A 479090-nucleotide genomic window follows, 5' to 3' on the forward strand; every position below is an offset into this window, starting at 1 on the left:
TTCTGCAAAGCATCTGACTTAGTACTAAAGGTATTTTGATTTAAAAACTCACATTATAGGGAACTACTAGGACATGTGAGGTTAGATGGATTAAGAACTGGCTCACTGGAAGATCACAAAATGTAGCTGTTTACAAAGAGTGGGGCCAATTCTAGCGGGGTCTCCCAGGGATCGGTTCCTGTCCAACTGTTGGCAACAATCCAAAGTTTGATATAAAAATTGGCTAGTAGATACACAGATGACACAACAGATTGAGTTTGTGATAAGTAATGAGGGAGACAGGGGACTGCCACAGGCATCTGAACTGCCTTGTTAAATGGTCACAAATGGTCCAAAAAGTGTGATTTCATATAGCTAAATGCAAGGCAATGCATCTGAGAACCAAGAGCACACATTATTTCTACAGGACGAAAAACTTTGTCTTGGGAAACAGTGACTCATGAAACAAGCCAATGTCACTACTGCTTCATGAGTCATGAGTACTCCATGGATGAATGAAAAAGGGACTTCCGAGTAGAAATATGGAAGTGATCTTCCCTTTGTACACAGCATGGTCAGGCTGATACTTGAATACTTTATCCAAAGTGTCCACTCCTCAGGAAGGATCTTGAAATACCACAGTTCAGAAAAGAGTCAAAAAAGTGATCCAGAGGATGGAAATGTATGATAAGAGGCATGAGGGACCAAATTAATAAGCTTATCAAAGACAAGGTTGAGAGGGGACATCATTGCTGTGTACGGGTTCTGACACATGGAAAAAAGAAATGGCAAGGAGTCCTGTGGCACTTTAACAAATTTATTTGGGCAAAAGCTTTAGTGGGCAGGAATTCACATTCTCAGATTTAAACATAAGATTTCATGGATTCTAGCCCACAAAAACTTATGTCCAAATAAGTTTGTTAGTCTTTAAGGTACCACAGGACTCCTCATTGTTTTTTGCCGAAACATGGAAAAGAAGGCTGATGCTAAAGGGCTTTGTCAGGCTAGCCAAGATATACCAAGGTCCAATGGCTGGAAGTTATAGTTAGACAAATTTAGTCTCGAAATAAGTTGCAAGTTCCTAGCTGTGAGGGTGAATCACCACTGGAAGAGCTCACCACAGGAAGTAGTGGGGTCTCTGTCACTTGGGAGTCCTTAAATCAAGGTAAAATAGCTTTCTAGAAGATATGCTGTAGTGCATCTTTGGGTAAGCAGTGTGCTGGTCTGTGCTAATGGAATCAGGCTAGGTGAGTTCTATGGGTCTTTTTGATCTGGTCAGGACAGTCCTCTGTCCATAATGAATGTGGTCAGGTCCTCATCATCATCATCCCTGGTCTCTAAGCAAACCCTAGCTTCCAGTCTAGTGATGAATTAATGAGTATCTATCAGAATGATGGGCCAAAATAGCTGCCTCATGTTGAAGGTAACACCTCTTGTGTTAGCGTAGCATTAGTAATGTTTAGAAACTTAAATGAATTTTTACTACTGGCCCCAGGAGACCTCCTACATGTCTCCCAGACTAAAGCCTCCTATTGCAGTTTTTCTTCACATGTCTCGGGTAAGTGGTGAGTGAGTATCCCACTCTGTTCTTTCTTTTGATTTGGTATTTGCAACAGCCCTCACCAGTGCATGTGCTGGTCTTAGAGACACAGCAGGGACTCAGAGAGCCAGCTGCGTTCTGTTCTTTCTTGTGCATTATCAGCTGAATTGTTCACTAAATCAGTTACACCAATCTGTGCAAAAACAGTGATGGTATTGAGGCTATGCAGGAATCTCTGAAAGCATAAAATCTCTCATGGTTGCACTGTCACGGGACAGCACTGGAGGCTCTGTGTAAGATCAAAAGCTTATCTCTTTCAGCAACAGAAGTTGATCCAATGAAAAATATTATCTCACTCGCCTTTTCTCTCGTGTTACTTGAGTCATGGCAGGGCAGGGGTTCATTGTACTTAGCACCACACAAACACACACCAAAAGAGATGGTTCTTGTCCCAAAGACCTTGTGCCTTTGCCTAATCACAGAAGTTGTGTAACTTTTTCCTACCTGTGTTTTTAATCTGGTGCAGCTCCCAAGGTAGACCCTTTTATTTTGGTTTATCTTGAACCAGCTCCTAATTTATTTGAGTTAAATTACGAGAAGCGGGGTCTAAACCAAAATAAAAGCATTTCTGCTGCCTTTTTCACAAGTGTAAAACCACAGCTTTAGTTAAAATGGTACAACTTTCTCACGTGAACAAGCACTAAGTAAAGACATAAGGGACAAATGGTGGATAGGATAGACAAGGGAAGCACAAAGAAACAATAGTACAACACTGTTTAACATGATAAGCAGTGGTCTTAGAACACCGGGGGCTCTGTGTTGTCATGGTGGCAGAGAGAGCAACAGCAGGCCCATACTAAGAACCCCACTGTCATTAGCATCAGAGAAGCAGTATGATGCTAATGGAACTGTGACAGATCTGATGAAAAAGCTCAGTGTAGATGTGGCCTAATGGCTTTACCCAAAGCTGCAGCAGAGATAAATATCAGAGCTGAGATTAGAACTCAAGACTTCCTGCCTTCCATTCCTGTGCTGAGGCTACATACAATAGGAATAATTTCTTATGCCTGTGGGGAAAGTACAAATATTTTGGGGGAAAATACAGGTGAGTCCTGGTAATCAAAAAGATAATAATTTTGAAACCACAGCCTGGCAAATTTTTATTCATATTTGATTTCGTCAAAATTTGTGATACCAGCTAAATTTTTCCAGACCATTTCTGTTCTCCCTGTCTCATGAGCTGCTTCCTAGGATTCCTTTCCTGATAGCAGGTTTGGCTCCATCTATCTCCTGCAGGGGTGATAGACCTGTGTGGCCACACCATTACCCTCTCCTTCTCACACACGTACTCAGCCAGTGCTATGGAAGGGAGAATGATCCAGTTTCACGTCCAGCACAGAGAAGCCACATCAACTCTCCACGTCCGGTTGTGTGGGCTAGGCCTGGAGAGGAGTAAACAGGGCATTTTACACCCAGGACCTGAAAGAGTGAAAGGGAGGGGAACAGCCAAAGCATTTCACACTCCTGGAGAAGGGAGGAGAATGACCGGTTGCAGGGGTTATTATGAAATGGCACCCTGCACATATTGTAACTGTCTGCATCCTAACGCAGTGATGAATCAGAAAGTACCCGATGCAGATGATCAGTCCTGAACACACTGAAGCACCCCACTCCTAGTGACACAATATACCAGATTAAACTAGTTCAACAAGAACCACTCAATGTGTGGTACATGTACCACCAGTGGTACACGAGAGGATATTAAGGCATATGTGGCAGAAAATAAAATATTAAAAGTCAGAAGATATGGGGTATACGGATAAGACATAAAATAAGGAGACGGGGATATGCCAATAAGGCCAAAGTCCCAAAGGGGTATGCAAATGTTTTACATTTGGGAAACACTGACCTACAGCAACAGAAAAATCTCTTCCATTCCATGGCAGCACAGGAATAAGGGGATTTAGAAGTGTGTGGGGTCCTTTCGAAAAGGATCCCGTGTAGACGAGCCGCGTGTGATGGAAAGTGACGCTTTCAACGTGCCGCAGCTACTGTTATGCTAATGATGTGTTGCATATCCCATAACGTATCCCAAAGTGTCTCATTAGCATCCCCCTTTAGTGTAGACATAGCCCCAGTGGCAGAGCCAGGTTTTGTAAGCAGGATGAGGGAGCAAAGGGTCATTGGTGGTTCCTTCTTGCTCTCCATTCCCATGTGAAAATTTGACACCTCCTTTTGTCAATTGCATAAAACGCTCAAAAAAGGACCACTCATACAACTTTTTATTAGCTCCACCAGTGGGTACCCCATTTCCTGAATATAGCCAGACTCTATCTGTCCTTCATCCCAAACTATTGCTGAGCATCTAAGATCAGCTTCATGACCAAAGACAAAATGAGATGTTCAGGGATATCTGTCCATAAAGTGGCTGTGATATATATACTGCAAATCATAAAAGAAAAGTCATGATTGAGTGGTGACTGATTGAAAGCTAAATAATTTTTTATTTGTGTTTTAAGGGTAGTAGGCAGAGTGGAGGCACTGAGAATCTTTGGGAAAGAATTCTGATTTTCTTTGGTACTGAAAACAAATTCATATGGCTTCGTTCCAAGAAGTTATTTTCCTCAGTTACCTCAACAGGGTCCCTTGTGTTCTGTAGAAAGGAATTAAGCACCAGACCTCAACCTCAAAGACCAACTCTGTTAAGTAATTGATTTTTGAGCAATCACTTGAGAACCCAGATTTCCTCCATTTTAGACTAGCAGCAAAGATTCATAGAAGATTAGGGTTGGAAGAGACCTCAAGGTGCCATTTAGTCCAACCCCCTGCTCAAAGCAGAACCATCCAACTTAATCATTCCAACTAGGACTTAGTCAAGCCTGGTCTTAAAAATCTCTAAGGATGGAGATTCTGCCGACTCCTCAGGCAACTCATTCCACTGCTTCCCCACCCTCCTATCGAAGTAGCTTTTCTTAATATCCTACTTAGACTTCCCACACTATAACTTGAGATCATTACTTCTTTTTCTGTCATCTGCCACCACTGAAAACAGCCTTGCTCCTCTTCTTTGGAAACCCCTACCCTCTTTCAGGTAGTTGAAGTCTGCTGTCAAATCCTACCTTATTCTTATCTTCCGCAGACTAAATAGGCCCCGTTCCATCAGCCTCTCCTCATAAGTCATGTGCCTCAGCTCCCAAATCATTTCTGTGCTTTTCACTGCACTCTCTCCAATTTCTCTACATCCCTTGCGTAGTAGGGTACCCAAAACTGGATGCAATACTCCAGATGTGGCCTCACTAGTACTGAATAGAGGGGTATAATCATTTCTTTCAATCTGCAAGCAATGCTCCTACTAACACAACCCATTTGCCATTACCCTTCTTGGCAACAAGGGCACAATGTTGACTCAGATCCAGATTTTCATCTACTGTAGCCCCAGGACTTTTTCTGCGGAACTGCTGCTAGCCAGTCCATCCCCAGCCTGAAGCAGTTCATGGGATTTTTCCATCCTAAGTGCAGGACTCTTTTTTGCTGAATCCTCCAATTTGCCTAGATCACTCTCGACCCTATCCCAACCCCTCCACCCTATCTCCCTGTCCTACCAACTGAGAGTTCTTCGCGAACTTACTGAAAGTGCAATTCATCCCATCATCCAGATCATTAAAGAAGACATTGAACAAAACCAGCTCTAGAATTAACTACTGGGGCTCTCCACTTGATATTAGCTGCCAACTAGCCATTAAACCATTGATCACTACCTGTTGAGTCTGACGACTGTTGGAATAAAGTCTGGATACTGTATGTGAAGCAACAAAGGTTTATTACAACCAACGGGCGGCTTGGTTGAGTTTCAGAATGCACTGATAGGCACCAAGTTATGACTAGTTATATAAAGAGCCGATAGAGGAAAGAATAGAAGCAGACAATAAGGAAATGAGTATAATCAATGTGCAATCAATGAGCAATCCAGATGAATTAATGAACAATCTGGGAGTTACAAAGAGTTTCTGTGTGCAGTTTACAGAACATTTTGTCTATAAACAAGTCCTTTGAAGAGTGCAGTTCTCAACACTGATGTATAAAGCGATATCTCATCTGTAATACACTGATGTGTAAAGCAACGATGTCTTGTCTGGCATCCTGATGTAATCTTTGCATGGACATGATCATTCATGTTATCTCTACAGAATCAAAGCAAGTGGGCAATACAGAATCAAAGCAGAAGTTAGTGAAAGAATCATGTCAGTCGCCCTTTAACGATAGTCCAATTACCCTCCCGACAGGGTCCCTTCCTGGAATGTGGCTGCCTAGGGACTTATTTACATCAACTGGGATGCCCTCCCCAGATGGCTGGGGTGGGGAGGCTTACCAGACTTCATTTTGGAACAGTGGTTCTTAGCAAATATCATGGCCTAATTCAGAATTTTATCCTATCCAATCTAGTCAGCTTTCTACCCACCATATGGTCCATTCATCCAAGCCATACTTCTTTAACTTGCTGGCAAGAATACTGTGGGATACCATATCAAAAGCTTTGCTAAATTCAAGGTGTATTAGGTCCGCCCCCTTTCCCTTTATCCATGGTGCTAGTTACCTCATCATAGAAGGCAATTCTTCTTCTTGGCAGTCACTCAATAACAAGTAAGATATCTTCATGTCACCTTATTTGTGAATCCATTGATGGCTGATCAGCCCAGTTCTGGAGCCACAGGTCTTATCACAGAAGGGGCAGGTGTTGGTAGCTATTGGAGGGGCGTGGGACAGTTTTTGCTATTCTTTTCTTCTTCTTTACTTCTCCTCATCTGCATTGCAGCAGAATCTCTCAAACTGTGCTTCCCCCTCATGGATTACTGCTCTCCACTAGGGATGGTCCTGGGCAAGGTTCTCCCGAGTACTGACACTGATGCCACACTTTTTCATGTGTGCCCTCAGCACGTTCTTATATCGCTTTCTCTGGCCCCGAATGCTCCTCTGTCCTGCCTTCAACTTGGAAATCAGACTCCGTTTTGAGAGGTGCTGATAAGACGTCCGAACCATGTGCTCAATCCAAAAAATTGTTGGTGAATGATAATGGCTTCAGTGCCAGTCACATTCAACTCTTCCAGGAGTTGTTCATGTGCCTGTCCCAGAAGAGATATTTAGGATTCTCCTGAGTGTTGATGGTATTGTTCAAGTGCCTTCAAATGACATTTGTATGTTCTCCAGGTTTCACATGCTTACAGTAGCATCAATGGCAGCTTAGACCTCACTCAAGGTATGAAGTGTTGCAAGACCATCCCTCGGCAGTCACTAAGGGATTTGGTGAAGCGATTCTAGGACCGTGATGGAGGGGCATTTCAAGAACACATTGCAGTGCTCGCTACAGTGAGAAGCAATTGCTTCATTGTCTTTCAAGATCTGGGTAGCATCCTTTGAACTCAGGGGATTGATTCCATGGTTTCTAAGCCCATAAAAAAGCTTTGGTGACATTGAAGAAACCCCTTGTTTCGTTGATGCCTGAAAGATGCCGGAGTTCTCACACCTTCTCAGTCTACCATTGTTTTTTGAGCATCCTTGTTTCACATTGAACTTCTGCCTTGGCTTTGGCATGTGCATCTCTCTTCGTTGTGCAGTTGATGTTACTTTGCTAGAGCCTGACCCAAAGGCTTTCCCTTTTGCCTCAATCAGGCATTCAATTTCCACATCAGTCTCATCAAACCAATCCCGTTGCTTCCAGGACTGGTAGCCAATGGTTTCTCCACAAGCTCCAATTATGGCATTTTTCAATTGATGCCAATGTTCTTCCAAATCTTCAGAGTGTACTCTTGGCAGCTTCCTCTGGAGCACGATCTGGAAGTCACTTTGTCTGATGGGGTCCATCAAGCCTTGTACGTCTTCTCTCAGTTCTCCATTTGGTGTCAATCCTAATCACCATCGTGGGTCAAATAAGGCAGTGATCAGTCCAGCATTCATCAGAGCTAGTTACTGAACATCACACCGATCCTGAGTGCGGACAAGGACATAGTCTATGAGTGCCAGTGCTTTGATCGAGGATGTTGCCATGAGGTCTTAAATTTGTTTTACTGGAGAAAGAGGGTGTTTGTGATGAAAAGCTTGTGTTCTGCACATTTTGTGAGGAGGAGCACACCATTGGGGTTGCTGTTGCCAACTCCTTCTTTCTCAATGGTAGTCCACCAGAGGTCCACATCTCTTCTGACCCTGGCATTGAAATCCTTTAAGAGAGTAACCTTGTCTTCTTTCGGAAAGTCTTTCAAGACTGTGTTCAACTGGGTGTCGAATTTCTCCTTCACATCATCTTTGGGGTCTAAAGTTGGTACAAAAGTACTGATGACAATTGCCTGTTGGTTTTTGGCAAGCTTCAAGTGGAGAGTCATAAGACACTCACTGATGCTGACAGCAGCTCCAGATAGGATCTTTGTCGGTTCCTTCTTGATGTCAAATCCTACTCCATGAATTTGTTTTTCTTCCTTTAGGGTTCCTTTCCAGAAAAAGGTGTATCCTTAGCCTTCTTCTCTTAGCTGTCCTTATTCCGGTCTATGTGTTTCTGCCAGGGCAGTTATATCGATGTTGAATCATTGCAGCTTGTAGGCAATAATTGCCATGCTTCTTTCAGGTCACCCACTGTCTGGGTTGTCCATTACAGTTTGAATATTCCATATTCCAAAGTTTACTTTCAATTTTGACCGCATAGACATGATCCCACTAGATGCAGTTATCCAGTCAGGGGTGTTGAGGTAGAATCTGTTTATGGCACCTTTTCTAGCGCCTCCCTATGTGGGGTGAGCAGAGTGGATCCTAAATAGGGTACCACCACCTTGAAATGGAACGACTAATACATGCATCCACCACCTACATGCTGGTCCATGACTGAAAGCTTCCAGATTTCACAGTTCTGCTCCTGTCACCATTCACCAGTTGCCATAGGTCTTAAGATTAGGAGATTAGTATGCAGTGGAAGATGCCTGTATGTGACTTCTTTTAATGTGAGGGGCCTGTTGCACAGCAGCTACCACACAATCCTTGATGGATAGAAGGCCCAGGTCCAATGGCATGGGATACATGATAATTGGAAGTCTCCTGTCTGTGCAGCCTTCATCCACCTTCACAGCATTGTAGCATTACCTTTGTTATCCTCCACTTGTTCAGCCATTGAGGACTTTTAGGGTCATTCTTTCTCTGGATCCTCCCTCTTGACCTTGCTGCCATGGGTGACCCTGCCGGGAGCATGAGACTCCCTATGGCATTGCTCCCGGGTTAGTTGGAACTCACAAGCCCACTTACCATGACAAGGTGACAATCTGGAGAGTGGGAGAAAGCAATTGAGTAGATCAGGTACAACTTGTCCTTGGTGAATCCACCTTGACTGTTCCTGGATCACGTTCCTCTTGGACCTGCTGTATGATTTTTCCAGGGTCTGAGCTAAAGCTGACTGGTCTGTAGATCCCTGGATCCTCGTCCTTAAAGATGGGCGCTACATTTGCCTTTTTCCAATTGTCTGGGACCTCCCCAGATCACCACAGGTTTTCAAAGATAATGGCCAATGGCTCTGCAATCACATGGGCCAATTCTCAACACTCTGGAATGCATAAGACCCAGCCCCATGGACCTATGCATGACCTGCTTTTCTAAATAGTCCTTAACATGTTCTTTCACCACTAGGGCTGCTCACCTCTTTCCCATACTGTGCTGCACTGTGCAGCAGTCTGGCAGCAGACCTTGTCTGTGAAGACCGAGGCAAAAGAAGTATTGAGTGCTTCAGCTTTTTCTATGTCATCTGTCACTTTCTCCACACCAGTGGTGCTGGGGGAAGGACTAAATAACTGGTGAAAATAATTCTTTATTCACCAGCTCCACTTCTCTTACTGTGCAACTCTGGATGTCATAAAATGCAAATAGATCCATGGGTTAGCAATGAGGTCATCCTTTGATTCATCAGCTGTGGGGTGAAGGATCCCACACATCACAACAGCATGGCATGCTGCTGATTCTGAGCTGAAGGCTGGGGCTTTTCTTGGCTGTAATCTCAGTTTCTGCTGAGCTGCATTGCTCCAAACTTTTAGCCAAGACTCTGTGGTGTTCCCTTAGACATCTGAAGTTCTTTGCTTCTTGAAAAAGTTATGAATATTCATAGTTAATCTGTGGTGGAAGCAAAATTTAAATACATTTGAATTTTTACAGTGGGATCAGTTGATGGAGCTATGCTGATTTTCACCAGCTGAGGATCTGGCCTTTTAAATTTTAATGCTATAAGTTGTACAACTCTGTGGAGATGAATGGTTGGTATGACAAAATGACCTGCACTCAAATATCAGTGCATATCACTGATATGCAGGAAAAAAAGCAGCTTTTTACTTAATTCTGATTATGCTACTTATGTCTTTGAACACATCATTCAGCTGAGTGCACATAGGACATGTTACACAAATTACAATCAAAATCTTCTCCATCTGTCTGCCAACCCCAATAATTTTGTCTGTGCCTCTGGAGTTGTGGTTCTACCCCACTAAAATCCCCTTCCCTCAACCCAGCACAAATGCTCCTTCCCCACTTCCATTATTTGCCCCTAAACTTCCCAGGCAATGTTCCAGGAACTTCTCTCCCTGCAAACTTCCACACCTATCCTTGCTTCGTTCCACTCATTCCCTAGGAAAAACGCTATCATCCAAGAATTTCTCCTCCCCCTGCCCTTCCATTTTGGCTGGAAATCACTATGGCAGCTGGGCATAGCAAAATACATACCTCATCATGGCAGCATTATAGGCAGCCAAGGAGCAGGAATAGATACCAAAAGGCAATTGGCAGGGATATCACTGCAGAGGAGAAATAGGTGGGTGGGAGAGAAGGGGAGAGAGATCTCCCATGTGTCTCAATTCGTTGGGCTTTTGGATAGCGTTAGAGAAAATTGTGTAAAAGACAGGCTAATATTGGGGAAGGTAGAACATACTCTAGAACATGGGTGTCCAACCTTTTGGCTTGCCTGGGCCGCATTGAGTGAAGAGGAATTGTCTTGGGCCGCATATAAAATATATAATATAGTTAATGTATACAAATCACATAATAATGTTAAAAGTTTACGATCTTGTGGGGCCACATTACTAGCTGTCCAGGGCCGCATGCGGCCCACAGGCCACGGGTTGGACATGCCTGCTCTAGAATGAGCAGAATGGTAATAGCGTGGAAAGATCTCGCCCACAAGGCCCCTTCTGTGTGTAACGTTCATACTTGCAAAAGCCACAGATATTGCGTACAATATACTCTCAGTGGCAGCAAGTAGAATGAGTACATTTTACTATTTTTGGTTCAAATGCCTGTTTTCACCTTTTACATATATTTGAATGGATATTTCATTTCAGAATTGCAGAAGGGGGTCATTGTCTCTTCCCCCATCGTCACTATGAGCAAATAACCCTGTCCTGTCATTTAATTTGGTACGTCTTTCTCAGATAGCTTTCAGAAGCTTTTCTGAACGTTGCAAGGAGACGAGCATAAACATCAGAACTATTTTTCTGACTCTTTCACCCTGGTTTAGAGTATTCAGATAAAATGGGACCCAGAGATCAGCATTTTGCAAAATCTAAATCACTAACCTCTTCAAAAAGCAACTCTCTACTTCCCACATGCAAAGCCATTTGATTTGGACTTTTCTTGGAGGCCAGAATTTGACCTATAAGGCCAATATTTACCACTAACCCAGCATAGTTTTATAAAATACATCTAGAAACTTTTGTTATGTCCAGGGATAATTTTCTATTCAACATATTCCATCCATTTTTAGTCCAGTGATGTGGTTAATTCTTGGTTTTCAACCCCCAAAGAAATATTGAGTTGGCTGATTTAATCAGGTAATACTAATCAGAGCGCGGTGGGCCCAATACTATTCAGAGATAAATCAAATAGAGAAAAACAAAGGAAGAGTCAACTTTGAGTGAAACTTGTGAAGGGTGAAGTTTATACACTGAACCTCAGTAAACCTGTCTTTTATTATAGATTGGCCAAGTTTAATAGACCTTCTTCCTCTAGTTAAAGAAAATTAGAAAAAATCAATTACCTTTTCCCCTCTTTATTGATTTCCTAAAGTATGCTTCTAGAGCATTCCCACTCCCATTATCAGTGTAAAAAGAGCTAATCACTGCAACAGTCAGCCTGAGTGAGACATCAGAAGGACACACTTTTATTCAGGGCTATTTTATCTGTTGAGCTCTAATAAATAAGCTTGTTTACATGTAGAAAATCTTGCCCCGTAGAAGGATATTGTAGATATAGGGGAGAGAGTGAAAGACAATATAATAGCATAATAGAATAAGGGTTTTTTCCCCTCTTTCATCTTACTTATATGCCTATTCAAGACCCAATCTTGCTCCATTTGAAGTCAAATGAGTGTTTTTCTACTGATTTCAATGTGGACAGGATCAGGCCTTTAGTCATTGCATCTCTGCCAGATTTTATTTCATACCCTGTCAAAATGTCACCACATAAACCAACCCGTATCTTGACTCATTTAAAACTGTACTGAACAAAGCCTTAGAAAATAAAATGTAGGGAACAATTCTGCTCTGAAAAAGAAACTGTCTGGATGCTCAAATGCATCTTTTCCCATGCCTTTGTGATTCTTGATTCTGTCTTGCTGCATTATATGAGTGGCAGCCAGGCACTGCATTCTTTGTGAGTGTGGTGTGAATGTTTCACAAATATCACACAGTTTGAGCAAGCTGTAAATATAAAATCGTGATGTCTCTTTCCGACATATTTGTGAATCTCAGTATAAATAATAAAGGAAACTCTCCATTTCAAAAAGATTAGTGCTGATAACAGAAGAACAGAATGGAATACACAGAAGAATACATCTGTGTTGCATGAGGCCTATTTTTTTATATCAAGGCAATAAAATCCACCTACCAAAAGCAAGTATTGGTCTTCTGTAGCAAGACTCTTTGTTTATAGCTGCTACATACAAAATCATTAACAGCAAAAGTATTCAAACTCAATACCCTTGTCTCCTGAAAAGAAAAAAAGAAAAAAGTGGGGGTCCTCATCTGTGCAGCTTCAATCATTTATCCAGCAAAGAGAATTCGATTACAGCCTAGCAGAGGACAGTGGTATGCAAATAATTATATCAGATCTACACTGATTCCTACAGAATGGGACGTGTTCAAAACCATGTTGAAAATGTAAATTGTTTTACAGCTGATGCTAGAGATTTCCTTCAATATGGAATATTTAATTATTAAATTATTTAAATATTTAATATTTCCTACCCCTCAGCTGTCTTGGAACTGTTGATCAGGTTTTAGCGAAACACTTTTATTTAACTATTTCCTAAAGCTGATGGATGAAACTGGATTCAGTGTCAATTAGAGAACCCCTTAACTCAGTCTACCTCCAAGTCTTTCTATAGACTACTTTCTGCTATGTACTTGCAAGTCCACAAGATACAACAGTGTCACAGGCTGGATTCCTGCTATGGACTGATCTCAATCTAGTATACCATCTTTTAGATCTTTTTGGATTTTGGAGTGAAGATGCTCTGAATTCTGGTTAATATCTGCCCATATCTCACTTTTCAAACACTTAATAATCCATTCTTAAAGTACCCTGTGGGTAAATATTGTTACAGTAAATTCTTTCATATCTGCTGGCCCTGGGACTGGGAAGTTGCTGTATATGCAGATATTCTGGATAATAGAGAGGTACCAGCAATGCATAGCACTAAAGAAAAACAAGATTAGATATTAAGAAACAAACAAAAATGTATGCAGCGTACTTTATTTACCGACCACAGTAGTAATGTATGCCGTAAACTTATACTGTACTAACTGTATTTATTTGTATTTATTGTCATTGTATTTATGGAAAACATAACTAAAATTTACTTATGGTTAAAATAAATTATTTGAAAGTTCCAGTTGATAAAATGCTGGATATGAAAGAGTTTACTGTACCTTCATTTTACAGATGAGGAGGGTCATAAAATGACAATGCAAGTATTTGAACTCAGGGCCCCCCCCCCGCCCCCCCCCCCCCATTGGGTCTGTTCGCAAGCCTGTGGATCACACCCTCTCTCTTGGCTCTTACCAACATTTTTTTAGAGGGTCATGTTTTCAGCAAATGTAACTTGGTAGACTGCTGCTGGGTATAATGTACAACTAGCCTCCAGAACAGTGAGTTGAAGTGTGAAGTGATTTATGCAGGAAAAGCATTTATTTTGGGAACATGCCTCAGGTTGGCAGCGTTTAGCTGAAATCTCTGCCTGCTAGCAGACTATGGTACTGCTAGAAATTTTCCAGTGTGTTTTTCTGTTCGCTCGCAGTTGCAGATAGCCCACTGTTCTATCTATCTGTTCCCCATAAGGGAAGTGGGCATGTCTTCATATAGAGACAGGACACGGGTGGTGAGCTTGGCAGTTCTCAAGGAGCACCAACGGGGACTACGGGGTATGTGGTTAAAGTGTATTGCTTCCTTCCTTTTGTGAATAAAGCTAAACCCCAGATGAGCTACAGTAATCCCCTGAGATAAGCAAGTTCAAAATGCTTATATCTCATGTTTACACTACAGGGTGTTGAGGGGCATTTTCATGGGGGGGACATGGAGCACAGCCAATGGTGGGGGTCCCCAGCTGGGGAGCAGGGAGGCCCACAGCCCTGCGGCTGGAGCATTCTCCCTTTGCAACTGGGGGAAGTGAGGGAGAAGGCTCTTAGCCTGATTCCCTACTCCCTGCTTGCAAGAAGTCGGAAGTTGACCAGCCATGAGCTGGTTGGTTTCCTGGGTCCCGCCAGTGATAGGGAACTGGGTACCAAGTGGCAGCCTGCTTCATGGCTTCCCTGCTCTGGCGGGACCTGGGAAACTATCCAGCCATGAGCTGGTCAGTTTCCCAGGACCGACAAGCCATGGGGAGACTGCCCCCTGGTTCCCAGCTCCCCACCACTCTTGTGGGCTAGTCAATTTCCTGGCTCCTGCAAGCCCAGGGGAGCCAGAAACCAGGCTGCAGGTTCCTGTCTTCCCCCACCCCTCACTTCTGCAAAAATGTGAGTTACACAAGGGTTACAGGAATCCAACCCCTGTGTAACTCAAGGGTTTACTCTACTCTACAGACTGTAATAGACTGCATTTGAAACTGCTACCTGTTCACCATGGATTTGGGGAGATATGGTTGTAAAGTGGACAATAGTCCACTGTGAAATTCATATCTGTAGCTATAATTTAGAAATGTGTGTCTGTGCATCTGTCCATCCATCTGTGAGTCCATTTGTTCATAAGTTCCTCCTGAATGGTAAGAGTTAGAACCACCAAATTTGCTATGCAGCTTCCTCTTATCCTAAAGTAAAGCAAGATCAGGGTTTGTGCTAGGAAAAGGGGATCTGCCTGGAATCCTATTGCTTTCCATAACACAGAAAGGGGGCAAGGCGGGACAGTCATACTGCAGAGTGACCACAGTGGGGGCAGCCACACCAGAAAGTCAGGGGCCCCATGAGGGAAGGGCTGTGAATGTTGCCAGGGTAAGAGCCCTGTGCTGGTGCTAGGCAGGGTTCCCCCACTTCTGTGCTGCCCCCATGCCCCACAGCACAGGGCCATCCTTACAGACTCTGGGGCCCTATGCAACTGAGGGTTTCTCCCAGCTTCTGCCGGGGTCCAGCTATTTCCGTCACTACCACCACCACCCTGCTCCACTCCTGGCGAGGATCCAGTTCTCTGCACTCTGCCCCACCCCTACATGGCTACTGCCAGGGCCTGGAGCTTCCCTCTCTCCTTTTCCCACCACCCTGCATGGCTCAAGCCAGGAGCCAAGGGATTCCCTTCCTCCCCACCCACGCAGCTCATACAGGGGTCCAGGGTCTTCCTTCCCTTCTCCCATGAGGCTCATGCTGGGGCTTCCTTCTCCACCCCCCAGTGTGATTTCTCATCTCTGATCCCTCACTCCAGCCCCGCCATCAGCCCCTGGTTTGGAGCCCCTCTTGAACCCCGAACTCTCACTCCAGCCTCCCCCCATTAACCTGCTCTAAGCCCCTCCTCATCCCCTAATTCCTTACTCCTGCAGCCCCCACACACCCCCATCCCCCTGCCGTGAATCCCCACCACCACTTGTCAACCCTCTACCCTGACTCCTGCATCCCTTTCCCTGCCCCTCCCCAAAAAAAAGAGTTAAGGGAATATCTTCTAGTGTACCATCCTGTTTTGTACATGTATGCCCAGAGCTCTGGATGGGTACATTTAATAATCAAATGAATTAATTGAAAGGTATACCTCTTATTTAAGAGGACTGTATTAAAATAATTCTTCTTCCCCTCTAAGTGGTTATGAAACAGTGAAGCTTTCAGTGCTTTCCACTTCACAGGGAAAAAGTACAGTACAATGAGCAGCTTAATATAGCTCAGTTCAGCTCCTCTATTCTCATGGGTATCCAATGGCAAGGTACCCACATCAAACCCTCGGTTCTCAGCTGATCCCAAAGCTGGAGTACGCAGCTATGAGCTCTTCTGTTTTAACAAGCTGTTTCAGGACCTACTAAGGTTCAGCAGGAGGATAAAAGCTTCACAATGCCCACATTTGCTTGATATTGGCAAAGGAGCAGTATCACAAAATGCTACAATATTCATTCTGTTTATCAAATGTGCAGTAGGCGCTCTTGCACTGCCAGGCTGATATTAACCATGATGTTTGCAAACTAGAAGGAAGCCAATTATATAACTGATAAAGCAGGGCTGTTACAAAAAAAGACCGGAACTCTTCTTGGTTTGTTTTCTAAACGTTTTTTATCTTTTGTCCAGCTTGCAATCCGAGTACAATACAGTTATCATCCTTTCGACTGTAAAATTGATTAATTCAAATAATCAGATAGAAGGGTGTAAATCTCATCATGAGATCAGCTCACAGTGAATGGGGACAAGCAGAATATTAAGGCATGCAAATGGGAATGCTCTTTCATTATTGTCAAGTGGTCTCACTTGCTGAAGGGAAGAAATGAACCATTATGTTTGAGGGAGTTTGTGCATCTGCCTGGGCCATCTGTCTCTGCAAGAAGTCTTTCTAAAGAGTAAAAGATAGGACCAGAGAGCCCTCTTATCAAAGCTTAAAGCTAGGTCAGGGTTTGGTTGTGCCAGGATAACGGGGTGTGCATGGAATGCCGTTGTTTTATAACAAATAGAAAGGGAGCGTGTGAGAGAGGGGACAGTTGTACTCACCCATGATCAGAGGAAGGAGCAAACATGGGAAGAAGAATGACCACAGGCGGGCAGCAAGTGCTGCAGGGAGTAGATGCCGGCCAATAGCTGCTGCCCTGAAGAGCAGCTGCCAGACACAGTGTGCACCCCAGCATCCTGGGCCAGCCTTGGGGAAGCCTGCTTGCATAGCACCCCCTCCTGCCCCCCACCCCTAAGCCAACCCTGCGGAGAAGCTGGTGGGCAGGGTTTACGACTCCACCCCCCTGGCCCCGGGCTGGACCCAGGGTGAAGCTGACAGCCACTTCCACCCCCTGTCCTGAACCCCCACTCCCTTCTCTGAGCTCTGGGCCCCATTGAAATGCCACTGAGTGTTGCGCCACCTCTCTGTGTACAGGAGGGTCAAGAGGGGTCGGAGGCTGACTGCCCTAAGCTCCGCCACCATCTCACCTTGCTCCCAGGCCCACCCCTATGTATCCATGTATCCATCTGTTGTCTCTCATCATGTTCTTTCACACCTGTAAGCTCTTTAGAGCATGGACCCTCTTTTTGTTACGTGTGTACAGAGTCTCATACAAAAGGACCACAACCCTTAATTTACAATTTGAGGTCCTACTAAGCTTCAAGTAATAAATTGATGATAAAAGAGTGTAAAATTCAATGCCGACTCCATCGGTTCTAAGCGATACAGTAACTCAAAAGCTTAGTGAATGAGCAGTCAGAGATTATAGGTGTACTAAAATATGTAGGCAAGATCACAGAGACTGTCTTTCTGATATGTCAATAACAATGCCTGACGTGATGGGGCCCTGACCTACATGCAATACTGTAATACAGATAATTTAACTGACATCTAATAGACCCACACAATTCCCAGCTGCGCATTAGTATTAAAGAGAAAGAATTCCTGTGTTTTTATATGTATCAGAGAGGTATCCGTGTTAGTCTGTATCTTCAGGAAAAACAAGAAGTCCTGCGGCACCTTATAGACGAACAGATATTTTGGAGCATAAATCTCTCTCATGCATCTGATGAAGCAGGTCTTTGCCCATGAAAGCTTATGCTCCAAAATATCTGTTCGTTTATAAGGTGCCCCAGGACTTCTTGTTGTTCTGTGTTTTTAGAGCTAATCCAAGGAACGATGTACAAATGTATTGTGTTGTGGCTCCTTTATATTGGAAAGTTTAAGTCTAAAGACTCTGAAAACTTATTACCATGAGCATAAGAAACAGATAGGGAGAGTGGCCTCTGGAGACAGTGGCAGAAGTAAAACAAGCAAGAAGGGCCTGAGTACCCATTGGCCTGTACATTGTACAATCATATACATGTGTACAAAATAAAAGGCACTACTAGATCAGAATGGTAGCATTTTAGCCCTAGTATGAATAGCAGCATGAGGTTCAGGGCAATGGAAATTCCTAGTGTCATAGTATTCAGGCTCAAGGAGATAAAATATTTCACTTGTGATATATTAACATCAAAGGTTTTATTGCTTAAATAAAATTTTCCCCATTGCCCTTTTCTGTTATAAGAGATGAGTCTTCCAGGCAATCTCTACACATAACTGGATACAGAAAAGTAAATGCATGAGGAAGTGTGTGGGAGAATTAAGCAGAATTCTACAGCAAGGAAGCTTCCAATCAGAGATTACCAGTGACTGTGATCTCTTAAGCCTAACTCTTTTTTTGCTACTCTGTAAAATGCTGTGATGACTGAGAAGAAAATAACACAACAGCAGGCAATAAGGCCTGCTCAGTAGGAAAAAATCTTTATAAACACAAATCAATCAACTTAACTTAAGCCAAATCAAAAAACAAAACAAAACAAAATTTTCTTAGCAGCCAACAAGTAACCCAGACCTCAGAAACTGGGTAGGAATCCTGCCTTCTCACATGCACTCTCCTCCACAGCAGTTTTATAGCTCAACCTTTTGCAGATGTTGAAGGGACGGAAAAGGGACCAGGCAAAACTCCTCTACCAAACCCCTCCCACCTAGGTTGAAATCTCCTCTTCAGTCAATCTTTTGTAGCTACACAGAACATAGTGCATATACATTAATCATTATTGGGCAATTTTGTCTGACAAACTTTGTTGGATCACTGACAGAATATAATTCCCTTTCCAAACTCTCAACTCCCACCTCTCCATCCTGATACCGCCAGCCCTACCTGCCCTATTTTTCTGTACCCTGAGCTGGGTGGCCACCCCTCTCACTTCAAAGAAGTCAGTTTCTTTGTCCACTTCAACCCGTTTCTTCCAGCAGCCTCCCACATACATCGAGAAACCACTGTGATAGTTGCTTTAGATTAGATAGAGAAAAGAAGTTAAAAAAATAGATACAGACTCTCCTCCCTGAGCAGCCTGGCTCATTCCTAGCCCTGCAGACAGCACAGGCTAATGAAACCTGGATTTACTCTGAGACGTTTGCAATAACAATTAGCAATAATTAATGCTTTACATGTCTACAGCACATTCCACCCTGAAGATCTCAAAGCACTTTATAAAATTGAATTAATAATGCTTACAATACCCCTGTAACATAGATAATGAACACACAGTGTTTAACAATGCACTGAAACATGACACTGCTATTTAGGACATGACAAATACCTTATCCATTTGAAACTGCAGAATTTAATTATGTTTGAATTTTGAATAAAATTATTTAGTTGAGTTTGGCTAGAACAAAGTGCTGAGAAGATCTTCAGGATATATCTACACTAACACTTTTGTCAGGTAGGGTTGTGAAAAAAACCACTCCGTTGACCACCCTAAATTACACCGATGAAGTGAAGGTGTGGACAGTGCTATGTTGACATGAGAGCGGGCCCCTGGGCAGTTGATGGGATTTACTTAATTATGCTGACAGGAGAGTCCACATTTTCATCAGGGCCTTCATTTTACATTTCACTCAGAAAAGACTACCTCCAGCTGCACAGCAGCCCGTGTCACCGGACTGGAGTTCTGATTCAGTATTGACTGAAAGGGAAGAGTGCCGGCTACTGCATAACCAAGATTTTTTGAATCACTTACATATTTATTTTCTTTGAAGACTTCCCATTCAAGTATGCACCTAGCACAGGGGTCTGCAACCTGCGGCTCCAGAGCCACATGCAGCTTCTTAAGGACTACTTTGTGACTCCCCACACTATAATTGCAAAATAATAAAAACAAAACCAAAAAACCAAAAACAACCTCCTGATTATTTTCAATAAACAGTGAATGTCTAAAAGCTCAAAAATGAACAACTCATATCTAAATAGCAAACAATTTGTGATCTCGAAACATTGGGTAACCCTCCTACCATCCTCCAGAGAAAGAGAAGGTTTGGGAGTGAGAGTCAGTAAGATGGTGGTAAAAAACCCACGCATAAAATGTGAGGACATCGAATATGTAAATAGTTTGTGAATGTCCCGCAGTAATCCTGTATCGCATTACAAATCATTGTGTGTGCACTGGTCTTAAAATAGGGTTTACAAAAAGTACGGTTTCATGTTATTTATTAAGGACCATCTCGTATTCACATGGATCGCGGCTCTTGAATGATTGAGTTTTTTACTGAATTGGAAAAAATGTCTCTTCTTGCTATTTTGGTTACCGACCCCTGACTTAGCACAACCCTGTCTAGCATGGAGATGTCCTAGGTTCACCAGACTAATCAGTAAGGCTTCATTTTGTCAGACCTTCTGCACAGTGGGAAAAAATGCATCAAATAAATTTGCTACATCTACACTTGTTCAAGTTTTGTTTCAACTCACAGTACAATCCCCAAAGGAGTGCTACTCAGCACTGAGTCAGAGTAATCAAAGCATTACTTACACTTTGATTGGAGAGGAACGTTTTTGCTCACTTTGCCCACTATTTTTGTTAGCTGTGGTGTTACTTCTAATGGCAGCAAAAAGTCATTAGCAACATCAACATCAACATCAGCACTTCTGCCTTTATGTAAGTAAGTCATCATTTGAAGTGTGATCAGCAGCAGTTGCACAGTATAAGTGGATAACTGTGGAAACTTAATTTTGTGAGACGGCTGCTTCTTCAGAAAGAAGAAAAAGTTTAATTCTTGCAGCTAATACTCACCCACATGCTTACATACTGGCCCAATTCTCCAATATACCTTTGTCATACCTATCAGACCAAAATAATTTAAGGCATAACTCCATTGACTTCAGCAAAATCATGCCAAGGTAAATATGGTGCACTGTTTCATCTCTTTGTATGTAATACATTTTTATCCAGATATCTAGGACACAGTAGAAAAATTAAACCACAGCTGGCACAGCAACTCAGGAAAACCGCTCCCTGTAAAAGAGGATAGGACAAGAAGCAATGGGCTTAAATTGCAGCAAGGGAGGTGTAAGTTGGACATCAGGAAAATCTTCCTAACTGTCAGGGCAGTTAAGCACTGGAATAAATTGCCTAAGGAGACTGTGGAATCTGCATCATATGAGATTTTTAAGAGCAGGGTAGACAAATATTGGTCACGGATGATCTAGATCAGCAGTTCTCAAACTATGGTCCAGCAGAATACTGGTGTTCCGCGAGCTAAGGCAAAGTGGTCTGTCATTGAAATTGAGTAATGGCGATCTCTTCTTCTTTCTAGAGAAAAAAACAAATTTTGGGATGGAATTTTCTTGATTTTACAGTTTTCTTGAAATTACTATACAGTAACCAATTTTATGTGTTTTGTTAATGTCTGGTTTCATTATTATTTGTTGAGTTGCTTTTACCGTACCATAATTTAATTAATATTCTTGTAGTACCCAGAGGCCCTGGGACCTCATAGTAGGGTGAGTGAAATCTCTGCTCTACAGCCTCAGCTGAGAGCCAGCTGGCCTTTAGCTCATGCAGTAGAGCAGAGGGCTTTAGCCCCTATGATTGCAGATTCAATCCCTGGTGCTGGCAACCCAGATCTGTTGGTGTAACATTATTATGAAATATTTTCCACTAGTAATGTTCTTTATAGTTAGTATGATTATGTAAAAAAGATAAAGTGTTCTGCAGAGAGTGCCATGACGTTCAAGTGTTCCACGACGAGAAAAAGTTTGGGAACCGATGATCTAGATGGTGCTTGGTCCTGCCATGAGAGCAGGGAACTGGACTTAATGACCTCTCAGGGTCCCTTCCAGTTCTAGTATTCTATGATTCTATGAATAGACAAAGCAAAAATGAAAATAACACAAAAGAGAAAGAGCTGGTAAAAAAGAGAACCCAAACTTTTCAATATGTACTGAGCTAAATAGAACAGCTGCACACCAAAACTTGAAGACAGTACAGAGAAACTCTGGCAGGCCTCCTCAGGGAGGGAGTTCCACAGACAAGCTTTCTGAACTGAGAAGGCCCTATTTTCCCTGTTAGTTCAGAGGGGACCATGAAATGATGAACAAGACAGACGGTTCTCAGGAATCGGAGGGGTAGCTGTGTTAGTCTGGATCTGTAACAGCAACGAAGGGCCCTGAGATGTGTGATAGTCACACAAGTATTTTGTATGTTATACCTATTAGCAAGACAGATCCTTTTTACTGCTTTTATAACAAATGCATACACAAGGGGTAGCCATGTTAGTATGTAGCTTCACAAAAAAAAAAGCAGTCCTGTAACACTTGAAAGACTAACACATCTATTTATTAGGTAATGAGCTTTTGTATGTAAGACCCACTTCTTCAAATCTGAGTAGAAAATAAGAGTTCAGAGTCTATACAGAAGGGAGAGAGGGAAGGAATGAGTAGCCACTCTTCTGCAAAAGGATTTTATCAAAAGATTACAGAGGGAGACATATGAATTGGAATTCGTTTGCGAGTTTGACACATTTAACCTTGGGCTTAACAGAGATCTCAGTTATCTTATGCATCCTCCCACAACTCAAACGGCCTTCTTGGGTCTTACAGGTGGGTAGAAGAGTTTGGACTGGGGAGGCGTTTGGGCTCTGGGCATTCTGGACACCACCAAAATTTCTCCTAACCTGTTGCCGTGGCCTCTAGCCCTATTTAGTAAAAGTGATCCAGGTCCTATTATACCAGTGCCAAAACCAGTACCTCTACTAAAACTGGCTGTTTTTTGTTTGTTTTGTTTTGCTTTGTTTTTTTGGCTATTATCAGGAGAAGCCAAGGATTCCATTGATCCAGGAGTCTCCATCTTCTTTACCACAGGCATGGAACTTGCAGATTAGATGCATGTTACATAGCAGGGGATGCTTTCTATGATTTCTTAGATTCATGTGATAGAAGGCTTTTAAGGGAAGGGACCATATATTCATATGTATTTGTACTGTGTTTGACAAATGTGGCTCGGATATGACTAATAAATTTTCAGTGATGATATCCTCTATATTACTTTGAAAAGTTTAATCTCATTAATGTAAATCTAGCAGGACACCAAAGAACAAAGAGGGTCCCTTTTCCTTCAGTCTTTTTGCAGGAATTAAGAGAGTTTTTCTGCTTGACAGATTACAAGACTACTTCCTTAGCTAATTTCAGGCCTTTCCTCTGTCTTGGAATATTAAGTACTCTATTAGCCGTGCCCATGGTAGTGTAAGAATATGGAAATAGGATGCAACAAGCTCTTTCTATGTCAAAATCAGACTCAAAGTCCTGTATCACAGATTTTCTTGATGAATTTATTTATGAAAGACAGCATATATCATCCTTCTTCTAGTTCAGGGAGGAATACTAATCAGATTCAATTTTTTTCTTCTGTCCTTCAGGTCTTCCACTTCTTCCTGGACTCTAGCTATCACTGATTTTTCATTATTTGAGCTTGGGGTGCAGATTCTGTCTTTACTGCATCTACCCTTGAAACTTTTTCTTAAAAGTCACCAGGCAACTCATATAATTTACTGTTTTATGAACTCATGTTGACTGCTGTGTATGGAGATTTATGCCTTTCTGCATTTCTCTTCAAGTTACTTTGTGCTGCAGATTCTGTGTTTCCTCTGCATTCTTGTGAATCCTGATAAAAGTAGGTAATTTGACTTTTTTCTTTGTAAGGAATATGCCAGCAGGAACTCAATGCTGCTGAAGGCTGGGAGGAATGTGTCTCCCAGAGATCATTTGCATGAAGATGCAAAGGTGTGCATATGTGATACCTTGCAAACAAAACCTGATGAGTAGCAAGGAAGCAATGAAATTTTGTCTATTGCAGACACGTTGTAAAATCACAATTTATGCTAACACTCAGTATAAGAATTGTGAAATTTCACCACTGCTCCAAGTCATTGTGGGGGGACAGGGCAATCATCATAACTGCATAAGACATGGATTACACAGGGCTCCCCTGGTTTAAAGCATTGTAAAGCAGAAGAGAAGGAATAGGAGTTGAGTCAGCTAGTTAAGTGCCTTGGCCCTGCTTAAGTGTTGGTAATACAGCTATAAGCCTGGTTTGATTATCACTCCCCACCTGTTAAAAGGTAGAGCTGCATACTTGTGTTTTGTATGAAACTCTACTTTAATAGATGCTGTGTGTTGAAATCACAGGTGGTAGCTAAGGCCCCTAAGAGCTGAAATTACATGGTTTTGCCTGAGGCCAAACCCCCAGCAGTGGATGCACAGTGTAACTGGTGGATGGTTGGCAGAAGCAGCAGTAGATGGAGGGGATGGGCAGCTGGTAGGAGCAGTGGTAGATGGACAGCACAACTGGGGGGCAGCTGGTAGAAGCAGTGGCAGACAGACAGTGCATCCAGTGGATGGCCGGTGTGGCAGCTGGCAAGGAGCAAGCAGAACACCGGACCAGCGTAAAGGTGGCATTGCCTCAGGTTCCTTGAGGGAATGCATCAGCATGAGGTGTCAGGGCCTGCATGGATTGGACCAAGTTGTTAGTGGGGCATTTGAAGTGGGGGTACAGAGAAAGCTGGGTGTGTGGATTGGCTGTTTACAGAATTGGACTGGTAAGCCTGAGAAGCCAGGACACTGCTCAATCCATTTGAGGTGGGACAGTTACTTGAGGATTGGTTATAAACTCTGGGTGTGGTATTTTCCCAAGCTTATGCTAACTGACCTTTTTGCCTCTTTCATTAAAGCTCTTTTCTACATTCAGACTCTGTGCTTGCAAGTGGGGAAGCATTGCCTGTCTGCGGTGCTCAGGGGTGTGTGAATTTTCCAGGCTGCTGGGTGGGGGCTTGAGCCGGTTCAATGTGAGATGGATGAAAAGGAACCCCTAGATGTTGAACCCAGCCCTGGTTGCTGCCAACTCCTTCAGGCAGAAGGGTTACAACTTCTCCTCCAAGTCCATTTCCTGGGCTTCTTAAAAGTTGCCATTCTGGGGAGCAGGGAAAACAATGGCTGGTATGAAATCATTTGATGGATCTCTGATCATAAGCAGAACTTGAGAGCTGTTGGCCACTCTGCTAGCTTAAATAACCTCACTATCAGTGCACTGCTTTCATATCCTTTCCTTGCAACTTTTCCTGCTCTGTGTGTACTTTTGCTATTAATGCATAGCAAGGCAATGCTGCCACATAATGGCAGTAAGAGGGACTTGATTTTCTCCCCACTGTGGATTTCCTAAAGCCCTATGCAAATATCCACTGTTGAGGAATAACATATCCAGTAGGAAGGAAATGGTGTTAGTTTCTGCTTAAAATTCCCTCACATTTCCAACCTGAAATGATCAGCAGTGAAATAGTTATCTTGACACTTACATTGTGATTCCGCAACAACACCCACACAAAAGAAAGGGGGCAGTTCACACCTCTCTTTTTTTCTGACAGCCTGAAAAATACCTTTCAGTCACATTCAGAAAGTTTTCTTTGCAACCATAATAGTTAGATGATTCTTAAAAAAGAATAAAAAAGCTGATCTTACATTCTGTAGAAAATAATGGTTCAAATGGTAACATGTTAATATGTTGTACCACCCAGTATTGACTGAATCCGACTACAATCATATCATTACCTTGTTTTTGTTAGTTGTGTTATTGATTTTCTCCCCAAAAAGTATGGAGAGAGCAAACAAGAAGTATGGAATGGAAAGGGAGGTTGAAAGGGAAGAGATTGGAGAATGTTGTCTCAGTTTCTGTCCACTAGAAATGAATCTAATATTACTAAAAAGTCAGACTAAATCTCAGATTTTCCTGAGGTATCTCTTCAAATGTTTGGTCAACATCTCTTTCTCCCAGGTCAGCCAAGTGACTATGCCAAGATTCTACCTAGATGCAGTCTGTTCTTCCCTCTAAGCAATATACGTCATTTGGCTACAAGTGCTGTTCTAGGAACTAAGCTTTCTGTGTGGTGGAGAGTTGCCAAGATGATGGGATTTATCCCAAAACACAGTTCTAGCCAGTAACTTTTAAGGTAGTGTCTCTTATTATATTAATCTTCCTGCCTGCTTCTAGCCAAAAGGATTCTTTCTTTTTTGAGGTAAACACAGAATGTGTGAGCCAGCAGCAGTCTGTTTGGGGACGATCCGTGCAATATGGGGACCAGTGTGAAAAATATATAACTTTTTGTTGAAGTACTTTCAATCACAGATCAATAGTAGAGTTTTTATTTTATTTTTCCCCCCAGGAGTGACTTGATGCCTGGGAGGGACCACACTGAGAATGCCACACTATTTCCCCAAACTGGTGGTTTATATTCTACTATAATTCAGTTCACCAAACCAGTAGCAAAAGAGCTTCTGTAGTACCACCCGGGTTAACAAGAAGCCAAAAACCAATCCCTTGGTTTCCATTTAGATAAACTGATCTAATATAGCGACAGTCTACTGAAAACCCAATTCAGCATATATTAGGGTCTACCAGTCCTAAAGGATCTGACACCCCCAGGTCAATATACATTTCAGATCTCATCCAAATATCACACTTTCTGCCTATCCTGAGTAAACCAACTAAAGATTTATTAATAAAAGAAAAAAGAAGAGTTTTTGGATGGTGAAGAATCACAGACATACAATTAATTTTCATTGTTCATAGATCAAGATCTTAGCAATCATGGAATAGACTTCTGGCTTGCAAAAGTTTCTTTGGTGAACTTCCAAAAGGTTGGAAGGTCCTCAGTCTAGGGTTCCCAACTGTCAAATTTCTTAAAACTGAACACTACAGTACCAGCTCTATCACTGGCTTCCTTTGTCCCCTGGTGATTTTCTCACTCTCTCCCACCACCTTGATCACTTTGCTCCTCACTCTCTTGTCACTCATTCCCTCCCCCCAACCCGACTTCCCAATTATTTCTCTCCTGGACACATTCCCCATTGCTTCTCCTCTTCTCTGCTCAATCTCCTCCTCCTCAGGGTTTGTCACTCGCTGCTCCACAGATTCTCCCTTGCTCCCTCTTCCAGAACTCACCTGCTGCCTGCCCAACTGGGCTGGGAGCTGATGCCGAACCTGCCAGGCTGCCCTTGTTATATGAGTTGGAGGGCTCCCTGGGTGAAAAGGGCTGGTACAAGCTGATGACCACTTATGGCAAACTCCTCCATCCCAACCCCTCCCAGTCCCCATGGCCCTGGCCAGGGTGGTGATGGATCAGGTTGGTGGTACATAGATTTAATCAAGGTAATCATACTTGACAGACTAACTTTCCCACTGACATATTGGAACCAAATATACCCTTTAAGGCATACTTAAGCTGCATGTAATGCCATACAGCTGACCACGTGTGGTCATTGCAGTGCTTGAAATGGCAGAATCTGATCATCAGAGATCATTTGAGGGACCCAATTAAATTTCTGTCAATTTGCTGTTGCTGCATTAATGGTTTCTTGTAGATTTTTAACAGTGGCTTGCCCCAAAGTACAACATCAATTTGTGAGAAGGGATGGAATTTAAATGTTGTAGTCTAACTGACCCACGTTTGTCTGGTAGCCAATTTTGTAGAGACATTCTGGGGTCAAAATGATAACTCCTAGGAACACTGAGTTCAGCCCATGTAAGGAGATGGCCCAATTCCCATTCCACTAGCAGCCAGGGAGTGGTTTGCAACTTCATGTTCTGGAGCCACTGGGCTGCCTGGCTATGAATAAAAGGCTGTATTATACTACTGAATGTTGGGGAAGCAGAGTCTTCCAGATGTGATTCGGAGTTGCAATTTACTCAAAGTCAGTCTTAGCCTAATACTCATCAAATAGAGTAATCTTATTTTATATATGTAGTTAGTTTTCCTAAAACAGACTGAAGAACAATAACAAGAGACCATCTTTCCATTGTTTAATGGTTAAAAAGGTCAATCTCTTACTCCCACTGAAATCTGAAAAAATCCTATGTATTCAAAGTAGGATTGAGTCCAGTGTCTCCAAAACTCACGACTATGCCAAGAACTCACTCTGAAGATCCCAAACACCTCACTGGTAACAACTCGAGCTTCCCATAGCTTCCCATACTTCTCATGTAGTGTGACCTCCTGCAATATCAATTGTATAATATCTTATTTATTAAAAAACAAAGAGGGGTCAGGAAATATTTTCAGCAACATATATGATGCAGTAATGTGAGATTCAAGCCCAATTTTATAATCATTTGCCTTGATCTTGTGTTGAAGACACAGGCTTGGGAGTCAAGGATCTGCACTCTACTCCACTCTTCTGGGTGGTAAGCAACAGCTGTCCTTTGTGATCTTGAACACATCACTTAATCTCTCTGTGACCCAGGGATCCCTTAGTACCAATGGACACAGGCTATGTATAGGGTCCTCTGGGTCAGGTATCTATATAACAGTTCACCAGAGCATGGCACATGAAGCCTCTACTGACAGCCAGTAGTCCACTGGTCATGGGGAAAAGCATGCAAGAGTAGCAGGTGGTGCTGGGGAAGAAATCCAGCCCTGACCCTTGCTGGAGCCAGGCCCTGGGCCAGGAATATTTCTGGTGACCAGGCGTCATGGATCCATCGAACTTGCCACTCATGCTGGCAATCCTAAATGGCAGGTGAACACAGAAGCCCAAAACCAGACAGTTGGGGTAAAACCCAGAGAGGCAACCTTAGCTTTGTCTTAAGCAGAGCAGTGATCTGAGTTGAAGCTGGTGAGCTATGAAGTACAGCTTCTTCGGAAGCAGTGGATAGATAAATATGGTAAGCATCCAGTGGACCAGGTTTTTACGCTTGAGGGAGAGGCCTCACAACCCCACATTTCCCTGCAAAGCAGCACACATTCTATTCCTCTGTTTACTCATCTGTAAAATACTCGCCTACGGTATCTCACAAAAGTATTGTGATCCTCAGTTTAATGTTTGACAAATGATTGAGATTATTATTAAAAATTCTTTGTATTACATCAGGACCTAGAGGTCTGACTGCATTTGAGGCCCTATTGTAGTAGAGTAGACACTGGCCAAACATTTAGGGAGTAGTAATCCCCATTTCAAAAAGTTTTACATTCTAAATTTGTAAGAGGAAAAGATGGGAGGGGAAACAGAGGCATGGAAGCCACATGATTTACTCAGGATCACCCAGCAGGTTTGTGGCACTGCTCAGATAAGAATCCAGTTTTCTTGAATCCCACCCTTAACTCTAATCACCAGATTACAACTGCTTCCTCAGGCTATGCTGGAATTCCTGACTGTAAAGCACCATTGTAGTACAAAGTATTATGTTCTTCTTATGCTAGAAAAATAACACCACACTGAATGATTTTTAAGAAAGAAAGAAAGAAAGAAAGAACAACCAATGGAGTATGAAATAAGAATAATAACTGGGCAGTTAGTCTCACAAGAACATATTTTTCATACATCTCCTGATACTTCTGGCAATCAGTGTAATGGAAACAGCCATTTCAGAGAATTTCTGCAATTCCAGTGCCCACCCCAGCCAACAGCTAGAAGTGAAAACTACTTTGCTAAATATGCAGAATTGGATGATGGTCAGTCTTGTTTTATCCATATCTGTGCCCCACCCTAAATAGAAGGAAAACACTGTTACAATTGAAGAAATAAAGTGAAAGAAACGCAATCTTATTAACCTTCAAATGCAGGTTGACAAATGTTGATAAACATGCAGCAGGTGTCTGCACTTGGAGCTGCAACTCTACTGACTAAATGCCATATGAGTCCACTCACCCACACTGATCTGACTGAAGCTGAAAGGGAGTTGTAACACCACTTTGCACTGGCTTCACAGCAGTTCACTGCATTAGAGGCGCTCACAGTTTTGCTGGTTAAAGAGCAAGAACAAAGCACAATTGTTGGACTCCCAGTGAATGAGGCATAAAACTTGGCTTATAAAGAAATCTCTTTGGAAAGGTCCTCGTAGAACCTATCATACAGAGCAAACACAGACGCTATAAATAAAATAGGGAATAAATCTGAGTCATTTTCTTCCTCCCTCATTTTACAATCCTCTTTCCCTTGAATCATTGTCACAAATAGACATAACCACAGGATTGAAATGCAGAGTCATACCCATAAACCTAATTTATTTTTTGCATCTTTGGTAGCTCCTTGATGCCACTGGTTATTTGTATCCCTTTGAGGAGGATGTGGTTTCTTCCTCCCACTCCCAAAATCTTGCACCACTTGCTTATGAAACTTCATGATGAAAGTCAGAGCTCTCGTTTACTTTCTGCACTGCTACTGTTGTTTATGGCCTTAAAAAGCACAAATGTGTCATTATCACAATATCAATAGAGATGGTGAACACAGTGTCTAACCTAATTATTTTCCACAAAGCAGTTTCTGGCCTGACAAACTATCCGTTGAACGAATATTGTGTCTGATAACAGGCTACAAAGGGCATCTGGCAATAATTTGCCACCATCTCAGAACCAACAAAATGCTATGTCTATACTATGAGATAAATTCAAATTTATTAAAATCAATTTTGTAACACTGGGTTTTATAAATTCAAATTTGCATATCCTCACCTCCCCATAAATTCCCCACAAAGTCAACTTATTGCTGCCGTACTCAATCACCAAACATTGACTGTTGGAGCAGCGCATTGTGAGAACCTATCCCACCGTTCCCTCAGCCCCGTAGCATTCTGGATATTCTTGCTTGTGCAGCATGGGGAAAAAAATACCCCACAAGTGGCTGTGAGTATGTGATACCATCTTCCCATATTGCATTGCCCTCACTCCCCTACCATGGAAAGCAAATGGCCATTTTTCCAGAACGAAAGAAAGCAAACTAGGGTGTCAACAAAGATAGCCAAATTAACAGAAATCTCTTGATTCTAAAACTGAATTGCTTTTTATAACTAAATTATCAAAGATTTTACAAAAAGTAGTAGGTTTCTGTGTTTTCTCAACTGGCCTTCCAGCCACTTTTTCCTATCTTCAGGGGGCCATGTGATAAGAAATTTGCCAAAACGAAACCAAGAGGCAGGCAGGGAGACATCTCTCTGAAGGGCACACAGGGCCTACACCTGACACTCTGCTGGGGCTTTGCCAGCATGGGTCTGGGGAAGGGGGCTTGAGGTGGGGAGGGAGGAAGATCATTCTGGTGTGGGATTCCAAAGCTGGCACTTGTCCCACATTTTCAAGCTTTTCGCTACCCAATACTGCTTCTCTAGACAAATTTCTGCACTGCCTGTTACAAGCACCTTCTCTCTTCTCACCCTCTTGTAACAAGAAGTATCAGAGGGGTAGCCAAGCCCCACCTGTTTCCACCTACGTGAGCTTCATCCCCAGTCAATCCTTACTGCAGGATAACTCCCATCCAGGTGCAACCTGTGACTAATTAGCTTTTCTTGCTTATATTAACCTTGCCAGAGCCAGTAGGGTGAGGGGAATGTCCTAGCACATCACAATAAAAATTATGTCAGGGTTTGTGTTTTGCATCTTTGTTCCTCCAAAAATGTTTTTAAGGAACCTAACATATTCACACAATGGTCGTGGAAACAAAACACTGAATCTCAATTATTATACTTATTGAATGTATGTGATCAATTTTATCTCAGTGTAGTGGCTGGGCTCAAAGACAAATTTCTCACAACAAGAAGAGCATGGTGCTGATCAGCCAAAGTCCCAGCCTCACTGAGGACCATGATGTCTGCATGTAAGTGGCCACAGATTATTACATGAGCACCTAACTACTTTATTCAACTGGATTTATAAAAGCATAAAAAACAACCTGCAGACTGTATGCACCCATTAAAATTGTTTACAAACATGAATCACACAAACATCATGGTTTGGGATTTTCTCTAGAAAATAAGTAATCTTTTCCAATAGAGATAACAATGTACACTCATCCCTTGCTATACAAACACAATTGGTTCTCAAATTTCTCCTTGTTGGCAAAAAATCATAAGATCAACACTAAATTCCCATGAAAATACATGTTAAGTCTCCAATTCATTCCAAGGGCTTGTAACTTGGCATAAACCAGTTGAGTTTAGGTACTTTTCTGATGTATTTGAATAGTTTGGCACCAGAAATAGAATGTAGTGCATGTATGTAGAGCAGGGATTTCCAACCTATGGGTTGGGACCCAAACATGGGTCCCATTAGATTTGTTAAAGGTTGCCAGCTGGTCAATTTCCAGCTGCCCTGTGGCTGTTAAAGAAGCCATTTGCAGTTTCTTAATAGTGCTGCCTCAAGCAGACATCGATCAATAGCGATAACTGCTAGAGGTGGCAACTATAACTAGAGATAGCAATTAACTTATGCTAGGTGCTGAAACCTTAACACTCGAGTTAGTTGCTGGGAGCGGGGGGGCTTGGGGAGCCACCCAGCCTAGCAGCCCCAGTGAAAAGGCTGCGGGAGGAGGAGGAATGTCTAAAGCTGGGGCTGTTGAGGGATGTTGGAGGGGGAGGTCTAACACTGGGGGAAATTTGGGGCTGCAGGGAGAGTCTAATGCTGGGGGTGGTTTGGGGCTGCTCGGGGGGTGTAAGCCTTGGGGCATTTTGGGGCTGCTGGGAGGCTCTAAGGCTGGGGGTGGTTTGTGGCTGCTGTGGGGGGCAGTCTAAGGCTGGAGGTGGTTTGGGGCTGCTGGGGGGGTTTAAGGCTGGAGGCAGTTTGGGACCGTGGGGGGCGATTAAAACCTGGACGAGGGTGAGGTCTGCAGGGCGGGTGCGGAGTCCAATACAGTAAACCCTTGAGTTACCCAGGGGTTGTTCCTGCAACCCCTGCATAACTCAAATTTTCCTGCAAGGGGAGTGGAGCCAGGAACCACCAGGGCTGGTCAGTTTCCTGGCTCCCAGAGTGGCAGGAGCTGGAACCAGGGGCAGGCTGGTTCCAGTCTCCGCATGGCTTTTGGGGCCAAGAAACTGATCAACTCATGGCCTGTCAGTTTCACGTTCCCGCTATTGCAAGGGAGGGAACCAGGCTAAGAGCCTTCTCCTTCTCCTCCCCCAGCCAAAGGTCGTCAGACAGCTGCATGTCTGAGGGAAGGGAGGGAGAAGGCTCTAGCTGCGGGTCTCCCCGCCCCCCAGCCAGGGACCCTGCTTTATATAAGCAGGGGTGGTTCACTCATATAATGAATAAAGGTAGGTATATATGTTCCTCGTTGTAGCAAGTACTCATAAGTAAAGTACTCATCAAACAAGGGATGAGTGTAAATTAAAGATATGTAGAATTACTCAACATCTGATTGGTTGGAATATTTCTGCTAACCTGGGGTCATAAAAAGCAATTATGTATACACAACTTATGTAAAGAATCTATATATTCCAGTTAAATTTGCAAACTGGTGACCTTGAACTGACCTTTTACAGAATTATGATGCCTCTGAGCCTTTCTTCATGTAGTCACGTGAGCATGGAATGGAAAATTCCATGCTGACGTGTCAAGAAAGCTGCAAATAAATGGACTGATTGACAATCCATATGTGAGCAAATTGCATGTCATTTCATTTTTAAAAATAATGTATCTATATACAGCTGCTTATAGTGATCACATAGTGACAACTCAGGAACCAGTCCAATCTTCCCCTTCTCTAGCAATTTAACAAGAGTGTGAGGAAACTCCCTGGCTAATCTCACCTATAGTAGGACCATACAAAGGGGAGGTAATTCAGGGATTAACTCTCAAATGGTCCTTCATGACAACTTAGAGCACCATAACTGCTAAGACTGGTCCTTGCTTAAACCCTTCCTCCCCCGTTGGCCTACTCCATGGGTTACCAGGAACTGACTCAGTTCAAATTTTCATGAGTATGACTTCAGAGCTACAAACACTTCCGGAATGGAGACTGTTTGTTACTCTGAAATTTCATAACTGTGAACATAACAACATAGTTGTTCTTTCAAAAGTTTACAGTTGAACATTGGCTTAATACAGCTTTGAAATTTTACTGTATAGGAGAAAAATGCTGCTTCCCCTTCCTTTATTATTTAGTACAGGCTGAACCTCTCTCTTCTGACACCTGCAGCTCCTAATCAGAGCCGGATGAGACAGTTTGCCGGATGACAGGAGGTCAATATTTTCTAGCACATTACTAACACTTCCATTGCTTACTGGGCTTTTAGAAGACATGTAGGGGTAAGTTGCAGCTAAATAACAGTTCAGGACACAGAGAGCCAGGACTGGTGGCTGTAAACAAACTTTATGGGACCCTGGGAAATCTGGCTACACCCATGATACGCAGTTGTCCAGCTAACTAAACTCATGCCAGATTACTGAGTTTGCTGGACAAGAGAGTTCCAGATGAAGGGTTCAAACTGTAGTTTACATTTAACACAGTACTATACTGTGCTTGCTTTTTTTTTTTTTTTTGGTTTTTGGTCTCTGGTCAGGGGGCATGGATAACTCAGTGGTTTGAGCACTGACCTATTAAACCCAGAGTTGTAAGCTCAGTCATTGAGGAGGCCATTTAGGAGTCTAGGGCAAACAGATTTAAAAAAAAAATTGTCAGGGATGGTGCTTGGTCCTGCTAAGAGGGCAGGGGACTGGGACTCAAGGTCCCTTCCAGTTCTATTATATATACCTATATCTCCTAAATGGCCTTCTCAATGACTGAGCTTACAACTCTTGGGTTTAATAGGTCAGTGCTCAAACTGGAAGGGACCTTGAGTCCCAGTCCCCTGCCCTCTTAGCAGGACCAAGCACCATCCCTGACAATTTTTCAGATAGATAGATATATATCTATATATATCTATATATATCTCCATATATCTTTTCCAAATGAGGTGTGATTGACTGTTCAGGTTGTAACTATTGTTCATAACTCTGATTTAGGTATGGTGTAACTGAATGACTACTTCTTCTGCCTTGCCTCAAGTGTTTTCATATATGCCCTTTCCTTCCACACAAATAATTGGCTGAGGCTGAACCCCTTCCCCTGTCATTTTTCCCATCTCTCCTTTTAACCTAGTCACTGAGTCCTGTTTATCTGTTTGCTCCTCTGCTTGCTGTATCAGTTACCAGATCACTCCTCCTGAAAGTTACCCTGGGTATGATCGCTAGATGTTGAGTGCCCTGAACTCCCATTGACTCCAACATTTCTTAATAACAGAATCTAAAAAGCATTGCTTCTGGGAGTGCTGCGCAGATTCCGCACTGCCAGGGATCAACAACAACAACAACCAGATGGTAAGGCACAGCTATAGGAAATTGTTTTGTTCTGTTTACTCTGAGATGATTTTGCAATGTTGCTGTGATCATTACACTGACCTTAAATTGAAATTAAAGTTTTGTTTTTCTTTGTAGAAGGAAACATATTCATCAGAGTAGGCATTGCCTCTGCAAGAAAGTTACTATCTGTATGAACCTTGTTTAACAAATTGAAAGTCGAAATATATGTTTGAAAGTTGTGAAAACATAATTTTTGCTGCCATCTTCTGGCAAATTATGTGTATATCTGCCCAAATATGCTGAACTCTGTCATTTGCTATCCTGGCAGATGCAGCTAAGTTAGTAATAATCACTGATAACTGATGACAGCAGTGCTTCAGTCTCAAAGTACAGGAAACACTCTCTAACCAGCATCTTAACTGGCCACTCAGAAACTAAGATAAGGTGCTTTCTACCTTATGATGACAAAAACTGAGTGGCCTAACAGTGTCTAACTTGATGTCAACTCCCTGACATGACCAGCCTATTAGCCACCCAAGCACTCTTCTCTAAACCATGCCAGCCTTTATTTATTTTGCCTTGTAGTTAACAATAATGGGTGTACCCCAATCCTTTGGAAGCATTCTCCCTGTATGTTCAGCCCTTATCATTGACCAGTCACAGAAATAATAGGTCTGCTGTCTTCCAAGGAACAGTATACAAACGAGTTTACATAATTCAGCTATGGGTCAGAAAGTTGCCTACTAGCACAGAGAAAACAATAAGTTTATTTTCAAAGAGTCAGTTGAAAATAAGTAAGGAAATTGGAAACAAAAGGCTATATAGAAAACAAAAGCACAACATGCTTTCGAGATACTAACCAGATTAACAGCCTGTTTAAAGAAGTTTATCTCACCACCAAGGCCCTCTACAGTGTTTTTAACAAGGTTGACTGAGATCCCATTTTGATATGTATAAAGGCACTGCCTGTTTACTTCTTAAGGGCAGATAAGTGGGCGTATTCTTTGCCTTCTACTTATATCCCCAAAGTTAATTGACTGTGCACAGAGACTTTATAATCCCTTGTGATTTCTCTTCCTGCCTGTCGCTTCCCTATTGACTTCACATCTCCTTGGCAACTACATATGTAAATACATACCTAATAGTCCTGTAGCAGCTTTAAGACTAAAGATTTATTTATTAGGTAATGAGCTTTTGTAGGTAAGATCCACTTCATCAGTCTTACCCATGAAAGCTCATTACCTAATAAAAAATATGTTAGTTTTTAAGGTGCTACAGGACTGCTTATTATTTATGGAGCTACAGACTAACACTGCTACCCCTCTGAGTCCTATGTAGGTTAGGCAGACATTGAATTAACTTACAATGCTTAACTTTCATCTGAGAGAGGTGAATAAACATCTTGCATTTGACAGAAAACCTTCTCCACTTCTGAGCTGCGTCTACACGTGCACGCTACTTCGAAGTAGCGGCACCAACTTCGAAATAGCTCCCGTCGCGTCTACACGCGTCGGGCGCTATTTCGAAGTTAACTTTGATTTTAGGCGGTGAGACGTCGAAGTCGCTAACCTCATGAGGAGATAGGAATAGCGCCCTACTTCGACGTTCAACGTTGAAGTAGGGACCGTGTAGACAATCCACGTCCCGCAACGTTGAAATTGCTGGGTCCTCCATGGTGGCCATCAGCTGGGGGGTTGAGAGATGCTCTCTCTCCAGCCCCTGCGGGGCTCTATGGTCACCGTGGGCAGCAGCCCTTAGCCCAGGGCTTCTGGCTGCTTCTGCGGCAGCAGGGGATCTATGCTGCAGGCACGGGGTCTGCAACCAGTTGTCAGCTCTGTGTATCTTGTGTTGTTTAGTGCAACTGTGTCTGGGAGGGGCCCTTTAAGGGAGCGGCTTGCTGTTGAGTCCGCCCTGTGACCCTGTCTGCAGCTGTGCCTGGCATCCCTATTTCGATGTGTGCTACTTTGACGTGTAGACGTTCTCTCGCTGCGCCTATTTCGATGTTGGGCTGAGCAATGTCGAAGTTGAACATCGACGTTGCCGGCCCTGGAGGACGTGTAGACGTTATTCATCGAAATAGAGTATTTCGATGTTGGCTGCACGTGTAGACGTAGCCCTGTTGTGATAAAAAAGCTAAGAACACAACATATTTTCAGTATGCATTCATAACACCATATGTACTACATTTCACAATAGTATTAATTAGTAATGTGACCAGTGTCCATGTAAGGCCTCATGACATTTTTGTGTATATGAATGTGAACCACATTGTATACACCAGAAATAGGACATTTGTGGTTCATTGTATTAAAAATGCAAATGCTTATATATTATTATGAAATTATGGAATTTCATTTGCAGGATGACAAGAGGAATGCAAGGTATTAGGAAAGTCAAAGGGTTTTTAGAACAATGTGTGTGAAGTGGATTTCCTAAAAAGTACCTTGCAGTGAGAGGAAGGCACGTATTTCTTACCAAAGTCAAACTTTTGAAGGTACACTCTGGCTACATCTACACTAGCAAGCTCTTGCAAAAGATTTTTCGAAAGAAGGGGGATCTTTCAAAAGATCCCATGGAGCGTTTACACACAAAGCGTTCTTTTGAAAGTAAATCAAAAGAATGCGGTGGACCTTTCTAAATCACTCTTTCTTTCCCATTTCAGGAAGAGTACCCCTTCAAAAACTTTTTTTTTAAAGAAAATTTGTGTAGATGCTCCACAAGCTGTTTTTTCTTTTCCAAAACAGCAGTCCTCATGCCACCTAATTTTCGATCCCTAGCCCTTTCTTTGGACAAGAGTAGCAGCTGTGTGGACGCACTCTTTTGAGAGAGCAGATCACTCTTCTGATCGGCTTTTTTGTGTGTCCTGAGGTCCCTTCCAGCTCTGAGATGTGTATCTCCAATGAGCATTGGCCTGCTAAATGCAGGGTTGTGAGCTCAATCTTTGAGCAGGCCATTTAGGGACTGGGGCAAATAGATGTCAGGGGTGATGCTTGGTCCTGCCAAGAGGGCAGGGGACTGGACTAGATGACCTCCAGAGGTCCCTTCCAGTCCTAGGAGATGTGTATCTCCATTTTAAAAAGATAGATAGATAAATAGATGGATTTAAAACACCTGGGGCCAGACAAGGCTAGGAGGCACCTGTCCACCCAAGAAAGGCAGAGTCGGGGGAGCTGGGACGGGTGACCTCAGCTGGCGCACTGAAGAGAAATACAAGCGCTGCGGCCTTAAGGGTGACAGTGAGGTGGGGATTGGCGCCCGCGGGGCGAGTCCATCCCCTCAGCGACACGAGGCTCATACAACGGCGGTGGACATCAGGACGCCCAAGTAGGGCTGGGGGCAGCCTCGCGCTGACGAACACGGATAGCGGGGGGGCGGGGGAGAGGGAAGCTTCTCCCCAGGACTGTGCGCTGGGAGGACACGTGTGTGCGGGGTCAGGTCCGTGTGACTGAACCCGGCTCCGGCCACTGGCACGGGACCAAGTCCCTCCCCGCGGTCACCCGGCTCCCGCCTGCTGTCACCGAGCGCGTGACCGTTCCCCTCGCCGGACCAACGGTCACAAGCGGCAGCGCGAACTCCCGAGCGCTCTCCGCAGCACAGCCGCGCCGGCCAGCGGCAAAACCAGGAACTGGAGGGCACGCGCCGTCTGCGCATGCGCTGTCGGGATCCTTTCTCTCCCGCCGGACCGGCGGCCGCTGGCCCGGAGCAAAGGCTGTTCCCCGGCTGCGCTGCGCTGAGTTCAAGCGCGGTGCCGCCAGCGTGGCGACGCCTCCTCGTAGCGGGGAGGGGAAGGAAGGGGAGGGGGCGCTGTGCCACATAGGCGCTGAGGAGAGAAGGTGGAGCGACCGGCTGTGGGCGGGGAAGGAGCTGTGACCCCCCCAGCGGGAGGGGAGGGGGGAGTTGAGACACCCCCTGACAGACTGTGGGGAGAGCTTGGCGGGAGGGGGGGGCAGCACGTAGCGTCTCTGACAGGCTGTGAGGGGAGCATCTGAGACACCCCTGACAGGTTGTGGGGGGAGCTTGGCAGGAGAGGGAACAGCAGAGAATCCGTCTAACAGGCGGTGAGGTGGGGGTGGAGATACCCTCTGAAGGGTTGTAGGGGGAACTTGGCAGGAGTAGGGGGAGCAGCTGAAACATCCTCCTGCCAGGCTTTGGGGGGGTGCAGCTGAGACACCCTCACCCCAAGAGAAGCAGCCTCCCCACTTCCAGGCAGCAAGGGAAGCAGGGCTGGAGAGGGGTGAGCCCAGGACCTGAGTAGCCCCTGCATTGGAGAAGTCCTGGCTTCTCTCAGCCTGGGCCTCACTATGGTTCTGGATGAAACCTGGATCTCGCTTCTGCTGATGGCTGGGACCATGATATTGGCAGGAGGGTGCCGGAAGCTGACCCGCCACTATATACACTCCCGCCGCCTTCGCCCTCGCACCTTTCTCCTGGAGATGTTTGCCACTTTCCAGATCTGTGCCTGCACTAATGAACTCCGGCTGCTGGCCAATGTGCAGCCCAAGCCACATGTTGCCCTCACCCTCACGTATATTTTTACTGTCCTGCACGGATTGACTCTGACTGGCAGCACATGCAATCCCTGTGGCACCCTGCAACAAATCTTGGATGGGGGGGTTTCAATCAAACAGGGTGGGCTGAAGATTGGAGCTCAGTTTGTTGGTGCAGTGCTGGCCAGAGTTTACATGCATCAGATCTGGTCCATGGAAATCATCAAGGTGCACTCAGAGGTGCTGACCGAGGGCTGCAGTAATCCCATTCAGACCACGGAGACCCAGGCTTTTTGCATAGAGCTACTTTTCTCTGCTGTGTTCCAGCTGACCATACTGCAGTTTGAATCAGTTAAACCAAGGCTGAGAGTCCATCTAATTGCTCTTCTCATTACTATGCTGGTGTACGGAGGTTAGTTACCTTTTTTCTCCATGGCTGTCTCAAGTTATATTTCTGAATTGTGGGATGCTTTTAAAAATATATGTATGCAAACTTATTTCTGGGGTGCAATTTCTGCACTTTAGAGCTGACAAAATACACTGAACAGAGACCTTAATTCAGTAAAGTGAACAGGATAGGGAGACTTCCTTGGGACTTTGTATAGATGAAAAACTCTACCTGCATAGATCTAAAGAATTTACAGTAAGACAATGGGTAAAACTATAATATAGTAGATTGGTGTGGAGCTAGTCTACAGAAACTAAGCCACTCTGGACTGCACAGGGAAAAATGGAAGGAAACAGTGAGAGACGCATTGGATACCAACTGGTGCTGAGCCCATGGTTGTTGTTGATGAATGGGTAAAACTAAGTATAAAGAGTTTCTGTAAATGGTTCTTTTAAATATCTTACTGAAACACACAAAAATAGTTCCATAATATAACTTTGCATTACATGACATCTTTCATACAATTTTTCATGAATGTTTTGATTTAAACAGCAGCCGTGAAAGACATCAGATAAATTTGCCGCAGCGTAGCTATACTTCTCAATGCCCTCAAAGAGCCCAGTAAGCAGTGAAGTGTTGGTAATGGTGCTAAACAATATTTACCTCCCCTAGTCTGGCAAATTCTCTTGTTTGGCACTGGTCAGGTCCAGAGTATGAAGGTCAACAGAGGTTCAACCTGTACTAATATACATCAGATGGGCCTACTAACTTCTGATGATTTGCAAGAAGGTTTGAAAAATCATCATAGTGTTTTTTTTTAAACTGAATAATTGATAGGGAGAGACTGAGAATAAATTTGGAAGCCCTCAATATCATATTCTTTCACTTTATGAAAGCACAAACAGCTTTTATAAATTTAAAAAAACCCCAACCTTTTCTGCACTTCACTGAATCACAGACCTGGAAGGGACCTTTACAGGCCATCGTGTCCAGCCCCCTGCCCCAAGGAGGATCAACGCCAGCCAAGTCATCCCAGCCATAACTATGTCAAGCTGGGACTTAAAAACCTCCAGGGACGAAGAGTTCACCACCTCCCTTGGCAATGCATTCCAGTGCTTCAACACCCTCCTGGAGAGGGAGTTTTTCCTAATATCCAACCTACTCCTCTCCTTCTGTAACTTCAGACAATTATCCCTTGTTCTGCTGTCTGTCACCACTGAGAACAGTTTCTCTCCATCCTTTTTAGAGCACCCTTTCAGGAAGTTGAAGGCTGCTATTAAATCATCCCTCAGTCTTCTCTTCTGCAGACTAAATAAGCCCAAATCCCTCAGCCTCTCCTCATAGGTTATGTGCTCCCACTCCTTAATCATTTTTGTTGCCCTCCACTGAACCTGCTTGCTGGACTTTTTTGAGCTGACTGGTGCCAGATGAGAGAATTTGGTGGATGACATGGATATTTTCTGGCACATTACCAACTCTCCCACTGCTTATCAGGCTCTTAAAAGACAGTTGGGGTAAATTACAGCTAAATAACAGCACGGAACACTGAAAGCCAGGCTGGTGGCTGTAAACAAGCTTTATAGGGCCATGGGAAACTTGGCCATGCTCATGATGAGTGGTTATTCGACTAAACTCATGCTTGATTATGGACTTCGCTGGATGAGAGAGTTCAGGATTAGAAAGGTTCAACCTGTAGTATTATGTAAGTGTTCTGAAACAAGTAATTGGTCCCATGTAAGTTAGGTTTTTAAATGTTTTGTGTTTCAAAGGAGACACATTTAAAACGAATAGTGTAAAAATAAAAATACACCTTCTGTACCTTTCATTCCAGAAAATTTTTACGCTAATCCTTACTCTCCCCAACCATCAACATTCATGGGCAAAGAGCTTATTGGCAGGCCTTCTGATGAAGGAAGGCAGGGGGCAGAGGGGCAGCTGCCTTGGGGCCCGATGATTTAAAAAAGCCGCTTTGAATTTAGCAACTTTGTAATTTGCACAGGGGGAATTATGCTAATGAGGTGCTGCGTGTGGAGCGCAGCACCTCATTGCTATTCTCCAACTGGGCTAATTAGCATGCCTCCTTTGAAGGAGGGCCCTGGTGTAGACGAGCCCAAAGTGTAGTTATCAGAGGCTTGTTATCAAATGGGAGGGCATATCGGCTGTGTCTACACGTGCCCCAAACTTCGAAATGGCCATTTGCATGGCCATTTCGAAGTTTACTAATGAAGCGCTGAAATGCATATTCAGCGCTTCATTAGCATGCGGGCGGCAGCGGCACTTCGAAATTGATGAGCCTTGCCGCCGCGTGGCGCGTCCAGACAGGGCTCCTTTTCGAAAGGGCCCCACCTACTTCGAAGTCCCCTTATTCCCATGAGCTCATGGGAATAAGGGGACTTCGAAGAAGGTGGCGTCCTTTCGAAAAGGAGCCCCGTCTGGACGCGCCGCGCGGCGGCAAGGCTCGTCAATTTCAAAGCGCCGCTGCCGCCCGCATGCTAATGAAGCGCTGAATATGCATTTCAGCGCTTCATTAGTAAACTTCGAAATGGCCATTTGCATGGCCATTTCGAAGTTTGGGGCACGTGTAGACACAGCTATCTAGTGTGGTCCTGCATCAGTTAGTCCTGGGTCTATTCAACATTTTTATTAATAACTTAGATAATGGAATAGAAAGTATGCTTACAAAAAGTGCAGATGACACCAAACTGCTGTTTGCAAGCACTTTGGAAGACAGATTTAAAACCCAAGAACACCTTGATAAGTGTGAGAAATGATCCTGCCACAGTGCAGGGCTCTGGACTTGGTGACTTCTGAAGGTCCTTTCTAACCCTGTATTTTTATGATTTTGTGATTTACGAAGGCTAAAAATTCCATTAAAGAGTTATGATTAGCCTAAAAAGAAAATTTTGAGCCCTAATTTCATGTTCTGTTATCATTTGGTGTGGGGTGTGTCATGTGCAGTTTGGCCATTGTGTTTCAGATTTCATGGAAACTTAAATAGATGGCTTATTAAACTGAGACATTCTGCTCTCTGGACCTTGGGAATTCAATCTACAATCTGTCACCTTTGGAATTTGCTCCCTTTTGGCATTTGGCCAAGGCTTTTAGGGCAGTCCACAGGGAAAGATGCAAAGTACATGTGCTTCAGGTTTATTGTTTGGGGGTTGGGCAGTAGTAATTAAAGTAAATTAGTAAATTTAAATAATGTAAGTAATTTAGTAAATTAATATTTCCATTGAGCAGCAATTAGAAATAGAAGTTACTTACTTGTAGCTGAAGTTCTTCAGTAAACACTCTGCATAGTTACACTCTTTGCATGTGCTGACTTGGTGCAGCTAGAATGACGGATCCTTCGACTAACAGTGCCTACTAAAAGCACTCTGGACCTCTACTTTCTCCTGACTGAGCGCGCACATTGGAGAATAAATGCTAAAGCAAAACGCCAAGTATTTTTACAGTTAGGACTCCACAGAAACAGGGAAGGCGTATATGCAGAATGTATATCAAAGAACTCCAGTTACAGATCGGCAACATACAGTTCTTAGAATGCATATTCCCACACTTGGGAGAATTTGGAGAGCAATACCTCAATAAAGGATGGACAGAGTCCTAGCTGAACAATGATTAAGTACTGACCTGCCAACATCATCATTGGACATGGGTTATAAATCTAGTGCATAGTGATTTGAAAAGACATGGATTGTCCTCCATACAGCAGTCTTTCAAATGCCAACGGTGGGCATGTGCTTGAAAAATATCATAGGCATAGCCATTCCTCTAGTACTATGAGCTCTAATAGGACTTCGAGGGGAAAACAAAGCTGTCCTATAATACCCTTCAGTACAGTATCTGACCCATCTAGATAAGAACTGAGCTGAGATCGCCTACCCTTTGAAGAGCTAGTATAAAAAGACAACTCAGGAAAGGTTCTAAGTCTTCAGTTCTTATCCAGGTAAATGAGATTATTATATGATAATATGTTTTCATCTAAAGGAATGTAATCAGGCATATTTTTTATTTACATTAGGCTTTAGAGAAAATAAATGTAAACTAATAATGAAATAGTGTCCCTAGAAATGCTAGAGCGAGACTTCCCCAGGATGCAGCCTGGAAGTGGGGTACTACTGAGCCCTCTGGCTTACCAGTCAGGACCCCTTCTGTACTGTAAAGTTGTGACAAGCTGCAATCCTTGTTAGGTCTTGCACTTACACAGCCATTCACAAGCAGGGACACACCCAACCAGTTACATAAATTCTTCGCTTAGCCACTCATGAACTAGCAATAGAGAGACTCCAAGCAGCTTCCCCCAGCTCCTGAGCCTGGGACCCCACACAGAAGCAACTGGTGAGGGGAACTTAAGGGGGGCACCAGTGACATGACCCCCTGCCAGCTTGGGAAATAGACAGAACAACCCTTCTTTGCTCCAAGCTCCCCTCTCCCCACCCTAGCCCCTCCCAATCCCCTCCTTGCATGCCCCTGCCCAGCCTCTTCCTCCAGCTGAGGCACCCAAGTGGTTTAGTGGGGCAGTCTGGAGGACCAGCACTGACAGCAGGAATCCATGGCTCCCTGCTTCTGCACTCACTGGCAGTGGGGAGGGTGGAAGCACCGCAAGGCAGCTCCAGCTCACTGCATCACTTCCTGTTATCCGTAGAAGTGGTGCATCCAGAGAGCAGCACAGCCTGGGGCTGTGTTGCTGCTCTTGCTCCTTCCCCACTGCCGGTGAGAGCAGAAAGCGCGGTGTGAACCCCTTTTGCAGGGCTGGCCCTCCAGCAACACTGTTCCACCTGACTGTTGGTTGGCCTATCCCATCTTAGGAAAGTGTAATTCATCACCCTTGCTCTCCCAGGCATTCCCACAGAGCCAAACTGTCTTCTACTGGTCCAGAGACTGACCACTGTAAGTTATTACCTAGTCTTCCCCTTCCTCAGTGTGGAGAAGACAAAACACCAGCCCCTGTTCCTGAACAAATTTCCCTTTCACTTCAATCAGCACACTATTTTAGGTAAAAACGAGAAGTCCAATGGCACATTATAGACTAACATTTATCAGAGCATAGGCTTTTGTGGGCAAAGACCCACTTTGCCAGATGCATGTAAAAAAACAAAAAAATAAATTTAATTAACCACAATTAAATTTATTAATGCCCAGTCTTCCATACCCAGGTTCGGATTCCCTTTTTCCCATCCAAGATCACTGTCTCCCTGTTCAGTCTTTGTTCCTGGAGTTTTCAGATGATGAGGTGTGTGGGGAGTGAGGCAAAATGGTGTCTTTTTCCCATTTTATAGGCTCCTCCATGTAGAGGGAACATCATTGTTCTAAGCAATGTCCCAACCGGCACAAGATGGAATCCACTAACACATGATTTAGTTATATGCCTTTGCATGCTTTGATCAGTCATAGCAGGCGCTGTTACTTTTATTCTGGCTAGAATGTTCTTGGCTACTGTTACACTACAATTGCTCTGTCGACAGAAGTCAGTCAGAAGAGATTTCCTGACAAAACTTCTGTCGACAGAGTGGTCGGACTGCCTGGCCACTCTCCCGACGAAACAGGCACCCGGAAACAGAGCAGACAGGGCTGCCCATTGCTCTGGACTTGCTGTCTGTTGGGAAGAGCCCCTGCCTACAATGTGTGCAGGCCTGTCATGGATGAGAGCTGCTCTAGCTCCACTGGAGGTGGGCTCTTGTAGCTGGAGCTGGGAAGGGGTTCTCCAGTTGGGACAGAGCAGCCTCCATCTTCAGCAGCCTGGGGAGTGGCATGGGCAGGAGGTGCTCCAGCCCCGCTGCTGTCCACCTCATCCACCCCCATGTAACCAGTTTAACTTAACAAGCTAAACATTAACTAATTAAATGAGATTTTACATCCCTATCTGTAAGATGACATATATTCTAGAGATGTAACTGTAGACTCTCTCTGTTTATCCAATTAATTGTGTCTTTATACTAAATAAGCACTTTGAAAGCTAAATCCTCTCTTTTGACCTTGATGGCCAGTGGGAGACGAGATGAATATAGCCAAGCTTGTCTATGTAGCAATACTGCTATTGCCACTGATGTAGGCAACATCATAAATACCAAATGATCCTCTAAGATGGTGATACTCAAACTGAGGATTAGGAGCTGCAAGTGGCTTTTTGAAGGTGTCTCCCAGAATCAGAACTGATGTCTACCCCTCACTATTTGGGAACTGACTAGAGTGATTTTTCTACCCAAGAAATCTAACTTGCTTCCTTCTTTAGCCATTGGATTTTACCAATGAAAAGGTGATCTTTGGTCTTTGAAATGCAGCTGCTATGACCAGGCAGTTTGGTAGAGGATGTGAATGAAACAAAGACAACCCTTCTTGTGGGGTTTATTGCCCATTTTAAAAACTGTCATGAAGATGGCTCGGAGTAAAGGGAATTTGTCAGTTAAACTAAACTTTCTAATATGGGCAAACAATTGGTTTTCATTATTGACCTTAAAATGTCAAATATCAACTATGCAGCATCCTCCAGTACCACTGATTGGAACATGAGGGTTAGTGCCATCATGTTTGTTAACTTGTGGAACTGAGTTGTATCCTCAGAGGGAGACAAAGCTATTGTCATGTCAACATTACCATTAGGAGATGAGCTGTTCTGCAGCCCTTCTGAGTTGTAAAGAAACTCATCCTATGAATTTTGTGAGGCTAGCATTTGTTCTGTTTGCGAGTCTGGGGATGAGGGATGGAATGATCTGATGGTCTAAGATCCATACCTGGGGTCCAGATATCTCAGCCTCATAAAATTCACTGGAATCAATTCTGGCCCCAGAGAGTCCAGTCTTCCAGAATGAAAAGAGAAAGGAGGAGTTGGCTAGCATAACAGCTGCAGGTATATGGTATTCCTGACAACTTGCCCCATCAGGTATCCTAGTGTCTTAAAGACCACTTCATGCCTGAAAATTTCTTCCATGAAAAGAATGTCTACTTGAGACCATGCTGGATGCAGTTCTATGTCTGATCTCAGATCCAATCCAGATCTGGCACTGAAGCCATTAAAAGTAGAAAGTCAAGTTGGAATTTGAAATGTGGGAAAAAGATTTTCCCTGGTGATCTGCAGGGGAGCAGAAGTGGGAGCAAAGCCATGGAATTTTCTTTGAAACATTCTTGTCGTACTTTTTTGCCTGGAAAAGATAGTGTTTCAAATGAATCTGGAGAGAGTGCAGATCTGGGTGAATTTGAGCTGTTGCCTTAGTTAGATGCCGTTGGCTCTGTTAACGGATCTGCAAGACTCTATCTCAGGCCTTTAGACTTGGATGCATCTTGAGATCCTAAATCTTCAACTTTGGTTCAGCCCCAACATGTTTTTTTAAATTTGCTTTAAAAACAGTTCTGCCCAGATGAACCAAATCAAAATTAAGCTGTATATAAAATCAGTACTGCTAATACTTTTAGTATAGTAGAACCCCGAGATATGCATGCTCAGGTTGTGCGACTCTCAGGTTAACACAACTCTAAGTGGCGGGCAGCTGGCACCTGGCTCCAGGCTGCCCACCACTAAGGAGAGCCAGAAATCTGACCAGTGCTGCACTCCTCTACAGATTCATTTGAAACACTACCTCTTCCAGGCAAAAAAGCAAGACAGGCAGCTGGGAGCCAGGTGCCAGCCCCCTGCCACTCACAGGAGCAGGGAAACTGACCAGCTGCTGGGCTGGTCAGTTTCCTCGTGCCTGTCAGGACGGGCAGCTGAGAGGCTGATTCTCAGCTACCACCAGTGACAGGACCAGCAGCCTGACTCTCACCGCCACTGACAGAAGCGGTTTTCCCGGTCCTGTCAGGGATGACAGCCTTCCGGCTCCCCGCTGCTCACGGGAGACAGGAAACTGTCCAGCACTGCTGCACTGGTCAGTTTCCTGGCTCCCCCAGGTAAAGCAAAATTTGATTTATGCAGGGTTGCGCAGGAACGCAATCTCCACAGAATTCAGGGGTCTACTGTACCAGTGTAATAAAACATATATTTAATGTAGCATCATGGATATAATACGTGTCCCCACACTGAGTATTTCCACTCAAAGAAATCAAAGTAAAGGAGGATGATTTACTTTAAAATTGTTTAAACTTGTTGCAGGAGGAAGCCTCACAGGAGCAATATTTAACCCAGCATTGGCCTTTTCATTACATGCAAGTTGTTTCCATGACAAATTCTGGGATTATTCACTAGTGTATTGGATGGCACCTTCCTTAGGTAAGTGTCTTTATGTTTTTGTTTTGTCCACTTGGAAAAACATATTGTAACAACACGTGATTTAGGGAAAGAAATTACGAAAATAAAAAATAGGAATCTGCTAGCTTTTCATTTCCAATTGAATAAAGAAAGCTACAGTAATACCATATAAACATTGGAATGTGAATCTAGAATCATAGAACAATAGAGCTGGAAGAGACCCAAAAAAGCCATCAAGTCCAGACCCCTGCCCTAGGCAGGACCAAACCCATCAGATTAGCCCAGCCAGGGCTTTGTCGAGGTGAGACTTAAACACCTCCAGGGATGGAGACTCCACTACTTCCCTGGGTAGACCATTCCAATGCTTCACCAACCTCCTAGTGAAAAAGTTTTTCCTAATGTTCAACCTGGACCTTCCCAACTGCAACTTGAGACCATTGTTCTATGTTCTGCCATCTGTGACCACTGTGAACAGCCTCTCTCCAGCCTCTTTGCAACCTCCCTTCAGTAAGTTGAAGGCTGTTATCAAGTCCCCCCTCAGTCTTCTCTTCTTCAGACTAAACAGTCCCAATTCCCTCAACCTTTCTTCATAGGTCATATGCTCCAGCCCCCTAATTATTTTGGTAGCCCTCCGCTGGACTCTCTCCAGTGTTTCCACATCCTTCCTATAATTGGGGGCCCAGAACTGGACACAGTACTCCAGATGCGGCCTCACCAAAGCCAAATAAAGAGGAATAATCACTTCTCTGGATCTACTGGCAACGCTCCTCTTGATGCAACCTAATATGCCATTAGCCTTCTTGGCTACAATGGCACACTGTTGTCTCATGTCCAGCTTCTCGTCCACTACACCTCCCAGGTCCTTTTCTGCAGAACTACTACTAAGCCAGTCGGACCCCAGCCTGTAACAATGCTTGGGATTCTTCTGGCCCAAGTGCAGGACTCTGCACTTGTCCTTATTGAACCTCATCAGATTTCTTGCAACCCAGTCTTCCAATTTGTCTAAGTCACTCTGGACCCTATCCCTACCCTCCAGCCTATCTACCTCTCCCCCTAGCTTAGTGTCATCCGCAAACTTGCTGAGGGTACAATCCAACCCCTCATCCAGGTCCTTGATAAATACGTTGAACAGAACAGGACCCAGAACCAAACGATGGGGCACTCCACTAGAAACCGAGTGCCATCCTGACATCAAGCCGTTGATCACTACCTGCTGGGCCCGACCTTCTAGCCAGCTTTCTATCCATCGTACTGTTCATTTATCCAATCCACATTCCTTTAACTTGCTGACAACAATATTGTGGGAGACTTTATCAAAAGCTTTGCTAGAGTCAAGATAAATCACATCCATTGATTTTCCCCTATCCACAGAGCCAATTATCTCATCGTAGAAACTAATCAGATTGGTCAGGCATGACTTGCCCTTCATGAATCCATGCTCACTGTTCCTGATCACTTTCCCCTCCTGCAAGTGCCTCAAAATGACTTCCTTGAGGAGCCCCTCCGTGATTTTTCCAGGGACTGATGTAAGACTGACCGGCCTATAGTTCCCTGGATCATCCTTCTTCCCTTTTTTAAAGATGGGCAATACATTTGCTTTTTTCCAATCATACGGGATCTCTCCTGATCTCCACAGCTTTTCAAAGATAATGGCCAGGGGCTTGTCAATGACATACGCTAACTCCCTCAGAACCCTCGGATGAATTAGGTCCGGGCCCGTGGATTTATGTACATTTAGCTTTTTTAGATAGCTCCTAACTTGTTCTTTCCCCGACAAAGGCTGTCCACCTTCATCCCACAGTGCATTACCTATCACATTAGTCTGGGAGCTGTCCCCAGCCACGAAGACAGAGACAAAGAAAGCATCAAGCACCCCAGCCCACCCCACCCGCCACTGGGCCACCTCCCCATCCAGCAGGGGTCCCATGTCCTCCCCCACACCCCTCGTGAGTTGCAGCTCCAACTGCACCTCCTCCCTCTCGACAACCATCCCGCACTCTTGAGCTGCACACCTACATCCCTCCCTAGACATCCATCCAAGTTTCCATCCCTTGCAAGCTCCCCCCGTGCCCAAGTTTTCCAAGGACCCCCCCAGCAAGCCAGTCCCGTCCCCCACCACATCCACCTCTCCTGCTGCGCATCGGGACAGCCCCTTTCCGTGCCTTCAACAAAGCCTCCCCAGAATACTGCCAGTCTTCCTGGACTCTCCCTCCCCGCATGGCAGCATCCCAGGGGACCCTGCCCATCAGGTTCCTGAAGGAGTCAAAGTCTGCTTCTCTGAAGTCCAAGGTGTGTAATTTACTGCACTCTTCCCTTCCTTTGGTCAGGATCCTGAAGTCTACCATCTCATGATCACTACTTCCCAGGCTGTCACCCACCTCCACCTTCCCCATCAGTTCCTCCCTGTTTGTAAGCAGCAGGTCAAGGACAGGACATTGAAAGTTATGGTTCCCAGAGGAATAATAATTTGTCCTTCTTGCAAATATATAGAGAGAATTTTTAATCTTATGCAATATAGTATTAGTATATATGACTTAGTGTACTATCTTTCATTGAACCAGCTTCTCTTGGTGAGAAACACAAGCATGAGCTCTTGAAAACTTGCCTCTTGCACCAACTGAAGTTGATTCAATGAAAGATAGTGTCTTACACATCTTGTCACATTAATATTGTGCACCCAGCATTGCTACAATAATGCATACACACACGCATACATACACACACAGAGTAAACACTCAATTTAATGGACTAATGTGGGGAGGGGTGTCCATTAAACCTAGACGTCAGTTAAACAGAGGGTTTACTGCGACCCACCCCCACCACACTCCCCAAGGCCCCCCACCCTCCCAAATAATGCCCACTACTCACCACCACAGGATGAGCTCTTAGAGCCTGCTGCCACTGCTGGGGGCACCGCCATGGTGGGGACTCTGCTGCTGCTGGCAGCAAAAGCTGCACTGTAGCTGGGGGCACCGCCATGCACAGCAGCAAGAGCCCTGCTGTGGCTGGGGGTTCTACCATGCATGGCAGCAAGAGCCACCACTGCTGCCTGGAAGAGTCACCACTGCAGCTGCCGTGTATTCCTTCCACCCAGCGTGGGGCATGTACATGAGTGCTGATGGGAGGAGCACGTGGTGGCTCCTTCAGGCCACGGTGGTTCTGCAGAAGTAAGTCCATTTGGTGGGAGGTATTGAGGATTTTACGGGTCCTGGCTAAATGCACTTCAGGAATAATGGGGTCTGTTGTTCTCAAAGTCTGGGTCCATAAAATTGAGGGTTTACTCCGTGCGTGCGTGCGTGCGTGCGTGCGTGCGTGCGTGCGTGCGTGCGTGCGTGCGTGCGTGCGTGCGTGCGTGCGTGCGTGCGCGCGCACATATATATTTATGAGAAAAGACTCCTGCCCCCCGACCCAAAGAAACAATTCCAACATCTGTGTTAAGATGGCACTCAGGCTGATATGTAAATCTCATAGGCCATAGGCAGGTAAGTCAAAGTTATGATACCTAATGCAAACCTTACTAAATCATATAGATAGATAGATAGATAGATATGATTAGGTATCATAACTTTGACTTACCTGCCTATGGCCTATGAGATTTACATATCAGCCTGAGTGCCATCTTAACACAGATGTTGGAATTGTTTCTTTGGAGGGGTGGGGCAGGAGTCTTTTCTCATAAGAAAAGCAAAGTATCATTTTCTTTGACTATTTGATCATTAACTTATGCATGTAAATTCTGTATATTCACAAGTTCTTTGAAAAGAATAGCTGCAAAATTCCCAATTGGTTTGCAATACAGACAGATTCATTTTAACTGGTTAGTCTTAAATTGACACACGTTATCTTCTTTGGCTCTGCCTGAATGATATGCCAGTTTGATATAGCTGGTTCATTTGGTGCCTCAGTTTTAAAATTCTTGTTTGAGATGTGCAATATACCATAGAACTGTACAGTTTCTAACAAAATGTCAGCCACATTTGCTAGGTTCTGGAAGATCCTAAAAGGGAAGATGAGCTGTTAAAATGAAAAAATAGCCTGACAGAATCTGAAAACGGACAGAAATTGGTCTGCTGCTATCCACTCAGATTCTATACTCCTTAATTACAACATACAAACTAAAAAAGCTGGATTTTTCTTAAGTATCAAACTGACTACTCAAAATAACAACAGGAGAACATCCAGTGTGATGTTAATGTAAAATGTACCTTTTCCTCCTTCTCAAACTCCAGACTTGGCAACTTTCTACACCATGAAATCTAAACATGTCCTACTTTGGTCATCACATAGCTGTGATAGAGCCCCAGTGGAGGGTAGAATTAGCATTTAGTGATAAGAAGCCATTTTTAAGTCCAAAATGAGGATATTAAAAAAGCAACCAAGCAAAACTGCATCAGACAGTACTTTCTTTTTAAAAAGAGGCCTGTTAACTGACTCTACTTCTGCATGTCAGTCCTCACCTCCCCATGTGAGAATCACCACTAGTTTCAAAAAGAAGCTGGCAAGTCAAAGTATGGAAAATTAGGAAAGGAGGTCTGGAGGCAGAATAAATTGTCCATGTGCTGAATGCTCCTAAGCCTTGCTATTTGGAGTGGTTGCACATAAATTCAGAGGTTTTGGATTATTGTATTTGGATTATGGTAACTATATATCCTGTTTAGCTTTTAAAAGTAGATTTTTCCACATAATCTGTATCTGTTTTCAATCCTCTGTTCTTAGGGTAAGAAGTCTGACAGGGAAGTATTAATTGGTGATGTGATTTTCCACAGGTGCCGCAAAATTTCTCTTTTCAGAAAACCATGTTTGCTGTGATTCTTTGCAAGGCCTTAAATTTGCATGTCCTTTTCTACAAGGAATGGCTTTTTTCACCAGCATCCACTGTTCTTTAGATTCTCAAACATGTTTTAATTTTTTTCTAACTTACATAGCACTAGGACTGTATGTTCCTCAAATGTACGTAACCGTCTTTTTGTATTTTGTCCCATCAGGTACAATACTCGTGGCCATTGTGTGGGGTGAAATCCTTCCTCTGATATTCTGAGATCTTAAAATAGTAAATGCTAGAACTACATCTGTTTAAAAAGAGACTCAAAGCAACTGAATGCAGCAACACAGTATATAGAGCGATGAGACCTAGATAGCAGGCATTCACAACATGGATTTCCTTCCAGGCTCTCCAGATAATTTTATGTTTTGAAATAGTTTTAGAACTTTACAGTGGAACTTAATTCCAATAACAAATTGGTATGGTGAGAACAAGAAAAAGTACTTATTTTGTATTTCTCAGTTAAGCCACATATGTGAAGAAAAGCACTACTGCAAAATGAACTTGTCACTTTAAATTTAATCCAAAACGTCATTCACTGATCATTCTTCCAAACCTATGTAAAATGTGTTGTAGAGATATAAAAAAGTTATCTGAAGATGTTGGTATCTCCTACTACAGTTTAATTACATCAGCCTCCTATCCCTATATAAAAACCCACAAGAGGAGGAGCTGATTCTGAAAATTTCATTCTTCAAATGACTGCTGCATATTTCCTCTTATGGCATTTGCAAAGGGGAAGGGTGGGGCATGTGTCCCCAATGGATACTACGCATTAGAAAAATTCCAAAGCTCAACACCTTTCTCCTCACAAGCATGAACTTGCAGAGGTGACACTCTCTAAAAAGGTGAGTTACTGATAACCTTGTGTGAGGAATCTGCCTCCTGCCACCTTGCTCTAGTTTATTGGCTCATTAAGGCCCAATTCTGTAGTAAAAGTTGCAGAATCAGGCCCACACTTCAGTTAGATTTGTTCTCTCTTTTTCTGAGTACCAAATAATTTTCTTGATACTCACTGACAGCAGCTCATTCCTGTTGTTAACTTTGCCTAAGATTAGTCAATAATATGAGCATGAGGAGTCTGATAGGAATCTCAATACTAGAGTCAGGCAGCATACTCTGATGACTACTCAGAGAGCTTGAATTATTAGCTATTCTGTTGCCTCTTGTAGAGTTTCTCAATGGTTACATTCAGGCTTTACTACTTTTCTTTTCCAGAGAGCAGAACTCTACCATACAAAAATAACTAGCAGAGCACCTCTGCTGCCTCAGAAAATATACCCCTTCTGCACACTACCAGGCCTAACTAGCCCGAGTACACCTTTGCTCGTGGTGATGACAGCCCTCAGGTCCTGAGCATTCCACAGTAGCTTGCATTGTCACAGGCCATTTCTCTGCATGTGCTGTTATAGTACCATTAACATAGAAAACTCTTTGCCCCTCTCATCTCAATCATAATTTAGATTAAAATTTTATTTAGATGAACTGGTTGTGTTTCTCTAGTTATGTTTAAAGAAGTTGAAAGGGGTGGGTACATTTTATAGGTTTTATACATATCTAATACCAAAGCACAAGACTCTTACAAAGCAGTCAGGAGATTTAGCACTATTAGATAATGAATCAGTTACCCCACCCAGACTTTAAACTGTCCTAGGGTGAATATTTTACCAATGTTACTAGGTATTTTGCCTACCACCAATCTGGTTAATTTTCACAGCAAGTAATACTGTTACAGATAAGCACATTTTGAATTCTCTGTTTTAAATAGCTGTGCATATGCAAGATGTTACAAATAGTCTTCTAGCATCTCAGCTGTTAATCCTATTTAAACTGTTTCCTCCAGCTTAAGATGAGGGATGGTCCTACTTCAGAGCCAACCCTAGTAAGGCTGTGTTAGTAAACTATAAAAGCTGAAAAACTAATGTAATCTCTTCAGCATACTTTGTCTGCATTAGTCCAGATCTGCAAATATTGCAAAGCCCTGTTCCCTTTCTTCCAGCAGATAACACAACACATTTAGGAACAACCAGAGAAATGTCTGACATGATTTTTATTTGCTAGGGATTTCTGGAATCTTTAAGATGACTGACAAAAGAGGTGACACACCACTCATCCACTTAAAATCAAACAAAAAAAGTGAGACGTGCAAAACTGAACTCTGAGCTGTAACCTAAACAAGATTAGAAGTTAGTAAATTATCAGTATAGACCTGAAATATTGCTCTGTTTGCAGATTTGTTGCTCCTCTCATACTTTCCTTACAAATTTTAAATCTGTCCTCTGGTAAAGTGCAACTGCTACTGAGAACTATCTTAAACAAAATCTATTTACGCCAAGGTTACTTAAGGGATGGTGCGTCGAATTGCCCACGAGGCAAAAATATATTATCAGTATTTCTGAAATATTAAACTGTGGATGAATAAAATCTTTCAAAACACTGAAATAGAAATTCCTAGCCTTGATCATGCAGCAGACCTCATTTTGCTGCAAGAACAAATTGGATTTAGTTTTTGCACTATAGAACTACAGTACTTGGTACTGAATGACCTAAGCCTTACTGAACAGATACTTAAGATCTTATTTTGCAAGTGTTCTGAACACAAATTCTATATTGTTAATTTTTTCTGAAAACTTGTTTTTAATAATGTTTTGTGCTCAGTAAAATCTTCGTGTATATTTTTCCTTTCATTTTAAATACATGTATTTAGAACTGACTGAGATGAAATGACTAACCTAATTGTCCAGGACCACCCCATGCACCAACATTCATTGCTTTATTTCTGTATTCAGTAACTTAAAAACAAACCCTCTAACTTGCCCTGTGACAGTGGTGGCTCTGTTGGTTTTCAAGAGCTCAGCCGATTCTAAGCTCATCACTGAAGTTTATTTTTTTAGCATAAAACCAAATTACATGAGAGGACCAGGCTCAAAGACAGAGGGTGGGGAGAGGGCCTACCAAAGTTACACAGCAAGCCTTTGTATCTATAACATATGCAGATTAGATAGAATTTACTACATTCCACTGCTTTTGTAGCTCTTTTACAGTAGCAGGCATTTTATTTGTATTATATTCCTGGCTTTCTGTGCTTTTTTAAGTTTGCTACCCAGCAAACTTTCTGAGACTACAGTATTTGTGATCAGTTGAGCCACCACTACTACCAGCTATTCAGCAGTAGCACATCCACACTGAATGGAACCTGCTGCAGACTTAGAGCTTCCTGAAGCACTCTGGGGAGGGCAGATACTTCTTGTGGCTTCTGGGTAAGACAAGCTGTGACATGCTTCCAGGAGCTTCTGTCCAAGGATCAAAGAGATGCAATGGGCACACAACTTCCTGGGCTCTGGTTGCCCTTGCAGACACAGCAGCATGCACACCATGGAGCCAAAGCAGCTGCAAAATAGTCACACTGATGGACCAAAGGCTTCACCTCGTTGCACAGTACTGCCAAGCTGCCTGCATGTTGTAGCACAGTGGTTCCCAAAACTTCATGCATCAGGCCCCTCCCTGTTGATTTCTGATAAACCCTCATGCCCCCCATCCCACCTTTTAACAAAAATTAAATTAGCAATTTAAAATACACACAAACTTGATATAAAAACATTATAAAAATAAGTACAAATAGTTTTTCGTGGCCCCTTGCAGGCGCCTGGTGTTGTACCCCAGCTGGCCAGCTGCCTGAGCCTCATGCCAGCCCCCAAAGCTGCCCGCCTGCCTGAGCGTTGCACTGCCAGAGCCATCTGCCTGAGCTCCCCAAGCCCCATGCTGTCAGGGCCAGCCACCTGCTCATCAGATACTGGGGCCCTGCACTGCTGTGCCGCAGCCGCCTGCCCAAACCCTGCACTGCCAGGGCCCACTGCCAGACATGCTGCTGGGGCCTGACAGCCTCCTGCCTGAGCCCCTCCTCTCCCCGAAAGCCAGGCGCCACTAGCCCCTGGCTCTTACCCCATCCCTCTCCCCTGAGCCAAGCACCCCCAGCCCCACATCTAATCCCATCCTCTTCCTCCTCCCCCAACCCATACTCACCTTTGCCAGAGCCAGCTAGCTCCATGTGGGTCTTCACTGGTTGCCTGCTTTTTGTAGAGGATGCACCAGGTAACCCATGCAAAATGCCAGGGGCTGGAAGCAAAAGATAGTCTCTTTCTTGGGGTGGAGGGGAATAACAAAGGGGGTCTGGGTTGCCTGGTGCCCCATGGAATTCCTTCATGCCCCTCAGTTTGGGGAACCATACCCTAGCAGGACACCGCAGCATGGTCTGCAGGCCCTGCTCATACAGGTCCTGGCACTCCTGCTGATAAGCAACCCCCTCCACATCCCCTGGAATGGAGGAGGCACTGGGATGGGGCTGGGAGTAGCACAAGCCCCTGGGGTGCTGCGGGGGCATCAGCTGCCCTTGGGTTTCCATCGCCCCATGGTTCTGGGCTACAGCAGTCGCTGGGGTGTCTAGGTGGGGAGTCCAGGGAGGGAGAGAGAAGGGGTGACCAGTGGTTTGCTCCATGCAAGCCACCAGACATGCCAGCTACATGGTGTATGAGGAGTACATGACGTCTTGCTTGCGCACCAGCTTGGCACAGGTCAGTGACCCAATCCCAGTGCTCCACCTCAAATCCCTTGACAAAGGAGTGCAGGCAAGTCATCAGGTCCTCCCAGGTCAGGGGTCAGCAAACAAAATAGCAGTAGTAGTAGTAGGCATCCTTCAGTCTGCATAGACTATGGATCGCACCCTTTATAGTCTCAATTGAGGACTTCATTTACAGCGTGTACTGTGACTATGAAGACCCACACGAGAGTGACAGTCCTTGCTGCATCTCTTGCAGATGTGGTGGGTGTCTGGCAAGTCCTTAGTGTGCTTTCTGTACGCTCGCTTCTCCTCTGCTAGCTGTCTGATCCTCATCTTGCCCTTCTGAAGGCCCTTGTGTAACCCCTGCCTCCATCTGCTGCGGTCGTCTGCTAGTTCTTCCTAGTTGTCCAGCTCGATGTCTACCTCTCTGAGGTCTCTCTTGCAGACATCTTTGTAGCGCAACTGGGGGCGTCCGGGAGTCTTTTGCCAGAGGCTAGCGCACTATACAGGATGTCTTTTGGAATCCTTCCATCATTCATCCTGTGGATGTGGCCAAGCCAGCGGAGCCGACGCTGCCTGAGGAGGGTGTGCATGGTTGGGATTCCAGCTTGCTCGAGGACGGCGGTGTTGGTCACTCTGTCCTTCCATGATATTCCAAGGATGCGCCTGAGGCAGCGCAAGTGGAAGACGTTCAGCCTCTTTTCCTGGCGGGCATACAGGGTCCAAGTCTCGCTGCCATAAAGGAGGGTGCTGAGGATGCAGGCTCTGTAGACTTGCATTTTGGTGTGTGTACAGCTTGTTGTTATTCCACACTCTCTTACTGAGTCTGGACAGAGTTGTGGCCACTTTTCCGATCCTCCTATTTAGCTCAGTGTCCAACGACAGGGTGTCAGTGATGGTGGACCCGAGGTAAATGAACTCGTGGACGACCTCTAACGTATAGTTGTCAATGCTGATTGATGGGGATTCAGCAACATCCTGACTGACTACGTTTGTCTTCTTTAGGCTGATGGTAAGCCCAAAGTCCTTGCACGCTTTGGAGAACTGATCCAGCAGTTTTTGAAGCTGGTCTTCTGTGTGAGACACTACAGCAGCATCGTCTGCAAACAGCATGTCTCTGATGAGGACTTCCCATACCTTAGACTTAGCTTTCAGCCTTGCAAGATTAAACAGTTTCCCATCAAAGCCATTTTTCAAATTTGGTGAAAACAATGCAAGAGTAGCAGTGCACGTGAATAGGAGATAGGCCTTCATAAATAATGTCAAACCATATTTTTTGTAACCTTTATTTTAAGAACAGCACACACAAGATTTGTAACAGGATACATGTTGACTGCAGGACGTTCACTAACTTTTTACATATTCTATTTCCTCACGCTTTACTTGTGTGTTTGTACCGTCTTCCTTTCACTCCCAAACCCACTTTAATTATGCCAATTTTACTTCATGTTTAATTTCAGTTTTCTCTGTGTGTTGCCCTTCACAGCAGAATGTCGCAAGCTTCCTTTTCAAAATGAAGACTATTATCGACACGATCAAACCGTAGACACAGTATCATATCCCACAATGTACTGCACATATGAAAGGGGGAGTTACCCAAAGTTTTGAGATCACATATTTGCTATTTACATATGAGTTGTTCATTGTTGGGCTTTAGATGTTCACCGTTTATTGAAAATAATCACGAGGGCTTTTTTTTTAAAAAAAACAACTTTGCAATTATTGTGTCAGGAGCCACAAAGAAATCCTTAAAGAGCCACATGTGGCTTCAGAGCCCTATCACAGGTGTACTTCTACCTGCAGCTCCCTCACAGCTGGGTAGATGGTGTGGGACATGCCAAAGTTACAGTTGACCTCGCTGTGAAGAAAGGTTACAATGGCAACCAAGTGATAGTATCTGATGCCTAACCCTGATCTCCAAGCATACACTACAGGCCTTGGTTCGGACAAAGTCTATGAAGGTTGTGTTCAGGGGCAAGGTCCACCTGAGCGACGGTTCTATGGTCACTCAAGAGTTGCTATTTGGTCAGTACAGGATCTCTTGCTTCAGAAGCCGGCCTGTTCTTCCCTGAGCTGTCTATTGATTTCTATCTGCATTCTCTCCAAGAGAATCCTGTTGAACACCTTTCCTAGAACAGACAGTAATGTGATGCCCCGCCAGTTCTTGCATTCTTTCAGGTTGCCTTTCTTTGGAAGCTTGATAAGGTAGCAATGTTTCCAGTCTTGTGGGATCTCTTCAGCGTCCCAAATTATATATCATGTTGACTGATGTCTCACTACCTGCCTTGATTGCTTCTGAAGGGATATTGTCTGGACCAGGTGCTTTTCCGCTGGGCAATGGCTTTTCTGATTTCTTCTTTTGTAAGTCTACTGCTGTTAATTTGCAATGGTATGTTTGCAGGTGGTAACTCGGGGCATTCCATGTGGGCAGGGCAGTTCAGTAGCTCTTCAAAGTGTTCCTTCCATCTGCTGAGCTGCTCACTTACGTTTGTTAGCATACGCCCCTCCTTATCCTATACTGGCTGATCCATTGTACGCTGTGACCCAGCTAGCTTCTGAGTGATGTTATAGGGCGCTTTCAAATTTCTCTGTCCTGCAGCTTGTTCGGCTTGTTGTGCAAGGTTTTTCACAAAGTTCTTTTTGTCCTGTTTTACAGCCTTTTTAACTACTCTGTTGGCTTCTGAATACAGCAGGAGTACTTGAAATAAGTAACCTGTTATTTCAAAGCAGCAGGTCTTATAGTGTATACACACAGCTTCTTATTTTGAAATAAGATGCTGTATTTTGAAATTAAGCCCTAGTGAAGATCAGGCCTTAGTCTGTATCCACAAAAAATAAGGAGTCCTGTGGCACCTTAAAGACTAGCAGATTTATTTTGGTCATAAGCTTTCATGGGCAAAGATCCACTGTGTCAGATGCATTGACAAAGTGGGTCCTCGCCCACAAAAGCTTATGCCCAAACAAGTGTTTAAGGTGTCACAGGACTCCTTGTCATCTTTAATTAAGCTCTACCATGTCTCACTAGCAGAGAATTTGGGTTAATGTCATTTACTCCCAGAGGAATTCTGCACATTTTATTTGTCAAACACAAGTATCAAAACAACTATTTGTCGGAATACCTGTCAGCCAGATGGTCTGTAACAATACAGACAAAATTACCCCAGGAGTAGAGTTTATAAAAAAAAAAAGCAAAAAAAAACACTCCTACAAACTATAGTTCCTGGTTCTCAGCCCACTCCCTCTGATCCCAGCTACAGGAGCCAGACACTCACGCATATGCCTCCCCCAAAACCATAAAAACACACCCTTTCCCCTGCTCCCAAGCCCAGCCACAGCCACCCAGCCTAGACACTGACTGCCTCACCATGAGGTCAGCTGCAAGGCCTTCCCCCATTCCAGTTATGCACAAACCCTACCCTTCCAGAGCCCAGGGACTCAGAGAAACAGCCTGATGCTGGGTCCCAGTCTTCAGAGTTTCTTGCACACCATACCTCCTTCACTCAGGGTGAGATGGGAATTGCAATTGCTGGAAACCTTCCAGTTTCCTACCATTGGCTTGGCTGTCTATTCATGAGGTGGGCTCTGCTGGGTCCAGCTGCCCCTATTGGCGACCAACATCTTTGCAGCCCATTTCTGTGGGGAGAAGTAGGGAAATTCTGCACAAACATTAAGTTCTGCAAAAATGTACAGAGGCACAGAATTCCTTCAGGAATATCTGATGTGATCATGGTCACTGACTTTTTCCTGCTGGCTAGGTGGCGGCAGACACAGAATCAGGACTTCTAATTTCTATCTGCAAATGTATCACTGACTCAACGATATAAAGGCACTTTACCTAACCTCCTGGTGCCTCAATTTCTCCATCTCTAAAACAGGCATAACACATTTGTCAGATCATGAACAAATTTAATATTCATGTCAGTTAAACAGCATTCAGCACCGGTTCACAATGACTGGAGGTAAACAAATACAAATAGGGGAAAGTTACAAAACTCCATAGGAACAGACAACTGAATTATTTGCCAGAACCCTTCCCCTTTTTGAAGTCTGGCACCTTCTCTCCTTTTCTGCAGCCTTCTGTGCCTTTCCCATTCTCCATGACTTATCAAATAATTCTCAGTTGCAAAAGCATATTAGCCCATTTCCTTAACAGCACCTAATGCAATTTATTGTCACAATTTCCACATACTTGCTTGTATTCTTTATCTACATAGACCCTATTCTTTTCCAACTAGGACAACTTTTACTGTAACAGACTATAAAAGACGCATCAGCAATCTTAAAATCATCCTCAAAGGTTCTTGTACTACACAGTATACTGTTTATAATAGTTAACCATTAACTGTACTGAATTTTTCCTAAGAATGGTCTACAAAGAACAGCCGTAACTAATGCACCTTCTGTATACTGTACCAGTGACAATGTTATCTGGTATCCCACAGTAAGCACATCATTGAGAGGGCAGAGCCAGATCAAGAAATTCTCAGTAGTGTACATCAAATAATCAGGTGGCATAAATTCTTATAGGAAATTTAAGAGGGGAATGGCTGTGACTGACAGGTTCTCAGGCTGATTTCAGAACAGCTTGAGGTGAATGGAGTTGAACTTCAGACACACATGCTTTAGTTAAGTGAATATTACTCATAGGGAGATTCTGCCCCAAAGTACTAACAATTTTGCAAATTTACTTGTCTGAACAACTACCATGCTGGCTTCAATTAATTTGGTAATTTAATTGATTTAAAACTACAATACAATGAATGAAGAATGGGAAGCATTGGAGGAAATCTCCAAACTCCACCTAATATTGCCAGGTCTGACCATTCATTTCTAGTTATTAGTCGACAAATCCATGCAACTACATGCTCAGTGCTACATCGCAGACAACTGCAGAGCAAAATGAAAGTTGAGGAATTGAACAGTTATACTGGCTACTGACCACCTCCAAAAATGTCAGCAGCAATAAGCTGATGGGGCACATTTTGACAGGAAATGTTTTCAGTCCCAAAAATTTAGACCGGGTCTCATGAATGCTGATGGTAGTTTAGGGACAAAGCCATACTGTCCTTTGCACTACTCTGGCAATTTTAACACTAGTTTTAGACTGCTGGGGAATTCACCAAGAACAATGGGAACAATTCATTAAGCAGGCAGGCTGCTACATTATTCACTGAGAGGACAGAGCCCCATGGCTACCTCCTTAGAAACACTCAGAGCCTTGCCTTTCCACACCAAGTGTGTCACAACAGCAAGAGTCTCGCTCACTACCACCCAGTGCCCTGCCAGGAGTGACTTACGACTATATCACCTGCTCCAGGAGATGGAAGTGACCTGCTGGCTCTACTGGGGAGAGGTGCATGACCCTTCTCATGGCTTCTCTTTGCTTCCCCAGCAGAAGTCATTTTGCCGCAGGGAAGCAAAGAAATCTGCAGGAGGCACGCATTCTGTGCCATTGCACGTATGCAGAATTCCCTCAGGAGCAGACTAGGGGAAGGAGAGATTACCTGGCAGAAGACTACCTACTAACAAATCAGAGCACGCAACAGAGCAGGATGAGAGGCAGCTTCATGGATCTGTGCATTGCTCAAGGCAGTCAGAATCTCCTAAACCCAGGGTAAATCATGATGAAGATGTACCATACCTTAGTCCAGTGCATTGATCATGGGGGTTTGCATCAGTGTTGTTACAATAGTGCCAAAATCCTGTATGTTGACAATACTTACAATGGGTTCAAGGAAAACATCCCCTTTAAGGGATGCACTATAGTACTACCCCTTCCATCCTGCAAAAAAACCCCACAAATGAGAGCTGCCCAGAGCCCTGAGCAGCTTGATGGGTCTTCCAAAGAAAATCACTGAAGGCTGCAACACAAGCCTGGATTGTGAGATACAAAAGTCTAAGTTTATTAATCAATTTTGTTATGTTTATTACAAAGATGAAACAAGTCTCATCCGTGGAACTTCCCTCTAGTCTCTTCCTCGCCCAAACTCTGTCCGTAAAAATGACAGACAAAAGACCTGAACACAAAGCCAATTACTTGGGTAGTTAAAAATTAGTTTGTTTTGCAACCTTAGCTGACCTTATTTTTCTTTACCAACTTTTGTTTCTATCACACATGGTTGACTCAATGGATAAACAGATACAAAAATATGGACAAATTCTAGGACAACCTAGAATTCTCTTCTAATTACAATTTTGTTTCTTATTTCTCAGAATTCCGACACAGGCTTCCTAGAAACAAGCCATGATTAGCCCTATTCAAGCATGAGACAAGAGGCGTTTTATCTTTTACATAAAAACCCCCACAGTGGTCGCAGAAATGTAAAACTCTGTTTTAAGCACATCTATAAAAGCATTTACAGACGTATATGTCCATGCTTAGGTCATTAATAGAGAAGTTAATAAAGAGAATTCTCAATAGTCACTGCAATGCCGTCAGTTTTACAGCTTCTTCTGGAAGTGCCACGAGAGGAATCTGAAAGATACAAGACATGGGGTTTAGATAGTTGTCATTAAAGAAATTATAAATCTTTACAAAGAAGTCTCTGAACAGCTGCTAACAACAGCATGGGATAACTATTCATCTCAACACATCCCAGGCCTGATTGTCAGAAGGTCTGGAGACCCGCAGCTCACATGGAGTCCAGTGGGAGTTTTGACTATTCAATTGGTCTGGAAAAAAAAAATAAAAATCAGTCCCTATAAGCATACTACTGAATGTGTGTATGGGTAAGGAAAGATTGTCCAAGAGCTGCCAGTTTAATATACACAAAATTATGTGAACAAAATGTGAACTTTTGTAAGCAGCATAAATAAAAACTGCCCTTTAAGTGTGAAATTTGTACTTAGTCTTGCCATCATCAACAAGTCTCCAAGAGCTTTGTCAGGCAACTGTCACATCTTGTTTGTGTAATGAACAGTGACATGCAACAATAGTTTCACAGGAGGAGGTCACTTTGGAGGCATGGCGGTTCATTGCTTTCTAAAGGATCTCTGAGACCTGATGTTCCTGCAGACTGTTTGCTCAGTCTGCTTGAAATGTTAAGCAAACTAAAAAGAATCAAATCTAAAATGATTTGCTCCATAGCGTACTATGAAAATCTCCAACTTCCTCTTTATTACAGTAACCAACAAGCCATAAAGTTGTTAGCATGGTGATTAGCAGAGACAACGAAGAACTGATTGTTCTTCACACACATTCTGTGATTACTTGGAAGCTACTTTATAATTTCTTGTTTTTGAACAAAGTTAAATTACATCAGCAAACCAACCTGGTGACCCATTCATTACAGGGCTTTTCATACCAAAGGCTCTCAAATGCTTTACGCAGTGACATAATACTTAGCACTATATACAGAATTCATTTCATCCACCACTTAACAGGAACAGCTGGTTAACTGCACACTAACACAGTTTAAGACAGGAAGCAAGATTAGCATAACCAATTAACTCCGGCAACACACTGTTCTGTAACAGTATATTGGGGTATGCACAGTATAAGCTCAGGAAGAGTTCCCACCAACTGAAGACACTATAACATAGCATGAAGGGTGTGTTTTGCCAGGAAAAGAACAACCACAATATAAAGCTTCTAATTTTAGGTTTTAACTGATACATACCAATAAAACACCCAGATATAAAAAATTAAATCAGTGTTTATCCACCCAGCATGAGAACTGATTTCTCAATCTGTGGTGACTTTGCCCTATTCTTAGTTCAGTTTCTTTATATAGTCCCTGGCTTGTACCTATGGGCTTGTGACAAAGCAGTAATGTGGACTGGGGTGGGGGATTCCAAAGCACACAAATGCACTGCACACTAATTGTTCCATGTAAACTAAAGGTTCCCTAGGGTGCTTTCACATACAGCTGTTTCAAACAGTGCTATGGGAGTGTACAAAGAGAAAGCCGAGACACACCCCTCTTCTCCCCCAGAATCTTGGAAATTGACACAGAACTTTACCATCACACTCCAAACCCCATAAACTCTACAATACTATTTCCAGGGCATTCTTAGAGGATTCCAATTCTACTTCTAACCAACCCTGATCCAGCTCAGCTTACAACATGATCATCTGGTGGTTACTACTATAGAAAGTGGCATGGTTGTGGTGATATTACCACAAAGGAAATCTGCCTTTAGATGTGGCAGATGGATTCGTAACCTATGAACTGACAGGTACTGGAGGGAACACACAGCTCTATGGTAATAACAGCAGACCTTTTCAAGGTGCAGATGTCATGGGTATCCCTAACAGAGAGCAAGGAATCTGGGCATAGATGGCAGAGTAATTAAAATCTTCATAGTACCCAAAATAGCGCCTCTTTGAGCCATTCAGTGCTCCAAGATGGTGCCAGGGCCTTGTTACAAACTTCTGAGTGGCAAAGAACAAGAGAGGCCAAACGCCTCCAGCAGAGAAAGTGAATGAAAGCATACCTCGAGGCCAATCCTCTAAGGACCAGTATGTGACAGAAGGACATAAGGACATTCAAAAGTCCCCAGAGAGCAGGAAGTACAGATTCAGATGTACAAGGACACAGGAAGAATAAACAGTGGCAGATGAGAAGAGGGAAACCAGATATATATTGAAAATCTGGACACCAGCACTCCATAGTGATTCTCAGCCTCCTCCTTGTGCGACCCCTCCTGGAGCAGCTGCCTGCTTCCTATATTAAGTAAATTATTTTTGATTCACTTTCACTTTTCCTTCTTTAGACTCTTCTCCTGGCTTTTTTTGTACTAACTTTCAATTTGCTCTGCTGTTCTGCTCCTTTTCACCACCACTCCCCAGAAGGTGACACATGGCTTGGAGTAAGACTGTCTAATGGTGGCTTCTTGAAGCAGGATTTTGTTCTTACTTCTAGAATAAGCAGGCCAGAGATGCTAAAGTCTACGCACTGCTGCCTGCACATACAAGCTGCTCCTAGGACTGGCTACCTTAATGGATGCTGTGGAAGCTGGAAGGCAAGCAACTTTCATGGAGCTGTACAAACCCAATACAACAAGAAGTCCTGTGGCACCTTATAGACTAATAGATATTTTGGAGCATAAGCTTTCATGGGCAGGGATCCAATGCAGAGTGTCTCTGTCAGAAATCAGTTCTCGTCTGCTCCCAGATTAAACTGCCCCCTCCCTCCAAACTCTGGCTGGGAAAGACTGCCACACCTTGTTCGGCCACTAACAAACAGATCAGAAGGAATACCAAAATGGGAACATCTGACAAATATTTCTAGAGCTGCTCCAAGCTGAAAGCTTTCAATGACACCCCCACAGCAGATAGCTTGAAAACCAAAAGGAAGAATTCCTGTTCCACTTAATTCAATGTAAAAGAGTTGGACCCGGCACAGTGAAACATTCTGGCCCCTTGGAAGGTGTGGGGAATCTTGCATATTAAGGGTGGAAACAATGGATACCAGGGACAATAATGTAACAGCAATGTATGTGTTGCTTCCAAGAAACAATGAGATGAAACAATTCATGTGACCAATGGATCTAGATCTAACATCAGGCAATCTACCTTTCCTTGAAGTGTGTAAGGTCAGTGCCTGAATAAGACAGCAACTAAACCTAATCTGGCCGTTCATTTTACAGTTAAACGCTTTTCTGTATTTTAATAAACAATTTTATTCAAAGTTGCTATTTTCATTTTGATGGAAGATAAAACTTTCAATGGCTGCAAAAGTAATTTAACACAGGGACTTGTGGACAATTCTCACTTCATCAAAAAACAAAAGCATATGGCACTGCAGGACTGAAGAAAGTAAAAATCTAAAATTTTAAGCTTACAGTATAGCACACATCCTACTCAGTGGTCAACTTCTGCATCTTCAAATTGCCCTGCAACCACCGGTGCTGTGTCCACCTCCATTCCATCTGAAAACAAAGCCAAGACAATGAAATTCTGCAGCACTCACCAGCTGAACACACTGTGACATCAAGTTAGTGCCCTCTGCTGGCGAGAGATTAGTGATGCAGAAAATACAAAACATGGTGCTGACAGCATTCTAGGCAACCTGAAAACTCCCCAGACCTATGCCACCAAATCCTGGCTATACTCCTATTTAAAATATCAGCTGGACAATTACAAGTAACTAAATTGCACATAATAAAGAGATGAAAGGTTAAGAACTTTTTTTAAAGCAAGAATCCTTATTTGGTTCACAAATTTGAACATTAAACCCCTCATGCAATTGAGATGAACACAAGACTAGAAAGCATAACATTGCTGGTGTGTATGGTTTTGTGTGAAACTAACTCAATTCAGTCTTGTGCCTATTCTGAGAACTTCTGCTCATTCTCATTAGTCACCCACGTAAATCCATCCTGGTGAGCAGAAGTGAGCTGGATACTCTGGAACTCCAATGTCTTGCAACCCAATGAGCCAGGCAGGCTCCCTGCATGCCATGCCCCCATACGCCACTCAGCACTTGGCTGCTGGTACCAGTGTGTGCATCTCGGTGCAGCACACTCCCCTTGAGGATGGGGGTCTCTGCATGCTGCCCTCACCCCTCGCTCAATCCTCGCAGCTCACATTGACCAGTTTCTGAGAAAAGAAAGCTGCCTGGCCCATACTTATGAATACACACTGCACATGGAGAGCTCAGCCCCTAAGGATGTGCAGCGCAGAGATGCACACACTGGTCCCAGCAGCTGGCCACTTTGAGCGGACACAGCAGCAGGCAGACTGCACCATGGCCCTACTGGATCATGGGTCAGGAGACAGTAAATGCATCCCAACTAGAGCCTGCAGCTGGTAATCTACCCCCCCGCACACCAACTCCCTGCTCCAGGTCACAACCCAAACCCTTTGCACCTCTGCCTCATATCACATTTCCCTCCTAGACCCCACACCACCTCCTGCAGCCCAATCTCCTATCCATCTTCTGTCCCAAATCCTGTACACCCTTCGCTTATATTAAAAACTGTGGCCTTTGGCCACTGATCACAAACTTGGAGTGCCCTCACCCCCTGCTGTTGAGCAAAGTCAGAATTAGTCCCTTTGGTTGCAGAGTGTCAGGAAATCCCAGAAAAACTCAGAAGACCTGCAGCCAAGGATCTAGCACAGAACTAAGCAAAACTCAAGCCAGCCCACCCTTCCAGAACAGAGCAACAGCCAACAAGATCAAGGAAGGCCTGCTAAGACTAGTCACGGGGAGGTATCCGTGTTAGTCTGTATCTTCACAAAACAAAAAAAAAGCAGTCATGTAGCATTTTAAAGACTAACAAAATAATGTAGTGGGTGATGAGCTTTCGTAGGGCAGACCCGCTTCTTCTTCAGATCTGGAGATCCACATCTGAAGAAGCGGGTCTGCCCTACGAAAGCTCATCACCCAATTCATTATTTTGTTGGTCTTTAAAATGCTACATGACTGCTTTTTCGTTGTGCTAAGAAGAGCTGCAAGCTGTGCTATATATACATGGTCCATCTAGAACTTTGGGTTCAAAATCCAGACTGAACTTTGAGATGAAGGCAGATTTCACAAGAACAAATGAGATTATATAAAAATGCTTCCATACAAATACACTTTAAAGCACAAACTGGTGGAACACACAAAGCTAATCTATAAAAAGAAAGAAAATGCAGAGTTCAAGCTAAGAAAAGTCACTAATCTCTGTCAACAATCTCTGCAACACAATGCATATACCTATTCACCATATTGCTTTGCTCAGCTGGAAAAAGGAAGGACGAAGAACATAGTTTAACATAACTTCTTTTTAAAAAGGAGATTTTGGTTACATAATTTCAGTTAAGTATTCAGAAACTCTTAAATATCTTACCTGATCTGCAAGCCTGTAATCAGACACACACACTATAAATTTTGACCATGAAAAAGCAAGCGGTACTAGCCTTTTAAGCTAAAACAGCCAACAGTTCACTAGCCCAGAACTCCAACCCACCACCGTTTTTCCTAATATTTGTCTTCAGATTGCTAACGTTGCATCGACAAAGGTCGTAACAGTGATTGATCTACAAAGTAGGTATTGCAAATTATGGAAACACTTAGACACCAAATTATTTTTTTTAAATGTTTCAATTACTACTCACCATTTATGCCATGAAAACTGCTTCTTTTTCCTCAACACATGAAGAAGTTTATGACATTATTGCTCACTTGAAATTTCACTATTGCTACTGCCACAAAAAGCTGCAAGCAGCAAGGATCATGAAACCTACTACATGTAGTTTGGTGGAAAGGGGCATGTCTCACCTTCAAACTCTCTTGCTGAATCTTCTGTTCGCACTCCAGCCATGTGGTACTGGCTGCTCACAGACTGAGCTAACATGCCCTCTAATCTCTCCAGAGTGGCTTGACCCTCTGACGTTAAGTGTGACAATCCTTCTTCATACGTGTAGAAGGAAGGGATATCGCCTTGTCCTCGTTCTGCAAAGACAAATTTGTACTGAGCAGATATGAAGTCATAAGCACAGCCAAGTCCCTACAAGAAACCAAACCAATTTAAGAAGAGACTTCCAGACATGGGCCAGGTTACATGAACTTATTAGCCAGGTGGGCTTTGTTAAACACTTAAGTATGAGTCAAACTGAAAAGGATTTAACAGCACTGACTACACTGCCGGATCTCTTGATGACAATAATGGACAATTTAGGGAAAAAAACCCATACACTGTCTAAACTGCTTTTAAAAGAACTGCTAATGAACAACATTTTGTTCTTTCATTTGCAAACTGCTTCAATCAATACATTTTTCCTCAACACTCCTGCAAAGCATTTTATAGCAGGGCTGCCAGCTGCTAGTTAAAGTTCAGGGCAGATTTCTGTTTAAGGCCTGAGTTCTCTAAAAGCTCTGAATTCAACATAGTAACTCAGACTTCCTTAACATTTTCTGTGCATCATAATAGCACAGGTTTCCATTACTCGACCAAATCTGGGGCCAAAAGGTATCCCTATATGGATAACTCACCAAGCAACAGCCTTTAAGTCGACAGATGCTGGTAATTGATCACTTACAGATACAAACCAAACAAAGGTGCAGAAGATCCTTGCAACCAAGGATTACCTGGCAAACACTAGCCCACCGGGAAAAAATCAAATTAAAACAGACAAATTTTGCTACTGTGCATCAAAACCATCTCATGCTAAATGAGGTGCTAATGACATTGCACAGAGCATTAAGCAGAAACTAGAAAAGGTAGAATGGCATATTATTAAAATCTGTCAGTTTTACTTTTCATTTTTGCAAATGGTTGATAGCAGGGGAGCAGCATTTTAGGTGGTGAGAAGGGTCAACCCCCTTCAGTGCCCTGCATAGGAGCCAGGTTCTGTTGGGGGCTTGCCTTTCTTGGCTGGTGTGGAAGAGAGAATTATGGGCTTTCCTGTATTCATTCCAAGGTCATGTGCGCATCTTCGTGCATCTGTACTAGGTCTAACCCTCCCTCCCACCTCTCTTCATATGAGCTGGGATATGAGGAGTCCTGTTCCTTTGAGCGGACCACTTTGTAAGGATACGAGCAGAGTAGGCACTAAAGAGACACTGCCAAGATTGATGTGAAGAGCTGGGAATTGATCTACCAGATGTATCAAAAAACGCTCTAGCACTGGAAGTGAGGAAAAGTATATCCACGGACATGACCGGAGCAATTCACGTTTCACAGAGCTATTGTTTCAGGCTGGATTCAACTTTATGGGGTATTAAGATGAGAACATCTCATTGGGCTTAATATCACTGCTCTGAGCCTACACCTGGGAAGAAATCCTCCGCAGAAGTCTGGGAATAGAGATTTTTCCTAAATGTTCATTAACACTGTCAGGTTTCTTTTATGCTCTGATTACACCAGAATATTCAGAAGATGATGAAAACATATTTAAAAGAAAATAAATTACAGATGCAAACACTCACTGGGAGGGCACCTGTGATTATAAAGTCTGAAGTAGTTGGGCATAGGAAAAATGGAATGTGAGGCTGTCGCAAGGGGAAGCAGGTAAATGGGAGAGGGTGGTAGATTAAGGAAGAGAGCTTGTGAGATTCATCTCAGAGGGAAGGAGTCGGGATTGACTGAATGAGAAGGCAGAAGATGGGACAAATTGGTCAAATCACACCAAACCTATCCAATTTCGACAGCATTTACTGGCCTAGAATATGGAGGGAAGCAATAGATATGACATACCTGATTTTAGTAAAGCTTAATCGAATTACAGAAATCTGGTCTTGATGAAATTACTGTAAAGTGGGCGCACAACTGGTTGAAAGACCATACTCAAAGAATAGTTATCAATGGTTAGCTGTCAGACCAGAAAGGTATATCTAAAGTGTGGTCCTACAGGGGTCAAGAAACTGTAATGGGGTGTATATACTAACAGTCCACTATACTGTGTTAAAGGGATCAAACAGAGTAGGTTCTGAAATCACATTAGCTTATGGACTTGGAAGTGGGAAAGGTGCTGTCAGTTAGTACCTTGATGTTTTTGTGACTACAAATAAGGCTGTAGTTGGATTTTTGCTGAATTCCAGCTAACAGTCTGCACTCTAATTAGTGATTTTCTGACAAAAAAAGAAAAAAAACAACAGCAGAAATGCACCACTTTAAAGACTAACAGATGATTTATTGAGCGATGAGCTTTTGTGGGACAGATCCACTATGGCTGTGTCTACAGGACAAAAATAACTTCGAAGTAAGCAACTCTGAAGTTGAGCGTCTACACACACCCTACTTCGAAGTTAAACTTCGAAGTAGGGCACTACTCCATTCCCAGGAATGGAGTAAGGACTTCGAAGCTGGGCCTCCTACTTTAAAGTTAACTTCGAAGTAAGGGAAAATGCGTGTTGACTCTCCGCTGGCCACTTCGATGTTGTGCCTAACTTCAAAGTTAACGTTGAAGTTAGTTCCTAGAGTAGACGCACCCTATGTGAATATATAAAATATGTGAAATAAGTGATTTTTTGTTCCTCTCTAAGCTTCTACACCACAAAAAAGTGCAGTATTAAGAAATTACTCAAATTTGTGAAATGTGGATGATAGCAGTAACAGCCAAGGAACTTTGTTTAAAAACACATGTACACAATAGAATGGCTTTCTAAAAGTGACTCCCGGTACGAAAACGTTAGTAGATATTTGAATAGCAGCAAGTCACTAACCATGGGCCTCCACGTCATACTCCTCCCCTTCATAATCATTATCTGAATCTTCATCTTCAGGGTCTGGGTGTAGGGCTTGGCATTCACACATTGCTGAAAACATAGCTTCCACTGTAAAAACAAGTCACGCAGAAATCTCCCATTGGTCAACAACGCTAATGAAACAAAAAAGCAGTGAAGTAGCACTTTTAAAGGCTAACAAAATAATTTATTAGGTGATGAGCTTTTGTGGGACAGACCCACTTCTTCAGACCATAGCCATACCAGAACAGACTCAATATTTAAGGCACAGAGAACCAAAAATAGTAATCAAGGTTGACAAATCAGAAAAAAAATCATCAAGGTGAGCAAATCAGAGAGTAGAGGGGCGGGGGAGGGGGAGTCAAGAATTAGATTAAGCCAAGTATGCAGAAGAGTCCCTATAATGACCCAGAAAATTCATGTCCCGGTTCAAACTATGACAGGTTCATCTATGACCGATTCATCAATTCCAAGGCCATTGTGATCAGGCAAGTCTGACCTCTTGTATAACCCAGACCACAGAACTTTCCCCAAAATTAAACAGAGAGCAGATCTACACTAGCAGGTATGTGGCAAAAGATATTTGTTTTAACCAAACACTACATACCTGCCCCAGAAAAGGGATGCATAGTAAATACAAATCTGAAGAATGGGAGGGATCTTTGTCACATATATGGCAGCACCCAGGAGTGCTGAAAGGGCCAAGTAACAGAACGCCTCCACCCAATGCCCCATAACAGCACTCAGGAGGTTGCAGGGCAGGAGAGGAGATTGGAGAGAGAAGAAAATAAGAATTCTCCTTCACTAAAGCAGCCACTGAATTAAAAAATTATACTATACACTACAGCTGGGTATACACTAGAGAGTTTTGTCGACAGAAGGGGCCTCCTGTCAACATAACTCAGGGAGCATCCACACACAAAGCATTCTGTCGACAGATTCTCGACATTCTGCATTTTCCTTGACAGTATTATCCCTCAAAAATTTGAGGCATAACAATATGTGGATATAGTGCTGACAACAGAAGTGCAGTGTAGACACTTCTGTCAACAGAGAGGGCTTCCGATTGTAAAGCAGTCCTCTTTGCAGAGCTGCCATTCTGCTTTCTGGCACCAGAGGGCAGTGCAGTCTGGCAGTTCTCTGTCGACAGAGCAAGTTTTGCGCAGATGCAATCTGTTGACAGAGGTTCTGTCTACATTTCCCTGTCGACAGTAACTTCTGTTGACAAATGCTTCTCTAGTGTAGACATGGCCTACAAGACTACTATCGTGCAAGCAAATTAAGTTACTGCTTTTTATATAATTCCGTTAATCGTCTCTAGGTGAATTAAGTCATCACAGCATAAGAGAGAAAAGTTCTGGCATGAATTAGAAACTATCGAAGACGCAAAACAGAATCAGAATAAAAGGTCAAAACAAAAAGCAGTCAAGTAGCACTTTAAAGACTAGCAAAATGGCTTATTAGGTGAGCTTTCGTGGGACAGACCCACTTCTTCAAACTGTTCTGATCTGGCTATGGTCTGAAGAAGTGGGTCTCTCCCACGAAAGCTCACCTAATAAACCATTTTGCTAGTCTTTAAAGTGCTACTTGACTGCTTTTTGTTTTGATAGTGTATAGACTAGCACAGCTTCCTCTTTGTTACTATTCAATAAAAGGTCAGTTTTGAGTTAATAGTGGGATGCCCCAAGAACTCATGCTAGGACTGGGAGGTTAATATATTTTTGAATGATTTGAAATTGAATGGGGAAGAACAACAAATTCAGCATTCAAAACAAAATTTTCCTTACTCAAGACTGAAGATGAATGAGAAATACAAGAGATGCCTAACAAAACTAGGAGAATAAGAATGAAGTAGTCCACTATTTTTGTGAACTTATGCATTTCTGAGTTTACAATCACTGTCAATACCCAAAACCAAAGCCTAGGTTTCACAACTATGGAAAATTTCATCCCACTTAGCAGTAGTAGTAATCAAAAGAGAAAAACATTGTTGGGACATATAACAAATGAGAAAAATACTGAAATCATGCAATAGAGTAAGGGCATTACTATTCAGCCACAATACTGTGGTCAGGTCCAATCACCGAATCTCAAGGAAGAGAGTGAAATGAGAAGAGGTTCAGAAATGGGCAATAAAAGTTACAGGCACAGAGAGAGAGAACTATAAAAAATTAAACTAACTGTAGTTGATGCATGCTTTTGCTACACAAGAAAACTGGCACTGTACATGAATTAAGATTTGCAGATATGGCCTGGTTATTTTCAGAAATAATATTCAGCAGCTATAACCTGGGTATTCTTAAAAATGTTCAACTATATACTGCAACTGCACTGGAGTTTTCATTAACAACTGGCTGCCCAACACACCCCAACCCTAATTTAGATACTAAGGCTGACAATAAATTAGCATAATCTACTTAACACTACTTCTAGGAATGCGAAAGTCTAGTAGTTACCTGAAAGCAGTGGGAGTTGTATCATTTGACCTCTCTGTGCCTTAATTCCCCACCTGCATCACATCCCTACCTCAGAAAGTGGGGCAGCTTAACTCCGTCTTCATAAAGGGCTTTCATCCTCTTATTAAAAAGAGTTATACCATTTTATATCATTCTTTACTTACGGGCTGATTTGTCACTGGGTACAAATCTGAATTCTGCAATTGGTTCAATATCATCATCACTGTCTTCCTCCTCTTCCCCTTCACCCATGGGAGCTTCTTTTGGCTCTTCCTCTAAAGAATTCAAGTTTTTAAAAGAAATCTAAATATTTGTATTTCCCCAAATTCTGACCCAAATGTTCTTTTAATACACAAAATGCAGCGACAGTAGTACCATACCAGACTCCTATATCACAAAGAACACAGGCAAAACACAGCTAATGTCCTTGTCTGCACCGCCTTAGGAATTTATAGGACAGCCCTTGCAGAGGCAGGCCCAATTAAATGACTAAGACCCTGTCTCTAATGGGATCAGAATGATTCTAGCTACAATCATATTGCAAAAGAGTAAGGGTCTAGTAAATGGTCTCCACTCTGCACACACTGGAGCAAGGGTTTCTCTTCTTCTAAATGCTGCTTATAGCATGACTTTAAAAACAATCATAACAGAAAAAGGCACTCATCTCCACGGGGATAGTTGTTTTTAATCAGTCTGATTTTCGCTGATCAATGTCAATTGGGATGGGTTTTTTTTCTCCCCGTACTCTGGCATCATAGTACTAAGAAAAACCATATCTCATTCTGGTCAAGGAAACGAGACCTAGGCTCTTCCTAAAAACAACTGTGTTCACAATATAATTTTGTCTCTATGTGCATAATTTCCAATTATAAGTACTAAGGGTGGCAATCCCATACCACACCATGCTCAATTCTATGCCTCTGCCTTCACAACCGGGCAGCTGGAGAGTAGCAACTGCTTATAGAGGGCCCCATTCTGCAGAGAGCAGCATAGAAGTAAGCATGGCAATACGATACCATCCTTCTGCTGATGGCAGCAGCAGCTCAGCCTTCAGAGCTAGGGTCCTGGCCAGCAGCGGCTGCTTGCCAAACTCTGAAGGCAGTGCCATCACCACCGTACAGAAGTAAGAGTAGCAGTACCACAACCTCCCTTACAATAACCTGAAGGATACCCCCTGCACCCCCCCCCCCCCAAAAAAAAAAAAAAACCCTTCTTTTTGGGTCAGGGCCTCTATATTTACAACACTGTGAAATTTCAGATTTAAATGTTTCAAATCATGTGAATGTGAAACTGACCAAAATGGAATGTGAATTTTGTAAGACCCTAATTATGGAACTGGAATAAAAAAATATATACATTTTCCATTTCTCCTTCATGCTATCTGAACAAGGCTCAACTGAATGATTGTCTTGATTTAACAAGCTCCTTACAATGTACCATAAACAGACATTAACAAAGCTGGCGCACTTGAAGTTTTAGCTACCAAATCCTCTCTTTCCCTCTGCATTTTCCATGTTCACCTACTATTACGTTAGGAGCTTCTTTCTTAGGGAAGCACTAAAGACTTTAAAAGATAATTTGCAAAAAAAATTAACTGTGCTCACACTGTTGTTTAAGATTCAACAAAGTAGCTCAAGACTCAGCCCAAAAACATTTGTTGTAAGAGAAATACACATCTTGTCTAGCCAGGAAGATTGCTAAAGTACTTATTAGCATATTATTACAAGTAAAAGATTGCAATGTTATAATTTAATACTCCAAAAACTGAAGCAAGCGATTGGAGAGTAGGGAAAGAGGAAAGATTTTTAGTTAGCCTAGTTTTTTGAAGCATTTATTTAACGTCAATGGACAATGAGGATTATGGCAAAAAGATACTTGTTAAAAAATTTCAGCACCATGCCCTTTCACCAGAAGTCCACCATATAAAAGATCCAACACCCCATCCCCAACTCTTCCGAAAGAACAGACTTATCAAACCTGGTATTTCTAAATCTTAAAAAACCCACAGCTTTCAGGTCTCCTTTCTAGATCATGAACAAACAAGAAAGGGCATAAACCTAATTCAGCTTAAAACCCCTGTGAGACAGCCTTAAAAGATTCAGTAATAAACCTCATAACATGAGCTGCTCTTACACACCTGCAAAAATTTTACAAGGATTCTAAATGAAGGCTTCTAGTGAAATTTTGCAGGCATGCAAACACCCATTCCAACGTAGAGGAAGGGAGGGAGAAGAACAAAAGGAAGCAATGGAGAAAATTGACATGAAGTACCAAAGGAACGCATTAGTTTTGTATTCTTTTTAAAAAGGATGAGGAGGGCAGAAACAAATACAAATTGACATTTAATAGGAATACTCTCCTGCTGTACATTTTAAAAGACCAGAGACAGAGTAGAAAATGACAGAGTAGAGACAATAAAAGTGACTAGAATATCCATGGACACTCAGGCTTCAATGAGAAAAGGAAAGTAATGGGTAGAGTGTTTGAAATAAAAAGGAGGACAAAGCCTGACATTCATCGAGCCCAATTTCCTTGCTGTTCATGAGTGACAATTCAAGTGACGAATTATCTCCACAGAGAGCAGGTTTTCATGTTACCTGTTTACTGAGCCACTAGAGGGAAGAAGAAAAACACATAGCAGTACAGACATACCATACCTTCAAATTTGGCATTCACCATGACATACAAATGCTCCCATGGATAAGCATTTAGGTCCCTGGAGACAGCATGTAAACTTATGGTAGGATAGTCCAAGGAGAAACCCAGTCCAGATTTATCTAACCATGACAGGCGACTAGAAAATAAATAAGTCACATTAAAAAAAAAATAAAAAAAGTTCTGAATTATGTGACAACCCTGTAGATGAAGTTCAACAAAACAGAAACAGTAACATCTATGGAAGAGACTCTGTAGGCAGCACTCATCCCACTGATTACTAAGTCCAAGCATTATGCTAACAGATACTTTTGCTTAAAATGAGACAACTTACAGTCAAAGGATCTATAAGACTTTTTGCAAAAGATGGGATTTGACTCCAAGGCTACGTCTACACTAGCCCAAAACTTAGAAATGGCCATTTCGAAGTTTACTAATGAAGTGCTGAAACACATATTCAGCGCTTCATTAGCATGTGGGCGGCTGCAGCACTTCGAAATTGATGCGGCTCGCCGCCGCACGGCTCATCCCAACTGGGCTCCTTTTCGAAAGGACCCCGGCTACTTCGAAGTCCCCTTATTCCCATCTGCTCATAGGAATAAGGGGACTTCGAAGTAGGCAGGGTCCTTTCGAAAAGGAGCCCTGTCGGGACGAGCCGTATCAATTTTGAAGTGCCACGGCTGCCCACATGCTAATGAGGCGCTGAATATGTATTTCAGCGCTTCATTGGTAAACTTCGAAATGGCCATTTGCATGGCCATTTCGAAGTTTTGGGCTAGTGTAGACACGGCCCAAGTGTGCTGGACAAATTTCATCTTGGAATAACACATAGCTGATAAATTCCTGCTGCAGTTTCAATCTGAATACTGTGAAATTCATTTTCGGTCCTTCACTCTTTGAATTGATACATGCTCTTGATATATTGTACCCTAGAGATAGCGACACTGATCCTTGAGTATGATTCATACCTCAGTTTGTAATGTGTTTTGATCATCAAAGAAATCACAAAATAAGATTGTCCAAAAGTTGTGGTAAGGATAACAAATAAAACAACTTACACCAATGAGCACTAATGAGTTTCTACGGATCATCAGGAAGAACAGGATGTAAAAAGGTGGGGAATTACTGTTCTAATTAGGATCAGCAAGCTGTTTCTTTTCTCGGTTTTAAGTACTGACAGCTGTAAATTAACTGAGTCTGTACTTGAATCCAAAGCCTTATTGTACTCAGCAGAGCTGGTTCTCCCACATTATGGAACTCCAATAATGTAATTGGTGTGCTTACTGGCTCACTCTATTCATTGCTAGCAAATAACTCTGGTAGAAACCTCCCAACACACTGGATGAGACAGCTAGGAGAAATATTTGTGTAAGCCTCAGACAAAAGTCCATTGAGAGCAATGTAAAAGGCACACTCAGCATAATAAATGTTGACAGCACATATCTTGGGCCTAATCTGTACCTAAAACTTAGCTGGGCCTAGCTACATTGCTCAGGACAGAATGGAAGCTGTATGATTACCTAGTTTATATCTTGGATTTCGGTACTTATGGCTAGTTTTCCTAAGCTCTAACCTCCCCAGGTCAGTTCTACAAGGCAGGGCATAGTTAAATGAGGAGAGCAATGCATAGAAATGCAGAACAGCTGCTTTCTGGACAAGATTGCAGGAAAACAGCCCTGGCCTGACGGAGAGACGTCCTGGGAGAGCCTAGAGGTGGGAGGTTCGGGAACAGTCAGGCAGGGCAGGAGAGCTGCCCCACCCTGCGCTTGGGCTGCAGGCAAAAGGCTCTCAGACAGCAGAGAGCCTCACAGCCCAGCGAGCATCCCAGAGCAGCGCAGTGCAGCGTGTCAGTGGGATTCCCAACACACACACGCGCCACTGCAGACATCTGCCACGGGCATTAGCGCCCACTGCCCAGGACAGCAGGAGCAGTAAGCTCCAAATGCAGGAGACTGAATACCGAGCAAACAAACCCCCTCCCCCAGAGCCGCTTTCCCTCGCCCCTCACAAGAGTCTCCTCCCCGGGGCCGGGGCCGGGGCCGGGGCCTGCCCCTGCCCCGCCGGATCTCCCCTACTCAGGACCTGCCCCGCCCCCCGCCAGGTCTTCTCCCCGGGCGCGCTCCCTCCGCGCCTCCAGCTCGCTCCCCCATAGCACCCGCAGCCAGACGCTGCGCCTCTCTTGCCCCTCCCCCAGCGGCTGCGCGGGCCGCACCTCTCGGCGATGTACAGCGTCCCGGTGCCCAGCCCGCGGTCGCCCAGCACGGCCTGCGTGTCGGGCTCCTGCCGCCGGACCCCCTCGCCAGGCGGCGGGAACCGCTTCAGGAAACTCATGGCAACCGTCTCCCTCCGCCCGCCTCGCCGAGCCCGGGCGCCGGAAGCGGAACCTCCCCTATGGCCATAGAGACGACGAGGAAAGGGACGCTCTAGGGACTGCTCTATGGTGGGGAGGCGGAGCTGGCCCCACGGGAAGTCTTTCACCTTTGCACTCGGCGCTGCACAGCGCGTGTTGCGGTGGGAGTCCTGACTCCGCCTCTCGTTTGTCACGTGAGCTGCTGCGTTATTGTAGGGTCGACCAGTCTTGGTGGCGGAAGGCGGCCCATGTTGGGGTGTTTTTTTCCCCAGCTAGTCTTGGGCGGAGCCCCCCCCCCCCGAGTGGGTTAGCATTCCACAAAGGGATGGCCATGAGGATGTGATAGTAGTGGGTCACTCCCTGCTCACATAGGTGCCCGCAGCAGGGGAAGGGCTGGCACGGGTGAGGACACATCGCAGTGGTGCAGTGTCACAGCAGCTGCCAGTGCTGAGTAGACTGGTACCAAGGCACTACGCTGGCCACTACTACCACTAGAAGATGTAATGTAGAGGGTGGGAGGACCCTTCAGTAGGGAGCCCAGGTCTGCATGCAAAAATATATTGGCCTAGCTCTATCACTCAGGCACATGAAAAATCCACCCATGAGCAACACATTTAAAACCACCTAACCCCACTGTGGACAGGGATACGTCAATGGAAGAATGCATGTATTGCTTCTACAAGCAGCTCTTAGGGAAGACATTACTAGGGCCATGCGAATCCACAGATAGCCACTTCATATCCACTGGTGTGTGCATCCATGCATAATTTTCAGACAGCCATGGGTATCTACATCAGTGGATGAAGATATCCACAAATCATTTTTGCAGAAGGGGATACAAATCTTTATTTAGAACTGTGCATATTTGCAAATATTTGCACCTATCAATCACTAGATGTGGGCAGCCACACATCATTTTCACAGATCTGAATGTGAATTTTGTGTCCATGCAGGATTCTGTGTGTTACCTACAATGCCAGGAGAATCCCTCCCTGAGTCAAGAGCAGTATCTACACAGACACTGCAGAGTGGCAAGTATCAGAGACATAGCCATGTTAGTCTGTATCTTCGAGAACAACAAGAAGTCCTGTGGCACCTTATAGACTAACAGATATTTTGGAGCATAAGCTTTCATGGGCAAAGACCTGCTTCATCAGATGCGGCTCCTTGCCCACGAATGCTTATGCTCCAAAATATCTGTTAGTCTATAAGGCGCCACAGGACTTCTTGTTTTACTGTCAAGTGGAGCATCTGTTTCACTGTAGCATTTTAATTGTAGACATATTCTGGCCTACTGAAGGTAGAGAACTTCCAAGTAATTCTGAAGCTAGAAGTCCATTCTGTCTGATCCCACAGCTGTGGTACAGCCACTTAACTGCACCCCCAGGAGCGACAGGCACTGACTCCTTGGATAGTCCAGGCCTCGAACAACCACAGAAAAAAAACAGTGGGTACTCAGGACCCACAAGGAGTCCCATGAATTAACAACTCCCCAGCACCCCCAACAGTGGCAGCACCAATCACCTCCTCCAGCACATGCTGCCAGTTATAATCAACTGGTTAGGCACAGTGGTGGGAAGAGGGAGCAGAGCTGAGGAGGAGACCAGTGGGGAGTGGGGACTGGAGGGTCCAGCATTCCTGGAAAAATCCTAAGGTCAGCACCTCTTCAAGAAACCAACTCATCAAGGTGGTAGCTCTATGCCTCAGGGTGAACTTCATGTTGGGGGTTATGCATATAATCACCCCCTTGCTACACTGTGGTGCCAACACACATCTCCTATCCACTCACTGTGGACACACCCATGATACTACTCCAACATCCATAGGGACTTTTTCCTGTTACCTCCCCCACCCTCAGATCAGAGAGGCTACCGTCACGCTGTAGGAACCCACCCCAGGTGACACATGCAACGGAAATGAAACTGTGACGAAGGAACAAGAAAGCTGGGTCCCTGGATCCTGATTTTATTTCTACAGAATAAACATAATTGCTATTTTTTTACACAGGAATTATTCTCTTTTCCTGCAGCAGGAAAACAGGATTCCACCAAATGTAGTAGTAGTAGGCATCCTTCAGTCTGCATAGACTATGGATCATGCCCTTTATAGTCTCAATTGAAGACTTCATTTACAGTGTATACTGTGACTATGAAGACCCACATGAGAGTGATAGTCCTTGCTGCATCTCTTGCAGATGTGGTGGGTGTCTGGCAAGTCCTTAGTGTGCTTTCTGTGCACTCGCTTCTCCTCTGCTAGCTGTCTGAGCCTCATCTCGCCCTTCTGAAGGCCCTTGTGTAACCTCCGCCTCCATCTGCTGCGGTCGTCTGCTAGTTCTTCCCTGTTATCCAGCTCGATGTCTACCTCTCTGAGGTCTCTCTTGCAGACATCTTTGTAGCACAACTGGGGGCGTGCGGGAGGTCTTTTGCCAGAGGCTAGCGCACCATACAGGATGTCTTTTGGAATCCTTCCATCGTTCATCCTGTGGACGTGGCCAAGCCAGTGGAGTCGATGCTGCCTGAGTAGGGTGTGCATGGTTGGGATTCCAGCTTGCTCGAGGACGGCGGTGTTGGTCACTCTGTCCTTCCATGATATTCCAAGGATGCGCCTGAGGCAGCGCACGTGGAAGATGTTCAGCCTCTTTTCCTGGCGGGCATACAGGGTCCAAGTCTCGCTGCCATGAAGGAGGGTGCTGAGGATGCAGGCTCTGTAGACTTGCATTTTTGTGTGAGTGTACAGCTTGTTGTTATTCCACACTCTCTTACTGAGTCTGGACAGAGTTGTGGCCACTTTTCCGATCCTCCTATTTAGCTCAGTGTCCAACGACAGGGTGTCAGTGATGGTGGACCTGAGGTAAACGAACTCGTGGACGACCTCTAACGTATAGTTGTCAATGCTGATTGATGGGGTTTCAGCAACATCCTGACCGACTACGTTTGTCTTCTTTAGGCTCATGGTAAGCCCAAAGTCCTTGCACGCTTTGGAGAACTGATCCAGCAGTTTTTGAAGCTGGTCTTCTGTGAGAGACACTACAGCAGCATCGTCTGCGAACAGCATGTCTCTGATGAGGACTTCCCTCACCTTAGACTTCGCTTTCAGCCTTGCAAGATTAAACAGTTTCCCATCAGATCTTGTGTGCAGCAAGATGCCCTCTGTTGAAGATCCAAAGGCATGCTTCAGGAGGAGTGCGAAGAAGATCCTGAACAATGTCGGAGCAAGCACGCATCCTTGTTTGACACCGCTCCTGATTCTGAAAGCATCCGATAATGCGCCGTCATATTGGATGGTTCCTCTCATGTCTTCGTGGAACAACTGGATCATCTTGAGTAACCATGGAGGACAGCCTATCTTGTGGAGCAGTTTGAACAGACTATCCCTGCTGACCAAGTCAAAGGCCTTGGTCAGGTCAATGAAGGCCATGTAGAGTGGCTTCCTCTGCTCCCTGCACTTCTCCTGCAGCTGCCTTAGATAGAAGACCATGTCAACGGTAGACCTCTCTGCGCGGAATCCACACTGCGATTCGGGGTACACCCTCTCAGCAATCTTCTGGAGTCTGCCAAGGATGACGCGAGCAAACAATTTACCAGTGATGCTTAGGAGGGAGAATCCACGGTAGTTGTTGCAGTCGCTTCTGTCTCCTTTGTTCTTATACAACATCTTTTAACACTTTTCAGTATGACCATAAAAATAGCACAGGGTCATTAACAACCTGTTTGACCTAAAGACACCCAGTCCTTCAGAACAGAGGTGGAAAAAAATCACTGTGGAAATTTGTTTACTAGTGCAAAGATCCACTGGGGGGCGGGGTGATGCAACTTACAAGAGTTCATGCATACACCACAAAAGATACTGACACAAGCAGAGTTTCATAATGCAGCTTTGGAGACACCTCTTTTTACGTAGAGGGTGCAATGCTGCTCCCACGTTAGCCACTAATTTCAGGTGCGCTAGATACAGTGTTTGCTGGGCTTTTCTGTTGGACCCTTCCAAACATTGCAGCTGATCACAAAATTAATGCCGACCACCCCCACTGCCCCACAAGCACAACTGCTTTTTCTCTTCCTCTCCTTTTTTCATCTTCCCTTTTAATCCTCACTCCTTTTCTCTCTGCATGACTTTTGTTCCTCTATTTCCACCCTGCTGGCTGGTGCCTCTCAGTGCCAGTGACCAGTGTTCCCTCTAATTTTCTCTGTGCGCAATTAATTTTATGTGCACCAATATGGAGAAGTGTGGTGTGTCACCTCCGTACTGGTGCACATGACAAAATTCATTCTGCACATGGACAAGCTGTGGCAGGGGTTAGGCCGAGGGGTTGGTAGCATGGGAGGGGCTCAGGGTTGCCGGTGATGAGAGCTCTGGCTGGGGGTGCAGGCTCTGGGGTGGGGCAGAGAGCTGGGTATGGGAAGAAGTCTGGGGTGCAGAATCTGGGATGGAGAAGAGAGATTTTGGGCACAGGCTCCCCCCGGAGAGCTCCCCACAAGTCCTTTTTCACTGCAGCTGCTCCAGGTCAGGTGAAAGGTGTCTGTCTGCTGGCTGGTGAAGCTAGGCTTGGTTGGAGGTGGGGTGTCTCTCTCCTGGCTGTAGCAGGTCCGTGGTGCTGGAAACAGTGGGAACAGAACTTTGAGAAGGTGCTTTTCCCTGGCTGTGGCCGCTCCAAGTCCCTGCACAGGGCTTTTTGGCAGCTTAGAGGGAACCCTGCTAGTAATTCCAAGACATGAAGAGAGACGGGATGCTCATGTTACCTCAAGAACAGGCTGTGGGTAGAAGATGCTGTTGGTAACTTTCAAGGAGCTATAGCCCACCTCCACCTGCTCTTATGGCCTACAGTGTGAATGCTCCTGGCTGACACTGCACTGTGCACTAGGATGCTTATTACAGTAGCAGAGGGAGGAGGAGACCAATTCCACAATGGTACCTGCCACAAGCAGCCCACATACCAGTGCCTTGCAACAGGGACACAGAGGACTATCCTAGGTAGATTTTAGCAAAATCGGAGGTTATAGGTAAGGTCCCATGGAGAGCTAGTCTGAGGCTAGACACACTCCAGTGGAAAATTGACCCACTGAGGGTTGATATTCTGGGATTTCATTTCACTCGTGCAAAATGATGCTCCCAGGAGTCGACTTCAGCCCCTGTAATCCTTGTGAGGGGCGAAGAATAAGGAAGGTCAACAGGAGAAGGCACAAACTAAACTTCAACTAGATAGGGACATAACAGCTATCAACAAAACAGTCTAGAAATATGTTAAAGGCACAAAAGGAAGACCAAGGACAGGGTAGGCCCCTTACTCAACGAGGAGGAGAAAACAGCAGCAGAAAATGTAGAAATGGCAGAGGTGTGTATTGATTTTTGTTTCAGTTTTCACCAAGGAGGTTGGTGGTGATTGGATGCCATAGGGAACGCTTGAGAAAATGAGGTAGATTCAGAAATTCAAATAGGAAAAGAACAAGTTAAAATTACGTAGAAGTGTTAGATGTATTCAAGTCACCATTAAATGCATCCTAGGATACTCCAGGAGCTGATTGAGGTGATACCTGAGACATGAACAGTCTTCTCTGAAGAATAATTCCAGAAGACTGGAAAAGGACAAATGTAGTGCCCGTCTGTGGAAAGGGAAATAAAGACAACCCAAGAAACTAAAGATTAGTCAGCTTAATTTCTGTGCCAGGAAAGTTAAAGGAGCAAATAATTAAGAAATCCATGTGCAAACATCTAGAAGATAATAAGGTGATAAGTAACAGCACAATTTTGTCAAGACCAAAAGAAGTGACACCATCCTGTTAGCTTCCTTTGATGGAATAACAGGCCTTGTGGATAAGGGGAAGCAGTACATGGGGCATACTTAGACTTTAGTAAGGTATTTTATATAGTTTTGCATAACCTTCTTATAAATAAACTAGGAAATTGCAACCTAGATGGGGCTACTATAAGGTAGGTGCATAACTGGTTGGATTAGAGTTCCCAGAGATTGGAGGTGTAGCTGAGTTAGTCTGTATCTTCAAAAGCAACAAGATGATCTGTGGCACCTTATAGAGTAACAGATATTTCGGAGCACAAGCTTTCATGGGCAAAGACGTGCTTCATCTGACGAAGTGGGTCTTTGCCCATGAAAGCGCATGCTCCAAAATATCTGTTAGTCTATAAGGTGCCACAGGTTTTCTTCTTGCTGTTCCCAGAGAGTAGTTTTCAATGGTTCATGATCATGCTGAAAAGGCGTAACAAGCAGCATTCCTCAGGTATTGGTTTTGGGACCGTTTCTATTCAATATTTTCATCAGTGATTTAGATAATGGCAGAGAAAGTATGCCTATAAAGTTTATGGATGACACCATGCTGGGAGGGGTTGTAAGTACTTGGAACAATGTGATTATAATTCAAAGTGGTCTTGACAAACAGGAGAAATGGTCTGAGGTGAATAGGATGAAATTCAATCAGGATAAATGCAAAGTACTACACTTCAGAAGGAACAGTTTCATACATACCAAGCGGGAAATGACTGTATAAGAAGGAATACTGCAGAAAGGCATCTAGGGGTCATAGTGGACCACAAGCTAAACATGAGTCAAGAGTCTGACAACGTTGAAAAAAAAATTCTGAGATGCATTCACAGGAGTGTCATACGCAAGACACAATAAGTAATTCTTCTGCACTGAATAGGTCTCAACTGGAGCACTGTGTCCAGTTCTGGAAACCACATTTCAGAAAACACGTAGAGAAAATGGAGAAAGAAATCCTGAGAAAAGCAACAAATAAATAAATAAATAAATAACAAGAAAAAAAAATAAAGGTCTAGAAAACATGCCTTATGAGGGAACAGTGAAAGAACTGGGGGTATGTCTTCACTACAGGGAAGATCAACCCTCCCATAGTCAATCTTCCAGAGTTTGATCTAGTGCATCTAGTGTGGCTGCACTAAATTGAAGTTATAGAGGGCTACCCATTGACCACTCTACTCCTGTCCCCCATCAGGAGTAAGGGAAGTCAACAGAAGCACAGGCTCCCATTGACCTCCCGAGTTAAGGTACGTTTGCTTTAGCTACATCAGGGGTGGCCAACCTGTGGCTCTTTAAGCCATTAAATGCAGCTCCTCCGCAGAGCCACACTCCAAGAGTGCCGTCTGCTGCTCTGGACACGCATCCCACTGCTTGGTGGGAGAAGTGTGTGGCAGCAGTGGTAGCGTCTCTGGGGCAGCGGTGGCTCTGGGGCGGCAGCAGCTCTGGTGAGTTGCCTGCTTCAAGTTAAAGCAGGCAGGAGGCTGGGAGTGACTGGCTCTGGGGGAGGGGGGATTGAGTTAAAGTAGGGGTCTGGAAGTGCCTTGCTCTGTGGGAGAAGAGAGGGATTGAGTTAGAGCAGGGAGGAGGGAGGGCTGGGAATGCCTGGCTCTGGGGGAAGGGAGAGGGCATTGAGCCACTTATTAGATACCTATTTTTATCTATCTATAAATGTACAGAGCCATAATATCTATCCAGCTAGATATCTATAGTGAGATAGTTATATTGACATGTAAAAATAAATTTCTAATATGTGGCTCTTTATACTCATTCCATAGCTATTTTGGCTCTTCGTCTCTAACTGGTTGGCCACCCATGAGCCACATAATTAATGTAGCTGCAAATTGCATACCTTAATTCAACCTCCTCTGTAATGTAGACCTGCCCCAGGTTTTTTAGTCTGGAAATAAGAAAACTGAGGAGACATAACAGCTTTCAAAATATCTATGGCTCTCTTTAATGATAGGACCAGAAGTAATGAGCTTAAACTGCAGCAAGAGAGGTGTAGATTGTACACTAGGAAAAATTTCCTGTCAGGGTGGTTAAGCACTGGAATGAAGTGCCTAGGGTTGTTGTGGAATCTCAATCATTGGAAATTCCTAAGAGCAGGTTAGACAAATATCTGACAGGGCTGGTCTACACTGGTGATTGGTTCTGCCATAAGTGCAGGGGGCTGGACTTGACCTCTCGAGGTTCCTTCAAGTTCTAGTGTTCTATGATTCTATGAAGTATCTGGCTCCTTCACCCTTCATGAAACAAGATGTGGGGGCAAGGGGGTGGAAGTGGAGGCAGCGAGAAAGAAATAGGGAAGAGAGCAACAGATTCCATGTTTGATTCCAAAGGTTCTTTGCAGTACTCATATTTCGGCCTTACTGATCACTGGCCAGAAGGTTATTTTCAAATGTATGGTCTCTGCTCTTCCATCAAGTACACACAACTCTTCAATAAATAGAACAAGGGGGGGACTTCTTCCAGAAAAAAATGTTTGTTTTTTAATTTTTTTAGATTTGTTTGGAAGTCCTGACTAAATCATGGCCTGGCTTCAAAACACACCTCCAAACTGTGTTTCAAAAATGAGTCTTTAACAGCTTTTTAAATATGTTGTCACCATCTGGAAAACAGAAAGCAAACAGAAGTGTTACAGTGACTACCAGATCAAAAAGCAGTCAAGTAGCACTTTAAAGACTAGCAAAATAGTTTAATTAGGTGAGCTTTTGTGGAACAGACCCATTTCTTCAGACCATATCCGGACCAAAACAGACTCAATATTTAAGACACAGAGAACCAAAAACAGTAAGCAAGGAGGACAAATCAGAAAAAGATAATCAAGGTGAGCAAATCAGAGAGTGGAGGGGTGATTTGCTCACCTTGATTATCTTTTTCTGATTTGTCCTCCTTGCTTACTGTTTTTGGTTCTCTGTGTCTTAAATATTGAGTCTGTTCTGGTCTGGCTATGGTCTGAAGAAGTGGGTCTGTCCCACGAAAGCTCACCTAATAAAACTATTTTGCTAGTCTTCAAAGTGCTACTTGACTGCTTTTTGTTTTGATAGTGTATAGACTAGCACGGCTTACTCTCTGTTACTACTCAGTGACTACCAGGTCCGATACAAAAGGTGAACTTACTCGACTCAACACACCTTTGTGACAATGCTGAGAATCTAATGGAGGGCATGCTGTGCATGAAAGGTAGCAAAAATCAGAAGGGAATTAAAATAAAGTAACTCCTGTGTACAAGAGCTTATGGAAGCATGGAAATTGAGTTATTAGCTATGTGGGCAGAGTCCCTGGCCTCATCCTGCCTTGAAAGCTGAAAGTAGGAAATCATATACACACCTTACTATTTATTACCTATTTAACTTACTCCTGAGGATGATTTCTGTAACTGTGAGTGTGGAGGCCATAAATCTGATTCTGTTAGGATTGTGTCTACAACACAAACCTCTATCTACTATTTAGCCCACTTGTTGACAGTGTCAGGTCTGAGGTCAGACAGTCCAGGGCTCAGAAGACTGGACTATCCTCTAAGAGATAGGCTCTATTTATATGGGGTTTGTTAGCACTCTTAACTAGAGCACTTCAGGTCTCCAGTGCAGACATGCTGTACAGGTCTAAAGTGGGGGGCATGCACCAATTCAAGTAACTTCCTAAATCAAGTCTCATCATGCAAACCTTGTTTTTCATCAAGAAAATGAGCCTGCGTTAAGGGGTTGTGCCAGCACCATGACATCAGTAAGGCTGTACCAGTGCAAAACTCTTGTCTCCTTGAGGCAATCCCTCCACATTAAAGACACACATCACCTTCAGATCATGGACTCGAAGTTATGAAACCACCATTTCGATCTGACTCACTGCCCACCTTCTTAAGATCCAGACAGTCTTTAAGCATTTCACATTGTTTCTGGAACAAAATGGAACTCCTGCATCAGATTCAGTAGAATTTTTTAAATGGAGGGTTTTTGTTGAGTACAAAATTTAAACCAAATACTAGCACAGTGACTATTATTAAATTATATTGTATTACACTCCTCTCACCCACACATTTTCATTTTGCCACAGATTTCTGTGCTGACCAGGAATAATTACCTTGCACAAGATGGTATGGGGCAGAAAGTGAAGAGGGTTGGAGGTTGGATAGGACCCAGAATGGTAGTTTGGGTGTGGCAGCTATTAAGTGGAGAAAGTTTTTAGCATTTGTGAGCGGAGAAATCTGCAGTCTCTTTCCCTGCAGCCATTTGCCCCATCTGCCATCACATTCTCCTGGAAGAAAAAATAAGCAGATTAATTGGTTCCTGCTAAAATAATCAGTGGAAGCCACCACTGACATTTCCATTCACCATTAGTAGTCTTCAGAGTTACACTACTGAGAGAAATGGGAAGTTCATACCCCTGAGAGAAATCACTTCCAGTTATCTACAGATTCAGTAATCTGCGTGCAAGGACTTTGGGCTTTCCATCAGCCTAAAGAAGACAAACGTACTCGGTCAGGATGTTGCTGAATCCCCATCAATCAGCATTGACAACTATACGTTAGAGGTCATCCACGAGTTTGTTTACCTCGGGTCCCCCATCACTGACACCCTGTCGTTGGAAACTGAGCTAAATAGGAGGATCGGAAAAGCAGCCACAACTCTGTCCAGACTCAGTAAGAGAGTGTGGAATAACAACAAGCTGTACACTCACACCAAAATGCAAGCCTACAGAGCCTGCATCCTCGGCACCCTCCTTTATGGCAGCGAGACTTGGACCCTGTATGCCCTCCAGGAAAAGAGGCTGAACGTCTTCCACTTGCGCTGCCTCAGGCGCATCCTTGGAATATCATGGAAGGACAGAGTGACCAACACTGCCGTCCTCGAGCAAGCTGGAATCCCAACTATGCACACCCTCCTCAGGCAGCGTCGGCTCTGCTGGCTTGGCCACATCCACAGGATGAATGATGGAAGGATTCCAAAAGACATCCTGTATGGTGAGCTAGCCTCTGGCAAAAGACCACCCGGATGCCCCCAGTTGCACTACAAAGATGTCTGCAAGAGAGACCTCAGAGAGGTAGACATCGAGCTGGACAACTGGAAAGAACTAGCGGACGACTGCAGCAGATGGAGGCAGGGGTTACACAAGGGCCTTCAGAAGGGCAAGATGAGGATCACACAGCTAGCAGAGGAGAAGCGAGCGCACAGAAAGCACACTAAGTACTTGCCAGACACCCACCACATCTGCAAAAGATGTAGCAAGGACTGTCACTCTCGTGTGGGTCTTCATAGTCACAGTACACGCTGTAAATGAAGTCCTCAATTGAAACTATAAAGGGCGCGATCCATAGTCTATGCAGACTGAAGGATGCCTACTACAGTAATTTGCAGCAATTCCACACAGCTTATAGTTGGAAGCTTTTCTTTGCAGCCACAAGGGACAGAAACACTGTTTGTTTTACATGTTCTTGTCTTTTACTGTGGGGGCAAAGATCTGAGGAGCAGGGACAATCATTAGTTCTGTGTTTCCAGAGCACCTAGTAAAATGGGAGCCTTCTGGTCCATGAAGGAGGACAGGTCTACACTAGCAGTGAAAGTCAATCCAAGTTGCAATTCATGTTAGTTGCGTAACTCAAATCAACATACCTTAAATCCACTTAATGCGGGGTCTGCACCATAATGGAATGATGAGTGTAATTCTCCCTTTTACTCCCCTTACTCATTTAGTTCCGGTGGAAAACCAGAGTTGACATCTGAGCGATCAGCGGTCAGTTTAGTAGGTCTTCACTAGACCCAATAAATCAACCCCTCATGGATCAACTGTCACAGCACTGATCCTGGCTGTAGTGGAGAGGAACTCAGCATCTCCTAGAGGTTAACACCTTAAAATACGCAACAAATAACAATAAATCCAAGCTTGGCACAATTCAGCAGCAATTAAATTTCACTGTAGTCGAAGAAAAAGAGCACTGATTAAAATATACAGAGAGTAGAAGGAAATAGATGGAGACTTCAGAGGGTAGCATTGAAAGCCATCAAACTGATCTCCATACGAACGGCCATACTGGGTGTCAAACCAAAGGTCCATCTAGCCCAATATCCTATTTTCTGACAGTGGCCAACACCTGGTGCCCCAGAGGGAGGGAACAAAACAGGTAATCATCAACTGATCCTTTCCCGGCACCCATTTCCACCTTCTGCCAAACAGAGACTACGGGCTCCATTCCTACCCCTCCTGGCTAATTGACACTGATGGACCAATCCCCCTCTGAATTTATCTAGTTCTTTTTTAAAGCTGTTATAGTTCTGGCCTCACAACATTCTCTGGCAAGGAGTTCCACAGGTTGACTGTGCATTGTGTGATGAAATACGTCATTTAAATCTGCCACCTATCTCTAATTCAGCTCCTGCTTTCTTTCATACTTCCTAGCCCTGTTTCCCAGTTAGTCCCTAAACACGCCTTAATGTTGTGATTGGCCTAAGCACATAGGAGAACAGCTATCGTGCTGCACGTACATTTCTCTTTGGATTCATTTTTCACATAGTGAGTGATTCTCTGCAAGACTAGGCTCAGCAGAGGTGCACCTTTAGTCATGCAAAAATAAATACACGAAGTAGCAGAGATCTTGCCGTTCCAGCTGAAAACTTCAGCACCTTGTGCCTGAAACTGTCAGGCTGGATATCATATTGCTGGTTTTAAGTTATGGCTCAAAAGCAATGATTGATGCTAGGAGATGCTGATGGCACTTTGAAAGCCTTGTCTATACCAGCAAAGATCATGGCTTTAATTGAGCACTGGTAGATCACCACCACTAGCTGACATGGCAGGCAAAGCTAAAGTGGGTAAAGCAAACAGATATGTAAATAGAATGACCACAGCCTGTAAACTATATGCTGTCTCCAACTCAGAACAACAGAGATAAAGCTTACTCTGCCTACCTGGAGAATCTGTCTTTAAGCTGCACCCCCAACATTTTCTTCTCAGACACATGGGTTTAGTTCTCACAGGTCGATGACAAATGATGTTTCCATTTTCAAATTCAAGATGACCCCCTATCTGTATTAAACTCTTTTTTTAATATTATAGTCTGTACAGCTACAGTGTATTGCAGAAGAATAACTATTGGCGGTTTAGGCGTTTCTTCCATTCGTGTCAGTGCTTGGAAAAAGATCCAATTTCTAAATCCAGTTGGTTTGGATTTCTATGTATGGTCACTGAGCATCATTTTTGTGTACAGCTTACTCAGTCCATTCCTCCTTTGCCACCTAAGAGTTCAATAATGCAATAGGTTTCAGCCAGGATTCCCACTTTCCAAAAGCCTCCTTAAATCACATTAAGTAAAAATGAACATCACAAAACTTAAAAGGTTTCCAGCAGTTGCAATCATTTTACTTTCCATCACCAACAGAGGGCTCTTGAGTTTAAGGAATGGTCTGGACCTTTAACTGCAGCTGTTTCTTTAAGTAGGCCACTTGCCAAGTTTCAAGCACCACCACTCATCAGGTCTTAGCAAAGTTGATCCTTTATCAGGCTATGTTTAATATGCCTCCTGATTAAATTACAACACTGTGATCTATCTACAGAAACTAAGCCACTCCGCACTGGACAGAAAAAGATGGAAGGAAATAGCGAGAGAGGCATGAGACACCAGCGGGCGCTGAGCCCACGCTTACTGATGATGATGGTGACAACTCTGATCTAGGAAACTGTGAATCCCTGACCACAGCACCTATAAATGTCTGATAGGCTCTGTTGACAGACTGGCTTTAGATGTCTCACTTTGAGGAGCTTATTTAAGACTGACAACGATTTTGTATAAACATGATATTAGTTAGTCAAAGAGAGATGAAGGCAACAGAGCAAAAGCAGTAAGGGCCACATTTTTAAAGATATTCAGGCACCTTGTGGGATTTTCACAAAGCACTTAGGTGCCTAAAACTCACTGATTTTGGTGGATGGTAGGTCCCAAATGCTTTTGAAAATCTCACTGGGCACATAAAGATCTTTAAAATTCCAGCCCTCAGCAGCTAGTCTTTCCATTAGCCTTTGGATTAGCAAGCAGAACTGCCCAATGTTTGTGTTTTAAAAACAGTATCTCTAGCAGATACAGAATACCTAGAGAAATGAGAGCAAAGATCAGTCAAGTGCAGCTGTATAAAAGACAAGGATTTCAAATTTCATCTCTGTCATCAACTGCTGGTTGAAGAGGAAACCTCACAGGCTGAACTGCCATTGGAGAAACAGCACAATTTGCTACATATATGTCCCTCTAGCACAGCATTTCCCAAACCGTGTTCTGCAGAATACTGGTGTTTCACATGGCGTGGATAGATGTTGCGTGAAAAATTTTGATGCAAGCACTATTTTTCCTTCTAAAATATTAAATATGAAATTGTATGTGTATCAAAATACTAAGGTGTTTGAATAGTATTTAAACTGTAGGCATATTAATATTTATAACACATTCATAATAGTATAGCTGTTGATATGTGACGCGTGCCGAAACAGAGTTGGTTCAGATTGTTTTGGCACAAGTCGCGTTTAGAGAAATCACATGAGGCTGCACCTGATACGAGGATCCAACTCTCCAGAATCGTTCCTAATATTAACAGCTTTGTGATCAAAATATGCAAACACACTCTTCCCATTAAAAAAAATGTCAAATATTACTTATTTTTATGTTCCAGTAGTTTTCTGTAAAAATAACATTTATAAAAACAGCAAATTTAAAAATATTTTTCCATACCTAATTTGTTTTGTATTTCTTTTTCATAAAATGTGTTTAAGCTGTAAGGAAGCACAGTCCTTTTTCAATTTTTATCCTTAATTATAGGGTTGCTAACTGTCCTATCAGAAGGACATTTGTTGTTCATTGAGATGATTTTTTTGTTGTTTTTAGTTTTTTAGATGTCTTATTTTACAAAGAACAAACTCTTTTAATTCAACTTTTAAGCATTACATGCAGCAATTTTTCGGTATGAAAACCTCCATCCACCCACCCTCTCCTCAGACCAGCCTGTACATGTTTTGTCAATATATTCCAAGCCCAAAAGTGTTCCGTGGCAAAATTAGTTTGGGAAACGCTGCTCTAGCCAAACAAATGTCACTTTCAAAGGCTGACCTGATCTGCTGTAGCCATTTTCCACTATCTACCTTAAAGTCAGACAAAAGAAGCCCCTCTTTGCTATTCAAGTGCCAGGATAATGAAAAGCAAACATGCTTCTTCCCAGACACATTATACCTTGTACATCATCGAGTTATTTAATTTTTATTATGACAATTTACATGTCATATTTATATGAAAGAAATGACAGTAGATATTATAACAAAACATTATGAAAGAAAATGTTACACAATTAGGCCTATAAGCTATAAAATGGCTTCAGGCCAAGCTTATACACAAAGAGTTCTGACCAGACTGTAGTGAGAGACAACAAGGAACATTTCATTAACAAAAATATTGGCACCAGCCTTAACATTTTTTTACTTCATTTACAAGGAATACAGTATTTAAACAGTTGTGTACTGCAAATCTAAAAACATCAGCTGTTATTAAACTGCAGTTAACCCCTTTGAGCACTGAGACCACCACGACTTTCATTTTTAAGGTTTTAATGTATTAGGTTTTACATGCAGGTGAAGATACTGGTGAGAAACGCAACAGTGAAAGCACCACCTAATTTATGTGCAACAAAAATTACACTTCCAGTTGTTTTTTTTTTTTTTTTAATATATTTTTCCCCCTCCACACGTAGACACACCACCTTCAGTGTGTGCCCCTCAGTCTCTTCTCTTCAAACGTAGCAAGCCATGATTCAGAGAAAGAATTAAAAATCAAGGTTCAGGACTCAAGCTAAGCACAGGTTAAGCTTTACTAAGAACTGCTCTCCTTTTGGAAACTTACCATGATACCTCTTAAGAGCAAGACAAAAGAAAAATGAGGCCATAAGTGAATTTGAGATAAACTTTAAGGGACTGTAGGTTTCTCTGCAAACATTTAAATAGCACACAGGACTTAGAGAAAAACTGTATTTCATGTAAGCATATCTTAAAATTTAATAAATCATTTGGGATGTTTTGACCTAATTCTCACATAGTACTGGAACAATCATTCTGCTAGCAACTAGACATACCATATTTACTGGGGTAGTGAATAAAGACATGAACTTTAGGTATAAAAGCACACAAAATGTGGCCATTTGACAGCTGTTATAAACTAAAGAAGTGGCACACTTTTCAAATCTGTCAACTGACATATGATAGCTGCTATTTACCTCTTATAAAGGAGAGCTGTGAAACAAGTATTAAATTAGCAATCACTGGCATTTAAAAATTAATGCAAGTGAGGGGGAAATACCATTTTAACAAACATACTGTAAGAATAGGACACTACAACATTTCAGAGCCAATGTAATGAGTACAAAATTAAAAGCAAAATATTTGTTATTTGATTTCTTTTTCTACCACATTAACTTTAGCAGCAGATTATTATCTATTAAGGACCTCACACTCATCTAGCTAATAAATGGTGTGCCAGTACCAGGCTTACTATGACATTCAACAGAACAGCCTTCTTCCTGCAGAATCATTTGTTAAATTCTGAGAGGTCAAGGTGAGGAGGTACCTTTTATTTGAATAACTTGTGTTGGTGGAAGGCACGTGCTTTTGTTGTGCAAAGTTCTTCAGGTCTGCGAAAGAAACCAGAGTGCCCAAACTAAGAATTGGGACTAATAAATTTAAAAAATCCTGATTTGTATTCAGATTCTTTGCCTCCTTCCCCAGACGTGGCAAAGAGCTCTGTGTAGCCTGAAAGCGTGTACCTTTCGCCCACTAAAGTCGGTCCAATAACAGATCCCTCACCCATTTCTCTCAGTGTTGTAATATTTAATGTATTGCTCAAAAAAATCTACAGCCATACCTACTCTCCAACACCTGTTCATTCCTTGTAGGAGCCCACCTTGCCTAGCATATTCAGATTTTTATGCAACTGTGGGGATAGGAATGAGTCTCTCAAAGTCAGTCAGTATTTTAAAGAGCTAATTTCAAGGTGCTTCAGCACTATACCTGTCTGAATTCACATCTGCAAATGGCCATGATTTTGCAATCACACTTCGCTATTTTTTAGTTCCTGCTTTTCACTGCCATAAACAACAGGAGGAAACAATTTTTGACTAGCCCTGGGAACTGGGGAGGCTGACTATACGCAAAGTGCTATGCAGTGCACAAAGTAAACAAAACTGGAAAAAAACAGAGCAACACTTTCCCTCTCTGATCTCTCAGCTCTAACTTCAGGGTTATTTGTAGCAATCATAGATATATTTACAGCCACAAGTACCATTATTAGGCATTATGTCCCCTCTGCCTGCATTTCTCTAGTCTCTGCTGCTCATGAGCACAGGTACTGGGAGCAAGCAGTTACCAAGTGACAGCTAAAAATACAGGTTAGTCTTCTTGTAATTGTGCCTGGAGCCTTTATTCTCAATATTTATATTCTCAATTGTAAAAACCTATTACCTACTTTACAGTGTTCTCTCCTTCAGAAACTGTACATAATTTAAGTGTTGTTCTACGCAATATAAATCTTTTGGAATGTACAAATAAGTTAAATTATTCTCAAGCTTTGGGCAAGTATTCAATTCCCAAGCAAGCTTGTTTTTTGCTGTTTGTTGTTCAATCATTCAAACAGGCAGTTATACTGATACTATAACAAGAGCTTAATAAGTGACTGTAATTTTCAAAAGGGTCTAATGCATATTGCAAATGTTACTTCAACTAACATTAAGGTGTCTTTCTGCTCATTTTGTACTTCTTGACTTCAACAACAAATTAATGCCAAATTAAAAGCAACATTCCACCTTCAGCTCAGGTGGAAGGTGAAAGACAAAAGCTAAACTCGACATCCAGAACTTCCTATAATGCATCAAAGAATTTGAGGTCTAATCCTGCAAATCTTTATTCTTAAGAACAGCCTTAATGACATCCATAGATGCACTTGTATGTAAGGACTTGCAGACCAAGGCTACTTACCATGAACAGATTTCTTTTTCCCCCTCCATTCGGTAGAATTTTCTCCCATATAGCTTTCTGTTTGAAGGATTTAATATTTATTGATATACATTTTAAAGGTTTTATTTAGCCATTGGAATGGAAATGTTCTTATGTAAATATGCAAGTAGGCTGCATTCTGAGTACTAAAATCTATAATATAAATCTATAGACAGTAATCACTGCATATGCGCTACAATCACTTTTTTGAGGTTTTAAAAAAATGTCATTTTGAGACAGTTGACACAAATATCTTAATCAGACATTTTTGGACTAGCATTACTGATAAATACTATCCAATTAATGTGCACAAAAGGGCTTTTAAAAAAACCAGGTACCTCTACCTTGTTTATTTTTAAGAAATTTAATTTGTGAAAGTGTCTGAATGGAACCAAGTTTTAAAAGGTTACTGTTAGGCCAAGCCTATGTGCTGAAGAACTTTTAATGCCGAATTAGAAATATCTGAAAACAGGTTTATAACGGACACCCCGACATTTAGAATTACTGAGCTACTCCAGCATTTGAATATTCACCTAGTTCAAATAATAAAGACACTAATGTGAATTAGAACAAATGGACTGCCATGCAAAGGCTCCCCTGCACCTTATCAAAATACATGTTGCCTTGAAGAACAACTGAGGGACATTAATCCAAAGGGTTAGTCTTAAAAAGGTGACATAATTTATCAGCACATAATATAGAAAAAAAAACCCAAAAAACTACTGTTCCTCTCAAGTGAACGTAAAATGCAGAAGCCTTTAGAGAAAGAAAATAAGTGTTTATGTGTTGACGTAATTTAATACGCTCAACTATGAATAAACTATTAAATGCTCGGAGTTCATTGTTTAGTATTAATCTTCCTGTATTCATGACCAAACAGAGCTAGACCATCCACATTTATTTTTTAAAACCATGATTAAATACTCATTTAAAAGAATCAAAGATGACAAAAACAACCCTAGCAAAGTTCTTATTATACTATGGGCTTCGTTAATGTAAGTCATCACATTCATTTAAGTGTGAAGTATATTTGCTGTATACTTATGATACCAATGCTCATACAAGTGGTTAGCAAGCCAGCAAAAATCACTCTTCTCTTTGTGAAATGGATTAAAAATTTCCATTCCTCATTTCATTTCCTCAATTTGGAGCTTCCTCACCTTGCCAATCCTGCTTAAAACCTAACCTGCACTTAATTACCGTTTTTTCCCCATCCATTCTGTACTAAACAATGTTCATCTTAAAAATCTACAATATAACATTTACGCACAACTTGATGGGTAGCTGTTCGTGCAATCAAATGCTTACACACAAGACTGAAATCTGCTCATTCTCTTCCAGTTGGAATATTTCTGTTAAATAACACAAGGCCTGTCACCATTTTGTTTCTAAAATTATTTGATCTTTTGTTTATTAACTTAAGCAACATCTAATGATTAGTATTATGGACATTAACATAATCCAAAAACATTGCACTTCATTCCTTACCAAGATTACAGTAGAACACAATCTGTGAATGGCACCAAATCAACTGGAGGACATTTCCATAGTGTGGACTAATGAAAATAGTCTTCCCATCTGATCAGGGGGTCACTTGTACTCTGATCATGGAGTGCCATTTTCCAAAAAAAGATATTATATGCTTCCCACCAAGCAGAAACTTTTCAGAAGTAGAGATTGGGAGGAGATTAATAATGTATCCCTCTCTTTGTGCCAAATGTTGCAGTATTGACTCAGACAGGATTCCCGTTGATATAAAAGGGAGTTTTGCCTGTTCAAGGGCTTCAGCCTCGGAATTTTTAGGATGAGATCAAGACTAGAGATGAATTTTTCTTAATCAAATACAGGCTGAACCTCCCAAAACATTCATTCTCTGGTCTGGCAACGTCTGAGGACCACAGATGATAGCGGTCCAGAGACCCCGGGTTGTGAGGTTAGTAGGGGGAGCTCAGCCACCTTGGGCAGCGGAGCCCAGCTGGGCTTGTGTCCCTGGCCAGAGGCAACAGCTGACTGGAGCCAGACTCTTTGGGGCCATGGCTGCACCTGGTGCCCACATGGCTGGGACTATGCTGCTAGCCTGGCCAGGGTGGCACCAGGTGCCCACGGGGCCAGGGCTGTGCTGGCAGTCTGGTTGGGGCCAAAGCCAGCCTCTGTGGGGCAGAAGCCATGCTGGCAGCCTGGTTGGGACTGGAACTAGCTGCTGGGCCAGGCTGGCAGCCCAGCAGCAGAAGGCAGTGCTCATGGGGCATGGGCAGTGACTGGCATCCCAGCCAGAGCTGTAGCTGACCTCCACAGGGCTGGGGCCACACCAGCAGCCCAGTTGGGGCAGAGCCTGTGCTGCCAGGGCCATGGCTACATCCAGAGCTGGCACCCACAGTGCCAGGGTCATGTCTGGCCAGTGCTGGAGCTGGCCTGTGCAGCCACCAGCCCTAGGTGGCTGGGCCAGTGTTAGCTCAGGAGGGGTTGAAGTCCAGGAAGAAGGTTGGGGGCCCTGGGGTGCTGGTGTTTGGGGGGAGGGCAAAAGAGGAGCTGGCAGCAGGGAGGGGCAGCAGACTGGGTGGCTGGAGCTGGGGACCTCCCTTCGTCTGGCAAATTCCCTCATCTGCAGCCAGTAAGGTTCCGAGGGTGCCAGACAAGGGAAGTGCAAAATGTAGAAAGTGAATCTACAAAACTGACATACAGGAAATAAAGATCTGCAGTAGTGTCAAAGTCATAGACGTATTTCTAGAACTGATAGTACCTGGAAAATGGTAGATCATCTGTTCCAGTCTTCTTACAGAGCTTCAGGACATGGTTTGCTTTTACATCATTCCCTCAATTAAGACATAACATTTGATTTTGTCACTCAGATTGGTGTATGCATTATTTCCATCTCATTTATATTTTTCTTAGTTAAATTAGTTGCCCACTCTATGTCTATAATTCAGAGCTGATGCTACAGCAGGAATGTTTGCCACAGCACTGACGGGATACTAAAGATTAAGTCAGACAGCAAAAGGGTGATGGCACTGCCCTAACAGAACAGAAATCTTGGCTGCACAGAGTATTGCTATATGTGAATCACAAAGTTTGCATTGCAAATATGAAAAATACACAACTACTAACATTGAAAAATGGGAGCCATGTGTCAATGATCATTTAAAACATAAGCATACTAGAAATGAAGCAGCATTATACTGTTGTATCACCTAAGCAAAAGAAAAACGTGTTCTTAAAATGCTACATATGAACACTTTCTAAACTCCCATGGCTGTCTGCACTACTCTGTTTAAACATCTGTTAATTAAACCTGTTCCCCATCAATTGACATGGTGGAAATAATTATTTATTTTAAAATTCAAATGGAATAAACTTATTTGGACAGAATGAATTCTCATTTTAAGTCATAATCCTTACTCACCACAGCAAACAATGAGGGGGCCCTAATCTTTTGCATCTCCGATGGTTCTAGTTTTACACATGATGATATATAAATTGCTGGAATCCCAGGGAAATAACATTTATGAAGTGTGGTTCTACAGACTAACATGGATGAGGGAAAAAACAAAAACAAAGATTTTCAAGGCCAGAAGGTACATTTTTTTTGGATTTAGGTTTTCTAGAGAGGTATTTAGTAAAGGCCTAATGCCAGCTTTATTACAATGAAATAGAAGTGCTTAACTACTAACTGACTAGTCAGTACAACATTGAGGAGCTGGGGGTAGGGGTAGGAAGGAGAATTCACTCCCGGGTGCCAGCAGCAAATTTGGTGCATCCATTGCCGGCAATGGACAGAACACCAGGGGGGAAAATCCAAATCTCAGCACAAAAGATTAATATATGTGACCTTATCAGATTTCAGCATTTGGCAGCTATGTTTTAGCTGTGGGCTACAACATGTATAAACTTTACAGCCTGCATCTTAATTAACAACAAGGAGAAAACTGAGTGCTACCCAAAACAAACTGTAGTTTCACTATTATGTGCCACATAAACTGTTAAAAAAAATCTGTATAGTCGAGCTAAAGTACATGCCACTCAATGTGATGAGATGTTGTCTTGGAGTCAAGCTTTTTCTCCCAGAAATACTGCCGTCTTGAAATCAGTTGGTCACACGAAAACTATTAAAATGTATTTTAAGAAAATTCTAATGGCCAAAGGCCAACACTACATTCAAAACCTGCTCATACATCCAGGCAGATAAGTAAATCAAAACAGAAACACACAAATCCCAAACAGAAAACCTCCAAAAGGAAAACTGCTCCATTTGTTTACTTCAATTTGAAGTAGATATTAGGGGCCTGAATGGACCAGTCAAGGTTTATTTGAAAATCCCTCCATCATCAGATGTGCTGTAATCCTGTGGTCAATGCAGTATGTACAAACATATTCCTTTTAAAATACTCTAATAGATGGTTAAAAACTCAGACGACCAAGCAGTTACTTTATACAGTGGTTCTGGTATCTGTAAAATTTTACAGCACTCTCATATTATCATCCCATTTACAAACTAACTTCACACCCAGGTTCCTGCCCACCAGATAATGTACATTAAAGGCCATTTGATAAAATATGCATGAAAAAACTGTTTTATAAACTCATTGCTAGCATGTTTCAACTGTCAAAACTTCATTACAGTACACTTCATTGTACAAACACTTTAAAGGATGTTTATCAGAAAACTCTGCAAGTCAAAATGGAAACTAGAGCTCTTGCTTATTGTACGTTCTCGGCCTCTTTATTTACTGTGGTTATCTCCAGTCTTAAATCAAGCTGCTTTCATGAAGGTAGTTACTAAAATGAGCTACGTATGTTAACCTACAACTCACAAAATGCAACAGTAGAGACATTAATTTTTAAACTGTCTGTTAAATTGCAATCTAAGTTGTGAACATTTAAATATATATCTCATATGAAAAAGCTAAAGCACAAGTGCTTCTGCACACACGCCCCCATTCCCGCCTCCCCGTGCCCCAGTTACGTTTTGGGCCCTTACCAATTTGGAATGCTTTCATAGGCCACACATTTTGACAAATTTGTTTGCTTTCAGGAAATATAAAGTCAAAAATATACAAATCTCTTGTTACAAGGTTTTTGTGAATGAAATTACCCAGGACCATGGACTTGGAAGGAGAGAAAAAAATTAAGAGGGAATTTACAGCAATTTGTCTTCAAAGTTCAAAACTGGTCACTTCACAGAAAGACTGCAGAACTCGTGAAATTCTTGCTTCTAAAAAGTGATACTGTAGTGGAGAGTCTTCTAGGAAAAATAAAACAGCTTTTAATAACTGGCCCGCTGGTATGAGCTACCGTGGAATAAATTAGCACAAAAATGGAAGAAAGTCTTATAACTGTTCACTGTTACAGACGTAATCAACAAGGTCAGTCACTCTCAAAAGTTCATCCTCCTCTTCCTCTGGCCCTACTACTTCCTGCCCACCCCCTGTCCCATTGGGTGCCAGGTTGGCATTGGCTGTGCTGTCCTTGGGGGCTTGAGTCTTCTCACTTGGTTTGCCAATTAAGGTCTCAATAGTTTTACCTGGGCTCTGTCCATTGGTGGAAGGCAAGTCCACCAGGCTGTAGTCCAATGGGCTTTCTACTTTCCCTACATTATCAAAGTCATCTTCATCATCACTTTCTATCCGGTAGCAGGGCTTCTTGGTGCTGTCATGAGGAACATGGGGTGCTGACGGCTTACTTGCAGGGACAGACTTTTCTGCCTCTTTGATCACATTGTCACAGTTGTCTTCATCATCTGTTTCAATTCGGTTCAGCCGTTTTCGGACAGGTCTCCCCTCCTCTGGTTCGTCACCCTCCTCTTCTGAGTATTCATCTGTGCTTCGGCTACGTTTTCGAATAGACTGCTTTGATTCCTTTGCTGGTTCATCATCTTCTGAGTTCTTGGACAGGTAGCTCTCTACAATGAGGAACAGACTTAAAGGTGTTAGCGAAATCTGATGACAGACAAAACATTTACAATTTTCTGTAGAAAAGGACCTGGGGATTACAGTGGATGAGAAGCTGGACAGGAGTCAACAGGGTGTTTTTGTAAGCAGGAAGGCTAAGGGCATATTGAACTGCATTAGTAGGAGCATTGCAAGCAAACTAAGGGAACTGATTATTCCTCTCTATTCCACACTGGTGAGGCCATGTCTGGAATACTGCATCCAGTTGCGAGTCCCAGCACTACAGGAAGGATGTGGACAAACCAGAGAGACTCCATTGGAAGGCAATGAAATGGAGCACATGACTTATGAAGAGAAGCTACGGAAACAGTCTTCAGTAAAGAAGAATGAGGGGGGATTTGATAGCAGCCTTTACCACCTGAAGGCAGGGCTCCAAAGAGGATGGAGCTAGGCTGTTGTCAAAGATGGTAAGATGGCTGAGCAAGTGATAATGGTCTCAAGTTGCAGTATGGGAGGTCTAGGTTGGATATTAGGAAAAACTATGCCACTAGGAGGATGGTGAAATACTGAAATGGATTACTTAAGGGGGTGGTAGAATACTTAGAGGTTTTTAAGGCCTGGCTTGACATAGTCCTGGCTGGGATGATTTAGTTGGGGATGGTCCTGCTTTGAGCAGGGGGGCTGAACCTGATGATTTCCTGAGGTCTCTTCCAGACCTCATCTTCTATAATTCTATTAATTGCTCTATCTTCCCTTTTATCCCTCTGTTCTGAAATGCCAATCTTTTCTGCATCTCACACCCTGCTGCCCTTTCCCCTCTCATCCCAAACCCGGCCAAGCCATCTGAAACTTTGTTAGCGTGCTCACACGTAAATAGAATACAGTAAATTCTTTCACTTCTGGCATTCTACCATCTGGAACTCTCAAATAACCAGAATTTTACCCATAAGTAAATTTTAGTTATGTCTTCCATAAGTATAATGGATAAATACAGCAAATACAGTATAAATTTACACTGTCCAATACTACTGCTGTTGATAAATAAAGTATTCTGCATACATTTTTGTTTGTTTCTTAATATCTAATCTTATTTATTTTAGTGTTATGCATTGCTAAGTATACGGCTGTGGCCACACTTGGCCTAAACTTCGAAATGGCCATGCTTATGGCCAAATCGAAGAATACTAATGAGGTGATGAATTGAATATTCAGCACCTCATTAGCATTAGCACGCTTCTGGCCGTGGCGCTTTGAAAGCGCCAATTTTGACCGTGCATGCCTCAGCACGGCTACACAGTGGTCCTTTTCGAAAGGATCCCACACATTTCGAAAGGATCCCACACATTTCGAAATCCCCCTTTTCCCCTCAGCTGAGAGACATAAGGGGATTTTGAAATGTTTGGGATCCTTTCGAAAAGGACCCCTGTGTAGCCGTGCTGAGCTGCGCACATTTGAAAGCAGCACTTTCGAAGCACCATGGCCAGAAGCGTGCTAATGCTAATGAGGCGCTGAATATTCAATTCAATTCAGGATCTCATTAGTATTCTTTGATTTGGCCCTTAGCATGGCCATTTCGAAGTTTTGGCCACAGCCTACCTCTCTATTATCCAGAATATCCGAATATCCAGCAACCTCCTGGTCCCTGGGCTGCCTGGTGTGAAAGAGTTTATTGTAAAATACAAATTGCCAGTTTATTCCTAATCCCAAAGCGCCCACTTTACACTCTTCCCATCACCAAGAGCCCATGTTATGGGCACAAAACTTCTCAAAGAGAACCGTATAGCACACCTTTCAAAGTTCATCAACACTGCCTTAAATTTCAGCTACTTGGAATGTGTGTACACAGCCATCTGAAAGTAAGTTAAGACAAAACAGTTACGTTTGTTCATAACTACTGCTCTTTGAAATGGAAATGAACAACACATCTTGATTACATGTCTGTGTGTTGTGTGCCCAGTAGCAGGAACATTTTCCCCCTACCACGCCCATTGGGTCGGCTCAGACACCCTGGATCACGCCTCCATAGTGCCATTTATAGGGCCCTGCTGACCTGTCACAACTTCAGTTCCTTCTTGCTGGCATTGCTTTGACAGAGGGGTAGATGAGAGGCTCTTGGAAGAAACACGAGCACCACATTTCAAAGAAGAGCAGTTATGAAGGTTGGTACATTTTTTCTTTTTTTGAGTGCTTACTTGGGTCAGTTCAGTGACCTCCACACAGAAACTCAGAGGTGGAGCCAGAGATCACAGGTTCATTAATTGGAGCACTGCTCTACCAAAGCCTGCAATTTCCTCTACCAATTGGGAAATGGTGTAGTGCAAGATAAATGTGTGGACTGAGGACCATGTCACCGCCCTGCCAATTTCCTGGGTTGGAACATGGGCCGGGAGCACACTGAAGATGTCTGCACCTTTATGGAGTTTGCTGTCAGTGCAAGAACAGATCACAGCATGTCCAGATACATGACATAATCACCTGTTTGGGCTGGTCTAGATTTACTTGGTCCTGTCTCAGCACACTAGATCACCAGATGATCTCTCAAGGTCTCTTCCAATTCTACATTTCTACAATCCTATTACAATTTTTTTAAATTCTGTAGGGATATGTGGTGGGGGATCAGAACAAAATTACTCAAATTGGAGACAACCACACACCAGGGTAAGCTCCTTTTCTCTTACAAAAGGGTCATGGGATCTTTATGACCACAAAGCTCAGGACTTTGTGACTTCTCAACTGAAGCATGAGAAACATCCTGTCTTCCACAACAACTGCATTTCCTCCTTTGAAATTCCAATGTTAATCAACTAAGTACAGTAATTTCACACCAAGATGTCAGGATAAGGGAGGAAGTCTGAAAAATAACTGTAGTAATGTCTTTTGCATAAATTGACAGGTTTATGCACCACAAAGGTGCATTTAGGTTTTGGAAAATATCAAGGATCTCAGGAAAGAATTCTGTGTGTATCTCATTCTAATTGCAAGTGTTGTATTTACTCCATGCTCCATATTTCTCTCTTTGCACTATCACTCATACATTAGCTCCTGCAAATGGGAGAATGGGTTGTCCCTACCTTCACTGTCTGAACTTGGAAGCCTGCGTTTATGAAGTCGTCTTAGCTCCTTTCCATATCGAACACTTTTCTGTGAGCCATCGCTTTCTGAATCCTCCTTATAGTTAACTTGTCTCTTCTGATTTCGCCTTGATCTTCTCCGCCTAGTTTCCAGGTAATCATCGTCACTGTAATCTGTGTAATCACCACTTTCTGCAAAGAAGAAAACAGCCTTGTGCTTTATGCTGTTAAAATGAAATTGCACTGATAGACACATAGTGACATTTCCCAAAGGTATGTTTGTTCAAACAAGGTGCAACCTCGAATCTACAAAATCAACCACTCTTCAGTCAAAGGAAAACCTCAGTCATTAAGCCTCTACTGGGAAATTTATTGTCTTGACCAGGGTCCAAGCTTCATACTACTCTAAAGGCTACCCATTTATTTCCAGCTTGAAATTGCCATCCATTTTTAAAATTCACTTACAGACTTGTTCGGACATTCTCAAAAACTTCCCAAACCACTCCTCTAGCACTGGTTTCCTTTTATCCTTCTATACAATTTTAACCCTACTTATGTGAAAGTTTCTCCTCTATATCTCCTGACAACTGGAACAGCCCGCTTAAACCTGAACTGATGATACAATCTCGTTTTAATCTCCACTGGAAAATACCTCTCCCACCCAGTTTTTATTCAACTTTAATCACAGAATCATAGAATACTAGGACTGGAAGGGACATCGAGAGGCCATCGAGTCCAGCCCCCTGCCCTAATGGCAGGACCAAATACTGTCTAAACCATTCCTGATAGACATCTATCTAACCTGTTCTTAAATATCTCCAGCGATGGAGATTCCACAACCTCTCAAGGCAGTTTATTCCATTGTTTGACCACCCTGATGGTTAGGAACTTTTTCCTAACGTCCAACCTAAACCTGCCTTGCTGCTGTTTAAGTCCATTGCTTCTTGTTCTATCCTCAGAGGCCAAAATGAACAAGTTTTCTCCCTCCTCCTCCTCATGATACCCTTTTAGATACCTGAAAATCACTATCATGTTGCCCCTCAATCTTCTCTCTTCCAAACTAAACAAGCCCAATTCTTTCAGCCTTTCTTCATAGGTCACATTCTCTAGACCCTTAATCATTCTTGTCGCTCTTTTCTGGACCCTCTCTAATTTCTCCACATTTTTCTTGAACTTTAGTTTTATTTTATTCAAGAAGTTTTAGAAAATGGGTGAGAAAGACAATGACAAAATAATAGTGAACAGTAGGCAGTGGTCAGAAATGAAGTAGGTAAACAATTCCTTAACAGGAGTAAATTCTGCATATCTGAGTTTACCCTGGATTACACTGCTGACAGTAGCAAAGTGTCAGAGGCGTAGCCAAGTTGGTCTGTTTTCAAAAGCAACAAGAAGACATGTGACACCTTATAGACTAAAATATTTTGGAGCATAAGCTTTCGTGGGCAAAGATCCGCTTCATCAGATGCATGATTGGGGGGTTCCAGAGGAGGGTTTAAAGAGGGAGTCTCAGTCAAGGGGAGGGTCAGAGTTGACAAAGTCTGTTCAGTCATGGAGGATGTGGCCCGTTATCAAGAGTAAATGTGAAGTTGTGAACATCAAGAGAGAAGAAATCAGGTCAGTTCAGTCATGGAGGATGTAGCTAATGTAGGTAAGTGCTGACTTGAGAACAATCAATCTGTAACAAGATCGATCCTATGGGTTTCAAAGCTTCAGCTACAAGTTTGGTCAGAACACCAGATGAGAGCCTTTAACAATCAAACCAGAGTCATTCCTACTTCTTGGTGCACCTGTTTTCTGGAGGCTTACTATCTTGCTGACTTATCATTCACATCACAAGCTGCCCTATCATGTTATTAACTGAGATACCTTAGACTAAAACAGCCACCTTTTCCCTCACAAAAAAAGACTAAGAAAAGGCAAGAGTAAGTCAACAAGACAGGTCAATGAGAAACCTCAGAGATGTGGAGGAGGAAAAAAACATCCAGAAAACCAAAAGCAAGCCTCCATGTTTGTTATTTATTTAGATCCAACATAATGTGAGGCAGGCTCTCTGGAAAGGGAGCTGGTGCAGGTAAGGAAAGGAAAATAGGCAGGGCCATCATGCCTTGCATGTGAGGGAAGGGAGAAAGGGGAGGGGAGAAGGGAAGAGGAAAGGAACAGGACTGAAAACGTCAAAGACTGAGGCCCTTTATTTGACCAAAAACAGATGAATACTGGCAGCAGCCACGCAAACTTCTTCAACACTGAGCTGCCATGGAGGGCTCACTTCTAGATATCAGAAGGGAGCTCCATTTCCAGGCATACTGAGCCTCTGTAGTCTCTGTAAGCTGTCAACAACAGCATTAGTGGATATATCAGGGCGGTATTTTCTGTGATGGACATGTGACTACTAAGAACTTAACATAAACTGGTCCCAAGTATTCAGCTCCAATAATGTGTACGTTCGTAATAATTTCAGATTCTTTAGCTCCTACATCAGAGGCTCACATATTTTCATTAATCACAGACTAACACCATTTCCACTTCATGTACTCAGACTCTAAGCATTTCTTTCCTATACTCATTGTTGGTCCCTTCGTGGCCTGCAGAAAATGAAGACACTTTACGAAACAATCATTTTAAGCTCATCCACCTTTCATAATAATTCACATTGCAGACCAGCCCTTCAATGATAACCCATTTCAGTCTGTAGCTCAGTGACTTCAGAAGGATGGATGCAATAGTGGACAGGCCATTCAATACCTGCAATGGGATAATCCTGCAAGGTGCTGGGTGCCTTTAGCCCCCAATCAGAGTTTAGGGCATTTGGTAGTCTTGAGCCCACTCGTACAAAATAAGTGACACTCTCAAGGATGTGCTTCCTAAAAAATGCTACCTCCTCATAGAATGTTAATGAGAACACATTATTAAGAAACAAACTTTACCTATTTTCTTCTTTATTCCTTCTTGATTAGTGAGGACAAATAAATTTTAGAAAAAAGTATCTTTTCCCCTTAGTTCATCTGCTTCTATTGCTAATTCCTCTGGGTAGGAATCTTTTTCACACAATTAATTGTATTTCGGACAGAGGATGGATTTTGACTGGGCAAGAGGCAGTATAAGGTAAAGAACAAAGATGCTGTTGTCATGCAAGTCACTCTAGTAATTAATGTTCAAGAGAGAGAAAGATTAAAAACTATAGGTTGTAAAAGTCAGAAGGGGTCCCTATTGTAATTCACTTTGTTCTCCTGTTTAACGTAGATCATAATGTAGTTTGAACCTCTCTAGTTCAGCACTCTTTCATCCGGCAACAGCTGTAATCAAGCACGATTTTGATGGGCTGGACAACTACATCTTATGGGTATGACTAAGTTTCCTGTGATCCCATAAAAATTTACTTACAGCCACCAGTCCTAGCACTCAGTGTTCTGTGCTGTGATTTAGCTCTAATTTACCCTAAATGTCTTCTAAGAGCCCAGTAAGCCTTGGAAGTGCTGGTTATGTGCTAGACAATACTGATCTCTCGTCATTTGGCAAATTCTCTCGTCCAGCACCAGTCCAGTCCTGAGGGTGCCAGAGAAGAGAGGTTCAACCTGTACAATAATTCCTGCAGTTGCGGAATTATTCTTCATGATACTAAGAAATCAAGGATTGGGTTTCACTAAGCAGTAAACTTTTTTTCCCCTAAAATTTTCCATCTCACAGTAGGCAAAATGAAATAATTCTGTGCACTACTTTTCTTGCAAAGTTTAACAAAATTGCACACACAGTATATACAATAGAGGACTCACTGGAAATGAAATATTGGGAATCTGCAAATTCTGCATACAATTGACTGTTTGCCCTCACAACTTTTAAAAGGGAATATGACCCAAAGAACCTACCATTCAACACTCATTTCCTTTTGTGCACGTTCAACAGATCATAAGTACCAAGTGAAAAACTTAAATAGTATCACATTAGGGAACATAATTATTAAAAACAAACACACAAATAATAGTACTTACGTTGAACTTCTTATTTCCAAAGCAAACACAAAGAGACAGCTAACTGAAGTACAACACCTCTATTACAAAAACATTCAACATGTTGTTACAGTTAAAATCTTAGACTCATAGATGATATGTGACTTGATTGAATCCATGATTAGAAAGTAGGATTTGTAGCTCCTCTCACCTCCCACCTGCTATCTTTTTGCTTGGGCCCCCTTCTCTGACACACACACATACCTCTGAAAAAAGTTAAGCTTACCAGACTCCCTACTTAAATTGTCCTCAGAGTCTTCCTCTTCATCATCCTCTGAATATTTTTTCTTGACCGTTTTTCTTCGTAACCGCCTGCTTTGTCTCATTGGCCTGGAGTGGTAACGCCTGGGTCTACGGGCACAGAACTCTGTATCACTGTCTTCATTTGACAGCTGATCATCTTCACTTTCATCCGGGTTTTCCTCTGATACAACAAACTCATCCTGAGATCTGTTCATAAAAAGTTACACCCAAAGGAGAGATACTTGAAACAAATGGACTAGAATACTGTAACAGATAAAAGTTAGATATATTTAATATAGCTTATAGTAATAAATGTAGATATTATGTCACAAATACATTTATATGTCTCTTTATGTCTGGAGACCTTAAGAGTGTTTCACAAAGATGAACGAATCTTCTCAAAACTACCCAACCCTGAAATTAAACACCAGCTGCATTCCTGATGGTGCTTTTAGAGAACAATACACAGTAGATTAGGAGAGTAAGTGAATTGAAATGTTGTATCCAACTGAAAATCCACTGGCTTTATTTAGGTGGAATTCTAGTTGGCCCAAAATTTAAGAATAAACACTGCTATTCTTATCAGACATTCTTTAAGTACCTACAAATGGTCAGGACTTCAGTTTGTCTCTTCTCTGAACTATGGCATCACCACTCCTACAGTGCCTTCTGTCATACTGGTTCTGTAATACAGTAGTTCAGGCAAGACACCACCTGAGGAACAGGTTCATGTTTCATCTAAAGTAAGTGTTCCCTTGAGGTCATTCATTCAAGCACAGACCAAGTACAAACCTATTCACTAGTGCTGAAAACATTCTTATCTATGAAGCTGATGCACTTATGGATAAAATTCTAATTAACTGATTTTTATTACTGGTTTTTCAGCACGACCGTCCTACAAAGACTGAGCCAATTTTATGCAATAGCTAAACAGCCTACCTGATAGGATAGGTTCATATGCAACAATAACAGCTCTTACTCCCACAGATTGAGAGGGAAAACACTACTTTTTCCTAATCTCAACATCTAGTTCTACTGGTATTTGAATCTCAAATATTTAGTACGCCAAAAACCAAAAGTTGATTTCTATAGCTTTTGTAAAGCTACCAGAGATGAAGCTTTCAGTCTACCTATCAGTGTTGCATACTTCTAAGATATCTATGAAGTCTTGTCTACACTAGAAAGTTGTACTCTCCTTATCTATAGCAAACAGAACAAAATGACGCCTTATACTTGTACTGCAATTCCCATTCAGTAAGAAACGCAACCATAGTGGTGTAAGTCACCTTTACACTACTATAAATGTGTTCACATTATGGCCTTCACTGATGTATCTACTTTTGTTGTAAAAAACAAAAACACCAAACCCACAAACCATGCCCATAACTGAAAAAGTTAGACCAATAAAATTTCTAAGTTCTACATCTGGCCTTAACAGAAAGCTCACTCTTAAACCTTCATACCCAAAAGAAATAATTCAGTGGGATAGTAAATTCACAGAACCCTGTAATGGATAATAACCCAAGACTAGTATCGGAGGGGTAGCCGTGTTAGTCTGGATCTGTAACAGCAACGAAGGGTCCTGTGGCACCTTACAGATTAACAGAAAAGTTTTGAGCATGAGCTTTCGTGAGCACAGACTCACTTGATCAGATGCTGGTCTTGGAAATCTGCAGGGCCAGGTATAAATAAGCCAGAGCAAGGGTGGGGATAACAAGGGTAGCTCAGTCAGCAAGGGTGAGGCTTACTACCAGCAGTTGATCTGGAGATGTGAACACCAAGGGAGGGGAAGCTGCTTTTGTATTTAGCCAGCCATTCACAGTCTTTGTTTAAGCCTGAGCTGAGGGCGTCGAATTTGCAGATGAATTGTAGCTCAGAAATTTCTCTTTGGAGTCTGGTCCTGAAATTTCTTTGCTGTAGGATGGCTACTTTTAAGTCTGCTACTGTGTGGCCTGGGAGATTGAAGTACTCTTCTACGGGTGATGTGCAGCTAGATGGGCAGCTGAATGAACCCACGATGGTGTGGCTGATCTGGTTAGGTCCTGTAATGGTGTTGCTGGTGTAGATATGTGGGCAGAGCTGGCAACGAGGTTTGTGGCATGGTTGGGTCCCTGAGTTAAAGTGACTGTGGTGCGGTGTATAGTTGCTGGTTAGGATTTGCTTCAGGTTGGCAGGTTGTCTGTAGGCAAGGACTGGTCTGCCTCCCAAGGCCTGCGAAAGTGGGGGATCACTGTCCAGGATGGGTTGTAAATCCCTGATGATGCGCTGTAGAGGTTTTAACTGAGGACCGTAGCCACAACATTGTGGGTTCATTCAGCTGCACATCTACCAATATAATTTATGCCATCATGTGCCAGCAATGCCCCTATGCTATATACATCGGACAAACGGGACAGTCTCTACGTAAAAGAACAAACACACACAAATCAGATATCAGAAATGGCAATATACAAAAACCCGTAGGAGAGCACTTCAATCTCCCAGGCCACACAGTAGCAGACTTAAAAGTAACTATCCTACAGGAAAGAAATTTCAGGACCAGACTCCAAAGAGAAATTTCTGAGCTACAATTCATCTGCAAATTTGACACCCTCAGCTCAGGCTTAAACAAAGACTGTGAATGGCTGGCTAAATACAAAAGCAGCTTCCCCTCCCTTGGTGTTCACACCTCCAGATCAACTGCTAGTAGTAAGCCTCACCCTTGCTGACTGAGCTAACCTTGTTATCCCCACCCTTGCTCTGGCTTATTTATACCTGGCCCTGCAGATTTCCAAGACCAGCATCTGATCAAGTGAGTCTGTGCTCACGAAAGCTCATGCTCAAAACTTTTCTGTTAGTCTATAAGGTGCCACAGGACCCTTCGTTGCTATAACCCAAGACTAGTAGGTTAATAGCTACCTACCCATCACTGATCCTGAACTCATCCTCACTCTCTTCCTCATCCAGATTACTATCACTATCAAGGTCATTTAGTCGCCGTCGTTTCTTGCGACGTGCTGCAGCAGCCCTCTGTGGCCGCTTATTTTCCTTCCTTTCTTCCTCTAGGATAGTGGAAATGTCTTTTCCACGGTGACCTGTGATATTAGACATGTCTTTGCCTCTGCCACCACCTGTTTTAATGAGATAAGGGGAAAAATAAGCTGTAAGTTAATTATAGCATTCTTCATTCAATTTCACATATATTTTGCCTTCTTGCTGCTAATTTCAACTTCCTTTTATAAAAGAGACCCCTTTCATCAGTCAAGACTCAATTTCTTGAACCGAGGTTTCTTACATGCACAGCTATAGTATACAGAGTATTTGGAAGGAAGATAATTTCTAACACTCTGGGACACAAACCAACTATTCACTCCTGGAATGTGAGAAAGAAGTTTCTCTATGGACAAGTTACTGCAGAACTGTTCATTACAGAAATGCTGTTACCTTCCTCTGATACATCGGATATTGATTATTGTCTGGGACAGCGTACTGGGCTAAATGGATCAGTGCTCTGGTATGAACATATTAAAATGGTATGCCAGGGATAGACACACATACTCATGCAACAAAAAAGCTAGAGAATGGATATAAGGATATGACATGCTTGGAATAACTGGAAAGGGACTAACAGCATTAATCTAGACAGAATAGAATGGTGCGGTTGGGGGGATAGGCAAGCCAGGAAAATACTGTTTTTGTAATCAAGGTGAGAAATAACCAAGTCATAGATAACTATTTTAGTGGTGGAGAGAAAAATATGAAAAAACACAGTGATTTTAAGAAAGAAAAAGTAATCAGGCTTAGCAGGGGGACTGGGTGCAGATGACAGAGAAATGGGAAGCCTGAGATGACATTAGCAACTTTAGAGATTAGGGACAATAACAGAATTCTTACTGATGCCAGAGAGAGAAGGAACTGGCAGGGAATTCGGAGAAACAGCGAGCAACCCTATTCTGGAGAAACTAGACTGGAGGTGGTAGAAAGACATCTACAGAAGGTGTAGCCAGGAGATGTGAGAGTCAGTCAGTCAACGGCACCATGACTTTCACAAAGCTTGGTGCATTCCCTGATGATGTCTTTTGATTTGAGACATATAAAGCAATATATCTGGTAATCATCTATAGATTACTGCTATGGGAGTCGGGAGTCACCAGGCAACTGCATCCACAGGCCTTCTACCCAGTGTGTTTATACCAGCCACTTACGCACCAGTAATTAGCATGTGTGAAAAGACAGTTACCTTTTCCATAACTGGTATTCTTCGGGGGGTGTTACTCATATTCATTCCATATTAGGTGTTTGTGCTAACCACATACACTGATGCTGTGTCTTTCTCTCAGTGGTATCCGTAGGGACTGGCTCTGGCACCCTCTGGAATGGTGTACACATACAATGGTACATGTGCACCACAGGCTCACTCCAACCCTCAGTTCCCTCCTGCCAGTAACTCCAACAGTGGGGAAGAAGGACAGGACTTGAGCAACATATCCTGAAGAACACCAGTCATGGAAAAGGTAACACACTTTTGTTTCAAGTGCCTGCTCATGTCCATTTCATATTAGATGATTCCTGAGCTTTACTAATGGAGGTGGGTAGGAGTTCATGAACATGTAGATTGCAACACAGCTCTGCCAAACCCTGAGTCTTCTCTGGCCTGCCAAGTCATGGCATAATACACCATGAACATGCAGACCAAAGAGCATGTTGTGGCTCTGCAGAGATTCTGGATGGAAATGTGTGCCAAGAAGACTGCTGAGAACACCCGAGCTCTGCTTGATTGGGCCTTCATGATCAGCAGTCATGGGACTTCTTCCAGCTCATAACAGGTCCTGATGCAGGAGAAGCTCCAGTTGGAAATCCTCTGTGAGGAAACCAGAAGACCCTTCATCTTGTCTGCTGTCGCGATGCAGACCAGGGTCGATCTAAAGAAAGGCTTTGAATGCTCCAGGAAGAACACCACAGCACATCTGATGTCCAGCCTCCTTTTCTCACTAGTGGTGTGCAGCTTGGGATAAAACATGGGAGGGTCGTGGGCGCGTCTAGACAGCATTCCCCTTTCGGAGGAGGAATGCAAATAAGGGAGATTGAAAATGCAAATGAAATGCTGATTTACAAATATCTCACTTCATTTGCATAACCTCATGCGATTGTGCTTCTGGAAGAGTCATGCCGGGCAGCCAGGCAGCAGCGGGGCAATATCTGAGACTTCCTGTGGGACTGGGAGCTGAAGCAGGCTGATCTTCAGAAGGACCCACTAACTGCGGGGATCTGTGTCTCAGCAACCGGTGCCAGTGGGTTGGTAAATGGTAGCATGCCTGGTTCTGAGCCATGGGAGCATGAAGGACCAATGTCAATACTCCTCTGGGGGACATGTGCCTCCAATGGTCAGAGACAGGTTACTGGTGAACTGCACCTTGAATCCCGCTGCAGGTGCCCAGGGTCCAGAGACTGAAGAGGGCTCTGCTGAGCCTTCCTCCCTGTTTCTGAAGCATGATGGCTCCATGTGGATGAGTGCTGGTAGGCTGTCTCCTGCAATGGGGAATTGTGTTACCATGGTGGGGACAAGAAAAGATCCCAGCACAGACTTACCCCTGGGGTGAGGTACTGCCAGAACCAGTGTGGATCTCCTGCACTGCTTCAGGGCCTCAGGCATTGACAAGGCTGCTAAGTAAAACTCATTAACACTAAGGGATAACTGTTAAATATTTTACAGGGAAAGTTCGTAGAACTGAATGAAGTGAGAAGGCTAGCCAGATCAGCAGACTGCTGCTGACAGCAAGAAGAAACTGAGGGCTAGGAGAGCCAGTGGCACCTCTTAAACTGTAGCATGTGCATGTGTCTCCAGAGGTGATTCCCTATGGATACCACTGAGGGGAAGAAACTTCCAGCACTGGTGCCGATGTGGCAAGCATGCACATCTAAAATGGAATGTAGCTGAGCAAGTACTTGAAGAGAACAAACTATTACTACAACTGAATGCAAGAGGTGGGCTATGGTGGCACTCCCCACAGCGTACAGTTTCACTGGGGAACTGATTTTGAAAACTGTCCAATTAGGAGGTGAAATGAACCCTTCAACAAGGAAATAAGGAGTGCGACTATTAGCTTAGCACAGTGTTTAACAGCCATGTACTTAGATAGCTAGACTGAGCAGTAATCAGGTTATACTGACATTTATTAATGCAATTGTAAAACAAACTTAGCCAGGGCTAAGTGGAGGTTGCAGCCTTGGGTCTTAGTTATAAGATGACCCAATGATTTTCTTCTTTTCTTTGCAATGGCAGGGGGCCTGTATCTGCCACTGCGGTGATGGAAGGAGAAAAGTGGCCTCCCAGGTGTCCCGGCAGAATAAATTGGTGTTTTATTTGTCAGGGTGAGTTTGAGGTATAACCCTTGCACTGTGCACACAGCCAAAGAGGTGCATGGCCATTCCTCGGACATGCTCTATTCAAATATTAGGTCATACTGATACAGCTGTGGTCTGTCAAGAACAGCAGCTTGAGATGAGTCTCCCTTACTATAAATGAGAAGGGATGTTTGACAGGGTGTTTACTGTGAGGGCTCTGAGACTCTGAACTTGTTCCCCCACATAGACTATAACAGCTCAAATTTGGAGGTTGCTGGATGATCAAAAATGCCGCATAACAGAGAGCAGCATCAGGATATACAGCAGGGGAGTGGGGCACTCCGCCAGCCATGAGGATGGGAGCAGGCTGGGAGCAGAGCCCTGCCAGCATCCCCAGCTGCTGGAATCCCAGCCAGGTGGCAGAGGGACACGGCCAGCCCCACAACTGGAAGCTGGCTGGAGTGCAAAGCCCCACTGGCAGCTCCAGCCCTGGGGAGCTGGCTGGGGCTGAGGGAACTCTGGCAGTCCCAGGGCCAGGGAAACTCTACTGGGGAGCAGAGCTCTGCCAGCAGCCCTGGAGCTGAGAGCCAGCAGCTTCAGGGGGTGGGGGATCCCCTTCAGGATACAGAACTCTGCTGGCAGCCCTGGGGCTGGGAGGCATCCAGGGCTAGGAACCCCGGCAATCCCAGGGCTGAGAGCCGGCAGGGGTGTGGAGCTCTGCTGGCAGTTACATCCATGGGGACCTGGCCAAGGTTAGGGGAACCACAGCAGCCCCAGGGCTGGGAACTCCAGCAGCCCAGGGGCCAGGGGAAACTCTGTCAGGGAGTAAACCTGCACAAGCAGCCCCAGGACTGAGAGCTGGCAGCTCCAGTCTTGGGAAGCAGGCTGAGGCTTGGGAACTCTGGTAGCCCCAGGGCCAGTAGAAACCCAAAGCTGGGAGCCATCAGGGGCAGAGCCCTGCCAGCAGCTCCAGCTCGGAGGGAGGTAGGGTTAGCGCTGAGTGAGCTGGCCCCCAGTGGGTGGGGCATGGCTTCTGCTCTCAGAACAGGACGCAGTATCATGTTTGTGCCATCTGAGAGTTGCGGTTGAATGAATTCTGGATAAAAGAGAGTTTAATGTAGTATACCTCCTAGAGGAAAGGGGCAGGCGACTGGTTGGCTGTCTGGCATCCTATGGAACTCATTTTAATGCTTTTGAGACTTAATACAGTTGAATTATTAATTATGTTATGGTCCCTAGAGCCTTGAATAACTGTTTATTACTTATCAGAGGGGTAACCAAATTAGTCTGTATCTTCAAAAACAACAAGAAGTCCTGTGGCACCTTATACAGTAACATATTTTGGAGCATAAACTTCTGTGGACAAAGACACACTTCACGTGCAACTGACAAAGCGGGTCTTTGCCCACGAAAGCATACGCTCCAAAATATCTGTTAATCTATAAGGTGCCACAGGACTGCTTGTTGTATTTATTACTTTATATCTAAATACATAAATAATCAGGCCTAGCTTTCCCACTGCCTCTGCACAATAATAGGGCTTTTGAAAACAAAACAGACATCTTTCTGTGGATTTAAAAAGAACAGGAGCAAGGGATTACCAGAATGCTCAAAATATACAAGAGATGTTGAACCCTGTGCACCTAAATCCCTTGCGTATGTTAAAAAAGTCTCTACCCCAACTCTGCACCTTGTCACACAAGAAGATGCCAGATTAGAATAGTACGACTGTTACAATCTTCTAACGTTGTCCCAGTTTTTAAAAAATTACTAGCTTTTTCCATCTGGGGATCTCAAAAGAGATTTATGAGCATTAATCAACAAAGTTTCACCAGACATCTTTGCAGTAACGAAGTGGTGACTAATGTCAAGGCTAACATTGGCAAGATGTTCACTAGCTTTGGCTGCCTCAGGGTGAAAGCACATATGATCCCAATTTCCAGAAGCACAAAATAACAGCAGCACGCAGCAACTTCCTAATCTGGCCACCCAAACTTAGTGAGCAATTACAATGCTTGAGTCTTGATGGCAGGTTTATGCTGAGATACTGGAAAAAGTAAAAACTGAATTTAACTATCATTAACAAATGCTAAAAGACTCCCCTACATGTATGCTCCAACACAGGATACTCATTGCCCCACAACCAGAGAAATTAGACGAGGTATCAGAGGGTCAGGACTATATGCATTGCCTCTGGCATTGTAATTGAATGTGTGTCATATTGGTGGAGCATGTCAACATTTTAACAATACAAATAATAAGTAATAAAAGCATACCTCCTCCATCAGCCTCTTTGATATCATCTTCTATTGCTTCATCAATTGCCTCATCAAATTCATCAAATCTAAAAATAACAACTTTTATTTACTCAATTGAAACAGAGCACAATTCAGATATTTTTTGAAGTTATGTCTCAAAATCTAAAACAGCTGAAAGATTCAGAATGCATAAGATATTACAAAATTGAGACAAAGTGGTAACATAATGCTCAATGGGTTTTTTAAATATATGTAAAGCATTTCCAACTTCTACCAGGATGGATTCGTACTACTAACTGGGTGGACTTACTAATAATTTAGCTAAACAAATTCACAAAAATACTGCCTCCTAAAGGATATACTACTTAGTTAAAAATACAATACAAATATTTTGTTTTAAAAGGATTTCCACATTTTCCCCAACAAGAAATAGTTACTTATTGATTATAGCAAACTTTTTAAATTTAAACTGCATATTAATATTTTGCAGGATAGCCTTCTCAGAAGTGCCTCTACAAGTTTCACATTAAGTAGTCAGTTGTATGAACTTTGGTTTCCAATGATTGTTTCATATTGATAGTTCCATAATTTCATGTATGAGTTCCTTCAGAACTCTTGGGTGAATGTCATCTGGTCCTGGTTACTTATTTACTATTTATTAATTTGTTCCACAACCTCCTCTACTGATATCTCAATTTGAGACAGTTGCTCAGATCTGTAAGAAAAAGAATAGCTCAGGTTTGGGGCTCTCCCACACATCCTCAAATGTGAAGACCAATGCAAATAATTTGATTAGTTTCTCTTTAGGGTTTTATCATTGTGGAGTGCTCCTTTAGGACCTGAAATCGTCCAGTGGCCACACTAATTGTTTGGCAAGCTTTCTGCTTCTGATGTACCTAAAATAATTTTGCTGTTACTTTGCGTCTTTGGCTAGCTGCTCTTCAAATCTTTTTTGTCCTGGTTAATCATATTTTCACACTTGCCTTTGTTGAGTTCAGGCTCCTTTTTATTTTCCTCAGCAGGGTTTAGCTTCCAATTTTTTTGTCTTTAACTACTTATCATCCTTTGTTGTTTAACAATGGCAATTTTTATGGTTCTCTTACTATGTATTTTTAATATGGGGTGTGCATTTTATTGGCACCTCTGTTATCGTGTCATTAAAAAGTTTCCATGCAACTTGCAGGCATTTTACTTTTGTTACTGTATCTTTTAATTTCTATCTACCTAGCTTCTTCATAGATTTCTTTGGTATTCTCCCACCTTCCATAAGGATGTTAAATTTAATTATATTATCATTACTGTTAGTTGCAGGTTTAAATATGCTGTAAAGTAAACTAGGAGAAAAGCAAAGTAGTCAACATATTTTCATTATTGTAGTCTTTCCAATTTTGAATGTGACCTTATTCATGGAGAAAGCAGTTTAAAAGCAACCCGCCAATAAGGGGAAACAGAGTCTGTTCTCTCTCTGGTTTGATGTACACAAAAAGACAGGAGGGTTTCTGTTTAAAAAGAGATTATGTTTTGTTTCTTCAGCTGGAAATTCAAGTCAAATCTGTCTTGGTTTCCCTGAAAGACACTTTAGAAGAGCAAAAAGCCAGAGGGCCTCTGACATCAGATACAAAGAAATTAAATCAAATTAATGTCTGAAGAAATCAATTTTATTCAGACAGATAAAACTACTCTTTTGTTTGTTTTTTCATATATCTTTTTAATGTAAATTATTCTGTATTTTACATGCAAAATAGGTAAAAATTGCCCTAATAGTTCTGATATTTCTATGGGTGAAAACAGGCAGACTTTTTTCCACAACAAATGATTTCTGGCCTTCTTTGTAGAGCATAAAAAATCATATTTGCACATCACCTGTATAGTGCATTTATGGTAAAAAATAAGCAACTCGAAAAGGCATCTCAGTTAGGTTTATTCTAAGGCACTTCCAAAGAAGACCTTTTCATTTTTTTTCTCCCAACAAAAATCTCTTTGTTTCATTTTGTGTTTAGAACAATTAAACTATTCTTTCAATTCTATATAGCACTATTCATGCATATTTTGGAGTTAAGTGTTAGCTGACATTTGTCTTTCCATATCTGAGGCATAACAAGTGTCAGCTTGCTCTTCTTAGTTTGATAAGTTCAGTAGTTGGTTCGGTTTTTAAATTGTTCATCAGTAAGTAAAGCTAATTGACTCCAAAGATACAAGAGAGCATGATTCTGAACAGAACATAAAATTTATAGATTCATTTGTGAGCAAAGTGAGACTTTAGGATTTATTTCCCCTCACTGAAGGAGGGCCTATACAGTTTTCATTAACACAAACTGGACTTCCATTGTATATGTGTTGAATTTGAAGTTGTGTACAGACAATACATATTCACATAAATACATTCAAAAACTCAAAAACATCTATGATGCATTGTGAAAGATATTTGTCTATCATATAGCAAGAGTGAAGTTCAAATGTAATACTATATGAAACAATTTATTTCAGTTTAAAAATAACTAGCTCTGCAGGATTTCATAAACTACTGCAGTATTGTCAAAATATCCTACAAGCAAAAAACATTTTATACTGAGTAAGTGGCTGCCTTAATTGACAGGAACATGATAGCAAATGTTTCAAAAGCTGCCTTAACATCAAGTCTCTTACAAGCAGCATTGAACTTTTTTATATTTGCAGTGACATTTTCCACAGTGTGGCATCTATTGTTACACAAGGGAGACAAAGAAAATTCCACAGTGCTCTGAGAACAGCAGCACTGGCAAATTCACCATGGCTGCACCTACATTACGAGACAAATTCGAATTTAAGGCCACTAGCTCGCTATTACCACGTGACTGTCTTCACTGTCAATAACATTAGCTCGATTTAGGGAGCACCAATATCAAGATTACAAAATCGCAGTTACCTGACGGGTATAGAGTCAAGTTTGAATTCAGAAGTTCAATTAAAGGCCAGTGGGGAAGTGCCACATCTTAAAATCAAATTTATTAGCCCTCCAGAGGTGTCCCATATGTAACCCACGATGCTCCTCACTGCTCCACTCTGGCTGCTGCTCTCCAATAACAGGAAGACTGTGAATTTCAAAGCGGGAGCAGCAAGCCTTTGGCTGTGGGCTCATGTTTGTATGAAAGCCTGAAAATGTCTTACTTTCTTTGCTATTAGCGCTGTGAGTGCATCCACCCATTACAAATAGCTGCTGCAGGGAGTTTGTGGCTCTGTCTCTACACTTGTTATTTTTTTCTGCGCTGCCTGGCACCAGTCACTGTCCCACCATACCACGTGGCAACAAGGCTGTTGTGGGGGTCGTGCTTGCCAAGAAACATCTTCTCAGTGGTCTACATTTGTCTGCAAACCTACTTCCCTCCCCCACAGGCGCCAGGCAGTCTGGGTCTTTCTCGCACTCTGCTACATCATGTGGGTAGCCCCCAACCCAATAAAAGGATGTCCCTGCAGTTCAGTGCTGACCATGCTTCTAGGCAGCCCCATGTCATAGATTGCGCGCCTTTAGGGCTCCAAGGGCAGGAAAGATATTCAGGGGCTAGCTGCCGCTGCGGGGAATCTCCCCTGGCAACTAACCTATTCGGGGGATTGCTGCTGCCATGACGAAGTCTCCCCCAGGGGCTAAGATAATGGGGGGGTTTTGCTGCCACTGTGGGGAAGGCTCCCCGAGCAGCTAAAATACTCAGGGAGGACCACTTCAACTGGCCACCCACTGAATCCCCCTATACCCGTAGTGTGGCTTGCTGCTGCCAGGAGGAAGTCTCCCACAATGGCTAAGATACTTGGGGAGAACCACTTCAACTGACCCCCCACTGAGTGCCTCTAAATCCATACTGGGGCTTGCTGTTGCCAGGGGCAAGTCTCCTCCGGTGGCTAAGATATACAGGGGCTTGCCGCCGCCAGAGGGAATTCTTCCCTGATGGCTAAGATATTTGGGGAGGCTACTTCAGCAGTTGCAGACCATAACATCCCCTCACACTCCGCCAAAAATATTTTCGGGAGCTTGCTGTCCATTGCAGACACCTGCTGGTTTTATATTTTGGTTATAAAAGCTTTGTGTTAATATCTGCTATCTGTCTTCATGCCTTGACCCTCACAGAAACACAACAGGGGGAGGCGTCCAGTTGAGATGCCTCTTTGCGTTATAAGTTCAGTGTATGTTATTTCACTGACATCACCCAGGTTGGCATTATCTATGCAGTGAAGTGGAAAGTCAGAAATTCTTTTTTTCCTACATTTTTCTATCCTCATTCTTCTAACTTTAGAATACAGTCCAGGCCTCTGTATTATCTTCAGGGATCACATACAGTGATGGGAAGTGGGACAGCAGTGGATGGCCAGTTGAGAACACAGTCATTGCACAGAAGCCTTATAGTGCACAGGAAAGCCAAAGACTCTCCCCAGTAGCAATGTAATGAGGGGGGAAACCAAAAATTCTTTTTTCCTACACTTTTCTATCCTCTTTCTTCTAATTTGAAAATAGAGTCCAGACCCCTGTATTGTTGACAAGGATCACATGCAGTGATGGGAGGTGCGACACTCAGTGGATGGCCAGTTGAGAAAGAGAAGTTACTCACCGTAGTAACGATGGTTCTTCGAGATGTGTCCCTGTGGGTGCTCCACGATAGGTGTCAGGCTCACCCCGGCGCCGCAGGTCAGATCCTTTCAGCAGTTTCTGCCGGACCGCGCATGTGACAGCGCACACCGCTCCCTTGCGCGCTCCCGGCCACGTGTGCGATCCGGGCCCCGCCAGTTCCTTGACCAACCGCCTAAGATGCTCTTGAAAAATACTAAACAGAGATCCGAAGCGGGAAGGATGGGCGGGTGGTGGAGCACCCACGGGGACACATCTCGAAGAACCATCGTTACTACGGTGAGTAACTTCTCTTTCTTCCTCGAGTGTCCCTGTGGGTGCTCCATGATAGGTGACTACCCAGCAGTAACCCAAGATAGGAGGTGGGTAATCGGTTTATGTGCAGCTTGTCCCCGAGAGGACCGCTGTCGAGAGACGGGTATCCTCTTGGAATACCCTGTGAAGGGCATAATGCTTGGCGAAGGTGTCATAGGATGACCAGGTCACCGCTCTGCAAATGTCTTTTAGCGCAATGCCCTTGAAAAAGGCTGATGATGCCGCCACGGCCCTAGTGGAGTGAGCCCTAGGCAGGGCCAGTAAAAGAGTCTTTCTAAGTTCGTAGCACATTTTTATGCAGGATACGATGTGCTTCGAGATTCTCTGCGAAGAGAGACCTTCTCCTTTTGATTTGGAAGCGAGAGAGACTAGGAGTCTATCCGTCTTCCGGAAGGACTTAGTCCTGTCTATATAGAAAGCCAGCGCCCTCCTCACGTCCAGGAGGTGTAGGCGCGCCTTTGTTGGAGTTATGAGGCTTTGGATAAAACGAGGGTAAAACTATAGGTTCGTTAATATGAAACTCTGAAGAAACTTTGGGAACAAAGGCTGGATGCAGCCATAAGGTTACCGCCTCCTTGGAAATTACTGTGCAGGGTGGCGTTGCCATAACTGCCACAAGCTCGCTCACCCTGCGAGCTGACGTGATTGCAAGAAGGAAGGTCGTCTTTATCGTAAGGAGACGGAGGGAAACCGTGGTTAAGGGTTCAAACGGTGGTCCCGTTAGCGCATTAAGCACCAGGTCCAAGCTCCACAAAGGTGGAAGCGGTTTCTGAGGGGGGTATAGGTTTACCAGCCCTTTGAGGAACCTGGTAACCATGGGATGGGCAAACACCGTGTGCCCTTCCTCTTCATGTCTGAAAGCCGATATGGCGGCAAGGTGGACCTTCAACGAGGATAGGGAGAGTCCGCCTCTCTTGAGGTCCAGTAAATACTCTAGTATTACAGGTATAGGCACAGCAAGGGGGGCTAATTGCTTGGTAGAACACCATGCAGTGAATCGAGTCCATTTTTGCTTATAGGGCTTCCTGGTGGAAGTCCTCCTGCTACTTTCTAGGACTTGTTGCACTCCCTCCGTACACGTGCTCTCTAGGGAGCTGAGCCATGGATTAACCATGCTTGCAGTCGCAGGCCTCGGGGGTGTGGATGCGCCATGGACCCCTGGGCTTGCGTAAGCAGATCCGCCGCCACCGGGAGGGGCATCGGTGGACGGTCCGACATGCGCAGGAGTAAGGGGAACCATTGCTGTCGATCCCACGTTGGGACTACTAGGATCATTCAGGCTCTCTCTCTCCTGGCTTTCTGCAAGACTCTGTGGATAAGCACTGTGGGAGGAAATGCGTAGAGCAGGGGGCCCCTCCACGAGATCGCGAATGCGTCCCCCAGGGACCCCCATCCCAGTCCTGCCCTGGAGCAGTATTGTGGGCACTTCTTGTTGTGTTGAGTGGCAAACAGGTCTATCTGGGGAAATCCCCATGCGTGAAAAATCGGTCGTAGCAGATCGGAACGGATCTGCCACTCGTGTGTGAGTGCGAAGCGCCGGCTCAGCTGGTCTGCCTTCACATTGTGAGCGCCTGGTAAATACGAGGCTTTCAAGGTTATATTGTTGGCGATGCACCAATTCCACAATCGGACTGCTTCCGCACATAAGGCACGGGACCGAGCTCCTTCTTGCCGATTTATATAAAACATGGTGGAGGTATTGTCTGTACTGATCCCGACTACTTTGCCTTGTATATGGTCTCAAAAGTGTTTGCAGGTGTTGAACACTGCTCTGAGCTCCCGTATATTTATGTGCAGTGACTGTTCCATGGAGGACCACAGTCCTTGCGTCACCTTTTCGCCCATGTGTGCTCCCCACCCTATGTGGGAGGAGTCGGTAGTGAGAAAAACAGATATTTGTGGTTGGTGAAAGGGCACCCGTTAGCATGTTCTTGGGGTTCACCCACCATTGCAGGGATCTGAGCACCTCTGTCGTGGGCGACAACACCCTGTGGACAGTGTGTACTGCCAGTTTCTAGACGCTCGCCAGCCAGTGCTGCATGCTGCACATATGCAATCGGGCGTTCTGTACCACAAACGTTGCTGCTGCCATGTGGCCCAGCAGCTGTAAGCACGTCAGAACCGGCACCGTAGGGCTGAAGGTGATGACTTGCACGAGGTAACCAATAGCGCGAAAGCGGGCATCTGGTAGATAAACCCTTGCTGTGATGGAATTTATACGTGCCCCTATGAATTCTTGTCCTGTGCGGGGTCTATCTTTGATTTTGCCAGATTGATGACCAGGCCCAGTGAAGAGAACGTGTCTGCTGTGACGCATATCATGCGAAGTACCTCCTCCTTCGAGGCCCCTTTCAGTAGGCAGTCGTCCAGATATGGGAATATAAACACCCCCTGTCTGTGCAGGTAGGCTGACACCACTGCCAAGGTCTTGGTGAAGACTCTGGGGGCCGAGGAGAGGCCGAACGGCAGAACCTTGTACTGAAAATGTTCTTTGCCTACCATAAACCGGAGAAAATGCCTGCGAGCCGGGTGAATAGTTATGTGAAAATACACGTCTTGTAAGTCGAGGGCTGCGAACCAATCTCCATCGTCCAGTGCCGTAAGTATAGAGGCAACTGTGATCATCCGAAAGCGTTGCTTGCACAAGTACCGGTTGAGGCCTCAAAGATCTAGGATGGGCCTCCAGCCTCTTGTCTTTTTCTCTGTAAGGAAGTATCTTGAGTAGAACCCTTTCCCTCGGAGTTGCTCCGGCACTCTTTCCACTGCCCCTATAAGCATAAGATGGTCTACCTCCTGCTTGAGTCTCGCTTCGTGGGAGGCATCCTTTAGGTGGGGTCTGGGTGGAGGTTGTGGCGGTGGGAGCGACTGGAAGGGAATCGCGTAACCCGTGGCTATGATGTCCAGTACCCATTTGTCTGTGGTGATCTTTTGCCACTGGTCACAGAATGGTCGGAGGCGATGGTGGAATAGTAGCTTCGGATGACATTGCGCGATGGTAGTGATAGTGCAGCCCTCGATCTGTGTGTCAAACTTGTGGCCTTTGTCCCTGCCCCGAGGACGCACGGCTCTGTTGAGAACGTCGCCTGGGAGTTCTGTACTGTTGGTGCTGTTGATGTCGCCCTTGCTCGTAGCCCCTGTGGTACTGGGGACGCTGTGGTTGATACTGGTATCATCTTTGTTGGGGGTAATACTTTTTCTTTCTGTATGGAGGGGTGTAAATCCCCAAGGTCCTGAGAGTAGCTCTTGAGTCTTTACTGGAATGAAGGACCGACTCGGTTGATTCAGGAAACAGCTTCTGCGTGTCAAAGGGGAGATCAACGATCTTCACCTGCAGATCCCTCGGGATACCCGATGTCTGGAGCCAGGACTCCCTGCACGTGACCACTGTCGTAGCTGTTGAGCGTGCTGCCGTATCTGCTACGTCTAGGGCAATCTGAACTCCTGTCCTCGAGGCTGCGTAGCCTTCCTGCACGATGGCCTTGAGCACCGGCTTCTTGTCCTCTGGAAGCGAGTCCATGAGGGAAGTCAGCCTGGAGTTGTTGTCGAAATTATGGTTCGCTAGATGCACTGCGTAATTCGCCATTCTCAACAGTAGGATAGAGGAGGAGTAGACCTTTCTGCTGAACAACTCTGGTTTCTTGGCATCTTTGTCCGTTCCCCCTGTCTTGTACTGAGAAGTTTTTGACCTCTGTTGAGACGATTCCACCACCAGAGAATTTGGCTGCGGATGGCTGATCAGGAACTCCATGCCCTTCGCCGGGATGAAGTACTTCTTATCTGCTCTCTTGTTTATAGGCGGAGTGGACGCAGGAGTTGCCATATTGTGGCTGGACTCCATGATTGCTTCATCAGCGGAATAGCTATTTTGGAAGAGGCCGGAGGTCTCAGGTTTTTAAGGAGCTTATGGTGTTTCTCCTGCACCTCTGCTGTTTGGATGCCTTGCGTGAAAGCCACCCTTTTAAACAGCTCTTGGAACTGTCTGAGATCGTCCGGAGGATGGACGTCCCCTGGGGCCATGGCCTCGTCAGGGGAAGATAGCGAGGAACCGCTAGCGTAAGTCTCTCTGGACCCCTCTGGGTCCTGTTGACGGTGATACATCCTCTCGCTAGATACTTGCGAGGGAAAATCTCGGGGTTCCAGAATCAACTCCCCCTGAGATATCTGCGTTTCTGTCCCCGTCCGCGATTGCCCTCGGGGATATTGAACCGTCTGAGGGGATCTGTCCCTGGGAGTATGCCTATGGTGTCTATGCCCCGCGTGATAAGGGCGACCATGGCAACATGGGCGCTGTTCCGGAGATGGAGACCTCGACCACTCTGGAGGCGCATACCCCCTGTGTCTGGGGGAGCGAGATCGTCTGGGTGATTGAGATAATAGAGAGACTGATTTGTGGCAGTACTCCAGGGGTTCAAAGCCCAGGAAGGGCGATGGTGGTCCGAGCCATGGTGATGCTGGCTGTAGGAACAGGGATGGGGGCTCAGGGTATACTGGAGGTGACCCCGGCCGCATCATTGGAGTCTGCAGCATAAGTGGAGGGCTTAGAGCGAGTAGCCCTGCAGCCCTGTCTGGAGAAGGGCTGCGGTGCTGGGTTTTCTGTGCTGCCTTTCCCCTCCCCTGTGGGGCTGGCTCCACCCCTTTCCGCGTTGGGGATCTCGGCCCCGCTGTCTGCACCGCGCTCGGCATGCTCTGCTGCGGTGCCACGCAGGTGGTCTCCCCCGGTGCCTGCAGGCCGCGTGCCTGCGAGCTCTGCACCGCCGGTTCCCTGGGGGTCGGTGCCATGAGCTGCGGTGCCACCGGTTCCGGCGCTTGCCTGGCTGCCGCCCTGCCCGCCGTGCGGGGCGGCTGTTTGATTATTGGAGGCTCAGCCTCTGCCATGTGCGTCTCCGCACCGCCGCCGCTCAGCTGTGACTGCGGCTGGGGGCTATGCGCTCCACCTGTCCCGCTCGCTGTGGCTGCTGGCAGAGATCGGGTTGGTGAAAGCTTCCTTCGTTTTTGCGATGATGGGGTTAGGGAAGCAGCTTTCCTTTTATGGGCTCCTGCAGGTCCCTCCTGCTGAGGCCGCTCCGGTGCATCTGGCTGGAGGGTCTTGTCAAAGAGCAGCATTTTCAGCCGCATCTCTCTGTCCTTCCTTGCTCTGGCTGTGAGCTTTGCGCAGAAGGAGCATTTCTGGGTGACGAGATTCCCCGAGGCACCTAATGCACTGACTGTGCCCATCGGAGGCCGGCATCGCTTCTTGACATGACTCACACTTTTTGAATCCTGAAGAGGACATTGTGGTGAGTCTTTGAGTTGTTAATAGGGTACTTAGCACCTTCTCTGTGCCTGTTCCCCTCTCGGACTCAGCCTGCCGCGGCAGGAAGCCTAATGGCCTTACGTCCCCGGGCCTCCGCTGCTCTGCTTGCTACTAAGGCTGTAAAACTTTACTTTTTACTCTCTTTTCTTTCTTTCTTTTTTTTTTTTTGAAAACAATAACAAGCTAACTTAAGCTAAAAGACTGAAAAAGAAACTCTAAACACTTTAAAAACATTAAATACGCTAACTCTGGCCGTAGCCTGAGCGGATTCCGTCTGCAGCCGATGGCGGTTAAAGAGGAACTGGCGGGGACCAGATCGCGCATGTGGCCGGGAGCGCGCAAGGGAGCGGCGCATGCGCAGTCCGGCAGAAACTTCTGGAAAGATCCGACCTGTGGCGCCGGGGCGAGCCCGACACCTATCGTGGAACACCCACGGGGACACTCGAGGAAGAACAAGTGATATAACAAGTAATACAATGTGGGGGGGGGGGAGGAGAGAAAAATTATTTTTTCTTAGACTTTTCCATCCTATTTCTTCTAACTTTAGACTACAGTCTGGGCCCCTGTATTATTTTCTGGGATCACATGCAATGATGGGAGGTGGGACAGCAGTGGATGGCCAGGTGAGAATACAGTCCTTGCACAGAAGCCTTTTAGGGCAGTGGACAGCCAAAGCCTCTCCCCATCAGCAACTCTTTTTTCGTAAAAACTTTCCTATCTTCTCTTTCTTCATGCTTTTCAGTGTCCCTCTATTAGTTTCAACAAAGTCAAAAATCTTTTTTCCGAGACTTTCTATCGTCTTTCTTCTAAATTTAAGAATACAGTCAGGATCCCTGTATTATGGCCAGTTGAGAATTCAGCTACAGAAGAAAGACATTTCTGTAAACTTTTTTGCTGTCTGTGTGGATGCCCTACTTTTCCTTCCTTTCAACAGGAAAAATGGAGGTTTGCTTAGCATGGGAGGGGAATGAGGAAAATGCAATGTGGGAAGATGATGTCAAAGACCAGTGAGCATACCCAGAATGCTACAGGGATGAGGGAACTATGGGATAGGTTCCCACAATGCACTACTGCAAAAGTTGATGTCAGCCAATTTGAGTGCGACAGAAATGAGTTGACTTTATAAGGAGCATGTGGGAAGTGAGGATGGTCAAATTCGAACTTATAAATTCCAGAATTACAAAATTGATATTAATAAATTCAAATGTATTCTGTAGTGTAGACGTAGCCCATGCTGTACTAATGCCCTTTCCTTGAGAGCAGAACCAAATTAGCCATTGGTTTAAACATAGCTATTGCCAACATGGTTTTAAACACTCTCCTTGTGGACCAACATGCACACTGATCATGTAAGAATAGAAGCTGTGCTGTACTGCAGACTGCTTCAGTAAGTAACGTACAGCACCATTTTATAACCTACTGCGAAGAGGGAAAAAGAGATTTTATGAACCTGTTCGTGAAAACTGTCTGCAGAAAATACTGACTTGAGTATTCTGTTTCCAGCTATTGTGCAGAGGTAAAGTTCATTTTTCTCACTTTGTCTCTTGTGATAAGATTTTTAATCTGCACAGTACATTACTTTGAATGTTCACAGAAGAAAGGTAGAATGGAAAAAAGGAACAGGACCACATAGCTTTCAGACAGTTGTGTTAGTTCAACCTCCATAAAGGGAGAAAAGATGCACTGGGCTGCATTAGTATTCTGTATATACTACCAAAAAACAAAGAAATTTCTAAAAAGGCTGTACTTCCCATAACACTTGGCTACATACCTTTATCTGCACTTACATGTCAGTCAACCAAAGTGGAGCCTTTGCTCTATACTTGGCAATCATCTGCAGTACTCAAAAGTAAGACTGACTATAATTTGATCATTTGGCTAACCATATAAGTACCTCTAAGAAGCAGGCGACTGGATGGATAGAGGAAATGGTAATATATTAACAACATTCCAAATGAAGAACAAGCTGCCTACCTATAACTTATGCATTTCCGTGTTCTAGTCGACCTCCTTTCGAGCAGCTTTGATTTTGACTTTTTGGAATCTTTCTTCTTTTCTTCTAGACCTTCCGGTATTTCTGGCTCCTGTTGAAGTCACATAACAAGTGTCAGACACACTGGATCAGATACCCTGGAGCTTTGTCTGCCCTCCCAGGATTCAGGCGGACTGAGCTGGAATCATCTATTTTCATGTCAAACAGGTAAGTGCAAAACACTTCAAGTTCTCAAGTGGCTGAAACATATACAGGTACCTTGCTCACCGGTACCCCATCTTCTCTTTGTGGTACATCTTGAACCCCTCTAATCCAGAACTCTCTCATCTGACATCATCTGTAATCTGGCATGATTTTAGTTAGCTTGATGACCACTTATGCGCATGGCTAAATTTCCCGTGGTCCCATAAAGTTTGTTTACAGCTACCATTTCTGGCTCTCAGTGTTCTGTGCTGTTATTTAGCTGTAATTTACCTCTAAATGTCCTCTAAGAGCCCAGTAAGCAGTGGAAATGTTGATAATGCTGCTACAGAATATTGACCTCCCATGGTCCAGCAAATTCTCTTGTCCAGCACTGATCAGGTCCTGAGGGTGCCGGATTAGAGAGCTTCAACCTGTACTATACATAATAAGATGAGGATGTAGATTCCAGTAACTAGAGTGTCACTGTTTGTCTAGTTGAGATGACATGTCAGGCCTAGTCCATGCTACAGGTGAACAAGTCTTCGCCAATAAGTGTTTGCAAGCCATTCTAAGCTGGGATTTTTTTTGTGTGTGTACTAGTATGCTGATAGAACAACAAGAAGTCCTGTGGCACCTTATTGGCTACGTCTACACGTGAAGCCTACATCGAAGTAGCCTATTTCGATGTGGCGACATCGAAATAGGCTATTTCGATGAATAACGTCTACACGTCCTCCAGGTCTGGCAACGTCGATGTTCAACATCGACGTTGCGCAGCACCACATCGAAATAGGCGCAGCGAGGGAACGTCTACACGCCACAGTAGCACACATCGAAATAAGGGTGCCAGGCACAGCTGCAGACAGGGTCACAGGGCGGACTCAACAGCCAGCCGCTCCCTTAAAGGGCCCCTCCCAGACACACTTGCACTAAACAGCACAAGATACACAGAGCCGACAACGAGTTGCAGACCCTGTGCATGCAGCATGAATCCCCCGCTGCAGCAGCAACAGCCAGAAGCCCTGGGCTAAGGGCTGCTGCACACGGTGACCACAGAGCCCCGCACGGGCTGGAGAGACAGCGTCTCTCAACCCCCCAACTGATGGCTGCCATGGAGGACCCCACAATTTCGATGTTGCGGGACGCGGATCATCTACACGGTCCCTACTTCGACGTTGAACGTCGAAGTAGGGCGCTATTCCGATCCCCTCATGAGGTTAACGACTTCGACGTCTCGCCGCCTAACGTCGAAGTTAACTTCGAAATAGCGCCCGACGCGTGTAGCCGCGACGGGTGCTATTTCGAAGTTAGTGCCGCTACTTCGAAGTAGCGTGCACGTGTAGACACAGCTATAAACTAATAGATATTCTATAAGGTGCCACAGGACTTCTTGTTCTCAAAAATACAGACTAACACAGATACCTCTCTGATATTATGCTGATAGTACTTCTCTAGATAACTGACAGTTCTGGAGAAAAAGATCCATATTATGTCCCCACTCAGTGCATACCTTTTTGAGGTACAGTTTCAGTCCCCCTTTGGACAGGCTTTAACTCTACAACGTTATTATTGCAGAACCTTACTTTTCAACAAAAATTGACTTTTGGGTTGAATTTTTGTTTTTATCAAGGGGTGTAATGGTGGTTTGTTTTTTGGGGAAGAAAAAGGTTTGTGGTGTTTTATTCTTTTAAGTCTGTTAAAATCCCACTGAGACATATTTCAGTTATCCAAGTGTGGAGGGAGAAAAGCTGTCAGAGTTTGAAAGTCCACCTGATTTTTATTGTTAGAATAAGTTTAAATGTTTAAGTTTACTGGGCATGGATTAAATCATCTGTCAGGAAGTCACAAGGAAAAAAAACCACTTGGAAATGAATTTGAGGGGAAAAGCCCAAGATCTGCCATTTTTTTCCCATTCTTTTTTTTTTGTTTTTAAAAAAAAGGTCAATAAACTTTTGCTACAACATTCTGGCTGAAACCTTATAGACACAAAAGCAAGGCTTTTGCAACAAATAATACAGTTCCTTCAGCAGCTGTAACTCACAATGTACACTTGTATTAAGACAGTTAATACAATATCCACTAAGTTCCTACCAACAGCATAAGAACATAAGAATGGCCATACTGGGTCAGACCAAAGGTCCATCCAGCCCAGTATCCCGTCTGCCGACAGTGGCCAGTGCCAGGTGCCCCAGAGAAGGAGAACAGAAGACAATGATCAAGTGATTTATCTCCTGCCATCCATCTCCTGCCCTTGTACTGAAGGCTAGGGCACCATACTTTACCCCTGGCTAATAGCCATTTATGGACCTAACCTGCAAAAATTTATCGAGCTCTTTTTTAAACCCTAATAGAGTCCTGGCCTTCACAGCCTCCTCCGGCAAGGAGTTCCACAGGTTGACTGTGCGCTGTGTGAAGAAAAATTTCCTTTTATTAGTTTTGAACCTACTACCCATCAATTTCATTTGGTGTCCCCTAGTTCTTGTATTATGGAAAAAGGTAAATAATTTCTCTATATTCACTTTCTCTACACCATTCATGATTTTATATACCTCTATCATATCGTCCCTCAATCGCCTCTTTTCCAGACTGAAAAGTCCCAGTCTCTCTAGCCTCTCCCCATATGGGACCCGTTCCAAACCCCTAATCATCTTAGTTGCCCTTTTCTGAACCTTTTCTAATGCCAATATATCTTTTTTGAGGTGAGGAGACCACATCTGCACGCAGTACTCAAGATGTGGGCGTACCATAGTTTTATAAAGGGGAAGTATGATATCTTTTGTCTTATTATCTATCCCTTTTTTAATAATTCCTAACATCCTATTTGCTTTACTAACTGCCGCTGCACACTGCGTGGATGTCTTCAGAGAACTATCCACTATAACTCCAAGATCCCTTTCCTGATCTCTCGTAGCTAAGAGAAGTTATGCATGCTATTGGCACCAAAGCTTTGAAAGTTCTGACTTTTGTGAATATAAAAACCAAAACCAAAACACTGTTATTGTAGGCTTTTTGCAAAATAAGTGAACTTCAGACAGCACCTAGTTTCTCTCAGGATGTCCCTACATATCAAAGTACATTGGCACCAAAAATGAAGAGCTCCTCCTTTCTTCAACAGTATAGGTTTGAAAAGAAGACAAGAAAATGTCATTGGGGGTGTATAACTGACTTCCTCTATCAAGTATCAGAGGGGTAGCCGTGTTAGTCTGGATCTGTAGCAGCAACGAAGGGTCCTGTGGCACCTTATAGACTAACAGAAAAGTTTAGAGCATGAGCTTTCGTGAGTTAACTCACTTCTTCAGATGCAGCATCTGAAGAAGTGAGTTAACTCACGAAAGCTCATGCTCTAAACTTTTCTGTTAGTCTATAAGGTGCCACAGGACCCTTCGTTGCTTCCTCTATCAAATATCGAGAAAGAAATAATCAGAATTTTAAAAGGTAAATAATGTCTTAATTGCCTGTGGGGCATTTTATGTAGCACTGTTCACAAGGATGTTAGCTTTTAAACTCTGAACAGATTTTCTCCATCCCAGAAGAAAGCAACAGCAACTAATATCCTTGTCTATTCCTTACACTCTCACCACCCAAAAGGTGAGCCACTGAATTTATGATCATCTACCTGTTAATTAATTTATTTGCCACGCCTAACATTTGAGTGTCTGTTCCCTATGACCACACAGAGACTGTTGAGTACTAATGCCCAGAAAGCAACATCATTGTGGAGTCACTCTTTGGAGCAGCCCAGACAATTTTTCCTCAAGCTAGCCATATTACACGGATTCAAATTATTTTAATTATCAACACACAAAAGAGCAAATTACAATACAGAGCACTAAATTGTATTTAGTCCCTGCTCCAGCAAAGAGCATAAGCATGTGCTTACCAAATGTAAAATTCTGAATCAAAGCAATGTTGACAGTTTCCTTTAAAGCATGGTTTCCCAAACTGGGGGTCATGCTACCCTGGGGGGGGGGGTGTGAAGAAATTCCAGGGTGCAGGGTGTGAGGTGACCCAGCATCCCCCCATCATTCCCTCCCCACCTGAAGAAAGAGCTGGCCTTTGCTTTCAGCTCTCAGCCCCTGCCATTTTATGTGGGTGACCTGGCACAGCTGCTATAAAAAGCAGGCAGCTGGCAAAGACCCACATGGAGCTAGCTGCCTTCTGCAAAGATTAGTGAGTGTGGGTTGGGTGGGGGAGGAAGAGAATGGGATTAGATGAGATGCTGGGGGTACCTGGCTCAGGTGAGGGTGATAGGATAAAAGCGGATGGGGGGGCGGGGGCTGGTGGTGCCTGGCTTTGTGTGATGAGAGGTGATCAGGTGGCCAGCCAGCCTGTGGAACTCACAGTGTTTGGGCAGCTGGCCCCAGCATCACAGGGTTCAGGTGGCTTGGGCTCAGGCTAGCAGCTGGGCCCAGCAGCACAGGGCTTGGGCAGCTCAGGCTGGCAGGTGGGTGGCTGGCCCCAGCAGCGCAGGGCTTGGGCTTGGGCTTGGGCTTGGGCTGGCAGGCAGGTGGCTGGCCTCAGCAACACGGGTCTCAGGTGGCTGGCCTCGGCAGCGCAGTACTCGAGCAGCTCAGGAAGGCAGGTGGGCGGCTGGCCCGGGCAGCGTGGGGCTTGGGTGGGCGGCTCGGGTACCTGGCCCATGGCTGAGGCAGGCGGCTAGTGGGTAGGCAGCTGGTCCCAGCAGGGCAGGGCTTAGGCAGCCAGTGGGCGGGCAGGTGGCTGGCAGGCCTTGGCGTCACAGAGCTCGGGCAGGCAGCTCTGGTAGTGCAGGTCTCAGTCGGGCAGGCGGCTGTCGCAGTTAGCTCTGGTGGCCCACAAGAGGCCAAGAAAAACTATTTGTGCTTGTTTTCAATTTTAAATAACATTTTTATATCAAGTTTTTGTGTTTATTTTAAATTACAAATTAAATTTTTTGTTAAAAGGGGGGTTGGATGATTGTAAAGAAGAGGCGGGGGGGCTGAAGGTTTCTCAAAAATCAAAAGAGGGGGTGTGATGCTGAAAAGTTTGGGAACCGCTGCTTTAATGTATGCTGCAAATCTTAGGAAATAAGTAACTTACCGCGGCAAACACATTTAGGAAATGAAAGAACAGAACGCTTACCTGTGGCGGGATGATGTTCTCAATACTGATGCCCACATACACCAATCGCTCTTTCCTTACGAGAGAAAGAAAATTAAAAATAATTGACAAGATGCTTTTTCATAAAATTTAAAACACTGCTCTAATCTATATTTGAAGCTTTTCTTGAGATTGGCAGAAGCAACCCTATGAGTTGCCTAACTGCAAAATATTAAGATTCAACGCTTTGATTATAATTACTAGGGATTACTTGCTAGGCCTTTAAGGATCACAATTTCCTTTACATGTGAACTGGTTACTTTGTAAACATTTCAATCAATCACAAGTATCTGACAGGTACAGACACCAAGAAAGGAGAAAAATAGGTTAACTGTGGTACAAGGGAATGTAACTAACAGCAACAGATCAAAAATTAAGGAAAATTTAGAAACTGTTGAATATCTAGAAAAACAGATTCATTATGCAGTGGAATAGTATCCTAAGAGAAGCCACATCTCTTGAAGAATTTAAATCTTGACTGGATCATATTATGTGCTAATACATATACTGTAGAAAGCAGTTATAAACTGGAAGAGAATAAATTAGATGTTACCTAATAGTAGTTCTTCATCCCCACACTACAATATTGCACGAAGCATTAATACCGTAGAAACCAAAGTTAAAAACAATAAACCACACATCTAATTTGGAACTGGAAGAATGCAATCAGGCAGCAGAGATAAAATAAAATAAAATAAAATAACCATATATGGTAGAATACTGTGTTAAATGTAAACTACTGAAAAAGGTAAAGTTTAAAAAAAGCTTTGACAAGATAATAAAACAGTTTCTGAGCTTGTTTCGTTTACATTCAGATGATTCAAAACAGCATTTTTCTTCTTCATGCTAAATTTCAAAGTGTATTAAATCTGTGATCCGTTATAAACGTCTGAAAGAACAATTCTATTCAAGAGTTATGAACACTTCAGAGTTATGAAAAACATCTATTCCTGAGGTGTTCGTAACTCTGAGGTTCCTTCTGTATTGTTGAACTAGAAAGCAAGAATGAAGACCAAAGTGCTAGGCTTATGTGTTCTTCTCAGATGAAACAGAATCTTGATGGATATATTATCAATTAGAACCACATAAAGCTTGCAAGTCCAAATCACATTTGCAGGCACTGTATATGTACCTATCTGTTCACACGCATCAAATACCTGATATACACATTCATTTTAAATTTGTGCGTATTAGTAAGGAGCATACAGAAATGTATACAGCTGAAAGCATCCAAGAAAATGTATTTCCTAATGTTTGCATTTATCTGGTAGCAGATCAAGATTTTCAAATGTTCTTGTGACAGGACACTCAACGGGACTGCCTTTTCTCAATATCCTTCTAATGAACCAACTGCAGAAAAAGATCTGAGGGGGAAGGATAACTCAGTGGTTTGAGCATTGGCCTGCTAAACCCAGGATTGTGAGCTTAGTACTTGAGAGGCCATTTAGAGATCTGGGGCAAATACATTAACAAAAAAAATCTGTCAGGGATGGCAACAGGTCCTGCTGTGAGTGCAGGAGACTGGATTCAATGACCTCTGAAGGTGCTTCCAGCTCTATGAGATAGGTACAGCTCCATATTTATTTATCTCATCATTTTCCTAAGTAAAAGCCACAAATTTTGTTTTCAAAATAATGTTCACAGAATAGTAAACTGGATTTTGAATAGTTCTCCTAAAGCTTTGTAATAAGGCTGCATGCTGTCACAATTTTACACCTGTATTGATATGTTTTGCTTTATTTGAAAGTACTTACTTTTCTAGCCTAGTGCCAGTTCCCTAACCTTATAAATCAAAAAGAAACTTTCTCTCCATCTGAGTGCTATGAGATCTAGGCAAGTAGAGAGAAAATTGCTTCACTTGTCTAGCAGATTTAATTAAAATGCATGAAAAATAATCTCAATGCAAGACAAGATGCTGCTAACGAGAACACAAATGTAAAAGCTATAATAATAATAATAATCAAATTTCCTTCTGTAGTGGGATTCATTGCTTCTTCCACTTTCTACTATGAAGCAAAAAATTAAGTACAACAAGGGAATGAAAAGTAAAATTCAAGCAAGTTTTACTGGAGAGGTTCTGAAGTGCTGTTCCTAATTTTGATGGTCAGATTATTTAGGAAATTAGGGGATTAAAGTAAAGCATTAAAGATGGGCCTGGAATGTAGCAAAGGTCTTAAATTAGACAGGCAGATGAAATAACATGTACCTTCCTTACCAACAAGGAACAAATGAAATCTCAACATTTAAACCAGCAGTTCTCAAATTGCCTGCAATGGAGATGCACTGGCTTTCCTTATCTCTAACTGACAAACCACACTAAAAGAACCCAGATACACATTATCTTATACTACTACTTTTCTGTGCAACTAATGGCAGCAGTTGCCAAAGGTACAGCACATGACACCCTCTAAGGAGAGGAAGCAATCCATGAGACTGGGCATAGGTGAAGAGGTGACCATGAACAGGAAAGCAGTCCCAAGAGATAATAAAAAGCACTGTACACTCTAAAAAAAGGTTTGAGAACACCTGATTTAAATACAAAATAGTATCAAGCAAAATCTTCAGTGACCTCTGCTTCCACCTGGTGTCAGAACATGGTTATACACATTTATAGGTGTATAAATAAAAACTTGAAATTCAGTAAGCCTGGAACAGAAGAAGAAGATTCTGTCTCAAGACTCCATTTTTGTCGCACCTGTCATTGAAACAACAGAGTCAACAGTCTTCATTAAAAGTAAGTTAGTCATAAACTGCCATTTTGGGAAAATATTGACGTATTACTAGACAACTGAATCAGTTTGAATGAAGACCTTGAACACTGCCATGCGAAACCCTGGATTGTATGGAAAATAGTCAAAATAAGGAGAGTCAGCAATGTCACTGCAGTGATACAAAGGATCAGACCATTGTACTTAGTGAGAGCCTCAGTTCCTTCAGGGGATTCTCTTTCCACCAAACAGAAAGAGACTAAAAACCTTGAGAGTTAACAGAGGTTGACAAGGTTGAGCTCTTCACAGCTCTTTACTTTTGTGCATCAAATTAACATCTACTTTCCCATTTTAGTTGAGAACTGTACTTGTTCTGTGAAAGAAACCAAGACCCCAGACTTTTTCCAACACCACTGCAGTATGAGTCTCACCCTCTTCACCCGTAACCAGCATCAGCCACCACTAGACTCCTGCCAGATCAAAACTGTGCCATCAAGTTTACTATCCTGCCTCTCCTACCAACAGATGCTTCAAAAGGAATTAAAAATCATCTGTAGACCAGGAAAGGAGATAATTTTAGCTAGAAGGTCAGGCTGATGAACATTTGTTCTTATAGCAGTTTTAACCATACAAAAAAGATGTAACACATGAACCGTGTGCTGTTCTGTAACAATTACAAAACCTACAACAACACAACATTTCAGCTGCAAATTTAAAAAGCAAGACAAACCGGCATTGCTGAAGACAAGTCTGACAGCAGTGATATAGCGCAGCGCGTGCTACTTGAACATTTTGTACAGAAAAATACTATACATTAGCGGTGTGGAATAGTTAAGAACCTTAACTTTTCTCTACTTCCCATCTTTTAAAATTTCAAATGTTAAGTTGAATTAACATAACTTCAATAGAAAAACTCTTTTATGAAAATAGACAAAACAAAAAGACATGGCTTTCACTTGTAACACATACAATATTGTAAATAAAAAGAGAATCAAAATATATTTATTGCATATATGTTAAAGAAGATTTTTAAAGGCATGCTGAAATACTGCACTTCTCCCAACACTGGACTGCAACTCACAAACTCATTTCAGGTATCTGTGATGGGAACTGTGTGACTGCTATACATAATACAGTAGGAGGAGGAAAGTTTGTTTGTGGACATAGAGTATTGATTTACACTAACTGGGATAATGGCTAGAACATAAGAACATAAGAATGGCCATACTGGGTCAGACCAAAGGTCCATCCAGCCCAGCATCCCATCTGCCGACGGTAGCCAATGCCAGGTGCCCCAGAGAAGGAGAACAGAAGACAATGATCAAGTGATTTATCTCCTGCCATCCATCTCCTGCCCTTGTTCTGAAGGCTAGGGGCACCATACTTTATCCCTGGCTCATAGCCATTTATGGACCTAACCTGCAAAAATTTATCAAGCTCTTTTTTAAACCCTAATAGAGTCCTGGCCTTCACAGCCTCCTCGGGCAAGGAGTTCCACAGGTTGACTGTGCGCTGTGTGAAGAAAAATTTCCTTTTATTAGTTTTGAACCTACTACCCATCAATTTCATTTGGTGTCCCCTAGTTCTTGTATTATGGGAAAAGGTAAATAACTTTTCTATATTCACTTTCTCCACACCATTCATGATTTTATATACCTCTATCATATCGCCCCTCAATCGCCTCTTTTCCAAACTGAAAAGTCCCAGTCTCTCTAGCCTCTCCCCATATGGGACCTGTTCCAAGCCCCTAATCATCTTAGTCGCCCTTTTCTGAACCTTTTTTAATGCCAATATATCTTTTTTGAGGTGAGGAGACCACATCTGCACGCAGTACTGAAGATGTGGGCGTACCACAGTTTTATATAGGGGAAGTATGATATCTTTTGTCTTATTATCGATCCCTTTTTTAATAATTCCTAACATCCTATTTGCCTTACTAACTGCCGCTGCACACTGCGTGGATGTCTTCAGAGAACTATCCACTATAATTCCAAGATCCCTTTCCTGATCTGTCGTAGCTAAATTTGACCCCATCATGTAGTACGTGTAATTTGGGTTATTTTTTCCAACATGCATTACCTTACACTTACCCACATTAAATTTCATTTGCCATTTTGCTGCCCAATCACTCAGTTTGCTGAGATCTTTTTGTAGTTCTTCACAATCCCTTTTGCTTTTGACTGTCCTGAACAACTTGGTGTCATCTGCAAACTTGGCCACCTCACTGCTTATCTCATTTTCTAGATCATTGATGAACAAGTTGAACAGGATCGGTCCCAGGACTGACCCCTGGGGAACACCACTAGTTACCCTCCTCCATTGTGAAAATTTACCATTTATTCCCACCCTTTGTTTTCTGTCTTTTAACCAATTCCCGATCCATGAAAGGATCTTTCCTCCTATCCCATGACCACCTAATTTACATAAAAGCCTTTGGTGTGGGACCGTGTCAAAGGCTTTCTGGAAATCTAGGTATATTATGTCCACTGGGTGCCCCTTGTCCGCATGTTTATTAACCCCTTCAAAGAATTCTAATAGATTAGTTAGACACGACTTCCCTCTGCAGAAACCATGCTGACTTTTGCCCAACAATTCGTGCTCTTCTACGTGCCTTGCAATTTTATTCTTTACTAGTGTTTCTACTAATTTGCCTGGTACTGATGTTAAACTTATCGGTCTATAATTGCCAGGGTCTCCTCTAGAGCCTTTTTTAAATATTGGTGTTATATTGGCCGTCTTCCAGTCATTTGGTACCAAAGTGGATTTAAAGGATAGGTTACAAACCACTGTTAAGAACTCCGCAATTTCACATTTGAGTTCTTTCAGAACCCTTGGGTGAATGCCGTCTGGTCCTGGAGACTTGTTACTATTCAGCTTATCAATTAACTCCAAAACCTTCTCTAATGTCACTTCAATCTGAGTGAGTTCCTCAGATTTGTCACCTAAAAGAATGGACAGAGTGCTCCATCTCAAGCTAGAACTGGTTACTTGAGCCACTGTAACTTGCATTTTTGTGATCCTGTAGGGTAGAGGAAGTTTCAGACTAATCTAGGTGAAAAAGGCAACTGGATTCTGTAAGGCATATTATAGAAAAAAACTTCTGTAGCCAAGTCAGGTGATTCAGAACTTGCCTACCCCACGAAATTTACACCTTACTGACTGTTAGAAAATGATGCACATAAACCAGTGCTGGAAATTATTTAACTGCAAGTGTAGGCAGGACCAAACCATGTCTAGAAGGCATGACTGAACCTTAGTAAACACCATCGTCTCATCTTACTAGACACTTCTGTTTTACCTTCCTATAAGCTTCTCCAGGTTTGCTGCCAGCAGTAAACTTCCTGATTAATGGGAAGTTCATGGGTATTGATCAAAAACAAGCTTATCAGCTTAAGGTCTCATTAACACACTTAACCAGTTCTATTTAATACTCGATCAATTACATCCACCTCTTTGCCTAGCAACTCACTGTGAGCTGTTTGTGAACACAACCAATTATATTTCAGTACCTTCGCTCCGCCCGCTCCTTCTTTTTCAATACAACATCCAGATCTTGCAACTGTTCTTCTAACTTCTCACAGAGTAATTTCTAGGGGGCGGGGATAACACAGTATTAGTTTTTTGCAAAACAAGATACCTTCATAAATCAGTTTATTCAGACATTAATTCATGATGTAGAATATTTCAAACGAAATTCCTAGTTTTCTTTGAATTTCTCTGTATAGTGCCTAAACTTATTATGTTAATTTAATTTCTGCTGGCGTCTTTGGTGGTATAGCAACACCGTATTACTTTTACTGGAATAACAACCAGCAAGAATAGGACATGCACTGAAGGTTTAGTCTTCCTAAATGTAATGTACACTTAGTATAAATTCCAAAAAGTTTTACTATAGAGTTAAGTCCTCCTGGTGAGAAGTATCTATCATCAAAAGCAGTCTGCCCAGTGCACATATTAAAGATGATTGTTTAGAGTAAAAATACTTCTAAACCATTCCCTGTTTTCTGTTTTAAAATCTGTATAGTTAGCAGAAAGATAACTGGGCAATAGTTTATTTCATTTGATTTATATACACACATACGCAATGGTCGTGTCTACACTAGCCCAAATCTTCGAACTGGCCATGCAAATTGCCATTTTGAAGGTTACTAATGAGGCACTAAAATACATATTCAGTGCCTCATTAGCATGCCGGCAACCACTGCACTTTGAAATTGCCGCTTTTTGCTGTCACGTGGCTCGTCCAAACAGGGCTTCTTTTCAAAAGGACCCCACCAACTTTGAAATCCCCTTATTCCTATCAGCTCACAGGAATAAGGGGATTTCGAAGTTGGCGGGGTCCTTTTGAAAAGGACCCTGTGTGGATGAGCCACGTGGCAGAGAAAAGCAGCACTTTCGAAGTGCTGCAGCTGCCGGCATGCTAATGAGGTGCTGAATATGCATTTCAGCACCTCATTAGTAATCTGCGAAATGGCCATTTGGGCTATTGCAGACATGGCCAGTGTGATTTAGATTTTAACCACTGTTTGAAGAAATGTGTGAAGAACTACCGGTGGAAAATTTTATTTAAATCAATGATTTTTTTTGGTAACATAAATTGTGATTTAAATTGTCTTTATTTAAATCAATCCACCCTGCAGAGCAGGATCTCCTCTTGCATAGTAGCAGTCCTGCCTTGTGACATGCCAAGTGAGCTAGCTGTTTTGGAACCTAAGATGGGGTATGAGATCCACCAGCCTGACTCTATAAATATGCCTAACTCTTCTCCAATTTCTGCAGTAGGAAAGGTACTAATCACATTCTGGCTCTCAAAAATTAGGCATCTACCCTGCAGACCTCACCATATTGCACTACTGCACGTGAAGGCCATCCATACATTTGCACTGAAGTATTTTATGGTAGTGTCCAGTCCTAGAGGAAGAAATGAAATTTGCCTGCTGCTAGGCAATGACAGCACTTGTCCTTAGCAGAGATTGCCTGGCATATCACAAGTGTGCTTCTGCTGGCTTGTCACAGGCAATTGGCAGCATGTTCCAGCCAGGTTCCGAGTAAGTAGGTCTGGAGAGGGAAGTGGGTTTCAATCAGAGATACTGCCTTCCTGCTGGTGCTGCATTTCACAATGGTTAGTTTTCCCTAGTCAGGCTGAAAACAGTCGGCCTTCTTTTTTTTTTAAAACAGGAAAAACTAAGGCAACATCTACACTAGCTCAAAACTTTGAAATGACCATGCAAATGGCCATTTCGAAGTTTGCTAATGAAGTGCTGAAATACATATGCAGCGCCTCATTAGAATGCCAGCGGCCGCGGCACTTCAAAATTGCTGTGGCTCGCCGCCATGCAGTTTTTCCAGACAGGGCTCCTTTTTGAAAGGACCCTGGCAACTGCTGATAGGAATAAGGGGATTTTGACGTTGCCGGGGTCCTTTCGAAAAGCAGCCTCGTCTGGACAAGCCGCAGCAATTTCGAAGTGCCATGGCTGCCCGCATGCTAATGAGGTGCTGAATATATATTTCAGCGCTTCATTAGTAAACTTTGAAATGGCCATTTGCATGGCCATTTCCAAGTTTTGGGCTAGTGTAGACACAGCCCAAGAAGAATAAATATTTCCAATTCTACAGTGTCCTTGGTGAAACCTTTGCAACCTTTCCTGCCTATACGTAGGTAGTACAATAGCCATCTACTAATAATAAAAGGCAAAAAAAAATGAATAAAAAGCACAAGGAAAAGTTTATTTATACTCACACCTTAGTTTAGGTTAAGAGAGCAAGGCTATGGTTGAAGGAATGCATCCCAAATAAGAGCTTACTATTGTTTAACTGAGAAAAGGGCTACCAGGAAAAGTTTGTTAATTAAACAATGACTACACATCTAGCAGAGATGAAAATTAGTCCACTAGAAACCATACATGTTGGCAAGGCGGGCAAAACCACTCTCCATCTGGGATTATCATCAATGGGGGTCTAAGGCAGGCAGTGTGGTATCCACTATCACAAGAGTCACATAACAGAATCTGTGGAAACAAAATACAGCCACAGATTAGCATAACTTTGCACGTCTTGGCAAGTAGCAAGTTCTAAAGACATTTTCTAGGCAGTGTTGACACACCTGCATAAAAGTCCACTGATACGTGCAAACATCAGAACCTTCAAAAGCACTTATTTGTTGGGGGTTTCAGAAAAGATGAAACGTGTTTGCATGCAACAGCTTGTGCACCAGCATGTTCAGCCTTAACTCTGGATTGTTCATCATGTGTGCAGACACAAACAAATCCTATCTGGATTGCTAGAACAGCGGTTCCTAACCTTTTTGCTAGTGCAGACCCACAATCACCCTCAAAAACCATTTGTGGACCCCCATTCAAAGCCGATGCTAGCTGCTATGAACACTTCATTAAATGAAAAAGCAAACCACATTATAGATTTTCAGACAGGAATTAATAACATTATTGAAAGATATTTAAAAATAATAACTGATTTAACTTTGCAATTTCTTTAAAATGTTCTTCTACGACCATTTTTACTCATTTATTTTTTCACAGACCCCTCCTGCAATACCCTTTTGTACCCCCAGACTCCAGATTGGGAACCACTGGTCTAGAATGAAAGGAGAATGCAGAATTAAGAAGCTGTTAAAATGTCTCTTTTCCCACCAAATAAACGACAAAGTTGATGTGAATTTTGGACACATTCATTCACACACAGTTCATTCAAAAAGCCACTAAAACGTCTCAACCATGATGTCATGTTTACTTTTTGGATTGATGGCGTGAGTGAGTATTATGATTTCCCAGCACATTAAAGACGAGTGGCAAAGGTTGTTAAATTAGAACTGTAGAAATCAGAGACAAATAGCTTTTCAAAATATATAGTAGATAGCTGTCTTTCTTTATGCCAGTGGCTCAATGGGGTTATAATTGTCTGAGTCCCCATCACTGGCCCCTTGCTGTCCCCCTTGTGGTCATTGTGCAGCACAAATTTCCCTCCTACCAGACCCCTCTCTCTTCATTTTAAGAGAAAATCAAAGTCCTGGCACAATCAAACCCTAACCTTGGTTTAAGTTGTGATAAGAGGAAGCTGCATACTAAATTACTGGTCCCAGCTCTGACCATTTAGGAGGAGCTGTTGAACAAACAGACTCAAAGACATACAGACACACAAAGTTTTCAAAATATACAGAAGATTTCCTTTCCTATCCACACAAATGGGTTCTCTATTTCTCTCAAATCCTACCATGCATTCTCAGATGCCTCATATTGTAGCTTTCTATTTAACTCATTCTTTGTTATACTTAAGGCACAGTTTTTGGTAAATTATTTAAGTAATCACATTCCGCACCACAGTTTGCCTTTAGCGCACATGTAGAGCAACCCCTGTGTCATTAGAGTTTGGGATACATCATAATCACCTTATTTAAAAGATTGTGTTAATGTTTAATTCTGAGTCTGGACCTCTATAGGCTTGGACTTTATTACATACCAAGCTGAATAATTTCCAAGTTCTTGTTGTTTTATACTCGGCCTGCAAGTAGTTTTCAAAGTAACTGATTGTGCACTTAGTTCATAAATATTTAAACCAAGAATTAACCAGGTGAGAAATCTGATAGTTCGTCCTTATTCAGTTTATCCTGGAGAAAAAGTGTTCTGACTTCAGTCTGCAATTAAAGTAAATATTACATATTAAAAAATCAACTAAAGGAAAATGAAGACTGTGTATGTAAGTACTCCCAAGTTAGTAAATGCCCCATAATTAGTGTTGCCCATGAAACTATCACAAACACAAAAGTGGCAAATTAAAGTCCTTAGTCACATATTCATTTTCCACAGGATCCCTGCCTTCACAGTTGCAGAGGCTGGAAGGAATGGAATGAATGAGGAAGAGTCCAGAGGAAGAGAAAGAGAAGTTACTCACTGTAGTAACGATGGTTCTTCGAGATGTGTCCCCGTGGGTGCTCCACGATAGGTGTGTCGGGCTCGCCCCGGCGCCACAGGTCGGATCTTTTCAGCAGTTTCTGCCGGACCGCGCATGCGCCGGCGCGCACTGATCCCTTGCGTGCTCCCGGCCGCGTGCGCGATCCGCACCCCACCAGTTCCTTGACCAACCGCCTCGGATGCTCTTGAAAAATATTAAACAGAGATCCGAAGCGGGAAGGATGGGCGGGTGGTGGAGCACCCACGGGGACACATCTCGAAGAACCATCGTTACTACGGTGAGTAACTTCTCTTTCTTCCTCGAGTGTCCCCGTGGGTGCTCCACGATAGGTGACTACCCAGCAGTAACCCAAGATAGGAGGTGGGTAATCGGTTTATGTGCAGCTTGTCCCCGAGAGGACCGCTGTCGAGAGACAGGTATCCTCTTGGAATACCCTGTGAAGGGCATAATGCTTGGCGAAGGTGTCATAGGACGACCAGGTCGCCGCTCTGCAAATGTCTTTTAGTGCAATGCCCTTGAAAAAGGCTGTTGATGCCACCACCGGCCTAGTGGAGTGAGCCCTAGGCGGGGCCAGTAAAGGAGTCTTTCTAAGTTCGTAGCACATTTTTATGCAGGATACGATGTGCTTCGAGATTCTCTGCGAAGAGAGACCTTCTCCTTTTGATTTGGGAGCGAGAGAGATGAGGAGTCTATCCGTTTTCTGGAACGACTTAGTCCTGTCTATATAGAAAGCCAGCGCCCTCCTCACGTCCAGGAGGCGTAGGCATGCCTTTGTTGGAGTTATGAGGCTTTGGATAAACGAGGGTAAAACTATGGGTTCGTTAATATGAAACTCTGAAGAAACTTTGGGAACAAAGGCTGGATGCAGCCGTAAGGTTACCGCCTCCTTGGAAATTACTGTGCAGGGTGGCGTTGCCATAACTGCCGCAAGCTCGCTCACCCTGCGAGCTGACGTGATTGCAAGAAGGAAGGTCGTCTTTATCGTAAGGAGACGGAGGGAAACCGTGGTTAAGGGTTCAAACGGTGGTCCCGTTAGCGCATTAAGCACCAGGTCCAAGCTCCACGAAGGTAGAAGCGGTTTCTGAGGGGGGTATAGGTTTACCAGCCCTTTGAGGAACCTGGTAACCATGGGATGGGCAAACACCGTGTGCCCTTCCTCTTCATGTCTGAAAGCCGATAGAACGGCAAGGTGGACCTTCAAGGATGATAGGGAGACTCCGCCTCTCGAGGCCCAGTAAATACTCTAGTATTACAGGTATAGGCACAGCAAGGGGGGCTAATTGCTTGGTAGAACACCATGCAGTGAATCGAGTCCATTTTTGCTTATAGGGCTTCCTGGTGGAAGTCCTCCTGCTACTTTCTAGGACTTGTTGCACTCCCTCCGTACACGTGCTCTCTAGGGAGCTGAGCCATGGATTAACCATGCTTGCAGTCGCAGGCCTCGGGGGTGTGGATGCACTATGGACCCCTGGGCTTGTGAGAGCAGATCCGGCGCCACCGGGAGGGGCATCGGTGGACGGTCCGACATGCGCAGGAGTAAGGGGAACCATTGCTGTCGATCCCACGTTGGGACTACTAGGATCATTCAGGCTCTCTCTCTCCTGGCTTTCTGCAAGACTTTGTGGATAAGCACTGTGGGAGGAAATGCGTAGAGCAGGGGGCCCCTCCACGAGATCGCGAATGCGTCCCCCAGGGACCCCCGTCCCACTCCTGCCCTGGAGCAGTATTGTGGGCACTTCTTGTTGTGCTGAGTGGCAAACAGGTCTACCTGGGGAAATCCCCATGTGTGAAAAATCGGTCGTAGCAGATCGGAACGGATCTGCCACTCGTGTGTGAGTGCGAAGCGCCGGCTCAGCTGGTCTGCCTTCACATTGTGAGCGCCTGGTAAATACGAGGCTTTCAAGGTTATATTGTTGGCGATGCACCAGTTCCACAATCGGACTGCTTCTGCACATAAGGCACGGGACCGAGCTCCTCCTTGCCGATTTATATAAAACATGGTGGAGGTTTTGTCTGTACTGATCCCGACTACTTTGCCTTGTATATGGTCTCGAAAGTGTTTGCAGGTGTTGAACACTGCTCTGAGCTCGAGTATAGTTATGTGCAGTGACTGTTCCATGGAGGACCACAGTCTTTGCGTCGCCTTTTCGCCCATGTCTGCTCCCCACCCTATGTGGGAGGCGTCGGTAGTGAGAAAAACAGATATTTGTGGTTGCTGAAAGGGCACCCCTGTTAGCATGTTCTTGGGGTTCACCCACCATTGCAGGGATCTGCGCACCTCTGTCGTGGGCGACACCACCCTCTGGACGGTGTGTGCTGCCGGTTTGTAGACGCTTGCCAGCCAGTGCTGCATGCTGCGCCTATGCAATCAGGCATTCTGTACCACAAACGTTGCTGCTGCCATGTGGCCCAGCAGCTGTAAGCACGTCAGAACTGGCACCATAGGGCTGAAGGTGATGATTTACACGAGGGAACCAATGGCGCAAAAGCGGGCATCAGGTAGATAAACCCTTGCTGTGATGGAATTTATACGTGGCCCTATGAACTCTATGTCCTGTGCGGGGTCTATCCTTGATTTTGCCAAATTGATGACCAGGCCCAGCGAAGAGAACGTGTCTGCTGTGACGCGTATCATGCGAAGTACCTCCTCCTTCGAGGCCCCTTTCAGTTGGCAATCATTTTTTTTTTTTTCCAGATATGGGAATATAAACACCCCTTCTGTGCAGGTAGGCTGACACCACTGCCAAGGTCTTGGTGAAGACTCTGGGGGCCGAGGAGAGGCTGAATGGCAGAACCTTGTACTGAAAATGTTCTTTGCCTACCATAACCCAGAGAAAACGCCTGTGAGCCGGGTGAGTAATTATGTGGGAATACGCGTCTTGTAAGTCGAAGGCTGCGAACCAATCTCCATCGTCCAGTGCTGTAAGTATAGAGGCGGCTGTGATCATCCGAAAGCATTGCTTGTGCAAGTACCGGTTGAGGCCTCGAAGATCTAGGATGGGCCTCCAGCCTCCTGTCTTTTCTCTGTGAGGAAGTATCTTGAGTAGAACCCTTTCCCTCGGAGTTGCTCCGGCACTCTTTCCACTGCCCCTATAAGCATAAGATGGCCTACCTCCTGCTTGAGTCTCGCTTCGTGGGAGGCGTCCTTTAGGTGGGGTCTGGGTGGAGGTCGTGGCGGTGGGAGCGACTGGAAAGGAATCGCGTAACCCGTGGCTATGATCTCCAGTACCCATTTGTCTGTGGTGATCTTTTGCCACTGGTCGTAGAATGGTCGGAGGCGATGGTGGAACAGTAGCTTCAGATGACAGTGCACGATGGTAGTGATAGTGCAGCCCTCGATCTGTGTGTCAAACTTGTGGCCTTTGGCCCTGCCCCGAGGACGCACGGCTCTGTTGAGAACGTCGCCTGGGAGTTCTGTACTGTTAGTGCTGTTGATGTCGCCCTTGCTCGTAGCCCCTGTGGTACTGGGGACGCTGTGGTTGATACTGCAAACAGCTTCTGCGTGTCAAAGGGAAGATCATCGATCTTCGCCTGCAGATCCCTCGGGATACCCAATGTCTGGAGCCAGGACTCCCTGCTTGTGACCACTGTCGTAGCTGTTGAGCGTGCTGCTGTATCTGCTACGACTAGGGCAATCTGAACTCCTGCCCTCGAGGCTGCGTAGCCTTCCTGCACGATGGCCTTGAGCACCGGCTTCTTGTCCTCTGGAAGCGAGTCCATGAGGGAAGTCAGCCTGGAGTAGTTGTCGAAATTATGGTTCGCTAGATGCGCTGCGTAATTCGCCATTCTCAACAGTAGGGTAGAGAAGGAGTAGACCTTTCTGCCGAACAACTCTAGTTTCTTGGCATCTTTGTCCTTTCCCCCTGTTTTGTACTGAGAAGTTTTCGACCTCTGTTGAGACGATTCCATTCCATAGAATTTGGTTGCAGGGGCTGAACAGGAACTCCATGCCCTTCGTCGGGACGAAGTACTTTTTATCCGCTCTCTAGTTTATAGGCGGAGTGGACGCAGGGGTCTGCCATATTGTGGTGGTGGACTCCATGATTGCTTCATCGGCAGAATAGCTATTTTGGAAGAGGCCGGAGGTCTCAGGTTTTTAAGGAGCTTATGGTGTTTCTCCTGCACCTCTGCTGTTTGGATGCCTTGCGTGAAGGCCACCCTTTTAAACAGCTCTTGGAACTGTTTGAGATCGTCCAGAGGATGGACCTCCCCTGGGGCCATGGCCTCATCAGGGGAAGATAGCGAGGAACCGCTAGGGTAAGCCTCTCTGGACCCCTCTGGGTCCTGTTGACGGTGATACATCCTCTCGCTAGATACTTGCGAGGGAAAATCTCGGGGTTCCAGAATCAACTCCCCCTGAGATATCTGCATTTCCGTCCCCGTCCGCGATTGCCCTCGGGGATATTGAACCGTCTGGGGGGATCTGTCCCTGGGAGTATGCCTATGGCGTCTATGCCCCGCGTGATAGGGGTGACCATGGCAACACGGGCACTGTTCCGGAGATGGAGACCTGGACCACTCTGGAGGCGCATAACCCCTGCGTCTGGGGGAGCGAGATCGTCTGGGTGATTGAGATAATGGAGAGACTGATTTGTGGCAATACTCCAGGGGTTCAAAGCCCAGGAAGGGCGATGGTGGTCCGAGCCATGGTGATGCTGGCTGTAGGAATGGGGATGGGGGCTCAGGGTATACTGGAGGTGACCCCTGCCGCCTCGTTGGAGTCCGCAGCATAAGTGGAGGGCTTAGAGCGTGTAGCCCTGCAGCCCTGTCTGGAGAAGGGCTGCGGTGCCGGGTTTTCTGTGCTGCCTTTCCCCTCCCCTGTGGGGCTGGCTCCACCCCTTTCCGCGTCGGGAATCTCGGCCCTGCTGTCTGCGCTGCGCTCGGCACGCTCCGCTGCGGTGCCACGCGGGTGGTCTCCCCCGGTGCCTGCAGGCTGCGTGCCTGCGAGCTCTGCACTGCCAGTTCCCCGAGGGTTGGTGTCGCTAGCTGCGGTGCCGCCGGTTCCGGTGCTTGCCTGGCCGCCACCCTGCCCTCCGTGCGGGGCGGCTGTTTGATTATCGGAGGCTCAGCCTCTGCCACGTGCGTCTCCGCGCTGTCGCCGCTCAGCTGTGACTGCGGCTGGGGGCTATGCGCTCCACCTGTCCCGCTCATTGTGGCTGCTGGCAGGGATCGGGTTGGTGACAGCTTCCTCCGTTTTTGCGATGATGGGGTTAGGGAAGCAGCTTTCCTTTTATGGGCCCCTGCGGGTCCCTCCTGCTGAGGCCGCTCCGGCGCGTCTGGCTGGAGGGCCTTGTCAAAGAGCAGCATTTTCAGCCGCATCTCTCTGTCCTTCCTTGCTCTGGCTGTGAGCTTTGCGCAGAAGGAGCATTTCTGTGCCCATCGGAGGCCGGTATCGCTTTGCGGCATGACTCACACTTTGAATCCTGAAGAGGACATCGTGGTGAGTCTTTGAGTTGTTAATAGGGTACTTAGCACCTTCTCTGTGCCTGTTCCCCTCTCGGACTCAGCCTGCTGCGGCAGGAGGCCTAATGGCCTTACGTCCCCGGGCCTCCGCTGCTCCGCTCGCTACTAAGGCTGTAAAACTTTACTTTTTACTCTCTTTTTTTTTTTTTTTTTTTTTTGTTTTGAAAACAGTAACAAGCTAAGTTAAGCTAAAGACTGAAAAAGAAGCTCTAAACACTTTAAAAACATTAAATACGCTAACTCTGGTCGTAGCCTGAGCCGATTCCGTCTGCAGCTGATGGCGGTTAAAGAGGAACTGGCGGGGACCGGATCGCGCATGTGGCCGAGAGCGCGCTAGGGAGCGGCGCGCGCCGGCGCATGCGCGGTCCAGCAGAAACTGCTGAAAATATCCGACCTGCGGCGCCGGGGCGAACCCGACACACCTATCGTGGAGCACCCACGGGGACACTCGAGGAAGAAGGGATGATTTTCATGATTAAGGCGATCAAAGGCTGGTGTAAAATTGGATTCAATCCCTGCCTCTGACAGAGTTCCTCTGTGAGGCTCTGTAAGTTGCTGCAATGCAATTGTTCACAGGTGGCCACTGCACACTTCTCATTTTCTCTGTCCAAGATGAGATCCTGAGTTCTTATTTGCAGACATACCAAACACTCACAGACACAACTGAAGTCAAAGGAAGCTGTGCTTTAAATACAAAGCACTGTATAATGCCAGAAGTCTGAAACAGGAAAACCCAAATTCGTGGACACTTTTGACCTTGAAATCTCTGTGCCTTAGCATCTGTCTATAAACAGGTGATAATAACCCTTTTCCTCACAAATGGGCTGTGGCAACACTGGTCCTCCTTGTCGGAAGGGGCATAAAAATACAGCCGATAGGAAAGGAAAATGAAGCACAGATTTAAATATCTCATGCCTCATTTGCATACCTATGTGGGATCTCGATTCCGAAGAGCTGATTTCAAAAGCCAAAATATCTGTGTACACAAGCGTAAGCGGTTCCCACTGCTGGCAGGGTGGCCTAGTGGCTGGGTTGTGGGTCTTCAGCCCCTACCCGAGAGGCTAATGGATGAGTTTGGGGCATGGCTCCGAGACTTTAGTTTTCCCTCCGATGGAAGAGGGGTTCCCTGGGAGGGGCTTCCCCTCCTTTGTGCCTGGGGGATGTTCCTGAGTCTCTGCCCTCCAGCAGCCAACTGGGCGGCAGCTCTGACTCGGGCCCTGCTGCCTCAGAGCCAGCTCCTGCCTTTTGGCTAGTCAGCCCCAAACTGGGCTGGCTTCCCTCCCTTTGTACTCCTCCAGGCCTGAAACTGGCTGCAGGTGAACTGGAGTGGGGCTGATTGGGCAAACAGGCCCTGTTTAACCTCTGCCCTACCCGGCCTTCCTCTCACACTCTTACAATGAAGTTTATTTGAAAATAATGAGGAAGAAAGGGGCTTTTGAAAGCGGGGTTTCCTTTTGAATGAACCCTGTCCACATGGTTGCTTTGGATTTTGAAATCAGCTCTTCCAGAATCAAGATCCTGCGCACATATTCAAATGAGGCATGAGATATTTAAATCCACACCTTATTTGCATTTCCAATTCGCTGCATTTGCATGCCCCTTCCAAAAGGGAGGAGCAATGTAGCCACAGCACAGTGTTCTAAAAATAAAATAATGCTTGTGAAATACTCAGATAGCGTAGTGTGAGTGTCATAGAAAGTCAATGAGGATATTAACAGTACAGCTACACATTGAACAACAGAGGATAAAACAAAATTTTGGATAGCTGCTCACTGAGAACCATCCAGACTGTACACTGAATGAGGCAGGGAGAACAATACCATGTTATACAATGGTATAATGAATAATGCATAGGTGCAACTGGCTGAACTAATATTGATTGGGAACTTAATTTTGTCTTTTCCTAACTTCTGAGCAGTTTGACTTCGCACCTGTGTGTTCTTTAAGTATAATCTCTGCGTGTGAATGTTCATTTGTATTACAGTGGTACCTTGGAAGCCTCAACAGGTCAGATCTTCATGGGGCTACATAACATAGCAGTGTTTACACGCTAAAAGACAGGGCATCCTAAGGGCGAAATAAACTTCTGTACTTCCCTCTTGATTCCAAGTAAATGGACCCAATTCTCTGCCTGGGATTTCAAAGGGATCAAAACCATCACACAAGAAGGATAACAGCTAGATGTTGCCCAATAAAGGAGGCTAGAACAGTGCTTTTCAACTGGTGTGCCATGGCACATTGGTGTGCTGTGAGAACTGTCCAAGTGTGCTGTGAAATTTCCCTTTGCCACAGCTCTGTTGTGGGGGAAACTGACAAACCCCATACTAGGACAGACACGGCAAGGGGAAATGTCAACCCCGCAGGAGCCTGTTCACACCAGAAGGCAGCTGATGTGCTGTTTTCTGCCCCAAACGGGCTAGCAGGGACCCCGCCCCTCACACCCTGCTGTGGCAAGGGATGGCAGAGCCAGTTGGAGATTTGATGCCATGTAAATGCTGCATTCTGGCTCTAAGAGGCTAGCAGGAAGGGAAGCCTACTCTCTGGACCCACCTCCCCACCACGAATGATTGAATATTTCAGTGGTTACTTGATTACTCAACATCCCATTTGATCCTTTATTAGCTTGTTGTACGCACTGCTATGTTGCAAACCTCTCTAAGAATGCAACTGTAGTCATTGTCATCATCATCATCAACCACAGGCTTGGTGCCCATTAGTGTCTGATGCTTCCCTTTCTATTTTCTTCCATCTTTCCCTGTCCTGTGCGGAGCTTCTTAGTCAGCTCCCTACCAATCTACCCATTCTCTGTGGGGTCTGCTTCTCCTACGCAAACTGTCCATTATGCCAAATACCAGGGTCTTGATTTGTCATTCATTGTTCATTCTGCAAATATGCCCAAATAGCTGTAACTTCTGTTGTACAACCTTCTGCAATAGCTTCTCTTTTGGCTGTATCTTCCTATATAATTCCTCATTGCTGACCTTCTGCTTCTGTCCTAGTCTCAGGATCTTTCTATAACTTCTCTCAAACACCAAAGTTATTTTCTAATCTTTCGTTATCACCCACATCTCACATCTGTACAACATGCTGTTGAATACACACATTTTCAAGATGCTCAGCTTTGTTCCTAAGCTAATCGCTTTGCTTTTCTAGACCTTATCCATCACCTTCAAACTTGCTCTTGCTTTCACTATTCTAGTTGCTATTTCCTTCTTACAGTCTAGACCATATGCTATGTTGCTTCCCAGATATGGGAACTTCTCTACGTTCTCTAGTTCAGTCCCCTTTACACTAATCTCCCTTCTTATTTCCTTATTTCCAATTACCATTGTTTTTGTTTTATCCATGTTCATAATCAGTCCATACCACTTCCTTCCTCATTTAGCACCTGCACCATTCTTGCTAGCTTCTTGTCATCTTCTTCAATGATAATGATATCATTTGCAAATCTCAAGTTGTTGATTCTCATCCCATGAAAATATCCTTTCTACCTCCTCCTTGATTTTGTCCATTGCTCTCTCTAGGCGCATGATGAAGATACTCTGCAATATTAGATCTCTTTGTCTCATACTCTACTCATTCTAAACCAGCTTCCCATCTCTCTGCACATTCTCACCACTGCCTCCGCATTGTCATAGATATCCTTCAACAATTGTATCAGTCTGCTATCCATGCCATACGATTCCAACATTGCCCAAGTCACTCTGATCTATATTGTTAAATGCCTTCTGAAAATCAACGAAGCAATTGTAGATGTTCTTTCATCGAGCTTTCTCTGCTATCCATCTTAGTGCCAATATCTGCTGTATGGTACTTCTATCTTTCCTGAACCCCACTTGCTCGTCTGCTAGATGTTCTTCTATCTGCAGTCTCGGTCTCTCTGTCAGTATCAGAATCCATCAGTACCATCAGCACCTTACCGAGATGGCTTGTTAGGGCAATCGTTCTGTAGTTCTTGCAGTCCAATGCACTTCCTTTCTTGTGTATTGTCACTAGCACGGATCTTATCCATTCCTTCAGTGCCTTCCCTTCTTTCCGTGCTATACTACATAGTCGGTGTATTTCCTGAATCATACTTTCTTTGCCATATTTGATCATCTCTCCTATGATCTTATCATTTCCAGGGATTGTTCTTTAGTCATTTCACTGCTCTTTCTACTTCCTCCTCTGAAATATCAGTGTCCATCTTGATGCTCAGCAGAGATATCTCTTTTAGTTCTTCGATCAGTCTATCTGAGACACTCAGGTACAACTGCTTTGTACAGATTACTGCAATACCTTGTCCACTGCTGCACAATCTTACCCTTGCTCATGAGAACCTCGTCGTTTTCGTCTTTGATCGCCATCTGCTTTGGCTGCCACTTCCAATTAATATTCCTGATCATCTTGTATACCTCTCTAGTCCTACACTCATTGTACTACCTCTCTATATCTTCAAACAGCTCCTCTAATCATATCACCTTATCCTTCCAGGCCGCTTTCCTTACTTTGTTGTATTTCACTCTATATTGCTGTTCTGCACTCTCAAAAACATCCTTTCTGATGTTCAGTGCTCTTCTCTTGTACCAACTTCAGTGTTTTCTGCATAATCTATTTCTTATTGATCTTCTCTTCTTCCAGAACAGGCTGCTCAATTGCCTCTTCTATCACTGTGACTATTCCTTCGACTCTCTTAGCTAGGTCTTTCTCTGTCCTGCATTCCTAATCTTCTTTTTGAGTGCTTCTCTGTACGCATTCCCTATTTCTTCCTCATCTAGCCTTGCCACATCTCTTCTTTTCTTCAACTGTGTCTTATATTTCCTCAAGTTACATCTTGATGTTTGCGATCACTAGATTATGGCCTCAAGTATCGGAGGGGTAGCTGTGTTAGTCTGGATCTGTAACAGCAACGAAGGGTCCTGTGGCACCTTACAGACTAACAGAAAAGTTTTGAGCATGAGCTTTCGTGAGCACAGACTGATGAAGTAAGTCTCTGCTCACGAAAGCTCATGCTCAAAACTCTTCTGTTAGTCTATAAGGTGCCACAGGACCGTTTGTTGCTGTTATAGATTATGGCCTGAGTCTATATCCACTCCTTCGAAAGTTCAGCACCGCTGTACTGATTGTTCTTATCAAGATCATATCTATCACGTTCTTGGACTTCCTGTCATTAGATTGCCATGTCCACTTCCTACAGTCCTTTTGTTGGAATCTTGTGTTGCAGATCCCCATCTCATGCTCCATAGTAAACTCTACTAGTTTCTCGCCTCGTTCGTTTCTTTCTCCATATCCAAACCTTCCCATGACTCTCTCCCAACTTTTGTTATCTATTTGAATCTTCGCATTCCAATCTCCTCCAATGATCAACACATCTCTCTTCGGTATCTCCTTCAGTGTCTTTGTCAAGTCTTTATAGAATAGCTCAATCTCTTCCTCCGTACTGTCCAACATGGGTGCATACACCTGAACGATGGAGATGCTGAATGGTTTTGCTTTAAATCTCACAATCATCATTCTTGCACTCAACAGTTTGTATCCTAACAATGCTCCTCTAGCTCTCTTGCTAAGAAGGAATCCGACACCTGCCTTATGCTTTGTTTCATTCCCTGACCAAATGACTTCTTAACCTTACATCTCTCCCAATGCTGTCCAATGCACCTCCACCAGTCCAAGTATATCGCATCAGTATCTCTCCATCTCCTTTCAAAGCAGCTGTAACTTTCTAGTTGTCCACAATGTTTGGATGGTCCACGTTCCAAATGATAGTATATGTGTTAGCTGTAATTTTCTTTTGGTAGCCAACTTATTGACCCAACCCTGATTGCTTGATTGGTGCCACGGACAATGTTTATCCAGTAGATGACCAAGCCAGCATTTTTTATCAGTTAGTAGTACTGGCATTAGCTTTAATTCATATTGTTTCATGATCAGTGCATCGACACTCACTTGACCAACCCTTCTCCTTTATCCAGGCTTGAGACTGGCATGGAACCACTAGAGGCTTCATGGCGGAGTTGTAACCATGGTAAATATAAGTAAATGTGATATTTATGAGCAATCGATTTAGCTGGAAAAAGTGGGTATGTTGTGGAATTGTTTGTCTCATTGAAGTGTGCCATGATACTGAAAAAACTGAGAACCACTGGGCTAGAGAATGTTCTAATCCTGGGGGAATTCCCCCACTGCTCATGCAAAGAATTAATTTCCCATACAGATTTTAGTTCTGGGCTGAAGTTATGCCTTTTGCCTATCAGGAACAGCTGTGGTGCTAGAACAGAAGGCAGTTGGCTCACCAGGTGTAGCAGTCACCAGCTGACGAGGAGGCGGAGAGGCTGCATTCCTGGTGCCCTTCTCATGGGGTCAGGGAAGAGACACAGAATATGGGGACACACAGTGGGGCACATATGGCTGCTGGTTGGGTCACAGAGTGGGATTCAGAAGGGCTAGTGGGTGGGGACATCTTGGGACAAGGATGAATGGGAGTGGGGCTGCAAGGCCCCAAGTGTATGGGGCATGTAGACACATGAGGATAGGGATACAGGGACACAGGGGATAGGGAGAAGGCATGGTTGTGTGGGGGTGCAAGGACACAGAGGGACAGAGATGACACATGCCTTCTGAGTGTGGAAGGACACAACCCCAGAACAGCTCAAGTCACTCTCCAGGTAGCCACCCTTCCAAAAGAGCAGCATACCCCTTCTTCCCAGAAACCAGCAGTGACTCCCTGCAGCTCCTAATTATTCCTCCTGCCCTTCCCTACAGAGTTAAAGCATCAGCTCCTCCCCACAGCTTTTCAGTTTCACCTGCCTCTGCCTCTCCCTGCTTAGTACAGCTCGCCAGCTCATCTGCTCCCAAGGGAGGTCATCTAGCCACACCATGTGGCTGAGCAATTGGAGGGGACACGTGATCCCACATGCCATTCCTCCCTTTCCCCCACCATGTATGACCTCTGCATGGAACAAAGGCAGATGTGCCTGACAAAGAGAGAAAGTAGGGGTCTCGATGGGGGAGGATCCCAATTCCATAACATCCTGCACCCCCACCCCTGTAGCATACTTCTCCCACTCACACCCAAAAGTTCTCCAGATTCACTTCCAGACTCCTTTCCAGCAAGAGCTTTCCTTCTCCCTTGGTGTCTTTGTTACCCCTGACTCCCCAAGCCTTCGCACTGCTTCCAAGAGGTGTGGGAAATATGGTTCTGTATTGTAGTTTAAATTAATTAGTACTGAAAGTTCCGTATTAGTAAGACTAACAAATATCTATTTGTTAAAAAACATCTCCTGAACCACTTTTGTTGACTGTATTGTGACAGACATACTTGTTGACGGGTATTTTGAAATAAATTACCATAATAATTGAAAATGGCATGATTATATTGTATTACTTGGACAAATAACATGCAGAATTTTAAATAAAATATGTGCAGAATGTTTATATTTTTGGCAAAGAATACCCCCAGGAGTAATGATCTATCTTATATACCCTTCTTTTCGTCCTTTCCCACAGCACCAAACTCAGAGCTGGTAGGAAGAGGTGGGAGAAATAGAGCACAAATGCTGGGGAAGGCTGAAGAGCTCAAGCTGGATTCTGAGCCCTTCCTCCACCACCTCCTCAGACCACCACTATGCCAGTCAGCAAATCCAGACTGGAAGGCAGGAGAAGAGATGTGAAGGAGGCCACACTGAAATCAGCCATCAGTGTGTACCCACAGCACTAAAAGCCTGTTTATATTAAGATGAATAGTTAGAGCCCTACAAATTTGCAGCTATCTGCTTTATATCTACGGGGAGCCACACCTGCAGATGTGGATGCTAATATCCGTAGCTTATTTTGCTGATACAGATGTAGATAAAAAAGTTTTTTATCTGCAAAGGGCTCTATGAATAGTGCACATCCTGCAGCCTCATCCGTGTCCCATTACTGCTATTACCTATTAAACCTGCCTCATCACTCATCCCTGGGCAAGATTGTTTATTGTAAGATACCATGACACCTCTCAGAAGAAAGATCTCATGGCGGAATTAGCTATGTTTTATATTAGTCCAAAAGCCACCACTTTCAGGATGGTCAACGGGAGCTTTCTTCTATCACACTACTTTGCAAATCAAGAACATACTAGCTCAGGGTGATTTGGAAGGCCGCACTTCTTGCATGGTTCATCATCATCAGCAGGTGCAGGTTCCTCTTCTTCCTCTTCCTGCTCCTCTTCAGATTCCTCCTCTGTTTTCTCTTCACTCTCAGACTCCTCACTCTCTTCATTACTTGAGTATCTCCACCTGCCACGTGTTCGAGTGCCTGTCCACCGCACTTTGCTTCTCTGTGTGACCTAGCATGCCAAAGATAAAACACAGCAAAAGGTAATTAACATTGCCTCATCATTTACACTGTAGGGTTGCTAACTGAAGAGATTATCATTTTTAGGTTTGAGTAAATATTGTCTAAACTGAACTGATATGTTTCAATCAGAATAGCTACAAAAAATATAGCATGATAAGGCAGTTTCAGTGAATAGATCATCTTCCGCTGAGTCTCAAAAACCTTACGGAACTAAATAAAGTGAAAGGGAGAAAAGTGCAATAGGCAAAAAAAAATGCTTCAGATGAAGTTTAAAGGCTGTAAAGACAAAGCCTTAGAATGTGACTCAACCCCTCAAGCTATCATAATCTAAAATTTCTACTCTGATAAGGTAATTTTGCACAGTGAACATGAGAACTGCAACATGTAATCCTCCCTCACCCCACAAAAAAGCGTACTAAACCTTATTTTAAAGCTTTATTTCCTCAAATAAAAGAGAATATATTTCTAACATTGCTCTCTTTCCAAAAAAAAAATTAAAGAATGTGACTTTTATTTTACTTTTAGAATTACCATATTGCAAGAGAGAGATTTTGGTCATCAGTAAGTATTCTTTCTGCCTGTGGAACTGGAGGAAGAAAGTGTCTGAGCGGACTATGTGTGGGCATGTGTTTAAAACAAGGGGACCAGGCTCAAAAGTCTCTATTATATTTTATATTTCTCTATACATACTTAGATTACTACATTTTTCAAAAGCTATGTTCAAAAGCTATGTCCAGTTAAGACCGTATGTGTTTCAATTGTAACATATAATACTGTTATTTGTAGCACCTATTACTACTACAACTGAAATTAAAAAAAAAAAAACAAAAAACTCAATACTTTTACAGTTTATTTAAAGCATCTGACAGCACTTAACTATATAAAAGATTCACTTTGTCTCCCGTAAGATCAATTTCTCATTTTTGGGGAAAGGTTATTCACACTACTACAGAAGAGATAAAACCTTTTTTTTAAACATAAGAAAAGTTGTTTGTAGAACTAAAAAAACTAGTAAGGGGATGCAGAACAGGACTAGCATCGAACAAAGTTAGTTACTTATTTTTAAAATAACTAGATTTCAAGTTGACAACAAGGGCATTTTTAAAAGAAAACTATTGCCTGCCTGCACGTTCCTATTTTTCAAATTAGCTTTTCAGGAAGACACAGGTCAAAGAATGCAAAAGAGCCCTGGTTACCCAGAGATAAAAGCAGGCTACACATGTCTTCTAACTGCAAGATCATTGTCATTTTTACTCTATGAAAACTTTAAACTGCCTGAAAGCCAAATGTTTATCAGGCAAAAAAACAACTCCTGAACCCAAAGTAAAGCCTACATTCAGCCTAGATAAGAGGTTCCCTCAACACTGCTAAAAACTCCTCTAAAGAACAAAACTCATGTTAAAATCTACACAGTACTACTATATTATTCTAACATTTTTCCTATTTTATTCTATATGCCGTCATTGCCAAATTAACTGGGCATCAACATATACATCATACAGTTAATCAGCATCTTATTCATGATTAAAGCATCCAACTCATAGGATTTCGATTATGCTGAAAGTTTGCCTAATAATGATAAATTCCTCTAGAAAATAAAATAATTTGAACTAGTTATTCTAAAACCAGATTCAATGTAAGACTTCTGGCATTTACAAACTGTGAAGTTAAGAGCTATTAGCACTCTCCTGGGAGCAGTTTTCAGATCAGTTACAGCTCTAACCAAGTTAATGGACCTACTAAGTAACAGGCATAAATTGACCATAACAGGCTTCTTGATTTCCTTCACAGATGTATTTTCCTTAGATAAAAAACAACTCTCACCTCATGTGCACTATAATGGTATTACCTTGCTCACTTTAGAATTGGACTCCTTCTCTTGTTTTTTCACATCCTCTCTTCGGTCTTGCTTTTGCAGGGCTGCCAGTTTCTCCTCCTCCTCCTCAACTCTTTTTTTGTCAGGTTTCTGATCCCGAGTCTCCACCACTTTTGGAGTAGGTTTAGATATTCTCGGAGACCTCCTTAAAGTGCGACCAACATTGACTTCCTCCTCTTCCTTCTGCTCAGCGTCTTGAGTCTTTGGAGGTGGATCAGGCTTTTTCTTTCTATTGGAGATCCGGATTGTTAACTTGATCCCTTCTTTCTGCCTCTCAGAGGTTATTTCCTTGTTATCTGTTACACAAATGTTCTCTTCAGAAACTAGTTTACATTTAAATTTGCTTTTCTGTACTACACATTCTTTATCAGTCTCTGAAGACTCCTCTACATTAGAAATTTGTGTATTATCTTGTTTATCTGGTTCTGCCGGAGTAGCTTCAAATTCCTCCTTTTGTTTTTCTGAGCCTGAGCTTTCATGAACTTTACTTTCATCAGGAAGTATGCTTTTTGAATCTGAGCCCTCTTTTTCTGAAGCAGACTTCTCAGAAGGAACAGACAATGGAGATGTTTCAGCTACTTTGGGAGAGTCCAATTTTTTCTCCAGTTCATTTTTATTTTTCAACCCCCCTTCATCTGTTTGATCAAGCTTGAGTGGCTCTTCAGGAGTGGATGTCTTCATGGACTTTTCTAGCTTTTCTAAACATTCTTTCAGTGGTGGTCGCTTGTCCTTCCTAATTTTCAAAGCTAATTTCTCTTCAGGTTTCTTAGAAACGTCTTCTGTTTTCCAAGAGTCCTCCACTGCTACCTCAGAAGTCACACTGTTGAGGGACTCTTTTTCCATAGGACTAGCTTCCTCCTTTAAAGGCACTTTCAGATTAGAGACCTCAGAGACCGTAGCAGCTACTTCTTGGTCTGGAGACACATTTTTCTCATCTTCACATGTTTTCACACTTTTGCTAACAGAGTTTAACGAGTCTGATATTTTCCCCCCACTTATGCCATTTTTCTCCTTCAATGAGCTGCTGCTGTCTTCCTTTGTGCTAATGGAATGGTCTGACTTATTATTTTGGGTGACATTTTGGGCAACTTTTTCAATGCTAACCTCTCCATTTACTAGCAATTTCCCATCAGGACATAAAGCAGTGATTGTAGGGACTCGTTTAAAACTTTCCTCCTCCGGTTTTCCTTCCTCTTTTAAGACATCCTTTGTTGGAGTAACACACTTACACAAGGACCCCTTTATTGGACTGTCATAGTCATCTGTCAGCTTGATCTCTCGCTTTTTCAGAGGTATCTTTGCCTGCTGGTCATTTTTAAGTTTCTCACTTTCTTCTGCAGATTTCTCTACAACTTCTTGAGGGGTTTTGGCATTGACACAAAACTCTAATCGATCAGGCTCATGAGCTGTTATTTTATCTGTGCTGCTTTTTATTTCTTTTAAATCTTTTGGTTCTACTTTATTTTCCTTCACTTCTACTTTAATAGGCTTGACGTTTTCTTTAAATGAATCACTTTCTTCTTTGATTATCTGTTTTTCCTCATTGCTTTCTGAAGGTTTCTCAAGCTTTACTATGACTGGCAGTTTTATAATTTCCTTTTCTTCCACTTTCTCCATTTTTACCATGTTTTCATCTGCTGGGACTGGAGGTAGAGGAACGCTTTCCAATTCCTTTGACTGTTCCTCCACTGTCTCTCTTTCTTCTTTTATTTTTAACTCATTTTCTGTTAAAATAGAAACAAAATAATGTAACATAAAAATAAAGCCAAAGATTCATCTTACAACAATGAGGATGAGTCCTCTCTAATGAAATTAAGTATTTGGCCTAACATTGACACTGGAAATCTGGTTGCCAAATATTAACTAAACGATGGGTCAAAAACAGCAGCTCAGTTTAATTAAAAATCAAAGCTAATTCTACACTGAAGAATGAAGCAAAACCCCATATCTGTCTTTTTATCCTGGTCTTTTTGGTCCCTATTCAATTTTCTAAATATATTCATACATCAAGTCTAAGCAGATGATGCCTGTAACACTAGTTTTTAAAGTCTGATTTCACAGTTTGAATTACTTCACAATGACAAAATGTTTTACAGAATTATTTATGCTAGAATGTCAAGCACATTTCCACATCAAAACCATACTCTTGTTTGTACAGACTGATATTTCTGGAAGTGTTTACTTATTATTTTTTTCTGTTTCAGAGGGAAGAGGAGAAGCTGCAATACTATGTCCTGAAACAAAACTGAACAGCTACGTCTACACTAGAAGCATCTGTCTACAGAAGTTAGTGTCAGAACAGATGGTCCAACAAAACTTCTCTAGACAGAGGGAATGCCTACACACTAAAGTGAATCAATTTTTGATCCGCTCTCTCAACATAAGAGCCCCCTCAGAGCATCTACACAGCTTTTTTGTTGACAGTTTCTGTCGACAAAACACATTTTGTGTGTAGACGCTCAGCAAATTTTGTCTATAAAACCCCAGTTTTCTCTACAAAACTCTCTAGTGTAAACATAACCAGATTAGTGGCATTCTAGCAACATGGTCAATGATTGGGTCTCCTATGTACTATCACATTATAAATAATAAAGAACATTCTGCATTCATTTCACATGCAGAAGTTCCATTGACTTCAACAGGACCAATGTATACAAAATAAGTTCAGAGTACAAGTATATTAGAAAACTGCAAGGAGCAGCTCTAACCAGATTTACATGGCATGGTCTTTGCATAGAAGCAGGGGCACACACCTATTGGAAATTGTGATACAAGTAAACAAAAAATGATGTATAATAGCACTACTTATTCTGCAGTGGGATCGTCCAAAACCTGGAAGGCTTTTACAGTTCCAAAGTACAGTAAATCTCAGCACGAATTACTCCTTTCTGCCTGCACTAACTTAAGTCCCGTCCCAGATGAAAGCATCCCAAAGTGCTGGTTTAGGTGTACATAAAAAGTGGGCACCCAAAAGTTAGTTTAACTCCTATTCAAACAGGAAACAAGAAAGAAAATAGTAACTGAGAGAAAGCCATGCTAGTCTATATACTATGAAAACAAAAAAGCAGTCAAGTAGAACTTCAAAGACTAACAAAATAATTTATTAGGTAATGAGCTTTTGTGGGACAGACCCACTTCTTCAGACCATAGCCATACCAGAACAGACTCAATATTTAAGGCACAGAGAACCAAAAATAGTAATCAAGGTTGACAAATCAGAAAAAAAATTATCAAGGTGAGCAAACCAGAGAGTAGAGGGGCAGGGGGGGGAGGGGTCAAGAATTAGATTAAACCAAGTATCCAAAAGAGCTCCTATAATGACCCAGAAAATTCGCATTCCGGTTCAAACCACATGTTAATGTGTCAAATTTGAATTAAAAACAGAGTTCAGCAGCCTCTCTTTCAAGACTGTTGTGAAAATTCCTCTTCAGTAAGATGCAGACTTTTAAGTCATTAACAGAATGGCCCACTCCATTAAAATGTTGGCTGATCGGTTTGTGGATCAGGAGTGTTTTTATCTCTATTTTACCCACCAGGAGAAATAAAAAACAAATCAACAGAACCCACCAGGAGAAATGAAAAAACAAAATCAACAGGGCCAGAAGAATACACAGAGACCAGCTACTCCAAGATAGGCCCAAAAAAGCCAAGAACAGAACACCACTGGTCATTACCTACAGCCCCAACTCAAATCACTGCGATGCAATATTAAAGACCTACAACCTATCCTTAATCAGAATGCCACACTCCAGAAGGCCCTAGGTGACAGGCCTGTTCTCTCCTACAGACAACCTCCCAACATTATGAGGATTCTCACCAACAGCCATAGTCTATACCGCAGGAACACCAGTCCTGGAACTTTTCCTCGCAACAAAGCCTGCTGCCAGCTTCGTCCACATATCTGTTCTGGAGATACCATCACTGGACCTAACCAGGTTAATCACAGAATCACATGCACATTCTCATGTTCCTCAACTAACACCATATATGTCATCATGTGCCAACAGTGCCCAGATGGTTTGTATATTGGACAGACTCTTCCTGTAGGCATCCTTCAGTCTGCATAGACTATGGATCGCGCCCTTTATAGTTTCAATTCAGGGCTTCATTTACAGAGTCTACTGTGACTATGAAGACCCACACGACAGTGACAGTCCTTGCTGCATCTCTTGCAGATGTGGTGGGTGTCTGGCAAGTCCTTAGTGTGCTTTCTGTGCGCTCGCTTCTTCTCTGCTAGCTGTCTGATCCTCTTCTCGCCCTTCTGAAGGCCCTTGTGTAACCCCTGCCTCCACCTGCTGCGGTCGTCTGCTAGTTCTTCCCAGTTGTCCAGCTCGATGTCTACCTCTCGGAGGTCTCTCTTGCAGACATCTTTGTAGCACAACTGGGGGCGTCCGGGAGGTCTTTTGCCAGAGGCTAGCGCACCATACAGGATGTCTTTTGGAATCCTTCCATCATTCATCCTGTGGACGTGGCCAAGCCAGCGGAGCCGACGCTGCCTGAGGAGGGTGTGCATGGTTGGGATTCCAGCTTGCTCGAGGACGGCGGTGTTGGTCACTCTGTCCTTCTGTGATATTCCAAGGATGCACCTGAGGCAGCGCAAGTGGAAGACGTTCAGCCTCTTTTCCTGGAGGGCATACAGGGTCCAAGTCTCGCTGCCATAAAGGAGGGTGCTGAGGATGCAGGCTCTGCAGACTTGCATTTTGGTGCGAGTGTACAGCTTTTTGTTGTTCCACACTGTCTTGCTGAGTCTGGACAGAGTTGTGGCCGCTTTTCTGATCCTCCTATTTAGCTCAGTGTCCAACGACAGGGTGTCAGTGATGGTGGACCCGAGGTAAATGAACTCGTGGACGACCTCTAACGTATAGTTGTCAATGCTGATTGATGGGGATTCAGCAACATCCTGACCGACTACGTTTGTCTTCTTTAGGCTGATGGTAAGCCCAAAGTCCTTGCACGCTTTGGAGAACTGATCCAGCAGTTTTTGAAGCTGGTCTTCTGTGTGAGACACTACAGCAGCATCGTCTGCGAACAGCATGTCTCTGATGAGGACTTCCTGCACCTTAGACTTAGCTTTCAGCCTTGCAAAATTAAACAGTTTCCCATCAGATCTTGTGTGCAGCAAGATGCCCTCTGTTGAAGATCCAAAGGCATGCTTCAGGAGGAGTGCAAAGAAGATCCCGAACAATGTTGGAGCAAGCACTCATCCTTGTTTGACGCCACTCCTGATTCTGAAAGCATCCGATAAAGTGCCGTCATATTGGATGGTTCCTCTCATGTCTTCGTGGAATGACTGGATCATCTTGAGTAACCGTGGAGGACAGCCTATCTTGTGGAGCAGTTTGAACAGACCATCCCTGCTGACCAAGTCAAAGGCCTTGGTCAGGTCAATGAAGGCTATGCAGAGTGGCTTCCTCTGCTCCTTGCATTTCTCCTGCAGCTGCCTTAGAGAGAAGACCATGTCAACGGTAGACCTCTCTGCGCGGAATCCACACTGCGATTCGGGGTACACCCTCTCAGCAATCTTCTGGAGTCTGCCAAGGATGATGCGAGCAAACAGTTTACCAGTGACGCTTAGGAGGGAGATTCCACGATAGTTGTTGCAGTCACTTCTGTCTCCTTTGTTCTTATACAATGTTAGCGTTGTGCATATCCTGTGGAACCTCACCCTCTTTCCAGCACAGACACAGTAGCTCATGTAGGGGTTCCAGGAGTGTGTCCGCGGCACACTTGATTACCTCTGGTGGTATACCATCCTGGCCAGGGGCCTTTCCTGCTGCAATGCTGTCGATGGCTCTCTTCAGTTCATCCACAGTCGGTTCCTCATCCAGTTCGTCCATTACTGCAAGGAGCTCGACGGCATCGAGGGCTGCGTCAACCACAACGTTCTCGTGTGAGTACAGCTTGGAGTAGTGCTCAACCCAGCGCTCCACCTGTTTGGCTTTGTCAGCGATGACTTCACCAGATTTGGATTTCAGAGGTGCCATCTTGTTCTGGGTGGGTCCTAATGCCTTCTTCATACCCTCGTACATTCCTCTGAGATTACCAAAGTCAGCACAGGTCTGGATGCTGCCGCATAGCTGGAGCCAGTGGTTGCTGGCACAGCGCCTGGCTGCCTGCTGTACTGTTCTTCTGGCCGCTCTAAGTGCTTCCTGGGTACTCTGGCTTGGTGAGCGTTTGTACTCCAGGAGTGCAGCGCGCTTCTTTTCAATGACTGGAATAATCTCATCGGAGTTAGCTTCGAACCAGTCGTTCGTGTTTCTAGCTCTTCTTCCAAACACTGACAAGGCTGTGTTGTAAACTGTATCCCTCAGATGTTGCCATTTGGATGTCACATCGGCGCCCCCAGGGCCGCTGCGCAGATTTTCCTGGAGGGTCTCTCTGAACTTTTCAGCTTTCTCCGAGTTTGCCGTCTTTCTGGCGTCAATGTGGGGCCTTCCAGCAGGTTTAGAGCGGAACAGCTTCTTGGGTCTCAGCTTGAGCTTGGAACAAACTCTCTTAGACAAATAGTTAATGGGCACAAAACAGACATAAAAACACTCCTGATCCACAAACCGGTCAGCCAACATTTTAATGGAGTGGGCTATTCTGTTAATGACTTAATAGTCTGCATCTTACTGAGGAGGAATTTCCACAACAGTCTTGAAAGAAAGGCTGCTGAACTCTCTTTTATATTCAAATTTGACACATTAACGAGTGGTTTGAACCGGGATGTGAATTTTCTGGGTCATTATAGGAGCTCTTTTGCATACTTGGCTTAATCTAATTCTTGACCTCCCCCCCACTCTCTGATTTGCTCACCTTGATATTTTTTTTTCTGATTTGTCAACCTTGATTACTATTTTTGGTTCTCTGTGCCTTAAATATTGAGTCTGTTCTGGTATGGCTATGGTCTGAAGAAGTGGGTCTGTCCCACAAAAGCTCAGCACCCAGTAAATTATTTTGTTAGTCTTTAAAGTGCTACTTGACTGCTTTTTTGTTTTCATAGTGTATAGACGAGCACATCTTCCAGAACTGTTTGTACATAAACCAGTTGCAAGTAATTTCATTGTCTGGTTTAGATACAGCCCCATTTTCTAGCCACAGTCTTTTTACAAACAATACATATTAGATGCCAGCCCAACATGGTAGTGCCATTAGTGAACTAAGATGAATTGATGTATCATGCTGTCTTGGGGCTTGTCTACACTGGAGAACTGTTTTGAAGGATTTTAAAACTAATTCAGCTAAACAGACTTTCAAATCAATCAGTAGAGCCAAAGCATAACCCTGAGTTTAAGCAGCTTAAACTGGCCTAACCAGTTTTTATTGGATGCCTGGGAGATTTTAATCAACTCTTGTTTACAATGTAACTGCAACATTAGACATTGTCAAATATCTTCCTTATAGCAAACTTAGAACAACCAAATCAGATCATAGTCTGTATTATATTACTGATACTAGCAATGACAATATTAATTCTATAATATGGTGAGGTACTGTAGAAACAGTTAAGAAACCTTATTATGTCATACTATTAACTGCTTTTTCTCTTTCACAGTTCTTTGGAAGAGCATGGCTAGAATGTCAATGAAACAACAACACTTCCTCTTGCAGGTCAGAACTCTGAGCCAAATTCTGCTCAGCGTTACATCCACTATCTTTAATAGGATTTCAGTGGCACCTTAAAGAGTAACAATTTATGAATGCAATTGATGAAGTGAACTGCAACTCACAAAAGCTTATAACTTACTAATATTGTTAGTCTTTAAGGTGCCACTGGACTCGTTATTTTTGCTGAAACAGACTAACATGGCTAGCTCTGAAACCTTTAATAGTACTGGAATGGGTCTAACACAATGTTATAATGTGATCCTGAAAGCCTGTTCCCGCTGTGGAAATTTCTCAAAAAAACAAAAGGAGGCAATTTTAAAACCAGATTACCCAAAGGAGACAGGCCTTTTAACTGCTTTCAACCTTTCACTACAAGAAACATTAAACATTAATTGATTCCTATTAAAAAGGCAACATATTGAATAAATTAGGCAATATATCAGGAATATGGAGCAACAACGCTTTAACGAATTAAGTAATTTTTCTCCACTGGTGAGAAAAATAAAATGGGGACAGTTAAGGACTTGCTATCTGACAAGCTCATCTCAGGTCTTCTTTGTTATTATTAAATACATGACTGTCAAGTAGCTTAAGTCCAGGTACTTAAAACTATCTTGAACTGATGGGTTGCTCTTGATTTTAAAGAACAGATTATTAAAGTAAAGAAAAACCCATAGGTTGTTATAAGCCAAAAACAATGCCAACACATCTATGGGTGAGGTGTGGAGTTTGACATCAACCACGCCACTGCATAAACTGGGTGGGGTGGGGAAAGAGAAGGTTTCATGCTCAATAGAAATGTGAATCTGCATTGAAATCTAATTCATAGGAAAGTAAATGTCAACTGTCCATGGTGTCACAAAAACCATCACAAAAACAAAAGTTAATTTTTAAAAAAATATGGAAAGATGCCTCTGTAATTATTTTAAGTAAGCTAAGTATACATCCAAATTATTTTGAATTTTAAAATGTGTGAAAAGGTTTAAAATGTATCCCAAATATATGGCTCAGAGATTTATAGATAATAAAATAAACACAAAATAAAACAAAAAGGCCTATTCTAATCCTCATTTTTCAGGGGTTTAACATATTTCTGTGATGCAGCACAATGTCTACATCTTGGTAAAAAGACAGCACAAAACCTTGTGGAGATATTTCTTCCTCCTTTTTGCCGTCTTCATCTTCTATGCTAGGGCTTTCACGTGATGAGCTGTCCTGCTGGTTGTTGTTTTTCAACAGTGCAGGATCGATTTGTGCTTTCAACAGCTCAAGCGTCTCAGCCAGCTCATTTCGGCTTCTGGATGACAAAGAAAAGAAATAAGTTGTCCAATAAAGCTCTTTATTGGCTCTCCCCACCTGAAACAAAAAATACCACCTGCTTAAATAAATGTTACAATACAACCTATAAGATCAGCGGATTGGCTTTATCCAATCAGAAAATCTTCCATTTTGTGATTAAATGACTTGCTATTTTACCTGTAGTAAAACTAAGCCTAACTTGCTGACTCTTCTGAATGGCCTCAACAACCTGCATGCTCCAGACATTCTACTTTAGATCCGAGCGTGTATTGTTTATTAGTTTTGTATATATTAGTATGTTATCATCAATGCCCATTTGTTTCCTTACCAATTATCAGAAGCCCTCATTGAAAGGCTTATAGTGTAGGACTCTTGAAACAAGAGCAATTATATCATTTAAAAATGGATTTTCAAAAAACAAAATACTTTCAAAACTCTCACCTTATACAATACACAGAAGGGTAGAAAAACTTGAGCATTTTAAATTAGTTACCATATTGATGCAGAGTTTGGGTGAGGGGAAAGGAATTAACACTCAAGAAAATAAAATGAAGTTACCAATTTAAAACTCTCAAGTGAGGAAACGGAGTAGTAAGGCTGTGTCTAGCCTTGAGTGGCTCTTCAGAAGTTAGCTCGATATTAAAACATTGCTGTCAATACCATTAGCTCAAATTAGTGATCCCTAATACCGATAAACTGTTGTTACTACGGGATGGGTATAGTGTCAATTCTGAATTTAAAATTTTGATAAAGACTAGTGTGGAAGTGGTGGAAGCTACATGGTGACTCTCCCTGTCTGGCGGCTTCCTTCCCTGCTGTTATCCATCCAGGTGTGCAGGAAGAAGGTCACAAGAAGCCTGAGAATTTTTGATTGTGTTAGAATTTGAATTCTGCAGTGCACAGGCCTGAAAATATAAAGGTCCAGACATGCAGCTGACAGAACCGGGCAGGGGTGGACAGGGCTGATAGCCCAGCTGCCCGGTGCTACGCCAATGTCCACAGAAGACGCGTGGTACAGGGAACCTGGGCAGGTTTCGGGGAGGACTGAAGGCACAGATGCCCACCGCTATGCCAACGTCCGCAGAGGACGCATGGCTGATGGAACTCAGCTGGGGTGGGCAGGCCTGATGGCATACCAGTGAGCAGCTGTGCTAACATCTGCAGAGGACGTGTGGCACGCAGAACCTGAGCAGGTTTGGGGGACGTCTAAATTCTGTTACTGGGTAGTCTGATTCTGGGACAGTGCTTTACCTTCTGGGATTCTAGCATGAAACATACAGAAGCAACCAAGGCTAAGGCATTGTGAGATAGGTACCCATGCTGCACTGCTCACTCTGTCGAACTTGCATAGGGCAATGGACACATGGAAATTCGACAGAGAAAACCAATGGGTCGAATTTCAAGAAGGTTTGTGGACACTTAAATTTGAATTCATAAGAATGAGGTTAAAAACTAAATTTATTAAAAATCAAGTTTATCTTGTACTGTAGGCGTAGCCTAAGAGAACTTGTTTTGAGAGCAGGTTAAACAGAGGCAATGCTTCACTGTATGGTAAGAAGTCCGGACTCTCATATTTCTGCTCCCTATTAAATACTCAGTACATCTTTTGGCATAGGATTTTCAGTTTTACTTACACAAAAGACCAAAGCCTTGAAATGTAAACAAATTAAGCATGAAGAGGCTGGTGATTTTAAAAGCACTTCTGATCTTAAGAGTGAATTATTGTGTTTTACCAGCAAGATACACACAAATCAATGAATCTCTCACCATAAACCTATCCTACCTTGCTTTTTGGCCTCTCTTTCTCCCAGGAGATTACAGAGACATGATGCAAGGTGAGTGTAGTTTACCTTTTGACTGATACTGTTTGTTATGTTTACTTAATTCACACAACTCTGCTTCATAGTAACACTGGTCATGTTATATAACCCACTGACAATTAACTTTGCAGTTAACTTTTTGTTCAACAACCCTAACTGCTTAAAGCTACCACTACATACACACACACTGTTTAAATTATAGACCTTATCTTGCATTTATGAAATCTGTCACCATGTGCTTACCTTATTACTCAATGTCAATTCTCTTTTGATCAGAGCCCAACTTTAAAACTGTTTGTAACTGACTAGATTTTTTTAAAATAAAGTTTCTACATGAGAAAATATTAAAAATCCATCATTTTCACAATTCTTTATTTTAATAAGAGGCTAAACTAGTGGAGCTCACTGAGCACAATTAACAGCACCCTGTAACTGAACCATGAGTTATCCAGGATCTGAGATCCATTTCAGAAATGGCTTGTGTTCAGCTTTCTGGCCTGGGTTAGTGTATTATTTTGAATTCTATGAGCCTAGTGCTCAACCTGCAATTCTAAACATAGCATAATATTGTACATTGCTAATTTGGGACTGATAGTGTGACAGTTTAGAAAATTAACATGGTCTTTCTCCATGTTCCCTAAAGTACATTGTCAGCACATATTGGGCCCATTCTCCATGGACTGTGATTCTTTTCCTGATCATACTACTATATTTCCATTATTGTCTTCAAACCATAGATGGTGTATTGCTAATGAAATGAAATACATATATCAGGGTCTCAAAATTTGCAACGGTTCCATGTTGAGAACCCTCGCAAATGTTGAATTTTGCAAATACTGCAGCCTGCCCTGGAACCCTGGGGGAAGCAGCAGCTGCCAGCGGTCTGTGCCTGGGGCCCCCAGGGGAGCGGCGGCTGTCAGCACTCCATATCCGGGGCCCTGGAGGAAGCCATGTCTACCGGCACTCCTGCCCAGAGCCCGAGGAGAAGTGGGCACTCACAAATAATTGAATTTGCGAACAATAAGTTTGCGAATCTTGAGACCCTATTGCTTTGCAATTATCCCACACACCAACAAACCGTTTTTCTTCATAAATGCACTTGTGCATGTGCCTACTGTGTGTGTCTGACGGCAGAAAACTAAATGGACAGAACTGGGCTCTCTAAAAAGCAGACATTTATTGAATTCAACATCTAAACTTCATAATCGCAGACAATCACATTTAAAATTTACGAGAAAGAAATAAAAAAATTACCTGACAATGCACTTCCAAGAAGACCCATCCTGGTCATCCTGTTCTTCTACATACATTCTCACATTATGTTCTTGATCCAGTTGGTACCAATACATTAGACCATCCTTGTCTCGACCAATTGGCTGGAGACGCATAGCATCAGCATCTTCTTCATTAATGATATTCTTAAATTTTAGATTGTCATCAAACTGACACTCACAGAGGTACTGAAAAAATTTGCAATGGACGATGATTTTTTAAAACTTCAAGATAACACCAATAAAAAACTCTTAGTAGTATGTTTTGGGATCTATTTTTAAACCTTCCTTTATCGGTTTTGTGACTTACCTAGAGCAGGAGATCTAATGCCCCAGCCCCTCCAGCTTATTCCCTTTTGGTAAATCAAGGATTAGCTTCTAATTTCTTATTATTGGCCATTTAGAATAGTATTAAACTTGTTCACCAACAAATTTTAAATAGAAGAGAAGGAAAGCATTGTTTCTGTACAGAAAACCTTCAGGGTGTGTCTACACGTGCACAAATCTTCGAAATAGCCATGTTAATGGCCATTTTGAAGATTACTAATGAGGCGCTGAATTGAATATTCAGTGCCTCATTAGCATTAGGACGCTTCTGGTCGCGGCGCTTTGAAAGCCCCGCTTTCGAAAGCGCGTGGCTCGGTGTGGCTACACGGGGGTCCTTTTCGAGAGGACCCCGCACTTCTCGAAATCTCCTTATCCCGATCACTGATCGGAATAAGGTGATTTCAAAAGGGGTGGGTCCTTTAGAAAAGGACCCCCATGTAGCCATGCCGAGCCGTGTGCTTTCGAAAGCGGGGCTTTCGCAGCGCCGTGGCCAGAAGCATCCTAATGCTAATGAGGTGCTGAATATTCAATTCAGCGCCTCATTAGTAATCTTCGAAATATGGCTATTCTGAAGATTTGTGCCCATGTAGACACATCGTCAGAGTTATGAAGTCCTCAGGAGTGGAGGTTGTAACTCTGAACAAAACGTCATAGATGTCCTTCAGTGACTTCCAACAGCTCTGAAACTTTACTATGCAAAGGAAAAATTTTGCTTTTCACCTGTGATCATCTTCCCCCTTTGGGTGCTTCTATTTCTTCTTTTAAAAGTGGCCATTGAAACGTTAACTTCTGTATTTTATATACATGTGAAAGCAGTATACACGGAAAACTTCTTTTTTCTGAATAACCTAGCTACAGAGTGGATATTATTTACTAAAACAACATATAGTTTAAGCCACTGCACATGAGGCTTATTACTCCTGCCTCTTCTCACGAGTTTAAAAGCTGAAGATGAACCCCGTATCTCACCTTTCCACTCAAGATAAAATTATTTTATTATGAGCTCATGAAAACAACAAAAAAATTACATGGGTAATCACCCTCCAAGAGCAGAACACTCGCTACAAATATATTTTAATACAAACAAGTAAACTATGAAAACAAATAGAAAACATATTTAATTGAGGCTTATCCCCCATTATAAGACTGAGAGAAAGAGAAGTTACTCACCTGTGTAGTAACGATGGTTCTTCGAGATGTGTCCCCGTGGGTGCTCCACAGTAGGTGGTCCCCGTGGGTGCTCCACAGTAGGTGTCGGGCTCACCTGGCGCCGCAGATCGGAAAATTTTTAGCAGTCTCTGTCAGGTCGCGCATGCGCCAATGCGCGCCAATCCTTCGCGCGCCTTCGGTCACATGCGCGATCTGGTCCCCACCAGTTCCTTGACCAACCGCCCTGGATGCTTCTGAAAAACGCAAAAACAGAGCTCCGAAGCGGGGAGGAACAGGTGGGTAGTGGAGCACCCACGGGGACACATCCTGAAGAACCATCGTTACTACACAGGTGAGTAACTTCTCTTTCTTCTTCGCGTGGTCCCCGTGAGTGCTCCACAGCAGGTGACTACCCAGCAGTGACCCCAATTAAGGAGGTGAGTGTGCGCTTATGTGCAGCTTGCCCTTAATAGGACTGCTGTTGATAGGTGTGTATCCTCATCGAACACCCGGTGCATGGCATAATGCTTGGCAAAGGTGTTGTAAGATGACCAAGTCGCCGCTCTGCAGACGTATTTTAATGTGATGCCTTTGAAGAAGGCCGTCGACGCCGCCATTGCTCTGGTGGAGTGAGCCCTGGGCGGAACTAGCAGAGGGGTCTTACTCAGCTCATAACACAGTCTTATGCAGGATACGATGTGATTTGAAATTCTTTGTGAGGATAGGCCTTCCCCTTTCGACATGGGTGCGAGAGACACCAGGAGTCTGTCCGTTTTCCGGAATGGCTTAGTTCTGTCTATGTAAAAGTCCAACGCCCTCCTTACGTCTAGCAGGTGCAGCCGCGCCTCTTTGCTAGAGTTGTGAGGCTTAGGATAAAATGAGGGTAATACTATTGGTTCGTTAATGTGGAACTTTGAGGAAACCTTTGGAAGGAAGGCTGGGTGTAATCGTAAGATCACTGCTTCTTTTGAGAATACTGTGCAGGGTGGCGTTGCCATTATTGCTGCGAGTTCGCTCACTCTGCGGGCTGACGTGATCGCAAGAAGGAAGGTTGTTTTCAGGGTAAGTAGCCGGAGGGATACCGTGGCCAATGGTTCAAAGGGTGGTCCCGACAGCGTGTGGAGGACCAAGTCCAAACTCCATGACGGCGATAGCGGTTTCCGACGGGGGTACAGGTTTACCAGCCCCTTTAGGAATCGTGTGACCATAGGATGGGTGAATATGGTTGGCCCTTCCTCTTTATGTTGAAATGCTGATATAGCTGAAAGATGGACCTTTAGCGAGGATAGAGAGAGTCCGTCTTGTTTTAGCTCCAGCAGGTATTCTAGAATTGCAGTTATAGGGGCACCCTGAGGAGCCAACTGCTTGGAAGAGCACCAGGAGATGAATCATTTCCACTTCTGCGCGTAAGTCCTTCTGGTGGAAGTCCTTCGACTGGACTCCAAGACATGTTTCACTCCCTCCGAACATGTGCTCTCTAAGGCACTGAGCCATGGATTAGCCACGCCTGTAGGCGGAGTCTTTGAGGGTGTGGGTGCACTATGGACCCCTGAGCCTCTGTGAGAAGGTCCGGCACTACCTTCTGCGCAGAAGCAGAGGAACCCATTGCTATCGGTCCCAGGTTGGGACTATCAGTATTATGCGTGCTCTCTCTTTTGGCTTTCTCTAGAACCTTGTGAATGAGTGTCATGGGAGGGAACACACAGAGTAGAGGGCCCTTCCATGGCACTGTGAAGGCGTCCCCCGAGGATCCCTCTCCTATGCCCGCTCTGGAGCAGTACTGAGGGCATTGTTTGTTGTTGTAAGTGGCAAACAGATCGATTTGGGGAACTCCCCCATTTGTGAAAAACTTGTCGGAGCAGATCAGCCCGAATCTGCCACTCGTGCGTGAGCGCAAAGCACCTGCTTAGCTGGTCCGCCTTCACGTTGTGGACACCGGGTAGGTATGAGGCTTTCAGCGTTATATTGTTGACAATGCACCAGTTCCACAACCGGACTGCCTCTGCGCATAGCGCATGGGATCTGGCCCCTCCTTGCCGGTTGATATAAAACATGGTGGAGATGTTGTCAGTATTTATCCTGACTACTTTGCTGTGCAGGTATTTCCAAAAACATCTGTACGCACTGAACACTGCTCTGAGTTCTAGTATGTTTATGTGCAATGTCTTTTCCGCAGGGAACCATAGCCCCTGAGTTACTTTGTTGCCGATGTACGCTCCCCATCTTATGTGGGATGCATCTGTCGTAAGAAAAATCGCAATTTGTGGTTGGTGGAAGGGCACCCCTACTAGTAAGTTCTTGGGATCTGCCCACCATGCCAGTGACCTGCGCACCTCCGCTGTGGGCGATACTGTCCTGTGGATGGTATGGACTATTGGTTTGTAAACACTCGCCAGCCAATGCTGCAGGCCCCACATATGCAGCCTGGCATTCTGTACCATGAACATGGTGGTCGCCACGTGCCCCAACAGTTGTAGACATGTTAGGATTGGCACTGTGGGGCTGTACGTCATCACTTGTACCAGGGATTTGATGGTGCGGAAACAGGCCTCAGGCAGGTATACTCTTGATGTAGTAGAGTCTATGCGTGCCCCTATGAACTCTATATTCTGCGTAGGCTCGGTCTTTGATTTCGAGAGGTTGATAACTAGGCCCAATGAGGCAAACGTGTTTGTAGTGACGTGTATCATGTGTAGGACTTCTGCCTTTGAGGCCCCTTTCAGTAGGCAGTTGCCCAGGTATGGAAAAATGAACACACCCTGTCTGTGTAGGTAAGCTGATACTACCGCCAGTGTTTTGGTGAACACTCTGGGCACTGAAGAGAAACCGAACGGAAGAACTCTGTATTGGAAGTGCTCCCTGCCTACTGTGAAGTGGAGGAAACGTCTGTGTGCCAGGTGAATAGTTATATGAAAATACGCGTCCTGCAAGTTGAGGGCTGCAAACCAGTCTCCATCGTCCAATGCCGTAAGTATGGAGGCAATTGTAATCATCCTGAAACACTGTTTGCGCAGATGCCGGTTGAGGGCCCGTAGGTCCAGGATTGGCCTCCAGCCTCCTGTCTTCTTCTCTGTTAGGAAGTACCGTGAGTAGAACCCTTTCCCTTGGAATTGTTCCGGAACTCTCCCCACCGCCCCTATGAACATGAGATGGTCTACCTCCTGTTTTAACCTTGTCTCGTGGGAGGGGTCCTTGAAGAAGGGCTGGGTGGGCAGTTTCGGTGGAGGTAGTGATTGGAAGGGGATTGTGTATCCCGTGGCTATAATTTCCAGTACCCATTTGTCTGTGATGATGTTTTGCCATTGAGAGTAGAATGGTTTGAGCCGATGATGGAACATGTGCTGGGATTGGCATTGAGGGATGGTGTTGATATTGCAGTCCTCGACATACCCATCAAACTTGCTGTCTCAGGGCTTGCCCCGAGGGTGCGTGACCCTGCTGGGGGCGTCGTCTGGGGGCCCTATACTGTTGCTGGTGGTGGTGGCGCCCTTGGTCATAGCTCCGTTGGTATTGTGTACGCTGAGGTTGATAAGAGTAGCACCGTTGCTGGGGGTAAAACTTCTTCCTCCAGTACGGAAGGGTATATATGCCAAGGGTCCTAAGTGTGGTTCTCGAGTCCTTGCTGGAGTGTAGGACTGAGTCAGCTGAATCTGCGAATAACTTCTGTTTATCAAATGGAAGGTCTATGACTTTTGTTTGCAGATCTCTGGGAATGCCGGACGTCTGGAGCCACGATTCCCTATGCATTACCACTGCTGTGGCTGTGGAGCATGCTGCTGTGTCTGCCACGTCCAGGGCAATCTGAACTCCTGTTCGTGAGGCCGCGTAGCCCTCTTGGACGATCGCTTTTAGTACCGGTTTCTTATCCTCTGGAAGGAAATCCATAAGGGAAGTAAGTCTGGAATAATTGTCAAAGTTGTGGTTTGACCGGTGTGCTGCATAGTTTGCCATTCTGAGTAGTAAGGTAGAGGAGAAATAGACCTTCCTACCGAACGTGTCTAATTTCCTCGCGTCTTTTTCTGACCCTCCTGATTTATATTGGGGTGTCTTGGATCTCTGCTGTGATGATTCGACTACCAGGGAATTTGGTTGGCGGTGGCTAAACAGGAATTCCATGCCTTTGGCTGGAACAAAGTATTTCTTATCCGCCCTCTTATTTGTGGGAGGGGTAGTGGCTGGAGTCTGCCATATGTTGGTGGCTGATTCCATAATCACTTCATCTAGTGGGATAGCGATCTTAGATGAAGCTGGGGGTCTTAAATTTTTCAGGAGTTTATGATGTTTCTCCTGCACCTCTGCTATGTGAATGTCCTGTGTTTGTGCTACTCTCTTGAATAGTTCTTGGAATTGCCTAAGGTCGTCCGGGGCGGGGGAAATATCCCCGGGGACAATCCCCTCATCTGGGGAGGACGAAGAGGCGTCGCTATGATATACCTCCTCTAATTCCTCCGATTCCTGGATTTGTTCATACGCTTGCCCTTTTGAGGATTCAGAGGGGAGGTCCAGAGCCTGAAGACCAACGTCCGCCTGGGAAGGCTGTGTTCTTCTCACGGAGTAAGACTGTGTGAAGGGGTGTTGGCGAGATGTGGGTGGGGATCCACCCCTGGATCTGGACTCCCTGTGCCGGTGTTCAGTATGGTAGGGTTGGCCATAACAGCAGGGGCAAGGGCCCGGTGATGGGGATCTGGACCACGATTGGAAAACATATGCATGGGGTCTAGATGAGCGTGACCTCCGTGATGATGCTGACAGTGGCGGAGATGCTCTGTGATAGTATTCATAGGGGTCCCTACTGGAGATTGGTGAAGGTTGTCTGAGCCAGGGGGATGGTGGTTGAAGGAATGGGGATGGAGGTCTGAAGCAGGCCATTGGAGTTGCTGCCCAATGTATTTGGGGGCGGGGGGGAAGCTAGGCGATAACGGCAACGCGGTGACCTCTGGGGATGGGCTGTGGTGCTGGGTTTTGGCTTTTACTTTTCCCCGTCCCTGCGAAGCAGGTGCTGCCCCCTCCCATGTGGGGGACCTCAGCGCCATTGTGGGTGCCGCGCTCAGTGCCCCTGTGCACGGCGCCGCCCGGGTAGCTTCCTCCAGCACCGTTGGGTCCTGTGCCGGGTACCCCTGCTCCAGTGCCGTCAGTGCCGCAGGGCTCGGTGCTGTGGGAGTTAGTGCCGCTGATTCCGGCACCTGCGGTGCTCCTGGTGCCGACTGCTTAATGGTCGGAGGCCCCGGCACCGCTGTGTGTGCTACAGTCATCCCGCTTTGAGCAGCCCGCGGGTCAGACCCCTGTGCTCCGCTCATCCTGTTCGCAGGTGTTACCGGCAAGGATCAAGCTGGAGAAAGCTTCCTTTTCTTTTGTACAGAGGAGGTTAGGGAAGCCGCCTTCCTCTTGTGCAGCCCTGAGGGCCCCTCTTTATGGGGCTTCTCCGATGGTCCAGGTTGGAGGGCCTTATCAAATAAAATCATTTTCAGCCTCATTTCCCTGTCCTTTCTGGCTCTGGCTGTGAGCTTGGAGCAGTGAGGACACTTTTGTGGAACGTGGGTTTCCCCGAGGCAACGAATGCACTCGCTATGCCCATCTGAGGCAGGCATGGCCTCACGGCATGATGCACATTTCTTAAACCCTGGCGAGGACATCTCGGCCCGGGCGTTTAAGTCTTTGAATGTTAATAGGGCACTTAACAGCTAATCAGTCCTGGAAAAAGATAACGTTTGCGGCTTTTAGGATAGCAGACCGCTTAAGGCGGCCGCCTCCATTCTTCTCTCTCTCCTTTTTTTTTTTTTTTTTTTTTTTTAAACTATATCTACATTTAAACGGAACAACTTTAACAGTGCTAACTAAAACTATCAACTAATAACTATCAACAAAATTAACAAAATTAAAACACAGTTTTATCTTTCGCAGGCGTTGGAGCTGAAGTGGAATCCATCTGCAGCCGTTGGCGGTTGAGAGGAACTGGCGGGGACCGGATCGCGCACGTGACCGAAGGAGCGCGAAGGACCGGCGCATGCACGACCCTAGGGAGACTGCTACAAATTTTCCGATCTGCAGCGCCGGGCGAGGCTGACACCTACTGTGGAGCACCCACGGGGACCACTCAAAGAAGAATCTATGATAGGTGATATTCGTTTGTTCAACTCTGACATCAGCTCCAAATTTAATACATTTAAGTACTGCAATTTTAAGTGTTCAAAGGGTCATTGAAAAAATCCACAGTGAATATAGTACCTTCAGAATTCCCAATTTGCATTCAACACTCATTTCCAGGTATCCTTTCTTCTCCATCTCCCATGCCCAAGTACTATTGAACTCTTGGCATATCTGTCAGATAAATAAAATATTAAATTACTAGAACTAGCGGATGAATGTAACTTGAAATTTCTACAGAGGAACAGTATTTTGTTGCAATACCAGTGTTCACTTTTATCTATGCATCTGATGGTCTTTGCCCATAAAAGCTTATACTCCAATATACCTGTTAGTCTATAAGGTACCACAGGACTTCTTGTTCTTTTTGAGGAATCAGACTAACACAGCTCCCCCTCTGATACTTGTCACTTTTTTCTACAAACTCTGTAACTTCTGTAAGCAAAAAAGTCAGACAAAAATCAAAGATAAAGCCAGGTGCAGGTGGGCATCTCTTCACTGAGACCTGAAAGACCATGCAGTCAGGATCTTGACCATCATCATCTTCATTTTCCTATCTCTGAACAACTCTTAAGGATACAGCACAATCTACAGCTTAGCGATGTAAAACCCATCTAACCAGTTAATTGATTAAAGGGGGAGGGGCCACAGATGAGGGTTGCTCCAGCTGGCTGGAACCCCCATCTGTGGTGCTCCTGGGCCCACTGCAGACTGGGGATGCTCCAACCTGGCTGGAGTGCGTGCGCGCACACACACACCACACACACACACACACACACACACACACACACACATATACATATATAATGGGCCCTGTGAGGCTGGAGCAGCCCCCTGCCCACCATGGCAAATGCTGGGGGGAAGGGAGGAGCTGCTCCAGCCCATACATGTTAATCATAACCGGTAAGCCTCAATTGTTAAAGATTAACCTTTAACATCCCTACTATAGCTAGGGCACTAGACTGGTTTCTATTCCTCATTCTGTCAACTTGCTGTTTGGCAAGTTACTTCACCTACGTGCGCCATGTCTTTTCCTATCTTCTTTTGTTTGTCATGTCTATTTAGACTGCAAGTGCTATGGAGCAGAGACTGCCTCTTAGGTGTCTGCGAAGCAATTAATAGGATATGTCCAAACTGCATTATACTCGCTGCTACAAGTCTCACAGGCTTATACTACCGTGCCAAAAACAGCAATGTAAACATTCCCACTTGGTCTGGAGCTTGGCTTGTGAAGCAACATCTAACACAGCCACTTTTAGCCTTGTAGCATGAGCCCCATAAACCTGAGTGTGTGTACATCTGGGTTCTGAGACTTGCGGCAGTGAGTTTTATAGTGCAGTGTAGACATAATGAGCCTCAGTTAGAGCCCCTTGGCACTCTTACTATAATACAAATTAAATGAGACAACAATTCATTGTGTGTTGTAAAACAATGTAATTATGTATAAAATGCTGAGGTCCTTGGGGTGCATACCGCAAAGTATTTAAAATGTATCTGCAAACATTAACACCACTAAGTTGGCCATAGAAAATGGAAAGAAGTGGAAGTGCTAAAGAACGACTATAAGGTATCAATAGAGAGAAAAAGGGTTGGGGTAAGTTTTAGATTTGTTTTTTTAAAACTGAGAGAGGATCAAAATAACTTTTTACACAGGAACAACTTTCACACACTAGGACCCATATCAACAAAGGCACTAATGGCCGCATTTTTATTTAAGATACAACAGCGGGATCCCTCGCTGGTATGGGTTATCTTAGTGCAGATGTCCAACAGAACAAGGCTCAAAGATATACACATATGCTACAATGTTAAGGGCTTTAAAAATGGCACTGACAATCAAATCAGTGGACAAAAGTATTGCCGCATTCCAAACAAACTTCAAGCAACAGAAGCTCTCTTGAAAATATTTATGGAATTATAAAGATCTATCTTCCTGATCTGTTAAATAGAGGGGTGCACTCAGGGCAAATTAAGTCACTGAATAAAAGCCTCTAAATCATATCCAGAATGTATCCTTCAAAAGAGATGGCACAGCCGAAAGTCAGGCCAAACTTCACTAATTCTGAATGGCTACAGCAACACTTGACCCTCCCTTTCAAAAGGGGCATGCAAATGTGGCAGATCAAAAATGCTAATGAGGTACTGATTTTCACATTCACTGCCTCATTTGCATAAGGGTAGCCACTCGCCATTCTGGAAGTGCTGTTTCAAAAGCCAAAACAGCTGTATAGACGGGTCCCTTCAAAAGGAAACTCTGCTTTCAAAAGCACCCTTCTTCCTGAAAACAATAAAGAAGAAGGGTGCTTTCGAAAGCAGGGCTTCCTTTCAAAGGGACCCCATCTACATGGCTGTTTTGGCTTTTGAAAACAGTGCTTCCAGAATGGCAAGTGGCAGCCGTTATTCAAATTAGGCAGTGAATATGAAAATCAGCACCTCATTTGCATTTTCAACCCACCACATTTGCATGCCCCTTTCAAAGAAGAGGGGCCAGTGTAGACACGGCCAACGAGTGGCGTAAGAAAGTGGTAACAAAAAGGAGATTACCATCTCAAAAAATGACTTCTGCTTGGCAGCACGTTTTCCTGTTTTGAGGACAAGCTACACTGTCCGTTCTTCCAATGCATAATCCAAAGCTTAGAACAAGACATAAAGCTGTTTATTGCCAACAAACTTATGTCCAAGCAGCAGCTATTTTAGTCTGTAGCTTCACAAATAACAAGCAGTCCTGACCTACCAAACTTACTAGGTCATGTGCTTTCATGGATAAGACCCACTCTAGTATTCAGCATTCTAAACAGGAAGATCATAGGGGGATACAATTAAAAAAAACCTTGGAGAAGATGTGTCAAACATCAGTAGCCATTCCTATGTTCTATGTATCACTCAAACCAATGGAGGGTAGTTTTAGAAACACTGTGAATGTCTTTTAATTAACCAAGTAATTGGCAAATGGCAACAACTCAGTGACATTAGATCTGCTGAAACCATTTGTTATGACCACAATGACCAAGTTTCCATAATCTAAAACCAGCAGACTATCCTCAGTCCTGGTAAGTGCAAACCTAACACCAAAGAAAGCTAGAACCCAGTCTGAACCCTACTACAGACGTCATGGTTTAAGCAAACCTGGAATGCGAGATCTGCTAACTTCTCAAAAGGAGAAGTTTGAAACTGGCAAGCACTTCAGTAACGAGAGGTGGTTTCTTGAGGAAGCAACTGATTTCTGTGCATAAAAGCATGACCAAATCCCACCAGTCCGTACAATGGGTGCTGACAGAAGTCTTTCCAAAATACTTTAGGCATCTACAATGACTTCCAGGCACTACTTATTGGCACCATGCTCAAACTGCTTTCTTTAAGGAACAAACAGGCAGGAGTCAAACACACAGATGAGAAGTTTCAGAAGGCCACAGACATCTTGGTGCCAAACAACACAGTCAGAAATAGCCTGTTGGAAATCTGTAGATTTCACAGTGGAAGGGTCCAGAGAGACCAGGTGAAAGCCAATTAATTTTAACTGCATAAGAACATAAAAAACTTTTGTGAATGATCAGATGAAGGAAGCACTCATCTGCATTCATCAGACTGTGCACTTCCCTAAGGGTTAAGCTGTGTATGTCTGAAGACAAATAATGTGTCTTTGCGTGAACCAGAAGCTTTTGCATGACCATGAGATCCCTGCACAGAAGAGAATAAGATTCCAGAAGCACACCCACTATCTTCTCTTCACTATGGCTGCATCTACACTATGAGATAAATTCAAATTTCAAGGCTTTAGCTGGATATTAAAACGTGGACTGTCTTCACATGTAATAATGTTAACTTGATCCACAGAGCCATAATGCTGATTACAGAATATCGATATTGTGGGACGGCTATCGCATCTATCTCAAATTTATAATCTCGAATCAAGGCTAGTGTAGAAGCACCATGTCCTTAATTCAAATTTGTTAGCCTCCAGAAGTGTCCCAAATGTATCCCACAAAGTTACATGGTGACCCTCCAAGTATGTCTGCTTCGTTGTGCACTGCTGCCAGGTGTGCAGGAAGGTCAAAGTAAGCTCATGAAGTTTGCATTGAATTTGACTTAAAATCTGAATAGGAATTTAGTGGCCCAGCCTTGCAAATAAAAAGGGCGTCCATTTTGAAAAAAGATCTCTTTGCTCATCGCGTCGCACGGCATCAGTAGGAACTATCGATAGCCCTGTACTGCAATCATGAGCACACGAGCACTCATGGTAGTGATCTGATTAGCACTTCTCAGGCTCACAAGAGAGCCCCAGCTTGGACCCACCAGGAGATTCTGGATCTCACTGCCATCTGGGGAGATCAATCGGTGGCGAAGAGACTTTGAGCGGCCAGGAGAAATGCAGCCATCTATGATCAGATGGCACACAAGAGAGCAGCCCAAGGTTACTCCCAAGACTCTATGCAGTGCCAGGTGAAGGTTAAAGAATTCCATCAAGCCTTTCAAAAATCCAGGAAGCCAACCAGCGGTCAGGGGCAGCTCCACGGACCTGCTCCTATTATTGAGAGCTCCACATGCTTATGGGGAGCAAGTCTGCAACGGAGCCCAAACTGAATTACAGACTGAATTACGATACTTGTGGAGGCCGTGGTACTGAGTTCGGGGTGAGCACAGAGGAGCAGCATGGCCCGGAGGAAGAGGGCAACAGGGAGAAGGAAGGGAACAATGAGCAGAAGACAGAGGAAGTTGTTCTAGACAGCCTGGAGCTCTTCACCATACAGCTGGAACCGGTCCCCTCCATGGCAGGCCCCTCCACGGCATTTCCCCCGACACCTCGGGACCCTCCATGGCAGTCCTGTCCCTGCCAGTCCCCGAGCCCTCTGAAGCAAGCGGTTCAGGTGAGTCTTTATTCAGCATGCTAGAAGTGGGCTGGGGGTGGGTATAGCTATAGGGTTTTCCATAAGTACTGGTTTGCTAGCTGTGCTTCTGTGCCCCTCAGAACAGCGTGTTAATGTTTCTTGGAATGGAGTGCTTCTCCTGTCTGGAGATCTCCTCGAAGGCCCCATCCAGGCACTCTTGTATTCCTTCCACGAGATTCTTGGGCAGGCCTGACTTGTGGCTTCCACAATAGCACACCTTGCCACACCAGGCAACCACAGAGCGATTCGATGTCATGGCACCACACAGCATTTATCAAGTTTTCTAGCCTTTTGGTCATACAGCAGGAGTAGCTGTTCTTTCTCCATATCTGTTAGTTTTAGGAGGGTGATTCTTCTTTGTCAACCTGCGGAAGCATGGGAATTTGCATCTGGCGTTTGTTTGTTTGTTTGTTTGTTTTTAAAAAAACATGTTTCCTGCCCCTTTACACTGGCACGTTCCAGCCAGCTGGCACTCTGTTCCCCATCCCACAATGCGGTTTGCAGGCTCAGGGGGAGGGTTTCCCCTGCATGTCCCTTTCCAACCAGCATTTTGTATCATTTTTTACGATCTCCCACCTCCCAGCCACACTGATGCCATGGTCTACTGGGTGTTTCCCTTCCCATGTCCCTTACCAAGCACCATTTGTTTTCAGTTCTCTGGAATCCCCCTGCACCATGCGGGGGATTCCTCTGCTGTGCTTTTTCTCTCCCATGTCTCTTTACATCAAGACTTTCTTTGGATTATTTTTTTCTTTACTTTATCTTTATTGTGCATCAATGCCCCACATGCAGCCATCCATTCGTCACGACCACAGGACCCCCAGCCAGAACACCTGGTGGCTGCCCGGGCTTTGCAGACCTTCCCATTCCCACCAAAAGAGGACAACTGCTTGTAACTTATCATGTCCACAAAGCAATGTGCTGGAGAAGTGATAGCAAGTGAGGTATTGTGAAATGCGCACTTACTGTCCCATCCTTAATAACCCTTGCATCCTTCAAAAGTGTACTTTCAGTGATCGTACACAGAAGGACCCATTTGTTGCATTTCAAAGCACATTATGTCAACTGTACTTTAATTTTTACCTTCATTTTCCAGACCCAGTGCCCAAAGCTGCAGAGAAAACCAGGAGATGCAGGAAATGCAAACAAGATATGATACTGCAGCACATGCAAGACACTCAGGAAGAGCACAAGAACTTGACAAAGGACACTGCTCAGTGGTGTCACAGTACAGCTGAGTGGCGTCAAAGTAAACATTAATGAGTGAATGCTTCACCTGTAGCAGCAGCAATTTTCAAAGATGAATGAGGCTGCGGCAAAGCAGACTGAGGTCGCAGCAAAGCTCATAATGGTCATTACTGAGCAGATGGAGATCCTGCGCTCCCTGCTTCAGTTGCAGAGGGACTCCCAAGCCAGCAGGACATTAGCTGATACCTGCTGGAAGGAGTCCCCTAACGAGAGGTTGCCCCCCCGTCATTAGGGTCCCCACATGCAGGGAGGGAAGGCAAGACTACCCTGCCACTCCAGCCCCAAGGGCCACTGCAAAAAGCTATTCAAGCACCCTTGAGAAGGCTTCTTTTCCTGGCCAACTAAACCTCTCCTGCCCCCAAAATAAAATCCTTCCTTTGAGTTTGGTGTGATTTCTAGTCCTGCTGAGGGTGGGGACAACACAAATCAAAATGGGTGGTTAGGGGAGAGGGTGATTGCTACTGAAGGCGCAGCTGGGCAGTGAAACTCCCTTGCCCACAGAAGAAGTGCGGCTAAGGGAACTGGGTGGTTGGGGAGAAGGGGTTCTAGGCACAGCACATTCTATTTATTAACTTAACTCACTTCCACCAAAAAAAGAGCATTCATTAATTACAGCACAGTTGATTTATTGGCATTATGGCAGAGGCATACATAGGTACCATGTGTGTTACACATCAGACATAAAGCTGTTTTTTTAAAGTGTCCCTTATTGCTGCAGCCTGAGCAGGGGTACTGGTGGATGGCTGTGTAGACAACTGTGAGTAAGCCCTGCCTACTGCCTCTGCTTCAGAATTCCAGACAGAGAGGAAAGTGTCCCACCTTGATTCACACGTTTTGCAAAATAGCACACGCTGTAATAACGGTGGGGACATTAGCTTCAGAATTGTCCAAACAGGTCAATAAACATCTGAACCTCACTTTCAAACATCCAAACGCGCATTCTATAATCATTCTACTCCTGCTCAATCTGTAATTGAAGTTGTCTTTGCTGGGATCCAGGACTCCTGTGTAGGGTTTCACCAGGCAGGAAAGCAGAAGGTAAGCAGGGTCACCCAATATAACAATGGGCATCTCCATGTCGTCAATCTTGATTTTCTGATCAAGGAAAAAAGTCCCATCCAGGAGCTTTGGGTACAGTCCCAAATTTCAGATTATGTGCGCATCATGAACCCTCCCTGACCGGCCAATGTTGACATTGGTAAAATAACCTTTGTGATCTATCACCCCCTGCATAACCATGGAGAAGTACCCCTTTTGATTAACATACTCCGAGGCCAGGTGGGATGGTGCCATGATGAGGATGTGCATGCCATCTATTGCCCCACCACAGTTAGGAAAGCTCTGGGCAGCAAAGCCATCCGCTATGCCCTGTACATCTCCCAAGGCCACAGTTTTCCTGAGGAGACGCTAACAGATTGAATGGGCCACCTCCATCACCACATACCCCACTGTAGATCTGACCACTCCAAACTGATTTTCCACTGACCAGTAACTGTGGTGGGTTGCAAACTTCCACAGTGCAATTGCCACTCGCTTCTGTACTGTTAAAGCCTGCCTCATTTTGGTGTTGCTGTGCTTCAAGGCAGGCACTAGTGCAGCACAAAGTTCCATAAAGGTGGACTCCGCATGGGACAGTTCTGCACCCACTGCTGGTCATCTCAGGACTCTAAAACAATGTGATCCCACCAGTGTGTGCTGGTCTCTTGAGTCCAAAAATGTTGCTGCACTGTCATCAATGCATTCATGGCAGCCAACAGCTCAGCGTTCCTGGCCTGCAGTTGGCACAATTGCTGTTCCAAAACACTAGCCTCTTCATCATCATCAGCAGCAGTACCACTAGTAGCACAGAGAAGTGCCACTGAGCTTTGGAACTGAAGGACAAATTGCGTGACAGCCGCTATGGCTGCTGAAACATTCATGGATCCATGCTTGCACTGGAATGCTGCAGCAGGAAATGGCACAATCACCAGTTCTTTTTTCGTGTGGTTAGTGATGTAGTGAATTATGGGATAGTTCTTGGAATTCTGGGATTCCAACTGAAACACCTACAAGCAACCGGGGCTAATGCGCTGTGGGATAGGTACCCACAATGCAGTGCTCACACTGTCAAATTTACATAGGGCAATGGGAATGCAGAGATTTGACACGGAGAAAGGGTGGGTCAAATTTCAAGAAGATCTGTGGACAATTTTGTTCAAATTCATAATACCGAGATTAAGTATTCAAATGTAATATATTCATTTTATTTCATAGTGTAGATGCAGCCTAAGTTTCCCAACTACTTCTGTTTGAACAGACCACAGTTAGGGAGGAGGGCAGCAAAGAATCACCCATGTGCCCACCCTAAACTAGCTCCCTACTACAAAATACTGGAGTTCTTCTTCATACTATTTAGCCAACACACCAGGCATTGCTTTCAGTGATGGCCATACAAACAGGCCCTATCATTTACAATGTTAGATGGATAGATGAAGAAGGAGTTAGAGAAGGCTGATATTTACAGAAAAACAAAAAACCTCAGCAAATATACAGATACACATGTCTAGACTTCAAAACTGTACTGTCTCCCTACGTCTACCTTTCTCATGCTGCTCAACTTCTTGGATTGTATGATTTGCAGTGCCTCATTAGCATATTCCAAAGTGCCACATTATCATAGCCCCTCCAAAAGGAGGAGCTAGTGTGGCCACGGCCTATGAGAATACATTTTTAGCATCAGTATAGTTAGTAACACAAGGGATATATTAACATGCAGTGATCATGGCCGTATGGACTAGAATAAGACCAAAAAGAAAATTCACTGAGCCATCTTGACATATCCACCCAAGTCTTGATACAGGTCAGTGATGGTGGCTTACATGTATTTTATTATCACAATGGCCAACATTTTTGTAATGTGTGGTCTACGAGTCACATGTTAACCATTTCAGCAATGCTGACGTAGCACTACTAAGAGCTCTTAAGTTGCAATGCAAGCTCATAAAGCAAGCCTTATGACTGGCAGCCATGCCTGGTGATGCAATGCAAGCTGTCTTCTCCTTTTGATTTAATTATGGTTGTTTGTTACAGGAATCCAGAAGTGTAAGTGAACAAAGCATTCAGTGACAGCCAACCAAACAACTAAAATAACTAGGGAATAACTATCAGAGAGGTAGCTGTGTTCGTCTGTAGCTTTGAGAACAAGAGTCTTGTGGCACCTTATAGACTAACATATTTTGGAGCATAAGCTTTAGTGGGCAAAGACTCACTTCATCAGATGCATGAGCGGTGGGGGTGGGTTCAGAGGGGTATTTAAAGAGTGGAGTCCCAGTAAAAGGGAGGGCCAGAGCTGACAAGGTCTATTCAGCAAAGTGGAAATGGCCCAGGGAATAACTAAAATTCCAATATGGAATCACCTCTGGGAGTCCAAGCAAAGGGATGGTGCACCACTATTAATGAATAACTACAATTTCTTCCCCGGTTATGTAATTCTGGATACTTAGCATAAATCACACAATCCTTATTTATCATATAAACATACAGTGTGCAAATCTCTGTATGGCTGTCAGCTAAAGCACAGGTATAATATTAAAATAACTGATAAACTACTGTACCATGAATGTGGAAATCTCTCTGCTCTGAGGGGTCACTATAATTCTTAAACTCCAGTCTGCTCCTTTCTTGCACATGCTTTAAAGCCTGCAGGTGTGACACATTCTAAATACAAAAGTTGGTATCTGGGTTCACTAATCTGTGCACAAAACCAAGCAGGCTGAAAGATAAAACCTTATGCAACTCAGGCCTAGGCATGCACACAGATTTTGACTACAGCACAAGGTTCATTAAATTCATACTAGGGATTTCTCACACAAGATCTCATCACAGAATCAGATCCCAGAATTTCAGAGTAACATAACAGACATTTACTGTACCTTGATCAAGTATTTTTCCCATCTGTCTGCTGTGACAGACTTCCCAATCTTCCTCATCAGTTTCAAGTGAAGCTCTACCAATTCTTTTGGAACTGCAGTATTAAAAAAGAAACAGGAAGAGAAATAATTAAAAATAACCCAATATAAATAAAATTGTAATGCTAAATATTTTAAATGTATTTACGTGAAACCAAAAACTGAGAATTATGAAAATACATAACATGAAACTGCTGTTAACAAGAATTCCCCAACTTAAAAAAGATCATACGAAATAAAGGAACTAGGTCTCCATTTAGATTTGAAATAAAAGTGTCTATCAAAGGTGGTAGGTACCACTTTCCCATCATACATCACTGATAACACAATATCACAGGAGCATTAAATAAATCACTTCACAGGAACTAAGCCAGCAAGACACCTACAGAAACTAATTCCCACCCTTTTGACCACTGTGAGAGAAACATTTATTTGATAGGGTTTTGGAGAGGTTATCTTTTGCCACATGCCTGGAAGGTGACATATTTGAGCTACTTTGGACCAAGTGGGGTGGCACTAAATTCTGCCCTCCACCCCCTTCTTTCACACTGTGAGCAATCCAGCTTGCATACACCTGCTGAGAGCAGGTGTGGCAATATGGCACAGGACCTAGGTTTTCTAAACCACAACTGTGCTGAAAGCTTAATGTTTATCAATGACAAATAACTGCTTCACTGCTCGTTACTAAGGCAGCACGTTTGTCACATATTCCGAACCTTTCTGGGACCTTCATGACTTCTGCAGCAGCTAGTGCAGATGCCTGTGTGCCAGCCACACTGCCTGCTGATGGAGCAGTCTTGGGCCCCTGTCCCCTGCTCCCCAGCACCAGTGGAAACTTGGGTGTGGGAAGGAACTCAGGGTTGGGGCTGTGGAGGGGTGTGAGGACTCTGTCCAGCTTTTACTTCAGGGGCTCACTGTAGGCCGTGACATCCCGCTTCTCATCTCCTAGGCGGAGGCCTGACCAGGCACTTCTGCATGCTGCCTCTGCCTGCAGGCATCAACCCTGTTAACTCCTATCAGCTACAGCTCCTGGCCAATGGCAGCTGTGGAAGACACAGGGCAGAGGCTGTGCATGGAGCCCATGAGACACACTTTTTCCTAGTAGATGAGGGATGTTGCTACTTCCAGGAATGTGCAGAGCCAGGTAGGCAGCCTGCTAACCCCACCAACCCCTCCCTCTGGACCAGCAGGGATTCTGGGACATGCTCCCAGAACCTATGGCACCTCCCACATGGGTCACCATTCCCCCCAGACTTAGTCAGAGATATATAGTAGAGGTTATGTACAGGTCATATGCTGTGAATTTCTGTTTGTTGTCCGTGCCGCTCTATGACTTTTACCAAGAAACACCTGAGACTGAAAGGCAGCGTGACAGGGCAGACTAGGCTGTGAAGTCCCCTTCTGGAGGCTTGTGGCCTTGCCACACTGTAGCCAGACAGCCAGCCCCCTCTCAGACCAGCATTGCTGGGAACACAAGGGAGCCAAAACAACAGGGCACTTAACATAAATTCCAGCACAGCCTTTGAAGCTGTGAGAAGCACAGGTGTGCTGCTGCAATGTGCCTCTGGGAACATATACAACGATTAGGCTCACAGCAGACAGAGAAGCTGTGACAGACATGGCTCTTAGCCCCTACTAAATAACGTGATGCACACACACCCACATCCTAGGTGGGAAAATATTTACCCTAATAAAAGAATGTCCAGTAGTCGAAACTTATTGTTTCTCTCCCTTGCAAGTGTAAACTACTCTTGCGAGAGCTGGCGTCACCCAGACAGACCAGCCCCAATTTGGCATAAGAAAGGAGAAAGAGAATAAAGGAGTACAAAGGTATAAGTATGGGACCTACAGCACCATGATTTTTGAGTGCTTTTCACTATCTATCTGCTGGTCAGATAAGTGACAGCCTCCCAAGGCTTCTGCAGCTAAGAGGGTCCCTGAGCCTTGTCCCTTATTCGTCTTTCCGCGGAATTGAGTGACCGATCCTGGCTTGGCACCGCTGGAATCGAGAGATGCAAGGAGGGTAAGAAGCACCCACACCTGATCTCCTATCTTTAGTGTACACATATTTTGACATAGAGCTCTATACTTTGTTTTCTTTCTTTGGGATTGTGGCTTCAGCTTTGTAACTTGTTTGTGTGTATGTAACATCTATACATTTAAATAAGTAGGCACTAGCAATTTTGTAACCACATGATTAGAATCTAGTTTAATAAATTTTGGTAACCATTTGTGCATAAGCCTGACTTGTTTCTCTGGTGTACTGTAAAGCAGCCAACACAATTAAAGAACCTCAGCCGTTTTGGCTATAAAGCCTGGCCATTAGGTGAGAGTACTAAGAGCCTAGCGTTGAGTTGTGCCGCCTCCACGGGGCAAACTCTTGGGGCGCCTGTCAGTCAATCCTGACTGCCCACTGCGAAGGAGCTCTGAGCTCTAGCAGTTAAAGTCACGGGTGTGGAAAGGCTCTTAGTGCTGCCATTGGGGCACCTGTCAGTCAGCGTTGACTGCCCACTGCGAAGGAGCTCTGAGCTCTAGCAGTTAAAGTCACGGGTGGTTAGGACCTTGGGGCATCCGTCAGCCTAGCCCGGGCTGCCCGCCGCGAAGGGACAGTGCGTCCTAGCGGTTAAAGTCACGGATGGTATAAAACGGGCATAGCTGGCACCTCACCAAACATCCTTGGCCATCGGCTAACACACACCCATCCCAGTAAACCACAGAGAAGTCCTCCAAGGGAGACTAGAGTGTCAGCTGGAGGAACCAGCCAATCAAGGGCCAGGAAGGCCCTGTAAGAGCTGCAGGACCATAGTGAGCTCAGTGCCATGGAAGATATCAAGGGGAGAGGACCTACGGGACTGGGTGTCTGAAAGAGTGGCCATACCCCGGGGAGCTCCGAGTGCAGAGATGGTGGGAGATTATAGATATAGGTATGTTTGTATGGACTGGCAAGAGAGTCCTGAGGTAAGGGCAAGGACTCTGTCTCTAGTGGGAAAGAGACTGTGAGGAACAGTACTGAGCAGGCTGAGATGCGCCCCTGTTGAGTGGACATCCCAGAAAGGTCTGATTAATAACATACAGCATGTGACTTGTCCAGAGGGTTGAGTTGCTGAAGTGGCTTTGAACTGAGGCACCGCAGACATGCACGTTCAACCAAACAGCAGCACTCGCAGAAGGTGAGTGCCACGCCATTACATACTGGTACCAGGAGTAGGGACTACCAGCCCCTGAACCAAAGGGGCAATGGAAGAGTTGGTGAGGCTGTTGGCTCAGCAGCACCACCACAACACAAAAGACACTGTTGAAAGCACAAGAATAGGCACAGCAGGTAGGCTATACATCTGGAGGCGCTTTAGCTCCAGCAACAGTGGCAACAGCAGGAGCAGCAGTTTCATGAGATAATATAGCAGTGGCTAACTGCCCCAGTTCCCTCTACGCCACTGAACTCAGTGCTGGGACTACGCCTGGCCAAGTTAGGACCGCTCAATGATATACAGGCTTGTCTGGTCCCTTTGAGTGGGTGGCCATGACCAGTGCTTGGGAAAGAACCACCTGAACTGGCCACATGGCACTGTTCCTGTCTGGGGAAGCTCAGGTAGCTTTCCAAGCCCTGGAAAACGATGCAGGGGCAGATTATCGGACAGTGAAAGCTGCTATGCTCAACCACCTGGGAGCATTCCCTGAGATCTATCAAAATAGGTTCTGCTCAGAACCTTTTCTCACAGATGCCCAGCACCAGGCAGTAGCCCAACACCTTAAAGACCGGGCCAACCACTAGCTGAGCCCTGAGGTCTGCACATCTCTGAGATCACTGACTCCATAGTCTTAGAAAAGTACAGAGATTTTGCCAACGCTGATTGAAACGTGGGCGTGGGGGTAGAACACTGACTTGCTTGCCACTGTGGTCTGGACTACTGAGGACTTTCTACTCACTTGTGGGCCTAGCGAACCCACTTAACCACAGCCTGACAGCTGGCCAGCCAGGGCTCAGAGGGACCAGCCCAAGTGAAAAAGGGTGTTTAAGAGACCTGAACCAAACAAAAGAGAAGTCCCTCCGGACCCAACCCTGGAGCACTGTATCTGATGGGTGCCTCCTCTCCCCTGGTCACACCCAAGTTGTACCCCAGATGACCAAAGGAGACAGAGTCAGTCAGGACTCACCCTGGGACTGCCAGTGTACTTCTGCTACAGGAAGCTAGGAAATTTCAGCTAATCATGCCCAATCATGCAATGTGATTTCTTAGATTGTGGGATTGTGAAAACTTGTAGCAGTTTTGAGTTTGGGGCTGACCAGTGGCAGAAGGCCTGGGTGGTGCAAGTCACTATGGGGGCACACAATCTCAGGACTGATGGACTCAGGGTGCTCCCAAACCCAGGTTCTGAAGTCAATGCTGGACCTAAGCACCCTTCAATTTGACCACCCTTTAAAGGTGACCTGTGTGCATGGTGGCACACACTCCTACCCAATGTTTACGAAACAGTTGAACGTGGAGGATTATAAAGTGAAGATCCAGATTGGAGCAAAGTGCCTCCCTGGAAAGTTATAACTGGGAGAGACCGGCAACAGTTTCCCTCACTGCTCCTTCCCCAATCAGTGCTCCTTACTCCAGCTGAACCAGTACCCCAAAAGTTGGAGAAAATATTTCTGGTAGTGAAATTAGGTCTTTTAGAGGGGCCTGTCCATTTTGAGAGGGCTAGGAAGTCCCAAAGGCAACATCACAAAGCAGGTAGAGCATGGCTCCAAATCCATGGCTAGGGAAACAGAACCAAAAGCAGAACGGCATCAGCAGGAGGAGGATGCCCACTCCAAAATGGGGACATGCCCTCAAACCCAGGAGACCCATCACAGAAAGTTCCCATTCCCAGTATAGAGCTAGGCTAGACCTACAACTTCATCCGAGGACAGGAAGAGGATGAAACTCTGTGGAAAGCATATGACCAGACAGGTGGTAATTGAGTTACCCACAATTTCCTCATTTTGAGTTAAAGACTTTTTCTATTAACCTAAGTGGAACCAAAACATGAGGTAGATCTGTTACCAGCTCCTGGTGTCCCTGGAGGCCAGAAAAGAAATCCTGCAATTGGCCCATTCGATACCATCAGCTGGACATTTTGGGTTGGGGAAAATATTAGCCCACGTATTGCCTTGATTCTTCTTGCTGGCAATCCATAAGGCAGATGTTAATTTCTGTGACTCCTGCACTGATTGTCAGAAAATTGCACCAAAGAGTTAGAAGCTGGTCCCCTGGTAAACAGCCTTTGAAAGGGAAACAAACTTTGAAAGGTCGATGTTGTGTCCCCCTCCCCCTCCAGGAGAAAAGTGCCCAGGGCCACCAGCACATACCGGTCATTGCGGACTACACCATGTTACCCAGAAGAGGCCCCCTTATTGTCCATCACTGCATGAACTGTCATCACCCTTCTAGTACATCTTTTTCTCATGTGAGATTACCTACAGATATCCTGACAGACCAGGGGACCAAGTTCATATTACAGCTTTTAAGAGTGATCTGGGCACTTCTCAGGGTGAAGTCCCTCTGAATTTTGGTGTCTCACCCCCTGCAAACTGACAGCGTGGTGGAGAGGGTCAACCGAACCCTGAAGAACACATTGAGTGAATTTGTATATACTGACCCATGCAATTGAGATCAACTCCTTCCCTACTTGATGTTTGTAGTGCAAAAGGTTCCACAGGCCTCAAAAAGGTTTTTCTCCATTTGAATTATTATATGGCTGGCAGCATTGAGGCATACTGAGCCATCTTAAGAAGGGAAGAGCAACCTTTCAAACCAAAAACATGATCCAGGATGTGGTATAAATGCAGGAACAACTGGACCAAGTGGCCAGATTTGCCCAAGAGAATTTAGAGTGAGTCCAATGAACACAGGCTCACTGTTATAACAAGGGAGCCCAGGAAAAGGTCTATCAACTGGAGTAATGCATCTGATCATTGTTGTGAAGCTCTGAAAGCAAACTCTTGGCCAGATGTCAATGCCTCTATGAGATCATACAACAAATAGGGAACATGGACTATGGGATCAGTTGCCCAGATAAGAAAAAGGAAAAACATATCTTCCACATGAATTTATTAAAACTGGACAGAATAAGAGACTCTGTTTATAAACTCCCAGGACAAGACAGATGATCTCGGACCAAATCCAATGATAATGTACCCATAGCAGAATGCCTCCCTCCACAATTATAAAGGCAGACCAGGAACCTGTTGGAGCATTTTAATAATTTCTTCTCCTCACAACCAAGCTGGACTCATCTACTATCCCACCAAATTCGGACAACCCTAATAGCCACATCCTAACACAAGACCTATCACGTCCCCAAAAAGTTTCCTGGGATCCTGAAGCAGGAGGTTCAGGCAATGCTAGATTTGGGAGTAACAGGAACCTCAGAGCCCTTGGTGCAGTCCTGTGGTCCTAATATCTACAGCTCATGGCACCATCTGATTTTGTGTGGATTTTAGAGCCCTGAATGCAGCCTTGCAGTATGAAGCCTACCCCATGCCCCAGCTGAATGAACTCTTTGGATTGGCTTGGGAAAGCTTGGGACATAACCACTTTGGACCTAACTAATGGCTATAGATACCCCCCCACCAATCCCCTAAAAATATATTTGCCACTCCACTAGGACTATTCCAGTTTATAACTATGCTCTTTGCACTTCATGGGGCACAGGTCACCTTTCTGAGGCTGAGGGATCAGGTGCTGCAGCATTGTTGGCAATTTTCAGTGGCCTACTTAGATGATGTGATAATCTTTAACGAGGATTAGAACTTGCATTTAACAAACAGCATCTGTTCTGCAGTCACTGCAACAGGCTGGCCTAACAGTGAACCCTAAAGAATGTAAATGTGGCATACACTAGACGAAATATTTGGGATATCTCATGGGAAATGGAAGGATACTCTCCCTTCAAGACAAAACAGAAGCCCAAGATAAAACTCCTATTCCAACAACAAAACAGCACATCTGAGCCTTTTTGGGGCTAACTAGTTATTACCATCTGTTTATTCCCCAGTTTCCAACTTTGGCAGCATCCTTTACTGACAGAAGAACTCAGTGCCAAACGTAGTATGTAAACACTAGCATGCTAAAACGCATTTCAAGCTATAAAAGATACCTTAGGACTGTAACCCAGAGTTAGATGCCCTGACTTCACCTTTCCATTTATATTGCACACCAATGCATCCACAGTACGTGTGGGGCTGTAATGAGCAGAATTTTCAAGAGGTGGAATACCCCATCCTCTATTTAAGCAAAAACCCTGCACTCCCAGAAACCTAGGTACTCCACCTTAGAACGTGAGTATTTACCTATTCACTGAGCATTGGTCGCACTGCAGTATTATCTGTTGGGGTTCCCATTTCATCTCGTCAGAATCATTCCCCTTCGCGATGGCTTCTAAAGACGAAGGACATGACCCCACAAATTACACGGTATCTGGCATTACCACCTTATGCCTTCATCACTGAACATCTCCCAGGATCCCAAAATGGTAACACTGTTTTCTTCTGTGCCGGGTTCCTTGCTGGTTTTGGGGAAATGTCCCAACCAGACTTTTCTCCAAAGGGGAGGTACGTAACAGGGCACACTGGGCCCTGAAGCCCCCTGCTGGAGGATTGTGGCCTTGCCACACCCATCCCAATAAACCACAGAGAAGTCCTCCAAGGGAGGCTAGAATGTGGGGTAGAGTAAATGGCCAATCGGGGAACGCCTATATGCAGAGCTGTAGGACCATAGTCAGCTCAGCAGCACGGGTGATCTCAAGGAGAGAGGACCTAAGGAACTGGCTGTCTAAGCAAGCAGCACCACCATGGAGAGCTCCAAGTGCAGGGCACAGACCCATGGGGTCGAACAAGTTCTGAAGAAATGGCCAGTATGGTAGCTACTCCTATAGCACACTAGCAACATTATTCTGAACATATATTTATTGTTCAAGCCAACCAGTCACACTCAACCAGCCAAATAACCGTAAGTAGCTAGTGACTAGCATGTTGGACACCACGACTATAGAGTACAGCTATGTTCTGATGGACTGGTAGTACAGCCCTGAGATAAGGGCAAGGACTCTGTCTCTGGTAGGGGAAGCCCTGGAGGCACCACTCCCTGTCCAAGTGGGGAACAGATTGTGGAGGGACACTGCTGAAGGCTCCAAGATGGGCCCGTTTAAACAGATAAACTGAAAGGGGTTTAATTGATGCACGCAGACTCTGACTTGGCTGGAGGTTTGAATTGCCTAAGAAGCTCTGACTTGAGGCAACACAAACGTGTACTCAACCAGACGGAGGGTGCTTGCAGAAGGTGATTGCTACAAGGAAAAGCAGCAGCAGGAGCAGGAACTGTGCCTATTGCTCTAAGCCAGTGTTTCCCAAACTTAAATTATTCATGTACCTCTTTTGGGACTTCAGCCTTATCAGCGTACCCCCTCTCCCAGTGCTTATCTTCTGATTTATTTTCTGCAGCATACTCCTTGAAATCCTTTCGAGTGTCACCAGTGGTACAGGTACCACACTTTGGGAAACACTGCTCTAAGATCCACAGCTGGAGCCATGGGCTAGAAAGGGCTGAAGACAGGGGGAAGAGTGGAGGAACTGACACATCCAGGGTTGCAAACCCAGAACAAGAGACAAGGGGTGGGGGAATCGTCAGGTTTACACTGCCGCTAGAAGGGATGAGGTAGAAGGAGAGAAAAAACTGTAAGCGTGTAGGTGTGGTTGAAGCCATGGGTGCATGGTAAGTGGGGAAGCAAGGGCCAAGTAGATGGATGATCTTAGTAACTATTTACACAGTTTAAATTGAGGATGATAAACGGATCTGTCTCAGGTTATCAATTTGACCCATGGATGGCTACTATTGAAAGAGGATAGCTCAGTGGTTTGAGCATTGGCCTTATTAACTGAAGGTTGTAAATTCAATCCTAGAGGAAGCCATTTAGTGGCCTGGGTCACGTAGGTTTAAAAACAAATTGTCAGGGCTGGTGCTTGGTCCTGCTGAGAGTGCAGGGGACTGAACTTCATGTCCTCTCAAAGTTCCTTCTAGTTTTATGAGGGGGGGGCGTGTGTGTGTGAGAGAGAGTGAGAGAGAGAATTTGCATGAAGTTACTGGGATTCTTGAAAGGCAAAAGGAGGAAGAATGCCACACAGCCAACTCTATCTACAAGGGGCACTAAGAAAGCAGTCAACCTGTTACAGTTAGGCTACATCTATGCTACTTTTAACCTCATTCTTATGAATTTAAGTGTCTACAAACCTTCTGGAAATTCGAGCCACTGTTTCTCTAAGTTGAGTTTCTGCATCCACATTCCCTTATCCAAGTTCAGCTGCATAAGCAGTGTATTGTGGGTACCTATCCCACAGTGCCTTAACCCTGGTTGGTTGTAGGTGTTTCATGTCAGAATCCCAAAATGCAAAGCACTGTCCCAGAATTCAGAGCACTCAGCAACTGCGTGAAAGCAAAGTGGAGATCACGCCATTTTGTCCAGCATTTTCTCTGGCACAGCCCTAGTACAAGCATGGCTCCCCAACTGTTTCAAGTCATTGCACACACCATTGCGGCAACACCTGGACTCTCACACAATTTTGCTTTCTGTTACAAAGCACAGTGATGATTCAGTATGATGATGGTGGTGGTGGTTTTGAAGAGCAGATCTTTCAACTGAGGTCCAAGAACTCACAAATGCTTGCTGTCCTGAACGTATTGCTGACAGTGGCATAGCAATTTTGGACTTGTGAGACTAGCACACACTGGTGGGACCACATCATTCTGGAGTCCAGGGACAACCAGCAGTGACTGCATGTGCAAATCCACTTTAACGGAACTTTATGACGTGCTGGCCCCCCACTGAGACACAAGAGCACAAGGATAAGGCTGCCTTTAACAGATCAGAAGTGAGTGGCAATCACTCTGAAAGTTTGCAATGCCCAAAAGTTACCAGTCAGTGGCTAATCAATTTGAGGTGGGCAGATCTACAATGGGGCCCATTCAATCTGTCAGCATCTTCTCAGGAAGACCATGACCATAGGAGATGTAGAAGCCATAGCGGATGGATTTGCTGACATGGGGTTTCCTAACTGCAATGAAGCAACAGATGGCACACACTTCCCTATCATAGCCCCAGAATACTTTGCCTCTGGATATATAAATCCAAAGGGATCCTTTTACATGGTTTTGTTTGAGTTGGTAGATCACAAATGTAATTTCACCACCATCAGATGGTAAGGGAGGGTTCATGATGTGGTCATCTTCAGAAATTCCTGACTGTATAGAAAGCTCACAGATGGAACTTTTTTCCTAGACCAGAAAATCTAGATTGGCAACATGGAGATGCCTATTGAAATACTAGGCAACCCTGCTTACCCTCTGCTCTATTGCCTTCAGAAGCCATGGACCCCGGCAAGGAAAACTTCAATCACAAATTCAGCAGGTGCACAACGGGGGTGGAATGTGTCTTTGGTGGTTTAAAAGCAGGGTTCAGATGCTTATTGACCCATTTGGACTTTTCTGAAACTTAACATCCCAACTGTGATTACAGCTTGTTATTTTGCACAACATTTGTGAATCCAGGAGGGAGAATTTCCCATCCACATGGAATTCCAAGGCTGAGGCTGTCAGCAGGGCTTACACATTGCCATTCACAGGCAGCAGCAATAAGGGATGCTTTAACACACAGCTTCATAAATGATCTGTCATACAAGATAGCCATGTATTTCTTTGGCATAGCAACTGAGCCCCATTCCCCAAACTGACTTGTACTCCCCTCCAAACGTGAGCCAATAAATCAGACCTCGATTTACTGAACAAATGCTTTTACTTGGTGGGAAGGGACTAAGTTGCAGGAAGTAGAATGGATGTTAAGGGAGGATTATTTTCCTAAATAAGGGCAACTGTGCTTTCAGCTGTCTACCTCCACCCCTTCTGCCCCCTGCCCCCCCCACAGTTTGGGCTGCCGCTAGTCCTCTGCAGACCCTGGCTTAGTGGGAGGCACCTGTGCTTTCAGCTCTCAACCCCACCTCACCCCCACCCAGCCTGGTTCCACACAATGATTTGTGTACTCTACATACATGCAAAAAAAAAAAAAAAAAGCACACAGAGCTCAAAAGAATGAGTTTATTTTGGTGAGAAGAGAGGTTTAAGCAGCAGGAAAAAGAAGCCTTGTTAAGAGTGGTGGAATACCCTTTTGCAGTGGCCATTGAGGCTAAAGCAGCAGGCTGTTCTTGCCCTCCCACCCAGTGTTCAGGGACCACAATACAGGGAAGGGCAACCTGTCTTCGGGGACTCTGGGCAGAAGTCAGTAGAGCCCACAGTGCTGCATTGGGAGTCCCTCTGCAGCTGCAGCATAGACCACAGGACCTCCATTTGGTCATTCACTGCAGTTATGAGATCTGCTGCTTGCTTTTGCATTTTGTATTGCCTCTGAGCTGTACTGTGCTGCCACTGAGCTGTGTCCCTTATCTTACTGGTTTGTGCCTCAGACCACTTCATATGCTGCAGTATGAGATCCTGCCTGCACTTTTTCACTTCCTCGCCCTGTCTCCCATGCTGGGGATGGCAGCTGTAAAGTAAGCGAAGATCAAATTTAAGATACAGTTCAGACAAAGCACTTCTATATAGAATGAATGGGTCTCTTGCTCTCTCTCATTAGGGAAATTTTCTTTTTTCAAGGCCACTTAAATCTTCGTAAGGATGGCATTCAAGCATACACTGCATAATCCATCATTTACCATCATTTATCCAGAATGTTTCATTGTGGACATGGTAATCTAATGTCCACTTTTTGGGGGAAGGGGAAGGGCTGCAAAGCCAGGGAAGCTGTCCTATGTCCTGGGACTGGGGAAAAACATTTTTCGGCTGTTCCTGGAGCAATCCTCTGCAATAAGCAAGGCCTGAAGAGTCCAGCAGCAGCATGGTGAGAAAGGATGGTGGGGAAGGGTTCAATTCAACGTAGTACCCATCTTTAAAAAAGGAAAGGAGAAGCCAGGGAACCATAGACCGGACAGCCTTACCTCAATCCCTGGGAAAATAATGGAGGGGGATCTTCAAGGAATCCCTTTTGGAGCAACTGGAAGAGGAGAAAGTGATCAAAAGTAGCCAACATGGATTCACCAAGGGCAAGTCCTGCCTGACCAATCTGATTAGCTTCTGTGACATGGTAACAGGCTCTGTGGACATGGGGAAGTCAGTGGATGTGATATACCTTGACTAGCAAAGCTTTTGATACAGTCTCCCACAACATTCTTGCCCATAAGTTAAGGAAATATGGATTGGATCCTTGGACTGTAAGATGATGAGAAAGCTGGCTTGACAGTCAGGCCGAATGGCTCAACATCTGGATGATGGTTGGTTTCAAGAAGAGTGCCGCAAGGCTCGATTCTGGAGCCGGTGTTAACATCTTTATTAATGACTTGGATGAGGGACTGAATTGCACCCTCAGCAAGTTGGCAGATGACGCAAAGCTGGGGGGAGAGGTAGATATGTTACAGGGTAGAGATAGAATCCAGAGTGTCCTGGATGAATCGGAGGATTGGGCCAAAAGAAATGTGATGCAGTTCAACACGCAGTGTAGAGTCCTGCACCTAGGGCAGAAGAATCCGAAGCATTGTTATAGTCTGGGGACCAACTAACTAAGCAGCAGTACAGCGGAAAGGGATCTAGGGGCTATGGTGGATGAAACGCTGGATATGAGTAAACAGTGTGCCCTTGTAGCCAAGAAAGCTAACAGCACATTAGGGTGCATTAGGGGAAGCATTTTGAGCAGATCTAGAGAAGTGGTTGTTCGCCTCTATTTGACACTGGTGAGGCCACATCTGGAATACTGTGTCCAGTTTTGGGTCTTCCAGTATAAAAAAGGATGTGGATGTGCTGGAGCAGGTTCAGCAGAGGGCAACAAAAATGATTAAGGGGCTGGAGCACAAGACCTATGAAGAGAGGCTGAGAGATTTGGGCTTATTTAGTTTACAGAAGAGAAGACTTAGGGGTGATTTAATAGCAGCCTTCAGCTTCCTGAAGGGGAGCTCTAAAGGGGATGGTGAGAAACTGTTCTCAGTGGTGTCAAATAGCAGAACAAGGAGTAATGGTCTGAAGTTAAAGAGGGAGAGGTATAGGTTGGATATTAGGAAAAACCAGGTGGGTGATGAAACACTGGAATGCACTGCCTAGAGAGGTGGTGGATTCTCCATCCCTTGAGGTTTTTACGTCCCAGCTTGGCAAGGTCCAGGCTGGGATGACTTAGTGGGGGTTGATCCTGCTTGAAGCAGGGGGCTGGACTAGACCTCCTGAGGTCCCTTCCAGCCCTATGATTCTAATTCCAGCTGCACGGACAGCTAGGTGGGGGGGGGGGAGAGATCCTGGTAAAGTAAAAAGAAATGCCCAGAGGGGACGGTTCATGCCATCTCCCGGGTTCGAGGAAAAAATGCTTCTTGGCATTCACTGGATCAGGCCTCATTAGCGAAAAAGGCCATTTAAAGAGAAGGGCAAACCCACCTGTACGGAACATGCTGGTTTGCAGTAGAAGGGTTGGAAGAGCACGGCAGCTGTGTGGCAAGGGGGAAGTGTTCAATTCCAGCCGCATGGACACCTGGGTGGGTAGGGATCCCTGTAAAGTGAAAAGAAATGCTGTGGGGGAAGAGACGGGGGAGGGGAGAATGCCCAGAGTGCCTGCAATCCTCGCAGGTTAACAGAGTGCCCGCCAGCCACATAGTGCAGCAATGCTCTCCACAGAAATGTAGAAGGGCAGGAAGCATGGGAAAAAGAGTCCAATTCAAATTCACATCCTTCGTTAGCTCACCATAGAAGACCTCACCCATCTAAAACTAACATATCAACAAAGAAGAGCTGCTCATTCTGTGCAACCACAAGCATGGAAAATTTGCCAAATTGCTGTGTGGCGTCATGACACCAGATCGCTATCTGGAGGCCTGGTGTGGCAAGGTGTGCTGCCATGGAAGCTACAATAAGTCAGGCCTGCCCAAGAACATTGTGCAAAATAGACAAGAGTGCCTGGATGAGGCCTTTGAGATTTCCAAAAAGGAGAAGTACTCCATCCCCAGAAATATTAAACACACTGTTCTGAGGGGCACAGATCTGTGGAAAACCTGTAACCATACCCATACCTATTCCTATACCCGCCCACAACCCACTTGTAGCATTCATAAAAAAAAACACTCACCAGAAGAGTTTGGTCCCAGGGGCTAGGGGACTGACACAGTGGGGACCAGTTCCAGATCTAGGGCACAGAGGTCTGTGCTTTGGGAATAGCTTCCTCAGGCCTCTGCTTGTTGCCCTCTTCCTCTTGTCCATTGGCTTCTTCTTCCTGGGCCCCGAGCTCCTCTTGGATCACTTGACTCCAGACCAAAGCTTCCACAAGTCTTGTAATTAAGACTGGGCTCTGTGATGGGATAAGCCCCAATAAGCACATGCAGCTGTTCATAACAGCAGCAGATCTGTGGAGATGACCCTGACCACTGGTTGGCTTTCCAGACTCTGTGATAGGCCTGCCGGAGTTTTTTTACCTTCACCCGGCATTGCAGAGTCCCAGGAGTAACCTCGGGAGGTCATCTTGTGCAACATGTGATCACAGAGGTCCACATTCTCTTGGCCACCCAAGGTCTCTTCACCACTGATTCTTCTCTCCAAACGGCAAGAAGATCCAGAATCTCCTGATGGATCCACGCAGGAACTCTCCTGCAAACCTGAGAACTACTGGGCAGATTGCCACCCTGAGTGCTCATGATTGCAGGAGATGTCTAACAATGCTGTTGCTACCAATATGGTGCGATGCAATGGGAATGGGTAAAAGATTTTTTTCATTGTGGGCGTCCTTTATATTTGCACATCTGGTTTCTGATGAATTTAGATTTAATCAAAAATTCATGGGCTTCCTGTGCACCTAAATGGAGAGTAGCAGAGATGGAAGCAGCCAAACTTGGTAGGTAACTGCATAGCTTTGTGGGATACATATGGGCCACTTCTGGAGAATACTACATTCTATTTAAAGACATGGCGCATCCACACTGGCCTTTATTCGAGATTTTAAATTCAAACTTGATGCTACACCCAGCCAGCTACAACAACAGTATATCAGTATTAGTGCTCCCTAAATCTAGTTAGTGGTATTTACAGTGAAGACACAGTCACTTGGTACAATCAAGCTAACTGCCTTAAATTCGATTTTATCTTGTAGTGCGGATGCAGCCTCAGATTGTGTAAAGTCGGTAGAATGCACACAGAAGAGCTTCTGACTCTTCATTGGCACATGGGTTTTCAAGTTTCCAAAACAAGCCTCTCTTTCCATATAGCTCTGGTACATCAGAACTGAATGCAAGATTACAGGCTTGTGTGTTGTTATTGCCAGAGTGCTATGACACACACTGTGGAAATCACAGAACAGCAACTAAACTAGTCAGAGTGACTTTTGAGGAAAGAGTGGAAGTACTTAGGAAGAACAAGTACTTGGGGAAAGTTCTGACAATATCATAAAATGGGATAAATAACAAGGATGAAGAATTCTTTAAGATAACACAACGGACAAGAGACAAAGGAAAACTTTGAGACTGAGATTTCTTAGAATGTTCAAGACGCCTACAAGAACAAAATCCTCTAGCTAGTTTTTTATTTTTATCAGAGAACTGCCACCATGTCCCAATAATTCTGAGTGAGATGATCAGAGTGACCTTACCAAACAGGAAGAGTTAAATTACAGAAATATCATGGGGGCCACGAGGGGGAAGTGCTGGAAGACCCAGGCACTGTATTTTCGTAATAAAACTTCGCTATAATCTTTACAAGGAGAAGAAACCATGCATACTTTATATTGACAATGAACTAGAAGAGAAACACACACACACACACACACACAGCCCTATATAAGAACAGATCATTTTGGGCATGCTTACATTGCAAAACTAAACAAAAAAAAACCTACACCAAAAAGGCAATGAGTTTTAGAGACCAGTCTCATGGGGCATATGCTATGGCGCTACATAGAACAGCATATCCCTCTCTGATTGGGCTGGAATCTGGGATATAAGACCCTCTCCTGCTTTCTGGGTCTTCACGGCCCCAAGCAGAAACTTCTACACTGCTATTTTTAGCTTGTAATGCAACCTGCCACAAGGTGGGTTTGTTTTGTTGGTGATGCATAGATGTACCCTAGGTCTTTTCAGGCTCATGCCTCAGAAGGAAACTAAACTAAGGCACCCAGCTAAGCAAGCAATGCGTAGGTCTTAAAGTTTAAAAAACTTTGCACAAAACTAAATGTCCCTAATAAGCCCAGTAAGACACTTTTTGCTTTTGAGCTTTTATTGAGCTTTGAGAGGAAGAAGAGACCTTATAACCACTTGATTAATTATATTTCTCATTGGCTACGTCTACACTAGCCCCAAACTTCGAAATGGCCACACAAATGGCCATTTCGAAGTTTACTAATGAAGTGCTGAAATGCATATTCAGCACTTCACTAGCATGCCAGCGGCCGCGGCACTTCAAAATCAACGCACTTCGCCGCTGCGTGGCTCGTCCCGACGGGGCTCCTTTTTGAAAGGACCCCGCCTACTTTGAAGTCCCCTTATTCCCATGACCAGATGGGAATAAGGGGACTTCAAAATAGGCGGGGTCCTTTCGAAAAGCAGCCCCATCGGGCCGAGCCACGCAGCGGCGAAGTGCGTTGATTTTGAAGTGCCGCGGCCGCTGGCATGCTAGTGAAGCGCTGAATATGCATTTCAGCGCTTCATTAGTAAACTTCGAAATGGCCATTTACGTGGCCATTTCGAAGTTTGGGGCTAGTATAGACACAGCCATTGAGAGACTACTAATCTGATGCTATTATGTTTAAGGGGACATTAAGAATTTAATACATAGAAATCAAATTACACATTAATAGCTGGAAAGGTTTTGGTTTCATTTTAAATAGTCTTTTTCCTCATATATTATCAAATAATATTTGTAGCCAGAGTTCAACTCCTGTGCCCTATTAGATGTTAAATCAATTATTTGTAGTGATTCTGTTTCATTAAATGAAAAAAAGCAGCTTAAAAAACTTTCTCTGCTTGTTCTGTGAATACCAGATCTGGTGATTTGATTTTGCTGAAGAACTTTGTCAGTCTTAGATGTGAGCTGAGAATTCTCTGAGTATTTCATTACAAAGCAAGCCAATAGTGTTGACTGCTTACATGCATAATGATGATTCTCAAGTGTTTCTTGAGTTAAAAGGCAATACGTTAAAAGGAAGCTTTAGAACACCCTGAATAAAAACCTCAAAGACAGGCTTCTCTTTCTGGATTATGAAATCAGAAAACTCACGCCTAGTCACCTATATCCTTCAAATAGAAAGAAAAGGAAAAAAGTAGATTAAAATGTTTGAAAAGGTTTCTTGATTTTCTCAGACATCAAATAAAGATCAGCCACAAACACATTTTGGCACCTCTTAGCGTTCAATTTTGAAAAGCGCTCCCCTCTTCCAGGTTTCCAGTGACCTTCTTTGCACAACTGTTTACTGGACTCATGCTCTGAAACACATCCACGGCTTAACTTCCCCCTTTCCTAAGAATTATGCTAGTCACCTGGAGGTGTATGTAATTCTACCCATTTAGATATATACTAACACTAAAGGATAAAATGTTGATTTAGCAAATACTGCCACAGCCTCCAGCATCTGATCCTGAAGCCTTAAGTCATCATATACCTAAAACAATTTAGTTTTAAGTCTATCTTCTACTACAGCACTATTACCCAAAAAAATCATGTAGTAAATATGATCATCTTGCAGGCATTTGGATCATACACTCTGCAAGACACTCAAAACATTAAGTTGAATGGAAAATGCAAGTGCCACATTGTTGGTGCTGAGAACTGTGGCATAGGTGTTATTCAGACAAACAGTTCATTAAAGAAAACATTCACTCATGGTTTCAAATACAACTTGGTTTATAAAGCATAATTCAACCTTAAAATGGGGACAGTGAAAAACATCTTTCTTCAGTACAAATGGCCATTTAGCCTTTGAACAGAACAGAACAATAAAATGTGAAGTAACTACCCACATTTATCTGGAACGGTTATCTTTAACACGAGATCCTAAAACATACAACCAATGTACATTCTTCTTTCTTTTTTGGTCTTTGAGAATGTGTCCTGTCCTCACAAAAGGTATTTTGATGCTTCTTTCATAAGTTTGAGATGTAAATCAAATGTCAATCCCTGAGGGCATGTGCGTTAGATATGCCCTCCAACTGAATTTCCTGGATGTAATCTCAATGTTCAAGTACTTCTGAGCATTATCTTGACCCTGAACTATTTGTTCTAAACCTGAAGCTGAACGTAAAATAACCAAACACCTCTAAGCTTCAGATTTAGATTTTTCTCGCTGTCCTGTAGCTATTATGTAACATTTACACAGCAGCTGCAGCACGTAAAAGCCTGAAATCAGGCTGGGTCTCTAATGTCCCAGTTCTTTGTATCTGGTCCCTATAAATCGGTCAATGTGGGTGTGACCCATAACAACTCAACAAAATGCACTGATACACAAATCAAGACAATTTACATAGCAACAGAGAGGTAGCCCTGTTAGCCCGTACTCCAACAAAACGGCAGAAATGTAGCACTTTAAAAACTAACAAAATGATTTGTTTGGTCATGAGCTTTCGTGGGACAGACCCACTGCATCAGCTCAATCTCATTTTTAATGCAGACTGATGCAAGTACAGAGGACCAAAAAAAAAATCTGCAATATAAACTGACAAATCAAATGCATAGGACTGAAGTACGTGGCAACAGGATGGGAGATGTTAAGTGTCCTGCCCGATATAATTATGAACATCAAAGGAAGGGAAGCAGTCCTTGTAATGCATGAGGTAATAGATGTCTCTATTCATATCACATGTTAATGTGCTGAATTTGATCTGAATTCCGCTGCACAAATTTCTCAATGTAATGCTTGCTTTTAAATTCTCTTTGTTCCATGAGCTCCTGCTGGTGTGGCAGATGTGTTTAGGTCCAATGATGGTGTTACTAGTGTAGATATGTGGAAAGAGCTGGCAATGGGGTTTGTTGCAAGGAAAGGTTCCAGGGTTAGTGTTTCTGTGGTATGGTGTGTGGCTGCTAGTGAGTATTTTCTTGAAGTTGGGTGGCTGTCCGTAGGAAAGAACAGGCATGTCACCCAGGGCATGTGAGAGTGAGGAATCATGTTCCAGTATATGATGAAAGCTCATTACCCAATAAATAAAATTGTTAGTCTTTAAGGTGCTACAGGACTGCTTGCTTTGTATCTGTATGTGTTTATCTACATCTTGTTTGAAGTTAACTATATAACTAGATCAGCTTGTAAGTGCTAATTCCCTTTCATATCTTAATAGCCTTACATTATGCATGAAGATAGTTCAATTAATTTTAAGATCAAAGATGTAAGATATGCAGGATACTAATAATATTATCTATATTGTCTTCAACTTAATTATCTGTACTATAATGAAGTACCAGCTAACTGTCTTACATCAGTGGTTCTCAACCAATGATACGTCCGAGAAGTCTGCCAGAGGTTACTGCAACTTATCTAAATATTACCCTAGTTTTACAACAGGCTACATAAAAACACTACTAAATTCAATACAAATACATTTCATACAGTGGCTTGTTTAAACTGTTCTGTATATTACATGCTGAAATCTAAGTACAAATATTCACATTCAAATTGATTTTATAATTATATGGCAAAAACTGGAAAGTAAATTTCTCAGTGCTAGTGTGCTGTGACACCTTTGTATTTTTAGGTCCAATTTTGTAAGCAGATCATTTTTAAGTGAGGTGAAACTTGAGGGTACACTAGACAAATCTGGCTCCTAGAAGGGGTACAGTAGCCTTGGGAGGTTGAGAGCCACTGCTTTGTGTGAATGAATGCAACTAGTTTACCTGTTTATGAATAGGAAACAGAAAATAAGTTTGAAAGCAACAATCTGCACTGCCTATTCTTCCTCCAGGGAAGGTCCTACTGTTATTAAGACGTTCTTTAGTAAGCTGGTAAGTAATAAAGAAGCTTTATGCCTGATTCTTTTAATCTTTTCTCTGCTTAAAAGAGGGAAGGTCTAAGCTGTAAGAGAACCTGAACAGATTTGACACCTGCGCTGCGTATAGGACTACAACCTTTTAAATTGATTCTAGAAAGATTTTTGCAAATCAACAGCCTCACCATTTCTGCTCTGAAATTGACCTAAGGATTTCACACATATCTGCACGTACATTGATCTTTTGATAACAGCAAATCTCTCCCTTCTTTTTTCTTGTATTAAATCTTTAGTCTTTTTGTTACTAAAAAGATTGGCATCCACCTGATTGTTATGTGAGATTTGAAACTCACACTGACCTCCTGATAAGTGTCCAGTCCTTCGGGATTGGTGGACCTCATATATTGTAAATTATGTTTTGAACAAAGATGTGGCTGTCAAGATGAGAGTCAAGGGGTGGAATGCTTAAAAAGATACTGCATTTTGCTTCTTGGTAACTAGCCAGCCATGTCTACGCTTGCCCCCTCTTTCAGAAGGGGCATGTTAATGAGGCAGTTCTGAAGATGCTAATGAGATGCTTATATGAATATGCAGCACTCCATTAGCATAATAGCAGCCACACGCAATTCAAAAGTACTGTTTTGGGAATGCACGCTACCCATGCAAACAGGGGCCTTTCTAAAGGACACCGCACCAACTTTGAAAGCCCCTTCTTCCTATTTGGTTGTAGGAAGAAGGGGCTTTCAAAGTTGGTGCAGGGTCCTTTAGAAAGGTCCCCCCCGCCCCCCGTCTACATGGGCAGCATGCTTTCTGTAGGTGGCCCTTGTGAATGGCGTGCAGATGCCATTATGCTAATGAGGCACTGCATATTCATGTCAGCGCCTCGTTAGCATCTTCAGAACTGCCTTAGTAATATGCCCCTTCTGAAAGGAGGGGCCAAGTGTAAACACAGACATGTTGTATTACAGAAGTTGTTTAGTTACTGGCTTTGTAAGTCTAATTATAAAATAAAATTCCAGTTTAGGGGATTCTCTCCCTTATTCCTTGCAGTTTGCCCAGAGAACAACATTTTCAGTGTGGCCCATCCAGGTACCCTCAAGTACTTCATCATTACCCACTTCCATTGATGTCTATTTCACTTGTTACTATCCCTAGCATTTGTTGGCCAACATCTTATGAATGCTTTCTAATGCTATCAATACTGCACTGCCCAGGTTGTTTCAAATTCTGATCTTGGAGTGAAAAAATACTTGTAATGATCTGAATATGTAACCTTTCAAATGGTAAAGTATATGATAGACACTTTGTTAGGTCTTTCATTGTATTTCTGACTCAATTAATTTATGTGAAACAAAAACAAAATCTATGTTTAGCACTATTTGACCTTTCTTAGAAAAATTTTCAATCTTTCTGGTCTCTGAGCCCATTAGGTGGTACAGGCAGCTTCCATAGATTGTGATGCATCATTGCTTACATTAATCAAATCCATGGGCATTTTAGCATTATTTCATTATTTAAGTAGCTATTGTTGCCAGCCTTCTCACTAAAAGCAGATCCACTGATGGGTAATTATTTACTGTTTATTCTTAGTGAGAACTAACATATCTGTCAACACATTTAGAACAACTGCAGGCTAAGTTATAGAGTTCTCAGTGTTTGACAGGGGAATCTTGGGACTTCTCCCACTCACTTGTTAAGAGCTCTCCCAGATCTATTAGAAAACCAGAAAAATCATGTGGAGAGATGGCTATAATCCTCACGGATTCCACTGGAAATTTACAACTGTTTCACTTTTGGGAAGACTTTAGGTCTAAGCCTACATATTCTTTTTGGGTAGCCCAAAAAAGGAAAAAAGTCACATACAAAGAAAGTTAGATACTGCCTAGGATGAGCTTTACAGTTCTATTTCTATGCACTTGCTCCAAACATCTTATTTTCTGGCACAAATATTCAGCCAAACTCATCATTTAGTCCTTCTAGACCACATCTAATACATACCTTAGAACCACACAGTTTTACACTGAGAACAGAGTTTGTACATAACTCTGAAAAGTACATAACTATGAACAAACAGGTATGGCTGTTCTTTCAAAACATAGTTCCTTAACCCAAACATCAGCTTCCCACCCTCCACTCATGTAAAATTGCAAAGGTTCCAAACTTACAAGCCAGAGAAAGGTGTGAAAATGTTGGCAAGAAGTTACTTTGCCAAATCAATTTTGAAACGGTATCTACTATCCAGGGTGTCTCCTAATGGTAATGTTGGAAGGGATCGTTCTTGCAGAGATTTTTACACCAGTCAATGAAGAGTGAAATAAGGCTTGTCTTGTATTTCCAGTAATCTCTTCTTTTCTGTCTCTAGTGAAAATGACTTGGTAAGATCAAGCCAGAATTTATTGCAAAAACATGGTGGAATAGCATACTACAATGGTAAATTTATAAACTAGATCAGGGTACTTTTTTGTATTTAACTCATATATCATATACCTATCTATCTACTTCTACATGCTTCATATGCTCTTCCGGCACAGAATCACAGAACACTATAACTGGCAAGGACCTTGAGAGGTCATCAAGTCCAGCTCCCTGCCCTCTTGGCAGGACCAAGCACCATCTAAGCTCTCCCCAACAGGTGTCTATCTAACCTGCTCTTAAAAATCACCGGTGATGGAGATTCTACAACCTCCTAGGTAATTTATTCCAGTGTTTAATCACCCTGACAACTAGAAAGTTTTTCTTAATATCTAATCTAAACCTCCCTTGCTGCAGTTTAAGCCCACTGCTCCTTGTCCTGTCCTCAGAGGCCAAGGTAAAGTTTTTTTTTCCCCTCCCTCCTTCTTGTATCCCTCTTTGAGGTTCTTGAAAACCACTATCATGTTCCCTCTAAGTCTCCTCTTTTCTAAGCTAAACAAGCCCAGAATATTTTTTGCTTTCTTCATAACAGCAACACACTGTTGACACATTTAGCTTGTGGCCCACTATGATCCCTATATCCCTTTCTTCAGGGCTTCTTCCTAGAAAGTCACTTCCTTTTCTATATGTATGAAGCTAATTGCTCCTTCCTAAGTGGAGTACTTTGTCCTTATTAAACTTCATCCTACATTCAGATCATTTCTCCACTTTGTCCAGATCATTTTGAATTATGACCCTATCCTTCAAAGCAGTTGCAACTCCTCCCAGCTCAGTATAATCTGCAAACTTAATAAGTGCACTCACTGTGCCAATACTTAAATTACTGATGAAGATATTGAACAGAACTGGTCCTAAAAATGATCCCTGCAGAAGCCCACTTGTTATGCCCTTCCAGCATGACTGTGAACCATTAATAACTACTCTCTGAGAATGGTTATCTAGCCAGTTATGCACTCACCTTAGAGTGGCTCTATCTAAGTTGTGTTTGCTTAGTTTATTGATAACAAGATCATGCAAGACCGTGTCAAATGCCTTACTAAAGTCTTGGTATACCACATCCACTGCTTCTCCCTTTTCCAAAAGGCTTGTTATCCTGTCAGGAAAAAAAACTATCAGATTGGTCTGGCATGATCTCTTATTTACAAATCCATGCTGGCTGTTACCTATCACCTTATTTTCTTCCAGATGTTTGCAGATGAATTCCTTAATCATTTGTTTCATTATCTTTCCTCGCATAGAAGTTAAACTGACTGGTCTGTAGTTTTCTGGGTTGTTCTTTTTTACCTTTTTATAGATGGCTACTATGTTCACCTTTACTAGTTCTCCATATAACTTTGTTAGCTGCCTCTTCATTCTCTTGCCATTCTCTTCAGAGCAGAAGAATGGCCAGACAGAGTCAGGTCAATGATCCATCTATAAGAACACACTGCTCTATCATTCAGCCAAGTTCTTGCAATGGTGCCAATCACAGCAGTATTAGCACACCTAAAAGATGATCACCGGAAGTATAACAGGTCAATGGTGGATAATCTAATTTTGCTCCCTACTTCACGTGAGGTAGCCAGAGCTTTTATTTTTTCTTCTTCTCCCCCTTGCCCCCCCCGGGGGTGGGGGAAGATCTTTACCCATTATCCAACATCTGTAAAGAGTCCAGGAGGGCCCATAAACTGCAAACCAATTTGAAAACTTAGAGGCAGTCTCCTGCAAAAAAAAGATAAGTTGGTAGTGGATGCCAGGTCTTACAAGTATTTCAGTATGCCCAACACCACCACATCCCTCTTCCCCTGTTGAGCTTCAGCCAACTGCCAAACAATCAGCTTTTTATCTAAGCTACAGAGAGAGATAGTACTATCCAAACAAAAGGTAAAGTTGATACCAGTGTTCCATGTAAGCTGAGCACTTGAGTGGATACCCTGGAGAGATTTAAGTGCCATTCAGCTGATTACCAGAGTGCCCACAGCCACCCAGAGCTGAAAGTATGCATATCTATTGGTGGTGCATATCTGGGCATGCCTTGGTGCACATAACAAAAATTATTTTGCTGATGGATGGCAAAAAATTAGCAGTAACACTGGTTGATACCCTGGATTATCCACATATGGCTCTTATTTGAGACTATGGTAGCTCACAGCTTCCTCTATCCCCAAAAAATGCAGGTATATGTTAGCAGAAATGGAAGAAGAGCATGATGCCACGTAGGACTCCACAGGTGAGCATTCTAGAGGTAGAGGAGCAGTTGCTAATCAGCACTTTGCCTGGAAAACAAAAAATGGAGCCATATCAGCTTTCCTGCCAACCCTGCAATAACAGGGTGATTCAGCAGTATAACATAAAAATACATTTCCAGAACAAGTGTGAATCTCCTCCTCCTATCTTTTTAGGCCCCCCACCAAAAAAAAAAAAAAAAATAGTTTCCCCTCTCATCTTAGCTGACAATAGTCAGAAATACAAGGTGTGAGAGATGTTATGTTTATAGTAACTAGTGTGTGAGAGCACAGCCACTGACACATGTATTCAGACATGTAGCCATCTTGTCCAGTGTGTTCTTTCTGACTATGGCCTGCCCCAGAGATTTCAGATGAAAATGCAAGAAGTCCCTCAGGAAAGGTGGAATAACTTGCAACCTGGTTAGTGTCAAGCCCTCCTAACTATTAATTACTTAGAGATGGCTTCAGCCTGGACATATTTATAGTAACTCTGAATACTAGTTATCAAAATTACCAAAATTCCCTCTAAAACTTGCTAAATTCTTTCCTTCAGTTATCTTATAGCAATGAAATCTATAGTCTAATTATGTGTTTGATGAAAGAGTATTTCCCATCAATTTTGAATTTGCCATCTTTCACTTTAATTAAATGTCCTCTTATTATTTTATTATAAAACAGGAAGAATACAACTCCCCACATTTTGTATACATTTGTCTCCTCTCTAAAATAAATAATGTCAAAATTTTCAGTTTCTCTTCATGAAAGCTTTTTTGTGTCCATAATCATTCTAAATCATTCACCTTTTAACTCCATCTAGTTCTTTTGATATGGGAAGACTGGTGTTCAACATTATTCCAGGTGAAGAAATACCACTGAGTCACAAACATGGCTTTATATTATTCTCCCTTGTGCCAGCTAACATTTTGTTTTCTTTTTAATTTTTTCCCTATGGTGTACCTTACTGGCATCTACCACTCAATTTCATCTGCAGTGGTGTTTCCCCATTCAACCATGTTGCTGAAATTCCTCTTGGGAATTCACTAAGCTGAGTAATTCAATTGCAATATTTTTCCTACCTATTTGCATATCTGCCTTTTCCAAAATATTAATAAATACCATGAACACCACACTCAGTTAACCTTCTACCATGATGAAGATTGGTATCCTATCTTTTTGATGACCACCACCACTTTGGCTTCTCACACTGTGACTTTATATCACTTCTTTAGTAGCCTTTTAGGGTATGTCTACACTACAGAGTTATTCCAGAATAGGTTATTCTGGATTTGTTATTCCCAAATAAAATATTCCAGAATAACACATCTACGTTAAGGGAAGCCCCAAATAAGCATAACTCATTCAAAAATAGTGTGTTCACACACAGAGTCTCTGGAAGCACTACTTCCAGGGGCTCTAATCCAAAATACTCTCTCTACACAGCAGAACTATTTCAGAATAGGCTATTCTGGAATAGTTTATTTCAAAGTAGCCCCTATTCCCTGTCTCCATAGCTCCTATTCTGCAATATCTATTTCAGAATAGGGGCTATTCCTCATGGAATAAGGTTTATCAAATTCCAAATAAGCCATCTGCTCTTTCAAAATTATTTCAAAATAGTGGTCGCACTGTGTAGACACACAAAAATTATTTTGGAATAAAGGTTGTTATTCTGAAATAACTTTGCTATGTTGACACACTCTTACTGTTGAGACACTGTCCAAAGAGAGGGACAATAAAATAGGAAAGGATGGAAGCACCACAGGAAAAGGCAGTGGAGTGGACTGAAAAGAAAAAGGGAAGACATTATTCAGAACACTTACAGCTTCCTATATTCCCCAACACTTTTGCATAGAAAAACTGTCGTCACTTCTGGGTGTAAAAGAGACCACATATCTGGGAATATTCTGAAGAAATTTGTTTCCCAAGTAAAAAAAGGAAAAGGTGTCAAGTATAAACTTATTCAAGGAGATGCAGAGTCCAGCTGCAAGGAAAACTGTAAGGAAAACTGCTCATTGGGGGGAAAAAAAAAATGATGTGGACAAAGATGTGAATACGTCTTAAGAACAATGTGGATCAGCTTGAGAAAACATCATTCTTCAAGACTCTCTCTCTCTGCCTTTTAGAGGAAGTGTGATTTAGCAAGTAAATTCCCAAGCCCTTTACTATGTTGGATGTTGCTAGAAAAAGAATTATCTTAGCTAATCCTTATGGATTGTTTAATTAGTTAACTTGGTTTAGAATCTATCACACAAACATACATAACAGAAAACTGCAGCAAGAGAAATTTAGAGTTGTCAGTTGCCACCGAGTGTCATTTTTTAATTTATATTTCATAATACATGCCCCATATTTTGAAACAAGATGGTCACAGACCATAATAATCATGCCACAAATCCATTCCCAATTTTACATCAGCTTCCCAAAGGAACCCCATCCTATACTTGTTTTCAATAGGGCTTACACCAAAATTAAGTGCGCTCTAAGCACAGTCGGTCTCAGATTTTTTTTTGGTAACTTGGAATTAGATCTGCATCAAAATGACAGAGGGAGTGGGAGTGAAAGATGAGAGATGGTTGTAGAAATTTGAAGGATATGTGCATTTAGTGTTCTGAGCCCTTGTCTGTTAAAGTCAATAAAATTTGATAATTAAGAAAAAAAATAAAGAATTTAAGGACAGCCATAAGCCAGCAACTCAGGAGACCGCTGCAACTGTAAATATGAAACATTTATGTAACATTTAAGATTTAGTTTAATATAAGTGCTATTGTGTTTGTATGTATGATTTAGTTCTTACCATTCCTAATGTGCAGCTGCTGCTCCTACATCTGCAGCTTGACGCTGTTAATGAGTATTGTGTACTATTTCCTAAATTAATAAAAATAAACATCTTTAAAAAACACACACAGTATATCCTCCTAGATATTGTAAAATAATGTACTGAATTGTAAATTAACATGTTTTAGAGATCAGATTTGCACCATTGTTTGAAGAAATGTGTAGTATCAGTAGAAACTTGATTTAAAATCTTTTTTTTTAAAATGATTGACACATAACCACTATGTATATCCACCCAATAACACATCACAACTTAAAAAAAAAAAAAAAGCAGGTTTGAGGTACATATCTTCTCAATATCATCAGTGGTGAAGCTGGATGCTAAGAAGTCATTTAAACTTCTCTGCAATATCTACTCCCCTAGAACACGGCAATGCAACGGACTCCTGCCCAATTCTTTCCAGGCTTCTCATACGCAAAGAATCTGCTTTTACATCTTGGGTTTTTGCTGTTCAAAAATCCATCTTCGGCCTCCTAGTTTCCACTCTTGCCTACTGCTTGCTGTAGTTTATGCTCTCATTTAATTGTTTCACAAAAGTTAGATTTCCAAATTTTGAAAGACTTCTGTTTACCTCAAATAATTTCACTAATTCTGCAATTTACCCATGCTGGTTTACTTCTCCCCTTCCTAGTTCCCTCTTTGTTCGCAGTTATTTATGCTTCCTGGGACACCTATTATTTTCTTAAATGAGATATTTCACACTTAAGAATTTTGCTTCCTTTACTTTTACTGTAGATTCTTTAAGGTACTCGTCCTACAGACAGCTCCCTTTCTAAAAGTTCAGGATAACTGTGTCAGTGTTCAGCATCTTACCTTCTCCATGGATGCATCTGACAAAGTGGGTCTTTGCCCGTGAAAGTTTATGCTCCAAATGATCAGTGAGTTTGTAAGGTGCCACAGGACTTCTCACTGTTCTTGCAGATACAGACCAAACATGGCTACCCCCCCCGCCCCAAGACTTGTCTCCACAGATGCTGACCTTGTGATGAAAATAGTTAACAGCTCAGCTACCATTATTTAATATTAGAAACTTGCCCACATACTTGAACATTATTTAGATTTGTTATACCATTTTAACTAATCAGGAATAACAATTCTTACAGCACCACCTTCCCTTTCGAATCTTTACACCCACACAGCACTGCATGTTCTCAATAGAAACATACGATATTTTGGGCAGACACCCCATGGCACAACATTCTGATGCTAGACTCTATTCTGTGGTTTGATTTCTTGTTATGGGGCACTGAGAGACATTTACCAGAAGCCACTGAAATTATGGAACTTAGGAATTTTAGTTTGACCCATGATTCCTTTCATCTTCTCATTCATCTGGCTTTTCAGAGCCAGTGCTATTTTCAAACCACTGTCAGATGTCACAGAGGGAATGCTTCAGAATACAAACAGGCTGATGTGTATGTATACTGACAGTCAGACTGCTGGATATCTTTGGACAATTAGGGTAATAGCTATGTTAGTGCTGTGATGATACTGGCAGAGAATGCAGAGCCTGGAATCAGCTAATTGTTACATTAACATTTTTTGGAATGGCTTCTTTTGGTAGAGCACCATTTCTGGGCTTGGACAACTAGCACTAACTGATGGTACAGGATAATTTTGGAAACCTAGGATGATCAGTGACTGCAGACCTTTGCATGACATAGGACACCTCCTTACAGAGTTTGTGCAATGCTCACCCCTGAGCTGCAGTGATGCAAAAAGTCTAGGAGGATTCCTCTCAGTGTGGAGGAAAAAAGAAATATATATATATATATATAAGCCTTAGACATGTGCATGCAATTGCCAGCTAGTTCTCTGTTGCTCTCCCCTCTCAACTCACCACCAAAGTATCATTGGTACTGGGGTCCTGGGTAATGGGGTGATTGAAAAGTATTCCATTTTGCCTGCTGAAGAGCATAGAGGCAGTATGTGCATGGCTATCACATAAGAACATAAGAACATAAGAATGGCCATACTGGGTCAGACCAAAGGTCCATCAAGCCCAGCATCCCATCTGCCGACGGTGGCCAATGCCAGGTGCCCCAGAGAAGGAGAACAGAAGACAAGTGATTTATCTCCTGCCATCCATCTCTTGCCCTTGTTATGAAGGCTAGGGCACCATACTTTATCCCTGGCTAATAGCCATTTATGGACCTGACCTGCAAAAATTTATCAAGCTCTTTTTTAAACCCTAATAGAGTCCTGGCCTTCACAGCCTCCTCGGGCAAGGAGTTCCACAGGTTGACTGTGCGCTGTGTGAAGAAAAATTTCCTTTTATTAGTTTTGAACCTACTACCCATCAATTTCATTTGGTGTCCCCTAGTTCTTGTATTATGGGAAAAGGTAAATAATTTTTCTATATTCACTTTCTCCACACCATTCATGATTTTATATACCTCTATCATATCGCCCCTCAATCGCCTCTTTTCCAAACTGAAAAGTCCCAGTCTCTCTAGCCTCTCCCCATATGGGACCCTTTCCAAGCCCCTAATCATCTTAGTCGCCCTTTTCTGAACCTTTTCTAATGCCAATATATCTTTTTTGAGGTGAGGAGACCACATCTGCACGCAGTACTCGAGATGTGGGCGTACCATAGTTTTATATAGGGGAAGTATGATATCTTTTGTCTTATTATCGATCCCTTTTTTAATAATTCCTAACATCCTATTTGCCTTACTAACTGCCGCTGCACACTGCGTGGATGTCTTCAGAGAACTATCCACTATAACTCCAAGATCCCTTTCCTGATCTGTCATAGCTAAATTTGACCCCATCATGTAGTACGTGTAATTTGGGTTATTTTTTCCAACATGCATTACCTTACACTTACCCACATTAAATTTCATTTGCCATTTTGCTGCCCAATCACTCAGTTTGCTGAGATCTTTTTGTAGTTCTTCACAGTCATTTCTTTCTGTAAGCGCTCTTCTGATAACTGCTACCAGTCAGTCAGTTGCAAATAAATACGGTAAATCAATTGTTAGGGCTGTTGCATGCTAATAAGAGGCTTTTGTTATCCCAGGTCTCAAAGCTTAGGTAACAGGAAGTTATTAATAAGATTTTTTGGTTGGGTTGCCAAGTTGTAATGGGTCCACTGCCTGCCTATTCTTTGCCTATCCACCAACCTTCAAAGTCAAGAGGTATTTCTCTGTGGTGCTGCAAGGCCTGGTTGAACACAGATAGGTTCCAGTGATAGCCATGCACATACTGCCTCTATGCTCTTCAGCAGGCAAAATGGAATACTTTTCAATCACCCCATTACCCAGGACCCCAGTACCAATGCTACTTTGGTGGTGAGTTGAGAGGGGAGAGCAACAGAGAACTAGCTGGCAATTGCATGCACATGTCTAAGGCTTTCCCTATTCTGGAGGATGTTACTTAGAAAACACCCCCAAAAGGCAGAGAGGGATCGGATTCAAAAAGATAATGGACAAAATGGAAAAATATGCCACAGTTATTTCCCAGAATGTTGCCCTGGTATTTGTTAGAGGGATAGAAGAGAACCACCTCCTAAAAAAGCAAATGAAAGAGTTGCACTGCCTTGCCGCCGGCATGCCGAACTATAGCACTATCTTTTCCTTAGCTCTCTTTCTAAATTACCTGCAATCTAGCACAAAGTGCCATGCAAAATAAATAATTCTACAGTAATTCTTCTGAATCCTAGAGGTTAATAACAGTGATTACATCACTAAAAAAAAAGCCATGAATGCCTTATAATCTCTAAGCTTTTGGAATGGTCTCTGTAGACAAATTTGGGAGATTTACCTCAGACTACAGTGCCAGGCATTGGTCAAACTGAGAGTCAAAGTTCTTTTCCTACTACTTTGCCTCTTTTCACTTCTGTAGCTACAATAAATAGGCCTGCCATGCAAGGTGGTTGATTTTTTAAATCCCTGTGGTGCTGCCATCTTGAACAGAGGGAGGGAGCAAAAAGCAGCATGGGCGGCAGACAGCAGAAAAAGCAAATTTGTGGAAATTTAATAAACTACTAAAAGTTATTTCTCCAACGTAAGTATTCTGGCATGGATGCCATTTTGAGCATGTCTGATGGGCAGGAGAATAAAAAGTGCAAAGGGGATACCAGCTCACATTAACCCACCATGGTCTTACTTTGATGATACCCAAAACAATTATATTTAATTCCCCCTATGTCAGTGTATTATAAAAGGTCCCTCAAGTACTGTCAAGTTGATTCTTGATCTCCTTTTTCAGTATCTCCTGCACACTCTCTGCCTCAAGGTTTTGCAAGTTCAAGTAATTTTGAGATCTGGGCTGGTCATGGCCCTCACTTTCCACTGTAGGTCCTTTGTGCGTATCTGAATACTGGAATTCAGTGATGGAGTCCATTGCAAGAATCCAGTCTGTCTCTCCCTAGTAGAGATGCATTTTGTGACCTCTGCCAGTGGTCTCACTACTGTATCTAATATCTTTGTAACATTACCAGAATCCCACTCTTTTGCTGTGGAACTGCACTATGTCCTGGGTGGACCCCTTTTCCTTACAGCTATGTCTACACTAGCCCCAAACTTCAAAATGGCCATTTCGAAATATATATTCAGCGCCTCATTAGCATGCGGGCGGCTGTGGCACTTCAAAATTGACATGGCTCACCACTGCGCAGCTCATCCCAACGGGGCTCTTTTTCGAAAGGACCCCGCCTACTTTGAAGTCCCCTCATTCCTATCTGCTCATGGGAATATGGGGACTTGGAAGTAGACAGGGTCCTTTCAAAAAGGAGCCCCGTCGGGACGAGCCATGTCAATTTCGAAGTGCCGCAGCCGCCCACATGCTAATGAGGCGCTGAATATGTATTTCAGTGCTTCATTAGTAAACTTCGAAATGGTCATTTGCATGGCCATTTCGAAGTTTGGGCCTAGTGTAGACACGACCTACTTGATCTGACAGCATCTCGTGTATCTTCACATTTTGTGTTCAGACTGGATTAGACCTGCTCCTCTTCTCCTTCCCGTGAAAGACTTGTATGGGATATGGCTGTTAAAAATCAGAATGGACTTCAGGGAAGAAGGGGCCTCTGGAAGAAGAACTTCCTTCTGGAAGACACACCCCGCCCCCTCTGGGGGCTGCGCTTCTAAAACGGTGTTTTGGAGTCCGGAAGAACAGTCTTCCGGACTCCAAATCACATGACCTTATGCTAATGAGGCATGGGAAATTTGCATCCGCACCTCATTAGCGTATTTCAGGCCATGTATTAGCATGCCACTTTAGATTGTGTAGAAACAGCCTTAGAGAGGCCAGTATGGTATGGCTATGGTCTGAAGAAGTGGTCTGTCCCACGAAAGCTCACCTAATAAATTATTTTGCTAGTCTTTCAAGTGCTACTTGACTGCCTTTTGTTTTGACAGATATTTTGGAGCATAAGCTTTTGTGGGCAAAGACCTGCTTCATCAGACGCCTCTGAAATCACCTCCCCCACTCATGCACTGATGAAGCAGATCTTTGCCTATGCTTATGCTCCAAAATACATTAGTCTAAAAGAGAAGCTAGAGGATTCAGAGTACAGAAGTCTAAAGAACAGCTTACCTGTTGCTTTGAAGCATGGCAATTAGTTGAAATTAGTATTTTCTAAAGTCAGGACGGCTTTAGGTCTCCATATATAATAAATGGCCTAGTGGAAACAAAAAATAACTAAAACCAAGGCCCTCCATGTATTACTAGAGACTGATTGTCTATCACATCTTTAGGTATATCAAGATGTACCTCTACCTTAAATTCCCTCTCGAATGCAAAAACTGCAGAAGGAGAGAGAAAAGGGACTATGAAAGCAAGAACACATAACCATGTTGCACTTGAAGCCAATACACGATAGCAAATGTTACATTTTTTGTTATATCACTTCTGAACTTTGAGTTCATATTTTACTTGAAACAATTATCAAAATCAAAGCACTTAACATACTATCCTAACAGTCATCCTTAGGAGAGGAGAGATTTCAAGACTGGTTTTGCTAGTTAATACAAACTGCAGAGACAAAGGGAATGAACAAGCACTTAGAAAAAAGAGGTAAGAATGCAAATATACAAGGAGAAGACTGGAGACAGACAGACAGACAGACAATGGTACTAGCATCCACCTCAAGCACCGTTCTTCCACAGCACCTTAAAGGAATGGAAGAATTTCTTAGAAACCATCCTATGCCTCTGAAATACATGAAAAAGCATGAACTAGAGAAAAATGTAACCATGAGCATCACAAAACAATTTCTATGATTGAGGCCAGATCTACATGGCTCCTTTACTGCACTACAACTTTCTTGTGTGAATATGAAAAGACACCCTCCTAAGAGCAGCAAGTTACAGTGCTATGAAGCAACAGTGTTAATAGGTGCCCACCACTGCGAGCTGAGCTCCCAACACTGTAAGCAACTTTTACAATTTACATGGTTCACATAGACCACTGAGTACTCTCTCCCAGAACTGGCATCATAGCCATCCTTTCACTTTAAAGTGCTGTCGTGGCAGGACTTTAATGTTTTAAGTGTAGACTTAGCTTGAATTAAGATCTCTACATTTTTCTTGTAGAATTAGTTAGTCCCAATGTGAAGGACAATACACTACAAACATGTATCTATCATATTTGTCTTTGTTATCCATCATGAAGATAACCGAACTCTTACATCAGTAACTTCTTACCAGTTCACTGCTGGAAGAACAAACAGAATACGGGCAGTCCTCAGATTTATGGCGCCCATTTTTTGGAACCAATTGTGTCATAAGTCAAAACATCATAATTAATAACTGCAAGCCACTCCATTCTAGAACCAAGCATCATTTAAACAAACAAAAAAAACAAAAACCAATCATTGAACCAGGATGTCAATTCAGAAACATCTTAAGAGTTGAACATCATGAAGTCAAGGACTACCTATACTCATTACTAACTACTACAAATTCATCAAGTACAAATTACATATAACATGGCTCTGGCAGGTTTATAAAATTGATAACCCCTAACATACTTTTGAAAAATGCTGTTTACATTCATTCACACTTCAAGGAAACTGGCAAACTAGCAAGACTTTTGCAGTCATGTGTAAAATTAGATCTCTACCAATATCATTCACAGAGGATTCAGTGCTTAATTAATGTTTATACTTAAGCTATTTGCAAACATAACAGACATGATCTGATATTTCTCAACTAAATACTGCACTGTATCACTGTGCTGGGTTCTTAATCCCTTCAAGTCACATCCATTTTTACATTTAAAATATACTACTGTCTCCCACTTGCAAGGGGAGTAAAAGACTGCATGATGTGGTTGATACTTAAGAGTTCCAGTGTGACAAATCATTTCAATTTATACACATTTTGCCACTGGAAGCAAAAATGGTGTGATTAAAAAGGCTACATTCTTGCAACATGTAACGACAACATCCACCAACTATAGTTTATGTTAAGTTTAATGAAATTTTCCTGCCTTCTACACAAACTACAATAAGCAGCTATCAAGTATATGGTCTGCTACACACTCCACTCCCTTCTTTTGAGACCAAGCTTTAAAAGTTAGTTATGACGACAATGCCAGCTGTCTTAGAAATAGCATTACAAAGGGGAAAACATTTTTACATAGGTAAAATTATTTGCCTTAGTAGTAATTCACCAAAACAATTGTCTCAGTTTTTTCAAATTATGTCAACATTCAAATGAGCCACTAACACCACAAGTTGAAAGAAACTCTTATTTTCTCTGAGAATTAGGATATTTCCATGGGCACTGCTTTACCTTATTATCCTACCTAAAAATAAAATGAAATAAAATTGAGACAAGCATGAAACTGAAATATCAACATTCAAGCATGCTGTTTGCCATTACCTCACACCCCCTTTGGGGAAGGCCTTCTCTGAGTACTTGCCTTCAGAGCATTTTGTGTACTATTCATGCTATGTTTCAGAGAGGAAGCCAGGCTAGTCTGTTTCAGCAAAAACAAGGAGTCATGCAGCACCCTAAAGACTAACAAATTTGTTAAGGAATAAGCTTTGATAAATTGCACAAACCCCATTAGCTTGTGCTGTAATAAATTTGTTAGTCTTTAAGGTGCCACATGACTCATTGTTTTTGTTGGTGCTACGTAAATTAGATATGCTAATCAGCTGAGACTACAAAAGGAAAGGTACAGAGATAATTAATATAGTCACATAAAGAGGCAATATAATGTTACACAAATGATGAGTGGGCAGGAACTTAAACTTTATCGGTAACATATCAGACTCAAATATTATTTGATAGCCTACTACCAAATCTCTCATCTGTACTCCTACATCACCCCTTTCTGAAATAAAAAGTCAGAATATAGAAGTTATTTCTTGGCTTCCTTAGAACAAATCAATACATGTCCATTCTCACTAATTAGCAAACAGGATTTTCCTTACTTGCTTTTACAGAACTGCAGAATGTAGAACAGTTCATTCTTGAATATATGTATAATTGTTCTAGCTGAACCTTGGAATACTGATGTGTGTATAATATAATGAAAAATATATAGCTTAAACAAGTTTTACAGATATGCTCCATAAGGCTCTGTGTCTTAGGCCAGCGTTTCTCAAGCTTTATTTATTTTTTTAAATAAATTGTCCCATTTTCAATAAATACCCCCAGACTTCTCTCATGTACCCCAAAGGGAGAAACATGGTCCTATGGTAATCTGAGGTCTTGAAAAAAGTGCCATTCAATCTTTCCAGATTACTGTATCCTTCGCAGATGTCAGATTTGTTTTGCATACCATCAAGTTACACCTCACTTAAAAAAGACTTATGAAAACATCACAGAAGAGTACTACTGAAAACTCGCTGACTTTCTACCATCTTATTATCAAATATATGGACTGGAAAGAAATATTGTACTTACATTTTGGCATAAGGCACACAAAGCAGTAGAAACAAGTCACTGTCTGAACTTTTAGATTGTACTGACTACTAGTGCTTTTTATGTTGTCCATTGTAAAACTAGGCAAATATCAAAGTAAGCTGAAGTAAGTACACCTCGGAAGACCTCTGTACGCCCAAGGGGAAAAAAGGAACCCTGGTTGAGAAACACTGTCTTAGGCCATAAACCTATGACATACGTCAGCTTGGAAGGAATTTTTGAAGAGCTTTTTTAATAAAAAAAGAGTGCTCACTACCAAATTACAGCATCAGCACTAATACAAGACCCCCAAATTATTTTTAAAATGTTGCAAAACATAAAACCTCTTTGGATATACAGAGTAAACTTTTTTATCCAGTATTTGAGTAGCCAGCACTCTCTAACCAGCATAACTCAAAACTGAAGCTCTGGGTGGCAGACATCTAGTAGGAGCACGGAGAAGTGGCACTGTGGTGGAGGTCTGTGAATTACAGAGCAACACTCCACCCCTCAGGGCCAACCCACTCAGAGCCTGACTTACACTCCTCTGTGCTGCCTGTGTGTGCAACCAGCAGGCTCTCCCACTCTCCCGCATGGTGTGCGGTGTGGCAAGCCCCCTGACCCCCATCACCATCTTCAAGCAGCTCCATGCTGTCTCCACCAACAAGGCTGGGGCAGCTGTTGAGCAGAAACTGGTGCTGGAGTGTGTGGGGGGGGGGTCAATTTGTTATTGGGGGGCACTGACCCCCACCTGTGCCTTTCTATTAACCAGAATATTTGCATACCCATCAACCCCTGGTCCAGGGGCTGCCAGATATGAAAGAGTTTACTGTGAAAAGAATCTGCAAGCAGACAAAACATTCCTGCCACTCCTTTTCCCCACCCCACTACCATGCATCTCTCTCGTTGGGCAGGGTGGTGGAAGGTTAAGTGGTAAGTATTAAAACCTAGTTTTCTTAAATATCTTCACATTAATTGCAACTGAATGTCTCAAACACTGACTTACTATTGATTCTACCTCTTAAATGAGTCATGAACATTATACCCAAAGAAACACGGCAGTTATAGCTACACTAAGAACTAAGCCTACAGCCACATGACTGCAGAAGATCAAACCTCCTCAGGGTCGATCTTCCATGGTTTTGTTTCACACATGTGAAAAATGGTACTTTCTGGGGTAAAAGTTAACCCTGGAACTCCTCACAAGTGGAGGGGATTAAGGAAGGTTGACAGGAGCAATGCTCCGAGACCTTCTTCCATGTAGACAGCCACAGCAGTCAACCGCTGATAACTCAATTTTTTAGCATATAGCCCAGTCGACTGCTATGTCTAGTATAGACACAGACTAAGGGTCTGATCCCCAGCTCACGTTAAACATTTCACACTAAGTCTACTCAAACCATCATGCTTCAAATACAAGTCCACCTGAACACCTACAAGCCCAAACTTCCACTCACCACTGTCTATGCTGCTGTGGCTATTCTACTATTTTAGCCCACTAGTTGTCCTCAAGTTAGCACAAATACAGTTAATGCGAGTGGAGAAATTTCCCTCTACCCCTCTTCTACTCACTTCATAGCTCCTAACTTATATACAGCCTTTAAACCACTATCAGGTAGTTTAAGGCCCAGATCAAGAATAGGTTGTGCAAAAACATCTTAAACACAATCCATATTTAAAATGTTTTTCATTAAAAAAGAGTTTGTTTGGATTTAAACATTCATTATGCATGATTTGAAACTGAACATTGCAAAATTATACTAGTGCATAAAAAAGTGAAATTGTACATACAGATGCTTAAATTATCCGAGTTTTACTTCCCATGCTGAATTGCATACAGTAAACAAATACCAAATATTGGTGGGAGAAAAGGATTAACATATTTCAGTTTTAACAGTCAGCTTAGTAACAAACAAAAATTTTAAGTTTATGATCCCATAAAGCTTCTTTTAAAGGCTGCAAGCTAATTTTATAACTTAATGGAAATTAAATTTAGTCTTCACAACAGTATTACAAAAATAAAAAAGCCACATCCTTTAATAGGATGACAAAGAGTACAACATATGAAGAGGACAAAATTCCTCACAAACCTAGCTCAACGGTTTGCATTTCCCCCCCCCTTTTGGCATATAACCACCTCACACTTATTCCGCAAAACCATAAAAATAGTCTTGTAAACTTTTGTTTTCCCATATCCATACATTTCCTTCCCTGAAGTGCACAGCAACCCGTAAATGTGAGCACACAAACCTTTTAACAAATGTAAAAAAAAAAAAAAAAAAAAACTAGTGTTTTTAAGTGTTCCAATTTCCTCCAGTGTCGGGGCATATGTAAAAACATTTATTGCTTTATTTCCCATTCTTACTTAAGATCTAAGGGACCACAAATGGACGGAAATGTAACATCTTAGACAACCCATAATCCAACAGAACACAGAAACTTTCAATTAATAAACTATAAAGAAAAACTCTTGGTCACTGCCTATTAAAAGTGTTTTACTGACACATATGAAAGATTACCGTAAGGTTACAAGTCAGGTGTTTGTTTTTTTTTTGTTTTTTTTTTTAAAAAACCCACAACTCACTAACAAAAATCAAACTAAAATTGTGAAATAACTTCAAATGTTACTTTTCACCACAAATGTTAGTTTACTTTATTTTCAGTCAACTTGACTATGGTGTGTCATTTTAAAAATATTCCTTTACATACACAAAAAATTATGCTGGACCCTTAGGGAGGTAGGAAAACTCTTATTTGAACAAGTAGTAGTGTAGCAGACCCAGGCAATGGCCACTGCATTTACAAGTGTCTTGTTTGCATGAAAAAGCGATCCTGGACATCTTAAGGAGTTGTTAACTAAACCCACCTGGACTGATGTTTTGTTCCTGGATGCCACGAGGATACGAACACAACGTTCATATTGCACAAGCAAAAATTATACTCAGGAGAACAAATCGATGCAGTTGACCCGATTTGCAATAAACACACATGGAGGGGGCTGGGAGGGAAGGGAGGCTGTTGGACCAGCAGCAGCACAGAGCTGGGATTCTTAAGCAGTAGGAAGTTTCTATGGGGCCGGGAGAGCATGCGCCTTACGCTTCTCTGGTCACTATGTGGCAAGAGAGCACAAGCAACAACCACCGCACCAGTAACAGAGACCAAGAGCAACAAACACCTTTCCCTTCGCTATCCGCGCGTCTCTTCTTCCCCCGGTTCCTCTGCTGCCGTGCCCCTCCCCCGCCATCCCCTCCCACATCAGCGATGGGGGCCAGTGCAGCCTAACCATCCCATCCCCTACTGCTGCCCGCTGGGGCGGTCGGGGGAGAGATCAGAGTGAGTGAAGAGCAGCTTGAAAGAAGACAGGGAGCGTGTAACCCTTCCCTCGCCTGTCCAGGTGGGGAGCGAGACACGGGCCTACCCCCACCCCAACGGCAAGAGGAAGACGAGATGGAGATTGTACCTTATAGGGGGGCCGCAACGTCAGCCTGAGGGGGCCTGGTCCCCAACTCCTTCACACAGAGCTGGGGAGTGGGGGGAGCACACACGGTCTCACCACAGCTATGCGGGGGAGGGGGCGCGACCCACAGAGGGGGAGGGTAAACCCCCGGGGCAGGGAGCAGGCGCTGGAATAAGGCAGCCCTCCCCACACATGCTCCTCCGGTGGGACTGAGAAAAGAGAACCCTCCCCCCAGCAGCCGCTTCCCCTGGTCGGGGGGGGTAAGAAAGGGCACAGAAGTCTCCCCTCACCCCCAGCTTCACTCGGAAAGACGAGGCTCCTCCTCCCCCTCGGTGCGCTCCTCCCCCGAGGCCGCGGGGCGGGGGGAGAGCCCCCTGCCGGTCTGTGAGGGGAGGGGGCGTCCGGGCCGCTTACCCTGTTCGCCGGGCTCCTGAGGCGGCTGCAGGACGCGCTCTAGCTCGGGGAAGGGCAGCTCGGGCAGGTCCAGCAGCGCCCCGTAGCGCTCCAGGAAGGAGCACACCACGGCGAAGTTCGGCCACGAGCCGGGGTAGCACGGGCCCGCCGGGGGAGGGGGAGGCGGAGATGGAGCCGTAGGAGCCGCCGCCGCCGCCATCTTGGACCTGAGGATGGAGAAGGAGAGACGGGGAGGGAAGAGAGGGGGGCGCTGGCGAGCCGCGCTCGGAGGACCCCGTTTCCCGGCGCCACTATCCCACAATGCAACAGCAGGGTGCCGGCCAGAGCGGCCCTACCCGAGTTCTCCTCCCCAGCCTGACTCCTGTGACACGGGAACGAAAACAAGGCGGGGGAGGCAGGGAAGAGATGACGAGAGAGGGAGGTGGGGATAGAATCCAGGGTAGTCAATCAGAGCGAGACCGCACTTGCTACTCTCCGAGCGCGGGAGGAGGCGAGGCTATACCCCAGGGGGTGTGGCCAGTACCGGGGAGCTGGCCAATGAGCGGCGAAAGGGTGTGTCCAGAGGGGCAGAGGTCACTGCAGCAGGTCCTGCCAGGAGGGGGCGAGTGGAGGCCAAGCGTGTGAGTGTGGGGCTGCTCCCCAGGGGGCGTGGCTGTCTGGGAGGCAGGGTGGCTAAAGGGACAGCCCCCCGGGAGTGCCTGCCCGTCCCTCTGGCGTGGGCAGAGGTGAAGGGGCTGCTTGGGGAGGGGTGAGTAGGTGCTTCTTTCCCGGGAGGCGGTTAGATGTTAGCGTGGAAGGTGTGGAGTCAACTGGACTCTTCTCTCCCCGAGAGTGGCGGATAAATCGGGTTCCTGGAGAGGGGGGCTGGAGGGGGAAGGAGTAAATGGCGGTTTCCAGGAGGGGGATAAATACGTTTTGTAGGAGGGCTGGGGAGGGGCAAGTGGGGGTTTCCATGAGGGAGATAAATGGGATGGAGAGGGCTGGAATGGGAGGGGTAAATGGGTTTCCACAGACGGGGGACTGAAGCAGGAGGGGGATAAAGGGGGTTTCCCTGGGGCATGGAAGGCAGATTTTTTTCCCCTATCAGGAGGGGCCAACTGCCACAGAATCTACAAGTGCCAAGATTCCATTTTGTCTCCTGTTACAGAGGTGTCACCCCCAAAACCTCTTTCTTGCTGTGAGCCCATTCTGCCACTTTCGTGTTGGGTGGAATTTTGCTGAGCGGGTGGGGCTCAGCAAAGCAGAATAAGATATACTTTTGAGGAAGGATGATCTAGTAATGATAAGTTAGGTGGATACTTATTGTGCATAAGGGTAGCAGAATCTGACATTGGGTAAACACCAGTAGAAATAAGAATGTGTTTCTTCTGCTTTAGCAACCTAGCACAGCTGTTTGAATGCATCACTCATGGACAGTTGGCTGATTCCCATAAATTAGGCTCTTGTTCTCAATGCTGACATTCAGATGCATTGCTTAGGATGTAGTAAGAAGGAACTGTTTTCTCCTAGACTGCCCCATGGAGGAAGCAAGGCCTTGATCAGAAGTATTATCACTAGAGCAGTAACGAGACTAGAGGAAAGGTCTAAGCCTCAGCTTGATAAATACCAAATGTGTAATAGTCTTAAAAATAGGACACACCATCAAATGTCAGAGGCAATGAGTCCCATGTATCATTCCAACAAGACATTTAGAATAAGTTTCAAGAATTAAATTCCTTTCTTGCCACCTAAATTTCATGTTCCTTACTATCCCAATCCAGGGCATTTATGTAATCTTGCCCCTTGGTGTTTCTGTAGTAAATTCCTCTATTCTATCACCTTCCAACCCATACATTCCTGACAGTTCTTTGTTCACTTCTTTTTACCATTCTCAGCTTTGTGCCTTCTCTCATGGTCCCATATGCCTAAAGTAATCTGCTCACTACTTTACTTTCCCCAGATTAAACAATGAAGAAAAACCAATCAGTTCCTAACCCAGAACTTCATGATTCTTAAATATTAATTCTGCCTCCTCTTCTGATCCCCTTCTTTAATTCCATCTATCTGCCCTTGTTCCCTATATGACTTTGAAACCATTTTTTAGTCTTAAATGTCCCATAATTCAGATGTGCTCTCTCACTGCTGCAGCATGTCTTACCATTCCCCTTTTTCAAGTGCACAAAAAGTCACCTTATGTTACTTATCTGTTCATCCTTCTCACAGCAGTCTTGAGGAAATGTTACTGATTTCAATTCAGAGCATAGGGACTACTCTCTCCTATATTCAGTTCTTTGATGGTAGTTGAGTCCTTTCCTCATCCTCCTTGATTTCAAGCCAGCCTTGGATTTTTATGAACCACTCTGTCCTACATGATCTCAGCGCGTGATGGTTTTGGATTCCCTCCTGCCATACCTACCTTTTTGATCACTCTGCCTCTTATTACCAAAGTCTTACTCTACTGGGAGATAGGGGCGTAGGTGCTTTTGAAAATCCTATTTAAGAACATAAGTATGGTCATACTGTGTCAGCCCAAAGGTCAGCCTAGCCCACTATCTTGTCTTCTTATAATAGCCAATGCCAAGTGGCCCATAGGGAATAAACAGAACAGATAATTATCAAATGATCCATTCCCTGTTGGCCATTTCCAGCTTCTGACAAAGGCGAGGAATACCATTCCTGCCTCTCCTGGATAATAGCCATGAACAGACCTATCCTCCATGAGAATACAGTTGCATGTATCTGCATAGTTAGTTGCCTTTTAAGTTCCAGTAGGTTTAATTCCTGACCTTTTCCTGTTTCCTGTTTTCTTGTGTAAACTTCTGTCACACCTTAAAGGTACTTAACAGTATTATGCTGATGTTACCAATTGATGACATCCTATGACAGAGGTGGGCAATAATTTCGGATGAGGTGGGGGACACTCCAAGAATTTGATAAATGGTCAAGGGTCACACTCTGCTATGATACTAATGGAGGAGGTTGGAAATTGGGTGCAGAAGGGAGCTTGAGATAAGGGATTGGGGTGCAGGACACGGTGTGGGATCTGGGAGGCAGTTTGGGTGAGGGAGGATGTTGTGATGTGGGACAGAGGACTGGGATGTGGAACTGGTTGCATGGGTTTGGGTTGCAATCTGGGGCAGTGGGTTGAAGGAGCAGGTCTCGGGGTATGGGTTCAGGAGTTGAGACAGAGAGTTTTGGTTATGTAGGGTTGGAGGAAGAGGTTTGGGGGAGTGAGGGGCTGGGGTGCCAGAGGCAGGCTCAGCCCAGGAGATGCCTACCTGGGCATCTCCAAGCCAGAAGCCCAGTAGGTTCCTTGCCTTTCATGCACCAGCAGGTTGCTCAGAGCAGCCAGCTGTGGAGTCCTGTTTGTCTGTGAACAGCTGTGAGCCCAAGGGGGAAGGAGTACTTCAAGCTGCCTGTTCTTCAAACAGACAGTTCCCATTGGTTGGTAACCAGCCAATGAGAGGTGCATGATTGTGCTGGGGTGGTGGCAGTGCATAAAGCCCCTTACACCCTCCTCTGGGCTCCCCGCTATTCACAAACAAACAGGGCCAAGCAGTGGCTTTTCTGAGTGGGGGTGGGACAGGAAGGGAGCCTGACTGAGGTGCCTGGTGTGCCCACAGGTCTCATCCAGTGGCTTGGCAGGCCACATCTGGCCCATGGGCTGTATTTTGGCCAGCCTTGTCCTATATTTCTAATGATATCTTCTGTCCACCCTTTTTCCCTGTTTTGATCATCCAAAACATGCAATATCATCTTAACCAACTTTGTCAATGTCTCAGACTGTGAAATGGCAAACAAAGCATCTCCAGTACAACTCCCTTTCCACCTTTGACTTATGCCTCCTGCCATAACCTTGTTAGTATATAGCCTCCACTGACTGTAACCTAGGCATCATCCTTAATTTTAACTCTCTCTTCCCAAATTGCCTATGTTTGCAAATCTGCTTAACTCAGTCAGCTCCCTAGCACTGCCTCTGATGAGCATTCCATGGCTAGAATCCTTATCCAATCTTCCACTACATCTTGACTTGACAGTTGCAATTCATAGGAAAATAGGAATTACTGTAGCAGATCAGAAGGGAGCCTGGTATCCTGCCTCTGACTTTGCACAGTACTACGTCTCAAAAAACATACAGGGTCATCCATAGTGGACAGTTAAGAAATAGCATAATCATAGGGGAAGTTTCTTCCTAACCCCTGTCAGTTAGCAGGCAGTTTATTCCTAGAATAATGGAGGCTTCCTTATATTCCCTCTAAAAATAATTATTTCAAGTGCAACTTTTGGATGCATCTGTAGATGTCCTTATGAATTTTAATAAGCTGTATTAAAATTGTAGTAAATTGTAATATAAATTCATATCTTGTAATAAGTTCCATAGACTAATTCCCAATATATACATATTTCTTTCAACTAGTTTTAAGTTTGGTCTTCCAAATTTAGTAAATGCTTGCTTAATCTTAAATTATTGGAAGTGCAAATAGCTCCTGATCTATATTCTCTATCCAGTATTGGAGGGGTAGTCATGTTAGTCTGCATCTGTAACAGCAACAAAGGGTCCTGTGGCACCTTATAGACTAACAGAAAAGTTTTGAGCATGAGCTTTCGTGAGCACAGACTCACTTCATCAGATGCTGGTCTTGGAAATTCCCAAGATTTCCAAGACCAGCATCTGATGAAGTGAGTCTGTGCTCACGAAAGCTCATGCTCAAAACTTTTCTGTTAGTCTATAAGGTGCCACAGGACCCTTCGTTGCTGTTACATTCTCTGTCCAATTCACATCATGTCCCGTCAGTTATTCAGACACAGTTGTTTCAACCTCTTCCTAAGGAAATTTTTCCATCCCACCTAATCATTTATTGTCGCTATGAAGAGAAGTGTAACTCTCTTCTGTATAATCTTTAGCCTTTGCAACTCCATAATACTTGTTTCTTAGTAAACTCTCTGCCATTCAGAGCTAACTTCTATATGGTCTTTTCTATTGCTTTTCTTCTTTAGTCTGAGTGAGTGAATGGAGGGGAGTGACTAATCTCCTTTGTCCTGAGACGTGCCCTTCTTTATTCTTCTGCTGCTGCTGCCTCATTTGATTATCCACCTGAAAAGAAGCTGGCTCCAAGGTATTGCAGATGTGTACTGAGAGAACACAAACCTGGTTGAATTGTAGTCTTGTGCAGGGGACATGCTCTGTGCACAAAGCTAGCAGGCATCTTCCTGTAGTTGCAGAAGAATGCAAAAATAGTTACCCAATTATCATACTGTAAGCAAAAATGCTGAGGTAGTGTAAATCCTTTGCTGAGTCCCAAGTAGTGCTGTTTGTTCTTGATGTGACATTTGAGACAGCAAACTCAAATTCATTTTTGGCAGTCGAAGAAGAGTATCTGCTGTCTTGTAGCATAGTTTGCCTTGGTGTGTGTGAGGGGAGAGAGAGGTTGCAAAGTTGCTGTAATGTTATTTGAGCCTTTGTGCGACTATTAGCAGGTTTTCCCTTAAGATTTTTCAAGAGGACTGAAAATCTGTTATTCCAGAGATTGCTCCTTTGTGAGGACTCTCTTGTTAATCAGCAACAGTAGGCTTTCTGCAGTAGTTTTTAACTGTTGAATTTGTACAATTTTCATACAGGAAGGGGAAATGTTTTTCTGAGTGGAAATCTGGACAAATGAGAGTAGAGAATATAACTTTTAAGTGGGTGGTTGAATTCAATACATTTAATTAAGAAGCCTTTTTATTATTCACCAAATAGAGTCCACTCTTCAGATTAATTGGAACAAAATGGACAGAGCTCTCTTCAGTGCAGAGATAGTGTTTCAGTAGGAAACTAGTTGTTTTCAGAGAACCTCACTAACAAACTGGAACAGCAGAAAGACAAATCTCTAACATGGTAGTCTAACTTCTATCAAGCTGATCTAAAGTGACCCTATCATCTGTGTGATGAGCTGTAGAAGACTCATCAGAGATCCATCTCTGGTGCTATATTGACAAGGTAGTTTCCTCCATCCACTGTCCCTGATCCCTGTGTAAAGCAGACTGTGATGGGTGCATTAGAAATACCTCAAGTCGACTGAGAAAGGAATGATATAATAGCTTTCAGCAACCTCTTCTCTGTGCAGTGACCCCACTCGCTAAGAGGAGAAAAGGGAGAGTGGAAGAAAAAAATCCAGTACCCAAATATTTTTAAAAGTGAATCCTTTGTATAGCATACCACTCCCTTTCCTTGTGCTGAATACCTTTGAACCTTAATTCGAAGCTAATAAGGGAAGTATTTTGCATTTTATACTCCTTTTCTAACCCATTTTAGGCATCATAACCACCTGTCTGTGGTTGATATTACCACAGTACAGCGGTGAGCAGTAATTTTTGATGGGGGAGGGGCACTCCAAGAATGTGATAATTGAAGGGCTACACACCTCCATGACTGTGTGGGATCTGGGATGGAAGATGGGTATAGAAGGGAGCTTGTGATAAAGGATTGGGGTGCAGGATGGGGTGTGGGATCTGGGAGAGAGTATGGGTGAAGGAGGGGATTGCAACCTAGGTCAGGGGACTGGGGTGAAGAAGGGGATGCAGGAGTTTGGTTGTGACCTAGGGCAGGAAAGAGTTGTGGCCAGTGTTCCCTCTGCTTTTGTTTCCCATCCATGGGCAAAATAAATGTTATGTGCACCAAGGCATGTGTGGACGTGCACCACCAAGAGGAACAAATGCTGCACATGTGGATGGCTGTGGGTGCTCTGCTAATCATCTGGGAGGCATTTGAATCTCTCAGGGACATCCACCTAGCGCTCAGCTTGCAGGGAACACTGGTTCTGACCTGGGGCAGGGGATTGGGTGCAAGGTCTTGGAGTGGGTATGGGCTCAGGAGTGGGGACAGAAGGTTTGCATTAGATGGCGTAGGGGAGCAGCAATGGGGGAAGCAGAGGATGGGGAGAGGACAAAAACAGCTGGGGTGCCAGAGGCAGGCTCTGGCCATGAGATGCTTATCTGAGCAACTCCCTGTCAGCAACCAAGGAGATTCCCTACCTTCCATGCCCCAGCCCTCTGCTCAGAGCAGCTAGCTGTGAGGTCACCTGGTTCTCTGAACAGCTGTGATCCTGGAGGGGAAATTCAAGCTGCCTGTTTTTCAAACAGGCAACTCTCGTTGGCCAGAAACCAGCCAATGGTAGCTGCCAGACTGCTGGCAGTGGGAGCAGCACACAAAGCCTCTCTTCCCCTCCCCTCTAGGCTTGTAGCCATTTGCAGACAAACAGGGCCCCTCAGCCAGCTTTTATGAGTGGCATGCAGTGGCAGGACAGGCAGCAAGCCTGACTGAGGCTCAGCTGTACCCGCAGGACAGATCAAGCAACTTGACAGGCTGCATTTTGCCTGGCTCTACCTTAGTATCTGAGCATCAGCCAAGTATATATGGATTTAGTTTTGCAAATCCCCAGTGAATTAGAGAAGCAGTATCATGCTTGTTTTATTGGTGGGAATCTAAGACACCAAAAGATTAAATGTCTTGCCAGCGTCTCACATGAAGACTTTGTCAGAGTTGAGAACTGAACTGACATCTGCTGACCTCCAATCCAGTGCTTTTATCACAAGACTGTCCTTCCTTTCTTCTTCTTCATTCACATAGAAGAAAACTTTGGTGAAGCACTGGAATAGGTTACCTAGGCCAGTGGTGTAATCTCCATCTCTAGAAGTCTTTTCAAGTCCCGGCTTGACAAAGCCCTTACTGGGATGATTTAGCTGGGATTGCTCCTGCTTTTAGCAGGGGTTGGACTCGACCTCCTGAGGTCTCTTCCAACCCTGTGATTATATGATGCTATTATGGTGCCGTGTAGATAATGTTGTTTATTTCAGACCTTTTCAATTTGGCGATGACTTCTCCTGAAATTACTTCCCTTTCATGGGGTCAGATGATGGTGAAAGGTTGCTCTACAACCTACAAGGACTGCAAAGTGTGGCCAGGAGGGAGCCGGACCTGGGATTGGAGAGAAACTGGGACAAACGTAAGTACATGTTTAGTGGAGCTAAGAGCTTTCGTGGGAACAGTTACTGCTCTATTTACCAGTAGTGGGATCAAGAAATGCAGCTTCCAGATCTGGACACAGTATGATAACTCCTCACTGAATGTCTCATAGTTACATTACTTATCTGTTAGAGTGCTTGCTTAAAGTTGTGCAGTATTCCATCATAAAGTTGTTTGGCCGCCTGCTTTGTCCACTACTTGCAGGATTTTCTGGAAATACACCATGCCCTTGTGGGGTTTGGAACCAGAGTGGGTTGGCAGCACCATCAGCACCCGTAAGATTTCTAAAAGGCACTTTTGGAACCAAAGTTGTGTTGGCAACTCCCTGTCCCTCTCTCACATACTGCTGTGTTGCTCCTGTCCCTCTGCCTTGGAGCTGCTCCCAGGAGCCTTCTGGTTGGTGTGCAGGAGGTGGGAAAAGGGGCTGATGTCAGGATGTTACCTCTCCCTCCTCAAGATCCCCCTCTCCTCCCTCTCCACAAAGCTGGATATCTCAGCTACAGTCTTGTGTCTGGACTTCCTGATCTCCTTACAAGGGCAGTATGGTTGCAGAGAGGTAGCCATGTTAGTTTATCTTCACAAAACAACAAAGCAGTCTTGTAGCACTTTAAAGACTAACAAAATTTATTAGGCGATGCACTTTCGTGGAATAGATGCACTTCTTCAGATCTGACTTTTTCAGCTCAGAATTTTCCAGATCTGAAGAAGTGGTTGTGTCATCACCTAATAAATCATTTTGTTAGTCTTTAAAGTGCCACAGGACTGTTTTTTTGTTTTGTCAGGGCAGTGTACTTGAAATGGGGCCAGCATACTGAAAATGTGCTTTGCATGTCTCTGTCTGTCTTTCTCTCTCAAACACCCTACCACCCCCACACACTTGGCACTGTGCAGCCATGTATGCACAGTCCAGAGGGGAGAGTGGTGCACTCCAGTGGGTAATGTGGGTTCCTCATCATTTTCGGTTTCTGAGGAGGGGTGTTTGCAGCCCCTGTCATGTGCAGGGGTGACCAGAGGCAGGATTCTAGCAAGTGCACCAGACAAGTGCCCTTGCCCTGCCCCACCCACCAACCTCTTTCCACAAGAATGTGTTAACCTTTGAGGGCTTAGCTTAGTGCTAGCTCATTTAGTAGCAAGACATTCCCTGGGAAATATTCCACCATCTCAACCAAGCTTCACAGTCGTCATTGCTGTGCACAATAGTAAATTGTTTATATACATACACGGTATAAGTTTTACTGTCTTTTGTCTGATGGAAAAAAAATTCCCTAGAACCTAACCGTTGCTGTTTACATTAATTCTTAAGGGGAAATTGGATTCACTTAATGTCACTTAATGTCATTTTATTTAAAGTAGCATTTTTCAGGAACATAAATACAATGTTAAGTAAAGAGTTACTGTACTCCAGTTGAGGGTAGACTAGAGTGGAAGAATTACATATGTCTTGTTTACAACACTCCCCTTAATCCATCCCAAAATGCTGTTCCCTTTTTTTTGCAACAATGTCATGCTGTTGACTCATATTTAGCTTATGGTCTACTTCTGTGATCCCCAGATTCCTTTCTGCAGCACTTCTTCCTAAACAGTCAGTTCTCACTATATGCGTGCAGCTGATTGTTCCTTCCTGATTGGAGTATTTTGCATTTGCTCTTTTTGAATTTCATCCGAGTTACTTCAGACCATTTCACAAGTTCATTTGGATCATTTTGAATTTAAATCCTGTTCTCCCCTCCCAGATTGATATTGTCAATAATTTTTATAAACTACTCTCTCTGCCATTATCTATTCTAAATCACTGATGAAGATGTTGCATAGAACAGAAAGTGTTTCCTATAAACAGGGAGCTTGGACTGCTGCCCAGGAGAGATTCCAGTGCCACCAAGATGATTATCCATAACATGTGTTTCTACGGTGGTACACATCTGCACATGCCTTAGTGCAAAAAACAATTTTTTTCTGCCCATGGCTGTTAAAAATTAGAGGTAACACTGGAAATGATCCCTGTGGGCTGCCACTCAGTAAGTCCTTCCAACTTGACTGATATTTACTCTCTGGGAACCGTTTTACAACCACTTATATACACATCTTATAATAACACCCCATACATTATATTTCCCTAGTTTGTTTCTGAGAAGGGCACGTGAGACCATATCAAAAGCTAACAAGATTTACTACATCTACCACTTTCCTCCTGATCACAAGCCTTGTTACGCTGTCAAAAAAAGCTATTAGGTTGGTTTGAAAAATCTATGCTGTTACTTGTCACCTTATTATTTTCTAGGGCTGTGTCTAGACTAGCCCCCAACTTTGAAAGGGGCATGGTAATTAGGGTGTTGGGAGATTACTTAAGGGCTGCAGTGCATATGCAGAACTTAGTTAGGATAAATCTCCCTTACGGCAACTCTGAAGTGTGCAACTTCGAAGTGCCAGCTTGCATGTAGCCGCGGGTACTTCGAAGTGCCCACGCACTCAAAATTTTGAGGAGTAAAGGGACTTCAAGGGCTGACCCGCGACTACATGCAAGCTGGCACGTTGAAGTTTCACACTTTGAAGTTACCATGGGGGAGGTTTAGCCTCATGAAGTGCTGCATATGCACCACAGCACTTCCTTAGTAATCTCCCAACACCCTGATTACCATGCCCCCTTCAAAGTTGGAGGCTAGTCTAGACACAGCCTAGGTGTTTGCAATTTCATTGCTATTTGAAAACCATACAGTTAAATCAATACAATCTCTCTAATGTGGATGCAGATATAGGAATATATAAGTGTTTATATTGGTATAGGTATACTTTTACAGGAAGGGGAATAATATATACCAGGAGGAAGCATCTTTATGCTAATATAACTGTGTTCTCAAAGTAGAAGTTTTACTGATATAACCAGTGCTTTTTCGAGCCAGTAGAGTACTGGCAGTTCAGCAACCCCAGCTGCGGGACTGGTGGGCAGGGTTGGGGAGAGGATCTGCCTGGGTACTGGCTTTTTTTTTTTTTTTTAACTTATAAAAGGCACTGGGTATAACTATATCAGCAAAAAAAACCCCACACCCTCCAATCAAAAGTTAAATATCTCTAAAAGTTATATGTAGACCAGGACTAATACTCTTAGTCCTGAACCTACATTTATATCATATGTGGGCACACACAAAAACCCACTGAAAACAACTGGCTTAGGGCAAACCTAGTTGCAGGACTGGAGCCCTTGTTTAGGAGCTCAAAATAGAATAGTTAGAGAAATTTCTTCTAGCACTGAGTATTAATATGATACTTAACAGTTCATAGAGCCCTTTGTATAGTGATCTTAGGTGGGAGGCTAAGGGGAACGCAGATTTGAGAGACTCCATTCTATTTTTTATCGTGCTACTTCATTATGTAGAAGTATGGCTTGTTGAAAGTGAGTTGGGCCAGTCAGATTTTTTTCATTACATAAAACTGAGATCTTATCTACCCTGTTTTTTCCTTTAAGAATCTCGGGATGCCTGGAGAACTAGGACATTTATAATAGCAGAACAGCCATGCAAATGAAACATTGTTAATGGAACAGGAAGTGATTTGTAGTTAAGATTATTTCAATTAGTTAAGCTTATTTCACACCTGGGTTTTGTTAACACCTACAATATGGTTGGGATGAATATGTTGTTTATAAGGATTCAAACAAGCACCCTTCAACCAGGAGCAGTGGGTGAATCCCTGGCTTGGAAAGGCTAGACCCTAGCCCCATCCTTTGTGCCTGAGGCTTGCATCTTCCCCACCCCCGCAGTCATCGTCTCCTGCCCAAGTTAGTATCCACAGAGTGCCAGGAAATGCAACTCCAGCTCTCCAACAGGTCTCGCACATGAGTTCCCCCGTTGTAGCCGAACCCCTAACACTGGGGCAGGTGGCGCACGGGAGCACCCCAAGTCTCAGAGGAGCAGTGGAGCATGACCAGGACTACATCAAGCAGTTTGGGAAGGCAGAGCTGCCACCCCTGCCTTCCCAAGAAAGCTGAGAAAGCTCGAAGTCTGTAGCAGCTTCATCTAAGGACTCTTGCAAAAGGAGGGAAGACAAGATGTAACATTCCTGAAATCTAGTAAGGTTTTTAAAGAATTACAAAGAAAAAAACCAGACCTTTATACAAAGTACACCCGTATTTTTCTCTTTGTAAATCACTTTTAAAGCTCTGTACTGAAGTATAATTCTCCTGTTGCAGGTAGGGAAGCAAGCAAGGAGCAATTATGTGACTTGGCTGAGGTCATACAGCAAGCAGCAAAAGAGGGAATTCGAAAAAAAAAAGATTTTATAGCTCCAAAAGTGCTAGAAAAAGCATCTCTTTATTTGATTATAAACTGGAAGCAGTTGTGTGATATTCACAGCACTTTCCCCATGACCCACATCTGTTAGCCCAGACAAGGTTATGCTTCCTTTGGAGATGTTTCCATTGGTGGGGCTGAAGCCTGGTTGTGTCATCCAGGGTGACCCTCATGCTCTGTACTCTTGTTAGAAAAATTGCTTCCTTAGCTGCTGTGCTGACAAATTGATGCCTTGTAGGTAATTCTCTTCTCTCTGGGAAAACTGCATAACTGGCTCTGTAGGGTTCTGTAGCTTTAAGAACAAACAGTCCATGTAACCTTAACCCTGGGGGATAAAAGGCAGCCTCCCTGGCTGACTGCATTTCAGTGCCAGCTGTTAATGGGTGAGCAGGATTCCTGAGAGGTAAAGTGGAGAACAAAGGACAACAAATAAATTCTACTGCAGTTTCTCCCCCCACACACACACACTTCCAAGTCAGGTGAAATGACTGTCATAATGTATGTCCTCCCATAAGTTAGATCTCCACCCACACCCCCATGCAGCTTGGTTGTTAAGAAGCAGACAGTGCTCCCTCCTCAGAGCATCTTTGTGCAGGCAGAACAGAATCATTGTTGCTGTTTCAAAGCTTTTAACACAGGCAATGGACCTTCACCAGCTAATTATTATAATTACAATAAACCATACCTTTTCCTTTTGTTTAGGTCTAAGTGATTGTTGTTAAAGAACAGAAGGGTTTGTAGCATACCTCAAAGACCCATAAAGAATTTTCTTTTATAAACACACTTTTAAAAATGATGTAATGCTACCTGGCAAGGCTCTGTAACATGGTGAGCAGTGTAGGAAGGGAGCATTGAAACCTACATAAGCTTCTGGGTCTAGAGCAGCCTGATGGTTATGCCATGTTCCAAATGGTGATGATGATATTGCTGTAACATGGTGGTTTCTCCCACTTAGAACTTGAAGAGCCAATAAAAAGTTGGCTTCAGGTTAGAAAGGCTCCTATTTGTAAAAAAAAAAAAAGAAAAAAAAAAAAAAAGCACACAATAATTAAAGAACAGGGTTGACAAGCAACATAAAGAGATGCCTCATCCTCAGTGACTCTAATACTGAAGATTAGGTCAGAAAGGAATGTGGATGACCCAAACGATCAAAATATCCACTAGAGGGCACAGTTGGAAAATTAACCAGGTGTCTTCTACACTACGCGCAGCCTTTAGCGACATAGCCGTGTCCACTCAGCTGTGTCACTTAAAGTCTGGCACTGCAAAGGCTGTTTGGCACTTTTGCTGACAAAACACTTCAACCTCCTACCAGGGAACGGAGATCTTGTTTTCAACAAGAGAGCCTCCTGCTGACACCAAGGCCTTCACCCTGCCACTTGCGGAAGCAAAACTTTTTGTCTTTCAGGGGGAGGTTTTTTTTATAAGCACCTGTGAACGACAAAAGTGTTTTTCAAATGGCACTGTAAACGAAGCCAAGTGAAACAACAAGAGTCATGTTATTAAAATTATAAGATGATGCTTTGGCCTTACAATGAATAGGATGTTTTGAGAGGTGAAGAACTATTTCATGTCCATGCAAGTTAGCACACTGTCTGATCACCTGCATGTGCCTTTGATAGTTGTCTTACAGAATAATTGTACAAAGACCCACTACAGCACTGCCTACTATGTATGGAAAGCAAAACATGGGCTGTCATTCAGGCTCACGTTCTTCATAAAGAATATTTTAAACTCTTTAAAGATTTAAATAGATTAATGGTAACTGTTGAAAAGAGACTCTATTATAGCCAAATACAAAGCATAATTCTTATGTTTAAAGCTTATTTATGGCTAACCTTACACAGAACAAACAAAAGGAAAGTTAATGTAGGAAAAACAGTGGAAAAAGCACTGCAAAAATGTGAGTGGTTGATACATATTTTTTTTATTGGTTGGTTGGGTTTTGGTATTGGTCCCGTTTGTTAACGGGAATGAGTAAATCAGTCAATCTCCCATAAATATTTTAAGGAGATTAATCTCTTTAACTGAAACTATTATTTGGATTTAAACCTTCCTCTACCAAACACTGCAGCATTAGGATAGTACTAAAGAACTAGAATATGGAACAGACTAGGAACTGAAGTGAAACTGACCAATATAACTATCCCTACTGAATGAAATTCATAAAGTAAATAAGGATGTTAAAATGGTTAACCATTTGAAAGGATAGCACTTAACAGGTTAACAGTTTTAACCTGGGGCCTACTGCCCAGCCCCACCTCAGTCAGGAGGTCCCGTTGCCACCCCCATCATGGCCTGAGAGTCACAGTGCCTTGCCCAAGCTCCTCCACAGCTAAGGCTGTTCCAGCACAGCATGGCTGGCCACCCACCACGGGCAAGAGCCTGTTAACTGGTAAGCACACCAGTAAGCCTCATCCTTTTTAAGGGTGGGATAAACTTTACTCTGCCACAGTTGAGTAATATTATTGTCTTTAATAAGATTTTGCTAATTAATTTTTACAGTATTCCTTTTTCATGTGTTAGACATTAGCTGCCAGGACAAAATGCTTTAGAAATGACATGCCACGTGAAGGAGAGACAAAACTCTGTCGGGAAGGGTGCCATGTTCTGTTGATCCCAGTTTTGTCAACGAAACTCTGTAGTGTAGATGTAGCTATGGAGACTGAAAGCCCTCAACTCATCCCTTAAAATCCTATGGATTTTTTTAAGTGCCTTTGCCTGATTGTCCAGCTTGACGAGCCCACCAAACAGCTGTTGTGTGCGAGTACCCAACTTGTCATAGTGCCTACCTGATCCAGACTCACTACAGCCTGTAGACAAGAGATTTTGGATTTCCCTGGTCCATGGAGAAGCAGCTATGCACACACAGCTATGGACCAGCCCTAGAAAGTGCAGCAGTTACAAACACTGCCCAAAACATGATACAGTAAAAATACATGTGGCCACTCTGTTTTAATTACCCTTTTAAAAAATAATTTAACATCCACACCTAAGGTTCTCTCTCACTTTATGAACTGGAAATTAAAGCTCTTCAGGCATTTCGACACTACTAACGGTAATCTGGCAGTGGGGAAACAAAGTCCCTACTCATAACTTTCTGAACAGTCGTGTTCTTTCAGCCACCACCAATATCAGTGAAGTGTTCCAGATGATTCACCAATGCTTGCATACTCATAGAAAAGTAACAGAGGATTAGCTCTGTTCACCTGTAACTTCAAAAACAATGAGCAGACCTGTGGCAGCTTAGAGACTAACAAATGTATTAAGTCATGAGCTTTCATGGGTTTGTATTGATTAATTCCCTGACAAAGTGGTTTGATGCTAAAAATAGGGATTTGCTCTACCACAGTTTGGAACCTCAGCTGCCGCACATCCATCTTCTATGTCGTACACATTACCAAAGGTCATAGTCCTGTATAACCACGACAGTGGCTCTGAATACTTCCATGACAGTGGGTCCCCCCAGTAGATTTTTTGATTCCACAATGATTTTTTTTTCCATTCACCTGCAGCAACCTAGTGCTGCATGTCTCCACAGTGCAATAGCCATTCGCTTTTCAGTCAGTACAGACCTGCACCAGAAGGCAGGGGAAACATGTTACTGTTTTTATGTATGTGCATTCACACTTATACCGATTAATAGTTTTCACATTCTACACTTATTTTCCTACATCTGCCAAAGAGGGGTTTTTTTCATATGAACATAACTGAAATTTCCATTGGTTTGGATTACATTAGGCAGACTGGGGGCCCTGCTCACTGCAGGGATGAGAAGTGGGGCCTGATATGAAAAGTTTGTACACCCCTGTGCTAGATGATGGTGGGTTGCACATTGGAATACCTACCCTGGTGCACTGCACTGTGCATCCACACAAGGTCTACTGGTGAGAACCATTTGCGTGGGCAGTGTGTGTAAAGTGTGCATGCGCACATGTGATATACTAACGGTGGTGGCTTGGATGCATACCTCTCCTGGCTGGGGAGGGGACAGGGAGTAATTCTCACAATCTCCATATTTTCCCCCTCATTCCCTGACAGTGGAATGGGAGGAAAAACAACCAGCATCACAGTACATGACTGCTGTCCCCTGTGACCTCCCAACATGGCACCCTTGCCTTTGAATTTTCCTTTGAGGACAAGGCCTGAGAGGTCAAATATGGAGTGATCGTTTTGTGAAAAGCATTTGTCTATGAGTGTTATGATGTGTTTTTCTGTGTGTGAGCTCACTCAGAAACAGAATTAGTGTCTTCTTTCACCCACATAGTTGTTACGGGGCATTTGATACGCTGGATGAAGTACACCACCTGCGCTAGTATGTGTAAGACCTATGGATCTTAAAAGGTGCATTGATCATTGTATCAGTAGTGCTATGTCTGCATGTTCTGCATCTGTTATGGTGGTGTATGGTGCTACTTTGAGTTGATGTGTACTGATCTACAGCGCTTGCTTCTGCTGATGAGCTTGGCAAGGTTAGGAGGTCATTTAAAGGCAACAAGAGAGTACCAGGAAAGGTTAAGTATGAGTTGTTTGACAGCCTGTGGGGGTTCCAGTGTGGGGTGGTGGGTGACAAATGGAGGTGTGCAGTCAGAGCAAATGGAAGGGGAGGTTTTGTATTGAAGTGCATTCTTTCAGGGGGGTGTGAGTGGCTCATTCCACAGTGCAATGTATGTCTCTGGGGGAGTGTTCTTGTTTAGTAAGAACAGTTTTAATTGGATTAAGAGGTGTATCTGAGACTCTATTCTGAGTACATTCTGTGATACCTGAGTGCCAGTAGGCATGAAGGTAAGTGTGATCATCTCTGGCTTTTGGGTATCATTGTCTGCAGGATTCCCTTGTGATGATCATGGTGTCTGGGTCTGTTGATTCTGCTGTGGGAGTGTTCTAGAGATGGATGGGTGGTGGTGGCTATCAAAGTTAACTCTGGAGGAAGTGAGTTATATCTCACAAAAGCTTATGCTCTAATACATTTATAAATCTTTAAAGTGCCACCAACTCCAGAGAGCACTTTTTCCGGAGAATGAAAATATCATTAATGTATCTTAGGTACACCTCAACAGTTTTGGGGTACAATTTTTCAGAAATTCTTAAGGTGGCCCCTGAAAACATTAGCATAGTGGGGAGCTATCCTAGTACCCATGGCTGTTCTCGTGATTTGGACAAAGTGCTTATAGTGGAATATAAAATTGTATGGATGAGGATGAAATGGGTAAATTTGGTGATGTTTGAAGTAGCTGAATGTTATCCATTATCTTGTAGATATTTGAGGCAGGCAGTGAGACTAGTGAGGGATGCTGGTGTACAGGGAGGTGACGTATTATGGCAAGGATGATGCTCTCAGGGAGTTGTTACTGTTGCAACCTTTCTGGAGGAAATTAACTGGGTCTGAATGGGTTTAAGAGTCCCACTCTTCCTTCAGTTACAAATTCCCGAGCCAGATAACAGTGAATCTGCCTGGGTTCCCTTTTTAACGTATCTTGTTTGTGTCCTTTGAAATTGCTAGTGTAACATAAAATGAATGTTGGGAAACTGTAGCACTTTTTTATTTCTTCAAACTTAGCATTCTCCAGGTGTGCAACCAGCTGATCTTGAAGAAGTTGTCAAGAAGGGAGTTAAAACTTTAGTGATTGGTCGTGGCATGAGCGAGGCCTTGCAGGTAGGTTTTTGGCCTATGACAACCACACCTTGGAACTGCTAGTTTTTCTTTAGGGAGAGATCATTTCTAACCTTCACAAACAGCCAAGGAGCCCTTATGAAAAAAGTTGTAAAAATACAGAGTCAGCATTTCAGGAGTAGACACATTTGCCAAAAGTAACCTCATTTGATACTGACACAGTGCGAGCCCAGTGCCAAGGCATAACTGGGTTTACAACCTGCAGTAAGAGCAGCAGCAATTAAATTCTTTCAACTATGTGTTAATTTTTAAACCCTTAAAACTGATTGTAAACCAGCTCCCCAGCCTGTTGCAGTAGGAGTCTGTCTTTGCCCTTGCTAGAAATTGTATTGCCACATGTCACTTCAGCAGAAAGCTCAATACATGGTGATCTTCAGTTAAGCTTCATTCTCTATGAGAAGTAGTCTGCTAGCTTTTTGAACGTGGTGGGCTGAGCGCAATAGGCAGAGGCATGCCTGCAGTACTCTACTCTTGGGAAGAGCTACATTCTCTTAACATGTATTAATTCACAGTCATTTGAACTGCTATCACCTGAATTTTCTCTGAATAGTACAGTTCAGAATTGTACCTAGGATCACATTGGAGAAGGAACACAAGATGGCTATGTGTTAGCTATTATTCTAATAATAAAATTATTATTTTATTTTAATATTTATTATTTTGTTTTAACTTTTATTTTAATTATTATTTGTTTGCCCGTGAAATAAAATTCCCTTTCTCTCCATTATAACAAATTAAGAAGTTTATTCCCACCATGTTACCAATTTGGTTACATCCACACATACCTTTATTTACCTTTAATTTTACCTTTTCCTTTAAAACTAGATGCAGTGAAGCATGTTTATGAACAAGTGCAGCCATTACTTGTTTCTCATAAGCAGATACAGTCTGCAAGAGAAAGAATCTAGCATTTTTTCTTACCTTTCCTTTTCTGTTCCTCAGGTACCAGCATCTACAGTGGAGTATCTCAAGAAAAATGGGATTGATGCTTTAGTCCTGCAAACAGAGAAGGCTGTGAAAGAGTACAATGCACTGGTTGCTAAAGGTGTCAAAGTGGGAGGTGTCTTCCATTCGACATGCTAATGAATATAACAATACAACCCTCTACCCCTTAGCCAAAAAGTATTGTGCCTTTTGACTGAATAAATGATAGTACTCAGTACTGTGGATTTATAGATCAAATTTTCCACTGTTCCAAAGCCTGGGTATGAGATGAAGACCTAGAACAGTGATGAGTAATTCAGCCATATGGAATTCAAATGACTCTTGTTGCTCACAAATCTTCTTCCACATTGCCGAATATGGTACACTATTTAGTCATGCTTTTCTACAACTGTGATTTTGACCCAATCCTCTAGCTGTTAAGGAGTAATTCATCCTCTGGCCAATAATGCTTGGTCTAATTGCTGACGTAAAATATGCACACTCTTAAATCTGGGTTGAAGAATGATGTCTCAGATAATTTCCTGATTTGCAATAGCTAGTGGATGATCACATTTGCTCACTACCATCATATGTCGGATTTGAAAGCAGCCAGGCCATTTTTGAGAGCTGTATAAAAATGGTGAAAAGCTCTGCTTTCCATTTCTAGTCTCCTGAGCTGTCTAAACACTTAGCAGCACATGCAGAATGGAATGATGGTGGATTTACTTCTTTGGGGGTGAATATTATTTCATAATTTAGCATTTGTAATTTTTATGTTTAATGAAAACAAGTCACTGAGAGCTAAAGAAAAGATAGATAGCCCTAGTTATAAAAAAGGTGAGCTGTATATAGTGATATGTAGTAGTACACATCACTAAGGAAAAAACTTCTGGTACTAGCAGTGTGATTAATTCAAACCCTGGCTTTATAATTAATGGAAATTAAAGCTATTGTACAGCATATTAGATTAGTCAGTCATTGCTAACTAGCTGGGGGACAGAGATTGGCATTTTTAGATCGGGGCTGTCAGTTGAATATTGAACACATGCATAGATTTTTAATAAAAGCTGCATATTTAAACCTAATTTAATGGCATCTCTTTTTCACTTTTCTGTTGGACTTACTATAGCATATGCTCAATTATAAATTTCCTGTAAGTCACAGAAGTTTTGTTCCATAAGGACCACTAGCTTTAACGTAAGTCTGCATCTTCTATGTATTACACTAGGGCACAGATGACATCAGAAGAGTTTTACTGTGCTACATGTTGTAAAGTCATATTGAAACAACTCTGCCTGAATCTTACTTTGGGAAAGTATTCCCCTTCCTTTATTCAGTTTTTTTTTCCCCATTTTGTATGAAATTAAATGTAAATTATTTCATTGAGCAAATAAGAACAACTAATGCGTGTAAAACACAAACTTCATTTTCATTTCTCTTAATTACAATAATATCTGTCAACATTAGGGCTATATTGAGGCAATAACTCATCTAAAACAGCAGGAGTTTCTTTTTGGGTGCATTTGCATCCATTGACGCAGCAGCCAATATAATTAGTAGGTGATTAGTCACAGTATAAATGCGGTAACATAATTCTGACTCGGTGGTGTAGTAAGCAATAAAAGATTAAGCACTGGCCCAGAGGCTTTAGCTCTCTAAGGGATGGCAACAGAACAAGCTCTTCTCTCCAAAGACTACACAAATTATGAAAAACTGTTAATGTTAGGCTCTACCTCACTGCGTGGACCAGGATAATGGCTCCTGGCCACATCCAGCCATCAAGATGTGCAATCTCCAACTCCCAATACTTCAGAAATCCTCCAGAAGGAAGATACTCTCTTAGCAGAAGCCTCATCAGCAAACAATCTGAGCTACATCTATGCATATTATGGGCACCACAAGAAGAGATACATATGAGCAGCTCAGTTCCTACACTGATTTTCTTTCAGCCTTCCGATTCGTATAGCAAACAGCATTTAAGTTAGTTTCAGGCTGGAGTTAGATTTGTGGAACTGAGGCTGGATGAGAGCCAGCCCTATTTATTTAAGAGGGTGGCAACGTTACTGCCTCTTCCAACTGCTGCAGTGCAGTCCATTTCCATCGCAGTATTCGGGACAGTTACAAGTCAATCAGGCAAAAATAAAAGGAGCTGTCAGATGCCTTCCCTTTACTGTACCTTTATGCTGCAGCCATCTTAAGTTTCTTCTCTGAGTAACTTCCATCACTTTGAAGCTGGTGGTGAGGAAATGGTGTACATTTCCTATACACAGTTAAACTGTTCTCTGCTATTATGATCAAGTTCCTGTATTAGCACAAGTACTGCATAAATCATCCAGTCTAATAGAGCTTTTCCATCCCTATCTTCTAGGATCCCAATTGTGATGTGAATGACTGTGAGTAGCTGTTCCCTTCAGCCTCACAAAAAGTAATTGTGTGGAATGCTACAGTCACTAATAAGGCCAGGCTTCACAGGTGCTCTGACCTGGCACTGACTTGTACTAATAATAATGGGAGAGTGGGCAGGATGGGGAGAGAGGAATAGCAAGCACCTGGATCCCCACTGCTGCAGGGCAGGCACAGCCCCTAACGCCAGAATCTGCCAAAGCACAAAGCACACCTCCAGCTTGGGCTGCAGCAGGGGTCATACAACCTCATCTCCATCCCTGGCCAAAACCACAAGAAGCAAAGGGGTGCACAGCCCCCAGCTCCAGGTGCAGCTGCAGGGGCTAGAGAGAGGGCACAGCCCTGGTTCTGTTGCAGGGGCAAAGGGGCACAGCTCCAGCTCTGACCAAATCCATTAACAGCTGAAGCCAAAGTCAGAAGTCAGGTAAATTCCATAACTATGACATCCCTTCCTTATAAGCCAGCAAATATATAGCTGAATTGAGTCCAGGCCTCATTGGGTACATCTATGCAGCAGCTGGGAGTGAGCCTGCCAGCCCCAGTACACAAGACCTGAGCAATAACATATTAAAACTAGCAGTGCAGGCTCTGAAACCCATCCATTCCCTCCCGGGTGGCTAGCCTGAGCTGTGCAGCTAACACAAGTGTTTCTACCCAGACCAGGAGAACTGCTTGGAGCTGCAGTGCATAGTCCTGTTGTGTCAATTAACCAGAACACGAAGAACAAAAAGTGCCACACTGGATCAGACCAATGGTCCAGCTGGCCCCAGGCCCCATCTCAAACAGCAGCCAAAACCAGAGCATCAGGGGGAGTGTAGAAAACAGGGCAATTCTGGAGCTCTTGATGAAGCATTAATTAGGCCAGGCTTCCTTACACATCCCACATGGGCAGCTTTGTTCAACTGCTATTTCTGTCTAAAAACAGGCTGGTTCAAGAGCCAAAACACCTCAGACGCCACAGTGCAGGTATGAACTCCCAGGCCAGGGCTCTCAACCACATCAGCTTCTCCTGCTTCTACTTCCCCTCTCCAGCATAGCTAGCAAGAATCTGTCTCCCAGCAGGCTGTAAACACAGCCCCCAGCAAATTGCGTACCACGGAGCTGCTTCTGGGCTCGGTGCCAGAAAGACTCCATCCGAGCCCCTATTGCCACTGAGCTGCTCAGCCTCCATTACTTATCTACAAGGTGCAGGCTCAAGCAGCAAGGAGAGAGAGAACAAGTCTCTCTCTCACCCCCGCTGTATCAGGACCAGTGCTGCATTACCCCTCCTCTGCACCACTGTACCCTGTGCAGGTTCCTCTAAACAAAGCAAGCAGGGAGTACTAATACTAGAATATCTCAGGACTAGTCAGTCAACCTAAGGTTAAATGTCTCCTTAGTCTGGCATTTGTTTGCAGGCAAAATGAAATGCAAGATTTGTCACCTGCCAGCCTCGTAAAGCCCCCGTATCCACCTGCCACAAACACAGGAACAAGTATTTTCTTTAGTATTGACAAACTCATCGTGGTTTGAAAGCAAGGCTTGTGAAGCCATTACAGCAGGACATCCTTGCTCTAGAAAGGTCTAAGGGTTGTGAAGGTGTTTAAAGGGCTTCTAAAATCTTCCTCGCTGTGGGGTCTTTTGGGAAGAAACCACCTCTCCCCGCCTGGTGCCCAACAGATTGCTGTGTCTTACGAGGAAAGTCACGGCTGCATAGGAAGAGTAAGAAGGGATGACTAGGAATCTGAAAGCTGCATCACACTCCTCCCTACTGACCTCTCTGAAGGGAGATAGTCTGTTTTAGTTTTCAAGATGTTCTCTGCCCTTGGCTTTAGGCTGCTCAGCTCTTCATGGCGACCACTACATTCATCTATGATGTTTCAAGGATATCGAGGGAAACATTTTCCCGTTTGTCTGGCTCAGTGTCACTGTGATTCGAAACAATGTGCCTCTTCAAGGAAGGAGCTAAAGCTCACTGAAGAGGAGGATCAGCACTGCACAGGTGCACATGGCCTTTCTGGTTCTCATGAATTTCATCTCTTGTGAGATGGTTCCTCATTCCCAGAAAAGATCCAGCTCTTTTCTTAGCCCACACCAGGGTTCAGGTTCCCAACCTAAAAGGCAGAAAAAGTTCAGAGAGGAAGGACTGACAGCAAAATATCTACTGTGACACCAGAAGTGGAATGGCCAAGTCCATAAGCTTCTTGGGAAAGTATGATCTGCCTCTACGACTTCCCAGGATGAGACCCTAAATGCCTCAGAGCTGAGGAGAAAAAGAATCCAGGAAAAGTTTACCTCAAAAAGTACCAAATAATAGCAACAAAGGACCTGGAATCAATACATTCAAAGAAACAGTTTGCTAGGTTAAGTAAGCTAGCAGGAACTCTAAGAACACCCTGAAAATGAAAGAAATAGTAGGAGGACCCAGACAGACCAGAATTCAGTACAGAAAAATATAAGATAACATCTGGGTGAAAATAACTCTCAGAATTGGTTAACTAGGAGGGAAAAGGAAATCCACAGCACCAAGAGTGCAAGTTCTGATAGCAAACTATAAAACAAATGAGTCTGCAGTGCAAACCAGGCAGTAAGAAAGCCACAGGGATGTACTGAAAAGTCTCAGAGGCATAGCCGAGTTAATCTGTAACTTCACAAACAACAAGCAGCCCTTTGGCACCTTAGGCTATGTCTAGATTAAAGGGTTTTGTTGACAAAACCCACAGAGTGTCCAGATTGCTAAGTGAGTTCTGTCAACAGAACACAGCGCTTTTGCCGACAGCCGCACCCTGCTTGCTGCAAGGCAAAACTCTGAAAACGCTAGTCTGGACATTCGGAGGGACCCTCTGTCAACAGAAAAGGCCTCCGGCACACTGCGCAAGCCTGTCTGCTGTGGTGCCAGGTGGCGGTTTGCTGATAAAGCAACTGGCCGGTCCGGGCACTCTCTGTCAACAGAACAGATCACTCTTTCGATCCGCTTTGCGGTCTGGACACAATCTGTCAACAGAAGTTTTGTCACAAGATATCTTCCGACGCAAACTTCCGCCAATAAATCTCTGTTGTCTGGACATAGCCATAGGCTAACAAATGTACTAGATGCTAATGTTCCTCAGGCTTTATGATACGTGACACTCAGTGCTGTTATCCTGATACTAGAAAGATGAAGATGCCCTTTTCTAAATCCAAAAATCTTTGGAGCCACATATATTAAAGATTTTAAAAGACTGAACTATGTATAACCATCAGTAGCTGAGCCAAACAATGCAAAAGGTGATTAGTTGTCATTTGTTCGAATGGTAGAAGACACCCAACAAAGAGAATTTTTTAGGATTTTGCAACGAGGCGGAACTGGGAGTAATTAAAGAAAAATAGAAGATGAGCATCAGGAAGACTTTAAGGACTAATTGAATGTGGAATAAATCTCACAAAGACAATGGAAGCCCCATTGCTTTAATTGTTGAGAACCAGAGAACATACAGTGGGAAGCCAGGGAACTCCCTCTGAAGTTTTATGATCTCACACATCTGTAGTTTGCCAATGTCTTTCAGGACTAGATTTTATACATCCTTATGTTTAATGATGCAAATTAGGTGTGTTTTGTATATCCCACTAAGCATCTTTCTGAATTCCTAGATGTTTAAATACCATTGAAAATCTTAACCCTTGTTTCTTACCAAGATGGGGGAGAGGACAGTGGCAGTCAAAAAAGCAAACAGGATGTCAGGAATCATTAAAAAAGGGATAGAGAATAAGATGGAGAATATCTTATTGCCCTTATATAAAACCATGGTATGCCCACATCTTGAATACTGCATACAAATGTGGTCACCTCATCTCAAAAAACATATATTGGCATTAGAAAAGCTTCAGCAAAGGGCAACTAAAATGATTAGGGGCTTGGAACAGGTCCCATATGAAGAGAGATGAAGGAGACTAGGACTTTTCATCTTAGAAAAGAGGAGACTAAGTGGGCATATGACAGAGGTATATAAAATTATGAGTGTGGGGAGAAAGTGAACAAGGAAAAATTATTTACTTGTTCCCATAATATAAAAACTAGGGGACATCAAATGAAATTAATGGGCAGCAGGTTTAAAACAAATAAAAGGAAATTCTTCTTCACTCAGTGCACAGTCAAAATGTGGAACTCCTTGCCAGAGGAGGCTGTGAAGGCTAGGACCAGAACAGGGTTTAATAAAAGAGCTAGATAAATTTGTGGAGGTTAGGTCCATTAATGGCTATTAGCCAGAATGGGTAAGGAATGGTCTCCCTAGCATCTGTTTGTCAGAGGCTGGAGATGGATGACAGGAAAGAGATTGTTACCTGTTCAGTTCACTCCCTCTGAGGGATCTGGCATTGGCGACTGTCAGCAAACAGGATACTGGGCTAGATGGACCTTTGGTCTGACCCAGAGTGGCCATTCTTATGTGCTTCACAGGCTTCACCCTGACAGGGCAGGACAGCTTTTAGGGTTCATCGGGTAGATCACTCCCCATGGCTCATTCAGTCCTTGGATTCTCAGTTTTGACTGACTTTCATAATATGGTCATAAACTGAATCAAAAACTTTTATTGGGATGACAAACTATACAAATATTGCTAAAGTGTAAAACTAGCGTTAAGAACTTCTGTAAGGAGGTAGCTCAGTAAAACAAGAATTTGCCCAGGATCCAACTTCACAACAAGAGATGTACATCAAACCCTGTCCGCTGGGAACTGAACTTAGGTCGCCATACAGCAGTGAGATGGTAACTCTGTTGCTATAGATGCAGGCTCTTTTCAAACCAGGGCCCTAAAGGTGAAATATAAAAACAATCAGTAAGAACAAAGTGAGTTTCGATTCAGGAATCTCAACAACTGAAGTGTGCCAATATCTCAACTCTAAAATAATGACCTCTCTAATCATTAGTACAATCCCCCATGGCAATACAAGTTCACCCTTATAATAAAGAGAAACCAGCTAGATTGGGGTTTTCAGGTTTATTGTAGAAAAGCACATTTAAAGAATGTTTTATGCAAAATGATTTATGCAAATTTGCATAGAAGTGAAAAAAACTCAGAAATTCACTGAAAATACACATTTTTACAAATAATTTATAGACACAGGTAACATTTGGCTATTGGGCTAAGTGCTTTCAGTATATCACGTCTGACAACTGGAAATCACAGGAGGCCCAACCCTATGTTATGAGAGATGCAAAGGCACTTTCCTGACAGAAGCATCTCTCAGGCAAGGATAACACCTCTCACAAGCTTGGTAGCTCATTAGAAAAGGATTTTTACTGCACACATGAGGGCCAATGCATGAATGCACATTCAAGGCATTCCTAAAATTCCACCTGATTTATCAATCATAAGACTGTAATACACAGATATGCCCCTTACTATATATTTGCACAATAAATAGTGCCAGCTGTACCGACCACTCACTCAGGAAAAATCTCCCATGAAAGCCTCTGGGTGCTTAGCCTAGACAGGAGTTAAGGACTGCAGAATTTTACCCAGTGAGAATGGAGGGAATGCCAATCTTAATTAGGAAATGTTTAGGTTTTGTTGGTTTGCTGGAGCAGCGTCTGTGTATTTGATGTAACCATTCATAACCATCTGCAAAAACTAGAACATTTTATAAAAGTCAAGCAGGCTTTTGATGGGGGGGAGCCATTTGCTCTTTTGTAGCTATCCTCTGGTATACTTTTTTTTTTTGTAATACTTCTTTTTTTGTCTGATTCACTATCGTGAACTACAGCAATTTATTTATACATAACCCAGCAATCCCACAAACAAAGTCTTTTAGCGATTGACTTCACCGTCTGGCAGGTTTGGGCATTATATACACTTTGACAGGTTTGCCGAATGGTATGGTTCCCTCAATGCCATATTCAGATGGTGGAAGAGCCTCCATGCTATCAGTCCAGGAGGATTTTGAGAGTCTAGTGGATGCCTTGCTCCTACTGGAGTTGTATGCCAGTAATAACCTCACTTCAATCTGACACGGCTCTGAAAAGAAAAACAACAAACCCATACAATTCAATACAGAGAGTCAGCACATTGACTGAATAGAATACCAAGCAGAAAGTGAATTTTCATGCAATTGATCCTGTATTGGTATCAGACAATGGACACATCCAGCCTCTATGCTGGAGGTTGACACCATATTGGCGGTTGCTGGACCACTTTGCAAATGAAGAGACAAATAATATTGAACATTAATATCAAACTCACAGATCTCATCAGGGATAAATGCCTTTTAAATGGCACAGACGACTATAGCCATAAAACAGCAGTAAATTTACTACCTAGGATACACACAGGTCCAGAAATCTCTGCCACGACCTAGCTCAATGAGACAACAGGCTCACTTTAACCTGACTGCTTGCATTTAAATTAGAATAGCAGAATCATAGAGTGAGAAAGGACCACAAGGATTATGTAGTCCAGGAGCTGGTAACCTCTGGCACCAGAGCCACATGTGGCTCTTTAAGGAGCCCCTAATGGCACCAGGCACTGCCGCCGCTGACTCCACTTGCAACTCACCATTAAAATGGGCTTTAGATTTTTTTGTTTAATCAGTGGCAGCCTCCAGAGCCGCAAGTGGTGTCAGTGGCAGCAGGGAACCACCAGAAGTGGGAGCCAGCAGCCACTGCACATGGGGGAAGGAGACCTGGGAGGAGAGGTGGCCAAGCCTGCCCTGCTGGAGCCACACTGGGGAAGAGGAGGAAGAGGCCTGGCAGCTGCCGGCTGACAGAGGGATGTTGAGAGGGCTCTGCCTCCCAGTCACACAGGAGCTGCTGTCCAATGCAAAGGGCTGCTTGAACCTCCCACCATGCTCAAATCAGCGCAAGGGGGGCTGGACTGCATGGCTTGCTGCAGTTGTGTTGAGCCCATGGTGTGCACCTGGCACAGTGGACTCCCTCCCATCTCAGAGCACTGCAGGGTGTCGGCCCCTAGCCTGGGCTTTCAGCTTCTCCCAGCTGAAATCAGTCACTTCTCTTCGAACAGCCCTTAAACAAACACCCAAGCAGCAGCAGGGAGCAGCAGGAAAGGCAGTTGTTTCAGGCAAGTAAATCCTGGCGATGGGGGGGGGCTGGTTTGGGAGTGACGGGGGTTAAGCCTGGGGATGGATGGCAAGTTTACAGGATGAGGGCTAAAGCCTGGAGATGTGGGTAACAACTTTCAAACTGATACAAATAATTGTGTGTGCGCTGTTCTTAAAATAGGGCTGACAAAAAGTATGCTTTGAAGTTATTTATTAAGGGCTGTCCTGTATTCATGTGCATTGCAGCTCTTGAAAGAATGATTTTGTTACCAAATTTGAAAATATGGCTCTTCTCACTATTTTGGTTGCAGACCCCCCAGTCTAGTCTAACTCCCTGAAAGAGCAGGGTTTGTTTGTCTAAACAACTCAAGACAGATAGATATCCAGCTTCTTTTGGAAAACCTCCAGTGAGGGAAGATCTCCCATTTCCACAGGCAGTCTGTTTCATGGTCCCACTGTTCTTAGTTAAGAAGGTTTTCTTGGGATTTAATCTAAATCTGCTATGATGCAGTTTTAACCCCACTGCCTCTTCTCCTGCCCTAAGTGGCGAGAGAACACATTTTTCTCCATCTTTTTTCAAAGGCGGCCTTCCAAGTGCTCCCTCAATCTCCTCTTTTCCGAACTTACACATACTCAGTTCCTTCAGCTATTGCACAGATGATTTGCATTCCATCTCTCTGATCATCTTTGTTACTCATGCTTGGATCCTTTCCAGAGTCTACAGTCTTTCTGTAGAAAGGTGACCAAAACTGGACAAAGTACTCCAGCTGAGGCCTAACCAGCCCTGAGTGAAATGGTCCTATCACTCCCCATGACTTGCAGGCACTGCTTCTCATAATGCAACCACCACATTACATTTGCTTTTTTTGTAACAGCCTAACATGGTGGATGCATGTTGAGATTTGGATCCACCATGATTCCTAGATCCTTCTCAGCAATGCAGATGCCAAGCCAGTTATCCCCCATTCTGTATTTGTACATTTCCTGGGGTTTTTCCCCCTAAGTGTAGTATCTTACACTCGTCTTTGCTGAATTTCATTTTGTTGTCTACAGCCCACTTCTCCAATTTATCAGGATCCTTTTAAATTTTAATTCTATCCTGCAGTCTGTTTGCAAACCTCCTCCCCTGATTCTTCCAGCTTTGTCTCATTTGCAAACTTGATCAGTATGCTCTCTCTATTCTTACATCCAGGTGATCAATAAATATGTTAAATAACACCAGACCTAGAACAGATCCATGGGCCTCCTTCCAATTCCATGAACAGTTACTCTTTGTTTAACCAATTATGTACCCACTTAATGGTAGTTCTACTGAGTCATGCTCCATCTTATTTATGAGAATGTCAGGTAGGGCCGTGTCTAAAGTCTTGCTCAAATCCAAGTATATTAAGTCCACCACATTCTCCCTGTCCACCAATTAAGTTACTTTGTCAAGAAAGCAAGCTGGCTTAGCATGCTTTGTTCTTAGTACATCCATACTGGCTGCTTGTGATAACCCTCTTCATCCTCCAAGTATCTGCAAACTGAATATTTTATACATTGTTCTACTGCCTTCCCAGGTACTGAGTCTGGTTGACTGGTCTACAGTTTCCTGGCTCCACCTTTTACAGGCACTACGTTAGCCCTTTTCCGATCTTCCAGGACCTCATTATAGTCCAAGGCCTTGGAGCAACACTGTGTTCTCAGAGACGTGACACCAGTTTTGTTTCTAGTGTCTCATTCTAAAGGCTCTGAGGTCTGTGAAGGTATTGTGTCAAACAGCCGCCCCTCTACTTAATGAAGAAATAGTATAAGTTGGCCAGAGGAGTCACAGTGCCAATAGGATCAACAAAGTACTAAGGAGATTCTTCAGGGATGTAGAAGCTCAGCAGCCAGTGGCAATGGCAATTGCAGAAGACATAGACATCCTTCTAGGAAGGTTCTCTCATGTGCAGGGTTCCCTCTACTGTTTTCCATCCATAGTTGGAATACATTTTGGTATGTGCAACAGTTGCAATAAAAACACAGGCTGCCAGCTGTGGGTGCTCTGCTAATCAGCTGGACAGTACCTGACTCTCCCCTGGGTGGTTGCCCAAGCACTCAGCTAACAGGAAACACTGCTGGTGTGTATGAAATGCATGCTAAGTACCAAACCACTGAGATAGAACAATCTTGTTCAAAAAGAAACAGCCACATTTAAGCACATGAACTCATACTAATTATTCTTTACCTGTCCAGGCAGTGTGAGAAAGGTAAACCTGAGTTATCAATCTGTGCCTTCCAGGACCAGGATTTCGAAAGTCAGCTGGTTTAGGATGGATTAACTGTGCCTGTCCATCTGGATATAACACCTATGAAAAAAGAGGCAAGAAGATCAAACATTCACTGAACCTGGTATTTACACATTACAGGAGTACTTTTTTGCTATCAGTAGAAAGGCAGGAATGCATAGCTTATCTTGTTGATAAAACTGAAAAAACAATGAGAAGTCCTGTGGCACCTTATAGACTAATACACTGATTGGAGCATAAGCTTTCGTGGGCAAAGAGGGTTGCATGTGACAAAGTGGGTCTTTGCCCACGAAAGCTTATGCTCCAATCAATGTGTTAGTCTATAAGGTGCCACAGGACTTCTAGTTGTTTTTGCAGATACTAACACGGCTACCTCTCTGATACTTTATAAAACTGCACATCCTCTACTTTTACTGGATATATACCTGCCCTTCAGGACCATGGTATACAAAAATGTGCTGAAGGTGTCTCTCTCCCCGCACCAAACACTGGGTGACTGTCCAGTAGTGAACCCTTTGTGAGGCTACATAATCTACTTACATCATGCCACACACATCCTCTTGGTTACATTTAAAAAAATAAACAAACTTCAGGAAGGGAGTGATCTCAGAGGAGACCAGTGGGCTTAAATCTTTATGGCCGTGTCTACACTAGCCCCAAACTTCGAAATGGCCACGCAAATGGCCATTTCGAAGTTTACCAATGAAGCGCTGAAATGCATATTCAGTGCTTCATTAGTATGCGGGTGGCCGCGGCACTTCGAAATTGACGCGCCTCGCCGCTGTGCGGCTCGTCCCGACGGGGCTTCTTTTCGAAAGGACCCCACCTACTTCGAAGTCCCCTTATTCCCATCAGCTCATGGGAATAAGGGGACTTCGAAGTAGGCGGGGTCCTTTCGAAAAGGAGCCCCGTCAGGACGAGCCGCGCAGCGGCGAGGCGCGTCAATTTCGAAGTGCCGCGGCCACCCGCATACTAATGAAGCGCTGAATATGCATTTCAGCGCTTCATTAGTAAACTTCGAAATGGCCATTTGCGTGGCCATTTCGAAGTTTGGGGCTAGTGTAGACGTAGCCTATATGTCCTTGAGAAGAGCCTCTTCTGCTACCACAATTTCATTCAGCCCACTGAGATGACAGATTTTTATAATGGCACTAATACTTGTTTCTGCTAATGTCCACAACGTGCTACATGCTTTTTTAATACAAAAAGCAGCACCATCTGACAAGTTTGTGATATAAATCTAGCACAACACTGCTCCTGATATACTGGCGTTGTCCCTGCTATTCATAGCTGTTATGTAAGAAGAGATGGGTTCAAACCAAATTCTGACAATGCTGGGCTAAGTGGAGACGTGGCTTCTGTGTTTCAGGCTAGTCTCTAAACGTACTGACATGATTTGCTACACAAAAAAATTCCTCATAGCTAATTAAGTACATAGTACTTTTATTTTAGAAATATTAATATTCATAGACTCATAGGGCTGGAATGGACCTCAGGAGGTCATCTAGTCCAGCCCCCTGCTTCAAGCAGGATCAAACCCCACTAAGTCATCCCAGCCAGGACCTTGTCAAGCCAGGACTTAAAAACCTTGAGGGATGGAGAATCCACCACCTCTCTAGGCAACGCATTCCAATGCTTCACCACCCTCGTGAGGTAGTTTTTCCTAATATCCAACCTACACCTCACCCTCTTTAACTTCAGACCACTCCTCCTTGTTCTGCCATCTGACACCACTGAAAACAGTTTCTCACCCTCCTCCTCAGAGTTCCCCTTCAGGAAGTTGAAGGCTGCTATTAAATCACCCCTCAGTCTTCTCTTCTGTAAACTAAACAAGCCCAAATCCCTCAGCCTCTCCTCATGGGTCTTGTGCTCCAGCCCCTTAACCATTTTTGTTGCCCTATGCTGAACCTGTTCCAGCACGTCCACATCCTTTTTATACTGGGGGGCCCAAAACTGGACAGAATATTCCAGATGTGGCCTCACCAGTGCCAAATAGAGGGGAACAACCACTTCTCTCGATTTGCTCAAAATGCTCCTCCTAACGCACCCGACGATGCCGTTAGCTTTCTTGGCTACAAGGGCACACTGTTGACTTGTACCCAGCCTTTCATCCACCATAACCCCTAGGTTCCTTTCCACTGTACTGCTACTTAGCCAGTTGGTGTCCAGCCTACAGTAATGCTTGTGATTCTTCTGCCCCAGGTGCAGGACTCCACACTTGTCCTTGTTGAACTGCATTAGATTTCTTTTGGCCCAATCCTCCAATTTATCCAGGTCACTCTGGATATTGCTATGATGCATATCAGGGAAAATGCAAACATCTTCTCAAAGACTTTACTTTGTTGGTTTTCCTGTAGTGGGATGGCTGCCCTACTTTGGCATAGGAGGGGTTAAGGCAGGCTGGAGGGAGCCTGAGCAGAACCCAGCCAATTTGGGACAAGCTTATTGAGAGCCAATAAGAAGAAAGCTTACTGCAGCAGCCCAGATATAAAGGGCTGCTCAGCAGAGCACAAGGGCAGTCTCTCCTTGGCCTACTAGGAAGAAGGACTGGCTGCTTCAGGGAGCACCAAGAGCAGAACAGAGCTGGTCAAGTTCAGGGGATCCAAAGGAGCTCCAAACTGGTAACAGACAGACTGGGCACCTGACGCAAAGGGCCGAGAGGGTACAGGGGCTATGGTGAAGTGACCCTGTGAAGGCAGGCACTAACAAGGAGCAGAGGAAGGCAATAGGTGGCTGCTGCTTGAAGGTCCCATTAAGCCCAAAGTAGTAGGCAGGCCTGGTCTCCCCTCTCTTTGCCCCCTGGCCAACAAAGAATGGCATTCTGCCCAAGAGAGGGGCCAGACTTTGGGCTGCAATCTAGCTACTTCAGCACAAGGCTGGACTAAGGGCTGCCACCTTCCCAAAAGCAAGGGAAACAGAGTTGGGGCACAGCTAGAGAGCAGTGTCCTGAAGAGAACATCATGGTCCCGGAGTGATGTGGATCCAGAGCTGAACCAGTAGAGACAACAGCGTGATGAGAGGAGACACACCACTCAAAGACGGCACACAGGAGCTGGACTGAGTTAATTGTCGGACAAGCAGAAGGCAAGGAACCAGTAGTGAGATGAAATTCCCTTTCAGAGGAGTCACTCATTACCTGCACTTTAACTGTGCTCTGAGGATCCTGCACATGTTCCAGAGTTGCATCGACATCCAGTGCCACAACAAGTCCTGATGTAAACCTCAGAGGGTTATCAGACTCACCAGCTGGCTCAATAATCACTGCAGAAGCTCTGTGGATCTTGAAGGAAAAAGGAAGAGGGTACAGAGGAAACAAACATCTGAGAAACAAGATCTAAACTTGTAAAAATTCCTGGCACTACAATAGACCCCCAAGTTACATGAAGGTTGCATTCCCGGGCAACCTCCTGTAATTCAAATTTTGTGTGAATCGGGAGGAGCTGGGAACCAGGCAGCAGCCTGGATCCCAGCTCCCTGCTACTCCCGGGGACCAGGAAACTGACCAGCACAGCAGCCCTGGTGAGTTTCCCATCTCCTGTGAGTGGCAGGTTCTTGGCTACCCACTGCTCACATGAGAGGAGGAACTAATCAGCATTGCTGTGCTGGTCGATCAGGCTCTCAGCTGCCATCCCTGAAAGGAGCTGGGAAACTGACTAGCACAGCAGCTGGTCAGTTTCCCTGCTCCTCTGAGTGGCGGGAGAGCTGCACCTGGCAGCCAGGTGCCAGCTCCCCTCCACTCTAAGTCACATTAACCTGAGATACGTGCAAGTCAAGTGCATGTATCTTCACGTTCTACTGTATCTAAGATGTATTCAAGCTCCTTAACTTTCTGAGGACAGCCCTGGATAGACTGTTCAATATCTGAAGAAATATCCCTCATGACTAGCCAGCCAAATAGGCTATAAAAGCCTCTTACTCCACCAGGACAAAATTAATGCTGGAACCTGGGGCTGCTCTTCATTCCTCTATGGATGACTGACCTGCTCTGGGAGAGGAAGGTGAAGGAAGGCGCTCTGTCGTAGCGTTGTTTGCAGGATCTTTACTGCTTCTGAAGGTTTAGAAGTCACAAGCCTGGGCATTAAGTCCAGCAGTTTATCCACAAAACTGTCTTGCATATGGGGCAGCTCAGAAATAAAACATCTGTGCACGTTAAAAATATTGAACAAAAATCAAATGCTTATTACAATCAATCATTCAATGAGACTATGCTGCTTAGTCAAACCACTTGTTCATTCAGCTTTATCTTATAACCTCTATGGCCTGATCTACACTAGGGATCACAGTCGATCCCAGATACGCAATTCTAGCCACACTATTTATATAGCTATAATTGACACATCAGGATTGACTTTGTTCCCTGGAGTAGATTAGTGATCTTCAGGCTCACACCGACCTCCCTTATTCAGTGCATCTGTTGACACAGGCTTCTAATGTAGATGGAGCCAATGTGAGTAAAAACACTTTCACTCTGAATTCCAGGGGCAACTCTTTCCAGTGCTCTCAGAGTTAGAAGGGAGCTCACTTCCTCCTGTAACAATATGTCTTAAGAGGGGCCCCTGAAGAAGAATGGGCAAAAGATGGAGGGCAGGAAGGGTCTGAATTGAATGGAATATCCCACACTGATCTCTAAGACTCTATGGCTTGTGGTTATTCAATTCCAGATGACGTGAAAGTAAAGAGGAATATGACAAGAAGGTTGGTGGGTAGGAAAAGGCACAGATCCTCTAAAGGCTCTGTATAGTGCTTGGCAGCACCATCAATCTTGCTGCTTTGAGGAAGACACAGGGTGTGCAGTAGCAGAGGAAGAGTCAGCAGCCTTGTGCTTATTCCTAAGTGGCTTTGATAATCTTTGTCAATTATACAGTAGAACCTCAGAGTTACAAACACCTTGGGTATGGATATTGTTTGTAACTGAAATATTCATAATTCTAAACAAAACAATATGGTGGTTCTTTCAAAAGTTTACAACTGAACACTGACTGAATACAGCTTTGAAGCTTTACCATGCAAAAGAAAGATGCTGCACTTGCCTCTACTATTTTTAGTGGTTTATATTGAACACAGTACAATAAACCCTCAAGTTATGCAGGGGTTGCATTTCTGCAACCCCTGAGTAATTCAAATTTTCATGCAAGTCAAGGGGAGATGGCTGCAGCCTGGTTTCTGGCTCCCAGAGTGGCAGGGAACTGGGAACCCAGGAGGCAGCCTGGCTCTTGGCTCCCCCCACTTGCAGAGGCAAAATTGAGAAGGACAGCAGTCTTGGTCAGTTTCCTAGCTCCAGCCAGTGGAGGGGAATCAGGAACCGGGGCAGTCTGGCTCCCAGCTCCCTCCACTCCTTGGAGCCAGGAAACTAACCAGGGCTGCTGCCTTGCTCAGTTTCCCAGCTCTACAAGCGGAGGGGAGCTGGGAGCCAGGCTGCTGCCTGGTTCCCAGCTCCCCACCACTTGAGGGACTGGGAAATCACTCCTGTTAGGGACAGCAGCCTGACTCGCGGCTGCTGCCCAACAGTAGATGGAAACCACTCCTGCCAGGGATGGCAAGAGTCAGGCTGCTGCCCCGATGGGAGCCGTTTCCCCACTACTGTCAGGGACGGCAGCCTGACTCACAGCTCATGGGAATAAGGGGACTTTGAAGAAGGTGGCGTCCTTTCGAAAAGGAGCCCTGTCTGGACGCGCCACGCGGCGGCAAGGCGCATCAATTTCGAAGCGCGGCTGCCGCCCGCATGCTAATAAAGCGCTGAATATGCATTTCAGCACTTCATTAGTAAACTTCGAAATGGCCATTTGCATGGCCATTTCGAAGTTTGGGGCACGTGTAGACACGGCCATAGAGGGACTTCACCTAGAGTACTTTTGTGACCCAACATGCTTTGGAGCTGGCATGCCACTGACTACAAGAATGGAGAGGGGCTCTCAAATCTTTCAGAAATGACACAGTTTCACCAGTTCTAGAACTGAGCAGGTCACAACCTGCAAATAAGAGGTCCTCACCTGTTGTCTGGCTGTCCTTCCATATTCTAGAAGATTGCAATCATGAAGTCCTATGCATGACAGTGAAGGTGACCATGGAGCATGCTGCAATATCCAACATATCTAATGCTGCCTGAAGCAATATATGAGCTCCCAAATGTCCCTCAACTACAATGCTGTGGTCACACTAGCCCCTATGGTAATGTGGCACTTCAGAATATGCTAATGAGGTACTCCCATGAATATGCAGCACATCATTAGCGGAACGATGGCCGCACTCTCTTCGAAATGCATGCCACCTGTGTAGACCAGGGCCTTTTGAAACGGCCCCAACTTCAAAAGCCCCTTCTTCCCATTTGGTTTTGGGAAGAAGGGGCTTTCGAAATCAGGGGAGTCATTTCAAAACGCCCCCGTCCACATGGGCGGCATGCGTTTCAAAACGAGTGCAGCCACTATTATATTGAGGTGCTGCATATTCATGGCAGCGCCTCATGAGCATATTCTGAAGTGCCCCATTACCATAGCCTTTCCAAAAGGGATGTCTAGTGTGGCCACAGTCCAAGAGATGTCGGTTCCTTCCTATTTTCGTAGGGGCCTGTTCAGTAAATCCTGATATCTTGTCCCAATGACAGGAACATCTGGTAATTTGAAATGAACATCGGCAGGCTTAATGGTGATTTTGGAGTGAGCATGCAAGCAAGTGCGCAAGCAAGTGTGCGTGCTCGTTCCCCTGCTGTGCATGAAAAATCCAGACAACTGCTACTATCAAATTCCACAAAGTGGGTGCACATAATTCAAGTCCACCCGAAAGGATCAGCCCCTATATGCACAGATCTCATTAGTGGCAATAGGAGCTGAAAAGAAAGCCAGATAGCAAAGGTGACACCCCCGGTGTAGCCAGAGAGCAAAACACTTTTCTATACTATACAACTTTGGATTTTTTTATTTTTTATTTTTTGAGAATTACATGTATCTTAAGCTTTTAAGATTAGTTGACATATCCTATCTGAAATTATTAACTATACATAACATGTTTATTTTCATGTTTCTTAAGAAAAATATTGTATCAATATTGTTTAGATTTCTTTAAAAAATAGAATGGACTTTGGGACACTCACCTCTGAAAAGAATCCACTTCCTGTAAAAAGTTTTCACACATTCCAAAAAGGGGTTCCACTCTAAAATGAAGATAAAAAGGTTCCTTTTTTTTCTCCCCGACACACCTCTAATTAAAAAATACTGGCTATAATCCTACCAACATTATAAAATTATCTAGAGATTTTGGAATATCCCATGTCTGTGGATAGTGCAAGGCCTTACAGGTGATGTAAGCCCAGCATGGTAGTTTCATAAAATAACCTTTGCATTTAAATAGATTCTTTGCCACTGTGAAAAAAAGTATTAACTTCCCATTGTACCATGGGAAACTGAAAAACAAACAGGTTAAGTGACTTCCCAATGCAACTCTGTTATGGCTAAAATAAAAGCCAAAAACTCAGCTTTTTAATAGTTTGTCATGGTTAGGGCACAATATGGGTCTGGCTGCAGTGCAGGTGGAAGATATACCTTCCAGGTTGAGGAGACACATCCAACACTAGCTTTGAGTGCGTTAGCACACTAAAAATCCAAATGTGAAGTCCTGGCAGCAACAACAGCAGGAGGGACAAGATGCCCTTGTACATACCTAGTGTCTTGCACACGTATGTCCTTTGGATAGCTAGTCCTTACTGCCACTCGTACCACACCAGCTGCACTTCCATTTTTAATGTACTAGCTTGACCAGAGCTACCGCAGGTATGTCTCAGACACCATCCTGCTCCAGTGCAGACATAATATAAGGCACTTACACTACAAACATTTAAACTCATGTATTACTTTACTCACTTGAATAGTTGAATTGAAATAAAAACAGGGCCACTCAACTGATCAAAGTTATACACGTGGTTAAGTATTTGCAGTTCTAGTTCCTAAAACATCCAATGTAGAAGGAAGTCAGGCAAAAGGTATATTTTTCTTCTGTAAGAAAGGACTCATTAACAGGCTTATAGGGTGATCTTTTCATATAAATATGATAGGGCTTTTTAATATACATCTGAAACTTTCATATTTAAAAAACTCCAATTTTTCAGATCTAAATGAACAATGCCCTATCAAATTAGAAGTGATTAGATATGTAATTTCATATCCTTGTGTCAAAAGAAAAAAAATCCCAAATAGTTTGTACACTCTTAGGCTGTGTCTACACGTGCCCCAAACTTCGAAATGGCCATGCAAATGGCCATTTCGAAGTTTACTAATGAAGCGCTGAAATGCATATTCAGCGCTTCATTAGCATGCGGGCGGCAGCCGCGCTTCGAAATTGACGCTCCTTGCCGCCGCGCGGCGCGTCCAGACAGGGCTCCTTTTCGAAAGGACGCCGCCTACTTCGAAGTCCCCTTATTCCCATGAGCTCATGGGAATAAGGGGACTTCGAAGTAGGCGGGGCCCTTTCGAAAAGGAGCCCTGTCTGGACGCGCCGCGCGGCGGCAAGGAGCGTCAATTTCGAAGCGCGGCTGCCGCCCGCATGCTAATGAAGCGCTGAATATGCATTTCAGCGCTTCATTAGTAAACTTCGAAATGGCCATTTGCATGGCCATTTCGAAGTTTGGGGCACGTGTAGACACAGCCTTAGCAAGCTCATAACTTGACTTTATGCTGCGCAGCTCAACAGGTGCTTTGAAGATAAGTGAAGAAACACCTTTTGATGACTTATTTGCATGTGATTATGTATTACATACATGTAAGTCACCTCTGTCATTTGCCGTTAACTCATTCAAGAAGCCTCCCCTGCATGTAATTCTTACCCTCTCGTAGTACGTGCAGTCACTATAAGTTGTAATGCTTTGGCTTGCAGTCTCATGTGGTGAATAATGACCACTTGGCTATTTTCCACACCACTGTACATAAACTCCATTTTGTAAGTTTCTTCCATAATCTACAATATAAACACCATGTGATTAATTGTATCAAATTTTGTTCAACTGCTGCATGAATGTGGTCGCTAGAGTCAGAGGTTTGTACTCAGGCTGACTAGCATCCTGTCTGATCTCTGGAGTGTTGATCCTCCCATAAGTATAATCTTCTGCGAGCCAACTTATCAGGTCTAGTAGGGCCACACTAAATTTGAACACCAAGGACACCCCTTGTCAACCCGGATACTCCCCACAGTCGCAAGAAGCAAGGGATAATAAAGGGAGAGTTTCTCCTGTCAACCTTCCACTGTGGGGATGGCACAAAAAATCACTGTAAGGAAAGTTACATAGCTGGAGTAGTGTATTTTACATCCATTTTCTCCCCTGCTGTAGATCTGGCACATCTCTCATAATTTCAGTTGAATTATTTCTGGAACAAGGACATACCCAACGTGTATAAGGGAGACTAAAATCTAGCCCTAAATAAGTGAAAAAAATATAATGAATGAAACCTTAAAAAAACCAAGGATGTTCACAGGACCTGTGTGTGTGCTATAGATCCACCCCTCTCTTTCCTGATAACATTTTTCCTTGCATTCACTCTCACACCACCAATGCTGTAGACTTTTTGGTGTCCCCTAACCCACTTCTGTAATGAAACTGTCTTGGTAAAGTAGGCTAGCACAAGAGGTAAGGAGAACACAGCAGCCTCAAAGATCCTGTTCAGATTGAAGAGCTAAATGGGCAGTTTCAGGTTTATATGGATTTTGATTTTTAAGCACCTAAAAGATAAAATAAGTTATAAGTAGGAGCCAGTATGAACCTGACAAGGACCAAGTGACCCACACCAACCTAATTTCCTTCTTTGAAAGGTTTCTTGGATGGGGAGAAAGCTGTAGGCATGTTTAGGTATAGCTTGTTTTTAACAAGGATTTTGACATAATCCCACAGGCAAACTCAGGAAATATGGTCAGGATGAAATTAATGTAAGGTGGATGCATAACTGGATTAAAAAAACTCGATTCAACAAGTAATTAATAACAACTCACTGTCAAACTGTGTGAACATATCTACTGGGATCGTGTGGAGATCAGTCTTGGGTCTGATAACATTCAATGTTTTCATTAATGACTTAGTCCATAAACCTTCTCCCCACCTACTCATGCATCTGACGAAGGGGGTCTTTGCCCACAAAAGCTTATACTCCAAAATATCTGTTAGTGTATAAGGTGCCACAGGACTTTGTGCTGTTCTCGAAGATACAGACTAACCTGGCTACCTCTCTGATACTATGTTTATAAAGTGTGTGAATAACACCACATGGGAAGGAGCTGCAAGAACTTTGGAAGACAGGATTAGAATTCACAGCAACCTCACCCAATTGGAGAGCTGGTCTGAAATCAACAAGATGAAACTCAAGAAGGGCGAGTGCAATGTACTTCACTCAGGAAAGAAAAAGTCAAAAATACGATTACAAAATGGGGAATAACTGGCTAGGTGGTAGTACTGCTGAAAGAGATCTTGGAGTTATAAGGGACTGCAGATAGAACAAGAATCAACAATGTGACACAGCTAACAAACAGGGATATTATACGTAATACACAGCTGCTAATTCTGTTGCTGTATTTGACATTGGTGAGGCCTCAGATGGAGTACTGCATCCACTTCTGGGCATCGTACTTCTGCAAAGATAAAGACAAACTGGAGAAAGTCCAAAGGAGAGCAACAAAAGCAATAAAAGGCTTTACTCTGCTCTACTCTGCACTGGTTAGGCCTCAGTTGGAGTACACTGGGCACCGCATTTCAAGAAAGATGTGGAGAAATTGGAAAGGGTCCAGAAAAGAGCAACAAGAATGATCAAAGGTCTAGAGTACATGACCTATGAAGAAAGGCTGAAAGAACTGGGCTTGTTTAGCTTGGAAAAAAGAAGATTAACACGGGACATGATAGTTGTTTTCAGGTATCTAAAAGGGTGTCATAAGGAGGAAGGCGAAAACTTGTTCTTCTTGGCCTTCGAGGACAGAACAAGAAGCAATGGGCTTAAACTGCAGCAAGGGACGTTTAGGTTGGACATTAGGAAAAAGTTCCTAACTGTCAGGGTAGTCAAACACTGGAATAAATTGCCAAGGGAGGTTGTGGAATCTCCATCTCTGGAGATATTTAAGAACAGGTTAGATAAATGTCTACCAGGGATGGTCTAGACAGTACTTGGTCCTTCCATGAGGGCAGGGGGCTGGACTCAACCTCTCAAGGTCCCTTCCGGTCCTAGCATTCTATGATTCTATGATTTAAATAACTTGATATATGAGGAATGATTAAAAAAACATGGCATGCTTAGTCTTGATAACAGACCAAGGAAGGACCTGATAACAGTCTTCAAATATTTTAAGGACTATTACAAAAAGGATAGTGATCAATTGTTCATGTCCATGGAAAAAAGGAAAAGTAGTAATCAGCTTAATCTGCTGCAAGGAAAATCTCTCTCACTGTGAGGATAGTTAAATACCAGAATATGCTTCCAAGAAAGACTGCAGAAACTCTAGCTGGAAACTTTTAAGAACAGGATAAACAAACACTTTTATGGAATGGTCTAGGTTTACTTGGTCATGCCTAATGGAAGGGGCCAGTACTGACATCTCAAGGTCCCTTCCAGGTCTACATACCTATGATTCTATGGTGACTTCAGCACAGCTGATCTTGTGAGTGACTGTCACATCACAGATAGTGTCATGCTCAACTGTGATGAAATCACCCTAAGCAGATTTTCTGCAGGTGACATGCAAAGAGCTTTTTTGTTTCCAAAAGGCATTTAATTATATTGCAAGTGGAGTTCTACATAATCACAAAATCTTCAGATCAGATGGTTGACTCACAAATTAGATATCACCTGAAAATCTGTTGCATGTGTAATTTTCTCTTAAAAAACGACAGCATCCAGAAATTCTGAATATCTTTGGTACGTGTGGAATTACATACAGGTAAGCCTAACTTTCATTCCACACTTCACACACAATTCACATTGCTTCTGGAATCCAAGATTGCTAAAACAGTCATTTTATTTAATTTTTTTTAAATAGAGGCATATGGCACATTTAAAACAGAGTAGGAAATGGCGTGGCCCAGAGGACGTGCCCTCATGAAGACATGGCTCCTACAATCTCACCTGTTTTGCAGCAGCTGATGCCAAAGCATTCTGTTTCAGGTAGAGAGGAGCTGCCACATTCCACTGTTTTTCCTGGAGGGCCTACAAAAGAAACCCATGGAATATTGATAAGTGGCCAACACTAATTTAAAAGTGAAAACAAAGGGCTTGGGAACAACACAGATGGTGGGAGTGCTTTGTATCTCCCAGACAACCCCCTCCTTTCTGGTCAAAAAGCAGCACTGACAGTTTCTTCATTCCTGGAAAACGCGTTCTCCAGACTTAAATATACGATCAAAACAGAAAATAGAAGCAAAAATTAAAGTAAAATTAAATTAAGTAAAATAAATACACCTTAGCCCCTCCATAGGTGCCATATGTAAAAGCTATACTCCAAGTATAAATGAATTTGCTACTTGCCAGAATACCATTAGTAAAAAGCATTCTTTAGAGGTACAGGATATGGATAGTGGGAAAACAACAAATGCTCCCTACTCTGGACGATCACCACCTTCTCATAGCAGGATCAGGAACTCATCAAGTTTCCGGCATCTGCAACAGCCTGTTCTCAGAAGCTCATAGATCCCCGTAATATTGCCCGACACCTCTATCCCCATCAAAAATAACAATGGAGAAGATGTATTGAGTTACTAAGACTACTGATAATCACGGCCACTGACACCAAAATAGCTATGTTTTCTGATTATTTGTGAAAAGGAAGGACCGCCATGTTTCACCCCCTCATTGTCCATTCTCCTAACCCTTCCTCACGTCCATATAGCTGCATGGAAACAGGGAGACAAACTGCAGAACATGTAGGGTGTCCACTACCTAGACTAGCACTTAGAAGCCTGGCCCACCAGCCCCAACCACAGAGGAACAGCTTTCGCTCAGCTACATCTGAGACCTCTTGATCCCAAAGACGCTGGGAAGGATATGCTCCAAAGTGCATCTCTTCAGTCACAAAAAATACATTAGTGCAGTATTGTTTTCCTAATGAAAGGGAATGATGTGGCACTGGACAGGTCTCACTGTTAATTTGTACCATTTTTCCATATATTCTAAATTACTCATGATTTCATGCAGATCGCTGCCTTCTCCATGTTGCTCTGTGATGGATCTTCTCACCTAGATATGAGCATTTCACTCCCCGGAACAAACCTTCAAGTAGAGTCCACTCGTCGTGTACAAAAAGAACAACTTATTTTTGCAGGAGGACCAGGTAGCATATCCCCTTTTCCAATGCAAATAGGTTCATTTGAATCACCCCTGGAGTAAGAGAATTTGTTAAAGCAATAAGCCCCAATTCTCTGCACGGGCAGCACATACTGCTTCTGCAGAAAGCTGCTGACACAGCTACTGACTAGTGCATCAAGCTGTGTCTGTTTATCTATAACACCTTCCTTCGGTTACACATTCACAAGGAGAATTGCCTGGCCTAGCACTGAGAGAAGCCAACTGGCAATTTCACACAGAGCGAAGAATGAAGTTTTCCCATTTTCTCATTCTCTATATTACTAGGCAATACAGTAATCTTTCTAGAAGGGAAGCTTTGGCAAACCGTTCATGCGCTGCACTTCTATAGTGAATCTAAATTAATCTTCACAACATCACCGGAAGCCAGGTAAAAATTCCTGTTTTACAGATGAAGAAACAAGGTAGCTTGCTTAAGAGAAAAGTTAGCATAACATGAGATGAGGCAACCACTGTACTCCTGAACTGATATTAAACTTGGATATTTTAGGATAGGATTCTTCGTAGATGTTTAACAATAAACTTGCTTTAGGAATACAGTAATGAGTAAATAGGGATTAACATGCTAGCCGACCAGGTGAAGGAACTCCACCATTATGAGGGTGAGGAAGTATGGACAGAGAAGGTTTGATATTTGTATAAATACGCATGGTGATTTCCAGGCCCTATATTAGGAACATTTGACTTACTTGACTTAAACCCTTGTACTCCAAGTGGAGCGTACGTTATCTACAAGTCTTCTGCACCTTCCTGTCTCAGGATAAAAGTTCTAGCTGACCCCAGGAGGTAGCACCCCAGTTCTTGTCCTTCAGTCTCAGCAGATCTTCTCCACGTTGTCTGAGGTCTTCCTTTTTCACGTTTTCCTTGTGGGTTCCATCTGAGAGTTTGACGGACTATGCTGGATGATGGTTTTCTCAGCATGTGGGCTCGTCACCCCCACTGTCTTCTCTTGACACAAACGTCAAGTGGTTCTTGTCTTGCTCTGTTCCAAAGCTCCTCATTTGTGACAAAGTTTTGCCATTTGAAGAGAAGGATGTACCTCAGGCATCTATTTATGAATGTCTGTAGTTTGTGATTGAAGTCTTTTTGGCACGCAAGGTCTCACATCCATACAAGAGCACACTCTTCACATCTGTGTTGAAGATCCACAGTTTCGTCTGTACAGATATTACTTGTGAACTCCACATGGGACAAAGAATCTTAGCAAGGACCCACATGAAAAGTGAGCTAGTTCTCCACCCTTCAATATTTTAGTGCTACAAACTATCTCCAAGCATTAGGAAACCAGGTTATCTGGCACATTTGGCATACCAGAAAACGGGCTGGTCCTTTGTCTCTTACCCATTTCTTGGAAATCTGGTGATATGCATATATAAGTGAACATACGCTATGGAGAAGATAACATATAAGATCTCTCTAATACTATAATAATTTTATTACTTGGGAGCTTTCTTGTCACTTTAAACTGTGTTAATAAAGGTGGGTAAATTTGTATTTTGCTCTGCATTTGAGTGCCTTTGACACACATCCTGAAGTTCCCTACAAGATACTGAAATTGTCAGTTTTGATTCTAATCTGTCTGATTCTGGGACAAGAATCTTACTACCCTCTTCTGATTAATAGAGTCCCAAATGGCAACTATTATAGGATCAGGGTACAAAATTCAAAGATCCTTTCACTCCCACTCCTGTGCTCAGAACACCATTGGATTCGGGATTTCACCATAATTTTTTTTTCTAAAGTAGACTTCAGAAGTGGTTAGACTCACTAGCACACATGAAACATGGGAAATGCAAGATTTGCCCAACACTGTACTGGCAAATACACACCACCAATCGCAACAATTGGATTCTATGCTCTCAGCACAGAGATGAAGCCTAACCTTGATGAGGAGCAGCTGACACTGAAGGTAAGTTGCAGAGAAGTCTGCCACCCCTGCCAGTTCTGACTGAAGTTCTCCAAGCCTCTGAAGGTCCCTGGAGCAAGTAAGAAAAAGTGAAAAAAAAAATCAGATGCAATAAACCACAACACACTGTAAAAAAGAGATGGTAAGATGTCAATTTTAACACATTCCAAATCCTTCAGCAGGGGCAATGATGCAACTATCTATTCTAGTATTTATCTCATGCCCACCTCTGTAAACACTCCCATTAAAAGAAATATATAGGGAAGAGAAGCCTGCATCTGGGGGAGGACCTGCTAGCTTCTCCCCTCTTCCTATAGGCGGACATGAGAAGCAGCTAGTCTGTCATCCTGCATTAATCTGCATCCCAGTGGGAACCATATATCATGGTGACTCTAGGTTTATGCAAACACTCCAGATGTTCGCACAGCTGCAAACAACCAATTTGTAGTAAACTGCCGGGAAATCTTTCTTCTGATGCTAGCTAGAAGGAGTAGCTTGGAACAAATTAGATTCATATAGCCAATTCTAATTGGAATACAGTAGGGTCTCACAATTTGTGAACTTAATGCTCGCGAATTCAATTACTCATGAGCCACCACTTTCCCCAGGGCCCCCGGGCAGGAGCACTGGCAGCCACCACTTCCCCTGGAGCCCCGGGTCCCCACCCCCCCATATTCACGAAAAATCAACATTCACGAGGTTCTGAACACAGAACCCTAGCAAATGTTGAGACCCTACTATATTAGTTGCATTTTAAATATATAGCCATTTTGTAAATCTGAGGTACAAGAGCCAGTTACTTAATGTGCATACAACAGGCTCAAATACCAGTAAAACCCATCAGTCATACCCACTGCACAGATTATGCTGACAGAGCAAATTAAAGGCACACCTACAACACTATTTGTCTGTGATAAACTGGGGTGAAACTCTACCCCCTATAAACCTGTAATGCACAAATTTTCAGTCTGGACACTGCTAATGTGCATAGAGGTTCAGTAGTGCATGTTAATCTATTCCTTTTTCGAAGAGAGATAAATCAATGCACACCAATGAACTTTTAGTAAGCACCAGGATCCTTAGGGACACTGAGTGGGTTGCAGATTCACACCCCACCTTATCATGTACTAAATGTTTGTGTAAACAATTCCTAACTGAATAGAGAGTTTTACTACTTCAGCTTACAGGGAATTTTAAAAGAAACACAAATTTTGTTTAAAACAGAAACCTTATATTCTGTTCCGTAGAAATCAATCTTCTCCCACCCTTCTCATTTTTCATTATACGTTGTCTATTGTAATTTAGTCTTTCCAGATTCTTTTTCAATTATTGTATTGGTTTCTTGTATCACTCTGCTATAGCTATGTTAGAGAAGAACACAAAGTTGACTCACAGAGCGTTTCAACCAACTCCCAAGGGATTGATCATGACAGGTCTGATCTCCCAGTAAGTGTAGACATGCCCTTAGGTGCAACTGCAATAACACCAATTTGGAGTTTATGCAGCCGGTCACATCCATCCTTCTCTTTGGTAAAGGAAGGACAAAGGAGAACTGCAGACTCCTCGCAGTCCAATTACCATATCATGTTCACTTTGCCTCCAGGACCCTAATGGGAGGGAGATCTTCCCTTGATAGTAGCCAAATAAACAGAGAACAACAAAAAGTCTTGTGGCACCTTACAGACTAACAGATATTTTGGAGCATAAGCTTTCGTGGGCAAAGACCTGCTTCATCAGATGCATTAGTGGGGGGCGGGTGGTTTCAGAGGGGTATTTAAAGAGTGAGGTCCCAGTAAAGGGGGAGGGCCAGAGCTGACAAGATATATTCAGCAAGGTGGAAATGGCCCAGTATCAACAGTACTTATCAAAAGAGGAAAAAACAAGTCAGATCAGACAGGGGGATGTGAGTCATTGTCAGCATCTAATGGGGAGCTATCAACACCCAGACCTGAGAAACTGTCTTTGTAAACTGCAAGCCACTCCCAGTCTCTGTTTAATCCATGGTTAATGGAGTCAAATTTGCAAATAAATTGCAGCTCAGAGATTTCTCTCTCCATTTGATTTCTGAAATTTTTTTGTTTCAGAACTGCCACCCTTAAATCTGCCACTGAGTGTCCAGGGAGACTGAAATGTTCTCCCACAGGCTTCTGCACGTTACCGTTCCTGATGTCTGATTTATGTCCATTTATTCTTTTACGGAGAGACTGTCCATTTTGGCCAATGTAAATTGCAGTGAGGCATTGCTGGCACATGATGGCATATATTATACTAGTAGATGTGCAGGTAAAGGAGCCTGTGATGGTATAGTTGATGTTAGGTCCTGTGATGATGTCACTGGTGTAGATATGTGAGCAGAGTTGGCAGCGAGGACTGTTGCAGGGGCTGGTTCCAGGCTTAGAGTCACTGGTTTGTGATTTGTAGTGGCTGGTGAGGATTCGTTTAAAGGTTGGCAGGCTGTCTGTAGGCGAGGACAGGCCTGCCTCCCAAGGTCTGTGAGAGTGAAGGATCATTGTTCAGGATGCGTTGCAGACCACTGATGATGTGCTGGAGAGGCCTTAGGTGGGGGCTGTATGTGATGGTCAGTGGTGTTCTCTTATTTTCCTTGCAAGGCCTGTCTTGTAGCAGGTGGCTTCTGGGTACCCATCTGGTTCTATCAATGTTTCCTCACTTCCTTAGGTGGGTATTGTAGTTTGAGGAAAGCTTGGTAAAGGTCTTGTAGATGTTCGTTTCTGTCTGACGGATCAGAGCAAATATGGTTGTACCTCAGTGCCTGGCTGTAAACAATGGATCGTGTAGTATGCCACAGATGGAAGCTGGAGGCGTGTAGATAAGCATAGCAGTCCGTGGGTTTTCGGTATAGGGTGGTATCTATGTGACTGTCGCTCATCTGCACAGTAGTGTCCAGGAAGTGAATTTCTTGTGTGGACTGGTCCAGGCTAAGGTTGATGGTGGGGTGGAAACTGTTGAAATCACGGTGGAACTCTTCAAGAGTCTCCTTCCCATGGGTCCAGATGATGAAGATGGCATCAGTGTAGCACAGGTAAAGGAAGGGCACTAGGGGACGAGAACTGAGAAAACGTTGTTCCAGGTCAGCCACAAAAATGTTGGCATACTGTGGGGCCATGTGGGTGCCCACAGCAGTGTCACTGATTTGAAGGTATAATTTGTCCCTAAATCTGAAATAATTGGGGTGAAGACAAAGTCACAAAGCTCTGACACCATTTGTGCCTCGGTCTCATCAGGGATAATGTTCGTAATGTTGGAGTCCATTTTCATGTGGGATATTGGTGTAAAGGGACTCTACATCCACGGTGGCCAGGATGGTGTTTTCAGGAAGGTCACCAATGGACTGTAGTTTCCTGAAGAAGTCGGTGGTATCTCGAAGAAACCTAGGGGTGCTGGTAGCATAGGGTCTAAGTAGAGAGTCCAAATATCCAGACAATCCTGTGGTGAGGGTGCCAATGCCTGAGATGATGGAGCGTCCGGGATTCCCAGTTTTATGGATCTCAGGCAGCCATTAGAACAAACCTAGTTTGGGTTCGAAGGGTGTGTCTGTGTAAATCTGTTCCTGTGTTTTTATAGGGACGGTCTTGAGCAGATGCTGTAGTTTCTTTATGTATTCCTCAGTGGGATCCTCAGACAGAGGCTTGTAGAATGTGGTATTAGAGAGTTGCCTGGCAGCCTCCTTTTGGTAATCTGTCCTATTCATGATGACAACAGTGCCTCCCTTGTCGGCCTCTTGGGTGACAATGTCAGAGTTGTTTCTGAGGCTGCTGATGGCATTGAGTTCTGCACGGTTGAGGTTATGGGGTAAGCAATGCTGCTTTTCCACAATTTCTGCCTGTGCACGCTGGAGGAAGCATTCTATGTATAGGTCCAGTTTGTCATTTCGACCACCAAGGGGAGTCCACAAGGAATTCTTTTTCTTGTACCATAGGTGGGAGGGTACCTGTGGGTCAGTGCATTGTTCAGTGTCATGTTGGAAGTATTCCTTGAGTTGTAGATGGGAAAAGAAGGCTTCCAGATCACCACAGAACTGTATCAAGTTTGTGGGGTGGTGGGGCAGGAAGAGAGTCCTCGAGAAAGGGCAGATTCTTCTGCCAGGCTGAGTGTGTAGTTGGATAGATTGACAATATTGCTGGGTGAGTTAGGGGTACCACTATTGTAGCCCCATGTGGAAAGTAGGAGTTTAGATAGTTTACAGTCCTTTTTCTTCTGTAGAGAAGAGAAATGTGTGTTGTAAATCTGCTGTCTTGTTCTAGTAAAGTCCAGCCGTGTGGAGGTTTGTGTGGAAGATTGTTCATTTATGAGGGTCTCCAGATTTGAGAGCTCTCTTTTGATGTTTTCCTGTTTGCTGTACAGGATGCTGATTAGGTGGTTCCTCAGTTTCTTAGAGAGTGTGTGGCACAATCTCACAGTAATCTGTGTAGTATATTGATTTCAGTGGGTTTTTCACCTTCAGTCCTTTTGATATGATGTCATTCTGTTTGCATGTGGAGAGGAAAATGATGTTCGTCTGTATCTGTGCAAGTTTTTTCATGAGGTTGATGGATTTACTCCTCTGAAACCACCCCCCCCACCCATGCATCTGATGAAGTGGGTCTTTGCCCATGAAAGCTTATGTTCCAAAATATCTCAGTCTATAAGGTGCCACAAGACTTTTTGTTGTTCTCGAAGCTACCAACTAACACGGCTACCTCTCTGATACTTGTCACCAAATAAACAGGACACTCAATCTTCAAAGCTTCTGTGGTTGACAAGTTAATATTTATTTCTGTATAAACATTATGGTTCCTCCATACCCTTGCAAGGTAAGCATGATCCACACTGCGGAGACAGAGAAACAGAGACATGGATATCAGGGATAAGTGACTGGCTAAAAAAATCTGTAATACCTTCACTCTCAGTCATGTGCTCTGAGCACAAGGCAACAACACTTCACTGAGATGAAAACTTCTTCCCTTTAACAGTTATTACACAAAAGGAGGAAACCTACTCCTGTGAACCTTTTTACCCTTCCCTAGTCAACAGTCGAGGCCGTAGCTCTTGTCCACCTCCAAAAGTACGCATAACTAAAATTTATTTCACCATATTTTAAAAAGTACAGAACGACCTCTCTTTCTCCCAAAAAAGCCAGAAGATAAGGAATTTAGTACTGTCCTTGGACAGCAGTACTGCCTGGAGTCACAGCAAAAAGGCAGATACAGAGATCATTTGCATTAATTCCTAATTTACAGCTGTTCTGTCTCCTATCAAGCTCTCTTCAAATTGCACACGTGGCCCTCTGCCACATATACAAATTAGAAGTGTGTCTTGTCACCAGTGTAAGGAAGCACTCACAGATGTATTGTGCTTCAGAGATTTCAGATATTCTACTAAGAAATCACCTACGTATAGCAACCACATTCAGTTTCTAAAACACTCCCAAGTGGATTTTTGTTCCGTGTGCAGTAGCTTCTGAACAGCTGGGGACCAGGAACACATCATCTAGCTTTTGCACTCGTGGTTTATATAATGAACTCCACACTATTTATTCTTTACAATGGGTAGCTGTAAAGTTTTTCTTTTTTTTCTTTTTGCTGTCCATGTAGCCATGAGGAGTTGGGAGAGAAAATAAACCAGTATGAAATGCTGCATCCACATTTGACATCTTCTTCATTACACTGCCCGGTGCTTTTCTGCCTCTCTGCTAAGGATCCTTTTCCAGTCCAGGAGACAAGGCACACGGAAAAATTTTCCCAAGTCTTTTGGTCATGCAACTCAGTAGATCAGTGTTTCCCAATTTTATTTGGCCACCCTGTTAAAACTTGAATTTGCAGAATCCCATTCCCAGGCTTTACCCCTACTGACCCCAAACCAATCCCCCATCTTCAGGCTTTACTCACCTCAGCCCCCAAATCCACACCCTGTCCCCAAGCTTTATCCCTTATCCTGCAAACCCACTCCCCAGCTTAACTCCAAACCAGGCTCATCCCCAAACCAGCTCCATGGACTAACCCATCCGTAGTATCAGTTGGGAAGCCTACTCCAGGCAGCCACATGCACCCAGTGGAAGGAGGCTAAAATTGAGGTGTTCCACTGGTGGGACTGAGCCATACCACGCCCAACAGAAGGGTGTGGCCACTTGGGTAGCAGGTGCAAGTGAGGGACTCTCTGCAGCTCCCTGCCATGATGACACTGAAATAATGGAACTGAATTCAGCTGGTTTAACGGACAGATCCCTCCCACCCCTCTGCCAGCTATAAAACCAATTAAATTTAGTTCTACTGTCTGACTGGCGGCAGGGCTGGGAGCTGCAGAGGACTCAGCTATTGTAATGGAATTTTCTCGTGGAATCCTTATTTACACCTTGCCAAACCCTGGGGTTCCATGGAACACCATTTGGGAGACACTGACGGAGATGAATTGGAAATGGAAAAGCCAGCACAAATCCTTCATTAAAAAGCCATACTAAGTTCTTATTTATACCAAGGCAAATTGTAGAGCATAATAATGTTACCTATTTGGGGCAAAATCTCTCCTGTGAATGTAGTGAAAAAGACCACACTGTTTGATGACTAGGACTAATGGGCACAACCCACTAAGCAGTGGAAATCTGCATCTCCGATGAGTGAAGAGCCATAAAACTCAGAAATTAATGGAGTATAGGGAACAAAAATTGAACAAAAAGGGACAGGTATGCAGATCATAAGGTCAAGAGGAGCAGGCCACCATGCAGAACCTGTGGATATTACTGACAGCTCTAGAGACTAAAGTCCTATTTATCCTCTGCCTGAGCTGTTCCTGTTCTGTGAAGTGCAAGTTTTCCCAATGTCTCTGTTGAAACTGTCAAAGCTGTCAATTGCAAAAGGGTAGGAATAGGTCTCAGAAGAACCATTTCACTTCATATGGACCTAATCTTTTTCATAATGTTCTCTTCAGAAGAAGGTTCAAAGTCAGGGCCTAAACTGGAAAATGAAACAACAGCAGGCATTTCAGAGAGCTGGGAATTATAACAATTCTCCCAACAATGATTACAAATAACACTTAACTCATTATTTTCATCACTAAATCTCAGAGCGTTTAAAAGGACTTAGCCCTACCGAATGGTGAATTCCAGCAGCTCCTGGGTGCTCTGTGGATCGAGGTGCTGAAGGTTGTAAACCCTCTCAAGACTCTGCTGCAGAAACTGTTGGGAAGGATCTTCGTGAGGGGTAACACTGGGGGAAACAGGGGAGGATACTAGTTTTCTACCTGGTAACTGAGGAAAAAAAGGAAAAACAAACATGCTAAATCAAGATGATAAAATTCACTTTGTCACAATTTTGAGCCTCACCATTTAAACAAGAATTCTATTAAAGGGGGGAAAACATCTTTTTCTCATTCCCAATTTGCATTTAAGCTTTCAGTTTTACACCCTCATGATTCAACACTTAGCAGTTCCAGAGACCCCTCCATCCAAGGATAGCCATGCACCATACAACTAAACTTCAATCCTTCAGAGGAAGGCATTCCCTTCTATAAAACGGGGAGTGTACCAGTTAAGTGTCTTTGCCAAGCTTGTACATAGTGAAATTCTGCCCCCCGTAAAGGATACACACTAGCCCACTGGGACATGAGGCAGTGTTTCTCAACCAGGTGTACATATACCATTTGGAATACACAAGGTCTTTCTGAGAGTACATCTACTAATCTAGATATTTGCCTAGTTTTACAACAGGCTACATAAAAAACACTAATATTGGCAGTACAATCTCAAAGTTAATTCAGACAATGATTTGTTTCTACTGCTTCTTATGCCTAAATGTGAGTACAACATTTCTACTTCAATTCATTTATTTGCTACTAAGATGGTAGAAAGTCACCAAGTTTTCAGTAGTAGTCTTCTTGACATTTTTGCATGTTTTTGTTAGTAAGTAGTTTACGTGAAGTATAACTTGGTGGTATGCAAAACAAACCTGACATCTGCAAAGGGTACAGTAATCTGCAAAGGCTGAATAGTGCTTGTTTCAAGACCTCAGATTGCCTTAGGTCCACGTTTATTAGCCAGCAGCATGCGCTCCCTTAGGGGTACATGACAGAGAAATATGGGGTACTTATAATTTTTATTTTTTAGAAAAGGGCATTTTATTTAAAAAAGAAAGAAAAGGTTGTGAAACACTGGCATGAGACATACAGCATCAAGGAGCAATCATATCCACAAGTACAGGTCTTAAGTAGAACTGAAGTCAAGCATGGGCCTTGTTGCAGGTTCCCTACAAAGGGGAATATTTCATCCAGGTCCTACAGAGCTGTGAAAAGAACTCAGGAGTCCTGCCTCCTCATCACCTTTTCTATCCAGTAGGCTATACTCTTCTCTTTTATACGGAAAAATACATTGATTATTCTCTCAGGCACCCCAAAATATTACAAAATCCATACTGTTCTGAGTTAATATTTCCCACACACATTTCACAAATATAGCAGCATTTACCCCACTGAAGGAAAGCAAATGGTTAAGGAAAGTCAGTCTTCAGAAAACAGAAAACTGCACCAGTGGCAAGTGAACAACGTTCTCACTAACAATTCACAACAACAGAGAAGAGTTGGCTAACGCACAACTGAAGCTCAAGCCAAGGAGCCTCAACTTACTCTCAATGGAGGGACAAGATGCGAGAGACTGTCACGAAGATAAGCATAGTGTCGGAAAGTATGATCCGAGAACAGTGCTGGCATAGTTGGGCAAGTCTTGGCAGCATTAAAAATAAGAACTAGAACAGCAATATCTATTGATGTGAGACGTTAAGGGGAAAAAAAGGTAATTTTTAGATTCCTTATGCATAGCAAGTTAAAGACACTTAGGATGCTTCTTTTGCTGCAGATTATAAAGTTCTGTACAACAGGGACAAAAAACCCCAAACAGCTCTCTGCCCAGACAAACACATAGAACATAGGTACTATGTTACAGTACACTCCACTGAGAGCAGTGCAAGGACAACATCAGCAGCAACCACTTCTGGTTAGGAAGTAATGTGAAGAAGATTGTATAAACTAGTTGGAGTAAGAGAAACCATTTAATTCAAATGGAGTCCTCTTTACCCAACTTCTCTAAGCAAGGGAAGAGCAAGCCCGAATTGTGCGTGGGTTGCATGAGTGGCCCTCCTTCACGTCAGAGGGTTGCAAGAGCCCACAGCCCACTGCAGCTCCCCCTCCCCAACATGCCTATTGAACACCAGAGAATTACACTTAACATGCGTCTCTCTCTCCCCCTCCCTCCTAGCACTTTTGGAGTGCATGAATCACCTGATTCACACTCTGTTCTGGCTCCTCCCCCACTCTCTCTCAGAGCTGGAATGCCATGAACAGCTGATTTGCAGCATTCTGGCTCTGGGAAGGAGTGGGGACAAGAGTACGAATCAGGTAATTTGCTGCTCCTCTGAAAGTGCTGGTAGGGAGGGGAAGGAGTAGGAAATGCAAGACTCTGATACCCAAGAGGTGACTGGGGGAGGAGAGCAGCCAGGGGGTTTTGGTGGACCACTGGCTGAGCCCCAATGGTCCGCACGTTGCCCACCACTCCTCTAAGCCGTTACTCCAAAGGACAAATGTATTCGATTGCTTGAATTAACCATTTGATCAGAAACCTGTCTCTCTCAAACTTTTTGAGACCACAGAACACCAAAAAGAGTATTTTTCTGTGGAACACCTGCGAAAATTTTCTTTAAAAAATTGGTCAACCAAAAAAAAAAAAAAAAACAAAAACCCACCAAACCAACAGCAACATACGCAGCTAAAACAAAATGAAGTAATTTAATCAGGCATCACAGCAATGAAGAAGTAACATTGTATCTGGTTTTAATACCAGAAAATATACACCATCAGTGCATTTTCCCAAACACTCGCGGCACACTTGCAAGTTGTTCATGGAACACCAGTGTTCCACAGAATGTAGTTTAAGAAACACTGGGTTAGACATAAATCCCTCCGTACATTCAATTCAGACTCTCCTTAATTCCTAAAAGGGCTTATTTTAGTTATAGTTGTACATGAAACTCAGCTGAATGGTGCATGAGAAACCATAGAGGGGGAGAGATTAGTTCAAATCTAAGCATTCCCTAGCCTTTTAAACAAAATTGTGTCTGCAATTATTTCGATGACAACCGAGTAGAAATTTCTATAGCATCTTCCATTATCATTTATTATGATAACACACAGCACATACAGTGCTTTAGATGTTCTAGTGCAACTATTAACTTATTAAAGATAATGTGAGAGAAACTAAAGAGCCCCAAAAACTAACCTTACAGTTAATATAATTTAGCTACCTCTGGAATAAAAGACACCAATCAACAAGAGCGGCTGAACAGCAGAGGAAAGGGAAGTTTTAGTTAAGTGATCCATGGTAATCCTCTGCTTAATGGAAGTGCTAAAAGATCTTTAAGATTCATTCAGGTCTTGATCTTTAAAGGATTTATCTGACAGACCCATGCATAACAAATTGCAATGTACCTGGTTTATTTACTTCAGAGGGATAAAAGACTAATTTGAGCTACATTTCAGCTAAACAGCACAGTTATTTCAAAACCTGACCCCACCATAGATGGATAATAAAACTAAGAGTAGAACAATGGTCAGTGAAATAGCTGAGATAACATCTTTTATTGATCAAACTTCTGTTGATGAGAAAGACAAGTTTTCAAGCTTATGCAAAGCCCTTCTTCAGGTCTGGAAAACTAACTAACCCAAAAGAGTCTCTCTCTCACCAACAGAAGTTGTCTCTCTTATATCCTGGAACCAACATGGCTACAACAGCACTGATTACTGAAATAGCTGAAAGAGTTTCCTTTAGTCTGAAGTAGTATAATGTGTTTTATTATTAGAAAAATGTGTATAAGTTTTCTACAAACCAACAAAGACTTTCTGTCAGGAATCCAACCAAAATAAAGAAAAGAAAAAAAAAGATACAGGCTGGGTCATCCATGTCAGGCTCTGGGGTGTCAAAAAATGGATGTGTGCTCAGCAGTTCTGGGACCAGTGGAAGCACCAGAGTAGGATGCCTACCTCCCAGGAACTTTAAACACCTGAAAATAAACAGGTTAAAACATTTCACAAAACAAATATTACTGTAACTGCATATTTATATTACAACAGTCCCCAGAGGACCCAGTCAAAATCAGGGTCCCAGTGTGACAGTTACTGTGAATACAGAGCCAATGGCCAAGATTAATTCTTTCTAGAAGTAACTTATTTTTGTTGGACTCCATCAAATGCCTACAAAAGTAAAAAAGCTTTAAACACATAACTAGAAAAATGAACACATGACAATAAAGGCAATCTACTTAAATCTTAATCACTTTGGGAGCAGGAATCTGTCTTCCTACATCTCTTCAAAATGCCACACAATTTAGGTTGCTAGGTTATAAAAATTATGTAAAATACTAAATAATGAATTGATAATCATGTCATCTCTACAAACATTTTTGATAAAAACTCAGGATATGCTGTTAGAGGGTTTTAGAAAAAGCAGTTTAAAATAAATGCTTCTGAGGATTTTGTTTTTAATTCAGTTTGAATCCACATATTCTATAGTATTAACTTGCCTGTTGTTTCTGCTTTAAAAATGAAAAGCAACTCGTGTTGTTCACAAAAAAAAAAAAATCGATGTTTCTTATGGACCTCAAGTAGAATCCTTCCCCCACCCAAAAACACAGTGTGCCCATAAACAACATAGCTGTCAAAGGGTGGGTCTACACTTGCATGCCTCTTTTGAAAGAGGCATGCAAGTAAGTGACATTGAAAATGCAAATGAGGTACAGATTTACATATCTGGCACCTCATTTGCATATTCCATAAAAAAGGGAAGAAGGATTCTTTCGAAGATGGGGTTTACTTTCAAAAGAGCAGTGTCTACGCTGCTTTTCTCCTTTCAAAAGAAGCTCTTTCGAAATAGGAATATGCAAATGAGGTCTCAGATATGTAAATCTGTACCTCATTTGCATTTTCAATTCCGCTCATTTGCATGCCTTTCAAAAGAGGAATGCAAGTGTACACACACCCAACAAGTATAACAGGATCCAGAAACAAAGAAACAAAGCTAATATTCAGGGGAAACTTTTAAGCAACCAGAAATATATGACTTAATTGAGGTTACTTTTTAGGTTGAACTAAACTGTACACTCATCCTTCACTATACGAGCATAAGTGGTTCCCAACTTTCTGCCCGTAGGCAAAAACTCATAAGAGAGACACTAAATTCCCATTAAAATACATGTAAAAGTTTCTGATTGGTTCCTAGTGCTCCTAACTCGGGGAATGAGTGGCAGCATGTGGCGTAGCTTTTGAAAGGTTAAGTGAACCTTTGGTTTGGGGGGGTGTTGGGGAGGGCAGTTTGGGACCATGAGAGGGAGGGACGGTTAAAAGCTGGTGGTGTATTGGGTCCATGGAGCAGACAGCAGTGGGGATTTGGGGGCGTTATGTCTCTGGTGGGTTGGATCTGGTCCGTGGGACGAGCGGGTGGGAGTGGGGTTAAGGCTGCTGCAGGTTGGGTGTACAGCCAGGCAGGGGGATTCAGACTGCAGTGGTTTGGGTCTGCAGGGCCACTAGGGGGTGGAGCATTCAGACTATGGCAGGGTGGGGCTGTGGGGCTGGCGGGGGTTCAGGCTGCGGCGGTTTGTGTCTGCAGGGCTGGCAGGGGGGTCAGGCTGTGCCGGGTTGGGAATGTGTGGCCGGCAGGGATGGGGTGTTCAGACTATGGCAGGTTGGGGATGTGGGGCTGACAGGGGTTCAGGCTGCAGCAGTTTGGGTGTGTGGGGCCAGTGGGAGGGGTCAGCCTGCGGCAGGTTGGGGCTGCGGGGCTGGTGAGGTTTCAGGCTGTGGTGGGTTGGAGCCATGGGGAGGCAGGTATGGCTTGTATTAGCACGGAGAGTTCACTCATCTACTGAACAAAGGTAAGTATGTGTGTCCTTCATTTAAGCGAGTACTCGTAAGTAAAGTACTCGTCCAGTGAGGGATTGGTGTACTGGAAACCAGAGAAATACTTTACAAATGGTTGTTTATAATTTGGTCATTAGGATGGCCCTTAGTGAGATCCTGTATGCAAGAAGCCAGGCACGTATGCAGGTAAAATCCCCATTTGGAAGTCAACATGACGAATGCTAATAAAAAGTTCTGTTCAGAACATGTGCAGCACGGGAAGGGTACCATTTTAGGGTTGGGAGCCACTGACCCACAGAAAAATCAGGCAGGTCCACACACAACTGAGAGGCAAAGAAAAAAATGAACAAACAAAAAACCCCCAACCCTCACAAATGAGGGCCCCCAGATTGGAAGCAGAGGATTTAAAAAAAAAAAAAGACACTCACCTCAAGCTCCAGCCCCACAGGTGGGGAGGGAGGCACTGAGGCTCAGGGCTTACTCAGGGCTGGAGTAACTCTTCTGGGGCCTAGTGCTAGTAGATTTTGTGGGCCCCCCCCGGGGCTTTGGGGTGAGACCAAAAATGAGGGCTTCAGTGTCTGGGAGGGTGCTGCTGAGGAGTGGGCTAGAGGTCAGGGTCTGGAAGAGAGAAAGGGTGCAGGAGTGGGGTGGGAGTTCAGGGTCTGGAAGGGAGGGTGCAGGAGCAGGATGGGGGTGGGAGTGTGGGATCTGGACAGGAGGGAGGAGGGTGCAGGAGAAGGCAGGGTTGGAGGCACCAACCTGGCACAACTGGGGTGGGGTGGGGTGGAGGGCTTATGGCTTGTTTATTAGAATAAATATGAAAAGGAAAAGCAGACAATGAAGAAGCATGTAAAAAAATCATACTTACTTCCATATGGATTCTCTGTCAGTAGGATATTTGGTTAGGTTTTTCAGCAGCTCCACCAACGCAAGATGGATGCCTTCTTTAGTTGAGACATTGGTACAGCAGAGGAGTTCATGAAGTGCTTCTCGAATATCTCGGGAGGAATCCTAAAACCAAAGTGCTCTAAAGGTTAGTGTGCATGTGTATGTGTGGTTTTATGTATTTTAAAGATGTAGATTCTCCATGTAGGAACCAATGATACAGCTAAGAGCAACTTTGAAGAGATCATGGCAGATTACATAACCCTAGGAAGGAAGATCAAGGAATACGGAGCACAAATGGTGTTCTCGTCTATCCTCCCTGTGGAAGGAAGGGGTCCATGTAGGGATTGTTGAATCACAGAGGTAAATGCATGGTTGCGCATATGGTGTAGCCGGGAAGGATTTGGTTTCTTTGTCCATGGGATTCTCTTTCATGAACAGAGATTGCTAGGAACAGATGGGATCCACCAAACAAAGAGAGGAAAGAGCATCTTTGTGAGCAGGCTTGCAAACCTAGTGAGGACTTTAAACTAGATTTGTTGGGGGACGGTGACACAAGCCCTGAGGTAAGTGGGAAAGGAGGAAGGAACAATCAAGCTGGTTTCCTGGGTGAAGAGGAGAAAGTGGGCCAATCAGCCACTTCTCTAAGATGCTTGTACACTAATGCCACAAGCCAAGGAACAAACAGGAAGAATTAGAGGCGCTGGCACAGTCAAAGAAGCATGAGGTGGTTGGAATAATGGAAACTTGGTAGCATGATTCGCATAACTGGAGCACGGTCATGGAAGGTTATAAATCGTTTAGGAACGACAGAGAGGGGAGAAGGAGAAGTTGCTCTCTCTTTTAGGGAGAAGTATGATTGCTCAGAGCTCCAGTATAAGGAGGGAGAAAATCCAGTTGAGTGTCTTCAGGTTAAGCTTAGAGAAGAAGTAACAGAGGTGATGTTGTAGTTGGTGTCTGCTACAGACCACCAGATCAAGGAGATGAGGTAGATGAGGATTTCTTCAGACAGCTAAGTGAAGCTTCCAAATCACAGGTCCTGGCTCTCATGGGAGACTTTAATCATTCTGTTGGGAGACCAATACAGCAGCACACAGACAATCCAGGAAGTTTTTGGAGAATGTTGGGGTTAACTTCTTGGTACAAGCGCTGAAGGAACCAACCAAGGGCCATGCACAACTTGACCTGTTGCTCACAAACAGGGAAGAACTAGTAGGAGAAATAGAAGTGGGTGGAAACCTGGGCTGCAGTGACCATGACATCGTAGATTTCAGGATCTGGACAAAAGGAAGAAGGGTGAGCAGTAACTACAGACCCTCGATTTCAAAAGAGCAGACTTAGACTCCCTGAGAGAACTGATGAGCAGGATCCCTTGGGAAATGAAGATGAAGGGGAAAAATGTTCAAGAGACCTGGCAGTATTTTAAAGAAGCCTTACTGAAGGCACAGGCACAGGAACACACCATCCCGCTGCATAATAAGAAATGCAAACATAGCAGGCAACCAGCTTGGCTTAACAGGGAAATCCTTCGTCAGCTTAAACTCTAAAAGGATGCGTTTAAGAAATGGAAGTGTGGACAGTTGACTAAGGAGGAGTATAAACTTATGGATGCAGAATGCCAGGGAGTAATCGGGAAAGTGAAAGCACAATTGGAACTGCAGCTGGCAAAGGATGTGAAGAGTAACAAGAAGGGTTTCTACAGGCATGTTAACAATAAACGGGTTATCAGAGAAGGTGTGGAGCCGTTACTGGATGAGAGAGGTAACCTAGTGACAGAGGATGTAAGAAAAGATGAAGTACTAAATGGTTGGATTTTTGAAGCAGGGGGCTGGACTAGATGGCCTCCTGAGGTCCCTTCCAGCCCTAAGATTCTATGATTCCTTTTACTTGCCTTGTAGAATTATTCTCAAAAGGTCTCTAAATCCAATGTCTGTTTACATTAGGTTACAGCAAAACCCACTGCAACATCAGTCCAGCCTGACTGCAGCAAGTGCCTTGTCTTTTGAACTCAGCCAAGACGTCTCACTTACATGTGTGTGTCCTTTCATGGACACAAACTTCTAATCATCTCCATTTGTGAGAGACTGAAGTTATAAATATACTGACTGATATCCTCAGCACAAAGTCTCTGGTGAATATTTAGAGGTGCTGAGTAACTACTGAATGGCCAGCAGATGATGGCTGAAAAATACATTTAGCCATTTAGGAAGAAGTGTCAATTTATTCAGCACTTGAAGTTAGATCCTACAGGCAAAATCTCCATTTAATGCAGTGGAAGTAGGATGTGCCAGGCAGCCTTAAATAGGTTTGCAAAGGCATCACCAAATTTCTTATCTGGCCTACAAAATTTGTTACTGCTGCTGTTCTGTGGGATGAACGGAGCCCAGCATGGTCCTCCATTCCCAGGTGAAGATTGACAGGCTCGCAGTCATGGGCATTTTTTTAAAAGTTTGAGGTGTACAAGGCATGATATTGGACTCCGATGAGACAATAAATATGGAACTCCAGATTGTTAATTCTGCAGCCCCCTTTCAATGCAGAGAAACACTTCAGGAGGCACTCTGCTGCCAGAAGTGTCATTTGTCACACACTTCTAACCACTGAGGTATTGGACCTCCATGTTAGAAGTGTTTCACTCTTGCGCCATGGTGGAATTCCAGTTTGAAAAATGACACTTTGCAGTTTCAAATGCACACACTATTCATCTTCTTTACAAGTACTTATATAGTGTTACTGTGTACTGCTAAAAAGCTTTTGTGTTCTATTCCAGAGACAGCTGCATTTGAAGGGTGGATTTTCTCAAGTTTATGTTTTGCTCTACACCAACAGCATGAGAAGAAACAGGACTCCTGTGATTAAGAATCTCAGTCTAACTAAACAAATAGCGTAATAGGTGATCAAAAGTTGGAAGTATCAAAAGACTGTGCAAACTTTTTTAAAGTTAAGATTGCTGAGCGGACAAAGCTTCACAAAGAAAGCGTGCTCTAAAGAGCTACTTAAAAGAGAATCACAGCAGCAAGGAAGAAGGTATAGAAACAAAAAGTAGGAGAAGATTATAAAAGGCTGGTTATTCTCATGGTTGGGAGGCACAAAGTTAAGACATTAGAACAAGTGCAGGCTTGTGCAGAGACTTGAAAGCAAATACAAGGAGTTTGATAACAAAAGCAAGCAGCACACAATGGAGTGTGCAGAAGAGGAGACAGACATGATAGGAGCATCTGGCAAAAGCAGTGATATTAACAAACATCACGGTAAAGGCAAAGGCCAACATTTTCAAACATAGGTCCCTAAATTTACTTTTAGGTACCTAAGCAAAATGGCAAGATTTGCAGGCCAAATGCTTTGATCCTCAAGTAGCGATGTAGTTACCAAGTTAGAAAGTATTAGTCAAAGTGCTCCAAGATCCTTTAGGATCAGAGATGCTCTATAAAGCATCAATCACCACATTTCAGCTGGCATAACATGCATAATAAATCAGTATAGAAATATACACAACTAACTAGTGATTTTAAGTGCCTCAAATTTTTAGTACCCAACTTTAGATAGCCTTTTAGAACATTTAAACCATGCTCCATATGGGTATATATCTTGACTCTTCATACAAAAAAAAAGTAATAAATTCTAGGAGATCAAAGGCAGTGGACATGGGAAGCTCTTTCCAAAGAGAACACTTGCCTCCAAGACAGCTAGCACAGTGTCGAGCTGGTCCTCTCGCAACGTAATATTGTTGGAGATTTTTCTCATTGTGTGAATCGACTGCAATCTCACCTCTTCAATCTCATCATTAAACATATCTACTAGAAAATCAAGACATTTCTCTGCAAAAGAAGGTGAAGACTGAGCCAGCATACACAGGGCCTCAACTGCAGCAATCCGAACTTCTGAAAGAAGGGGGAAAAAATCTTATTTAGGATTATTAATAAATTCTGATCAAAAGTAATATTACATAGCAGACAACCCTCAAACTATGCAAAGGTCAGGCTTCTGATAGGAGCCCACTAATGAACACCTAGAGATGCCCTGGTGGTTCAGTTAGGTAGAATTCATTAACTCTAACTATCAGTTCTGAACAGCACAAGACCATTTGCAAGTGATACTAGAGGTATTTTCAGGTGAGACACGAAAACAGGTTAATTATTAGAGAGCCATGGCATACTTTGCAGGAGTGGGGTCATAATCTTGGTCACAGAACAGTCTGGATGATTACATTTTGTCTCCCTGTAGTCTTCCTGCCATTTCAACTGTCTACCATATCTTCACATCCTTTCTTCGCTTGCTGTGTAGTTCTTCATGTACTGCTGAAAAGTCACATTTCACCTCAGGGTGAGTGTGCTTCAACAGCAGAATTGAACCTTTTTTGTTTAGAGCTTTGTGATCCCTCCATAGAAGGAAAGAAGTATCCTGTGTATCAGTAAAATGTGTATTTCTGGAAAGACCAGGAGGGAAGGTCAAAGAGCCAACATGTATTCATGTTATAAAAATGCCCTGGGTATCTGAAATATCTCTGCATGTAATTCATTAAATGAGGGAAAAAACCACTCTCTTATCTGGTTTCTGCAAGCATTTGTGTACGGTGATCATAAAAGAAAAAAAAACACAACTTAATCTGACCTGTTAAGATACTTCTATTTTTCCATTCAAAAACATGGCATTAAAACTTAAAAATGTACCATGTTAGATCTATAGTTCCTGAAAAACACGGGGTGATTCCTGATGCTTCTGATTAACTGCAAAAATACCACCACAGTAAAACCTTTTAACTAAATTAACTCAACAAAATTAACTACTTATAAAAGTTACTGATTTCAGGGTACACTATCACAGAATGCTCTGCCTATCCAAAGGGCTGAGCTAACATTAATTCAGCCTTGTAATATCATGACTATTTTGCAAGCAGGAAAAAAATCTATTTGCTCACCCTCACAAGATGTTAAAAGGGAAAAAACAAAACAAAAAAAACCTTGAAGTATATTAATCAATTGTTAGAATAAACCAAAAAAAAAAAAAAAAAAAGGAATCTGTTTTGGGACACATGAATTCTGGACGGCTACCTTATCCTGTATGCTACGGACTTTACATTCAGATCCTCCTTTCTTTTGTTGCCATGTACAAAGTTAACACTTACCATACATTTCATCTTCCAGGCCATGAACAAAAGCCCCACAAGCGCCAGATTCAATCAAGTTCACAGCACCTGTGTCTATTTCTTCTTTAGGTGCATCATCACCCCATTTTCTGCCACTTGAAAATTCCCCAGAGCTGTAGAGCTCTTTGGCTCGTTCATGTGCAGTGCGCTTCCTCTGTGCAAACAAATACTCTGATTACAATCCAAGTGTATTATAAAGGCTAGTGGAACTTTGATGAATTAACTGGTTTGCTCTAGTTCCATAACAAAATGTAGCAAGAGGCTTCAACACTGATAGGAGGAAGAGATGTAATTGCTAAGAGATATGAAAGCTACCCTCCTCCTATGTGAAAGTTACTCAATATTTTGTGCTTTGTTTATACTGGGAAAAGGATATATTAATTAAACCATGTTACATATTATCATTAAACATGATTCTGTGGTTACCCCTACTAAATTGCAGTTAAACCATACTACTTTAATATGATTGTCTCTCTATATTAAATACTAAGTGGCATGAGACCATGTGTTAATCAAAATGTCTATCCATTTCTTAATGCACTTCATTTTCCCAGTACATATACAAAGCCTTACATTCAATTTCTAGTCAATCAAGGATCTCATCATACTTTAATAATTAGCCAATTTAGCCTCATCATCCTTGTGATATATGGATGTCTTCTCTCAATTCTGTAGACGGAAAAAACAAGACAAAGAGAAGGATTTTGCCCAAGGTCATTACATGAATCAACTGCAAGGTCAGGATATTAAAAGAGTCCGAATTATAACCACTGAGTAATTTGACATGACTACCAAGCAGATCCTGTAAGATCTTGTGATGTATCATATTCCCAAAACTTGAACACAATCTTTCTGCTCATAACAAATAAGAGAATCTCTAAAAGATGGTGTTAAGAATGTATGTTAACCCCTCTCTCTTCTCAGTGAAACCCAAAGGCTAAGTCTACACTAGCACACTACGTCAAAGTAGCCTATTTTGAAGTAAGAACATTGAAATAGGCTACTTCGACGCATATCATCTACATGACCTCCAGGGCTGGTGCTGTCGACATTCAATGTCGAATTAGCAACGGGGAATGTCGAAAGGAGCCGCCCTGGAAGGAAATCCGGAGCGTCCACACATACACAACCACTCTCCATCGAAATAAGCGGCCAGCAAAACCTGTGGATGGGGTCGCAGGCTGGACTAGCCCTTCTGGGGCAAGAGCAAACTGCTCCCTTAAAGGGCCCCTCCCAGACACACTCGGCCTGCACAGCACAAGGTCCACAGAGCTGACAACTGGTTGCAGACCCCGTGCACACAGCATGGACCCCAGCTGCAGCAGCAGCAGCAGCAGCAGCAGCCACCGCCGCCGCCAGAAGCCCTGGGCTAAGGGCTGCTGCATGCGGCGACCACAGAGCCCTGCAGGTGCTGGACAGGGCATCTCTCAACCCCTCAGCTGATGGCCGCCATGGAGGACCCCGTTATTTCAATGTAACAGGATGCGGATCGCCTACACACACCCTACTTTGACACTGAACGTCGAAGTAGGGCGCTATTCCCATCTTTGGATAGGAATAGCGATTTCAACGTCTCACCGCCTAACGTCGATTTCAACATCGAAATAGCGCATGGCACGTGTAGACATGACACGTGCTATTTCGACATTGTGCCAGCTACTTCGAAGTAGCTGGCTAGTGTAGACGCACCCAAAAAGCCTAAAGAATATATTACAAGAACATAAAATTTCTCTAGTTGTGATTGGTCCTGTTTTGAGCCTAGAGTTGGACTAGATGAGCTCCTGAGGCTTCTTCCAACCCTAGTCATACATAATTCTATGAAAAAACTGAAGTAGTTTAGGCTTCATTCTCTGTTAAAGTCAGCCTGTCACAATCAATCAGTTCTCAGTTGCCCTGAGGCATGGACACGATAAACAAAAGTGTTCATCTTTAACATACCTGTTGTGCTATATCAGTATGCGTGTGGGGTGGGGTGGGGTGGGGGTTGGTATGAAAACATAATCAAATTAAATGTATATATACACACACACACACACACACACACATACCCTCAAATCTGACATCAGCTTCTTGTCAAGTGTCTGCTCCAAGAAATGGGAACTAACTTGCTGCATAGATCCCTGGGGGAAAATAAAACATTATGTGAAGAACCAAGATGGTTATGAAAGTAAGAGAATAAAATCTGCTAATAGACCCACCTCAGCACAAGTGACCAAGGAGCTTATATAGTGCTTATCACTGCAGTACTTAGGAACTTTTAAAAGTTTGACTATCCACATATAAATTCATTATTGCACCCCACTCTCTCTCTATAGTTGGTCCTAGTTAGAAATCTAAATGTCTGGGCTTGAAGTTGGGGGCCATAAATAACACTTCATGCTGGGGAGTCCATTCTCTACAAAGAATAAAACAGCTGTGAATCCCCAGCTTGGAAGCTATTTTTGAATGGTTCTGCACATATACCAGCTCCATCTCTCACACCTGTCTCCCCCTGAACTGCCTCAATATTGTGGTAGAAATCAGTTTAGCTAGACACTGACATCAGACACAGCATCAAGCAGTAAATCCAGTGAAGAAAGAGACTATTAATACTCTCCTCATAACCTTTTTTCCCCAAACAGAGGCAAAAACAGTAACATACTGCAACCTTCTAACAAGAAGACATGAGATTAACAGGGAAACTTACCAAAAGCTTAGCAGCTTGCACTCTCACCACCCAGGAGCCATCACTAACCATGTGACATATTTTTCCAAATGCATCATCAACTAAGCGAATTTCTTCATTGGAAGAAGGAATTGGTACAATGCTGAACAAGACAAAGGTACAAACATAAGTCACTGTGCTGAGACTTTGAAGGCCCCTGAAATAAACAGTACTGCACTACTATTGTATAAGACAAGGAATCTTAGGAACAAAAAAAAAAAAGTCATCTAGCACCATATGTCCATCCCCTTCTAGCTTATCAGGCTATAAGTATTTAATAAACACAGCTTTTCAAACCACTATAAGGCACTTGTCAAAGACAAAACCTTCGGAACTAGCCTGTTTATTATTCCCCTCCTGCATAAAATTTCCTGAATCAGTCTGAATACAGCACTTACCTCTCAGGATACAGCTGACTGAGGACCCATATCAACTGAACTGCAGCACTGCGTACCTGTTCATAATCATCTGAAAGCAATTTGCAAGCCTGAAATGAAGGTTTCCAAATATTAGTCTTAAACCTCTGAACCAGACTTACTTTTAAGTTTCCATTGAACTCTCTTACAGAATCTGTACTTTTATCACATACCAGCTAGGTCAGGTTACAAATCAAAATGTATTTGGCTAGCTCAACCTAGTCACACCAGACCTGCCACACGTTGTCTGTTCGCTCATCCTCTCTTCAAAGGACAAACCACATGCAGCAAAGTATCTTGTTTTGGTAGGGTTCCTCTCCACCCCCACATGTGCCTGGTGCTATGAGTTTACACAAGACAACAGATCAAAAATGTACTTTGCACTAGGAGCAGAAATCAGAAGGTCTGTGACGGTATTTGGCTCTTGGGAAAGTTCATTCTACCATTGCAGATCCCTGGAGAAAGTTCTCCATCCTGCACAGATGAGCTTTACTCTTACTGTAGAGAGTTCCATTATGCCAGAGGAGCACAATTGTAAATCAGCATCTTTGTCCTGGAACTTTAGACAATCTTTTAGACATCCTGGGCTCAGGCCATGCAATGTTTTAAAAACTCTGCATGTGTGCAAGGTTTCACTTGCACAAATTAGACTGCAGGATCAGCACCATTATTACTAAAATGCCTTACCCTTTCCCCAACCCTCTCCCTCCTCCAGCAAAAGTAAGCATACCTGTCTGACCTACTGCAGCTGAGAAAATTAAGAGTTTCAAAAACACTTGCATGTTCAGGCTAAGGCAATTAAAGCCAATGACATACACCGGGGCGAGCAAACTTTTTACGTCAAGCCCCACCTTTTTGTCTCTGCAATTGGCAGAGCTCCCCTGCCCCTGCAACCTGTCTACTGTAATCCAAACCGATGGAAATTTCCCTTAGGTTCATATGAAAAAAACCTCTCTTTGGCACATGTAATAAAATAAGTATGCAAAATGTAAAAACGTTATTAGTTGGTACATACATGTGAATACACAGATATAAAACCAGTAACATATTTCACACTTTTAATTAGATGGATGAGCCTGAGACACAGCAGCCAATCATGCTGCACCCCCCACATATAAAATTTCATGCCCCCATGAGGGGGCCCACCCCCCACTTTGCACACCCCAACGTACACAACCTGACCACATACTGGGAAAACAAATTACATCCTGCCATAGCCTCACTCTACTTGAACATACTTCTTCTCCTTTTCAACTACTTTGTCACAGAAACAAAGAAGGAGCCTGCACAATATTTAATAAGGCATTACCTGACTATAAATAATCTGCTGCAATTTTAATCCTCTTTCATGTAGCTGCAGCTATAAAAAGGAGAAAAATAATCAGATTCATTACCACATGGTTTTAAATAAGACAGTCAATTTTCATTGCTATTTTCTCAGACATTTGATTATCATTGACTTAAATCCCATATTAACGGCTTATTATAGTAGTTGATTCTCTGCTATGTTCAACCATTTCATAGCCTCTGGTGAATTAAATATTCTGATCTTATTATAATAAATAATTATTAAGACTTTATACCACAGTTTGTCTCCATCATATTTGGTTTATACATTGGTGCTTCCAATAGCCTTAGCTTTCTCCAGTGTACTGAAAAGTTGTGCTTGACAACATGAATTCTCAACAAAATCTTGTCCTGAAAACATTCTCAACTACTGACCCAGAAAAGCTAGAGAAAATTCTTTAGCGACCACAGACAATTTCTACATAGAATACTATAGCTCTGTATGAGTTTCTGAAGTATAAACAGTAAGACAGAATTATATATGTTCCTCTACATGGGAAGGCTATCCAGTAGGCTGTCATCTAAAAGAAAAGTATTTCTTTTTAGACAGCCCTCTGCAGACAAAAACTTACAAACCAAGGAAAAAGTATTAATACGGTAGCAAAGTAGTCATGGCCCAGGTTTATCAGTGCTTCTAAATAGTGCTTTCTGGTGTAAAGCCACTGAACGCTGGAGGCTTTTGTGCTGTGATAGTAAATTCTCTTAGTAATAAGAATCTAGCTTTGGACATTCAATTTAATCATAAAAATACAACTGCAAAAAGAGCCATTAAAAATACAACCAAAATTGAGTAAAAGAGCAACTTCTACCAAACAGATAGCCCAACCAGACCCCACTGAAATCCTGTAATAAATGCTGCCTCTTTTTCAGAAGTTTAGAAGTGTTTATTTGAATATTCTCCATCCCCAGATGGAAAAAGGTTTGCCTTACTACCAATTGCTGAACATCAATTAATATTTTTAAGCATAAACTTTCTCTTGGATTTTTCAAGTTACTGTAGTAATGTAACCTTCTGATCCTATATTTCAACAAGCCTCAGTTGGAGTGGTCAGTATTGGCCAGCATTTTACACTCTGGCTCAATTTAGAACAGCTTAAACGTATGAGGAGTAACTCAAGGAAACATGTACGTTTGCAGCAGCACTTAAGCAGTTACCATAGCTTTGATAGCAGCAGTCCTAACACGAGGGTCCTGGTCATTAAAGTGGTCCCCTATTATCTTCTGGACATCTTTGGTAGCCAAGCTTTCGGCTTCCTTTATGGCACCTTTTTCCACAGATCCAAGAGAGCCAATTAGCTGGAGGCACTTATTTCGGACGCCATGGGAGGAGTCTGTCAAATACTGGGCGATGGGATAGAATAAGAAATGTTTTTCTTAGTATTTTATCCTTTGAAGCAGTAAACTGTTTCACTTAAGATAAAATCTCCAAAAAGTCTGTGTTTTGTTCTAAATGTACAGTAAACCCTCAAAATGCACACTTCGAGTTGTGTGTAACTCACTTTAACATGACTTAGGCAAAACATGAAACTGCTTACAGCTGTCAGCCTGCCTAGCTGCCTACAGATGCGGGCAGCTAGGCAGGCTAAGAGTCCCGTCTCCCTGCCTTCCCCTAGCAGTGCCGCTGTCAGATTGGAAAGTATGAAAACTAATATGAATATGATTTTAACAGGTAGGAAATTCCTACTATTTTGGGGTTGCAAGAGTCTCATTAATTCAGATGTAGAGGGTTTCAGTGTATTGGATACTTTTTTTAATGTAGATTTTTTACATTGCAAACCATAAGAATTCTGAGAACATCCATGAAGCATATTTAAAAGTTAGAGTGAAACTCTTGTGCCAGATATGTTCATGTAACTTCCTTTGATTTCAGCACAAGCTGCCTGAGTATCTGGGAGCAGAATTTAGCATTTTAAACACATTTACTTCATCAGTAATACTACATTACCTTGCAAGCTACATCTAGCAGTCTCATTCTGACAGCCGGATTCTCTGTGAGTTTCCTTCCAATCACCAACAAGGTATCCAGCAGCTGAGCAAGAACTTGGTGGGACTCTGTCAAAGAAGGCAGATCTCTATATTAATTTGTATATGTATCTCTATATTAATTTCATGAGCCTACAGAGATCTCAGTTTACCTGCAATGTAGGTAGTGATATACCACTGTACGTACTCCATAAATACTGTCTTCATGGGGTGCAATGTCCAAAAGTGCCTAAAAGTCCCTGTGTCAACTGAACTAGTGTTCCTACATGAACCTGGTAACCTGTGATTCTCTACCCCCCAAAGAATATTTTTTACCTAAATTGCTTGGAGGAATGAAATTCTTCTAAAATTAAAACAGACTGTTACAGTCAGAAATGGGGGGCGATTTCTCCTTCACCCTCTTAAGACACCAGTTCTAGTGGAATGGTATTTCTGTGAAAATTGAAAAACAAATGTTGGGCCTTATTCTGCAGCACAGGTGAGCAAAGATTCCATTACAGCATTCCACTCACAAACAAGGCCAGCCCCCAAAACTGAGCAATTAAAAAACAACGGCTCTGAGATTCTGCAGCAGGAACATATTCTCTGTAATGTTTGCTGCTTTACAGTGAAGATAAACAGTGATGCTGAAAACCTCTTTTGCCCCGAGAATGTCATGATAAGGTCTTCCACTGATCCTAAAAATAGGGAATGGAGATGAGGGGAAAATGTTACCTCTCAACAATAATCCCAAACTCATACACTTAGGCTGTACAAAGTCTACAGGATTCTTCCTCTATTTCAAACTGGGTCTGATGTGTGACTTACTCTCATTTTGAAGCGTGTTAATGGCATCATCCATAATGCAGTCTGGAGAAAATCCTACTGTCTTCGATAACAAACCCAGCAAGGAAGCAATCTTCAATCTCACAGAGGCATCATTCTCCTAGAGATAAAAGAAGTGATGGTCTCTTCTGCTCTCTTCTCAGCTTAAAGGTCATAAAATAGTGAACACAGGCCAGGACCCACATACAGCAAAAAATCATGGTCATCAAGTCTGCAGCAACTTCCTCACCTGCTCTAATTATTACAACACAGCAATTCCAAATTTGATGGCATATTGAGATTTCCCTAGCAACTTCCAGAATGTTCCAAAATATTTCGCTGAATATGAAATGACTAAGTGCTCTGATAAAAAGCATTCCATTATTTTGATACTAAATTCAGATGACTCAAATGGTTTCAGTTTGAAGCATGCAGGAGAGCTTTTTACTGATGAACACAAATGTTCTGTAACAATTATTGATGAAAACGATGGAGAATTTTTGAAGGCAGGTAGAGGGGGTAAGGAGTTTTGTCACCTGGAACATGTCCAAAGCTAGTTTGGGGTTTAGCACAGGGGAGATGTTTGTCTTCTGTCTCTGTATAAAGGAGAAAACTTCCTCATTGTACCCATAGACACATTTGTGTATCAATTATGGATTTCTGTCAATTTACTTAGCAGTGAAAATTTCTGGTAATAATCAGGTCATCATCATTAGGTGTCAAAATTAACACATTATTTAAATTAGTAATAGTCTATATTTCTGAGTTACTGATTCAGACTGTCTGGAGACTGCAGAGTTAGAAATTTACACATCATGGTTAGAAATTTACCATACAGGCGCAACAGAAATCTAACTTAGCCTTTGGAGACAAGAACTCTAACAAGGGTTCCATTATGAAGCCAAGCAATCATAGCCCCTTGAACACTGTAACTTCACTAACATTGCACATTAATGGGATTCCATGGTTTAATGTTCTGCCTGAAACACTGGCCAATGGCAGAGGCTTCAGAAGCATCCTCTCCAAAATGCAATATGGTAATGGTAAGCAATTACTTGATAATGCTAGCAGGAGACCAACCTATGCCATGAAGAATAAATGCTGAACACTCTGGCAATATGCAGTACAACTCAACTACTTACCTCCATAATGTGAGAAACAGATTTTCAAGAATACACTACACGCTCACATAAATTTCTAATACCTCCCATGTTCTCATATAATAAGATACATTAACCTTGATTTAAGTGAAATTAACAATTTCAAATAAAGGTCTTTTTAAAACATACATGAATGATTCTTGCAAAGTTTATTTTAAACAAATACAAATTTCTGAGGTGTTTCTCTCTGCTTCCCCACCCCTAAGCAGTGGATTAGGAAAACAGACCTTTTCCTACTCCTCACCAGGTCGGCGAATCACAAAAAGGGTCTACGAAGCTCAACTGCAACCAACTTGGAGCTCTTATGGGCCAAATTTTCTAAACATTATCATTTCCATTTAGGCATCTAAATAAGTGACAGGATTATGAAAAGAGCATTGCATGTTGGGTATTCAGTTCTTTGGAGTATCTGGCCACAACACCACAGTGCAAACTATTGTGTCCGAACACTTCTCAAAATCTTGTCCCAGTTGTGGCTGTAGAGTGCATAAAAGATCAGACCCTAGGTTTGGACTTAACCATGTAGGTTATCTGGTATTGTCTTCATAAAATTTCATCTGCCTTTTTGCTGCCCAATTAAAACAATCAGATGTTGCCTTGTGCCTCCTAACAAGATGTCAGCAGGACACTCAGTTGGACAATGGATGGGTAACACTCTGAAAGAGGCTATCCAACCTTATTCTAAGGAATGATAGTGATTCTTCCCAGACATATTTCATGCAACTGTTGCCTCTGAAAGATGAAGAAGAGAAATTCACATTATGGGAAATCTGTCACATTGACTTGCTCGGAATGTGGCCAGGATATATTTGGTTCCTTATGTTACATATTCCATCAATTTGTTGGAAAGTCATTCTTGGAAAAGAAGTTTCCATCAAGACTTCAATAAAAAGTAAGGGAAAAGCCACCAAACAGTCTCACCTGGCATCCCAGTGTACAAGTGTAGAAATAAAGCAATATGGCTTAAAAATCTTAACCCGAGTTCAATGTGGGATAGATGTACAGATAACACATGAGAGAAAGCAGAAAGATGCATGTTGAGATGAACAACCTATCTAGGTATTCATGTAGCAGTCACCATCTTGGTATGGTTGCTAATGCTTTTGATGACAGTTTTGGAACAAGGTCTCTCAACACGAGCACATACATACAGAGTGCAAGATACAGTCTTCAACAAAGCACCTTGGAAAGGGAGTAAAAGCTGTTGTAACAGGAATCTCAAACATAACTTGGTAAGACTCAATGGAATTCACAAAATTAGATCCCAGAAGTATTGTTCTGCATGTCATGCCGTGACAGATATCAGAGTAGTAGGTTGAAAATGACCAATGCGATTCCCCTTGTGATTTCATCAACAGGGGAATAATTATGACGTAAAAAGAGAAACATCATGAGGATGTTCAGAAGCAAAGTTTCAGTTTGCAGCGCAGATCTATCATTCACAACGAAGTCTGAACATACAGAACAGACCTGAAAAAGGATTGGGGGACTGTTTATTTCCTAGTAAGCTACGAACTGGAAACAAGGGCCAAACAGACAGCCTAGAGTCTGAACTAGAATGTCCCCAGAGCTGGTACAGCAGAGACAAGAGAGCAGCTTTGCGAGCTTCCTACACACTGCCCTGCTAGTATGACTCAACCATGACATTTAATAGAGCCTCACAAATCCGTGGATATCCGCAGACCACGATTGTGGATCATGAATGGATGCAGAGCCAAAATTTATAACCAGAACCTACACATCTGTGGATATTTACTTTATATCTGCAGATCACGTATGAAGCTCATGGATTGGCTATGGATACAAATTTTGTATCTCCACAGAGTTCAACCCTTAGGGACAAATCTGCAGAGATAATGTATGATAGAACCCTGTGTATCTGATCCTCCATTATCCAGTTCTCCAGATTAACCAAACAACTAGCACACACAAGTCCAGAAATAAGTGACCTCTCCTGTGGCCAGTAGACAACACTGTAGTCTCACAGGTTCCCATGCTCCAGATTATCGAAATTTTTGATTATCCAATCTGGGCCCATTCCCAATTATATCAGATGAATGGAGCTTTGCTATAGTTCATTCTGCATGTCAATTTGCTCCTTGGCTTGTTTGCTGAAATTGCCGACCAGAGCGCTAATCAACCGTGTATTGCGCTCTTTGAAATGCTCCCAGTTCCATGCACAGGGCCAGTTAGGCAGAGCTGCAGCGTCTCACAGTATGGATGAAATGGCAGTGCTTAGAAGGGGGGATTTAGATTTATAAGGAATGGGAAAACTTTTGGGAAACAAAGAATCTATACAGAATGGATGGGCTCCATCAAAACCAAAACAGATCCAGATGGCTGGCATGTAAAATTAAACAGGTAGGGGAGAAGCTTTTAAACTAAAGGCTGTGGGGAAAGTCAACAAGTGAAGAGGAACATGCAGTTTAAACAACTACATCCCTTAGGGGAGGATTAAAGAGGATACTCTTATGCTAGTAAGGAGAAGCGAACAGAAGCTGATAAAGTATAGGTAGGAACTGAAGAGAAAGTCAAACAAAAAGGAGTCCCATTCAGTTAAATCACTTGATGACAAACAACTAAATATTGACAGATTTTATAACTGCTTATATACAAATGCAAGGAGTTTAAAAACAAAGATGGGTGAACTTGAGGGTATTGCTGTAACAAAAGATGCATCTGATGAAGCGGGTCTTTGCCCATGAAAGCTTATGCTGTAAAATATTTGTTAGTCTACAAGGTGCCACAAGACTTCTTGCTGTTCTCGAAGGTACAGACTAACACGGCTACCTCTCTGATGATTCCTGTAACAGACGACCTTGAAACCCAGTGGATTGATGGGAATCATTGGGACACAGTAGTAGCCAGGGTGCTCTGAAGTTCATCCCCTCTCCCTAAAGTTCATCACCCCTGGGTGCTCTGAAGTTCACCCCCCCTCCCTAAATTTCAGATCCCAAGCAGCAACTTCAAAGCATTATTTATACAGCTACTTTTAGAGCATTAGCAGAAGACTAAGGTTCACGCCAAAACCCAACATACTCCTAGGAACTCCAGATTCTGCTACCAAACACTTGAGCCACACATCTCTCCAAAAACAACCAGGTGAGGAAAAAACACCATAGCAAACTGCTTCCATTTCCTGCAGCTCTAAGTGCCACGCAGGTTGCTCACCCGACCCTATTTTCTGTACCTTGTAATAATGCTCCAGCAAGATTCTGACAACTCCCTCCACACTTTCAGCCTCCACCGGTTTCCTGGCGAATTGAAGCAGATACTGCAGAGCATCCGCCGGTGAAGTGGCCTTACACAGATCTACGTGGAGCGCTGCCGATTTACTGGGCTTGGTCAGACGCAGCTTCTTCGCCGAGATCTCCTCATGCTGCTGCTGTTGGGCAAATCCTTGGCATAAGGCAAGGCCTCAGAGCAGAAAAAAGACCTAGGGCTCCTAATGTAACCCATACACCTCAGTGTGGTTAACAATCTCATGTAGTGGTACCTTGACCACATCACAGAGAAAGAATAAGTGTCCTCCACAGCCCAAGCTGAGAGCCAGCTGGCCTTTAGCTCAAGCTGTAGCAGCACCTGCCATGAGCTTCAGAGGTCACAGGTTTGAGCCTGCCTAAGGGCAGCTGCACTAGCTCCTAGGCCCAGCTGCTCCATCACAGCTCTCCAGCCCCCAACACGCACACAGGGGGGGGTGTCCCCTAGGCCCTCTAGCTCTCCCACCCCGCACATATACATTCCCAGGGAGTCCCCTGCGCCCTCCAACATCCCCCACAACCAGCCCCCCCCCCCCACCCCCCCGGGCTGCCTGGCAGCTGCTCACTTCCCTCTGAGCTGCCGGAGAGAGGAGGAGCTGGCTGCGGGCCCGAGGCGGGACTGGGAAGCCCCGCGCTGATAGACCTCACGCTTCCAGCAGGCTGTCCTGTAACCCCCAAGCCGCCCAAGAATCGCCTTGTCCGGGCACGGGCCACGCCCCCTCCCCCCAGGCTTGAGACTTTGCTCATTACCTGCACCACCTTCGTAAACTCTTCATACACCCGCTTCTTCAGGTGCGCCGCCATGCTGAGCCCCGCCACCGTTCGCCTTCAGCGGGGCGTGAGCCCTCTCAGCCACCGTACCTTCCTTCTCTTCCTCCCGCGGCACCCGGAAACGAGACCATAGAGACAATGACTGTGATGGAAAGAGAAACCGTCGTTCCTAGAGAGCTGGAAGCTTCCTCTCTATGGCCAGTGAGTCCCAGCCTCGAGAGAGAAGGCTATGGGACTGGAGCTCCCCCATGAGGCCGCAGTCACTGGGGTGGGACTCAGGCCAGACGCAAGGGGGCGGTGCCTACACTGGTCCCATCGCGGGGGCTGCCCACGCTAGGACTGCTTGGAGGACCCTTCTAGTGGGAGGGTCAGTGGTCTGTGGGCTAAAGCAATGGGCTGTAGAGCCAGGTGCTAACCCCAGCGTGTCCACTCCCTGGGCATAGAGCCATGCACGGCTGTGTCTCACATGCATGGCTATCCTGCACATTTGGTGCATGGAAGAGTGAGCCGCAAGAAAACCAAAGCTAGGGCTGCAATCGTAGGTGCTGGAGAAGCAGTGATGCCAGCTCAGTGAAGGGAATCGTACCAAGCAGCCCTTCAATATTTAGACTGTTTGGTGTATCATTTTTAAAAAGTGTGCTTCCATAGACCCCTGTAGTGTAGATTAGGATCCCATGCTAGATTCTCAGCTGGGACACGTCCACAGAGCTCAGGATCTGGCTGAACATTTTTAATGTCCTGAAAGATGGTTTTTATTTCATTGGGTCTTCTGTTACCACACAAATAGCTTTTTATATCTACACCTTGTACAGCACTGGCTTCCATGTATGTGCCACAAATGAATTTATTCCTAGGATGATACATATTGTTATTTCCTTCCAGCCATATTGTGTGGTCTTTTCCTCAGGTTGTGGCCTGCGTGGGGTGACCACAAGAGTCATAGATTCCAAGGCCAGAAAGAGGATAGTCTGACCTCTTGCATGACAAAGGATATAAAACTTCTCAAAATAATTCCTGTTTGAATTAGAACAGAACTTTTAGAAAACATCCATATCTTGATTTTAAAATTGCTAGTGATCACCACAACTTGTGATAAATTATCCCAGTTACTGACTATGCTCACAGTTATGACTTACTTCTAGTGTAACTTAACTTCCTTTGTGAATTTATCTGTAGAAAGAGTGTTTCAGTTCAATCTAGTAATACAGAAGGGAAATTCATCCTGTTACTGTTTTCGGCAATGTGTTTTGACAAATAACTCCACATGTTCTCTGAAAGTAGCCAGAAGAAGCAGTTAAAAATGTTAATATATGTAAAAGAGTGTTTTGCTTCATGCCAGGATTTTTTTTTAAGTGCAATTAAGTTGATCTTTTGTTTATTTCTTTTGTTTAATTTAAATAACTGCCTGGGAGGGCAGGAAAAGAGGGGGAGCTTCTGTTGTTTTTGTTTATTTTCTCCTAAGCTGGGATGGGCTCTTGAAACAGTAACGTGAACTACCCAGGACTGCTGGAGTTGGGAGGGCTCTTTAAACCAAGTGAATTTTTTTGTTTTAATAGCTGCCGGAGAGGGCTGGGGAAGGTGGCTCTTCACACATACTTTGCCTCCCTCTGTATAGTGAGTATCCTGTTTCCCATTGTGTGCATTGTCCTTGCACCATTGCAGTTTATGTTGCTGACTCACTTAGACTGGCACATGCCAGAAGTTTTATTTTTTTTCCATACGACCATAACAGAAATGATTCATTAGACAGGTTGGGGAGGCCTGGGGAATTGCAGGGACAAAAAGGTGGGCCTGATGTAAAAAGTTTGCTCACCTCAATCTAAAATAACCAGCCTGATTTTCAAATAGCCCTGGAGTAGTTAATAACTTAAAATCACTATCTGTCTGAAATGTAAAAATAAATAAAAAACAAACTTCTGAATATTAAGGTTTTAAGAAAAGGAAGAGAACCCAGTCGAGCACCTCCATTTTCAGGCTAAGTTTTTCACTGAAGTCAAAAGAAGCTTTGCTTAAGTGGAGATTGTTGTCACTGGGCTGTGAAAAGCTGCGTTCGTGTTGTTGGAGGTATCTTTTGAGACTCTTCCATCTAAATAATTGCCATAGAGTTTCATTATGTCTCCTGGTGCACATACTCATTCGTAGCACTCAAAGAGATGAAACTGATGGCACGTATAAAAACAGTGAAATAGTGCTACATTAACACGTAGCGTACATTCAACTTAGATGGGAAAACCTCTGGGGCAGACCCTACCTTTTTGTTCTTTATTTGTACAACACCTAGTTCAATGAGTGAGAGGGAGCGCAAGAGAAAATAAATCCACACTGCAAATGCAGTAAAGCTACAGAAGCCTGATTTGCTGTGCTCACAATTCATATTTAATAGCAGTCCCCAGGCATTCTTCTTTACTGCACAGTGACACCTGCACATGTAACCCACACACCTAGCGGTGTGGTTCACTGTCCCATGTTGGCAAGTATCAGAGGGGTAGCCGTGTTAGTCTGGATCTGCAAAAACAATGAGGGGTCCTGTGGCACCTTCTAGACTAACAGAAATATATGAGCATAAGTGGACGAAGCTGACGAAGTGGGTCTTTGCCCACAAAAGCTTATGCTCATACATTTCCGTTAGTCTGTAAGGTGCCACAGGACCCCTCGTTGCTGTCCCATGTAGTGGCACCTAGCCCACTTACAGATAGGAAAGACTCAGACTGCTCTACAGCGTTAGCTGAGAGCCAGCTGACTTCTAGCTCAAACCAGTGCTCTGCAACCTTTATCACCTCGTAACACACTTCAGCAATTTATAATTTCATGGTATCCCCAATATATACAACCCAATACCCTCCTGCTCCCCCAGGGCCAGGCACCCCCAGCTCCTGGTCTAACATAATGCCCTCTCCCTCCCCCAGAGCTAGGCACCCCCAGCCCCTGCTCTAAGCCAATCCTCCTCCCCTCCTCCATAACTAGGCACCCCCAGCTCCCCACTATAACCCAATCCCTGCCCGCCCCAGAGCCAGGCACCTCCAGCCCCACCCCTGCACTCTAACTCAATGCTGGTGACTCACCAGAGCCAAGCAGCAGGGTGTGTGCAAAGCAGCAGACAGAAGTCCTAGCGCACAGCTCTGAGGCACACTAAGCACCGCTTCACATAACACTAGTGTGCCATGGCTTGTTGGTTGCAGAGCTCTGGCTTAAAGTGTAAAGAAAGGCTCATGCGCTAAGTTCTAGAGCTCCCCGGTTTGAGTCTGCGTGTGGGTGGTTACACACTGACTGCACAGTCAGGATATGAGCTGGGGTATTCTGAGGGGGGGTTTGAGGCCCAGTATTCACAGCACAGCTACAGGCTAGGGTGGCTGTGAAGCACTCGGAGGTGCTATGCTCTCACTGTCCCACAGACCCTCTCCACAGGGCAGTGATGGTGTAATGCTTGACAGACAACACATGGCAGCCACCCAGTAGCTTGGACAGTGAATCGAGCACCACAAACCCCACTCAAAATCCTCACTGCTTGCTTCCTGTCAGATTTTGACTGCAGAGCCTGTAGGGAAGCAGGAGAAACTGAAAAGGAGCTGGAAGAGGCACAGCAGGAAGACAGGCCAGAGGCACAGGAGAAGAGCCATGCTGCTAAGTGAGTAGATCTTTCACTCCCAGTCTAGGAAGTGAAGGAGCTTAGAGGAGCTGGGGATAAGGGAAGCATTCAGGTGAAAGGAGGGAGATCTCAGAGGCCAGTAGTATTCAGGATGGGAATTAAGGGGAAGAGCTCCCAGACTTCTGGGGTGCAGGAGGGCATTGGGGTGTGGGGAAGCCCTGGACATTTCTGCCCCAAAGTTCACCAGCCACCACTAAGTTGCATGTGCTTATAACACTCCTTCAGCTGAAGATCATGCACAGCTACACCTGAGAGACCAGTAGGTAAGTCTGTATTTGCAGCTGAGGCAGTGAGATTGGGTCATACCTGTGTGAATGTTCACTAAGCTAGTCCACCAGTAATAGAGTGTAGCTGCAACAGGGCATGCTGCAGGAAGGTTAGCTACCCTGAGTACATTTCCAAGGTCTCGGATAGGTATGTCCTCGGTGTGGTTAGCCCCTTCTGCCACTCTCACTGCATTTTACTTTTAGGACATTAATACAATGAGAGCTAGCCTGGGTATGTCTCTTTGAGCTGGGAATCACATGCACATTCCCCAGCTCCAAGTGCAGAGGAACCCTTCAAGTGAAGCTGTATTCAGACGCAGGATTTGGTGTACTCCCCTATTTATTCTCTTTCAATGACACTTCAGATCTGAGTTTCTGCTTTACAAAGATGATTTTTCCCAGATACTGCAAACACAGCATAGGATCTGGAAGCCAAACTGAATTCTTTTTTCCTCTTATTGTACGTATTTAGCAAGAGAAACATTTCTAGATCCACTTACGTGGCTGCTTTGAATTGCACTGACAGCAGTTTCTGGCTGTATGTCTGCTGAACTCCGTCCCAGGCCAGGACACCCATCACAGAGCAAGAGAGATACTTTAATGGTACAGAGCTGGTGTAGAGGGTCCTGCACTACCCACATCCCTGGCTGCTTGCATAGAATGAGGTCAGAATAAAGAGGGTGAGGCTAGGGCATCCTATGTTGCCTGCCTATGGTTTCAGGACTGTTAGCAATCAGTCTTAAATCTGCTCTGCCTTACGCTGGGCAGCCAGCCCTGCACACAATAGACTCAGGTTTGGGATAGTACGAGCTGGGTTTTACACCTGGCACACATCTCTACTTGTGTGGAACACGCAGTTTCGCCAGAAACCTGGTCATAGCTGACAGCACTGCTGCTAACAGACAAAAAATCAAAATGAAATCCAGCTTGTTCTCCTCTAGCCGATTGGGTGCTGCAGGGCCAGTTACTTCTCAGCGAAGTTAGCAGAAGGGACGGAAAGACCCAGAAGGCCCAGGCACGTTGAATGAGAAAGCCTCACATTTCTAACCAGAAGTCTTCTTTTCAATTCTACCTACTAAAATAGTGGTTCTTAATGTCTGATGAATTCGGCAGCTGACATCCCACGAGATCCTTCCATTGGCCTGTCCTTCTCTTCCCATCCACAGCACCATCCACAGCTTGGTTCCCAAAGGTTCTGCAGCCAGGGCCCTAGGTAGAGAGTCTCTGTATTAAAACAACAGAAGACAGGGGGCCAACAGCTCCTGTGGGCCGCGGGGGCAAGGTGTGAGAGGGGCTTGTCTCCGTGCCTCCAGAAGGGGGGGGCCTCAGGCAGAAGGGGCAGAGCTGGGGACATCCAGCCCTCAGCGCTGCCCTGCCTTCGCCCCAGCCCTCAGAGCCATGTGGAGTGGGCTGTGGCAGTGATTTAAAGGGCAGCAGCAGCAGGAGCCTCGGGCCCCTTTGAATCGCCAGGCCCCAGTGCAGTTGCCCACTTTGCTCTCCCTGTTGGCAGGCCCGAGAGAAGTCTATTCAGTTGAACAACCATTGCAAAATCACTGCCGACAGCTCCTTTTGGCTACCACCAGGTGAACAGAAACTGGTAGAAGAAGATGAAGGATTTGAACCGGAAGCCTTTTTCCATGGTGTGGGGCTGGAAGGAGATCTTGTACCCTTTGGCTTCAATGTCCATTTTAATGCAATCCAGCAGGTCAGAAATGCTCGGCGTCGCCTTCCAGGGGCCGAACTTCACCACCGATTTCTTGTCCGTCTCCAAACTGTTCAGGACGTCATGGCACTTGGCTGCATCCTCCTCTGTCCTGACCACGCACACTGTGACGCTGGACTGGCGGGACGCTACCGCCTCTGCCCTGGCGATGCGAATCATCAGCTCAATGTTCTCGCTGTAGTTGGGCACCCGGGCCAGAAACTGCCTCCTTGCCACCACCTCTCCAAAAATCTGAGGGGAGTCCTCCAGCTGCTTGACCAGAGGCTCAATGTCATAGAACAAGGCCTCTTTGTACACGTCCTGGATGCACTGGGTGGGCACCTGGTTACTGCGAAGGTATTCTAAGATGTACTTAAAATAGGTGCCTGGCCTGTCAATGAAGAACCGGCCCCCTGCGTCAGTCCTGAGCTTGGGCTGGCCCGTAAACATCTCCGCCAGCTTGGAGCCCGGGTGTTTCTTCAGGGTGCTCAGTGTCGTGGTGTACACCTCCCCACCAACATTCAGCTCCACGATTGGTGACACCTGTAGTCACAGAGGGACAATACCACATGTCAGATCAGTTAGAAATTAGAATGGGCCGGCTGATGTGACACTGCCCTCAACTGGATGGACTCAGAGCTGCTCCACTCAGTGTATTAATTTATATCCTGTTAATAAAGCAATGGGCAATCTAAGCTAGTGAATGGTCCTCCTACAGCTCCGTGGTCTGCAAGATTGTCGTAACCAAGACAGTCTCCCAGAATAGGACAGTTTTGCTAACTGCGATGGCGTACCCAGAATTTGTGGGTGTGCCAGATGAACTGGAGCAGCACTTTGGATGCAGAGGGCGTGTGTGGCTTTCATAGTCAATATTGCATGCAAGAGCATGCACCTTGCTTGACCTCGCTCCGCTTCGTGCTCTTGTTTATGTGCAAGCCACTTTATTAATACTGGTAGGAAAAACTACATGGACAGCCACTAGCAGAATCTGGCAACCCTGCTTGTGAGCAACAGTGAACAAAATGTCTTACAGGCCGCACATATGACCTTGGCCACTAACCAAGTGTCTAAGATACTTACATGATTCTCGTTGCCATTATAGTTAAGCATCTCATGCTCTGTAGTGGATCTCTTCACACAACACTCCTATCAGGAAGAGAAGCACTAATATCTTCATTTTACAGTTGGGGAGATGAGGCACCAAGAGACCATGTGAGCTGACCAAGGCCACAAAGGAAGCCTGTGGCAGAGCATGGAACTGACTCTGGGGTTCAGACATATGCCCTGACTGCTGGACCATCCTCTTTCTTTGCATTCTCTATTAGCTAAAGTGAGAGAGTCCTATGCCTTAGGAACAGGAAATGCTGAGTTCTCTTCACGCTAGTGTGATGTTTCAGTGAGGTGACAGCAGTAAGCCTGCAGCCAACCAAAGATTATTACAGTATTAATAACTAAAGTTTAATTTTCCTCTGCTTTTGGTTTGCACTTTCCCTTACAAGTCTGGAAAAGAACTGTGTGAAGTTTTAGTAATAAAAAACAAATTAGTTTTACCTATTGTGGGACACTGTTATAAGCCCCAAACTGGACTAGATTAGCTGTTCAAATACCACTGAAATGCAGCCATTGCTTGGGTGGAAGATAACAGTTGTTCAGCAAAGCCTACTAAAACTTCCCAGCTGTTTAGGCCATGAAGTGAAGAAGAATACACCAACCAATTTGAATTCTGCACACTATGTCACCACTATTGTGAAAAATGCTGTGGGGTCTTTCAATGCCCAGAGAGGTCACAGTCACTCTGCCAGCAGCATAATACCCCCAGTGCTGTCTAACGAACAAGTGACACCACGCCCTTCTCTGCATGGCTATTTATTTATGGCTGTCAGCCACCAAGCAAGTTTGTGTTCTCAGACCAAATTATTCCTGGAATGTAAGTGCAATTCATTATACTGCTGGAACCACACCTAGCCACTGGAAAAGCACCAGGAACAGACCTCCTGGCGTAGCTCACCTGGTCTTTTTTGTGCACATAGGGCTTCAGCTCCGTCAAAGCCACTAGCAAACTCAAAATGCTTTGCTAGTTCAGGGCTCAGGCTCAGCCCATAGCCAGAAAACATCAGGGAAATTTGACAAGTATCAGAGAGGTAGCCGAGTTAGTCTGTATCTTCAAAAACAACAAGAAGTCCTGTGGCACCTTATAGACTGACAGATATTTTGGAGCATAAGCTTTTGTGGGCAAAGATCCACTTCATCAGATGCCATCTGACGAAGAGGGTCTTTGCCCATGAAAGCTTATGCTCCAAAATATCTGTTAGGGAAATATGAAGATTACATCGAAGCATAGCTCCAAAAGAACAGTGAAATAAAAAGGGCCTGGTTCTCCATTGTCCTACACCAGGCATAGTCATTTACACCAAAGGAGACTGGGTGTCCAATGGTGTCGTTCACACTGGGAAGCATTTCATACCTGTAGGGTTACCCTAGTTGACCTTTCAAAAGAGAGGACACCCCAGAGAGGGAGTGTATCTGGATCAGTAGCTACCAGCTCACATGGTATTAATGTACTATACGTACTGTAACACATTAATACCACTTGAGTTGTTAGATACTGATCCAGATATGCTCCCACTCGGTGGTGTCCTCTCTTTTATATAGTGACCCTACAGAGATGTAAATGGCCACACCAGAAACAAGGAAAGATAGGTCAATCCCCAGCAATATTTACAGAATGGAACCTCACTGCATGTTTTTACACTACCCCACAAACCCCGTAAGTGCCCCCTAAGACCTAGCAATTTCACCCCACTGCCCAGCAAAGCTCAAACAGAAGGGCTGGGAAGCAAGATCTTGTACTCCTGAGTCTTCACTCTTTTTACAGACAATGTTTACAAAGGTTTGTCATCAATGACAACAGCAAACTACTCTGTCAAAGGAAATGAACACAATTTGCATTCACTAGTGCAGCTTTCTTAGCAATTTTATGATCTTTATTTGGTGACTCACTAATTGGTAACCCTTGGTAATGTGGCCTAGCAGAGAGAGCTTTGGCTTAGGACTCTGGAGACCTAGTTTTGGCCATGCCTCAGTTTCCCGATCTGTAAAATAGGGAAAAGACACTGACTTTCCAAAGTGCTGTGACAAGAAATGCTATATAACAGCTGGGTAAGACTACTGGGGACTCTCGCCGATAGCAGATCTACACTTAAAATGCTGCGGCTAAGCCACTGAAGTGTTCAGTGAAGAAGCTGTTCATATAGGGGCTCTGCCTTCTCAAGAGGCAAACTGTCCTGCTGAGTTAGCGCTGCCCACAGATGGGGTTAGGTTGATTTAATTGTGTCGTTCAGGGCAGGATGTGGATTTTTTCACACCCCTGATCGACACAGTCATAGTAACCTGATTTCCTAGAATAAGCCAGGCCTAAGTATCCTTACCATTATAACAAACCTGCTATGCTAGTCTGGCACTGATGTTTTTGCAAATTAAAACTTCAAGGATAATTATTGGCAGCTATTTAGGACCCTGAGGGGCAGGAAAATTTGGGTGTTTTTTAAAAATGTTATAAGAACATAAGAACATAAGAATGGCCATACTGGGTCAGACCAAAGGTCCATCAAGCCCAGCATCCCATCTGCCGACGGTGGCCAATGCCAGGTGCCCCAGAGAAGGAGAACAGAAGACAAGTGATTTATCTCCTGCCATCCATCTCCTGCCCTTGTTATGAAGGCTAGGGCACCATACTTTATCCCTGGCTAATAGCCATTTATGGACCTGACCTGCAAAAATTTATCAAGCTCTTTTTTAAACCCTAATAGAGTCCTGGCCTTCACAGCCTCCTCGGGCAAGGAGTTCCACAGGTTGACTGTGCGCTGTGTGAAGAAAAATTTCCTTTTATTAGTTTTGAACCTACTACCCATCAATTTCATTTGGTGTCCCCTAGTTCTTGTATTATGGGAAAAGGTAAATAATTTTTCTATATTCACTTTCTCCACACCATTCATGATTTTATATACCTCTATCATATCGCCCCTCAATCGCCTTTTTTCCAAACTGAAAAGTCCCAGTCTCTCTAGCCTCTCCCCATATGGGACCCTTTCCAAGCCCCTAATCATCTTAGTCGCCCTTTTCTGAACCTTTTCTAATGCCAATATATCTTTTTTGAGGTGAGGAGACCACATCTGCACGCAGTACTCGAGATGTGGGCGTACCATAGTTTTATATAGGGGAAGTATGATATCTTTTGTCTTATTATCGATCCCTTTTTTAATAATTCCTAACATCCTATTTGCCTTACTAACTGCCGCTGCACACTGCGTGGATGTCTTCAGAGAACTATCCACTATAACTCCAAGATCCCTTTCCTGATCTGTCGTAGCTAAATTTGACCCCATCATGTAGTACGTGTAATTTGGGTTATTTTTTCCAACATGCATTACCTTACACTTACCCACATTAAATTTCATTTGCCATTTTGCTGCCCAATCACTCAGTTTGCTGAGATCTTTTTGTAGTTCTTCACAATCCCTTTTGCTTTTGACTGTCCTGAACAACTTGGTGTCATCTGCAAACTTGGCCACCTCACTGCTTACCTCATTTTCTAGATCATTGATGAACAAGTTGAACAGGATCGGTCCCAGGACTGAGCCCTGGGGAACACCACTAGTTACCCCCCTCCATTGTGAAAATTTACCATTTATTCCCACCCTTTGTTTTCTGTCTTTTAACCAATTCCCGATCCATGAAAGGATCTTTCCTCCTATCCCATGACCACCTAATTTACATAAAAGCCTTTGGTGTGGGACCGTGTCATATTTGTTCCAACAAATATAAGTTGAAGTCACGTTCATTCCCACCCGTTCAGGAGTAGAAGTCACTGTGCAGGCTGTGTCACTGCCAGACTCTTGGTGTCTAAGCTGGAGGCATCATTATGCTCAGAATGGACAATGTAATCAAACTGGATCTAAAAGCTTTTCATGCAGTCTCCTCTGGGTGGTGGCTGAGCCCTGAGTCTCAGAAATGGGAAGCAGACAAAAAGCAGTGTAACATCCAGAGTGGGGAAAAGGGAGGTGCTGGTCCCATCCACAAACAGCCCAAACCCCTCCAGACAACACTGCCAGGTCCTCTCACCGTTTGTAGGCTGCTCGTGACTTGTTTCCCAAGGGATCTGTGCGCCGATGAAATGCTCATCTCCCCCAGGCCTGCCGGCAGAAGGATAGAGGAGGCTCAGAAGTATACGAGGAACTTGCTGCTTGGTGCTCAGGTCTTGGCTCCTCTCTGACTCTCTGCTGGCTTCTGCCCAAGGGGTAGAAGCTAGCTCCAGGTCCCCCGCTCTCCCCCTCAGCTCCTGTGCAGTGACTCAGGTCTGCTCCCGGCTCCTGCGTGGGACTCCAGTAAGACTGCACAGGTGCTGCCGTGCCACCCTTACAGGTGAGACAGAGCAGAGGGCTGAGCCTGTACACGGAAGTGTTTACTCATCAGTCCTCTGGCAAATAGCAGACAACACCTTGCACGGGGCAAGGTGGACCTGGGCTGGGTGCCCAGTGCGTCCGCCTGTGATATCAGTGCAGTGGCTAAACCCCAGAAAATCCCTCCCAGTGCACAGAGTCTGCCCAGGACCACAGCCATATTCAAGGACTGTCTGGCTGAACGAGTTACACCCTGCTGTTCTAGGCTTTCAGCCTCCCTGCCCTCCTGCTTAAAGATATAGTGGTGGGTTAGTCTGAACCATAAATCCCATCGTTCATGTGCACTCTGGACAGCATGTTAACACTCAGATGACCGTGCATTGCTGTGTCTTCTGGGCTGCTCAAACACACATTAATTGAGCTGGTGAAAAAGACCAGCGGTGAAGATCCACTCAACCCAGAATCTTTTTAACAGGTCACAAATATTTGGTTAACTTCCCCACCTCACTCAGTTGTTCATACACCTAGAGTGAGCTGAGCTTAAAGCTGGAAGGTACCAGAAATTCCTTGCTTATGGTATTGCCAATGTAGCTGGAGTGAGGCAGCCTCAGAAACCTCATGAGATGGGGGTGGGAGCTATGCTAATAAGATTTCCAGACAGATCGTTAAAGCTCAGAGGTTCACATGAATTCCAAAGTGGATAGGTTGACCAGTTGGCCTGATAGTTTCAGGACCCCTCTATTCTCCTGTTATTAGGGACTTTGTTTCATATATATGGAATAGTTTTCCTCCCTACCCCCCTTAAAAAGTGTCCCAGTTTCCCTGCCCCTCCCCCCCACGCCTTGCTGTCTGGTTATCCTTAAAGGATAGAGAATGCTGAATCCAAGACCTGACCCAAAAATATTGCTGAAATTCAGCTACATAGCCGCACCTTGCAATATGGCCTCATCTCTCCTCCAGATTTTTGGAGGTTCACCTGTTACGCGTGAGGCCAGTGTGTCCTCTCCTGATCCTGTCTGGCTTTCTTTCTTTGTGCATCATTCTCACAGCTGGACTGTGTCCATTTGCAAATGTTCTTGTCAACTCCTTTGTTGGTTTTGCTTGGTGTGGGTTTGCCTCCTGCCCTCGCACCTTTCCCAGAACTGGGCTTTAAAGTTTGGTCTAGAAAGAAGCTTGAAGCACAAAGTAAAATAGATTTGAATTTGCCCTGAGTATCTAGTTATTGAAATTAAAGCTTTTATCAGCAAAGGGTTAATCAAAGCCAGTCACAAGTTCCATGAATGACTCATGTACCTGAGTGACCTTGTCAGTGAAGCTGGCCCAAGTCTAGATGGTATGATGAAACACAGACCAGAGGAATGTGACATGCTGTTAGCTTATGGTCAGAGCTGTAAGCACATCTCCCCAGAGATCCTCAGTTATGATCCATGTCTGAGTTGCTTTTTTTTGTGTGGGTGCTTGGATTTTCTTTGCCAGGCAGAAAGAGTTAACAGATCTGAGTGCAGTGAAACCTGAGATGTCCTTGGAGGCAGGAGGTTATGTGAGTCTCTTAACACATAAACAATTGAGACTGACTGGAAAACAGTGTGTTGGCACGTCTGAATTTTCTAGGTCACTGATTTTTTCCAAATCCCATTCTTAGAGGGGCTGGCTAACTTATGCCTTTCAAACATCCTGGATTTAATCCACTTGTAACCCTGAAGCTGTTGACTGATATAAATGCAAAGTTTGTTCTGTACAGTGAGTCTTTGTTACGGAGTCACTAGCCTCTGTTCCTCAAGCTGCAGGATTGAATGGATAGACCCTCACCTCTCTATCCTTGCAAACTTTTAGTTAGAGCAGTGGTTCTCAACAAAGAGTCCGGGGCCTCTTGGGGGGGCAGGGGCACAAGTGGGTTTCAGGGGCTCAACAAAAATAAACCAGAGAAGGGTCAGTGTTGGACTTGCTGGAGTTCAGGGCAGAAAGCCAATGCCTGAACCCCACCATCAGGGGCTGAAACTGTAGCCCAGATAGCTTTGTGGGGGCCCTTGTGGCATGGGGCCCCAAGCAACTGCATTGTTTGCTACTCCAGAATACCAGCCCTGGCTTTTCATCTTCTGGGTATGCAGAAAACAGTTGTGGCAGGTGGATCATGGAGTTTTTATAACTTTTGGTGAGCCCCCCAGGAAAAAAAAAACTAAAAACCCACAACTAGAGCTTAGCAAATAAAGGTGCACTTTGCTAACACTCCTCAGCAGGATTTCGCAAAACCAAACCCAGGAGAACTTACCACTGTTCCCCTTAATCTTTCCACCCATGTGCAGAATAAGTTTTGTAATAGGCACCAAGGCATGTGAGGATGTGCACCACCAGTAGAAACAAAAGTTGCTGGCTGTGGGTGCTCTGCTAATCAGCTGGGCAGCACTTGAATCTCTCCTGAGTGGCCATCCAAGCTGTCAGCATATAGGGAACACGGGTGCTTACAGCTCTCCACATCTGAGGATAGGCCCTTCAAAAGCCCAGCAGAGCTCTCCCCCAGTTTAAGCAAACGCGGTAGCAGTAGGAGACTGCTTTCCTCTGGTGGCTCAGCCTCCTGAAGGGGTCACAGTTCCTAGGCTGTGGGTTTCATTCTCTTACCCCCACTTTTTGCTGATGTCAGTTATCACTTCATTATCACCAGTGTTAATGAAGAATTTGAGTTGTTTGGCTGAAAGGTGCTGCATCTGTGAGATGTGGTAGGCTGGTTGTTACTGTGCTGTTTAGCTCACAAAACCCTGCTCACAGGATGGCTGGTTTTCAGACGCTGTTCCAGAGTCCTCGTATTTGAGCTTCTCCCATGTGGATTTTTTGTTATGGCTTTTTTTGACTTACAACTGCCCAATCACCCCTGTTTGAAGTGGGATTAAAAAACTCCCTCTTCCCCTGCCCATGGCTTCCTCTCCAGTGTGGGCACATCAGAGGGTCAGTTCTGGGGCCAGTTTTGTTCAATATCTTAATGAATTACCTGGATGAGTTGATGGATTGCACCCTCAGCAGGTTTGCAGATGACACTAAGCTAGGGGGAGAGGTTGATACACTGGGAGACAAATTGGAGGACTGGGTCAAAAAAAAAAATCTGATGAGGTTCAACAAGGGCAAGTGCAGAGTCCTGCACTGAGGACAGAGGAATCTCAAGCACTGCTAAAGGCTAGGAACCGACTGGCTAAGCAGCAGTCCTGCAGAAAAGGACCTGGGGATAACAGCTGAGTATGAGCCAACAGTGTGCCCTTGTAGCCAAGAAGGCTAATGGTATACTGGAGTGCATTCGTGGAAGCATTGCTAGCAGATTGAAGAAAGGGGTTATTCCCCTTTATTCGGCACTGGTGAGGCCACATCTGTAGTATTGTGTCCAGGTCTGGGCCCCCCATTTCAGAAAGGATGTGGATGCACTGGAGATAGTCCAGCAAAGGGCAACACAAATGATTAGGGGGCTGGAGCACATGGTTCATGAGGACAGACAGAGAGATTTGGGCTTATTTGATCTATAGAAGAGTGTAGGAGGATTTGATAGCAGCCTTCAACTACCTGAAGGGGAATTCCAAAGAGAGAGAGGCTGTTCACTGTGGTGACAGATGATGGAAAAAGGAGCAATAGTCTCAAGCTGTGGTGGGGGAGGTGTAGGTTGAATATTAGGAAAAACTGTTTCCCTCAGAGGGTGGTGAAGCTCTGGAATGGGTTACGTATGGAGATGGTAGAATCTCTCTCCCTAGAGGTCTTTAAATCCCGGCCTGACAAAGCCCTGGCTGAAATGGTTTAGTTGGCATTGGTCTTGCTTTCAGCAGGGGTTGGACTCAATGACCTCCTGAGGTCTCTTCCAATGCTATGATCCTAAGAATGTCTGAATGCTGGATCAGTGCCTTGCATGCTTTGAACTTCAGTAAATCACAACCATTGCTGCCAGTCCTGCCTTTTGCATCCCAGCCACTGATCAGCTCCACCCCTGTTGGTACACAACACCAACCCCATTAAGGAATGCCAATCCACCCTAAGCAAGTTCTGCGGGAGCCATCAGATCCCAGACAGCATGCCCTGGAATGCAGGATTCCAGTTCCGCAACAGAAATTGCTCATCAGCATCCCCTTGCTCAAGGGACCATAGTACAAAATGTGTTATGGTTTCTGGCCTGCAGGTCTCTGCTAGCTTACTCAGCACCCCCAAAATTCTCCCCCTGCCATGAAACTGATTGCATTCAGTAGGAGTGAGACCATGAAACATCTTGGAAGATGTGGGTCTGAGTGCCTCCTCGGGAGTGCTGTAAGCCCTACAGGCTGGAGCCGAATTGTGCATCCAACTAAAAAGACACCTTTTTGAGTCTTTTGCGCCTCTCATCAGAGGCTCTCAAACCACTTGAGCGTTAGCTAACACTCTACATTTTCCACAGCCGGGTACATGGAGGCAGAAAACAGCCAGGGCCTTGGCAGAGAGCACACATCAGGCAGTGGTAGAGTCAAGAATGGTGCCGCAACGTCCTGACAGTGTGGCCAACCCCTCTATCATGAGATTGCAAATAAGTACAAAGGAGGGTGGTGTTTCCCTTCCATTTCCTGAGGCACTGGGGAGCACTTTCCTCTCAGTTTCAAGGACTAGACATTTCTTTTCAAACGAGCAATGAGATTTTTCGCCTCATCACATGACTCCAGGGGCTTCAGAAAGACACCAGGTATCACAAGACTCATAAAGCCACGGGAACTGGGACTATTGCTTTCGTAGGCTCTAACCAGCAGCCCCCATGCTAAGAGATCCAATGACTGAGTCTAAAGTACTACCCTTTGCTGTAGCCCATAGCAGGTTACAGCAGATATGCTTTCGCCAGAGATCAGCGAGCCTGTGCCAGCGCCAGCCCATCTCGAGTTTCTCTGACAGTCAGGCTCAGGCCTTCACTACTGTCAAGGGATGAGTTTGTAAAATCCTGAGGCTTCAGGGACCCCTAGTGGATGGATCCTGTGGTACCTTATAGACTAACAGAAAAGTTTTGAGCATGAGCGTTCGTGAGCACAGACTCACTTCGTAAGTGAGTCTGTGCTCATGAAAGCTCATGCTCAAAACTTTTCTGTTAGCCTATAAGGTGCCACAGGACCCTACGTTGCTGTTACAGATCCAGACTAACACAGCTACCCCTCCGATACTAGTGGATGGAGTGAGGCCTAAGCATCCTCTGAGCAGTGGGCCATTTTTGTTTAGGCACCTAACTAAAAATTACAGGGGCCAGATTCTCCACTAGTGTAAATTAACACAGTTCACTGGCTTCCCAGCAGTGACACCAATTTACACCACTTTACGGTGTGGCCCTTACATGCCTTGCTTTAGGGGAGAAGCCCTGCAGGGAGATGGAGTAGGTGACTCTTTGCATTCTTTAACCTCAGTCTATACAACTATAGAAAAAATGATTATTTATGGGCTCTACAATGGAATGGAGTCAGTTTTTCCTTTCAAAATGGGAAATTTAAAATCTGTGAGTGCTAGTAATCAGTGAGTCAATTTATTTAATGCTACTGGGTCAGATTTTCAGCTAATCTAAAGTGGCAGAGAGGGCACTGGTGAAATTGGTGTTGCTGTGTTGATTCATACCAGCTGAGGTTCTAGCCAATGAAGAGTGCTTGTGCTGGGAAATCAGAAGCAAGATTGTTTTGAGAAGAGCACCATGCTTTTGAATAACTGAGAAAAATCTCAAATGAACAATGTAAATGAAAAACCAAAACCAAAACCAAGAGTATCATTCCAGGGGCTATTCTGGGGGACTTCCTGGAGACATTCTTGCTGTGATTTTGTAATTCTGTCAGTGGGAGCAATCCAACACACACAATTCTTGTGCTGCCGTAAAATTCTTTCCCAGGTTAGGACTAAATTTATTAGCCAGCTCTTAATAGCACAAAGGGAATAATTAATGAGGCAAGTGAAAACAGGTCACTGGGACGCCCTAAGTAAAGAGTTGCCCATTACAAAAGGATGCTTTTCAAATACAGGACGCCATAGACTGCCTCATAACAATCCTGTGATATGTTATTCATAATACACAGATGGGGAAATTAAGTCAAATACAGTCAGTGATTTGCCCAAGGAAGCACTGAATCAAGAATGGTACATTCCCAGCCTTCCGCTCCAACCACTAGACAACACTTTATTTTCCGTGTGCTCCAATGGGGGTAGCGGAGAAGCTCTTCCAAGAGCGGTTTCTGGGGCTGTGCTCCCCCCAGCAGAAGGGAGGGGAAGAGGCAGCATGCAGACCCACACTCCTTCCCCCTGCAAGCCGGATCTGGCCCATGGGGCTGGGGCTGACCCCCACCTGCAATGGGGAGGAAATGCTGGACAAGAACCTTGCAGGGCGAGGAGGTGCAGCGAGGCTGGAGCACGAGCATAGGCTCTTTACTGTAGGTCGGGCGAAGCCCTGAGCCTTTTGGCCCACCTGCAAGGCAGCTGCAGGCCACTAGTGGTCTGTGGGCTGCAAGTTGAGAACTTGGGCAGTAAATCAGGGTGAGCAAACTTTTAATGTGGGGCCCCACCTTTAATCCCTGCAGTTAGCAGCAACCCCCTCCCCCCCGCACCAGCCCCAACCTGTGAGCTCTGGGAATTTGGTTCCCAGGTCTGGTATTTTGACTGTGACAATTATATAAATCAGATGCCCCAGAGGAAGAGCCCAGCTTTGCCTTTCATCTGAGGACATACAGGAAACACTGGTTTCAAGGTTACTCACCTTGCCAGCAAAGAGAGAGTGATGTGCAAATTTCATGAATTAGGACACCAGAGAGAGCATTGCTTCATGCAGCCTTCACGTTGTGCACCAGCTTTTCCAGTTTGGGGGTGGGAGAGCGGGGAAAGCTCTGTTCCAATCAGGTGCTATCTTCATGGCCATTATTTTATCTGGTCATTGAAAGATAAGGCGACCTGAGAAATTCTTGCCTCATGGTCAAGTTGTCAGATTTAGTTAAGGGTCATTTTGGGTGAAGTCCAATTGGCAAATACAGCCCTGACGCTGACCCTGAACAGATTACCCATCAGGTGTTGAGACCTGCAGAGGCTTGCTGTTGCAATTAGCTGTAAAGAGAGGAGTGTCTTTAGCTGGTATACACGCCCCTTCCCCCTACTGTTAAAAACCACCTGTCCGCTTTGCTGATTTCTGCCTCATCACGTCATCCACGCAGCCTGGAAAGCTTCAGCACCATCAGGCCCCAAGCCTGCATCTCTGTTAAGCCCTGCAAAAGCCAGCAAGATTCAGAGCCGACTGACCACAACTATGGAAGAGTACTTCTCTGCCATCCGCAAGATGGAACAAGCGGTGATGTTTCCCAGCCTCCTCCGAGGGGTCTATATGGAACAAGAAGAGGGCACAGCCACTGGCAATTTTGGAAACAGGGACCTGTATGAGTATTACCTACAGCTGAAATCCATCAAAATCGCAGTGGAGGGGCAACTGGTGCCTCTATCCGAGAGCAAACACCAAATCTCCAGCAGAGAAGACGTACAAGAGAGCGGAGAGGAGGCGGATCTTGAAGGACTGCTTTATCATCACTTTACAGGCTTGTATCGTGTCCTGACCCACCTGACCAGAAAAGCCAATGACCTCACCAGAAAGTACAATGAAATTATAGGACAGATCAACCAGAATGAAATTACGTTTACCTGGTGAACTATCTGCCAGAAACTTCGAAAGGTGAGACCTCAGCAGTTACATGTCTCTTGAAGTGTTCTGAGATGCCAAATACCATCCAGTTGCTTAAGCAATTATTAGTCTGGTTTGACTTATAATAGTCAGGACCTTGAAACAGCTGGAGCCCAAGGTTCAAATCCAAGCTGAGAGGGGGTTGAGCTCTTTCTTCCAAGGCAGATAAATTGTGTTATATCCATTTTACCAAATGGCGGTGTGTGTGTGGCAGGGGGCGTGTCTTTTACTTGTCTTTTAAAGATAATTCTACAGATGGATTTGATTATTTGTTTGAAAGCAGACACTTCACATTGTCCACCAACTTTCAGAAGAGAGCTTAGTAACTAAGATTCTCTCTGTTGTTGTGCTCAGACACAAGAGAACACAAAACATTTGTAGTAAGACTAGTTGTTTAGCTGAGGAGCCCTGGGAGTGCTGTTACGTTGGAGCTCCTACTGGCTACTGTACAGTGCTGCTATATGTACTGTAGTTTGCAGAGTGCACGAAAGCTGCTCTACCATGATTACGTCACTTTTCTGACATTAGAAAAATACAAGAACTAAAACCCTTTGAAATCAACTTATGAGAAGTTCAAATGCTTTGTACAATGACAAGGTCTTGGAATCGAGGACTGTATTTTATGCATGGGTAGGTATACACATGTACAGCACTAGCACAAAGAGATTTTGCTTCAGGCCTCTAAACACTCTCACAGTGTATATAGTTAATAGGAATAGATTTATATTCTGGGGGCAAAACCCGTCTCCTATATTTCTTGTACTAAATGGGGGATTAATGCGGGTTGGTAGGTGGCAAAAACTTAAGAAAAACAGGAATTTGTAATTCAAAATGTTAGATATGTATCAAACATTGCAATGTGGAAAGGTCCTCCTGGGCTGACTATTTTGAATTACAATAAATGCAGTATCAAAATCGGTACTTCCTCAAAGATATGTACCTAAAAGATCATGCCAAAATAACTGACTATTTTGTGATTATCCCACAGGAAAAATGACCACCTGCATGCTGCAGAGAATCGATGTCCTGAGGCAAATATTGCTGGTGAACTTCCGGATTGACAGCAAAGATGATGGCCATCTAATAGCTAACCTTTTGTAATAACCGAAATGTGATCATTCCTTCCCGTGACAAACTCATTGTCCATCTCAAACACCTCAATATGTAATGTAACTCTTAGGGCAAATGCCATTGTATTATGCTACTGCTGGGTGCAGTTTGAAAACTACTGGTAAGATAGAAGGATAAACCTCTTTCAAGTTTAAAAGGGGACTGCTTCCACCCACTACTTGGTAATAAAAATCACAAACTGAATTTAGCCTTTACGTTTGTTTGTTTAGTTTCTTTAAAAACCTGGCCTAATAAAGCCAGTTCTTGAGCGATATGAAACCCATCTTCTGCCTGCTGCCCCTTGAATATCACGTCAAGGTTTTGCTCCTTTATGTTGGTTGAGTGGTTTAGATCCAGAACGCCTGAAAGATCATGGAAAACTCAAAACTAAGTCCATCACTCCACTCTCCAACACATGTAACTAACCCAAGTATAAAGGTTGTCTGTAAAGGAGGCAGGACTTTTTCAAGGATTGGTCCAAGGCTGAGGAATGAACTACCTCAGAACTTAAAAACCTTTTTCAATCGTATCACCTTCCACTCCAAGTATAAAGATGCATGTCTTCAATCTGCTTCTCTAACACCCCTATTACTTAGTAAAAATCCACTCAATTTCTCCTTTGAGAAAAAACGAGGGAAAGAAAAAACTGTGATGGATGCTAGTCATGACTTCAAAGGGGCCTGCATTTTACTCATGGGGGTTGCTCTCTCTCACTACACCAATGAAGCCCAGTTAGTCCAAGAACAAAGCAGGTGGTGGCATACTTCAGGTCTGCAGATGGCAAGTGCTGACTGCTTCCAGCAGAAAGCACAGTGCTAGCTGATAAGATTAGTAGGACTGCCAGTAACACTTGAGGCTATTTGTCCATTCTCCTAGGTGCAGCGTATTCACCAAGAACTTTAGCTGGTTGCTTGTACTTGCACAAAACATACAAGTGATAAGCAGGATTATTAAAGGAGGGGAGTAAAAATAAGGAGTTTCAATCACTTAAAAAAAATACATACCTTCCTCCCTCTCCTCTGCCATGTTTTAAACACTGCCATTCATACCTGTCTGATTTCACCATTCATTCCTTGGTTTGCTTCAATAAACTCCCAAATTACTACCCATTGTACCATATACCAAAGACATCGTAGAGCTCTACAGAGCTCTGGGATTTTGTTTGTTCACTGCTACGGCAGAGGCATTTTCTGTAGATCACATGAAAGAAAGGAATTCTGCTCTCCCATTAGGTTATGGTGCTTCTATATTAACCCACATTCCCTCTCTTTCAGTGTATTTATAATTCATATATTCCCCCTGAAGGATTGTTTATAAGGAAGAATAAATGTTGAGACTTAAATATTTGACATACCAATTTCAAGACTACTTTTAAGCAAAAAACAGTGATGGAGGCAATCTGATTACGGAAGCTTAACCAAGGTTCAGTCACCTGTCATCAAGAGTGAGAAAAGATTAATGATACTACATTGGAGCTATATACCACAACCAAAGGGCATGCTAACTAAACAGATCAAATTGCAATGGCTCCTCTAGGCAAGAGATTTTCTGAAGATTAATTTCAGACATTGTAGCAAGCAAATGCAGTAAGGGCCATCCTTCGGATTTATGGGGCCACATGCCGAACTATTAAACTGGTGCTCCTATGCGCAGTGGCAACCTGGGGTGATGGGGAGCAGTGGGGGATGATTTTTATAATCTTCAGCAACACCCTAGTGAAATATTTTAGAGCAAATTTTACTCTAAAGTCCTGTCGACTAATACCATTAATTTAGAAACTGACAGTATATACCTGGGTTAGCAAATGCCTGTCAAGTGGGCTCATTGCCACTTGAATGGCTTTTTCACAGCTTCAGCATCTAATAGCCCTGGGAACTTTTTCACTATTAAGTTAAGCAGGTCCTCTCCAGAGAAAGCAGAGGCACAGAACAGGGATAGGAAGAAGTGGGTTGATGGACATTAAGACCCAGTAGTACCTCAAAATTTTGGATGCCTACATAGCTGGGTATTCTGTGTATGGGGAAGGACAGCTCTGAATGCAGTGCCTTAGACAAGCATGTTGTACAGTATTTTGGGATTCAGTAGCACTGGAGCAACCTAGACCAGATACAATGTAACAGAACATTCGTGGAAACCAATTTGAGAGCTTAGCTACCTGATAACTAGCATATCAGGTGGTTCCCATAAAGGTCTGTCCTGGATCAGGCACAAGTAAGTGTTTTTATTAACCGTGTGGCTGATGGAATGGACAGTCTTCCAAAGGACACCAAGCTAAAGAGGGTTACTTGTGCTGTGGAATACAGGATTAGAATTCAAGATGGTCTTGACAAATTGGAGAATTGGTCTGAAATCAATCAGCAGAAATTCAGTAAATATAAATAACTTTGCAGTTAGGAAGACAAAAATCTAATGCACAAAGTACAAAACGGGGAATAATTGGCTTTTCAGCAGCGCTGCAGAAAAGAGGCTGGGGTTATCAGCATTACAACCTGAACATGAGTCAACAGTGTGATGCTGTTGAGAAAAAGGCAAGTGTCACTCAGGGTTGTTTTAACAAGGAAGACTGGGAAGGTAACCATCCTGCTCTATGGGTACTGGTGAGGTTACCAGAGGACAGTAATAAAAATAAGAGGTTTAGAAGACATGACCTATGAGAAAAGGCTGAAAGAATTTGGAATATTCAGAGTAGAGAAGTGAGGTTTGGGCAGGGACCTGGTAATAGTCTTCAAATATGTAGAAGGCTGGTATGAAGAGGATGGTGACCAACTGCTTTCCATGTACAAGGAAGGAGAAGGAATCAGCTTAACTTGCAGCAAGGAAGATTTAGGCTAGATATTAAGATAATTTAACGATAAGGAACAAGTTACCTAGGGAGGCTAAGAAATCCTCTTCACTGGGGATTTTAAAGAACAAATTAGACAAATGCCTGTCAAGGAGGGTCTTGGTATACTTGATCCTCCTTCAGTGCAAAATGGACTAAAAGGCTGTGTCTACACGTGCCCCAAACTTCAAAATGGCCATTTCGAAGTTTACTAATGAAGCGCTGAAATGCATATTCAGCGCTTCGTTAGCATGCGGGCGGCAGCGGCACTTCGAAATTGACGCGGCTTGCCGCCGCGCGTCTCGTCCAGACGGGGCTCCTTTTCGAAAGGACCCCGCCTACTTCGAAGTCCCCTTATACCCAGCAGCTCATGGGAATAAGGGGACTTCGAAGTAGGCGGGGTCCTTTCGAAAAGGAGCCCTGTCTGGACGAGACGCGCGGCGGCAAGCCGCGTCAATTTCGAAGTGCCGCTGCCGCCCGCATGCTAATGAAGCGCTGAATATGCATTCAGCGCTTCATTAGTAAACTTCGAAATGGCCATTTGCGTGGCCATTTCGAAGTTTGGGGCACGTGTAGACGTAGCCAAATAGATGTCTTTTGAGGTCCCTTCCAGCCTAGCATTTCCAGGATTCTACACAAGGATAAAGTCTGATCAGTAAGAAAAAGGTTTAAATATTGCAACAAATGATGTGCAAAACAAGGGTCTTCATGTGCTTAAAGCATGGCCCAAGAGGTGATAAACTATGATGTGTACCAAAGAGGGAATGAGAGAGCAATTTGTGCAAACACTGAAAGGCTTATTCATAAGTTAAACTTTAGCTAATTTTTCAGACATTTCTGTTGGATATCAACTCAGTAGTCACTAGCGAGCCTGGGTCATACCACCCCTTAGGTCAACAACTTTGTTTCAACAGCTAATTTTAGACACATCTATACTTGGGTATTTAAATGAAGTGGCCTGATCTTGCTGAGCCCTGGCAACTCCCACTGAAGTTGAAGAATTGTGGATACTCAGCACTTGGGGAGGAGGGAGACAAAAAAAATCCCTCCCCAAACCTTTGGTGCCTATCAAAACAAAAAAGCAGTCAAGTAGCACTTTGAAGACTAACAAAATAATTTATTAGGTGAGCTTTCGTGGGACAGACCCACTTCTTCAGACCATAGCCATACCAGAACAGACTCAATATTTAAGGCATAGAGAACCAAAAACAGTAATCAAAGTTGACAAATCAGAACAAAAATTATCAAAGTGAGCAAATCAGAGCAGAGGGGTGGGGAAGTCAAGAATTAGATTAAGCCATGTATGCCAAAGAGCCCCTATAATGTCCCAGAAAATTTGCATCCTGGTTCAAACCACGTGTTAATGTGTCGAATTTGAAAATTAAAGAGAGTTCAGCAGCTTCTCTTTCTAAAGCAGACTGAAAATTCTTCTTCAATAAGATGCAAACTCTTAAGTCATTAATAGAATGCTCACTCAATTAAAATATAGACTAACTGGTTTGTGGATCAGGAATGTTTTGATGTCTGTTTTGTGCCCATTAACTCTTTGTCTGAGAGAGTTTGAAGTCTGTCCAATATACAAAGCATCTGGGCATTGTTGGCACATGATGGCATATATGATGTTAGTTGAGGAACATGAAAATTGCCCCACAATATACTAATATATTTATGGCTGACCTGGAACAACGATTCCTCAGCTCTCGTCCCCTATTATCCCTCCTCTACTTAAGATACATTGATGACATCTTTATGATTTGGACCCATTGTATAGAGACTCTAGAATAATTCCACAGAGACTTTAACAATCTGCACCCCACCATCAACTTATGCCTCAATTACTCCACGCAAGAGATACACTTCCTGGACACTACAGTACAAATCAAGGATGGCCTGATAGGTACCACACTGTACTGGAAACCCACTGATCGCTATACTTACCTACACCCTTCTAGCTTCCATCCTGCACACATAACTAGATCCATTGTTTACAGTCAAGCTCTTAGGTACAATTGCATTTGCTCTGATCCAACTGACAGACCAAAAACTACAAGATCTCTACCAAATATTCATAAACTTGAATTACCCACCAGGAGAAATAAAACAACAAATCAACAGGGCCAGATGAATACCCAGAGACCAGCTACTCCAAGATAGGCCCAAAAAAGCCAAGAACAGAACACCACTGCTCATCACCTACAACACCCAACTCAAACGACTGCAACGAATTATTAAAGACCTACAACATAGCCTTAATCAGGACACCACACTCCAGGAGGCCCTAGGTGACAGGCCTGTTCTCTCCTACAGACAACCTCCTAACCTTATGAGGATTCTAACCAATAGCCACAGTCTATACCGCAGGAATATCAGTCCTGGGACTTTTCCTTGCAACAAAGGCTGCTGCCAGCTTTGTCCACATATCTATTCTGGCGATAGCATCACTGGACCAAACCAGGTTATTCACAGAATCACAGGCACATTCTCATGTTCCTCAATTAACATCATATATGCCATCGTGTGCCAACAGTGCCCAGATGCTTTGTATATTGGACAGACTCCAAACTCTCTCAAACAAAGAGTTAAAGGGCACAAAACAGACATCAAAACATTCCTGAGCCACAAACCAGTTAGTCTACATTTTTATGGAGCGGGTCATTCTGTTAATGACTTAAGAGTTTGCATCATACTGAAGAAGAATTTTCAGTCTGCTTTAGAAAGAGAAGCTGCTGGACTCTCTTTCATATTCAAATTCAACACATTAACACCTTGTTTGAATAGGGATGCAAGTTTTCTGGAACATTATAGGGGCTCTTTGGCATACTCGGCTTAATCTAATTCTTGACTCCCCCTCACCCGCCCTCAGCTCTCTGATTTGTTCAGCTTGATAATTTTTTTCTGAGTTGCCAACTTTGATTACTGTTTTTTGGTTCTCTATGCCTTAAATATTGAGTCCGTTCTGGTATGGCTATGGTCTGAAGAAGTGGGTCTGTCCCATGAAAGCTCATCCCCTAATAAATTATTTTGTTAGTGTTTAAAGCGCTACTTGACTGCTTTTTTGTTTTGATAGTATATAGACTAGCACGGCTCCCTCTCTGTTACTTTGGTGCCTAGGCATGGATTTGGGGACCTAACTTTAGGCACCAAAGCTGGAAAAATGTGGATGAAAGAAATAATGGCAGAGAGTGAGCATGTGAAGGCGAGAGATCCTAAAAGGGATCCAGTAGGAATGCTTTGTCAATACTGTATTTTCTCTCAGCGGCTCTGTCCAGACTGCCGAGAACTCTTATCTCCCCACAGTAGCCTGCAGTTTAGACATAGCCAGCCTGGCCAGTACAGCAACCATTCCTAGCTAGGCTAACTTTGGCCCCAATCGTGCAATAAGCAAGGCCAGTGTGAGCAAGCCTCGAGGAATGCATTAATCAGGGGTCTCAAACTCCCAGCCCAGGGATGATCCCTGGACAGAGCAATTGCATAATGTGGCCTAGGACTCCTGGGTTGTGGGAGTCTGGCTGTGTGTAGCCAAAATGCAGTATTTTATTATTGATAGGGGGGTTTCTCATGATTAGCCAAGATGTAGTATTTTGCCTCTTCCTGTTAGCATTATAGACTAAGTACTGTCTTTTAGCTTGGAATACTCTGCAAGATCCTTTGCTATGAGTGAAAAACATATGGGTAAGTCACCACATAGCTCCAGATGGTCAGAGACTTGGAGATACTCAGATGGCATCCATGGAGCCTGAGGGCTGAGACTTGGCAGAAGAACTGGGTCCTGGAGACAGGGAGACACTCCCAAAACATGAGACCATAATCAAGATAACTGTGGGAAACCCCCCAGATTAACACCTCAAAGACTGCAGTATGACACTGCAAAACCCAGACTGCAACGGGCTCTTACAAGTGTAAGAATGGGTGCTCCTGCCATGGGACCCCAAGTTTGGTCCTGCCAGCCAAGCCTCAGAGGAGCCGCAAATCGAAGAACCCCAACTCCTCACTCAATCTTATTTTGGCTAAGAAGATTGGTTTGAGCCACGGAGACTGATAACTAGAGCAGGGCCTTGATTTACGTGAGGGTTGCACTCCCATGCACCCTTGCGTAACCCAAATTTCACATAAATCAAGCTGTGGCTTTTTCCCCCAGTGGAACGCACATTCTATAGCCAGGGAAGCAGCAGGAGCACCTGGAGCACCTTATGCAAAGTAAGTCCTGGAGTTTGGGGGGTGGGGGACCAGCTGGGGAGGGTTAAGCCTGGTGATGGGTTGGGGCCATGGGAGGAAGTCGGGGGGTTAAGCTTGGGTTTAGTTGGCGTGCAGGGGGGTAGGAGGGCAGAGTTGGGCCGGAGCTGTGCACAAGGGGGTTGAAATGGAGCCATGTGCAGGAGGTTTAAGCTGGGGCAGGGGCGGGGGGGGGGCGGAGTTTGAGCTGGAGCTAGATGCAGGGGGTTTGAACCGAGGTGGGGGAGGTTGAGCCGGAGCTGTGTGAGGGGTGGTGACCCAGAGCTGCGAGCAGGGGGTTTGAACTGGGTCCGGGGAAGTTGAGCTGGAGCCGGAGCCGGGCAGGACTAGGGAGGACTGAGCCATGGCCAGGGAGCAGGATTTTGAGTTAAGCGCAACTCGGAATCGCGCATTTCGAGGGTTTACTGTATAAGCCACCTGCAGGACCTGCGTCTGTATGACTGCATGAGCTTATGCAAACTGCTCTTCTACTGTATTAGTGAGAAACACAGAGTACAGCCTTTTCCCCTGAAACAGATCCCATGTGGTTCTTATAAGCATAAGAAGTTACCGTCCCCCTGCAACTCCACCAGTTCCTGCTCACCTTCTTGCCCCCATGACACCCTGTCCCAAAGGATGCAGTTTTGGGGATCAGTGGGCCGGGGGGGGGTGTCTTGCACGGCATAGCTGCCCCCCTCCAGCTTCTACACTCCTTGTGGGAGCTGCAGAGGAAGCAGAGCACAGAGTAAGGGAACTTGCAATGCTGAGCACTGCTTCCCAGTGGCATAAGGTGTGTATGTGAACCACTGCTGCCACCAAGTGGAGCCAGGCCTCCACAGTGATCCCTGAAGCCACATTGTACCGTGGCCCCAAGAATAATGGACAGCCCCTCCCGCCCCCCAGAAGGACACCTGGCTGGATTGTGAATATGCTCCAGCAGGGGATGGCCCACAAGCCAGAATTTTAAGACCCCTGGTGTTAACAGTAATAGAAGACAGGGATTGCATTTTGTTCTGAGGAAGAGAGGATCTGTATTTTCTTTTACATCAGACTAGTAATCAATGTTCCCTCTAAATGTGCATTTTCTTCCCCATCCATGTGCCAAATAAATTTTGTTGTGAGCACTAATGCATAAGTGAATGTGCACCACCAGGAGACAAACAAACCCAATGGTTGGCACTCTGCTAATTAGCTGGGTGGCATTTGAATCTCTCCTGAGCAGCTGCACAAGCAGGCAGCTTACAGGGAGTACTACAAGTAACTGACCTCTATCACCTTCCTCAGGTGCAGTAGTTCTAATTTCACACTAGTTAAAAATTGAGTTGCCTGTTTTGTTAATAGTTAAATGTAATGAATGAGAGCTAAATGCATTGCAAAATTCTGGAATCGATAACAACAAATGGAACACACTGATCATTCATAGTTTTAATTACAAGAATACAGTAAAGGGTTTTTTGTGTTGTTTTTCAGATATTTGAACAATAACCGACATACAATCTGGTCAAATATACGTGAGTGGTCTCACGAAACACCATCGGCTGAACAAGTCCACAGTTCTTGTGAAGTTTCAGCGAATTGGATAGAAGGGTTCCAGAACACTAGCTAGGGTTCTCTTCTCTGCAAAATATAATGAAGCACAATTAGGGAAGCTTATTCAGTAGGGAGGGAGATGGGTTTTTTTTTTTTCGGTTTGTTTTTGCTTCTTTTTTAAAGGGATTTCAATATTCCAGCAATATCAGTGAGTCAGAACCTGGTAGATTCTAAGTAGTCACTAAATGAGTTTGTCCACTCTGGGTGTGCTGCAATCTAGGTAAATTGAGGATTACTGCTCCACTCCTAATGAAGGCTCCTGCAATGAGTTCAACAGACTTTGAATTAGGCTTTTAATGCCCAGAGTTTCTGGAGGATGTTAATTGGCTAAACTCCACTTCATACCTAGTTCAGATTGGAAATGAAGGAACCCTGTATGCAGGCAGTTTTCCCCTCTGCTGGGCAGACAGGTTTTGGTGAACTTGGCTAGCAGAAGATAGGGTTGTGGAAAGGAAGTGAACTACAGTTAAAAACGTGTCTTGAAAAAATTATAGGAGTTAGAACTCGACAATCCCTCCATGATCCTTCAAAAAGGAGAAAATTCAAAATAGGTCTCTTACTAGCTTGATGCCTCTTACTCCTGTAACAATGGCACCCTAATGACTGATCAAGAGCTGAGTTTCCATTCTTGTAAACAAATGTCATCTATAATGAATGCACATAATGCCTTAATCACCAAGTAGTTTAGGGTTTGCTGTCTTAGTGTTTTGTTGAGAACAGCCTGGCTGTAAGTAACATACTACCACTTAGGATGTAAGATGTTTGAGGCAGGAACCATCTCTCTCCATATGTTCCTAGCACATAAGGGCCCAAGTCTTGTGTTGTGAAAATACAAAAAAAACTATGAACAAGATCTTTTATGTCTCTACTTTGTTTGCTCCACCATAGCTATATCACTTCTGCAGTGCTTACAATGAAAAGCTTATTTCCTCAGTGAAATAAACACAAACAACAGAATACTGGCAAGACAGCAGATCTCTCAAGTCGAGAAAGGTCCATTTTTAACATAACTTTCCCGAGATTCTATATCTCTTTAAATTGTAAATCAGCCACAGAAGCGATACTAGTCTGTTGAGGCATCTTATGAAAGACTGAATTCTAACTCTGGCGCACCAGAATTTATAATTTATTAACTCATGTGCAAGTTCTTAAAACATCAGTTCAGTATACCTTTTTCCTTAAAATCATCTGGATGTTGCTTAATGTATTCCATCAGTTCTCTGTCCACTTTAGCATGAATGTAGTCTGCACGTTTACTGAGAAAATATCCAATATACCAGCCCACAGTGGCATACAGGATTTGTCGGTGTACTCCTGCAACGTGGGGAAAAAATCCAGAGAAAGTAATCAGTAAAGTTGTAGCTATCATTGCTACACATGGAAGTTAAGATTTTTCTTTCCCACTGCTTTCAACATGTGTTTGTTAAGGATTCGGACAACCTAAGTTCCTTAAAAGCTGTGTGAGGGCCCAGTAGCATATCTAACACCATGCAGGTGCTCAGGAACCCCTCCCAGGTCCCTTGCCATGGCCAGGGGAAAGATGCCTCTTCCAACAGCACCAACCTAGCCAGGCCAACTTGCTGTGGCTGTGTCATCTCTACCCTGGCCTAAACCGAGCCATCCATAGCCTGGACCTGCTGTGTTACAGGCATCCAGGACACCTGGACCTGCTACGAGGAGACCCCACGCCATCCCAACACCGCCTCCTGTGGCTCAGACCTATCATGGCATCTCTCTCCAAGTCCAAACTCACATGCAGCCAGGGTGCTCCTCTCCTGGCCTGAAACCAGCTCTAGCCTAAACCCATCGTGAGGCCTATGCTGTGGCTCCAGCATGAAAGCTGCTGCAGCAAGGAGAGGTGCCTCTCCTGTCCATCCCAGGTGCTGCTGTGGAGACAGTGAGCTGTGGGGAGTTCTCTTTCTCCACCGCAGACCCAAAGCACCCTCCTGTACCCTAACACATCTCCAGTCCCATCCCAGAGCCCACAGCATGAATGAGTAGGGAAGGGGTTAATCTCTTCCTGAGATAACAAGCCCAGGTGGGCCAATGTGAGTGGAGTAATGTAAGGGAGAGGATGGCTCCCAGGCATAGAGATGTAAGTAAAAGGGAAATGTACAGTTAGATGCAATGAGGTTGTGATTATTTTGAATTTGGTTGGACTGGCTACTACTGGTTGCTGCTACTTTTAGTTGTTTGCTGCTCTGTCATTTTTTTGGTTTTTTTTTCTCTTGGTGGTTGTTTGACTTAAAATTTCCCCCTTCATAGAATCAGAGCACTAGGACTGGAAGGGACCTCGAGAGGCCATCAAGTCCAGCCCCCTGCCCCAATGGCAGGACCAAGTACTATCTAAACCATCCCTGATAGACATCTATCTAACCTGTTCTTAAATATCTCCTGCGATGGAGATTCCACAACCTCCCTTGGCAATTTATTCCACTGTTTGACCGCCCTGACAGTTAGGAACTTTTTCCTAATGTCCAACCTAAACCTCCCTTGCTGCAGCTTAAGCCCATTGCCTCTTGTTCTATCCTCAGAGGCCAAGAAGAACAAGTTTTCTCCTTCCTCCTTATGACTCCCTTTTAGATACCTGAAAACTGCTATCATGTCTCCCCTCAATCTTCTCTTTTCCAAGCTAAACAAGCCCAATTCTTTCAACCTTTTTTCATAAGTCACATTCTCTAGACCTTTAATCATTCTTGTCGCTCTTTTCTGGACCCTCTCTAGTTTCTCCACATCTTTTTTGAACTGTAGTGCCCAGAACTGGACGCAATACTCCAGCTGAGGCCTAACCAGCGCAGAGTAGAGCGGAAGAATGACTTCTTGTGTCTTGTTCACAACACACCTGTTAATGCATCCTAGAATCATGTTTGCTTTTTTTGCAACAGCATCACACTGTTGACTCATATTTAGCTTGTGGTCCACTATAATCCCTAGATCCCTTTCTGCTGTAGTCGTTCCCAGACAGTCTCTCCCCATTCTGTATGTGTGAAACTGATTGTTCCTTCCCAAGTGGAGCACTTTGCATTTGTCCTTATTAAACTTCATCCTGTTTACCTCAGACCATTTCTCCAATTTACCCAGATCATTTTGAATTATGACCCTATCCTCCCAAGTAGTCGCAACCCCTCCCAACTTGGTATCATCTGCAAACTTAATAAGTGTACTTTCTATGCCAATATCTAAATCATTGATGAAGACATTGAACAGAACCGGTCCTAACACAGACCCCTGCAGAACCCCACTTGTTATACTTTTCCAGCAGGATTGAGAACCATTAAGAACTACTCTCTGGGTACGGTTATTCAGCCAGTTATGCACCCACCTTATAGTAGCCTCATCTAAATTGTATTTGCCTAGTTTTTTGATAAGAATATCATGAGAGACCATATCAAATGTTTTACTAAAGTCTAGGTATACCACACCTACCGCTTCTCCCCTACCCACAAGGCTTGTTCTCCTATCAAAGAAAGCTACCAGATTAGTTTGACAAGATTTATTCTTTACAAACCCATGCTGGCTGTTTCCTATTACATTACCACCTTCCAAGTGCTTGCAGATGATTTCTTTAATTACCTGCTCCATTACCTTTCTTGACACTGAAGTTAAGCTGACTGGCCTGTAGTTTCCTGGGTTATTCGTATTCCCCTTTTTATAGATGGGCACTATATTTGCCCTTTTTCAGTCTTCTGTAATCTCTCCTGTCTCCCATGATTTTCCACAGATGATAGATAAAGGCTCAGATACCTCCCGTATCAGCTCCTTGAGTATTCTAGGGTGCATTTCATCAGGCCCTGGTGACTTGCAGACATCTAATTTTCCTAAGTGATTTTTAACTTGTTCTTTTTTTATTTCAACTTCTAACCCTACCCCTTTCCCACTAGCATTCACTATGTTGGGCATTCCTTCATCAGACTTCTCAGTGAAGACCAAAACAAAGAAGTCATTAAGAATCTCTGCCATTTCCAAGTTCCCTGTTACTGTTTCTCCCTCCTCACTGAGCAATGGCCCCACCCTGTCCCTGGTCTTCCTCTTGTTTCTAATATATTTATAAAAAGCCTTCTTGTTTCCCTTTATGCCTGCAACTAGTTTGAGCTCATTTTGTGCCTTAGCCTTTCTAATCTTTCTCCTGCATTCTTGTGTTGTTTGCTTATATTCATCCTTTGTAATTTTTCCTTGTTTCCATTTTTTATACAATTCCTTTTTTATTTTGAGATCATGCAAGATCTCCTGGTTAAGCCAACATTGTCTTTTTCCATATTTTCTGTCTCTCTTACACAGCGGGATAGCTTGCTTTTGGGCCCTTGATAATGTCCCTTTGAAAAACTGCCAACTCTCCTCAGCTGTTTTTCCCCTCAGTTTTGCTTCCCATGGGACCTTACCTACCAGCTCTCTGAGTTTACCAAAATCTGCCCTCCTGAAATCCATCATCTCTATTTTGCTGTTTTCTGTTCTACCCTTCCTCAGGATTGTGAACTCTATGATTTCATGATCACTTTCACCCAAACTGCCTTCCACCTTCAAGTTCTCTACCAGTTCCTCCCTATTGGTTAAAATCAAATCTAAAACAGCTTCCCTCCAGTAGCTTTTTCAACCTTTTGGAATAAAAAAATTGTCTCCAATACAATCCAAGAACTTACTGGATAGTCTGTGCCCCACTGTATTAGTTTTCCAACATATATCTGGATAGTTGAAGTCCCCCATCACCACCAAATCTGGGGCCCTGCTTGACTTTGTTAGTTTAAAAAAAGCCTCATCCACCTCTTCCACCTGGCTAGGTGGCCTGTAGTAGACGCCTAGCAGGACATCACCTTTGTTTTTTACCGCTCTTAGTCTAACCCAGAGACGCTCAACACGTCCATCTCCACCTCAGTCCAAGTGTGTACATTTTTCATATATAAGGCAACACCTCCCCCCTTTCTTCCCTGTCTGTCCTTCCTAAGCAGGCTGTACCCTTCAATACCAACATTCCAATCGTGTATTATCCCACCACGTTTCTGTGATGCCAACAATGTCATAGTTATATTTATTTACTAGCACTTCCAGTTCTTCCTGCTTATTACCCATACTTCTTGCATTTGTATACAGGCATCTAAGATACTGATTTGATCTTGCCTCCCTGTTTTGCCCTGACCCTCTTTTCACTCTGACATTGTTGCCCATGCTGCCTCCCATTTCTGACCCATCACCCAGGTTTCCATGTTCTCCACTTACCTGTGGGCTTTGCTCCCCTGCCCACATCGAACCTCGTTTAAAGCCCTCCCCCTTGCAACTTTTACGCTGAATTCCAGGGAAATATTTTTCTCTGTGTGCAACCCCATGATTTATTTTCTCTTGTTTTGTGAATAAATCACTGTTTTGAAGCAATGTATCTGATACCTGTGTCATAGGAAGTCTGTGTATGTTCATGCCTTAGACCAAAAGGTCAGCTACTAAATTGGTCTGAAGAAGTGGGTCTGTCCCATGAAATCTCACCTAATAAATTATTTTGTTAGTCTTCAAAGTGCTACTTGACTGCTTCTTTGTTTTACTAAATTACAGTTTTTGTGTCTGAGCTCTCTCCAGAGGGAGGGTTAAGAGCTTGGGGTGTCCCTAGGAAGATAATACCAGGTGTATCGGCAGCCTTCCTTCTAGCAGATCTATGACCCTGGGAAGTTTTCAAGTAAAGCCTGTGTATAGGGAAGGTGTTGTTAATATTTTGTGGGCCCCCACTTTCTGCACTTGGCGTGCCAGTGGGGCGGGAACCCTGACATCCCATACCTCAACCCTCTGCTATAGTCTTGAGCCCATCATTACTGGACCCATCCCACAGCCCACACCCCCATCTGGAGCCCTTACCTCCCCCTGCATCGCAACCTTTTGTCCCAGCTCTGAGCCCTCTCCCACACAAATTTCATTATTATACGCCAATACAGGGTGGATGTGTGACATATCATCCCTATACTGGTGCACATAACAAAATTCACTCTGCACATGTGCAAAAAAAATTAGAGGGGACATTACAGATAATCCCAATGCGCCATCTGGTGGCCATCAGACATCTACCAGATCCAGGACTGGAAAAGTTAGTGAGCACCTAACTACATTGATTGTTGTAAAAATAAAATACACACATAACAAAGAATACTTTTCAGTACTATTCTCAAACAAAGGCTTACCATGGTGACAGTAATAATTCGCACTTACACAGCTCTTTGCTTTTTCAGGGCATTCAGTAGGTTGCAGACCTTTCTATACTGGAATTTCTTTCCTGCCATCTTGCCAGGATCTAAGTTCCCTGCTATTTAAGAGTATGGAAAACATGTGACCCTCAGCTTGACAACACCCAAACTAATTTTCAATTTGGTTTCCTCATCCCTATAAAATAGGGAGAGTCTCATCTAGCCTATTTTACTAAAAGGGGAGAACAGACAACTCAGAGTAAGTCGGGGTAAAAATGGAGATTGTTACATTTGATTCTTAATAATGTGCTCACTTCTCTAGACCTGCCGGCCAAAAAGCAGCACGCACTGAGAAGCCTGACGTATCAGTTCCTGGCTCTTGGGAGTGGGTACAGGCTTGTCTTTATCAGCGCCGGCCTCTGAATTAAATTTTTCACAGTGGCTTTTGCTAGTATTTGCTACAAGTGGACAGGCTTCTCTTTGCCTCCTTTCTCCCGCTCTTTCCCATAGTAATGAGTTGTTTGTCTCATACCACCAAAGTGAGCAAAACTGGAAAGACTTGACTAAGACATACCACCTCCCCCTGCAAAATAGCAGCCTTTACCTTATTGGTGCTATGGATGTGTTCTAAAGCAGTGGTGTCCAACAGAAATTAAAGGATCACTGCAGGCCCACTCCGCCACACTCAAAATAAATGCCCTTCCCCAGAGCCAACCTCTGCCCTCCCCACACTGCCAGTGACTCACCAGAGCCAACAGAACTGCGCAAGCTGCGTTGCTGCTTGACACATGCTGGGCTGCAGCCTCCATGGCTACAGCTGCAGCCACTGGGGCTGACGGAGCCACCGCCACTATGCGCTCATACCACCAAGTGATGGAGTGTGTGCGCAGAGTGGGAGGAAGGTGCTCCACATGTGTGGCTCTAAGGAGCTGCATTTTGTCACACTGCGGAGTCCAGTTTGCCACATGTAGCAAACGTAAGTGTATTGGACACTGCAGTTCTGAAGCATCAACCTTCAATATGAAGACTGCAACAGTCACTGTTGAACATCCCAACTTAAACAAAAAGCACTCAGTCTGAATTTATTATTTTTGGAGCCAGGGTCTAGAGATTAGTAGCTCAGATACAAGAAGAATCACCAAGAAAAAGACAAAATGATGACTTGGACTCTCAGGATATTGACAGGAGTAGATGCCTAAATGAGATTAGGACAGTGCTTTCTCACATGCACAGAGCTGATCACCAGAAATGGGGATGAAGGACAAGGAATTTCCCCAAGGACCATCAGGGACTGGAAAGCGAACAATGGTGTTACACCTTTATCTGAGACATCTGAACAGGAATCCTCAGTTAAGTTCAGATGGATGGGGACTGTTATGGATCCCTGGGACTGTAATGGATGGGCTCTAAGTCTGACCATGTTTGTCAAGGGTAAGTGATACAGATGACATTGCCACTATCAAGTATTCAGGATTAACAAAGTGGAAGGGTGGAAGGATTCCTGTCAGAGTTCTGCACCCGCCAGCTGACATATACTGTCTACAGAAAGTCTCCACCCCCACTCAGGAGATGGGGAGAGATAGAGGCATTACTGGTAAGAGTCCTCCATCGGCCTCCTAGGCTCTGGGAGCACTGTCAGAGCTGAAGTATACTGGGCTAGATATCTCAAGGAGGTGCAAATTTACCCCATCACAGGCACCAGTTTCCTCCAAGCAACCCCTCACCCCTACCTGACACTTTTCCCCAAATCCACATCCCACCTCTTTCCAGCCTCATTTTGCCCTCGGCCCTGTCCCCACTCACTCCCATATCCCATGCCCACCCCTTCCCATCTCACCCCATTTATTCTGACCCAGTTCCACTCCCTGGAGTGCACCTGTCCCTGCTGCCCCCCATGCTGAGGAACAGCAGCTAATCACAGTGAGACACAGGCACTGGGAGGGAGAGGGAAGAACTGATTGGCAGGGGTGCTGGCAAACAGAAGGCACTGGGGGAGTTGGCTGCTGTTAGGTGTTACATATTCACTAATTTTTTGCTTGTGAATGTTCCAGCTCTAGAGAACCCCTTCAGTTGGCACCTCTGGACCCCATGTCCACAGGATAAGTGTCTTCCAGCCCCACTGGAAATTCTTTAGGACAGGGACAATCTTTTCAAGTGTGATTGTACAGTTCCTATCACAACAAAGCCTTAAGGCACAACTGGGCTCCTAGCACCTACCCACTGACGAGATAAATCCCTTCCCCAACCAGGGGCTAGTCACTGGCCCCTCCTCGGTCACGGCCTACAGAATCCCCTCCCACACAAACAATCCCCGCCAGCTCCCCACAGGTAGCTTCCGCCCGGACACGCTTTGCGAAAGCCCAACAGAAAACCCTGGTCCTGTCCCACCCCCACAGGCAGCCTCTCACCCCCGCCCCCTCGCCCAGGCAACCTTCCTCCTACTACAACCGCCTGCTTCCAGCTGTCCCCCAGCCCCCTCCAGCTGCCTCCCCCGCCGCCGCCTCCTTCCCGCAGTCCCCCAGCAGCTACCTCCCATCCCCTCCACCCGCTGCCTCCCTCCAGCAGTCCCCCAACTCCGCCCGCAGCCACCTCCAGCTGCCTCCCCGCCGCAACCCCCCGAGCACCAGCTCCCCGCCCCTCACCGGCTCGTATGAACGGCCGCCGGTTGCAGACGTTGTCCAGCAGCGCCGACCACCAGCCTATAAGGCCCAGCCACACCGAGTTCCTGTTCACGATGGGCGGCGGCGGCAGGCTCCGCGACTCGTCGGGCAAGAAGGCCATGGTGCCCGGACCGCGCACAGCGACGCACCGCGCCTCTGCAGCCCAAGGACAAGGGCTGGGACCTCCCCCAATTGCTACCGGCCGCCCGCCCGCCGCAGCCGGGAAACCAAGGTTCCGACGCTCTTACAGTCCCCCGCCCAGGCCGCGTGCAGTGGGAGGAAGCAACGGGGGTCGGTGGCCATCCTGTGCGACCCCATTGCGGGGGATTGTGTTGCCAAGCCCTCCGGTATTTACTACATGAACCTGCAAACCTCAGAGGCCAGACCAAAACCACCCCCCATTGCCAACTGCCTGCTCCCACAAAACACAACACCCTTTCCCCACCCCTTATCCAAGCCCCCCGCCCCCCACTCATTTTCCTCAGACTAACTCAGGGGGCTGCAGTGAGAGGGTGAGGGCTATGGCGGTGGGGGGGCTCTTGGCCAGGACCAGGGAAGCGGGGTTTAGGAGGGTGCTCCGAAGGGGGACTGATGGGTTTGAAAACCAAGAGGCGAATCAGGGCGGGGAGTGTAAGGGCTCTAGCAGAAAAAACAGGCTCCGGGTTGGCACTGGGGCTGAGGGACTTGGGGTGCAGGGGGCTGCTCTGTGGTGGCATAGAGGATGTACGAGGGCAGGAGGGAAATCGGGCCGGGTTGCAGGCTCCAGGTGGTGTTTACCTCAAGCAACTCCTAGAAGCAGAACATTCTCCCTCCACCTCGGCGCTACCAGGCAGCTGATACCACCTTAATTGTAGGGACAGCACGTAGAGCCCACTGAATGCCCTTGTGTAAGAGCTAGAAGGGGACTTGCTTCTAAAAGCCACATGGCACAGAGGCTAGTAGGTAGCCTAGGAGCTCCACTGCACAGCACCACCAACTGGCTAGTCAACAGCCCAGTGAGGGACGCTGACCAGAGGTACCAGAAAATCCGTTTTTGACCATGTGTTCTGGTTGAAAACGGGACAACTGGTAACTCTACTTCTCCCCACTTTAATCTCTGTAGTGCTTCAAACAGGATCCAGATCTCAGCTAGTTCATCAGAAATGAAGTCAGGGTGGCTTCATACATTTTATCTGAATCCCCTTATTCAAAGCATGGAGATTCAGCTAAAATAAACAATAACTTTTAGTGGGGTATTGACTTTACTGTTATTAACCTTTTCTGAGCTGTCTCTGGCCCAACAAATTTTTAACTATCAGTATTAACTATTTGAGTCATTAGGTCAGAGAATGACTGTTGCCTGGTGTTTAGGGTACATGTCTGGGAACCAGGGTATCCAAGACCCAAAACCTTTGCCTCCCTCACTTTATATCTTTATGCTGCAACAGTTTCATCAGTGCTGTATATCAGACTATCCCAGGTCAGTAACAAACACACTCCTAAGATGCAGATCTTTATTCAAAACCTCCCCAGTGGCAGCAGCTTCTAGTGGCTTACACCCTAAACAAGTGCTGTAACCACAGAGCAAAATGTTATAAGACAGGCACCTCCACTTCCAGCTCCTGTGTTGTGAGAGTAGGATTGCCAATTTTGGTTGGGTATATTCCTGGAGCTTTAATCACAACAATCTTTAATTAGAGATAACTAATTCCTGGGGACTCCAGACCAATCCTAGATAATTGGCAACTCTACAATGCAATCCATGCTTAACTTGGTGCAAAAAATGAGTTATGTACTTAAAATCTTACAAATGCACAAGAAATTCCTATCTATTGCTGTTAGCAACTCACAAGTACTTCCCGCAGCTTGGATGAAGGAAGATGTTTTGGGACTTAGGATATTGTGTTCTTAACAGCATCTCCGATTGGTTAGTTTAGGCAGCTACTGTGGTAGCTTCTTGCTTTACATACCTTTGTCCCCATGCATTGTATACAGAGCCTAGGTAACCCCCTGAAATGCATACATTTGAATTATGCTTAACTTGCATTAATGCAAGTTAAATGCAGCTCAAACCCACTCTGCAGCTGCCTGCCTGACCGGCTCCCCCAGCTGGGAGAAGTTGTGCCAGCAGCCACAGGGGCATGGTGTCTTCCCAGCTTCCCCCTGGCTGGGAGAAGCTGTGCTGGCAGCTGCAACAGCATGGGTTCTCCCTGACTTCCCCACAGCTGGGAGAAGCCAGAGAGAAGCCATGCCAGGCTCCCGGAGTGACAGGGAGCCAAGAACCAGGCTGCAGCCTGGCTCCTGGCAATGGAGGAGAGCCAGGAGCCAGGCTGCCACCCCTCCACTCACTGGAGCCAAGAAAAGACCAGTGCTGGTGCCCTCATCAGTTTCCTGGCTCCCCGAGTTTCACAGGAAATTTGACTTACATGAGGAGTTGCGAGAACACAACCCCAGTGTAAATCAAGGGTCTACAGTATCTACCTCATGCTTTATCAGTGTTAGTCCTGTGATTTTTTTCTAGGCAACTAAAGGTGGTTTGGCTATGAGCATTCACAAGGCCTAAATCACTTTGGAGGATGTAGTCAAGTGTTAAAGCATTCCAAGACCTACCTATAAAAAAGCCAAATATTTATTCTATCATATATTAATGTCTGTGCTACTACAGTGATTGTTCTGATAGCCTTTCACTGTTATTAAAAAAGGCATCATTTTTAGTACTCAGTGATGGCTGAAACCAGACCACCTTTAATTCCCACATCTGCTACAGGCTTAGGTTTCTACATTCCACGTTAAATAAGGGCGAGAATCCTCCTTCCAGGCTAATGGAAGATCTAGAAGTCTGCTTGTAATTCCAGCATCATGGATTAGGAGATTACAAAATGTGGGGTAACAGGGACTATGGTAGTAAAGTTAAGGTATTTTAGAGGAGGGAATCATCTCCTTCTAAGTACTGAGGACCAGCATCATAAAAGAGAGTTAGGCACAGTCCATCACCTGTGTAGCTAGTTTATGCACTAGTGTCTTCAAGGATGTGAGCATATCAAGTTAGATGAACCTGTTCGTTACAAATGCAGAATCATCACAGATAAAGAGCTTTTCTTTGGGAGAATTTCACACAGTGTGTTTATCCTTAATCCTTATCTAACATTTTAAAAACTTCTATTTTATAACAAGTCATGCAAAATCATGCAATAAGGAAACCCAATATTCCCAACAGCCCATTATCATGCTTTTGACAACTCTGTCAGAAGAATTGGCTATACAGTTTGGAATTTGTGTACTGGTCATTTGTTGGCTACCATTTGGTACATATTCTCCAAAATGCTTCAGGATAGCCAAAATGCTGGAAGTTACTTGGGAGGTAGAAGACTATAAGGGAGAAAACCAGTGCAGCAGAAATAGACATAAGTCAGATGGCAGTGTCCGATCTTCATATTAAGATTTCAGCACTGTTTTTTCAACAAATGACCAGTACACAGATTCCAAACTGTATAGTAGTTTTACACATATGTACAGAAGCCCTTCAGCTAGAAAGATATCCAGAGAGATTTTAATGTAGAAATATAAAAAAGTATTTTATTTACATATTCTTCAATACACAATTATAATTATGTTCTCTTTATTACAGCAGATATTCCTTAATCATATCATCTTCTGGCAAAACCCCTCAATTAACAAGAAAACCATTCACATTCCTTTCAGAACATTAAATCCAGACATTTTAAATGGACAATTTTAATACAATATTTGTTTCAATTAAATTTTATGATAAATTCAGGGCAAGTGGCCTTTCACTATGTGCTGTGCAACACTGCAAAGAGCTATTTGATCAGAAGGACAGTAGTTGATACTACAGAGATGCTGAAAACCAGCACATGCTGAGATGACTGGGCACTTAGTACTACTGTCTTTTCAAAATGGGCATGATCTTAGAAGGCACCTCTCCCTAAAGATGGATAATCCTGCTGAAGGATTTACTTGAAATTGGTCCCAGTGATGCTTCTTTATTCTGTCTTCTGTCTGACAGTTATCAGTTCAGTCCAGACAAAGATGGACAGTTTGAGCCAAGCATATGTGATGCCTAGAGCACAATATACAGAAGTAAGCAACAAAGGGATAAAAGGGAACTGCAGGTTCCAGGAGGTCAAAGGAAACACAATTTCACAAAAAATTTCCAGAGGCACTAGTTGAATAAGGTAGACAACTTCCAGCCAGCTAAGTAGAGGCCCTTCTTTTCTGTGGGGGGAATAAAAATATATATTAAAAACACAAGATTTCAGTTCAGAGGGTTTTCTCTTTCTCTCCATGAACATTAGGCACACTGCCCTTGCTATGTTGTGTCTTGTTCACCTGCTATGCATCAAACAACATTTTTAAAATAGCACAATGAGCCAGACGGTTAGAATTTTAAGTACAGTAGAGTCTCAATTTTGTTTGCGAATTCTCAAGCTGCCACAGTGGCTGCTTCCCTGGGGCATGGAGTACCGGCAGCCACCACTTCCCCAGGGCTCAGGGAGGGAGCACCAGCAACCGCTGCTTCCCCTGGGGCTCTGGGCAGAAGTGCCGGCAGCGGCCATATTTGTGAAGTTCAACAGTGGCGAGGGTCCCCAACACGGAATGCTCACGAATGTTGAGGCCCTACTGTATAGCCACTTAATAAAATACATACTTGATAGCATGTAATTAGCACATCATAAAAAAACTAATTTCTGCATAGTCTTGGATTATACAGTGTAAATACAAGATTCCACAGTTTAGCAGCATTAAATTAAACCAAAAATTCCATCAATAATTATTTCACTTTGTCTTGCCCCACACACCCCATCCTGCCAACATAAATGATCTATGAGACCTTCCACAGCTAGAGATGCACATTCACTGCATGCTAGTCCTTCCACATTCAAGTAGAGGACATGTCAGGTCATTATTTCTGGCTATATTTGTTTAGATATTGTTGGATCACCATAACTGAAAGATGGCTTAGAGATGATTCATAATTCCTACACAAAAAACAGATATTTCCACTGTTAATGTTCTTTTTAAAGTGGTTTCTTACTACAGGTAAATGTTTGGCTATGTCTAGACTAGAGGGATTTGTTGGCAAAATAGCCATTTTATTGACAAAACTCATGGAGAGTCCAGATTCCCAATGATGTTCTGTCGACAGTAAGTTGACAGAATGCAACGTTTGTGTCAACAGCCATACCCTGCTCACCACCAGGAAGGACACCGCTGAGATCTGTTGACAAATCACCAGTCTTGATATCCGGGGGTGGGCTGTCAACAGAAAACGCCTCCAGGACACCAGGCAACCCTGTCTGCAGTACTTCCGGGTGGCCATTTTGCCAATAGAGCAGCTGGGCACTCCAGCTGCTCACTCTGGGACAGAGTAGATCACTCTTTCGATCCACTTGGCTGTCTGGACATGATCTGTCGACAAAAGTTTTGTCACAAGATATCTTCTGATGCAAACTTCTGTGAACAAATCCCTATAGGCTAGACATACCCTTTGTTTAGGGATGTCTCGGGGACACTACCCTGCTTGAACAAATCAGGATTTCAGATGATCATGAACATCAGCCCCACAAAGCTCTTTAGCTCTGCAGCATAGAAATTAAGCTCTAATAGAGGCCCTGACATACACAGGCATAGAGCTTCAGCCCTGAATAGCTCTGCAGAAGTGGATATTGATTCAGTACTCTCCTGGAGGGATAAAAACCTTCAGTCAACTGCAACTCAAATAGTCAAAGTGCAGCTGTGCTCTGTTGTAAAAGGTCATCTGTGGCAACAAGCACAGTTTTAGCTTTCCTTGTCCCTTCAAACATTGCTTCATTCCATCTGCTGAGGATTTAATTAAAACTATCATTGTAATAATCTCAATGGCAGTTGCCTCAATTGAAAAGGATGCCTTGGTTCCTAATACAGTACTTCTATAATCACGACTTTCCTGTTGGACCAGAGTATATATGGTTAATGGCCTGGGAATACAGAGGGCTCTTCAGGAAGTTAATGTAAATTTCTCTTTGCTGGTACTTATTTATTAAACCATTCAGTATTTCAACAAGTTATATTAAGAGCCCTGTAAATGAGAAAATATCTGTGGCTCATATTTGCAGATATAAATTTTATGCTTAGAATCCTGCAAATCTGCAGATATACGCTTTATATCCATCAATGGGGATATCAACCAATCATTTTTACAGATAGGGATGTGGATACAAATTTCATACCTGCACAGGGTTCTAATTACATTGTATTGTTAATACAGGACCACATCTATAATGGATTAACATAGACATGTACATGAAAATTTAAATGAATTCAGTGATTGTGAAAGCTGCCATACTGACAGCTTTGAAGACTGAAATCCTCTATGTAACTGCTGTGTCTTAAATGGGGAATTACAATTTTGTAGCCTGACAATGCACCGACCCCAATGTGGACTGACTGTTCCCAGGGCCAAGTGGACATTTTTGTCTTTGTGCCCATTCAGACCTTGGACTTCTCTTAAAACAAGAGTCTCAACTGTTTTTGATGTGGATAACTGCCTACTGGGTATTGGACTGGCCTTTCGCGTTTTTGTCCATTACTAACTTGGATTTGTGCTTGCGATATATCAGTTCAAACCTCCAAAATCATCCAGGCCCATACTTCAGTACAGTTCCCCCCATAAAACAAAAAGTAGCATTTCAATAGCCTAAACAAAGTGTTTTCTTAGCTATTACCTGAACAAAGCACTCAGCGAAGAGAAGCTATAAACTGTAAACAGCAACATGAGCAGTATTTTAATTGGGATTTCTGAAAAATAAGGAACATTTTTAGAATTCAAACATGCTTTGTTTTTGCTTATTATAATTTACAACATCCTTAAAACAGTACTAAAATTTGCATTATGTAATGAAAAGTACAGTAATAAGCATCACTCTCTCCAAAGGGGAGTAGCAAACATCCTGTTTTTTGGAATACTTAAAAATTAGACTAGTGGATGTGCTATTTGTTAAATAACAAACCTGCATAGGCAGAGTAATAATCAGTGATGCAATAGGTTTTTCCCCTTTGTAACATCTACAGATTTCTTCATAATGAATTATTAGTTTCAGTGATTAGTACACTAGACATTAGCAGTACATAGTGGATTAATACCTACAAGATGTCTTGCCTGACTAAGGAAAAACAAATCTACTGGAAAATAAGTAACAAAAAGTAAACATAAAAAACAAAACAAAAAAAACCTATAAAATCAATAGGGTCCAATTACTTTGATCCTCCTAGATAACAGGATATGCAAAAGGCAGTTTAACACCAGATGTAAGTTAAGAGTGCAAAGGAAGTATTTCGTATTTCAACACAGCAAACTCGCCATTTTAAAAGGACAACATCACCACATATAGAAGGGAAGTCCAAATTCAGGTAGCCCAACTAAACGGATGCTTGATCATTATGTGGAAACTTGAAGATGTAAAACAGTGGTAGGCAACCTGCATGTGACTTACTGGGGCTCCACCTGTGGCTCATGGACCCTTGGCTGCCCCCTCCCACATGTGCCTCTCACACACAGGAGTCCTGTACTTTCTAAGCACCACCATTGAAGCACTTTCACAGCACAGCAAAATCACCAGATTAAAGCTCTAAAAAGTACAAATTGATCATTTAAATTAGGGACTAACTTACTAATTTAAATCCTGATTAAAAAATGTCAATTTACATGATCCACCCTGCACTTGTGTGCAGAGCCCAAAACTCATAATTCACCCAGAGTGATGCTTAACGCTACATGTATAACCTGTTTCTGGCAAGAGATCAACCACTGAAGAATGGAAATAAAATTAAATGAAAGTGGATTGGGAGGAGATAGGAGAAAAGCAGCATGAGATTTTACCTGGTGAAGTAAACAGCAACGGGAAGAGTGAAAAATGCCCTGTAGTTGTCAGAACCAGATAAATACCAGCATATTTTGGGCTCTCCACAGACAACAAGCTAAAATACAAGAATTCTGATTTACTTTTCAGCTCTTAGAAACCAGGCCTACTTTTACCAAAGCACAACAGTCATCTTTGACAGGCTGAAGTCAGTACAGCGCCAGCACAGTTTAAGCAACTGCTGCTGCACTAGCAGTGGCAGGAGTAAAATGTGGCCCAGGAGGAGCTGTTACTTATACTCAGCAAATCCTGACTGAAAACTAAGGAGAGGAGATGCTCCCCGCTCTGAACCCACGTTGGGTCTCTTCCCCAAATCATCTGGGTTTTGGGATAGAAACTGCAGGAAGCAGTCAGACTGAAGCTGCAGAAAGCAGTTCAATAGGGGCCATCAGGGGCTGATGTTGGACTTTCCTCTCTAAGCATTCTGTCCTGTGCTGAGTGGTTCACACCAACTACACTTCCTGCCCATCTTTGTCTTTCCAGTTAGCTAATCCCTGCCCAACTCAACCTCACTAAATGGATTTAACAAAAAACTGTGGCACTAACCTGAAGTTTGCAGCTAGGACACTCTTCAGTCTGCTTGTATATTCTGTCCTCCTCCCTTGCCCTTTATCTGTTTTATTCAGATGTAAGCTCTTTGGGGCTGGGATTGATCTCTGTCTGTACAGTGCCTAGCACAATGGGGCCCTGATCCCAAATGGCCTCACTATCCTAATAAACAAAATAATGACAAGCAGCAGCTTGCTGTTTAAGCTGTTAAGTGACAGTAAGGCTCAGAGGCCAATAAATTTGCCTTTATTAATGTATCATCTACAAACAATCTCAAATTTTAGCTAGTCAAAGAGAAGACCAGCTTGATAAACTGCTTATGGATCAGGATCCAGATATTCAGCTGAGTGCACTCCAAGCCACAGAGTTGGCTGCAAAATCTAAATATGTATTTAAAATATCAATTTGAGACCTCCTGTTTGAGAGACAAACCTTCAAGAAACCGTAATCCAATGCATTGATGCATGTTTGAACTTGCAGGCAGCCTGAAACAATAACTCTGAAGTGTCTGCTGTCTCAGTCATCTTGCTGTATTAATTGTAAAACCTGAAGATGACTCGCCAAATGTTAATTTTTTTTCCTGATCATGCTTACTTTACCTATCCTAAATCACTGACCATGCCCTCTTCAATACCAGATGTGCCAAATATCTCTGCTCAACTACAAAGATTTCCCTGTAACAGTTTCTATGATGCTCTATGATGCAAGTAAATACGAATATGAAAACCTGTAGCATATATTGAATGTTCTGTTGCAGATGTATTACTGCTTTTCACATTTAATGCAACTGAAAACTTCATTTTAAACAATGGAAACTGTCACAGGCTTTCCATTTAAAGATACAGAAGCGCCACTTAATTTTGCTTCAGTTTGCCAGCTAGCACTGCTTATGGCAACCTGGTCAATATTTTGTGTTACTCAGTAAGCTTTGTGTAGGGTATCTGAAGCTAAACAAGTTAATTTATTGTCACACTATGTACACTACACATACCCCAAATATTCAGATTGGAAGATAAGAAAAGAAAACACATAGTAGTGATATTCGGGGAGTTATGACTCCTGGATTCTACTCCTGCCCCAGCCATTTGTTCAAAACCATGCAATTTCTTTCTACCTCTATGCTGATTTGTAAAGTTAGTATACTATATAATTATCTGAAGGGCTATTGTGAGAACAAGCGATTATTAGTAAAGCATAATGAAGTCTTTGGATAAAAGATTCTTCATAAATGCAAGGTATCTTGTAAAACAGAGATGAATTGCTAGGAGCACCTGAAAAGAAATGCTATTTTTAGACCAGACCTGTGTTATTTTGCACTATTCAGCACTTACTATGTTTCACCTCAGATGGGCCTGTATGTCAGTGGTGGCTGAAATGATTCTTGTATGCAAAATTCATTACAACACATCAGTTTGTGTTTTACATAATATACAAATGCTCCAAATCATCATACTGAAAACTGACAATCTTTGTTTGAAATGTTCCTCAATTTTACCCTGCAGCCAGGTGAGTTGGAAGAACCACCACATAACAGGTCACTTACCTCAAAGGAAGAATAGCAAGGAGTATTGCTTTTTCATGCACATGCCAACCAAACATGAATGAGCTCAGTGCACAAAGAATCAGGCATTGAAGAAAGCCTCTGGGCCCTTGGGGTTTAAACCAAAGACAGAAAACAGAGGGCTAGAAACAATAGGCAAAAATAATACTTCAGTGTAAAATTCCATAATCCTGTATATAAAACATTGCCCATATGAAGCTTTATGATGTTGTTAATGAAATACGCAAATGAGCACCCAGCTCCTGCTTCTGGGCAGCATCACATTACAGCATTCCAGGAAGGTATGTATTTCTGGAGTGCATAATTAGTGCTGATAGATGATGTCAGTCAAACAGACAACACTGGAGACTGAAGTCTTCCATCTATATAACAGGAAGAAAACGAGCAGCAGAAGTACAAGCTTCACTCGCACTGTCAAATCAATAGTGGTTGTCTGAATGTTGGAAACTCCCCCTGACAATTTAACTGGAACCGCAAACCCAAATCATATATGTTAACATCTAATGGCTGTGTGGTATCCTTTGGCCAACAATATCTGGACTGACAGTCTAGGATGAAAAAATTCTAAATTCAATTACCAGTCACCTCAACCTTCAGCTCCTCACTCCATTTGAAAAAAGGTGAGTTATTGAAAAGTGAGGGTCCAATTGCATTATTCCTGGCTCCAGGCAATGCTATTAGGAGCTCAGCAAGTTTTCCAAAGAGCTTTGGCAATGCATCTCAGTCCGGTCTTGAAATCCTTCACTTTTACTTAAGTCACTATATACAAAATTACTTCCAGTACAGTAAGCAGAATGGTTTGGTCAGAGCCCCTGCTATATCTGTTGGCCTCTGGTATACTCAATGGTTGACACAAACTATGAATTCCTCCTCTTGTCCAATACAAATATACAGATTTTTGGTCTGGTGGTAGGATACGTATTAAGTATTTTTATGTTGCTCAGTCAAGGAAAAAGGGGCCATGGAAATTATAAACATATAAAACATGACAGTCTTTTGCAATTACCAATATGGAGATGAAGGTACAAATTAGTGTCGCCAGTGGAGTCACAGAAGGAAGGACAGTGTGCTGAAATTCTTGAACTAATCCACCTGTCATGGAGGCTTTAGGAATCTTTTCAGGATCAAGGAATTTATATGTTAGACCTGCAAGTGATCATAATGCTTGTCAAATAGCATAAGTACATATTCCAGCTACAGATACACACAATTTTTATGAAAAACTCTCTCTCTCACACACACACACACCATGTACAATATATAAATCAATATAAGCAGCAACAGCTAAGTGAACACAAGGATATGGCAAAGATTTCACACAAGTTGGAACACTCAAGCTCTTCTTCCACTGTAACTGGGAATCTACTGTTATGCAACAAGCAACAAAATTTCATTCATGACATGAATTTTGGAAAATGAATTTGAGTCCCATAGGGATGGGGGGAGGCAGGGGAGTAAGCATGGAAAATACAAAACTAGATTACTATACCAACAACTGCTAATATTTTGTCCACAGCATTGTACAAAGCCCAAAAATTAGGGGCCCAGTAAGCATGGCAGAGGCCTCTCTTGAAAGGAAAAAGTCGTGAAATGACTTGAGGCAGCTGGCCCTGTAACAAAAAAAACAGAAGAGGATGATTGTTTAGAGACTACATTATTTTTTAAATTTTCAACTTTGTTTCTAAGGCTTGTCTACACTACCGCTTAAGTTGATACAAGTTGTGTTGCTCAGCAGTGTAAAAAAGCTGCCACCTTCCCCCGCATAAGTGATGCAAGTTATGCCAACCTAAGTGGTGTCCACACTAGCACTAACTTGGCAGGAGATGCTCACGCACCAACCCAGCTACCACCTCTTGCTGAGGTGGAGTAATTATGCACAATCCTGTTGACATGTCTTCACTCAAAAAACCAATGTAGTGTAGTAATGTAGACTAGCCCTAGAAGAAAGGTTAGAAGGCTACAGAATAAGGAGTAATTACCAAAATTGCAAAGGGTCCCAATGAAAGAGCAGAAACAAGGCAGACAATCAATCCCAGCGAAGTTATACGAAGAAAACTGAAGCTGCTCCACTTGAGGGATCCATCTACAGAAAATTAACATTCCTATTAATAGACATTTGATGAAGTAGAAGAGTAATGGGAAGCAAAAAAACTGACTTCAGTAGTAAATAAGCTAGCATAAATACAATTCTTTTAAAGGAATATTTTCAGTGAGCAAGTAATACGCTGTCCAACAATTAGGTTTACAAATCTCAAAGTTATAGCCATTTCTCAACTGCTGAAGAGCTGTATTTAATTTGCTGATTTATTATTTGTACTATCATAATATGCTAGTGTCTGTCTTGGACCATGATCCCACTGAGCTAAGTGTTGTACAAAAAAGTGAACAAGACAGCCACCTCCAAAGAAATTACAAGCTAAATAAGACAAAAACCAATGGATACAGACAAAAGAATAAAAGGAAATAATGCCATTTTTGTCAGTGGAACAGTCATCTGAGTGTATCAGCTGCTCAACCATCGTCATGCCTTTCATATGCTTCAGAGCAAAGTAGAGGTTTAGGAAAAATTTTAAAGGGAATGTAGATAGAATGGAGATATATCGTGAAGGTCCCTGAAAGTGAAGACCAGTAGTTTATGTTTGATATGAAGGGATGAAAGTGGGGTAGCCTAGAAGAGAAGGGTGACATAGTCAAAGTGACAGACAAGGAAAATTATCTTTGCATCAGCATTCTGAGTGGCTATCAGCAAGGCAAGACTGCATTTGTCAAGACCAGAGAAAAGGATATTCAACAAGATGATGACAACCTGGATGGATCGGAAAGGCCAAAACTTAGAGTTGTAATGCAGAGTCTGCAAGACTTAGGCTAGGTCTACACCAGGAAGTACTGTTGATTTCAGATATGCACTTCTAGCTACGCCATTTGCATACCTACAATTGATACATCAGAATCGGCTTACTTCCCTAGTGTAGGCCATGCCCCTAAGTCTTGTGTTGATGTCCCTTACTCAACATAATTGCGTGTCGTACTGGGGTTGACGGCTGAGCCCAGAGAGGTCAAGTCTGCTGTGTCTTCACCAGACGTGAAAAATCGAACTCCAGAAGGTTTACCACAGCGCAGTATAGCTGTGTATACAAGTATAGCTAGACATAGCCTGGATATAATGACTAGAAAGATCAGAGTCAAGTACGACACACTGTTACTGGCCTGAATTATCAGTAGAATGATGGTATGTTCACAATGACTAAGAAAGTACATAGATAGAAGATTAAGAGCTCTATTTTAGTCAAGTTAGTTGAGCTTGAGCTGATAGCTAAACATCCACAAGGAGACAGAGACAGATTGAGGTTTTAGTCTGGATAGAAGGAGATAGTTTACAAGTTTTCTAGTTTAACACTAAACAAATACCCATACAACGGACAGTACCTTACTCAAATGGACACATTACTGTAATTTTACATATCATGAGTTGCACCATTTTAATATGAGTGATGGTTTCTGAAATGGAGACGGTTTGATCTAGTAAGTCACTCTCTCATTTCTTGCTACTTTGACATTAGTCTGTCTAGTGGTCATTTTGAAAATTCAGCTATGATGCTAGCTTTGTTCTTCCAATAACGAATGTTACCCAGTTTTATAGCAGATTCTGAAAAACACAGGTTTGCTATATGTCAGGGTGGATTTAAAAAAAAAAGGTTAAAAAGCCCAAAAACAAAAACAGATTTTCTCATTTAAACTGGATTTTTAGTATTTTTTAAAAAATAAATCAATAAAATATTAAAATTTTCATTTTAAAATAAGTTACAATTACATCTTATCAAAATGATACATATGCACTTAGTCTCATAAAAATGACTTAATGGCTCTTGTCTGTCCTGCCTAACTATCAGTTCTTGCTTGTTAAAAGTTCTGAGCTTTCAATTTCTGTTTTCTCAGCATACTAAAATGTAACATGCAAAGAAAGACACAAGTTGCACAGGTTTTTGTTCTGTGCTCATGTGGTGGACCTTGACCAAGCACAGCAGAGGGATTAGTTAAGACATTGTCTTCAGACAGAGAGAAAATATGTAGGAAAGGACAGAGAGGCAGCATAAAAAGAAAGAGTGGGCTGGAAAGAAAAAGGAAGACATGATTCAGCACACACATAGGCTTGATCTACAGTAGGAGATGAAGTCAAATTTAAGAGTCTAAGGTCAATTTTACAACCATGAGTCTACATCACAGTGCTCAATAGGTCGATTTTAAGGGTTTCTAACAGTGACTTTTGTAATGCTGATGTCCCCTTAAGTAACTCCTAAAAGTTGATTTTGCAATGTCGAACTATACAAGGGAAGATGACAATTTTATTAAAATCCATTTTATTAGCCTCCGAAACTGTCCCACAATGCCCCTTGATGTGTCCTTTCTGGTCACCGTTCCACCTCTGCTGCTTTCCAGGTAAACAGGAAGTAGGTGACAGGAAGCAGTGGTCATCAGCCCAGGAATTTTCATAAGATCACATCTCTGTAGCACACCTAGTGAACCTTTTAGCCAAGCGTTCTCAGGACTGCAAGAGGGCCGCAGCATGGAGCCATCAGGAGATCCTGGACCTTATCTCAGTGTGGGGGAGAAGTTATCTTCTTCCAGCTCAAAGCCAGCAAAAGAAATCCTGATATTTATGCCAAAATACTGCAAGGCATGATACAGAAAATGTACACCAGGGATGCTCAGCAGTGCTGCGTAAAGATCAAGAAGCTGAGGCAGAGCTACCGGAAATGTAAAGCAACTGTCTGTCTGGGGCATCTCCCCAGAAATCCCAGTACTACGACGAGCTTCATGCTATTCTGGGGACAGAGCAACCTCTTCCCCCAGAAGACGACCTGACTTCCCCTTACAGAATGTTCCTCGGGAGGATGATGAAGTGCATCCTGATTTGGAAGAGGTGGATGACAGCAGGGTCCAGTCGACCATAGAAGCAGAGCCTGAAAGCCAGAATATGGTTCTCAACTTGGAGTGCATCCCCTTAACTGAGTGGGCAGCTTCAGAGACAAACCCAGATCCTGGACAGTGCACTTCTGGTAAGTATGCTTTTTTCTACTGATAATAGTATGTTGCAATCGTGGGGTGGTGAGTCTATGCCCATTTGCCTTAGAATGGCTTGTTAATATTTCTGGGGATGGAGCACTGATATCTTCTAACAGAACAGTTTGCAGCCCAACTGCCAAGTGGATAACAAGAGTGATCCACTCTGTCGAGAAAGAGTAGCCGGACTGCCTGGCCACTCTCTGGACAAAAGGGTCAACCAGAAGCACAGCATGCAGGGCTGCCTGATGTCCTGGAAGCCCTGTCTGTTGACAGAGGCCCCACTGGAATGTCCAGAAAGGCTTTCTGTCGACAGATTTGTCAACAGAGGTTTTATGGCTTATGTGGGGGTGGGATAAGACTGTCGACAAAAGTGCTGTGTTCTGTCGATTTACTGTTGACAGAACACCCTTAGGAGTCTCAATGCTCTCCAGGTTCTCTCAACAAAATGCCAGTTTTGTTGACAAAACCCTCTAGTGTAGACATAGCCTAAAAGTATGGAAATTACTTGTAAGAAAGAGATGTTTCGATAAGGGCAACTTCAAAAATGGACTCCAATAAAATATATTAAATCAAAGCTTCTATTTCATTTGCATCCATTGAATATGTATGGATTTATCACTATCCCACCACCATACTGCTTTCATACCAAGATAACATGTCAGACTTATAAAAGAAATTCAAACATAGTAATGGCAGACTAGTACTGAACGCAACTTTCATGTCTTTCTACATTTCCTGGTCTTTCTTCCCACCCATAATTAACACAAATCACATTAAAGAAAGATTGGTAACTTACCTGCCTTATTTGCAGTGAAACAATAAGATCGTAGCAAATATACACCATAAGCTGGGGCTACATAGATGTAGATATGTTTGAAATGCAGGAGAACAGCAAAAAGAAGAGCTCCCTCCAAATGCCTTTTCTAAATGGGGGAAAAAGTTGTACAGGTGGAAACTCCACAAAAGCTGCACTTAAACCTTTCTACCTTGGAACTAGCAGTTTCAAAGATGGCCTTACTCCATTGTTTAAAATATCAAAACATTTCACTTCTGAATGAGGGGATGGGTATTTTTTCTACTTGACTAAACCACCAGTTCAGTGTTGGATTGAGTCAGATCAAAAGATAATTTCCTGACCTCTAGGGATGTAGGAGCCCAGACGATACCTCAGATTTCCACACCCTCAGAAATAAACTGCCTTCTTTGGAGTAATCTTTCCTGCTAAAGGACTGGTAGCTCCTTCCAAAATAGCTGAATTCCCTGATATAGGAAGAAGTTGTGTATTTAAACAACAACACGTGGAGCTCACTACATTGCAGAGAGGCTGGTACGTTTTCCCCACCTACTAGATATTTTTTACACAAATGAACTAAAAACCAGAACAAATAAAGAGATCCAATGTTGGCGGACATCAGTTCAATACTGCTCCTACTTATTAGAATAGGAACAAGCCCATGATTAAAGTAAAAGGTAACAACAAAAGACAACACTGAAACTTGATTTTATGATTACCTGAAATAATCGAACAACAGAAAGAAGCATCAACCCAAATAAAAATCCATTGTACTGAAAGTGAATATCTGAACTTGTGTCAAGGAAGAAATGTTTTTACTGTCAGTTTGCTTGGACAAACTCAGAAGTCCACAATCAATGAACAGATCAAATGGAACTATAATCTAGGAAACATTCTTAAATTATTACTCAAGTCTGCTTTGCAATTACCTTTGTGCTACTTGTTCTAATTAGCAAACATAAAAGCTGCAGAGCTAAACCTCAGTGATAAATTCTTGATTACATGCAGATAAAACAAAGTGTTTATGTGTATTCTGGAAGTCAACAGACAACACTAAACACGGTTATTACCCAGCTACTACTACACCCTTGTACTCCACGTGGAGCATAGGTCATCTACAAGTCTCCTCCACTTCACTCTGTCTCGGGACAAAACTTGTAGCTGGCTCCAGGAGTACCCCAGTTGTTGTCCTTCAATCACAGTAGACCTTCACGTTGTCCAAGGTCTTCCTCTTGATTTTTCCTTGTGGGTTCCGTGAGAGAGCTTGACAGACGATGCTGGATGATGGTTTTCTGAGAGTGTGGCCGAGCCATCCCCACTTTCTTCTCTTGATTTCAGTGTCAGTTGGTTCTTGTCCTACCCTGTTCCAAAGCTCTTCATTTGTGACAAAATCTTGCCATTTGACGTGAAGGATGTAGCTCAGGCATCTGTTTATGAATGTTTGTAGCTTGTGATTTGAAGACTTTTTAGTACACTAGGTCTTGCATGCATACAAGAGCACACTCTTCACGTGTGTTGAAGATCCGCAGTTTCGTCTTCGCAGATGATATCTGTGAGCTCCACATGAGACAGAGAGACTTGAATGCAACTGTTGCTTTCGTTATCCTAGCATTGATATCCTTAACTCTTCCTCCATCTATGGACATAATGCTTCCCAAGTAGGTAAACTGCTCCACATCTTCCAGGTCATCCCATCCCAGTGTGATGGTGGTGCTGTTGGACTGATTGATCCTCATTGTCTTGGTCTTTCCCTTGTTAATGCTCAGTCCAGTCATTAAGGTAGTTTTGTCTAGTGTTGTTACCTCTTCTTTCATGCTTTCCTGTTAGTGTGAAAGGAGGGTCACACCATCAGCAAAATCAGCATCCTCTTGTTATTTGAAAAATGTCTACTGAATGCCTCGTTGATGGCCATCTGATGTTCTGTTCATAATCCAGTCCACTGTGATCAAGAACAGGAAAGGTGACAATAAGCACCCATGTCACACTCCCAACAGTATGCTGAAGGATTCTGTCAAGACACCATTGTGAACAACTTAGCATGGTGAGATTTCATACACTGAACTAAGCAAGTTAATAATTTTGGATGGGATGCCATGGTGTTGCAGTAGTTTCCACAAAGTGTCTTTATCAACGCTGTCAAAGGCTTTTTCAAAGTCTATGAAAGTTAAGTACGGGGGGAGTTCCATCTCACGATCCATTTCTTGTCATGGTGAGGTGGCTTGTGTGTCTCAAGGACCCAGACAGCTATGTCAGCGGGAGCTACAGCTCCTGGAAGAGTCACCCAAACTGGACAGGTCAAAGGGTAGAGACCAGACAAATTAGGATCACCTCCCCCCAAGGTAAAAGGGGTTGGCTTAGGGTTAACAACCAAAAAACAAAAGTTACAGGAACATCTACAAAGCAACCTACAACTACACAAGTCTTGGAAGGAGATGACAATCCACTTGGATTGCGTATGAAGCATGGCAGGGAAAGCCAAAAGGAGGCTGCCTGGCAAATGACTCTTCTTTTACCCAGAACAACCACCCAGTTTGATACATGGAATTTTCAGACCATGTACCAAGTGAGGAATACAGTACAGATTGCAGCAGTGATGAAACAGTACAAGCTTGCAGTTTTGGGCTTGTGTGAGACCAGATGGACACAAGCTGGGCACATACACCTGGCAACAGGTGAAACCCTCATCTATTCAGGACATGAAGAGAGGATATACCACACACAGAAGATGTAGGATTTATGTTATCAAGAGAGGCATCTGGTGCTTTAATCGAATGGACAGCATCATCATCACTCATCATCACAGCCAGATTCTACCCCCAAATGTGAAAGGTACTAACTGTGCAATGTTATGCACCAACCTTATTATCCTACATGGTTTCAGTTATAATCTGCTATCCTCTTCCTCCATTTTACAAAAAAAAAATCTCCCTTTTTCACAGAAACTTTAAATGCTAGTCTCTTGCCAGAAGTGACTTAAATGTTTAGCTGCCTACGAGGGGTCTGGGAGGGAAAACTGGCACAAATGTTTATATTTAACTGGAAAAATGATTACTGCCATGCTCCTTCTAGACTCCTTCATTATGCATTTAACAGAAAAACTGGTATGACATGTCTGAGACTTGGCATGGAATGGACTTCACTGAGCACATATTTATGGTGAAAAGGGAAAAAAAATCATTTTACCTAAAGTCATGGATGCTCAAAAATTGTAGCTAAAAATATCATGATATAGTTAGTACTTCTTGAGATGCACTGCATTTTCATGCAGCTGCTGAAATGGTCATTTATATTAACTACCATTAAAAGATGTTCCTACCTATATCAGTAGACAGATACCTGATAGATCTGTTAGTGAGCATTATCATAATTTTCTACTTCTTTCGTTCTTTTAAATGAAATGTTGGAAATTAAAGGTGAAGAAAGTTCATTCAGGTTCTAGGTTGCACACCAACAAACCAAGGTCAAAAAGAGTCTATTAGGTTGGCTGCCCCAGAGTCTTGGACCCCTGAACCCCAGAGAAGTTTAATTCTCTCTATGAAACACTTCAGAATTTCCTGATTCGGCAAACCTGATCAACTCTAGTTGTAACCCAACCTTTTGGAGCTATGTTACCATGAGCCCAGAACTCTTACAAGTAACTTTGAATACAGCAGACCCTCCGCCACTCAAGTAAGTGGGGGAGCCCGCCCTGGTCAGTCTCCTTACTCCAGGCAGTGGAGGGGAGCCAGGGAGCAGGAGGAAACTGATGAGATTGGGAAGCAGGGGAGAATCCCCCCTGCCACCAGAGTGGCTGTGTTCTTCCCCCAGCTGGGGCAGCTGTGGGCTGGAGTGCTTTCGATTTGCACTTAACTTGTGCTAATGCATGCTGGGGGATTACTGTATATTGTTACAATGCAACTTTACTCAGCTGATACCTCCCTGAAACCCAAACTGTAAGTACACTGCAATCAACAATAATGTTAGCTCTTACTAAGATACTGCCAGTATTTTTTATATATTATATTTGATTTGTTTATAGTGTCGGTCTTGCTAGATTTTGACAACTAACTGGAAGGATACGATCCACGATTAATAAGCCAAAGTTCCACAAAAGCAAAACAGCAAGAACAAACACTGGTTTTTCCAGAAGTTCTTTTCCAGATCGTTTCCCACTTATACATCTGCAGCATCTAAATTAAGGAAATCAAACAGTAATACAAAATTATTTGTTTAGCATGTATTTACGTTATTAGACACATAAGATGATCTCTTGAGGGAAGTTCTGCCATATGCCAGTTACTAAAAATTATAGCAATTTTTTGGTAACTTATTCAAATTATCAAATAAAAAATTAATTTACAATTGCACAATTTAGAACTGTAAATGTGTTCTTAAAACAGGAACAGTTTATTTTTAAAAACACAACTTTGCAAGTCTGACAAATTGCCCAGGAAGAAAATAGGAAACAAAGTTAGAAAATTGTAAGAGTTTACAGGTTAAGAACAATGATTTAGATTTTTTTTCTTTATCTATATTACAACTATAAACTTGTCTATTATATATTTGAGAGTTTGTGACTATCCACGAGTCTGTTTGTTAAAGAACTTTTCCTAAAAGGTAAGAGCTAGGACCAATCAATTTGGTATACAGCTTTCTCTTATAAGTTAAAGCAAGATACGGTTTGGTTGTGCCAGGATAATGGGATGTGTGTGGAATGCAATTGCTAGTCATCAAATCATCTGGCAGCAGGGTCAGTTATTCTCCAGAATGACCACAAGGGGGCAGCAAGCAAGTGCACGACTGCTGGTCTGGGCCTACCCTGGGGAGCATCGCTGGTAGCCAGGCAGTGTGGCTCACACTGCCCTGGGACCAATGCTGACAGCATGCCCACACCCTTTGCCCTGACTCCTGCACCCTGACCCCCTCCCTTCACAACCCCCTTCCCTTACTCCTGCATCTCCAAATCCCTAGTACCCTGTTCTGAGCCTCCCACATCTTCATGTCCCTGCCCTGAAGGACCTGAGAAATGCTGGGCAAATCTTCTAGTTATTAAATAAAGGAATCTTTATAATTCGTTTTTGTATTCTCTCACCTTGGAGGGAGGAAATTATAATAGCATAATTTGTATACTTTGAGGCCAATATGTTTCATTATCAGGTTCTCACGCACTAGCACACTACTGTGTTTGAAATGCAACATGCAAGGTCATGCTTAAGTTATTTCTGTTGGACTTCAAAAGTGCAAAACCTATGAACACCACATATACAGCCATTTTTTAAAAATAAAGATCTTTGTTACCGCTCGTCGTAATTTGAAATTGTGGCCTACATTATGCAGAAAGTTAGGCTACATCTTTAAAAAAATTTTTTTTTTTGATTCACTAGTGCCATTTTAAAAAGGACAAATTTGTTACATTTAGCAAAAAACAATCTGAATTACTCAGTTCTGAAAAAGAGACTCAGAACAGTCCAAGGTCGGTTACATTTAGGGCCTAAGAAATTACTACAAAAGCCAATGCTCTTCTGATAATTTTTACTCATAGTGAGTGAAGTCCTACTGCAAGACTTAGCTATTTCCGAATCACTATAGTGGGCAAAAGGTTTTTCTTCAAAATGCATGACCTCCCCCTCCACTCAACATGAGAGATTACACACATACTCTTTACACTCCCCTAAATCCATGGTACGTCATATATGCTATGAACTTTTACTAAGATGGCTGAATTGACTGCAAATAAAAAGTTAAGTTTGGAAGACAAGACCAACTTGAAACAATGGTTTAATATGTGACAGGATTTCAAAATTAAATAAATGATACTACGTAATGTTTAGAATCATAACAGGATGAAAAAAGATTTAGGTCACCTAGTCTCAGCTCTTAATTCTTTTAGAATTCTTAAACTGCCAAGTACATTACATATGAGAGAAGGTAACAATGTCTAAAATAAGTGTAATTGTGCCCACAATACTCCCCATGACAATAGAGGCACAAAGGTCTTCTATCTTAGCTACACACCCCTACTTGTTCCTTGAATAGGTTTAGCCAACTGCTTTCCACATATTTACAAGTCTATACATATGCTATTTTAAATAGAGACCCTACTGTCCCCAAAGAACAAAATACTGAGACTTACTCGTGGACTGCATACACAAAGAGAGTATCTGTAAAGATGACAGAAAGTCTTTGGAAAAAGACTGTTGCATGACTGGAGTAGTTCAAATTTTGAATAACCAGCATTTCTGGGTCAAAGTACTTGGCAGCATGTGAAAGTGCATACTCAAACCAAGCAAAAAATGGAGGATAATCCAAGGTCCATTCAGAAGTTGCCTAAAAACAACATAATACCAATTAAGAACTGATAGTCAAGACAGTTGTTAATAGAGATTTATAAATAGAAAGTCTGTCATATGAGATTGATGGTATGTTCACTTCAGTAGACAGCATTGAACAGAGACCAATTCCTCTGATTTTAGTCCTACCTTACAATGGAACTGAGCAAATGTACAATGCTGAAAATTACTTCAGCAGCCTTGCTAGCAGATGGTAGTGTTGATGGAGGGACTGGAAGTCTTTTGAAGGAGTAGGCATAGCAGAAATTACTTTCTATTTTAACAGACTGATAATACAAATTTATTTTAAAGCATTGTTTTCAATTTTATCAATATAAATAATGAGAAATTATTAACGGGGGAGGAGTCAGACAATGTAGTAATAGTAGGTACAGAGACTCAAAAATGTAAAGCTTTATAAATGTTGAAACAAACTGTCAACATCACACACCAAAGTGTGCGTGTGTGTGTGTGTAAGTCCTTAAATGAACTCTACTAAGTCCTCAAGCAACATTTTTCTTCTTTTGCTTATTTATACATTTTGATTATCATCAGTGCTACAGTGAAGGCAGTATGAAAACTTTCAACAAAATAGCTGGTCAAGGATGTGATTTTGCTGATTATTTTTCTGACGTGGACCAGTATCCATTGTGAAACGATTCATTTAGGTTCTTTCATATTGTTCCTGTCTGTTACTCTTGGTTTGTATCACTTAAATCCATGCACTCTCCTTTTTAAAAATTTTATTACAAACCATCTCAGTGTTTATAAGCATGTCACCTCAGCTAAGATAACAAACAGATTGGCATAGCAGGGTGCTGACACAATGTGAAGTTTTAGTAAGCTCTCCCTTTCTGAGACAGAGAGTAACACAGTGGCTTATGGTTCTCAGTACCCTGAGAAGAGCCACACTAACCCAACGATCCATGACTGGTATCCCTGGGCATTACTGCAAAATTACCCCCCAATTATTGACCATCAGAAGCCATAACGTATATCCAAGGAGGTCAGGCTATACATTAGGGCTGGGTCTACACTGCAGAGTTTTGTCAACAGAAGGGGCCATCTGTTGACATACTCACAGAGTGGCTACACACACAAAGCATTCTGTCGACAAAGTCTCAACAGAAGTCTGCATTTTCCTCAGCAGTATGATCCCTCAGAAATCTGAGGCATAACAATCTCTGGACATAGTATTGTTGACAAAAGTGCGGTGTAGACACTTCTGTAGACAGAGAGGGCTTCCAGTTGCCTCGCAGCCCTCTTTGCAGAGCTGCCATTCTGCTTTCTGGCAGTTCTCTGTCGACAGAGCAAGTTGTGTGAAGATGCACTCTGTTGACAGACGTTCTGTCAACAGTAACTGCTGTTGACAGATACTTCTAAGTGTAGACACAGCCTAGATAAATAAACAGAAAAAGAAACTTACTTCATAGTACCATTGAGAAACTGGTAAACTGTGAGTGATAGCAAGCCAGTTTCTATGTACTTCAAAATCTGTGGAATGACTGCAAAGAAAACAGATATTAATAATCACATATGTGCAGATCTAAAGATTTTAAAATATTTTTCAAAGTTTTCAACTATTTACAGGTAGACAGAAAAGAATTAGAAAGAAATTATTTGAATTGCTAGTCCAGTGGCTTTAACTACATCAGAGCTGCACTGGTAGCCAGGCAAGCAAACTGAACTATAGAAATATGAGTTATCTTGGTTTCTATAAATTGCTAACAAGCAGGACTATCAGAAACCAGTTATAGCTCTCAGGTTTGTGTGACATCAGGAGCTGAAGTTCCTATTTTTAAGTAATGAAATTTTAAAGTCATAGAATCATAGAAATGCAGGGCTGGGACAGACCTTGAGAAGTCATCAAGTCCCAGCCCTCTGTGCCATGACAGGACCAAGTCAGTCTAGGTGAGACCATCCATGACAGACATTTCTCCATCTTATTTTTTTTTTTGGTAACTTCATCATATTGTTCATTCATTCAGTGATCCATTGTAACCTCCCATGTAGATCTTTTCCAGCAGCACTAACAGAGAAGCCCTGTGGATTATCCTGTCAAAACTTGGCTACCCGAAAAGATTCATTAACCTCATACACCTATTTTCACAATGACAAGACTGGCTTTGTTCTTTCAAATGGCGAGTCCTCAGATCCATTTGAGATACGCAGTGGTGTGAAGCAAGGGTGCATGCTCGCCCCAGTGTTATTCAACCTCTTTTTCACGTGCGTCCTCAGCCAAGCAGTTAGGGACCTGGATTATGGATTCTACATAAAATACAGATTGATGGGTCCCTTTTCGACCTTCATTGTCTGAATGCTAAAACTACGACGCTTGAGAGGCTCATCCTTGAAGCCCTTTTTGCTGACCACTGTGCACTTATGGCACACAAGGAATCTGATCTCCAGCTCATGGTCAACAAGTTTGCTGATGCCACTCACCTCTTTGGTTTGACCATCAGCCTAGGAAAGACCGAGGTACTGTTTCAACCTGCTCCAGGATCTGATGCTCTCCCCACTTCAATCTTTATTGAAGGAACAGAGTTAAAAACAGTAGAGGAGTTCAAATACCTTGGCAGGGTGATAGCCAATGATGGCTCCCTTGACAAAGAAATCAATGCCAGAATCTGCCAGGCCAGCCGGGCACTAGGATGTCTGAGAGCGCGAGTGCTGAATCAACACAATATCCTACAGTCTACTAAACAAAGTGTACAAAACTGTAGTCCTGACCAGTCTCCTGTATGGCTGTGAAACCTGGACCTTGTACAGAAAACATATAAAACTGCTGAAGCACTTCCACACACACAGCCTGAGGTCAATACTGCACATTTGATGGTAGGACAGTTATGAACCTGGAAGTCCTAGACAGAGCAGAAACCACGAGCATCGAAGCCATGATTCTGAAAGCCCAGCTTCGCTGGACAGGGCATGTAGTATGAACAGAGGAGTCAAAAATCCCTAAGCAACTCCTCTACGGTGAACTCTCCCAGGGCAAAAGGAATCAAGGTAGGCCTCGCAAGAGGTATAAAGACTGTGTGAAGGCCAACATTGCTCATGCTGGTTTAAAACCAGATCAGCTAGAGCAGCACGCAAAAGATCGAACAGGCTGGCATGCTCTCGTACAACACGCGCATGACAATGTTGAAGAGCAGCGACGTGTACGCCTCTGATGCTCGTGAGAGGAAGAAAGCAACAGCAGCAGCCTCACCAGCCAGGACAATTCTGTTCCTCCCACTGTGAACGCCCATGCTGTTCAAAGCTTGGAGTCCTGAGCCACACCCGAGTCTACAACCAATGAGCCTGTGCAAGCTCAAGACATCATCGTCGGAGACGACAGACGACCCACTACCATACAGGCAGCTATTCTCTATCTAGTAATTGTGCATTTGATTTTCCTTTCCTAAACAAAGTACTCTGTACTTATCCACAATGATTTCATCCTGTTGGATTCTGACCACATTTCCAATTTGTCGCAGTTGTTCTCACTTTTAATCCGGTCCTCCAAAGTGCTTGAAGCCCTCTCAGTTTCTTGTCAGCTGCAGATTTTATAAGCACACTCTCCATTGCACTATCCATGTAATTAATTTAAAATAAATAAATAAAATAAAGAGTACTGGACTCAGGAACAACCCAGGCAGAACCTGACTAAATACATCCTCCCAGTTTGACAGGCAACCACTGACACTCTTGGAGTACTTTCACTTTAAATATAAAAATAATAATAAAAAAATCTTCTTTTGCTTCCACCTGATAGTAATTTTTTCTAGACCACATTTCCCTAGTTTGCTTATGTGAAGGTCATGTGGCACTGTGTGAAAAGCCTTACTAAAATTAAGACATATCCTATCTACTGCTTCTCCCCTCAGGTCAGTAACACAACCAAAGAAAATCAGGTAGGTTTGGAATGATTTGCTCTTGAAAAATGTTTGCTTTATAATAGTTATCCTCCAGGTCATGTAAAACCTGTTCACAATATAGATGGAGAACACACAATTGATGGCTGTGAAAAATGCATCATGAATGGTGAAGTCCTGTCTTTTATGTACTTTTACCCTGTACTATACAGAGTTCATAGAGGGCAGTGGGGAGAGAAAGACTAGTTTAGGAAAAGTCATCAGTACAGTGGTAGAAGCCTAGATATTTTGAAACTCACACGTAAAATTCAGCATCACTTTCATGGATGACAGAAAAGGTTACAGTAAAGAACAAAGTAATGCAGTGGTTCCCATTCTGACAATTCACTAAGACTTTGTGACCCAAGGCAATTCAAAACTGCGGGTGGGGGTGTTCTTAAAATCCTCTCAGACATAAACTGCACCCCCACCCCCAGGCTTAAAACCCTAGCAGCCCAAAACCGCTCTCCTGTCCCCAGGCTTAAACCCCTTGCAGCCCAAAACCTCCCACCTGTCCCCACGCTTAAACCCCTCGCAGCCCCAAATCACCCGCCCACCTTCCTCACATGAGCTCTGCTGCTGCACACTCCCTGCACCTTCACTGGGCTGCCACCACAAACTCCTCTGCGTGGCTCCCCCTAGCCTTCCTACTCCCTTTCCCCCACCTGCAGCATGTGCAGTTTCCTGCCCTGTCACACTGAAATGGGACTCAATGTAATTGGCTTAATGGCCAGATCCCTACTGCTAGCTGTTAAATTAAATTGAATTCCATTTCAGCACAGCAGGGCAGGGACTGGGAGCTGGAATAGGAGTCAGGGAGTAGCATCCAGAGCTGCAAATGGCCCTGTCACATGCAGCTCAGAGCCATACAGCCAGCAACCTTTATGAAATCTAGTGGCAACCCATGTTTGGGTTGGGACCCATAGGTTGGGAATCCCCAAAGTAATGTAACTGGACCAGATCCTGGCCTGTGGAAAAGATTTTTTACTTTTAGGTGAGCTGATGCCTAGGCCCTTCCAACAGCAAAAAGAGAGTGGGATGCAATTTGCAGCCCAAACTATCAAAAACTAGCAGTAACAATTTAGGAGTTACTTGTGCGGAAAGGGGAGGGGTAGCCTTAGGGCCAGCAAGCTGCCAGCCAGTTAACTTAAAAAAACACAGGACCTTGTTCTCTGAGTGTAGGGTAGCTGCTGCACTTGACTCACTTTGAAGAGCTACTTAATTACCCCACCATCCCTGAGAGGAGCCTACCACAGCCCCCACATGCCAGAACAACAGTATGGTTAAGCTCAGCTTCCCTGGCATTCAGCATTGCCACCAGTGACTCATTTGATTCCCCAGTGCAGCTCTGGGAGACAAGTACTCAGGGCTGTACATCCTATATAAGGAACCCCTTGCCCACCTGATGCAAAGGTGCTACCTAGGGGGGCCAGATGCCCAGTCAAAAAGAGATCCTTGTGATGCAAATCAGTGATGTTGATTGTGCCATTAAAAACATGACTGACCATGCTGCAGGGCTAAGGCAGGCTAGTTGCCACCTGGCCTAGCACCATACCATGTCCCAGAAAGCATCCAGCAGGTCCAGCTCCTACATGGGCGGGCCATGGGGCTCTGGGTGATGCCCCCGCCCCGAACGCCAGGTCCACACAATTAATCAGTTCCCAGATAATGGGAAGGGAGAGGATTGTGGCTCTGAGTAAGAGCAACATGCAGAGCCTTCTCCCCCATGCCATCTAGGCACTGGACCTATTGGCCACTTTTCACAGGCAGGGAGCCTGTGTCAGTCCTACAACACTGCTGACTAGGAGCTGTCTAACATAAACCCGCACCCCGTCTGCTGATCCAGCCCCCACCAAACACAGAGCCCCATCCTGCACACCTCATCCCAGAGCCCTCCCGCTTCTGCACGCCTGCTTCAACCCAGAGCCACGTCCTGCGTCCCCAACCCAGTCCCCTCAACCCCTCCCACATGCAGGCCCTCTCATTGCTGACCCCACCCCAGACCCTACACCCCCCGTTAGAGCCCTCAATCCTTCCCAGACCCCAAGCCCCAGAGCAGCGAATGTGGGGCGGGGGAGAAAAAGCCAGGGAAAGGGACTGTGGTGGGGGCAGGGGGGGAGCTTGGGAGCGCAGCTTTGTGTCACTGGAAAGTTGGCAACCCTCATTGCCCCCAACCCCCGCGGCAGGGAGGGGTGGAAGCTCACTGGGACCCAAGGGATGCTAGGGCCAGGCGACTGCACTGCCGCCATCGGGACTGGCCGCCTCGTTCCAGGCAGCGAGCGCGGGAAGCCCCGGCCAGGGAAGATGTGAGGCAGGGGACGGGCCGTGGGCGCTGCTGCCCCAGGGAAGGGTGGGGTCCCCTGGCCAGGACACGGACGCGGCGTTGGGGGTGCGGCTCCGCGGCCCTTACTAGGTCGGGATGAGGAGGCATTTGAGAAGGGAAACCCCGAGCGCCAGAGCCAGGAACCAGCAACGGCCACTTCCGCCCGACCCGGCCGCCGCCATTCCACACCGCGCTGCCCACCTCCGCGCATGCGCCGCGAATGACCTCATCAGCCCGCCGAGGTGGTATTCAAAAATGAATCACATGACCACACCGCGCATGCGCCCTCGGCCTCCCTGTAAAGGAGGGCACTACAGACTCCGCATACGCCAGCTCGCTCCGTTCTGCGCAGAGCGCGCCCTCCGGACGGGTCTACTGCGCAGGCGCCAAGAGGGGCGTTCTTTGTACCAGGACCGGCTTTGGGGGAAGGGGAGGTATCGTTGGATCGTGCCAAGTAGTTTGCCGCTCAGCCGCCCTTCTCAGCTCATCATTCTCTTCCAGAGCCCGAACAACTGCTGGGAAGGGCAATCGGCAGCCCGGAGCTCTGGAGTTAGCTGCAATTGCAGCCTTACAAAATTGTGTACTAGCTGCAAGAGTGTGATTGATTCTCCCCCACTTTCCTATGGGGAGTGACTATATGACAAGGGAGCCAAAAACTCAGTACTTTTTACTATCAAAACAAAAAAGCAGTCAAGTAGCACTTTAAAGACTAACAAAATAATTTATTAGGTGAGCTTTTGTGGGACAGACCCACTTCTTCAGACCATAGCCAGACCACAACAGAACAGAACCAACACCAAAAGAAGAAGAACTCTATGGTTCTGGTATGGCTATGATCTGAAGCAGTGGGTCTGTCCCACAAAAGCTCACCTAATAAATTATTTTGTTAGTCTTTAAAGTGCTACTTGACTGCTTTTTTGTTTGGATAGTATATAGACTAGCACAGCTTTCTCTCTGTTACTAGAGTAAAAAAAATTCCTAGGTCAGGGTGAGTAGGCAAGTAGAATTTTGCAAGGGGTTAGCACTTACAAGAAGTCTCCATCACAGCAGCTGCACCACAGCTCTAAGGGCTGAAGGCCTAATTCTTCATGGGTGAAATTCTTTTATACCTCCTGCTAATCTAAATCAAGGCTGTAAGTAGATAGGTAGATGTGCTGCAGCAAGTGGTGTTGAAGAGGGCTGACTAAGCTTCAGCATGTACCAAACCAATACACTAGTGCAGGGGTCTCTAACCTATGGATCTTTAAGAACTTCGTGACTCCCCATGCTATAATTGCAAAGTAAAAAACCCTCCTGATTATTTTCAACAAACCATGAATGTCTAAAAGGCCAAATGATATGTGATCTCAAAATGTTGGATAACTCCTCTTTCATTCGTACAGTGCATTGTGGGATATGATACTGCATCTTTGTTTTGATGGTATTGCTGATAAAGTCATGATTTTGAAAAGAAAGCTTGCAGCATTCCTGCTGTGAAGGGCAACACCCATTTTAAGGAAACAAATGTGAAGTAAAATTGGCATAATTAAAGTGGGCTTGGAATGGCTTCAAAAAAAGAGGAAAATCAAAGACAAAAACAGAATTTCAAACTGATGCAACCCTATCCTTCACATTTATATTGAGTTCAGCTGGGGTTCCTTTATGTCTCATTTGCAATGAGAAATTTTCCAACAACTAAAAAAATGCAACCTCGAGGCATTTTCTCAAAAAACACACTATTTTTGCTAAACAGTGTTCGGCTGGAGATGCCAGAAAAAAGCCGTGGAGCAAAGAATACGTTTCCTAAATGGGTGAAATTACCAAGTAGCATAACTGTGGCTAGTCCTGTGGCAACTTGGGAGATTGTGAAACAAGGAAAGGCACTCAGATGGTGAATATATAAGAGAGTGTTTTAGCAAAGTGTGAGAGCAGCTGTACAGTGACTTCAGAATCAAAATTGTTCAGAATATAGCATCCTTCAGAGAAAGAGAAGGTTCAGGGGTGAAAGTCAGGGAGGCAGTGGTACAAACGCACACATAAAGTGTGAGGAAATAGCATATGTAAAAAGTTTGTGAACGTTCTGCAGTAAAAATGTTATCACATTATAAATCCTTGTCTATGTCTACACTACAAAATAATTTTGAAGTTTTTTACTAACAGTGAATTGCTTAGTAACAGACTTTGAAGTTGAGTTTCTACATACAAAAAGCAGCCCACCTTTTCTTTGAAAGGAAGCGTCTACACACCAGTATCCCCTACTTTGAGGTAAGAGGCCAGGAAATGATATGGACAGGGGCCGCATAGCTGACAAGCCCTTCTGGGCTTGCAGCCAGATGCTCCCTTAAAGGGTCCCTCCTCATTCCCTCACCCTGCATATGCTCAGGGCTGTCAGACTGCACACAGCACAGCACACCCTTTACACACAGCAAAGCCACTGTGGAGTCTAGTCAGATCATGGCCAGCCTGCTGACAGTGCTGTTGGGTGCTGTCATGCAGCAGCAGCGCAGGGCCAGCTGCATAGCTCCCCTCCTGCAGGCCCTCTACTGGGGGAGTGGCTGCACCCCATGCTGGTGATGCTGCGACTTTCCTACCAGCACCAACCGGTGGGACCGCCTCGTGCTGGGAGACTGGGATGATAACTGGTGGCTGCAGAACTTCCAGATGACTCAGCAGACATTAGCGGAGCTGTGCCACTGGCTTGCCCCAGCCTTCCAGCACTGGGACACTGGTGGCCCACACTCCTCCTGTGCAAGAGGAGCCATCGCCCTGTGGAAGCTGGACACCTCGGACAGCCACCACTCTGTCAGACATCAGTTGCGGTGGGCAAGGCCACCGTTGGGGCAGTCCTAATGGAGGTAAGCCAGGATAGGGACATGCACCCACCATGAGGGGGGTCACCCGGCAAGGGGTAGCCCTGCATGGAAGGACACACTCATGGACACACCTCTGTTGCACCCCACACATCATCTGGGCAGTCAAAACCCTTGTCCTCTACTAGGTGGTCACTGTTGGGGACCTGGATGTCACCCTGGCAGGCTTTGTGCACCTGGGGTTCCCCACCTGTTTTGGCATGCTGGACAGCACTCACGTTGCAATCCATGCCCCAGACCACAGCGCGTGGGCCATCATAAACAGAAAGGGCTACACCTGTATGGTCCGCCAGGCCCTCATGGATGCCATCGGCTGGTTCATGGACATCTGTGTGGGACGGTCCAGCAAGGCCCACAATACCTGGGTGTTCAGGAACTTGTGCATTGGCCACAGAATGCAGGAGGGGACCTACCTCCCCCTGTGGCAGCTCCTGGTGGAACACATCTCCATGGCCCCCTGCATCGTGGCTGACACCGTGAACCCCTCACACCCATGGCTCATGAGGCCCTAAACCAGACACACTGACCCATCCCACGACTGGTTAAATGTGCACCTGAACTATACCAGAAGTGCTGTGGAGTGGGCATTTGGAGGACTGAAGGGGTGATTCAAATGCCTCTTAACGAGGCTGGAGATCAGCCTCCCAAGTCTGCCAGCGGTGGTCATGGCCTGCTGCACTCTCCGCAATATTGTGGAGAGGAAACAGGAGCCCTTTTTCCAGGCCTTGGCTGCTGAGACCGCTGTGGGGTATGAGCAGCCACCCGGTGTCCTGTGCCAGGAGGCGCAAAGGGATGTGGTGCAGCTCAGGGAGGCCTCAAGGCCTTCGACCAGGGCCCACAATGACCCTCCCCAGCCACACAAGAGTGACATAGGGTAAGGGATGCAAGAGCGCAGATTTACTTTGTTGAAAATAAACTTTGAAAATGTATAAACTTGTCAGTGTTTGTAACTACTTACAAGGGGAACCTATATACAACAGGGGCAGAACTGGTGGAGGGAGTGAACTGGGAGAGGGTGCTGCGGTGGGGGAGCTCACTCATCCACTAGGGTGGTGGGCTGGGAGCCACAATGGCTACAGGAGCCCCTACCACCCAAGGTCTGGGGACCCTGTTGGGGCAGGGATGGAGCCAGTGCTATGGGGAAGTAGGGGTGCAGCAATAGTGGGGTTGGCAGAGGTTTGGGGTGCAGGAGGGGCCAGCTCACCCTCCATCACATTGGCCCCCAGCCACTCTGCCAGTGCCAGGCCAGCAGCAGCTGGCAGGGCCCAAAAGTTGGCACCTGCAGAGGGGGATGGGGGCTGCTGGAGGAGCCGTGGTGGAGGGGGGAGCTATGGGGCGGGCTGGTAAGGAGGGAGGCGTTTGATGAGGCGGGTGGTGACAGCCTGGGTAAAGGTCTCCAGGCAGTCGGCCACCTGCACCCCAACTTTCTGCTCTCTTGCTAGCAAGTCCCACAGCACAACCAGCAGCTCCTGTAGAGAGGCGGTATGTGCAGCTGCCTCCTCCTCACCCCCCATGATCGCAGTGTCCAGCCCAGCAGTGACTCCAGAGGGAGGCAGCCTGAAGGGGGGTGCTGGCCTCCTAGCCCTCACTGGCTGATGGATGGTCAGGTGCAGCCCTAAAGGGGCTCAGGGATGGGAGGCAGCCCATCAGTCATGTGTCTTGATGCTGGGGCTCAGGGCCCCTGCTCCACCTGTCTCCCAAATTGTCCAGTGGTCCCAGGGCCCTGTGGGATACCCAGTGCAGGAGGGTCCCTGCTGGGTGTAGCTGGTGCTGGGTTCACTGTGTCCCTCCCCCATCTTCCCTGGGTGAAAGCCCTGCAGAACTAGGCAGGGCTGCAGACACTGTGTATTGTCCAGGCACTTGGCCCCCTGCTGCCCATGCTGGGGATAGGGTCCCCGTCCCCAGGCCATCCTGAAAGCCCAGCGCCTGCCTGCAGATACCTCCACACACTCAGGGGAAGCCCGGCTGGAGAGGTCCCAGCTGGACAACTCAAACAGGATAGTGATGATGAAGGTCCCATTGATGGAACCCTCATCATTGCTCCCCGGCTTGGTCCCCTGATCCCTCGGGTGGGGGATGGTGTCTCCTGAGGCAGCAGCGGTTGCCAGCTCTGCCTCTTCCTCCGTCTCAGGGGGGTACAACCACGTCCATCACATACTTGGGGGGCTGGACCTTCCTGGGCCCCAGGAGCCAGTGGAGCTGCTCATAACGGGGGCACCGGTGGGCTGTGCGCACGTGACCATGAGTCCCTTGCCTGGCAGTTCATCTGCTAGAGCTCCTACACCTTAATCCAGATGCTCTTCACCGTCCAGATGGGGTTCCCAGGGAGGTGAGCCCCCTTGCCAGGAGGTCATATGCGTCAGCATTGTGCTGCTGTATCCCTGTCTGCAGCAGGATTTCCTCATCCCCACACAGCATGAGGAGGTCGTGCATCGCCCCATGAAGGGCCCCTTCTTCTAACACCGCTTTGCTATCTGCTGTGAGCCCTTGGGGGACTCGCCTGTGGGCTCTGTGGAGGGTCAGGGCGCTCCAGGGGGATGCCATGGCTGGCAGGGAGTGGAGGTAGCATCTAGGGCTTCAAGAGGGGTCTGTGTAGCAAGAAGTTCATGGTCCTCCTGCTTCTACCATGCTCTTAACTTCCTGCCTGAGGTAGCTGCTTCCTGTCAGGTGGCCAGTAGTGACCACAGAGCCCCACCTGGGCTGGCCAGAGCGTTTCCAGGCTCGTGGGGGGCTGCTGCCATGGCAGACCCCCTACTTCAAAGTAGTGGGTGCGGAGCATCTACACACCCTACTTCGAAGTAGGGCACTACACCATTCCTGGGAATGCAGTAAGGACTTTGAAGTAAGGGAAAACGTGTGTAGATGCTCCACAGGCTACTTTGAAGTAGCCCCTAACTTTGAAGTAAATTCCTAGTATAGAGGCACCCCTTGTGTCTGCTCTGTTCTTAAAATAGGAGTATCAAAAAGTATGGTTTGATGTTATTTGTTAAGGACCATCTTGTATTCATATGCATTGTGGCTCTTGAGTTAGAGTTTTTTTAACCAAATTTGGCAAAAAAAATGGTTCTCCTTGCTATTTTGGTTGCTGATCCCTGCCCTAGTGTGGTATCACACATCCATCTGGGACTCAAGTGAATATCCTATGTGCCCAGAACTGTGGCCAGGCCTCCACTTAAGTGAAAGGTCAAATTAAGACACACAATTCCAGCTACATTTATTACACAGCTGGAGTTGACGTACTTTAATTCAAGCTTCTGTGCTGTCTCCATTCAGGGAGACCTCCTGTACTCCTAATGAGAGGCAGGAGTATCGGAGCCAACGCAGGTGGCCTGTTAGTTCCATTTTTAGTGCACCCCTACAAGGTGCACTAAACTGAACTCTGGAAGATTGATTGCTACAACATTGATCTTCCTGGAAGTGTAGATGTGGCCTGTTTGTGTGAAGGTGACATTTATACATCATCTAATGAGATCTCTGGAGCAGAGAACCATGTATTTTTACATGTTTGGAAAGAACCTGCGTGCACACTAATGCAGATCACACAAACATTATTTAAATTAGCTTAGTTTTCCTGCAGTACAACTGCTACATCAATATCATATAGGCGCTAGGGACTGTGAAGAGTTCTGGGTTGAATGGCAGTGCTGCAGTATCTTTGCAGGAATCTGTTCGAGAGGACTGAACTGTTAATGGTACAGTTGGTTAGTCTAAGACATCCACTAGCCAAGATTATAAGGTTTAAAGTGACTTGTGCTTCTGCTTCATGTCCACATTAGGATTATTCTAAATTTCAATTTGGTTACAGTACCTTTTGGGTAGGTATTGCAGAATTTCTAGCACAGCTCCCATCACTATCATACTACTATCATTCAAGAGGCACAAACATGCTATGTAAAGTTTAGGGCGGGGGAAAAATAAGCTACAACTTCAGAAAACATTACATTTTCATTTGCAAACAAATTTATGTCCATCACTGAATCTAGTGCACCACTCATCATGTTTTATTTACTTATTTGTTAAAGTGCACTTTTACCACAAACATTATTTAAAAAAAAAAAGAGCTACAGTCAGGAAAAAAGTGAAACAAACTTAAAATTAAAATGCACTATACACTCTCTAAGAAAGGAAAAAAAACCCACCTTGTGATATTTTTCAGAAAGCAGTAAGGCAACGGCATAGCTCTCTTAGCAAATCTGGGACCAAATTTTGGCTAACTGGAAAATCCTAAAACCAGAACAAAGAAAATAGAGGAGAGGATGCCCATTCCTATACTCCTAGCTTCCTTTTGAATCCATGGATATCACATTACTCATGTTATCTAGCATTGGAGCCATCAGGGAGTTCTTCCCAAGATCAAGGGGCATGATATGCATGTTTATGATCATTCAGCCTGTTAGATAGCCCATCCCACCCAGACGAGGTGTATCTGCATATTAATTGAGAATTGAGCCTGTAGTATTAAGAGTTAAATATTTCAAAGTAAACCAGTGTCATTTTCTATACTTTTAACTATACTGGCATTTGTGAAAACATGCATGTTTTTCATAACTTCCCTATGAAGCATCAGATGATCCCAGGTTTAGTTTACAAAGCAATGTTAGTACTAATTTCTGTTGCATGGGTTGTTGAAGGTCAGTGTTGCCACTTCCTATAAATCTTATACGTGGTTCATGCCGGCCCTATCTGTAATGGGCAAGTGAAGGTAAATCTGATTACCTGCAGGTGTCTTATCACTGAACTCAAACAGGCAACACTTTTTTATCAACTATTAAAGTGAAGAGTACAACAGATGAGAACTGTGTATAATCTGATGAGAGGCACATGTGCAAATTAGGCATTGTTCTCTGGCTGCTAGCATTTTACCAGCATCTCTCTCAGTGTCACATTGTTTGGGCACCTCCAAGTTAGAGAGTCATGTTATCACAGCTGGAAAGGGCAAGCAGGAGCATTCCAGTCCCAGTCTTCCTGTCTGGAGCAGGATCTTCTCTACATTATTAACCCCACCAAGACTGTATTTCTGAACGTATTTGGGCCATTTCTTCCCCGCTCACTGAAAACAAGACATCATATTTCTCATCCTTAACTTTTTATCTCGACTCCTTACTTTACCACTCTCATCAATAGGAACAAACCCCAGTCCTACCTTCTGTTAAACTCCTTTAATTCCATCTCCTCAGATGTCACCTCCCTTAGTCCCATCATCTCAGAACCAATTCCAACCTGTCATTTTCCATTTGCAATGAGCCAGCAGCATTTCCCAAACTGTGTTCTGAGCAACACTGGTGTTCTGCGGGATGTGAATAGGTGTTTCCTGAAAAAAAATCTGATGTTAGCCATATCTTTCCTCCTAAAGTATAAAATATGAAATTATGAGTGTACCAAAAATATTAATGTACTTGAAAAGTAGATTGTAGGTATATTAATACTTATAACAATTATGATACGCAACCTGTGCCAAAACAAGCAGAGTCGATTCAGATTGTTTTGGCACGAATTGTGTTCGGAGAAATCATGTGATGCTGCACCTGATAAGGGGCTCTACCTCTCCAGTATCGTTCCTAATATTAAGTGGATTTGTGATCAAAAAAATGCAAAACCACTCTTCCCATTTAAAAAAAACTGTCAAATGTTATTTTTATTTTCCAGTTTTCTGTAAAAATAGCAAATTTATAAAAACAAAATTTAAAAATATTCTGCCATACCTAATTTGTTTTTTATTTCTTTTTCATAAAAATGTTTTTGAAGCCTTAAGAACAGATGGTCCTTTTTTTGAACAATATTGTCCTTTCTATTTCTTTACAAAAGAAAGGACACTAACCATCCTCCTTTTGGCTATTATATTGATGTTAATTTGGCCACAAACCCAAACATAGTTTGGGAAACACTTTAAGGAAGTGTAAAACTCTCCCATAGGAGCAAGCAGCATTTTACATCACTTTGCCTAGGTGTCAGGGACACTAGCGAGGAACCAGGGTCAAGTATGCTAGGTTCTCATCCTACAGTAATCTGATCTACAGTTTTTGTACCACTAACTTTACAAATTGAGGTGTGATTTTTTTTTTTAAACCAAACCAGCAAAATGCCTGGTAGTGATATTAGTACAAAATAGCCATGTGCTGGTATAAGTTTCTTCCCTCGGTTTAAAGGGATATGCTTCAATAGTATAACTGCATCCCTATGGGGGGCAGGGAGGTAAAGTATACAAACACTCATGTGGCACTGGTGTAAACATATGCACTTGGTGCAAAGAAAAGCACATCCCTGGTCTTTAAAGAAAAGTAAAGTAATTAGAAAACATATCATGCATAATCTTATGGAAGGGATGGGCTGTATTACCAAAGGCAATCTGTGCTTAGTACATTACCCATCTCCCCTAAGGATCTTATCCCCAAAGAGCAGGAGTAGGGCTCTGGCTGACATGGTCCAAACCATTTAGAAGACATTTGGAGGCTGCTACTCTATATGCTCTTAATTATGTCCAGAACCAAACACGATTTCAACAAGTATCCTCCAGCCACACATACCATTATGAAAAAGACCAAACAGTTACATATAATGCATTAGAGCTTAATTGGTAAAGTTTAAGTGTATCCATACCACGGTTAAACAAAACCCAGGTAGATAGTATTATTTCCTCTGCAGTGGCATCCTTTGTCAATTTGTCATACAAATTGCCTTGTGCAAACATGGCTACTCCTACAGAAGAACAGGATCAAAACTTCATTCAGGGAAAAGGACCAGCCTTTGGTGAGAAAAGAAGAATTTCAACACTCTGAGCCAGATACTCCACTTGCACAGCCATTTACATGTGTGAAGTGTGTGTAAAACCTCTACCTGCTGACCTGGCAGCATTCTACATCTAATCTGGTCAGGTATAACTGGCTACACAACATGCAATGCGATGGGGAATCAAGCCCACTGCACTTAATATAACTCTGCAACTCCATAATGCTCAAATGGACCATCTCCTAGTGATATGTAAATTTCCTTATTTAAATCTCATCACATTCTTTTGAAATAGGCTACATCTCTCTTTTCTGGGAAAACAGAATCAGAGAGAAGAGACTGGCCTACAATCATACAGCAAATCAGTGGCTGAGACAGAAATGGAACCCAGGACTTCTTAATTCCTAGGCCATACTCAAGCCAGTAGACAGAACTCTGTCCATCTAGAATATACACATATTCTGAAAGGACATACTGGTGAACGCAGTATAGAAAAATCAAGTCACAGTTAGTGATTCTTAATACAGATTATTGTAATTTTGTATTAGCTGTCTGCTACTGCATCTCCAACTGAGTCTTAAAATGAAACGCTGTGCTGGGTTATGTCTATCCTGATACCATAACAAGCTATATTGTTACTTGTATCGAATTAGTCGAATAATCTTATTATTCATTAAATCAGAGGCATGCGGGTGGGAGGAATCCACACAAAATCCATCACTCGTGGCTATTTTTAGCACCTCTTCCACAAACACCTGGAAGCTATTGATTTGCTTATTAGCGGGCACCACCCAAAGTCTCTTTAAGTTCTGTCTTGTGTACTCCTCTTCTGGCAGGCCTTCCACCGTTGCAACCCAATCTAAATTCACATGGTTGGGATCCTGCAGGTAGCTGGATATTGAAGACAGGTTGCCATTGAAGCAATAGTAAAGCTTGGAACCCAGGAGCTTCAAGAACAGAGATGACGTGCTGAATATGTGGGCACTAAATACTTCCATGTTGGAGGAAGACAGGCTGTAGATCTGGGGTGCTTCCCGAACAGTGAAGTGAACTGTCTGTGTCCTCTGATCCAAGGTGATGTTAAGCATAGCGTTCTTCTCAGCTTTGGAGAGCTCCACCTCCTTCTCTCGCAACGCTTCAATCAGCGGCTGGACCTGATAAAAATCCACTTCCCGTCGCAGCAAGCCCATTTCCTGGAAGTCCTCAGGGAGGTCCAAGTGCGAAGTTCTCAAGAAGTTGAGGATGTAGCGGAACACTTTGCCATCTCGGTCAATGAAGCAGTTGCCTTGGCTATCCCTCTTGGTTGGCATCTTTCCACTAAACATAGCACCCAGCATAGAGTCAGGAAAACTGGTCAGGGTAGAGAGGGAAGTGGTGTACAGTCTTCCTCCAACATTGAGTGTTATAGGTTCTGACATGCTGGAAAAGTCACGATGCTGGGAATGGCAACTGGGGGGAAAAAACAAAACAAAACATAAGACAACATGTTTAGGTGTTCAGAATGGCTGCTCCGTGGAAAATTCCAGTACCTCAGGATAAAAAAAAAACGTAGAAGTTAGAGATAGGTAAGGTTTCAGAGGCATACGGGACAGAAAAGACAATCTTGTTCTGGCTCCCAAAAGACATTCAGAAAAGCTTTGTCCCATTCATTTTAATAATGGTCTTAAGTGAAGTGCTCCGACCCCTTCCCTTCCAAAATGAAGGTAAAAATGTCACTGACTTCAACAGGGCCAAGATTTCATACTGGGTCTATCCAATCACATATCTTCCTGGCATTCAAAACTTCCAGTGACCCCAAACAGAAATTTGGGGTGCATAAGAAACAGGATAAGGAACCTTGCACATTTCTATTTAGCATGCAAGGGTATTACCAGAACCACAAAAATTATCACAGCAGAACATCACAACAATGCTTTGTGTTATCTTTGTCGTGTTGCATAGATGTGTGACAATGACAAGTCAATCACCCAATTGTCACAGTACAGAGTCAGAATGTTGTGCTGTCAAAAACACATGGCCATCAACAGCCTCATTCGATAATTAAGTAGCTCTCCAATTCTTGAAGGTTCATCACCATCCCTGTTGAACAGGTTTCAGCACTAGGACACATTCTGAGCCAAACCTCCAACTGATATAACTCACCATAAATTTGCTGTAGTCAATGAGCGGATACATGGACTTTACCCAGTTGAGGATCTGGTCCTCAACCTATAGCTTCCTCAGGTTCATGTTGTTCCATGTAGCTGGGTGTTCACACTTCAGTCTAATTAACAGCTCCCTCTCTTATGCGGAGATAAGAGGTAGCTGTGGTTTAAGATCAAACGGCAATATGTGTGGTCATTCCACACTTGAGTGTAGACATTTCAATAAACAGTTATGGAATGATGAAATATACGGTGCCACCATTATTGGCTCTACCGTCATATTAATAATACACATGGCTATTAAAAGATAGTAACTGTACTTCTCTCCACTTTCATCCAAGATCTCCAAGAATGTACAGACATCCACATACTAAGGTTCTAGAAACCCTTGTAAGACAGGTGATTGTGACCACCATTTTACAGAGGAGGAAACTGAGGCAGAGTGACTAAAGCCTCTCTATTTGCTCATCTCATGACTCAGCTTGGTTTTGGAGAACCTCTCCACATGCATGCCTTAAACAGGGGCTGCAGGCACTCAATGTCTGATAAAGATATGGCATCAGGTATCTGAAGCTCAGCACTTAAGAATGGAGACACCCTCATTAATGGGCACTTACATTTTGATTTAAGCAACTTACTTGAGATCAGAAAGCCATTGCAAAAGCCCAAATCCAAATCCTAGACTTTTGTCTGAACCACAAGACTAACTCTCCTCCTTTTACCTGACATTGCTTAAACCTGGGGTGTACATTCACCTATTAATGGATGGAAGGAAACAGATTTGCTTGGGAACATACTGGCTTTCTGAACTTGCAGAGCTCTTTGCTTAGATCATAGGTTAGATGTCTATGTATGGCTGTAGATAAAGGTCTTGAGATTTAAGTACCAGACCCACATATTTAATAAAATTGGGAAAACAGAACTTCTGTATACAGCCAGACACAGTTCACTACAAACCCACAGGACGTTTGGTCACATTCCCATTTTTCACCATAAAGGGATTTTTCCTGGGAAAGGGGAAAAAAAAACAAACCATAGATACACCTAGTTCTTAGGGGCTATGTATATACTAGCCCCACCCTTCGAAAGGTGGATGCTAATGAGACACTTTGGCAGATGCTAATGAGGTGCTGCCATGAATGTGCAGTGCCTCATTAGTATAATGCCAGCTGCAGTGATTCAAAAGTGATGCCTTCAAATCGCGCACCACCCATGTTGACAGGGACCTTATGAAAGGACCCCTCTGACTTTGAAAGCACCTTATTCCTATTTGGTTTTAGGAATAAGGGGCTTTTGAAGACCAGGGGATCCTTTCGAAAGGCCCCAGTCTACATGGGCGGCACATGATTTGAAAGCAGCACTTTCACATCACCACAGCTGGCATTATGCTAATGAGGCGCTGCATATTTATGGCAGCACCTCATTAGCATCTGCCAAAGTGTCTCATTAGCATCCTCCTTTTGAAAGGCAGGGGCTAGTGTAGACATAGCCAGGATAAAACTTTTCCTCTCAGCCAGAAACCCTGCTCTCCACTGAAGTACCAGCATTTGCTGCTCCTGAAGAATTCTAGTCATAGCTTTCTGCTTACATAATGTAAGAACAAGAGTCAAGTTATATAAAGGTTTGGCAACGCCTGGCTCTGTAATTCAGCTGACAGCAACATATTTTAACAATTACCATAAATTAAGAAATTTGACTTTCCAGTTTTTCACCTTTGAAGATAGTCACTTCCAAGTCCATATGAAGACAAGATATAGCCTAAATAGAGCACGTCAGTCTCCTGGAATACATTATTATAATTTTTGCAAGCAATGGTTTCACTTAAAGAGAATTCTGGATTAACGCACACAAAAATATTTTTAACACCCGAAGTGGATTAAGTTAGTACTCTCTTCCTTCCTTTCTTCCTTCCCTTTCCTTCTTTCTTTCTCTCCCCCTGTATCCAGTTGTCCTGTAAGGTAGAATTTACATAAAATGGGCCAAACTGCTTTCATTTACAGTTAATTACACTTCCTCTTTGCGATGCTGTGAAAACAAGACAAATCTTCTTATCTGTCTGCCCGGGGCCACCAAAAAGCCGTGGTGCAAATGCCATTTAATTAGTTGCTAGCTGCTGAACAAGCCACTGACTCGACCTTACTGACCAATGAATCTGACTCGAAGCTGGAAATGAAAACAGACCTCTTACCTCACTTTCCCTCTAAACATTAACTACAAGCAGATGAAATGAATAACTTGCCAGTCTAGCTGGCTGCTTTGTTGAACTCCTCATTGGGGCAGGATGCATGGGCCCCATCCTCTGCTATCAGCAGCATGCATATAGCTATGTGTAATAATAAATAATACATGGCTTTTATATACTACTTCTAATCCAGAGATTTCAAAGCTAATTCCTTCAACTGCACTACAGGATTTAACTTCTGTTCAGTAGCAGTCACAATGGAAGTGAGGTAAAAAGATGGCACTCAACCTCAGCTTTGGATCAACAGCATTCTCAGATGCACCTATCAAGAGAAGTTTTTATCAGAAGATATCTTCTGACAAAAAACTTCTGTCAACAGATCAGGGCCAGACTGCCAAGTGGATCCCAAGGCTGCGTGTCCACTCCCTCGACAAGAGAGTCTACTGGAAGCACAGCAGACAGGGCTGCCCAGTGTTCCAGAAGCCCTGTCTGTTGACAGAAGGCCCTCCCAGAACATCCAGAGTGGCCTTCTGTTGACAAATCTCAGTCGACAGAAGAGTTATGCCTCATGGGCACCGGGATAAGACTGTCGACAAAAGTGCTGTATTCTGTCAATTTAGTGTTGACTGAAAGCCTTGGGAATCTGGATACTCCCTGGGTTTTGTCAATAAAACCCTCTAGTGTAGGCACAGCCTTTGAGTCAGAGACCTTCACCACCACAATCTAGGGCAGGGGTCAGCAATCTTTCTTGAGGTAGAGTGTGGAATTTTGACCTTCTGACTTCTATGTATGGTCTGAGTGCCACTGATACTTTCTAAAGTCACTAACAGTCCTACCTACAACAGCTTCATAAATAAATAAATAAATAAAGACGCAGAGCTTTACTGTTTGGGTGGTGGTTGGTGGCATTAGCTGGTCTTTTGTTAGTCCTCAGGTAACATGGCTTTGAGCAAGCTGCTTGGGGGAGAAGGGGCAGGACTGAGCTTCTGCCTCATGTGCTGATGAAAATCAGCTCATGTGCCACTCTTGGCACCCGTGCTGGGGGTTGCTGACCCCTGATCTAGGGCTTGTCTACGTGGCCACAGTCAGCTATAAATCTGCAGTGTAAACAGTCTGCCATACAAATAAACCTTAGATACTTTATGCATCACATGACATCATTTTAAAGTTATGGTCTGGTGAATGCATATAATCTATTTCTGTGCATATGTCATTCTTGTATGTGAAGTTAGAAATATGAAGTGTGATCATCTGTTTATGATTCTAGATTAGATTCACTCCAGATTACAGCAATTCGTAAACAGAAGTTTTTGTCAGAAGGTATTGTCCGACAAAACTTCTGTCAACATTCTGTAATCTAGAATTTCTGATTCTAGATTTGCGAATGAGGGCAATTAGTAAGACTGTAGAGCAACAATGGCCCAGTGCTCAAGACAACCATCTGTCAAAGGGTTCATTTTTCCTGTAAGCCCAAACTGTGGTTGGTCCTACAAAGACATATGGACAACCCATTGTGATGCTGGAACCCATCTTGGATCTGGGATTTGCCCACTCAAGGTGAGAAAAGTTTGAACTACACATAAAGAATTCCCGCCTTGGCTAAAAGGGATATAAAGGTAGGTAACCAAGCAATAAGGGAGTTACAAGATGCCAGGAGATCCCCACTTAACACCGAAGATCCCTTCTGGAAAATCTCAGACAGAATTGCAGGGAGGAGGGGGCCAAAACTAGGAGGCAACCTAGATTATGAAAGAGATTATTACAACAACTGTTAGAGTGGGAATTTCCACATAAGTTTTCTTAGGCTGTGTCCACACTACCCCCCACTTTGGGGAAGGGACATGTAAATTATGGCCATTCAAAAATGCAAATGGTGTTCATATGAATATTCACAGCCTCATTTGCATAATGACAGCCACCAGGCCCATTGAAACTGATGACTGTCAGCACTTTTGACAGGCCATCATTATGCAAATGAGGTACTAAATATTCATCAGCACCTCATTTGCATTTTCAAATGGCCATAATTTACATGCCCCTTCCAAAAGGGAGGGGTAGTGTGGCCACAGCCCTAGTATAGTAGTATTAGCTGGCATGTTTTGTTTATTTTAGCATAGTCACTTACTCTGATCTGTCTATTTTTACTTCCAATCTCTTGAATTCTACTTTTTCTATTTAATAAAAAAACCCCTCTCTTTACTGTTAACCTCAGTGTAAATAACTAGCTGTTACTTGGTCAGGAGACAGAGCAACCACTGGTTATCCCTCTGTAATCTGAAAAAGGGACTGACCTTATAAGATTTCTCTGTGTGTAAGTTTTATATGGGGGAAAACAGATTTATTTGGGGTTTTGGTCCTCTTTGGGACTGTATTCCAGGGCGCCATCAACAACATTATAGTTGAGCCCTCGCAGAGCTGAGCTGGTTCAGCATCTGTGTTGCTTTGCTGCAGGGCTGTTACCCCAACTCTGTGCCTTGGCTGGATGAGACCAGAGCTTTTGGCCCAGTAGAACAGGGTAGAGGGTGTTCCCAGAGGGCAGATAGGCACGATCAGTCCACTGGGTGACAGTCCCAGAGGGACCCTGTGAAACAACCCACCAAAATAACATTAGACATGAAACTGCAATGTGTTATGGCAGAGGGGAATAAAAAATCCTAAAATTTTGGTCTGCAGAGGTATTTCTTTGTTCTAGGAGACCAACAGTTTGTGGGCATCTTATCAGGAGTTTAACACATTTGAAAGAAATTCAGAGCAGTAAAGTAATGGACATCTGTGAACTAGTGGAACTGTATTATGACAAAAAGTTGAGTGCTAAATATGGGTAGTTTAAAAGAAGTCTCAAGGTATCAAACAGTCTGTAAAGAACCTCAGCATGGAAGATGAATTATTTAGAGCATTACAATGGAGTATAAATAAGGATTATAAAATTAAACTAAGAAATGCTAAGTATCAGTATGAACATCCAGACTAAGATCTATAAGCCTTTGCAATAATGCCCAACAAGTGGAATCCTAATGTCCTAGGTCACTTTAGAGAAATGCTAGAAAATGTTTTAGAAATAATAATTCTGCACCAGCAGGGAATGGATTGGCGCCATCTAACATGTAGCTGTGGAAAAAATTCTGAGCACCTGCTCATGGGCAGCTAAGACTTTAAATATGGTGATTTTATAACAAAACATGGTTGTTTTCAGTTGTTTCCAATTGTTTCAAAATGGTTGTTCCAATTATTATATGACGTTTTCCTTCTCTAGAGCACATTAGGCCTGTGGCAATTGTTCAAAGGCAATCATTACAGGCATTATGCGTCTTCCGATTTGGGCTATGTGCCAGCTTTTCTCATTTTCAAAATGTATTGCTCTCCCTTGGTCTTTTATGCTTTATTTTGTTCTTGCTTTAGTATTAACTCATTAAAATGTCCCCTGCCAACATTGAGACCATGAAATACTCTATTTTAAATTCAGGTACTTTACAAGAAAAAAAATCCCAAACTTACAATACCTGAGTACCATGATAAACAGCTTTCTGCTTTGAAATCTAGATCTGGTTTGTCAGTCTAGCCTGCCATATACACTACCTGCTGTTGAACAGTCACCAGGACTATGGCCATCAATGTGTTTTCCTCCCAGTCACCATTCAAGACATTGTTGTTAGTAGAAATGCTTACAGACCCCAGCAAAGGCTCACGGTCCCACTGTGCTATGTGCACATCAGACAAACACCACAAAAGACAATCCCGCTCCCTGAGCACAGACCGTCTAGAGGTCAGGCAGGATGTGACAGGGAGATAAGAGAGCACAAGGCAGAGGTGGGAAGAGTACAAATGTTTAGCCAAAGAATAGAAGTCTCAGCTCATAACGTACCTAATCAACCCCCTGCTGGCCATGATCTGAAGATCTCACAGCAGAGGTAGGTTTTAAGGTACAGCATCTCTAGAGATTAGTCTAAGGGGCTGGCAGGCAAATATAGTTGGACCATTCATTCACATCTGCCTGTCCTGGCTTTGCTATATATATATATATTGATATGGGCTTACTTTGATTGAGCTCATTGTGGAAGACTCATGCTCTTACTCCAGTGGTGCAGGACAATACGACCACTGCTTCTACCAAAAGCTATCTATTTTGAAAAAAAAGAGGATCCCAGTGATTAACTGCTTTGCTCTATTTGTACATGTCCTTTCTTTGCTGTTGCTCTGATTTTATGCAAATGGAATTTTCGATGCTGTCACTAATGCAGGTCCCTACCCATTTCCTTGCTCACTTGGTACCCGTATGAAACAGCCTACCACATGGGATCTGCACCTGGCGGGGAGTGAAAGGAGAGGAGAATCAGAAGCTCCCAGCTTGTACAGGGTTGGTCTTGATCACCCTCCCTTTCTTCATGGCTAGAGAAGAAAGATACTCTCAGATAGCAATATATAGCTATATCTAACACGGGTCACTGGTCTAGCAGACTAGGGAGCTTAGAGGACAATACGATGTGTATTATCAGGCCTCATCTTGGAAGGCCCTTTCCCTAAGGAGACATTCCACTGCAAACCAGACACAAAAAGTAATATGAGCATGAATATTCATTTCATAACATTCCCTGTTTCATTGCCTTTAGCAGTCAGCTTGGCATGTTTCCACAATCCCTCAGCAATTCAACACTGAGGAGTGGCTTGGCATTGTTCAGTGCCAAAGAAATGCATAGAAAAGGGCTCTAAAGTATCATATGCAGGCTGGCCTCATGCAGCACTCCTTTCTAACCACAGCTCTGGCTCTTATTGCTTACAGATTGGTAAACAGAGAGATAAAGCTTGTGGATCCTGTAAACAAGGAGAGGGTTGCCATGGAGAGGGATGAAAGTGAGGCAGACTAGGTTGGAGTCCATTTAATGGTAGGAGGTCAGAGGTAAAACAATAGGTCAAGTTGAGGCAGGGGAGTGAACCACCATATGGGGGAGAAGAGGAGAAAAATGAAGCTCAATAATTACCAAAGAGATTGGGAGGAGGACAGGGAAACCATGGAGGAGGCAGAAAAGAACTAGTTGCAAAGTGATATGAGGCTGAGGGCAAAATTAGAATGTAACTCACAAGTCTGATGTAACCTACACCTAAGAAAGTTTGTGGGCTCAGGGGACCATTCCATTTGGTTTTTAAAGTCACACATTTAGGGAGGAAGCAGCCAATTCCAAACCAAACCCTTCAGAATAGTCAAGCAGCTAAAGCACCCCCCCATCAATTTAATTACTTACATTAAAGCATCTCCCATGTTCTGCAAAGTCTGGGCCACATTCCCCATGGAGAACTGCATTCCACCCAGCTAAAACCCTCCTGGTAGCTACAATAGGAAACTATTTTATCTCCTGTGCTGAATTGCTGGGCAGGGGTGTAGCTAGACATACTAAGCTCGCACAACTAATGGCCGAGTGGTTGCCCCCCTGCTTCTTGCTTACCCCAATACTTTTCCAAGGCTACTCCAAGAAAGATTCTCTCTGACACAAGGAATGGAGAGCCTATCAAGACAGCTGTGGGTTAACAGGTGACCCAACAAAAAACAAAGCTAACTTGCCCATTGTCATCAGAAAGTACATGTTGCCAAGAGCTTAAAAAGCCCACATGGTTCTACTGATGGACAACATCTCTCTGCCTGTATTTATGTCCTTCTAGAAAATTTACCCAGCATTGCTTGGGTCCTTAACTCAAATAAGTTTTGTTTTTGTTCTTCTTCATTTAATCATTGTTCTGGGATGGAGATGGGGAAGAGGGGTTAAGTATGCAGGCTGCCCTGGGGAGAGCGGACAATCCCAGCCGCCTCTTGCTGCAGCAGCTTGTGACCAGCAGCTCAGCCAGGAGGAGGAGTGCATGTCCCCAGCTAGGGTACACACAAAACAGACAACCTATCTGAAATACATAGTAGACAGCTGTCTCTTCTTTCTCCATCTGTGCTACTTGCTGGCTTAGTGGAGTTATAGCTCTTCCAGTCCCCTTCTCTGGTCCCTTGCTGCCCCTTGTGATCATTCTGCAGTATAACTGTCTCTCCCATTAGACCCCTCCCTTTCCATCTAATAAGAAACAAATTCCAGTCACATCCCATTGTCCCCTGGCACAGCCAAAGCTTCACCTTGCATTACATTATGATAAAAGGAAGCTGCATACTGTATTTGGTGGTTCTAGCTCTTAATGTTTGGAGGAGCTCTTGAATAAACAGACTCAGACAGTTTCTAAAAGATTTTGTAGATTAACCCCCAAGATGGGCACAGTCCAGTACTAAGCAAACTGAGTCCTGTATGTAAGAGTATGACTGCCTCAAAATTAGACTGATGTAAATCAAAACTAATTCAAATGGCCTTAAAGATGGTGTGGGTGGAGAATCAGGTCCGCAGCTTGGTCTATCAAGGCAGCTGTTCTTAAACAAAATACCAGTTATCATTTCAGTCCATACAGGTTAGTCCCTGAGAAGGGGAATCTGTCTAGAGCCCCCAAAATACCAGCAGAATTAGGGGGTTCCTAGTGTGTTAATGCTTCATGCTCACATTACAAACTGCTTCTACAGGTTGAACCTCTCTAACTTGCAACTCTCTCATCTGGCACAGCCATAATCCAACACGATTTTAGTCAGTCAGATGATCACATATCATGGGTGTGCTCAAGTTTCCTGTGGTCCAATAAAGTTTGTTTACAGGCTCTTGGTGTTCTGTGCTGTTATTTATCTCTAATTTACCTCTAAATAGCTTCTAAGTGCCCAGTAAGCAGTGGAAGTGTTGCTAATGCTGTTAGACAATACTGACCTCCCATGGTCTGGCAAATTCTCTCATCCGGCACTAGTCAGGTCCCAAGGTACTGGACTAGAGAGAATCACCCTGTATTAGCTGGCAGCAATGCTGTACACTTGTTAGCACAGCAGATCAGGGCTTCTGAGCTCTACTCCCAGCTTTGCTACTGGCCCTGGGTGAGTCACTTCACTTCTCCGAACCTCAGTTTCCCCTTCCACAGGAGGGAGATGAAGACACCCACCTACGGAGGTGGGGGCAAAGGCTTGTATTGTGCCGTGAAGATCCCCAGTTCTAGCCCAGTGCTGCGGTGGGAAAGCAGCCCCCAACCAAATGCACAGCCCCGGTCTGTGACCTAGAGCTCTCGGCCCGGTGAGCCTCAGCCAGGCTGCCCACTCCCGCCGCAGGCTGCAGCGCCACTCTGCCCTCGACAGCCGGGGTGCGCAGCCAGGGCCGGAGGACGCACGTGTCGAGCGGACCCCGCAGAGCCCAGGACCGGCCTCTAAGCACAACTCACTAGCCCCGCAAGCAGACCACCCCAACCCCCCCCACTCCGGGGACACCCCTGCAGCCCGGTCGCGGGAGCAACTGCAGCACCCACCTCAGGCCGCTGGCCCCTCTCCCAGGCGCTGGACAGCGGGGGCCAGAAGGAAAAGCTCTGCAGAGCGAGAAGAATATAAGGCTCGGTTAGCCCCGCAGCGCACCTTGGGACTTGTAGTTCTCCGGACCCCCACAAGGGCACAGCCAAAGATTCGGAGAGTGGAACTACAATTCCCAGGAGGCCCCGGGGCAGAGCCCGCAACTCACCTGCTGGTGTTAAAGGAGACGCAGTTTGTTATTACTGCCTCGGGGAAAGCTCCAGCAGCGCTAGAGGCTGCGCTTGGGGTAAGTGCTGGTTGCAGCAGGAGTCAGCTACACAACAGCAGCAGCCCTGGCACCGTGAATTCTGCAGCAGCAGCAGCCGCCTCCCCTTCTTTGCGGATTGTTTGCAGTGCAGTAAGCTGTTTATTTGCTTGCCAAGGAGGAGTGCAGAGGGTGGGGGATAAGGATGCTGAAAAATATTTCTGCTGTGGCGTAGGAAGGGTGGGCGAGCTTTGGTGATATTTTTCTCATGGCACTGGCAGGATGCAAGGCAGCCTCCGGCTGGAAGTGGGTGGCTAAGATGGGCAGAGGTCTACATCAGAACACAGCTTTGGGGAAAGAGGTTGTCTTGCATCCTCTCAGGGAGAGGGAATTCTGGGGAGGGAGTAATGGGTGATACTCCGATTCTGTGAGATGACACTGGACTTCCTAATACGTGACCAGTGATATGTGACAATAATGGACTTCGTAATATGTGACAACCCTGTAATGGACTGCCTAATAACAGCAGGATTGGGCCAGACCTCCATTCTCAGGCTGAACTCTCCTTCACTTTGACAGACATTTTGCTGGAGGAATAAAAGGAGGTTTTGGCATGTAATTGGTATGCCAAAGGATGAAAGATCCCAGAATGTTTTGTGAATTTAGGGATGTGCTATTGTATGTAAACATCCAGAGCCTTAGTAGAGACCATTGTGAGAAACAGAAAAGGCCAAATAGAAATATTAGTCTGTTTTATTGCAGGGGATCATGACAGAGATCTTTTTTGTAGTTTTTATAAAGTTTGCTGTTGTCTCAGTGTGCATGTCTGACTTCTGTGGTTTACATTGCAGAGTGAGCCCCAGAGTTTTTGTAGGATTGAAGCAAATATGCATCTAAAATGAATGACACATTTTATTGTTATGAAGGCACAGTTTCCAGGTGTCACCTCAGCTCAAATGGTGGAAGCATCTACATCTTAGAGTTTTATACCGATAAAAGACAGAAATTTTAAGGGAGAGGAGAGACTTTTGTTTCATAAATACCTTAAAATGACAAACACAACAGAGGAAAATTATTTACATTATCCCAGGAAGGTAACAAAAAGGGTATTGGTGTGAGGGTCAGGGCACTTTCAAACAGAATTGGTGCTGGGAAAAAAAAGTTGTAGTGGGGGTGCAGAGAGCCATTGAACCAAATTGTCAACCTGGTATATAATGGAAATAATTTCATGCAAGCGACTATGGAATCTAGTGACCCCAAAGGGTCCTGATCACAGCAGCCAATCATAGTGGTCTAATCAGTGCCACTAGCACAGAGAGGACGGTCTTGCCTGGATAGAGCAAATCATGACTTGGGAATCTAAGGAAAATTAGTCTAACTAGGAGATGTGAGAAGGAGAATTGATGTTGGAAAAGCACAGGTAAGTGGTTAGCACAAATTCTGTCCTATATTCCCTTCTCAGACACTGTTTTTCTGTGAGACCTTGGGCAGTCACTTTTGGCCTTCAGTCCCCTGCCTGTGAAACGGGATATTAATTTCTCATGGGCAGTGTTCCCTGTAAGCTGAACACTTTGGCAGCTGCCCAGGAGAGAGTCAAGTACTGCCCAACTGATTAGCAGAATGCCCACAGTGGGCAGCATTTGCTTCTATTGGTGCTACACATCTACACATGCGTTGGTGCACATAACAAAATTTATTCCACCTATGGATGATTAACATTAGAGAGAACTCTGGTTATGGGTTGTGGGGAGATTAAATATGTCAACTTCTATAATGAAATTTTGGTGGATCTGGGCTTTAAGTCATATTACTACTGCCATGTGGATGAATGAAGAAGTTTCAGCTGGATGCTAGAACAAAGTTCCTAACACCAGGAACTGTAAAGCAATGGGCTAAACTCCAGGTGAGTCACAGTATCAAGGGCTCATGGAACCATCACTGCATAGATGTGAGTGAGGACAGGTTAGATAAAATGTTAGAGGAGCTAATGCACGGGAAGGCCCTGCAAAATGTTGAAAGTCAGAATGAATGATGATGATGTAACAAATCTCTGGCAGTAGCCACCAAGGTCTTTACAATGCATAGGTACTGTGCTGTCCACCACAGCATTGTGAAACTTCCTGGGCCTTAGGGCTTCCTGCTCCTAAAGCTGCACGCCCTGTCACTAAAAGAGACTCTCCACAAGTTCTTTGCAGTATGGGGCACATGCTGCACAAGAGCAATTCTCATATAATGCAGCAGAGGGCAGGAAAACACATACAAACTATCTAGGTCTCTACACTAGTTAGCACCTTCAACAGGGCCTTTCATCCAGGGATCTTAAAGACCTTTGCAAACCTCAGCTAATTAAGCCAAGCACCCTGTGAAATTGGTAGGGCTTATTTTTGCCTGGCTATTTTTGACTTTTCCCTTTATATACGTCCCCTTCCCAGCACTCTTGAGGAGAACCAGCCCTTAGTCAGGGCACTGAGCTCATCCTTCCCCCACTGCCTCTGGCTGGGCTTGGGCTTTCCCTGGGGCACAAGACCCTTCAACGTGGGGCACTGGCCACTGGCACTGAGTGTGCCACAGCCCCCACAGCTCTGGCATGGAGTGGCCGCTCCATCTTTCAGCTAAGCTCTGGAGTGGTGTGGAGGGGAAGTGATTTCCTGCCTATTCATCTCCAGAACCTGCAGGCTCCAAGACAGCCCCTGAAGTGGCTTAGTACTTGCTTCACCCACCCAACTCTGCGTCCTGTCTCCAGGGAGCAGAGGGCTGCGCCTATCCCTTAGCATCCTCCCCTGCTGAGCCACCGCTCTGGCTGGGTTTTCTGAAACCCTAGCAGTCAGTTCCCTGTGTTCTGGTGCACAGTGTTTCTTTAAGACTTAACCCCTTCCTGCCCAAACTATAGCTGGGGGATAGGAGGCAGCTGGATTATGTCACTGGCCAGTAGTAGCCTGGAGGTGTTAGTTGCCTTTCAAGGCAGGAAGGTATGTTTCCTTAGCAAGAGCTGGTGCCTAGAGAAGCAGGTCCATCTTAGGAGTCCAACCAGGCATGGAGGGCAGAGAGGGCCAGGTAACAAGGTCAGGTTAGTTGGTCACCAGTGTTCCCTCTAATTTTTCATAAATGTGTGGAATAAATATTGTTATGTGCACTGAGGTATGTGCGGACATGCATCCCCTGTAGAAACACATGCTGCTAGCTGTGGGCACTTACTAATCAGCTGGGCAGTATTTGAATCTCTCCTAAGTGCACATTTGCCCCTGTGTAAGAGATGTGTTATAGGAATGTGTCACCTCTCCCCCCATGAAGACTAGAACCTTAAACACAAGAAGGCAAATAAAAAGAATCCTATTACACTGTAGTTCTTTTCAATGGGGAGGGGAGCTCTGCCATCTTGATGTTTATATGAACATTTGTCCTGCATTGTACCAAGTGATTACCACTGAACTCACTTGAATATGAGTAATAATACCAAGTGTTCTATATCCAGCATAGGGAAATATGTTCACCATTATCATACTGAGAATGCCATGGTCAGCGTAGGCTACTCAAAGGAGATCAGGTTTTCCCTGAACTGATGGTTAATACTGTAGCTAGATTAATCAGCCAGTCACAAACTTGCTTCTGGTTCCCCCCCACCCCCAACTAGTTACCAAGAAGCTGATAAAAAGAAATCACACAGCTCCCTTTAATGTACTCCAGTTTCTGGCTTTCAATCAGCAAACAGGTCCAGTAGAGCAAGAAGTTATTTAAAACTCTATTCACTATACAAAATGTTCTTCTGATCCCCAAAGGGTCAGCCACACTACCAGATCGATTCTAGTTTGGATCTTACCCAAAAGACCACATTGCCAGCCAAACCTTGATATTTAAAAACAAGTTTCATTATGAAAGAAAAGAAAGAAGAGAGTTGTTAAGTGGTCAAAGCAAACAGATACATAGGTACAATTTTAGATCCCATAGGCCTGGTTCTTAGCAGCACTGGTGAGGTTGCTGACTTCAATGAGTCTTTCAGTCCTTGGTTCAAAGCTTCAGTTTGTCGAGATATTACTCCAGGAGTGAGAAGCAGAAATGAAGACAAAATGGAGAACGCACAGCTGCCTTTTTATATCCTTTGCTCCCATGGCATGTACTTCCACTGTTGCAAATACAAACCCACAGCATGTGAGTATGGAAAAGCACTTGGAGTCCCCTGCCCACGGGCGTGTCCCTGTAGATCCTGTTGATTCCTAGGTGTAGGTAGCCCCAGCTTCTCTCATGGAGTCAGTGTACAGCTGATTGCCTTGAATGGGTATGGCCCTGCCAAATTCATGGCTGTGAGAAGTGTACCATGAAACTGTGAAATCTGCTCTCCCCCATGAAATATGGCTCTTGTAGGAAGGTTGTGGTATTGCCATCTTTACTTCTGCACTGATTTCAGAGGCTGGTGAGTAGCAGTTGCTGGCCAGGTGCCCAGCGTTGAAGGAAGTAGCACTGTCAGTAGTAGTACTGAAGTGACGGTAGCATCATATCCCAGGAAGGAGGCCATTACTTTTGCATGGGGTAGGGCTGGCCTTACTGATGGATGACACAGGCAACTGCCCAGGGCACTGTGGTGACCCCAGCCAGCCAAAGGTCCATTTAACCCCCAAGTGCTGGACCCACAGCTGGGGAGGGGTAGGGCTTGGGGTGTCCTAGCCAGGGGCTCTCACCTTGGACCAGGCTCCAGCTGCTACTTCTGGCTAGGCTGCAGAGGGGTAGGACTTCCTCTTTTCCTGCATGGGCCACTCTCAGATCAGGTCAGCTCAGCTGTGGGAACCTACCTCCCACTTCAGGAAGTTCTGCAGCTTCTCACTGGGTGCTCAGCTCTGATGGGCAGGCCTCCACCAGTAGCAGCCCAGACGTAGGGGTGGAAATACCCCATCCCCCCTCACCCTCCTTTTAGGTCAGGACCTCCACAGTTACAACACTGACATTTCAGATTTCAGTAAGTGAAACCATAACATTTAAGGTTTTAAAATCCATGAAATTTATCAAAACAGACTTTAAATTTGGTCGGGTCCTATTGATGGACCCTCAAGCAGCCTGCATAGAGCTGCTGCCAATTCCTCTGGGGATGCCAGCCAGATACTGAATCTCAAACTTGTGCAATACATATCATAACTGATGATACAAAGACAAGACATACATATAAATAAGCCTTAGCCTATGTAGGAAATTGTGACTTTTCCACTGATCCCTTACCTGGCATATCTTGTATAACTACCTGCAATTTTGTGATATTGGTATCAGTAGCACTATAAATGGTCACCCATATCGCATACATCACAGCTGTGTTTGTGCATTTTAATTGAATTTGGATTTCCATCCAAATAGCAGTTTACACAGCTTGCAAATGCAAAAAAGTAATCATTTAGTAAATAAGAAATGCATCATTCACCATTTTCTAACATAATAAAAATGTAAATATTAAAAATTGCTTAAATAAATATACTGATATTGTATATCCTCCTGGCTAGCAAAAGGAAGCCCAAAATTAGACTGAAGTATAACTGTAGTTGTGGTTCAGCATATTTGAATGTTTATAAGCTAAAGAGAATCAATCTCCTTGACGTTTATTCCCTAATACAGAGAGCATTCCTATCCCCAGTCAGTCTTCACTTTGTGAGGCTAGAGTATATCTGCAAACCGCGAGTTAAAATTGATCATTTAAATCAAGGCTTCCTGATGGCTGATTGAAATCATGAGCAAAATCAATCCGCCTTGATAGGTCTTGGGGTTAAGGCATGGGGTTGAAACTCAAAATATATGGGGCTCTGTTGCAGACCCCTGCTAAGACCATGGCCAAATCACTTCATCTTGCTATTCCACATTTGTAAAATAGGGATACTAAGACTTCTATTGTCTGTTTTGTCCATTTAGCATGCAAGTTCTTTGGGCCAGGGACTTTCTTCTCCTATCTGTATTGTGGTAAACCCGGCGGTAGACCCTTACCTGGAAGCTTCAAGAGCCTTCTAGAAGGACAGTATACTGGGTCCTATGGGGGGGGGATCCATGGCCCCTCTTGGGGGGAGAGGGGACCCATTAAAAAAAGGTCATGGCACCAACAAAATGTGGGGCACAACTAAAGAAAAAACAGGGATGGGAGTGGAGGTCAAAGGTTTAGAAGGAGGGAACCAGAAGGGGACGCTGAGCAGAGAACCCCGGACAGCGCCGACTGTCCCTCAAAGGTGTCAAGAGAGCCAGTGGACGCTGCCCAAAGGAACTCTGCCCGGATTTGTGAGCGGAGAGAGGAGCGGAATTAGGCCCCACAGTCGCAGGCCTCCCCCCTGCCAGCCTCCTCTCCTGAGTGTTATAAATGGCTACCTTGTCCATAGCCAGGAGGAGGCTGACGAGGAGGTCCCGCGACTTGGTGGGGCCACGGATAGGGTGTGCAAGGATAAGAAGGTGCGGGGAGAAGTGCAGCCAGAACTTCAGCAAGAGGTTCTGGAGGAGCCGAAAGAGGGGCTGCAACCTGGCGCACTCAATGTAAATGTGCGCCAGGGTCTCCCTCATGCCACAAAAGAAGCAAGTGTCCGGGAGGGGGGTGAACCGCGCCAGGTACATGCCCGTGCTCACCGCCCCATGAAGAATTCTCCAGCTGATGTCCCTGGCAGGCCACGGGACCAGGGTAGAATAAAGGCTGGCCCACCAGGGCTCCCCACCCTCCAAAGGTGTAGAAGGTCCCGCCACTTGTGGTCTGGGTGGGACATGAGGGTGGGGAAGTGGAGCGTGTGAAGCACGAGCATGTACAGATGACGTCGGGGCACGGTTTGGAAGGGGACCAGCTGCAAGGTGTGCAGCTGGCTGGGATGATGCAGGGGAGGGGGGCGGGATGGCTCACGGAGCCGGGGGCCCACAGAGAGGTCCAGAGGGCCAGGAGTAAGAGGGGGACGGGGTGCACCCTCTCGCAGGACCCGGAGTAGGTAGACGTGAGCAGGAGGTGGCAAGGCAGCCTTCACCTCCTCGAGTATGCGCCGGGGAGAGTGAAGGGTGGAGAGCCCCATGCGCTGGGCCCTCCATCCAGTCTCCCCGGTCGTAGTCCAGAACGTCTCTGACCCTGGTGATTCCACTGAGGACCAGCCTCCGGCACACCGCAGGGGACTCCGCCGCCTGCACACGGAGGTAGGGGTTGTGTAGCAGGGGCTCCACGAGGAGGTCTTCCCCCACGGTGGCCCCTAAGGACCTGGAGATTGTGAGCAGCCGCCAGGTGCGGAGGAGGTCCTGGTGGAAGGCCAGCAGCTCCAAGAGGTCTCGTGGATGGCCTCTCAAGGGCAGATAAAGGAGCTGCTGGTTGTATCGGAGCCCTCGGAAGCGATGGAGGAAAGCGTGCGCCAGCGTGCTCCACGCTGGACTATCTGCACTATTGCTGTTGAGGAGTCCCTGCAGAGCCCGGAGGCGGAAGACATGGACCTGAGTGCGGAGGCAGGTCAGGCCCTGTCCTCCCTCCTCCGGGAGGAGATGGAGAACCCCTGCAGGGACCCAGTGCAGTCCTGGCCAGAAGAAATCCAGAATTACCTTCTGAAGGGCGGCCAGGAAACCTGGGGGTGGGACAAGGGTGCTGAGTCAGTGCCAGAGCATGGACAGGACTAATTGATTAAGCACACGTGCCCTCCCACGTAGGGAGAGGCACTGGAGCAGCCCCGGCCACCTCCGCAACCACTCAGCCACCCTGCCCTCTAAACCCTGCCAGTTTTCTGGCGGAGAGGGATGCGTGGCAGATAGGAAGACGCCCAGATAGGACAGCAGACCCGCGCTCCACCGAATGGCCTGAAGCGCGGGCGGGAGGTGGCCCGCCTGCCACCCAGCCCCAACCACCAGGCCAGAGCTCTTGACCCAGTTGACCCGGGCAGAGGAGGTCGCTGAGTAGATGGTTTGGCAGGCCTCCAACCGCACCAGGTCTCCTGGGTCCTGGACCACGAGGAGTACGTCATCGGTGTACGCCAACAGGACCAGCCGCAGCTGTGGCTCACGGAGCACCAACCCCACCAGCCTTTGCCGAAGGAGACAGAGGGAGGGCTCGATGGCCAGAGCATACAGCTGGCCTGAAAGTGGGCAGCCCTGACACACCCCTCGCCCAAAGCTGACCAGAACGGTCAGGGTCCAGTTGAGCTTGACCAGACACTCCGAGGCCGCATACAGCACCTGGAGAAACCCGATGAAACGGGGTCCGAAGCGGAAGGCCTGCAGAGTGCCCAGGAGATACCCGTGGTCCACCCTGTCGAATGCCTTCTGCTGGTCCAAGGACACGAGGGCGAATGACAGACCATTCCTATGCCCGAGCTCCAAGAGGTCCCGGACCAGATAGAGGTTATCGAAGACGGTACGGCCCGGGACGGTGTAGGTCTGGTCGGGGTGGACCACATCCTGCAGCACAGACCCCAAGCGACGGGAGATGGCTTTGGCGATTATCTTGTAGTCCGTGCTGAGGAGCGAGATGGGACTCCAGTTCTGAAGGTTGCGGGGGTCCCCCTTTTTGGGCAGCAGGGTGAGGACGGCCTGCCTGCATGACAGGGGGAGGACCCCGCTCTGCAAGGACTCAGCCCAGACGCTGAGCAGGTCTGGGCCAAGGACGTCCCAAAACACGCGGTAGAACTCCACGGTCAGCCCGTCCATGCCCGGGGATTTGTTGGTGGGCATGAGACGGAGGGCTTCCGAGAGCTCGGCCAGAGTGAGAGGAAGCTCCAGCCAGTCCCCGTTGCCCGTGCTGACCAACGGGAGTTGGTCCCAAAGCACTCTGCAGGCATCGGCGTCGGTCGGATCCGGGGAGAAAAGGGTGGTGTAGAAGGCGCGAGCCCTCTTGCGCATCTCCGCTGGATCCATAAGAGGGATGCCATCCTCCGCAAGGAGGCAGATGATATATTTCTTGGCACCCCTCTTTTTCTCCAGGGCGTAGAAGAAGCGGGAGCCATGGTCCATCTTTCAAAGGAGCTGGATCCGCGACCTCACAAAGGCCCCCTGCGCCCGAAGGGCATCGAGGGTCCTGAGCTCGTCCCGCTTCTCCCGGTACGTGCCGCAGAGGGGTGGAACCCCGGGGCTGGTGGCCAGGCACCTCTTCAGCTCAAGAACCTCCCGCTCCAGCTGTCCTATCAACGCATCCCGCCGCTGGCTGGCCCCCCGGCTATAGTTGCGGCAGAAGAGCCACGTGCGCACCTTTCCCAGATCCCACCACCACCGCGCCGAGGGAAAGGCGCCCTGTTGCCCACGCCAGGCCAGCCAGAACTCCTGGAAGGAGACCACGAAGCCCACATCCCTCAGCAGGCTATTATTAAAATGCCAGTAGACTGATCCCTGCTTCCCTGGTGAAAGGGAAGCCTTCACGGCCACCAGGTGGTGGTCCGAGAAGGGGGCTGGCCGCATGCTGGAGGAGTGGGCCCGGGAAAGGTGTTGCTGAGTGATATAGATGCGGTCCAACCAGGAGTGTACAGATTTATGACCCACCACTCGGACGTAGGTAAAGACGGTATCCTCGTCTGGGTGGTGGCTGCACCAGACGTCCACCAGGGAGCGATGGTTGATGAGCTCCCTGAGGACGTCCGCAGCAGCCTGGCACTGCTCAGTCCCCGTACAGTCCCGTTCCTTGAGGGTGCAATTGAAATCCCTGCCAAGGACCAGGCACTCGCGAGGATTGATGGAGTTGAGGAAGGCCGCCGCCTGCCGGGAGAAGGATGCTCTCTCCGGGCCGGATGTCGGGGCGTAGACGTTGAGGAGGTGGAGGGGCAGTCCCTCTATCTGTACCCAGAGATACAGCAGGTGGCCTGGCACGACCTCGATGCTCCCCAGCACCTCGGGCTGCAGGTATGGGGAGAACAGGGTTGCTACCCCGGCCTGATGGGGCGAGAGTTGACTAAGATGGACCCCGTCTCCCCACTCCAGCCACCAACTGGCTTCGGCGGCTGGAGTACTATGGGTCTCCTTCAAGAAGGTGACCGAGTACCCCACCTCCTGAAGGAAGGAGAGCACTCGGCACCTGCGGAGACCCGACCCGCAGCCCCTGGCATTTAATGAGGCAAAGATGATCGGTGCCATTTGGAGGGCTGGGGAGGATCCTCACCGGAGGGAGCACCAACAGCCCCCGTGGGGCCACGCAGCAAGCCGTGACCGACGCCGAAGGTAATTAAGGTGTCACAGAAGCCACGGGCCCGTTGGTAGGCCGTGGTGTCCCTCCTCCCGGTCCCCTTGCCCTCTTTTAAAAGGGCCCTCACGGACTCTAGGATGGTGTGAAAGTCACCCCAGCGCTGGAGGGCGAGAGCGACCTTGTTCTTGGACCCGTGGACGTCGTCCAAGAACTGGTGTATCTCACCCGCCAGCGCATGGGGTGCTGGGGTTTCGGGGTGCCGGGGATCCGTCAGCTCCATTTTCTTGTGGGCCCCGTGGCTGGAAAAAAGGTCGAAGTAGGGAGTGGGGTCTAAGTTTGGGAGGGATCGGGGCGGCAGAGGGAGAGCAGCCCCAGAGGTGCTGGGAGTGGGTGGTATGGCAAAGGCCTCCCGGGCGATCACAGCCTTGGGGGCAGATGTGGGTGGACAAATGTTGAGGGGAGGGGTGGGGGGGAGGGGGCGGAGGATGAGGTTTGGAGGGGAAGGGTGTGAAGGGGGTGGAGGGGGAGCAGTGGGAGGAGGAAGGGGCAGGAGTGGTGGAAGAGGGGGAAGGGGACAGCCTGGAAGGGGGAGGGTTACAGGTTTTTGGATGGGGCATTGATTGGAGAGGAGAGCAGGCGTGGGGGTAGAGGGGCGGGCCAGGGTGGGAGTAGGGCCTGGGATGGGAGTGGAGGGGATCTCGGGAGGGGGAACTTCCACGGGCGGTGGAAAGGGAGTTGGCGTTAGGGGCAAGGTGCCCACGCACTCGGCGGCGGGCACTGACGGGGTGGCGGGAATGGTGGTAGAGTCTTCGGGTCCAAGAGGGGAGGGAGGGCATAATAGGAACACCAGTTCTCCCGGGGCGTCCTGGGGCTGGCCAACCCCCGCCAGGAGGTCGTCCCCGATTGAGAGGGGTCCGCACCCCGTGATGTCCTGGAGCAGGGAAAGGGGGCAGTTAAAGGGGTGCTAGTGGACGGAGAGAGGGAGCAAGGGGTGTGGGGAGCAGAAGGACGGCCTGCAGGCCTCCAATAGAAGGTCATCCGTGTCAAGGGCTGCCGGGGTGAGACCCAGGGCCTCGACCTCCTGCGAGAGGAGGGCGAGGCCGAGGCTTACGTCCTCTGGACGCTCCACAGGGGCAAGCTGGGCAGCGGCCAGAGGGGTGTCGAAGGAGGGCGAGGGGACGATGGAGGCAGTCTCTGTTTTTCGCGGCTCCGGCTCTGGGGCAGAAGGGGTGGTGTCCTTTATGGCCACCACGGCGACTCCAGCCATCCCCGGCAGACGGTCGGTGGCCGGGGGTTCGGTGGGTGGGCTGGGGCTGGCAGCAATTTTTGGTGCTTTGCGGGGCATGCTCACCCCGTCCTCTGACGGGGTGGGGTGCCGGGCGCGCACACTTCCTTTCTTCCTTTTTCCCCCTACCAGCACCCAGTCCTCTGAGGAGGGGGGCTGGGCAGTAGAGGAGGAAGGGCCAGGGGACTGAGGCAGCAAGGAGGGAGGGAGGAAAGGAGGGGCCGGGACAGCAGGGGGAGGGGACAGCCCACCCTGGGGTGGGCCCTGCCCAGGTCCTGCCACTGGCCCTGCCTCCCTCTCCTCCGCAGGCCCGGCTCTTGTGCCCACTTGGGCGCCGGCACCCGCTTCTTCCTGCCCGGCACCATGCAGCTGGGCGCCCTCCGACGCCCGAGTGGCAATGGATCCGTCCAGGACGAGAGAAGGAGGGGTGGTCCCAGGGTCTGTCGCGGTCGGGGCGCCGCTGGTCTTGTGGCTGGTGCCCCCCGGATCGGAGGAGGTCTCAGGCTCCTCTTCACGCCGGGCCAGGGGGCAATCCCTCTGGACGTGCCCTGCCTCCCGGCACACGAAACACCGGGCCTCCCCCAGGGTGTAAAAGACCTGGTACTGGGCCCCTTGATAGGGCACCAGTATAGCCCCCTCCTGGGCTACCCCGCCCTGTGCTGCCGCCGGCGACAGTTGTACCTGAGCCTGCAGGCGGAAAGAAAGCACATGCCAAAGGGCGGGGTCCTTGCAGCCTAGCGGGAGGGGACTCAGGTCTGACAGAGGCCGGCCCAGGGTGGCGAGGAAAGGCAGAAGGGTGGAGTTGGGGAGGAAGGGCAGGATGGAGGAGAACACCACCCACACACCCAGGTCTTCCAGCGGGTCCAGGGGCACGTGCACACCCCCTACTGCCAAGCCCCTCTCCACCACCTCCTGGGCAGCGGCCTCCAAAGCCAGGAAGAAGACAATCTTCCCGAACGTCCGAGAGGCCGCCACCACGGCCATGGGCCCCACCACCCATGCCAATGCCCACACGTAGGTTTCTATGTGGGGCGAGGCGGCCACCAGGAGGCAGCGGACTCCGTGCCTCCTGGTGAGCGCGGGGAAGGGGCTGCGACTGTCGGGGGTGGTAGTCCTAGCAGAGGCGGGGGGAGCAGGATGCGAGGCGGCAGCCGCCGCCTGGTCATACAACCTGGGGGCCAAAGAATCGGAGCCCCCAGGCACAGTGGTGGGAATGGGGGGGGCAGGGAGAAGCGGGAGCTGCGCCAGATGTTGCAGCAGCTGGGGTAAGAGCCCCCACCACGGGAGGTTTGCCCTTCTGGGCGGGGCTCTTGCCTTTCTTTTTCCCCTGGCCCTTCCTACCCTTTTGGAGGGTTGGGTTCGGGGCAGGGTCACCGGAGGACACCGTGGCGGGGGTGGCAGGAGCCCTGGAGCCTACGCCCGCGCCCTCAGCCGATGAGATGGCAAGGACCCCAGAGGCCCTGGACGAGGAGGCCACCATTTCAGAGGTGGAAGGGGTGCCAGTGGTGGGAAGAGGGAGAGGGGTATCGCCAGATGGCCCCCTGGTGGTTGTAGAGGCCATGGTGAGGGGTGCAAGGGCGAGGGAATTTATAGGGGTGGGGCACTTTAAGAAAGGGCAGGGGAGGGACGAGGAGAGGAGAAGGGAGGGAGGACGTGTCTACCCCTCCCCCACAGGCCAAGCTGAGGACCTGGTCAGGTGGGGGTGGAGCAGGAGGAGAGAGGGAGGTGCAAGGGGGCCACAACTCCCAGCACAGGGTGGTAAGAGGCTCCTGCAACTGCACTGGGGTGGGGATTCAATATTTGTAAGTGTGGGGAGGTGAGTGAGTGGAAGGGGAGGGGAGCATGGGCACAAGGAATGGGGGGGGCAAGGTGGAAGGGTTGCAAAGCCAACCAAAGGAGAGGGGGGTTAGGGGAAAGAGTGTGCCCACGGGTGCCTGAGGGTGGGCCCACAGCAGCCACTGCAGAGCCCCACAGGAGCAGGAAGGGGCAGATGATTAGGGTGGGGCCCAGATAGAAAGGGCCCTGGCGACAGCTGGGTGTGGAGGGGGCGGGGCTGTGAAGGAGGCGATGGCTGCAGGGGTAGGGCAGGGACCCCACCCCAACTATGCTGCCACCCCTCTGGAGCCCCGGTGGGGAGGGGCCCCACCCAAACTCACCACCCCAAGCCACTCCACAGCAAGCTGTGGAGGGAAGCCCGGCTACCACCCAAGAAAGCCCCTTACCTCCTCCAGAGCAGTGAGGATGCAGCGGCCACTGGATGGAAAGGTGGGTCCAAGCAGAGGGCCAGCAGAGTCCCCCCCCCCGAAGATGGAAGGAGGGGGAGTACCCCCCTCCCCACCAAGAGGCAGGGCAGCAGGAGTCCCCCCCCCCCCCACAGCAGGTCCAGAAGAAACTAGCTCGGGGGGGAGGGGGAGAAAGCAGCCTGCCTAAGGCAGGGAAGAGAAGCTGGCCCAGAAAGGGGGCCAAAAGACAGCCCCAGGGGGGCCTGAAGCAGCCAAAGGCTGCCCACCCCCCCCCCAGCACCTCACCTCCCAACCATGGGGCTCCCCAAATGAGATCCCCACGGCAGCCCTGCAGCCTAGAGGACAGAGTGTTTCTCTTCCCTGTCTAGGCCCAGGCCCTCATTGGTCGGATAGGCCCTGTGCTCCCTATAAAAGGCTCCCCATCTGGTAGCAGGGGGAAGGTTTTGGGAGGTGCACCAGAGGAGCAGGAGCAGAGCAAAAAGGTACCATGGGGTAGTGGTGGGCGAAGTTGCCTAGGGTGAGGCTACTACTTTGGGGCAGGGGTAAAGGTCCTGCCGGTTGCCTCTTGTTCTCATAGGGACCCTGGGCCAGAGTCCAGGGTAGAGGGTGGGTCTGGACTCCCCCCACCCTTCCCCCGAGGGATCACTTTACTGGAGCAGGTGCGGGCCTGCAAGGGGACTGGTATTGTTCTCCCTGTATTGGTCCTGCCTATGATGAGGATGGCTCGCTAAGTGGAGACCCCTGCCTTTGGAAGGGCCTGGGCAAAAGGGGGGCCTCCGTGAGTCTCTGAGGCAGCTCGGATCTGCCAGGAAGTGCAGGGACCCACAGAGGCTGACAAGGGACTTTGTCGCAGTATAAACAGTTCTTAGTACAATGGGGCCATAATCTCAGGGTTTCCAGGTTCTACTGCAACATAAACATTCTGGTTTAACACCTTAAGTAATCATAAGAAACTGAATGTAAAAATAAAGACTAGAAGAACAAAGAGAAATTGTATCAATTACGCTTAGAGCATAGGTAGATTGCTGATCTAGAATTACTTCACATGTATTCCATAATGACTGTGCTTTTAATGGAATAAACTAGGATTACCATGTTTGAACTTTTAAAAAAAAAAAGACACTCCTGAGAGGGAGTGTATCTGTACCTGTATCTATCAAATCACATTGTATTAATGTACTACATATACAGTTGGTCCATAAAGAACTCCAGCATCTCGCAGATATCAATGGTACAAGAGGTTTCTTCAGTGCTACCAAAGCTGTTTATGGACCAAGAAATCATTAAATCAATCCCAAGATCAAAGGATGATACCCAAATCTTGAAAGGCAATGAAACCATTTCTTCTCGCTGGAGGGAGACCTATAATAAGCTCTTGAATGGCCTCTCCACTGTGGTCCTAGAATCCCTTGACCAAATCCTTCAGCAATCACCTAGGGACAATCTTGCAACACCTGCCCTGAGTGAGGTCCAAGCTGCCATCAAAGTGATGAAGTGCAACAAGGCAACTGGACTAGATGGAATCCCCATCAAAGTCTTCAAAGAAGGTGGATCAGAGCTCCACAACCAGCTCCACCTCCTGATTCTCAAGATCTGAGGTAGGGAGCAGCTGCCACAAGATTTGAGAGACACATGGATTGTCAATCTTTTCAAGAAGGGTGACAAGTCAGACTGTGGAAACTATTGTGGTATCTCCTTCCTGGCAACAGCAGGGAAAATTTTATCTCGAATCCTTGCAGACCAACTCCTGCCACTCAGAAGAAATTCCCCCAGAATCCCAGTGTGGCTTCTGACCAGTCTGAGGAACAGCAGACATGATCTTCACTGCCCAGCAAGAGCAAGAAAAATGTTGTGAATATAACTAAGCCTTATATTTTGAGTTTCATCGACCTGACCAAACCATTTGACTCAGTCAATCATAGCACCTTGTGGACCATCCTCTCGAAGATCGGCTGTCCCAAAAAATTCATCAGCATTTTAAGGCTGCTTCATGACAGCATGACTGCCGCTGTATTAAGCAACAGTGGATCCCAAGGTGACCCCTTTGAAGTCAAAACCAGAGTTAAGCAAGGCTGTGTCATTGCCCCATCGCTGTTCTGCATTTTCATTGCCATGACCCTTCACTTAATTGAATAGCGAGCTTTCAGATAGTGTGAAGATTGAAAACCTGTCTGTAGAATGAGCAGAAAATCTTAGGAGACTGAAGGCTAAAAGCAAGACCTCCACAACATTGTTTACGGAGCTCCAGTACACAGATGACAGTATGGTTGTTGCTCTTTCTCCCACAGCCCTTCAGACCATCTTAAGTGCCTTCACTGAAGCAGACGAGAATTTTGGTCTCACACTGAACATCAGAAACACCAAGGTGTTCCACCAACCTTCACCAGTGGGACAATCAGTGGTTTGAGCATTGACCTGCTAAACCCAGGTTGTGAGTCAATCCTTGAGGGGGTCATTTAGGGATCTGAGGGAAATAGAGTTTAAAAAAAAAAAAAAAAAAGGATGGTGCTTGGTCCTGCCAAGAAGGCAGGGGACTGAACTTGATGACCTCCTGAGATCCTTTCCAGCTCTATGAGATGGGCGTGTATCTCAACTTGTGCTGAAGTCAGTGGAGAACTGCTGGAAAATGTGGAGCACTTCCCATACCTTGGAAGTCATCTTTCCACTAAGGTTGGCATTGATGTGGAAATCCAGCATCATCTGAGCCATGCAGGCTCTGCTTTTGCCTGCCTGAGACAAAGGGTCTTTGAGAACTGGGACATCTATGCCAAGACAAAGCTCCTTGTACACCATGCAGTGGTTGTTTCAACACTACTGTCTGCACGTGAAACCTGGACAACATACAAGTGTCATCAGAAGGCATTTGAACAATATAATCAATGCTGCCTTAGGAGAACCCTAAATATCTCTTGGGAGGATAGACACATGAACACTAGTGTCCTGGAAGAGTTGAATAGGACCAGCATTGAAGCCATTATCATTAATCAACAACTTTGTTGGACTTGCCATGTGGTTCGGATGTCTGATCAGCACCTCCCAAAACAGATTCTGTTTTTCTGAACTGGAGGAAGGACAGATGAGTGTTTGGGGGCCAGCAGAAGTGATACAAGGACATGCTGAAGACACATGTGGAAAAAGTGCAGCATCAGTGTTGACATTTGGGAGAATCTTGCCCAAGACTGTCCCCGGTGGGGAATGGTAATCCATGAAGGGGTAGCGCAGTTTGAGCAGTCCACTACAGTGCAGGCAAGGAGAGATGGAGAGAAGAAAAGAGCATTAAAAACTGCCTTGCACCCTTCCAACAGCTACCAACACCTGCCTCTTCTGTGATCAGATCTGCGGCCCAAGAATTGGGCTGATCAGCCGTCAACAAACTCACAAATAGGAGGGTGACATGAAGACGTCCTATTTGTTTTCAAGTGACCGCCAAGAAGAACAAGAAGGATACAGTTGGTAGATATGGCTACAGTTACACTCCCTGTAAGGGGTGTCCCCCTTTTTTGAAAGTTCAATTATGGTAGCCCTAAATAGGCAAGCCTGTCTTAAACTAAGATGATATCCAGGCCTGTGAAATGCAAGAGATAAAGGATAGGTAAACTTAAGATAAGAGGAGATGTGGACATATTGGCGAAGGATGAAACCATGGTGATGATATTTATCTGATGGATTTAGCTTCTGTAGGCAAAATGAGACCACCTCAAAGTTATTGCAGAGTCTGAGAATTTTCTTTTTCAACTCTGCGACTTGATGGGACAGGCATCTGTGTATAGCTGATACTACTAGAGCTGGATTTGTCGGAAGTAATATGTTAGACAAATCACATGCTATCATCTCTCTTCTCTGACTGCAGGAGCATGCAAATATTTCGGTCCAAATTTAAAATCCCCTTCATATGTGACTTTGAAATTCACTTCCTGTAAACATTTATCAACACATTTGATTACTCAGATATTCCTGGAAAGCAAGCCCAGAAGGGAGGGGAGGATGCTCATGGTGGCGGCTGTTTCAGTTTAGAGTCTGAGAAGTGAGAACTCACTCCTGCAAAGCGCTGAGAACTCAATTGAGGTACTGTACTCTCTCAACTTCTCATGACATCAGTGGGTGTTGAGGGCATCTAGCACCTCGCAGCTTTCAGGATTATCTGCCAAGTTCTGCTGAAATTTTGTTGGAGTACTGACTAACAGGGCTACCACTCTGTTACTATGTAAGGTTTTTTTTAGTATGTAGTGAGAATAACAGTAATATCTAGGATGACATAGCAGAGACAGTTTAAAGTTAAAGAGAATAAAAGCTGGTTGGTTGATTCTTGGCTTCTTGTCTACTTCTCTAAAATCTCTGTAACAGCAGGGTATTTTTTATATGTGACATGCAAGCAGGAAAACACTTTGATCATCAGGATATGTGTACATAGTGTGGCATTTTAGTGTTTTGTTTTGTGTCTTTTTGGTATAGTTTTGTCTGACAGATCACACTGTCTAATTTATCTTGGATTCTGTCCTAGAAAATGTGTGAATGATAATATACTGGGATTTTTTTTGTAACAGAGAGATGGGTTTGTTTTTTTTGTTTGTTTGTTTGTTTTTTACAGTCAAGGAATGTCTAAGGTCTCCTTATCATAATCCTCTTAGTTTTTCAGTAGCAGCGCACACTGAATCACTGCAAATAGTCTAGGGAAGCGTTATTGAAAATTACTGCTGGACAGTGACAGAGAGGGTGGGATGGATATAGTTAAAAATAACTGGAGCAACTTCAGCTGAAATTAATCCCAGTTAAAAAAAAACACTGTCATTGTGAAAAATCACATATATGAAGAGTTCCTTCCTTATGGTTAAAAGATCACTTTGTATGATTAAAATAAGGCTTGGCCTGGGGCAGAGGTTGGCAACCTGCAGCTCTGGAGCTGCATGTGGCTCTTTAAGGAGTCATTTGCGGCTTCGGGCTCTGCTGCCAGTAACTCATCTGTGGCTCGCTACCCTGCCCACGCTGAAATAATAGAACTAAATTCAGTTGGTTTAAAGGCCGGCGGGGTGGATCCAGCTGTTAAACCAACTGAGTTTAATTCTATTTCAGCAGTGGCAGGGCAGGGAGCTGCAGAGGAGTCTGAGCAGTCCAGACCCAGAAGAGAGAACAGTTCTCCACCCTCCCTCTCGCATCCACCTGCATCTTCCATGTTGGCCTGCTCTGATCAGCTCCCTCCCTCCCTCTGCAGGTCAGCATGCTAAGAAGAGAAGGGGAAGGCAGAATGGAGAGGGAATTGGCCCCTCTGCCTCAGGCAACAAGCACCCTGCCCAGGCAAGGCCCAGCTGCAGAGCTCACATAGCAGTGCAGAGGGCAGGACACACTGCTGCTGCCTGATGGGTAGGGAGGGAGCTGGTGCTAGGTTTGGGGCAGAGCAGCTACTGCATCTGTGTAACTTCTCACAGGCAGACTCAAACCTGAGACCTCTGGAGCTCACTACAGGAGCCTCCACAGCTTGAGCTAACAGCATAGGCTGTAGAGGACACTTATTATTTCTCTATGAGGTGGTCTAGGTACCACTACATGGGACAGTGAACCACATCTAGGTGTGGGGATTATATCTGCAAACTGCTGCTCCTGGAAGCGTGGGAACTTGGGCTGCCTCAAACCAGCGGCAGCATCAGTTCCTGGGTCGCTGAGCGGGCCAGTGCTTTGGCTCCAGCTGGAAGAGCAGGTGGGACATTGAGTGCCACCTGCAGGGAGCTTTCTGCCTAGTTCCTCGTCCTCAGCATGAAGGGTTGATGCAGACATTGCTCCTTCTAGCTTAAGAGCCTGTCCCCAGGTGCAGCATTTTCCTTGTCCTCATTTGCTCTCCAATCCAGGGGTGAAAGTAACTTAAACTTTCTCATGGGTACAAATCATTGTGTGTGCACTGGTCTTAAAATAAGGGTTACAAAAAGTACAGTTTGATGTATTTGTTAACGATTGTCTCATATTCACATGCATTGCAGCTCTTGAAGTACTGATTTTTGTAACCAAATTTGAAAAAAAAAAAAAATGACTTTTTGCTGTTTTGATTGCAAACCCCTGGCTTGGGCTGTGGACACAGAGCCCAAGCTTCCTTTTCTTGTTCCTTGTTGTTGCTGGTTAGTGTCATTATTTTATTTGCAAATCAATTTAACTTTCTAGCTCTGACATTCAAATTCAGAGCTATTTGTATGTGTCCAGCACTGCAGAGAAACATTTAAAAGGAAACAAAGTGCAGATTTTAAATGTTGGTGAAAACATGTCTATTCATATTAGGGGTTATTGGAAACCTAAAGCTAGGACCTAAACTCTGCCCCTTGATGATCTCTTTTAAAGGGGCTAGAGGTTAGAGAAAATACAGCAGACTCCACTGTGGCTAAATTAGAACATAGGGCTCTAAGCTGCCTGGTGTTGTGTCCTCAACTCTTACTGATGTCAGGGTGTTTGGCACCTCCCAGGAGTGCCAAAGTAAGGACTGTGTAAAATATGCAGAATGGGGCTTATGATAATCTGGATTTGGAGATATGTTAGTTAAACAACAATTCAGGAGCATGTTGTATGGAGAGATCCAAGGTCTGGAATTTTCAAAGGGAGACGGGTGCCTCTCTAGTTCTTGTTGGCTGCTTGGATGCATTTTTTGGTTGTTGTTGGCTTTTGATCAGGCTACCATAAACAGTGTCCCTGGCCAGAGGCAAAATTTAGAGTCACCTGGGACAGTCACCCTATAAATCTGTATTCCATGCTTTAGTACACGGAGTTCTAGGGAGGGCAGGGGGCACAGAAAAAGCTGTGCAGGCCAGGCCTACCTCTTCCATGGAACATCCCCTATGCACATCACTTGTGTGCTCTTTGCACATTACCACTCAGCCAGGGAGCAGACTGACAGTTCCTGTTTCACGTGACTTCTATATGACTTATGGTCTAGTGCTGGCATCATGGCCCTTCTCTCTGATATTGGAGCCACCTAGCAGGTGGGACCCTTGAGCTCCTAATCTGGCAATCCTTTGCATGTCTGTAGCATCTTCCTTCTACCCTAAGAACTCCAAACTTTGTGCAGACTCTAGTAAACTAATTATCACAGTAGTCCCGTTACCACTCCCCAGTTACTGATCAGGACAGTGAGGTACCAAGAATTTAAAAGCAACATTTTCAAGTCTAGCCACTGACTTTGGGCATCTTGTTTTTGAGTACCCAACTTGAGACCCCTTGAGCCTGCATTTCAAGGGTGCTGAGCACTCTTGTTTGTACTCAGCAGCTCAGAAATCAAGCCTTAAGTATCACAAGCAGGACATCCTAAAATTGAGATGCTCAAAATCACTGTCAAGTTTTATCCAAAATGACTCGCCCGAGGTCATATAATGAATCGGTGGTAGAAGTGGCCCTGAAACCCAGGACTCCAGGTCATCAAAACCACTGTTTATAATCTATCACATCTAAAAATCTACATTTAAAGGAATGTTGTAAAGTCAAACACTCAAAAGTTAAATAATGTGAGAGTTCAAGTTTCCTGTGCAATATTATTTCTTGAGCATATGCATTATGATACAGGCTTCAATTACATGATCACCTTATCTCTTTCATTGCATATACTGGATGATGCCCATAGAATGAGTGGCTGCTTATTATTGTTTTAACCTCCAATTAGTAGCTCCATGCATTATTTACTGTACACCATGCAAATGCTGCACTGAATACAGTATTAAGTCCTCAGGGGCTTGGCTGTGGCACTTATCATTGTCGCATCTGAATAGTTCACACACATTAAAGAATGTATCTTCACAAAACCCCAATGAAATGAGACTGCAGTATTTTTCTCACTGTATACATGGGTGTTTGTTTACTGCATTATACAGCCCCTTATAAGTTCAAAGAATGTCTCTCACTGACTTCAGTTGCAATGGGGAAGGCTCAGCACTTGTACAGATCAGATCTAGGGTCTCAAATTGAACACCCAGAAAATGAGGAACAGACAGTTAGTGACTGTCTGGGGAAAGTTCGATATAAGTGACTTGACCAGTATCACACGGGAGCTTGGTGGCAGAGGCAAGAAGATAATTCAGTTCTTCAGGGCAACAGTCAACTGCCTTAATTATGCAATCATTCTTTCTGTTCCTGCAGGCCTTCTTTCCATCACCGCACTGCACATCTCCCAACTTCTGCAGCAAATGAGGCTGGGGCTTTGCTGATAAGAGACTCCATTATGTAATCCAGACTCTTCCACAGAGCAAGTCCGTTCTGTGCATTGAATCAAGCAGGGATCCTGTGGGGAAAAATAGTGACCGATCATGTAATCAAAGACTATCATCATGTAGATGACCAAGGAGGGCAAATTCAGCTAGCACAAGCAGCCTTCATTCCAGCATATTCTAACTTCTGAATGCTTGACTTTGCCATTTTGATTCTCTTTTAAGATAGGTTTTCTTTGGATGTAATGCACAGATAGATATTCATGATTTAATGGCGTTTTAAGAGTTTTCTTAACTCTCTATGAGCCCTGTTCAGTATTAGGGTTGCCAACACTGTGTTTCAAAAAGAAGGGACTGTTTTCCTAGCACTTCTGTCCCACATTTCCTTCTGATTTTCTCCTTAATAAAAAAAAAAAAAAAAAAAAAAGAATAAATCAGTACTCACATATATTTGCCAGGTGTATTTCTTGACACTTTGTGTAGCATGCTGCAATTCCCAATCTTGTTGTACAGAGAGGCAATAGTAAGGGAGATCCCTTGTAATAAGGAACTCTTGGCAACCTTAGTTCAGTTGGACCATGGTACACTAAGGTAATGCTTGTGCATGTGACTAAGGCAAGTATTGGAAGAATAGCCCTGGAGGCCAAGTACCTTCTCGTCTTTCCTGACCAGCAATTCATCTTGTGATTCCAAGCTGTATCCAGTAAATCTCCCAGCTCCCTTTGCTAACAAACTGAGGCAGAAGGTACCTAATCAGGAGCCTCCATTACTGCCTCACTATTTTGGCTGTCACAGGTTCCAGTAAATGATAAATTAAACTTTAATGCCTCCTGAGCTTCCTCAGAGCTGGCCACTGGCAGTATTAGCATCAGGAACATTTTATTTCAGTTGATTCCCTTCCACCCACCCAGCTCCCACCAGCCACTCTCTCAAACCACACAACCAGCAACTTGTGAGGGGAGGGGAAGTAGCTTACATTATTCCACTCTAAGCTTATTCTGAAGAGTGTCTGAATTGTTTTCAATTTAAATTTTTCAGAACTGTCACTGTGAGGCAGACTTCCAGCATGGAAAATTTCAGCCCAGATGGTTATGATCTGGCAAAGTTATAAACATCTGAAAACAGGGGCTTAGAATGGAAAATGTTGGGCAACCTTAGCTATAGGTGTTACTGTTTGCATTGCTGGTAAGAATGTATATTGCAATGGAGGTTTCAGACCATTTGGGTCCCATTGCAGTGAGCTCTGTACAAATACAAAGTAAATGCTACAGTGATGGTAAAAAAAAAAAAAAAAAAAAAAAAAAAAAGTGGGTAGCTTAACCTAACTGAAACTGCATATTCCCCTGCTGAGATGTGGTAAACTCACTTTATCCTTAGTGCGCTACTGCAGTGCTCCAGGGCACCTATAGTCTAAGGAGCAGACAGGTAAATGAAACAAACAATAAGGGGGCAGGAAGGATGGGGTAACTAAAACAGGCTGTTTAGCAGCAAGACAATGATCCCACCCTGGTTTTAGTCTCTCTTACCACCAAATGGCTGTGGCTACACTAGCTCCACCCCCCTTTGAAAGCGGGAAGCTAATGAGCCACTTTGGCAGAGACAAATGAGGTGCTTCCATGCATATGCAGTGCCTCATTAGCAAAATGGTGGCCACGCGTGTTTTGAAAGTGCCACTTTTGAAACGCACACTGCTGGTATAGACAGGGGCTTTTTGAAAGGACCCCCTGGATTTCAAAAGCCCCTTCTTCCCAAAACCAAATGGCTGTGTCTTCACTACCATTCCTCTTTCGAAAGAAGAAAAGCAGTGTAGACACGGCTCTTTCAAAAGTAATCCCCATCTTCGAAAGAACCCTTCTTCCTATTTTTTTTGTTTTGTTTTGTTTAAGGAAGAAGGGTTCTTTCAGAGATGGGCTATACTTTCAAAAGAGCTGCGTCTACACTGCTGTTCTTTTTTCAAAAGAAGAATAGGCAAATGAGGCACCAGATGTGTAAATCTGCACCTCATTTGCATTTTTGCTTTCCCTCATTTGCATGCTTCTTTTGGAAGAAGAATAGAAGTGTAGACACAGCCTATGGGGTCAGTCCTCATCAAAGCTAGTCCTTGGTCTCTACATCTTTCTCTCTCATTGAAACACTCTCTGTTGAAATATCATGACTTGTGGGGTTCTTACATTTTACTGCTACCCTGTTCCCACATCCAACAAAGCATATGCATGCTTGATCTATGAATGTGTTTCAGTCACCAAAGGCATTTAAACTAGAATCAACAGCTATCTGTCTCTTGCTTATGATGTGGATTTAGTGACACAGAAGGACTGGTATATTAGGGAAAAATTCCAGGTTATTTGTAGAGGACAATATAAAGCAACTAGTACAAAAGAGAAAGGCCAGGATCATGGCTAAGTGGCCATATTATAGGGCCAAGCACATCTGGGAATGATACAGTCATGTATGTGCTGGGGCCGACTAGTATGATTTCACAGAGTAGAGCGGCCAGCTTCCAGTGAAACGGAACAGAAGGAGCCTGGAGATGTTTCCTGGTGCTTGGGCAGTCATGGCAGTAGGTAATAATTTGGATACATGAGATGGTTTGGTTGTTAGATTGCTGGTTAAGAATTCTGGAGACAGGGTTTTGTATGTGACTTTGGCTGTGGCCACACTTGGCCAAAACTTCGAAATGGCCATGCAAATGGCCATTTCGAAGATTACTAATGAGGCACTGAATTGAATATTCAGTGCCTCATTATCATTAGGATGCTTCTGGCCACGGCATTTTGAAAGCGCCGCTTTCGACCACTTGTGGCTTGGCACGGCTACATGGGGGTCCTTTTCGAAAGGACCCTGCACCTTTCGAAATCTCCTTATTCCTCTCAGTGCATTCCAAAAGACGCAGGGTCCTTTCGAAAAGGATCCCCGTGTAGCCGCGCCAAGCTGCAAGCCGTTGAAAGCGGCGCTTTTGAAGCGCCGCAGCTGGAAGCATCCTAATGCTAATGAGGCGCTGAATATTCAATTCAGCACCTCATTACTAATCTTCAAAATGGCCATTTATATGGCCATTTCAAAGTTTTGGCCAAGTGTGGCCACAGCCTTTGTGTTTTTGCATGGAATTTTTCTACTAATAAACAGCTGTTTGGTTCCTAGGAGAAAGCATTCTGTAATTTTGAGGTCAGGAACCTTTCCAAGGCAGAGTGATGAAGTTTGACCTCAGTAAGGTCCGAGTTCTAGTGATACTTTTTAAAGTCACTAATAGTCTTACTTAAACAGCTTCATTGATAAACAAATAAAGATGCAGAGCTTTACCATTTACGTGCTGGTTGGTGGCATTAGCTGGTCTTTTGTTAATCCACAGGTAGCATGGCTTAAAGCAAGTTCCCGACTGCGTGGGAGAAGAGGGGCTTGGCTGAGCTCCCGCCTCACATGCTTTTGAAAACAGGCTTATGTGGTACTCTTGGCACCTCTGCCAGGGGTTGCTGTCCCCTGCTTGAGCTCTATCATAAGATAAAGGCCGAGACAGGAATTACTGAGCAGAATTCTGTGGACTAGGTTATACAGCAGGTTTGACTAGGTGATCATAATGGCCCCTGATGACGTGAAAAAATCTTTGACAATCCAGGAGATAGCCCAGAAAATTTGCATTTGTAATCGGATTATACAATATACAGATCGCTTGTTTCAAACAGTACAATATATAAGAGAGACGGAAAAGACCTAATACATCAACTAACCCTGCCATTACAGTGCTGTTTTCTGTGGAAGAGGTGCTCAACATTTTTTGAAACACACACTATTTTATTTATTTATTTTTTTTAACACGAGAGGACCCTTCTACATATATATGTGACAGGTTACACCACCACTCAAAGGCTCTCCGTGCCTTCTGAGAAAATTGACACGACAACTTGTTTGTTCTCTGATATATACATACTTATGCTGTTCCCATTAATGGTTTGCACTGTGATAGCACCGTTCATTATACACACTTAAATACTTTACAAACATTAATGAATTAGGTCTTGCAACATCCAGGTGAGTTATGTAAGTATCATAATCCCAATTTTAAAATGAGAAAGTTGAGGCACAGAGCAGTTAAATGTCTTGCTCAGGGTCACACAGGAAGGCAGTGGCAACATTAGGAGCAGATGTCTCTACTCCTGACTCCCAGTCCTGTGCTTTGACCAGCAAAAGGCGGTTTAACCTGGCCGTATAATCTAGTCATGTAGACCCACAGGGATGGGTACAAGTTGAAAGGAAGGGTGAGCCTTGGTCTGGAATGCAAACATTCTAGATCCAATTCACAGCTCTGTTACATATTTTGTAGTATTTTCCTATTTTTGTGCCTTTTAAGATATATCTAGCTGTTTGATGAACCAATATTTTTCATGGGGCTTCCTACCCAGTGTTTTCATCCAGTGCTTGGCTACCAATTTGACTTTAATGTTGTTCTGAACTGTTCCAGTGAAATCCTTGTTCTTTCAGCAGGTCTCTCTTCTAATCCCATCAATGGTGAGTTTAGACAGTGACAAATGTCAGACTCTGCCTGACGCTGCAGTCTCCATCTCTCGCTCTCTGTCTCCCCGTCACTTTGACTGTACCACACAAAAATGCAGCGCTTCCCTGATGAGCAGCCAGGATTTGCATTATTTGTTTCCAGTAAAGGCTGGGCTGGCTGACAGTGCTATGGAAAACAGAGAACCCATGCAAGCTGAGCAGAGTCTTGTCCTAGGCTGCTGTACATCCATGGGAGGAAATCCTGGGACACCTAAACAGTGGTGTCTAAACAGTGGTGGGTAGAGAGGCTCTAAGCGTAAACAGGCCTCAACTCAAAAGCATCAGACACTTTGTTCTGTAGTTATGGAGATGGTAAATTATGGAGCAGGGGGTGTGTTTAGAAAAGTTTGACAGATGCAGCACTGACAGCCCAGGAGACTATCCCCTCTATCCAGGTGCCAGGCTGCAGCTAAGTCTCTCTTTATTTTCACTACTTACACCCGCCCTTGTCATAGGGCACCCCTACCCTGTAGCGCCCCCGCTTTCCTGGCCATCGCTGGTGCTGCAGGAGCTCCCTAGCTCAGTTTTCCTTCACCCTCCCCACACAGGATTGGAGCTGGTGCCTGGTTTAGTCCTCGGGTCAAACTTAACCTGTTGCAGCTTAGTAAAAATCCAACACAGCTCTATCATAATTAACACGTCTCATAGAGCTCAAAGGGAACTCAGGAGGTCATTGAATTCAGTCCCCTGCCCTCTTGGCAGGACCAAACACCATTCCTGACAGATTTTTCTTCTTCTTTTTTAAAAACAACAACAACAACAACACTGTTTACCCCAGACTGGCCTCCTCAAGGACTGGCCTCCTAACCCTGGGTTTAAGAGTCTAATAGGCAAACCACTGAGCTATCTGTCCCCTCAACGCAAGAAAGGAACTCCTAATGAAGGCTATTTAGTGCTATTTTTTTGAACAGGGGAGGAGAGAACAGCTCAAACCAGTCCAGAGTTACCCTGGAGAGGGTATATAACCTCCTGACCAGAATAACTTACCCTAGCCCTTCTAACTCTCAAAGAGCTCTGAAAGTCAAGTCCCTGCTTAGCAAGATTCTTTCTGCTAACTGTGAGCCCTTCCCTTTGGAACAGATGAGGCACTGTCCTGCTTTTCTATATTTGCACAAACCATATCTCACCTATCCCTGCATTTGAAATAAACATAGCTGGAGGTGGGTCACAAATTAAGTTGATTGCAATAAGCAAAGCAGGAGCAAACAGTATTTACACAGACACATCCAGGGTATCTCCCTCGCTTCCAGTTAATTGTCAGGGAAGCATGCATTCGGATCCTGCTTACATCAGCATGGAAGAGCAAATTTTTCAGCAGCATTCATAATGCTAGCTTGCTGAGTTTTTAAATGAGCACAGTGATGTGAGTTTCAAAACAGCAGCAGCAATTTACGTTTCTTTAGCATATCTTGCCTTTTTCAGACTTGTGTCTCGCTGGTGTCTTTCACTGGATGGCGCACCATCCTCTCAAACTGCACATGGCCAAAGCTGAACTCCTTAACTTCCCTTCCAGGATCTGTCCTCCATTACTACTGACGACACCTCTTTTCCTCTCATCCAAGCTTGTAGCCATGGGCTCTCTTTGATTGCTCCCCCATCTTTGCCCTTGTGAAGCCAGGACAGAACCAAGTCTTGTGATTTCATCCTCACCATGAATGGCTAAGTCACAGCCTAGTCACCCCCCACACTGAATGCTGCAATGTTCTCCTTTTGGGTCCATGTGACACCCATGGCTCCATCCTTATCTGTCCAAAATGCTGTTGTCACAAATTCGCTTCAACCAAATCACCTTCCCCTGAGAGTCAGTTACGGACTGGGATGCAGGCTGCCTGGCCAGATCGGCAGAACACGGGTCAAGTCTAGTGAGTACAGCAGGCATCCAGGTTGGGGAACAGAGCCAAGGATCAGCACCAGAGCCAGGGGTCTAACCAGAATCAGAGCCCAAAATCAAGGATGAGACCTGGGTCAGACACCAAATGCCAGACATGATGGCTAAGCTGGAATCATGGTCAGAAGTCAGTGGCTGACAACACAGGTAAGTCTGGTCACTGAGGATGGGAGGTGAGGAGTAAGGGAGAGGCAAGGATCACGTGCAACCCACACACCTATGGGTGTGGTTCACTCTCCCACTTAGTGGCAGCTAGACCACTTACACAGTGAAAGAATGAATTTCCTCTACAGCCTTAGCTCATGCAGTAGAGGCTCATGTATTAAGCTCCAGAGGTGCTGGGTTTAAGTCTGCCTGTCGGTGCTTACAAGTGGGAGCTTGTCCAGGATTTCAACTGTCTCTGAGGGTAGGTCTACACTAGACATTAAAGTTGATAGTAGATACACAATTCCAGCTATGGCAACTGTGTATCTAGAGTTGACTTACCTGCAGTTGAGTTATCTGGCTGTCCCCACAGAGGGAGACCAATGGGAGAGTTTCTCCTGTTGACCTCCCTAACTCCTTTGGAGACTGAGGCATACAGGGGTTGACTGCTGACCCCTGAGAGTTCAATTTCACATATCCTTACTACGCACATGAAATTGACCCTGACCAGGTCAATCTTCTGCCTAGAGTAGACATATCCCTAAGCTTAGGATGTACTTCTTCAGCTAGGGGAAGTATGTAACCCACACCCCTATTGGATGTGGTTCACTGTCCAATGTTGTGGCACCTAGACCAGTTACACAGAGAAAGAAGGCACCACCTCTACAGCTGTGTTTTAGCTCAAGCTGTGGAGGCTCCTGCACTGAGCTCCAGAGGTCCCACGTTTGAGTCTGCCTGTCAGTAGTTGCACCACCCCCAGAGCTGGAGCATTGTAGGAACAAAGGCAGGTTAAAGGCAGAAGCTGTGCAGCAGAGGCACAAGCAGGGTCCAGTGCAGGAATAGGAAAGGAACTCACCCTCTTGCTCAGATACAGGGCCTGTTCCACTTCATGGCTTAAACAGGGTAGTTAGGCCAATCAATGGAGCTGAGAGGTCTTCCCATGGGTGGTGCCACAGGCGGTGCTATCACATTGGTGTCCTCTCAGCCCATGTGGATTGGTACCCTTTGGGTGGAGGCCAGGGTGCAGTGGATGCCTGAGTTCAAACATTACAGAGTTACTCTTTCCCATTGCACTGCACATCAGATTCAAATATCCTGGTCTCATTGACGTAGGCCCAGCACAGACTTCAGAGCAGATCTTGTCTAAATAATTCACTCTTGATCCTTTAGAAGGGGACAGGGATGGAGTCTCTCCCTGGGGCAGAGGCACCAGCCTCCCTCTCCTGGGAGCTCCTCTGTCTGGGGGACAGAAATGAGGAGGCTCATCACACAGAGTGCAGAGGGAGTGACAGAGCTGTGGGTCCTTGGAATGCATCATCCACAGATGCTGCCCCACAGGATCAGGGGAACAGTGGGTGGCAATGGAGACTGTTGCTGGGGGCTGGCACAAATATTGCAGTGGGTGGGGCAGAGGTTAGTTCTGAGAGTGCAGGGCTTGAACATCCATCTCTCCCCTCTGCTCCCAGGTTCCCTGACAGTGCCTGAAATGCTTGAGCTCACATGAGATGGGTTAATATCCTCATCATGGATGCTGTTGTGCTATTTCTTCTTAGGGTCATCCCAGTGCATCAGTCTCTACCTAACCGTGAGGCCCAGTTACAACCAGAACTGTTTGTCCGTGTTTCATAGACCCTGTACCATTAAGTGCTAAAGAAGAGTCCTCTTAGCTCAGGTGGGAGAGGCTCATATTTCTGGAGCAGGGAGATCAGGGTTCTTTTCCTGCTGTGACCATCTGTGCGGCCCTAGCTCGTGGGCCAGACCACAACAAGCAGCCGTGGCTTTGTTATGGTGTTCTGCTACTAAGTCCTAGAACAAACAAATGAGAGGAAAAGAGAGCCCAGCCCTGGTGCAGAACCACGTGTGAGAGATCTGTCACTAACAGATCTTTGCTCAGTCTTGTGCTGAGACTTCACCGCTGGCAGCAGGAGATGAGGAGTGAGTCATTGGGAGCTATTCAGGGGAGTTGCAATGACCCAGAACAGTAGGTCTGCCGGCTTGAATAGAAAATGGCCTCTGATTGTGGGGGCTGGGAGGCTGCATGAACACAAACAACAGGTATCTCTAAAACCGGGAGAGTTTCTACTTGTGTCATCCCTAGCTACTCTTTACAGTTCATATGTGGCAATTTAATCATTGGGTGCACACAATAAGACAGACGGATATCTTGAGCCACAATAAAGACACTTCAGCTCAGTAACCAGAGCCAGGCTTAAAGTGACTATCTGTCCCATTTTTAGTGGGACAGTCCCTTATATAGGCTTCCTCATATGTTTCTCGACTTTTTAAAGTAAATGGGCAAATTGTCCCATATTTGATGGGTGTCCTGTTCCCCAGCACCCAGTGTCTCGGTGTCAGCCCCTCTGCAGAGCAGCTGTCTCGTTCCCCAGCATCCCTCACCTCAGAGAGGCAGCTCCTGCTGTAGGGAAGCTCCTCCATAGGGTGGCTGCCCTGTTCCCTGGCACAGCAGTCACTGCTTTCATGTACCCCTTCTGTGGGGCAGCTGCCACATTCCCTGCTGCCCCCCCAGCTGAGAGACTGCAGAGCCCCTATTCTCAGCATCCCCCCGACCCTGGCCAGGAGCTTACGGAGCCCCCACCCTCTGCTCCCCCTCATTGGGAGGCTACAGACACCCCCATTCCTGGTTCCCCACATGGGGCAGCAGCCCCATCACCGAGGAGCCCTGACATGGGACAGCAGCCCCCCATCCCCAGAGGCCAGTGTCCCATATTTGTCATAGGGCAATGTGGTCACCGTAGCCAGACACCTCTAGGGGCTAGAAATGACATGAGATAATCAGTGTTGTCCAGGAAGTAGATTTTGATAGTTATGCGGATGACAGCAGTACAGCGTTGCATGGCTTTCCAGTTCTCAGATGTGACTGTGCTTACTGCAGGACTCAGGCAGCGTCAAGTCACTTTTGCAGCTGCCTGATCTTAGGACCAACTTGACTTCTGGTACGAATCATGTCCAGGCAGCTCTTAATTGCAGTACAAAGCCAAAAGAGGCTGCAACAACACTCAGAGACTGCTGAAGTGCAGTGGTCCCCCAGCTAGTCTCTTTCCCTCAAGCCATTCTCACCTTCCCTGTGCACTACACCAGGGGCTGGGAGGATTTAGTATAGAGCTAGATTTACATTGCACCAGAGGAACCCCCGGGAAACTGATTAAGAAAACTGCATGTCCCCACTCTAGTGATGCAAAGTGACCCTTTCTGAGGGTTATTCCCATATCTCAGTCAGCTCTGAGTTTTGTCTTTACTGCTTGATGGTCACACCGCATAGTGTGAGGGGGAACAATCAAGGTTTTCTCCTCTAATAACGTGACCCTTTTTGTGTAATATTAAAGATTGACGGGGGTGGGTGAGGAGTGGGAGCAGGAGATTTGGCAATCTTTTAACAGTGCTCCAAAATCTAGAATTAAGGGCCCAAATAAAAGTGTCTGGCTTTCCAGAAGTGCTGAGTGTCCAATCCTGCCATGCTGATGCCAGCAGGACCTATGGGCGCTCAGTAGCGTTGAGTGTTGAAGTAAAACTAATAGCAGCTTGACTAATGTGCTGCCATTTCACACTCTTTCAGAGTCTGAAGGCAGAAATGGACAAGATACTAGAAGCCGTGATGATGTCTTCATACCCCAACAGTGTAAAACAAGGGCTAGTGAGACGTGTCATTGAGGCAATAAAGCAGCCCATGGACAGCGACCAGTGCTGGTCCATGCTAGAACTTTCCACCAAGCTCTACCTCATGGGTGACACCAAGTTTAAGAGAGAGATTGGCAAAGAGATTTTAGAAGTTTATGGTCACTACCACCCAGAGGAGTTTGAGGAGTTCTTCAACGTTCGATTCCTCCTGAGTCTTCTCCAGGAAGGTTATGGGCCTGTGGGAAAAAGGAGCCTTTATGTACTAGATTATATCCACCTGGGACTGCAGTTCATCTCAGAGAGCCCATCAGCTGGTGACATTTTCAGCCTGCTGAGGATTGAAGTGCTCCGTAAAGTCTGTGAGCGGCCTGGACCCAAGCAGTGCGCGAAGATCAGTAAGCTCTTATCCCAGCACCCCCAGTGCGTTCCCACTGGTAAACATCAGATTTTGTTTTGCCAGCAGCTAATACGGTGTATCGGGCAGTTCCAGTGCTTCTCAGAGAGAGAAGATGACATCATGGAGTTTCTAGACCATGTGAACAAAGTGAGTGGATTGCTGCAGAAGATCTGGAAAGCTCAGACTTCCTCCATTCTGCCATCGTTGAAGGAGCTTTTTACAATAATTTCTTCAACAGGTAAAAATAATACAGTGTGTTTTCAGGTGTGTGCTTGATAAACTAGAATGTCCTACATTTTATAGGATCCTAAATTATATAGCATTTCAGGAATGTAAGAAAACAGATACACCATTGTTTTTTTCAGCACTGAGGCTATCTGGCTTTAGGAGCAGGAAGCGCTGTATTCCATGTCCCATGTTCTCTGTGATGTCTATTAAGCCGCGTGCCAGAAGTGATTGTGCCTGTGTTTGTGATCCTATTGAGTTGTTACAAAAGCACTTGAGGGAGAATTTCAGACGTCAGTAGGGGTCCTGACTCATTGTGGGTAGGGAAATGCCCATTCTCCACTTCCACAATCTCCAGTGTGAGTTGGCAGCTTTCTGCCATAGAACCATAGAATCATAGGGCTGGAAGGGGCCTCAGGAGGTCATCCAGTCCAGCCCCCTCCCTCAAGCAGGATCAAACCAACTAAGTCATCCCAGCCAGGACCTTGTCCAGCCAGGTGGTGGAGAGGAGACTCCACCACCTCTCTAGGCAACGCAGTCCAATGCTTTACCACCTTCCTGGTGAAGTAGTTTTTCCTAATATCTAACCTACACCTCTCCCTCTTCAACTTCAGACCATTACTCCTTGTTCTGCCATCTGACACCACTGAGAAGTTTCTCATTCTCCTCTTTAGAGCTCCCCTTCAGTAAGTTGAAGGCTGCTATTAAATCACCCCTAAGTCTTCTCTTCTGTAAACTAAACAAGCCCAAATCCCTCAGCCTGTCCTCATAGGTCTTGTGCTCCAGATCCTTAATCATTTTTGTTGCCCTACACTGAACCTGCTTAGCACATCCACATCGTTTTTGTACTGGGGGGCCCAAAACTGGACACAATATTCCAGATGTGGCCTCACCAGTGCCGAATAGATGGGAACAACCACTTCTCTAGATCTGCTCAAAATGCTCCTCCTAATGCACCCTAGTATGCTGTTAGCCTTCTTGGCTACAAGGGCACACTGCTGACTCATATCCAGCCTTTCATCCACCTTAACTGCTAGGTCCCTTTCCATCATACTCCTGCTGAGCCAGTGGGTCCCCAGCCTATAATGATGCTTGGGATTCTTCCGCCCCAGGTGCAGGACTCTACACTGCGTGTCGAACTGCATCAGATTTCTTTTGGCCCAGTCCTCCAATTTATCCAGGTCACTCTGGATTCTCTCTCTACCCTCCAACGTATCTACCTCTCCGCCTAGTTTTGTGCCGTGGGTGCCTTCGAAACCTCCCTCTTGAGGCATGCCCTGGAGCAGTAAATATCCAGGATCATTCAACTGGGGTGATAGAGATTGATCAGTGCAAAGCGAGCATAGAGAAGGACTTTGTTTGCATAGGTTCTAGGCATCAGAAGCAATTGGCCAATTGTTAGAAAACCAATATCATACTCCAGGGCTAACATCCATTTGCCTCACAGAACACCTAGGAAGTGGATGGTGGAGGCTGGGAGAAGCTCCCTGGAACCTTGTGCCACCCAGACAGCCTGCAGGCCATGAGGGGGCTGCTGGAGCAGGGGCAGCCCACTGAAGCTTGCCCCCTCAGAGCCAGCAGACTATGGGAGAGTATGTGGGAGGGGTAGTTGGAGAAGGGGCAGCTCCCTGCAGCCTGGCCTCGCCCAGACAGCATGCATACCATGGGGGAACTGCTAGAGGGGGAAAAGTTGGAGGGGGACAGCCCACAGAGTCTGCCCCCCCAGACAGTCTGCACACTACGAAGGGCCAGCTGGAGCCTGGCTCCCCACCCCAGACAGCCTGCAGGCTGTGGGGGCAGCCTCTGGAGTCTGGACCCTCCCCAGACAGCCTGCCAGCTATGGAGGGGCAGTTGGAGGAGGGCACCCGCCCAGAACCTGCCCTCCCAGACAAGCTGTGGGAGTGGGGGAGCCCACTGGAAGCTGGGGAAGCCACTAGCCCAAGCCAAAAACCCCTGGAGAACATGCAGGACTGGAGGGCAGCAGCAGGCTGGGGGCTGCTGGCTGGTGGGGGGGCGTAGCTGGAGGTCAGGGCTATCCTGCAGAGCCCCAGCCCCCACCTGACAAGCACACATTTCTGAAAAATACTGTAATTGAGGGAAAAAAGCATGTACATTTTTCACTTATTTTCAAAAAATTACTTCATTACAGAGCTGAGCAACACTGGGTTCATCTGCTAGTGATAATATAAACTGGATTCCCAATGCCTATCAGCTTTAACACTGTCTGTTCTTACTGATATCTCACAGAGGAGCAGGGAGCACCATCAAATGCCTTGGCCAGCGTGGTTCAGTATGTTCCACTGGAGCTCATGGACGGTGTCATAAGAAACCTAACCAACGATGACAGCATAACGGATGTGCAGATGATGACGGCAATCAGTAGGTAGGAGATGTAGGGAGGTGCAATTGCTGAACACGCTGGGAAGTTTCTTGCTATGCATCCTCAGACCAGATAAAGACCTGGCCAATCCCTACATTCAACCCTTCCAAGCAATTTCATCCCCAGCCTAAGGCTTAGGAACAGAATGCTCTTGGCCGATATCCTGTACAGCCCTAGTGTAGATGTTTGAGAGGTTGTCTGACAGAAAAAAATCACTCTCTCTCCTTCCTATCTTCAAAGCATGCACGACTATGGGAGTCAGAACTAAGATTTTCAGCAGGGATTTGTGGTTTGTAGGTTTCCAACTTGGGACACCTTCAAGGGGCCTGATTTTCAGAAAGTGCTGAGATCCTGCCCTCTGAAAGACAGGTCCCTGTAAGGTGTCTGAAGCTGGTCACCCCAAAGTGCCAGGCATTTCTGAAAATTGTTGTCCAAGATGAGTGCCACTGCCAGTGCTTTTTCACTGGATCTTTATTTAACTGGTGACATATCCCTGGCTATCACCCTGACTGTGAAAATTACCTCAGAGCTGCTCTCTGGCGGCTACCAGGAGGGTCCCTACGCAGTAGAGCTGCAAGTGCTTATGGCTAATAAGGGACAACTGGCTATCTTCTGGAGCAACAGCTGTCCTCTACCCTAGCTCCAGTAAAAGTCACAGGACCGAGGGACATAGAACAGGGAGCGCCACATGCCTGGAAAGCCTGGAGCATGAGGAGCTATGGAAGGCTGTGGGCTGTATACAGATCAGTTCACGATATAGTTGATTTAGTTGGGGTTGATACTTCTTTAGGCAGGGGGCTGGACTCAATGACCTCCTGAGGTCCCTTCCAGCCCTAAGAGTTTAGGATAGTTCAGAGACTGCGTAGCACCCTGCATAGTTCAGAGCTTGCGTAGCACCCTGATGGATGCATTGGAATTACTGAACTTGAGAGAGGTTATAAAGGAAAACCAAAGTTGTACTTTCTCCCATTTCCTGACTGCATTTGAGCCCCATAGGGCTTTTTTGCTGACCTGCAACTGAATGCAAGGCTACTTATCTCCTCTGTCAGATTCTCTAATTGATGTCTATCATTCACTCAGTGTTCTGCTCTGCAGTAGCACTTATGATATGTGCTTAATGCAGGACAGGCAGCTCTATAGCTAGTTGTACAAGAGGGAAAAATCAGTCTTCCTGTCTATGTTTATTCCTGAAATAGAGTCAAGGCACCCTTCAGCCAAACTCCATATCTAGTGTAAGGCTTACAGAAGCCAAGATTCAAAATTACATAGGGCAAAACTTCCCTCTGAATCATGGTTTTAACCTCTAGTTTGCTGACTACACGGTAGGGTTTAGCCACTCAAAATACAGTCAAGTGTCTCTTTTATCCTCCAAGGGCAGAACTGTCTCTCTTGGTTGCTCCAGTGGTGAATGAAGGGGGACTGGATGGGTAAAAGGCCAGAGAATTTTTTACTTCTGCAGGAGAGTGGTTCAAATGTGCCTGAACTTGGTGAGATGGAAATTAGCTGCCACTGAATGGTGATTGGCCCACGTGAAAGGAGTGGGATAGTCTCAGTGCCGATCATGAAGTAACAGCCCCCTTGTTAGTAGACTCAATGGAGTTGCCAAGGAATGAATGAGTGGTGGAGGCTTTTATCCCTGATCACTTTCGCACCCATTAACTGTAGGGTGGGCTACTCCAGAGGAACAAGGGTTTAAAGAGCCAGCTCCTAAGTGGCCAGAGGAGCTAGAGAACAGGAGCAGCTAACAGGGCTGAATGAACATCTGGCATTATAAAGGTGGACCTTCAAGGTCACGCTCAGGATGGAGTCTCCTCTCAGGGGTTACCAGCCTCCTCGTTGGACCTGTGTCCAAGTCCCAAAACTCAGCCCTCTCCCAGATTCCTTGTGCTGGGTTGGCTTAGGAGAGTCTTCATCCTGTGGGCTCCTCAGCAAGGCCACTTTCTGCTGTCCTTTGACACCCACATTTACCCTGTCCTCCAGCTTGTGTGCATGCTGTCATCATGAGCTGAAGTACAAACGCCTCCGTCAAGGTTGCCTAGTGGAGCTCATCTTCTTCCTGGCATTAACCCCTTTCCTTCCTGTTTAATCCCAGCATGCCCACGAACAGGGTGAGGCAAAAGGTGCATTTGCACTGGAGCCCAGTGTTTCAAAGGACCCTGGGCCCCAGACCCCTTTGAAACACCATGGCATCACTGCTCTGTCCTCTGAGGAAGCAAGGGTGGGACTCAGCACCATGGTCTGAGGCACTGCCCCTCCTTCCCTTGATCCTACCCTTCTGGGAGTGAGGAGCTGGGACCCCTCCCACCTTCCTCTGGGGCCCACAGTGGCTGTTGGCTCCATTGAATGCTGGATGTGTTTACCCCATCTCAGGCTGCACGTTGGGAGCTACCACTGTTTATTGGCATAGCCATTATGTTTGAACTGTAGATAAATCAGAGGCTTCTGCGTATATGCCCTGTCCACCATCACATTTTCTTTGATTTCACTTGTTTTCAGACAGTCTTAAGTGATCTGAGTCAAGGTACCTTTGTATTTCAGTGCACTTTCCAACCTGCTTGCTTTTCTTTCTTTTCCTGGGGAGCTAATCCCAGAGGTTGTTGTGCATTCAAATCGATAATGCTGCTAAGAGCTCTAGCTTCCAAAAATAGCCATCTCAAAATCAATTGCATCTTTCCTTTAAAATTCTCGGTTAAGACAAATGATTACTCATTGCTACCGAAACATTAAGCAGAGCTCATGAAATGTAATTAGATTCACTTAGGAGCCAGCCGGAAGTTTTGGTGGAGTGTTTATAAACTGATGGCGCTGCAGACAGCTACATTAACATCATCCCTTCTCCAAAGTACTGCTACTTTGAAAGTCACAGAAAGGGGATTTATTTTTTGTGCATAAAACCATCTATCATGACAGACAGCAAATACAGTAATAGTTTACATAATATACAGCTCCTTGCATTTCAGAGTGCTTTGGAGACTACATGCACAGAAAAATCTTGCAGTGATGAGTGAAGGCAGCCACTTCTGGGGTGGGAAGGCTGTAGCTATCAGCACACAGTACAACCAGCTGTGGGGGGAATGAGGAGTGAGATATTTTGGACAAGGACATTGGAGACAAATGCCTCTAACAAAAATTGTCCTTGAACCTTTGGTACATCTATGGACTTTAGCTCCTCAGGTTTTAAGTGCAGTTCAGTGGATCATTAATATCTTTCTGTCCTCATAAGTCTTTCTGTGTGGCTGCACTTCAGTGGCACGGCATTTATTCCATCTATAAAATGAGGATCGTGTTTCTGGTCTTTGCAAAGTACTTTGAGATCTAGCAATGAAAAGCACTATCTAAGCTGGATGTAGGTGGTAGGAGAGCTAGCTGAAGTTTGGAGTTTCTGGTTCATGGGAAAATTCAAAAAAATGCATTTCAGAACCTCAGACACATAGTGTTTCTGAAACAAATTGTGGTTCCAAAGTCTGCTGACGGCTAAGAGGAGCACGATTCTGGTCCTTTTCATTGCTGCTAAAGGGGGCACGGTCTCAAGGTTTTTTGACTCCACGTTGTGAATCTGGGGGTAGATTTTGTGCTCCCCAGTTTTATGGCAAGAAGCCTGGAAACCCTACCTGGAAACCCAGACTCCCCAGCACCTGCCGGGAACCTGTGTTGGGTTCTGTCGGAAACCTGCCTGTGATTACATTAAGCCTCAATTATCCCAAGATGGTTTCATAAACACACACAGATGATGAGAAAACGTTTCCAGTGGTAATCATCTATAATGACAAATAGGCAAAGCAAGAAAAATGCTGCTTGAGAGTTTACTGGAGTTTGATTGAAGGGTATTTACACTGTGTACTTTGACATGTTGAGTATCGGTGTATTAATACCAAACATTGTAAAGCTTTTAACTTTTGGAATCCCAGTAAATACTACCATTAAGTAATTAGCATTTGAACTTCTGCAAAATTTCCTGAAACTGTAAAAATTTAAATGGATAAAAATAGAAAAAATGTTTCAGGAAAGCCATTGATATTATCTGCTAACATTATGGTAAAAAGAAACAAATTCTACCAAGCCTAACTCTGTACATGGGTCCCAAACCCACTGAAACCCATCTCAGGAAAAGCTTCCTAATCAAAGGCACTGTCTTTATTAGCTGCAGGCAGGGTGCTCAACTCCTGCTCTGCCCCACGCCTTGCCCAGACTCCACCCCTTCTCCCAAGCCACTCCCACCCGCTTCCTGTCCCTCATCTTCCTGCCTCCCTCCTTGCCTCTTCCTGTCCCATTCTGCCCCCTCCCTGTCCTCTCTCTTACCCCTCCCTCCAGAACCTCCTGAACACCAGTGAATAGCTGATTGCTGCTGGTGAGAGTTGCAGGGAGGGAGGAGGAGAAGCTGATGTGAGGGGTTGCCAGTGTGTGCTGAGCCCTCATGATATTTTTTCCATGGGTGCTGTTGAAGCAAAAGACTTCTCTGCGTTTAAGCAGCTAACATTCAGCTTTATTGAATTCAGTAAGGCAACAGATGAGCCAAACTGGACACTAGTACAACCAGGTCCAGCAAGTCTGCTTGATGCAGCTAACTCTAGTATTTTATACCCTTACACAAACAAGCCCAGTGTCAGAGGCAATTAGTTAGAGAATCGTAAATCACTTCTCAAAGAGAAACCGTTATCAGCAAAGAGAAACAGGTACCGGGGGGCTGGAGCCTTAACTCCAAACAGCCCATTAACGCATTCCATAGAGCTCATCCTCCCTGCCATTCCCCAATAGGTCAAGAAAAGTACAGGCTCTTGTGAACGTGCAGAAGTAAGGGATGTGAAATGGCTTCTTATACAAGATGGTTTCCACAGTGCTCCAACTCTGGAGCACCCTCCCATGGGGTCGGCGCCTATGTTTTAAGCGATGTAGGGCAATGGAACAGACTACCTACTCCTTTGCTGGAGGTTTTCCAAGGGAGGCTGGAGAGCCATCTGGCTTGGATCGTTTAGAGCAGGGGTGAATAAACTTTTTATATTGGGCCCCACTTTTCGTCCCTGCAAGTGGCAGGGCCCCCCCAACCTGTCTAAAGTAATCCTAACTGATGGAAATTTCAGGAATGTTCATATGGGGAAAAAAACCCCACCTTTCAGCAAGTGTAAGAAAATAAGTCTGTGGCTACGTCTACACGTGCCCCAAACTTCGAAATGGCCATTTCGAAGTTTACTAATGAAGCGCTGAAATGCATATTCAGCGCTTCATTAGCATGCGGGCGGCAGCCGCGCTTCGAAATTGATGCTCCTTGCCGCCGCGCGGCGCGTCCAGACGGGGCTCCTTTTCGAAAGGACGCCGCCTACTTCGAAGTCCCCTTATTCCCATGAGCTCATGGGAATAAGGGGACTTCGAAGTAGGTGGGGTCCTTTCGAAAAGGAGCCCCATCTGGACGCGCCGCGCGGCAGCAAGGAGCGTCAATTTCGAAGCGCGGCTGCCGCCCGCATGCTAATGAAGCGCTGAATATGCATTTCAGCGCTTCATTAGTAAACTTCGAAATGGCCATTTGCATGGCCATTTCGAAGTTTGGGGCACGTGTATACACGGCCTGTAGTATGTAAAAATGTTATTAATTGGTATATAAATGTGAATACACATACCTAAAACCAGTAACGTGTATCAACATTTTTAATGAGATGGACGAGCCTGAGATCCAGCAGCTGATCATACTGCGCCCTCCTTACAAAATTTCACGCCACCTTTACGGATCCAACCCCGTTTTGGTCACCCCTGGTTTAGACCAGCCATTTCCAAACTTCAGTGCATCACAACCCACTTCTGGAAAAAAAGAAAAAAAAATTACCTGAGCACTTCACTCCTGAGCAGTGGGGGTTGGGCTTTGGCTTCAACCCTGTGCCCCATCAAGCGTAAACCAGCCGTGGCAACCCCATTAAAATGGAGTCAGCCTGGCCCATTTTGGGGTCTCCTGCCACAGTTAGAGAACACAACAAACTCTGCATCTTGCCATGAGGTTAGACTAGATGATTGTGGTGTTCCCTCCTAACCCCATGTTTCTGCTATTCTATGCACTCACTGGAGGGAAGACGCCTCACCCGCTCTAGTAGGTTTTGGATCAGACCTTCTTAATCACTATGTAGTGCTAGTCACAGGGCTTGGTGTAATATCTGGGATGGTTTATGTTGGGGCAGTTTCTCCTTGGGATATCCCAACCTTCTGGACAGGATTTTGGAGGAGACAGGATTGTCTAGGGCATCATGAATTTTATAATACATAGGTTAAACCACGAGTCCATGTTTTTGTTTTCCATTGTAGGATGATTGACTGGGTCTCTTGGCCCCTTGGGAAGAACATAGACAAGTGGATCATTGCTCTACTGAAGGGTTTGGCTGCAGTGAAAAAGTTCAGCATCTTGATTGAAGTCACTCTTTTGAAAATTGAAAAGGTCAGTATGGCCTTCAGAGGAACTCTGGGTTGCGGTCATGGCTCTGTCATTGACTCCATATGACCATATTTCCAAACCAGTGGGTCCCATCGTGGGAAGGTTACCTATCCAGGGCTGGGTTAACTCACTACTAGGCTCTAGCCTGGGCAAAGTGCACACTTCTCGGCCCAGGCACAGCTGAGGCTGTGGGGTGGGGTCTGGGCACCAAGACAGTGATGGCATCTGTCCTATTCTCCTCTCCAGACATGTGGGTTGGCAGCACATGGTGGAAGCACCACTCAGTTTGGCACAGGCAGAGCTTTGCATTTGGTCACAATACCACCCTCTGCTTCCCTGCTATTACAATGGAGGGTAGGCCAAGCCAAACCTGGTGACTCTGTGATCCAGGCCCAGCTTCACAAGCCAGAAGCTGTTGCTGCACGGTGTGCGTAGGGCAGGCTCACTCTCTGACCCTGCAGTCTTCTTCACACCAGGCTTATCTGGCGTTAGGCTTGCTGTGGTGGGGCAGTCGGGACATATCTCGTCCTTTGAGAATGACATCTCTTCAGGGCAGGGATTGTCTCTCAGCAGCAAGTAGCCCAGTGAGAACTCAGTCTTGGTTGTGGTCCTTCATCCCAGTACTGGAAATACCCCTGATCTCCTTAGCCTGTGCCTTGAGAAGATCCTCTCCCTCTCCTGTTATTAGATCCTACGCTGTCTGAAGTTGTATCCTATGGCACTTTCCCCATCCACACACCAGGCAGCCCTCACCCAACAGTAAACCCTCAATTTAACGGACTGATAGGGAGAAAGGGGAGTGTCCATTAATGCCAAAAATCCATTAAATCTGAATGGCTCTACTCTGTGACAATGCACTGACCTTCCTAACCCATCACTCACTCCTGTGCTCTGCCCTCTCTTCACTGTCCCCCTCCTGCCCCATTCTCCCCCTCACACCTCTAGCTCCCTCTCCCAATTACTGGGAGAGGAGCAGCATGCTGGCCTGGCTCCTTCCACCTCCCGCGGCTCTCGGCACACTCAGCGCTGTGCCTCCTTTGGCGCCCAGCTGCTCCTAGAGCCCCAGCCGTGGCAGCAGCTCCTCCAGCCCCACGGCTCCAGTGGCGATGGCTCTGCTGAGTTGCTGGCATTTATTTGGGGGAAGGCAGAGGCTGTGGACAGCCAGTTATTTCTGAAGTCCATTAAATCAGGATCCATTAAATTGCGAGTTTACTGTACTTGGTTTATAAGAGCAAATCAGAGTTGCCTGAGTTATGCAGAAGTGTTTCCCACAATCTAAATAAGACCCAAGGCTACCAGGTTTAACATGGTGCCTTGGTAAGGGTGTGCACCTGGCATTTGTGTGCTTTTTCCTCCATAGGTCTTTTCCAAGTTACTGTACCCCATTGTGAGGGAGGGAGCGCTGTCCGTTCTGCTGTACATGCTGCTGAGTTTCCAGCACTCGCATGAAGCATTCCACTTGGTAAGGCTAAATCCAGACTTAAAAGATATATAGCCCATCACTGTATGATGAATATACTGTAGTAGTAAAGGCAGCTAAAAAGGATGTTGGAAGCAAAAACACTAGAGAACCATTTTTCATGGCCAGAGGTTCTTAAGATTATTTTCATGGCCTGCCACAAATCTGTCCCCAGTCCTTCCCCAGCTGATCCTCAGAACCATTTGCATCCATCTTTGCAGCAGATTGATGGTGGCATCAGGGAAGCAGAGATAGTGTGTTTAGGGTGCTGTGAGCCTAAGATGGAGTTGATTGCAAGGAATGAGCAAATATGCTACAGCAGGAGACCAGAGATGAAGACTGGAAGCCAATTCCTACCTTTTTTCCTTGATAACTCCTCCTGGACTTAATTTCCCTTCTTTTGTTTGGCAAATGTTAGGGACAAACCTGTCTGGCTTCCTATCTGTATGTTTGGTATGTATGTTTTTGATGAGGTCTGAGAAATGTTCATATTGCATCTTAGGAAGATAATGATCACAAAAAGGTGCTTGTTTCCCTCCACAACAAAATTTGACATTCTTCTCAATTAATGAAATCACCAGTTTAGCAAAAGATTAATGCTTGAAAGGAAAGAGGCATGCAACTGTTTCTCATGGCATTGGTGATATTAGAGACAATTTCCGTCAAAAATAGTAATTCAGTAGTTCCAGTGAAGTGAAATCACAGGAAACAAATTGAAGTCCTGTGGCACCTTATAGACTAACAGATATTTTGGAGCATAAGCTTTCGTGAGCAAAGACCTGCTTCGTCAGACATCTGACAGGTCTTTGCCCGCGAAAGCTTATGCTCCAAGATATCTGTTAGTCTATAAGGTGCCACAGGACTTCTTGTTGTTTTTGAGGAAACAAATTAGTGAGAAGTGCTGCATGAATTTTCAGGGGAATTTCTAAGCACATTTGTACATTTGGGAACAATATATTAGTTCAGACTTCACACAGACCCAGCAGAGGGCACTCGTGTACAATTCCGCAGGATTTGGAAACTGTAAAACAAGAGCTGCTCTTTTGCTTTAATGTCCTGTGTAAGGAGTGGATTTAAAACAAAATAATCAGTTTGGCTCTTTGACCATCTCCTCCCCACATCAGGCTATAACAACTGTAATGAGGTTTGTAGGGATTGTAATAAAATGGTACAAATCACAGATTAATCAAGGTAGGTTCAGTCAGCAGTATATGTAGCTCATAGTTTCAGGTTAAACGACTTAGTGCTCCATTCCAGTATGCAACGTTCCATTCCACAGTAAGTGTGTGTATGGGGGAGGTCTAGGTTGGATATTAGGAAGATCTGTTTCTTGAGGAGGCTGGTGAAGCACTGGAATGGGTTACATACGGAGGTGGTGGAATCTCCATCCCTAGAGGTTTCAAGTCCCTGCTTGACAGAGCCCAGTCTGGGATGATTTAGTTGGGCTTGGCCCTGCTTATATCAGGGGGTTGGACTCAATGATCTCCTGAGTTCTCTTCCAACCCTAGGATGTTATGATCAGACAGCCTAGACTGATAGAGCGAAAGTCCCTTCTGTGCAAAGGGCTAACCAAGGGCCTAGGCAACATACTTAATCGTCAATTAAGCCCTCAGAATAAGGGGTAAGGCCCTGATTCTGCACCACTGAAACCCATAGGGCTTTGCTGTTGACTTCAATAGATTCAAGGTAAAGCTCTAACAGTGGGAACTTGTGAGGGTGGTTGCAAAGGGGGTGGGGGAGGCACATGCCCCTGCTCTGCCCTTCCTCACCCCTTCCTGCCCATGTTCCAACTCCTCCCCTGCTCTGCCCTTGCTTTGCTCTTCATCCAGAAGCACCACATTACTTCCTGGTGAGTGCGGGAGTGGTCCCGACCCTGCCCCGGAGCCGCATAGTGGAGAGCAGTGTGAGATAGGAATCACATTCTGCTCGAGGGCCGTGCTGCTCCAGGGGAGCTCTCTGCACTCACAGGAAGTGGCTTGGTGCTGATGGGGTGTGTGGGTGGGGAGGGGACATATGCTGGGGTGTGCATGTGACCCCCTTTGCACCACCCCACATATTGCCCCGGTGCCCTAAATGGGATTTAAGTGATGCACTGGCCATGTGTGCTAGGGTGAATTTCACACCAGTACCTTAGTGCTGTGCATGGTGAAAATGCATACCTAATCTGAGCCCCATGTGAATGAATGTGCTTTGCCTTTTTAGCTTCTTCCCCACATTCCCAGACTGGTGACCTCTCTGAAGAAGGAAGACTCCAACTCAGCAACAAGCTGCCTGGAGCAGCTGGCCGAGCTGATCCACTGTATGTTCTTCCGGTTTTCAGGCTTTCCAGATCTCTATGAGCCGGTCATGGAAGCAGTCAAAGTAAGGCCTGCAGTTTCAGTGTGGTCATCTGAATCACATATAATCTATCTTTAGTTTGCTGTTCCATACAGAGGAACCATCTCCACATTAGAGAGAGGCCTGAAGCAAAACCTTGTGTCTGAGCCCTCCTCACTTTGAGGGAAGGGGATGCTTCTGATTCTACATCGGGATCTTTTGGACAGCTTGCCCTGCCTTTTGGGGAGGGACCATCTCTTACTATGCGTCTGTGCGGTGCCTAGTGCTGTGAGGCCCTGATCACAATCGTTGCTCCTAGCCACCCCTCTAATCCAAATAAAAATATAGTAAGCCATATGATCCTTAAGCAATTCACAGTAGGTCTGTGATTTTCCAGTGACGTGAATTTCCCACTCAAACTTTGCCAAGGAGTCCCACTGGTACCTGTTAGCAATCCTTTATGGCATCACAGGAAGTGAAATGAATTTTGACCAAGCTCTCTGGTTGCTTCTAAGGCTCTTCCAATTCCAAATGAGGACCGAATTAAGCTTTTACTGGGACAAAACGCTTGGACCTCCCAGAAGAATGAGCTGGCCTGTTTCTATCCACGTCTAGCTTCCAAATCCGACACAGGGAAGATTGGGTTAATTAACCTGGGTAACACCTGCTACATGAACAGCATCATTCAGGCTCTTTTCATGGCCTCAGAGTAGGTTTTCTTTTCCTTCTCTATCAACGCTGCTGTCTGTTTGTTGTTTGCCTGTTGCAGAAATTGGAATTGGATTCCCCCAATGGCTGATTTTCTCTGTCTGTGTTTTTGATTTGCTTTTAAAGTTTTAGGCATTCAGTGCTGAATTTAACCGAAAGCAATTCTCAGCCCTTGATGACAAAGCTCCAGTGGCTCTTTGCATTTCTGGAGCACAGTCAGGTAATTATTGCACTTTTTTGTTCGTACTATGGGCCACAGAAGGGCTCATCTACATGCCGGGCTCATACATCTGCCTGGTGCAATTGATGCTAAGAGGCCTATGTGCCTTCGTACAGTTTATGAAGTGTCCAATTCTGTTCCTATTATGTACCCTGGTGGAATTCTGCACCACTGCACGAGGTAGAATTAATGTTCTGTGCACTATTTTGATGTTTCCCCTGCAGAACTGCAGGCTGCCAGAACAGGCTGCTGTATACTGCAAAGCCCATCTCTCCAGCCTGCAGCGAGTGGCATGCGCAGTCTGAATGAGGTGGAGACTATGCATGCTCTGGCTGCCCAGATTGATCCTCCTCCCCCTGGAGATGGGAGACAGCATGGGAGACGTGGCTATGGCCAAGGGTGAATAAGGGCAGGGCCGCACTGCCCTATCTCTTCTGGCAGGACAGTAGAGAAGCTGTGGGGAGTAAGGGTTCTGGGAGGAGTGAGGCTGCAAGTGTTTAGCTTTGGGCTCTGGGAAGAGGTAGGTGCAAATGTTTGATCTTGGCTGGTGGGGGGGGAAGGGCTCACATGCAGCCCCCCCTATCCCACAACTGGTTGCTCTAGAGGTTTCTTTAACTCTACTCCAAGAGGAGTATTTTTTCTTGATGTCTATATTGTTGACAGGTATTTTGAAATAAATTGCCCAAATAATTGAAACTGGAGTGATTATATAGTGTTATTTTGACAAAAAAAAGATTCAGAACTTTGCAGAACTTTAAAATATTGTGTGCAGAATTTTTAATTTTTTGGCCCAGAATTCCCCCCAGGAGTAAATGTATGGGTTCACATTTGACAGAATATAATGAATGGTCTCTCCCAAATTCCTCTCGTTCATGAAAATCTTCAGATTATGATCTTTTCTGGTTTGCTTGGTGTAATAGTATTCATATTTAAATATTTATTAGATATATTAGGTTTCCGAGATGGATGAGTTCACAGCTTTTGGAGCTCTTGTTTCAGACTGCCAGCAGACATAGGCAGTGACAATAGCGGTGACACATGGCTCATAGTTTGAAGGTTACCTTTATAGCTATAATGGCTGAAGGCCAAGATTTTCAAAAAGTGGCTGATGTGTGACTTTGGGGTGCTTCCATTTTTGCTGCCCAATTTGAAGCTTCTTAGAAAGGCCACTGATGTGTGCTAATTCCCAAGTCATGGTGAGCAGTGAGGTGTCTCTTCTTCACTTCCAGGTGCATTGAAAGAAGATGAGAATGCACCAGTAGTTTCCTGCTGTTGCTTTTCCATGCGAGCAATTGCGGTAGTTACTACAAGGGTGTTACTCTGTGGCTAGTGGGAGCGAAGGTGGCTGCACACTTATGCATAGATGTGCATGTGTCCCACACATGGGAAAGGTAGGGTACACAAACCAGTGAGTACAAAGGTGTGGTCATGCTTTGAAAACACCTGAGAACATCCAGCATCTTCTTATGTTGTGAAAATAATTCTTTCCTTTCTAAACCAAAACAATTAACACCTATGCAAAGTGGGAAGTCTCTCCTAGTGTATATAAATTGTTTAAACATGGAAGGAGGAGATGAATAAAAGGCAACATGAAGCAAATATATAAAATGAGTGAGCTAGAGAAAGAAGATCAGTTGAATTGATTCTCCCAAGTACAAGGGGGAGTTCAATGAAATTGACAGGTAGCCCGTTCAAAACTAATAAAAGGAAATACTTTTCCACATAACATTCAATTAACCTGTCAAACTCATTACCACAAGGTACCATAGGGGCAAGAGCTTAGAAAGATTCAGAAAGGGGTTTATGCATTTATATAGACAACAGAAATGTCAAAGTTACCATCGTACTTCAGAGTACAAAGAGGTAGATGTTGGGTACTGAAGTGAACTTCCCCTTGGGCCAGGTTATCCTGTAATATCCTACTGCAGGGTTTCTTCCTCTGAGGCAGTGGGCACGGGCCTCTCTGGAGGACAAGGTACAGGACTAAGTGGGCGCAATGGCCTTATGTTTTACAACAACTGCCGTGTTCTGATGGATGAAGAGGAGGTTGAGTTGAAATGTAAAGAACTTCCACTTCCACATGAGTTCTCAGAGAGACACACTCACATTATCCAAGATGAAATGCAGTCAGGACTCTGCTGTTAAAGCAAAGCACACCGTGGGATCGCAAGGCTGGCACTTGAAGTCTCATTCGAAAGAGTAAATAACACAACTATAACATGCAGATGTATAGCATCTTTCTGTTGAAGTTCTTGCAGTGATTTGCAAATGTAGGCCCATTTCAACTGCCTTGCTTTACAGAGGGCAACACTGAGGCATGGAGAGGATAAACCTTTTACCTGAGGTCAGAGAACAAGATAGAGGCAGACATGGCACTAGAAAACAGGTTTTCTGAGGCCTGTTTCTTTACTTCAACCACTGAATGCTCCCTAATTGCAATGTACCAGTGAAGTTTGCCTTGGTTGCTGAGCGGGGTGGCCATTCATATGGTTTAAAATGGGACAGTCTTTGTTTTGTACAGTTTTGTCCCTGTCTGGTGGCGATTAAAACCAGATGTGGTTTTGTCCAGTGATAATCTGTCTCATGAGGAAGACGCAAGGAGGGGTGGCCCCCTGCGGGATGTGATGCCTGCAGGGAGTGGGCCCAGGGGCTCTACCTCTGAGCCAGCACAGCTGGGCCATCTGCAGCAGCTGCCCTTCCCTCTTCTTGGCTGTGCTTGGCTGCACACCAGGCAGCCTGCTGAGACTTGGAGGGGGCTAAAAGCTGGTTAGATGCTGTGGCCGGGAAACAAACTGGCCTGTACTGTCACCAGTCAGGGCCAGGAAAGCCAGTAAAAAAGTGGTTACAGTTGTCAACATTTGGAGGTAATGAGGAAGGACCAGAATATGTGCGGGGTGCACCAGATATAAAAGGTCAGATTTTAGAAACAGCAGAGAGGAAAACTCAGATTTGGGGGCATGGGAGAGGGAAGAATAGAAGACAACTCACATTTGAGTGGTCTGAGTGGCTGACAGGCCATAGGGTGAAGTTTCAACAGTGCAGGAAAATGCTGGGAAGTCTTGGGAGGGAAGGAGTTCTGTTTGTTGTACTCTGTTAAATTGAAGTTGAAGGGAAGACAAGTTGGGGGTGGGGAACGTTTGGAAGAGATAGAGAGGATGAGGCTGAAGTACAGGGTTGAAACAGAGTGAGTTAGAGAGGTCACTGTGGATCAAGGTCAGGGTCCTGGTGGTTGAGGGGCAGGCAGGCTGTTAGAGCAGCAGAACTCCTTAAACTGAGGGCCTAAAAATAACCGTGCTGTGTATCCCTGGTGGTGCACCAGTGAACGGTGACAGTGTGCTTGGAAGTTTCTTAAACCCATGATCTAGAGCCTTCCGTCCTTGACTCACCCAAAAGAACATGGGGTTCCGTAATGGCTGTGTTGCTGATTTGCATTTAACAAACATGTCAGTGATGCTCATGCTCATGAGAACATAAGAATGGCCATGCTGGGTCAACTCATAACAGTGGCCAATGGCTGGCGCTTCAGAAGAAATGAACAGGACACTCACTGAGTGGTCCGTTCCCTGCCACCCATTCCCAGTATCTAGCAAATAGAGGCTAGGGACACCATCCCTGCTCCATACAGAGGAGAGATGAAAAAGGCTTATGGCCAACTTCTGCTCTGGATAGGCAGCCAGCAAGGAAACAGTTTTAATGGTCCCCTGATGGTCTGTCTGAAAATGGTGGTTGAAAAGCAATTTTTGTAGAACTTCTGTGTCTTGTGTGGCACCCCTGCCTCGGCCCCTTGGCAGAGGAGTAGTGGCAGCAGCATATGACAGTATCTCAGAATAACCCATTTACCTTAAATGCTTATTACTGAGGCCATTCAAAAACATCTGGGATGTCTGGCGCATGTTCTCAGGCTCAGTGGGCCTCACAAGTAGCTTCCTTGTTGCAGAGTGGGGTAGCAAGTAGCAGCACAGCCAAAGGACTGGGAGATCCTAGATTTGCTAATATCTGTTTAAAATGGGTGAGAGGGCCAGATTCACTTAAAGCAGAGGGTCAGATTCAGTTCTGGGGCAAGCAGGTGTGAACTTCACTGAAGCCAGTGTTTTGCATAAGAGTCAAGAAGAAGCTTCTTTACTGTATTCTGTGGGGCCTTTTGGTAGTGGACTCTTTAGGTTCTTATATTATGCCTGTCTCATCATCACAGAAAGGGAATGCCTGTGAGTCTATCGAACTATGGGAAAATCTCTGAGTCTTTAAAAAATCCTGATCCCTGGTGGAAATTTAATAATGTCAATGATCAGGATGACTACTGCGCTACTCAGACAGGTAGCTTGTTTCCTTAAACACTGATTCTTAATCAGTTCTCTGCTGTGGTTGATACAGGCAGCATCACCCCAAAGTTTGTGTAGAGTCACCACACTAGAAGAATTTGAGTTTATTCCTGAAAAGCAGGACTCAGGAATATCCTACCTAGAAATGATGTTGATGTAGCAATTGTGGACCAGAAGATTTGAATCACAACATTTTTTCTGAAAAGTACAAACAGAACTCAAAGGTCGTGTAGTTCAGCTAATACACAGAACTTCTTCAAAGCAAGTATGTCACCATATGATGATAACGTGACTGCTGCTGATATGCATCACCATTCTTAATGAAGCATCAATGGTAGCATGAAAGTTAATAAAACTATTTACTATGCCTGCTCTATGGCTAAAGACTTGGCTTGTGGAAAAAGGAAGGCAAAAAACATTGAGCAAGAACATTTTAGCTCCATATTCAGTTCAGAAGCATTTAGAATATATTAAGAATAGTGATCTGTATTTTTATTTGATCATTGATTCATCAAATAAGGGAGCAGCAAATTGGTTTTCTTTTGCATTAAAGTATTTCAGTTTTGAAAAGGGATTCAACACTTTTTCCTGGGTTTAACTGTGATAGTCAGGAAACTGTGCAAGCCATTGCCACAGAAGCATTTGGAAAACTCAGGGCTTTGGACTTCAGTTTGCAGAAGCTGTTAGTGTGTGCAGTAGAGAATGCCATTGTAAATAATGGGAAACATCACAGCATTCACCAGAAATTAGAGTAATCAATTAATCACAGTTAACTCAACTGATTAACTCAAAACAAGCTTCACTCATTCATTCCTGCCATGCTGATTAGAGTAGGTGATCATGGCCCTCCAGCCCTGTCTGTTACGAGTATTCTGAAGCATCTCCACAGTACTGTAGCAATGCAACCATGGAGTGATACTATCCAATATTTTCTCACATTGTCTACCCCGTCCTCGCTTTCTATTATACTTTCCTGTTGTCACTAAATTTTCAAGTGCAGACTTTCTAATTATATGGCCTATAAATTTTGCCTGCCTTGTTTTTATCCTATTTAACAGCATTCTTTTGCTGTTGGCTTCATTTAAGATAGACTCATTCGTACGTGTGGTCGTCCATGAGATGTACAACATCCTTCTTAAAAACCACATTTCTGTGGCTTCGACATACTTCTCAACTTGTTTACTGATAGTCCATGATTCTCATCCATACATGAGGACTGGTTCTACATAACATCGCAGCACTCTTTTCGAAATCTCCAATGATAAAAATCTGTTTGTGAGAATGCTTCTCATTTTCTGAAATGCTGCTTTCACTTGAGCAATTCTGCATTTCACTTCAGTTAAACACCTACCATCAGATGGGATATAGGATCCTAAGTACTTGAATTTAGTCACTTGACAAAGAACTGTTCCATTTGCTAGTACCTCACATGTTGGCAGTACCTTTGTCTTCGTAATAACCATTCTACTGTCTTCGAGATGTTCAGCTTCAGTCCCTTCAGCTCGCTTTCTTTATTGACAATGTTAGCCAGTTCCTGAAGATCTTTTTCACTTTCTGCTATTAAAACAGTATCATCTGCATACCTCAGGTTCTCGATGTTACATCCTCCTGTGTTTAATCCTGCCAGACCTTCTATTTTGTGCATTTTTCTTTCACTGTACAAGTTAAAGAGATCAGGTGAAAGAACACAACCTTGTCTCAATCCTTGTTTTATCTTCACATATCTACTAAGGTTTTTTCTGACCCTGATGTCTACTGTCTGTTCCCAGTAGATGTTTTTAATTATTCTCAAATCCTTCCCATCTATATCCAGTTCTTCCAACAGTTTCATCATATCTTCATGTTTTATGCTGTCGAATGCTTTCTCATAGTCAATGAAGCACAAATATGTCCTTTTGAACTTCCAGTGCTCCTTCGATTAATTACCTTAAAATGTAGATTGCGTTACCAGTACCTCTGTCTTTCACAAATCCACATTGTTCATCAGAGATCTCAGACTGTATTTGATTTCGAATCCGATTCATAATAATCTTCAAAAGAATTTTGGTCACGTGACTCACAAGACTGATTGTCCTATGCTGTTCACATTCAGTTGCACATGGTTTCTTCAGCAAGGCAAAAAAACAGATCTTGATAAGCCTTCTGGGACATGCCCTGTACTGTAAATATCATTTAAGAGTTTTGTAATTGTGTCAATACCAAAGTCTTCTAAGGCTTCAAACATCTCACTCGTGAGTGTGTCCGGACCAGGCTTTTCCTCTTTTCATGCATTTCAAAGCTTTTCTTATTTCTTCCTTGAGTATAGGTGGACCATCTGCATTCTTAGAGGGACTCACCTTTTCCACTCTCTCATCATCATAGAGTTCTGAAATGTATTCTGACCACCTTTCCAAAATGTTATCCTTTTCCATTATACTATTATCCTTCAACTTCAGACAGCCAGATGATGAACATATTTTCCTTCCTGTTACCTCCTGGATTTCCATATGCATCTCTTTTGTATCACTTCCATGTTGCTGTTCAATTATCTTACACTGTTCATTTAACCAGCTCTCCTTTGCAGCTGCACATTTTAACTTTATTTCTTTGTTCAACTTTTCATATTCAGAAGATTTCTTTTTCTTTACTCTTCTTTCTTCCATGAGTTGCAAAATTTCCTGAGTCATCCACTTCTTCTTAATAACAGTTTTATTTCTTGGAATGTTTTCATCTGCAGATGTAACAATGGATTCTTTTAATAATTCCCATTGTTTGTTAATATCAGTTAGGTCTCTCAAGGCGCTGCATCTATTTTTGACTGCTGAAGCAAATCAGTCTCAAACTTCTCTATCTGTTTGGAGCAATTTCAGATCAAGTTTGATGTTTCTTACAACATTTTGAATTTTCTTTAATTTTACTCTCAATTTGCCTACCACCGGGACATGATCACTATAGCAATCAGCACCTGGCATTCTTTTAGCTGGTATGAGAGAATTTCTAAACCTTTTATTTATAAGAATAAAATCAATTTGGTTCTTCATGTTCTCTCCTGGACTCTTCCATGTCCATAGTCTCCTCGGATGTTGCTTGAACCATGTGTTTCCTATGATCAAATCATGAATTCGAGCCCATCCTACCAGTCTTTCACTGCTCTCGTTTCTTGAACCTAGGCCGTGAGGTCCTGTTATGTCTTCTGGTCGTTCACAACCAACCTTAGCATTAAAGTCTCCTTGAACAATTAGAGCTTCACTCGATTTACAGGACGCTTTGGCTTGTTCAAGTTCTTCATAAAATCTGTCTGTCTTCCTCAGTGCTGTGTGCAGTTGGAGCACAGACCTGGATCATATTCACATTGAAGGGCTTGCTTTCAAGTTTAAGTAACATGACCCAATCAGATACTGTCCAATAACCCTTTAAACTATTTGCTTTTTTTTAATTTAAGATGATTCCCACACCCCTTTCATGTTTCTCTCCTCCTGAATAGACTATTTCGTACTCATCTGATGTAGAAATTCCAGCTCCCTTCCCTCTCATTTCACAGAGTCCCATTACATCTGCCTTTAGTCTTTTCATTTCTTGCTTGATGTTCTCCAATTTCCCACTTGCCAGAATAGTTCTCACATTCCAAGTAGCAATCTTTATGATGTTATTGTTGTGTTTTCATTTAGTGTTTGGTTTGCTAACAGTCGCTTGATGACGGTCTGGTGTCACCTGTAGCACATGACATACCCTACCAGACAAGGATGTTTTGCAACAGCCTTTTATGTCATTCTCATTAAATAGACAGTGGTTTTGGTTCATGATGGGCTTGGGAATGATATGATTGTGGTTCTCCCCTTGCCTTCCATCGGTTATCTTTGGTTGTGTGTGTTAGTCTTCGGTACTCCCGTACCTTCCCACAAGGCAGCTGGTTGAGTTGTGCTTTGTCTGGCCCCTGCTGTCAGACCTGTCTTGCATGGGTGTCCCTGCCAGGAGTTAAACTCCCACTGGCATAGTTCAGTGGGTCATTGGGACTCACAAGCCCTCTCACCAGCCCAAGGTAGCAACTCATGAGAGAGTATTGAGGAGTAAAGGGACTTCGAAGTTGCCCCAGCACTTCGAAGTACTGGTGGGTGAGCCATGGCTAGACGCGTGCTGGTACTTCCAAGTTTAAAACTTTGAAGTTGCTGTGGGGTGGGGGAGGAATTTGCTTAATGAAGTGCTGCGTATGCACCGCAGCACTTCATTAGTAAACTCCCAACACCCTAATTACCATCCTTCCTTCGAAAGAAGGTGGTAGTGTAGACAAGTCCTACCGTTTTCAAATGTATGAATTTCATTTAAAACACAGATTCTTGCATGGTGAAAGGTATCAGAGGGGTGGCTGAGTTAGTCTGCATCTTCAAAAACAACAAGTCCTGTGGCACCTTATAGACTAACAGATATTTGGAGCATAAGCTTTCATGGGCAAAGACCGGTTTCTTCTGACAAAGTGGGTCTTTGCCCATGGAAGCTTATGCTCCAAAATATGTTAGTCTATAAGGTGCCACAGGACTTCTTGTTATTTACAACATAGAATACAAAGTATAGATTGCTCACTTTGTTATTATTTTGATTATAAATATTTGCACTGGAAAAAAGATAATCAAAAAATTCACCTCCTACAAGTACTCCAGTGCAATCTCTTTATCACAAAAGTACAATTTACAGATGCAGAAGTATTTTTATATAACTGCGCACAAAGCCAAAATAATGTAAAATTTTAGTGTCAACAAGTCCACTCAGTCCTACTTCTTATTCAGCCAATTGCCAAGACAAACGTGGTTGTTTACATTTATGTGAGCTAATGCTGCCTGCTCCTTATTTACATAGCACTGTTATAGCCAGTGTTCCAAGGTATTTATGTGCCAGAAATGCTAAACATGTGTATGCCCCTACATGCTTTGACGAGTAGCTTGCACTGTCTTTTGTTTATCTTTTTACAGTGCAGATATTTGTAGTAAAATAAGGTGAGCCCTCTGCACTTTGTATTCTGCATTGTAATTGAAATCAATGTATTTGAAAGCATAGTAAAACATACAAATTATTTATAATAAATGTAAATTGATATTCTGCAGTGTTTTGAAAAATACAATTAATCATGTTTTTTTTAAATCTTGCCATTAATAGCAATTAAGTTTTTTAATCCTTTGACAGCCCTACCAGAAATGGAAAAATGCCAGCAGGCACACTGTAGCATCCAGTCGCTTCATGCACATTCAGCATAGCACAACAAAGTACGCTGCAAAAAAATGTTGTCGGTGTAGAACATTTAACTCTAAAGGCATTGTCCCACTTCAGTGTTTCTGCTACTAGAACAGGACAATGAAAGGAGATTTGTGACTATTGGTCGGAAGAGTGCAGTCTCTGGAGGCACTTTGTTACCAAGTGACTGTCTCTTTTGGCAGCAGCTGATAGATGATTTGAGGACAAGGAGGCCACCAGAGAGCTAACTGAACTATATTTTCTCTTTTTTGTGAAACTATTCATGGATTGTCCTGAGGCTTTAGGAGTCAAGTGTGTGAGGACTTGTCTGCATTGGCAAGTTACTGCACTGTAACTTTCCCGCTCAGAGAATGTAAAAAACACTTCCCCTCCGAGCACAACGAGTTACAGCACAGTAAAGCATCAGTGTGGAGAGTGTTACTGCTACTCCCCTGGTGGAGGTGGTTTACTAAGAGCACTTTCCCGGTGCTCCTGCAGTGGCCACACTTCTGTTATCACTTTAAACTTTAATATGTAGACAAAGCCTTGGTGTTCTCTCAGTGCATGAGCTCACAAAGGGACTGAATATGAAACTGGAAAGAAGAATTAGTGAGAAGTTCTTTGGGTATAAATGATTTCTAAGCTCCAGGGACTTACCTAAGATCTTCCTGAATTGTGTAGGGGGCTCCATGACATTTATGAGAGAGCAAAGAAGAGGAGCAATTGTTTCAAGTTTCAATGGGGGAGGTCTAGTTTGGCTATCAGTACAAACTATTTCACTAGGAGAGTAGTGAAGCTCTGGAATGTGTCACCTAGAGAGGTGGTGGAATCTCCTACGCTTGAGGTCTTTAAGTCCTGGCTTGACAAAGCCCTGGGTGGGATGATTTAGTTGCAATTGGTCTTACTTTCAGCAGGGGTTAGACTCAATGACCTTCTGAGGTTAGGGATGTTATAGGTTAAATGGTTAACCTAAATGGATGAGGCTTACCAGTTCTGGTTAACTAGTAAGGGTTAGAGCAGCCCCCCATGTGGCACAGGCAGGGAGTTGTCTCAGCCTTATGGGGCTGCTGCAGGTGGAAGACACTTCAGCATGGTCAGAACAGCCCGCCATGTGCATGCAGCCCAGAGTGGGTGCCTCTGGGGAGGCCACTCCAGCCAAGCCAGGCTGGAACAGCCCTCTGCCATAGACAGGGACTGCTCAGACTGTGGTGGAGTGTCTCCCACTTGCAGCACTGTGGGTAGGGAAGCTCCAGCTGGGCCATAGCAGCCCTTGTCCCAGCAACCCTCCAGATACACACCCATTAATTGGTTAACCAGTTAAATGGTAGGTTTACCTAACATTTAACCGGTTAACCAGTTATCTGAGATTTTACATCCCTACTGAGGTCTCTTTCAACCCTGGTATTCTATAGTTGCATGAGTCTATGATCTGCGTGTGTGGTATGATTTCACTTTGCCTTCACAGCAAAGTGTCCATTTTTAACTCTTGAAAAACCTGTCAGCTTCAAAGAATTTTCCTGAAGTGGAGTGTACTTGAAGTGAGAAGGAATGAAGAATTTGGCATGGTAGAAAAACCTAATCTCTTATCGTGCATAAAAGGATTGCCTGCCTCATGACAAGAGATACCTGGAAAATTTCACCACAGCAGAGGGCAACTTCAGGAACTTGAATACATTTACATCTCTTCAGTAACATGCAGCAGAGCTCACATGGGGAGGGCTTTCTTTCAGTGATGACTACAGATGACTACAGTTTGGAGAAATTAAAGGATATAGACTCATCTGATGAAGTGGGTCCTGGCCTATGAAAGTTTATGCTCCAAAAATATCTGTTAGGGTGTTTCCAGCAAAGAACTAACTTTGAAGTTAACTTTGACGTTAGGCACTACTTCAAAGTCACCAGAGAGCCTACACACATTTTCCCTTACTTTGAAGGTAACTTGAGCCCAACTTCAAAGTCCTTACTCCATTCCTGGGAATGGAGTAGTGCCCTACTTTGAAGTTAAACTTCAAAGTAGGGTGCGCGTAGACGCTCAACTTTGAAGTTGCTTACTTCGAAGTAAGCAACTTCAAAGTACTTTTTGTAATGTAGACACAGCCTTAGTGTATACGGTGCCAGAGGACTTCTTGTTGTTTTTGCGGATACAGGCTATCATGGCTACCCACTGATAGTTGTCACCATAGAGCTTCTGAAAGTAGAGCTTCAAAGAGGTGTCACTTCAACAAAGTAATGGAAGAATATACTCAGTGGTTTGAGCATTGGCTGCATAAACCCAGGATTGAGTTCAGTCCTTGAGGCGGCCATTTAGGGATCTAGGGCAAATAGATTTAAAAAAAAAAAAATCTGTCATGGATGGTGCTAGCTCCTGCCAAGAGTGCATGGGACTGGGCTTGATGACCTCTTGAGGTCCCTTCCAGTTCTATGAGATAGTATATCTCCATTTTTTATTATTATTATACTGAGTTCCTCAAAAACAGAGAACTGCCAAAGGAGGCCTGGGACGGACAAAACACAGACACCAAAAAGGGCTATGTTGTTCTGTGAATTAGGCACACCACAAAATCTGCTTCTTGCTAGCAGACTTAACTGTCCATACATTGTCTCATTGTTCCCTGCAGACAAAAGAACATAAGAATGGCCACGCCAGGTCAGATTAGAGGTCCATCTAGCCCTGTATCCTGTCTTCCGACAGTGGCCAATGCCAGGTGCCTTGGATGGAATGAACAGAATATATAATCATCAATTAATACATCCCCTGTTGCCCATTCTTCTGGCAAACAGAGGGTAGGAAACACTATATTTCGTTGAGAAAGTTTGGAGTTACATTGTAATTTTTCACTGTGTTTTGTGTAATCATAGACAGAATTGAATGCATGTTTAGCAAGCTGTTGCATTGTCAACTGTGCAAAAAAATCATCATTAGTCTTTTATGATAATGCTCAGGAACTGGCTGGGTTTTTTAAAGTAGTCATTGTTTTGGTGCAGGGTTATTAGCTCACATTTCCACATGTGGGGCACGCCGGCAGGTTGGGGATACCCTATATTCTAGGAATGTGTCAGTGGCCACCCACTCTCTGAGTTTGTGATGTATCAGCATTCTACTGCTTGGAAAGAAATCTTTTAATAGTCCTGCTAGTGTTACACTCCAGGAACAGTTTTAAAACTGGAGCTTTATTACACTTAGTATCAACCCCCCTAAGCAAACACACAGTTTGCACAGATTCCTTTGCTGCTGAGTCCTTTCAGAGCATGCACCACCCTGATGCCACCAGAGCTGCCCCCTTCGGCCTCCTCGACAGACAAGGCAGAGGTGCCGCTAACCCTGACATTCCCTGGTGAGTGCCACACTGCCTCCCAACAGGTTTCTCTGACTGACTGTGTCTGCAAGGGCCTGATTCAACACTCAGTGAAGTGAATGGAAAGATTTGCCATTGATACCAAATGAGAGTGGAATCTGGTCTTAAATACTTCTTTTCCTCTCGTTTTGTTGCTGCCAGCGACCTGCTGTCTCACCAGAAAGCTTCCTCTCTGCATCCTGGCCTCCTTGGTTTAGCCCCGGAGCTCAGCAAGACTGTTCTGAGTACCTGAAGTACCTTCTGGATCGGTAAGTGGCAGCCTCTAGGCAGCGCTGAACACATTTGGAAGGTCAGCCCTCTGGGGCAGGAGGCAGTCTCTTTGTTCTGGGTTTGTACAGAGCCATGCCTAATGACGTTCCATGGCAGGGCCTTCTAAACACAACATAATAAATTATTACCAAGATGCTGTTCATCCGGGTCATTGTGCTCATCTCCTGATTATGTGGCAATGTCCACTAGAGAGAAAGTTGGAAAGTTTTCAGCCATAATTTTGGACAGCTAATGTCTTTCTAACCACCAAATTCACCCACAGGTTAGTAATGCCCTGGTGTTGTAGGCCTGAGTGAAGCCACCCTAGAAAGCCTGAGCCACAGAGGGTGGGTAATGTCAGCTAGGGCCCAAGGGGTTCTTTAGTTCACCAGTGGAACACGGTGTGTTTGGAGCTAAAATACCAGGGCTCTAATCACAGCCTCAATTATAAAGCCCTACTTCAGGTTCTCCTTGGAAAAATCTCTTTGGTTCAAAAACTTCCACATACGTCATGATGGGAAAGGAGCTTGTCTCTGCCAAGTGCTTGGGAACCTCTGACTCTTTGAATGACATGCATTTTAAAAATGTCGCCCCCATTTGAAATTCTGACATTTGTTTAAAATTTCTATCTGAGTGTCTCTCTCTGTAGTTCAAAAATCACTAATCCCCTCAGGTGGGCATGCAGAGGAGCTCCGGCAGAAATGAGGGGTGTGGCGCATGACAGTTGTGTGTGCCCCAGATCCCCTCCCCTCAGACTCTCCCATGCCCTCATGGGAGAGAGCTGCCAAGCTTTACAATTTAAGGAGTCATTGGCCATGCTGGACCATGAGACAAACCTCCGTAGAGTGATAGTCTTAAGCAGAAAGTTGAGAAGTTGAAAGTGCCTCTGTCTCAGGGGGCTGGGTGTTAAAAAAGAAAAAAAAAGTAATAAGAAGCTGTATATGGATGAGGGACCACATATTGCAGGTTACTGGTCTGGTGGGTGATTTCTAATGCGGGTTTTTCCCCCCCACACCGCCAAAGGCTGCACGAAGAAGAGAAAACTGGGAAACGAATTTACCAAAAGCTCAAAGAGTCCAACTTGATGTCCCCGGCTGAGGAACACCACTTCTTAAACAAGACACTAATTGAGAAAATGTTTGGGGGTAAGATGATGACAAAAATCCGCTGTCTGAAGTGTCTGAACATCTCCTCCCGAGAAGAAGCTTTCACAGACCTGTCCTTGGCTTTCCCACCACCCAACAGACACGTGCCTAGGCAGAGCCACACAGCAGCTTTCCCGGTGGAAGAAATCGGTCCACACATTATTGAGCCACTCATAAAGCCACAGAATCAGGTAATGGGATCACCAAAAAGGGAAAGAAAGCAACCTGTGTCTGGAGAACATCCCTTCCAGCTCTTGCCAGTAGAAACAGTCGGGTTCCAGGAACCAGAAGGACAAGAAACTCCTTTCAGTTTGAGACCCAGCAGAGACCATGTCAATGTGGAGGCAGCGAAAAATCCACTATTGGCTTTTGGAGAGCAGACCTGTGGTTCTGAAGACTCCAGATCTGTCCCGGATTTGCTCAACTATTTTTTATCACCAGAGGTGCTGACATCCGAGAATAAATATCACTGTGAGAAGTGTGCTTCCCTGCAAGATGCGGAGAAAGTGGCTGAGCTAACAGAGGGGCCACATTACCTCGTCCTAACCCTGCTTAGGTTCTCCTTTGACCTGAGGACTATGAAGAGGAAGAAGATCCTGGATAATGTCTCAATTCCATTGGTGCTGAAGCTGCCTGTCCTGGTTGCCTCAGAGGAATCAGGTGAAATTTGCCAGAATAGGAACGACAGGTCTGCCTCATGCAGTGGATTTGCGTCCATGGTATATGATCTTTGTAGTGTGGTGGTCCATTCAGGAGTCTCCTCAGAGAGTGGCCATTACTACTGTTATGCCAGAGAGTGTGCCAGCACTAGTTCCAGAAGCCAGCCAAGGGACGGGGCACAGAAAAGCACCTCGGACGAGCAATTGGACTTTGAAATCCAGTGGTACCTCTTCAACGACACCAGGGTGTCCTTTTCCTCCTTCGAATCAGTCAGCAATGTGACTTCTTTCTTCCCCAAAGACACTGCTTATGTGCTTTTCTACAGGCAGCGGCCAGGCAAGCAGAGCTGTGCCATGCACGAGGCCAATTCAGATGCAGTCCAGCTGCACAGCGACCCTTCGCCCAGCAAAGACTTGATGGAAGCCATTTCCAAAGATAACATCCTGTATTTGCAGGTAACTCCATTTATCTTCAGCACCATGTTTTAGGGGACTGATTCTGCTCCCAATGAAATCAGTGTCAGCTTTTCTCTTGGCTTCAATGGAAGCAAGTTTATAGGTGATGCACTTGGTTCCCAAATGCTGAATTTCATCTCCCTTTTAAATCCAAACATAAAGAGTTTCATTGTTATTTATATAACAGAAGCTACAGCTGAGACTGGGGCCCCATTGCACCAGGCAGCGTACAAACAGAGGGAGGTGCTTCCTGCCTCGAAGAGCTTACAGGTCAAAATAGAAAAGTCAAAGCATGGTGGGGGAAAACAGGCCGAGCATAGGAAGTGACTTCCCCAAAGTCATACAGCAGGTTGGTGACAGACACGCTTAGAACCCAGATCTCTAAAATCCTAACCCAGGGGCCTAGTTTACGTGTTGCTTTCAACTGGTCTTGGTACAGTAAGCACCTGGGACTACTGTGAAGGATGCAGTACACCTGTACAGTGAGGGACATTTTCAGTCACCACCATCAAATCTGAGTGTATTGCCAACAGTGGTGAAATAAGCCCCTTATCTTGACAGTAAAGTAAGAATTATTCTTATTTAAAATGGGGAAACTGAGGGAAACTGAGGTGCCTGGGGTCACACAGGATGTCTGTGGCAGAGACCACCCATTTCTTGCTTCCTAATATTATTCCTTAAGGACATTCTACCCATCGCTATTGTGTGTGCTGTTTTTTGTATACCATACAGAACACAGGCATAAGGACACATTGGCTTAGTGTACAGACCTACTGCTATTTGGGGAGAATCATTCCAACCAGCTACATCTACATTCCCTCTCTTACCTGCCTTTTCTGGTTTCCTATGAGTAGAGTCTGTGCATTCACAGCCAGGGTTCAGCTAGTTTCTGGGACTAGCAGCAGGTTTCCACCTGACAGCACTGACAAGAATGCTGCTGACCTGAAGGCTTTGCCGTGGCTTTGTTTAGGTGCTTGAGTGACCTTAGTCCTCAGACGAGGTTCTGCAGTGACAGCCCTTCGGCTGGAATGTCTCCCTCACACACACACAGGCTACGTCTACACTACAAGATAAATTTGAGTTTGTTAAAAGTGATTTTATAACTCTGGGTTTTAGAAATTTGAATTTGAGTACTCTCACCTTCCCACAGGCTCTCCACAAACTCGACTTTTTGCTGCCACATTCAATGGCCAAACATCGACTGTTGCAGGACTGCATTGCGGGAACCTATCCTGCAGTTCTCTCAGCCTCCCAGTCTGCGCCCTCCCTCTTGGGCCCTGTTGCACCCCTGCCAGTGGCAGCACTTGCCCTGCTGCCTAGTTCATGAGTATCTGCAGCTTGGGCGAGCTGGGAAGCTGACCAGGGCTGCTGAGCTGGTCAGTTTCCCAGCCCTGCCCACAAGTGACTGGGAGCCGGGAGCCAGGTGTAGCAGCACCTTCAGTTTCCCAGCACTCTGCCGCTGGCGGGAGGCAGGAAACTGACCAGGGCTGATGGGCCGGTCAGTTTCCTGGCTCCTACAAGTGGTGGGGAGCTGGAAGCCCGGTGCAGCAGTGCCAGTCAGCCTCTGGAGGCTAATGAATTTGCTTTTAAGATGTGCCACTTCCACACTGACCTTTATTTGAACTTTTAAATCTGAACTAGATGTTACACCCAGCCGGTTCCAATGAAAATATGATATCAATGTTAGTGCTCCCTCAATCGAGCTAATGGTATTTACAGTGAAGACAGTCACTTGGTACAATCAAGCTAACTGCCTTAAATTCGAATTTATCTCATAATGTAGAGGTAGCCTCAGTGACTACAGCAGGGAAAGTGGTAGCATAATGTTTTTTTCTATCGTGCCATAATAATGCCTCAGGGCCGATGCCTCCTGTCTCCAGACTCATTTGGGTGGAATGGTCCTGTGAACGGTTGACCTCTCTACTCAAACTACCTGTACAGACATCATATGATGGTGGCTCGCGATGGGGTGGGCTTTTTTCTAGATAATCCAATGAGACTTCATTGCCAGGGGACAGCAGACAAGGGTTGCCACGGGGTAAGGAAAATGCAGTACCCTGTTGGAGCTGGGCTTGATCCCATGTCCAGTGGTCCTTCATGCTGGGTCCTGTGGAATGGCAGGTCTCTGCCTCAAGCGGTGGTGCCTTTCTTTCTTTCCCCCAGGTCAGCAACAGCTTTTCCTCATTGCTTTGTAGTGTGAGGCAAACAGAGGAATTTAGCCTCATGGAGGGAACAATGGTGATTTTACTGGGAATATGTAACAGAGGAGTGGGCTTAGTCTATGAGGGCCGGTACCTCAGCTGCTGTCAGGTCAGCTGGGTTGAAATCAGCTGCACAGACTTCCAGCAGCTGAGGATCTGTGTCTCATGTTCACTGAAGAGGCTGGAAAGCAGGCAGGTACGTGAACGGACAATGGAAACTGGACTAATTTCGTTATCAGTTTGAGTGTAAACTTTCATCCTCTGCAGGGGAATCCCCTCAGAAGTAACAGGGCCCATTCCGAAAGGAGGAACGAATTGGGAAAGGATTCCTCCTTTTGCTCCAGTGGTTCCAGATGGGGACCCATTTTGACAAGTCAGGAAGACTTGGTGACACAAGGCAATTAAAAAAGGGGTGTGGGGACGTGGGGAGAGCAGAGCCCTAACGAGCTCATTTTGCACCTGAGGCAAGAATATAAAATCGTGCCCCCTTACGTTTAATAGATATTAATAGTTTTTCCATAAAAAAGGGAAAATACATTAATAAAATAATAACATTGGTAATTTATGATAGCTTTATTATTTTATTATTATACTTAATCTGAGTTGTAGACAGGGAAAGACTCATCCTCAAACTGCTCCCCCTTGCCCTGGCTTTAACCCCACACTCAGAGGCTGGAGGGGCGGTGGGGGGAGTCACAAACAAAAAAATGAAAACTGAGAAATCAGCTACATGGGGGAGGAAGTGGGGGAAAGAGAGAAGCAGGGTGAAAATTACTGCCAAAGGCTAGTAAGTGGCTTGCCTGTCATCACACAGAAGCAGCCTTTGTAATGCACAAGGGGGGTGGGGGGGTCCAACATTTTTTTTACTGGGGGCCACATGGCAATTTTTTAAATGTTCCAGGGGCTGAACGGCCCCAAGCCACTACCACCTCCCCACCCTAGCTCCCAGCCTTAGACCCCACCCCCAGCAGCCTCAAATTACCCCCAGCCTTAGACTCCCCCAGCAGCCCCAAGCTGCCCTCAGGCTTAGACACGCCTCCCTGCAGCCCCCAACCACCCCCAGGCTTAGACACCCACCTCGCAGCCCCAGACTGCCCCCGGACTTGGATTCCCTACAGCCCTAAATAGCCCCAGCCTTAGATACTCCCCCTCCTCCCGCAGCTTCTTCACTGGGGCTGCTAGGCTGGATGGCTCCCCTAGCCCTCCTGCTCCCAGCAGGTAACAGTCATTAAAACCAATTAACACAAGTGTTAAGCCTTCAGCGCCTAAGCATAAGGTAACTGCTATCTCTAGTGATAGATATCTGCCTGAGACAGCAGTGTTAAGAAACTGCAAATAGCTTCTTTAACAGTCACATGCAGCTGGGAACTGCTCAGCTGGCGGTCCTTAACAAATCTAATGGCAACCCATCTTTGTCCCCAACCCATAGGTTGGGAATCCCTGCTTTGCTCACTTAGAGCATTGCCAAAGGCCAGCATTTGTCCTGTGTTACTTGTTCTCTGTCTGCTAGTGTCATATGAAATACTCTCTGTTTTCAATATATGCTTCTCTGTCAGGGTTCTTCCCTCTCTCGCTGCTGTTTGTGCTTTACGCTCTGCCAGAGATGGGCAGGAATCTATAGGACGGTCAGAAGGAAGGACGTACCTTTCATATGGACTGCAAGTGCAGACTCACCCACAGCAGGTCTTGGTTGGGAAATGTCTTCAAGGACAGCACACCTTGTAGACTTCTAAAGCCATCAGTCAGGTTGCTAGGGCCCCAACTTGCCAGAGACTGAGCACTCTCAGCTCCTGCTGATTTTAAACAAGTGTTGAGGATCTTGGCACCTTACATGTTCAGGGAGGGTGTTTGTTTGTTTCCCTGCTGCCTGCCCTGAATTCCGTAACAGGCACTGATGGTATCCTGGGTTCCAGGAGTGGCTTCCTCACATGCATGCTTCAGAATCAGTGACTGTGGATAAACAGACCTGGCTTGTTTTGTTTTTTTTCCCCACCCCTTTCTCCCAGGAGCAAGAAAAGGAAGCAAGGAACAGAGCTGCCTACATTGCAACCTTGCCCAAATCCCCGCTGTGGTGGAGAGATTTTGACAGGGACAAGGATGACGAAGGCTCGTCTGGGGGCTGCGGTCCAGCTGCTGGAGGCGGAGGCTCAGGCTCGTTTCATGGGCTAGTCTTCTAAAGGTGCCACTGAATATGAACACTAACTATGATCAACAAGAAAGAAGCCCCTCTTCAACTTCATTTCTAACCAGGCTGTGAGGGTTGGAGAGGCCGGAGTCTCCTCTCTCTCCCTTTGAAGTCAGTGTTACCAAGAAGAGGAGTTTGGCCCTGAATCTGAAGTAGAAGGACTCTGCTGATTCAGGGAAGACATTGAGGGTGGAGTTTATCACTAGCAGATGGAGATTCCCATTGCTTTCTATGCACTTGGTCTGAATGCCTTAAAACATTACTAGCTGCTGAGCTCTGTGGTGGCAAGAGACTGACTGAGAAGTAAGAGAAGGTTTTCCAGAAGGGACTAATGATTCTCGGATGCTTCTGGGTTTGTGTGCCCAGTCAGGGGGCCAAAGGGGGCAGTTGCCCCTGGGCCTGGCATTTCAAAGGGGGCTACAGCTCTGGCTGCTACGGCTGCTACTTTGGCAGGGCAGTGGCTGGAGCTCCCGGCTGTTTTGAAGTGCTGTGGCAGCGCTGCTCTGGCTGTGTGTGGCTGTCAGGGAGTTGGGCGGGGGGAGCAGAGCCACAGTTGGGGCGGGGCTGAGAGCTGACTGCCTTTGGACCTGTCCTTTCCACGCTTGGCCCCACCCCTTCCAGGTTGCAGAGCTGGCCCTCCCTCACACCTTGCCCCAGGCCCACTGCAGCTGTCAGTGCCGCTGTGCTCAGCTTGCCATAGGTTTTAAAGGACTGGATTTGCAGAAAGTGCTGAGTAAGTGTCCTCAGAAAATCAGGCCCCCTGTAAGGCATCCTACAGTAACATCCCAAAAACTGACACACCTTAAAATTGCTCATCAGGTCCAAGTCTTGCTTGGTTGAGATCACAGGGTGCAACAGCCACAGATCCATCTTAATCAGAGCAGCCAAGCCACTTTAGTCAAGATGGAGAATGGGATGCAGACATAGTGGCTTTTGGTGGATTCTCTCTAGTGGCTGGTCCCCAACAATTCTTAGGCTACAGCTACTCTGAGGTTTCTATTTTGGGATACATTTGTATTCCATAATAGAGACCCCACCACCGAACATTGTGCTCAAAATAATAGGGCTGTTTCAAGCACAGTAGCTCATTAGCGGGAAGTTCAAAATAGGCACTTATTTTGAACCTCGGTGCAGTGTGGCCGGCACTGAGTTTGAAAGGTTACCTCGAAATAACTTAACAGAATTTGCACAATGCAAACTGCAAGTTATTTTGAGATATGTCTACAGTATAGCCCTAGCCTTATTGCCTGCTGCTTATGTGCTTCCTTGAGGGCTGATTTCTTTGGTCTGAGTGGATTAGAGTTGTCCTGTTTATGCCAGAGCTGCTGTGTTCAATTCCTACTCTGTGTGTGTGTGTGTGTGAATATTGTATATCTACAGAATAACGCCCCCTTCTCCCCCTACACATCCTGAATTAAATTCACGTGACAAAACCAGGAAATCTATTTGAGAGGCTAAATACAGCACATAAATTCTGGAATGAAAATGTTATTTGTTCTGTTCTAATTAGTACTAGCTAACCCTTTTGAGGGTTGCCCCATGGTAGCTCGGTTTCCTCTCACTTCCAACCGTTCTAGATCCAGCTAGTTTTCTGAAGGATCAGCAGATGCACAGTTCCACTACAGGCCTTTAATGCAGGCAAAACACCCTTAAAAGTTAGGACATTGCACGTTTCCATAGTGAAGTGTGTTCATGTTGTTCTACCATGAGGAAATTGTACTGCAAGAGAAGAGGGCATCTGTCTGGCAGTTTCTCCTCCCTTTCACCTTGTGTAGCAGTGGCAGGACCACGACATCCTCTGTTGCCCCATGTCAGGACCTGCATCAGGTAATCCTCCAGGCTGTCCTGGGCCCTGTGGCTAACATGGGGAACTGTTCCATCCAGGGGACAGCTGAGGCAGCCACCACAGGGCCTTCCAACATGTGGGGCCTAGGGCAGCTGCCCTGGACTGTTTAATGGATGGGATGGTGGCTCTGCCTCAGGTACCTTTCAAGGGGTTTTCACTCACTACAGCTCCACCTACCTAAAGCTAGGTCTGTGAATAAGCTCTCCCCGTATCTGGCTCCCCCTGCTATTGGTTACTCAGGCTGTGGCTCATCTCTCTCTTTACAGCTCAAGCCTCGTGCTCTCTCTTTGTGACTTAGCCCCCTAGGCAGGTCACTATATAGTTCCTCCCTTCCTGGGTAACAAGGTGCCAGTGAAAAAGCTGTCTGGATGCTGCCTAAGATGGTCTCTGTTCCACACTTGTAGGTCCTGTGCCACTTTTCCCGTGGTTGGTAAGGAACCCCAGTCACTCCCTCTGTGCATGGTCCCAGCCCAGGGATCCCTATGACCAGCCACTAAGGTCTGCACGGTCCCATTCATTGCTGCGGTTCCCCTACGCGGCCTCTCTCAGGCTAGTTCCCCTGTAGGTGCCACGTCCATGCCCTGGTTCCCCTCCAGGTGCAGCATCTGAGGTTATCGTACCTTTCCTGCCCACACTAACCGCCGCCAGGCTTGCATAAGCTACACCCCCCATTTCAGTACGCTGCCATCTAGTGGAACCTGTGCCTCTTTGTTAGGCACCCAGGCTCCATATACAATACAAACCTGTCCCCCAGTCCCTCTGCTCCAGCGCCCATTTCATTGGTTATGCACAGTGAAACAGCTTCCACAGAAGAGAGTCTTTCCCCAGACCACTCTCCACCTCGAAGATCCAGCATTGTTTGGATGTGGCCCTGTATCATGGCTTCTGAGGACGCCCACCCAATCATGTCCCAAAGGTGAGCTGTACAGGGGCATGCCTCGGCTGCAAACCCTGTTGGGGCTTAAATGTGTGTTTGGTGCCCTGGGGCCTAGACTGCTGCACCTCAGGGACTTCCAGCAGAAATGGAGGCACTGAGGGACTGCAGTTGCTTAGAGAGTTAGACCCCAGCTGAGTGGGGCTTGTGAAAATCCCAGTTTTGGATTTAGATGCCTCCATTTTAAATCCCTTTGTGGCGCTAACTGTAGGGCCTGCCTCTATCTTTATACAGTAAAACCCCAATTTATGGGATTTTGACTAGTGCATTACTTGGATTAATGCAAGTGGAAATTGTGAGTGGTGGGGAGCCGGGAACCAGTTGTCTCCGCCTCTCTTCTGCTTGCGGGAGCAGGAAACTGACGAGTGCTGCTGTTTCCTGGCTCCCAGGAACCTGACTCCTGGCTCCCCTCTGCTCCTGCCTCCCCTCTGCTTAAAGGAGCAAGTGGCAGTGAGCTGGGAACCAGCTGCCTGCCACTTGCAGGAGCCAGGAAGCTAACTACTGCAGCAGCACTGGACAGTTTCCTGGCTCCTGAAAGGAGCGGAGCTGGGAGCCAGGCTGCTGTCTGGTTCACAGTGCCCCTCCTTGCAGGAGCTGGGAAATTGAGGCTGCTGCGCTGGTCAATTTCCCGGCTCTCAGGACTGGTGGGAGCTGCGAAAAGTTGGTAGCCTGGCTCCCCTCCTTGCAGGAGATGGGAAACAGTCTAGCACTGCTGCGCTGGTCAGTTTCTCTGCCCCTCCAGGTGGAGGGGAGCCCTTTGGTGAAGGTCTTATCTAGGATGACAGGGAAGGTTTTCCTCTTGGCATAGATAACCCACCTTTCTAAGAGGTGATAGGTCCACAGAAGAATTCTACCATTGACTTACCTTTGTCTGTGCAAGGGAATGCAGTTGGCTTTACGACAGCAAGTAGGGGGTAGCTTTTTCAGCCTCCCGAATGATGTAGCTAAGTTCACCTAACTTTGTAGTGAAGACTTCTTCTGTTGATATAGTGACTGCCTCTTGGGGAGATGGGTTATCTACGCCGATGGGAGAACCCCTATTGTTAGCATAGCTACTCTGCACAGGGGCTATGTCATGCTCCTGATTCTCCTCATACTTGTGTCAGGCCAGAATCTTGGGAATAATCATCAGGGCCCTGATTAGGCAGGTGCAGTCAGTGGCTGTGTCAGGATGGGTGTTGTGGTCTGGGTGTGTGAATGACTGTCCAGTGACGCATGGCAGCTGAGGTCATCTGAGCTATCGTTTTGTTGGGGAGGAGAGAACAGGAATTGGGACTCCCAAGGAGGGGGTGTCTGAGGGACGGAGAGCCTTGGCCATTTGATACCTCAGTGCAGACCAAGCCAGTTAGACTGCCCTAAGAGTCAATCTGAATCTGCTTTTGCACCAGAATTTCATAGCTGGTGCTCGTTTCCAGTAACACTTCATCAGCCTGCCGTGGCCCGCTGGTGTGGAGCCATGGATGAGAGAGATACTTCCAAAACAACTCTGGGCACTCATTTGACAAATTAGCAACATGGTAGATGGGTGAGCAGGCAGGAGCAGAGCCAGCTTCTGACTCAAGGCAGTTTGCAGTCTTAGGAGGACAGGTGTGTCGCATCCTCTGAAACCTGGGGCAAAAGGGAAGGATCATTATAAAACCCTGGCTGTATGGCAAAATGCTGAGCAGCTGAAGTCTAGTTAGTGATGTTAAGGAATCTACAATTTCCCTTGCTTTCCCCTTGCTCTTTACAAAGTAATTTATAGCAAGCCATTGGGCACAGGGAGATGAGGTCTAAATGACACCTGAGCTGAAAAAAGGAGCTCTGTTCCCTTGCTTTGATATAGATCATAACAGAAATAAAGGACTTGCAAAAATTAGAATCCTATTCCCCTAAGTTATTAGCTGTGGCATGTTAAATCTGCTAGAAAAATTCTGCTCTGAATTACACTGTTGTAAATCTAACTGGTAGCACATAGCCCCATTAAGGTCTCTGGCTAAGAGCAACCATTTTGGTGGAGTTACTTCATGAAAACCTTGGTAATTTTCACTCAATGCATCTGATAAAGTGGGTTTTTGCCCACAAAAGCTTATGCCCAAATAAATGTTAGTCTTTAAGGTGCCACAGAACTCCTTGTTGTTTTTACAGATATAGATTAGCATGGCTATTCCTGTGATATTTAACAAGAGAAATGGGCCTGAGCTTGATTCTGTTCTCTGATACATGGAGACAGCTCCATATAAACCATGCACCCCTATAGTCATGTACCTGTTTCAAGGCTGTTTGCCACTCTAGCACTCCAAGTGCAGAAGATGTGGGCCTGCAAGAGCCCTTAAAAATACCTTGCCGCTATAGGCTTCTGCTTAAAAGCTTCCCCAGGTCACAGATTCCCTGATCCTGGGAGGTAGATGCCACCACCCATGTAAGAAAACTGCTCTTTGGACCCTAGGAATACACACTTGGGGTGTCTCCCTGTGGGGTAACTCCAAGCTCTTAACCTTGCCATAGGAGAGAGCTTGAAAACAAAGAGGAAGACTTGAAGCTGCAATTTGATACCCAACCTTTCAGTCTTTGGTGTGCATATACGCAGACCTTTCTCTAGGACACAGGACTCAGATTGTTGCCTTAAAAAAAGGTGATTTAGTAACAAAACAAAAGATGCACTTGATAATGCATACTTGGTTGCTAGATGTTAAAGAGCAACTTAAAAAAGGGTAGATTAAAGCACAAAGAATTACTTCCCTGGATTTCAGTTTAAAAGTTACAGTATACAGGGGGTACATCAGGCAGCAGGCGCAGGCCTGCACCAAACCCAAAATAAACAATAACCTGATTACGTCTGACTACACATTTCCTTGCTACTTACATATCTGTATGCCCAGATCTCCCTGGGGCCTCGATACAGTAGAGTCTTTCATATTCTATAACTTCAGGACCAGGAGGTTGCTGGATAGTCAAAAATGCCACTTAACAGAGAGGTAGCTGCGGGATCCTTGGGAAGGGGGCAGGGGACCCTTTCAGCCCCACGGCTGGGAGCTGGCTGGGGTGAGAAGCCCTGCTGGCAGCTCCAGCCCCAGGGAGCAAGCTGGGGCATCAGGTTAGAGGGAACTCCCTCAGCCCCAGGACAGGGAAAACTCTGTAGGGGTGCAGGGCTCTGACGGCAGCCCCGGATTCTGCCAGCGTGCAGCACAATGCTGGTGGCCCTGAGTTCTGCCAGCATGTGGGGCTCTGCTGGAAGCCCTGGGGGAAAGGGGAGACCAAATGCTGGTGGTCCTAGGCACGGGGGAACTCCACCAGGGAGCAGAGCTTCCCTGGGGGTAAGGGGAACCCCAGCAACCTCAGGGCTGAGCGCCCCAGGACCAGATGGGTTACCCCAGCTGGCCCAGGGCCAGGAGAACGCTGGAGCTGGGATAGATCCCCACTGGCAGCTCCAGCCCCGTGCTAGGGACAGCCCCAGCTGGAGAACCCGGGGACAGATCCGGCACGGGCTGGTGCCTGTTAATTGACAGTTCCAGTTTAACAAATGCTGGATAAGAATGAGTTAAAATAAGCCTGTTCGGGCTTAGACTGTATCTGTGTCTCACGCCTCTGTCTACACAATTAAGACCACTCAGCAGGTAACTGCTTCAATTAAAAAAATCCTATTGGCTCACTCGTCTGCTTGCCAACAGTGAACCCACACTCTCAGGGTTTAACACTTTACAGCCATTCATTCATGACAGCCTGCATATTTGAAATGGGTATCTCATGGCTGTATGCATCATGTGTTTACAGGATGTTGAACCAAGGACAAAATTAGAATTATTAAATGTTAAATCTGGAGGGATGAATCCTTCTTAATTATTGCTAATGTTTTGTATAGCAGCAGATTGTCTTTTCCCAGACCAGTTGCTGATTTTAATGGCTCATATGAAACACATTGCTCTTTGAAACTGCTCTGCATTTTTGGAAAGAAATAAGACCCATGAAACAGGAAATTGTTGCATTTCACCAATGAGTTTCACTGCCAGTTTGCCATTAGAGTAACCAAACAATCAAACATGGTCCAGCTCCCTGTCATGCTTTCTTGGGACTTGGCTTCACTTCTAAAAAAAAAGGTGTGTTCCTACCTCAAAATAATACACCACAGAGCTAGCCTGAGTAAAAATACAGAGAAGACCAGCCACTCTGTCTGTACTAAAGGGGATGTCAAGCTTGACTAGGGATATAGGGTTGGCTGTGCTTAGTTATGTCACAGCAAAACTAAAATGCATGGTCTTCACTATATTTTTACCTCAGGCTAGCTCCTGTGTGTTACACAAAGCTAAAAGGGCCTGATTTTCAGAAATGTCAAGTACCTACAATGCCCACTGAAGTCAGTGGGACCTGTGGGCTGTGACTCTGCACCTTACATTTCCATACAACTTTGTAACAAGTGGCTGTAAAATATTACCCACTCCAAATAGTATTTGGGACTGATGGGAGTATGCACAAAAGACTAAACAAGTGTGTTATGAAGAATTGCACTAATTTGCTGTGAGTGGCAGTTAATCAGCAATGCCAACCCTAAATATTCAAAAATCGTGAGTCAGGCTTGTCAAAAACCATGCGCTTGGCTTTAAAAATCGTGAGATTATGTAACAATACTAGATTTGGAGTTTGCACTTGCATTCTGCTCTTTGTGCCTGTAGGGTGCACCGGGGTCCCATTTTGAAGTTTTCACCCAAGACTCTAGGGATGGAAACTTATTCTTTAAGAATGAAGACTGAGGTCCTCTTTTATCTCCGCAGTGTCCCATACATGCACCACTCCTGGCAGGCAGGACACCCCTGTGTGGCAATTCTGGCTTTGGCGCCTTTAAATGCAGCTCCTTCTAGAGCCACGCACGGGGAGTACTGTCCAAACACCCTGCACATATGCTCCAGGCAAAGGGGGTGGTGGCACCAGTGCCCCCAGCAGCGGCTTCATCTGCTCAAGCCGGTCAGGCAGCTCTGGCCCAGGTGACCCCAGTGGCAGCAGCCCCTCCAGCCCCAGTGTCTCTGGTTCCGGCAGCTCTGGTGGCCCCAGATGCTCCATCTGTCCAGGTGGCTTTGGCCCTGGAGGTGGAAGCCCCAGTGGCCCCAGGGGTGGCAGCCCCAGTGGCTCTGGTGAGTCGCTGGCCTTGATTTAGAATGAGACATGGGGAGGGCTAAGGGGGCTGGCGGTGCCCTGGGGGGAAGGCTCCAGGGGAGGGCATTTATTTGGACAGGTTTTGGGGGAGCCTGGATTTGGGGGACGGGGTCAGGGGCTGTGGCAAATATGGAAGGACAAGAACCACAAGTGTGGCGACCTTTGAATTGCTATTGGACACCAATGTCTTATCCACTTGACTCTAGGTGCGGGGGGCTTTAAGGAAAACAATCTTTATCAGGAGACTCATGACAAAATTATGAGAGTTGACATCACTGTTTCGATCTGATATGAAAAAATCAATCAGAGTTTTGGAGAATACTTCTGTGCCATCACCCCTCCATTTCACTTAGTATGTTCTGACCCCTTTCCTAAGGGCTTTGCCCTGGTGTGCTGGGCCACAATATGCCTTCCCACAGCTGAGTTCACATTAAGAGGAATGCAACAGAGGGGAAAAGCACAAACAAACAGCAAAGGAAAAAAAAAAGTCACAGGAGGAAATAAAACAAAAAGCAGTCATGTAGCACATTTAAGACTAACGAAATAATTTATTAGGTGATGGAACAGACCCACTTCTTCAGAGCTACAGTCTTACCAGAATAGACTCAATATATAAAGCACAGAGGTCCAAAATTGTTATCAAGGTTGATAAAGCAAAGAAATTGTTATCAAGGTTGGCAAATCAGACGAGCAGGCAGGTGAGGGTGGGGATGGGGGGGTGGGGAAGTTGAGAGTTAGATAAAACCTCAAAGTATGTAAAAGAGTCCTTGTAGTGGGTCAGGTAATTGCTGTCCCTGTTCAAACCATATGCTAATGTGTCGAATTCGAAGATGAATGCTAGTGTAAAAAACAGAGAGAAGCCAAGTAACAGGCTGATAAGCTCTCCTGAAAATGCAGCATGAAGATGAGTGAAGAAAAGCCACATTAACGAATGGGCCAATGGCAAGTCCTGAGTTACTGATGACCTGGAGGTATGGTCTTTCAGATGGGATATAGTGGCAGGGAGGAGGTACAGTTTTGACATGCAGGGAAGCAGGGTTAGTTGGGTCCCACCACACCTTTCCCCTGCTGAGAATCCTTTTGTACACTGAGCTGTGCTTCCAGTATGACCCATTTACCCTCCTACCATGAGCTATGTGTGAGCCCTATTTTTACACAGTCCTAGGCCAACTCTTGAGCTGGTGTAAATCAATGTATCCCCATTAACTGAAACAGGATAGTGCCAATTTACGCCAGCTAGAGAACTGGCTGGTTGTAGCTTGACAGAGGCTAGTAACCTGAAACAGTTTGAAATATGGTTTTGGTTCTTAGAACAGAAGCTATTTGCAGTAGCCTACTCCCTGCATAGTTATCATCAATGTCTAGTGTAGTTAAGATGCAGGCAAGTTAGAGAGAACAAGATCTTTACTGGGTAACACAACCAAATACACTAGGACTCCTTGCAACACAATAATAATGGTTCAGATGTTAGCACAGCTGTTACCATAAGGGGTGAACTACAGAGCCCAAACCCTTACTATGGTACACGAAGATAATAGGGAAGGACAATACCATGTCCTGTGGGCACTGGGATGACACAGATGAGACACAGGAATGCCAAGAGCTGGATTTCAGGAAGCTCTGGAATAAATAAGTGGACTGCTTGTGACATGGTGTACCCTGTCTTCTATTCTTGATGTGCTGTCCTCTGTGTGGTATGCAGACACCAGCTATTTAGTTTTATGTGTGGGTGTAAGTTAAAAGGGTCCCTTCTCAATGTTAGTCCCTCACGAGCTAGCTCTCAGCAAGGCTGATTCTTTATGGAAGGGTCTTTGTGCCCCACTGGGATGAGTTGCTTGTACAATATCCAGAGACACAGAGTGCTCTTAGAGTGATAGACACTCCCCTATATACACTCCAGTCTCTAGGCAGATTTACTGTCACATGGCACTCCAGGGTCCCGCCTTTTCCTTTGTTTTGGTATCAACTTGGAAAAAGGGTGCCAAAAGCCTGAAGGAGAAAGAGCACCAAGATGTCCTGTGGCCAATTCAAGCTGGTGATCCACCCCAAATAGCAGCCATATAAATCAAATATGTATTTAACATATTCCCCTCCAGTAAGGCCAATGCTGGCTCATTCCTGCAAAAACAGCCATACTGGGTCAGACAAAAGACCCCGCCTGCCCGCTATTCTGTCTTCCAACTCACCAATGCCAGGTGCCCCAGAGGGAATGAACAGAACACGTAATCATCTAAGTGAACCAGTCCCTGTTGCCCATTCCCTGCTTCTGGCAAACAACCAATAATGACCCATGATTATGGGTAAACCATAAAAGGTTTCTTCCAACGTGAATAATTTTTATGAAAGGCAAAGATGTTGTCTGAACTTTTTAATCTACTACGTGATGTTTTTACCCTCAGATCCAAAGAATGTTACAACTCAGGGATTGTGGTTGTCAATTATTTCTTTATTTGTTTTCCTGTTGCTGCTCTGCTGTGATACAATAGTTAAAAACAAGATCAACTTTGATTCAGGAATGTACCATGTTTATTAACAACAAAAAAGTATTATCTAGGTTAAGTTCAAGAGCAATTTACAGGATAAATAATTGTTACAAATTATTCTTTTTTTTTAGAAAAAAACATGAATAAATTAATAAGTTAAATGATTAGTTGACCACGGTGATTTGAAAAATTAATAACCAACTCAAACGGCGACACCACAAGAAGACACAGACTGTACATTTTGCCACAGAGTATTTTTGTCCTTGCTCACTTCTACAAACAGAAAAAAATATCCCACAACCCTGCCTAAGAACAGTCATACACTTTGGGACACACAAAATATCACTGAGAATATGCTGCAGATTAAACAATTTCAATGCTGCCAGTCATACATACATGCCTCACAGCAGTTAAAAAAGCTGTCTGACTTTACATGGGTCTTGTGACTGTCCAATTATCATTGACGTTAATCGGAGTCTGTTGAATTCAGTGGAAACGGGATTAGGCTCTGCTGATTATGCAGAGGATATGATCTTGGATTCACTGAAGTCAATGGCAGAACTCCCCTTGATTTCAAAGGATGCAGGACCTAGTCCCTACTTACACCTATATTCATTGCTGTCCAAACAGAAGTCCTTAATTGCTCATCAATGTGGCAGATGTTTCTGATATGACCGCTGAACTTCAGAAGTGTGCAAACAGCCTCCCCAACCCCAGTCTTTTTTCACCTGTGTACTTGGGGATGAATGCTTTTAAAGGGTTTTAATCCAATCAGACATCTTGGTTCTATGATGGTGTCGTGACATCCGTACCTCTACTGAGTAGCCATACACAACAGAAAAGTCCTGCTATTGATAGTGAGTTGACATAACATCTAAATTGGTTTGTGTTGCAAAGGTGATCCTGTAATCTCTACATAAAGGGGAATATTATAATTAGATGACATTGGGCTGGGTATGGAACAATCTCGGGGCATGGTGGCAGACTACAAAGCTTTAAATATTGAGTTTCTCCCTGGGAAGCAGTGCTATGTTGAGTTTATTAACACTACATGCCAAAGAATTGCAGAGCAAAAGAAAATGGTTTAGACAAGAGGATAGGAGATAGCTGACAGACCAGCTGAGGGAAGGATGCCATCTGGCTGCAGAAGAAATGATTTAATAAAAGTTCAGCTGTCTACTTGCAGGAATGTCATGAACAGTGAGCATATCAGTGCATAGACAACAACAGTGTAGTGCTGTCAGATGGGAGTCAAAGTACTTGAACTAAAACAGGGCAGGAGAGCACTGAAGGGAAAAGGGTGCTGGACTTACAGAAGTGGTACCTAATGGAGCAGCAACTTGGCGCACAACTGCAGCCTCCAGACTTCAGATTTACAACCCCCAAATTTGTCTTGTGCGTGTGATTTGGGGGAGGGTAGGTCAGAATTATCTCCAGGAGAAGTGATGGCTGCCACTCAGCACTGGTGCTGTTTCGTGTACCGACGACTCCTAGTAAGGTTCTGTACAGATGCCAGTGGTGACTTTTGTCTGAGTCTAAACAAAGCTCAGATACACACATATTTAGAGGGGAGTCTCCCCACCTTCCCATCTTTTGGGAGCACCTTAAACCAAAGCACTGAGGCTTGATAATGAAGTATGTTAATAGAACCCAGTGGAGCCAACAGGCACTTCAGTCCGTGGGGGCAAGGAGAGGAGAAGGCTGCTCCATTCCCCTAGCAGGGGCAGGGCAGCATGCCCCTACACAGCTCCTCTGGCAGCTCTCCAGCTGCAATTTAGCCACTGCTGCAGCAGCAGCCAGGAACTTCAAGCCCCTTTGAATCACCAGGCCTCAGGGCAATTGTACCCATTCGCCCCAACTCCACTGAGGGTCCTGATTGCTCATGTTTGCAGTGCTTGGACGGTCACACTTCAGGGACTAAAGGCATTTCCAACATTCATCCGATTCTTTAAAAATCTTGGGTTGTATTTACTAGGAGCCAACATTTGAAGTGGTTGTTCTGGTCAGGAATATGGATGGGCATCTGCAGCTGCAAAAATGATCTGCAGCTCTCTGCAATGCCAGCTGTGAATATGGCTATAAAGTAGCTACCTGCAGATTTGCAGGACTCTGTGGATTGGCTCTTTGAAGATTACATTCATGCTGGCAACTGAGGAAATTGTTGGCTCAGTTTTGCAGCTGCCGATGTGGTTGAGGATGCAAATTTTGGCCCTGCACAGGGCTCTATTGATCACCAACTCCAAAGTCTTTTGACCAGGCTTGGCAGTGTTACATTAGGGAGTTTGGCATTTAACTAGTGTGGACTCAAAGCATGTGCGTTCTAGTGCGGAATCAAAGCATTCACTTGCACATGGGCTTGCCACATAGAATAGCTGGACTGCTGTTGTAGCCACCGTGGCACTGGCTTCAGTCATAAAGTGCTCAGTCTGCTCCTGATTCAGCTCCCTGGCTTTCCAGATATACAGTAGCATCCTAATAGTACATGCCCACAGATGCTGTATATAGGACATGCTAATTTGTTGGCAATAAAGCATTCATTAGCCTTTGGAGGACAGCGTTATGGTGGATCCAGCTATTAGCTTTTTCCTGCAACACCACAGTGATTAGGTTAGATTTTTTATTAAGACTGTTACGACACCTGTTTTATTTTGTTTGTAAAAGACCCTCATAGAATCACAGAACACTAGAAGTGGGAGGAACCTCGAGAGGTCATCAAGTCGAGGCCCCTGCACTCATGGCAGGAGCAAGTACCATCTAGTTCCTGCCTGACAGATGCTTGTTTAAGCTGCTGTTACACACCTCCAGTGATGGAGATCCCGCAGCCTCCCTAGGCGATTTATTCCAGAGCTTAACCATCTGACAGGACGTTTTGCCTAATGTCCAGGCTATATCTCCCTTGCACCAGTTTAGGCCCCATTCTTCTTGTCCTATTCTCAACAGTTAAGAATAGTAATTTTTTCTCACTCCTCTTTGTAACAACCTTTTGAGTACCTGAAAGTGGTTGTTATGGCCCTGCTGAGGCGTTTCTTCTGCATATGAAAGAACCTCAATTCTTCCAATCTTCCCACACAGGTCATGTTTTCTAGGCCTTTAATCATTTATTTTTTTTGCAACAGTGTCACTCTGTTGATTCATATTTAGCTTGTGGTGCCTTATGACACCCCTAGATTCCTTTCTGGGTCGCCCTTTTTCCATCATGGCAGACTTGTGAAATTTCCTTATAGCTGTGTAAGGAGGCTCAGTCTTTTTCATGGCAAAGGATAAAAGAGTAGAATATGTGTCTGGACTGATAAATGTCAGTGTAGCTTTGCAAGGAAGCATTGGGCTTTCAAGGAGCAGCATCCCGTATGCTGGGATGCATCCAGGTCATGCAGTCTCACTGTAGGATGCGGGTGGGAGGGGAAAATGTGGAAGAGATGTTAATGTCCAAACAATAATAATAAGAATAAGAATCAAGAATTACTTTGTTTTTTGCCTAAGCATGGGAACTAGGCTTGTGAGGTGTGCAGCACCCTGAGGTTTTATGTGGGGCTCCACTCCTGGCCTTGCATACAGTGTCGTGGCTGCTGGCCCTCAGGCCAGGGCTCTGCTCCTGGCTCTGTGTCCACCCCCAGCCTCCGAACTATATGTGGTTTCCCCTCCCAGAAAAATGACCCTGCTCCTGGTCCCAGCTCTGATGGGCAGGTTGGACAGAGCTATAGGGGCTTCCCTTCAGCACCCCCACTATTAAAAGTGGTCTGTTGCCACTGGTTTCTTGTTGATGCTGAAGAAACATTGAAAAAGCCCAAACTCATCGGCAATGCTGCTCTCCCCACTCAACGTGAAATGCCCCCCAGACAGAAAGCCTAGCCATCGCCCTGCATCTTCTGTAGCCCTGCATCGGAGTCCTTTGCCCTGGATTAAACTTCTTAAGGCCGCTGAGGGACCTGAGTCACCTATTACTTACACTGGACTAGTATCAGGAGTAACACCATTAATGTCAACGGTGTCACAGTGATATCAGACTGACGAGTTCTATGAGCCTGACCTCACTGTGAAAACATGGCTCAGTATTTTAATTCTCCTTCCAGGCGTTCCTCATAGTGAACAGAACTGGGCCCACAAGCCTGGATCCAAACCTCCCTGCCCTTCAGAGCCATAAGTCGAGGCTAGACTACAGGCCCCTATCCCCAGTAGGGCTTAGGTGGGACATGGGCCTTGTGTTGGCCATCTGCACATGGGTAAAGGCCTCCCAGGCTATGTCTACACAGCAAAGTTATCTCGGAATGAGGGCCGCTATCTGAAATAACTTAGCGAACGTCTATACAATGCAACTACTGTTTCAAAATAATTCCAAAATGGCGGACAGCTTATTTCAAATTTGGTAAACCTCATTCTATGAGGAATAGCACCTATTCCAAAACTGATATTTCGGAATAGGGGCTGTGTAGACAGGGAATAGGGGCTATTTCGAAATAAGCTATTCTGGAATAGTTTATTCCAAAATAATTTTGCTGTGTAGACTTCTCTAATTCATATTAGAGCACCTGGGACCAGTGCTTCCAAGGGCTGTAATCCAAAATAGGCGCCATTGTGTTCGGGCACGCTATTTTGGAATAAGTTTTGCTTATTCTGGGGTTCCCTGTAGTGTAGATGCATTATTCTGGAATTGCTTATTTTGGAAAAATAACTCTGGAATAAGCTATTCTGGAATAACTCTGTACTGTAGAAATGCCCCCAGACAGCTACCGAGATGCCCTTGGATGGAATGACACCTGAGGTAAAGCTCTCTGAATGTTGAATCCTGGGTGAGAGCTTGATACTGATTGCTACCCCATTCTGGGACAGATATAAAGTGAAGGGAGACTTCCTTAATGTTGGTTAAAAGGCACCAGATGAGGAGTCCTGGAAACAGACATTCTCTACGGACTCTCAGACCAGGGACAGCCTGGGCTGTAGCACAGCTTTTCTCCTAGCCTGCCCTGCCAGCAGAAATCAGCCCATTCCTGGGTGTTCAGCCTTCCAGTGTATTGTTCTGCATATGGTGGGAGGACCCAAAAGCCTGAGAGTATCAGACAATGTATTTTATTCTGCATAATATCTTTCATAAGGATGCTGCTGGGATTGCAGCAGGAGTTATGCAATTAAGGCAAATGCCTGTGTAATGAAGGCACTGGAGAAATATGAATGGAGTTTATAATGTCACTCTGGTCTATGTCACTTATGTGGTGCTCGTGTGTTGCAATTTTCTTTGTCTTTTAATAAACTGCCCCTAAACCTGTTTTTAATTGGCATTCCAG

At 44.4% G+C, this 479090-nt stretch overlaps 11 protein-coding genes and 1 long non-coding RNA gene across 22 annotated transcripts; 4 read left to right on the forward strand and 8 right to left on the reverse strand.

Moving 5' to 3' along the window:
• The first annotated feature begins 39137 nt into the window (after positions 1-39137).
• AQP11 (aquaporin 11) lies at positions 39138-55584 on the forward strand. Its single transcript, XM_074981217.1, has 3 exons — positions 39138-39946; positions 48009-48125; positions 53090-55584. Exons 1-3 carry the CDS (start codon positions 39349-39351, stop codon positions 53140-53142), a joined length of 768 nt encoding a protein of 255 aa, XP_074837318.1. The 5' UTR covers positions 39138-39348; the 3' UTR covers positions 53143-55584.
• Positions 55585-63359: 7775 nt separating this feature from the next.
• CLNS1A (chloride nucleotide-sensitive channel 1A) lies at positions 63360-80090 on the reverse strand. The gene is made up of 7 exons (XM_074981229.1): positions 79924-80090; positions 77714-77850; positions 75221-75331; positions 72580-72690; positions 69694-69867; positions 67271-67357; positions 63360-63959 (listed from the first exon to the last, which is right to left on the reverse strand). The coding sequence occupies exons 1-6, from the start codon at positions 80040-80042 to the stop codon at positions 67290-67292; spliced, it is 720 nt and encodes a 239-aa protein (XP_074837330.1). The 5' UTR covers positions 80043-80090; the 3' UTR covers positions 63360-63959; positions 67271-67289.
• Positions 80091-95042: 14952 nt separating this feature from the next.
• Positions 95043-233482, reverse strand: RSF1 (remodeling and spacing factor 1). Of its 3 annotated transcripts, XM_074983123.1 has the most exons (18): positions 220504-220575; positions 217585-217757; positions 217128-217203; positions 193056-193147; positions 183092-183184; positions 175374-175579; positions 172143-172297; positions 163384-165134; positions 161314-161523; positions 145733-145837; positions 143339-143418; positions 137104-137158; positions 131802-131911; positions 119644-119711; positions 113946-114153; positions 111027-111250; positions 106797-106988; positions 95043-103736 (listed from the first exon to the last, which is right to left on the reverse strand). In XM_074983123.1, the coding sequence occupies exons 3-18, from the start codon at positions 217129-217131 to the stop codon at positions 103165-103167; spliced, it is 4125 nt and encodes a 1374-aa protein (XP_074839224.1). In that variant the 5' UTR covers positions 217132-217203; positions 217585-217757; positions 220504-220575; the 3' UTR covers positions 95043-103164. The 3 variants fall into 3 exon arrangements, 2 of the variants coding, with proteins under 2 accessions (XP_074839224.1, XP_074839205.1); XR_012643116.1 differs by lacking the exons at positions 217128-217203; positions 217585-217757; positions 220504-220575 and adding an exon at positions 233278-233482 and having other exon boundaries at positions 95043-99192; positions 100581-103736; XM_074983104.1 differs by lacking the exons at positions 217128-217203; positions 217585-217757; positions 220504-220575 and adding an exon at positions 233278-233482.
• Positions 233483-233789: 307 nt separating this feature from the next.
• On the forward strand, positions 233790-253227 carry AAMDC (adipogenesis associated Mth938 domain containing). 5 transcript variants are annotated; one of them, XM_074983193.1, is made up of 5 exons: positions 233875-233897; positions 238255-238373; positions 241093-241241; positions 251105-251200; positions 252161-253227. In XM_074983193.1, the coding sequence occupies exons 3-5, from the start codon at positions 241110-241112 to the stop codon at positions 252299-252301; spliced, it is 369 nt and encodes a 122-aa protein (XP_074839294.1). In that variant the 5' UTR covers positions 233875-233897; positions 238255-238373; positions 241093-241109; the 3' UTR covers positions 252302-253227. The 5 variants fall into 5 exon arrangements, with proteins under 5 accessions (XP_074839311.1, XP_074839294.1, XP_074839298.1 ...); XM_074983156.1 differs by lacking the exon at positions 233875-233897 and adding an exon at positions 233918-234025; XM_074983233.1 differs by lacking the exon at positions 233875-233897 and adding an exon at positions 233918-234025 and having other exon boundaries at positions 241149-241241.
• On the reverse strand, positions 245486-252268 carry LOC142006564 (uncharacterized). Its single transcript, XR_012643663.1, has 3 exons — positions 252140-252268; positions 246352-246544; positions 245486-245940 (listed from the first exon to the last, which is right to left on the reverse strand). It is a non-coding gene; the product is annotated as an uncharacterized LOC142006564 (long non-coding RNA).
• Positions 253228-258644: 5417 nt separating the features above from the next.
• Positions 258645-310495, reverse strand: INTS4 (integrator complex subunit 4). 2 transcript variants are annotated; one of them, XM_074981242.1, is made up of 24 exons: positions 310392-310495; positions 309572-309766; positions 305225-305342; positions 304380-304486; positions 303590-303775; positions 302397-302447; positions 301070-301158; positions 300654-300774; positions 300016-300087; positions 297947-298121; positions 296497-296702; positions 292805-292947; positions 289969-290084; positions 287659-287792; positions 286131-286288; positions 279025-279118; positions 275910-275990; positions 272639-272769; positions 270914-270973; positions 267807-267966; positions 266963-267106; positions 263766-263886; positions 260328-260517; positions 258645-259312 (listed from the first exon to the last, which is right to left on the reverse strand). In XM_074981242.1, exons 1-24 carry the CDS (start codon positions 310443-310445, stop codon positions 259300-259302), a joined length of 2919 nt encoding a protein of 972 aa, XP_074837343.1. In that variant the 5' UTR covers positions 310446-310495; the 3' UTR covers positions 258645-259299. The 2 variants fall into 2 exon arrangements, with proteins under 2 accessions (XP_074837343.1, XP_074837350.1); XM_074981249.1 differs by lacking the exon at positions 258645-259312 and having other exon boundaries at positions 259341-260517.
• Positions 310496-313417: 2922 nt separating this feature from the next.
• KCTD14 (potassium channel tetramerization domain containing 14) lies at positions 313418-321684 on the reverse strand. The gene is made up of 2 exons (XM_074981261.1): positions 321148-321684; positions 313418-316569 (listed from the first exon to the last, which is right to left on the reverse strand). The coding sequence occupies exons 1-2, from the start codon at positions 321205-321207 to the stop codon at positions 315898-315900; spliced, it is 732 nt and encodes a 243-aa protein (XP_074837362.1). The 5' UTR covers positions 321208-321684; the 3' UTR covers positions 313418-315897.
• A 6990-nt stretch (positions 321685-328674) lies between these two features.
• Positions 328675-329067, forward strand: THRSP (thyroid hormone responsive). The gene has a single exon (XM_074982072.1). The coding sequence runs from the start codon at positions 328675-328677 to the stop codon at positions 329065-329067; it is 393 nt and encodes a 130-aa protein (XP_074838173.1).
• Positions 329068-338653: 9586 nt separating this feature from the next.
• NDUFC2 (NADH:ubiquinone oxidoreductase subunit C2) lies at positions 338654-347823 on the reverse strand. Its single transcript, XM_074981273.1, has 3 exons — positions 347634-347823; positions 340004-340147; positions 338654-338860 (listed from the first exon to the last, which is right to left on the reverse strand). Exons 1-3 carry the CDS (start codon positions 347770-347772, stop codon positions 338811-338813), a joined length of 333 nt encoding a protein of 110 aa, XP_074837374.1. The 5' UTR covers positions 347773-347823; the 3' UTR covers positions 338654-338810.
• A 3369-nt stretch (positions 347824-351192) lies between these two features.
• Positions 351193-376240, reverse strand: ALG8 (ALG8 alpha-1,3-glucosyltransferase). Of its 3 annotated transcripts, none has more exons than XM_074983261.1 (13): positions 376128-376240; positions 371251-371329; positions 369629-369822; positions 367576-367685; positions 364236-364303; positions 363520-363646; positions 359639-359742; positions 359149-359269; positions 358666-358805; positions 357642-357781; positions 355510-355607; positions 354356-354428; positions 351193-351866 (listed from the first exon to the last, which is right to left on the reverse strand). In XM_074983261.1, the coding sequence occupies exons 1-13, from the start codon at positions 376220-376222 to the stop codon at positions 351635-351637; spliced, it is 1581 nt and encodes a 526-aa protein (XP_074839362.1). In that variant the 5' UTR covers positions 376223-376240; the 3' UTR covers positions 351193-351634. The 3 variants fall into 3 exon arrangements, with proteins under 3 accessions (XP_074839362.1, XP_074839378.1, XP_074839371.1); XM_074983277.1 differs by having other exon boundaries at positions 357642-357747; positions 358666-358763; positions 359136-359269; XM_074983270.1 differs by lacking the exon at positions 376128-376240 and adding an exon at positions 373311-373392.
• Positions 376241-382862: 6622 nt separating this feature from the next.
• Positions 382863-397394, reverse strand: KCTD21 (potassium channel tetramerization domain containing 21). 2 transcript variants are annotated; one of them, XR_012642902.1, is made up of 3 exons: positions 397298-397394; positions 385487-387064; positions 382863-384200 (listed from the first exon to the last, which is right to left on the reverse strand). XR_012642902.1 is itself a non-coding variant. In XM_074981296.1 (2 exons), the coding sequence occupies exon 2, from the start codon at positions 387031-387033 to the stop codon at positions 386251-386253; it is 783 nt and encodes a 260-aa protein (XP_074837397.1). In that variant the 5' UTR covers positions 387034-387064; positions 397298-397394; the 3' UTR covers positions 382863-386250. The 2 variants fall into 2 exon arrangements, 1 of the variants encoding a protein (XP_074837397.1); XM_074981296.1 differs by having other exon boundaries at positions 382863-387064.
• A 32091-nt stretch (positions 397395-429485) lies between these two features.
• On the forward strand, positions 429486-468293 carry USP35 (ubiquitin specific peptidase 35). The gene is made up of 10 exons (XM_074983288.1): positions 429486-430167; positions 432402-432537; positions 438820-438949; positions 440307-440408; positions 442608-442766; positions 443237-443430; positions 443556-443649; positions 456668-456774; positions 457799-459035; positions 463243-468293. The coding sequence occupies exons 1-10, from the start codon at positions 429486-429488 to the stop codon at positions 463411-463413; spliced, it is 3012 nt and encodes a 1003-aa protein (XP_074839389.1). The 3' UTR covers positions 463414-468293.
• The last annotated feature ends 10797 nt before the right edge of the window (positions 468294-479090 follow it).

The sequence above is a fragment of the Carettochelys insculpta genome, chromosome 1, assembly GCF_033958435.1.
Source record: "Carettochelys insculpta isolate YL-2023 chromosome 1, ASM3395843v1, whole genome shotgun sequence".
NCBI lineage: Eukaryota > Metazoa > Chordata > Testudines > Carettochelyidae > Carettochelys > Carettochelys insculpta.

Coding starts and splice junctions, on each gene's coding strand:
- AQP11 (XM_074981217.1), top strand. CDS start 39,349: ATGGTTCTGGATGAAACCTGGATCTCGCTTCTGCTGATGGCTGGGACC. Junction 39,947..48,008: donor TACTATGCTGGTGTACGGAG/GTTAGTTACCTT, acceptor AACTTGTTGCAG/GAGGAAGCCTCACAGGAGCA. Junction 48,126..53,089: donor TTGGATGGCACCTTCCTTAG/GTAAGTGTCTTT, acceptor TTGTCCCATCAG/GTACAATACTCGTGGCCATT.
- CLNS1A (XM_074981229.1), bottom strand. CDS start 80,042: ATGAGTTTCCTGAAGCGGTTCCCGCCGCCTGGCGAGGGGGTCCGGCGG. Junction 72,691..75,220: donor ACCCAGTGACAAATCAGCCC/GTAAGTAAAGAA, acceptor TTGTTTTTACAG/TGGAAGCTATGTTTTCAGCA. Junction 69,868..72,579: donor GTATGACGTGGAGGCCCATG/GTTAGTGACTTG, acceptor TTGTCTTTGCAG/AACGAGGACAAGGCGATATC.
- RSF1 (XM_074983104.1), bottom strand. CDS start 233,476: ATGGCGGCGGCGGCGGCTCCTACGGCTCCATCTCCGCCTCCCCCTCCC. Junction 172,298..175,373: donor TCTTGGAAGTGCATTGTCAG/GTAATTTTTTTA, acceptor TTTGTCATCCAG/AAGCCGAAATGAGCTGGCTG. Junction 161,524..163,383: donor CCAATTCTAAAGTGAGCAAG/GTAATACCATTA, acceptor TTGGCATGCTAG/GTCACACAGAGAAGCAAAGT.
- AAMDC (XM_074983210.1), top strand. CDS start 241,110: ATGACTTCTCCTGAAATTACTTCCCTTTCATGGGGTCAGATGATGGTG. Junction 241,242..251,104: donor GGAGAGAAACTGGGACAAAC/GTAAGTACATGT, acceptor CTTCAAACTTAG/CATTCTCCAGGTGTGCAACC. Junction 251,201..252,160: donor GCATGAGCGAGGCCTTGCAG/GTAGGTTTTTGG, acceptor TCTGTTCCTCAG/GTACCAGCATCTACAGTGGA.
- INTS4 (XM_074981242.1), bottom strand. CDS start 310,445: ATGGCGGCGCACCTGAAGAAGCGGGTGTATGAAGAGTTTACGAAGGTG. Junction 303,776..304,379: donor TGCTAGATGTAGCTTGCAAG/GTAATGTAGTAT, acceptor CCCATCGCCCAG/TATTTGACAGACTCCTCCCA. Junction 292,948..296,496: donor CTGTGCTAGCTGTCTTGGAG/GCAAGTGTTCTC, acceptor CTTTGGTTTTAG/GATTCCTCCCGAGATATTCG.
- KCTD14 (XM_074981261.1), bottom strand. CDS start 321,207: ATGAGCATTTCATCGGCGCACAGATCCCTTGGGAAACAAGTCACGAGC. Junction 316,570..321,147: donor TCACGAGCAGCCTACAAACG/GTGAGAGGACCT, acceptor CTGTGACTACAG/GTGTCACCAATCGTGGAGCT.
- THRSP (XM_074982072.1), top strand. CDS start 328,675: ATGGAAGAGTACTTCTCTGCCATCCGCAAGATGGAACAAGCGGTGATG.
- NDUFC2 (XM_074981273.1), bottom strand. CDS start 347,772: ATGGCCTTCTTGCCCGACGAGTCGCGGAGCCTGCCGCCGCCGCCCATC. Junction 340,148..347,633: donor GCGGCCGTTCATACGAGCCG/GTGAGGGGCGGG, acceptor CCCACGTTGCAG/GAGTACACCGACAAATCCTG. Junction 338,861..340,003: donor AGATGATTTTAAGGAAAAAG/GTATACTGAACT, acceptor TATATTTTGCAG/AGAAGAGAACCCTAGCTAGT.
- ALG8 (XM_074983261.1), bottom strand. CDS start 376,222: ATGGCGGCGGCCGGGTCGGGCGGAAGTGGCCGTTGCTGGTTCCTGGCT. Junction 367,686..369,628: donor TTTGTGTATGCAGTCCACGA/GTAAGTCTCAGT, acceptor TCCTTAATTTAG/ATGCTGCAGATGTATAAGTG. Junction 359,270..359,638: donor TGGGACCCTTTGCAATTTTG/GTAATTACTCCT, acceptor TTTTTGTTACAG/GGCCAGCTGCCTCAAGTCAT.
- KCTD21 (XM_074981296.1), bottom strand. CDS start 387,033: ATGTCAGAACCTATAACACTCAATGTTGGAGGAAGACTGTACACCACT.
- USP35 (XM_074983288.1), top strand. CDS start 429,486: ATGGACAAGATACTAGAAGCCGTGATGATGTCTTCATACCCCAACAGT. Junction 432,538..438,819: donor ATGATGACGGCAATCAGTAG/GTAGGAGATGTA, acceptor TTTCCATTGTAG/GATGATTGACTGGGTCTCTT. Junction 456,775..457,798: donor CTGAAGTACCTTCTGGATCG/GTAAGTGGCAGC, acceptor ACACCGCCAAAG/GCTGCACGAAGAAGAGAAAA.